Source organism: Camelus bactrianus, chromosome 16 (assembly GCF_048773025.1).
Source record: "Camelus bactrianus isolate YW-2024 breed Bactrian camel chromosome 16, ASM4877302v1, whole genome shotgun sequence".
Classification (NCBI taxonomy): Eukaryota; Metazoa; Chordata; class Mammalia; order Artiodactyla; family Camelidae; genus Camelus; species Camelus bactrianus.
Genome location: NC_133554.1, coordinates 6702268 through 7135779, shown reverse-complemented (window position 1 = coordinate 7135779; position 433512 = coordinate 6702268). Strand labels below are relative to the sequence as shown.

Below are 433512 nucleotides of genomic sequence, written 5' to 3'. Positions count from 1 at the left end.
TAAAAGTCACTATATGAACGTGAAAACTGAAGTGTTATAGAGTGCTAAAATGTAGAGGAGCCAGGACCAGAAAGATAGAGCTGAGCAGACTAAGGCTCCCTTAAGGAGCTGGAAGCAGGTATGAGATGGAGCCAGGAATGCTTGGAGGGAAAGAAGCCCAGGAGTAGTCAGATGCCAAGAATCAACAAATGGCCTCTGTCAGAAGTGAGCCAGAGAGTACAGTCTGGAATCTTACCTACCAAACAGATAATAACTGTTATGTCTGGGGCAGGGTTGGAATTAGGGTGAGGCAAGTGAGGCATCTAAAATTTATTAAATGTAGCATCCTAATTGTTGTACTTGCCTTATCCTAGTCTTGGCCCTGTACTGGGGAGAATGGAATGGGAATAGGAAGAATGAGGATAAAAATTTTCACTTTTTCCTCTGAACGTTCCTGTGTTGCCTGACTCTTTTAAAAAGACCATTAGGCTGACTATAGGAAACAGTATTGAGATTCCTTTAAAAACTAAAAGTAGGCTTATCATATGATCCAGCAATCCTACTCCTGGGCATATATCTGGAGAAAACTTCAATTCAAAAAGATACATGCACTCCAATGTTCATAGCATCGTTACTTACAATAACCAAGGAGCAAACTAAATGTCCATAAACAGATGACTGGATAAAGACGATGTGGTATATATAGTATATATACACTATATATATACAAGGGAATACTACTTAGCCATGAAAAAGAATGCAATAATGCCATTTACAGCAACATGGATGGACCTACAGATTATCACACTAAATAAAGTAAGTTTGAGAGAGAATGACAAATATCATGTATCACTTATATGTGGAATCTAAAAAAATTACACAAATGAACTTATTTACAAGACAGACAGAAACTCATAGACATAGAAAACAAACTTACAGTTACCAAAGGAGAAAGTGGAGGAGGGATAAATTGGTAGTTTGGGATTAGCAGATACACACTACTATATATAAAATAGATAAGAAACAAGGTCCTACTGTATAGCAGAGGGAAATATATTCAATAACTTGTAATAACCTATAATGAAAAAGAATATATATACACATACATACATATAACTGAATCATTATGCTGTATACCAGAAACTAATACAACACTGTAAATCAACTATAATTCAGTTTAAAAAAAATAAATAAAGACCATTGGGCTGGGTACTGTGTTTGCCCTGGTACACTACTCCAGCATACTTGCCCTCAGGCTTCTGGTTAGGTTTAGCTAACGGGAGACAGACATTTGGTACGGGACACAGGATAGGAGGAAAGAGAATCCTGTGTTTATTCCATTTCTCCCTCAACACTGTGCTTGTGGCAGTGGCTTCCTTTGTCCTGTTGAATGCCCTTCCCTCATGACTCCACTTCTCTCCCAGCTAATAACACCATTCCTCCCTTTGTCCCTTTGAGCCTGGAGGTGGTAACCACTTTCTGCTCTTGCCAGGCTCTGGGCGGCTCACAGTATTTTGCTGGTTCCCTTAATCCAGCCCATGTCTCTTTAAGTAGACTACTAAATTCTTATTGATTACACCTTTTTGAGTGTACCATCTGTTTTCTGAAAGGATCCTGACTAATACAATCATACAGGTATGTATTATGAGGGTTTTAAAAATGTGCAAAAAACAAGTACATAGGTAGAAAGTGATAAGTGTTTGCATTACGAAACTAAGGAATGAATCACTGCAATATGCCTCAGCTTCCAAATCTGTCAAATAAGGATTTTGTGAAGATCGACCGAGATTATGTGAAGTGCTTTAATGGGTGCCTAATAAATGCTTCCAATCATTATTATTGTTACTGTAACTAGCCAGAATATGGGAGTTAAAAATATATGCCTCCCACTCTTCTAAGAATTAAACAAATCAGCTCATTCAGAAAAGACAAAAGTGAAAGAAAGCAAGCCAAGGGAGCAGGGGGAGGAAACTTGAGTCCTGGTTCCGTTTCCTGCATTCAAAGTATGTCTCCGTCACAGTTTGCACAGGGACAAGAGAAGAGGGGACATGGAACCGAGTGTATCTTCACAAACGTTAACTCAAGAGAGATTCGTGGGACAAACCCTCTGCGGGGAGAAGCTTCTCTAGGAATTGAAGCAAGAGCGCGGCTGCAGCCTGGGCCGGCCGGGAGGGGCGCTCTTAGGCTCCGCCTCTGCTCGCGGCGCGCGCGGATGACGTTGCTCTGCGCGCCCGGTTCGGGGAGCTCAGGGACTGCAGGAGCAGCTACCACGTGCGTATGGCCACCGCGCGCCCGCCCTGCCGCCCCCGCATGCAGCAACCGGTAGCCACCCACCCCACGCCTGACCCAGGCCCCTGCAGGATCCCCACCAGGCTACTGCGCCTAGCGGGGGCCTGCGTGCCCGCCTTAGTGCATGCGCCCTTTCCCGTTTCTTGGACGCCCGGCAGGGAGACTCCACGTAAACTCAGGCCCTCTCTAACAATTCAACCAACAAAGAAAAATCCTTTGACCGCCTACTTTTTTTTTTTTCCTTTGGCCGCCGATTTTATGTCAGGCACCATGCTAGTCGTTGGGGAGACAGCCCTGATGTAAACAGTCTTGTCTCTGTGCTATTAGAGCTTCTATTTTACTGTGAATGATAGACGAAAATCAGCTGGTTTAATACAATGATTTATGGATATGATAATTCCTATGAAGGAATTATGGTATGGAGCACGACTGAGGCGTCTAACTTTAAAAAGGGTGATAAACACGGAGCAGGAATCACTGAGATAGTGAGGAATCAAGATCTGGCAGGAGCACTGATTGCTGAAACTAGCCTTGGCCTGGTGAATGATGGGAATCGAGAGTTAATTCAATCAGTCAACAGTTTTTAGATTTTTGTTTTTTAAGCCCCAGGTATTGTTCTAAGCCTTGGTAATCCAGTGGAGGTACATTCATTAGTACATTCATGCCCCCATGGAGATTTTGTTCTAGTGGGAAAGGAAGAGCTAAAAATAAATTAAAATGTCAGATAGCAATAAGTACTATATAGAAAGTTAAAATAAGGCCATCTTACCATGGCTCCTTCAGAGCAGTTGATCAAGGAAGTCCTTTTCAAGAAGGTGAGTTTCACCTGAAGTCCAAATAACAAGAAAGAGCTAGTCATGCAAAGATCAGGGTGAGAAAAATGCCTTTTAGACCTGAGCTTGGCAAGTTAGAATAATAGAAAAGAAGCCAGTGTGGTTGATGCATCATGGGTGAGAAGGAGAGTAGTGTGAGACAGTGTTGGAGATGTAGGCAATGGCCAGACCACATAAGCCAGGACATGAGTTAGAATGTTAGACCATGTGTGAGGAGAAGCCATGATCTCATTTATGCTAACTTGTGGCAGGTGGATTGTGGTTGGGGCAGGAGTGGAATCGGGTGCATTAATCCAGGTGAGTACTGGTGTAGCAGAGTTGAAAGCATGTGGACAGGTTTGGGATACATTTGGAAATAGATTAACTGGTGGATCGGGTATAGAGGGGGCTCAAGGAAAGAAGAATTAAGGTTGACTACTGTGTTTTTGACTTGAGCAACAGATTGGATGATGGTGGTGGTGTTAACTGAGATAGGGAAGATGGGAACAGGAGTTCTGGAGAAATGATAAATCACAATTTCTCTTTTTGTCAGAACAGGCTATCCTCTGTGTTTATGAGACATCTATGTGGCGATGTCACCTAAGCATTTGAATGTACTAGTTTGGAGTCTTGGAGAGTCAGAGTTAAATAAAGTTATGGAATCTGTTGGCAGATATTAAATCATATGAAATTGCCATTTTGGTCAAAAATGGTTGAATGCTGGTAATTTCATTGGTTCAGTCTAATAGATGATATTTAAAGCTACTGGATGAGGTTGCTTAAGAAGAGCATGTAGAGGGATGAAGAACCAAGGGCAGAGCCTTGGGCACTCAACATTTAGAGGTCAGGCAGAAGAGTAGGAGCCAGCACAGGTGACTGAGAAGGAGCAACCAGAACAGAAGGTAGAGGAATATCAGGAGAGTGGTCATGAAGCCAGGAAAGGAGGGTTTCAAGAAGTAGGGATTGAATAAGTCAAATGCTGCCTAGAGGTTGAATAAGGTAAAGAAGTTATTGAGCTCTAGATTCACAACTTTGTAATCTTTGGTGACCTTGACAGAATAATCAGATTAAGCCTTGAGTAAATTAGATTTGAGATGCCTATGAGTTGTCCAAGTAAAGAAGTAAGGCAATGACCTTCCTTTTCTCCCATTTCCTTGGGAAGAGGCCATGTATGCCTGGGAGTCCCATGTGTATCATCAAAGCTGAATGAGTGGTATGGATCAGAAGCCCTCAGCTCTGCTAGGAGGGAGATGTCCCTGAGCACTGGGGCAGCTGGGGGGGCCTACCAGAGTTGGTGAGATCTGTATTCACCTTGGGAAGGCTTCAGGTAGGATGGGGATAGGTATAGGCATTCTAGGATAGGGGCAAAGGAATGGAGAGGGGACCAGGCAGGGTTTAGTGAGTAAAGCCAGGGTCCTGATGAGAAGGAGTGGGATCACAAGTTGAAAAGTAGCTGGGGAGAGATGTGGAGGGCCTTCGAGTGTCAGGCTAAAGCCTTTGGATTTACCTTGAGCAGGGACATAATATTTCAAAACTGAAGTAGAGGAACTATCATTTGACTTCATCAACCAGCCCAATCCAGCTCATCCTTCAGGTTTGTGCTTAAATGCCATTTTCCCCAGGAAGTCTTTCCCAGTTCCAGAGTGCTAGGTTGGTACCCACAGTCCCTTGACCTTGGTCACAATGGACTGGAAATGTCTGGGTACTTGGCTGTCTTCCTCAATAAAATGTAAGCTCTACGAGGGCAGAAATGATTTTCATCTTGTTCACAGCTTTGTTCCTAAGATCTTGCCTGGGACCCAGCAAAGTGTGGTGTACAAGGAACACATGTCAAGGATATACATGTATACCCCAATCCCACGTTACTAAAGCCCACATTTTGCAGGATTGGCTAAAACCCCCAAGGTTACATTTTTCAGGTTACCTTGTATCCCTGAATGCCCCCACTCCTTTCCCCCACCCCATCCCTAATGCCTCCAAAGCCTCAGCTGGCCTTGAAACTTGAAGTCGGTTCAACAGATAGGCTCTAGCTAATGTTATTTTTTAGGAACACAACTCATCTCTCCAGCAACAGTCACCTGCAGAGATGTCCTCAGTCCTGCACTTCTATGTCCGTCCCTCTGGCCATGAGGGAGCAGCCTGTGGGTACACTCAGAGGAAGCTGCAAGAGAAACTGCCAGAGCTGCAGGATATCAAGACCGAGCTGTGCTACAATGTGAACTGGACAGGTTGGGCCAGGTATTGGATTCTTGGGAGTGGTACCGAGTACCAGGGGCAGTTTCTGTAGGTGTCCTTGCTCTGTCTCCCTGCAGTTAATTCTTCCCCAAGTGCTGAGGAACTGAAGAAGCTGACGTGGCTGTTTGGCTGCCCCTTGTTACTGGACGATGTCGCTCAGGAGTCCTGGCTCCTTCCCGGCTCCAGTGACCTGCTGTTGGAGGTCGGGCCCAGGCAAGTGTCTCAGCCTTGGGCAACTTGTTCCGTGGTCCAGAGCACATCAGCTCTTCCAAACATACTGCCCACCCCTTCCACTTTCATTCCTCTTCCTCCTTTTGTGATCCTTGGGAAATTTGTTTGCCCTTTACTCCATCCCACTCCCTGCCTCGAAGTTCTGCACATACCTTCCCCATGTGGGAAGATGTCTTTGAAGAGTGAGCCAGCTCCCAGGCATATTCTGGAAATATAACAGGTTGCATTCTGAGTTGAAATTGAAGCAGTCTGATGCTCCAAGGACAGTTATGATTTGCTTTAAACCACCTTTGGAAGCAGGTTTCTTGGTGCCCAGGTCTGAGGCTGGAGGCCAATGGTGGGGTGAGTGGATAGAGGTGGGAGACTGGCTGGACAGCAGCAGGCAGGATCCACCTTCTCAGCTGGGGCTCTCAGGCCCTAACCATCTGGCCCACTCCTCAGGCTGAACTTCTCCACCCCGACCTCCACCAACATCGTGTCAGTGTGCCAGGCTGTGGGGCTGGGGGCTGTGGACCGCGTAGAGAGGACCCGGCGCTACCTGCTCTCGGTGAGGCGGTAGGCAACCAGAGGGGGATCAGGAGGAGGAGGTGGGCCAGAGATAAGAGATTGGGTCCTAAACTCTGGAGAAATGATGTGAGAAGCAGGGGGAGGAGTTCTGGTTTCAGGCCTGCCCTGTTTGCATGTTGTTCACTGTCTGAGGTCACCTGGTCGAGGAGTGAATAGGACAAACACAGCCTGCACTCTAGTCTGTGCATGCTGACAGGGACTCCTGCCTGGAAGGGGTATCTTTTTCTAATCTGAGCAGAAGTGCCATGTAGGCTGGCAGTGGGCTGGCCCTGTATGGCTTGGAGGACCAAAGGTAGACCATTTTGTCCATGCATCACCTCTGCACCCCTTGCCCTCTGTGTCTCCACCCCTAGTTTGCCCACCCGCCTTCAGCTGAGATGGAGGCCATCGCGTTGGCCACCCTGCATGACCGGATGACAGAGCAGCACTTCCCCCAACCCATCCAGAGCTTCTCCCTTGGCTGCATCCAAGTCCCCCTAGGTGGCCCAATCGACATACTGGCCGAGGGCCAATCTGCCCTGGAGAAAGCCAACCAGGAGCTGGGTGAGCAGGGGTCCCTGGAGGAAGGCCCAGGCTAGGCTGGTAAGGGTGCGGAGTCCAACAGTCAGCTCTTCCGGGGTTTGTCTCCTAGGTCTGGCCCTGGACTCTTGGGACCTGGATTTCTACACCAAGCGCTTCCAGGAGCTGCAGCGGAACCCCAGCACTGTGGAGGTCTTCGACTTGGCTCAGTCCAATAGGTGGGGAGGAATGGGGACGTTCTGATGTCTGAGGCCACGGAGGTTGGAAGGGAAGACAGCAGGGACTCTCCATGGCTCTCTCTTGGCCTCGGGGCCTCCCTGAGTCTGTTTGAGTGCTTGGGCTCCCCGTCTATCCAGTAGTCTGCATTCACATCTTGGTTTTTATCTTCACTTTGGATCTGGAGAATCACAGTGACAGACTGTTGGAAGATTATGACTTTCTGGAATCTATTTTGACCTGTGAGCTAAGCACCAGTTGGCTGTAGTTATGTTTATACTGGTGAGAAGACATGCCAAGGCCTGAGAAATGACCCGTGTTTCCGCCCTGCCTTCCCCTCCCCGTGACACCCTCTGTAGTGAGCACAGCCGACACTGGTTCTTCAAGGGCCGACTCCACGTGGATGGGCAGGAGCTGGCACACTCTCTGTTTGAGTCCATCATGAGCACCCAGGCATCCTCCAACCCCAACAACATCCTCAAGTTCTGTGACAACAGCAGGTGGGCTGTGCCCTAGGCTGGGGTGACCTCAGAGCCAGGGCACAGGAGGCTCCAGGCTCCGGTGGGGTAAGCACAGATCCCAGGAAGGAAACGGGGTCCGGAACGGATGTGTCCACAGTGCAATCCAGGGGAAGGAAGTCCAATTCCTACGGCCTGAGGACCCCACACGGCCAAGCTGCTTTCGGCAACATCAGGGGCTGAGACATGTTGTCTTCACAGCAGAGACTCACAACTTCCCCACGGGTGAGCTGAGTCCCCAGGAGGGACAGGCAGGATAGGGCAAAGGTCCCAGGCCCACTGTGGACATCAGGTCGGCTGCATGTCCTTATTTTCAGTGCTGTGGTCAGAGGTGGAATTTGCCTCTTTGGTGCCATACGTCTCCCTGCTCTCTTCACAGGAGTAGCCCCCTTCAGCGGTGCAACCACTGGCACAGGGGGCCGGATCCGAGATGTGCAGTGCACAGGCCACGGGGCCCACGTCGTGGCTGGCACTGCTGGCTATTGCTTCGGAAACCTGCACATCCCAGGTCCCATCTCTTTCCTCTCTACCCATCTCCCCTCCAGATTCCTTGTCCTGGCAGGGGCCGAACACTTTTCTCTCTTAGGTCAAAGGGAGGGCTCTAGAGTAGCTGGCCTTTAGCCAACTATGTCAGGAGGACAGTAGGCCAGGGGCAGACCCAGGCTGCCAGGTTGACTTTGCAGAACCACAGTTTTCTTTATAAACTAGTACCTACTCAGCAAGAAAACGTGATGCTGGGTTGAACTTGTGACGATCAGCTGCCCCCAGAATCCACTTTCTTAGAAAGCATGAAGAGTTCTGATCACAAGAGTCAGTGGGAAGGCTGATGTGGGAGGTGGGGAGCAAGACCAATGCTTTATTGCATTTTTTAAATTTGCATCTTATTACATCTTCCTAAAATGGGACTCCCTAAAGTGGGACATTCCACCCACCCAGGTAGGCCTTAGTGGCTTAGTCTCTTTCTGAAGGACCCTGGCTTCTCTGGCTTTCATCTTTACAGTGTAACCAAATTTCTCATTCCTGCCCAGGTTACAGCATGCCCTGGGAGGATTCACGCCTCCAGTATCCTGAGAACTTTGCCCGACCCCTGGAGATTGCCATCGAGGCCAGTAATGGGGCTTCCGACTACGGCAACAAGTTTGGAGAACCAGTGCTGGCTGGTGAGGCTGGGGGACATGGGGGATAATAAACACAGATAATAGTCCCAGAGGTGGGGTGAGGTGTGTGACCCAGTGAGCGCTGAGGAGACTGGGTGACTAGACCCTGTCCCCTCTCCCTGTGACATCCATGCTCCAGGCTTTGCCCGCTCCTTGGGCCTCCAGCTCCCAGACGGCCAGCGGCGTGAGTGGATCAAGCCCATCATGTTCAGTGGAGGCATTGGGACCATGGAAGCTGAGCACGTGAGCAAGGAGCCCCCAAAGCCAGGTAAGAGCCTGCCACCTCTCTCCAGATCCAGCCGGCTTCCTCCCTAGCACTTGGCAGCCACAGGAGGGGAATTTAGAGGACACTTCAGTGGTTTGCTTTTTTATCTCCCAGCTCATATCTCTTCTCCTCAGTATAGATTTTCAAGGCAGGGCAGGGCTTTATGCCAGTGGGGCAGGCTTAGTCTGTGTTGCCTCTTATCTCTTCCCTGTTTGACTTCTGCATGGCAGGGACCCACTCTGCTAAGTCAAGGCAGCCAGTGTTTATCTAGGACCTGAGTTCATACGCAAGCTCAGTTCAGTGGGTCAAACATTTACCGAGCATCCATTGGGTGCTGGGCACCATGCTAGGAGCTGTGGCAGAATCAAGATAAAGGCCAGGTGCCATTTATTGAATGGGTGACCCAGCTGCATGGTTCAGAATTTAAAAGGTGAAAAAAGGTTATACAGTGAAAACTCTTCTCTTACTTCCAGCCACCCAATTTCCCTCCGGAGAGATAACCTGTGTTAATCAGGTGCTTTTGTACCCTATGTATTTCCTGCATATGTAAACAGACCCATGTGTATATTTGCCTCCTTTTTTTTCAAACAAATAGCATATGTGCATATTTTTATAACCATTTTTTAAAGATGTAATTCATATACCATAAAGTTCACCTTTTTAAAGTGTATGAGTCAGTGGTTTTTAGTGTATTCACTGAAATTGTACATCAATCACCACAAATTCAAGAACATTTTCATCACCCCGAAGAGAAACCCTGTACCTGTGAGCAGTCCCCATCCCCCCTCTCTCAGCCTCTGGCAACCAATAGTCTACTTTCTGTCTCGATGGGTTTGCCTGTTATAAGTGGAATCACATAATATGTGGCCTTTCACTTAACATGTCTTCAAGGCTCATTCATCTTATAGTGTATATCAGCACCTTGTTCCTTTTTATGGCTGAATAATATTCCACAATGTAGATGTATCACATTTTGTTTATTCATTCATCAGTTAATAGACATTTGGGTTGTTTCTGCTTTTCAGCTATTATGAATAATGCTACTATAAACATTTGTGTACAAGTTTTTCTGCATGCTTATGTTCTTAATTCTCTTGGGTATTTCACTAGGAGTGAATTTGCTGGGTCACATGGAAACTGTACTCAACTTTTTAAAAAACTTCCAGACTGTTTTCCAAACCAGCTGTGCCATTTTATATCCCCCTCAGCAGCATATGAGAGTCCCAATTTCTCCAGATTCTTGACAGTACTTGTTATTATCTGTCTCCTTGATTATAGCCATCAGAGTGGATATGAAGTAGGATCTCATGGTGGTTTGGATTTGCATTTCTTTAATGACTCACAATGTTGAGCATCTTTTCATATGTTTGTTGGCTATTTGTATATCTTCCCTGGAGAAATGTCTCTTTGGTTCCTTTGTCCATTTTTAAATTGGATTATTTGTCTTTATTTATGGCATTGTAAGAGTTCTTTGTATATTCTGGATACTAGCCCCTTATCGGGTAGATACATGATTTGCAAATATTTTCTCTCTGAGTTGTCCTTTTACTTTCTTCATGGTGCCCTCTGAAGCATAAGCATTGTTAATTTTGGTAAAGTAGTTTATCTATTTTTCCTTTGATTGCTTCTGGTTTCAGTGTCATGACTAAGAAACTATTGCCTAAGCCAAGGTCACAAAGATTTACTCGTATGCTTTCTTGTAGTACTGTTATAGCTTTTAGCTCTTACATTTAGGTCTCTGATGCATTTTTGAATTAATTTTTGTATATGGTTTGGGACAGGGGTCCAACTTCCTTCTTTTACATGTGGATATCCAGTTGTCCTAACAACCCTTTTTGAAAAAACTATTCTTACCCCATTGAATTGTCTTGGGATTCTTGTCAAAAATCAGTTGGCCACAAATGTATGGACTCATTTACGGACTCACAGTTCTATTCCAGTGATTATATGTATCTGTCTATCCTTATGCTGGTACCACACTGTCTTGATTACTGTAGCTTTGTAGTAAGTTTAAAAGCAGAAATATGAGTCCTTCAGTTTTGTTCTTTTTCAAGATTGTTTTTGCTGTTCTAGTTCCCTCGAATTTCTATACAAATTTTAGGACCAGCTGGTCAATTTCTGTGAAAAAGGTAGCTGATTATGTTGACTCTGCAGATCACTTTGGGGGAGAGTATTGCCACTGGAACAATGTTAAGTCTTCCAATCTATAAACGAGATCTCTTTCAGTTTGTTTAAGTCTACTAAGATATTTCATAAGTTTTTATGCATAAGTCTTGCATTTCTGTTGTTAAATTTATTCCTAAGTATTTTATTCTTTTTGATGCTGACATAAGTGGGTATGCATACTTCTGTACCTTGCCTTTTGCAACTTAGCAATGTGCTTGGAGATCATTGCTTACCAATGAGATCACATTACTTCACTATATTCATATGTAATTCTCTTTTTTGGTGGCTTAGTTTTTCAGTGTATGGCTTATACCATAATTTGTTTAACCAGTTCTCGGTTAGCATTTAGATTATTTCCCATCTTTGGTAATGCAAATTTAATCCCACACTGTTTAGTTTTGTGCATAGTGATTTTGTACCTGTGCGAATAAATCTGGAGGGTAAATTCCTCAAAGTGTATTTACCTAGTTAAAAATATGTGCATTTGTAATTTTGGTTGCTCTCCCCTGATAACAGCTTCCCTTGTACTGACATTTCTTATGGTCACTTCGCCACGTTCTGATTCTGCCCTCCTTCCTCATAGGCATGGATGTTGTGAAGATTGGGGGTCCTGTCTATAGAATTGGAGTTGGGGGCGGAGCTGCTTCATCTGTGCAGGTAAGTGGGAATAGCTCAGATTCAGACTCCATGATATCCCCAGGCCCCATGCCTGGGTGGGGTGTGAGTTCCCAGCCCCCCTGAGTGGAGCTATGCCATCTGTTCCTCCAGGTGCAGGGAGACAATGCCAGTGACCTGGACTTTGGGGCTGTGCAGCGGGGAGACCCAGAGATGGAACAGAAGATGAACCGCGTGATCCGGGCTTGTGTAGAGGCTCCTGGCGGGAACCCTATCTGCAGCCTCCATGACCAGGGTGCCGGTGGCAACGGTGAGAGGAGGAGACAAGGGACCAGGCCTGCCTGGTCTCCTGCCAGGTTTGGTTTAGGGAGAGGCATCGAAGATCTGTAACCAGCGCCCATCTCTGGGTCTCACTCCCCACCAGTTACACCTTCGGGACAGGCTCAGGGTTGGTGGGTAGCAGCCTGCTGCTATGGGATAGCTGTGGGGAGGGTGCGGCAGCGATTTGCACAGGGTCTCACAGAATTAGGGGTTTCTTTGGAGGCTGGGGACGGCCCTTCCTTTGCCCGGTGCTGACCAAGACCAGATCAGCACCTCCCCTGGAAACCCTCTCACCAGGCAATGTCCTAAAGGAGCTGAGTGACCCAGCTGGAGCCATCATTTACACCAGTCGCTTCCAGGTAGGTCTCATCCCCTGAAGTCTGGCTGTCTCCCTGTCCCTGCTAGTCCCAGCCAGCCCCACCCATCTGCCCCCTACTCCCAGCAAGATCATGAGACTTGGGGGCGGCCCCTAACCCTTCCCTTTCATCCTCCCACATGGATGTGCAGCTTGCGGATCCGACCTTGAGTGCCCTGGAAATCTGGGGGGCCGAGTACCAGGAGTCGAATGCGCTTCTGCTGAGGCCCCCCGACCGGGACTTCCTGAGTCGTGTCAGCGCCCGGGAACGCTGCCCAGTTTGCTTTGTGGGCACCATCACCGGAGACAGGAGAGTGAGTTTGAGTTTGGCCTGGGGAGTGGGTAGCAGGCACTGTGGGTGGGCTTGAGCCGCCTAGGTACTGGAGGGAGCTGTCGCAGGACAGAGATGAGAGGAGGGCGAGAGCTGTGGCACACACGCCGTGGGGAACAGTGTGTAGGAGGTGGTAAGGGAGGGGCACTCAACAGATAAGCCAAACGAGGTGGAAAGAGTATTTCTGCCCTGCTTTCTAGAAGTATTTATTCCCTGCTAACTGTCATAGTCTTATTCTCTCTGGGTGGTGTCCCTGTGGTCTACAGATAGTGCTGGTGGATGATCGGGAATTTCCTGGGAAAAGAAGTGATGAGGGGGATGCACCCCCAACACCTCCCTCAAACCCTGTGGACCTGGACCTGGACTGGGTGCTGGGCAAGATGCCCCAGAAGGTATGTGGGGGCAGGCAGGGAGGCTGTGTTTCTCCCTTCTCTGGCCCAGCCCTTCAGACCACCCTCTACCCTCCGTGTGCTTTGTCACCTGAGCGCCTGGCGCTCCCCTGCGTGCTCACACCCCTGTTGCTGTCCGTGTTGCAGGAGTTCTTCCTCCAGAGGAGTCTTCCTGTGCTGCAGCCTCTGGCCTTGCCCGCAGGGCTGAGCGTGCGCCAGGCTCTGACGTGGGTTCTCAGGCTGCCTGCTGTGGCCAGCAAGCGCTACCTTACCAACAAGGTCCTCCCTGCGCCCCAGCTCCACCCCCTCAGCCCTCTGCACCTCTCCCTCACCAGGGCCGGGGCAGCTACCCTGATGGCCTGGTCCCCTGCTGTCCACGCTCTGAGTCTTGTCTGCTCAGGGCAAGCCAGGCCTCCTCCCGCCCCCTTGTCCCTGTCCCTTGGCCTCTTGCCAACCCCTCTTGCAGGTGGACCGCTCCGTGGGTGGCCTGGTGGCACAGCAGCAGTGTGTCGGACCCCTGCAGACCCCTCTGGCAGACGTGGCGGTTGTGGCGCTGAGCCACCAGGCGCTCGTAGGGGCTGCCACAGCCCTGGGAGAGCAGCCAGTCAAGAGCCTGCTGGACCCCAAGGCTGCTGCCCGGCTGGCCGTGGCTGAAGCTCTCACCAACCTGGTGTTTGCTCTGGTCACTGACCTCCGGGTGAGTCCCCTGCAGCTCCTGCCCTGGAGCCCCAGGCCTTTGGGATGCAACCACATCCGCCATTTGCTTACCCCTCTGCCCCCAGACTCTGCACATCGCGCTCCCTCTCTAATGCCAAGTCTCTGCTGCTTTCTAGGATGTGAAATGCAGCGGGAACTGGATGTGGGCAGCTAAGCTCCCGGGGGAGGGTGCGGCTCTGGCTGACGCCTGTGAGGCTATGGTGGCAGTGATGGCGGCCCTGGGTGTGGCGGTGGATGGTGGCAAGGACTCCCTCAGCATGGCTGCCCGGGTTGGCTCTGAGACCGTGCGGGCTCCTGGTGAGGTCTGGGGACCAACGGGAGAGGACCAGGCCTATGGGCCTGGGCTAGTGCCTCACTCCCTTTCTCCTTGCTTCGCAGGGTCACTGGTTATCTCAGCCTATGCTGTCTGTCCAGACATCACAGCCACTGTGACCCCAGACCTCAAGCATCCTAAAGAGAGAGGTATGGGTTCTTCCTCCTCCTCACTGCATTGTGTATTCAGAGCCTTGTCCTTAGTTTGGGGTCTGCTTTGTGAGTGCTGGGCCCCCTCATCTCAGCACTGGGGCTGTGGTGCTTTCTGGGGCTTGTGGTCTGGGTGCCTTGCCACATCCTGGAAACTTCAGTGCTCCTGAGCACAGTGAGGAGCGGGTCTCTGGGGCCGTCCATCTCCCCTCACCCCTTCCCTGTCTCCCCAGGCCATCTGCTCTATGTGCCTCTGAGTCCTGGGCAGCACCGGCTGGGGGGCACAGCTCTGGCCCAGTGCTTCTCTCAGCTTGGTGAGCAGCCTCCCGACCTGGACCTTCCCGAGAACTTGGTGCACGCCTTCAGCATCACCCAGGGGCTGCTGAAAGGTGAGTGAGGCGCTGGGGGAGACAGTCCCTGTGGCTGACACATGGCAGCATTCACCAGCTGAGCATGTGAGAGGGGCAAGAGGAATCCGGCGCCCTTTTCTCTGGTTCTCTGAGTGCCCGCATCCTCGCACACAACCTCTGCCCACTGTCCAGAAGTGGGGCGGGGCAACCAGGTTTGGGTCCCGAGGTTGCTGAGCAATTTTCTCCTTCCTCCAGACCACCTCCTCTGCTCAGGCCACGACGTCAGTGACGGGGGTCTCATCACCTGCCTGCTAGAGATGGCCTTTGCTGGGAATTGTGGGATAGAGGTGGACATACCTGCCCCTGGGGTCGATGGTGAGGAACCTGGGGTCTAGATCCAGGCCCCACCCTGTGGACTCCAGGTCCTTTTAAAGAATGGCATGTCCCCAGCCCCTTTTCCCTGGAGTCCCTTGCTGTCTTCTCTGACCACTGAGCCAGGTGACACCCGTTTCTGACTGCACCCCTCTGAGACCTCCCGCAGACCCTGATGCTGCATCCTCGTCCTTGCTCTCCCAGGCCACACCCCATCCCCGCATCCCTGATCCCTGCCTTTGCTCCTCTAGCACCAACCCCTCCCCTCGACTGCACCTGAGTCCCTGGCAGTACCCTAGTCACTTAATGCCCCCATTACTCTCTCAGCACTGCCTGTGCTGTTTGCTGAGGAGCCAGGCCTGGTGCTGGAGGTGCAGAAGCCAGATGTGGCCCAAGTGCTGACTCGTTACTGGGATGCCGGCCTCCACTGCCTGGAGCTGGGCCACACGGGTGATGCCGGGCCCCATGCCACGGTGAGGAAGTAAAGAGGAACGGCCGGCCCACAGAGGAGAGGCCATGGTTCACCTCTACCAGCGTCGGAGGAGGCCCAGGGTGCACATCCTTGATCTCAGCCCCTGAAAGATTTGCACTTCCCTCTAGGTCCGGGTGTCAGTGAACGGCGCTGTGGTTCTGGAGGAGCCTGTCGGGCAGCTCCGAGCCCTCTGGGAGGAGACCAGTTTCCAGCTGGACCGGCTGCAGGCAGAGCCACACTGTGTGGCAGAGGAAGAACAGGGGCTGAGGGAGCGGACAGGGCCCACCTACTGCCTGCCCCCTACCTTCCCCAAAGCTTCTGTGCCTCACGAGCCTGGTAAGGGAGTGTGTGCAGGGGCTTGGCTTCCTGCGCACTTTGGGCCTGGGTTTGGAGCCCAAGGCTTGGATGCCAGGCCTGCCTTGGAAAAGGTGTCTAGGGGGCTTGGGTGGGGAAGTAGTCTCCTAGCACAATGACATTCTTCCTCCCCCCAGGTGGCCCCACCCCCCGAGTCGCCATTTTTCGAGAAGAGGGCAGTAATGGAGACCGGGAGATGGCCGATGCCTTCCACTTGGCTGGGTTTGAGGTGAGCAGGGTGCCTGGCAGAGCTGGGGCTGGGCCTCTGAACATTTGCCATCTGACACTTCCCTCCCCTGTCCTGCCAGGTGTGGGATGTGACCATGCAGGACCTCTCCTCTGGAGCAATCAGGCTGGACACATTCCGCGGGGTGGCCTTTGTGGGCGGCTTCAGCTATGCGGACGTCCTTGGCTCTGCTAAAGGTGAGTGTGCCGGCTTCTGACCCCTCATTCCTGAAGAGGTACTTTAGCTCCCTTCGTCCTTGCCTGAGAACAGGCTTCTCACCTCCATGAGGTTGGCCAGTGGGGCATGAGTGCATTCATTCTGGGCCAGATGCCAGCAGAAGGCCTGCAGGTAGCTAAAGTGAGGTAGGTGGGCTGGGTGGCGCCGTGCCAACCTGGAGGGCACATGCCCTGTTGGAAACAGCAGCTGCTACTCCGCTTCAGTAGATTGTCCTGTTGGAAAGCTGGATCAGCATGGCCAGATCTTTCTGTTTTTCAAGAGAAGCCAAAAATCCCAATTTTTTATGTAAAATCTTACTTTTAAAAATTAGGTAACTAAATTAAAAATTTTGAAAATGCTCTGCTGGCTAAGCAGAAAGCTTGTTATGGGCCATCTCTGGCCCAGGAGTTGGCTACGTCTGTTTCAAGCAAGTAAACCTGTTTCTCCCCTGGCATTTGCCCTCAGCTTGGGCGGGGGGAGGGTCCTGGGATTGTGTAACAGGGAAATACAGCTGTCGCCCTTCATTCCAGGTCTCACCGCAGCTTCCTTGTTCCTCCTAGGGTGGGCAGCTGCTGTGACGTTTAACCCACAGGCCGGGGCTGAGCTGAGGCACTTCCGGCAGCGGCCAGACACCTTCAGCCTGGGCGTGTGTAACGGCTGTCAGCTGCTGGCTCTGCTGGGCTGGGTGGGAGGCAGTCCCAGTGAGGAGGCAGCAGAGACGGGCCATGATTCCTGGCCAGCCCGGCCCGGCCTCCTGCTGCGCCACAACGTGTCTGGGCGTTATGAGTCTCGCTGGTCCAGCGTGCGTGTGGGCCCCGGGCCCGCCCTGATGCTGCGAGGGATGGAGGGTGCTGTGCTGCCTGTGTGGAGCTCTCATGGGGAAGGTCAGGCTCTGGGAAGGCAAGGCCAGGGGAGGGCCTGAGGACAAGGGCAAGTGGTCGGCATGAAGGCACTTTGATCTCATGTCCCTCCTTCCACCCCAGGTTACATGGCGTTTTCTTCTCCAGAACTCCAAGCCCAGATGGAGGCCAGGGGCTTGGCCCCGCTGCACTGGGCAGACGATGACGGGAACCCCACAGAGCAGTACCCCCTGAATCCCAACGGGTCCCCAAGGGGTGTGGCTGGTGTCTGCTCCCCTGATGGCCGCCACCTGGCTCTCATGCCTCACCCTGAGCGGTCTGTGAGGCCTTGGCAGTGGGCATGGCGACCCCCTCCATTTGACACTCTGACTACCTCCCCCTGGCTCCAGCTCTTCATCAATGCCCGAAACTGGACCCAGGAAGGAAGCTGCTGAGCAGGCCAGGGATGCTCCCCTGGGTCCCATGGTTGGTACTCGGGGTATCTGCTGCCCTCTTCCCCATTATCCTTAGAAGTACCCTGTGTTACTTCCAAATGTGTTAGATAAGGACCAAATGCCAAAAAAACCTCAGCCAGTTGTATTAATCTGCCTTGCTTCTGCCTTATGCTGTTGGATCTGTTTTCAGTTCTGCTCTAACATGTTTTGTCCTTTGTGGGCCTGGGGAAGCAGCAGGTGGTTCAGAGAAGACCCCCTTTCGGTGGGCAGTTGGGATGCATGGGGTGGGGGGGTTCCATTGTCCCCCTTCACTGCACCGCATCACTCATGTCACTTATCTGGGCTCGGAGGGATGTCTTAGGCCCTCCTTCCTCATCGCTGGGGTTTAGGGGGTGAGGGTGTACAAAAGCATGCAAGTCAGGACCTAAGTGTTCTCATCTGAAAAACAGCAGAAACTTTCTGGATTCTTCTTTTTAAAGGCAGTGCTGTGCTAAGTGTAAGCAGTTGTTGGCAGCTTTTCTGACAGTGTCTCCAGCTATGTCCCAGGGCTGCCCCCGAGCTGGCCTCTGAACTCAGGTTCCTGAGTTTTACTCCTGATTAGCAGCCCCCCCCCACCGCCAAAGCAGTGGTCAGCACCCTCACCCCTAGCACTGGGCCTTTAGTGTTCGTTCATTCATTCATTCATTCATTCCATCAGTGTTTGATGATTAGCTGCAGTGCCAAGCAGTGTCACTGTCGCCAGGGAGGTTATGGTCTAATAGAATTTAAAATAACATTTTAAATAAGATCTGTGTATGACACCTACCGTGAACTGGGCATGTGCTAGGCATTTTATATGTATGGAAATTATTTCTTATAAGAGTTCAGCAAGGTACTTGATACCCTCCTCCCCACTCTTTTTTTTTTTTTTTTTTTTTTTCTTTTTTAAACAAAAGGAGAATTAAGGTTAACTAGATTGCCCAGGGTCACACAACTTGTGAAGGGACCAGCTGGGAGGCCTTGCTCAGTACTGCAACATCTGCTTCCTGTCATCCTGCAGTCACAGTCGTGGAGACAGCATCGTCAGGACTTCTTGCTGACAGCTGTCCTTGCTTCCTTTGCTCACAGGAGTGTGTAGAGGCCACTTCCTCCTGACAGTTGTGTGGTACAGCTCAAGTCAGTCCGCCCCCTAAATAGCTCAACATCTTGATTAAAGAAATTCCCTGAGAAGGGAGACTGGAATCTCAGATCCCTGAGGACGTCGGGCCTGGCGGGGAAGGGGGAGGCCCCACACCGTGCTCCTGGTAGAACAGCCAAAGGAGAGACTGGTCGTGAAGAAACAGTGTTAAATTTCAGCTATGGAGAAAATAACTGGATTGTTTTCTTATTGCTTTGCAAACTCACTTACCCTGAACAGTGTGGGGCTAGTAGGTCATTTCTGGTATTTGAATTTTCCTTCATGGTGCTGGGAAGCAACGTATATATATAATCAGATAATCTCAAATTGACAATTTTGAGGACTGATCCCAGGGCTGGGATGTCAAGTTTACAAGCACTTGATGCAAAGGTAGCAGGATGGTATGTGAAGTAACCTGCTGATTGGCTGTGGTAGATGAATTCATGCACTTTGGAGAAGGAGCAGTTTCTGGTTTTGATCACTCTGGCCAAGCAAGACCCACCCTCGGACACTGCCATGACGAAGTCAGCTCAGCTTCTCATCCTTGTTTTTATCTAGTAGCCACACATCACCCTGTCCTTGCTGGTCCCTGACCCAGCTCCTATCTCCCCATCCATCCCAAAAGCCCCTCCTGGTGGTGGCTTTTATTCTCAAAGCTCATCTTATCTTCCTCAGGCCAGGGAGTTGGGGTTTGGGTCCCCTCCATACCACTCCCAGATTATTCTCCACCCACTTTGAAGAAAATATTGCCCATTTTAGGTTCATGCCATCCTGTATCACCTTCATCCTGTACTTTGTGTTCTGCTGACTTCCCCATCACTTGGGATACCAGTCGTTCCCAATATCTGATTCCCCTTTCTAGAAACGGGACCTCTCAGTACTTTAGCAGGGGTCGTGGCTAATCAAAATAAAGATGACATCTCCCAGTGTCCCTAATAGCTCTGACTAAATTCTGACCAATAAAAGAGAAAATGATGTACACAACTTCTAAGTGTCCTTAAAGGAAGGGATGTATGCTTCTCTTCATCTAGTCTTGCTTCCTGCTACCTGCATTGAAGACGTGATGGCTAGAACTGCAGCATTATTTTGGACCATGAGTTGGCTTTGGGGCACTAGCACCATGCAGAGTAGAGTAATAAGATAGGAGACTGGATTTCTTGACACTGAGGAGTATGGACAAGCCCTGAACAGGCTATCACTGGGTATCTTAAACTTCTGTCTTGTTTAATCCCTATTTTGGTGTTTTCTGTTCCTTGTAGTCAAATCTTATCCTGTTCAACCCTTCCTAACTCCCCCTCATTATTCAAGGGCATTGCTCCCTGGTTTATATTCTTGCTTTCCACCTCAGCCCCTTCCATTATCCTGATCCATGTTAATAACCATATAACAAAATGATCTTTTCTTCAATGACTTCCTCCATTCACCTCAGCCCTGGAATGTTGTCATCACCCCAGATCTTCTTCACTTCACACTCATTTGTTCGAGCACCCTACCTCTGACCTTAGCCTCGCTTCCTTCCACTTTGCATCTTCATCTTCAGTATTCATCTCAAAGTCATCAGGACCTCCAGCTCAATAGCAACTTACCCCCAATCCATTTCTTCTCTCTTCTTCCCTCTTATCCAGCCTCCAGTAATAGCCTTTCCAGTGCCCTTCAACTTGACCCAGTATCTTTTCATCATTCCCATTTGACTAAATCCTAACCCATCAGCTTTCTCTGAGAAAGCCAGACAACAGGGCAGATTGTCTCATTATCATCAATTCATCATTACCCACCTATGAGGGAAACGGGGAATGGGAATGAGAAACAGATCAAATGTAATGAGAGGGCACTCAAGTGGAGCCGTGATAGTAATGCACCATGAACTAAAGGGGTAAGATGACCTCAGCTCACTACACCCAAGGTCTAAAGCAAAACCATTTACAATAACATCCAAATCTAAGTCCTGCCCTCTCTCTGGGTCTCATCAGTCAACAGCTCTTGGATCAAATTCTTTGTAGGACACTGAAGGCTCTCAGAGCAGCATCACATGCCTCTCTTTCCAGCCCAAGTCACTGTTGTAGTTTTTTTCATCACTGCAGTCTTGCTCTGAACTATGTGTTTCTTTGATCAGAGAGCTGTCTCCTCAGTAGAGTGTAAACTCAATGAGAGCAGTTTTGCCTTCCACTGTAGCCTACCTCCTAGTGTGGTGCCTGTCACCTACCAGATGCTCCATAAATATATATTTAACAAATGAATGAATCTGAATGTTAAAATTAGTAAAGGTTGATACACCTTTTTTTTTTCTTAATAGAATAGTGAACTTAGTGAACTGGGCTCTCGGGTGGCTTGGCTTTGCAGTTCCTCTCAAGCGTTTCCCCTTTTTACTTCATTTCTCCAGTATGCAAAATACTCAGTTTCAAGCCCTTGTCATCATTTCAAGTGAATGACACTATGTATGTGTTGGGGTGGGGGTGGGAGGACAGGAAGAACCAGTAAGTCTTGCCTCTGTCTTCACTTAACACTTGCCTGGCAGCCAAAAGGGACCTTCAATTTCATAGAAAAAGACACAGCACTGAACTGAGCATGTGTTCATCCCCTGTCAGCGCAAAGTGTGCTGGAAGGAAGGCTCCAGCAGGACCAGGCACAGAGAGGAGGAAGTGTGTGCAGGGATCTGGATGGGACACCCCCACCCCTACAAGAAGGCCACTTTCTCCAGAGAGGCTCCCAGCCTCTCCAATAATAGGCCAACCCACACCTGAGCGTCCCTCCAAACAGTGCCTGGGACACCTCCCCAAACTCAGATGTGGACAAGGGGGATAGAAAGGAAAAAAGGTGGTCATCAGACAATGAGCCTATGGGAGGAGAATGTCTCCCACAGCAGCTGAGTCTTCAGAGGCCCAGGGTCCCACAAGCTCTATTTATTTCCCCAGCACCTGCTGCATTCAAGACCCGGGAGCAGAAATCAAAGGAATCCTCAGCCTGTCATTATATGCTTGGGGGCACCAAACAGCCAGAGAATGGAGCCTCGTGCACTGCTGTGGAGGGACCTCTGGCTTCAGGAAAGACCCTCTTGTGTGAGCAACCTGCTAGGCGTGCCGGGGATTCTCGGCTGTTTTGCCCCCAGGAGGGGTGGCTTTGTGCAGCTTCATCTCCCTAGTCTGGCTGGAGGAGTGGCCCATGGCTACAGATTGGAACAAAGAGTATGAAACAGAGCCCCACTCAACCTGTCACTGAGGTAAGAAAATTGTCAAGGGTCTCCTCCCAGGGCAGGCACACATGAGAAGGGAGACAAATCCTGAAATAAACAACTTCGAAGAAGTATGCTTTAGCGGAAGCTCGGGGTACAGGTGGGAGCTCACCGCAGGGGATGTGGCCCAGACTCGGGATCAGGGAAGGAGTCTCAGGATTAGCTGAGTCCTGTGGGAAGAGTAGAAGCTTGTTACAGGAGAGGGCAGGGAGGGCACTCTAGGAAAGTAGACGATATTTGCAAAGCCTCGGAGGTGAGCAACAAGGTGAGTGAAAGAACTAAACAAAGGTGAGTCTGTCTGGAACATTAACTACATTAGGAAACAGGACAAGCACAGTTAAAGGCTTAACAGAGCGTGTCAAAGAGCCTGAACTTCATCCTTAGAGCAATGAGAAACCACTGAAGGGGTTTACATGGGGGGAAGACATGATCACTCCACTGCAGAGGACAAAGACAGGAGAGGATGTGGGGAGTCCAGTAAAAGGGTTTTCAATTCTCCTGGCAGAAATAATGCTGGCCAGGACTAGGGTGATGGCAGAAAGAAATGGAAGGATTCAAGAATCACCAGGAACTGGATGTGAGGGGAGAAGGAGAGAGAGGAACCAGTAATGAAGCCCAGACTTCTTGCTTGGACCGCTGGGCAGGTGATTATTTCATTAACTGTGGTAGCAACACAGGAGATGGCGTGTATATGGGAGGAAGATGAGGTGCTTTGCTTAGGGCTTGTTGAGTTTGAAGTGTCAGTGGGACAGGAAAATGGAGGCATCCAGCTGGTCGTCAGAAGAGATCTGGGATGGAAATGGAGATTTGGGAGGCACTAGTCTGTGTGGGGAAGATTATCTAGGAGGGATGAGTGGAGCCTGGTAACCAGCGTTGAAGAGGTTGGCAGAAAAAGAGGAGACTGAGGAAGAATGGCATCACTAACCTTACAGCTTAACCAGCTGAATGACTTCCCACTGCCCAAGTCATTGGAGTATCCTGGGATGCCCCTGGGAGGGTATCCAGGGCAACAGAAGGGACTAGGCAGTCAGCCTGTTCTCCTCCCCACTGAGTCCTAGCATGCTGACCCCATCTTCACAGTGAGGCAAACTCTTCTCTCCCTTAGATCTTTTCCCAGTGTAGTACAGACAGCCGTCCCCACTCCCACACACCTCACCTGGAGAAGGTTACGAGGACATGGCTAAGCTAAACAAAGCAGATGAAAAGAGGTAAGTTATGTGGTACCTGGGAGGCTAGGACCCTGTAGATTCCCAGTGGCACCTTGTAGGAGGTTCCAAAGGAAGGAGCAGGGGGTATCCCCACTGGGTTAAAGACACAGGGATCCTGGCCCAAGGAAACCCCTTCTCACCCTTGAGGATGTGATGGGCCTCCTCCTGCCACTTCTAGAATATATGCTGAGAAACAGATGTGAGATGCAGGAGGGCAGGTGTCTTTTAAGGAGTCAAAACTAAGAGTTGCCAGAACCTAGTCAGAAGAATGTATAACTCTGAGTGTGGCGGGGATGTGTGTACTTCACTAGCTCCAGACACTGGGTCCTTATGAAGAAACGGTACCGAACACTGACATATGGTGCAGCCATCCCTGCTTCGCTGGCTCATGATAATCCCGTAGTGAAAAGGAATGAATGGCAGAATTCTACCGTTGGGGAGAGGGGGACAGAAGGTAAAGTGCCCGTATTGTGACTTGAGGGCAAGAACAGATGCCCTCTCTCCTCTGTGCCCTATCCACAGCCAAACCCTTCATCAGAAGCCCTATGTCTGTCATTGGTGTCTCCATTCTTCTTGGCCAGGCCTCCATCTTCATTCTTCCCCTGCACTTTGGGGATCATCCATATTATTGCTTCCCTTGCTTTTTGCTTATCTGGCTTCATCGCTTCCTCTCCTACCTCTACCAGCTTAGTGCAGACCCTCATCTAGCTTAGTGGAATGACCTGTTATTCCATTTCACCTCCAACTGGTCTAACACCAACTGGATGTTCTACAATAGAATTCTGTTTTTTTTATTATTATTCTTTTTCATATTCTTTTTTTTTAATTGAAATGTAGTCAATTTACAGTGTTGTGCAGTTCTGGTTCTTAATTTTGATAATTGTATTTAAATAGTTTAATTTGCCTTGAATTCCTATATATTTTATTTTATGAATTTAAAACCATCATTCTGAGTAGGGGTCCGTGAGCTTCACTTAGCTGCCAAGGGGGTGCATGGGAGCAAAAAAGGTTAAAAACTCCTGCTTGATAGAAATATATATTGCCCAAAGGGAGGCTTGACTTTGGTGTTGAGTCAGATATCTCTCTGGTTCAAGTCCATCACTTCCACCTCTTGGTGCCCTCAAAAGTAGGTAGGGTGGGGGCTCTGGGACAGCAGTCTCCCCAAAGCAAAAAAAAAAACTGCATCAACTGCATGCAGGTAATTGGAAAAGGGAATGTCTGCGAGGTACAGAATCAATCAGTTGCAGGCCTACTTCAATCAGTTCTTGGACATACCTTCACACCATCTTGAAAAAAGTGGCTGCAGGCCATCATGGCCTACTGAGATCTGTCCCATGATATGCATAATTCTATTCACAGCTAGCTGGCCAAGGATCTCACCTGTGTCTGGCTAGTGGCCTGGGAAGTGGCCAGGCTGGAGAGCTGGCCAAATAGGGACTTTCAGATAGGTTGGCAGCTAATGGACCCAATTAGAATCTGTCTCTCGGGGAGTTTGAATTTGAACACACAGTGGGAGCCAGCTGCTGGGAAGGCCAGAAGAAGTGACAAGACACAGGGAAAGAGGTGAAGGGTGAGACAGAGAAAGTGGAGTCAAGAAGAGGAACCTGCCAAGTTAGGGATTCCTTCCACCCTGATCTCCCTGAGGAGGTCCGGCCTTGCACCTCCATGCATGGAGGTCTGCTGCCTACCATCTGGAAGAGCCCACCTAACTCATGCCCCAAGAACTCCAAAGCTGGAGGGCCAGGCGTCCCCTGCTGCACAAGGCTCATAGCAGAGCATGACTCCTGGCATGACAAAGACCCAAAATGAGGAAGTTGAGGGGATTCTCCTCAGTCTCCCTAATCTAGTCTGACCTCCTGGCCCATAAATAGGCCCCTATCCCTTGTGCCTGGAGCCAGCGCCCTGTTAACTTCTAAGTCCTTGAAGGTTCCTTTCCAAGGGTTCCCTCTCTGCTTGACTGCTCACAAAGTAGTCAGAGCCAGTACTGCCCCTGGCGGGGAGGAGGGGGCAGATGGTAAACCAGCAGAAATGGGGAGGGAGGGGAGGCAGCATGGGGTTGACCCTTGCGAGCTGGCTCCCTACATTCCCCAAGTCTAGACTCCTCCTTTCCCTCTGGGGTCTGTGACACATCCCTCTCTAATTCCTCATGGATCAAACTTAGTCCACTCTCTTTGCCCAGAAACAAATTCAGGTTCAACTACATCCTTACTTCCTTTAATCCTAACAATCTTTTAGAGAGGAGGAAATGAGTCTCAGAGAGAAATCTGATACTGGCCATCAGAAGTGAGGAGTCCAGGCTCTTTAGTATGCTTTATAAAAACCCTGCATATGGCCAACCCCTCCTCCTTCACAGATCCCTGCCATTCATTCCCCATGGCACCCTTGCCAAACTAATATACTTGCATTCCCCAAAACATGTCCTCTCATTTCCAAGTCTTTGCTCCCAGTGTTCCCCTGGCTAGAATACCCCTAGGATGCCCTGGTGAATTCTGAGTCATCCTTTAAGACTCAAAGGATCATCCACTGTTCTTTGTAAACTCCTCGTGAGGCAGAGCCTGTGTCCTAATAGCCTTTGTAGCTCTAGCCCTTCACTTAAGGCCTGGTAAGGTAAAGGACCAAAGAATATGCATCCCTTGGCCACAGTGTCACAAAATCATTAGGATCCAGAGGTTTGGCCGGCACTTGCAGCCCCAAGGGTGGGACGGCCTCAAGATGAGAATCCTCTTGAAGTTTTTGGCTGGGAAGTAGATGACATCTAGAACCCCTGAGGGTATGCATGGCCTGGGTTCCAAAATTCATCCTGTTGGGTCTATTCAATCACTCAACTATACATAATGGGTCTATTTTGCTCTAAACACTCTGCCAGGTGCTGGGGATCAAAGATGAAAGGAGAAATTAGCTGGGAGGATACACTTGAGCCGAAGCTTTAAGAACACTCTAAAAATCTATAAAACTGCTTTCTTCCAGGTGTGTGTGTGTGTGTGTGTGTGTGTGTGTGTGTGTGTGTGTGTGTGTGTGTGTGTGTGTGTGTGTGTGTGTGTGTGTGTGTGTGTGTGTGTGTGTGTGTGTGTGTGTGTGTGTGTGTGTGTGTGTGTGTGTGTGTGTGTGTGTGTGTGTGTGTGTGTGTGTGTGTGTGTGTGTGTGAGAGACGGGGGAGAACACCCTCTTCCCCGCCCCCTCCATCCCCTCGCATGGTTCCCAAGGTGAAGATTTGACTGGGATTAGATACATAATCCCTGGGTTGGGTTTTGCTTTCAGGAAGGCGGGAGTCCTAAATCCTAACCCGGCCCCACACCTGGCCCCATTGTTCCCCTAATTCTCCGCATCCGGGAATTAGTGGTCTGGCTGGCAGCTTATTCCCGGTCAGGAGGCCCTGAAGAGTGATTTGGGAGACTCTGAAACTATCCACTCCCCTCCCCTCAGGAGATTCCACTTGTACTTCAGACCCTTGGACGATCAACTGCCCCTAAGGAGGGTCTCAGGCGACATTGTTAGAAAGTGCTATCCCTTTAAAAGGAGGAGACAGACGGGTGCGAGCTAGTGACCACAAGGGCGTCACAAATACTAAACCGAGGTCTTAGCTCCTAGCTGACCCCCGCGATCCCGCCCCGCGCCCTTCTAACAGCTTGGCTTCCGGGAGCAGCCCCACTGGGGCACCGCCCCCCAAGGCGAGGGCGCCGATTGGCCAGCGCGATCGAGGGGGCGGGGCCAGGCCTTAAAGGGTCGAGGGCCAGGGAAGACTGGCGGTGGCTGCTGCGAAACGCAGGGAGGGGATGCCACGTGGGCCTATGTGGGTTTCTTTTAAATCTCTAGTGCCCAGACCCTAGTCTTAGGCCCATGGAGCCCACGCAGGACTACCCACTGTTTGGGGGCGCCTTCTCAGCCACTCTCCCTCCCGGGGCCATTGACGTAAGGTGAGACGGCCCGGGCGCCAAAGGAGGCTGACGTGGTGGGTTGCGGGCAAGAAGCGGGGTCAACCAGGGTCTACCTCGCCTCTCTCCAGCGACCTTCGACCAGTCCCGGACAATCAAGAAGTTTTCTGCCATCGCGTGACAGACCAGAGCCTGATCGTGGAACTTCTGGAGCTGCAGGCCCACGTGCAGGGTGAAGAGGCTGCTCGGTGAGGACGTCGAGACGGCGGCTGGCCAATGGGAGAGCCAGAGCCGAAGAAGTGGGCGGGGCCGGTGGCTGGACGGTTAACCAGGGCAATGAAAACTCCAAGGGCAACACCTATCACCATAAGTGAGCGAAGCTTAGGACTTAAAAGATGCTTGTCGGGGGCGGTAAGAGATGTCCCTCCATGACCCTGCTTCCCTCACTCCAGGTACCACTTTGAGGATGTTGCTGGGGTGCAGGAGGCTAGAGCTGTACAAGTGGAGGCTGTGCAGCCCCTCCCTTTGGAGAACCTGGCCCTGAGGGGCTGCTGTCAAGAAGCCTGGATCCTCTCTGGCAAGCAGCAGGTAGCGAAAGAAAACCAGCAGGTGAGGGCCAAGGGAGTTTGAGAAGTCCTGGAGGGGCGAAAAGGGGTGGCCCCAGGGAATCAGGTAAGCATCCCGACTCTGATTCCTTTAGGTAGCAAAGTATGTGACATTGCACCAGGCCTTGCTGCGGCTGACCCAATACCAGACTGATCTCTTGCTCACCTTCAATCAGCCCCCGTAAGAAGCACAGAAAGGGTGCATGGCTCGTGACTGGGTCCCCATGAGAACTGGCTGGGAGGGGCAAAGCAGGGAGATCCGTTGGTGGGTCCTCCAAGGACGTGGGAGTAGGCCAGGGCTTTGGGGTCACAGACATCCAGGTCCTCTGGGGAACAGGAGATGGGAACTTACAAACCCAAGGCTTGGATGACGTTATCTCTCTGTCTGTTCCTCACCTTCAAGCCCTGAGAATAGGTCATCTCTTGGCCCTGAAAATTTGTCACTTCTGCCCTGGAGCCTGGGTGACTTTGAACAGCTGGTGACCAGTCTGACCCTTCACGATCCCAACATCTTTAGTCCCCAATAAAGAAACTGAAATGCTGCACGATCGTGATGCTGCTGAAGACCTGGAGCCCCTATTCTGCAAGGGGAGCAAGGGGTTGGATATAGTCCCCTAATTCCTTCCCAGTGCATAAACATAAGACACTTCCTCTCTGCAGAAATAAACTTGCTTTATATCCAATATAATATCTGTGCCTTTGAATCTAACAGAACACCTTGGTCCCCCCAATTCCCTTTGGTCTTGGACGGTGGAGTTTAAATTTGTGCATGGGATCAGAAGGGACTTGAGGCCGGCAGTGGAGAAAGGGAGGAAATACACTCTGGAGTGACTGATTCAGCCCTGAGAGAGGGGTGTGAAATGTACAGGGGTACAGGTAGGGAGGGTTTAAAGCGACACCCAAGGAACAGAGGGAAACTATCCCTTGTAGTGATTCAACCCTGAGAAAACAGATGGGGTATAGGGTTGGCTGTTCCCCCTCAGATGGACCATGGCAGGTCATCTGGTCAGAAGTCACCACACCGTGGTAATGGAGTGTCCAAGGAGTGCTGATTTGGTGGAGTGTGGAGGAGTGGCTGTTGTTATTTGGTGTAAGTGTAGTAGAGCGTGCGCAGCTGGTCCCAGAAGAAGAGAGAGAGGATGGTGTGGGGGCCAAGGCGGAAGTAGGAGGCACCTATGCCCTTGTACATGCCAAAAATGCCTTCTGTCCGAGCCGTCTGCAGCAGAGCGTCCAGCAACCCCCGGTACATGAGGCCCTGAGAGGTTGGAGAGGGAGGGAGAATACAGAGAAGGGGTATGTCAGAGCCCACCAGGGACCTCACCTTAGCAGGCTGCATTTAGGCCTTCCTATCTGCAGCCACAATCTGCTCTTCCCCATGCCCCGGTTTGCCCTGCCTGCCCGCACCCACCCTTACCTTGCCCTGAGCATCTGTGGGCTGATTGTAGAGCCTTGTGCTGACCACGTCAAAGGGTGTCATGGCCAGGACCACCGCAATGCCACTCACCATGGCAGCCGCCAGAGCCACCTTCCAGGTCTGGGGAGGAAATATCTAAAGTGGGGAGGGAGAAAGAGCTTTGTCAGTCAGCCAATCATTCAACCCCTAGGAAAGGACAGGCCCTGTGCTGGGGATACAGTAGCAAGCTGGTAACTCAGGGAGCTTCCACTCCACCAGTGATAACACTGCGGAGCCCTTATGACTCAGGTATACCTGGGAGGAAGTGGCAAGAGAACTGTGGCAAGGGTGTAAAGATACAGTGACCCCCAAGCCCTTGTGCCACTCCCTCATATTGAATGTCGGCACTGTCCCTTTAGAGCCCACTTCAGCTTGCCCTCCCCCTGCCCACATTCCCAGGGTGGTCCCATCCCTTCCCCGGGCAGTACCTCCCACTGGGTCATGAGGTCCTTGGTGGATGAGAAGGTGCACAGCTGGGTGGAGGAACCGACGATAACTCGGGGCAGGCCGCCCAGGGCCCCACGCCACAACCCCAGCAGACCATGTTTCTGGCCAATCTTGGTTAGCGCCTGAAACATGCCCTGGTTGTGGGGGAGGGAGAACATGGGGGCAGGGTTCAGTCACCCAGGCATCAGGGGCTGCCACCTCCTAACAATGCCAAGGATGGGTCCATAACAGGCACCCAGACTCTAGACAACCAGTTCCATGTGGGCTTAGAGTGAGAATGTGGCCCCTCAGTTGTCTACCACCCCCATCCCCTCCCTTGCCACCGCAGAATAGGGCAGGGTGTATGGATGTGAGGACCTGACATTTGCAGGTCAGGAGAGTGGGGCAGGAGAAACAAGGGCAGAAGACTATAGGAACCGGGGAACGTGGGGGAAAGAGGGTGTGGGTGGACTCCAGGGCAGAGTAGGGCTGTACTGATGGGCTGGGCAGAGCCGTGGAGGGGTTGGATCTGTTGGGTGCAGGGAGAAGCCTGGACAGGGGAATGGGAGAGGATGGGCAGGGACTCCAGCTGGGTTGGAAAACCCTCACCTGATGCTTATACTGGTGCCCTACAGCAATTTCTGAGGCTGCCTGTGCCTGTAGGTGTGTCTTCACCTGGGGACAAAAGAGTGTTATAGCCTATGGCCCAGTGGCCAGCTTCCCACCTCAGAGACCCAGATGCCTGACCCCTTCATACTTCCTCTAGGGTGTTCAGAAATGAATATCCTTTTAATCTGATAATTATTGTTGTTCCCACTTAACAAATTGGTCATAAGGCTGTGTCCCTTGGCTCCATCCCTTGGCTCCAGTCCCGGGGGGGATGGGTCTCTTAGCACTGATAGACACCCCACCCCTTCTACATCCTCCTTTCCCTGGGGGTAGGGGTGAGGGGTGGAGAGGTTGGAGAATGGCAACATTTCCTAAGACTGTTCATGGTAGGCAAGACTTGGTATCCAGCATTTTATGCCAGCTCCTATCCCTAGACTGGCAGACAATCTCCAGCCACTACCACGACCAGGCTGCCCATCAGACTCTGAGGCAGGTTGTGAGGGATCATCTGTAAAACTTGCTCCCTGGCACCCAAGCCCTGTGGGGGCGTATGTCCAGCTAACTTTGGGGAGGTCACTATCCCTGAATCTCATACCCTAGGAGTGAGACCAGACTGCCTCTCTTTCTACAGAACTCACTGCCTTCCAGTGTCTTTCCAGAAGGAGCTCTAAGCAGGGCCTAGTCCTAGCAATAAGAGCTGTGTGATCTTGAGCTGATCACTTCCCCTCTCTGGGCCTCAGGCCCTTCACCTATACCAGATAATTAAAAAGGGCAGACTGTGCGATTATAATTCTGTGATGCCCAGGACTTCCGCTGATCCCTACACTTGCTGATGTATGTTACTCAAATTATTCTTCCCTTACACAAATCCACTTCCAACTTAGTATCAGATTGTGAAGGCTCAGGCACCCACCCAACACCGAGTATCTGCCCTGAAGGCCCCAGGCAAGACCCTTCTTCTCACCATGTAGATGGGGCTCCCCAAGTAGGCTCCCATGACCCCAGCTAGAGCCCCAGCTGCTGCACTGCGGGCAGGGCTGTGGGTGCCTTCAGCTGTGTGCAGGTAGCCCCCAGCTTCAGCCAGCCCGTAGGTGCCCAGCCGGATGCCGTTCATCAGGAACTGGTATAAGAGGGCAGGGGCCAGGCCCTTCTGCAGGGCAGCCAGGCCGTCCACCTTGCTGATGGTGATGAAGGCATGGAAGACGTTTCGGTAGTGCCGTTGGTAGGTGCCAGGGGCCTGCAGTTCTCCCTGCAGCTGCATCCTAGTCTTCACCACCTCCAGGGGATTGGTGAACAAACAGGCTCCGCAGGCTGCCAGGCCACTCATCAAGAAGTCCATGGTGGGTAGCAGTAGCAGGAACTGGCCCAGGAGTAAGAAAGTTAAAATGAGCTTTAGAAAGAGGGTCAGAAAATCAAGGGAAAATCTCAGTTCCAGCAGTCCAGGCTACAGGAGGTAGAGATTTAGACGTCTGTAGTCAAGAATGTCAGGGTCAAATGTCAAGAGGTCAGGGGTTAGCGGGAATTTGAGAGTCAGGAGCTGGCAAAGAAAGAAGAAATAATGAGTTTAGGAGAGTCTGGTGAGGAGGTTATGACGAGGACTTGTTAATCAAGGGATTTGAGGTCAAGGAGGGGCAAAAGCCAAGAGGACGGCAGGTGGGGTGCTTAGGATGACCGGCTACGGGGCCGGGAGAAGGGATAGGGAAACGGAGTTGGGAGACAGGGGCCAGGGAGGAAGGAAAAAGAAAATCAGCAGGTTAAGGAAAAGAATCCGGGAGAAGATCCGTTGGCGTCCCCGGGACAGCAAGGAGATCTGGATCGGGGGAGGAAGTCGAGACTCCTGCAGAGAGTGAGCGTTCCCAGGCAGCTGCCAGAGCCGGCAGCAGCTTCACCCCTAGCAGCCAGCGGAGGCCGGGCCCCCACACTCCAGTCACCGGAGCGCCGCGCCCAATGGGGAGCCTTGGAGGGTCAGAGCCGAGAGCCTCAGCCAATCAGCGCTGAGCCGGCTCCGCGGCCAATGGGAGGCGCTCTCCGCGACCCGGCCCCCGGAATAGGCTGAGTGGCGGTTGGAATTAACTCTCCCTAGGCTGGCGCCGGGGTCTGGGCTGCGGATTCGGAGCTCTGGGAGGGGTCCCCGGGAAGCGGAGGTTTTATCACTGGCCGCGAGGAGAGGGTGGACCCTGTGTTACTAGACGGGCCCAGAGGTGGAGTGAGCACGCAACAGCCCCATATTGGCATGCTTGGGACTGCTCCTCTTGCGGGCAGAGGGCTCCCCTCCTTCGCCATCTATCCCGGGACATTGCCAGGTGGGTTGCCAAACTGTAGATCCACACCCTCTCGGTTCAGGCACCAGAAGAGCCCGGAAGCTGCAGCTTCGCCAGTGGGGTAGGTGGGGCACACCTGCTGGACTGGACAGATCTCCTTATGCTGAGTAAAATATTTGTAGGTTCTAAGCGCCAGGGTGTGACTGGCTGCGGGCACAGAGGAATGGGTCCTGAAGGATGGCGAGGGAACGTAGTCACATCCCTATGCTCTTTTGGACCTCACAGCAACCCAGAGAATGCCGGACAGCCCAAAGCGGGATTTTAATCCCTGGTCTTAGGTTACACAGGGCCAGCAAATGGTGGGAGAGATCCTGAGATTCTGGACTCCTGTCTTGTTCATGAGCCTGGTAATCGTTAATCAAAGAAGAACTTCTAAGAAAAGGGACTAGGGAAGCTAGCTGGGAAGGGGTTGAGGGGGAAGGCTTGAAGAAAGATGACAAGAGAATAGGGAATATCATATGCGGCAGGAGTAGGTGGTAGCGCGTACACCTGTGTGTGAAGCAGCCACCAGACTTAGAATACCTTTTGAATTCCAGTTTGGGTCTTTCTGCTTACCAGCTGGATGGCCTTGAGCAAGTTACTTAACATCTCAGAGTCTCCTTTGTAAAAATGGGGATGATAATTATCTATTGCACATACCTGAGTGAAAGTGTTGGACTTTCTCTAGGTGCTCAGTTATCAGTTTCCTGAAAAGTTAAGAGCTGTCAGAACCCTGTGCCCTTGTGTATGCTGTTCCCACTGTGCCCTTATTTGGGTGACCTCCAAATCATTCTTCAAATAGAGCTTCATCTCTCCTGATCCTTGAAGCTTTTTAGCCACTTCATCCTGCTTTGCTCCTCAAGCATTTACCCTTGTTTCACATTTGTTTAGCAGCTGTTTACTCTCTGACTCCATCTTATTTGATTAGCAATTGTTTACTCTCTGACTACTTGGTGAGTTCTTGGATACCCCCAGGGCTGGATTTGAATCCTCTCTGTCTCACCAGTGTACTGGTTAATCTTTGAGTCTTAGGGTGAGGCAGGAGGGTTGGAGGGCAAACTAGAGCAGATAATGGGGCTTCTCATGAGAGGCTCTGAAAAGGTCCCCTGAAAATTTCTGAGGAAAGTTCCCCAAATGCTTCCATCTGGTTGCTGGGATTGTCACCCAAAAAACTGGATTCGCCACTTGGTGTGTGAAGGAAAAGCCCAGATGGGCTAATGAGCTAAGTCACAAATCTAAGTGTGATAAGTGTCAGTTTACTGATATAAGTTCTGCCGGGCTAACTCGTAAATCTGAAGTTTAGTGTCAGTTTACTGGGCTAACAAGCTAACTCGTAAATCCAAGCTCAACAAGTGTCAGTAACGTGATCTGTTCTGAATTGATAAGCTTCAGTGTACTGATTCCTTGCTTTTTGTTGTTTGAACCTTATTGGCTAATAACCCCATACTTGTAATTAACCCTATAAAACCTCATGCGCACGTCTTGGAGGTGCTCAGAGCTTCGGAGCAGAAGCCCCTCTGAGCCCGCCGTCGTAATAAATCTGAGTACTCCAACCCTCCGAGTGGTGCTTGTTTCTTGGCTGGCCTGTCATTTCCGTAACAGGTGAACATTGAGCCAAAATATACAACCAAGCCAAAGAGCAGGAGAAGGAAGGAATTATTACTTGTAGCAAGTAAGAAGGACACCAGAGATCTTTCCCAAAGCAGTGTCTCCCCAAACAGCAAAACTGGGGAAGTTTTCAGCTAAGGGTACATGCATATTCGTGAAAGGGTTTGGGTGATATGTGCTTATTTCTGAAGGGGCTGGAGCAAAAGAAAATTCAGCATAGAATTAGGGCAAAGGTTGCTAGAGTACAAGTTTTGGTTGAGAAATCTGGAGGGTCAGAAAAAGATTAACATCTTCATTCCTTATGTTCAGAAAGGTCTGTGGTCTTAGCACAGAGTTACCATCCTCCACCTGCATGGGGGCCTTAGTTCCTGCAGAACAACTGAAAGATACATATCAGATTGTTATGTATATCCCCTGAGGAGGACCTAAGACTGTTTTACACTGAACTATTGTTTCTTGAATGCTTTTCCTTTGTTCCTGCATTCTTTTGTTCCCCTAAAATTCTTAATTACTGAGACCTGTTCTAGGGTAAGCATTGTGACTGTGCTTAGATCACAAAATTGCTTCGGCCTGAAATGGCTTCTCTTACGCCAAGAAAGCCATGCCTGGGATTCTCTGTGGGGACCCCCTTACTCTATCTGCTTACAGGGTGAGAGTTCATCATTGTTTTGATCTTTGAGTTTATACCAGCAGCAGCAGCACTCGGGAACTTAATAGAAATGCAAATTCTCTAGTCCCACCTCAGACCTCCTGCACCTGAAGGTGGGGCTTGACAAGAGGTTTAATAAGCCTTCTAGGTTATTCTGATATGTGCTTAAGTTTTAGAACTGTGCTTATGTCTCTTAATATCCAGATGCTCTAGAGATAGACAACTTTTAAAGTGTTATTTTAAAAAAATAAACTCAATTTTTAGACCAGTTTCTGTTTACAGAAAAAATTGTAAAGATACTGAGAGTTCCCATATACCCCACATCCAATTTCTCTTATTAATATTTTACATTGATATGATATGTTATAATAAATGAACAAATATTAATTCATTATTGTTAACTAAAGTCCATATTTTATTCAAATGTCCTTCATTTTTGCTTGAAGTTCTTTTTCTCTTCCAGGATTCCATCCAGGATACCCCATTACATTTAGTTGTCTTATCTCCTTGGGCTCCTCCTCGCTGTGACAGTTTTTTAAACTTTTGTTATAGAAGAAAAAAGTTCACATGCCCGACGCACAGTGAAGCCAAACAAACAAGAAATGTGAGAGTTTGGAACAAAGAAAAGTTTACTGCAGGGCCAAGCAAGGAGAATGGGTGGCTCCTGCTGAAAAAACCCGACCTCCTCGGTAGTTTTCAAAATGGGAGAAGCTTTTAACAGACAAAATTTGCCATGAGGGCTTCAGGGCATGTGACTTTTTTTGATTGGTTTGTGATGAGGTAATAGGGCCATGTTCCAGGAATCTGCTCAGCCTGAAGTTGCCATCCTCCACCTGGGTGGGAGCCTTAGTTCCTGCAGCAGAACTCAAAAATATTGTTCGGTATATCCCTTGAGCAGGAACCAGGATCCTGCTTTAATAGTCTCACTGTCATATTTTGATTGTTCCTCCTTTGCTTCTACATTCCCTTGCTTCCCTGGTTAGCAGCTTTTTGAATCTGCTCTTTGAAACTCAGGAAGGTCTAGGCGGCTGAAACCTTTGGGGTTGGGGGGAGGGACAATGACATGGGAAGGCTTTTGTGCCCAGGAGGGCCCCACATGGTCCTGCTCAATTTCACTTTCCTTGTTTTTGGTGACCTTGACAGTTTTGAGGAGTACTGGGCAGGTCTTCTGTAGAATGTCCCTCTACTGGGTTTTTTTTCTCATGATTGGACTGAGGTGGTGGGGTTTTGAGAGGAAGACTATACAGGTAACTGTCATTCATCACATCATATCAAGGATGCTACTAGATACATACTGTCAAAGTGATATCACTGTTGATGTTGACCTTGATCACCAGGCTGAGATAGTATTTGTCAGGTTTCTCTGTTGTAAATTCATTATTTTTTCCTCCTTTCCATACTGTACTCTTTGGAAGGAAATCACTATGCACATCCCACATTTAAGGAGGGGAGAGTTAGGCTCCACCTCCTTGAGAGAGAGGTATCTACATAAATTATTTGGAATTCTGCATGGGAGATCTGTCTCCCTCATTTATTAATTCAAGTATTTATTTCTGTCAGTATGGACTCATGGATATTTATTTTGTAGTTTGGGTTATAATCCAAAATACTTTATTTTCTTGATCAAATTTTTCTGGTTTTGGCCTTTGGGAGCTCTTTTCCTGATTTCTGTGTTTCTTTGCCATATCCTCATCAAAATTCTTTTAAAAGAAAATTTTAAAGCATTTATTTACGTTTTGGCAGTATACCTTATCAACTAGAATACAGTGCTTATGTGTAATTTCTTTTGCCTTTGGTCTTAAAGACTCCACTCATCTCCAAAGTTACTTAGGTCAGCACCCCCCACCCTTTTTGTAAAGTTGTTTCATACATTTGTAATACAGTTAGATTTGGTCACATTCTGCATTCCTTCCTGGGATCCTCTGACCTCCAAAATTATTTTTTTTATCATGCATACATTAAGCAAGTTATGCTTCATAATTCGTTCTTTGTAAGTTCTACGGGTTTTGACAAATGTATTATATGAACTAGTCTCACTACCCTAAAAAAGTCCCCTGTGTATCACCTATTCAACCCTCCCTAGAAATGACTGATCTTTCTACACTATATTTTTGCCTTTTCCAGAATATCAGATTGTTGGGACCATAAGAAATGTAGCCTTTTCAGACTGGCTGCTTTGACTTAATATGCACTTAAAGTTCATCCATCTTTTTATGGCTTGATAGCTCATTTCTTTTTATCACTGAATAATATTCCATTTTATGGATGTACCACAATTTGTTTATCCACTTATGTACTGAAGGACATCTTGTTTGCTTCCAGTTTGGGGTGATGATGAATAAAGCTGCTATAAATATTTGTGTGCAAATTTTTATGTAGAAATTAGTTTTCAAATTGGCTTAATTAATACCTCGGAGTGTAAATGCTGAGTTGAGTGATAAGACCATGTTTAGCTTTGTAAGAAATTACCAAACTCTCTTCCAAAGTGGCTGCACCATTTTTGCCTTCCCACCAGCAAGTTAAAGCTCCACATTCTCATCAGCATTTGGTAGTGTCAGTGTATTTTTTGGATTTTAGCCATTCTAATAGGTGTGATAGTGGTATTGCCTGTTGTTTTAATTTGCAATTTCTTAACGGCAAATAATATTGAGCATCTCTTCGTATGCTTTTTGCCATCTGTATATCTTCTTTTTTTCAGCTTTATTGAGGTATTAACATATATCATATGTAAGTTTAAGATGTACGACTTGATGATTTGATACATGTATATATTGTGAAATGATTACCACAATAAGGTTAGCACTGCCATTCTCTCACATAATTACCGTGTGTGTGTGCGCGCGCGCGCGCGCGCCTGGTGATAACTTTTAAGAACTACTCTCTTAACAACTTTCAAGTACGTAATACAGTATTGTTATGAAAATGGGGCTTGAGAGGATGGCCATGTTCTAGGTCATGGGCGAGTCCCTGGGACTTGCCTCTTCAAGTGAGGGTCCTTGGCTTCGCAGAGGAAAGAATTCAAGAGTGAAACATAGTAAAGTGAAAGCAAGTTTATTCAGGGAGATACATACTCCACAGACAGAGTGCAGGGTTTCTCAAAAGGCAAGAGACTGAGAGGCAAGAGGCTTAGGAGATATACATTTCATAGGAAGAATATGGTTCGTGTCAATCAGAAGGGAGAGTCGCCTAGAGGTGCAGGGGCGGTTAGTTTTTATGGGTTCAGTAATTTCATATGCTAACAAGTGGGAAGATTATTCCAGCTATTTTGGGGGAGGGGCAGGGATTCCCAGGAACTGGGCCACCGCCTACTTCTTGGCCTTTTATTTCCAGCCTTGGAACTGTCATGGCACCTGTGGGTATACCATTTAGTATGTTAATACATTATGATGAGTGAATAATAAGGCTCAGTGTCTACTGGAAGTCGTATATTCCACTATATTGGGCCTCAAGATCTTCTGGGAGTTGAATCTTCTGCCATTTTGGCTCTAACCAGGTGATGTCTTATCCTCAATTGCTGTGTCTTTCTTTTAATGGTTGTGCCCTGCCCCCTTCCCTCCTGTTTCAGTGTTGTTAATTACCCTTGACATTGTGTACGCTAGATCCCCAGAACTTACTCATCTCATAGCTGGAAATGTATACCCTTATATACATTCTTTAGTGAGGTATTTGTTCAGATCTTTTCCCCATTTTTAAATTGGGTTTAAATTTTTTTCTTATTGTTGAGTTTGAGTTATTTGTGTGTTTTGGATAGCAGTCCTTTATCAGAAATGTGTTTTGCAAGTATTTACTCCCAGTCTGTGAGTTGTCCTTTCATTCTCTTAACAGTGTCTTATACAGAGCAGAAGCTTCATTCCCCCCTTGGTTGAATACATTATTTATATTCATATTCAGAATTTTTTTAATGAAAAACAAATTTTTATTTTGTTAAGCCACTGAAATGTAGCTATTACAACAAATAGGATTACCTTAATTGATGCAGAAGTTTTAATTATAATAAAATATATTATTTTCTTTCCTGGATTGTGTTTTTGGTGGTGTATCTAAAAACATATTGCCAAACGCTAGGTTGCCTAAATTATCTCCTGGGTTTTATTTTAGGAATTTCATAGTTTTATATTTTATATATTTTACAATTAGGTCTATGATCTTTTTTGAGTGTGAAAAACGTAAGGCCCGTGTCTAGGTTGATTTTTTACATATGGACATCCAGTTATTCCAGCAACTTTTGTTGAAAAGACTATCCTTTCTCCATTGAACTGCCTTTGCTCCTTTGTCAAAAATCAGTTTTCCCAGGGGATATAGTCAATCTTTTATAACAAGTACAAATGGAGTATAATCTATAAAAATTTAAGTCACTATGTTGTACACTTGAAACTAATATAATATTGTAAATTAACTATACCTCAATTAAAAACTTTTTTTAATTGACAAAGAGTTGACTATATTTGGTTTGGTCTATTTCTGTTGATCTGTGTGTCTGCCCCGCCCCACAACACCATGCTGTGTTGATTACCATAGGCTGTGATCATTTTCTTCCTGGGTATGAATGGAATGTCCTGAGACAAGTTTGAGGGGAATGGACAGGGAACACAAAGATGGCCCCAAGTCTGAGAGAAGGGGTGAAACCGTGGAGAAAGGAGGGTGGCCTGAAGGGTACCCGCTGTGCCTGCCTCTTCTGCATGTTTGCCTGGGGTGGCCTAGACACTGTTGGGTTCATATTGGATGCCAGGCCCCACACCTGAAGTGCTCAGACTCCACCTGGTGGCAGTTGGACAGAATCCTCTATCTTCACTGAGATCCAAACCTGAATGGATTCCCAGAGCAGGCCAGGGTTTCCTCACTGCCCCTTCTTGATTTATCCCACACCACAGGCAGGCTATCTACCCCAAATGTCTTTCTACACAGAAAAGAGGGCCAGGTGTTCTGTACTCTGTGAAAGATTCTGTTGGAGTTCAAAGTTCCGGCCCTACCAGAGGCCAGTGGGACTCAACACTCCTTTCATTATGAGCTCCTCTCCCTTTGCAAGAGTTTTTTGGTTGTTAAGTGACAGAAACCCAATTCAACTGATTTACAAAAAGGGAATTTATTGACACACATAACTGAAAAGTGCAAACACAGATATGATTTCAGGCCAGAAGGATCAAGGACTTAAATATGTCCCTCCCCGCCTCTCCCCTATGTTCGTTTAATTCTCAGGCTACCTTACCGACAGCCACCAGCAGCTCCAGGCCTAAATTCCACAGCTCAGCATCCCCACTGCTAAGACAGTGTTTTGATTATTGCTGCATAATGAATCAACCCTAAAACTTAGTGACTTAAAACAAGTCATTTCATTGCTCATGAGTTTGTGGATCAAGAATTTGCGTAGGGCTCAGTGGGGATGCTCTTGTGGTATCAGATGGGTGCTTGACTGGGGCTGAAAGATCCAAGATGGCCTTGCCCACATGTCTTAAGACCTTGGTCCTAGCTGATGGCTGGGCATCCTGGTTCTCCAAGTGGCTTCTCTCGCCATGTGACCTCTTACCCTTCAGTAGTCAAACCCATTCATCTGTACATGGAGGCTATATTCTAAGACAACAAAGTGGAAGCTGCCAGTCCTCTTAAGCCCCAGGACCCAAACAGGCAGTGTCTCTTCCTCCACATTGTCTTGATCAAATCAAGTCACCGGACCAGCCAAAACTGAACTGGAGGGGAAATAAATTGTTGTTCTTGACGGGAGTTAGAGGCAGTCACATTGCAAAAGGGCATTTGGAATGGGAGGGATCATAGCAGTCATCTTTGAAAGCAATCTAGCAGAGAGTAGAGTCTTTTCCAATAATTTGTGCAGAAGTTCTGTGTGAATTACACTTTGGCCCTGCTTGTGTCATAGGCTCACCCCTGAACCAATCTCAGTAGGTAGGGAAGAGAGAGTGTGCTTACTGGCTGCTCCTGGGCCATACCTTCCCCCAGAATGGGCCATGTTGACCCAGAATGATGGAACGGTGGGTCCCCAAAAGAAAGCTAGGTGCTGGTATCAGAAGAGGGGGAAGGGGTGGGAAACTGGTTAAAACTCTTGCTGTCCACTCCCCCACCTGCTCAGAAACCTCAGTGCTGTTCTGCCCTGTCTGGTTGCCCATGATATGGCCTCCACTTGTTCCTCCAGCCTCACTCCTCTCTTTCTATTTCAGCTAAACTTCCCTTTCAGAGTCCTCCAGACCGGCCTACTTTCCTCCTCACTGTGCCTGTGTTTCCCTGGTCTCCCCAAATGGTCACCCATGCCTTGCCTCTTGGCCTGGCTAAACTCTACCTGATTTTCAAGAAACAGTCTAAGTACCTCTCCTCCATGAACCCTTTCCTAACAACCAGGCGACTGACATAAGGAAGACTGAAGAAGGATTGATGTTGCCTGATGTGGTGGTAAATGGATGAGAGAGGAAGACCTCAGGACTCCTCCATCCTTCCTGAAAAGAAATGATCTGTAGGGAAGGAGAGCCAGGGGAGTAGTGGGCTTTACAGAGGATTCCATTCAGTTTGGTTCAATTCATCAAATATTAAATACCTATTATCATATGCCTGACCCTGTTCCAGAATTTTAGGATACATCAGTGAACAAAAAAGATAAAGATCCTGCCTCCAGGAAGCTTACTTTCTAATGTGAAAAGATAATTAACTATAAACACAATATGTCAATTTAATAGTAAGCTACACACTACATTATTAGGCATGATTGCTATGGGAAAAAAGGCAGGTTGGGAACATGGTGTCAGGTTGTGGATTGTGATTTTACAGTGGCAGGTAGCCACTGAGAAGGATTGTGGGGCCCATTGAGAAGGTGGTATCTGAGGAATGACTTAAGAGAAGTGAGGGAATCAATCACGAGGATGTCTTGGGAAGGAGGTTTCCAGGCAGAAGGTACAGCCAGTGCAAAGGCCCTGGGGCAGGAATGTGCCTGAGAGGAGAGGTGGGGGAGACTTCCAACCTGGAAGCACAGTGTTGGTCACTGAAAGGACGTCGTCTTTTACTCTGAGGAAAAATGGGTTAAAACGTATTTCTATCCCAGTTTTCTGGCCTGTCTTCTTAGTGTCTTGTTTGGTGTGTGTGTGTATGAAGACCTGGCAAAAACAGGCACCTGGGCATGGGCAAAGGCCCCCAGAGTTCAAAGTTCATAACTGCCCTTGGTCTTTCTCCCACTACCCGAATTCCCAGGCAGGGGTGTGGCTCATTCTGCCACCTCAGTTGTTTTTACGACACACCCCGAGCCCTGAGAACTCAGCTCCTCAACCATAAAGCAAATTAGAGGTGAGAGGAACACCCGCCCACCCACGTAGGGGTTACTGACTCCCGGCCAGCCAACATCAAACCTCCCAGTGGAACAGAGAGAGTCAGGCGCTGGGACGCTGAGAGACATGGATTGAGAATGGAGAGCAGGCAAGGGGGCCCAGCATACCCACCTGGAGGAAACAGATCTCAGATCTCCCTCCTGACCTCCCTATCTCCACACACCCCTCACCACACACACACACACACACACACACACACACACACACCCCTCACCACACACACACACACACACACACGTACGTCTGACACAATGGCCGGGTGGGGCTGAGGAATTGGCTTCCTCTGCGGAGATTTCAATCTGGGCCCTCAGTTCCCGCCCAGAAACACAGAACAGACACTCAGAGAGACCGGGCCCCACAATCCTTGCTCCAAAGGGCAGGCAGGACAGGCTGAAAATAGAAACTGCTTCCAAAAAGATAAAGGTAAATTCAGGGGGAGCTACTGCAGAGTTAGGGATTGGGAACATGGGTTGGGGGGATCCCTTGGTGGGAAATCGTAGGCTGGCTCACACCCAGGAGATAGATTGGATGCTAAAAGGACAGGCTGTCATGTGAGGTGTGGGAGGGACACATACCATCCCTCAGTGACCAGAGGTGTCTAGAGCCCATGCCCTTCTGCTAGACGTCCCCCTGCCATTGCCACCCCATCCTCACCCCCACCCCTCCACCCCTAGCCCCTGTGAGCCCCCCCATGCAGCAATGCAGACCCAGAACAGAGTGTGCGCATATGGAACAGCCCACTCTCCATGCCTGAGTTTTAGCCTTTCCCCAGACGCTGTTAACCTCCCAAATCTGGCATTCAGGGTCCCTCGCATCTTCCAGAGCCCCAGTGTGCGCATGTGGAGTGTGGTGTGGCTTGGAGGGGGGGTGTCCGGTTGGGAGGAGGATCCGATTCCTGTTTCCTGCCCCTACTCACTCAGCCCGGGAGGTGATTGAGAGTGGAGAGGACTCAAGGGTGAGTGCTTGGGCAGAGGACCTGGGTCCCTGCAAGAGGCCCTAGTAGGGGGCTGGGGGAAGGAAGTAAGTGCAGGTATCTGAGGTGGGCAGGGATCTCCGAGGGGGGTAAGGCTGGGGAGGAGCTGGCCAGCTGGCGAGGCTTACTGCCTGGGTCACCTAAGGAGCTTCCTGCCAAAACACAGAGGCCATTGAGCCGCAAGACTCCCAGCCTACAGCCCTGAGCCCCCAGCCTACATCATTTCTCAAAAACCAGTCTGGGGCCTGGAGGGGTCTGATTCTCCTGCTGACTGCTCAGGGGAGTGTGGGGCTGCCCAGTCTCCCAGCCTCGACCCTGCAGCCTTCTCAGGATTACAGCCACCTTCCCCATGAGAGGAAGTGAGCCCAGGCCGCAGCGTCTTGGCCCCACTGGTCCTCACCTTCAGTCTGGTCTCCCAACTACCCCCCAAGGCATCCCGGTGGGACCCAGGCTTCTCATGGGGCATCTCTCTGTGACCAGATGGGGGGCAGGGGGGAGGCAGGGATGAGGATGGGGCAGGAGAGACCATGCCCGGGGCCTCCTGGTCTCTTGGGGTCAGAGGCTCCAGGAATCTTCATGGCAGGAAAAGGAGACTAAAAATAATCCGGAAAGGGAGAGTCCGGAGAGAGGAACTGGGAAATGGGGGCGGAGGGCCCGCTGGCGCAGGGAAATAGTGATGCATCCCGCACAGCCCAGGCATGGGCAGGCATGCAGGCAGACACACACCACATACACGCCCCACACAGACCCACAGACAGCACAGAACACACACACCCTCGCAACCCCATCTCACAGTGCACACCACGCACTGCGTTCTCCACTCTCCTACTATGGGCCCACATGTAACGACGGATACAGCATACAACACCCTGTGCATATAGCACTAGAAATAGCGCACACACAATGTCCACACATACTTAAACCACACATGCAAACCTCTGCAACACACACTACAGACACAAAACACAATTCATCAGGGAGACACGTGGCAGCCATACTAGCATGCCCCATTTCCCTTACTGATGGGGTCTCTTGTACACATCCCCAACCTAGGTCTCTACCCAGGCGCCCCCACCCCAGCCTCACTGTCTCCTCTGGCCTGACTGTGGCAGCAGAAGCCAAAAGACAGAGGCTGGGAGGGCCAAGAAAGGCTGACCAGGAGGGTCCAGAGTCCTCAGGGAATGGAATGAGGAGGGGTAAGAGATAAAGAGAGAAGACAGTGGAGAAGAGAGAGAAAGAGAGGACGTGCACCAGCTTTCCATCCTGACTGTGACATCATGGTTCATTTGCTGACAATTCTGCTTCAAGGCCTCGATCTACCCATGGTGGGGTGGGCACTAAGGGTCTCTCTCTCTCTTTCTCCCTCCCTCTTCTTCAGGGGATGACTCCAGCAGAGCACCCCACTCCTTTGAAGAGCTCAGAAGATGTCAGCCCAGTCTCTTCCCACAGCAACACCCCCTACCCAGAAGCCCCCTCGGATCATCCGCCCCCGCCCCCCTTCTCGCCCCCGGACTGCCCAGTCCCCTGGGCCCCACCACAACGGCTCCTCTCCGCAAGAACCTCCCCTCACTGCCAATGATGCCCCCAACCTAATGTGTACCCCCATCTTCTGGGAGCCCCCAGCCTCGTCCCTCAAGCCCCCAGCCTTTCTGCCCCCATCAGCTTCTAAAGCCAGCCTCGACTCCCAGACTTCCCCAGACTCTCCTTCCGGCACCCCCAGTCCCGGGTCCCGGCGCTCCATCTCCCCGGAACCTACTCCCCGGTCTCCAGTACCCCCACCCAAACCCTCTGGGTCACCCAACACACCTCTGCCCCTGCACCCTACGGCCGGGGTCCTGGCCCAGGCTGGCTCTGCCTCGGCCCCAGGCACTGTGCGGAGACTGGCTGGCAGGTTTGAATGGGGCACTGAAGGCAGGATCCAGGCTGTGGACACCGTGGAGTCGGGTCCCCCAGGGGGAGTGGATGTGAATGGGGAGACAGAGCCTCCTCAGGGCATCCTCGCTGGGAGTGGGTCCCAGGAGAACGGCCCTCCAGGTAAGCCCCTCATGGACCCGCTCAATCCAGCTCCTCTTCTTTGTTTTTAGTCCTTCAAGACTGGGTAGTTTCAGGGACTATTTTTTCAAAAATGGATTCTGTGTTTGGAAAAATCTGGTTTTCATATTTCTGGGGGTTTGAAGAGTCAGGGTGGAGGAGATAGAGGCCTAGCGCTGGACTTCCATGTTCCTGCTGCTGGGCAGGTGAAGGGGAGGGCGGAGGCCTGGGCAGGTCCTGAGTGTGCCCCTGCCCTCCACAGATGCTGCCCTGGTCTGCCCTCCCTGCTGCCCCTGTGTCTGCCATGTCACCCGGCCTGGCCTGGAGCTCCGATGGGTGCCTGTAGGGGGCTACGAGGAGGGCTCCAGGGCCCCCTGCCGGGCCTCCCCGCTGCGGACCTCTCTCTCCCGCCCCAGCCCTCCAAGCCTCAGTCAGCCCCCAGTCGTCCTCACGTCCTACCGCTCCACCGCCGAGCGCAAACTCCTGCCACCCCTCAAACCCCCCAAACCAACTCGGGTCAGACAGGACGCCACCACCTCTGGGGACCCCCCACAGCCAGAGCTCGATCTGCCCTCCGAAGATGGAATCCAAGCAGGTACAGGGCCTGGAGGAGTGGACCTCTGTGCTGGGAAGAGAAGGGGTGGAGGCGGAGTAGTCTAAAAACCAACTAACTACAACCCCCAGCAGGCCCTGGGCTGCTTCCGGCTGGGGCCCGGGGTGGGGGGGCTGACCGGAGTTGTAGTTTTTATAGTAACAGTCTCTGCTGGGCCCAGAGTCAGGAGTCCTGGCCTGGGGATCCTGGAGGTTTGTCTCTTCACTCTGAGTTCCCTCTCTAGGGGATGGTCCTGACGGAGCCCCTCAGCAAGATCCTCCAGCAACCACGGAGGGCAGGTACCGAACACCCCCACCCTTACTCCTACCTGAGAGCAGACTAACCTTGGCGTCCACCTAAATCCTACCCTCACAAGTGTGCAGAGAAGGGCTAGGGCTATAGGGACCAGCAGCCCTGGTTTCTAATCCCAGCTTTGTCCCTTTTTACACTTCACTATACCTCTCCAGGTCTCAGCTTCCTCACCTGTGAAATACCAAAAATACCATACGGTTGTTGAGGTATGATGATAGTTGAAGAGCCAGGCCCAGAGTCCCCCCACCTGATCTTCTATTGAAATTATTGTCTGCAAATACATTTGGCAACCAGGAACATCTCTCCTGTGTTATTTGGGCCTGTTAGTCAGATTCACCACCCTTATCAGAGTTAATCTGTCTGAGGCGACTCATTTATTCGATAAACACTTACTGGAGTTTGTATCTGCTCTCTAGAACCCCTGTACCAGAATTATTCTCCTGGGTTTTTACTCTGGGTGAATGGGTGTGCAGTGGTGCTGATCCCCAGGACAGAGTGGGGATGTGTAAGAGCTGAGTTGGACCAGAGGGGAGGGTGTTAGAGCACATTCTTAGCATGCATGAGGCCCTGGGTTCAATCCCAAGTGTCTCCTCTAAGAATAAATAAACAAACCTAATTACCACCCACTCCCCCCCTAAAAAACTTAAAAGAAAAAAAAAGAGTTGGGCTGGACTCTGTTGAGTTGCACCAAGGCACAAGTAGGACATTCCAGACAATGGTCGTTACATGAGAGCCCTGGAGACAGGGGCTTGGAAGTCTCTGGTACACGGTACTCGACATCACAGGAACAGAGGGCCCCACTTAACAGAGCTTCACATACAACAGGCACATGAAAAATCTGGGGTTTGGTCAGGGTCCCTGCATACAACCCCTACCACTATCATGTGGATAGCACCCCCGAACCTCATCCCTTTCTCTTTCCACAGGGATGAGGAGGGGCTGGAGGAGCTGAAAGAGCAGAACTGGGAGCTGCCCCTGCAGGACGGTGAGGGGCTCTGAGACCACTGAGCAGTGGGAAGGGGTCTGGGGCGCTGGACTTCCCTGACGTGCTACGTCTGCTCTCCAGAACCCCTGTATCAGACTTACCGAGCAGCCGTGCTGTCAGAGGAGCTGTGGGGGGTCGGTGAAGATGGGAGTCCGTCTCCACCCAATCCTGGAGAAGCTCCCACCTTTGCCCGGCCACCGGGACCTCGCAACACGCTGTGGCAGGAGCTCCCAGCTGTGCGAGCCAGCGGCCTCCTGGAGACCCTCAGCCCCCAGGAGAGGCGCATGCAGGAGGTGGGTGCACCTGGGGCTGAGCAGGGCGGGCGGCGGGGAGGGGCGTGGGTCCTGGGTCTTGGCCTGGCTGGGAGCTGGGCGTTCCACTCCTGCCCTGCTCTTCGCCTCAGAGCCTGTTCGAGGTGGTGACATCCGAGGCCTCGTACCTGCGCTCCCTACGGCTGCTGACTGACACCTTTGTGCTGAGCCAGGCTCTCCGGGACACGCTCACCCCTCGGGATCACCACACTCTCTTCTCCAACGTGCAGCGAGTCCAGGGAGTCAGTGAGCGGTCAGTGGGGTCCTGACCTCTTCACAAATCAGGCCTTGGGAGAAAGCACTCCAGAGCTTTCTCTCTGTCCCCAGGCCTTCCTCCCAGGGTCCAGTTAGGGCCCAGATCTTCCCTCAAGAACCCAGGACACCTGGCTCTCTGCACCCTCTCCATTGCTTGTTCCCCACTCCTTCAGGTTTCTGGGGAAGTTACTGTCCCGTGTGCGCTCCTCCCCGCACATCAGCGACCTGTGCGACGTGGTGCATGCCCACGCCGTGGGGCCGTTCTCGGTGTACGTGGATTACGTCCGGAACCAGCAGTATCAGGAGGAGACTTACAGCCGCCTGATGTGAGTGTCAGAGGCACGGCCACATCCATTCCCCTTACGGGAGGAAGTTGGAGAGCAGGGTTGGGGGCCAGGCCAGGGCGGGTTGAGGGGTTAGGGCCTTGAGGCAGACGCCAGCCTGAACCTGCCTCTGCAGGGACACGAACATGCGCTTCTCCGCGGAGCTGCGGCGGCTGCAGAGCCTCCCAAAGTGCCAGCGGCTCCCGCTGCCGTCTTTCCTGCTGCTGCCATTTCAGCGCATCACGCGGCTCCGCATGCTGCTGCAGGTATCATCCTGGCTTGGGCCCTTCTCAGTCCCACCAAGCCCGTTGGAGAATTCTCCCCAAGGGCCTCCTGCCCCGCCATCACTATCTCCCACCCCACCAGGAACACAGGAGTACCTTAGTCAGGACTCCTAATCTGGGCGTCTCTATCTGGGACCCACCAAGCCCGACCTAAAAGTCTCAAGGAGCAGTCTGGGTGCAGGAAAAGAGCCTCTGGCTAGAGACCTGAATTCTAGCCTTAGCTCTGCCACTAACTGGCTGAGTGACCTTGGGCAGGTCCCCTTCTCTCTCCGGGCCTCAGGGGGAATGTGGTGACTGGTCTTTGAGGTTTTCTCAGCTGTATCTTTCATTGTATGCCTTCCCAGTGGGGGTGATATCACCCCCCTCCAAGGAGGTAGAAACTCATTCTTTGGTGGGAGAGATGAAAAAATCTTAAGGATTCCAATGGTTGTGGTACTCCAAAGGGCCGTGCTACCTAGATAGATATACAGTATATCTGCGGTATTAAAATTCTATGGGTGGGGAGGGGGGAGCCGCAGGTGACAATTAGAGGAAAAATGTCTAAAAAGGCTCCTTAGTCGGGGATACTGAAAAAAGGGGTGAGAAATACTCTTCTATTGCAGAATAGATATTTCTCCCTAAACCAAGTCACCCAATGTGGGGATCTCAGTGTAAAGGCCTCTAGCTAGATTATCAGTGTCTTTATGTCTTATTCAACTTTACATCTCCCCAGTGTAGACAACAACATAATAATGATACTAATCATAATAGCTAACAGCCCTTGGATGTCTGTTCTAGACGCGGTTCTTTTTTTAATGGAGGAACTGAGGATTGAACCCAGGACCTTGGGCAGGCTAAGCATGGGCTCTGCCACAGAGCTACACCCATCCCTCCCAGATACGGTTCTAAGTGCTATACACCTCGTTTAACCTTACCAATGATTGTGAGAGTAGGAACTGTTATTGACTCCACTGTATAGATGAGGAAACTGAGGCTCAGAGAGGTTAAATAACTTGCCACAAATGACACAGATAATAACTGATGGAGACAAACTTTAAATCCAGGCACTCTTAACCCTGTGGTACATTGTTTGTACTAATAGTTGTGGTTAATAATTATTAAAATAATAGCAACCCTCTTTTCAGCATTTTCAGCATGCTAAGTACTTTGCATATAGCTCCTTGCTGAATCCTCACAACAATGCTTTTGGTATAATAGGTGGGAGTTATTCCCACTTTACAGATGGGGAAACTGAGACTCAGAGAGGTACAGTGACTTGCTCAGGGCTATGCACACAGTGTGTGGTGAGGCTGGTCCCCCAGCCCTGTGAACCCCAAAATGCCAAGCCCGGCAGGGTCCTCTGAGCTGCAGCCCTTCTGAATCCCAGAGCCGCAGAGTAGAGGTCCAGTGACCATTTCTTTTGTGCCCAGAATATCCTGCGCCAGACAGAGGAGGGGTCCAGCCGCCAGGAGAACGCCCAGAAGGCCCTGGGTGCTATCAGCAAGGTGGGCAGGGGGATGCGGGGGCTGAGAGAGGTGATGAGGTGGTAGGAGAGATGGAAGGGGTGGAAGGGAGAAAGGGTGGGTGACTTGGCTCTCCTTTCCCAGATCATTGAGCGTTGCAGCGCCGAGGTGGGGCGCATGAAGCAGACGGAGGAGCTGATCCGTCTCGCACAGCGGCTGCGCTTCCACAAAGTCAAGGTTGGTCCCTACCCAGACTCCTCGCTTCCCTTTCCCCGTGGTGCTGTGGAGAAGTCAGACCCTCCTCCCTGTTCCCCCACAGGCCCTGCCCCTGGTCTCCTGGTCCAGGCGCCTGGAGTTGCAGGGGGAGCTGACAGAATTAGGATGCAGAAGGGGAGGTGTGCTCTTTGCCTCGCGCCCCCGCTTCACCCCCCTCTGCCTGCTGCTCTTCAGTGATCTGCTGCTCATCACTCAGCCCAAGAGGTGGGTCCGAGGGCTGGAGGGAACCCGGGCAGGGGGCGGGGGGAGGAGGAGTCCAGCTGGACCTCTGTTCTCCCTTTGAACTTCCTCTTCCCTGGGCAGTGGGCAGCGGCTACAGGTCCTGGACTATGCCCATCGCTCCCTGGTCCAGGCCCAGCAGGTCCCCGACCCATCTGGACCTCCTACCTTCCGCCTCTCCCTTCTCAGCAACCACCAGGGCCGCCCCACCCACCGGCTACTCCAAGCTTCATCCCTGTAAGTTATGTCTCCTTCAGAAAACACCCTTGGGAGCCTCACCTGACCTGTCAGTGTCCCCCACCCTCATCCCCAGTCTCTCTCCTCTGAAGTCCCTGCCAACCCCCAGGAAGATCTCCTGGGCCAGCTGTGACCCGTTCCTTATATTCCTACCAGATCAGACATGCAGCGCTGGCTGGGAGCCTTCCCTACCCCAGGCCCCCTTCCCTGCTCCCCCGACACCATCTTTGAGGATTGTGGTGAGTGTCCCCTGGAGGGGAGGCGGGAAGGAGAAGTGAGCCTTTGGGGGAATCTGGGCGAGAAGCTAAAATGAGTCTTGACTCCACTGTAATGTCACCCACCCCCAGACTGTTCCCAGGAACTCTGTTCAGAGCCTTCCACACCCACTAAGACTGAGGGACGGAGTCCGGAGCCCAGGGCTCCCCTCAAGCACCTACACAAGAGCCCTGAAGGTGAGAAATTCTTTTATTTATTCATTCAATAAGTATTTATGAAGCACCTATGAGGTGCCACTCACAGTTCTTGGTCCCATGAGCTAAACACGCAGGTGTTCCTGCCATGCTGGACCACATATTCCAGTGGAGGAGAAACAATAAAGAAGAAACATGATAAATAAGTAAATTTTACAGTGTGTCTGAAGGTGATAAGTGCTGGTGAAAAACAAAAGTGGAGCAGAGTCAAGGCAGTCAGGAGTCCCGGGGTTGGGTAGGGTTACAAGTTTAAATAGAGAGGTCAAGGTGGACCTCATTGAGGAGGTGTCTGGGGGAAGAATGTCCTAGAGGGAGGCAGAGGTCAGGGCAAAGGCGCTATGGCCAGTGTGTTTGAGGAACAGTAAGGAGGCCAGGGTGGCTGGAGGGAGTGAGGACAGTGGGGAGAAGCAGATGAGGTCATAGGGATAACGGGGACCAGATCGCGTGGGTCCTCGTAGCTTCCTGTTAGGACTCTGGCCCTCACTCTGCGTGAGATGGGGAGTCAATGCAGGGCTTGACAGAGGAGGGACCCCGACCCTCTTTGCTGCTGCAGTCTCCTCCACCTCTAATGGCCCTTTTACCAGTGCTCCAGGCTTTTCCACTAATTCCCACTCCCGCCATGACCCTCAGGCATTTGACCTCCTCCTGGGCTTCCTCTCCCCCCTGACCTACCCCCTGCCCCAGCCCCACTTGGGCACTCGTTGTCTCTTTTTCCCCAGGCTGGCTGAAGGGGCTTCCCGGGGCCTTCCCTGCCCAGCTGGTGTGTGAAGTCACAGGGGAACACGAAAGGAGGAAGCACCTTCGCCAGCACCAGAGGCTCCTGGAGGCTGTTGGGCCCTCTTCAGGCCCCCTTGGTGCCCCCCCACCCTAATGCAGGCTGGGGGAGCGGCTCAAGTTGGACAGCTGACAGTGTGGCACAGAGAAGACAAAGCCCATCCATCCACTGGAATCGCTGTCAGTGGAAACGCTACCTCTAGTGGCAACCAATAGGGACGGAACTTCAAGACTGCGCAGCCAATGAAAACGGCCGTTGGAGCCCACGCATCAGGGAGGATGAAGATGGCTTGAGTGCGTTGCCAATGGAGACAGAGGCTTAATGCAGAGCAGCCAATGGGTGCTGAGCTGGCTGAGCCCCTGGCCAACGAGTACCCCTTCTAAGCTCACAGCAGGACGAGGAAGCTAGGTCAATGCAGTTAAAAGAGGGCTGCATTGGAGATAAAGACCTAGGATAAAATAGCCTACAGCGATGAGCAGGGACCCATCCAGCCAAAGAAGATGGTGATCTGGGCCCAAGAGACCAGTAGGAACTCTGCTTGGTGCTATAGCAATGACTCTCTTGCCCTTTGAGTCTGGGAAGTATTAGACCCCATTCCTGGGGTGCCTCCTGTGTCCTCTTAAGCCAGTTCCTCTCTTTTAGAAGAATCCAGAGTGTGTGTCTCAGAGAATCTGTGTGTGTGCATATGTCTGTATACATATCAGGCAAGGTGATTCTGCTGAACGTGATGTGTGTGGTCTTGCCCCCCTCTCGGAGGACTGAGTGCTCCATTTCTCCCTGCACCCCCCTCCCCCATTCTTCCTATTAGTCCCCTCAGGAAAGACAGTAGGTCTAGGGGGAGGGAAATAGCTTAGTGGTAGAGTGCACGAGGTTCTGGGTTCAATCCCTAGTACCTCCATTAAAAAAAAAAAAAGTCACTAGGTCTGAGCTCCAGAGGGGAAGATGCTGGGTGTGGCTTGGCAGCCAGAGGCCGGAGTTGGGGATTAGAGGCCTGGGTCTGTGTCTCTTGGAGGCCAGGGTTCCATGACAGTTGGAGGGTGATGTTATGGAACAGCCGAGTAAACTGGCAGAGGAGCCTGAGGGACTGAAGATGGCCAGTAGCTGGGGTCTGAGGCCCCCTGAAGCCTGCAGGCCCTTCTCCTTGCCCAAAGCTTGGCCTTCACAATCTCTACCTGCAGATCCTCCAACCTGAACTATAGCCGGCCGTCCAGCCTCAGCCTTGGGCTTCAGACTGGCTCTGGGTCCCAGGTTTGGCTGAAGAAACAGGAGCTGTGGATCACAGGCCAGCCAGTGAGCCTCCAGGGCTTCCTTGCCTTCATCCTGGCCCTCTCACAGAAACACTGGGCCAAGCAGTGAGGAGAGAACAGAGAGCCAGTGTTGCTGCCAACCCTACCCAGAGCATCTGCTTCCAGATGAGAAACTGCCCCCGCACAATGCCAGAGGAGGTGACGGATGGAGACAGAGCAGAACAGAGAGTTGCTGTCAGGTTGGGACTGGGGCCTGGCACAAAGCCGTCTCCGAGCTAGGTCATCACACCTTCCCTTCAACTCATGCACGGAAACTTGTGCAGGACAAAACTAGCACACTGGCCACAGGAGGTGCCATGACTTGGAGACTCAGAGGGAGAAAGGCACTGGTATTTGGCATGTCTATGATTTTGGAGATTCACTTAGCACAGTGCCTGGCATATGAGAAATCCTCAGTAAATGTCGGTGAAACTGTATTGAGACTCTCTGGGGGAACGTGTGCTTAAAGGAGCGGGTTTCCAAATGTGGCTTTATTAGTGGGGGCAGGGCTGGTTGCAAAGGGATTCTTTGAGAGCAGGGGTCAGCTCTGCTGGGAACAGGGGCTTGGAGACCAGGTGTGCAGCCTGAGTGTCAGTCCACTTATAGCTTCTGAGGGCTCTGTGGCAGTGGCGGTGGCGGTGGTGGGAGGGTTACAGATACTGGAGCAAAGAGTTGCTGCAGGTTGGGGAAGAGGAAGGACGGGTAGAGCCAGATACGGCTGGGGCTCCGGCAAGGGATGAAGATGCAGCAAGAAGGACAAAAAGGGTCGTCAGTCAACAATAAAGGTCCTTTGCTGACCAGCCAAGCATCTCCGTGTTTAATTCATTTTAATCTTACACCTATTTTATTGAGTGCCTTCTATGTGCCAGGGACTCCTCTAGGATCTGGTGATACAGAGATGAAGAAGACAAGGACCTTGTCCTCAAGGAGCCTACATTCTAGGCGAGTGGAGGTTGGGGGGAAGTTACTAAGTAAACAAATTAATAAAGTGAGATGAGATTAGGTAGCTGTGAGTGCTACAAAGAAAATACAGCAATGGCTATGATACAGCGTCGTGTGTGTGTCTTTGGGGAAGACCCTGGAGGAGGTGACATTTGAGCTGAGACCCAAATGACAAGAAGGTTACTGCCCTGGGAAGATCTGGGCAGAGAGCACTCTAGGGGTGGCAACAAGGGAATAGAAGTCCAGGAAGAGAAGGCAGTGGTCATGGGGAGGGAGCTGGTGTCAGCGCTCCTTCAAGTTTCCTAGTGGGGGGAGTCCCTCAGTACAAACTCCCCCTCTTCCACTGAGATACTTAGAGAGACAAATAGACTGAGATATCTGGAGGCAGACACAAAACTGCACATGTGCCCCAGATATGTTTTCCCCCAGCTCCTTACTCCCTTTCCTAGTCCTGCCACTTAAGGAAGCCTCCAGTCTCCGAGTCAGAGATTCTAATATTGAGATAATGGGGAGGTGGAGACCAGTTAAGAGTTGTTTGGGGGACATAAAGGCACATAAATGCAACCACATGTTCTAAAAGAGGGGGGTGGGGAGAGATTGGGGAAGCTGAGACCTTGTTGAGAGTCTCTCTAAGTCAGTATGTGCTCTCCCCGCTCAGCCCTGCTCCTCCATATTTGTGGCCTCCATATCTGGGGAGTCGATGATAACACAGACAGCATAGGGCACTGACCTCTCTTTGCGTTGGCCCTTCTATGGCTCTGGGTCTACCAGCTCGGCCATTATTGCAGGTGAGCTGAGCAATTACGACCTCAAGCAACAGGTGGGTGAGAGGAGCCCGCTTCTCCCCACAGCCTGCTTGTTAGCATAGCCAGGCTCTCAGTCCATCCCTGAAAACTTCTTTCTCTCCTCCTCCTCCCTCTTCCTCTCCCTCAATGCTCCCATCTCTGTGCTTAAAGGATTTTGGGGTGACAAGTGGCCTGGGGCCAACAAAGAAAAGTGGGAAAAGGCAGGAATCTCCAGTGTCCCAATGTAAACTTTTGCTCATTATGCCTTTATTACAATAAAATTAGCCTTGCAGAGTAGAAGTCCGCATCATGCCCCGACGCCATGACACTTCCAATCCAGACTAAGTAAGGACAAAAATCCCCCCTCCCCTCGGGAAAGTGGGGCTGGGATGGAAATCAGGGAAGACGACCCCAAACCCTTCCCTCCCCAATGAATATTCCGCTCATTCATTTTTTCAACCTATGCAACCAACCTGTCAAAGAAACAGCGCAGCTGCTCACCTGAGCCTGCCCGCGCTTCCCTTCAGAAGGTACTATCTATCCCTTCATACATCCTCACTTTACTTTCTTAACCTCCATGTCTTATCTCTGAATTCTTTCTGGGAAAAGACAAGAACCTAATCACCGGTGTCGACTAAAATAAATGCACAGCCTAAACGTTGAGAGTTATGTTTTTTTTGGCAGGAGGACTCGAGCCGGGATGACAGCCTCTCAGATCGCTCTGAGGAACTGCTCCGAAGAGGCAGGGGAGGAGCTAGGATATACAGGAGATTTACAACAAAGACCAGGTAGTTGGAACAGTAAAAGATTTCTTGTTATCTAAAGAAAACCAGGCACTTCAAGTTAAAGAATTTAGTGCTTTTCTGTGTATGGGAGGAAGCAAACATTTGGGCTCATTGAATTCATTCCTTTGACAAGCACCTAGCTATCTAGGGCCAGTATCCTGTCCTTTCTTATTCTGAGTCCCCTCAGAGGGCACCATTGTGAGTGGCTGCAGAGGCTGGGCTGCAGGCCCGTCCTCACTGGGGGGTGGCAGCAGCCGCTGAAGACTTGGTTTCAGCATTCTTTGCTTACTGATATGGTTGCAGTATTTTCGTTCACACCGGGAACACTGGATCCTCACTAGCTATTGGCTGCCTCCCTCGATTCCTCGCCATTTGGGCCTCCCTCATACAGTGTAACCGAGCAGGAGCCTGTGGGGCCTTCCAGGGCCAAACCCCTCCCGCATATCCTCTGCTGTAGCTCCTCTCTGAAGTACCCAGATAATAGTATTCATGAATATTTCCCGAGTTTTTCAGATGCTAAAAACCACCACCAAAGGGAAGAAATTAACTACTTGATGATTGAGAGCCCCTGACCTCCAGACCTCCTGGCACCAAGGGGTTGAAAGTGTTGACTGCCCTGTTCCCTCAACATCAACCAATCAGAGAATTGTGCACGAGCTGATCACATACTCTGTGACGCCGCCCACACCCACTTGTCTTTAAATATGCTCTGCTGAAAAGCTTTGAGGAGTTTGTTTTCCTGGGCACGAGCCATCCCATCCTCCTTGCTCAGCCCTGCAATAAATCTTTCTCTGCTCCAGACTCCGACATTTCAGTTCGTTTGGCCTCATAGTGTGGCAGGCAAACGGGGTCACATGAACTTGCCTTCGGTAACAAAAGCAATTTGTTTATCAGAGGGCAAGCTGAGAAGGCAACAGAGGGGTTTGCTCTCACAAAGGAAGTTAGTCTTTTATAACCTAAGCATAGAATAGATACCCCATCACTTTAACCATTCATCTGAACCAAATCTCTAAATCCAACCCTAGTCAAAAGGCAAGAAGATTACAAAAAAGGCATGAGCAGCAGTTGGGAATTACTGGGGGCCACTTTGGAGGTTTGCTTACCACATCCATTCAATGCAAATTAAGTATGTCCTCAACTGAACCTCCTTCGCTGGATCCCCATAGTGCCCAAGGCCGTGCCGCCCCAGTGCTATGGGATGAGATGCCGAAAGGGCTGGGGCTGGACTGGAAAGAGTAATGGACTGTGGTTCAGACTTTTGCAAATTTTATAGAAACATATGCCCATTTGAGCACATTTTGGGGGCCCTTCAAGGGGAGCCTGACAGGGGCCAACACAAGTAAGGGTCTGGGAAGCTTAAGTTTTAGTAGCCTCGTGGAAAATCAGTCTCTGCTCCTGCTCCCAAATCTGAGGTCTCTGCTTTTCCAGGCCAGATCCTGACCCCTCCGTTGCCAGCAGTCCCTCCTCCACATTTCTTCTTGCCTTCGCTCCCAAATCCACTTTATTTTCCTCCTTCTCCATTCCAGCCTCCTTTCAATTTAGGCACTTAGCAGAGGTTCAGGAAATGCGCGTTGGGTTTAATCGACATTTTCCCAGCACCTGTCAGCACTTCTCTCTGGTTCTCACCTCTTCTCAGTCTACTTTGTTTCTTCTCACCCCAAATAGAAAAAAAAAAAAAAAAAAATCAAGGGGCTAGGATATAGCTCAAGTGGTAGAGCACATGCTTAGCATAGATGACTCTGGGTTTAATCCCCAGTACCGCCTCTAAAAATAAATAAATCAACCTAAATACCTCCCCCACCAAAAAAAAAAAAAAAAAATCAGAATATCAGTTTCTTCCCCAAGAGAAAATGCTTCTGAGCTCTCTGGACTGGTGCTCAGTGCAGTTGTGCGGCCCCAGCCCCGGCAATAAACTGAAAGACACAGCGAGGCTGCCTCTGCACTAGCGTTAAGAGTCTGCTAAACTCAAGGCTGTCTCCTCTTCTGGATCTGGCTGTATTTTTTGGATTTTTTTTTTTTTTTTTACAACAAAATGATAATTTCAGGACCATGTGAAGAGAGTTATAGATTTCACAGGCCCTTTTCTCTTATCGAATACACCCCCTCCGGCCCTCTCCCAGAGAGTGGGATTCTTCAATTGTCTACCTAGTGTTAAGACAATTAGCCTCCTAAACTGGTGCTTCTCCTCCAGAGGCCAGAGGGCTTGACTGTACCTTGCAGCAAAGTTTCTGTAAGCATGATCTGACTCTCATTCCAAGATGGGAGGAGTAGGGGAGAAGGGGGAGTGAGAGATTACTTTTCCTAAGGCAGAAATTGTGGGCGAGGGGTAGCATCCCATCTCAGCCTTTCTACCTTATAACCTAAGGGAAATCTTAAATCTGTGTAGATCCCATAAAGAGTTTAGTACCTATTAAATTACCCTGAATGTCCCTGGAGTCCCAACTGAAGTACACAGCAATTTGTTAGAAGGATATGGGTGTTAGCTCACAGAATCATGACCAGGTTGGGGGATGGTCAGGACCAAGGGAGCTTGGGGGTGGTGGGGCAGGAAACCGGAATCAGAATACACAGCCATGGACTACTAGCCCCAAGAGCTGCATCAGGACACAGCCACTGTGAGAGATAACTGCCGACACTCCTCTCATCCTTGCGCTACCCTCCAAGGTTCAGAGTTCTAGGAGAAAACATCCAGTAGGCCATGATCAGGTCATGGGCCAGATGCTGGCTGTAGCAGGCATTGGGGAGAGACCCCATCAGATCCTACAGGAAGAGATGGACGCCCTTGCACAGAGACCACCAACAGTGGGAGAGAAAATCCCCCAGGAATTGTCCTTGAATCTTCTCTTGGCCTCTCTCACTTAAGGCTGTGTGACCTTGGGCAGGTTACTTAACTTCTCTGTGCTTTAGTTAGCTTATATGTAAAATAGGGATAATAATACCCACATTACAGAGATATTATGAGATAAAATTAGTTATTATTTATAAAGCACGTAGAACAATGCCTGGCACACAAAAAGAACTCCGTGGTTGTTAACTGAGTGCCACTGGAAAGGCGAGCAAGTGCTAATCTGAAAACAAAGCATAGAAACTCCCTCTCACTGGTACAAAACCTTATGAGATAGTTGGCCAGCACTGGTGCTAGCCCATAAAGTGCCTTTGTGCCTTTAACCTTGTGGTTAAAAGACAGTCCCTCTGAACAGATGTAGAGGTAGTTGGCTTGGAGGGGAGCAGCACCTTTATGAGATATAGAACAAAGTGGGGTCTCCTTGGCAGGGCATGGCTTGCCAAGCAGAGTGCAGACCGGAGTTCTGTTCTCACTCACCTCCTCTGCTGCCTGCTCTTGTGCAGTGCCCATCCTGCACAACCTTATATGGAGACCCTGTTGTCAGGTCCTCCACCCTTCTCTTCGGCTCTTTCTCTTCCTCCCACCTTCCAGTTAACCTCTTCTAGGCTTCTACTTGGGCAACATCAAGGCTGATAACAGCTATGTTTATTTTTGTAGCTATAGTCATATCTTCCGTGCTTTGTCCATCTGTTGATTCTAAAAGTTGAAAATCAATTAACAGTGTTTACCTTATATATTGTGACTATATAAATGTCTTTCATTGCAGAGCTAGTAATCACTAAGATTACATTTCCTTTCTTGAGGAAATGTTGGACTATTTTAAATTACCTTTTGAAAAACAATATTTGATACATTCACAGGGTTATATGAAATGTATGTTATAAATGATTCTAATATAATGAACACCCATGTACCTATCACCCAACTCAGGAACCACGAACCTACTGCCAATAAGCTGTATGTATCAGTGTAACCCTCCCTGTCCCATTTCCCTGTCTCCCCTGAGAAATAGCCACTATACTATATTTTATGTTTATCATTCCACTGCTGTTTATTTGTTTGTTTATTTATTTCCACTGCTTTAAAAAACACACCATGCAATCATAATGGCATGCATGTTTAAACAACGTTTTGCTAGATTGTGCTTGTTTACGAGCTCTAGAAAAATGGTGTCATGTTTTATGGTCTAGTCTGCTGGAAGTTACATTTTTCAGGAAACATTATATCCCCAAGATTTTTCCATGTTGTTTTGTGTTGCTGTTAGAACTGCTTGTTATGATTAAAAACTTCTAGGAACTTCAGGAAAAACTAGAACAGATTCAAGGAAGAAAACACAGTCCTGTTGGTCACCAGTTTGGCATGAGTGATGCTCCCAGTAGGCTCAGCCCTCCCTCCCCATCCCCAACACTGCTCCCACGTGGTGTAGAAAACGCATCAGAGTTCTCCCATCCTCTGGCGGAGGAAGCTAGGGAATTTGTCCACCCACTCCCTCTCTGTCATTAATTCATGGGTCAGCCTTCATGGCTAATTGTTCTAGGGATGGTCTTTGTCCCTAACAGGGCCAGAGAATGTTTGGGATTGGGACTGAGAGGTCTCCACTCTGGCAGCTAAAGGTGTAAGACAGAAAGCCTGGGGTGTAAGAGCCACGATTCTCACCACGTGGACCAGAGAAGAGGAGAAGGTTGGTTTGCAGAGAAAGAGCAAGGTGCTCAGGGAGAAGCAGACCAGAGTCTGAGTGCTACAGTCTGAACGTTTTTGTCCCCCAAATTCACATGTTGGAAAACTAACTCCCGAGGTGATGGTTTTAGGAGGTGGGCCTTTGGGAGGCTCCGCCCTCATGAATAGGATTCATGTCCTTATAAAAGAGACCCCACAGGGCTCCCTAGCTTTATGTGAGGACACAGCAAGAAGTTTGTGACCGGAATCAGACTGTCACCTCACCATGCTGGCCATGACAGCATCTTGTTCTTGGATTACCAGCCTCCAAAGCTATGAGAAATAAGTTTCTGCTCTTTATAAGCTCCTCAGTCCGTGGTATTTTGTGATAGCAGCCAGAACAGAGTAAGACACAGAGGAAGACTCCTCACAGGATTTGAATTCCTGATTCTAACCATTCTGAGTGACCTCATGTGACCTCATGATCCGTTATTAATACCCCTTAAATTAATTTTGCTTCCATTCCATCATTTGCAGCACTCATATGCAAGCGTGCCTGCCAAACACCTCTGTGTTTTTGCTCCTTCTGTTTGCTAGTGAATGGTGCCAAACCATTACAACAATAACTTAACAATAATAACTCCACTTTCTGGGAATTTACCATGAACCAGAGTGCTTTTTGTTCATGATCTCATTCAATTCCCAAACCAAGCTGGAAACAAATATTACTGTCCTGGGTTACAGATGAGTAATCTGAGGCCATGTGATTCCTTCAGGTTCACAAGGTTGTTTATTCATCCCTCTGCCTGTTGGACCCAAAAGCCTGTGTTCTTAATCACATGTATCACTGTATTTGCAAAGCAAACCAACTCTGGTGGGATTCAAACTCACATCCCAAATTGGAAAGACTCTCTTCTCATGAGAATTTCAGGGGCTAAGTGAGGTCTGGAAGCCCTTGTGATCAGGCTGCCGCAGGTGACTCAGATTTATTTTCCTATAGCTTAAAAGAGAGGTGAGAAAAATCTTCTCAGACTGTGTGAAGCCCCTAAATTGCCTCCTCATCCTCTGCCCTCCCCCTTCTGGTGCTGAGAGAAAAAGAAGAGAAAAGGTAAAAACTGGGGATGGAATGGGAACTGGGGACCTGATGTGAGCAGAGGTTGGGGAGGTAAGGGAGAAGATGGATGACGTGTGTAGAAGGCATATCGAAATGTTTCCCTGGGGACAAGCTCCCCTCCTGCTCCATCAGGAGCACTTGGCATGGGGTTAGGGCAGAGGACATGGGAAGAGAGGAGACCCTCAGCGACCACGGCTCTCAGGCAAAGGGAGGCATCAGACCCACAATTCTGAGTTGGGGCCCGAGGAGCAGGGTTTCCAGAAAGAGCTGGAGCTGAAGCTGTAGGCCCCCTCCCCCATTTGACACCCCCCCCCCTCCAGGAATATTCCATGGCAGTTAGTGGCCCTGTCCTGCTGAATGGGTTGTTTTTTCCCAGATCCCAGACCCTGTGGCGGCCACTGATGATAATATTTAAAAGATGAGGGACAACTGACTCTGGCAAGGGAATGGAGAGATGGGGTGGAGGATAGCAGGGAAGTCAGGGAGTGCTCAAGATGGGGACAGGGGACATTAGGGATGAGTTTCCTGGGTCAGGAGGAGACAGCGATGAGCATCAGAAGACTAGAAACGGCTGGGAGGGCTGGGAAGCAGGATGGGGTGGAGGTGAGCCTGGAACAAGATGAAGGGGTGCAGAACTGCGTCTCCGCCCCGGCCAGTAACAGGCAATTGCCTGTGGACCAACATGTGCAGCGTCGCCGGGTCTCTCCGCTGCCCCTGCAATGGAGGATTACACACAGCTCCCGCTGGATAGCGCAGATGTTGGCCTCGGAGCTCAGCCTGATTGCCTTCATCTTGCTGCTGGTCATGGTCTTCTCCAAGAATTGGCTGTACCTCTCGAAGTGTCGGTTCTATCAGCGCTGGCCCACGAATGTTACCACCAGAATCTACACGACGGCTCACATCATGTCCATGGGGCTCCTGCAGATCTGCAAATCCAAGAGCTGTTCCAACTCAGAAGAATGGGAAAGGTGAGCCCCTTACACCCCCATCCTACGCCAGGGCGGCAGCCTGCCTTGGCCTGGCCATCAGCACCCCGGTATTCTTGGGCCTTCTCTCTGGTCATCCCCACTTTTTTGGCCTGTAAGATGGTTCCACTGGCCCCAAGACCCCCAGGGATCATTTTTCCTCCCCGATTAGCCTGACCCAATGGAAAGTGTCACTGCTTTTGATAAGGCTGGGGGAGCCAAGTCTGTGCTTGCGGAAATGTTGTGAGGGGCATGGCCTCTGGGCGCATGTGAATCACTCATGGGAGGTGGGGATGTCCATTCTCCAGACTTGCACACCCAGAGCTTGAGGAGGCCCCAGAATGCTCTCCCTCAGGCCCACATTCCTACCACTGGTCTTCTCTCTGGCCTCAGGCTTTGCTTTTCTGGGCCAGCTCTGGGTTTCCACATCTGGTTACCCTGTTCCTTCCTTCCCAGGTTTCTTGCGGCTACTTCATTCCCTAGTCTTGTTAGTTTCCTGTCGTGTTGTCCCCTCACCTCCCTGGTTTGGGCCTCCTTTCTCAGCGCTGTTGAACCTCACCCCCACCCCAATTCCACTTCTTCACCTTGCTAACATTAAAAAAAAAGTTACACAGCTGTTATTTACTTCTATTATGAAAGCAACATGTCCTTATTCCAATAAATTTAGGGCAACATTTATGGCATACTTACCCTATTTGCTTAATTTAATCCTCAATCAATCCTAACAGCTAGAGATAATCATCCTTATTTTACCGATAAGAAAACAGACTCAGGTTACCTAGCTATTAGGTTGAACATGAAATGACCAATTTTTGACGTTTTTTTCACCGACAAAAAGGGCAAATTCATATGGATCAACCTAACAGTGGCAGGTTTACAATGGTAATTCAGGTGTGTCTGGCTCCAAAACTCATGTAAGTATCTCCATGAGTTTTCGCTCCTCAGGGCTAGTCAAAGACAGTCTCCACTGGCTGTTGATTCAGCACTCGGTTGTTTCCAGGCTTCTTTTTGTCCTATTGAACATGTTTTGAATGATTTTTACATAGTTATATTCCTCATAAATAATTTTATATATTTTAAATTACTTTTATTATTTATTTTATATTATTTTAAAATTTATCTTTAGGAGATATAATAAACATTTCCATATTATGACCGTCCTATTCAACTTAATAGATTTAGCATTTTTTATTTGACTATTTTGTCTATTTTTGTTTTTAATTTTTATTTAAAGAAAATTTTTTTTTAGTTTTCTTTTGTGGGGGAGGTAATTAGGTTTATTTGTTTATTGTTAGTGGAGGTACTGGGGATTGAATCCAGGACCGCCTGCATGCTAAGCATCTGCTCTAACACTTTGAGCTATACTCTTCCCACTTATTTGTCTATTTTTGGCAAATTTATTTCCAGCTTCCTATTTGAGAAAAAAAAAAAGAAGCAAAAAAGTTGGTTAATCATGAAGTTTTTTCTGGGTTTAGTATTCTTTGGAAAAGATTTCCCAAAGTGGATTTACTGGACCAAAGAATATAAATATTTTAAGGCTTTGAATAAAAATTTTCATGTTGCTTTCAAAAAGGATGATAGCATTTTATGCTTCCACTAACACTATATAGGGGAGGGTATAGCTTAGGCAGTAGAGTACCTACTTAGCATGCAGGAAGTCCTGGGTTCAATCCCCAGTACCTCCTCTGAGAATAAATAAACCTAATTACCTCTCCCCTCCCCCCTGCCAAAATAAAATAAGTAAATAATATAATAAATAAACAATATATGAAAAGGCTGTTGCATTGAAGCTCTGCCAGCAATGACTGTTAACTTTAAACATATGAGTAGGCAATTTCTTTCTGATTTAAAAAAAGTTGCATAGTCATTGTTAGAAATGCAGAAAGTTTAAGAAAGGAAATAAAAATGACCTAAAATTTCTCCACACAGATGTAATCACAGTTGGCATTATACTGGATATACGTCTAGTCTTTTGTGTATCTATATAAAATAAATATATTCGTTTATTTTTATTTTTACAAATACATCCTTTTATTTTTTTCAAAATTGCCATCATTTTATATGCTGTGTGTTGCAAAGTCCACTTTTCAGTGGTAAGCATTTATTTGTACCAAAAAATCATTATTCTATAACTCACCTCTGTTTAAAATTTATTTGATTAGGTCGTGTATGTACAGAGTGAAAATTCAAAAAATACAATAGATTACATAGTGAAGTAAGCCTCGCACCTGTGGCTCCCAGGTTTCCTCCTTAGTTTCTTCCTAGAGACATTCTGTTTAGAGACAACCAACTATCAGATCATCATTTTTTAATTCATTTTTTTATATCATCATTTTTAACGATCATATACTAACCTGCTCTATGGGTACACTATAATTTATTTAAGAAATATCTTATTAGACATATAAATAATTCTGCAAAGAAGATCTTTGTACATAAATTTTTGTGCATTATCTTGGATTATTTCCTCAACATAAATTCCAGGAGGAAACATTGCTGGGTCAAAGGGCTTTAACAATTTAGATTTTAGAAAGGGGGATATTTTGTGCCACGTGACGCAGCAGAAATGCTGCCCACCAGCAGTGTGTCAAAGCCCCTCTTTTCTCTGACTCCTTTCCTACACAAGATATCAGCAATTTTGTTTTGATCTTTGCTAATTTGATACATCAAAAGATCACATTTAATTTACAATTCTTTTTTTCCTTTTTCAGTTTTATTAGGTAGAATTATTACAGTTTGACTGCACATACACATTATATTGCATGTAAATACATATAAACAGTATACTGCATTTTTTGTTTTAGTTTACATATATGTACTGATCATTGTTTCTAAGAACAGATCAGAGCTTTAGCTTTTTAAACTTACATAGTTATCAAAGGAATAAAGCCAACTACTAAATAAGAATCAACAGAACGCGGTAATCCAATCATAAAGGACAGTCAAATGTGCTTACACATATTCAAGAAATCAGTCATCTAAGTTAAAAATAGTAAGTAGTTCATTTTGTCATTATTACTATTATTTTTTAGATTCTTCATGGAAATTATATCACATAGCTTTTTTCTTTCTCTTTATGGCCCACTTCACTTAGAATGATGATCTTCAGGTCCACCATACTGCTGCAAATGGCATTATTTTATTCTTTTTTTATGCACATTTAATTTACAATTCTTGGTGTTGGGTTTCAGGTGTTTGTTGGACATTCAAATACCTTTGAGAATTGCACTTCAAGTCCTCGGTCCATGTTTTCTGTTGAGGTATTTGTTTTCATGTGATTGGAATTATTAAGCAATTTCCACATCAAGAATCTCTGCCTATGTAATAAGCGGAAGTGGTATTTTATTGTTATCGCACATGTGCATTTCTCTGGTTATGAGGGGGCCTGAACATTTTCTCGTGTTTGCCCATTTGATTGTATTGTGTCTTTCATGAATCCTTGGTTCATCCTGTTTTCTCATTTTCCCTAGACAGTTTTAAGCTGTGGACAAACCACCCAGCCTTTGGGGTGGCCAGGATAACCTTCTGCCTGGCCTTGGGGCTGGGCCTCGTCCTCACCGTTTGGTTGCACCTGCCGTACATACCTGGTTTTCAGCGATTGCCCTTCTTTGGCTGGATTGGGACAGTCGTGAACTTCTGTGAAGGTGCCCCCTAGCTCTGAAAAAGGTCCTTAGTTCCTCCTAACCCACATCTCCCTGGCACTTTTCCCTCTTCCTTGCTTTGGGAGCGGGGTACGGGTTTTGTGGGTGACGGGCGAGCAGAACTGGTAGCTGTTGACTGAGGAGTGAGTTGTCATTTCCTGGTCACTGGAGAGGTAGAGGTGGAGGGGTTGATACCCAGGAACCTCCGGGGCTGGGTACTGTGTGTGTGCTGATGGGAGCTGTGGTTTGTGGCTGTAGTTCAGCAGATGAGGACGAGTCCCTTTGGGATTCTGGGGTAAGAATAAGACCTTTTTGCTTCCTGTCTCCTAGTTTTCTTGATTTTCTTCACCCTCATACTGTTCCCTATTAACGTCTGGCTCTTCGAGTTGAAGAAGAATTTATCAATCCCCATTGGCTGGAGTTATTTCATTGGCTGGCTGGTGTTTTTCCTATACGTCACCTGTGGTGAGTGGGCTGGAGTGCCCTGGGAAGCAGGGAAACTGGGTGGGTCAGGGCAGAGGAAGCGTGGAGGGAGGGGGCTGTCAATCCCCAAGGGATAGGTTCTTAGGGACTTTTCTTCCCTTCGGCCTCACCCTTGTTGCCACTTTCCTCCCACTCTCCAACTTTCCTCTCCCCCATCCCCTTGTCCTTTCCTAGCGGCCCTCTGCTACTTCAACCATAAAAGGTTCTGGAGTCTGATTCTGAGCCATCCCTCTGGCACCGTGTCCTCCAGCAGCAACTGCAGGCCCATACGAGACTCTCTGAATGGGCAGACTGTCTCAAACACCACTGTCAACCAGGCGGAAGTCCTGGATCCTGAGTGAAGAAGGCATCTCGGTGACGTTTTCTGAACTCCTGGCACCAAGTTCTGTCCATTCATCTGAATCTCTCTCCTCATCCTGCCCCCTAACCCTTGAGTAGGTTGGCCCTCACCACTGCAGGGAATTAGAGAGGGAGGATTTTAGGCCTGTTTTGCACACCCTTTCCTTGTTGCTGCCTTGCATACAGCTTAGATGATGTGAAATAAATTGTCTGTCTTTTGTTTATCATGTCCGGCAGTTGTTGAGACAAGACAGTAACTTGAAGGAGAGGAAGGGAGAAAGAACAAGCTGGTTTCCCAGTTCTTCCTGCCTGGGAGCCTTTTGGCACTACTTTGGTCCTCAAACCTGCCCAACTTCTCCCCACAGCACACTTGTACACAGGTGAACACCTCTGGCGAGCTAAGCCTCTTTAAACTTTGTTACCCGTTTCCAACATTTGTTATTAGTAGGTAGGGGGAGTATTCAGGAGGGAGGTATCACTTATGAACTTGGGTTCAAGAGCAAAATGACCCCAAAGTAAGAAGCAGGTTAAACAAAGAGGGCACAAAAGGGGGTGTGGCTGTACTGGGCGCCCTGAGCAGCAACCCGACCCTCAGTGTCCAGCTCAGGTGACTGAGAACTCACGAAGCCCTGACCAACAGTTGTGGAATTTCTAACCTACCTCCAAGCAAGTATTCTGAACAAAGAACCTAATCCGTGGGCTTGAAAATTAGGCAGAACAGACATTCCACAATGGTAACTAGCAAGGGTTTATTGGAGAAGTTATTGAATCAGTCATCCTGGGGAAGGAGCACAGAACACAGGGATGTCATGACCTCTGCCTTGGAGATAGACATCATCTAATTAGAGAAAGAGATTTTGTAATTTTGTAGGAGTCATCAACTCAAATGCCTACAGAGGCTAGGCAGGTAACATAAATAAAGGGGCTACTCTTCAAGTCTATATATGATTTTCCTCTTATGATAAAGACCTAGTATATTATCTATGGCTGGATAACAAATTACCACAAACTTAGCAGCTTAAAATAAGAAATATTTATTAGCTTGCATGGTTTCTGGGATCAGGAATCTGGGAGCAGCTTAGCTGAGTGGTTCTTGTTCTGCCTCTCTCGGGAGGTTAGTCAAGATGTCAGCTGGTCATCTGGAGGCTTGACTGGGGCTGGAGGATCTACCTCCAATATGGTTCACTCACAGGGCTGTTGGCTGGAAGCCTCAGTTCCTTGCCACAGGGGCCTCTTCATGGGCTACTTGATTGTTCAGGGCTAGCTGTTCCCAGAGAGAGTCATCTAAGAGAGCAATGAGGAGGAAGTTCCAGTGCCTTTTATGACCTAGTCTTGGGAGAAACACACTGAACCTTCCATCATATTTCTATTTGTTGGGAGCAAGTCACTCAGTCCACCCCACACTCAAGGGGAGGGGAATTAATTTTCACCTACTGAGGGGAAGAGTATCAAGAATTTGTGGATACGTTTTAAAACCACCACAGTCTGCCTTCTGGTACCAAATTATTTACATTCCTCCCACATACAAAATATGCTCACTATCCCAAGGGCCCTCCAAAGTTTCATCCCATTTCAGCATCAATCAGCTGAGGGTTGAGAATTCTGCTGTGCTAGAGGTGGGGGAGTTAAGTTCCCCCTGCGGGGTCTTTAAGGATTATTCCAAAGTGGCTGTGGCAACAACACTCAGAGGCAGAAGAAATTAAAGGTCCTAGAAGAAGGAGGCATGGCAGGCCATGCAGGGGCCACATGGGAGGAGCACCCAGGGAGTAGGCTCCGCCAAGCACATGGAGAGCTGAGAGAGAGTGAGGACCCGTGGGCACATCTTTAGTGGGGTCAGGGTGAAGAACTCAAGCAAAAGGCATGAGGGGGTTTCACTGGTGCATTTGAAGCCAAGGAGGGGAACCTGCGGCAGGAACCAGCCTTATCACACTGGTGCGCCTGGTCATCTGGCGGGGTGCTCACAGCCTGTCTGTGGGGAGGCTGAGGCATCAGGAAAATGGGGAGTTTCAAAATTTTGCAATACATTTGCCCTCTGTTATGGGATGAACTGTGTTCCCCCTCCCAAATTCATAGGTTAAAGCCCTAATCCCCAGTACCTCAGACTGTGACTGTATTTGGAGATCTGGTCTTTAAAGAGGGGATTAAATTAAAATGAGGCCATTAGGATGGGCCTAATCGAATCTGACTGGTTTCCTTATAAAAAGAGATTAGGAATAAATGTGTGTGCACAGAAGAAAAGACCATGTGAGGACACAGTGAGAAGGCGACTGACCATCTACAAACTGAGCAGAAAGATCTCAGAAGAAACCAAATCTCTGTACACCTTAATCTTGGACTTCCAGTCTCCAGAGCTGTGAGAAAATAAATTTCTGTTGTTTAAACTGCCCAGTCTGTGGTCCTTCGTTACAGCAGCCCTAGCCAACAAACACACCGTCTAAATTAAGTCCAGGTACAGGTGAGGATCTTTGGATGTAATTCCTTAAGTCCAGCTCCTCAAGTACAGTTCCTTCCCATCTGAATTCCCGTGAACCCAAGAGACAAGTGATCATTTCCTGCGCACCCAGAGTACAGTGGTGGGACAGTCAGAGGATAACCATTATAGCCATCACTGTTTAAAAAGGAGGGACATGAGAGGCACACAGGAGTCCCTGGTTTATAGCAATTCTGAAATCCAGCTGGGAAGAAGTTGAAATCTGCTTATTAGGACTCAGTCCTATTTCTGCCCAGGAGTGAGTCTCCATGGCTCTTTTTATTTTTTTAAAGATACAATCCACATACCATAAAACTCACCATTTAGAAGTACATAATTTAGTGGGTTTAGTACATTCACAATGTTGTGCAACCATCACTACCATTCAATTCCAGAACGTTTTCACCAATCTAATCACTCCCCTCCCCAGCCCCTGGCCTTCTCTGACATTGTGCTGTGAGGAAGCAAGCGTTTCCTTGCTGCTGCTAGCAGGGAGTGACAGTCCAGTTCCCCACTCAGCCTCCTTGGGTGCCCTTGGCAGGGGCAAGGGTACTTTGCTACTGCCGGCCAGAGGTAGGATTTCAGGTTTCCCACTAGGCCTCCCTGGCTGGGAGGGGGAGATGTGTTTCAGTACTGCTCCCCATGTGGCGTCTACTTGGGGTGCAGTGATGGCCCTTGGATGACAGTGAAAATTCTAGCTTCCCACTCAGCCTCCTCTGACACACCCCAGGAGGGGAGAAGAGGCACCTTATTACCAGTGCGTGGGGTGAAAGTCCAGGATCCCCATGCAGTCCTCACCGACACTGGGTGTATGTGTGTGTGGGAGGTTCGTTACTGCCAGGTAGGGGTGTGAGTCCCAGTTGCCCACTAGGTCTGCTCTGATACCACCCTGGCAGGAGGTAGGGACAGGCAGGGGTGGTAGGAGAGGTGCCTTGTTACAGCCTGTCCAGGGTGGAAGTCCAGGCTCCCCTACTCAGCCAGGTTTTGCTACTGAGGATCTCAGCACGCCTATTTCCCCTGCAAGAAGTCCTCGAATGCAGAGGCAGGATGGAGAATGTACATTGGTGAACTGCAGACAATCCTTCAAAGCTCGGCTTATGTGAGGACATCAGTTTGTGGGGAGGCCTCACTGAGCACCCTTGTACAGACTTAGACATCTTTGCTTTGTGCCCTATCTCAGCACTGAGCACTCTACTATGATTGTTTACTTGATGGTAAATCAGCACCATGGCAGGCACATGGTGTTTATTGATGTCGAAGAATGAAAGTGATAGGCTAGAGAAATGGGTGGGCGAGGCGAGATGGAAGAGGACAAGCTAAGACTGAAGACGCATTTCAAGGAGGCTCTCTTCCTGATACAGAGAGTACCTGCATCTGGAGAGGGGGAAGGGTGGCAGATTCCAGGGGTCTGGACTGGCTCCCTCCGCCCTACCCGAAGGCAGAGGCAGTGTGTTAGGGCTGGAAAACAGCTGGGTTCTTACTGGTGATCTGGGTTATGTGTTGAGGAAAGATTCTACTGGTCCCTGCATTTAAGGCAGCCATTTCCAGGATTCTTGTCAGTGTATCAGGAGAAAAGGCATCGGGAGAGGTGATACCCTTCAAAGAACAGCACACTTGGGGCTGAGGTGACATAGGGGGAGGAGAGAGGCAAACATCTGGTCACGGAATGACCCGTCTGTGCAAAACCCAAAGAGGAAAGAGATAAGAGCTCATCTGCTCATGCCACAGGAAGGGTCTAAAAGTGAAAAGAAATCCTAGGCCAAAGTTCCAGGTGCGCAGAAGTTATTGTGAGCAAGGAGCTAGCCAACACAAAGGATGTAACAGTTCAAATTAAACAGAACAGTAAGATTCTAAACGGAGACCCGGGGAAGCCAAAGGCAAAATATCAGGACCAAATTTAAATGGAAAAAGATAAAATATAATTAGATCCAAACCTATATATATGATCAATTATAAATAAGAAAAGTAGACATAAGATAAACAAGCTTCTAAAAGGCAAAGCCTCATATTAAAACGGAAAGCCAATTTGCTCAGGAAGCTCCTATTTCCTGCCCACTTTGTTTGCTTGGAAAACATAGTACAGCAGACCATCTGGGGTAATTAATTCTGGGGTAAAAATGTCACAACGTGGGTAAACAAAGGTTGGCGCCAAGATAACAACAATAAAGTGGAACCAGGAACCCAGAACAGAAACTAAGTTTCAGTAATTCAAAGAATAGAATTCTGGTCAAAATTCAGAAGATTACAGAGACAAACCTATTCTGTCATTGGTTAACTTTTGAAGGACAGAAGTTTCTTGCTCTTTTACATTTAAAAGTATCTCAGGTTTCAAAATAATTTCTGTAAAATTTCCACAAAAGGAAAGATACGTAAATTACATATTTAAAAACACCCCCACTAAACCTTTCCCCTTAAAATTCTACACCCCAAAGGCACCAAATCAGAAAAGGTTAAAGTAACTGTGCAGATGTAACTGGCCCACACAGTGTTTGAACTTCCCCTTGGCAATCCATGCTTTAATGATCTGTTGCATAAATATCCAGAAAACATGCAAAATAATTTGGAACCAAGAGTTGAAGTCTGAGCTTCTCAGATACTCCTCCCTCTCCATCTCACTGCTAACTAATGACATTCCAATGTTTAGCCTCAAAAAACCACTGGGAATAGAATCTCAGAAATATCAGAAGAAAGTGTTTTTTCTTCCCCTAGAGCTGCAAAAAAGCAGATTCCAATCCACAATGTAAAGCTAATTCTGATAAAGTTGTAAGTGGAAGACATTCACTAAAGCATCCATCTCTGGGTCTCCCATCTTCTCTCAAAGTAGCTACAAACCATATATCTGATAAGGAGTTAATATCCCAAATATTTAAGGGCGAGAGGGTATAGCTCAAGTGGCAGTGAATGCCTAGCATGCCTGAGGTACTGGGTTCAATCCCCAGTACCTCCACTGAAAAATCAAATTAATAAATAAACCTAATTACCCCCTCCCCCTCATAAAAAAAAAAATCACTGCTTTAGGGAACAAGCACGATCTGTCAATATGAAGGCAACGGAAAGTGAGTTTGGAACAAAATGACCCACGGTGGGGAGGGTAGAGCGCATGCTTAGCAAGCATGAGGTCCTGGGTTCAGTCCCTGGTACCTCCTCTAAAAAGAAAATAAAACCTAATTACCTCCTCCCATCTAGGAAAAAAAAATTAAAAACAAAAACAAAATATTTAAGGAACTTCTTCAGCTCAATAGCAAAAAACCCAAAAGACCAATTAAAAAACAGGCAAAGGACTTGAAGAGACATTTTTCCAAAGAAGACACACAAAAAGGCAGCAAGTACATGAAAAGATGGTCAACATCACTGGTTATCAGGGAAATGTAAGTCAAAAACAAAATGAGATCTCACCTCACACTTGTTAGTAATGATATTACAAAAAAAACCCAATCCAAAGTGTTGGCAAGGATGTGGAAAAACAGAACTCTGGGTCACTGTCAATTAGAATGTAAAATGATGCAACTATTAAAATATCATGAAGGTTCCTCAAAAAATTAGAAATAGAAATTAAAAAAACATATTCCAGCAATCCCAATTCTGCATTATTTTCCCCCAAAAGAACTGAAATCAGGATCTATATTTGCACATCCATGTTCACTGACTGCAGCATCATTCACAATAGCCAAGCTGTGGAAACAACCTAAATTCCAGATGAACAGCTATATGATCTGGCACTGTTGTTTGTTTGTTTTTATTGAGGTATAATTGATCAGCACCATTAATTGAATAATCTAACCCTTCTCACTGATGTGAAATGCCACTTTTACCATGAATTCCTAGATACATGATTCTGTTTCTGGCCTTTATTCACATTCTGATTTCACTTGCCTTTCTTTAGCGATGCGGCACAGAAATCCATATGCAGAAACTCTGGGTGGCCCAGATGGTGGCCAAGTGGAGAATCAGGCATGGATGGTGGGGGCGGGCTGGGGTGGAGTGTCACCACTTAGCTCCGGCCATTTGCTGCCATGCAGAAATGTGGACCAGGTAGGGCCAGATCTTCCAAGTTTTCAAGAGGTGCTAGACATCCAAATTTTTATATGAAATCTTCCGTTTTGAAAGTGATGGCAATTAATACTTTAAATTTAAAAAACACTAACGCGGACAAAATACATTTGCAAACTGAAAGCAAACGTGGCGCACTAGTTGGTGACTTCTGCTGCAGGTGCTGAAATGCGGTAATGCAGAGTAAGGCTGGACTGGGTCTAGGTGTCCACCTTCAACTCTCTCCACTGCCAACATTAAAAAGCAAAAGAGGAAGACTCAAGCAGCAGCTCCGGAAACCCAAGTTATTTGTAGCCATCCCCTGGGAAAGACAGCAGCATAGTGCCTCATTTCACCTCTCACCCACACGAGCTGATGATGTGGTTCCCGGTTTGCCCACAAACCAGGAGGTACTAGGTCACTGGTGGAAGGGATGGTAACATCAGTCAAGTTGGGCCTCCCAGGCCCTGTGAGGCTGAGGGACAAAGGAAGAATGGAGAGTGAGGTGCTGGCCAAGGACAGAGCAAGATTCTGGGCCCCAAAACAAGCTGGGAAGTGACACCATCGCCTTTCTAATAATGATGCAGGCTCCATGGATAACCAACTTAACACTGTTCAATCAGCAAAGTAATGGCAATGGACAGAGATCTCCAGCTCTCGGCGGAGGACAAGATCTGCCGGCACCAAGGACAACTCACATCGTAGAATTTCATCTGCATTATCTCACCGCCTTTCACAACCCTGTGAGGCAGGTGGCATCAGGACTGCTCTTGCCCCTTTCAGAAGAGGAAACCAGCACCAGGGGCGATCAGAACGGTTTTTAGCTCGCTCTGGGATATGCAGGAAGAATGAACAGGAGAATAAAGGACGGCAGGCCCTTTCTCTTCCCCTGCATCCATCTCTGTAGAATCACTTATTCACTCAACCAATTCTTAACTGAACACCTCTGATGGGCTAGGCACTCTTCCAGGCCTCGGGAACCTAGCAGTGCACAGATCCTGGGCATTATCCTTCCACTTACTCTGAACCACGACCCAGACTGGCCCTGCTCTGTTCTTCTCTGGTTGGGGCAGTGATATCAGGCCAACTTTTGCATTTTGCTCCAGAGTTCTTAGTTATTTATTCCTCTGCTCTGGTCACTTCCTGGAATGCACTGACGCGTTCCGGGAATACAACATGCTTTTCTGTACTTGAGGCGTGGAAAAGTGGCAGACTCAGATTCAAATCCCAGCCGTGCCATAATTCTGACCCACTTTTAAAATATGTTTCAGGCAGGTCACGCAATAATCCCTGTGTGGGCCACTCTAGGAGCGGGGGTGGCACAGTAGGTTTCTCTTGAAACAGGAAACAGAGCTCAGCTGGTGGGGCAGCCAGTCTCTGAGGCATGTTACATCAACCTTTTTTCTTCTCACTATTTATCCTGCATCTACATCTTTTTCTCAGATGCCCCATCTTTTGGGTTCTGTGTCTGAGCAGGACGAGGCAGGGGAAGGAATATGTAGTAGACGTGCGTAGGGGAGCCCCGTCAGCTCTACAGGCTTAAGAGCCCATCAGTTCATGTTCTGCAGGCAAACGCACTCTTCTAACTGATTGTAGCTGGTAGAGCTGCATCCCCCAAAGGTATGTCCAAGTCCAAACCCCAAGCACCCGTCAACGTGACCTGACTTGGAAAAAGGGCCTTTGCAGATGTAATCAAGGTAAGGATCTCGAGATGAGACCATCTTCAGTTAAAATGGGCCCCCAATCCAATGACACAGATTTGGTGTCCAATGGTGTCCTGTAAGAGATAGAAAAGGAGCACACACACACAGAGGAGAGAAGGCATGCGAAGACTCACGTGAAGACGAGGCAGAGTCTGGATTTATGCTACTATAAGCCAAGAAATGCCAAGGCTTGTCGGCAGTCACCAGAGGAAGAAGGTCATGGCATGGACTCTTCCTCAGAGCCTTCAGAAGAAACGAAGCCTGCCGACAACTTGATTTCGGACCTCTGGCCTCCAGAAAATCGAGAGAATAAATGTCTGTTGTTTTAAGGCTCCACGTTTATGGCAACTTGTTACAGCAGCCCTACATCAGAGACCTGATCCACTTTTCCCCTCTGAGCCAGGACTACCGCAGACAGCCTTCCTGAGAGTGCGGCCTTCGTTCCTTCCCCTGGGACCTTGGCAACAGTTCTCAGATGGCTAGTGGTACCCTGAGGCACTGTGATTGTCCAGCCAGCAGGTGTCTGTTCACCAGCAGAATAGACCTGGGGCCCCCTGTGAGGTGCTGGGCTCTGCAACTTCGGGAGGAGTGGGGTTGACGTCCTCATCCATATCAGATCTGTCTGCTCCAACCTCAGCCCTTTCTTCCTGCCTGATCCAAAGGCTGCTTTCTAGCTGTTCTTCAGCAATTTCTAGTTCTTCTTCTGTTTGTAAAATAGCCACAGTTTCCCGGGGTAGGTGAGAGGAATAGAGTCCAAATTTGGCTTTGCAACCAAACATTGCTTCATACGGACTCTGCTGCAGAGAAACATCAAAGGCCTGATTCCTCACCATCTGCATGAATCGCAGGCCTTCAGCCCAGTGACATGAGTGGTGACTCTGCATCCAGGCACTTAGCATGCTCTTGACATCATGGCTTGCTCGCTCCAGGGAGCCCTGGCCTTGGCGAGGGTGGTACTTACCAGAGACGATCTTTAGGTCTGGCCATACCTCATTGAGCTCGTTAACAACCTGGTTTGTCAGCTCCACGCCACTGTCAGATTCTAACACACTGGGTGTACCAAGAATTGTGAAAATATCCAATAGGACACTCACCACCTCGTGGGCCTGTTTGGCTTTTAATGGCCGTAAAATAATAAACTTGGTCAAGTGGTCCTGATAATATAAAATAAACCTGAACTCGCCATCAGCATTTGACTGCATGTCAAGTATTTCCACTTGGCATCTGGAGTCAGTGTCCTTCAGTGGCATGGGCTTAGGTGGAGGGCCTCTCTTGGGTACTGGGTTCTTCTGGTGGCACTGTTTACACAGAGTCAGATACAAGACAATGACCTCTTTGGTGACATTCCCGTATTTCCCCTGCAGCTCCTTGAGCATGCGCGTCCGCCCGCCATGCCCGATGTTGAGATGTGTATCGTGAAGAATGTCAAACAGCTCCTCCTTATGTACATAATACCGTACTCGATCTCGTTCTCCGTGAGTTGCCTCTATTAGTTTCTCTGTGCCTTGTACAGAGATCACGTCGTATTTTGCCGCTCGGCGATAATCACGTGATGACTTCTTCCCCTTCTCCTTAGCTTCTTTGACTTCCTTTATTGTTTGAAAGTACTTTTCTTTGGAAAATACCTTGCTATTGTAACTTTTGCTTTCTACTAACTTAGTTACACTGGTGAGAAACTTTTCTCTCATGCTTCTTATCTCCAGTTCCATTTCACTTGTATTTGAAACACCAGGGGGATCGTTTCCAGCTCTCTGTGGCACCATGGAGAACTGCAAGAAGGATGCTAAGAAAGAGAACAAAGTTAAAGTTAAATTCACTGATATTCCACCTGGAAGACTTTCCCTTCAAAGTTCCTCATTAATGCTTTCATCTGGTTTTTGAAGACATGGAAGAAAGGTACCAGAGTAACAGCAGAAAGCAATATGAGAATGATACCAAAAAGCCCACTAGGACCATTCAAAACCAGAGTATGTCAACAGAATTTTAAATCAGCAAGATATACAAATAAGTAGTCATTTTAGACTTTAGGCAAACAGAATACATAATGAATCTGTTAGCACACATAGTACAACCTAATTAACTGACCTTTGTTAATTGAATAGGAGAGGATAAATGGAAACCCCTAAAGCAATAGGTTAATATCCTCCATTCCTTTTATTTTTAGAAAATTATTTTTTAATAAAGCTATTGAAAAAAATTTATTTCCCCCTCCTTAATGGGGGCACTGGGATTGAGCCCAGGACTTCATACATGGCAAGCACACGCTCTGTACCACTGATCTATTACCCCTGACCATGTTCCTTTTAAAATAATATAAATGAGAATGTTGCTAGAGGGTACCACATAATAATAGTAAACTCTGAATTTGAAGTTAGCACCAGGGAGGACTTTTTAGCTTTCCCATAATCAACTTAATTTCTTGAGGCTGAAGAGTCTATCCTCATTTTAGGAGATACAAGGAGAAAAGAGGGGGGGGGGTATTTTTAAATGATGGCTTTTCCTCTGTTGATTCTACACAGGATTAATAAGATTGACTCCTTACCCTGAGGCACCACGTTCTTATAACTGTCCAGCATTGCGCCCCTGCTGCAGTCCTTCTGAGAGGCTTCCTAACAGTTCCAATCTTTGATCACATCCTCAAATGTTGCTGCCTCCTGAAACAACACCGGCTGCTGTCAAAGGCCTGTTCTGTCTTGGGACCTGGGCTCAGGAGCAGCTGCAGCAGAACTGGGGAAGAGGCAGTGGAGGTACCGGGAACAAAGGTGTGTCCACATACGTGACTGAATGGGAGTCATGTGAATACTACACAGAAGAAATGAGAAAAGAGGTAAAAGAAAGGTCTCATATCCAACAAGAGGAGTCCAGCTTTGTGGGTGAGGAAGACGGGTTTTGTCCTCCTGGGAGGTCTGCAGGTCTGGTCTGTTGTGACATGGCCTGAGTTGGAGCCCACAAATTTCCAGAACAAAGCAGAGAGTCCAACTGAACTTCAGCACTCCAAGGCTAGGAGACACTTTGAGGTACAGGCTTGATGGTTCTGAATAGAGGTAGCAGTGTCTGTTTCCAGAAATGGAAAAATTACACCTATGGACACAGCGATATTTCAGGAGATCATCATGCCAAAAAGAGATACCCCAAATGGAGTCTACATTCTACCGACTGGAGAATTCCTCAGGAAGAGAACTTGATACTCAGGTGTCTAAACCGAGGTTCCTTAGTTAGAACAAGTCCAGGATACAGGACGGTGACGGGGCCAGGGGAAGAGTTCTCATGATGATCACAGGCATTCCAACAATTTTAGGAAAAAAAGATCCCCGAGATGCCAGCCATCAGATGAAGAGCTGAGGGGCAGGTGGAATCCTGAGGAGAGAAAGATGGAAACATTTAAAAGCTCTGAGCAAGAGTCTCGGTTAAGCCAAGCCTGCTTCCATGTCCTGAAGGTCCTCCACTAAAAAGGCTTCGATTTCCCTTGCTCAGTATCACTGGTTAATGATGCAACGTTCCTGATCTAAGACACTACTGACTGTAAAATCATCAGCTTAATGACAATTTTCTTTTGAGAGGAAAAACAGAGGCCCTGTGTTAAATGAAAACATCCAGATTTTTAAAACGTGAAAAATAGGCACTTCAGAATTGAATAGAATGTTTGTAAAATGCTCTTTAAGCCTGAGCTTAAGATCCTCAGTGTAAACTGACACTTTAAAGGCTCTGAGAAGTCCTACAGTTGAAAAAAAAAAGTTTGTTTCATCCATTACTCCCATATCATCATTGACATTAGACTGTTTCCCAAGGAATTGTCTGTTATCATTTGACAGTCCTAGAAATTGTCAGCAAAGACTTGAAAAAACCACAAGATATTCAATGAGATCCAGGAAGGGCACCTTCCAGACTGCTCCCTGAAACCAGCACCTCTCAGAAATTGAGTGGCTGCACTGGCTGCAATTTGAGGCCCTTCGAGGGACTGCATGGGAAGAAAAAGCTTCATCTTCATCCGATAAAAGAATGACAAAGACAGACTGGAAACAGTTTATAACCAAAAGATGAAAATCTCAGTCTTTAAGATAAGAAATGGTCCTTACACTATACCAGGAAATTCTAAAACATAATTCAAGAACAAATTTGGATAACACACATATTTTGATTAGTCCATCCAGTGTGCCTTTGTTTTTTTTTGTTTTTTTTTTAAAATAGAATGATTTACTTATAATTACAGGTTGGGAGATTTCATATAAACATCTAGATTTCTGGCTTTCTTGAAAAATGGGAAGATCCGGTCACACTGGGAGCTTTGCTGCTTGGCAACAATTAGCTAGAGTGGAGAGACAGCAGCTGCCTTTAGCAAAGCCTACATTCTCTTTTTCACACAGTCTCTAAGCCAGGCACTAACTTACCTTAGCTGCCCACCCCTGCAATTATCTGAGTTTTCAACACCTGTTCTAAAGCAGGATGAAAGAAATGCGGCCCCCAAGAAAACCGTCAGCTTCCTGGTGTGATCTGTGCTTGTTTAGAGAAAACTGGAAAGATCTGCCTTCCTCACCCAGCTGTCGGTCTTTGCTTTGGCTGTCCTTGCCTTGGAATGTCCTTCCATGATCTTCCAGATCACACCCAGCTGAAAACAGCATCCTTCCTGTGCATTCAGCAACTCCAGCTGATTGCCATCTCTCCCTCCTCTGAACAGCCCGCACCACTCACTGGAGCGCTTTGCTTTGTATTTTCAGTCAACTGGATCAGGTGTACACAACCTAGAAGGTAGGGGCTGAGGCTTCTACTTCGCTGTATCCCCTCAGAGGGCTATGAGTACAGAGCTGAGACAAAGATGTTGAAAGAACATATGTCAAACACTTGGCTCACAGGTACAGCAGACAGGCAGAGAGGCAGTGCAGGGGTACGGTTAAGAGTCTAGACTTGGGGAATTCAATTTCTGACTCCATCATTTACTGTGTTACGGGAAAAGTTACTGAGGCTTCCGCAATTATAAAATGGGGAGAATACTAGTCTCCATCACAATGAGTTATTAGGACCACTCGGTGACAATGCAGATAAAGCACTTAGTACAGTGTCCCCGCCACTTCCACAGTACAAACTCCCGCTTATTCCTGAAGACCTGGTTCAGGCATCACCTCTCTCGCGCGGCCTTCCTCCCGGCTCCCGCCGCCTCGGCACCACGGCGCCCAGCTGCACACCGGTTCGGCCCGCCAGTCGGGTCCCCGCCCACTCCTCCGAGAGCGGCCAGCACGGGGCTGAATAGATGAGCCAGGCCGGCGGGAGGAAAGGGCCGGCGACCACCGAAGCCGGGTCGTTTTGCAGGAGAGGCCCGGAAGGGGAAAGGGCTGCGCCTGAGCCGCAAGTTCGGAGCCCACTCCATCCATAACCCGGTCCCACGCCCTCAATCCCGCGGCCCCGGAGCCCGGCCGCGCCGGAAGCGGCTCTGCGCCGACCGGAAGCCCCTCCTCCCGAGCAGCCGCCGGCGCCGCCAGGCGGGAAGACGCCTCACGCCAGTTCTAGGCTCGAGATAGGGTCTCAGCGGCCCCGCCCAGCTTGCAGGCCGCAGCGTGGTGGACGGAAGCTGCGGTGAGGTCACCAAGGTGGCACCTGGGGCCGGAAGGTGACCTCGGCTAAGCCAGCCGCTAACTCAGGTCTATCCCCTGCGTTGTAGCAGAGGCTCCAAGGTAAGTGCTCGCCTCCAGCCTGTAAAGTAAAACCGCACTCGTCGTTCTGTGCGCTTACGGGGCTAAAGTGAGGCGGGGCGCGCACGAGCGTTGCCAGCAATTACTGGGTGCACCTTATCACCCAATCCTCAGAGAGAACCTGCGTTTTAGATAAACACTTGCTTCAGATTGTAACTTAAAGATCTGTTTTGGTTCTAATGGCATTCACCCATCTCCACAGCAGAAAACAAGACTAAAGGGGGCCCTCGGGTATTCCACTGTAGCTTAAAATAATGCTGCCTGCTGTAAGAAAATCACTACTTTATTAGTCCTGATTTCAGGATTTTTTTTAGAAAGTAAGCATCTCTATTATTAAGTAACTGATGCTCCAAGTTAGTTAAAAAAAAAACAAACAACTCTTTAAAATAGTACTTTTCATTAGAGGAATCAAGGCATAAGACAGGTGTTGTTTGCCTAGACAGCTACCATCACCTGAACTTCCCTGAAAACTGACGCTGAAAACTACGCGGTGCCCCCAAATCACCACACATAAACGAAGTGTCTTCATTTTAACAGTTTTTAATGAAAGCTGTATACAAGATTACTTTATTCCTGCATCTTTTCAATTGTTTCTTCCTTGTATTTGCCCTTTTCCTTTCCTACTTGGCGAGACTTCGCTTTACGTTCGAGGATCTTTTTGCGGTCTTTGTCCAGTTTTAGTCTGGTGATAACCACCTGCACAAAAGAAAAAACTCTTTTAAGCTTTAAATAACTACCAATACAGAACACATGGGAAGGCCCAACATTCAATCCCATTTCCCAAACCTGTGGTAGTGGATGCCTGAACACTCAGTGCCAGAAATGATTCTTTACCCTCGAACAAACTTGGCTTAAATTAATGTTCACTAATGCTCCACCAACAAAGAGAAGGCAATGTGGCATCAGTGGTTCTCACATCCTCTTCTGTGCTTTATTATAAAATCAGCTTCTTTTTCTACTGCAAAATGTATCAACTGTTCTACTCCTCTCACTCCAGTTTTATAAGCTAACCAAATCATACACATTTGTTTCTATAGCAATGTTAGTACCGTAAACTGGAAATATGTAGTCTCCACACATGCTTCAACCTGCAAAAGCTTTAATGAAGTCACAGAACAGACCTTATGCAAACAGATCTAGTCACTGAAGATGCCCAGATTATGATAAATTTTAGTCTTATGAAGGCAGGAGAGGGAAGGAGGAAGACAACACTGAACGAGGTCTGGAAATACGGCATGGTGACCAAAAGACAACCTCTGCCGCCTTGGAGCTTGTATCTAGTGTGAGATGGAATGCTGGAGAACAGGGGCTAATCCCATCGTGATCCGCAAGGCCCTATGGATAGGGTTGCATCTAAAGAGACCTATGAGGAGTGAAGTGTTCCAAAGAGAACAGCAAGTACAAAGGTCCAGAGGCAGGAGAACATCTATGTTTCTCAAACTTGAGTGTACCTGAAGGGCTTGTTAAAATAGATCCCCAAGTCCCATCCCCAAATCCTGCTTTGGTAGACCTGGGAACAGAATTTACAATTCTATCAAGTTGCCAGGAGACACTGCCAACCAGCAGGCACACTGAGTAGCATGGCTGTAGGAACAGCAATGGGGCCAGCAGACTAGAACAAGGAGAGTAGAATAAGATGACCTCAGGGAGCTGGTGACAGGAGATCAGGCAGTCTTGTAGGCCACTCTGATGGTAACAAGCAGACAGGATTCTGGATAACATGTGACAGTTAGTCAACAGGGCTTAACTGACTGATGTGGGGAGCGTAATGATCAATAATGGTATTTTGGCCTGAGCAGTTAGGACAGAGCTGACACATGCTGTGATGGCAGCAAACTTCAAAGTTTCAAGGATAAAACCAGGAGTCTTAAACATGTCAGTTTTGAGATATTGATCAGATATCCAAGTTGAAATGGAAGATAGTCAACTGGATATCGAGGTCTGTCTGGATTAAGAGTTGACGACTAAGCCACAAAGAGGGAGATCAACTGTATCAAATGCTGCATAAAGTTCAGAAAACACTTCCAATCAGTCACTGGACTGGTGACCTTGACAACAGCTAATCTCATGGTGGGGGCAAAAATATAACTTAAGTAAATAAAGAACAGGAAAATCGTTGCTCTTAGGAGATACATACTGAAGTAATTAAGAGGTGAAGTGTCATGATGCTTGAAATCATGCAAGAAGGAAAGAAAATGTTAATTATGAATTCTAGGTGAAAGATATGCAGCAGCTGTTTCACTGAACTAGTCTTTCGACTTTTCTGTAGTTTGAAGATTAGATTTATGGTGCCAACTCAAGATCCTAAAAAAACCCTCAGTATTTGAACAGGCACCAAGTGCATTCATTACCTTTATAGTAAACATTTTTTGAGTGTACATCTATTTTTATTGAGATATAGTCAGTTTACAATGTGTCAACCTCTGGTGTACAGCATAATGCTTGTCATACATGAACAGACATATATTCATTTTCATGTTCTTTTCCACCACAAGTTACTACAAGGTATTGAATATAGTTCCCTGTGCTATCCAATATAAATTTGTTAAACGTAACTTTTTTAACAGAGAAATGAGACACTGCTTCACGTTAAAGTCCAGGACATGAGAATTAGACCATATCTTTTATCCTGGTTTAGATACCATGACCAGTGGGATGTAGCCTGAGCTCCAGGTTTTTCCCACCTGCAAATGGCTGAAAGCCTACTTTGCAGGGTTGTAAAGCTGCCTTACTACTTACTCAGTTCCATTTAATACACAGGGTATCAGCTCCATATCATCTAAAAATTACCATATTTCCTAGATCTTAGGATCTACCCATTGTTAGATCCATCAGCTGACTAATAACCTTTAAGGCAAAGGCATCTTACATATACATAATGACAAAGACATCTTAACTTCATAAAAAACAAGTGCTGTTAAAATACTTAATTAAAATATAGTATTGGCTTTAAGACTGGATTCCAGCACACCTAAATCTGTTTCTTTGGGATTGGTCTATAGACAAGCAATCACATTTGCCAACAACTGCTGTCATTTCCTTCTCCCCTCTCAAGCATTCTCAGAAACACCCACCTTGCTGGGGTGAATGCCCACGTGGACAGTCGTGCCATTCGCCTTCTCCCGCTGCACTCGTTCAATGTAGATGACGTATTTCTTCCTGTAAACCTGGACTACTTTGCCAATCTGTTGCCCTTTGTAGTGCCCTCGTACAACCTAAACACAAATTCAAAAACAACAGATGTATGTGGATAAAAGAACATTAAACTTGTAAATCAGGAGAACTATGAGTCAGGTGAGCACCATTCATTCTATCAGATATATAGGTTCTTGCAATTTTGAGAGACTGAATCATCGATAGAAATATGCCAATAGTTCTATCTCTGGCTTTAATTAACCTGCAGATAAACTATGCTCCATATAAAACTACCGTGATGGACAGTGCAACCCTACCGCCCATGATCCACCAGCAATGAGGGGCTTGTAAAATGGTTAAAAATAAGCAACAAGCCCACCTTGGTTTTCTGTACAAAATTGACAAGGGAACTGTCACTGCATCTCAAAGGGAACAGGCCACAGGCTACAAATACTTAATTCACAACCTATTAAAGTGTTCAAATCAGTGCCAAAGAGTGGGCAGCAGCAAAAACTTAAGGGAGCATCCCACCTCTTTCCAAAAGGTTAACATCATTCTCTACCCAGGAGTCCCAGTGAGCCTCAGCTTGCCAAAGTGCTTCTAGACAGATGTTTCTTTCCAGCTGCAGACTCTCTCACATAGCGTTAAAGCTCATGAAATGTCAGTAACATGTAAGTTGCTTTAGAGACTACTTGAATCTTTTAATCACTAGCTGCAAGTTACAGCTAAGAAACATTTACAAAAATTTTCACTTTAATAGATTCAGCAAATAATCTGGTGGTCCTCTCAAACAACCATGTGAAACTGTGCTTCAGTTACAACTTCTATATCTGGATTATGACTCAGACGCAGAATTGTTTATTGGTCCTCAAATGCCTCTTCAACTACCAAACATACCCAGAAAAAAGATAACCCCAAGCTAATGTCCAGATTCCGAACCATCTTGTTTGACTGCATCTGATGCTTGGGACAGTTGATTTTCACCAAAGAGTAAAGGTGAAGAGCACGGCATCCTTTTTGTTTTTCAGTCCCTGACTCAACTCCTTTTGCAACCGTGTTCTGGGAGCCAGTGTCTCAGATGTATCACTTTCTGAATACAATCCCTCCTGTATGTCAAACAGGCGGGATATTAGCCAAGACGCCCGAACTGGGCACATACCTGAACTTCATCATCCTTTCGGATGGGCATGGATCGAACATTGTACTTCTGTCTCAGCTCTTTGGAAAGAGGAGAAGACATAATCTTCCTGCGAATGTGGGAAGGTGCATTGAAATGCCTTTTACGGTTCTTGCTTCGGTCAGAAGTCACGAAGGGATTGAACTTCATTTTGGCTAAAGAAAAAGTTAAAAGAGGTGTAAACCCTCAAACGACCAAAGTCTCACTCAGTTTACAAACAAGTAACTGCCAACAATTTCATCTTGAAAGTTCAGAATGCTCACGGAAACTAACATGTTCTTTAACTCTACCAAAAACTGCTGGAACTAAAATTGCCTTAGTGGGATGTTTTCTTTACTTGCTTATGGAATAAAAGGACTCTTCATTAGCAACACATTTGTTTTAATTAAATTTTTGGTTTACACTGTGAAACTCCGTAAATACTGGGTAGGAAAACTTAAGACAGGACTCACATCTCTGCTGAATTAGAGCAAAGCAGACTGACAATTCAATTCAAATACAGAATCACGTTTTAGAAAGAGCGACGTTCATCCACAAAGTTGAGCGTGAATATATTTAGTCCCCTCCAAAATGAATGAAACCAGGCCCCCCATCCTGAACCAGGAAATTGCACAGAAATATGGTCCAAAAAAAAAAGCCTTACAAAGGGCGAGCGCGGTCTGAAACTCCATAAAGTTATATCTTTAGAACACTACACTGTCCAGACTAGATTCCACCGCCCCGTCCCCTTCAGCTCCCGTTTCCGAGTCCTCAAACCCTTTTTCCTCCTCCCTTCCCCAGCCCGGCGGCACTTGAGCTGGGAGAAAAATAGCTCAAGACCATCTTGGCCCCCCTCCCTGGGTGCTACTTTGCCGGCAGAACAGTATCGGAGCCCCCAGGGTAGAGAGCCATCGTGCCCGTGAACAGATGGCTCCGGATTGCACGCGCCGTCCCAGCAAATTCTCACCCGCTGGCGTTTCAGCGATGGCCGCGAAAGGGAAGAGATCCACACGCTGCTTCCGGTTCTGTAAGTTTATGAGAAGATCTCGCGAGACCGTAGTCTCTTGGAATGAGAGGGGCGCGGAGTTTGAACGCGGAGAGGAAACTAGGAAAGAAGTTAATGACTAGTGTCATCTTTTGGCTCGGAGGGGAACTGCAAGGGGCTGCAAAACCCTTCTCCAGGTCCCGGTGCCTCCCTTCGGAGCTCTGGGTTCTGCAGCTGCGTCCTTTGGGAACGATGGTTCAGAGGAGAGTGACGGGGGATGGTCAGGGTCTGGGTAGCCCCCGCGGGTGTTGAGGGAACGAGCGGCCCCATGGACCCTTGTCCCTTCACTTCCCAGCACCAAGCGGCGGGGACCCCTTTGGCCGGGAAAGGGCATGTCCTACATTTGGCCGCCAGGTGGCGCTGGGGCCCCCGGCCGGCCGGTTACCTAGGTCACCTGGATATCTCAGCCTGGGCCAAGGGCGTGGGCGTCTCGAACGAACCTGTCCGGTAACCAGCTCCAGCCCGGCTCGTGCTGACTACTCCGCGGGGCCCGCCCGAGATTCGGCTCCAGCCGTCTAGAGGCTTTCCGAAGACTGGGGTCACGGGTCCGCCCCCGACCCTGCGGAAGTAGGTCTGAACCGCGTTTCTCATGAGCTCCCAGGTGATGCCAATGGTGTTGGTTCGAGACCACACTTTGAAGGATCGCGGCGTGAGGAAGTCTTTCCACGCAGAGAGCTGTGCCCTTTTCCGAGTTTTGCTGCGTGCCCTCCTTCAGTTCAGGATCCGGTGGAAGCGGGGCGTTAGTGCGCTCCCCTGCAGAGGACTGCAGCGCGGGGTGAACTCCCGCCGCATGCCCGGCCGCGCACCCGGTAGGAGGTCGGTTTCTGTTGAATGAATAATGTAGGTGTCATACTGAGGGAAGACACGCATCTCCTGATACTTAAGATGTAGTGAGCTTGCTGAATGCTAGGGACGCTCTTCTAATCCCTTTGCATTTTTAGCTCCTTTAATCCACCAAGTAGTCTGGTGATCCTGGTATTGTCCCATTTTACAGATGGGGACACCGAGGCACAGAGAAGTGAGAGGAACTTGTGCAAGGTTATACAGAACCCGTCGGTTATAGACGAACCTGTGCAGGTTGGCTTCCCAGCCCCTTCTGGTAACTGGGGGTATGGTCCCAATCTGTAGGAACCCATGGGGTCAAGTCAAAGAGTGAGAAACCAGATCCTTGAGGGCCCAGGGTGGAATCAGTCAAAAACATGTGTTTTCGTGATTGAAAATAGTAGTGTTCTTAAACATGCTGTGAAGAAATAGCCCCAGATTTCATTCATAATTCAAAAATTCAGTTCTTTTCAACAAATGTTTATGGAACATCTTTCGTGGACGTTAGAGTTGCAAAATGAAATTAGTCAAAGTTTCTTCCTGCGGGAAGCTCATCGTCTAAGAGCAGAGAGAAACAATGGAATCAACAACCACAGGACCCCAGAGAAGGACTCACTGAGCCCACCTGCTCTTGGTGCTCCTGGGCTTTGGGAACGCAAGAGAGCTCTGGGGTCAGGGAGCACCTGGGGTGAGGTCATCCTTGACTGAGTTTTGAGGAATGTTAAAATTAGCGCCATGAGGCAGTGGGAATAGCTTGAGGGAAGGCACGGAGGTATGAAGCCCCATGACGCACTGTCTCCAGGAGCCAGGTCCTGTGGCTGGCATGAGAGGCATTCAGGGATGAGCCCACGGGGCTCTGGGCTGAGCTGAGTTTGCTTTGGACACTGTGAGCCATAGGGAGCCATGGGAGGCTCCTGCGTTCTTCCCTTGCCTTCCTTTCTGGTCTTCACAGTTTCACCCCCTCCTCTTTCTTCTTGTCTTTACTAGTTTTTTTAATCATCTTTTCTTCAGGTCTCCCCATCATCTTCCTCTCTTCCCTCTTTGTTTCTTCAGCCTCCCCATCACTCCCTGCTGTCCCCCCAGCCCTCTCAGGCATCCTCACCTCCCTCCTTCCATCCAACACTGAGTCATTGAAATTAAACCTTCAGCCCACCATTTGGAAGCATAACCACTTTATACAGGGTGAAGATGGAAATGGTACACGCAGATGCAAATTGCTGGTAGCCTAGTTCTGGAGTCTGTTTATCTTCACAAATGTCTGTTGGGCATCTTGGCTCCACCCCTGTGGTCCTCAAGCCATTGCACCTGGCTGCCTTCTCTCTCGCTCTCTTCCTCCCATTCCTCTTAACATGAGTCCTTTCAAATTGGCTCCTTAGGGTCATTTTGAAGGTGGTCTCTGAGAAACCCTAAGACATACCAAAGCAGGAATTATCCAGATCACATGCCTACCTTCATGAACGAAACTTTTTTCTGAACACCCAACCATCATGTTTATTTGTTTATTCATTCATTCACTCACTCATGCATTTTTCAAATATTTGTCCAGCTTTTACTCTTTGCTAAATTCTGTGCCAGGCACTTGGTATGATCTTACCAAGATCGGTGAGATTTAGCCTCTCCTCAAGGAGCACACTGTTTAGGAGGAGGGCATGGACTTGTCAACAAACCCAAGTAATAAAGTGGCTTGGGAGGATGATGGAGATGCAGTGGGAGTGGCCAATTCTAACTCAAGTGGGGTGGGGACGCCTTTAAGGTAACCCTCGAACTGTTTCTGGCGAGCTGGGTGGGGGTTTTCCGGGTAGACAAGGAAGGAAGCACGTTCCAGGTGGAGGGAGATGCCCGAGCCAGGCCCAGAGGCCTGCACCAGCGCCGCTTGTCGGAAGTGCCTGTAGTGTGTGCTGAGACGCTGTTGTGGTGGTCGCTTGTCCTGGGCCAGAGGAGGGTGCAGGAAAGTGACAAGTTGTGAGGGTGGAGCAAGGTTGTTTATTCTGTGCCAAGAGAGGACATTTGGATCGAGAAGGAGCTCAAAGCGAGAGGTGGAGGTGGGAGAAGCGTGGCCTGTGAGTCATCAGGCTTCACTGAGGGTGGAGGTCACGGACCCCAGCAGTGGTGGGGAGAGGTCTCTAAAGTGCACCCAGGCTCCTGGTAACCCTCGTTCAGGGCCCACCTGCCACATGTGGACCCTTCTGCACACTTGATAGGCCCAGTGTGTATGAACGTCAAAGGTTATTGTGATGGGAGGTAGCAAAGTGAGTGTGTGTGTGTGAGTGTGTGTGTGTGTATGGAGGGGGGATGCCTCTGGACAAGGGGGGAAGAAAAGAGCAACTGTTTATGCTTAACCTCGGGTGTCCGTCTGTTTGTCTATCTGTTTATCCATGGTGTTATCTTTCCATAGTACCCGGACCCCAGGCTGGTTGCTTAAAGCGAAAAGATTTTATCTGAGAAAGGAAAGGAAATATGGAGAAGAAGGAATCAGAACAAGCACATCAAATGATGAGGCCCAAAGAATTTCCCAGGGTCTTAGAAACATTGAGAATATCAAACTTTTTACCTTCCTTCCTGAAATGACTGTAAAGCCTAATATGTCACACCTCTAACCAGACAGACCAGCCCCACTGAGCCGGGAGCTGACACTCTGGAACTGCCGGACAGGTGACCTGGTGGCTCTTGAATGTTCTTGGGACCAGCTCCTCACCAGGCAACAGGTGTGTACACGGAAGATATCTTTAGCTTCTAATATAATTTTTCAGTTTAATTTTTGAATAATACATACGTTTGCTTGGTTCAGAAATCCCTTTCCCACTCCATCGCTTTCTCATCCCCCTTCCACAGTTCATCACTGTTACTAGTTTTTTTTTTTTTTTAATATCTTTCCAATTGCTTTATGGACAAATAAGCAAACTGGAATGCAAAGTCTCATTCCCCTACTTTTACACACAAACTGTATCTGATACCCAGTGTTCCACACTTTGCCTTCTCCCATTGGCTGTTGGATCCTGGAGACTTTCCTTGTTCTTTTTACAGCCGCATAATGTCCCTGCACCTTTAGTGACTGTTTTTTTCATCAGCTCTGTGCTTCCCACCCACATTTGCAATGTCTCTGGAATCTTTGAGAAAATATATACCTTTATTTAAAAAATAGCTCTTGACATTCATTGAAAATAAAAGAAGTGCCATTGACAAGTCACCGCTGAACAACATGAAAACACTACAGGTATTTTGGAATCCACTTTTGGCAAACACAGTGGAATCTGCAAAGACTAAAATCAGGTCCCTAGAAATTCATAGAAGTGTTTAAAGCAGCCTGGTTGTGGTTAAAATGGACTCACTAGAGTCTTTGTAAATTTAACATTTTAATTCCTATAATAAATATTTCCCCCATGAATCTGCCTGGGTCCCCCCAGTAGCACCTGTGCTCTTCTCCAGTTGTGAAAAGAGCGCAGAGAAGCCCGAAAGTGCTTTCAATCAGCCCTCTTGTGTCCAGAAGTCCCCTGTAGCGTGGCTCCCATCCCCTGGGGGTCCCCACATGACCACCACTGCAGGCTTTTAGGAACAAGGTGAGAGGCGGGGCGCCATTTCTCTCCCGACAGTCAGCAAACTTTGCCGAGAGAGGTGTGGGCTGAAGAGGGCTTAGCTGTTGGCACACCTGGGCTGCCAACAACCACCTGTTTGAGAGAAGAGCTTGAGGTTTTTGCTGTTCTTAATCCGAAAATTAAGATGATGGCTCATTGACTTATGGGCCTTAATAAACAGAAAACAGCTGTCCCCGAATGGCTTGCTCCCCGGACCCAACCTGAGATTTTTCCAAGGTCCTCATGAAGGATGAGGGTCCAGGGTGGGGTCCCCAGGTGAAGAGGCCCTGGCTGGCTGCCCACAGCACCTGGGCTCTGGCGGTCACCGAGTCAGCCGCGTCCCTGTCAAGCACGGCTGTTCCCTTCCCCACCCTTCCTTGCCCAGCCCAGCCTGGGAATCCACCTCGGAACTGGCCCAGCTGGTGTGGCCTCTCATGAATGAGTGGTTGGTCATGAGGAGGAGGACCTGGGCTGGGAGGGAAGCAGGAGCCCCCAGGGCTGTGTTTGCGCACATAGTTCTCAGCTGACTCAAGCCCCGGCCACCAGGCTTCCCCTGGACTCCCTACCTTGCAGGCCATCCTTGAGAACCCCAGCACTCAAACTTTGGACCATTTTTGGGCCTGGGAGGCCTGGGGAGACCTCTGGCTCCGTTTGTGGTCATTCTTCTAGCCTCGGCTTCTGCCAGCAAACCCCAATTCCTGACATGGCCTCAGCTCCCCTTTTCTGTTACTTCCCCCAGGAATCCTGGGCCGCAGCCTCTGAGATCAGCACCTCCCTCGGGGAAGACCTTCCAGGCGGGTGATTTGGGGGTGGGAAGGTGGCAGCTGTGAGGGTCATAGGTGGACCCTGAGATTCGGGGGAACACAAGTGCCTTCAGCCCTGGTGCCACCCCCTCTGTTTGTCCCTGGGCGCAAGCTGGAGGACGCTGTGTGGGCATTCTGACCTGAGGAGTCCTGCCAGTGGGCCCCCATCTGGCAGGATGTGTCATCAGGACTTCCTTGTCCCCGCACGGAGCCCTACCTGGCCTCAGGTGGGTCACCTGGCAGATAAGGGCCACACCTCCGGGCCGGGGAGCCCACTGAGGGGTAGCACCCATCTTCCTACTTTGCTCAGTTCTAGCCTAGGGGAAAGAGGAGGTACCTGCCAAGGCTGGCCGTCACATTTTCCTCCCTGGCCTGGAACCTGGCATTTCCATTTCAGCCTGCAGCTCAGCTGCTCAGCTCAGCTCTGGCCTTGGCAATCCTGCCCCTTGTCGTGTCTGAGCCCCTCTGGGAGTGGGGAGCCCAAGGTGGGGAGATGCCCCGGGCCGCCCCTGGACCAGGGCTGCGCCAGACCCCTCCAGCCTGGCTGTGCCAGAGCAGCTCTCAGGCCAAGCCTGGCTCGGTGGCCCCCGCAGGTGCCACTGCTCACGCCTGCTTCCTCACCAGCAGCACCCAGGGCAGGATGGCGGCTACCACAGCCACCACGGTGATGAGGGTGATGAGCAGGAGGGCCCGGGAGCGGCAGCAGAACGACCGGGTGGAGCTGGGCGCCGGGGAGGCCTCCGAGAGCTCAGCTAGGCTGCGCCGTGGCAGGATGCTCTCCTGCTCCCCCAGGGGCATCCCGTGGCGGCTGATGATAAAGATCTGCGGCTCCCGGGGCAGGCTGGGCGGCAGGTCCAAGGGCAGCTGGCCACCCTGACTTGGGGACGGCCTCCAGACAGGCTGGGAGACGGCCAGGGGGTTGGTGTGGCCCAGGGCATCCGGTGGTGGCACTGGGGGCAGGCCCACGGGCACGGCCAGGGTCTGGGAGCTCTTGTCCAGCATGGAGGGCCAGCGGGAGCTCTTCTTGCTGAGGAAGGTGACATAGCGGCAGACGGGGCAGACGATGGTCCTCTGGACCTGCCCGTCCACTCGGGTGGACAGCAGGTACTTGACGAGGCAGTCATGGCAGAACACGTGGCCGCAGCTCAGCGTCCGGCTGGCGCCCTCCAGATCGCGAAACTTCTCATAGCACACGGGGCACTCGCTGCCCGAGCTGTCCTTGCTCTCCACCTCGGACATGGCCGCTCCGGGAGGGCAGGGCCCTAGCTGTGGGCGGGAAGGGCCACTGCGTGAGCATCGGTGCCTTTTCCTCCTGTGCCCCCCTCCCAGCCTCCCTGCTGCGCCTCTGCTTCTGCCGCCTCCTCCCTGTCTCCTCTCCTGTCCTCTTCCTTTTCCTCCTACCCTTTCATTTTGCTGCTCCTCCTCAGTGACCTCCCTGCATTAAACCAAGACCTTTAGGAGGGATGAGGGGCCGCTTCCAGAAGGGGATTGGGAGACAAGGAGCGATCCCAGCCACGCTGGACTGTGAAGGAGGTTTCTGGTGTGAGGAAGGTGTCGCCTCTCTGACACCTCACCTCAGCCATGACATATATGCACAGCGAAGTCACCACCTTGCCTCTTCCTGGTTCGATGCCAGAGTGGAGGCAGGAGCACCCATCTCCCCCAGCCTCAGTCCAGGCTCCAATGTGCAGAGAGGCTGTTGTCCAGCAAGTCCTCTGCCACCCCTCAGTCTCCCCGCTCAGGGGCTGACTGACCCACTGGATTGTACTCGGCCACTGGACCGAATTCCTCTGTGCGGCGTGTGCCTCGTACAGCAGTGACTGTTTTGAAAATAAAACTCAGAACTTACACATCCAAATGCCCACTAGCCTGCCACGCAGTCACGTTGGGGAGCTGCGGGCTCATTCCTCTGCCCGCCACAGCTCAGTCATCCTTCAGATTCTTCTCAGAGGCCTGCCCGAGGCAGCGAGAGAACCTTCGGGTCAACCTCTGTGAAGGCAGAGTTTCATCCTTCGAGAACGTGTCTGGTATTTTGGAAATGACCAAGAGCCACTGGTGCCCAGCCTGGCGAGAAAGTAAATGAGGAGTCAAGTGGCCTGAGACTGTTTCAAATCAAAGATAGAGAGTCACCATAATGTGACAGGTGGGTTTCAGACTTTATCTGAGACCTGAGAGGCCCCAAGGATGCTCTCAGCAATGGCAGCATTGTTGGATTAAGCACAGTTTCCCAAGGTGATGATTTGAGGGGAAACACCTGTTTGGGTATTTGATGCGGTCCGCATGTCTGCAGTATCACAGCTGTGTAGTCTACACTCATCTAAACAGGGTCTTTAGAAAGAACTGTGGTCACCTGTTCATACATTCTTCCACCAGGGACGTAGACAAAAGACTTCTGGACACGCTGGCAACTGTTACATTATGGGCAGCCCCCAAGCCTGAGAGAGGACACAGTGGGACCAAGGTGAATTAATAGGAAAGACAAACTATCATTTGTTCAATCAGAAATCTTTTGGAATCTCTCGCCTCTCTTGGCTTGGTTCCAAGTCCACTTTGCCAAGTTGCAAATGTCCCCAAAGTAAGAAAGAGCAGAAATGTGTGGAGGTGGGGAGAGGGAGCTGGGGACCCTGGCGGCAGCACAGAAACCTTTGCAGGGGTTTCCAAACCTTGGTCTCTGAGCTGCTCGGTGTGCTCCCCAGGTTGGGGCTGGGGGTTTGGGTGCTCAGTCTTTGCAGCTGGGTTCAGATCCTTGATCTCGTTACTGTCTGCAAATTGCTTAACCTACCCAAGCCTTAGTTTCCCATCTCTAAGATGGGATTGATGATAATAGTACTACTTCCCTTTCAGGGTTGTTCAGAGTATTAAGTGAGCTAACGTGAGTGGAGTCTGGCCCACAGTAAGTGCTCAGTAAACAGCAGGTGTCATTGTTAAGGCAGGCTGAGTCCTTTCCCCTCCTTGTGCCTGCCTTCCGTCTGCTCCCTGAATGTTCCTTATTACGTAGATAACTAAAAAATAATAATAATAATAAATTAAAAAATCATACCCTGGAAGAGGGCAGCTCTCCTCAAATTAGAATAACTGAACAAGATGACAATGGATTAGGTAAGTGATGGGCAATAGACAATTAAGCTGGTGATTCCAGTGTTTCTCAGTCATTTTTGTTTCGTAACACACTTGCAAATGTCTAAACTGGGGATGTTCTCAAGTGCATCCATTTATCTATCCATCCCTCCATCCAGCCAGCCAATTGTTCAGAAAATACTGAACACCTGCTGCATGCAGGTTACTGGGCTGGGCACTGGAGATCAGCAGTGAGCAAGAAAGCCCTTCAGGAAGCTTTAGAGCCTAGTGAACATTTATAAATTTTCTTGAAAAAGATTTTAAAAAGGAGGAATGGTGCGGAGAAAGGACTTTTGAGGTCATTTAGTAAAATCTGGTTTTATAGGTGAGCAGACCCAGGTCCCAAGAGGGGGACGTGACTTGTCCGAGGTGACAGAGAGGGAGATGGCAGAGAGAGAGATTGATTGATTTCATAGGTGGTATAGAGAACATTATTAGCATCAGAGGGTAGATTGGGTGAGTAGATATTAGCCAAGTCAGGAGGCACTATTCTCCTTAGGATGAGCAGGGGAGCAGGGAGGACTGAGTTTAAGGAAAAATTAAAAGGATGCATCCCAGGTCCCCACCGACAGCCTCTCTGCACAATCCCTTCCCCTTCCTGTGTTTTGAGAGAGGCAGGCCATTTACGTCTGGACGATGCCACCCGCCCATCCCCACCTTCTCACCTCCCTTTCTCAGTCTCCCTGACGCCTCCCTCCTGGTGTCCCTCCCTTCCTCTTAATTCCATTTCATTCTCCATCCTTGAGTTCCTCGTACGGGCCTGACTGTCTTGGATGCTGGGGCAGAGGAGAGGGCAGCAGAAGAAATGGGAACATGCTCTGGTTTGGGTGCAGATGAGCGGAGTAACAGTGCAGGACATTATATGCATCCCCATTGGTGCTTGAGGAAATTGTGGGGGGGGGAGGGCTGGAAAGTCTTCCTGGGAGAGGTGGGACCAGTGTCGAGCTAATAATAAATAATTACAACAGCAGCTCTTTCCTGACCACTAATTATGTGCTTGGCATTTTGCATCCCTTCCTCATTTCATGGTGACAACAACCCTGGGAGGTAGACATTATCTCTGTTTTACAAATGAGGGAGCCGAGGCTTAAGTAACTTGTTCAAAGTCAGGCTGCTAGTACAGGGCAGACCAGGGACGCGAGGCCGGGCCAGCCTGGCTCCGCAGCCCGTGCTGGGCACCACTGCCTCTAGCGAGGGTTTGCATGAGCCTCCAGACCTTGGTCCAGGAGTAGGTGAAGAATGTGGCAGCACGGGAGGTCCCAGCCCTCACACCTCTACACAAGTGCCAATTTCACAAACATCCAGGGATGAAGACACCTAACGAGAGCTCCAGAATGCAGCTGTAGATGTTAGACACGCACAGCTTTCTGTGTGTCTGTCATACCTCGCAGCAGCAGCCCATTGTGAGGACTGGTGGGGTGTCACCAGCTCGGGTGACCCCTGCCTCCCCACCCTGGGACAGTGAGCCTGTGAGGCAGAGCAAGACTTCTAGGCACCTGGGTCTCCCTCCTGGGTTCCCCAAGACAAGACCTTATAGTTTTAGCTGTGACCAGTTCCCCACCCCTAGACAACACACACACACACACACACACACACACACACACACACACACACCCCTAGACAACACACACACACACACACACACACACACACACACACTCAGCATCACTCCAGTGCCACCGCAGAACCCTGCCAAGCTCTGATTGCATCCCACCCCTTCCTCCCCTCCAGCCCAGCCCCCAGACTCACTCTGGCCGGGACCAAGGCGAGCAGCATCCACCTTCTACCCAGGGCTTCCGCAGAGCAGATCTGAGCCACCCAGAGGTGTCAGGCAGGCGGCACGTCCTCCTGCTGCTGTCACTGGGACAGCTGCCGCCGCCAGGGCATTTCCTAATGACTGAGCAGGTCGGGAGGACAGCGCCAGGAAGTGAATGTCGCCCAACCCGTTTGAGGCCGGGAGGCTCTTGGCGTTGCCCAGGGGTTTGGCCCCTGCTGGAGTCAGGTGACCTTGATGAGGATGCTAGGAAAGGGGCTCCCTGGCTTGAGGAGGAGCCTGGGGGTGAGTGCTCCAGACAAACACAGAGTCTCACGATGATGGTGTGACCCAGGAGCTCTTTGATGGAGGCTCCTTAGAGATGGCTCTCCCCATCCCAACAACAAGAAAGTCACACTCACAGTCCTTCAGCCTCCTGGACCCGTTTCAGCGACCTTCCCCCCACCCCGCTGCTCCCCTGCCCAGCACAGGGTGAAGGGGGAGATCAGCCTCAGTAAGGCTTTGCCACCCAAAGTCATATACAAATATTTGGGTGATGTGCTTCTGAGCATTTGTCATTCATCCCTCACTCAGAGGCGCTCAGCTCCAGAAGACCAAACACCAGTGCGTAAAGAAGGAGGCGGAGTAAACGCAATGAGGGAGAAACACACCTGCACGGAAGTCCCTGCTACTGTGTTAAACAGAAGTAAGTTCCAGAACAGCGTGTACGGTTCTGTCTATGGAAAGGATGATCATGCGTGAACACTTTTATTGAGGAGGAATCTGGAAGAAGCCACATCCAACTTGACAGTAATCTCCAGAGGAACTTTCTGACTTATCCGTTCCTGTGACATTTGAATGTGTGTTCCTTTCATGATCAGAAAAAAATAATCAAGAATAAGGCAGAAGCAAAGTGGAGGGGGGACTGCTGGGCCTCTCAGGGCTGGAGGCCAGTCCTCAAGAAATTGGTTTTCTTCTGACACAGGAGGTTCCTGGATCCAAGACTTAGCCAAGCATGAGTGTGACCCCCGCAGGGCACCCTAGGATGGCTCCTCCCTCACCCGACCAACCCTGGCCTGGCTCCATGGCCACCTAGAGGCTGGTGGGGGATGTGGGTCAGGGCAGTGCCCCGGCCACCACCCCCCGACACAGTACCACCTGTCATAACGTCCCTCCTGTTCTTTCCCTGAATGTGTGCAGACTGCCCAGGTACATCTGGATTTCAGAAAAACTGCAGTTTTTTAGTCTGTGTGCTCAGTGCAATATTTGGGAACTACTAATGGGTAAAGGGGAACCAACTGTTGGGTGACAGATGGAAAATAAACTTTTGGTGGTGAGCACGCTGTAGTGTATACAGAAGTAGAAATATGATGTACACGGGAAACTTGCACCAGAGAAACCAATGTTGCCTCAACCAACTTAAAAAATTTTAATACTTGGGATCTACTTACACTAATAAATTATCTAGAACTCAGATTTCATTGGGCATCCTATATTTCATTTTGCAACTCTAGTCCCAGAGGGCTGCCCCAATGTTTCCCCTTTCATCAGCACCTCCAGGGGTCCCTTCAGGAGTGTGGGCTCCTGATTCTGCCAGAGCTTCCTGGGGGTTCCTGAAAATTACTCTCAAATACTCAGCATCAATGCCCTGTGTGTCCCCTGGGGAGGGGACTGAGCCAGGCCAGGCTGTCCTTAGATTCAGTCTAACGTGATGTGATTTGGGGTCAATACATGAAGTTCCCAAATCTTTTCTGCTGGTCCTGCCATGAAGTTTGACTTTGAAGATTACCTTGAATATATAAATATTATCATAGTCTGCTATGGTTTTGTGTTCCAAAATAAGAATTCCACTTTAAAAATTAGATATACACATGCATATGTATATACACATCATTTATATGTAAATATATATATAATATATATATATGCATACTGAGAGAGTAAGTGTATCAGCTGGAGAAACCTTAGCTTAATTTTATTTACCAGGTTGTCTCCAGCCACCTAGCGATGTGCTAACAGAGCAGGACATAGGCCTGTTAAGTTTGGACAGGCAGAGAGGAATTCGTAGTCAGGAAAGCTTGAGAGCATGGTGTATTAGCCAGAAGGACCCAGCCTATAGGATTTGACAGTAGGGAGCTCGGGGACACTGAGATTAGTGCATGAACTTGTGAATCCAGGGCTGTGTGTGTGTTTATATAAAGAGAAAGTACCTGTACCTTTGGATAAATTACTTAATCCCTTTGAGCCTCAGTTGCTTCATCTGAAAAATGGAGATAATATGACCTACTCTGGTTTTGGGTAGATTAAATGAATGGATGCAGATGATGTGCCTGGAGCCATGCTCTTCTGCATTAAGGGCTCCATCAACATCTGTCACTGTCTCCATCATCATCATCATGGCAGCAAGAGGAGGCCTAAGATGGGTAAGAGGACTTGAACACCTTCTGCTTCCAGGGGCCTGGCCAGCCTGGTCCTGGCTTGGTGAATAAAGGATCTGTTGCACATCCCTCCATCCCATTAGCTAGTGTCTTGCCTTTCTCAGCAGAGAAATGCAAGGATGAATGGTGGAAGACTAGTTTTCAGCTCAGAGAGGATGGGACCAGTGGCCTCTGCTCTGCTCAGGCCACATTGGAAAGCTGTGTCCAGTTCTGGGGCCACATTGTGGGTGGTGTCGCTGAGACACTGAAGTGTGTTTTGGGGAAGAGGCCGGCCAGGATGGAGATGTGTCCGGAGATCATTTTGGCCCCAAAAGTTAAGACCTTCCTTGGAGAGACCTCTCTGAAGGTAGGAAGCTTCCAGGCAAAGGAAGAATCTCAGGTAAGGCTGGCTGCCTGACTGCCGATTGACTGCAGGTAGGTTTCTGCATGGAATGGCTATCTGGACCAGGACAGGAGTTCCCAAATAGCAGAACCACCCAGAGAACTGGTTAGACATACAGATTTCTAGGCCCTGTCTCAGGACTTAGCAGGTCTTGAGAGGGGCCTAGGAAACTTCATTCTATATATATATATATATTTTTTTTTAAGTTTTTTAAAATTTTACTTTATTAAGGGAGGTACTGAGAATTGAACGCTAAGCATGCACTCTACCACTGAGCTATACCCCCCATTCTGTATATGTTTTAATTGGATGGATGAATGAATGGATTAATATGTAATGATGTAAGAACAGTGCATGCTGGGGGTCGGGGTGGGCATTGCTCAGTCATAGAGTGCGTGCTTAGCATGCATGAGGTCCTGGGTTCAAGCCCCAGTGCCTCCATTACAAATAAATAAACCTAATTACCCCCCCCCCCCCAAATAAAATGGGAAAAATTAAAACAAACAAAAAAAGAATAGTGTATGCTAATGGTGGAATCTAACTATGGGATATGTGGGTTCTGAGCCTCTTGTTTTTTTCTGTCACTGCCGTCGTGGTCAGACACCTGACAGTGATATTCTACAGCTGAACGCACTGCTGCGGGCAGGCCTGGATCGCTGACTGGGCCCTGGTCAGGGACACCAAGGGCGGTTCGCCACTTAGGGTGTGCACTGACTGCCCATATTTGGCCAGTGGAGGCTTGCTCAGTGCTGGCTGTGGATGAGGATGGTCATGCAAGGGAGGCAGGGCAGGGAATAGGGGCTGGGGTCCAGGGGTGGGGGGAAGCTGGCTGCACCCTTGTGTACACTCATGGTGGTTGCACTTAAATGATGCCTTTGGGGCTGGAGGTATCTGTGCACATGATCCTTGACCCTCCTCCCACCCTGTCTCCTCCACTCATTAGCATCTTGATTGGCCTGGGAATATGGGCAGATGGGAAGGTCTAACCAGGGAGGGCCGAAGGGCCCCAAAGTGCGAAGAAGGGGGATCCTCTGGTCCCCAGGGAGGCTCATTCAAAGGTTAAGCCTTCAAGGTGCCCTGCTCCCCTCCCTGCCACCAGCTTCTGGGGCCTCTGGGGTGAGGCCACATTCCCCACAGTAAGACCAGGGGAGGACTCTGAGTTGGCTGCAACCCTGACCATCCCCTCTCCCATCTGCAGTTGCCCTGCTTGGTGCCAGCCAGCTCAGAGTCTGCTTTGGGGTTTCAGTTCATTCATACCCCTGTGAATTTCCTGGGCTTGCCTCCTGCCGCCCCAAGGCTGCCCACGCTTCTGAAATCTCTCTCCGTCTTACCTGTTTCATTTGTCCCACCCCCTTGGGCTCTGCCCCCATTATTATGTAGCCTGGAGCCTTTGAACAGAAAACAAAGACGCAGGCTCGGTAGGCAGACAAGGGCTGCTTTCATTCCCCGCCTCGGCCCAGCCTGCACCCGGGGACTCAGAGCCACAGAGCACCTTCATAGATGCCCCTCCTCATCTTCCCCCCTCTCTCTGAAGACTTCCCTGGCTCCCCACTGCCCTCAGTACAGAGTCCGCCCTCCTCAGTCGGCTCATGGGGCCCTCGCTGCCTTTCCCAGACTCTCTCTGTTTGTCCCCTTACCCTTGGTCACAGTGTGGCTACAGTGGTGGCTTTCAGTTCAGATCCCTTGATGGCCTTGGGTTTCAGGGGCTCTGATATTTTTATAATTTTTTTTTCCTGGCTGAAATGCCTTTCTACCTCATCACTTCTCCCCTGGCACCTCTATCTTTTCAGATCTTAAAGGAGGGGGTCCTAACTCATCTCTGTCGACTCCAGCACAGGGCCTGGTATCAGCAGAGCTCAATAACCTGATGTTCGTTAAAGGAATAAATCTACTGTCTTAAGCTGAGCTCACACGTGTAGGGTCAGGGTGTGTGCGTGTGTGCATGTGTGTGTGTGTTTGCACAAGAGAAGTTTGGGCAAGGCAATCATTCTCAATTCTATTCTAAACTCTTTTGGAATCCACACCAAAATTCCCTCCTCAAAGTCATAATGGACTGAGAACCTCTGGTCTGGCTGGAGACTGGAGGGTGAGCCCGCCCCTGGGTGAGAGCCTTACTTAGCTGCGGCGCACCAATGCTGTCCGAAAGAGCATGGCCTTGGGCAGGTCCTCCTGCAGGTGTCTGGGTGGGGTACAGATGGGCTGGGGAAGAGGGAAGGCCTTGTGAAGGAATCTGGGGCTTTTAAAGGAAGAATCCTCCAAGGAGAACTTCTAGCAGTTTGTCTTGGTATTTTTTGCCACATCAAAGTACCACATGTACAATTGATTTTTCTTAAAAAAAAAAAAGAAACAACAACAACAACAAAAAACGGAGGCAGATTTTAAACACAAATATTTACTTTTGTCTCATTCTGAGCATTCACAGTGTGAGATCACAGGTCTGATGTTCTAATTATATTTTTAATAAGCAGCAAAATTAACACATACTGTAAAAAAAAAAAAAGGTTCTCTTGTGTGCCACCTGAAGTTGTGGAGCACACGGACCTTGGCTTATGCTGTTTTGAGACGAACATGGGATGACGACCTGCAGAGTGACAGAGGCTTGGGATCTCAGAGCTGACAGAAGCCACTTCAGGACTTTTCAAGGCTAAACCCGAGGCTGAATTTAAATGCTTGAGAGCCCACTGGCCTGGAAGCCGCTGAGTGGAATCAACCAAAGGAATCCTAAGAAGGAGAAAAATAGCTTGGACTTGAGGATAAAACGGGCAAGGATGGACGGTGACCCGAGGGTGCGGGCTGTGGCAGGAGGCAGAGGGTAGCAGCAGGGGTTGGGCACTGGGTGAGCAGGACGGCTGAGTAATGTCCCAACCCCGCGCCAGCCCGCAGCTCACCTGGTCTGGGTGCCCTCCCACTGCCACTCTCTCACCATCATAAAACACATGGGCCCTGAAAATCGCTAACTTCAGGGGCAGAGATGCTCTGGGACAGGTAGGGGAAGGGAAACCAAAGAGGGGGGAGGCACAGAGATTTGTTTGCAGGGCAGTATGTGGAAGGGAAATCTCCCCGCTTCCTGGGGTGGTGGCAGTTGCCAGAGAGAGTGCTTGATGAAAGGCACATCAGCCTTTGCTGGAGGAATCTGAGTCTTCACTCGTCATCCTAGAACTGAAGGCCTCCCTGACAACTGAGACTCCTAGTGCTCAAGCCAGGTAAAGCCAGGGTCAGGGACAAAGTCAGGAGCGAAAAAACGTATTTTTTCTTTTTATAAAAATAGCATTACTGTTGGAAGAAACGTGGAAATTTCATAAAAGCATAAAAGTGAAAAAGAAACACGTAAGCTCTATACCACCCCTGCAGATAATTATTATAAATATTTTGGTGTTTATTCTTCCAGGCCCTATACATATTTTATATGTATAATATATACTTAAGTGAAAATAATTATACATTATATAATGTATAATTGTAATGTGTAGTTATTTCAAAATAAGTGAGATCACACTGAATACTTTTCAGACTTGGTTTTTTTTCAGTTGTTATCTTGTGATCCCCATTAAATATTCTTTTACACCATCATTTTTAATGGATGTAGTCATTCAGTTAATCTATTGATTGACATTTAAGTTGTTTCTAATTTTCCCTTATTATAAAAAATTTCTGCAATATGTTTTTTATTGCAAGTTGACCCTAAAAACAAACAGCTGGTTATTTTGCCAGCAAAAAAAAAAAAAAAATTTTTTTTTTTTTTTTTATCCAGAATAGCAGAGGAATTGCAGGTTGGGGCAAGCAAGCTGTAGCTAAAGCTAAAGCCATAGGTAAGTCTAGCAGAGGAGAGGAATGTTACTTTATAGAGAACAAGATGGCAGTTGCAAGGGGTTGTTTTGAGGAAAGTCCATTGGAGGAAAAAGAGAGTTCTGGATGGTGGGGTGCTTCCCATTGGCTGGGCTTGTCTGGCAAGGAGAATTCTTCCTGTTGGGGTCAATAGTTGATACGGAGTCATAATGTGTGAGGGCTCCCCCTTCTGGCCACCCAACTTCATTTTAAATTAGGTTTCCTTTATTCTGTTTCATTCTTTAAACTAATTGTTAGAAATGGAATTGACAAGTCAAAGTCTAACATAGTTTTAAAGACATGGTAAAAAAAAAAAAATGGTCGACTTTCCTTGCATAAAGGCTGTACCAATTTAGGCTCCCTCCAGCAGCGTATGAAATTGCCTCTTGTCACTCTCACTCACCTTGCCTGAGTATTATTATAACTTTATCTTTACCCACCTACCCCCCTAAAAATAACCCTCAAAGTCTTCTACTTCTGCCTGTCATCACTGTCTGTCAATATCCTAGCTCTAGACACCATCAGCAACTTGCATGGAACGCTGAAACGGCTTTTAAATTTCCCTTCCTGTTCTGCTTTTCTCTCACCCTTCCCCCATGGTACGTTTTCCACAGAACAGCAGGAATTATCTTTTTAAAGGATGTATATTAGTTGATTTTTGCTTCTGGTCATGACAGAGTGGCTTGTATCAGATTAGGATTCTTTTAGAGAACAATGTAAAAATTAGATACCCCCCACCACACACACACGCAGCTGTTTTAAGACTTCAGAGTGTAGCCAAAATGGGCAGAACTTAAGTAACCAGGATTCTGTACAGAAAGAAAACACTTTGAAGTAAGAGGGATTCTTTCCACTGCTTTCCTTAAGGAAACTCTTTATGTCTTGGTTGTAACACTAAGGGCCTGGTTCCCCACTTGCTCTGATGTTAGTGAAGAGAGGAATGCTCTATTGAATTCTTACGCTTTTAACCCAGTAGGCGCTGACAAACGCCTAATGAATTGAGGTCAAGAGGCCAAGCAAACATGGAGTGCTGCAATAATGTTATCCGAACCGGTGACAGGAATAACGAATGGTGAATGTTAAGGCTAAAGGAGAAGAAGAAATAAACCGGGCTGAGGAGAACTTCAAAAATTCCCAAGAGTGCCGCTGCAGACACGTGAGCTGCCGCTCTGGGAAGGGGATGCCTGAAGCCGAAACGTGTGATGCGTAGTTAATGATGACCAGCAGGTGGCGCTCTAAGCCGTCCGATCGCTACCCAGGCTTCCAGACTTGAGATTTTTGCTTGAGCACCTATGAAGTGGAAACAGACACCGGGAGCCTCGGAACTATAACTTTCTGGCTCTGTGCTTCCGCGAAGTCCCCAACATCCGGAGTCTTGTGGTGCTCTTTGCCTGTGGGTGCCTGTATTGCATCATCCATTCAATTCAATTCAGACCGGTGGCTCAGACTTCCACTAAGCAAACCAATCACCTGGTTCTCTTGTGAAAATGCAAATTATAACTCAGTCAGAATGGGGTGGGGGCCTGAGGTTCTGCATTTCTAACAAGCTCCCTGGTGATGATTCACGCTCAGTAGTTCCAAAACTTAGAATATGCTGACTACAATGTCCCTTCTCCGTGCAACGTGGTAGGTGGGAGGGTTTACAGCTTCCTGGAGTAAAACCCCACTGACACGTCTATCATACAAACTGAAGTCGAGCCAGTCGCCTGACCTCGTTGGGACTCAGTTTCCTCATCTGTAAAATGGAAATAGGAACAGCCTTTCCTTTAGAGAGTTATCTGAGAATTAAATCAGGATACTGTATGTAAAACCCTTAGCACAGTGCCTGGTGTAAGTAAAGCCTCAACAAGGCTTGGGGATACAGTAAGAGGAGAATGGAGGCAGGCAGGCAGCCCTCGTGGGGTCATAAATTGGAAGGAGCAAAGGTGAGAGGTAATCCTTAAGAAGGTGCCATCTCAGTTACCAAGGTATCTGTCATCTGAAACAGGGGAGCCAGGGAGCTGAGGACAAGAGGCAGGAGGAGGACAGGTCTCCTGATCAGGTGGCAGACCTAAGGCTGATTTTGAGGGAGATTTAAGTAAGCTGCAGGCTAAGCAGACTTCCTTCTAGAGATGGGGTGCAGAGCAAGGCCCGGGCTGGAAGAGCCAGACTTCTGTCAGCTCAAGCACCCCTCCATTTCACATCTTTAGGGGTTGTGAGAGGAGCTAAGAGGAGCCGAGGATCTCCCTGGCCTTGCCCTCCTGCAAAGCTTTGCCAGTCTGCAAACCTCAGCGCCATGGCCATGGCGTCCGCAGCCCAGATGCCCTAAGTGATCTACCTAAATGTTTACCTAAATACTTTAAATAGGGTGATATTTCTTCAGCATCTCAAAGGTCCACGAACATTTATGGACTAACTTCCAGTGCTCTGCTGGATGCTCCTGGCGATACAGAGACAAATCCATGTAGCTCCGGATGGACTTGGGGAGATAAGCGTCCCCAGGGAGAGCAATGATCAGTGAAGGGGCTCAGGAGTCATTCTTATCAATGTTGCTGCTCCTACATGGTGAGACTTAATGACACATGAGACCTGCAGCCACTGTGGAGGCGAGAGGTATTCGGGGTGACTCTTCAGACCAGGGTGGTCTGATCTGACCAAGACTTAAGGAGTGGGTCAGATTTGGAGAGGCAGAAAGGAGGGGCCGCTAAAGGGACTGATTGGATGTAAATGAAGCCTGTTACACATGTTATCTCAATTAAGCCCAAACTAGACAGTGAGGCCAGTACTGGTGTTAGCTCCTTACCATAGCTGGGAAAATGAGAGGCAGACATGCCAAGGAACTCACTGAAGGTCTCACAGCTGAAAGTGGTCGGTGGAGGCTACCTGACTTTAAGTTCATTCTCTGAAGTGCCACGTACGTGCTCTGCCAGGTTCTGTGCGTCTCCTGCCCCGGGTGTGTGAAAGCTCTTCTTCTCACCTTGTCCCCCCACCACTGGCCCAGAGGCATCGATGCAGACAGTAGAAGTAGGGACGCTTGAAGGCCTGGCTAAAGAGCCGGGCTTGAATTTCTTTTTCCCCTTCCCCAGCCCTGAAGTCTTGCTCAACCGCAGCTGAGCGATGAGGCTGACAGGGTTGCCTCACTTCTAGAAGGCCAGCCCCAGCCTTCCTGGCTCGAACCCACTTCCTGTCCTTGCGTCTCTTTTGTCAGAAGGTGATTCTCACACTTCCTGTTGACTTCTGCTCGGTTTCAGCTGCTTCGGCTCTGGCCCCCGAGTGCTGCTGTTGATCTGATCCGCAAGGCCTGGGACACAGGACCAGGTACATTGGGACAGTGGGGGAGCAGGGGGTCAGCTTGGACAAGGGCTGGGCCAGGTTAGGGCCGGCTGGCAACACACCAGAATAGGGGGCTCCTGGTGGTCTGATGACCCTCTCCGTCCGTGTGGTGGGGGACTGTCAAACTCTGAGGTTAGTTTGTGAACTTGGCTTTGGTGGCTTCCTGAAACCACGTCATCTGTCCCCATCCCCCTAAAATCCCTTCACCTTGGTTTGTTTTTGTATTTCTTGAGCTGCCCAGGTAGCACTTTTCTGGGTTGCAGAGAGAGAGCCTTGGGTTCAGACAGATTTATCTGGGGCTGACGGAGACACAGCTGGTGTGGTGCTTGAAACCGCGCTGAGCTCACTGACCAAGCTGGGTCTTGTGATGAAGTCCTGGCTCCTTGGCTTTCTGGGCGAGTCATTTCACTCTGAACCTGTTTTCTGGTATACAGACTGGCAAAGTGTCTATTTTGTGGGAAGTTTGTGATGCTTATGCAGGGCAATGATTGTGGAAGTGTTTTATAAACTGTAAGATGGTATTCTCAGGGTTTGAGGTTACTTTTATTTCATTTTCTAAGTGAAACTGGACATATTTTTTTCCCCTGATGATGCTTGGTGAAAATCCCAAGAATATAGAGAAAGTGAAAATTTTTATATAATCCCAGCCCCAAAGATTACTATTGACACTTGGTGTATAGATTTCTAGACATAAAAAAAATTACATTTGTTTTACTGTGGTAAAATGTACATAAAATAAAAATTACCACTTTTAAGCTTAAAGTTCAGTGGCATTAAGTACTTTCACACTGTTCTGCAACCATCACCACCATCCCTCTCCAGAATTTTTCTTCTCAAATGGAAACTTTGTACCGTTAAACAGTAACTCCACAATCTCCCCACCCCAGCCCCTGGCAACCACCCCTCTACTCTCTGACAATGTGAATTTGGCCACTCTAGGTACCTCGTGTAAGTGGAATCATGCAGTATTTGTCCTTATTTCACGTAGCCTAATGTCCTCAGAGTTCATCCAGGTTGTAGCACATGTCAATTTCTTTCCTTTTTCAGGCTGAATAACATTGCATTGTCTGTATCCGCCACATTTTGTTTATCCATCATCTGTCAAGGGAGACATTGCTTCCACCTTTTGGTTATTGTGAATAGTGGTTTTATGAATGTGAATGTACAAATATCTGTTTGGGTCCTTGCTTTTAATTCTTTTGAGTATATGCTCACAAGTGGATTTGCTGGGTCATATGGTAATTCTATTTTTAATTTCTTGAGGAACCTTCATACCGTTTTCCACAGTGGCTGCATCATTTTGCATCCCTAGCAGCAGTGCATGAGGGTTCCAATTTCTCACCTACACTTTGTTATTTTCTTAATCGATGCGCAGTCATAGCTCATTGTACTTTTGATTTGCATTTCCCTAATGATTAGTGAAGTAGAGCATCTTTTCACGTGCTTATTGGCCATCTGTATACTTCTTTGGAGAAATATCTATTCATATCCTTTGCCCATTTTTAAATAGAATTGTTTGGTATTTTTGTTGTTGTTGAGTTGTAGGAGTTCTTGAATATTCTGGAAATTAACTAGACCTCTAGGCCTTTGAAACAATATGTATCGTATGTCAAATTCTACTTACTGTCCTGTATCCTTTTTTCATGTAATAATACCACTTGAGTATCATCTCATGTTAACCTATAAATATCTACCCTGTCCTTCTTAATGGCAGTGTAGTATCCCAGTGTGTGGATACACCAAAACTTATTAAACCAGTCTCCTACCAGTGGGTGTTTAGGTTATTTCCAATTTATTGGCATAATAATAAATAATGATGCAATAAACATCATTGAAATACATCTTTGCATACTAGTCCTTTCCTTAAGATACATTCTTACAAGTTGATTGCTGGGTGAAAGGTTACACATATATTCACAGTTTTAATTCTTTTGTCCAGATTCTTCTAATAAATGTCATACCATTAAAAAAAATTTTCATATCCACTTTTATGAAAGCAACACAAAGCTTACAATGAAAAATAGCAATTCTCTATCCCATCTCCCCACTTCCAAGTGCTCCCTTCCAGACAGAAATATTTTCAATTATTTTCATTGTTTCTATTTCCAAATAAAGTGCCTGTATGGATTTTTTCTATTTTAGTTATTATCTATTGACTTCTTATTATGAAAGGTAAGAGTATAGCACTGGTATATCACCAGAGCCACGTTTTTGCTCCCCCATCTTCCTGATGTGGTTGATCACACATTAGGTTAAATCAATGTTATGTAAGTATGTTATGCTAGGACTGTGTGAGCGTTGTTCTCTGAGCTATGCAGTTCATTATTTCCCTCCTTTTTAAATTAAAAAAGTTTTCATTTTAATTATTTTCTAATTGAAGTACAGTCAATTACAATGTGTCAGTTTCTGCTGGACAGCACATGTCCCAGTCATTCATATTCATACATAGATTCACTTTCATATATTTTTATAAAAGGTTGTTACAAGATAGTGAACATAGTTCCCTGTGTTATACAGAGGAAATTTGTTTTTAAAATCTATTTTTATATATAGTGGCTAACATTTGTAAATCTCAAACTCCCAAATTTATCCCTTTGCACCCTCTTTCCCCAATAACTATAAGAGTGTTTACTATGTCTGTGAGTCTGCTCTGTTTTGTAAATGAGTTCATAGTGTCCTTTTTTTTTTCTTAGATTCCACATGTAAGTAATATCATACGGTATTTTTGTTTCTCTTTCTGACTTACCTCACTTAGAATGATGATCTCTAGGTCCATCCATGTTGCTGCAAATGGCATTATTTTATTCTTTTTTATGGCTGAGTAGTATTCCACTGTATAAATATACCACAACTTCTTTACCCAGCCATCTGTCGATGGACATTTAGGTTGCTTCCATGGCTTGGCTATTGTATATAGTGCTACTATGAACACTGGTGTGTGTGGGTGTTTTTTGATTCAAGGTACTGTATGCTCAGGAGACCTCTCAATCTTGGCATGCATGTTATTCAATTCTGGGAAAATTTCTGGAATTGCTATTCCCTTAAAAATAATTTCCTCCTCTTTATTTTCTCTCTTTTCTTTCTGGTACTCTTCTCATTTGGATGTTGGACATTGGGGTTTATCTTCTCATTTTCTTGCTTTTAATCTCCCATTTGGGAAATCTGTGTTTTGTTCTTTTTGAGATTGTTTCTCAATTTTATGGTCATACTACAGCTATTTCTACGTCAACCTTCAGTGAGGGAAAAAAAAAAGGTATTTGTTCTCACTCCTTTTATAGCTCCATGTTCTTGTTTCATGGATATAATACATTTTTTCTCTGAAGATATTTATTAAGGTTTTTTGTTTTTCCAGCTTACCTTCTGCTTCCTGCATTGTATTTACTACTCCTGAATTTCTTTTATGTTATTTTGTTCTATCTTTCACATTGGAGACTTTTGCAAAAGTATAGTGGTTCCTAGTTGAATGTTCATTTTTATGACCAAGGATTAGAAGCTGGAAGGCCGTGTGTGTGTGTGTGTGTGTGTGTGTGTGTGTGTGTGTGTGTATGTGTATGTTTGGGGGATTTGGGGGCTTGTTGGCTGTTGGGCCCCTCTAAACAATCAAGTGGCCAGACCAGGCCATGTGATTCTGTTGAGAAAAACTCTGATCTGCCTAGAGGGTACAAGCCAGGCTGCCAGCATTCTTGGAGGTCAGTTGGGGAAGGAAGCTGGGGTCTCCTCATTTGATATGCAGACTTGGAAGAGTCCCCCTCCCTCTGTCCCACTTCCCTGTGTAGGGTAGTGACAGCCTCACCCTCTTATATGCCCAGTGTCCCAAGGTTTGGAGCTTTTCTAGGTTCATTTCTCCCGAGAATAAGACAACTCCTGCTGGGCTGGGAGAGAGGTCAATTGCCTGGGCTGTGAAGTCTGTCTCTAAGTGCTTTGTAAACACGCTGTGCTTTCGACAGCCCTTCCTGTTTTTGGCCCCGCCCCACCCTGCCTTCTGACACAGCTGGCACTCCACCTTCTGTGGTTCAGAGGCAGACACTACCTGCTTCTGGTTGGCATTTAATTTCCAGCCTTCTCTGATCTAGTCTGTCAGCTGCACTTACCCATCTGCTTTCCATCTTCTAAGATTCTGTTGACCTCTCTTGTCCGCTGTTGTCTCCTCTTCCGCACTCTGTCCTTGTGGGTTTCTCCCTTTCCTAATTTCTGTCCTGTCTTTTTCGTGGTGTTTCAGGAGGCAGTGGAGATACTTGTGTTCAATCCATCATGGTAACTATGACGGTTACAGCATTTTCACTCGGACCAGCCTTGTCTGAGGGTGTCGGCTTCCTCACACTATTACCAGTGCTGGGCATTATCATTTGTTTTAAACTCTGCTAGTCCAATAGGCAAAAAAAAAAGCAATATTGTCATTTTAATTTACATTTTAAAAGTTGTTAATGAAATAAGAAAACCACAAGAAAAAAAAGTTATTAATGAAATGATTGAGGATCTTTTCATGTGTTTATTGGTCATTTGTATTTCTCCTGAGAACCACTTATTTATGTCCATTGCTCACCTTTCTACCAGCATGTGATAATTGTTAAATTGCTCACATACAGCCAGCTCAGTAAAGAGGCTTATGATTGGTCCCTTATGCTTCTGTATATGTAATCTCAAAGACTTCATTCAGAGAATGCAGTTCTTAATGATTATGTCAAAATGAATTTTTTTCTCCTTCAGATTATAAAAGTAATCTGTGTTCACTGTAGAAAATTTGGAAAATACAGATAAACACAAAAAAGAAAATATAAACCACCCAGAGAGAGCCACCAGTTATAAATACATCCTTCCAGTCGTCTCCCTTGCCCCCGGTTGGTATGCCCTTATAAAAATGAAAGCAGGGTCATTTGATTTTGTATTCATGTTTTTGACTTACTAACCATCATTTGTTCTCATTTTATTACACATTGTTCTATGACATTATCATTCCTGGCTCCATGGTATTCCATTGTGTGGATATACGATCATTTATTTAGTCAATCCCCTTTGATGGACACCTAGGTTCTTATTGGGTTAAAATTTGCATGAACAATTTCCTCTTTTGATCATGCCTCGGCTAACCTTGTTTTCCACTGCGTATCTGCTTAGCAGTCTCTTTTGGAGGGGAGGTGGGAAGGATGAAGGTAAACATTAATCCTTTTCTGGTTAAATAATTACTAATTCCAAATTAATGAATATAGACTCAGGGAGATTTTCTAGCACTTCCTTTTTTTCCTGTTAAGTCAGAGGCAGAGATGGGGAAGGATCACTCCGGGATCTTCATTAGATTCCTCCGCGGCTTTCAATCAGAGAGAAAATGATGGGCAAAAGCACCGGGGAGGAGAGATATATGCAACGATGAGAAAAAAAAGCAGCTGATCAGGCAGGCAGGCATCTGAAAAAGCCATCCAAAAAAGAAGAGCTTAAAAGATAGAAAACCTGAAAGAACCAACTGGTCTGAGAATTGAAGACCTGAATGCGGTCTCCGAGTCTGCCACTAATTGCGTGTCCTTGGGCAGGATGCTCAGCCTCTCTGGTCTCTTCATTGTCATTCCTTGTCTTGGGTGGATTTCTAAGTTCTCTTGTGTCTTCTGAGGTTCTGTGAACACAGACTTTGTCACGTGAGCTGTGTGATCCTGGACAAGTTGCTTAACCTCTCTGAGACATGGTGTTCTCAGCTGTAAATTGGGAACATTAATAGCTACTTCATAGGGTTGTTGTAAATGGATGTGTGTAAGGCACTAGTCACAGAGCCTGTCCCAGATGAAGTAGCCAATAAATGAAAGCTATTTTTATGGCAAGCTCATTGTTATGGAAGAGGAGGGCAATTCTATCATCCCACACGCTGTGTGTGGAAACTCTGTCTTCTCAAAAGCAGTGTCCAAGTTCAGTCTGCAGCTGGGACACATGCCAAGGGGCACAGTGCAAAGTCACCACTGGCCACAGACCTCCCTTTGCAGTGCGTTCTTCCCCAGGACCTGGCTGCTGTCCACATGTGGGTCAAATAAACGCCAACTGCTTAACACGGATAAGTAGGATGTGTGACTGTTGGCAGACAGAAGCAATAGGAAACCCTACTTTCGGAACATAAAATATCTGTGAGTGTCGCAGAAGGGGAACTGAGCCCTAAATGATATGAATCACCCACGCAGGGACGCTGTCAAGGAAAAGCTGACGTCCTTTCAAGCTGCGATTGATGAACACAGAGTCGGGGAAGACGTCGGGGGTGGGGCTGCCGTCTTGCTCTTTGCTGCTGTGCATTCTTGGACAAATTACCCTATTCTGTACAATCAGAAGGCTGGATTCTATTCTGGTTCCCCCGAAGGACAGTCTGTGTGCTACTGGTGGTGCGCCAAGTGATGTTATGCGGTACAGGGATGAAACATTTGACATCTTAATGGTCACGAATTTAATTTATGAATTAGGGAAAATATGATACAATCAATTCTATGATTTTGTAGATATGATTGTTTAGGATGAGGCAAATGTAGGATTTAAGTTCATTTTTTGGAAAGTGAGCTAATTCAAAGAAAAATTCAAAGATGATTATGCAGAAATGGCAAATGTTGTGAAGGTAGTAAAACTGGAACATCAGGTGTGGAGGCAAAATTAAAGCGCCCCAAAGATGTCCAGGTCTTAATCCCCAGAACCTGTGTGTTACCTTTTATGGCAAAAGGGACTTTGCGGATGTGATTAAATTAAGGGTTTTGGGTTGGGGAGATTATTCTGTCAAGAAAAACTCTCCGATCTCCTGCCTAGAGGGTACAGACTGTTAGCATTCTGGGAGGCCCTCAGGGGAAGGAAGCTGGGGTTTCTTCATTTGCTATTCAGCCTTTGAAGTACCCTCCCCTTCCCACTTCCCTGTAGAGTGGAGTGATTGAGCCTTGCCCTCTAGTATGCCCCGTGTCCCAGTGGGGGTGCTTCCTTCTGCAAGCTCTGCGGTTCCCTGGGGCATAGCAAAGGAACACTGGCGGGAGCAAGATCATCCTTGTCACCTGCCCCCACTTATCTGGGACAGGGCTGACCCTGTCACATTGGGAAACTGGCCAAGGAGAAGCAGGGTCTGAGCACCCCCAGGAGGGTGCTTGGCACCTGGATGACAGGGTGGGTCCTGACTCACAGAAGCTGTCAACAGTATCATCTGGTCCAACCTGTACATTTTGCAGATGAAGAAACTGAGGCTCAGCAAAGGGAAGTCATGCAAAATCACCTGTGATGGGGCTGACTTGGCAGAGAACAGATACCTGAATTCCTAAGGTGGTGGGAGGGAACAGCAGCCAGCAGGGGCGTGGCCGGGTTCTCACACCAGGGTGGGGAGCCCGGAGAAGGGGTGGGGCCTGCACCTTCAGCTTGGGGTGGAGGTTGGGTCTTGCCCCCCTTTGATTGCCTTCGCTGGGTGTCTGGGCCTCTTGCTTTCACATTGTTTCCTCTAATATCTTTTTGTCAGGGTTTTAATGACCATCCTGAGAACAGGCGACTTTAGAAATTTGTTGAAACAGCAACATGCTGGAAGAAAGGGCTCCCTGCGTGTCCTGCCCCCAGCACGTCCATTCACATCTTCTCTTCGGCCTGGCCTGCACCCCTCCAAAGGAGTGCTTGTTTTCTTTTCATAGAAGGGAACTTTCTCCGGTGACTAACAGCAAACGTGGGATGTCTTATTTCTGCATTTCAGTATTTACGAATCAAAATTGGTCTCTGTGGAATGCATGCTCCTGGGCTCCTGAGCCCAGTCTCCTGATTGTAAGCAGAAAATACTTTTCACGTAAAGGCCACAGGACCCCCTTGCTGTAACTGTCAAAGTGGACGTCAAGGCCTGTGTTGTATTGCGGGAATAGATGAAAACTAGTGTGAAATTTCCTCAGAGATTGCATGGACTGTCATTTTACCATGTTAGGTTATAATTATAAATGGTCAGCATGTTGTTTCCCTTATTTAGACAATGGTCACCAGACAAGTGCCTCCTCCCCCGAGAAGCAATCCTTACATTCCAGATTAGCTATAGTTGACATCGCATCAAAGTCCCAAATACCATTGTCAGCTAGTGGGTGTGTAGAAGATACGATGTCGAAAAGATGGTAGGGTGGAAAACTGACGTCAGTGAAACCAGCACACACATGTTTACAGGAGAGAATAACACCAGACTGGGGTAACGAGGGAGTCACAGCAGGAGGACTTCGTTCTTATGAGCTATGCTACCAACTTGGGAACCTTCCTACTGAAGCTTTTGTGTCTGCTGGAATGACTTGGCTGAAAGGCTGGATTTCAAAATGGTCCTAAAGCCACAGACTTAGGAAAACTGGAAAGAATTTTGAGGACATGGTCGTGCTTTGTTAAGTTTGGATGCATTCTTTAAAAAAAAAATTTTTTTTTTATTGAAGTGTAGTTCATTTACAACGTTAGTTTCAGGTGTACAGCAAAGTGATTCAGTTATACATATACATATATATTTTCAGTTTTTTCCATTATAGCTTATTATAAGAAATTGAATATAGTTTCCTGTGCTATATAGTTATTTTTTTAAAACTTAAAAAAAATTATACAGTTAACCATTTTCGGTTAAAAAATACAGAAAAGAAACAAAAAAGGAACAGATGAGAGAGAGAATTACCTATGATATCACCTCCCAGACATGACCACTGTTAATATTTTGGTGTCTATCTTTCCAGACTTTCTCTAGAATATACACACACACACACATACATACACATATATATACAGATACATGTGTATTATTTCTATTTTACAAAAGTGGGATCATATTATACATATTATTTAAAAAGAATTTTTTTGGAGGGGGCAGGTAATTAATCTCCATTCTTTCCCTTCTTCTCTGTAAGCCTGATGTGTTCACTGCTCTATCCCTGGGGCCTAGAACAGTGCCCGGCACACAATTACATTTGTCAAACGGTTGAATTCACCATCTTTCATTCCTGATAACCTTGACTCATTGGCTTAGTGGTAGTGGGATTGGCTGAAATTGCCTGATGGCAATCAGCTCAGGTTGGTAAGAAACACTCCATTTCTTTGAAGCCCTGTCATTTCACAAGAATGGCTTGGGAGTAGGCAAAACTGGTGCCACCTGTCTGTGCAAAGGTATATGAGAAGATACTGCTTTTGTCTGGGGATAGTCACAGTGTTTACGTAGGTGTGATGTCAACAGCCCTGGGGGTTACCAGGTGTTAACCAAATTAGCAATTAACAGTGTTGTGCTATCCTTTTCTGTGGAGGCAGCTGCCATTCTTGGGTGGGGTGTGGGTAGTGACCAAGAAGGGGCTGGGGTGGGGGCCATGGCTGACAGTGAAGATCGAAGCTTGGGGGAGTGGAGGCTCTGAAGCCAGGAAGACCAGGAGGCTGCAGATAGTTCCAGAACGGGAGGAAGTTCACAGTTCAGGTAGGCGACTGGGGAAGAAGTGGGGCAGCGACAAGAGATTCCTGGGGGCACGGCAGGGTATCAGGTTCCATCAGAAGGGGAAGGAGACTCTTGCAACCTCACTTCACTGGCCCCCAACCCAGCCCCAGATAAGGATGAGGGCCCTTTCCTTCCAGGTACCAGTAACCAGGGCAGGACTCTGACAGGTAGGACTGTTGCAAACTCAACCTCAATCGTCCTCATGTTTCTCACCTGCGAGGGCCACTTTTCAGCGAGCTACAGCCAGAAGTCTTCAGAGGGTACAGTACCCTGTGAGGGCCAGAAGCAGGTTGCATTTTCAGACAGACACTATGGACAGGGGAGGAAGCAAGGAGGTCTGGAGCCTGAAACCCCTCACAGCAAATTTATCACCCAATTCCTGCCTTTTTGGTGACTTCCAGCTGACTGGAGTTTGAAATTTAGGGGACAACTTCTGATGGAAGAGCTGAGGTTTGAGAGCCTGAGTTGCTTTGGGTACTTGGTAAGCACTGTTTGCTCAGGAAGCTACTGAGGATGCAATAAACACAGCAGTAAAGACAACAGATGGAACTTTCTTTTCCAAAGGGGTCAAAGGTTAGGAAACCACCAAACGTGGGCATTGAAATCAAACATGAACTGATTATCACTCCTTATCTTGGAAGGGGAAATCGACCACCTAGTGAACTCATTCCTCCAACCATGGCAGGCACTATGATGGGTATGACTGGGAAGATAAACATCTTTATTTAAGGCATCCAGTTTTTATGCTCTTAATTGCATCTGCATTTGATATAGTTATTTTAAGGGCCTTGACAATTATGGAGAAGATTATGAACATTATCCCCCCAGGGAGCAGCCCCTGCCACACCTTATCCTCTTACCTTGGCTGTTTCTTTTTCTTTAGAGGAGGTTCTGGGGATTGAACCCAGGACCTTGTGCATGCTAGGCATGTGCTCTACCACTTGAGCTACACCCTCCCCACCATGGCTACGTTTCTTTATAGCATTTGTCATGACCTGACAGAAATAAATTTGCCTCTTTGCTTACTGTCTTTCCCGATTAGAGTATGAGCTCTGGGGGTGAGGGGTGGGGGGGTGCGTTTTATAGTTATATAGTCGAAGCCCCAAGGCCTAGAACAAAGCCTAGAAAAGAGCAAGCACTCAACCCACAGCTGATGAATGAATGACTTTCCTCTGTCAAACCACTTCTCACCTCCAGGTCCAAGTGTATAATTTGTTTTTTTATTAAAAAAATCCTATTGGGGGTGGGGGTATAGCTCAGTTGGTAGGGCACATGCTGAGCATGCATGGGGTACTTGGTTCGATTCCCAGTACCTCCATTTGAAAAAGAAAAAAAAATAGAGAAACCAAAAAGAAAAAAAAAAGAATTAGAAAAAACTCCTATTATTATTATTATTTTAAAACAATTTTATTATTTTTCTCAACATTTATTTTATTCTTATTGTTTGGAGGGGGGGAGGTAATTAGGTTTATTTAATTATTATTGTTTTCTGTAATGGAGGTCCTGGAGCTTGAACCCAGGACTTCATGCATGCTAAGCATGCACTCTACCACTTGAGCTATACCCTCCCCCCTAAAACTCCTATTATTATTAATTTATTTATTTATCACAAAAGCAAATGATGTTGCTTTGGGGATTGTAGGTGCCATAGACTGAGTTTATACATATTTAGGCCAAAGAAAAGTCATAATTACCCATGCCCCAAATCTCAGTTCCTTTGTAATCTGGCATCACCTAAGTTTGGCCTTTCATGCTAGTGAAACTCTTCTCTTTATACGGTAATTCTTCTCAGAATGTGAGGCATTTTCCAGAAAGTGCTGTCAGTCTTGCATTTGGAATTACAGCCACCAAACCATGGATTCATTCTCTTTCTTTCACTGAAGCATATTAAATGAGTTTGCTAAGTGCCTGTTGCTGGGGGATATTAGGACAATTAACACTGTTCCTGCGCTCAGTGAACTTTGGTTCCTTGGGGGTGGTCAGACACCTCTGTGACTAAAAGGCCATGTTCAGTAAGTCTCCTGTGAACTATGCAGGGCTCTACTTGAGCTGAGAGGCAGGAGCACTTACTTTGGAGCTTTAGATATCAGGGAAGGCTTCCTGGAGGAGGTAACAATGAGCAAGATTTTTACAAGGCAAAGAGGAAGGCAGACTGGCCAGCCTAGAGAGCAGCTGTAGTGCACAGGGCAATGGGAGTCAAGAAAAGGCCCAGAGAGGAAGGGAACTGTCCATCTAGGGGGAGACAGTGGAGGGTCTAATTAGACCCCAGCTAGGTAAACTGCAGGAAATAGACTGGAGAAGTGGGTTGGAGTTGCTTTGGGAGGGCCTTGAATGCCAGACTTTGTAGTTTGCACTTTATCACAAAAGCAGTAGGTTGCCAAAACAAGTTTTGGAGCCAGTGATGCTCTGTACACAGTGGGATCTTAGAAAGAGTGCTCTGATGGCTGTATAGACTGTGGGGCTGGAACAAGAAATTTAAGGGAGAGAAGTTTGGGAAGAGAGACTCTGGACTAGGGAGATTCAGGGGCAGAATACTGGGAAATGTATTTATTTGAGAGTTTATGAAGCGAAAGTCTTTTGGGTTTGGTGACCATGTGAGTGAAATGAAAGCTGGGGCAGGGGACAGTTAAGGGTGAGTTGATGAGGCCTTCTTGCCTTAGTGACTAGGAGAGTGATGACACCATTGACAGGAACGTAAAAATGTTCTTGGAAATTTCAGCTGGGGCAAATGGAGGATCTGTTTGGGGTTCACACACAAAGAGGTGGAGATGGTGGTAGCACACCTGGTGGACGTACCCAGCAGGCCATTAGTAATGAACCGGACACCAGGAGTCCCTTGCCCAGCCTGATCTGTGCCCCTAAAGCTTTGCAGAAAATGCTGGCCAAAGAAATATGGAGACATTAGACTGAAAAAATCCTTCGATCGTGTGGTGTCTGCTCCCCTGATTCAATACAGTCATGCCCCATCTCAAAGTTTTCACTGCAGGCCTGCGTGCAATGCATCACCTTTTGTGAGTGTGTGATGTGGCTGGAGTCCAGCATTTTCATGAGCTGGAGTGTGCATTAGTGTCCAGGTGTGCCCTAAGGCGGCTGGTCAACCCCTCTCCACCCAGCAGTGAAACTCAGCCTCTCTTTCCTGGAGAGTTTGTGGCAGAGAAGATATGATACTCTTAGGGACTGTCATTGACCACCATGGCTCTATCCAAGAAAGACCTTGTACTGGGACCCATACCTCAGCAAACCCCCTCCTACTGGTCTATGAGGGCAGAGGGTGGGGCAACCCTCACTCACCTTTCTGCCTTCACAAAGCTAGATTATAACTTCTGTTGCCTTGAAAGGCTGCCTTCAGCTTTCATCTCCACTTTATTTTCCCTGGGTGGGAATATTGGAAGCAGGGAGTGGGGCAAAGGTTCCTGTTACTTGGGAGAGAACTCAGCACAGAGGAAGATCAGTCCAGGGCTTTGATATGCCTGAGAGCCCTGCCAGACAAAGCCCATTGATTAATATAGGACCGGCACCAGTCCTGACAAACACTGGCTCTGGATCCAGGCTGGGTGGGAGGGGTGGTGGCCTGGAACACGACACCAACGTTTTCTGCTGGGCCTGGCCTGCCATTAGGTGACTCAGTGTGTTTCCCAGGACTTTAGCCAAGAAGCAGGGACAAAGTTGCAGCTTTTATTTTTATCTCTTAGGGTGGGACTGTTTTGTCTTGGCACTAGGTCCACAGGAAGGCCTCCCTGCTTAATCACCTCTCTTCCTGTGATCTCATCGACCAGAGCACAGCTTCAGCCAGGAAAACAGAGGCCCAGAGCCTGAAAGAGCTTCCACGATGTCCCAGGTCACTGGGCTTGGACTTGCTTGCGTTTAAACCCTAGCTCTCCTGGGCCTCAGTTTTCCAATATATATAAAGTGAAGGTAATAATTCCAGTCTCACCAGCTACTTGTGAGGATCGAGGGAGGAAATGTGTACATAAAGGTCTTAGCACGATGCTCTAGCTCAATAAATGGTCCCCCCCGAGTGGCCCTACAGCAGTGGTTAACAGTGTGGTTTCTGGAGTGAGACAGTCCAGACTAGGTGGGTTTGAACCTTGAGGCCTCTTTTTTCCACTTGGGTGACCTTGGGCAACTTTATCTTGCTGAGTCTTGGTTTCCTCATTGCTAAAGTGGGAATAATAACAGTACCTATCTCATGGGGTTATTGTGAGAATTAAATTATGCAAAACAAACATTTAGCACAATTGCCAGTACATACAAATGGTGCAACAAAGGCAAACTACTCATTATTCTCAAGATCTTTTCAATCTGATATCCTTCAAAGTCTAGCTCAAGGTGCCATCCTTTCCACAACCCTATTAATCACTTCTCTGACTTTCATTGATTTTGACATCTCTTAGAATCCATTTTGCATTGTTCCTGTTTATGTCCATGCCCTCAAAAATATAACTGGACCTCCCAGGCTCACCTTGAGGCCTGTCTTACACATCATTACTGTATCCCCAAACCTCCCAAACCCAATCCCAAGAGCACTGACATCAGAGAACTACACTGTACATTACACAGCAAAAGTTCCTAAAATTGTTTTAAAAACAGCTTTATTTCTTCAAGTTTCCACTTCCTAGGCAGTTGTCCATTCTCATTTCTCCCCTTTTTAGCCGCCGCCCCCTGCCCCCTCTAAGCCCTCTTCCTTCTCCAAGTCTCCTGGTGGGGAATATGTATGTATGCAATGGATTCCGTTAGTTGGGAGCCCCAGGGGGGTGAAAACACATACACGTTTAGATATATAAAGATGTTTAGATATATAAATAAATAGACATTTAGATATATAAAATATAGAAAGGGATATATTTATAATCCCTTGGTGCCCTCAATGAATCCATTCATTAATTCATCAAATATCTGAGTGCTCACTTTTCCTGGGACCAGCTATCTGCTGGAATAAGAAAGGAATGAGGCTCTGGCTCTCATGGAACTTACATTTTACTGGAAGAAGACAGGGAGTATAAAATTTCAGCTAGTGGAGGTGCTGTAAAGACAACACGGCTTTATGAGAGTGATGAGGGGGCTAAAATACGCCCGGTAGTCTATTGGGTGGTCGGAGTGGACTCGGAGGTGAAAACTGAGCCGAGGTTCTTCTTATAAACGGGTACACTGAAACAGACAATTTCAGGACTTAGTGGCTGAAAACTGGCAGGCAGGTCCTCACTCACGATGACGCCACTTTCCTGAACGCTGAGCCTCTTTGAGGAACCGCAAAGGTCGCAAACAGCAAGTTGCGGGGGCCCAAGCGCCTGCGCAGAAAGCCGCAGCCTGCTTGACGTCAGCGCGCCAGGCCCTGCCCGGCCCCGCCCCCTGTGACGCCACCCTCGCCGCAGCCACGCCCCGGCCACCCGCACGCTCGCGCGCATGCTCCGAACCCCGCCCACGTGCGTCAGAGAATGGCCTCGGACTCCCTGGCAGCCCCTGACGTGTCGGGGAGGAGCCGCGCGCGGAGGTGCGCGGAGTGGAGCTCAGGGCTGCGGACTGGAGCGGAGCTGAGCGGCTGGGCGGGCCTGGCCAGGCCAGCGGAGCGGAGACGTCGGTCGAGCGGCGGCGAACATGCGCTTTTGACACATTGGAGGTGAGCCTGCGGTGCCGGGCCGCTCCCGAAGGCTCCGGGACGGGCGGGCGGCGCCGAGGCCTGTCCCCAGGGAGCTGGCCGGGCCTTGGGGCTGTGTCCGAGGCCCCGCCGGGCCGGACAGGGCCCGGGTGCTGGGGCGGCCAGTCCGGGGGCAACTGTTCCAACCGCTCTAACTGCCCCCTGCCTTCCTGGTCCGAGGTGGGGCCCACCAGAGGCGCTTGGAAGGGTGCGAGCCCTGCGGCCTCTGGAGGATGTCCCTGCGTCCGGGGGTGGGGTGAGGGATGGCGGGGACGGAGGCCGGGACGTGGCACCGTGGGCCCGGGCGCTAGTGGCGCAAGGAGTGCTCCGCGTTGGAGGTGGCAGCGGCGTGCCCAGCCCTCTCCCTCCACCGCCTCCTCCCCCATTCCTTCTGCTGGGAGGGTGGTTCGGAGCCAGGTTGAATTTTGAACTCTCATCGCTTCTCTCCTGCGGGGGTCGAGAGCGGAAGCAGCCCACCTTGGGCTCAGATGGCATTCCCGTGATTGCCCGCCCGTAACTGCTGATCACCCTTCTTGGAGTTCAGAAAAGTGCTACCAAACGTTCGGGTTGCTTGCGCTCACCTTTTTTTTTTTTTTTTTTAAACTGGTAAGCAACGAAGTAACCATTTAAGTTTTGCCAGGAAAGTGAGGGTTCTTTCACTACTGATAATTACATTCCATTTCTGTGGCGCCTTTACGCGTTTCAGGGCACTCTTGCTATCTCCTTTGAATCTCATCACCTGGTGGCTGTGCCTGATTTCTGTTATCGCCATTTGACGAATGGCGAGATTGAGACCAGGTGGGGTTGGGGTAATAGGTAATTTATACTGTGGGTTGTTATCAACTGGTGAGTGGCTTCACTTGGTTCTGAATTTACGTCTCCCGGCTTGGAGTTCTGGTTTCTTTTTGGGGGATTTTTACCCTCTTCTCAGCTAGAAAGCAAAGTAGAAAAATTTGACTTGTCAAAATACCAGAAGCTAGTAGCAGATTTATTCACATACTTTTGAGCAGACCACCTAGGACAAGAACTGGTACTCAGTTTTAAGAGAAATCCTACTCTTAAGACTTGTTCACGGTTGCTGCCTAATTGTTTTGTCTGATAAATTGTGTTGCTCTTAATCCATTTGTGAAATAGGATAATGGCTTTGCTAAATTATGAAGTTGGTGGGGTAAAATGCAGCATTAAGTCATGTGTTGAGAATAGAGGAGAACTAAGATACCTCATCTGAATCTTGTTTTTTTCTTTGGAGGGGAGTGGTAAGTAGGTTTATTTTTCTTAGAGGAGGTACTGGGGATTGAACCCAGGACCTCATGCACGCTAAGCATGCGCTCTGCCATTTGAGCTATACCCTCCCCCCCATCTTCTGATTCTTTATTAAAATTATAATTTAAAAACAGAGATTATAAGGAACAACAACAACAATAACAAAACCCTTTGGCTAGCCCTGGTTGCAGGTTGACCTGGTCCAGATAGAAGTTGCTAAATCTTATGAAGCTGTTTTTTTTTTAAGTTCTGTTTTTTGCTTTTAAAAATTAAATAAATTGAAATTGGAAGAGGAGCACTTACAATAAGTAAAAATGTAGATCTGGCTTATTTTTATTCTCATTTTAAGTCTCGCTTAGATAAATTTGGTTACTAAAGCTTAAAATTACTTCTGACATAAGTTTCTGAATACTCATAAGGTAGAAAAAGAAGTTTGGTAGTCAGGACCAAAAGGGAGACTGTATGATCAACTTTGAAAAGTTAAAAATTCTGTAAACATCACTTTTGGGAGAAGTAGAAGAATTTTGATAGAAAGGCACCTCTTATCTATGGGGAGTTCCAGAAAAACTCTTCCAGTCTCAGCAGTCCATTGTACAACTACTAACAAGAGGACAATGTCATATAAAATGGATTTTCTTATCATTACACAAAGAATAGTTCCTTTATAACCCTAGCAGTTTGGACAGGCTGTTTTATATTGAGTTGATTTGTCAGTTGCTGGATTTCTGAAGGTCACACACGGTATGATAATGTCCCATGTAAAAGTTGTCATACTTTTCAGATTCTAACTCTGTCCATAGGAGACATGGTATTGAGAGATTTGGGTAGTAGGGAAAGTACATAATTATCTACCTTCATTTCAGCTGCAGAAGCTTGTAGATGTGTCATTAAAGCTTTATTTTTCTTTTTTTTTAAACGATAGTTTTCTGTATTGGCCAACTTTCTATAGCCTACTATCTCCAGTTACATAGTTTCAAATAACACAGTGAACACATCCTGTTTTAACTTGAAGCAAGATGAACAGATTGTCTTTATAGCCCCTGAGAAGGTCTTTTGAATATCTGCAGTGGTAGCAAATTTTAATTTGTAAAAAATCTGAGTTTTGGAATGGATAACTCGAATGAAATTAGAGTAATAAAGCTGGATAGTACCAATTAGGAAGCAGTAAAAATTAAGTGTGATCACAAAAAAAGAAATTTTGTTTAGTTTTTTATCTGGATCTTCAAGGCTATTCCAAAAGAGGTTTTAGAAATGTTTTCAGTAATGGTAATATCTCTGAAATATGCACATAGCTTCTGGAAGTGATTAATTTTAAGGAATCATTTGTTATAAATTCTGAAGCACGTTTATTTTGTGGTTATGTTTCAAAGGTCTGCAACCACACCACCAGGTATTTTTTTTTTTTAATAATTTAATGAAATTTATTCTGTGTTTACTATGTTCCAGACTCTGTGCTAGTACTTTCAAACATTAACTCAATCTTTATAACAACTCTTTTAAAATTAGTGTCTCCACTTTATAGGTGAGAAAATGGGTCACTGGGTGGTTAAGTAACTTGCCCAAGGTCAGTTAGTGAGTAGAGGACTCTGATTCAAACCTGGGCAGTTTGGATCCAGGGTCTGGACTCATAACTGTTACGCTGTGCTATTCCTGTCACTTGGTCCCCTGTTAAATGTTTTTAATTGGTTTGTTCTGGAATAGAAGATGATAGTCATTTTAGTAAAAGTTTTCTGGCATAAATTACAATACTGTTTGAGGGACCAAAAAAGTGAGTCATATAAGTAGCCTATTAATTAGAAAAATTGTTGTCAATATTCAGTTTACATAAGATTCAGCCAAAAAACAGAAGCATGTTTATAATGAAACCATATTAAAGTAGTTTTGCTAGAATTATTTGACACTGAACTAAGTAGCTGGATAAGGAGGATACAAGAAATAGAACTAGATTCTCAAGGAGTTTCACCTGAAAGGCTGTTTAAAACCTGAGTCGCCAGGGGACGCTGATGGAAAAATTGGTAGTTGTATTAAGAATATGGCCCATTCAAGAACCAAAAGTCAGGGACAAATGGATACCTTATAGTACACCGAGAGGTGCAAACACTGAGGTTCCGCAGGGAACACTACTTAGTTAAGCCTCTTGAAAGTACTAACTGCCATAGGCCCTCTGATACTGTATAAATGGGTCAATAACAGCAACAAAAAACAGCCTCACACAGAAAACTTTCAAACTGGGCACGTGAATGATAACATTTGTAGATAAAAACAGCACTAACCCTATTTGTAGAAGGATTGGCGTCACATTCAAATACATTCAAGCGTTACATGCCAAGGAAGGCATCTAGTAGTCATGAACCTCCATGAGGACACTGGCCCATGGACCACACAGTCATCGGATGTACATAGTAAGGGGGAGGGTACAGCTCAGTGGTAGAGCGCATGCCCAGCACGCCTGACGTTCTGGGTTCAATCCCCAGTACCTCCACTTAAATAAATAAACATAATTGCCCACCTCGCCAAAAAAACAAACAAGAATTTAAAAAAAATGTGCATAGTAACAGAAGGAGTACTGAAAACTTAAAAGTATCCTGCCCATGAGTAGAGTCTTGAAATATCGAAGTAGCACAGTCACTCAACTCCAAAAGGCATGCATGTAATCTAGAGAAGGTCCAAAGCATGACAGCAAAAATATTTAAGGGACCAAGATGGCTGCCAGGTGAATATAAGCTGAAAAGATACTCACTGAGAAAACCAGGTATTATCATTTTATCATCAAAGTTTACAGAATTGGAAAGGGCCTAAAAAAGAATAAAAACTTGTTCACCAAATACTAGAACCTTAAAAGGGAGCAATGCACTAAATGTATGGTAAATTTAAGACCAAAAATAGGTAACTCACTGTTGGCTACAAAATTATGAAGCTTACCTCAATTGCATAATATAAAATCAGTAAATTAAAAATTTTAGACTTGAAATCTTTAATTTAAAAAATACCATATAAAGATCGGGACTTTCTTGGACTCATTTTGATTCCTCTGGAGTTTCCACTTGCTTTTTTTTTTTCTTATTGACCACAAGTGATTTGCTTTCACTATGACCTCAGAGTTATCCAGCTTCCTGGTGTGTGTTGTATGGGATTCCTCATATTTCTGGAGCCGTCCATCTGGCTGGGTTACTTTCTGGGCCTGATGGACTAGCCTTCGTCTTGGGATGTCTCTTCTTTGCAATCCGGGGTGGGAACCACTATTTCCTCCATCCTGTGCAGTCCAGCTCTTGTTTTTTCTCTTTTATAGCTGTCTCAGGGAGTGTGGAGGAGGTAACTCTCCTGGGTTCTTGTAGGAGAAAAAGTTCTCTCATTTCCTGAATTATCTGTTTTCTCTAGGTTGAGAAGATCCTAGGATTTTCTTACTCGGGCTACTGGCTTTTCTCATTTGTCTAGTGGTTCTTGGTTGTGCATTTATATTTAAGACTTAAGAGCTGGACAGTGATTAGGTAGCTAGTGTGCAGTGGTGTTTCTAAGGCTCTCCCTGGTAAGTCCCATCAGCTCCCTGTTCTTTGATCTGGAGCCTACTCTGAGCTTTATAAGCGACTGTGAATGTGGCTCGGCATGCATCAGACTGACAATTTTGTCTAGCCGAGGATGATAGGTTTTATATTCCTGGTTTAATACATGGTGGTGTGTTGTGAGGTAGAAATAAACTACCCACAACATCTTTTTGCTTACTCCGTTCTTGAAGTAGGAATTTCGATGTTAATAAAGGAAAGCAATACTTTGAGAGCAAAGAGAGAAGAATAAAAGAAAGATCATAATTCAAATTCAAATATTTGTTGGATTTCTACCGTGTTCCATGTTTTTGGTGATGCAAAAGGGATTTATATGTAAGACATAGGTCCTGCCCTCCGGAACTAACTGGAGGCCTCACCCTTTCCTGTCTCTTCAAATGTTTCTTGTTTAAAATTGAGGAAGGAGCAGCAGAACTTTGCTTCACGTGTTCCTCAGATCTTCATGACGTTTTGCAAAACCGTACTTTATTGACTGTGTGTCAGAAACTGAGTATTTGACTTGCACATTGATCCGTGGTTGCCAGTGTTCAAGTGGCAAATGTGTCTACCCAGATTTGAGGGCCAGTTAGTGCCCGTGAAATTCTTTAGGGCTGGTTACATAGATTTCAAATGTAGTCAACAATTTTTCTTTTGGGATTTTGGGGAAAGACCTTAGAGCATTCAAGGGACACATGATTTTTGCCTTACCCTTAGATGCTTCTCTTATGTGTCCTGTAATTATATCTTCAACTGGTGTGTCAAGGAGACTTAGGCAGTTAGTCTGAGGAGTTTTTGATGTCACATGGTGATGTCTTTAAGTGCCTTGGGTATTCTTTAGAAATACAGATACCTCTTGCTGCTGGATTAGCCTCACCTTCGTTTACAGCTTACTACGAATTAAATTACAGGTATCACTAAGATTATCCCTACATCTGGGGAAACTGAGTGGGAATTGGGAACTTTGTTGAAGGGATAGGATTATAAAATTAATCAGTATTATTTACTCATCAGCATACATACTTGAAGAAACAAGTCATCTGATACTGTCCAAACCCTTATTAGATGAAAATACTGAGACTTTAACAGATTAAGCAGATTGCTTACAGAATTTAACAGCAGAATTGGAACTCTGGACTCCAGTTTCACCAGGACTCCTAACTCTGGGGTTTACACATGAAGAGCTGTCATGCTTTAAGAGATTAGCGTAACAGACAATAGTGTACCAGTGTAGGGCGAATCAGAGTAGAGGAGGGGGCGTTTGGTGCACGAAATATTTATCCAGTACTTAATGTCTGCACATTGTAGGTGTTCAGTAAACGTTTGCAAGCACTACGTATGTTCTCTGAGTAGAGTGCTACGCTTGGTGCCATGAAGGGATGCAAAATATGTCTAGGACCCGTCTCTTCAAAGAACTCTGAAGCTGATTGGTAATTTAAGATAATTGGGAGATTGACCAACATGCCAAAGGTAATAATAGATGGTGTGGTCAGGGAGGACTTGACTGAAACAAAAAAATCACAGTAGGCCACAAAGATATTAAAGTCATTGTGTGTAGTTCCATTTTTAATTTTATTCAACTAGCAACCATTCTTGTTTCTCTTTGGTAAACCTGCCCTCAAAATGGATTTCTGTATTTGTTCTTGTCGTGACTTTTTGCTAAACATTCATAAGTAGTGGGTTGTGCTAGATGAACTCCCAAGTTCTCTACAACTCCAAGTTTTTATTAATTTACTTTTAAATCTGGTCTTGGATTCTTGCTGCCCAGTATGGATTAGGTTGAATCAATTTTGGTTTGACTTAGTAAATATTATTGAGTATCTGCTGTTGTGCAGAAATTGTGCTGGGGTTGAAAGAAGTAAGAAGAATACACAGCCTAATAGGGGCCATAGGGGTGTAAGCAAATCCATTAGGATGCGGTGAGTGTGTTCATGAAAGCACGTGTTGGGTGGAGGGAGCCGGGGGGGGGGGGGGTGTGTGTGTGTGTGGGAGATTTGGCGCTGTCTGGATGAGGACAGGAAAGGCTTTCTGGAAAACATGACAGCTAGGTTTCAGAGGATAAATAGGTGCTTTCCAAATGCACAGGGAAGGGCCAGCCTTTCCAGGTAGGGAAAATATGCAGACCTGAAACGGAATGGCGAGGTCGGGCAGCGCTGAAGAGCGCAGCTGGAACCGGACGGGAGATGCAGGGTGAGGGGGTGGGGGTGCGGCGGCGGGGCCGGGTGAGACCGAGCCGCTGTAGGCGGGAGTCTAGCGCCTGTGGTGTTCCGCCGGGCGGGTGGTGGGGTGGGGGTGGTTTAAGGCAGTCAGCCCACATGCAGGGCTAACTAAGTAGAAATTTTTCACCGTCTCTGAACACCTTGGGAGAAAGAACCGAGATGAAGGAACATTGAAGTTGGAGGAATAGTGGCTTTATGGAGGAAGCGTGGGACTTACGAGAGAATTAGCAGGAAATTCTTAGAAATGTAATAATAGTAAATTATTGGGAATGTGCCTGATCTCCTAGTAGGGTCACCTGGCGTAAAATGTTTCAAGCATGTGTTTTGAAGGATTGTACAACAGAGCAGCAGTCACAGCAGCTCTGACAGCAAGCTTCTTTCTATCCCCGGATTCCCAGAAGATCACTTAGCCTTAAGCCAGCTGCTGTGTGCAGGGTGATTATGTGGGGCCATTCCCCAGAACTTAGTGCTGTGACCAAAAGTGCTTCATGTGGCTTCAGTGTCTTTGTTCTGTTCATTTCCTGTCATGACCTTGTCCACCCCCGAGAGCGGGGTGGTGAAGGGATTTATGTGCCTGAGCTATAAGAAAGAGTTAAACCCTCTTAGAATCTTTCATGTTTGACTCCCTCCAGAACGCTGCAGATTTAGTATTGTCCCAGATTTTATACTTTTATTAAGATTCCTATGTTCTCAATTTATTTTTGTCTTTAATATTTCACAGGCTTTCTTGATCATGGATGGTGAAGATATACCAGATTTTTCAAGTTTAAAGGAGGAAACTGCTTATTGGAAGGAACTTTCCTTAAAGTATAAACAAAGGTAACACTGAAAAGCATCTTAAAAATAGGAGAGGGCTTTGGAACACATCCTCTCTAGCCTGTGCATTTTTTTTTTTTAAACAAAGCTAAATTTAGAGTTCGATTTAGGATTGGGATTCTTGAAATAGTCATAAACATTGCTGGTATTTAAGTAGTGTAAAAATGTCATAAATCCTTGTATTACTTGAATTATTAAAGTAGTAAGAAAACTTAGTGTCATTTGTGATTTCTTCTGGTAGCTTACCTCCTTTTATGCTTATTACTATGCTTGGCCATCTTTGGCCTGCTCTGTGTGCTCTGATTCTGCCTTGTCATTTTGGTCTTTTGGAGATTCTGATAAGCTGTCTAGGGCTCCTTAGATCAGACTCTGTTCAAGCAAGTGTTATCGGTGTCTGGAGCCAGCAAAGCTTTGAGGGGGGAGCCAAGAGCTTCAGGGGTAATACAGAGCATTTTGTAAAATCTCAGTTACTTCAGTTAGTTGGGAAAACTTTTAGGTAACCTTTTAAGCACCAAAACTTGTCTTAAATTTCTTTTTAAAAGGGAATCTTTCTAAGATACATATACATTTTCCTACTTTGGTTAACAGTTTACTGTGCCTTGGGAAAACTTTTAGGTAACCTTTTAAGCACCAAAACTTGTCTTAAATTTCTTTTTAAAAGGGAATCTTTCTAAGATACATATACATTTTCCTACTTTGGTTAACAGTTTACTGTGCCTTACCAAACCTTTTACTGCCATTGCATTGTTACTGCTGAAGCCAGTGGACGTGGAAGGTGTGTGTCTGTGGCAGGGCTTCTTAGTCTTTTTTTGTGCTGTAGATGCCTTCATAGACTGGGGAAGCCTATGGACTCCATCTCAGAATAATGTTTTTAAATGCGTAAAATTAAATAATAGAATTACAAAGGAAATCAGTTATATTGAAAAAACACCTAAATGCTAAACTAATTTGTGGATAGTAATATGTACATCTTCATTAATACATTAAGTAAGAAAGATACAAGGTTATATAAAATGTGCATCCTTTTGAGGCTTATAACTTATTTTCATTGAACCCTGCATGTAGGGTAAGATGTACAGCAGATTGTCTTTATTGTTTAGTGTATTTTATGGTAGTATAATGTTGAGGCAAAAATGATTGAATTGATACATAATCATCTTCAAGATGGTCCTTACGGTTCCTAGTGTAACCATCTTCCCCATTTTGTTTCTCATTAGCTTCCAGGAAGCTCGGGATGAGCTAGTTGAATTCCAGGAAGGAAGCAGAGAATTAGAAGCAGAGTTGGAGGCGCAATTAGTACAGGCTGAACAAAGAAATAGAGACTTGCAAGCTGATAACCAAAGACTGAAGTATGAAGTGGAAGCGTTGAAGGTAATTGTGGCCTTAGAAGCTGGTATCCAATATGCTGGGTTTTATTAAAATGAGAAATACATTTTTTTCAGGTGGAGCTTAAGAACAGTAGGCAATATATAAGTATAAAATGGCCTAAAGTGAATTTTTGACACACCATTTTCTTTCATAGAACCAGGGGAAAGGTGATTTAGAGTTCAGGAGTTCACTTCGAAACTGTAGCTGTCGGTTTTTTAGCTATAACCTTCCTAGCTATAATATTATGTTGTAGTTCCTGTAATTTTTCAGAAGCTGCCTGATGATTTGTTTTGACAGATTGCCTCATTCAGTGGTACTTTAAAATTATATTGGTATGAAATGCATATTTATTTCATTATGGTTCATAGTCCCTTTAGTTTGAGAGTTTAGTTTGGATTTAAAAAGTCCTTTCTAACAAGAAATTTTCACAAATAAAAAGATTAACCCCTTTTGCTGCTCTTCATCATATGCCTAAACCAAATGTTTGCAGTTTTTCTGTGTCTGGGCAGGAGGATGGGTTAGGGGATGGTTGGGGTGGGCAGGTAAGGTGTAGGGAATTTGAACTCTGTCAGTCAACTTCTTTCCTTACTCTCGGCTGCATTCAGCCTGAGAACTCAGGATCCCCCACCAAGGTTGAAGCTTTTGAGGCAATGGTTTTACTATTTTACCTCTTTTCAGAGAGATCATTATTAGATTTCTTTGAGAGGAAAATGATTGACTAATTTTATATGAGTTAAGGCACTTGGAATGAATGTCATTGTTTTTAAATATTATGAAAATGAGGGAGGGGTACAATCAACTCAGACTGTGGGTGAATTTTTGGATCCCCCCACCCTGTCCCTTACTTGGGGTACATCCGTTGTTAAAGAAAGCTATGTTAATGACGCATACTTTCCTTCCTATACCCACGCCTTCAGGAGAAACTAGAACATCAATATGCACAGAGCTACAAGCAGGTCTCAGTATTAGAAGATGATTTAAGTCAGACTCGGGCCATTAAGGAGCAGTTGCACAAGTATGTGAGAGAGCTGGAGCAGGCCAACGATGACCTGGAGCGAGCAAAAAGGTACATGAGTGATGGGCATTTTGTTGGAATAACCAAAGTTGGCAATCAGTGATTAGAATCTGTCTTTAGGCTCAACCTGTCACCTGGATCTTAGTCCCAGAACACATCCTTCTGGTATCTCATGTCACCTGTAACTCATTGCATTGAAACTTACCAGAAACCCTTATCTCCCCAGAAAATGCCCTTCCAAGCTTTTCTTTCCATTATGCCTTTTTCCTTCGTCTTTCAGGTACCTTTTTTTTTTTTTTTTTAAATATCTGTCTTATTCATTCCTCCATCTTTCCCTCTGTGTTCTCAATACTACCACACTTTCTGTAGGTTCTCACATCTTACAGCTGAATTCTGCAGTTACGTCCTACCTGATCTGCTTTTAAATTTTCACTTGTTTTTATTGTCTTCTGTTTTAATACTGATCAATGAATTTTCTCAAAATAATGCTTTCATTATGATTTTGCTGAGCAGCCTATAGTGGCTTATCATTACTTGGCCAAGGTTTCATATGTCTATAATTAGTTGTTTCTTAACCATTCTAGACTTAGTTCTTATTACTTAACAATTATTTTTTGATATTTCTTTCCTTAATATTTGAGTGACTCATAAATGCTTGGCATGATGTTAGAGTTGAGGATACAGAGATAAGCTAGCCATTGCCCTTGGGCTTGACAGATATGGGTGTTCCACGTGATAAACACTGGTAAAAAGAATGTACAAGCTGCTGCAGGGCATAGAGAAGGGGGCAGCTGAAGTACCTTGTAGTAACTGGGGAAGCTGAGTCTGCGAGGAGAAATAGGTATTATCCAGGTGAAGAGAGAGATGCAGAGGCAGAGAGGCAGGAAGGTGCACAAGGTGTTAATATTTCACTTGATTGAAATGTGTAGAGACAGTATGGCTGAACAAGATGAGACTGGAAGGCGTTTGGGGCTGGATTGTGGAGAACCTTGTTCTTGTGTTTGAAAGTCATTCTACAGGCAAAGGGGCACTCTTTAAGAATTTTCTAAAATTAGGAGTATTACCAGATTGTGATTTGAAAAGGTAATACTGAGGAATTGAAAGTAGGGAGGGGGAGATGTGAAGACCATTTAGGAGTAATCCAGGTGATGGGTGAAGAATTAAGCCAGGAGCAGATTGGAAGAGAGCAAATGGAACTGAGAGATGTTTTGACAGTTGATAGGACTTGATAAAATTGGACATGGCATTACTAGTTCTAACTTGAGGTTAGGGAATTTTATTTCTGTAGCAAATAGCACGTAGTGGGTAGACAGCACAATAGTAGGTACCTGTCTATGTTTCTTGAATAAATGAGTGAGATGAGAAATGCGGGAAGAAGAGGGTTGGTAGGGAGAAAGTAAAGGGAGTGGGACCCGGGACTTCGTGTTTTAAACAGATTCTTAGTTAATTCTTACATACTCTAAAACTATTGAAAAGTTTTCTTCATGAAAATGTGTAAACTGGATCGAATCGTGTTTAAAATCCAGTGTGGAGGTATAAATTGTATAATAAGTGGCCTTCCTTTAAGAAACTTCGAGTTTAGATTGGAATGTAAGAGAAAATAATATATTAAATGGCCCCAAATGATAGTAGAGACACTAAGTACCCCAGAAGTCAGAAGAGGTTGAGATCATTCTTTTTCAGCTGGGCCAGGCTTTCTAGGTCAGGAAATGGCATGAGATGAACTGACAGTTTTTTGTATTAGTTGTTTGCACATTATTTAGTTTGTGGACTCTAATTTTTTTTTTTTCCTTTTTAGGGCAACAATAGTTTCACTGGAAGACTTTGAACAAAGGCTAAATCAGGCCATTGAACGAAATGCATTTTTAGAAAGTGAACTTGATGAAAAGGAATCTTTGTTGGTCTCTGTACAGAGGTTAAAGGATGAAGCAAGAGGTAAAATTTATGACTTAAAGAATATTTATCTCTTGCCTTACTGTCCCTAAGCCAGAGTGCTAAGCTATCTTAAGGTTCAACTTTTTAAAGCTATATACATTTATATACTTCTGTCAGACACCATGCTCAGGACTTTTAATCTCTTAACTCAATACCTACATTATCAACTCTAGAAGGTAGATATTATCCCCATTTTGTAGGTCAGAAAACTGAGGCACAGAGTTTGAGTTTTGTTCCCCCTTATCTTCAGTTTTGCTTTCCGTGGTTTCAGTTACCTGCGGGCAGCTGCAGTCTGAAAATAATGAGTGGAAAATTCCAGAAATAAACAGTTCATAAGTTTTAAATTGTGTGCCATTCTGCGTAGCAGGAGAAATCTTGTGCTGTCACATTTGGTGGATGTGAATCATCCACTGGGGATCTTGGAACATCCCCCTTGGATGAGGGAGGACCGCTGTCCTTTAGATACCTCGTATAAGTGAAGTCATACAGTATTTGTCTTTTTGTGACTGACTTATTTCATATCATAATGAACATGGGTGTGCTAATATCTCGATGTCCTGCATTGAGTTCTTTTGGATATATATCCAGAAGTGGGATAACTTTGTATCCTTTTTTAATATAAGTAAGTTTCTGTAGGTCAGTTGAGTATCTGGAAAAGAACATTGTTTTTTGGATTAAAAATTCAGTATTTGAAAGCAAGAAAACAATTTGCAACTGTTCTGAATATTTCCTTTCTAAAATAAAATATTCCATAGCAATAATTAATAAAAAATGCCAACTCATTTAAGATTACAAAATGACCTTCGTTGATTTTGTAATAATCCTCAAATACATCATTTCAAAATAAATACAAATGAGTTGGTTAAGAATATTTATTTTGTGTCATAAAGGTTCACTGTGAATTCTACTTGGACTCTGCCCTAATTCTTTTTGCATATAGGCATAAATAACTGTTCTCTTAGGCTTATAGCATTTGTAGATTCCAAGTGATCATTTAGACAGTAGGATTGTCATTTTTATTCCCCTAGAAATAAAAATTGTTAATTAGGAAATTTATTTTTGAGAAATAGTAGTTTAGGAAGAGTGTCTATGGCATTTCAATTCAATGATTTTTTTTTTTTTGTTGAGGGGGAGGGTAATTAGATTTATTTATTTTTAATGGAGGTACTGGGGGTTGAACCCAGGACCTCATGCATGCTGAACATGTGCTCTACCACTGAGCTACACTCACCCCCTTTTATGGCATTTCAGATATGACTTTGCTTGATGTAGTTGGTTCCTGTAGCGAATTTTATTACCTTTGCAATATCTTACAGATTTAAGACAAGAATTGGCTGTTCGGGAAAGACAGCAGGAAGTGACCAGAAAGTCAGCTCCCAGTTCTCCCACTCTAGACTGTGAAAAGATGGATTCTGCTGTCCAGGCATCACTTTCTTTGCCAGCTACTCCTGTTGGCAAAGGAACGGAGAATAGTTTTCCTTCACCAAAAGGTTTGTGATGTCTCTTCTTTTTGAACCTTTGGTAGATGATCAACTTTAGAGTGTTTGCTGATGAAGCAGGCATTGCTAGGATTTAAGCAATAATTTCAGTTTAAAAGTTGGTTAAGTGGCACTGTGTGAAGCAGAAGGAATTGTTTCCTAGGCCACTCATACACAGGAAACAATGAGACGATGGCTACGTTAAAGACAAGAGCAGCTTAATAAGTTGAAATTGTAAAAAGTTAAAGGTTTTTAAGGAAAGTTTATCTTTTGACTGTAGCAGTAATACATGTTGATGTAGAAAAATTTAAAAGCAGGAAAGAAAATCCATCTGCAGTCTTACTGCTTTTTAAAGTCAATTAACACTGAATTTTTTTTTGTCGAGTTTGCTTTTTTGTGTTTGTGCCACCTTCTTGTTATACACAAGTTTTGGGATTGTATTTAAATGCAGTTTTACTTCTTGCTTTTGTCACTTAACTATCAGGGGACAGAAGTCTATACACAGAATGTACAGAGACTCATCAAGTTATCATTCAGACTCGTCTAAGATTGGCTTGGATGGACGTGTACATTCTATGACACACTCAGTAGCTGCCATTTCAAAGGTGAAATTCAGAATAACCGATGAATAGTACATGAAGAATATTCCTTTTGCCATCAGTCAAGGTGTTTTTTTAAAAATCCAGATAAGCAGAAAAACCATTTAGTAGCCACTAGATGGAATTTTAAGACTGGAACCCTGAAGTTCTCAATTGAGATTTATTTAGTTTTTGCTGCTTATAGATCATATTTCATCTACTTTCACTTCCTCTATACTTTTTTTTCTCCCCGAATGGAAGCTATCTTTCTTCCCATCCTTTTTTCAAATATAGGATTTTCTCTTTCAGAAAGTGATACAGGAAGGGTTCTCTCTGGACAGTTAGGATGGTAAGCCCTCTGTGTCTGTGTGCCCAATGCAGTAGCTGCTCAGATGTGACTATGTAAATTTAAATTCTTAGTAATTTAAATGAATTAAAATTAAAAATTGAATTTCTAACTGCATTGGCCAAATTTCAAGTGCTCAGTCGTCCTTGGATAGGTAATTCACTCCATCTTCATCTTGCTATGAGGTGATATTAGAGAAAGTATAATTACAAGGTGGTGCTGGTTGTACTGGTATGTGCTGGGTTTGCTGCTGAGGCACAGGGTGGGCAGTGTGCAGATCACAGCGGTCACCAGGAGCGCTCACTGCGTTTTTCAGAATGGCTGCTTGTGTATTTGAGAACCTCAAACTTACTAACATTTGAGAATTTACAATGTTTTACTTTTATGTTTCTAATTAGAATTATGCAGGTAAGTTCTGAAAATTCTTCAGTTGAGCACTGGTCAGAACAGTGAGGAGCCTCTCGGGGTGTCAGTAGGACATAGCGCTCGCTGTGGCATAGAATTAGGATATGTCAGTCCCAAGGCAGCAGTATTTGTCCAGATAGACACATCTTTAGATTGGAACTGATAGCGTGAACTTTCACTGACTTAAAGCTGCCATTTCATGACAAGGAGGTGGGCACAGATGCAGTGAGAAGCCAGAGGGTAGAGAAATCATTGGCAGGATTGAAGAGCTGATCTCTCTGAAGTAGTTCCTCTCTAACTGCATTTCCTTGATATAATGCCTGTTTCCAAAAAGCATTTAAGACAACTTACCATGAAAGTACAGATTTAATAATACTTAAAGTACAAAATTCAGGGGAATAGTGAAAAATTAGATCTAGAGACTTCTGACAAGAAAAGTATAGCAGTTTCCTTACATCACATTGCATACCTGTATTACTCAGGATGCTGGGAGTGTAGTTCTGCCTTCAGTGAGATCATATTCTAGAGCACAAGGGTAATGGCAGCAGCAGTAGCAAGAAAAGCATTTTGCATGCTGATTAGCACTGTAGAAAACAGATGAAAATAATAGCCAGCATTTATTGAGTACTTACTGTGTGCTAGGCATTTAAAAAGTGTATTAACTAATTTAAACTTCACAGTGGCTTTATCAGATAAGTGCTGTTATTACTCACCCCCCTTTTACACAGGTGCTAAATGGCAGAGGTGGATTTATATCTAGCAGTTTAGCTCCAGAGCTCTTAACCACTGTGCTTTAATACCTCAAAAATAATGTAAGTGCAAAACTGAAAACCTTCTTTGCTGTAAGAAGATGTGAAAAATATCATGCTAAATACCATGATTCTGAACAGGAAGACATGGTTGCAATACCCATCTTCCCCAAATCAGTCAGTAGTTTAAATTTCTAAGAAAATTCTTAACAGGATTTTTAATGTTGGAAAGTTGATTGTAAAGTCACTCTGGAAGAGTAAATGTGCAAGAATAGTCAAGAAAAGTTTGAAATAGAGGGGAGGGTATAGCTCAAGTGGTAGAGTGCATGCAAAGCATGCATGAGGTCTTGGGTTCAATGCCTAGTACCTCCTCCAAATCGAAATAAGTGAATAAACCTAATTACCTCCCCCTGATTTAAAAAAAAAAAAAGAAAAGTTTGAAATAAGTTAGTAACAAAGAGGCTTTGCCCTTTAGAATACCGAATATATTCTAACAGTGTAATAACTAAAACAGCATAATTCTGGTGGAATAGACAACTTATTGGAACTTGAAATACGTAGGGAATTCAGAGTATGGTTTTAGTGCCAGGTCAGATGAGATATGTTCTTCTCTAAATGGTTTTGGGACAATTGGATATCCATTTGCAGGGGAAAAAATTAGATATCTGATGAGTTAAGTGATCTATGTCTAAAAAAGTCTTTTAGAAAAATATTAGAAAATGTGGGGGACATTTTTATAATATTGAGGTGAGGAAGCCCAAGGCTTCCCCTCAAAACACAAAGTTTAAAAGATAAATGTCACACTGAAAAATAAAACATATAAGAGAAAGGGTGACTGTCTATAATGTATAGTGCTCTTGTAAATTGATGAAAGAAAAGACAACCCAGAAGAAAAAAAGTGCAGAGATGAACAGATGACTTCCAGAAAAAGAGATTCAAATGACTAATTATTAAGGAAACAAAAATTAAAACAAAGTGGCTATCAAATTGGCAAGGAAAAAAAAATGTGTAATACACTGAGGGCACCACCACACAGACCGTTGATACTGGCACAGCCTAGGAGCATTTTGGCAGGACACTAAGGTGAAAATGTGGGCATACCCTCTGACCCAGCAGTTCCATTTTTAGGAACCTCTTCTCCAGAAATACTTGTCTAGATGTTTTAAGGATATATGTCCTTGAACGTGTAATGATGAAAAATTGGATATAATTTAAATATCCATCAATTGGAAGATGGTTAAATGTATTTTTGGTTATCTCCACTTTATATTTAACCGCAGTTTGGAATACTAGATTGGTTTTTCATTGAGTGTGTACTGCTTTGCGTTATCAAACAAAACCCAAGTATAAAGGGAACTGCAAGAGTGACCACTCACTTGCCTTTTATCTTTCTCTAGCGATACCAAACGGTTTTGGGACCAGTCCACTGACTCCTTCAGCTAGGATATCAGCACTGAACATCGTGGGGGATCTCTTACGGAAAGTAGGGGTAAGCGTTGAGTGATTTACCACTAGATGTTTCGGCTGCCCAGGCACTGAATTATTTAATTTGAAGTGAGGGAAGAAGTGGTACCGGCTGTGGAAGTAAACTGAGAAGCAAGAGCGTCCAGTGACCAGCCGGGACTGGACCAGGGCTGGGGCTTGCGGTGCCTCTGCGGAGGGCCCTGCGCGCTGAGCTCCCAGGTTCCCACTGGGCTGCCTTCGTGTGCCCCCGGCTGTTTCTAGAGCACTGTGGCCCCTCCATCTGTTTCTGAAATACTTCCTCTAGGCCCGCTGTGTGTCTTACACAGCTCTCTGATCCTGTTCTTTGCTCTGCCTGCTGCGCCCCTGGTCATCCCCTGGGCGTTTTCTCTGGAGGACTTGGCGTTGGCTCGTGATGTAACTTTCTGCTCTTAGTCATGCCCGTCTTACTGCCGCTTGGCCACCTCAGCTTCACTGCCGTTTCCTTGGCTCTAACCTTGTTTACCGGAACGGTTTGGCTTTTGAAAAATTAAACTCAATTTCTGCTTATTCAGTTTTTTCACTCTGTATAATATCTACTCCTTTGACCTTATCAAGATTAGTACTCTGTTTTGATTTTTTTTGTCATCTCTTGCTTTCACTTTGTTCCTACTCATCCGTGGTCCACAGCTCGCTTACCCTGTCGCTGTTGACTCACGATCTCTTTGGCTACGGAGGAGACTTGCAGCCTGGATCAGTCAAACAGTTGGCCTTCTCCTTTCCTGCATCTGTATCACCGGAAACAAATAACCTTATGATTTTTAAGCCCCTATAAAGTTAGTCTTTCTAGGGGTAGTCAGTTCCATTTCCTATTTCTTTCAGTGACGTTTACCTCTCTTTCCAATAATCTATCCCTGAAACTTCCCACTATCCACTGCCCCTTCACTTGTTTTTTTGTGCGTGACTCTTTCTGAAAAGGGCTGCAATTGCGTTACACTTTATATAATAAAGAAGAAATGAGAGGCCAAGTTACAAGGCCCTATGTTTACCTTCTCTGGCTCATAAAATTATTTCCTGACCGTCAGATTAAATTTGCATTTTAATGTTGCTATAAAAAGTGATGTGGGAGAGGGTTACTAAGTGGTAGAGTGCATATCTATCATGCACAAGGTCCTGGGTTCAATCCCCATTACCTTTATCAAAAGAAATACCTAATTACCTCCCCCAAAACAAAAAACCAAACAAACAAAACCAAAAAAGGTAATGTGCACAAGTTGTTCATACAGTGCATAGAGTAATTTTCCCTCACTCCAACAATCTTTTTTTAACCTCTATGTTATAAGAATTGTTGTAATAGTTTGACCTGCTTGTTGTAACCTGTAACTTGAAATGCTGTGGTTGTTTTTCCATATCTTACCAACTTTAAGCAAAAAGATGAGAATTTAACTCATATCCTCCCAATTTTTAATTTTTTGTTCTTTTGTTGATTACTTTTATAACTTTAAATAATATGCTTAAATCTCTGTTTCTGAGTTTGTTATACTGTATCTCAGTTCCCTGTTGTGTGTGTGTGTGTCTCTGTTCTTTCTTGAACTCTGTTGGTTGGTTCTGAAAATTGAAAATCAACAGCAACTACAAAATTCTGCCCATGTGCATATTATTTACTGCATAATCACAGGAGGAGCTGGGCTCCAGGCCATTTTATTTGTGCCTCTGAACAGGTGTTTCAAGTGTTTTATTCTTTACTTGCTCAGAAGCATACCAGGTTTTGTTCATATTTGTATCATAGCTGACTTACACACCTTTTTCTTTTTCTTAGTTTTTCTAGTTACCTTTTTTCCCTTATGGACAGGAGAAACATCCACCTTCTTTCCTGTATCTCCTGTCTTCCAGCTTCTTATTTACACTCTTTGCTGAATCTCTGGCCGTGCGTCTAGGGCTGCTGTACCGCTGTCACCTTTGAATTTCTCTTTGTTATACTCCTGGGTTAGTTCTGCCTGTCTCTGGACTCCATGTTGTCGTCTTTCTTTGTTCCCTGTTTTGCTTTAGTTTGCTTCAGAAATGGTGCATGGAAGTTGAACTTAGAATCCTTGCAGTGTTTATCCATTCAGCTGACAGTTTGTTTTTTTGTGTGTCATTAGAATTTTGTTTGTCTGTTACCCACCAGTCCCTGCATACTTGAACGAATATCTCATTTCCTACTTCTTTGCAGTACTCTGTCCACTGACTTCACCTGGAGGCTGGCATCCCCACTCTTGCATCCTTTTCCACTGAGAAATCAAGGCCATCTATTTAAACTTTGTTCTCCTCTCTTAAAACCGTCTTTTATTTTTCTCTGTTTATAGCTGTTTTTACTTTTTAATCTCAGCGGTGAAAGTATCCCATTCCTTCCCATGGCTAATTGTCCCTCTGGGCTTTGGGTCTCATTCCTTCCAGCCTTCTCATCTTTGTCTCCTGTACCTTCAGCCTTTTACTGTGTATTTTAATATATATACAAGGTTTATGTAAACATTATGTGTTATATATGTATATACTTGGTAATATTTATGTATTGGATATTACACAGTTTTAAAATCTTAAAGCAAAAATAAAAGCAGCTGTTCCTTCCTTTTATGTCATGTCTCTAGCTGTCTTTCTATTTCTCTCTTCCCTTCGCAGCCAGGCTTTTGACAGCACGGCTCCATTGATCGTTAGCATTTCTGATGGCATGCGCACTCCCAGATACCCTAGTCTGGGCTCTGTTCCCTGCTCACTCCACCAGAATTGCTCATTGCTGATCTCAGTGCTGTCAAATCCAGCGGGTGCTGTTCTGTCCTAATTTTACTTGAAACATCCAACACGGACCTGTTTTTTGTCTGTTTGAGATGCTGTCTTCCCTCTGCTTTTCTGATTCTGTGTCACGTCTGCTGCTCGCCTTCCTGTCCATTCCTCTTTGTCACCTTGTTGGGTCTTCGTCTGCCCACCCTCCCGGTGTTGACTTTACTTAGAGTTCTGTCCTTGATTTTCTGGTCATCATCTTCACAACCGTGGTGTCGCCTCCTCCTCGGTGTGAATATCGTCCAAATCTTGATTTCTAGACTGTGCTTCTTGAGTGCCAGGCCCGGTACTTGCACTTGGTTGTCTCACTGATGCGTCAGACACAGCCTGTCCTGTTACATGATGGATTCTCAGCAAATATCTGAATGAATGAATGAGTGTCTTGAATATAGGAAGTTAATGGCTCTCAGTTTTTACTGAGTATGTGTCTCTGTAGTAAGATGCTGACGAAAGGCTTATTAAGAGCTTATCCTACGAGGTCACTACCTCTCTTCCTTCTTTCTGTTGTTGTTTTACTGGTGCTGCTAAGAAAGGAGAAGAGAAGTTTCCGTCTCTTTTTGTTGCTGTTTCTTAACAGCTCTTATTGAAATTGTGGGGGGAGGATTCTCAGCGTGGAATATATTATCTGTGGATTTGTCTATGTATTCCCCAATCCCTTAGCGTCATGGATAATAGGAGTGGACTATTTTTTGTCTTTTTTTCTGGGCCATGGATTATATCCCCTCCGTTTTTTTTCTGGGAGACGGTTTGACTTGGTAAAATGTGTGGGAAGGGTGGGGGGTGTTGGTGATACTTGTGTTTGTTGGAACTCAGTGGGAAACTTCTGTTCTCTTCATGCCAATGGTCTGTAGAGCCTGGCACAGGCCAGGTGTTGTGACAGGTGCTGAGCAGGCACTCTGGAGGTACATGCTAAAGGGCTGGTGTCGTTATCAGGCGAATTATTTAATTATAGACAAAGGGTATTGGATTTTTACAGTGTGCTGTCAGAAATGCAGTAGCATTTCACTTCATGTGAGGTGTTGTAAGTGCGCTTACCCACCCTGATACAGTGAAACAACCAACCTGAAGCCCTGAAGAAAAAATTGGCTGCTTTAAAAAAAATCCTCAACTATTTTACAGGTGCTTTTGCATTCTTTATAATGCTCACTCCCCAGACACACACACACCCTCCAACTAGCCAACAGACAAACAGCCCCCAACTCAGAAAGAAGCAGTGGATGGGGCTGAGAGACTCGGGATCCGCTTCTGGCTACTGTGCCCCCTTTTCCTTAGTTGTACAGTGAGGGTCCTGTCTGTATCTGTCAGTAATACTGAGAGAAATAAGTGTTCTGAGCTCATTAGAAAGGGAGCCAGCATATATATTGCCTCTTTCTATTAGATAGGTGATTGATACGGCTTAAATTGCCACCATTATCAGCCAAGAGAATAAGGTTTGAGTCTTGAAATAGAAATGGTTTGAAATGCAAATTTTTATGTGCAGCTACTGTTTTGACAACCAAATCATTCCTTCTTCCTTTCATAGGCTTTAGAATCCAAATTAGCAGCTTGCAGGAATTTTGCAAAGGACCAAGCATCACGAAAATCCTATATTTCAGGGAACGTTAACTGTGGGGTGATGAATAGCAACAGCACGAAGTTCTCTCGATCAGGGCACACATCTTTCTTCGACAAAGGGTAAGTCTTGAAAGTTCTGAGTTTAGTTTTTTTTGGGCAGTAAAGTTGCACATTATTAAGTGAGCTTATTGAGCTTTGAAAATATCAACTCAGTGTGATAAACCCACCTGAGGCGTTATCATTCAGCTCTCTGGGGATGGGAAATCTGTTGTTGTCTGCTAGTCCCCGTGGAGTCTGTTACTCCGGGCGCCCTGACTCTGAAGCATCTGTCCTGGGAAGCAGAGTCTTGAAAGGCAGCTGTGCTAGGCCCCGGGGGTTAAAGATGACTGTGGTACAGTCCTTGGGCTCACGGTGCTTGCAGGCTAGTAGACTTTCTTGGTGAATGTTTGCTAAGGGTAGAAGAGAACACGATGATCACGTGTATGTAGGCTCTTCCCCAGACCTCTGCCTGGAGATTGTAGAAAAATATAGGACCACTGGGTCAAATACAGTTTAGAAGACACAAGTTTTGTATGATATGAAGGTTTTTTTTGGCAATTGAGAATTTAAAAAAATTGTCATAAGATTACAGCCGTGGTACATCCTTTATTAATGCAAAAAATATTTCAGTTGGTACAGAGTATATAAAGTAAGAAGTGAATGTTTTCTGTTTTCACACTATTTTTGCAACCTTACAGTTGTTCCTAGTTAGGACAAGTCATATTTTATGCATCTACCATATACTTTAATAAACTTATGGGATGCTTTAAATACTGTGCTGCAACACACCCATTGTGACTGTATTGCTAGTATCTTTCTGTGTCAGTTCATATTGTTCCACCTCAATTGAAAAAAAAAGCTTCCTAGTTACACTCTTGTACGAGTGTGCCTTAATGTAGGTAACAGTTAGGACCTGTGCGCTGGGATGCTGACCACGTGACTTCAGGTAGCTGTTAGTGGAGCAGCAGCCGTGACACCGTGATCCCTTGCCGCTGTCTCTGCTTTGAGTCTGCGAAAGGAATATAGAGATGTTCACAATTTCTTGAAGGAGCTTGTCTCTTCTGCTTTCCTCAATGACTGGTGCATTTGTGGGGGACTTGGTACATTTATGTGCCTGATTTGGTACACAGTCCACTCTGAAAAGGTTTCTGTTGTTCATCCTTATGCAAGTGGAGTGGTTTCTCTGTCTCCCTTAAAATTCTACCTCAAAGTATACATACTTCATTAAGGAGCACATTCTAAACTGATACATAAATCAAGACTTCATGCACATTTCATTTTTGAAAGCATGTTGTAGAATATCAATATATAAACCAGAATTTTATTCTAACCGTTGGGGCTCCTCAGTGGCTGTGAGAATGAAAGGAGTATTCCGCAGGCTTAGGAGCTTCGGGCAACCTTGAGGGGGTTGTTTTTATACCACGATGGTAAGTGGAGTAAGTAGATAGGTATTTTTACAGAGAGATACCATTTCCCCAACCAATACACGGACAGTTTAAGGCTAGTCTTCATGAGGGTTGGAAGTAGTATCTAATTATTTTTGCTTGCAACTTTTAATTCCCTCCAACAGAGTAGTTATTAGTCTATTATTGGGCACCTTATGACGTGAGAACAGGCAAACCGTGAATGGATTGGTGGGGCAGATGCCTTTGCAAAAAAAAAGTCCTTAAAACAGTCATGGTGGAGGGATAACATTAGTTCAGGCTTGCTGTCCTGTCTTCCTCAGAGACTGGCTTCCAGTCAACCCTGATGCAGAGCACCAGGGCTGTGATCGCCCAGAGATGAGCCCAGTCAGTCTTAGGCAGATGCGGAGGATTTGCTGTAACTGCCGGGGCCCCTGTCCTCTGGGGAGCATCCAGGCTTCATGTCCTGAACTGAGTCTGGAAATACGCTTCTTGATAGAAGCAGTTACAGCTGATATTTAGTTTTGGTTTAAGTAGTGCACATTTTTAATTGTACTGTTTCTGTTAAGAGCTAAATATGTTTTTTTGTGGGCTGCCCTTTTCTCAAGTATTTAATTTGTATGTAAATGGATTATATACGCGCACTCGCGTATTAACCTGTTACTGCTTGAGTTACGTTTGTCTCGTTGCCGTGTGCCTGAGGGTGGCTCCTGTGGGTTTTGCCGTTGCTCCTACTTCCTTGCTGCTTTGCTTTGATTCTGGCTTCCTTCTGGCCCGCCTGGCCTCTTCCCTCTGGCCTTTCTTCCTGCTGACCTAGTGGCTAGATGAAAACCATGATGGGATGTACCTGCTGCAGAGGGAGGGAGGGAAATGTCCCAGCTCCCAGCTCCATTATTAAACCTTGCAGGTTAAAAGAAGAAATGCCAGTTCTTCCAGAAGCGTCAAAGTGTATCTTATAGTCTCAGTATGAGAAAAAGCTTTCCATTTAGAAAAACCCTCTGGCTCTAGAGCCTGCCTGCCCTGAACCCGCCGCCGAGGAGTCTGTGGCGGTTTCGGTGCTTTTCCCAGTGCCTCTAGAAACCTGCAGGAGCGTGGTGGGGAGAGGTCATCAGAGTTGTCAGCGCGTGTGTGCGTGTGTGTGTGCACACTGACCCCTGCCTCCCTCAGAATAGCCACAGAGACATAAATCCTAATTGTTGTATGTTGCTCTGTGGGATTTGAAAGTATTTTATAAGTTCTGGTTATGTGAGGGCTTCTTGGAATCAGGGTTTTATCTCGTGGTGATCACTTCACCGGTTGCTGAAGTGTGGGATGCTGGGCCTGCTTCCCAGCTGTTGCTCCGTTTCCTCCAGCCCCTGCTCAGCCTTCATGTCTCTCCTCCCCAGAGATAACAGCTCACACGTAGTGCAGCCACTTGAGTTCTCAAAACGTTCTCTTCCCCCCATAACTTTTATTTAGTTTCCTGTGTCATTTGCCCTAATTTTGTAAGCCAGTCTGCTTGCTTTTGGGCTGTGTGTAGGGGAGTGTAAACTAATTTTAGGGCATGGTGTGAAAATAGTATTTGCATTATCACTGTTTAATGTTTTTTCCTTTTTTTTTTTTATTAGGCAAGAAAAAGTCATATTTCCCACGTTGTTCATGGGTAACTGAACTTGTTTGCTGTGCTCTTTTATTCTTAATCATGGTGCGTGGTGGAAGACACATTAACACTGACAAACTGGTTTTTACTAACTGCATGGGGCTGACTCTGCTTTAATCAGCTTGCAGCCCGTGAGTGAGCTGTCCAGTTCCTGTTGGGTTGGACTGTAAACCATTATTGGTTCAGCTGGTGCAAAACAAAAGCGATCTAGTAGTAATGGGCCTGGTGGTTGTGAGGAGCAGGCTCAGTGGTCTTCCCGACACTGGGAGGGCACTGTTGGGGTGACGCCACAGTCCGGGGGGCGGGGTCAGGGGTCACTGCCAGCCCTGGGACCACACCTGACTGCCTCCATGGGCCTGGCGTTCTTCAGTTTCCCAGTGTCCCCTCTCTTGAAGCGGCGCTAATGATAATGGATTCTTGCTGTGGGGCTCTCTTCCCACCCTCAGGCTTGTCTCCCCACAGCACACTGGGGTGGTTGTGGGGGGCAGGGGCATAAGGTCCACCTTACTTCCGGGGAGCGCACGTTTCAGTGTGCAGAGCCCGGGCTGAGGACGAGCTGCGCCGAGCTTCCGTTCATCCATCTGACCAGGGGGACTGGGGTCCGGAGTGTGCCTGCTCTCCTGAGTTAGCTCTAGCCCACTCCTCCTTTTCTTTACTGCCCTCCCGGGTGTCCCTGTCCTTGCTGCTTTGTCAGATTCAGTCCGTCCCCAAGCTTTATCTCTGTTGCCTGACCGGCTCCTAAACGTGCGTTGGTTCTTCCCCTCTCTCACTTTGCTTTTTGCCATTTACAGCTGACTTAGTTCCTTGTCTGAGCTGGAGTCTCTGTCTTTCAGACTCCTTAACTAAATTTTGGTGGTAAGATCATGAAATTTCATGGCTTCTGGAACCTTTTTTACCTAGGTGGTTCCCAGGTCTGTATCTCCACCCTGGCCCGTTCTTTCTCCTCTCGGTCCTGTGTTGTCCACTGGGGCGTTTCCGTTTGGCTCTTTTGCTGCTCCCTGAAACCAGATGAGCTGAGTATGGAGGTGTTTCTTCCCTTGGAAACCTTCCCTCCTTGCTCAGCTTTGCAGGCCTGGGAGGGGCCTCCCCACACTGACAGCTGACCTGTGGGGTCAGCTTCCTCCTTCCTCCTGGTCCTTTACTTCCTACTTCTTGGCTCAGAGAGAGGTGCTAGGTGACACCCGCTGGATTGTTTTCTCTCTCCTCCACCCAGCTTTCACATCAAGAATTCCATTTCCATCCACACAGAGAACTTACTTACCTGGTTTCTTCTTTCCCTTTGTGTTCTGGATTGCACTGCTTATTTTCCCCATTAGAGCTGACTTGCGTTGCGAGCACCAGAGTGGTTGCTCACTGGAGCCTGTCAGGTGTCCTTGGGCAGGAGGAGACGGGGAGGATAATGGCCTGGGCATCTGGGGGCAGTTGTGGGCCCGGCTTCCCCATTGACAGGCTCATGGGGTGAGCTCAGGTGAATGGCGGGACCTTCTCTTGCTTTTGTTTCCTTAGTGTCGTAACGATGAGGAGGAACTTGGCACTCCTTAAACGTCCATCTAAGCTTGAAAATTCGGGAATCTCAGCCCTAAGCCTTGCCTATGGAGCCATCCTCACGTTTGCTCCTTTTGCACGCCCCTTGGAACATGTGCCAAGTTCTTGGCACTCAGCAGTGCTCCCTTTCTGCTGAGTTTCGGGGACGGTCTGTAGTTACAACTTGTGCTGCCTGCTGCCCTGCTCTGTGAGGCTGGTAATCTGGTGTTCACGTTTCCAGCTGAAGCTCTTTGTGAGGCCTGCCTAGTTCTCCCTGAGGTTCTAGGAGGAGCAGGATCGGGGCTCTGGGACCAGCCAGCCAGATGACAGATGGACTGATTATGCGGGGGCTCCAGTGGCATATAGGGTGTGGCCCCTGCCCGCAGAAGAGGCACAGGCCCATAGCACTGGCAGGACGGGGAGGATGATTTAAAGCTTTCAAATGTGATGAGGCTCAATGTCAGACCTCCAAAGAGAAAAGGGAAAGTCCTGCTTGTGCATCACTGCGGTGGGAGAATGTCCAACAGGGAGACGCTGCATTTGTCAGAGCCCTGCCTGTCGCTCTTGGCCTTTGTGGGTAGCTTGATTTCCAACCCCAAACCCATTCTCTGAGCTTAGCTTCTTCAGATGTTAACTCTGTTTCATCACAGTAGTCACCGGCCACTTGTCAGGTCTCTTTGTGTGCCTGTTTCTCTGTGAGGTTACCCTCTCCTCGTCAGTGTGGGAAGCCGTCAGCTTGATGGGGAATGTGTCTGCTTTTTTTTTTTTTTTTTTTTTTTTAAGAGAACCTCTCTCCACGAGTCTATATTCAGCTTCCTGGGCCCCTCTGATGAGTAGGCTGGTGGGGACACTGGTGGGTGTGTGTAGGGCCGTTGGCTGCATCTCCCAGATTTTAGTGGGACACATTTTCCTAGGGACGTTTTCAGTATGGTAGGGCTGCAGTGGCTCCTGAGAGAGGCTCCAGGCCTTGCGCTCACCCCCTCACTGCTTCCTGTGGCTGTGCTGCCTGGTGGCTGGGGCGGGGTGCTGCTCTCCGCCGGGGTGCTGCTCTCCGCCCGGGTGCTGGGGGCCTGGCTGCAGGCTCTTGTGCTGGATGGGACTGGTGTCTCACAAGTCTGCGAGAAGCCTCCCCATCTGGCTTTGCTTGCTGAACAATTTAAAAAGGTTATTTTTCTCCCCCTTATTAAGATACTCATGTACATTGTAGGAAATTTGGAATAAAATTAAGAAATATAAATTAGTAGATAAAATTTACCCACAACTCAAAGGGAAGAAAAGTAACTATTGTTAAATTTTCTTTCTATAATGTATGTGATTGTGTGTGTGTGTGTCCGTCTGCCTGTCTGTGTTCCCGCACATTCTAGATTTAGCTACGTAGATAGTAATGTCTAGTTATAGGTAAGAGTCTCGAATATATGCTCCTTACCTTTTTTCTTCATGTCATTAAACCTACTTCGGTTACTTGCTGCTTTTTCTACCTAGCATTGATCACAGTCTGAATATTTTCCATGCTACCAAAGAACTCCGTGGAATGTGTTTGAATGGTCACATAATATTTCACTGTTTGGTCATGCCCGTATTTATTTGGCTCGCTCCCTGTTGGCAGACACTCAGACGAGCGCTGTTGGCCTCCACGCCGGTGTGATGAAGTTGCCGAGAAGGGAGCGCACGGTCTCCTCTCCCACACGCACGCAGTCCTCAGGCCTCTAGCCGGCTGCTGCTTTGGCGGTCAGGGTTCTGCTCTGGGCTGGGAAATAGTGTTAGAGAGCAGAAGAATTTCTCTGTGTGTCAAGTGATTTTAAATGACAGTCTCTCTTTCTCTTCCCCTACCCTCCCCTTCTCTGCTCTGGTCACCCCACAGGGCAGTAAACGGCTTTGACCCGGCTCCTCCTCCTCCTGGTCTGGGCTCCTCGCGCCCGTCGTCGGCCCCGGGTATGCTGCCTCTCAGTGTGTGAGTGCCCGGCCTCCAGGCGGGGGCTCCCGCCCTCCTCCAGCTGCCCAGGACACACCCACGCCTCACCCCTCGGTGCCTGGGCCCGGCTCGTGCCCCTCCGCCCGCCTCCCCGCGGCCAGCAGAGGGCAGGCTGCATGCAGTGGCGGCTGCTGGGCCCCGCCCAGCCCCAGGACTCTGCGCGATATCAATACTGGCTATTTTCTCTTCTCGCCGTAGTGCCGTTGGTTTCACATGATTGCACTTTTGTGGGTCACGAGGTGATACGTACGTGTATTACTTGGTCACTGGATGCAGAAGTACCCATTCATCACGCCTCATAGCCCCGCCCCGCTGTGCGGATAGGAGTAGTTGTGTTTAGGACATTGCAGATCTTCTAGCAGCTCTCCCCCAAATCAGGTCGACATGTGCCCTCCCCCTGAGCCCCCACCCAGGCATCTCCAGTGCTCATGATCATGTGTCCCCCTCCTCTACCACTCACAGTTTGGGTCTGTTACTGGCAGAGTCAAGAAGGTCACTGAATTAGGGAACATTTTCTGCACCTTCTGATTTTACTTTAGCGGTTATCATTCCATAGACTTGCCTCCCAGAGCAGCAAGATGCCTGTCTGAGCCCCAGAGAGCAGGAGCTTCCGGGACCGGGGCACACGGGGCCATGTCCCTGCTATCTCCACTTCCTCATGTGCCTCAGACTCGGGGTTGGGGTGGTGGCTGCTGCCTCGCCGGCTCTCTGGTCCTTCAGTTCAATGACATCTTCAGAGCATCTCGTTTTGTCTTCTGAGGGCCTGTCCCGTTGCGTCAGGAAGGGTTGAGCGGCCTGGTTCCAGGGGCGGCCCTTGTGGCTCCTGGGGGCGGGCAGACTGGAAGTGGTTGGCCCTGTGCATCCTTCGATTACTCATGCTGCGTTTACTGTTTACATTTGTTTTATTGTACATAGGTTTGTAAACATTATCGCCTGAGGTATTTGTATATAACTTGGGCTTTGTAGCTTTTATTTATTCAGAACTCACGTGGCATGTTAATGACTTACGATGGTGCCCTCCTCTGGGCAGCTGTATAGGGTCATCATGTGGTTAAAAAAATACTTCCCCTCAAAAAAATCTTTTAATGTGGAAACAATAAATTTCACAGAAAAAAAAAAAAGGATTGAGGTTGCTTTATTGGGTCTCTGCCATCCTGTGAGAGAAGAGCTGGAGTTGCAAAGCCAGGTTCGGATGTCACTTCTGCTCTGACGTGGGACATGTGGATGGATGGACGGCAGCTGTGGAGCAGGGCAGAGGAGAGTCAGGTGGCCTTAGGCGATACCCAGGGTACCAGCGGGCATTCTCATGCTGATCGTTTGTATTTATTTATTTTTTTGTACAATAGTACATAACTTATAGGTGCACAATATAGTGACTCACAGTTTTTAAAGGTTATTTTCCATTAACAGTTACCACAAAATACTGGCTGTATTCCCTGTGTTGTATGGTACATTCTTGTAGCTTATTTGTTTCTCTTGGTGCTGATTTCTGCTGTGATTTCCAGGAGCAGCCCGAGAATGGCCCCAGCCCAATGCAGAAATCTAAGAGGAGGGACCTGGACTCGAGGGAGGCAGCTTGCCAAGTCACAGGGTGACTGTGGTGGGTCTGGGAGCTGGTCCTCCAGCGGGGCTGCTTTTCATGACACGTGCTGGGGCTCAGGGATTAGGGGTTCCTCGGTCCTGGGCTTCTCTCCTTATCCCTCAGGTTGATGCTAGGAAGGTGCTGGATGTTGCGTAGCAAGACCCAGGGTGATTGGGCTGGGGGAACAAGTAAACTAGGGGTCTCTATGAATGTGTCAGATTCTGAACATTGCTTATAACAAAGCATAAACGAAGTAGTTTATAGTTTTAAAACTATATGTAAATGAAAAGTGACTCCAGTTCCTAAGTGAGTAAGAAACATGAAGTAGGATACATTGAAAAGGTTTTCTTGTCAGTTAATACGTGTGCAGGAACATCTTTGTTAGTTGTTCCTGGAGACTTTGCCATAAGCTGACTCGTGAGAGTCTCTTGCAGTGGTGTGTGTGCCCCAGTTGTGCTGGCTGAGCAGCTGAAAACTCCAGGTGTCGTACTGATGGGCAGCGTCCCCCAGCTGCTTTCCCAGCCAGCGGTGAAGGACTGGATTAGATCAGGGCTTTCAGCTTTCAGCAGACCTCTTTGTTTATGCAGGAACCCCAAATCAAAAACGTAGCAAACCGAGCTCCTCTAGTTACAGCGAGGATGAGTTCTGGAGCTTGAATCCCTGTCCTTGGCTTCCCAGTGGGAGAGGGGTCCCTGCATCCAGGGCCCCACGTGTTATTCACTGGCTGTCCCGACTGCTCTGGGTCCAGGAGAGCCGGGCCAGGTCCATGAAAGTGCAGCAGTCTGCTGCTGGATTTACTCTGGGGAGGAGACGCCCATGTATTTTTGTTTTTTTTTATAGCTGCAGCAGACCCTGTGAGGAAGCTGGTTGACTCCTTCCGGCCTCTCTGAGCTTTCTGTGTGGATTACAGAGCTTCCCCTGCTTACTATGGGATTACGTCCTGATAAACTCATTCATTGTAAATTGCAAATACCTTAAATTGAAAATGAGTTTGTTACACCTAACCTGTTGAACATCACAGCTTAGCCTTGTCTACCTTAAACGTGCTGGAAATGCTTCCATTTGTCTACAGTTGGGCAAAATCATCTCACACCAAAGCGTGTTTGATAAAAAAAAGTGTTGATTGTCTCATGTAGTGGATTGAATACTGGACTGAAAGTGGAGAGCGGAATGGTCATCTGGGTGCAGAACGGCTGTCAGTAGTCGCGTGGCTGACCCGGAGCTGCCCTGCCCAGCACTGAGGGGGACTGTACTACCGCCTATTGCTAGCCTGGGAAAAGATTAAAACTTAAAATTCAAAGTATCGTTTCTATTGAATGTGTATCACTTTTGCACCACGGTAAAGTCAAAAAAACCGTAAGTCAAACCATTGTTAAGTCGGTGACCGTCTGTATCTGGTTTAAGACGCTGCTTTGTCCTTGTGCAGATAGACCGTTTGCTACCTGGCTTGACAGGTAATGTGTACAGTTTGCCTGTCCAGCTAAAGATCCTCCCTTAGCCACCTGCCTCTGAGTGGGTTCCTGTCCACAGGCTGCCCGACTGCCAGGTTTGCCCGGCTCTCACTGAAACCTTCAGGCATGAGCCATCCCCAAGCTGGGTCCACATAGTGGTCTCCCCTGCGTGGAGGGGGCTGATCTTCCATGTGGCGAAGGACAGCTTGTCTCCAGGTGTTTTCATCTCACCACCCTTCCCATCCCTTGCTCCTGCAAGGTCCTGCGTAAGTAAGAAGGAGCCAGTGCTCCACTTGCTGTCAGCCGAGTGGCCAGAAGCTGTGCCCCCTGCCCCCAGGAAGAGCCAGAAGCCACAGCGGGGATGTTGAACCACAAGTGAGGCATGAGAGGACTAGGTGAGGTGACCTTGACCTGAGAGTGGGGTGGGCTGGTTTTGCCGCGGTTAGCCGAGGGGAATGTGGGCCTGGAGTCGAGGTGCCTGGCGGGAGCTCACACGGCTGGTTCATGGAAAAGCCAGGTTAGGAAAGGAGCTCAGTGTTATTTTCTGCTGTCCTCACCACCTTCCCAAACTCCAGGCCTCGCCGGCCTTGCCTCTGTCTCGTGCCTCAGGAGGTGAGCTGATTTTGAACGATGGGAAGTGGTGAGGGTGCGGGCGGCACAGCCTTTGCAGCAGGAGGACTGTGGCTTGTCCAGCGCTGTGCCTGGTCAGTGTATTGACTCTGCTTCTCTCCGAAGCTGTCCTGGAGACGCCGTTAGCATCTCCTGAGAGCCCAGGTGGAAGTTGGCACCTCTGGGGAAGGGAATGTGACTTGGGGTGGAGCAGTGGCTTTAGGGAGCAGCCAGATGCCTCCTGCTTGGCTGCAACTGAGAAGAGCCGGCCGAGCCTCTGGTGGGAACAAGGCCTGAAGGAAGGATGGGTCCAGGCTGTCAATTGTTTGCACGGTTTGCCTAGAAAGTGCTAAGATAAGCCTTTTCTACATTCTGACTTTTACTTCACAGGTTGTTTTTCTCTTTATTTGCCCCAAAGGTTGAAACAAATTGAGAACATTAGCTGCCTTAAAAATACAGCTGTATTATTTGAGTCTTTCCTAAAAGTGGGACTAGGGACAGAAGGCATCTTTGTAAATCATCTTCCTATGACTTAGAGCATCTTACTTAAAAACTGGTCCCATGACTGTTAAAAATATGATACATGGGAATTACAGTAGCCCTTTTTAAACTTTAATGAAAAACAATCATCTCCAGTAAATATTAGCGTGACATACGTCCTTTATAAGATAGCGCACGTGAAGAGGCAAGTTTGAAAATAGAGCTAAGCTTACAGAGCTGGTGCGGGGGGACCGGGCGGGGCTTGTACCCCGTGAGGCTATGATGTGGAGTCTTGTTTTATCGTGCTGTCCGTCTCTACCCGCAGGAGTTGTTAGCATTCCCTGCCAGCTCCAAAGTCTTCACCAAGGGAAGCTGAGCAGAAGTTTCACTTGTTTACCTGTGGGGTGTTTTCTAACCAGGTATCAAGTTTGGTGCCCCAGTTTAAAAATAGAGATCCTGCCTGGGTCATGATTTGCCGGGAGAGGCCCGGGATGAGGGGCTGGGCTGGCAGGACTGGGCCAGAGGTTTTCTGGGACACATGTGGATAAACGGTTATCCCTGTGTGAGGCTCACAGCCCTGTTCCCTGTCAGTAGATGGAGCTGTGAAAAACTGGTTTTTGGTTTAAAAAGAAAAAGTGATTGTTTTAACTGCCCCCCCCAACACCCACCAGCAAATCCTACCGTCACCTAGAATTTAGGGGACTAGGTACAGTTACACATACTGGTGTCACTGAAGTATCCTCTGTCAGTCTTGAATCAGTCTAAGTGTGATAAGCAATGTAGTAACAGTGTGATAAAGAATGCTTCACTTTGGGGATGCTGCCCCACGGTGGTGGAACTCACAGCCTCGGCAGCACTGATGTAAGGTCTGCTGGTGGCGGGATGGGACAGTAGCACGAAGCGGGGCTCCCTGCCCTGCTAGGTGACCCAGCCGAGTCATCCTTGGGGGAATTAAGAAATGCAGACTCCCCCCGATTCCATCCCAGCACTGGCCTAGTGAGGCGAGTACTGTACTTCCTAGAATCTTAAACACCAGCAATTATTAAACACACCTTTAATGGTGTAAACCATTAAAAACGTGCCAATTAGAACTATGAGAACGCTTATTTAAGACTTTATGAGTTCTTCTAGGCTTCTTTATACAATTTCATATCACACTTAATTCATATACAAAAAGGAGTGTGAGAGAGTCCTGAAACTTCACGTTGTGATTTTGACATTCTGAACCGTGCTTTGACCCAGAGCGGTCCTTGTCCGTGTTTCCCCACGTTGCCCCCTGCGCCGCGCTGAGCACGGGCGATGCGGCACGTCTGAAACGCATGTTCCGTGGTTGGCTCCGGAATTCCTTCTAAGCTGCTGGTACCCATTCTACAGGCTCTGACGCTGGGCTCTGCTGCCCTTACCAGTGGTCAGGCAGTGAGGACCACATCACAGCTGCCACCTCCCGACGGTGATTGTGAGGCACACGCGTTTACACTTGAGAACAGGGGCATCTTAGCCTCTGTGCGGTGTGGTCCTTTGAAGGAGGCAGTGCTCTGCTTGGGTGTCAGTCAGACCTGGTGTTTAATAGTCTGATTATGTCACGTTACATCTTGAATAAGGCTTCATGACATCCAGTTAGTGGGGATGGAGTCCATTATTGGGTTACTTTGAAAAAATAAACAGACCTCACTGCTGTGATGAGTCACAACCGAATTTGTGGTCTCGGTAAGGGTTGAAGGGTGGTCACACTTTCTGCATATGGTGCACAGGCCCTGCAGGGACAGGTAGCATCGTCCTTGGAGACTGGCATCATCGCGTCGGCATACTCTTACCCGTAGTTTGATGAGATTTCTGACAAGAATTGTATGAGACACTTCACATAATTTGCTAGATTCCCAAACGACAGGTGGCTACACGAGGAAGTGGACTGCCTGGCCGGTCCTGACAGCTGGCCCGGGACACAGCGTCCTAGCAAACGCTCAGGGCTTGGGAAAGCTCTTGGTGCAGGTGCTGTCCCTTCCGGAGTGACTGGGCAGCCCTTATGGATGGGGACTCCCCTCTGGTCTCAGCCACAGGCTTCGCTCAGACCTGCCTGAACGAGGCGGAGGGGAGCCATCCTCTCCACTTCCTAGACTCCAACCTATGGCCTGTTGTGACTGGATTTTTTTTTTTTCTAAGGGAGTAGGGCAGGAAGTGGTGTGGTTCCTTGAGTCTGACAACTGTCAGCTCTTTTCTTCCCCAGTCTTGATACAGACCTGGTTGTTATAGCAACATCGGCAACATTCCTGAAGGAGGAAGGAGCCGTGGGGCAGTTGTACCCAGAGCCATGGGGAAGGCTGGTTTTAAGAATTTGGTCTTCCAGCTCATTTTACCTTAGTTGGGGCTTCCAGGGATGGGGAAGGTGGTGACAGAAAGGAAATGTGTCAGAATACCCAGGACAGTCAAGCTGGGAATAGGTGTTATCCCTGCCAAAGGAATTTTAAAGAATTCTTTAGAATGTCTGTCTGCACTGAAAAGAGCAGCAGCCCTGTGGCAGGGGCGGGCAGAGCATTTGGTGTGTGTGACGGCTCCGAGTTAAAACCCCAGCAGAGTTCATCTAAACTTCATCTCCAAAGAAGGATAAGGCTTTCCCATATCTTGCCTGAACCCCTCCCCACGATGGCCCCCACTCCTGCGGGGTGAGAGCTGGCCAGCTGCTTTGAGTCTGACACATGTGCTCAGACCCCAGCTCCCACCTGCTGTCCTGCTTTAAATGCCCAGCTGAGGCTTTACAGACCACTTAGACCACGAGGTGGTGGCTTGTTTAGTGAAGAACGGTCCCTTCTAGTTAGCATCTTTGTGGAATCAGGAATTGGACTGTTTCTCCTGATAGGCGGAGTAGTTGGGAAACTGACATTAACACCGGTTAAACCTTTATTATGTAAACCATTAAAAATGTGCCAATTAGAACTATGAAGATTCTAGGAAGTACAGTACTTGCCTCACTAGGCCAGTGCTGGGATGGAATCTGGGGGAACCTGCAGTTCTTAATTCCCCCAAGGATGACTCTGCTCGGTCACCCGGCAGGGCAGGGAGCCCTCGCTTCCTTCCCCAGCAGGGCAGGATTCTTTTTGAGAAAAACAAGCCTCTGGCTTCCACAAACCTCTGGATCAAGATACTGAATGCAAGGGTGAGAACACACAAGACCCGGTAAGTGCAACTCACCCTTTTCCTCCCGTGGTCATGACACAGAGGGAAGGGAGCACCTGTGCCCATTTCTCACCTCCCACAACTGCCACGCAGCCTGGGAATATACTTCAGCCCACCTGAACAGCCGCACCTGGCGTATCCTGGAACACCCCCAGCCTTCTGTGTGTGTGTGTGTGTGTGTGTACCTCTCGGATTTCCCTCCAGCCTATCCTTACCAGCCCGCAGCTGCCCTTGGAGCTCACCACTGAGTCCTCCCGAAGCATTTTCAGTGTGCATCCTGCCTGTAAATGTAACCTGCAACTTCTTGGACCTCTTAAAATACTCTAACCCAGGGATGAGCTTCATTTGTTGGTGACCGAAACCCTCACGGCTTTGTCCTGCACCCTGGATGGCTCCTTCTCCATTAACAGTTGGGTCTCCAGCCCCAGCGGCCCTTTCCTGCCGGATGCAGCTGCGCGTTGAGGCCCCTGTAGCTGAGACTGTCCAAAGCAGCAGCCCGTCACCTGACAGTTTCTGGGCATGCAGTGCCCTCAGAAAAAGCAGGCCTGGCTGGCAGCATTTTATGTCTATGTAGCATCCAACCTCCGATGAGCTCACAGGTAGGAAATCAAGAACAGAAGGTGAGAAAACAGATTTCACGTTCACATGATTATTCTTGTTTATTGAGGTCTGTTTATTCTCAACGGGTGCTTTTTCCTCCAAGTAAACAGAGCAGGCGTAAATATCTATAATGAATAAATTTATTGTCTTACAAAAATCATTGTCTAGAAATATGGGAATACAAGAAAAGATATTTGCAGTCAGGTGTCTGGTGGTCAACAGCCAGTACAATTCATAAAGGGGGAAAATCAAAGATTCCAAACCCACATGACAAATTCTTCCTAACAGATGTTAAAGCTTTTAACCCAAAAGGTTTGTGTTTTCAAGCACGTTGCAGAGGATCAAGGATTTATAATTAACACTGATTCATTGTCACTGAATGTTTGTAATACCACTTGGACTAGAGAGGTACATGATATGAAGCACAGTTAAAACTTAATACATTAAATTGTTACAGAGGCAAATAATATATTTAACATTGTCTTAGTACTGTAGTGTCTAAGGCACTTTCTGTAATGTCAGTTTGATTAACTACCAACCCAAAACAGAATGCTAAATGTTCACTGTAACACTGTCCCAAGGGGAGAGAAAGGAGAAATGAAGGAGTCACACCCACTGGCATCTCAACATTCAGGCAGGTGGCACCTGTTCTCGAGGTTCTGTCAACCTCGCCGACAAACGTGGAACAAGTCTCGGACACAAAACCAATATTCCCATTTTGGGCTCAAAGCAGCGGCTGAATTTGCAAGGTCAGCATGAGAGCCTGGCGGGGAGGGAGATTACCCCTGACTTCGGCGGCGGGGGGTGGTGGTGGTGGGGGAGGGCGCCCGCAGTAGCTGCTCACTCTGGAAGCAGCCTCAGGAGGCCATCCAGAAGTCAAGGTGACAGCTACGCCCCGCCGCCCCAGCGGCATCGCGGCCACTGTCCTTTCTATGCACAGACCGGCCCTGGCCAAGGACAGTTTACGTGAAGAGGTTCGGGAACACCGCGACTTGAGGGAGATGGATGCAGCTTCCCCTGATCCACCCCCCACGCCAGTCTCTCCAAGCCCCTTTCACAGTTTGCTCACCAAAATAGTGTTGATCGTTATCTGAAGGAGATGAGAGCTGCAAGTGCAGTTTAGGTTCCACAATGTTCTAAGAGACTCGATGTGGCTGACGTGGCGGCAGGGGCCACGTGCACACAGAACTAAGGTAGCTGTCCGGACGACAGAGCATGCAGAGCGACTGGGCAGCAACCGCGGGGCTGCCCACAACCCAGCGACTGGCAGCGGGTCTGGAGTTCATCTGAAAAAGGTTCTTTTCTTAATTTGTATTAGAAAATGGTCTCTTGATGGATATGTGGAAAATAGATGCAATGATGAGACGGTCTGTTTACTATGTGTGTGTTCAGTGTACGTATATATATATAAAAAGGGGAGCAATTGTACCTAAGCCTGAAGCAGGATACAGTATGTGTGGGCGGCAAGGCCTTAAGACACAGTTGCTCTCAGGAAGGAATCCGCCGTCCGCCAGGTCCCCGGATCCGCAGGAGGCCCCGAGGCAGTGGCGCCGGGTGAGTTCCTGCGTGTCCCGCTGTAGCGCCTCCCCCGGCCTCCGTGGACCTACTCTGACTGGGGCGGCTGCGTCTCGTTGACATCACTGGTCTTACTTTCTGTGTCGTCGTCTGACAGCTCCAGGGACGCGCCCTCAATGTGCAGCTGGCGCCGGCCGGATCGGCTGGAGAAGCTGATGGGGCCACCTCGCCTGGAGAGAGCAAAGCAGGCAGGTGTGGGCTCGTCCCCAAGAACACGGGGCCGGCTGTTCAACCACTTGATGACTCAAAACTTCCACGCCTTCCTCAGGACACATAGCTGGGGTGCAGACGATCAGGAACAGGTCTGTGCTTCCCCCCAACCCTGCTACCTGCCTGCGGAGCGTTACCCTGGCTGAGGCAGCGACGCCGCGCAGGAGGCTCCTGGAGAGCTGGGGGGTGGCTGGACTCGGCTTGCTGCCGCCGGTGACACAGGGAGGAAAGCTCTGACCTGCTAACCCCGGGCTGGCCTGTCTCTAAAGGGTGGAGGTTAAATTCTCTACATAGGCTTTGTGGGACACTTAAGGTCCCCACTGCACATTCTTGTTTTCTTCCAACCTTTATGAATGTCAGCACCATTCTTAGCTCACTGGCTGTACAAAAGCAGGGCCCGGGCAGGTTTAGCCTTGGCTCCCTGTGTTCCGCCCACTCCCCGGTGCACGTCAAACCCAGTGTGGGGAGATGGGAGGAGGGTTGGAGGCTGGGACCCCTCCTCAGAAGGGACAGGGACATGGCACACCTCTGGCCAGGTGCTCAGGCCTGGCACCGTGTACTCCTACAGCCACCAGTGAAAGCCAGTGCCCCCCACTTCTGCTCAAGGACTGCTAATGGTCAGAGATCCCGAGTGGGTGAACGAGCAAGAACCAGGAGCGGTACGTGGACCTAAGGAAACCACAGACGTGGCTGTCGGCAAGCTCTGGGCCTCCGTGCTCACTCACCTCAGCCGGTTCTTCAGGGTGCTGACCTCGCGGCTCAGGCCCTCGTTGGCCTCGGTGGCGTCATCCAGTTCCCGCTGGAGTTTGCGCCGAGACGCATTGGCACGTGTGGCTTCTTCTTCTGCCTCCTCTAGCTGCCGTTTGAGCTGCTTCATCCTGGCGTTGGCCTTCTCCATCTGGGGGAGTTACACGAACCAAGTCATTCCAAACTGGGGAATCCAAATTTGGCATCGCAGCGTCCTGAGTGTGATCTCAGATCCCTGCCCAGCTCAGCCGCGTGAGCACATGCAGGTACACACGAGTGTGCACTGACACACTCCCCAGATGGGGGCCTGGATGGAAGGAGGCCTTCTCATCAGCCTGCCATTCTCAGCAAAGCCAGTGTCTACACAGCAAATTATGCTAAAGGAAATATTTAAAAAAAACTTGAAAACCCTATCTCCAGCCTTGATTTTTCTGTGGAAAAATGACAGCGTAGAATCTTCGCACGAGCGACCTATGGGATTGTGAAAGGGGACTGCTATTCTCACAAAACGCACGTGGACGGCCTCCAACCCCAGGAGATGGTACATTCATTGAACACCTCCTTTCAAATGGGTATGTCAACATTATATTTTGATTCAAGTACAAAGCCACTCTGGAAGACCTGACGTGAGGACTCAGCCTGCCCCCTGGATCACTCACTCCTGAGCCATACGGAGAGTGGCCAGTGCCCTTCAGGCCCAGCTCATGCCCACCCAGAACTGCCCTCGGGTTGCTAGGCCCTGAGTGTGGGGGTCGTAAGGAAGGCTGGGTGTCTGACTGGAGCAGGGGAGAAAAAGGGGGGTGTCTGGGCCAAAGGCAGTGGATCCTCAGCTCCACCCCCGGCGGCAGGTCTCAGGAAAGCCAGCAGGAAAGCACAGCCCTCCAGGCTGGAGCCAATGCAGAGCTGACCACAGTCCGAAGTCCTAGCAGAACAGGCCCTTGATACTGAGAAAACAGGTGCCTGGACACAGATGAGGAAGGCCACTTGGGTCCTACATGCATTTCTCTTCCCAGCCAGTATTCAGCGACTGCCCACTGTACCCAGGGACTAGTCAAGCATTCAAGAGATGACAGTGCGTGAAACAGGCAGAAATTTGCGCTCATGAAGCGTCCATACTGGTGGAAGAAACTCAGATGCTAACTAAGACTCAGTTCAGACCTCACACAGCCCTGGGACCTGCTCTCGCCCACCCCTCCTCTGTGTCTCGGGGGCACTTGGGAGGGCTTGAGGGGCGGCGGGCTGTGTCCTAATCACCCCTGTATCCCTAGCACCCGGGAGCGCCTGGCAGGAACAAGGAAGATTTGTTGATTTGTTGAAACATTCAAATAGCTCTTCCTAATTCACCTGGTCACATGGCAACAGTTGGCCGGTGCTGCCTGTCTCCTGGCGACGGCATCTAAGGCGGAAGCCGCGCTCAGCCTGCCCGCCCCGTCCCTCACCTGCTCTTTGTACTGGTCCGCGTGTCGACGCTCGTCTTCAACCTGCATGAAGATTTCCTTCAGCTTCTTCTCAGTGCGACGCACTAGTTTGTTGGCGGCTGCTCTTTCCCTACGGAAGTCACCAGGATGTTAGTTAGTTCTCACGGTTCTTGAAGTGACAGTCTGAATGGGGAACGCATTGTTAAGTCTTTTTTTCTCTGGGAAATGATACGTGTTTGAGTGCTTTCCAGGACTTCTGTATCCAGAATGTCATCATGGCCAGCGTGGCCCAGAAACTTCTCCCTTCTGGTCAAGCTACAGATTGCCTTTAATGTATTCTAACGCTGACAGGTAGAGAAAATGTACTATTTTCCCACACAGGTATTAATCACTTTAGTGATTTTTCAAAGATCAAATGCCACTTGTACTGAGTGTAGACTTTTTGAAGGCAAATCCTTAGTTGGTTACTCTAATCACCTAACTTTTTAGCCTGGAAAACAAAACAGAATTTATTAAGAGATCATTTCAATGTAAAATTTACTGACAACCTACTAAGATGCTAGACAGAGCAGCTAACACCGGAACCACCCCGCAGCCCCCACATTTTAGTTAGGAGCCACACAAATCACCATGTTTCTAGACTAGCCTCCACTCTCCCACATGGAGAGGTAACTTGTCTGGAGAGCTCCATTGAAAACAGAAAAGTTCTCTTGCTCCTTCACAAATGTTATGCAAAAGTGGACAGGGATGGAGTCAGCGGAAAGGGCAAGCCATGTTAATTACAACTAACAGCAAACAAACCCTGAGTTGTTTTGAGCGCAGTGGGAAGTCCGGGATGCTGGGCTGGGAGGATGTCACTGCCGGGCCCCGAGCTCCCCAACAAGAGGGTGAAGCTGGAGGTCAGCTCTAGCTCTGGTAGTCTGTGACGCGACTCTAACAGCTTAGTAATGTCTGCTGAAAATTGCATTGTGCAAGTCCTCATAAATTTCAGAATGTTTACTACAACAGAATGGAAATTGTTAAGCAATCCCTTCCTATGGGAGCAGAAGAGCTTTTATTTTTGTCACATTGCATTTTTCTCTGCCAACAAATTGCAGCATTTCACGTGATGCCACCAACTTGGGTAACAGACTTTGGGTAGATGTAAACTGTGGCACCAGAAAATCATGAGGCACAGCTGACTAGCCCTCAGCTGAGTCCAGGAAGAGCGGACAGGCGAGTCCAGCCTTCCCTGAGGGCTCACACCAACTAGTCTCTGATTACGTGTGTCCTTGTCATCTCTGACTCACAGGTTGAGCCCCAGACCTGGTCTGGTAGCAGAGATGCAGTAAAAACCTCTCTTTGGTTTATGGCAGCAAAAAGCTCTTACTTGGCTTCCTGCTCAAGCTGCTCCTCCAGCTGGCCAATCTTGGCTTCCAGGGCCGAGATGGTAGCCTTGAACTTGGACTTGACAGCGCCCTCCAGCTCCTGCAGCTTGGCCTTCAGCTCCTTGTTCTGCCGCTCCAGCTGCTGGCGTGCGTTGTCGCTCTTCTGGGCGGCACTGCGCTCGGCCGCCAGCTCTGTGTTCAGCGTGTCCACCTGGGGAGCGGAGTCGGGTTACTGGTGCTGGGGGGGTGGGGGTGGGTGCACAGCCCCCCACCCCCTGCTCCGGGGCCGCCGGCGCGCGCCCACCTGCAGCGTGGTCTTGCGGAAGCGGTCATTGAGCAGCTCCATGTTGCTCTGCTCCTCCTCCAGCTCCTCCTCCAGCTGCGCGATTCGGGCCTCCAGACGCCGCTTTTCATCCAGCAGTGCGGACCTGCCGGGGCCGGGAGGAGACAGCTCAAAACTGGGCTGCATGACATGGGGCAACTTGCGGAGGGCACCTCTGCCCAGCCTGCTGCTAGGAACCGAGCAGCATTCTTGATTTTTCTCTTTCCCCTACACCCACCCGCCAACCCACCGTGTCCTGCCTCATCTCCACAGATGGCAGCCAGTGTCAGTGATAAAAGTGCAAAAAGATCCTGGTATCCCTGGCTTGAACTACTGGTTTTCCAATGCCTTGAGATAAAATGCCAACTCCTCCTCATGGCATGCTAGAAAATGACCATGATGAATCCTCAGTACAGTAATTACATGGAGAAAGCAACCTCTTAATAGGGGAAAAAATGGCTTTTAATGAAAAATGCATTCAGAGGAAGGTAAGTCTAAGGAATCTCCTCGTCAAATCTAGTGAATTTGAAAGTGAGGACTTGTGCTGCAAGGCTGTCCACCCCATGGAAACCGGTGCGTTCTGAGTGTATTTCTTTCATGCCTGCTGCGGGCGTGACTGGCCCTGGGAGGTGTGACCTGCCTGGGTGGTGCAGGCCACCTGGAGCTCTGCAGCTCATGCTCATCTTCCCAGACTTTGAACAAATGAGCAGACCAAACGCCGACTCCTAGATGGCAGACGACCACCACGGCCGGCTCAGTGTAGTGGGCGTGCCTCGCGGGGGTGGGCCACGGGCACCCGAGACGCCCGCTCCTTCCCACCCGCTGCCGGAGACTCACTTGCCAGAGGCGCTGTTGGCGATCTCATCTGCCAGCTCGTCCCTCTCCTGCTCGGCGTGGCGGCGGGCTCGCTCAGACGAGGCAAGTTCCTAAACAAGCTCAGACTGTGATTTAAGCTCTGGCTGTTAACAGTTTCCTCAAACATGAAATCTGGCAGCACCTCTAGGCCACTGCCACCTTGCTCCAGGCATTTTAAATGTGCCACAAATTGCAATTAGATTTAAGAAATTACTAATCGACTTCTCTGTCTTTGCCAGGCAGAGCAGTATCAAAGTGTGACCAGTTTGCTTGCTGAACTGAAGCAATGAGAAATTGAGGCTACAGAGGTACTAAAATATACTTATTTGATCTTAGAAAAATTTTATGGGCAAATATTTGTTGAACAAATAGATGAATAAGTAAACAAACCTCCTGCAATTGAAGGATTTCTGCTTCTAGACTCTTCAGTTTCTTTTCACTCTCTTTGGACTGAGCAAAAATCTCATCCCGGGATGCACGAGCTTCTTCTAATTCACGCTGGTAGTCCTTCATCTGAGCCTGAGATTCAATAGGAAAAAGGTTTTGGGGTAGAGTTCATTCTTAGTTTTTAAACATACGATATTTTTTCCGGATTATAAAATATGCATTTATTGTAAATATATAGCTAATGGAAGTGACAAATATCATAAGATAACATTCAGACCAATATCTCTCATGAATATAGATGCAAAAATCCTCAACGAAACAGTAACCAATTGAATCCATCAAAACTGAGTTGTAATACACTGTGTATATTTATATACTATTATATCCCACCATACAAGTGGGATTTATCTGAGGAGCCCAAGATTGGTTTGATATCCCAAAATGAATTAATATAACCATATGATCATCTCAAATGTAGAAGAAACATTTGACAAAATCTAACACCCTTTCAATATAAAAACCCTCAGTAAGCTGAAGCAGATTCCTCAACTCTGATAAAGGGCATCAATGAACAGCAGACAGCTAATATCATACTGAACAGTCAAAGACTTCCCCCCCAGGATCAGCAGTGAGATGGGGACATCTGACCTTGCCACTTGCGTTTAACATTGTAACAGAGAGTCTACTCAAAGCATCTAGGCCAAGACCAAGAAAAAGGACATCCAGATTGGAGAAGAAGAAATAAAACCAGGTCCAATTGCAGATGATATGGCCTTGTATACAGAAAACCTTAAGGAATCCACTAAAAACCATTAGAACTAATAAACAAGTTCAGTGAAGTTGCAGCTGAGATCAATATACAGTCAGCCCTCTGTATCTGTGGGTTCCCCATCTGTTGTTTTCAACCAACAGTGGATCAAAAATATTCAGGGAAAAAAAAATTCCCAGAAATTTCCAAAAATAAAACTTGAATTTGCCACACGGGCAACTATTTATATATCATTTACATTGTATTAGTATTATAAGTAATCTAGAGATGACGTAAAGTATACAGGAGGATGTACGTAGGTTATATGCAGATACTATACCATTTTATATAAGGGAAGTTTAGCATCCAAGGATTTTGGTATCCACGGGTGGTGGTGGTGGGGTGGTCCTGGATTCAATCACCCATGGACACCAAGGGATGACTGTACAAAAGTCCATTATATTTCTGTATACTAACTATAAACATTCCAAATATCAACAAAGCAGTTACACTAGCATCGAAGAGGATAAAATTTAGCTCAAGAAGTATAAGATGTGTACACCAAGAACTATAAAACAAAACATCATAAAAAATTAAAGAATAGCTAAATAAATATAATGATAGCCATGTTCATGGACTGGAAAAATGAATACTGTTAAGATGGCAGTAATCTCCAAATTGATCAACCAACTCAACACAATAAAAATCCAAGCTGGCCTTTTTTGGGTGGGGGGGGGTGGGGGCAGAAATTGACAAGTTGATCCTAAGTGGAATTGTAAGGAACCCAGAATAGCTAAACAGTCATGAAAAAGAACAAAGTTGGAGAAGTCACACTTCCCAACTGCAGAACTTACAGAGCTCCAGTAATCACGACTGTGTGGTACTGGCACAAGGACAGACATATAGGTCAATGGAAGAGAACTGAGAGTCTAAAAATAAAATCATGGTCAGCTGATTTTTGACAAGCATGCCAGGACAATTCAATGGGGGTAAGAATAGTCTTTTTAACAAATGATGCTGGGATAACTGGATATCCACATCCAAAAAGAACAAAATTGGGTTTATGTATCAAACCACATGACAAAAATTAACTCAAGATGGATTTAGAAAGAGAGCTAAAAGTATAAAACTCTTAAGTGAAAACAAAGGAATAAATCTTCAGGACCTTGGATTAGGCAGTAGTTTCATAGATAACAAAAACACAAGAAACAAAAGAAAAAATGAACTAGACTCCAACAAACAATACCATTGAGTGAGTGAACAGATAATCTAGAGAATGAAAGAAAATTATTTGGAAACTGTATAACTCCTGTGAAACATCCAGAGTATACACAGAAACGTTACAACTCAGTCATTAAAGACAACTCAAGAAGACTGGCAGAGGACTGAAAAACATTTTTTCCCATGTGTGGTAACGGCCACTGGGCACATGAAAAGATGGCCACCATCGTTCGTCCTTAGGGAAATGCAAGTCACAGTCACAGTGAGATACCACTTCACCCCCACTGGGACGGCTGTAATTAAAAGATGGACAACAGCAAGCACTGGTGAGGATGTAGAGAAACTGGAACCCTCACACGTAGCTGGCAGAAATGCAAAATGGTGCAGTCACTGAGGAAAGATTGGGCAGTTCCTCAAAGTTAAACAGAAATACCATATAACCCAGGGATTCCACTTCTATATACCCAAGAAAACTGAAAACACATATCCACACAAATATACATGAATGTTCATAGCAGCAATATTCCTAGTAGCCAAAGGGTCGAAATAACCCAAATGTCAACTGATGAAATGGATTAATAAAAATACAGTATATCCAAACAATACAATATTATTTGGTGATAAAAAAGGAACGAAGTACTTATGCTACAACGTGGATGAACCTGGAAAACATATGTTAAGTGAAGGGAGCCAGGAACAAAAAGCTGCCCACTGTAGGATTCCACGTGTATGACATGTCCAACACATGGAAAGCTACGGAGACAGAACGATTACTGGCTGGTCAGCGCTGGATGTGGCAGAGATGGTGTGGAGGGACAGCTCAAGTGTGCAGAGTTTTAGAGGGAAACAAAATGTCCAAATCAGATGGTGGGTGATGCTTGCACAACCCTACGAATATACTAAAAAACAACAAATACTAAATGGGTAAATCGTATGACATGTGAATTATGTCTCAATAAAGTTGTTAAATAAAGTCCTAGTAATGTGACTTATATTCTCTATAATTAGTGGGTTAAAATAAAAACCTTTGTATTTAGCTTTTTAAAAAAATATAAGGAAGCAAATAAGTTACTCATAAACCAATTATCCAGAGATGACTTTTCCTTCCAAACTTTCTAAGTACGTGCATCTACATGTCTGTATACACAAGTCCACACACGTGTGTGTCCTACTGACTAAACTGCCGTGCACTCACTGGAGCCCTGCTGTCCCGGCACACAGACCCCATCATGTGAGTGGCTGGCAGTCTGCTGACATTTAGGTTGTTTCCTTTTCTGCCACCATCAATAACGCTTCACTGTGATCTTTGTATACAAATATGTCTTCTCATCTTTATATTTTGTTAGAATAAATTCACAAGAGGCGGAATCACCAAAGTCAAAGGAATGGAAATATTCTTTAGAAGTTTTGTCCTAACCTCCCTCCAGAGAAGTTGTGCCTATTTATGTGAGAGGGCCCATCACATCCTATCAACACTGTGAGTTGTTACAGAAATCACTTCTTGTTACTGTGATAGTGACAACTGAGTAGCAAAAGTCATGACCGAGGCAGAGGAAAGGGGTCACTAAAGCTCTAGCACTAGCGGAGGGAAGGAAGTCCACGCCACCTTCCTCTCGGTGCCTCAGTGGCTGTGAGTTTAGTTAAGCGCCAGAGACTGTTCAGAGCCCCAAGGGCATGTCCCCTGGAGGACGCGCCCCCTGTTGACTCCAGCTCAGCTCAGGCCAAGACTAGATCAGTGGGGCCAAGCACGTCTTGCGGACCCTGGTGGTACACATGTGCCATCTTTATGGCTGGTGGCCCCTACCCACAACCAAGGGTGACAGCTGCACTGTGCTCCATGCAGTGGTGACGCGGGGCCTGCTGGCCGGACGGCAGGCTGGCTGCTGCCCACAGCTCCTCTCCCGGCCTCATGGGCCACGTCGTGCTGGACCTCCGCGGGCCAGGTGACACCGGCTGTCGAAGGCTGCCGGCTGGCCGTGCTCACCTGGAGTTTGCGGAGCTGCTTGATCACTTCATCCCTAGCTTTGTTTGCGGCCTCGATTTGAGCTTCCAGGTCCTTCAGGTCTATTTCCATTTTCTTCTTTGAAGCAACAGCAAGCGCCCGCTGCTTCCGCTCGTCCTCCAGCTCTGCCTCGAGCTCCCGCACCTAGTGGACAGTATCGGTTGTGTCTGGTTAGACCCCAGGGTCCTCACACAGAGCACAGGCAGCCTGTCGTCACATGAGGGCTTGGGTCACTCACTGGAGAGGCGCTCTCTGCTACTGAGCAGTGAGTAACAGATAACCACCGCAGCTGAATTTGTAGAGAGATCTTTCAACAGCCCCACCTGGTACAAACCATCTCCACTGACTACTGCGAGGGTACAGAAAACGGCAGGGCCCTGCTCTCAAGCTCATGGTCTAGGTGATGCAACAGAACTGGAAGACATGAGATAGCTCTTGGGGAAGTTCCTCCAGGGACACTCCAGCACCTGAGCAGGGGCCCACGTGGCAAGGAGCAGAGGTCTCGGGCCAGCACCACGCAGGTCCTCCAGCCTTCAGATGACCCACCCCGATAAGTCAGTTCAGAATTGCTGACTCACAGAAACTGACTTAACAAGTGTTGTCTTAAGCTACAAAGTTTGAGGCAGTTTGTTATCTAGCAGTAAGTGACTAATAGAATAGTGGAATAAGAATAACAAAGTAAAATTACATACATCCCAGATCCAAGACTTAATACCATGAACTCCAAGGGACTGTTAAAATATCCACAATTAGTTTTTAAAGTAAGCTTTTAAATTAGAAGTTTGACATATGCTCAGGAAAGAATACAAATTGTAAGTGCCCAAGCAACTTTTTTAAATAAAGAAAGCAAATACCTGGAGTTTTTTCCTTTTAAAGAGTGTTTAATGAAGGCATGTGATCTGAACTTCAGAATACCCTGAAGACCCACAGAACTTGAACCTGACTGCCTATCCTTGGAGATGCCACTGAGGGCTTTCCCACTGATACCCTGGCTAGTTAGCAGCAATGACGTTAACAGAGAAATACGAACAGAACCAGTTACATCACATTTTAAAGAATAAAGTTATCAAATGACCAAATGAATTAAATCTACTCCAGCTAGTATGTTCTAACATGAACAAACAGGATATTAACCCCAAACCAGGCTCGAGACAAACAAGTTCCTGTTCCTGGGGTCACACCGCCTCCGACCTACCTGCTTGACCAGCAGCCGCTTCTTCTCCTCGTTCTGCTCGTCTCTGGTTTGCAGGTCCCTCTCAAACTGAGCCTTCATGGCCTGCATGTTGACCTCCAGGCGAAGCTTGGCATCTTCAGTAGCCTGAAGTTCATCTTCCAGCTCTTCCAGCTGGGTCCTCATTTCCTCCACCTGCTGCTCTAGGGCCCGTTTGGATTTTTCAAGTTCATGAACCTAGACCAGAGGAAGCATAGGAAGGAGCTGACCCTCGGCAGAGGAACAAGTAAGGACAGCAGTTCCTGTTTCCCTGCCCCCGGGCCCCCGTGGCACGTGGGCCAGCTCGCCAACACCATGCGCACCCTCCGCCCCTCCAGTGGCCCTGGTCCCCATTTCAGAGTGTGCATCTGAACCCAGTCCTGTACCTGCATTCACGCGTGCCCTGCGGTCAACCACCTGTTCTCACATGACCTTAAAACAGAGCTCTTAAAAGCCGATGAACAGTAAAAAGAGCGTGGTGTTGGGGAACCTGCCTGTTGACTGGCCACCAACCTGCTGTCTTTGACAGGTACCACAGTACATCCCTTCTTGCTGCGGGAAAGATCATCTTGTGGAAAGTCTAAAATATCATGGTGTGTTAGGCCCATGAGGCAGGGTACAAGAGGAGGCTCTGGGCAAAGATCCCGCCACGAGCACTGACCTAGCTCCCTGTGCCAAGTGCTGTGTGGGCTGCCTCCCCTCACGTCCCCTCTGACCCTGGAGACAACCCTCGGGCCGGCCTGCGCAGGCGCTAATGTGTCCTTTCGGGGCTCACAGCCAGGTCAGTTCTCACAGGGCAGGAGAAGACTCATGAGTGAGGAGGACCTGAGCCTGGTGCTCCACGGGCACAAAGGAAGCGTTTGCAGAATGAATGCGTGACTGTTGACTGTTCTAGAGAAAACTAATATGGAACAAGAACATGGAATCAACTGTGGAATTCTGTATGTTTTACTATGTAATCCTGGCCATGTCTATTCTTGGTGGCCTCTTCTGGTCCGTGGGGCTGCTCCCCAGGGCAACAGGTGGTGGGAGACCCAGCAGGAAGGTAAGATTTGACCTTTCAAAGCACATCTGCAAGCTTCATAATGCTAAAGCATCAGGAAACAGGCAAGTTTCATGTCCACTTGACAGAAGAGGACACTGAGGACACTGAGGGGTTAAAGCAGCTCTGGTCAGAATGGGAGCTGGTGGAGAGTCAAGCCCCGAACCTGTTTTGACCCCCAGGCCTGGGCTCGCGGCCCAGCCCTGTCCTCAACACCTACACTAAGGGAGAGGCGTGGGGTGCAGAGATCACCGCAGCTCCGTGGGAAGGTGCGTGCAGCGGCAGGATTAGGGGTCCCCACCCAGCTCCTCCAGGTTCCCCACTCTGGGCAGGAGGTGGACCTCACGGCCCTCAATCTGGGGGGACCACAGATGACCACTGTGGCTCAGGGACGGAGAACTTTGTTTAAAGAGCCTCTGCCCGGGGGGGCTGGGAGAGCCAGGGAAGTTGCTAGAACTTCCCCAGCTGGCTCCGGCGCAGGGAACCGAGAGTGGATGGACAGCTCCTCCCACTGTGTCGCCTGCCCCCTCGGAGGGACGGGCCTCTGGGGACACTCACATTCTTGCCCACGTCATCCTTGGAGCTCATCAGGTCCTCCATGTCCGCCCGCAGCTGCTTGCTCTGCCTCTCAGACTCCTCCCTGGCCTCCAGGGCCTCCTCGAGCGCGCGGGCCAGGGACAGGGCTTTGGTTTCCTTCTCTCTGGCCTCTGCCTCGGCCCGGTCTCGCTCTTCTGCGTAGCGGGCAGAGATGTTTTTCTCTTCCGCTAAAAGCTGCACGGATGGCGTTGGGGAAACAGAAAAACCGATTGAGAAGCAACATTAACTCTTCTCACTTGCTACGTGCCTTACTGCTAAGAATATCCCCACGACGTTCGGGGTTTGCAGACACTAACTACAATACATAAAACAGAGGTACGACAAGTTTTTACTCTGCAGCACGGGGAACTGTAGCTAGTATCTTGCAGGAACCTTTCATGAAAAAGACTATGAAAACGAATACATGTATGTGCACGTATGACTGAACCATGATGCTGTATGCCAGGAACTGACAACACTGTACACAGACTATGCTTCAATTCAAAAAAAGAAAAAAAAAAGACAAAGTTAACAACAACAACAAAAACAGCCCCACGAGATTGTGGGTGCTCTCCTATTTCCTTCTATTTGCTTTTTTCCTCTTCCCAGTTCTGCTATAAGCATACACTACTTCTAAATAAGAAAAGATGATTTTAATCCAAAGGACAGAAGGGAGGGCTCTGCCAGGGAAGCCTGTGTGGCGCTGGCCCGGCGCCCGGGAGTCGGGAGCGTCGGGCACCCACCTGATCGAACTTCTTCTGCTTCTTCTCCAGGTTGGAGACGATCTGGCGCTGGTGGTCCAGGTCCACCAGCAGGTCGTCGAGCTCCTGCTGCAGGCGTGTCTTGGTCTTCTCCAGCTTGTCGTAGGCCAGAGCCTTCTCCTCCAGGCGCTGGCTCAGCGCCTCCACGTCTTTCAGGAGCTTCTTCTTGGCTTCTTCCAAACTTTCAATGGTCCCCGAGTCATCATCTACTTTCTTCTTGGTGTCAGTCAACTAAGTTTCATGTAGAGAAAAGAGCAGTATTAAAGAACTCAACTGGATTTCATGCTTGAGGAATAAAGATCAAACTTGTTTCCAATATTTTGTGAGACTAGTAGAAATCAGTACTATGAGATTTTGAGCAAATGAATCTTCAACTACAAATTTCTTAGCCAATCGTCCAGAAAATGGTAAGTGGAAGGAAACCCTGCAGAACTGACACAGCCCTGGGGTCTTTATTTTAAATGCTCCCAACGTTATAACCAGCATAGGATCAGCATTTGGTTGGGTCAAAAGACAAAAACAAAAAACACACGTAATGGGCTTCATTTAGTGTAAGACCCAATTAACTGTCCCAAATGGAGCTGGAACCGCCTGGCAGAGTAGGGACATTCGCTGCTACACACACATCGAGGCCACACAGCGTCCCAAGAGGACGCACGCACCTGGGCCTGCAGGGCCAACACCTGCTTCTCCAGGTTCTTCCTGGCCTCCTCCTCTTCCTCCTGCTGCTCCTGAAGGCTGTTCTTCTCCTCCTCCAGCTGCCGGATCCGACTGCTCAGGTTCAGTTTTTGGCGTGTCTCCTCCTGAAGAAGCTCCTGTTTATTTTTATAACAGGTCAGTGCTTAGGTTACAATATCACCAAAACCAAAATGCTTCTGTTGAAAAAAATTTATGCCATGCAAAACAGAGCCCTGGTGTATGAGAGATACCCAGTGACAAGTGACTCTAAAACACTGTCATTTTCAGCAGCACCCTTAATACAACGTCGCTTTAAACTCATTCACAAGCAGTGGCAGCGGTACCCCCAGGGGACGGGCCAGGGCCCCGTCAGCCTCCCAGTCCTGCACCCCCTGCATCTTATCGCTTCTGGAGTCCCTTCCTGTTTCTCTTAGGTCAGCGTACTGACACTTCAACCATAACAAAACCATCTTATTTAAAATAGCCAGCAATACGTGTGTGGGAAACAGGACCACCACCTGGTGAACCGCACCCGGGCGGCGCCCGCCAGACACAGGAGCTGGGGGCCCTGGGATGTGAGCTCAGAGGAGAGTTCCTGAGTATCAGGGCTGCTTACAGTGCAAGATGGCTGAAGATAAAAGCACAGCAGAAAACCAGAAAGTGGTGATTAAAAAGGCAATTCTGGGCCTACATGTTTCGCCAGCTTACAGATCACAGAAACAGTAGAGCTACGATTACAGGCCCTCACGCCCCGCAGGATACCTGTGTGTCCTGGAGCTGGGACTCAAGACTAGCTGCATCCTTAGCAAACTTAATACCCTTCTTCTCTGCTTCTTCTAGAAGAGTCGAGACGTTATCCAATTCATTCTGCAAGAAAGAGTAAAAGGTTAGATTCAATTCAACGATAGGCAGATGGAAAAGAGCAGTGGTTCTGTACCCTAAATGCACACGAACAGAGCATATAGGTGGGAGGAGGGGGTGAAGCTGAAACTGCCAACCTCAGCTAAGGGGACTCACCACTGGGACGCTGCTGCCCCCGTCAGCGCCAAGGACGCAGGCCCTACACCAGCTGTCACGGACAGCCTAACGTTGTCTACCCACCGCAAGGGCGGCGAGGGTCCTGATGGCAGAGCCCGCGTGGAGGGGCCTTCTCCTAACTCTGGTTTGCTATCTCTTTATTGTGAAGAGACAAGAATTACACCAAATCTCTTCTAAGAGTGACTGCTGCCCTATGTGAGGAGGCTCTGAAGTCAGCAGGTGTTTATTTTAATCCTTTTTCACACTAAGATGCATTAACCATATGCTTAGGGGTGGGGTGGGGGCAAGTAAAATTCATATCCTTTGAGAACTTGAAAACTTTATTAGCAATTCATAGAAGCTTAAATGCTAATGTTCACCATCCAGGATTCTTTTAAGCTTAAAACTATGGTATTACATACTTATTGTGAATATTTAGCTATCTCTTATGGTCGGATTTTATGAGTCATGTGATAAAAACATTTTCTTTTTCATCTTTAGCGAGAGCTCTAGAATATCCCCTCTGAAGAGCCCGTGGTGTGAGCCCTTCTGTGTTTCTGGGGGGGATGGTGGGTCTTAGATGCCCTTCGTTCTAGCTTGTCCTTTAGTCCCGTGAGCACAGGGAAGGCACACGTGTATCTACATGTGTGATTCAAGTTAATGACATTTTTTCCCCCTCCTTTTAGCAGCATCCTTCAGAGAGCCCCAGGCCTGCAGACTTGGCAGCAGTGGGGGAGGGCTCTGGACTCAGCAGGGCCTGGCTGCCCTCAGCGCTAGCTCTGCAAACTGCCAGGCGCAGCCCAGACCTGAAGTCTGAGCCTCACACCCTCACCCACCGGACTCGCCTGGGGGCGCTGTGAGCAGAGGTGGGCAGGCAAGCACGAGGGGCCTGATGCCTGCCTGGGCAGCACAAGTTCCCTGGGCACCAGTCCCCTCCACCCTGCTGGTGCTGTGGGCTACATACGTCCGGTCAGGGTCTCCCAGGCCTACCTGTAACTTGTTCGCTTTCTCGGCCAGTTCAACCCTGAGTCTGTCTCCCTCTGAGACCTTGGCGTGGAGCTCCTGCACCTGTGCGTCCAGCTTCTTCCTCTTGTGCTCGGACTCGGCCTTGACCTGCTGCAGCACCTTGACCTCGCACGCCAGCTCCTTGTTGTCTGTCTCCAGGCCCTGCTTGTTCTTCTCCAGGTTGGCTTTGAACTAAGAGAAGAGGAAGAGACGGTTTGCTTGTGGGTTTCTCACACACCACAGAAGACGCTGCTCCAGATTCTGGGGAGCGGAGCCAACAGAGGGTCTGCAGCCAGAGACTGCTGTTCTGGGTGTGAGGACGGCTCCGGACGGCACACACCTGTACCCACTGCGCAGGGCGGCAGGGACAGATGGGGCCTGCACTGTGTGCCTCGTCCTTGTCAGCACAGCCTGGGGGCGACACACTCAGCATTCATTCTTGTCATCCTTCACATAAAACAAGCTTTGTCGGTGTGAACATTTTTTTAACAAGGAGCTAAAGCTTAAAACAAGTAAAAGGGTAAAGAAGGCAATGCCCATGGAGCACTGGGCGCAGGGACCGACACGCGGTTGGGTGAACGTCAGTAAGTGTTAACACTGTCGCTGCATGAGTCAAAGGGGGCGTGTGGACAGGCAGAGAAAGACGGGGACGTCAGAGTGAGAAGCACGACGGAGGGATGACTGTGGGAAGTGACGAGACCAGTCTGCCAGGAGGATGGTTTGAGTCAAGGGTGAGTGAAGCGAAGTTTTATCAAGACAGGAAGACTGCGTGTGAGATACCCAAGAGGGAGCGGTGAACGTGTGGCAACCACATGTGTGGTGCCCGGTGACAGGCCAGAGGCCAGCACGGGAGGAGGTGGGGGAGTGTCAGGAACACTAGGAGGTGCTCTCCGCAGGGCCTGGGGACTCCCGGGCAGCAGATGTGCGGGAGGACTTCCAACTGTTCAAGGTTTTGAGCTGAGTCATCGGGAGAAAGAAGACACCAGCGAAAGGAGACCTGGAGAGGAACATGTGACTCGGGACCACAGCTGATCTATCGCGTTCTCAAAAAATAAAACCAAATCAGGGGCACAAGACTCCTGCAGGCAAGCAGTGTGCTTCTGGAGCAGCCACCGAGGGGCTCTCAGTTCCCTACCCGCCGCCGGCGGGGTGCACGGGCTGACGGCTGGCGTCCCTACCCTCTTGGCCTGTTCCAGCTGCTCCGAGAGCTCCTCCAGGGCCGTCGCATGTCTCTGCCTCATGTCCTGGATCTGAGCCTCGTGGTTCTTAGTTTCTTCCTCAAGAGCCTTCTTCAGCTCTGCCACTTCTTGTTCACGTTTGGTACTAGAGAAACATTTTTAGAGAAAGATGCTCAGAACTAGTTGAATGATTAAATTAAACACACATTTTAAAAGTCTGCTTCTGTCTGAAATATTACGTGGATTCCTGCGATGGTTATCTGACGCGCTGTTTTCTGACAGGCTGGCGCGTTGTTCCCGTGATGTCGGGAAACCTTCCAGGACCAGCATAGCTCTCATTCCACGTGGGACTTACAGTCAGAACCGAGTAATGTCCCTGTGGGTCTCTGCATGTGCGGGGCGGTCTGGCTGAATTGCAGGCCAGGCGCGGCTTAACTCCAGATGCCAAAGCGCCCACCAGAGCACCAGGAGACATTTCAGTAAAACTGGAAAAGGGCAAATCCTGAAGAGACTGGTAAACCAGGAAGGACCCCCCCGCACCCCGACAAGAGAGGGCTGAGCACCATCTTTACTTTGAGCGCAGAGCTAAAGACCGAAGGCAGCGAGGTCAACACCACTCCTGCTGAGAGCCGTCGCAGCTGTAACTTCACATAAGCCTGAAGCACGGCTCTGGCAAACTTGCTCTAAGACACATAACCAGCTGGAACAGGGACTTGTAGGCTGATTGCCGTGTGGGCGCATTTTCCTCTCTTTACAGCGGAGGTGAGATCTAGGGGCTGAGACCAGCAGTGCCGAGAGAGAAGGGGGCCTGGTGGCTGCCAGCTCAGCCCCCAGCTCACTGGAGGTGGAAGGCAGACATGGGTCTGGCCTTGTCCTCTGTAACCTTCTCCGCAGAGGAGGGGATGACAGTGGAGGTGGAGGAGGACGCTGGGATCCAAGTGGCAGCCCAGCGAGACAGAAACCCCACCGAGGGGACGTCAGTTCACCCCAGCGCTGGCGCTTGCCTCTGTCCGACGGCAGCACCGCTTCCCCGCCTTCAGCACGCTGTCTCTTGGGTGAATAGCCTTGTTCCTAATCCCTACTTGAAACCAACAGTCGGAGAAGCCCATAGCCCTTCCTCCTCTGGGGTGAACCACCCCACTTCCTTTAGTCTTTCAGCGGAAGTCCTAAAGAGACTCCAAAGCCAACGAGCCCGATGAAGAGAACCTGGTTTGCCAAGAACGGTTACTTTTACGCTAATCCCGTGACACAGAGGCCCAGGAGGAAGCGGCGGGGGCCTGAGTCCTTTGTGGAGCGCAGGGCACGGGGGCCAAGGGCTCTGAGCTGCAGTCGGACCCCTTCACCCGCAGAAGCAGTGAGTGCTGTGTTTGAGCACATCCGTGATTTAATAAATATTAAAATCATTTGTACTTTTTTCTTTAAAACAGGAGATGAAGGGAAGAAATGATCAGAACACTTTTTTTCTATTCAGGTTAAAAGACCAGTTGAGAATGGATATTTCAACAAAGTCGAGTTTAGTGGTTTCCAGATTTTTAAAAAGCAAGTATTTTAAAGAGGAGCCAGGACTTAAAACTGCTAAAAACAGTTACTCTGTGGAAGTGGGTAGGGAGGTCAGGTGGGCGCTCTGGGGACACAGCCTCCGGTCGCTGTGAGGTCCCGCATGTTCCCAGGCAAAGTCCTTGGCACATAACTAGGTTCAACCCCAGCACCAAGTGATCCTGACACCACCATCTGACCTCAGCCTGGCCGCTCGGAGGAGGGCGGCCTTCTCTCCAGGCCCAGCACCCGAGGAGCACACGGCCGTCCACCGGGGAGGGCTCCATCGGCTTCCACACAACACACCTCCCTCCTGGGGGCCCCAGGCTGCTTCCTACCTCTTGGACCAGACATGTCTTTGTAGAGGACCCAACTGTCCTTGCCTTATTCCAGGGCTTGCCTTTGCCCCCTTCTCAGTCACGGGCCACCCTCTCCATCCCGCACACCGTAGAAGGCAGGTGTGTGAGTGTGTGTGTGGGGGGGGTTCCTGGGGCGGCTCTCAGCTGTTACTCTCCTATGACTTCCTGGGAATCTTTGGCTGTGCTTCCCTGTGTGTCTCTCTTCTTCTACACGTGGCCCCAGGCTCACCTGTTCACAGCGCAGGCCTCTGCCTGACGCACACCTCTGTCTGGGTCCCCGCGCTCCCCTTCCCTGTCATCTTTGTGAATATGTGCCTCTCTGCTCTTCTGTTTGTCTCACTGTTCGGATCATTTGCTGCCACCAGCAGATGCCCGACCACCCGCGTCTCTCCTCCTGTTTCTGTTTGTCCATCTGTCCCTCCGGTCCCTCCTCTCTTTACCTGGTCCATGTGTAAACCTTCCAGCCCCCCGTGCACACCTGCCCCTCAGCCATCCACCACCGACTGTGCCTTTTCTCATCACACCTCCCTCCGTGCAGCCGCCTGTTGGTCTTCCACCTGCCCTGTGCTTTCTACCTACAGGCTGGTTTGTTTTTAACCGCTGATATTTTGTTCCATCCCACCTGCCATAGCTTCCTGGAGGAAGACTGGACACCCAAAGTGACAGCATGAAAACCACACCATCTCCCCAGGACAAGCACCCCCCAACACTCACCGCAGTTCCTGCTGCGCCGCCGTGGTGTCCAGCGTGTCCTCCAGCTCTGTCTTCAGAGCTTCCAGCTCCTCGCTCAGGTCCCTCTTCTGCTTTTCTGCCTTGTTCCGTGACGCCTTCTCGGATTCGAAGTCTTCCTGGAGCTCGGCGATCTGAGCTTGCAGCTCCCGCACGACTTTGAGTGCGTTGTTCTTATGCAGCGTCTCGTCGTCGCCCCTGTGAAGACATCCAAGCGCCTGCAGCGTTCAGCGGGGCGCCCGGGGGCCGTTTCCACAGGAGACCCCGTGCTCACCCTTCCGCCCGCGGCCTGTGCACCGGCCGCTCCGCAGGCGAACGGCTGGAAGGCCACAAGCAGCTGCAGAGCCAGAATCAGGATGGGGCCCTGGTCCTTCCCCAAGGGCTAAAGTTCTCCATTAAATGGTAGGACCATTTTAACAATTACAATATTAAAAAATCCCCTCTCGAACAAGATGTTCTTCTATATAAAACACTGCTCGAGGGGGCAGTCCTGCCCGTCCAGTTGGTTCCAGCCCAGAGCCAATCAGTAAATTCAAAGAAGTTCTTGGAAGGAAGCAGAAGCAGACCCGCCACCTTCCCACCTTCCACTGCACGCTTGTCTCTCCGCTTCACGTGGTTCAGTGTCAGGAGCTGCCGTGACGCAGCTAGTTGGGCAGTTTGTGGGAGGGAGGGGAGGCTGACCCATGGCAAGGGGAGAACTTTTGTCCTAGATTCCAGCCCCCACCTCACCCTGCAAGCGAGACTGACAGTGACAGACACAGAGAAGGGTTTTTGTTGTGAGACTTTCTCGATTGTAATAAATTATAAACTGAGTCCTGTGGCCATGCAACCAAATGGTTATTGTTTATCAAGAAATGCAATGCTAGTTTTAAATGTATTTACTATGTATGACTTCTTCTCTAAAACTGAATGGCTTAGAGCTGAACAGCAAATCATCCTAGCAGTGGGGGGAGTATCATTTCTGAAAAGTGATTTCCTTCCTCCAAAACATACTGAAGCTAATGTGTAATATACAGAAATCAGAATATTCGATATGGTAAAATAATCTGTTCTAGTGTGAATTTCCAAGGATTTCATGATACGACTTGTGATTTCTAAGGGTAAATACCAAGAAGGATGGATGAGATTTCCTGGCTGCCCTGACACAGATGCTCCTGGGCTTCCCAGGCCCCTGTGTCACACCCAGCGCTGAGGAGGCCCCATGCTGTCCTCCACCCCGCCGGCCCCTGCCTGTGCGGACCTGGCCAGGGCGCCTTGCAGCTCCTCCTCCTTCTTGGCCACCTGGATCTTGAGCTCATCGATCTGTGCCTGCAGCTCGGCGATCTGGTCCTGCAGGTCCGTGGTCTCGCCGTCCAGCTTCCTCTTGGCCTTTTCCAGTTCCTGGCGGGTCTTCTCCTCCTTCTTCAAGCGCTCTTTAAGGCAAGAACAAGAAGCTCCTCAGTACGCTGAACGACACACCACGTGGGCAAATTCAAAATATACTGATTAAAGTTGAAAATAAGCCACTGTATTCTAACGCATGTCACTGCCTTTAGTAACACTGTGCCAATTGCTCCATCATCTGAACCCCGACAAGATCAAACTGAAGGCGAGATAAGTTAATGGGAGGGTGGAATTTTCAGGAAGAAGCCGGGAGGATCCTAAAGATGTCCTTCCATGGGGAGCAGGCCCCGAGATCAGAGCTGGAACCCTCGCATGTCATGTCGTTTGGAGAGGGCTTGGCAGAGGCTGGTCGGCGTGTGACTGCTGTCACCCCGGCCCCTTCCACCGCGAATCCCTGGTTGGAAACCAGACTGCAGTTCCCGAGCCCGGAGGGCCAGAGGGCGGAGTGGGCATCTCTCCCTCTAAATTCTGAAGTGATCCCTCAGATGCTGGCCTTTCTCCCTCTCCTCCCAGGCCCGCCTCCGCCTGCTCTCTGTGCCCCGTGCGGGGGAACCGTCTACGAGCAGGAACCTCACGCGGGAAGACTCCCCTCCTGGCCCTTCTCCTGTCTATACTACACAATAGGACAGCACTTCCTAAACGTCCTTCTGAAAACCACCCATTTCCTCCCCATTACATAGAGGAGCTCAAGAGCCACGTTCAGAGCCACGCTCTTCCCTCCTCCAGTGTCCACACCTGCCTCCAGCTTCGGGTCGAAGAAAGGCTTTCTGTGCTCTTCCCAACCTCCAGCCTCTTCTTTTGTAGAAGGCAATGATTCGTTTTGCAAAAATCCTACCATTTCCTGACATGACTTGAGCCATTGGAGTGAGGCGCTGGTACCCTGCACAGATTCTCCTGTCCCTTTGTGAGGGACACGCAGGCACCTTAGTGCAGTGTTCAGATTAAACACACACAACTTCAACGGCCCGTACAGCCCAAACTTAATTTAGCCCACCGAAGGGCGATGTATTTTACCACAAGACCCAACTTTAGAATAAGTGAAAGTTTAAAAGATGATTTAGTGCCATTCCATCATGAACACTAGGTGACTAGGGAAACAACGGGACCATGTAAGAGACCTATTTTCTCAGCTGAACCCAAACTGACGAGCAGGCACCCTGTACATCTCCTATTACTGCACGTTCTGATTCAAGCAAAGTCTAAAGACTCACGTCCTAGTCCTCAACTTCTCTAACCCCAAACACTCACCTTCTAAATCCGAGATCATCACTTCTTGCTTGTTCCTGATTTTGGCCAAGTTTTTTGCCTTTTCTTCCTCTTCAGCCAGCTGAGAGGAACACTCAGCGATGCGGTCCTCCAGGAGTTTCTTTTCCTGAACAGAAGAAAGGGCTTCAGAGAAGGCATTCCGAGCAGCAGCGGGTTCGCCATCACTCAGAAAACAAGCGAGGCTGGCTCGGTCTCCCCAGCAGATTGTGTGTTCCAAACAGGCAGGCACGGGAGGCTCACTGGTGGCGGGGACGACCCCAGAGCCTGGCTGGGCCACCTGGCCTGCAGTCCCGCAGCTCGTGCCAAGTGAAGGGATGTGCAGCCGGGAACCAGTCAGCAGTGAGTGACCGACGTGCACCTGACGTGCGGGTCAGACCGTCTAAGGAGTTATGAGGAGATTCGGCTGGTTTTAAAAGTTAAATAGGTTCTGTCTTTAGAAGTCTATGTGGACTATTGGTCTCTAGAGACTCAAAAGAACCCGAACTCTCCTTGAGAATTTCCTGTTTGAAGCAGAGTATTTTCAACCCAAGTATTTTCCACATTCTGAAATCAGCTTTTCAGTGGAAAGACTCTCTTACTTTGATAAATTTGGAGTTCTGGTCCTCGAGAAGCAGGATCTCCTCTTCCATCTTCTTGATTTTCGCCTCGGCCGTCACCTTTTCCAGCTGCAGTTTCTGGCGAGCCCCCTCCTCCTCGTCCAGCTGCTCCTCCAGGTCCTTGTGAAGAGAGCACGCAGTCAGCCCTCACCCTCTACAAAATCTACCTGCGCTGACAATCAGGCAACGCGTGTTCAAATGAAATACCAATTTTTGATTTTCAGTATGGCAAGGATATTTTTAAAAATACAAAATGCAGTTATGTGAAACAGACACATGTCCCCACCGTAGGCTGAGTGCACAGCGGCCAGTCCCTCTGGAAGCCAAAAGGCAAAATGCAGCAGCTCTGAAAGAGCATTCCGTTTAAACCAGCAATGTCAGGAAAAGGCACAGATGTGACATAGTTATAAAAGAATGTAGAGTAAAGCCTTTCACACTGAGGAACTATGAACATACTACAAAGGAGTCCTGGTAATTAAAAGTTGGTGTAAAATGGAATAACGTAGTAATTAAAATCCGTATTATAGAATAATCACAGAACTGCATCAAACACATACTTAATTTATTTGAATTCTACTAAGTATATTTGGCCAAAAGAGGAGAGCGAGGACAGAGACACCACAGTGGAGACAGCACAGGGCGGTGGGGAGGGCCGTCCCAGCTCGGCGCGCGGCTCCGCGAGCCCGTCACCGACGGGGCGGGATTCCAGCGCTTGCTCATAGTTTAACTATTTGGTGCTTCTCTTTATTTCACGCCCTACAGCACTGTGTCTCATCAACATATGCATTAGACGACACAGTTGTACGTACAAACCACTGTAGGGTCAGCTTAAGAAGCTTCCAAGGGTAACTGGCTATATAATTTATCATGGTTGACTCTGAAATGAAACCTTTGGAAATACTAACTTTTTACTGTGGGAAACTTCAAACACACATACATACAAAGAGAAGCACGAGGCACTGGCAGACACACCAACCCAAGCTTGACGAGCATCGACTCACAGCCGATGTCACTTCCTCTAGACGCCCCCCTTCTCCCCTTGGGTTATTTTGAAGCAAATCCCCCTGGACATCACATTTCATCTGTAAAACCTTCAGGCTCTCTCTTTAAAAGATGAGGCCCATTTAAAAATACACTTGTTTGTCTGAATCCAAATAAGGTTCTTACATACAAGCAGAAAAATTAAAATAACAAGGACAATGGGGGTGACAGGTGGGAGGAGACTGTTCAGTGCTACTTTGTACTTTCTAGGTATTCTATGAAAATCATTCAATGTTGTCATCAGGAAATTAATATTAAAAACAAAATAAAAACCAAAGACAGCTCTAGTAGCTTTCGTTGAAAACAGTATAGATCAGAAATCCCCGAAAGCCTCACAGGTTAAAAAAAAGAAAAAAAAAGAAAAGGACAAGGGACCAGTAACAAGGGTGGGTTTGCCCAAGGGCCATGGGGTTAGTACAGAGCCTGACACATCACAAGAGAAAAAAGAATCAACATGTAGTAAGAACTTTACCATACATATTTTTATAATGTGTTTGAATGAATTTGCATGTCACAAAAGGAGCTAATAAATTAAGATGATAGTGCAAAAAACTAGGAGTTTAAGATTCCAAACAGGGAACTATATTCAGTATCTTGTAATAACCTATAATGAAAAAGAATATGAAAACGAATACATTTATGCATGTGTATGACTGAACTATCATGCTGTCTACCCAAAATTGGTAACACTGTAAACTGACTATACTTTAATAATAAAAAAATAAATTAAGCTAAAGAAAAAAGTTTCCAGTAACGGGTATGAAGATAAAAAGCACTGAAAATCAAAACAAGCCAAAAAAAAAAAAAAACAAAAAAAAAACCAAAAAAAACCCAACAAACCTCACAAAACAAAACAAAGCCTGTTCTTATGAAAATGTTTGTTTTCTAAAGAGTACGGTAATGCAAGCATTTCATGTGAAGGTAAAATGTGGAGTATTAAAAAAAAGCGTAGTGAGACAGATGACGACTCTGGGTGTCCTTACCCCGTATGAGTAGAACATCATCATCACTGAAGTGAGCACATGCGGTGTCCGTGCTGAGCACTTCTTACGAACCAAACCACCTCGAGATGCCCCACGAATGGAGTGAGCAGTGGAATTAGTGATGACAAAGAACAAATTCGGTCCCCACAGGATGCTACAGACCCTGGGATGTTTCCACTCTGAATCACTTGGCATCTTAGAAGATGCCACATCAAAACATAAAAAAAGACTCCAATTCAAAATAATGAATCTACTTTTGAAGGAAATCTATTACACGTGTGCTTCGAATGATGGTCCTCTTTTAAGGGGGGGACTGTTTACTTAGGCTCCTTTTGCACCTCAGTGGACACAAGAATCCAAACCCACAGCTTTACTCAACAGATCCACTTGGAAAACCCCAATATAACACTAAATGGAGACTCCAGTAGATACCTGAATATGTGCTTGCATTTTCTTCTTTTCATTTTGGAGGATTTGGTTTCTTTCTTCTTCTTCTTCAACCCGAGACTCCAAGTCGTGGAGAATCTCTTCTAACTCCTGCTTTTTGGCAGCAAGTCTTGCCCTCATCTCTTCTGCTTCAGCAAACAGCTCGGTCTCTGCCTGCAGCTGCTCCGCCAGGATGTTCTTCTCTTCCAGCAGCTGCAACCACAGTAGGGGACCCGTGCTGCAGCGTGCCCACGCTCACACACGCGGGACCGTCACCAGGAACCCAGAGTTAAAAACAGGTAGCGTCACCGGCACAACTTTCAAATGTGTCCTCAGCTCCAGCAGAATCAGCTGGATGGAAACACTTTTGGTCGTTTCTGCCGTCTCAAGTTATTCTGAGTAATACATGGTAAATTCATGCTATTTTAAGAACTCCTGTTCTTACTATTAAGGTATTTCACAAAAGGACCAAAGAACATTTGAAATATTACTCAAATCTGTAAAGTTCATCGGATCTAAAGCTCATGGGGACACTGGTATCCAGTGGTACTCTTGGCCGTTGTGGTTAATCTTTTGGCCTTGAACATTTCCATCCTGTCACTGTCACCTACAGACATTCCCTGGGTCTCCACTTTGCCCACGAAGCAGAGCCTCCTGGGGGAGGGACACGGACTCGAGACCACCGCCGCTGGAGAAGGGGCAGGTGGGGGGCCTTGCGCCATCTCATCCTTTTACTTTTCTCTATTTCCCGGTGAGCAGTCACAGGAAGGGGGCAATGCCGAGAATCTCACTGAAAACAGGCGTGAAACACACCTGACAGCAAATGTGACCATCTGCGTGTCCCTCAAGCGCAAGAGGACAGGCTGACTCAGTTTACCCAAACCCCAGGGCCTGGCGTGATGAGTCTGCTACCTCTCTTCTCAAGTGGCCGCACTGGGACAGGGGGCAAACCCATGAGAAACAAGATGAAGTTCACTAGTAACTGACTGGCCAGGCTCCCATCCCGGGCGCCGGCAGGAGCTCAGGGCCGTACCTGCTGGTGCTTCCGCTCCATCTCCTCCAGCTCTCCTTCCACCTTCGTCTGCTTCTCCTTCACCTTCAGGAGCTCTTCATCTTTGGCCTGCAGTTCCTCCTCCTGACGAGTGACCTGTAGGAGTGGCTTCACCTACGACGACAGCGAACAGTGAGCGTCGCATCCCACCCCCGCAGCGCCTCCCGGTCCCCTGCGCTGTCCGTCCTTCCGTCCGCGTCCGTCTGGGGCAAGCCGGGAGCCCACCTTGGTGAAGACGCGCCACCACTGCCAGTGCCGCAGCTTCAGGTAGGCAGCGCAGTTCCGCTGCAGCACCTTCAGGGCGCTCAGCTGCTGCTGCTTCTTGGCAAAGGCCCTGAAGGAGAGCAGGGAAAACTCACTATTAAAGGAAACCGTGTTTGGAGAGCCATTGTCGTTGCAGACTCCCCAGACAGGCGGGATGATGCCTCCAAGTGGGCTGCCCCCACCCAGTCCCCACCAGATTGCGGGGCCGCTCAGCCGACCTCCAGCATCTGTCACGGGACCCGCACTTTGTTCACAGATGCTGCCCCAGACGTCCCCACCTCAGATCCCGCTGCCACCCTCTCAGTCTCCACCACCACCCTGGGCCCAGGTACCGCCATTTCCACGGCATCACTCAACTTCCCACCTGGGCCACCTGACTGCTCTGCACGAGGCAGCCAGGTGACCGCAGTGTCCGGACTGCCCCTCAGTGCTGCTCACCTGAACTTCTAACACCTGCCAGGGGCCTGTCTCTCGAGCCTCTCTTCCCACCTGACTCGCCCTCCCTCCGTGCTCCAGACATATGGATGGCGTCACTTTCCAGAACCACTGCTGTGGTCCCCTGGCTGCAGAGCTCTCTCTGCTGTTTGGGGCGCCAGCACCTTCTCATCCTTGAGGTTCCGGCTCAGAGAAGCCCTCCCTGAGGAACCACGTGGAAGTGGGACCCCAGCCCCTGTCATCTGCCTTGGTCCCCTGCTGTGTCCTGATGGGGAACATGTGTCTGCTTACTTGGCCATCAGTCCCATCAGAATCCACAGGACAGGGGCCTCACGCCTCACGCACACTCGTGTTTCTAGCACAAAACATTCTCGGTGCCAGCACACACTCTGAGCACTTAATTCACCATTTCCCACTTACTTTCTGGCTAGGTAGCCTCGGCAAACAGCCTGGAAGAAGATAATGATATCGGTAATTTTTAAATCTCTTTCTTCCTCTAAGTGGGCCAGAACTCCAGCTCTGAAAAAGATCTTGCTCTGTCCGATTCTGTACAAGTTTGGGTCCAGTTCTAAAGCCCGGATCTAAGAGAGAAAGAGTCTATTCATTATTTTTGCTACAGAAATGATTGTATTGACAACTCTCAAACCAGAAAAACCAAGAAAAGCTTACCATTCGTTCACAAGCCTGTTTGCCGTCCATAAAACCTTTAGGGATGGCGTTTGGAGTTAGGATCTCATACCTGTAAAAGAAGTGGCCAACAAGCCTTTTGTAAAAATTCGTGGAAGCATGTACCTACTAGGAGTTCTGCTTTCTCTAAGAGGCAATAATGTGATAGGCAACTGTCAAATTAAGAGTAGAAAAATAACCATCTGATAATCTGAGGTTTTCTGCGGATCTAGTTTCTATTTCTTAAAAGCAGCAGCAAAATGAAAATGTGGTTAATTCTCCCAGGTCAGAGACCAGGTTTAAGAAGTTGTGGCAGAGAAGAATCAAACCTTTTGTTTTCCTTTACTTCCCACAAAATATCCACATCCTTAAGACGCAAGGAGAATCTGGCCTTGTGAAGTCACTGTCAACCCGCAGGCCTCACTGGACAAGAGTGAAGCTGCTACAGCAACGCTCAGAGGCCCCTGTTTGGAACATTAGTCTCAGGGTGACGCCAGACACCACGGGGCGGGGTGTCCACGTGGCCACCGAGCTGCACACATGGCCCCTGCGCACTCTGCTGTGTGCAGAGTAAGGTAAGTTTTAGCACAAAGACAGTGGCTGTATTAAAAGACGAATCCTGGCTACACCGGCCAGCTCTGTATACTGAATGCCAGTTATGTTCTCTTTTCTCCTGTTAATACAAAGGGCGAGTTCACCACACAATGAGGCCACAGCATGGGTGTCCCCCCAAAAGCTAGAAGGACTGGAACAGCTATTAGGCTGGGTCCCACCTGTAGCTTGTTTTACGGGACAACAGATGCTGTCCTACTTGGAAACCTGACTTCCAAGGGGAAAGAGGCAAACCAGACCAACTGTCACAGGAAATTACACAGCAGACTTTTAAAATGACCACCGTGTTTTCACCCACTTCTGTACGCACTGATCTTCTCCTTCTCGTTTCTTTCTCAATTCTTCTTTTTCAATCTATCCTATTCCCTGCTCTATTTTAGAAGGACTGTGTACACACAGGGGAAAACACATGTGTACACACAGGTACAGAGATACAGTCACTGACAAAAGATGGAAAGAAACCCCCCAAAGTGCTTTCAGAAGTCACATCTGAATAATTTCTATTTACTTTTTATGTATTTTAAAATTTTCCCTATAAGGAACATGTATTATTCATTTATTTTAAAAAATCAGTTTAAAAAATAATTATGTTTAAATCCCAGTTAGAACTGTCTGAATGAGTAAGTTCTCAGTGTTCAGTGTTTTCTCACATCTGCCTCAGGGCCTGGGACCGTCTGATCACCTACCGCGGCCGGCAGCGCTCGGCCTCTGTAAGGCAGGCGCTCAACAGTCCTGACCGACAGCAGGGGTCAGAGTGACGCTCCCTTTCCTGTGTGAAAAGAAAAACTATCCAGGGAACAGGAAAAAACCTCCCCTCATTATCTCACTGCGTGATTCATCTTCAGACAAGCTTTGATACATTCAGAAAAAAGATACAAAGGGAGCAATACCTCTGTCGGAATTCCTGGAAAACAATCCGGTTGGGGAATCCCTGGCGACAGATTCTGATGCCCTCCAGGACGCCGTTACAGCGGAGCTGATCCAGCACCAGGTGGGGGTCCAGCTTCCCAGCCTGACTGGGCAAACAACAGTTTTAGAGCCTCACCTCTGACGCCTTGCCGGGGGCGGCCTCGTACCAGTACCCACTTTGCTGAACACGCACCCGCTTCTCGTGGTTGGGGATGATGCAGCGCACGAAGTTAGGGTTGGTGTTCCGCAGGGTGGCCATCAGCTTGGTGAGAGACTCTTTATAGAGCTGCCCAACGGTCCGAAACATGCCCTTCTTGGTCTTGTACGCGGAGCCGAAAGCTGTCTCGGTCATCCCCGTGACTTGATCCAGCCCCACGATCCGGTCCACTGGTGGGAAGAAGAAAGGAAAGGGAAATGAGCCGGACCTCAGCCGGCAGCCGGGCAGGGAAGACAGTGACAGTGCAGCAGCACAAGCTTGTGGGACAGATGGCGGGAGATGCCGCACCGCTCAGGCAGCCAGCGCACCGGACACCGCGCAAGCCGTGGAGCTAACAGCCGCACACTGTGGGGCAGGGGGACCGCAGTGCGGACCCCGCACACCACGCACCAGCAGACGCCTCCTGCTGCGCTAGTGCCAGGAGCTCACTGTCTGACAACGCCTGCCTGTTACATACACAGTTGTTGGTAAATGAAAGGTCACGGCTGGCATTATTGATACACAAACTGACCCTGTGACAAGTCTCAAAATCAGAAATGGCTTCTAAGGATACAATGAAAATACACGACCTGACAAAGCAAATCCACGTAAAGATTATGCGCAGTGATCAGGACCAGAGTCATCTCGTATTAGCCAATGAATTTCCAATGAGAAGAGCTTTCTGAGTTTCAGGAACAAATGCAGGAAGATCAGATTACGTCAGCTCAGGATTTTAGGGATCAGTCGACTTCAGCTCTCTCCTCGAAGCGCCAGCACCCCTTATGACAGGGGAGGACACAAAATCGGAAGGCTGCCTAGGCTGAGCTCAATGATGGTTCGACTTCTCAGACGCTACGCTGTCATTAGAGGAGCTGAGACTTCCCACTGTCCACACAGACCCGGCCGGCGCACCCGCCGCTGGCAAAACATTTGGGGCATAATATGCTCTCATTTTTCAAAAAAAATGATAAATGAAGGAAACACATAACTGAAATATTAAAAAAAAAATCAAAATATCAACTGAACTACCCCTATGAACGCCCCTTCCACACTAGCAGCCCCCCCCCCACCGTTTCTCTTGTTGTTCCCCAGGGCGGGAAGACGTGGGGACCAGGCACTGTGTGAAGTGCTTTGTCAGCAGAACCTCACTCTTCATTCCAATTCTCAGTTTGCAGCGAAGTTTCTGTGGAAGAGGAACCAGGAGGTGAGGAGGCTGTCTGTTCAGTTACGCGGGTGGGGGCTGGGAGGAGGGTGGACAACAGGGGCGGAGGCCCAGGCTCCTGCCTGCACACCCCCTGCACTTTCTCCTCTGAAGCCGCCAGACTCAGGGGTTCAGGGCAAAGCTATGCTCTGGGTCTACCTAGCATCACCTAGAGACCACCATTCTTTCCTGTGCCTTCAATCTGTCCTCTCCACCTGCTCCAGCAGGAAAAAAAGCACCAAGCCCACCCCTGCACATGCCATGACAATGAACTCTTTCTAGAGCAGTTCTCACACTTGCCATGCCTGGTCCTTCCCACTGACTTTTCCTCCTGCAGCCAACTGGCTTCCAGGCCGCCCTCCTCCCCTTGCCCAATAGACTCAGGAGATATTCAGGTCTGGTGCAGACTGAACTTGACCCTGGGCCATATGCCTGTTGACTGTCACAGCAGCATTCTCAAACTTTCCACTCCTGGCTTCTCCGTGGACCACGAACCCCACCTTCCCCTGGACCTCCATCTACCTCTCGAACTGCTGCCCCACCTTGGTGACGTCTCTGCTGCTTCCCTGTACATCATGATGCTATGCTCACTAGGGGTCCAAACTCATTCACCTGAGATCCTTTCTAGAATGAAGCAGCACACAAGGGCAGGCAAACATCCCTTGACCTTTGCCTTTCTCGAGCCCCAGTCTCATCCTGACTGATCTCATCTGTGATTCCTTCCTATACCTGACCCAGCACCAGTCACCAAGCACCCACCTTCTCCTTCCCACCCAGACGTCACAGCGCTGCCTCGGCCTGCCTTCCACACAGTCTCGCTAAGTGCCTATCACATGGCTTTTACTCAGTATCACCTCCCTCGAACCTAGCATGCTGTCTGGCCTATAACATGCTTGATACACATACATTAGCAAATAAATGATGTAAAACGTTAGATACATTCACAATTACAAACAGTGAGAAATGCATCGAAAGAAAAGAACAAGATGCTATGAGAAAGATGGGCGGTTCGAGATCTCTCTGGGGAAATTACATTTAGTGCCTGAAGGGTAAGAATGAGCCAGTGGGAACAGTGCGTGTGAAGGACCAGGGGCAGGAATAAGTGGAGAAGCTGGTGCCAGGGAGGCACGGTGGGTAAGGAGGGGACAGACCCGCATACTGGCTGCTTTAGAGAATGGACTGGGGGGAGCGGGGGGATGAGGGGTGACCGATGTTGTAGCCCAGGCTCTGAGAGAGATGATGGAGGCCTGAACTTGTGAGATCACAGGAGATGGACAGAGAAGGGAGAGTCCCGATGTGTTGGTGGGAGGATCAGCTTGCTCTTATGATTAACCCGACATGGAAAATCAGGCCGAGGGACATGTCAGGAATAACTCCTAGGATTCCAGCTTGAGCAGGGGAGTGGCTTGTGGTGCCCCTGGGAGGATGGGAAGGGGAGTGGGTTCTGTGGGTAGGAAGACAGATCCAAGCTCTGTCTAAGTCTGGGTGCCCGTGAGACACTGTGGTGGAGGTGAGCTGCCAAGTGGATGGCTGAACATTCCAGTCCGCTGCTGGGAAGAGAGGTCTGGGGGAGAAAAGGAATATTTGGGAGTTGTCAACCTGCAGACAGTACTAAAGTCACGGGACTGGATGAGCCGCCTGAAGGGTGAATGAAAAGAGGTGAGGGTGTGGGGTCGGCCGGGGAGCTGGGGAGGAAGAGCTGATGAGGAGGACGAGGGGGGCCAGGAGCCAGGGGCTGAGATCAATGTCTAAACAGGGGACATCTACCCCATCCCTCCTCCCGTATTTCCCGTGCACAGGTGGCCGCTGGTTACTCAAGCCAGAAACTGGGAATTGGCTCAAGCCAAACTTCCAGAAGCCTCCACCCGGCCCCCTCTCCGCCGCCCTAGCCTGGGCTCTAACTTCTCACCAGGATCCTAACCGGTCCCTTTCTCCGGCCTTCCCACCCCACTGCTCCCTCCACCCCCGTGGCCACGCGGCTCTGCCCAGTCACACCTGTGGTCTCAGTGTCAGGCATTTCTAAAACAAAGCGAGATATTTGCTCCTTGACTTCAAATCCTTCCTTCTCTCCTACAGCACGTAGGACACGGTCCACAGAGCAGCCCAGGGAAGAACTCCACTCAGAGTCAGAAACACCTGCCGCCGAAGAGCTGTGTGATCTTGGGTCAAGTTACCCAACTTCTCCAAGCCTCGGTTTGTTCCTCTGTGAAATGGAGCCACTGTGACTGACCTCACAGAACCGAGGTGCCTGGAAAGCAGGCAAGAGCTCAGTGAAGGGACCTCCCATGCTCCCTTCCTGCATGGGCCTTGGCTCCAACTCTACAAACCAGCTACATTTTCCCAAACACACCACGCCCTCAAGTCTCCATCCTTTGGTCTCCACCAGTCCCCACCCCCTTGTAGCCATCCTGGCAAACTCATCATGGCTCTTAAATCTCCGCTCCTTTACCTGCCACCTCTTTCTAGGCTCCAGTGTCCACTCTGCCTCCAGTCTGAACAGGCCACTCCCTCCTCTAGGCTTCACATTACGCCAGCCAGGCCCTGGGACACCTCTGCTCTGTTCCGCGTACCTGCCCACTGGGCTGGGCTTCTGGGGGACATCGCTCCAGCATCTCGCACACTGGGTCCCAGGAGCTGACCCCTGGTGTGCCTGGATATGACCCCTCTGATCACTGGCTCAGACCATTTCTTCTGCCTTCCCCACCGCCCAGTGCTGGGCCCAGTTTGGCCCCTGGCACACAGTAATTCTTTTAACAAATATCCACTGAATGAACACAAAATTAACCACAAGGACAAGTCACAGCCACAACAAAAGAGAAGGACTGCCACGCTGGCTTGGCGGGGATTCAGCCACCTTGGCCTGCAGCTCTCTCCCAGCAAGGGCGGCTCCCCCACAGAGCGTGACAGCCGCCTGGCAATGCAGCCCCGGGCAGGGACCGCCGGTCTCTTTTCAAAATAGTAAAAAATATAATCTGATTTGTACCTGATTTTCAAACTTAACTTTAGTAAGGGGTAATCCAAAGCTAAATATTCAGATTTTTAAATAATTAACAATTTAAAGTGTCAGTTTCTTTTTTTTTAATTCAAAAGCTTAAACTCATGGTTAGCTTCTACCAATGAGCAAAATTATCTTGCGGGTAAAAGAGAAACACTTTGGGAACTTCATGAAATGATTTGGGCCACACTAATAATATATGATTTCACTCAAAAATCAAGACTTAGAAAATCCTGTTTTGAAAGAATATTTTTGTGTTCAAAATGGTTACGCAGGAATCAGAGAAAGGTAGAAAATACAGACAAGATTTCAGCAGCTCCTGGAAATGAACAGCACTGCTGCTTCTAAGACCGATAAATACTGCTGCTAAAACCTCCGAGTCTCACAGCCCAGGGTTTCAGGGTAAAGACTGGGTTTGTCTCTCCTCCTGCTACATACTCTTCCATCTGAGGTGCCAGGAAAGGCTGTTCGGCTGCTCATGGGCACTGCAATTCATTATTTGGTTGCCCAGCAGCCTGAAGAGCTCAGAGTATTTTGTACTAACAATTCAGCAAGCTACAAACCTGACGTGGACAGTCAGGAGTTAGAGGAGCTGAACAGACCTGCCATCTCATATTCATAGTTTATTAGAAAAAAAATGCAACTGTAATCACCTGTCCCCTAAAACTGCCATTGACAGTATCACTTGAGGAGTGATGCTGTCCAGCACCAGGGTGCTCAACTGGCCCTTCTTCAGGCAGACAGTCTCAGGAGACAAGAGGAATACATGAGATTTTCGTGTTCTTTACATCTGTGCATCGGCCAAAGTCCTAGCACTATTCAATTTAACTTGAAATATTTAAGCCAGCTCTTCAGAAACTCACTCTAGTTAATGTAGCTGGAAACCAAAAAAGAGGGGAGAACCCTATCTTAAGAGGCAATGATTAGGGACCACATCACTGCCTCCTATCCTACAGAAGCCCCCAGGCCCTGGCGGGGTGCCAGGTTCTCAATGCTCACTTAAACACATTAAGACGCTTCTACTCTAAGGTATACTAAAACACTACTAACAGTTAAGAGCGATTCAGAAACAAGTATTTAATGGCTATGAATTCCCAGAGGCAGTGTTAACAGGGAATAGATCTCCCTAATACCCCTATTACATAGTAATCGATTAACAATTGTTCCATAACTGGGTTGTAAAACCAATCTGTTAATTGTTCTAGAGTATTCGGAAAGTTTTAGGAAAACTCCAAGAAGTCCCAAGGTTGGCAGGGACCATGCAATTTAAGGAGAAAGCAGTCTTTCTGCTCCCAAGCACCAGTGTTAAGCTGACCTCGAATTTGCCCCCTTTACCTCCCTCTCCTGTACCTGACCCCCCACAAGAGTCACCACCGTCTGGGCAGACGGAAGCCCACTGTGCCCCACAGCGGCTCCCCACTTCTGCTCCTCCCTCCTCCGCCTGCAGGTCCCGTGAAAGTAACTCACGCCCAGTGTGACCGCCTGTCAGCTTGGCCTTGGGGCACCATGAATAAAAGAGGACCTGCCTTAAATAATGGCCAAGGAAATAAACATCTGTTGATTTCCCTGCTTTTCATAATCACAACAGCAGCAGCAACAAGGGCGCAACAGCAGTGACGGCAGCAGTAGAGCCAGTCGCCCCGGCAAGTTTGAGGCCAGGCAGCACGTCCTTGGGCGCTTCCTGCACCGGGTCAGGCTCCAGCTGCCTTGTCTGCTACTCGTAGTAACTGAGAACTCAGTGTCACCGTCCCCACCTGACCTGGGAACTCGAGGTGCCATACTTGGAAGCTGCTTCTCCGTGAGCTCCCAACTCTTGTTAAGACTCCAGACAGAGTTATGAACAAGGACCTACTGTAGAGCACGGAGAACTGTATTCAGTTTCTCGTAATCAGCTACAATGGAAAAGAACCTGAAAATACATGTGTGTGTATATGTACGTATATGTGTAACTGAATCGCTTTACCGTACGCTTGAAACTAACACTGTAAATCAACTTCGCTTCAATAAAAAATAAAATTAAAAAAAATATGGAGGAGAATATGCTAAAACAACATAAAAAACCTTCATCCACTGAAAATGATGACAATCTAACTACACACAGAAACCATGTCAGACCTGAACCAGAGCCAAAAGAGCACGAGAAAGAGATTATGACCAATGGACGTGATCTGTATGAGGCTAAGTGGTTACCCTCAGTTATCGTTATGCTACCCAGTTCTAATGACTTACTGAAGGGAAAAAAAACTGGTTCGAAGGCTTTAAGGTTAGAACATCACCGCTCCTGCTACGACAAGGGGCAGGTGAGGGCCCAGCGGCCGTTAGAAGACTAAGAGACCCCAGAGCTCGCGGCAAGCGAGGCGGCGCCCCACAGCCCCGACAGCCCTTCCTTGCTGGTTCGCAGCCCCAGTTAGTCGCTGCTACCGTGTGTCGGTGCTGCTTCCACGAGAGGCTGAAAGGGGTGCACGGCTTTCTCTATCAGTAATTTAAACTCACTCCTGCACTTCTCACACTGTCTCTGCTGCTCGGCCTTCCCGCCCTGCCAGCTGCCATCCAGCTCTCGTGGGGGTTCTGGAACCTACTACCCAGGGAAGAAGACGGCAAGTGTAAACTAGCGTTCGTGCAAGTTATACCCCCCTGTCCCTCCAACACAGTGCAGATGGGGACCAAAGCCACAGCCAGCCAGCCGCCCCATCGCCACTGACCCTTTCAGTCTAAAAACCTCGCCTATGACTTTGAGGTTAGGAAACCTCTTTGCTTGTTCACTGCGCTTACATCCTCCGTTATTAGTTTATCCCAGAATTCTAGACTTCCGAAATCTGTGTGAAAGAAAATAGTCCTTTGGTTTGTGGCAGAAACGTGTATGCCCTCTTTACCCTGCCTCTGGGAACTCTGTCCCTCCCTCTTCTGCACGTGTCCTTTGATGGTTTTGGAAACCTGTTTACCCTCGTCCCCCTTTATCCTCAAAAGCCTGCATGTTCTCCCGAATACTGTCTACCTAACATCACGGCTGTCCCGAGCAGCACAGCACAGGGCCCGCAGCAGCTGTGCGCCGTCTCGCCTAGAGATGCCCGCTGCCTGGGCGCGTCAGAGGCAGTCAGAGCCCTGAAGAAGCTCATCCATTCGGCATCTTCTGAGAAGTGGAAAATACTAAAGCCCCCATTTTCATTTAAAACCCACTACCCCTCTCTGGGGTCTGAATCCATAAGCATGTTGAGGAGAAGAGCATTTCTGCTGCAGAAATACTATCCACAACTCTAAAGGCCATACTGAGCCCTGGTGGAGGGAGGGCCCTCCTGGGAGAAGCCAAGATGGAGACCTGGGGACTTGGTTCAGCCGAGTAACTCGACCAGAGGCCACGGCACCGAGAGAGACAGACAGGCACGTTTCCAGTGCTGAGGTGAGAACACGGGAGGGACGAGCGGGCTCCTGCTGCATCCCGCAGGTCCGGACAAGCACCTGGTCCACAGACTCCAAAGATCACGGTCCCCCAGGAAAGGCCATCTGTGCCGTGGCGGCAGGGCTGGGGAGGCCGCGCATCTGAAAACCGGGTGCAGGACAAGCACCCACCTCCGCAGTGATTTCCTGTGTGCCCACTTTGTGCCGGGAGCGGAGGGAGCAGCAGTGAGCAACAAGAGCTCCCAGACTGGAAGTCTCATAAAAGATGAGAAATCCAAGAGTTACAGGAATTGAATTAAAGAGGGCACTCTACTTTGGGAGGACGTGCAGAAGATCAAGCACTAACCTAACAAAGCTCAAGTCCCAGGCAGACTGTGAGCTTCAAACCTCCTAGCACTTTCTCTCCCCAACTTTCCCATCTTTGCCCCCCAAGGCCAAAGATGACTGACTGTGAAGATTTCTCCTGTGGAATATTCATTCCAGCTTACGGAATAATCTTTGGCATAATCTGTCCCTCCCCGGCCCTGGCTGACAATCTCTTTCTTTCACACGATGTGAGTTAAAATTGCTATCAGGAATCTTGGATTAAAATGGGCATGTTCTCTTACCGTATTTAAAAAAAATTTTTAGATGAATTTGGATGTCAGCATTATGTTCCAAACATCATTAAGGAAATTTTATAAGATGAATTTGACTTGGTCTTTGAATTTTACTACCTGACAATTTCACTCAGCACCGGGAGGCTGAGTGGCCCTCATTTACATTAGGCTTCTGGAGGGCCTCTTCGCTGTGGTCAGGCTGCGTTCTATCTATCTAATTTATTTTTAAATGAAGGTACAGCTGGTTTACACGTTAGGCTATATTTTAAATAAGGCTAAGGAGTCAAACCATAAGGCCCAAATGTTTGAAGCTCAATTTCAGGTTCAAAATACAGACTCTAACACTCTGCTCTTAGTCTCAACTTGCACATATCAAGCTTTGCATCTAGTTTCACTGTTTTCATTTCAAAAGAAAAAGCCAAGGAGCCAGATATGCACATAAATTCCAAATAAAAGGTATAATGATGAGACCAACATGTGAGATTTATGTAATTATTTGTCCACGAAATGTTAATGACTTGAAAAAAGAAAAAAACTACTTTTTGGAATTCCTTAGGTTGAAAATTTAAAGGTAACTCAGAGACAAGCAGATCAGTTCCTAACAATTTCCTTGGAGGACTGTGTATCAAACGGCACTGCTGGAAAAGGTAGTGATGGACCCTTCACTGTGCAGTGCTGAACGAGCCACGCATAAGAGGAAGCGATGTGTAGGCAGTAGCGACTGAATTGTTTATGCAAACAGTTGCCTTGAAGAATAATAAAAACTGAGCATGAAATGAAGGTTCATGCAGGTCTATGAGCAAAACAAAAACAGAAACCCAGACACCAGCCCCGCCGCCCAGTCTGCCCTGCCCTCCCCGGCCACCCTGCCAGCCCCCCGCAAGTTCTTCCTCTGGGCTTAACACCCTTGTGTGTGGAAGATCTACAGGCTTTATACATTCACCTGGTGGCTCATGAAGACCAGAAACACTGTCATAGAAAGAAGCTCTCTGAATATTCTGAATCTCTAAAGCAGAGAAACAGCAAAAACAGGAGGACAGAAGAGCAAATATACAAACACTTCAGTTAGTGTGAAAGACATTCGACATCACAAGTAAACTTTGCAATCGGGCTATAAAGGTAGCTAGTCCAAGGCAGATCCCATGCAAATGTTACTGTTTAGAGAATTTGCACATTTGGACAAAGTTCTTCATGAAATAAATTTAAGCTGAATCGTTCCCAACTCCAGGTGTGAGCATTACATCACAGCAAAGTTAAACAGTTACCCCCATGTAAATGCAGGATGGAACTTAAGAGTCATAATAAGGGACTCTTTGCATTGCCTTTTGTAAAATTATCTTGCAATCAGCAAATCAGGTCAAGGCTGCAGCAGGTTAGAGCAGCAGGCTAGAGCACTCTGATAAATGTAAATAATATTAGTGGCTTTTACTGACAAAAATTCACACTGCTGTGTAATTCTACTTCCAATCCGATTTTAAAAATATAATTTACTTCAAATACAAATTACAAACAGGTTAACTACCATTAAGGAAAATAAAATTCAAGTTCTATTGTTGCAATATGTTAAAGTAACTTCAAATCACAAGTAAGATGATACTTATCAATCATAGTGTTACTCATGAAAATATCCTAGAGGCACATTTAGGTTCTTTCCTCTATATTAGCCCCAAGAAGTGGCAAGAAATAGTGTGCAGCTAGTACAGAGATACCAAACATCTTTTAGCAAGAAGTAGGGCACTATGAATCTCTAGGGCAGGGCTGCCACCAATAAATCTTGTTTCTCCTGGTTTGGCCTTGAGAAACTCTAACACCAAGTTTATTTAAACACAAATGTTTTATAGTCAAGGTATTGCACCTTCACGGGCAAACTATATTCATACATCATGTATCCAGACATCCAGTCAACCTGTCATTTTCTGCTTCTGCATTTATATGGCTGTCAAAAGAGAAAAATAATGACGTGTCTTTCCCCAGGGGTTTTCCAGAGCTACTTTCTTTTCCTAGAGAAAAAGCTCCCCTTCTCCCAAGACATCTCCACGTCCAGAGTCAGCATGATAAACTCTCCACCCTAGGACTCTCTTCAAACTTCTGTGCCTGCCACTGACTTCACACATGGGACACACGGTCCTTGAAACTGGGCAAGTGTAGCCCTGCGGCCCTGCAGGCCTCTCCCCTGAAGGTGAGTCACCTGAGATCCTGTCACTCAGGTTCAGCTAAGTAACTGTCCCCTAAACTGATGGAGGCTACCAGCAGCATCGTCAGGAGAGCAAACACGCAGGGTTACCCTAGAATGGACGCTGGTGGCACGGCCGAATCACATTTGGGGTAAGATTTCTCTTAGCCTGTTTTGACAAAAGTGGGCAAATGTGTTCCCAAAGCCACCCATCTTTAGAAAGGCCAGGGCCACAGCCAGGCGGTGCCAATGGTGCAGCCTGTGGGGTCCAAGCCTGGACCAAGGCGGGGTGAACGGGGGCCCAGGGCAGGGCGGAAGGAACTTCCTGGGCCGCACGTGTCTCCTCTCAGAGTTTCTGCAACAAGCAAGTGACTTCTCTGTATCAACATGATGAAAAGCGCCAGAAGGCAGGTGAGGACTCTCCGGACACGGCACCTGCGCCTGCAATCCGGAACGTGCGTCCTCCCTGCAGCCCCCACTCCCCCCTCTCCCACCAAACCTCCTGCTCCTGAAACTTCTGACCCGCTGCCGCCACAGGCCCTCCTGCACCGGGATGGTGAGGCGTGGAGTTAAAGGAGAAGATAGGGAGGAGGGAGCTGAGGTGGAGGCTTGCTCGGTCCTATCCCTGCATCTGTGAGGGTCCCGAGTTTTCAACCAGATCAAAGCTCTGGGGGGACCGCGGTCCCCAACCCCCTTCACTGAGGACAACCGTGCCGGTCGGTGTGTGCCCAGGTGTGCCGCATTCCATGAAGGGGGCAGGTACTCAACAGCTGTTCCCCACCATATTGTTCTTGGTTGAGAAATTAAAAAATAAGAGTCAAGGGTGGTTCACAAGGTCAGAACCGGTCAGAACCAGTCAGAACCAGGGCAGCAGCCCAGGACCTATTCTCATTCCCCAAATACCTGCTTCTCTCCTCGTTCAGAATGAAGAGAGAAAGTCTGAGACGCGAACAGTAAACTGCCAGTGTCCTCTGCTCCTTTTCTCCTCGGGTTTCCTTCCAAACCCACTGCTCTTGACCTCAGCCGTCTCACTCTAAGCTCCCTGCTCTGGGGTCCTTCACCCCAATCCATCCAACAAACCACTTGCCTTCCTCAAGTTCACACTGTGCTCTGACCTTGGCCCCCAAACCTACTGATGCCACTGAGTCACGAAAGTCCAATCCACTGAGACTGGCAGTCAGGGCCCTCCGTGGTCACACACCTTGTCACCAGCCTCCCTTCCTGCTCACGCTCCCTTCCGGCCGCAGCCCTGCCCTAGAGCCCCAGTGGGTCACTTGTCCTGAGCTGTGAGTTTTTCCACTTCTGCACTGTGGTCATTCATTCTCTTCTCCCACGCCAGCGTCACATCCCCAAATGCCACTCACCCCTAGATGAGTTAGCTCATGGGATGAACACTGGGGTCCTGTTCTCTCCTCCGTCCTCATGCAGCCCCCTAGACTGACCAAGTCATCGCAAGTGACAGTGAGCAAGCGGCAGCCAGGTGAAGACTTTCATCCAAAGGCACAATGATTAAAAGCTTCTGTGTTACTTGCTGGAAACCTAACCTTTCCCTCTGATCCCTCCTTCTGCACAGTCTCATGCACACAGTCTCCTCCCAGGACACACGTATGCACACGTGCACTGCGCCCACCCCCACGTTGGAGCCAGGGTATGTGATCTTGACCAGACTGTCTCTGACATGGTCATCACCCCCAACTCACTTTCTCTGTGGTCATTCTTCTATCTCCTTTTGCCCAGATGCCCTGAGCCCTCTTATCTGCGCTCTGTGTTTCCTTCCCTCCACCTCTGAGTAGGAGACAGCTCCTTAATAAGAAGGGCTTGAGATGCCACAGAAGGAGAAGTGAGCCAGGTTACTGACCAGGCCTGACCTGGGGCCAAGCAAAGCGATGGGCACAACCAGGATGAACTCTTCAGTGCGAGCTAAGCTCTAGAAGATGCTGGTCCCACTGAGCGTAAACACACACACATGTTCTGTCCTTCTGGCACCAGCAAAACCTCTCGTCTGATAAAAATCTCCAAAATCTTCACCTGAGGTTCATGCAAACAAAGAACTATGAAGACTGATGGAAACGAAAACAACCAGCTGGGGTGTGTGTGTGTTTGTGTGTGTGTGTCTGGGAGAGGATGCAGCTCAACTGACCTGTACGCAACACAAAAAAACACACAAGTCTTCTCTGGTTCTGAATCCCAGTGCCCAGATTACAACTGAATTGGGACCAGGGTGGCCTGAGGCCAATGTGTTCATGGTTCTGGGACTAGCATGTTCCCACACTACCCACAGCATCTGACCAGGAAGGCAGATGTCTTGTTACCCGAGTATTCTTAAAGTGGGTAAATTCCGATACGATGGCAGCCCTGCTCTAGGGAAAATAAGGAGTTTTAAAGTAAAAAATATACACACATCCACACGTGAAAGAACCATTATATAAGCCTCAACTGGAAAAGACTCCGGCCACGCTTGACCACAAACGCATTCTCACCATCCTTCCAGAGCTCCGCCACAAATCTGTCCGAGGACTGGTGCAGGAGGGTGGCCACGTTGTCGTTCAGAGGGTCCATGTTCTTCATCAGCCACTCGTCTGCCTTGTAGTCCACCTGGACCGGACCACGGCCGAACGTGGCGAGACAGAAAAAACAAAACCGAGAAACATTTTCAGCCTTAACCAAAAACGTTCATATAACAATCCGAAAAGCGGGTTGTCTCGACAGCAACTACAGGTGTTTATCAGCATGTTACATGTTACATCATCATGTACATGTTACAACCTTCATCCAATGCAGCAGAATTTCACACACAGTACTTTTAACGGAGTTACTTAACTCTTACCTTTCCTGCGTAATGTATAATGCAAAAATCGGCTTTGTCTTTCAGCTGACGAGGTTTCTGAAACTTGGAGTGGGACCCTTGCTCTTGAACTAGTTTTTCAACAAAGGTTTTATCGGTGGCTTTAGGGAACCAGCACTCTTCATCCAAAAGGGCCAGCACGCCAGGAGGGTTAGCCTGGTAACAGAGGCAGTAAGAATCGACAAGTTTCGCACATCGCTGTACATACAAGGGTGTTTTCCACTGGGTTTGGTAGTTTAACTTCCAAAACAATTAGAGCTTCATGAAGATCTATGGAAACCAAACTGCTGGGATGGAAGGTAATGCCAAACCAGAACTATAATGCCAACACAGAGACCCCAAACGGCTAAATAAGCAGTGGTAAGAAAACGGCTGCGTAACTTATCTCATGAAAAACGAATTCCAAGTAGACAGCCACCAAAAGCAGCAAGTAAAAGACACCAGAAAGGAAATGAGAGATACAGAGACAAAACTGAATATTTATACTCAGTGACGGGCTGGATAAATTATAAAAACCTCAACTAGCCGGAATACCGCAGATATTTTATATCCTAGTCAATTTAAGTTTTTGTTTAAGTGATGATTAAATAAAATGAAGCACTTCACACTTGGTAAAGCACTTAAAGCTATTATTAAGTAGAACATATAGAAGGTGATAAAATAACTTATCGATTATACATTTGTTTTGAGGGCCTGTTCTATTTCACTCAGCTGGTTCACCAAAAAAAGACAGAGATGTAAAGACCTGGAGACAAGAAGCAGATCAGTGCCCAGGGGCTGGAAGAGGGGAACGGGAGTGACAGCCCGCGGGCAGGAAGTTTCTTTCTGGGACGATGAAGATGTTGTGGAATCACACAGTGGTCATGGCTTGAAAACTCTGGGAATATGCCAAAACTCACCGATTTATGTACTTTAAAAGGATGAATTTTTAGGGGGTGTGAATTATATCTCAAATGAAGAACATGCCCAGAGCTTGCCATTCTCTGGGCTTGAAATTCCATGGAATGACTCCATTTTTGGAGGAAAGTGAGGTCTGCAGGAAAGTTAAATGAAGTATTTGAAGGGTGATGGCCTACCTGATGGTGCTTCTGGGCCATTTATTGCCACACTGCAAACACGGCAAGTGTGCGACACAAGACTGAACGTGCCGATTCCAGGGCACGACTACGAAATCAGCTTTCTGAATAAATCTCTAGGATCAGTGCTCCTCATCTCACAAGGACTTTGTATTTACTGGGGAAGAGCTGGCTCCACACAAATACTGCTTTAAAAGTAACTGGAGGTTCTAGTTAAACAGAAATGAAACCGTGTAATCACGTGGTCAGAGGAAGGCGGTAGTAACAGACAGGAGCAGGCAGAAGAGGTGGAGAGACCCTCCCACAGGCAGCCCAGCACCCAGACCCCGACTCTGCGGCTCCTCTACCTAAAGGACCTGCGGGGCTCAGGGCTGCTCAACGGGCACCACGGTCAGAGGCCACTAGGACGAGGGAATCCTAGAGAAGCAGGGTCCAGGATGGCACTGAGCTCAGTTCACCCCACTCACCCGACAGCTCCGAGAAGTGAAGTTCTGTGTGAACAGTGAGGTAAGTGAAACATTCGTCTTCCTGCCATAATTTTTACATTTCAAATCCCCTTCAGTGACAGTATTTCTAAATTCTGAAATAGGAGCCCAAATAGTTTCATCTTTTCTAAAAGACTCAGTGACGGCATGACTCAGAAGGTTCATAATTTCGTCTCCTTTCATTTTTGCTCCTTCATCCTTCAGTGTCAAGATCTCTGTTCTGGCTTTCCCTTTTAATTGGGGATTTCGAAGAAGCTGCTCCCCTACTAATTTCTGTCCATAAAACAGAACCCTGGGACACTCTGTCACTCCCTTCACAACACCCTCATCAGGAAACCTTCGGTGACACTGCCAGCCAGCTGTGGCCTCTGCCTTCACTGAATACAGAGCATCATTTAGACCTGATACCATGTTTTGAGTCCCAGGGCCATGCTGTGTACTCCCCTCATACACCACCCCCAGGACCCCCAATCTTTGCATTTCCAAGCTGTAATTAAGGATTTAATAAATTCTTGCTGCTTTGATTTCATCCTAATTCAATAATATTTATACTTAATATTGGCAAAACAACTGAAAATGCCAAACCTTTCTGCATCACCTACTTTTGCTGTGAGCTGATCATTAAGGTTGAAATGTTTACTTTCCCCTATCATTCTTTTAGAGTAAAATCATCCTGTGAGAGTGAAGAAAAAAATGATATATATTTTGTCCCAGAGCATAAAGCAAAAGAAATGTAATTAAGTATCATTAAGAAGAAGGTAGGGGGGAGGGTATAGCTTAGTGGAGAGTGGGTGCCTAGCATGCATGAGGTCCTGGGTTCAATCCTCAGTGCCTCCATTAAATAAACAAACAAACCCCATTACCTCCCCCTAACACCCCCCCAAAAAATCTGAAAAAAAAAAAAAAAAAAAAAAAAAAGAAGAATGTATATTCTTAAGACTCACTTAAGAGTTGCAAAACCATCAGATTCAAAAACCCTCTAAAGATATTTTTAAAACGTAGGGCTGATAATTTTCCATTTGGAAGAGTTTTGGTACAATTATTGCAGACGAAGAGATTTACTTAACAACTCTTACAGTTTCTCTTCCACCTTAAATTATAAGTGCATATCCGTAGTCAACACATTCGTAAAACACAGGACTGTCAGTATCATACAGATACACATACACGAGCATCTCAAACGAGGAGCCAGACAGTCATCACTGGTACTCACAGCAAGCACCCCATGCCCTTATTTGCATCAATTCCCAAACAACTTTTCTGGGCAACAAAGCTGCAAGGGTGTGTATTCGTGTGTCTGTGTCTTGTGTGAGAGGGCACTGTTAGGTGCCACTCCCGCACGTTCAGTTTTACTTCTGAGTATTGCTCGAGGTGCACAGAAGCGCATTCGTCCCAACTACCGGTGACTGGAGAGCTCTGCTCTGAACAAGGTAAGACGCGCTCTTAACGCAAACGAAAATTATGCGAACCCCCTCGAACCCAAGTGTCTAATGTGCTACAACTACGTCTCTGATGGGGTGAGCGTCCTCTGGGCTTTTCCTCTTCCCGACTGGCCCCCAGCCCTCCGACCACAGGTAACGTCCGGCTCTGGAGACATTAGCCTCTAAACCGTTCACACGCGGACAGCACGGTGGCGAGCAGGGACTGAGCAGCAAGAAAAGAACTGCTTCAAAGCCTCGGCGTGCCTCATGGGGCAAACCTGCCGGCTGTTAGAACACACCCCACCCTCTTAACTAGCAGCAGAACTTCACGTAAAGTTACGTATCGATCCTGAATGGAGCTTTAGTTTTCCTACGTTTTTGGCAGTCAGCAAAATAAAATAAGCAAAGCTACTCTCTTGTTGAGCAAAAGCAACTGCCAGGGAGCTGAATCACCAGTACCTGGTCGAGGTCACCCGGAGCAGTTCCATTAGTCAATGAGTCATACAAAGTTCTATGTATTTCAACACAGCACCAAACCAACAGTCATCTCTGGTGCCTGCTAGGGTTGCTATAAAGATATATATCTGTCCCCCAAGCCTCTGAAACTGCAAATTAAAAAAAAAAATCTGCCAAAATCAAAGCATCTTTGCACTTACAAGGATGAGCTTTAGTTACTACCCCCTAAATGAATTTGCACGGCCTGACTTATTCTCGGTGCCCCCGTACTGCCCCCGACGTGAGCCCCACACCCTCAACACAGGCTGAGGGCTGAAGGGGATGCAGCTGCCGCCGCCACTGTGGCACCCGAGGGCACGGTCACCCACACGAGGACGGGAACAAGGCCACGAGAAAAGACAGCTCAGGAAGGGTCTGACCAGTGTGCTACTTTTCAAATGGGTATTTTGTCAGAGAGATCACTATCCTAGGAAATTCAGATTGGAAAATTATCTCAACACTGATGAGACAGGGTAATTTCCGTCTCGGTGTGCAGTGACCACAAGCGGAGAGGCAAATGATGGGGAAGGGTCTTACAGGTCTCTCGATGAGGTCGATGCAGGGCTGCAGGTCCAGCCCGAAGTCGATGAAGTTCCACTCGATGCCCTCACGCTGGTACTCCTCCTGCTCCAGGATGAACATGGTGTGGTTGAACAGCTGCTGCAGCTTCTCGTTGGTGTAGTTGATGCACAGCTGCTCGAAGGAGTTCAGCTGCAGATGGCGGAAGAGTGATGTTCCCAGCGCGCAGGGGGAGGAAGAGCAAGCAGCACAGTGAGTCACCTCGTCCTCAGAAAGCTCGTGAGAAGTTACTACTTGGGCATCAGCTACACTAGTGATTACAGTGACAGTGACAACTGAGGGGTCTGTCTCACTCACACACACCCCCCATCACAGCACTGAGAAGCTAAAATGAGACCATGTGACACACTCGGTATGCTGAATATCAACAAATAAGACAGCTTTTATTAGTGAATGGTTAATGAAGAGAAATGAATAAATAAATGAGGAAGAAAGTGAGAAAAAGAAAATCGGAGACACTGGAAGGCCAGAGGCCAAGCGAGGCCAGCCCGGCTCTGTAAGCTGAGGGCCCAGAGAGCAGGTGTGATGCTGGGTCCCCTGCAGACTGCCTGACTGTGCTCAGCCCTGCTCAGTGAGTTAATGCCCACTAAACAATCCTGCATTTTTACCGTTTACTAACATTTTTCTGCTGCCTGTGTGTTCATATGTCAAAAACATGCTTCTTGAATTTCCACAGCTTTACAACATTTTATATCTTGTCATAGCCTCTATTTCTTTTACAGAATCTTATTATCTGTACTTTATTTTTTATTATTTTTCAAGTTAGTTTTAAATTAGTCCTTCTCTGACCCTTAAAAATTATTAATAGGTTTTAAACCATCAAGACAAATTTGGGGAAGATTTGTATCTTTATGACAGAGAATTTTCTCATCCAAGAACAAGGTATGTTTTTACATTTCTTCAAGTCTCGTTTTCCACAGTACCATTGTAAAGCTGTCTTTAACATTTCTTCTTGCCCATTTCTTCTCAAATTTATTCTTAGGTATCGCACCTGTTTTTGTTGCGGTTGGAAATGGGGATCTTTTCTTTCATTATTTACATACAGAAAGGCAACAGACATGCAATTTGCACCCAGCCACCTTCATAATTTATCAAGTTATTTACAAATAAATACATATTTAATTTTTAAAAAATTTAAGCTGAAGTATAATTGATTTACAATGTTGTGTTAGTTTCAGGTGTACATCAAAGTGATTCAGAGATATATATAGACAGACAGACAGACAGATAGATACTTATTCCTTTTCAGGTTCTTTTCCATTATAGGTTATTACAAGATAATGAATATAGTTTCCTGTGCTGCACAGTAGGTCCTTGGTGTTTATCTATTTCATATATAGTAGTCTGTACCTCTTAATCACAAACTCCTAATTTATCCCTCCCCACCTCCCCTTTGGTAATCATAAGATTGTTTCCTATGTGAGTCTGTTTCTGTTTTGTAAGTAAGTTCATTTGTATTATTTTTTAAGATTCCACATATAAGTGATATATGATATTTGTCTACGTCTGACTTACTTCACTTAGTCTGATAATCTCTAGGTCCATCCATGTTGCTGCAAATGGCATTATCTCTTTTTTATGGCTGATTAACATGCCACCATATAAATATACCGCATCTTCTTTATCCATTCATCTGTCGATGGACACTTAGGTTGATTCCACGCCTTGGCTATTGTAAATAGTGCTGCTATGAACACTGGGGTGCATGTATCTTTTCAGATTAGAGTTTTCACTGTTTCCAGATATACGCCAAGGAGTGGGATTGCTGGATCGTATGATAAGCCTATTTTTAGTTTTTTAAAGAACCTCCATACTGTTTTCCATAGTGGCTGCATCAAAATACATTCCCACCAACAGTGTAGGAGGATTCCTCTTTCTCCACACCCTCTCTAGCATTTATCACACAAATCAATACATATTAAAGCAACCTCTTAACAGGCCTATCGGCAGTTTGGATAAAACTTATACCAGCAACAGTTTGGATTTTATGAGGACAGACTTATAATTTAAAGGGGTTCATTTTAAAACAAGATAGCTCAATATCCAACTGGCCAAAGGAGTACAATGATCCCAAGAACTATTTCGTCCAGTATTTGTGCCTTACTATATAATCAGTCTATCAAAGGAGAGGTAAAGATGTAAACTTTTAGGAGACCAAAATTCTATCAACGTTTTAGCAAAACCACAGCACGTGTGTGACTACAAACCTTTGATGGACTGACAGTGAGTGGAGAAATCTAGTCAGATTAATAATGAAATAAACTGAAATCCATCATCGTATCTTCAGAACAGGGATCATCATCTTTCCTCACTTCTCCATCTCACACAGCTGCTCCTGACTCCCGCCCAAAGCCACCATCATCCGGCCCCTGGGCTATGACAACCCCGTCCTCCAGGGTCTCCGTGCTCCGCCTGTGTCCCACCTCACACTCATGTCCCCAGTTATGTCTAGTCATACTGGCTTTCCAGAAGTTCCTAACATTTGACAAATTCCCTCCCATGCAGGACCACCAACCCCCCATCATTCGAGGTTCTGAGAATGCAGTGGATTTTGCCATTTACTGTGTGACTCTCTACTAGAAAGGCAGAGACTGCACCTGCTTACCGACCACTCCACTCCAGGTGCCTGGCACTGCACCTGGTACACAGTGAGCCTTCCGAAATGTTTATTAACGAAAAATAAACAGAATCAAAGAGAGCAGGAAGGAGAGGGACTTACCTCAAAAATCTCAAACCCAGCGATATCCAGGATTCCAATGAAAGACGCTCCTTGACGTTTGGTCCTGTCCAGAGCTTTATTGATCCGGTGAACAAGCCAGCGGAAGAGCCGCTCATAGGTAGCTTTTGCCAATGCTTCTACTGCAAAATCTGCCTATAATTAGACAACATCAACCTTTAATTCTGGGGACAATCTCAATAAAGCATTAGGAGCTGTTAGATGGAGTTCAATGATCTACATTGCCCCCCAAACCCAAAATAGCTGTTTACTGCTTAATCATGTCTCAATCTTGTACATCAACAGAGGGGATTAGTACAATTAAATGCAGACAGGCGATAGCCAGTGTAGGAAATGGGTGACGACACCCAGTGAAAACTCCCCTCCCCATGCCCGGGGGCTCTGTGCGGCAGGTTGGCCCGGAGTCCACCACGAAACAGGTGACTCGGACTCCCGTGTCCTTGGTGCTGTGCCCCCCCCCCCCCACAGGGACAGGGGACCAGTGCACCCTACTGCTGGGCGGGGTCCTGAGGTACACAGCTGTGCCCTCCTGATGACCCAGCTACCCGGGGAGAACCCAAGGTGATGCTTCAAATTTCCTTTTCTAAAAAAGTCACCTTTAAAAATTTTCTGAGGAAAAAATACTCAATTAGTATTAAGAAACATCGTGTAATAGAGCTTTTACTGACTTAGCTGGTTGCACGCCAGTCATAAGGTCTAGCGACCACGCTTATCATTCAGACAAGTGCGTGAAAACAGCTGGGTTAACCTTACTTGTTCCTTGGTCTGGGCTTTCTGCACGTAGTCGCGGCCGACCTTGATTCGGGGGGTGAGGATAGCCCGAGTAAACTCCATCACATTCATGCCGAGAAGATGGCAGAGCTTCTGTGCAACTGGAGAGCAAGAAGTCTCCTAAATGACAGGCTTCTCCTTACGCCCAGTCACCACACAGCCAGCAAACACATGACACACCTTCGCAATCATCAAGTTGTATTAAGAAACTAAAGAAAAGTCTTGCAGTTACACAAGTTTTAGGTCTGATGAAAACCACCTGCATCCTTTCAAGTTAATACTCATCCTTAGACTGTAAAGAGCTGATTAGCCGGCCATTACTTATTCAGGGTCATTTAATGCAAGCTACTGAGTCTTAGAACTCATGGATAAGGCACAGAGTGAGAAGAATGGTGTTTAAAATCGCTTAAATCATCACGTTACCAAGATAACATGTCATGCCCATGGAGTGATCTTCATCGTATTTTAGTAGGCAAGAAATCTAAAGGTTTGTAAAAGTAACCCCAAGAGCTGCTAATTTTGTTATGACTGATTCTCATCAGCTTTAGGCCACCGACCTCACCAGAAGTCCACTGTCTGCTGTCACCAAGGTCCAACAAGTGCACCAATTATTGATTTTTGACTCAATATTAAAGTAACAATGAAATTCTTTAAGGGTAAGAGCAGTTTGAATTCTATTAGAAGCATAACCAAGCTCTTTCTCAAAGATGCACTGCACCCTACGGCCCTGACCCAGGTGGTACCCCAGCAGGACCGACCACGGGAGGGCAGGCAGGTTGTGCCTCAGGGATCACTTCCTTTGGTTTGTGACTCTTCTCACCAGCTTTTACCAATAGCTCTACCTCAACCCACACGTCCTGCCTCCTTTTAGTTAATGCACGTATGCACGCGGGCATGTGTATCTGATGCGAAGTTGAGAAACACAAAGAAGTACAGAAAGCAAGTTACCCACACTCTTTTGTTTTGTATCATGATAGACATTTTAGCAGCTAAAAAACACACTTTAGACACAACATTGTAAAATGACTATAAATCAATAAAAAATGTTAAAAAAAAACCACACTTCATAGTGTAGTTGTATCTTGGTTGACTTCACTCTGTTGGACATTTTAAGGAGGTTCCCATTTTCTTGCCACTAAAATGTTGAGGGATACGTCTTTTTCCATGATGCATGTTCTTCTGTCTGCCTCTTACTCCCTTTCCTGAGAATCTCTATCTACTTCAGAGGACCAGGCTTAGCCAAGAAGTTCGAGCAGGAAAATGAAACCATTAATCAAAATCTAAGAAACAGAAAACTTACTGGCGATCTGGGCTGTGGCGTGTACAACTTTGGACTTACGATGTTATTATACAGATATGTGACTAAATATTTAAAGAGATATATCGGAACTTATTTATCTTATGAAGGGCTGGTTCCTTGGGTGGCTAAACGCTTACTGCAGAGCTGAAAAGTGTTGCTCAAAAGAGAATAATAAAATCAGAAACTACTGAGGCTGACTTCCTACAGGGTGTGTGTGTAGACAGGGCAGAGAGAACAGAGGAACGGGAATGGAGCAGAAGAGATGGGGCTGGGTGGGAACATAATCAATGCGGAGTACCCATTTTTCTACAGTTGTTCTAGAATCATGTGTATGTTTCATATACTCAGAAAATAAAATAAAAAGGGATGGAAGTGGAGGGGGACCCAAAATGCAACACAAAGAGATAATTGACGCTACCTGCAGTAACAGACGAGTAACACAGCCACATAAAGGCAGGGGGAGGGAAGAGTGAAATAGTATTTTGACTATAAATTCTAAAGATAAAGAACCACACACAAATACCGCACACTAATTCACAGGTTTGATTTCCAGAGAGGTATGGGTTAGCAATCCTGAAGCTATTTTCTGCGTATTTCAGGACAGAACAAATAAATAAATATACTGTAGATAATGAGAGCCAGGTTTCCTGCTGTTGGAGAAGGAGTTTCAAATAAAGAGAAGGAGATGGATAGTTAGGATGAACCCTACAGTGCTGGATGAAAACTGGAGGTATCCGTATGAACCCATGGTTTTTAATATATGTACCTAGAAACAGAAATAGGAGTGTGTGTGTCTGTACACGTTTCCCTGCTCCATTTGTGAGACCCCAGGGCCCCCGGGCACAGCCAGCACCCAGATATTGGTTTCTAAATACTATTCTTCAATATGAAAAACCTCAGAAAAATGGCCAATTCCTGGGCAGGGGCGGGGAAAATGCAAAATGAATCTGGACCATCTTTTGTGGTGCCATGTAGTAAGAAACCGTTAGACAACAACAGAGTCATGTAAAAATAACCCAGGAGCTAACCTGAAGGGGCGGCCAAATCGGCAACAAGAATAAGTAATGATATAATGGATTATAAACCCATAAAATAAGTGTGTCTAAACTGACAAATAACTGAATGAAGGAAAGTGAAAGCTCTTCCTTACAGTAGAATTTCAGGTAAAAATTACAAAAGGATGATGTAAGTAGAAAAATCACCACTTCACAAACACCACAAGCGACACCTGTTTCAGGCAAGAAACCATTAACGGACTCTAAAACTAGTACATGAAAGGAAATTCCCTTAAGGTGACTCTCCTTCCCCCAAATACTTGTTACAAAAAAGGGGAAAATGGTAATCTGATCGTGAAGACACCTGGCAGACCTGCCTTTCCAAGTGATCAATCTTAATGTCACCAATTATTAGACGGATTGACACCCTAGCCCTTCTGACATGATGAACCCAGAAGGACACAACATCACTTCCGCAATATTCTTAAACCAAAAGCGCATAACCTGAATTCAGGAGGAAACATCAGATGAACCCAAACTGAGGGACATTTTCTAAAGTAACTGGCAAGTATTCTTCAAAAGTGTCAAGCCATGCAAGATGAAGACTTGAGGAACTGTCCCAGATGAAAAGAAACTAAGGAGCCACCAAAATTAAATGCAATGTGTGATCGTGGGCCAGAAAAGGGACACAAGTGGGAGAGACAACAGTATCTCTGTAGAACAGATACACAGTCATGCGAATGTCTCGATTCTGGTCACGTGCTGTGGTTATGCAAGATGTTAATAGCTGAGGGACGAGACTGAAGGATACGTGGGAATTTTTTGTACTAGTTCTTGCAATTTTTTCTAAGTCTGAAAAAAAATTTTAATACCAATTTTTGAATACATGTTGCTCAGAAGACACTGGGAGTTCCTCTTTAGAGACTGCCTCCTAATAACCTTTAAAACCAACAGGAAAACAAGTTTACTCATAATTGCATCACATTATCTGCTTCTAAGCCTTATTACCCTCTTATTTGCTGTTTATGTTCTTCTTAAAAAAAGTCAAATTCAATCTAAAAGGTGGTATTTTGCCAATATACCTCTGAAGGCAGCTTCGAGGGGGAGTGGGTAAATGTTTCAGCATCACTGGAAATGGAACCGTTCATCCTGACTGTACCCCGTGGTCATCTAACACGTTCTTGTAGCCTCTGTTCTCCTGCAGATAGGTGATTAGATCTAACAGACTTTTTTTTGGGGGGGGGGGTTTACTTTTGTTTTTGAAGCAGCAATAATGACCCTAATTTCCCAATTCTCGATTGGTCTGTTTAAGATTACGTTTTCAGATTTTATCTAGTTTCAAACTGCTTTCTATCCAAAGCCCAGTAACTAAAATGTGCTCCTCTTTTTGATTCATTATTATGTTTGGGATAGATTTCTGTGACTAGATGCACTTTTCAGAATTTGCGGTGCTGCCGGTGCTAGGAATGAACAGCTCTTTGCTGTATTTACCTTATTCATCTCTGTGGGCGGGGATGGAAGAGGAAGGATGGGCTGTAGAGGGATAATCTAACTTCCAGTACCACAGGCTGTAAGTGTTTTTTAAAAAATGCCATTTTGGTACCAACATGTAAAAATGCCATGGAAAATTAATATATAATAAAATATTAGTAGTCTGATGTGACTTTTTAGAAACCTTTTGTGACTAACCAGTCACAAAAGACAAATACAGAATGATTCCACTCACAGGAAGTACCCAGTAGGAGTCAAATTCACACAAAGTAGAATGGTGGTTGCCAGGGGCTGGGGAGGAAGACACGGAGTTGTTCATCTTAAGAGTTCAAGTTTGCAAGATAAATTCTGGAGACTAGATTGCATGATAATGTGAATATACATTACTGACCTGTACACTTAAAAATGGTTAAAATGATCCATTGTGATGCATATTTTATCACAATTAAACATTTTAAAAATACTGGTAACTTGAAAATCTCTGGTAAGAGAAAGTAGTATTACCACCAATACTAAAGAAGTCCAAATGTATACACCCACTTCATATCCTTATTTTTTGATCCTGAGTCAAGTATCAGACTGAAATCTTTACAAATAAAGTATCTTGAACTTGCTTTGAAATAATCCAGAAAAGGCCAAGTGGGCAGAGGCACAATGAAACAGGATCATCTGACACAGGTGACGAGATCGTGGGAGCTCCTAACACTATTAAGTTTTACTGTAATTAAAAAGTACAAACTTTTACACACAGTAAAAGAGCAAATGTTAATTAACTACTACTACCTAATACCGGTAATAATCTGAGAAAAATTATTTACAGACATTTTGTAATATTTTAAAAGCCTCGCACACAATTGGGAAGAGATTTATTTTACTTCCATCACTGGTGATGTCATGAACAGCAATGAAGCAATGACACCAGAACCATTTTAATTGTTTTTCTGTTTTTTTAAACAGTTGTTTTGTAAATGCATCAGGAAGGAAGGAAGGAAAGAAGGAAGAAAAGAAAGACGGAAAAGAATAGAGAAAAAACAAAAAAACAAAAAAAAGAAAAAAGAGAAAAGGAAACGCTTGCCATGATGAGACATTTCCAGATTTTCAGGGAAATTTTCATATGCCATATTCTACAAAATCATGTGAAAAAGTAACAAATCACAGGCGTTAAAAAAGAAGGAAAACCAAGCCAACCATTATAAGCTAAGAGTTGTTTTAAAGTAACAATTAGAAAAGACATCTCGTTATACTTCGAAAAGTGGACACACGTTTGGCTGCCTTGCCTTCACACGGGTGACCCATCCTCTGGGGGGGCAAGGTTTCAAAGCAGACTTAACACTAACGCGTGTCTTGCTCTAAACCTTCAGCTGCTTCAAGTCTTATTTAACCTTGTGAAAGCTATACGGAGGAAGTGGGCCCCCATGTCAATTAAAATACTGACTGAACGAGACAGTTCATGGTCCCAGAAATCCAACACTCTGAGACGAGGTGCAAAGGTTTTGTGGGGATGAGGTGACGATGAGGTGTCAGGGGAGGGACAGGTCCCTTAAAAGGGTTACACGGAGTTAAATCGATGTTTGTTACAGAGAAGAAGGCCTATTTCCAGGGAAGAGAGTGTGATTTATGTTAGCCTTCACCGGCCGCAGTAGATGGGGATGCTCAAGCGAAGCAAGAAAAGGTACTCAGGTAATCAAGCACCCGAGTCAACACAGAGACCCCCGTTTTCCTTTCCTCTCCAGACCTTCAGAAGCCAACCTCACAAGGCTTACAAACACATTTCATGGTTCACAAACTTTTGTTCTCAACCGGTGTGAATTTAAATCCATTTTTGGGGCGGGGGAGGGTATAGCTCAGTGGTAGAGCGTGTGCTTAGCATGCATGAGGTCCTGGGTTCAATCCCTAGTGCCTCCATTAAAATAAATAAACCTAGTTACCTCCCCACCCACCCCTCAAAAAAATCCATTTTCAACATTTAAAAGCTTGAAGATTTCATATTGACATCTACCTTTCCACTTTTCTTTGAAAGATCAATTACAGTTGGCAACCCTGGGCCCATACTCCAGCTGAGGTGAACGCTGGCTAGGAGCCAGCAGCTGCGCCCTTTGGAGGAGCTGCGTGGTCCCCGCGGCCACCTCTCACCCTACACCCCATCCCCTTCCCTCCTTCATGGAGTCAGACTGACCCTTGCCCGGGGGAACGGGGGGTCTCATGGGGAATACTTCAGGGGTGCTTTCAAGCTTACGCTGTAATGTTTTCGGAGAACACAGCAACGAACCACCGAAACAGAAATAAAACCGTCTGTGTCATTTTACCTGTATTTTCCGGCATGGAAGCTTGGTCAGTGTTCCGCTCCTTTTTGAAAGAAATATTTCCAAACTGCAGCACTGAAGATACTACTTTAAGCATTGCTTTATGTTGATATAAAAAGAAAAAAAATTAATTAAAATACTGCATCAAAATGTAGCAGATAGATAGTCTAATTTATTTTGTGCTAAAAATGAGCTCTGTAAGACTTTTCAGTAGGACACGGCTCAGGATTTCATAAAAATTACGGGCAGTTCTCATTAGTTTCTCAGTCATTTTCTAGTTTAGACTATTAACCCCCCAATTTGTAAGTCTTACGGAAGCTGAGTATCAGAATCTTAGAGGAATCACGTACACAGAATCTCTTCATGAGAGAAGCCCATTATATGCATTGCCTCCATCGTCTCCTGAAAGTTGTCTTTGTCTTGCTGTCCCGGAATTGGAATATAGCCATTGGAGAGGAATCTGTAGTTATTAAATCCTTCAAGGAGCAAATCAGCTAAAGGAAAGTACAATGGAACACAACTTACTAAACAGTCACCAACAGACTAAAACACACCCCACATTCGGACTGGACTGATGTTACAGAAGAACATCTAATCCATCACCACCACATACTTTTACTTTATATAGTCATGTTAAGTGCAAACATAGTCAGTTTTCCATTATCTATACAACGAAGGAAAAAGATGATGTAAACGACAAAAATCTCTACAAGGGCTTTTTGGGACAGTGGTTTGTCCAGCATCATATTTGAAATCAGATAGCTGCTCAATGATGTAAATCTTCCAGATAACTAAACTTCACTGTTTTCAGATTTAAATATGTTAGTCATCTTTTGAGGGAAAGCTGTCAAACCTAAATTCTACGTTCCTGTCTTAGCGAGGAGTTTGCAGCAAACATTATTATCAATATGAAAGACTGCGTGGACTTAGATGAAGACCATGGATGTCGAAGGTGGAGAATGTGGTCCAGGCAAGTCCCGAGCCCAGACACCGCACTGAAACCTTTTCTCCAAATGAGTTTGTTTAGTGGTAGATTTGCCTTTGAGAGTGATGTCTGACATGTTAATAGTCTGACAGGATGTTGTTATGGATCCCACCACTGACTCCTGTACTTCAGGGGCCATGATTTAGAACTTAACTTATTCCTTCAAGAAATGTGTTGTTAAGAGCAGAAGGACGTTTTCAGGAGCGACCAAAATAGTTAGAAATTTATCCTCATGGCAGATGTTACCACGTGCTCCCAGCTCTCTGCGTAACCGGCTCTCTTGCAGAGAATGTCTCCTGACCACCCCTCTTCCCTTAATTCTTACCTACATCACAGTTAGCTTCTACTGGGACTTGCCTGCTTTCTTTCTTTCTTTTTTTTTAAATCTCCTTCTTTAACAGTTTTATCTGGTGGTTTTTTTTTTTTTTTTTTTTTGATTCACTACTGCTGCAGAATGACTGCCAGTCTGAAAGCCTGAGAATTTTCTTCTGTTCACCATTACCTACTGTAAAATCTTGAATTTTTAGTCTCTCATTGGCAACTACTCTATTTGCTGCTTATTTTTTCCTTGCAACTCTTTCTCTAATCTCTGGGTTTAATGATTCCACAGATGATCTGCGGTTAGCAAAAGCTTAGACCCCAGACGAGAAAAGTATCACTGGGTTTCATACGTCTCTTGGGGCATCTAGATAATAGACATACTAATTCTATAGAAGCAGCATTGACTTGGAGACTCAGAAGAAACCAGAAAGTCAGGTATCTTCTCTCCCTTCTGACCCAGCAAAATCCCAGAACAGAACTCTACTTTTTACCCTGCCCAATCCCAAACTTCCAGGCTTTGTGGTTCACAAAATAAATAAAAATTCCCTCGGGCTCTTTCTAGTACTACTGGAAGCATGACATGTACATTCAGCTGTCAAGCTAGGCATAAACATATTTACTCAATTTTATTCATTAAATTTATTTTTCTTACTTTCGTATTTATAAACTTTGAAATAAAACATGTTAAAAACACATCATTTGTCTTCTAATTTAAAATTATTTTAAGAGAAAAGAAACAAAAGTACAAAAGGTACCACCACCCACATGCCTGCCACTTAAAGTACGTATCCCATGGCGTGAAGTTCCATTTCAGTTTCATAATTTAACCAGCTAAAACTTTGGTGTGTGTGTATAAAACTAAAACTGTTTCCCAAAGCTGTTCTCTTTTTCAAAACAAAATTCTAATATTAAAAAAGATACTCGACTGATATAAAATAGTGAAAAACTCTGTAACTTACACTTTAGATGTTCTCCTGCTCCAGATAACAACTGGTAAAAGATATGAAAAGTACGCTCATCTTTTGCTTGACGAACAGCACGAGATTTTTCTAGAAGGTCTGAGCAAACATGGTTAAGGGTGACATGAAAAAGGTGGTCCTCACAGTGTCTGTACACATTTAATTCATAAAATGTTTCCTTTCCCTGAAATATATCAACTATCCTGCAATGAACCATTCTAAATGACTGAACTTCGTAAGTGGAAAAAAAATACATACAATTTGTTTCTCACTCATCTTCTAACACCTCTGAACTGGGAGGGAACTTGAAGACCAGAGTGCTTCCCTCACCCACTGCACTGCTGACCCGACTTGGGTCATGGTCAAAAAACAGCTCTACACAAGGAGCTGTAAGAAGCTAGGAAAAAAATCCCCAAAACATCCTCCACACGCAATGACAAGTACATTCACGTGAATGATTCCACCTACAGCAGACCAGTATGAAGGAACCCCAGATCCATTTGCCTGTCATTTTCAAGTCTTTCTTGCTCTGAGTATATTTAGAGACACAAAATCCAGGTCTGAATTAACAGGAAAATTTCCATCTCTCCCTCACCTAAGGGAGAAATACAATTTATTCTTGTCACTGGAGAGTATTTAACAAGGATCACAGAATTGCCACCTGTATCTTTCCTAACTGGCACAGTTATCATTTAGAATCATTTCTATTTTATCATCTCTTTAATCAAATTAATTCTATATATACCTATCATTCCTTCAGGCCATTCTATGCACGTAACATTTATCAGGACTAGTCTATGTATCTGACATTTTTTTCCCCTCTAGTTTTATCCTGCTCAACCACAAACTGAAATGATTTCAACTCTGTACATTAATAAGGCTTGTTTCAGTGGGTATATGCTCACCCTGCAAATATCAGAAGCAGATGGTAAAAAAAAGTGGGGTAACACAACAGTAACTGAAGAGTTCAATGTAACAGTATTCACCTAAACGACCTTACACCACGTAACACTGCCTGGGTCCATGTGCAGTATCCTCACCTCAGTGGGACTTCCCATTTCTCTAGCCACGGGAACAGATTATGACGTGGTGTCAAAAACAAACAACGACAAACCACTACTTTGGAACTAATGTCCAGTAGCTGAAGGTGTCTGCACAAGTCACCATCTCTCTGGGTTAAGCTTTAGCATCTGGATAACGGGAGAGGTATCACAGAGGGTTGCCACGAGGCCGAAGGAAGGTCAAATAATTCTTCCCCTCTTTGGTGTGGGGGTGGGGTGGGGAGGTAATTAGGTTCATTCGTTCGTTCGTTCATTCATTCATTCATTCATTCATTCATTCATTCATTCAGTGGAGGTACCAGGGATTGAACCCAGGACCTGGTGCTATACCCTCCCACCCACATTCTTTATTTTGAATAATGCGATTATGGAAAAGGATACATGTTTCAATGTTGGCCCCAACAATATAGCCAGTTACATCAAAGTTGATCCGAATAAACTTGCCCTGAAAATAAATTACAAAGCAAAAACTGAAAATAAATTAAGGACATAGGAGATGTGAACACTGTAAGAAAAGTAAGCCAATGCTCCCTGTTACGTCTTCATGAATGGATTGCAAGATGGAGCTTATGCACTGCCTTCCCCCCCCAAAAAAAGAAAAGAAAAAGCCTCAATAAATTTTTTAAAAAGATACAGTGCTAGGATAGGTTACCTTCCTGGACATTATAAAAGTGAAACCCTAGCCATTTAGAACTTTTTAAAAGCTCTTCTAAACAATCTGAAAGATTTTAATAGCTTTAAAGGAACACTGTATCTAGCCCTATAATGCCAGATTTGAAAAAAACTGAATAATGTAGATGATTTCCTAAGAAAACAGAAATCCACTCAAGAAAAAGAGAAAACTTGAACAGACCATAATCACAGAAAATAATGAAGTATAATTACTCCTTTAAAAATGATGGACTGGTCTTAAGAAATGGCTTTGCAAATTTCTAAGGAATATTCAACTGCTTTACCATACAACTGTTTCTGGGAAACAGAAAATAGTGGTTATTTCATAATTCATTTTATAAAGTTGTCATAACACCAAATACGCAAACTGGTAAACATATTATAAAAAAGGGAAAGCAAAATAAAAGCAAGTATCTTACTTATAAACACGGATATAAAAGGCCAAATTAAATATTTTGCAAAACAAAGGAACGCTAAAAATGATGAAGAATGGTTTATTCCAGGACTGCTAAGGACTGATACTGGTAAACATACTACCATTATTCATCACATGAAGAGGCAAAGGACTGGAGAGCTTTTATGGATGTGGACAAGAAGATTCTAAAATTTAAGGGAAATGGAAAGGACCTAGAAAAGTTACAACAATTTTGAGAAAGAGGACAAGATTTCACACCACTCAATTTCAAGAAGCTACAAGATGACTCAGGTGGTGTGGTATTGGTGTAAGGACAGAGACACGGACCAATGGAGCAGAACAGAGCCCAAAAACAGACCACGCACGCAGTCAGTTCATCTGTGACAGAGGTGCCGAGGTAATTTAACAGAGAAAGGACCAATCTTTTCAAGAAATGGTGCTTGAAAAATTAGGCAAAATGAAACAAACCTCAAACCACATACAAAAATTAACTCAAAACAGATCATTGTCCTAAATGCATGGGCTAAAACTATAAAAGAAAACTTTCTACAAGAACTTTCTAAAGAAAACAGAAGAAAACTTTTACGACCTTAAGTTAGACAAAGATTTCTTAGATAGAATGCAAAAAGCATAAACCATAAAAAAAAAATTGGTTAAGTTGGATTTCATCAAAATTTAAAACTTTTCTGGACTCAAAGCCAGTAACTTTTTAGAAGTGGGGGGGGGGGAATGGCAAAACTTCTGTTCTTCAATAGACACTGCAAAGAAAATGAAGAGAGAAAACCAACCTGGCGGAGCGTATCTGCAAAACCTGGATCTGATACAGGACTTGCTCCCAGAATATAGGAAGAGCTCTTACAAGTCAGCAACAGGACAAACAACCAATTAAAAAACAAAACACACAAAACTAGACACAGGATTGAAACAGATACTTCGTCAAAGAAGATATGCAAATGGTCGACAGGTATATGGAAAGCTGCCCAGTGTCACAGGGAAATGCAGACTAAAACTAGCACAGTGCGGTACCAGTACACACCCATCCTTTTTAAAGAAAGAACAACAAGGACACAGAACAACAGAGACTCATACAACCCTGGTGAGGATGCAAAATGGTACAGCCACTTTGGAAAATCGTTTGCCAGTTTCTTACAAAGTAAACAAATTACCATACGACCCAGCAAGTCCATGACTAGGTGTTTACCCAACGGAAACGAAAGCACTGTCCACACAAAGCCTTACACATGAATGTCCACAGCCACTTTATTCCTAACAGCCCCGAAAAGGAAACAATCCAAATGTCCGTCAAGTGTGAGCAGATAAAGAAACGGTGGTACAGTCACACAACGGAACACTGCCGAGCAATAGAAGTGGACAAACCAGCGCTACATCCAACACCGTGGTTGGATCTAAAAAGCGTCACATTGCGTGAAAGAAGCTAGACAGGAAATACACTCACTTCGTGATTCCATTTACTTGACGTGATTCCACTGACTTGAATTCTAAAGAAAACAAAACTATAGAGACAAAACAGACGAGTGGCTATCAGAGCAAGGGGCAGAAGGAGGGGCCTGACCACATAAAGGCAAGAGGAACCTGGAGTGATGGGGACAGCCTATCTCCAGCCTACCTCCGGATCACGGTGCTGGTTACACTACCATACACGTTTGTCTAAATCCATCCAACCGTACGCTTGAAAAGGGTGAATTCTACTGTGTGCAAAATGTAACTCAAGAAACCAACTATCTTAGGACTCCTTAGAAAAACGTTTTTAAAAATACAGTTAAACATCTATTCTTTAGATTTACAATAAACTTGTTAAATTAAATAGGATACACCCTTGTTAAACTGAAAACCCTTGGTTTACATTCTTCCACTATGTCTCCATTCAACTCACCCATTCTTTTACCCACACCTTTAACACTCTTCTCACCTTTCCAATGTTATTTTTTCAGTGCATAAATATTTACTTTAAATAGAAAAAAAAGAGTAGTCAGTACTGGCATACAGTCACAGAATTTTTGAATTATGTTTTGTTGTATATAAATTATATCTCAATAAATAAGTAAGTCAGTTTTGCCCTTGTTTTGTGGAAGACCCTTAAGAAAGAATAAAGATCAAAGATGATCAGTCCTTACAAACAGAACCATTCAAAAAACTCAGAAACTAAAATCAGGCCGGGATGTTACAATGAGGGTTAAAATTCTTTGCACGCTTTAAACAGCTGTATTATCCACACAGTATTTCACTGAGTTAATAAAAAGGTTGCTATTTTAAGAGAGAGTAGTCAAGACAGTGTTATTACTTCAAAGCTGCAAAGAACACCTTGCCAACATAATTGCTCAGGTTTTTCAAGTTTCAACACTGCAGGAAGGTTCCTCACAATCATATGGCATCACCTAATTCTTACTGAACATTTCCCTTAAATTCGTTCTATAGTAACGTAAGCTTTCAGCTTTCAATAATTTGTCTAATTTCTTTTTGGGGGTCTAATTTCTTTATTATGCATTTATCAACATGCTGTTTAAGCTTTCAACTTCTCATACTCTTTCCACTTTCCTTTTCTTTACCATTCTGAATTTGAAGTTCAAAATCCATTAAACAAAAGAAATTCTTTTTGGGCAATAAGACAAAGTTACCACACTGGTAATGTTGAACCCTAATAACTTTAAAATTGAACATTATCCATTTTATATTTGGTGAATTTATTCTTCCCTTACTTCATGCGAAAAATATAAACTAGGAAAGGAAGTTAGATTCAAAGGAGAAATGGAAGAAAACTAAAGTTTTGGTCTTTTGAGCAGGTGACCTAAAAAAAAAATGACCCCACACAGCTTGGACGTGTGGTCACTTACTTGGATGAACAAGCAAAGTCACCAACATACGACATCTCGCTTTCTCATTGGTCCCCTGGCCAGAGAGCCCTTTCCCCTTCCTAACGGCACCCATGGCTGCTCTGACTGTTACAGCTAGTGCCCGAGAAGTATCTTCTGGCTGCAGGAAAAGAGCCTGGCAAACACTGATGCAAGAAGGGGATGGGAGGAGGAAAACCACACGCAGGGAGGAGGCGGAGTGGACTGGGGCGTCCCTCCCTCCCACCTGCCCGATCCCAACAAGCCAGTAATCTGAAAACCACCTGTTCAGTAACTAATACATCTTGGTTATAAGCCAAAGCTCTAGAATTGATTCTATTTTGAAAATACTTACCAAAAAAAAAAAACTTATAAAGTTGAAAACTATCAACTCTCTATGCTAAGTGATAGTCATGTTCAGCTATTTCACGAGGTCTGCCCAAGTACTTGCACAACAACCTGAAAAAGGGAAATTCCAGAACCAGAAAGATACTTTCCTGAATATCCCCTAAACAGCCTAGGATTTAAATATTCCCCTTAATGCTGGATATCCCGGCAAATTAGGTAAGAAGCCGGCCATGGGACATGAAATCACTTCAGTGTTAGACAGTCTTGGGGGTTAGGGAGGGAAAGGAGAAAATAAAATCTATAGACTGAAAAGTTTCTCCCTCTTTCAGAATTAACATTTTTATTAATAAATTTAGACTAAAGTGGAAAACAAGTGAAGAGTTTTACTTTTAAGTGGGTTGGGTCCTCTAACCTTATAAACATGATGTGCAGAAACTTGTAAAGATTCCCATGTAGGTCAGGTTACGGTACTCAGAATACGCAGCCAGGATCTCACCAATGAAGACAAACACAAAGGGAAAACCAAAAATATAACAAGAACATTATGTATTAACTACGGAGTGTGCATTCTGCTACGATGCACGTGTGTCCCAATACAAGACCTACGAAGCACATCACTGCAAGAGTTCTGAGCAGCAAAGGCAGCTGGAATCTCCCCTTTCACGTGAAACAGAAATTGTTAAGAATTTCACTTATGAGGTGCAAAGGACAACTTGGGTATTTTGATACTATCAACAAAATAAGAAAATTATCTTAAAGATTTTCACTCCTTCTAAATGGACATTGACTTTCTGGAACTTTTCCTGTGGGTGGTTACGATGTATCCATAGTAATTAAACCTTGACTGTTAGCAACTTATTATCGGGGCAATGCAAGTTTGTTTCATGTTCTGAAAATACGCCCTTCCTAATTTGGAATTCAAAGTTATTACAAGATCTGTAATTTTCTTGAAATCACACTGGCATAGGTAGTGACTGTGCTGTGTATGTGTGTTAGTTTGCTCCACAGAAAATCTCCACTCTGGAGGCAGCTATTTGCCCTAAATGGGAAAACCCATTCTAAGAGTAATTAGCTAGAATTTAATCCCAAGGCCAGATGGCTATTTTAAATGCTTCAGCTATCTTAGTCTCCAAAGTACACCAGAAGCTTTGTTAATTATAAAATGAGTTTTTCTTGTGAACTAAGTGGCCTTGTTACTTAGTATAATGGATGTTAGAAACTTCTGGGGTAAAATGAGTGGTATTAAGAGACGTGGACAGACTGGAAACACACAGACGCCGCCAGCCTGGTGTGGGCAAGCCCCAGGGGCTGCAGCGTCAGTAAGGCAGCCGCTGATTTGGAAGATGCGTGTTGCCTGGTGCAGACCAGAGACTATGACACCATCGCATCTGCCTCAGGAAATCCTTAGGGAAGGTTAGGTGAGATACTAAAGACAGAGCAGCCACTGCATTTAATTTATCCACAAAACTGCTCTAAGCGTGAGAGTGCAGAATTCTGACTCGCTTTCACTGCAACCTTGTAGCCAAGTGGTAGGCAGGCTACCTGGGGCCTTTATCCAGCTCCAACGATTACAGGCTAATTACCTACCAAAAAGTTACAGAAAATCGGGAATTGCCAAACTGGCTTATTTCAGTTTGAAGAAAAAAAAAAGATTTGCACAAATATGGAAAGTGATTCCTATTAAAACCTTCTGAGGGAAGATGTGTCTGCTGATACAATCATTTTAAAATTGAAGTCCCTGTTCTTAAAGTTTCATTACAAGAGATTCATTTTACACAAATCTCCTCCATCTGGGATGCATCTGACTTCTCCATAAACAGAGAGCTGTACTAACTGTGAACGCTTATTTTCATAAGGGTATTGCTCTCCTAAAGAATCCCCTGTAACACAAACCATACGTTAGCATCTTTGAAAGCAAAGATATTCTTCAGGAAATTACTCATCTATATCAGATCAAAGAAATGGAAACAAATGGATTCTAAAGTTTATGGAGTTTATGGTTTCAAATATTTTCACTGCAAGCATGTGGCTTGTAAATGACCACATGAAACTCCACTGTACACACATCTTCTTAAAAAAATTTTTTTGTTATATCTTTTTTTGAGAGGGGGGATTAGGTTTATTTATTTATTTTTTTAATGAAGGTACTGGGGCTTGAACTCAGGACCTCATGCATGCTAAGCATGTGCTCTACCACTAAGCTATGCCCTCCCCCTCACAGAACTTATCTTTTAACATCACCTCACTCTCTCAGTATGATGAATAACCAATCCCAACCCAGCCCATGGCCTGGCCTGGCCTGGCCGTGGAGCCGGCACTTCCCACGTACCTTCTGGCCCTGCTTCTAAAACTGGGGCGCGCATATTCTCAGCGGGCCCGGCACATGCAACCCGCCCCCTGAGCTCAGCTGTACATGATGGTATGTCATGAAAAACACATTAAAGTTAAAACCCAAACGAAGGTGAGCTCCCTGAGGCTGCAGAATTTTGTCCACTAATACATTCCCAGGGTCTGGAAGAGTGCCTGGCACTTAGCAGGCAACCGCATTTTAACTAAACGGATCCCATAAACACATACACCTACTATCGACTTAAACGTGCGAGGCACAGTGCCAGCAACCAAGGGTCCAGAGAGCCCAGCAGGCGAGGTCCCTGCTGTCAGAGATCATACATCCTAGCAGGAGAGCGATCACAGACAAGCAGACATAAGCCTTAGAAGAGAAATCTTAAAGAAAGAGTTCCATTTGGAATACGTTAAACTGTGAAATCTATCAGGCAGCCCAATGGAGATAACAAACGGCACAGTGTCCGGCAAAGAACAGGTGCTCGACAGCAAACTGAATGGCAGAACCCAAACTCTAAATTATACAACATTTAATTTAAAAACGAGTCTGCACTGGCTACTCTTTAACCTCCTGAGAACCAGTGTTGGCAACACCCACAGAAACCTGCTAAGGGGATGTTTTAACTGAATGTGAGTCAGTCAACGCAACTAATTATTTTCTTAGGGAACCAGTAAAATCAATTAATTGACTAATTGACACAGATCACAGGTTAGTAGCAATTTCTCCTCTAAACAAAAATGAGATAAGTGGGCACAAAACTGTTTCTCTTGAATTTAGAGTGTGGTTGGGGGGTGATCAGAACAGACTGGCAACTAGATTTATGTGGTAAAAAGAAAGCTTTTCCACTAAGAAACCCTTGTAAACCTTCACGGAGGTTCACATACCAACGCTGGTAGCTCACCATGTCTACCAGCCCACGATCCAGCCGCTAAACACTGGCTTCAGCAGGAGGAACTTAGGGCTGCATCATGGGTAACTGCCCACGGGATGACAAAAACTCTAGACGCATCTCAGTCTCCCGGGATCCCAAAGTCACAGCCATGCTTCCCACTGACACAGGCACATGTCATCCTATTTTGTACACAAAAGGCTAAAGTAACTATTAAATGAACTTGGATTAAGGGAATCTTCAGATTTGATCTTCCTAGACAGGGACAACGTTCCAAGCAAACAGGGCCCTGTTTCTTACATCACTTGGAAAGCCTCTTGTACTTAAACTACCTCTGATAGAGTTATGGGCGGAATGGTGTCCTACCCGCAAATTCACGTGTTGAATTCCTAACTGTAGTAGCTCAGAGCATGACAGGATTTGAAAAAAGGGTCCTCATCGACACAAGTTAAAATGAGGTCACCAGGGTGGGCCGAGTCCAGTACGACTGGTGTCTTCTAAGAAGAGCAGAGCAGCCTCAGGCACACACGGAGGGAAGACCGTTGCCAGCCCAGAAGACGGCCGTCCACAAGCCAGAGAGAGAGGTCTCGGAAGACACAACCTGGCCGGCACCTTGCCCTCAGATTTCTGGCCTCCAGTTGGGAGAGATACATCTCTTGGCTAAGTTACCCCATCTGTGGTGTCATGGCAGCCCAACAAAGGCACACAGAGGGTTATCTGCCACCTTTGTATTTACCGGGTCCTCTGTGATCTGACAGCTTCTCCTGATCACAGAAACCACGTCATCAGAAGATCAATGTGCAGACCATGACTGCACATTCCCAGAGTAAAAATGTCAGAGACCCAGATTTCCAAAAACTGTCTGTCAAGGAATTGTTAGAATTGAAGTTTCTTTTATTCTGGCCTTCTCGACTTTGACCAATACTTCTAATATCAGAGGGAGGAGGAAAAACATAGAATTAATTCAAATGATTTAAGTAGAAGTAACAGAAATTGATCCCCCCCGGGCCCAAATCTGACTGTGGACAGGGTGACAATCTTGATGACTCTAATCCAGGGCAAAAGATTTTATTGAATCTGAGCTTAGAGATGATTTGCTATTGAAGTGTTGATGCTGAGCAGCTTGAATTGGGGGAGCAGTGTCGTGTGGTAACACTGATCTGTCACTTAGGGTAAAATCTCAGACAAGCTGTGAGAGCTGGTCAGACTGAGGGAGAAAGTGAAGCTGTCAATGAATTAAGAGAGTCAACCAGCTGAGAAGATTTTTTAAAAGACGTAAGAACAGCAACGAATTGCTCTGAGATCCACACCCCACAGACACTGCAAAGAACGAGAAGAACCATTTCCCACATCAAACCGCAATCTCATGTGCTGAGTGTTTACCACGCCCAGTGCTGTGCTAAGTACTCAACCGGCGTCCTGTTTAATCTCCACGCCAACCCTGTAATCACATGCCATCCGCAATCAGAAATGAAGAAACAAGTCCAGAGAGGTTATTTAATTATACAGCCACGTAACAATACATGATTATATACTTACATATAATAAAAACACAATTTAAATCACTTTCCTAGTTGTTTTTTTCTTTTCTTTTTGCTTTTAAAAATGTGGCTACTAGAAACTTTTAAATTCCATGTGACTTGCATTGTATTTCTACTGGACAGCACTGCTCCACACCACTTCTATTAGGAAGGAAGGTACTTTATTTGTTTAATCACAGTAGACATTTAACTAGAAATCGGAGAAAATAAAAGTTTCTGGTGCTTTTCAACTTACAAAACGAGATGAATTATCATTTTTCACAGTCTTTGCATTTCCAAATGATTCCAGGATTGGATTTGCTTGCAAAAGCTGCCGTTCAAGTTCCCCCTGAAAGACATTACACACACACACACACACACACACACACAAGCAGAAGTACATTAATCTAGTATCTCTACTCCAGTCCTCAGGGAAAACAAAACAAGACAAAACAAAAAACTGCTTCTTTCCCTCAGCCTTTTCACTTTATCTGCCATCCAGCAAACTTTGTGGTTGGCTTCTAACTCTTGGTCTTGAGGAGCTCTGCTGAAGGAAAAATCTTAGCATCTCTCAAATGATCACTAGGCAAAGAAATGTCACATTGAACAGGTGATAAATTTAAGGACAGCACATAAATTAAGTAGAGAGTTTTTTAAATACAGCAAACTAGTTTTCATGAAATGAAATTTAGCATGATATTTCCATTAAGAACATATTAATACTTGCTAAACAGTTCACTTATTTTTGCCTGAGCATGGAGAGATGGTAGAAATAATTTTTAAAAACCCTATACATATTAAAAGACATTGTTACACGGTCTGAGAAAAAAAAAGAACATATTAATAGTTACACTTCTGTTTATTTCTACTTGGCCTTGTTCCAAAGATTCAAAGCAGCAAATTCTAATAATTTCCATTGTACTGGTACAAGATTTGTCATTTTTCCAAGGGTTTCACATAGTATCTTAGTGACCTAGAGCAAGGTCCTTATCTCCAATTTCAGAGGTGACAGAGATGGTGAAGCTACTGACTTCCTGCTCAAATTTTAAAAGCTAAGTATACTGTGATATAGTGTATGCTTTATTCATGTCCTTATGTATAAGCAAATTAAGCTACAAGACAAATTTTACAAACAAAAAGTGGCAGTATGTTGACATGTGCTTTAATCAAGCAGCACAAGGGAAGCTGCAAGGGGTGGGGTGACTGCGTCTGGCCACGAAAAGCACCACAGGTCAGGCTGCGTCCCTGGGATGGAACTTTAGGACATAAATAAATCTGCTTTTTCCAAACACAAATCTTACCCCTCTATTTTAAAATACCCACAGTATTCTAGATCTAAAGAGAGGAATAAAAGCCGCTAGCTAACATGATTCTCCAAGCAAAAAAGGAGTATAAGGAATTTTTTATAAGATTTTTAAACTAATGGCCAGCTGCTGTGTGATGCATGTGTCACACCATCATCAAACCCCAAATCAGGAACAAATCTACGCCATGTACACGGTCTCGACACGTAACCCTGGTGTGGCTGGGTGTCAGGAGGTGTGGTTCCCTCCGGTGAGAGGGTAGGGAGTATGTCTAAAGCCTGCGACAGTGGGGAGACGAGCTGGAGCATTTGTCCGGACTGTCCAAGTCCCCCAGGTCCTCACTACACTCTACAGCTGTGTTCAGCCGAAATGCGTCCAGTCCTCTTACGAACCCCAAGCCGTGTGAGTGCCGTGACACGGCACCAGTTCCCCTTCTCAGCTTTAGAGAACACGCCCCCTGCACAGCGAACCTTCCTGTTCTCTGACTTCAAAACATCCGATTATTTCTCACGTCAACGGCTCTGAATGCTATATGCTATCGAAATTTCTTAAACATGGTATCCTGAGCCCATGGTCACGGCTGAGAGCCACCCTGAGAACGGCAGCCGCCGTGCTGTGATGGAGGAGTGCCCTTCCCGTGGGTGCCGGCGGTCACTCAGTCTGTGACTAGCATCCTGCAAGGCCCTGGGTGTGCTGGCTCTGCAACAGTTGTCTGGGCTCTAGGATCCTTAAACCTCACTCAGTCCGCGTGGTCAGAGTGTAGGAGCTGTCAGAGAAACGCTGACTTGATGAGTGGGGCACTGCCTTTACATGACACATCCACTGTTAGATCAGGAATGAGAATACAGACTCCTTAAAATGACACATTATCTTACAAAGTCACAATAAAAATACTTTAAATAATAATCTATCATTAAAATGTTTTCCTAACCTGGAGGTAAAACAAGTATTATTAATTATTTCCTAGATGTGGCTGTAAGGGTTCTTTGGGTCAAGACTCTTGTTTATTTTCTTTCCTCCGTTGTGTGTGTCTATGTATGTGATTGTGTGTACGTGTGACTGTGTGTGTGTGCACATGCATGTGACCCACTGATTCCGATTTCATTCTTCTGTTGGCTCTAAGGAACTGGCTGTATCCCCTGCACTAGGTCAGTCAGTATCATGTCAAAACGATGCTCCACGAATATTTGCTGAACGGATGTACAATCAGAGGTCCTAAGACATTCTAGCAGTATGGGGGAGGAGATGGTGGTGAGCCAAGGGTGGCAATGAGATTTGGGTTAAGGGTCCTCACAGACCCTGTGGTAGATTCAGCCTTGGTCCAGGCTCCTGGGGCCACTACATGGACAGTGTTGTGGTAGTAATTCCCTTCTAATGGATTCTTTACATCACTGAGACCAAGTAAAGATCCCTGAAACTCATAAATGAGTCTCAAAAAGCTGGACACACAGCTAATATTATAAAAAATACAAAAATGATCTTTAAGAAATTACCACTAAGTTTGATCATTTCTACGTCAAATAATTCCACATTTAGATAAACAGTGCTAAGATCTCTCAACCAAATTATGAAGCCATTTATAAAGCATCGAGGGGCAGTGACTAAGTGTTAACTTTTCCACTGGAATTGGATGGGCAATGTCCCTGTTTCTACTCTAAATGGTAACAAGAAATGTCATTTGGGAATGTGGGGGGAAAAAACAGCATTAGCTATTAAATTATTTTTAAAGTTCTAAATGTTTAGAATTATATGAGGCTTTAAAGGTTTACCAACTGTGATGGAAACGGTACCCTTGAGTTTATTGCATAATGTATTTTATACATTTGCTGTATTGTAGATGGAAGATGAGTTTGAAATTGCTGTCTGTCATCTTTCTGTGTTAGTTCAAGGCAGGTTAGACCAGCAGATACGAAGTCACCTGGAAGCTGCCATCGGGATGTGGATGACTCCAAAGTCAGCAGGGAGGTGGGCTAGCTTGAAGGAGTCATTCTTAGGGGATGGTCAAGTTTTAGACATTAGTCGTCCCCAAATCTGCTCTGAAACTGCACAGTGTCCTGGTTGCTGTGGTGGACCCTGGGGTCTGTAACAGCATCCCGTGATGAGGGAGGGGCTGGGCACTGAAACTGTACTCACTTGGCTGCGGCATTAAGCCAAACAAGGCTTTCTTTTGTTATAAAAAGTAACGCTTATAGGTGTATGTTTATTTAACATTTACTTCTTAAATACTATGACCTTAATTTTGAAAACTTTTCTTAAATTTGTTCATATTTCCATAATGAAGTTAGAAGGTAACATAAAAGATTGATCATCTCACCCTGCTAGGATGGCTTTAATAAAAAGACAACGACAGGTGTTAGCCATGATATGGAGAAGCTGGCGCCCTCATATACTGCCGGCGGGAATGTAAAGAGGTGCAGCTTCTTTGGGAAACCCTCTGGCAGTTCCTCAAATGCTAGAAAGTTCCCATGACTCTGCAATTCCACTCCTAGGTGTGCACCAAGAGAACTGAAAACATGTCTACATGAAAACTTGTATGCTGCCGTATTATTCATAATGGCCCCAAAGCAGAAACAATCCAAACACCCATCAACTGATGAATGTATAGGCAAAATATGACACATTTAACGGGTTATTACTTGGCCATAAAAAGGAACGGAGCACTTACACATGCTACAACATGGGTGAACCTTGAAAACACTATGTTAAGGGAAAGGACAATCACAGAGAACCACATATCATATGATTCCTTTCGTATTTTACATGAATAGGCAAATTCAGATAGGAAGTAGATTCGTGATTTCCAGGGGCTGGGAGGACATGGAAGGTGATTCCGAACAGGTACAGGGTTTCTATCTGGAGTGATGAAACGCTCTAAAATTGACTGCAGTAATAATTGCAAATATATTAAAAACACCACTGAACTGTTGTACACTTTAAATGGGTGAATTTTATGGGACACAAATTTAAACCTCAATAAAGTGGTTTAAAAAAAATGAGCAAAGAGACAAAGACAAACAAATGTCAGGAGCCTACAAATGCCTTTCCCTTTGTTTTTATTATTTATCCTACTGTCTAGTGATAAAATGCTAGCAGTTTATCCAAATGGTTCCTGGGAATCCTAGTCAGTTTGCCTTCATATAAAGTTCACTGCAAATTCAGACACCAGTGATATCAAACCAAAAGAAACACTGATCTTACAAAGTATAACCGTTACTTTACAGCAATCATCCTCAAAATGGGCTCTAAGTCATGCCTAGGGGCACCTGGGGGTGGGGGGGGAGAAATAAGTTCCTGATATGACCCTCCCCAGGGCGTGACCATCCCCTACACTCAGAAGTGTTTCATATTCCTCAGGGGTGCTGGGGAAGAAAGATTAATTGAGAACAAGCATTCTTCTCATGTTTCTAAAAACACGGCACAGCCACTACCTGACTAGGCAAGTATTAAAATAAGCCAGGAAAAGCAACACTGAGGGGTCTGTGCACAGAGAACATGCAGCCAGACATGCAAACCGGGAACGCCAGTGCAGCGCGGCCAGGGAGCCGTCCCTTCTCGGAGGGGACTTGCTTACAGGGGTTGACCTGACCGCAAGTAAAACCTAGGGGTAGGCATGCTATTCACACAACAGGGATCCACTCTGTAGTTTAAGATGACATCGAAATAGAATGTTAACAGTAATGATTTATGTAATCTGCAGAGGATTTAGAAAACCTAAATCTGTACATTAATTATTTAACACAATTTCGCTAGTGATCTAAGTACATATTTGAAGGTACATATTTAGCATGTACTCTATGAAGGACCAAAAAAAGCTGGTTTCTGACCTAAAGAGTCATCCTTTAACTGGCAAAGGAGCCTTCAAATAATCTATGGGAGAGTGATTATTTCATCAGTCCTCCCAATTTGTACCGCTGGTCTGGTCTGCAGCTAAAAGAACAAAAGAGAGCCACAGGTCCAATACAGCTCTGGTGTCTGAGAATTTCTGAAGAATTTAAGAAAGCTATGTGAAAACCTCAGCACCTGTGACTATTCCTTTAGATGCGTATGATCGTTTCTTTATATTAACCGATCATTTTCACAACACTATCATTTCTGGCTTTATATGGTTACGCCTGTGGAGGACAGACAAGTCTGAACCGTTCCACTGCCCGGGAAAGGATCAAGTCCAAGCACGGACGTCCCATTCTACCTGAGGCGTCTGGCTTGGCTCTGCCCTACTCCTTCCCAGGTGGCAGGAAACGCCCCGGCTCGTGGTTTGGCCATCGCTTTGCTCTGAGGAGCTAAGACACGGGCGTCCGATAATGAGGAAGAACATTCCTAACCAGGTGCCTTGGACAAAGTTCTAAATTTGTCTAGTAAACACAGTGAGACTTTCGGGTTAAAACACACACAGGGCCATTCAACGTTAACAAGTTAGAAGTATTTAAAGCTGCAACGTTTAAAGTGGCAGCCCCAAACTCAACATTTAACGTATGGCACAAGTTAGGCTTCTACGTGTTTAAGAACGGTTACTGGGATTTCACCTGGCCACTGACACGTGAAACTAACTTCACGGACTTCATAAACATATGATTCAATGTCATGATGAAAAGGATGAAAAAAATACCACAATTCCTCTAGCAAACGAACACAAAGCAAAATGGCATGCTGCTTCCCAGCGAAGAATAAGCCTCTAAGCGACACATTTTCAAAATTAAATATTTTGTTTGCAAGAGCTTCCCCCCGAGAATAATGGTATTTGTCTCTCGCAGAGACTCAGTCTAAAGACAGAAATCAGCGCAAACACTCAAGACTAAGAAGCATAAAGAAAAGCACTTGCCTGGTGTTTCACTGGTTTAGGTGATTCCTGCTGCTCATTACAAACAGATAAACGCAAACGTTAGCAAGTCTGGCTTCTCTCCCTAGCGGTAAAAGCCACATCCAAAGCACCAAGTCACCATGCGGTTTAGAACCGTGAGGGCTGGTCTGCTCGGCGTTCTCCCAGGGAGAGTTAACTACTGCTTCTGCAGGCCTACAAACTCCAGCTAACTGATGTCTATGTTCTAGCCCCCTTCCTATCACCAACGCTCCCCCGATTTCTATCCTCCCCTCAAGTTGCCACAGGCAGTAGCAAAGGGCTGCTCTTTAAGTTGGAAAGAATTGCTGAAAATACTTGAGGATCTTCTTTTGGTGGAAAATAGTCTTCACAAACACTGCTCATCGGTTTTGAACAATTCCTATCAAAGCTTTACAAGAAATTTGGCTTCAGAGCCACAACCATAATTCCAGTGTGCTCTGCTGGAATCACTGGTTACTAGCAATTTCCTGATGTCCTGGCTCCCTCCTCGCTGGCGGGGTGAGGTGGGAGGGTGGAGACAAGGGAGCTGCCAATGACAGCGGCACACTGAGTACACTTGCTTCCTGGTTCTTGCTTCTGAAATTACAGAAGAATAAATCTAAGGGGTAAAAAAAACAACAGTAGAACAAAAACTTACAGGAATATTATGGTCCTTTCGTCCTTTATGTGAAGAGGCGACATGAGCAAGGTACTGAATGACTTTCTTAGTATTTTCTGTCTTCCCGGCACCCGACTCACCCCTGGAAGAGACATTAACACAACTGCTTTAAAGAAAACACTCCAAAACTATAATCTACAAAGTTAAACTCAGCTGGAACAAGAACTACTAGAAAGTAAAATGAAAATAGAAAAAAACATCACCAGTAGTTGGGAAATTATTATTTTTAAAGTATTATTTTTTAAATCAACCCATATTTTGGGGGGTAGACACCAGTAAGGGGGCAGAGGAAAATGTTCACAACACACTTTACTGTCTTGGAGTTGGAGAGCTCTGCCAGAGAAGTGAGGTCCATTAGCATGTTAGTGAAGAAATTCCTCAGCAGTAGAAATACACCCAGCACTGGAAACAGAATGTCCAAAACAATTAAGGTAATTTAATTTAATCTGAAGCACCAGAAAGAACTCTGGGATGTCCGCCGGTTACCGACGGCATCTTCAAGGGCATCGAACGCCTTCTCAGCGGCTCCCTCAGCCCAGGCTAACGACGGCGCTCTCCCTGGGACCCACGTTCCACCCCGTACACACCTTGTAAACGTCTTCACACTGATCACAAGCCTCACCTACTGGGCTCCCCGAGGCAAGAATAAGGCTGCCCATGTTTGCTGATGTGTGTTTGCAATTGTGTTTACTTGTGCTGGTTTCTTTTTAATCCACATAACCTGGTGCGGTGATGACACACAGCCAGGACATAACTCGTAGAGAAAATGAATGAACATTATGAATTTCGTTATGAACTGGGACAAATGCTAGCACTTTCTACATCACTATTTGCAAACGAGGCTGCTTGGAAATATTCCAAGGTTGCTTTTTACTTCTCCTCAGGAGTAAGCCTGAAACCAGGTAAGCCTCCAGCAATACCTGAATGATGGCCTCTGTGCTCAAATATTTACGGTTCCCCAAGACGTGAGCAAAGCAAACCTACCTGGACAAGGAATAAAATCTCAATTTTAGATTAAAAAATTTAGTATCTAATTAGATTAATTTTCTAGGGGGGGGAAGAAAACCCACCCCAGGAACTCAAAAATGTTATTCTATACACAGCCAACTGGTATGGTAATCTGCTGGGCCCGTTCTATTTAAGGCTTGAAAATCTGATTTTTCCAACAAACTCTGACCCTTTCTTGAAATTGTACTTTGAACTGTACTATTTGAACTGTCCTCAATTTGAATTTTCCAGTAGGTTTCCTGGTTGCATTACCTTCCTAACTCCATGCACCCAGACCCCACCAAGGGGTTGGATCCAGGACTCCTACTGGCCAACCACCTGCACGGCTGAGGGAGGAAAGTCTCTTCTCTGGAAACAACGGGGGAACTGGATCCGATCCTTTCCAGCTTCAGACTGATGATTCTAGATACAAAGCACTGACTGGTTTCTGAGAATATTTTACATACATAGCTTACTAACCACCACCTATTGTCGTACTAAAAACCCTCCCCTTCTTTGGCCGTCCAAGTTAATGTCAGGTGCTCAAGTCTACCAACTTTCTGTTGAGGTTTCTGCCTGCTATTCGGGCTTAAAAGGCCTCCCCTGGACCAAGGTGATACCCATCTATAGTCTCATTTTTATAGCATCTGTGTTATTCAGTCCATCTGTATTTTCTTCCAGAATTTTGATGGTTTCACTTTTTCCAACTTAATCTTTAATTAACCTGGAAAACATTTATGGCTTGAGATAAAGATTTAATCTGATTTTCTCCTCCAATGACTCAGCCCACATCCCAATATCAGAGGTTGACAAAGACATTCATTATCCAGTGATTTGAAATGTTATCTTCACTTACACTTGGGATTTATCCCAAAGCCAGTACCATACTGCAGTAGTTGTGAGGTAGGACTAACCAGAACACCCATCACTGTTCTTTAAAAATAAAATAAAAAATAAAAAAGCAAGTAGCCTCTGAGGTTTTTTTTTTTTTTTAGATAAACTTCAGATGATTTGCTTCTGCTATATCCTTTCCCCACCTCCTGCTCCCCTATATGAAAAAAAAGACAGAATTTTGATTTAAATAATATACATGCTAATTTAGGCTCCTGACTCAGTTAAATTTTGTATTTTTCCAAGTTCAAAACAAGCAAGGACCATGCTGCCTTGTTTATCTTTTACGTTAAGAGTGCCTAGCATAGCAGGTGCTTGAAAAATTCTGTTGAATAAATGAATGTCGGTCCTACATATGCGTTGTCGAGTTTATTTCTAGGCTCTATATGATATTTTTTTATTCCTGTCATTAATGTCCTTTCAACACCATTATATCTTCTACCTGGCTACCACTGGTACATAGAGAAGGTGATGTTTTATTTATTCATCTATTCAACCAATACTTGCAGATCATCTTCTGTGTGTTGGGCATTCTTTTAAGTGCTAGAGAACAGCTGTGGACAGAGTCCATGTCCTTGTGGAGCTCAAGATTAGAAGAGACTTAAAGTCAACAAGAAAAACAAGCAAGATGATTACAGGATGCGGGAAACAAGGCGGCGGCAGAAGGGAAAGGCAGAGAAGAGCAGGACACAACTCCCTGCAGGTGGGGAGGAGCCTCCCGAGGGAGAGCAGCAAGTAGGGGTCAGGGCAGGGCATCTGGCGTGAAGGCCTCCAAGCAGAAAAGAGCTGGGTATGTTCCAGGAGCCGGTGGCCGGTGCGCAGCACTGGATACAATGACCAGCAAGGCAGACAGCGGCAGGAGCTACTGCGGGAGTGGGAAGGGGTGCATGCGATGGACCCTGGAGTCACGGGAAAGACTCTGGATTTTATTCAAGTGTCTTTTCTTAAGAGCTATGATGGTGGTTTTCTCTGTTTGGTTCTTCATTCAAAATACCTAGTATTTCAAGCTAATCATGATGTTGGCTATTGGATTCAAACAGAGAATTTTTCATTATGCTAAAAAACGAGGCCCTCATGCAGACTGATGACAACTTGTCCTGAAAACAGTTACGACTTTCTCATCAGGTCAGTCTGCCTCCGTGGGCTCAGCTAACCGCTCAGCTGGACATGCTTCATTGTGTCCCAAGAGCATTTTTTCCCTGTCAGTCACACTTAGGCAGCCGTACCGGGCTGTACTCTAACAACTGCTAGTGAACCCTGCTACATTTTACATACTGCAAGTCTAAGGTAGCTTTGCCAATAGAAAACATTGCTTCCAGGACACAAACGAACTTACTTATAAAGCAGGAACAGACTCACAAACACAGAGAACAAACTTATGGTTACCAGGAGGTAAGGGGTGGGGAGGGATAAATCAGGAGTTCCAAATTTGCACCTCTTGGGGAGTGATGGAAATGTTAGCTATCTTGATTGTGATGGTGGTTTCCTAAGTGTAGACATCTATCAAAATTCACCAAATTGTACATCTGAAATACGTATATTTACTGTATAGGAATTACACCACAATAAAGGTGTCAAAACAAAAAAGTTCCTTTTCCTTAGGTTAATAAAAAAATAAAGAAAAGAAAATATTGCTCCTAAGACTTTTTCCAGTACCTTCTGGTTGAGGTCCCATGAGGGGAGATGCTGAGACTTACACACTCCACCTCAAAATGCGGATAATAGCTTCTAACATGTAAGGCTGTTGTGAAGAAAAAAAGCTCATCTAAAGCATATAATTAGGATGCAATAAATATTACCCATTATTGTCCACTCAACCAGTCATCCACCACACGGAGGCAATTTGAATTACTAAACGCTAACTTCCTTTATGAATCTGTAGTGTTAGTAAAGTGGTTAAGAAGCAGGCCACGGTGTCCTGGTGACCCACCCAGATTCAGAAGCTGTCCACCACTCCCAGCTATGGGGCTTTGGGCAAGCTACTCAGCTGGGCCTCAGTTCCTACTCCTTTAAAATGAGATACGGCTACTTCACAGGACTGAGATAACGCACGCCAAGAGCCGAGCCCGGCATCTGGCCGGAAGTTTCTCAATAAATGGCTTAGCGGTAACAACCAGTTAGCGGGTCAACAGTGACGAGGAAGAAACTGACAGAAGTTGGGGAAAAAAAAAGTGATAACACCTGATTTGAACATGAAAGAGGTAGCAGGATCAAAGGAATATAATTCTTAGAAAAAATTTTTTAAAAGGGGAAATGGCACATCTGTCCCAGATGGAAAAAGGGCGAAATAAAGCAGCTTGAACAAAAGGGGCAGGAAACCACAAAGAAAGCGCAGCAGACTTCTCTCGAAGGAAATTAGGAGAATCCTCAAAGGAACAGCAGGCCAAGCCCTCAAAGAGTGACGAGGATAAAGGGAATCTGACCTCATTTCCACCAACGAGACGAGATCTAGCGACGCAGCAGTTCTGTCCTGTGAGGGGCTGCGGGTCTCTCTGCTGGTCTCTGGGCACAAGTTCAAGGTTAACAGGAGGACAGAACAAGCAGCCTGCTGGGGGCGGGGGTGCCCTGTGTGCGCTGCAGCACATTCAGACATAAAAGACCAGAAGCTTCTAACCTGAAGGTATCTGTGTTTTCTAGAGAGGTCTATGGCTTCTCAAAGGGACACACAATCCAAAACAATGTTAAAAACAGCAGCGGTGAGTAGCCAAGCAGATCATTAACCCATGATGAATTCTGGGATCTTTCTCTGAACCCCTTCCGGACTGTGGGTATTTCCCCAATGAGAAACCCCCGTTCCCTGATTTTAACTAGTTTTGTTTTTATTCTCTCTGGACGTCTGTAACATCAAATTCAGCCGAGCTTCAAAAACACCCTTTGCCTGAAGTTCTTGCTGTAGATAACCTCAATATGGAAACCACATATATATGTTACTTCAACATTTATATAAAACATTAGTTGACAATTTCCTCCAGTTTCGAAACTCTGTTCTATCGGAAAGCAGCCTACTGGGAAGAGCAGGGGTTTTGTGATCAAGACAGACTTGGGTTCAGGTCTTATTAAACACGCATACGAGCTAGTGTCAGCCTTGGATCACGTGGTATGTAAACAGAGATGACAGGGATACCCCCGCAGAGATTAGTGGAGGTAACATTTGCAAAGATGTTGATTCCTTTTTCTGGAAGATTTGCTTGGAACATTTTAAACTTCCATTTACAAGCTGATTTGTACACTCTTTCCCACAACACAGCTCTCACTGAGACAAAGCTACAATCATCTAAAAATCCCCACAGGTTTTAAGACTTGAGGAAATCTAAAACGAAGAGTCATTGGAAAAGCAAACTTGAGGTCTAGAGAAGCTGACCGGCTCACCGAGGGCCACAGCAGAGCTGGGACAAGAAAGAATTCCAACTCCCATCTGACAACACAATGTTTTTTTTTTGTCGCCTTGTTTATATTTTTTAAGACTTTGTTTTTTTAAGAGCAGTTTTAGCTTTACAGCACAACTGAGAGGAAGGTAGAGATTTCCCATATCCCTCCTGCACGCACACACGCACAGCCGCCTCTGTTATCCGCCTCTGTTATAACCAGAATGGTACATTTTTACCTGTGATCAGCCCTAAGGTCATCCTTTGCATTAGGATTCACTCTGGGTGTTTTTTTCTTTCCTGTTTTGCATGTGGATGTCCAGCTGATCCAGCACCATTTGTTAAAGAGACAATCTTTGCTCCATCGTGCAGCCTTCGATCCCCTGTCAAGATCAGCTGACTGCACCTATGGGGTCTATTTCAGGGTTGCCTTACCTACTTAATTCTATTGATATGGCTGTCTTTTAAGGTATTTACTTACAGCAAGAATCAACAAGCGTCTGAAATCCAGGTTACCTTATCATCACCGTGATGTAACACTTGTATATGATAAAATTTCTTAACCAAAAAAATCTGTTGTTACACGCTGATAGAAGGCTGATGTGAAGCAACCACTGTTCCCCAATTGTTATTTTATAGTCAAACACACTCAAAAGGAGATAAACTAGTTAACCAGCAGTTAAAAGTCATAAAATGTAAACTGTTTTTTTTTAAAGGGGGGCTTAGAGAACAGAGTAATTTTCTCACCAAGGGTGACTGTGAATTTTAATTAAAATGAGAAGGAAAGTCAACATGAGGATTACACTCTTAACAGGATTTCACTTCCAATTACATGGAGTGCCCTCTCACGATCAAGGAAGTCCTTGCCAGGACAGCAGAATACTAATAAGCAGGGGGTTTGGATTCTCAAGTGGGAGCTCACACTGCCTGCCCGAGTCTTCAGAAATAAAGGCTGGCGGGGAGTTGTACGCAGATGAGGCTAGAGGGTAAATTAAATGTTCATCTTTCGGGGGGAAAGTAAATTAGAGAGTAAATGACTAGAAGCGTAAAGCTTAAAGAGAAGCCATCAAATCACGAGTATTGATTTTTTAAAAAACTGTTGCTGCCAATTGTACTTTCTCTTCGTGAAACCTCTGTAAACAGAGGTACTCAATATAAAATAACTGGTACGTAAAGACTGTACTATATATAAAATAGATATACCACAAGTTTCTTCTGTGTAACACAGGGAACTATAATATCTTGTAGTAAACCATAATGAAAAAGAATATGAAAATGAACATATGTATGACTGAAACATGATGCTGTACACTGGAAACTGACACAACATTGTAAACTGCCTATATGTCAATAAAAAGATGATCTCCAATTAAAAAAAAATGACTACCTATTCTATGAAATAAAGCTCATTTTTGTGGCAAGACAAGAACAATTTAAACAAATTCTTCTCTGCCCTTTGACCTCCTCACCCCTCGCCACTGTGCATCGTATACCTGCATCATGCATGGACCAAACCTCCCCATCGGCAGGAACACCAGCTCCACCATAAAGGGCAACAATCTCCTAGCATCAACAAGACAACTCTTTAAAAGGTAACATTCCTTCTTGATCTTTTAAGGAGTCACATGACACATCAGGATGACACTTAGACCTGGATTACGTAAACTGTCAATAATACGCCACTCTGTCTCAAAAATACAGCCCCCTGTCTCAAAAAAACTGATGTAACTGCCTTGATTTCCACATGGGCAGAACAGTTCTCAGAGCTGTCTGCGATGCTCGTCCTGGGTGATGATCCCCAAATTTGGCTCGAACAAAATTTTCCATTTCTTTCTTAGATCAACTGAATTTTTGTTGACAATTATCATATGGAAAACTTAATTAGCTCCGCCGTGCACTAAATTTAAGAAGACCTCGGTTATACACTCATAGAGTTCTTTATTTGGTGGCTCTCAAAGGCACCAGGGAACATATTGTATTTTCTTAAGTCTGGGATACATTGTTTCACATTTGGTATTTCTTAAGCCACAATGTAGCTCTAATAGATAGAAGCACAAAAAGCTGTTATTAAATATCATAACTGGTAGCATCGAAGAATTAAGAAAATACAGTGATGCTAAAAGAAGTGAGAATAGGAATTTTGCTGGATACAGGAGAGAGGTCTCTAGGGTGATGATAATGTTCTCTATCTTAAGAGGGGTTTAGCTGACAAACAACCCAGAACATACATAAGATTTGTACATTTCATTATATGTAAATTTTATCTCAAAAGATAAAGATGTAAATACTGGACTTTGGTTAATGTCACGGATGCTGATGTATTCAGAGGGAAGTGTACTGATATCTACAAAGGCATCAGATTAACAGCCCATCAAAGTGGTTTTCAGTTGAAACTGGGAACACTTAAACAATCTGCAGCCACAGGAAGAAGTATCACTTAAACTTAAGGAGAGGTTCCAGAAAACATAGCTAACACTCACCACCTCCCCTCCCCATCCCAGGGATTCCTGACTGAGAAGAAGTCTGACCCTCAGCACCAACAAGTGCAAATTCAGCTGTCTATCAGCATCATAAAGCCCAATAGGCTTTCCCCTAGGAGCCCTAGTCCTCCTACACCCCTCATTTTGTTAAATTTAGTATGTAAGCCTTTTATTTCTGGTTTTCAGCAAGTTACTCATCACTGAATACTCCCACATGCATGTATAAATATGCCTTGTCTCTTCTCCTGTTCATCTGTCTAATGTCAGTTTGCAGGCCCCCTATCACGGGGCCCCAGATGGAAAAGTTTTCCTCCGAATACAAACAATAAAATGGCTCTATGGATGGAGAGGGATGAACAGATGCATATGTAATCAGCAAGTAGAGTGAAATATTAACGCTAGAATCGAGGCGGTAGATATATGGGTCTTGATGCCCAAATTCCTTCAACTTTGCTTTACGCTTGAAAATATTCATAACGCAATGTTCAGAAAACTTAATTTAAAAAAAAAAAAAAAGGAAAGAAAAGAAAAGAAAACAAACATGGTACTTGATGACTGCTCCTCTGTGCCCAGGAAGATATAGCCAGCTGCTAGGAGACTTGTAAATCTAAGCTTATTCATTGATGCAAACATCTGTCGAAAACAACAATAACCGTCTAATTACAAGTGCTAGTGCCCATAATGGGCACTTCTGGTGACAAACATAAATCAGTGCTCACTAACCCTTGGTTCTGCCAAACATCAGTTATTCCCTCCCCAAGTGTTTCCTGCTACCAGACATTTCAAAAAGTCCTCAACAAAAATGGTCATCCAAGCTCCAGAACCACCCAGTCAAAGAGGAGAGGTATGTGACCTGCAGCCAGCCCCCTGCTTACTGTATGCAGGGTCACCATCACTGTGACCCTGCAGGCAGGCCACACAAATTCTGTTCCTCCCTCGCTCGTAAGCAGAAGGAGCTCACTTACTGTGCTCATTTCATGGCGCTGCAGTGACTAGATTCTTGTGGTGACTTGACTCTATTAACTGATGCCGGATAATAAAGAATTTGGTTGGTCTTTGTTCTTGGTTCCTGGGAGGGAGCCTCTAAGTACATGGAATGTCCTTGCTAGTCATGGTGGGCTCCTAGGTAGCTCCAGGATGGGGACTGGCCAAGCTGAAGGACCAAAAATGGTGATCAGGGGTTTGGGCCTTGGAATCATGTGATGTGAGCCTCACTTCCTGGGAGGGGAGTGGGGAGACACTGAGTCCAATCATGTAGACAATGATTCAATCAATCATGCCTGCGTGATGAAACCCAGTAAAAACTGGATTGTAAAGCTCGGATGAGCTCCCGGGTTGGTGACATACACTGATGTGCGTGGAGGGGAGGGGTCTGGAGGTACGGAAGCTGTGTCTTTAGGAACCCCCCAGACCTCACCCTATGTGTCTCTTCTTTTGGTTGGCTCTGATTTGTCATTTTAGCAAAGTATCGAATCTGAGTGGGCCATGGCGACCCCCAAACGTGTAGCTGTTTGGTCAGAAGTACAGGAGGCCTGGGAACCCTGAGCTTGTGGCCGGTGTCTGCATGCAGGCCCACGTGGAGGAGTGGGGCCTGGGAAGTCAGGGTCAGAACTGCTTCAAAATAGGTGTTTTAAAAAGACATTTGTAGGGGGTGAGGGGATAGGTCAAGTGGTAGAGAGCATGCTTAGCATGCATGAGGTCCTGGGTTCAACTCCCAGTACCTTCATTAAAAAAAAAAAATTAAAAGACATTTGTAGATCAGGTTCTAAATAACTGACTTTTTTGAAGACAGCCAATGGAATTGGAAAAAAAAAGGGGGGGGGAAGTGAACAGACTAGCCTAGAATTAAAATGAAGAGACGTAAGGAATGCAAGGAGTGAGAGCTTGACAGGATCGTGGGTTTTTTTTAAAGTTAATAAAACATGTTGAGGACTATTATGGACATTTGAATATGGATTCTACAGGAGATGACATTACTGAGTCACTGTCAAGCTTCTCAAGTGTGATAATGGCCTGGTTATGTGGGAACGCCCTTGCTCTTAGGGGACACCGGCTGTGTGTCTAGGGGTAAAGGGTCAGGATGTCTGCAAACAACCTGCAAATGGTCAAAAAAAAAAGTGCTGTGTGTACAGAGAATGGACACATTTAAGTGAAGGGTACAAGAGCATTTAAAGTATCACTCCTTATACATATGTTTATGCATGACTGGGACATTGTGCTGTATACCAGAAATTGACACACTGTGACTGTACTTCAATTAAAAGAAAAAAAGTACCATTTTTTTCAACTCTTCAGTAAAATCCAGCTTTTGAATTTTTTAAAATAAAAACTTGGGGAAATGCATCAGCAAAAGTTAAAAAAAAGGAAAAAATGAAGTAAAGAAAATGTGATAAAAATTTAAACATCACTGAAGCTGGGTGATGGGGGTCATATTGGGGGTCACCTACTATCCTACTTTTGTGTAGGTTTGAAGTTTCAAAATAAAATGTCTTTATAAAATGGTATTAGAAAGGTTTTACCCTTTGAAAACACATGCAGTGTTCATTTGTATCTATAACTTCCTAATCTGTACTTAAGCCTGTTTCCTTGGTTCCTACTTAATTAAGAGATTCATTCTTTTGTTTGAATTTTTATCCAGTTCCTAAGTAAGTTCAGAACAGTGTGCCAGGCTCTCAGGGGACAATTAAAAAGCAATCAAGGTAAAGTCACAGTTGCTACCTTACTGTCTAGTTATTAAAAAAAGATACATATGACCCAAATAAGTAATGTACTACAATATATAAAGGGAAAGGGCCCAATGAAAGGACACTGGTGTGGGCTGGAACTTGCTGTATCTCTGCAAATCAAATTGGGCATATTTCCTCCCTGGAGGGAGGAAGAAGCTGAAGGCTGGAAAGTGGGCCAGGATCCACCAAAATGGGCCAGACTTCAGGTGCTGGGTGGGGCTTGGACAAGATGGGAAGAAACGTGAACTAAGGTGACAACTAGAAACGGGTAAAAGAGAGGGAAGAGTCGAAGCAGACTGAGATTTTAAGCCTTGGGCCCTGAAACACATTGTGTTGATGATGGAAAGAAGGATATTGGGAGATGCATCCTGTTTGTACAGGATAAAGGTTAATGTTCAGGCGTGTTGAGTGTAAACTGGCACATATTCCCTACTGCACACCTTATGCTCCAGCAACATCAAGTTACCTGTACACCGCCTGGTACCACGTCTCACCTGCTGCCCTCTGCACCTGGAACGCTCACCAGACCACCCTTGGCCACCTGGCACACTGATTCTTTAAGAAGCCACAGGGGACCGTGACAAGGATGAGGGTCTAGAACTAATCTGGTTGCGTGGCTGCCCACCTGAGCTAGGAATCCACTAGAGGCCAGTAAGTTTGAGCCAAGGCTGCTGCCTCCCGAGGGCCCGAGTCCCCTCCTCTCTCCACCAGGGCCCAGAGACGACTCCACAGGGATCCTTCAGACTCACATTTGCCCCCGGATCCACTGCCTACAATGCAGTTCCTCTGGTCGCTTTTCATTCCTACCCTCTGCTCTCATGTTGCATTTTCTTTCTCCTGACTCCAAACCCCACTATCTTCTGCCCCCTGCCCCCTCTCTTCCTCCATACTCTCTAGGACCCCCATTCCATGGTGTGCAAAGTCACCATGTTCTCAGCCTCCTAACTGAACACTTCCCCCATCTCCTCGGGGCAGCTTTCTCAGGTGAAGACACATCTCACCTCTCCCACACTGCACACCTGCACACGCATGCGCACAAAGAGTCAGGAAGAAAGCCAGAGGTATCCTTCTCACTCTCCTTAATGCTGATTCCAGACCCTCTTATTACAAAAGCCCCACCCCCTCATCCCCGCCCCTCTGAGGTCACATACAGCAGGAGCAGTGGTTCTGACACTTGGATATATTTTGCCTAGTAAGACCATTAAAAACAAACAAAAACCTCCACTCCTGTTTAAAAAAAGAAAGCACTTTCTATTCCAAAAAAACTGGGAAGGGTATTATCTTGGAATAAAGGACATTCGTCTAAGTGAAATAATTTAGCTTTATGAAGGGCTTACCGGAGGCCACGGCCCTCACTTCACCCCTGCTGTGCGTCGCCCAGCCCCTCCTGTCCTCATGTGAATGATACACCCCAAACCCCGGGCCCCTTGACTCCCTGAGGCCCTCAACTCAACCCTCAACCTCCTCCTACCTCTCTTCTCCAGCAGCCCGCTCCTGTGGCCACACCAAGGTGTGACCAACTCATCATGTGGCCACGCTGCCTACTCCTGCTTCGACGTTCCAGTATCCCCACGGTGACCGGTTCTATTATAACACGATCCCTAGTGCTCTGACCCACCTCCTTCCTATCAACCACCCACCCATATCCCATACTCCAAGTGACAGTTTCTCTTGCCAATGTAGTCAGTTCTCTCACTCCAGTGTCCCCCATCTGCATCCACTTAAAAGAACTGCAACTGTTCGATCTTTTGGTGGATTGGATCTGGTTTCATTCCAACACTCTCATGGGGGACTCACTGTCCCCAGCAGTGGCCCCAGTGTTTCACACCTTGCTCTACCCCCTACTTTGGTCGTGCTTCCCACACTGACCCTGGCCTTGGCCAGGTGTCTGGCTTAGGAATGGGATATAGCAGAAACTTGGCCAACCCTTACATGTGGGAGCTCTCGCTCCCAATGCTCTTGGAACCCTGCCGCCATGTCAAAACCAGGGCTAAGCCACCGGAGAATTAAAGGACCTACCAAGGCACCCAGCCAACAGTCAGCCAGCCCCCAGCCACCCCAGCAGCTGACCACAGAGGCAGGAGCAAGCCTCAGGTGAGACGGCTCAGCCTGGCCCAGATCAGCAGAAACGACCAGCTGAGCCAAATCCAACTGCAGGGAAACCCGTTTTAAGTCATTAAGTGTCAGGGCGGTTTGTTGTTTAGGAGAACCTAATTTACACAACTCAGAGGCTAAACAACGCTGGCATACAATGTACACAACAAAGCAGACTAGTGTCAGCTATTTCTCCTTCTCCCCTCCTCCTTCTTACTAAGCACAAAGTGTCTACTTCATAGACGGGAAAGTTCTCGAGTCCCAGGCTGCCCCCTCCCCACCCTGTCACCCTAGAGGAGCCGGATCTCCCCTGCTCCTGTCCAGACATCCAGCCCTGTACCCTCCTGGCCCCTCGGCTCTCACTGCCCTGCCTCTGTCTCCCTCTCATCAGCATTTAATCTCTCCCACGTTAAAAACACCACCAGTAACAACAAAAACTTCTCTGTTGATTTCTTACTACTATTCAGTTACTACTCTTTTCACATTCTCGAGTTATTTGAAAGTAGGAGGCCTACACTTGGTTTTTTGGAACTTTATAAAATTTTTCCACCCCCACCCTGCCCTGCAACAGTCATGCCTCCACTGCTGGCCGGCTCCGCCCTCCCTCCCCGGCCCCGCACACGCAGTCCCCGGGGTGCACGCAGTCCTCCACTGCCTACCTCCCTGCGCTATGGCGAAACCCCAGGCACGGGTCTCTGTAAATCACCCTTAATCTCAACAGCATGATGTGCTGACCATGCCCTGTTTCTTGAAATGTCCCTCCCCCGCGTCTGTGTCACCACTCCATCCGGCCTCCTCTTGGCCGGCGGCTTGAGCGCTCTGCGGCACCTGGTCCTCTTCCTCCCACTCCTGTGATCGCGGCTTCCACCACCACCCAGGCCACCAGCCAGCTCCGCCTCCGGGCACAGCTCTCCACACTCCACATCCACGTGGCCAGCGGCCTGGGGACAGCTCCACTCAGATGAGCCACAGGCACCTCCAAGTCAGTGTCCTCAACCAAACTCCCTACCTTCCACTCCGAACCCGTTCCTCCACCTTCCTGCATCAGAAGACAACTTGAAATCAGCCGACTCCTCCTCCTCCTCTCTGAGCTCCTTTTCTTAAGCACGTAAATCACCGCTCACCGCGTCCTGGGGAGTCTGTCTCCTCAACTGAACACCATTTAGATTCACCCACTGCTCTAGGCTCATGACCACCTGACCACACCTGCACTGAGGTCACCATCCTCTCTCACGTAGATAACTGAATAGCCGCCTAACTCGTCTTCCAGTTTTAACTCTCCCTCCTGACCCCCCTTCCCTCTGCAGCCCACGTGATCTTTCATAAAGCGCAAATCTGACCCCTTCCTGTCCTGCTCTTCCTTTTATTCAAGCCCGACTCTCTTCGCACACGGTACTCAAGGCACATGATAATCAATGCTCACTGGGTAACACTGGGTGATGTGGGCAAATTCCTGAAATATCCAAGTAGGTGAACTCTTGGACAAAGAAACCAGAGATAAAGTTTCACAGGTTGACAATATGAAGTGTGTGAAAAGCTCAGTTTGACAACCAAACAGGAACACCAGATTTAAGTAAGTCATACATCTTAAGTCTTAAAACAAAAACTGCAAGCTTTACATCAAACTCTTAAATTACTGCTCCATTTCCCCCTCCCCCATACCAAAAAAAAATTGCTCTACTTTCCAACAGAATCAAATAAAAGTCTGAACATTCAACATTTACTTACGTGCAAAGAATTGACTGGTCCTCACGATCTACAAAACAAAACAAAACAAACAAAAAAAAGAAAGTGACCATTTGCCTGGTTTTTTAAAGTATTTGATATAATAATAAAGTTGCAGTAATATCCTATAGAGTATTAGTAACTCTGCTCCTCTCAGAGCAAGTTAACACTTCCCCAACCCTATTATATATTATGTAGTCCTAAATCTGGTCAAGTTCACTCACACACATGCCGGACTCTCCAGGGTAGGTAACAATCCAGGTTCAGTCGAGTTTACATGCCTCATCAACCTGGATTCTCAAACCCTGATGCTCATCAGATTCAACTGGGAAGTTTTATAAAAATGAACTTTCCAGAGCTCCACCTTCGCTAAATCATCTCAGCAGGTAGAGACTGAAAACCCCTGTTTAAATAGGTTCCCCAGGTGATTCTGATGCGGGGCCGGGAATGGAATGCACTGCCTTTCAAGTAAACCCACAACCAGCAAGGAATCATTATTAATTTGACCTTAACAGAGAAAAAAAAAGTATCAAATGCTGAGTGGAGAAGATTGAAGGAGGATAAAATCTGTATGACGTTGAACCACTGTTGCAAGTCAGAATGTCAAATACACCCAAAATAATGAAAGGCTGTACAATGAAAAAAATCTAACATGATTTTAAAGTGATTAATGATTTAAGTATTCATATTTTGCCGAACTGTTCACGTGAAAAGGTGAAATGCAAACCCACGTGTAGCCCAAGGACAAAACCACCAATGCGGCTGGATGATTTCCAATCACTTACAAGCATCATCATCTCTATCTTACGGATGAGAAATGTTCTTCGAGGAACTCAGTCCTCCAGTCACACGGCTAGAGGGGCAAGGATGCCAGGTGAGAAGCCAGGCCGGTCCACCTCTAGCACCCGTGTTCTCCATACTCCCAGCCAACAATGTCATTTCCTCTAATGGAACTGAGGTCACGGGGCCCAGCCAGGTAGCATTTTTGTCGTTCCCTGTGCTGTGCTTTGCTTTTCCTCTGGTGGATGCCACCAGGTGCCCAGTGAAGATCTCACAGTAGTTCAGGCACAGATGATGTCCATCAGAGAGAGATAAAAAGTTCACTCACTGTGTCAGACCCTTTCCACAGACTATTACTAAAACATCCATTTGTATACTCTATGTATAAACTGAGTTATACAAAGAGCGTTTCACTGCCCAGCCCCTCGGGTCTAATGTAATTCCTAATAGCTCCTAACCACGGTTTTATTCTTTCTTCCGGCTGCCGCAGGCAACATGCCCAGCGCGGAGCTGACGCTGACCCCTTTGCTCACTTTCCCAGGAGCACGCCACATCCTTTCTTTGCCACGTTCTCCCTGGAGCCACAACCACTTGGATCATCTCCACCTGTCCTTTAATGCTCAGCTCAGTGGTACCTCCTCTGGGAAGGTACCCAGACCTTCCTCCTCAGGCTCCTCACTGTTTCCTTCTTTAAATCACCTTTTGGAGTTAGACAAACGATGCTACCAACTGCCCGCCCTGCTTGAATGTGCTGCCTGAGATTGCAGACTGTCCGGCTTCTATATTCCCGGAACGGACAGTTAGCCTTAGGCCTACTCTACTGAGAGACCTCCAGCAGGCGGTGCCGGGCCGGGCGCTGGCCAGACAGTGGGAACTGGAATCTTCTGCCCCAGGTCCAGCCCTGCCACAAACCGACCATGCATCACAAATGAGGCATTGATTCCTTGCTGGTCACTGATTCCTCACCTATAAAAACCAGGATTTTACCAAGTTCTTGCTTATTCATTGTAAGTATGAACCCTCACACCCCTAAATTCTCCTGGTCTGAGCAACGTCTATAGAACTCCACCAAATCAAGATCTTAGGGCTTTTCTGAACTAGTTTATACATTAAAGGAATCAAAATATACACAAAAATTAACCAAAATTAAATTGCCTCCTAATTTATTCAGACCAGCTTTCTTCCTGAACCTGGACATGCTGTTACCATTGTCTGGAATTTGAGACCTTCACAACCACAATCTACTCTTCAAATCTGCTCCAGACGTCTCTCCCCCACGCTTCTCACCCCACTCCACCCCGACAAAAAATCAAAATAAAACAAAAAACTCTCTTCTAGCCACAGTCACCTGTTCTTGTCATGTCTGTCTGGTTTTCTACAGCTCTGGGCCTCAGTTTCACTATCAGCACAAATAAGGGGTGGGCTCAACAACCTCAAAAATTCTCTCCGAGTCTGCAATTGCACTGTTCCTCCCTTCTGCTTCATGGAATCCTCTTACTCCCTTCAAGGACCACCTTAAGTGCCACAATAGTTTACAATGATCTGTATACTCTAAAAACCTGTAAATGTAACCAGACACAGCTGTAAAGTGACATTTAAGGGAAACAATTTTACTTTCAAAAATGCAGCTAGCCTCCTAAAGAATAGAGACTCGTCTGATGGCTCAGTTATTTCCCAAAGCACCTCTCAAAAAAACACATATGGAACTACTCAATAAATCCAAGTCAAATTATATTTTCAATAGTGGAAAAAGGTTTCAAAAATCATTGACCTCAACTCCTACCTTAAAAAACTAGAAAAGAGCACATTAAACCCAAAGTAAGTAGAAAAAAGGAAACAACAAGGAAAGAAATCAATGAAATGGGAAACAGAAAAGAGGAAAAAAAAATTAGTGACCAGATGCCGACTCTTTGAGAAGACTGATGAAATTGATAAATCTCTAGATAAAATGATTAGAAAAAAGACACAAATTACCAACATCTGGAGGAAGAAAGGGAAAACCACTATAGATCCCAGAAATACCAAAAGGGTAACAGGGAAACACCAGGAAATACTTCATGCCAAGAAGTTTGACAACTAAAATAATGGGACAATGTGTATAAATTTTTTTGGTTTTCGTTTTTTGGGGGGAGGTAATTAGGGTTACTTTTGTATTTTTAATTAATTTTTTTTTTCTTCAATGTGGAGCTACCGAGGATTGAACCCAGGACTTTGTGCACGCTAAGCACGCACTCTACCACTGAGCTATACCCTCCCCGGGACAATGTGTTTAAAAGATATACATAAACTACTAAAGTTCATTCAAGGAGAAACAATAACCTGAATAGACCTCTATCTATTAAAGAAATTGAACTTGTAGTTAAAAATATCTCACAAAGAAAACACAGCTTCACTGGTGAATTCTACAAAATATTAAAAAACAAATAAACAAACAAAGAAACAAACAAAAGACAATATAGATCAAAGGAACAGAGAATCCTGACAAATGCAATTCACTGGAGAAAAAAACTGTCTTCTCAGCAAGTGGTGCCAAGACCAACTGGATGTCCACACGTAAAAATAATGAACTACAATCCATATCTTGCACCATGTAAGAAAATTAACTCAAAATGGATCACAGAGTGGGTGGGAAAAAATTGCAAATCACTTATCCATTAAGACTTGTAACTAAATTTTAGAACAAATTCCCAAAACTGAATAAGAAAACAAACCACCCAATTTTTTTTTAAATGGTCAAGAGATCTGGACACGTTCCCAAAGATATACAGGTGGCATGAGCACATCAAAGATGCTTAATACCATCAGTCACTAGGGAAATGCCACAATGCAATGCCACTACCCAGTTATTAGAGAGAGTACGATTTAATACAAAAATCGACAATACCAAGTGCCGACAGGATGCAGAACCAGAACTTGCATCCTTTGCTAGTGAAGGTGAAAACGGCACAGCCACTCTGGAAAAGAGTTTGGTAATTTCTTATAAAGTTAAGCACCCAGCAGTCCTACTCTTGGGTATTAACCCAAATGAAATGAAAACTTACCAAAAACCTGTATACAAATGCTTCTAGGGCCCTGAGGGCCAAGAACTGGAAACTACCTAAGAAAGGCCCTTCAAACAGTTCAGTGAATAAATAAACAGTGGACACGCACCCAGTGGAAGACTACCCAGAACTAAAAAGCAGTGAGTGAGCTGCTGACGAAGGATGCTCAAATGCATTCCGCTAGTGACAGAAGCCGCACTGAAAAGGCTAACGTGTGTATGATTACATGAAGTTCTGGAAAAGGCAAAACTATAGTCACAAAGAAAAAAAAAATCAGTGGTTGCCACAGATTAGAGGGAAGGAATGATTACAAGGAGCATGTAGAAATTTGGGCGGAAGACAGAACTGTATCTTGAGTATAGTTACACAACTACATGCCCTCGATAAAAGTCAAAGAACCATACACTAAAATAGCTGAATTCTATTGTATGCAAATGAGATATTAATAAAACTACATATATTTAGTTTTCCCATCCAGTAACATGCCATGCCTCTACATTTCTTTAAGACTTCAAAAAAGTTTTGCAGGGGGTAGGGTACAGCTCAGTGGTAGGGCACATGCTTAGCATGCACAAGGTCCTGGGTTCAGAACCTCAGTACATCCATTAAAAAGTTTTGCAATTTCTCATTCATGTTACATATATTTGTGTCTATTGCTAACGTTTATTTATTTTTGGTTAAAGCATAACTACATCTGTAAATTTATCACCCTGTGACATCACTGTTCCATCCCTCACTAACCCTTCCTCTCTGATGTCCGTACCCTTAGTTTTTCTAGCACTTATTACTATGATATTGGTTTTATTTTTGTTGTATCCTCTAACACAGTCACTAGAAGGGTTTTCCTACATTTTACACCTTCTCAGGGGAAGGAGTGTTACTGTCTCCTACTGTCTGTATTTGCACATTATAAAATTCAATATATAGATTCAAGGCAACTATAATTCATTATTAGACATTCCTTTTCCTGACATAAAATAATGCCCTCTGTTCCTGGTTTTGCTCTGAAGTCTACGTTAGACTTGAGGTGACTTTAATTGGTGCTTTCTTTCCGCACATATTTGGTTGAGGGAATGCCGATCACCGTGCTGCTACAGTTCTTCTGCTTTGAGACATTGCTCTTGTAAGTGGCGTACGATTATATTAGGTTCTGTTATTTATGGGGGGGCGGGTAAAGAGATTTATATTTACTGCTGTATTTGATGTTACACATTTTCTGACTTTCTGAAGCCTTCCTTGATGTATAACAAAAGAACAGAGGAATACGGGGTTTAGGACATTGACAGTAGATAGTAGAAATGACAGACTATGAAATCTAAACCACACAAGGAAGAAAGTGAAGTCGGTACTGATAATACACAGGGGAAAAGCAGAACCACCAATGGACCGGAGATGTAAATGGCGTCAAAGAACACGGTCAGGAGGCTTACTGCCAGAACTGCCAACAAGGAAGGATTCTGCAACAGAGTTTCTGAAAACTATTTGAAGAAAAGGTAATTTCAGAGGGAAGCAAAGTCTAGGGTGTCGGAGCGTGAGAAGAGAAGATGAAGGATCTGAGAGATAAAGGGGCTGGTTTATCATGAAAAACTAGGAGATACCCCAGGATTACAGCAGGGCCTGAGGCAGAGAGGAAATGTGGCCGGGGCCAGACCCATCACGGAAGGAGGAGGGGAACCCAGAAGAGAGCTGCCACAAGCCATGAGGGCAGGCAGAGCAGGTGCAGTGTTCTCAAGGGGTAAAGAGTAATGATGGTCCAGCTGATGCCCTGGGAGAAAGGACAGGGCCCCATCGCCCAGCACACAGGATCTGAGTGATGGGGCCATCCTCAATGAGTGGGCTGAAACCCCATCCTCAGGGGAAAGCCAAGTTTCAGTTACAGACCAGAGGAAAATAAAACAGTCAGTGAAGACACTGAATGTGTAGGGAAGTCTGCACATCAGAGTGGGAGTTACCGAAGGCAAAATGAAAAGAGAGCATTACGGAAATGAAGACATGACTGGGAAACCGAGGAAATGAGGAGCTGTGGATGTCACTCTAAGAGTCCAGGAAGACGGCAGAATCTCAGGTCATAAATACTCATGTGGCCCAAGCAGGTGGCCCCTGTAACAATTGTTACAGCAAAATTTGCCTTTATATCTGCCTAGGTCAACAGAAGGTTGCGAGCAGTGTTGGCCGCTACTGAGTGGAAGCTGGCTTGGGTGGGAGGCCACGGTGAGCCATGGGGAGCAGAGGAGGAGGAGTACGTGGTGGGGGAGCCTGGGGCAGCAGCAGCCTTAGGCCCTCTCGCGTGATTTCGTCCACTGGGGCGGAGGTCTCCATGCTCCTGGACTCAGTTTCTAACACATAGGGCTGCAAATGAGCAGTCTGAGCCCAACGACTCCCTCTCCACTGAGAGCATCTAATTTTGCCCTGTCCACACCATGCTCTGTAAGACTAGGCATGTGTCTCGGTTCAGTCTTCCTGCCTAATTCTTTTAACTTTCACATGGAAGTTTATTACTGTGGATGAGAACATGTCACACTGCCTGGGGTTTGAAACCTAGCTCTTACTATCTACATTTTCTTGGTCAGGGGAGGAGGGTATAGCTCAAGTGGTAGACTGCTTGCTTAGCATGCAGGAGGTCCTGGGTTCAACCCCACTACCCCCTCCAAGAATAAATAAATAAGCCTACTTACTACACCCCGTCAAAACAAACAAACAAACCAAGACCACCAACTACATTTTCTTGGTCAAGTTATGTAACTTTCTGTGCCTCAGTGAAACAGGGACAGCAGTTCTAGTCACCTTTTAGGACTGTCATTGTGGATTAAATAACACACAGATAGCACTTAGCCCAGAGCCTGGCTCATAATACTGTTTTTGGTATTAATCATTATGCCATTTGCTGGTAAGCCCCATCTTCCTCATTCTGTATTCATATATAACCCAGTAATGGGGCAGTAACTATTCCATTAGGCTCAATCCAGCATTCATCCTGCCAAGAGTTTCAGAAAATTCTATTTCTTTCATCAAATGTATTTATTTTTCCTCCCAGTTTCATGTCATCTATAAATTTTATGGACATGCATCATACAGCTTTAGGTATGCTGACTGGGATGTTGGAAAGGGCACCAACCCCTCGGTGCACACCTGACACCTAGCCAACCTCGATCACTAACCAGCACCTCAAGCCCAACTTTTCAGCAGACAGCCACGAGGACGTCGCAGAAGGCTATATGCAATGCCATGCACAAGTCCTCATTCTCTGTTAACACTGTCTCCTGTATTTCCCTTCCTACTTAGCCTAAAGTAATGTGATGAACATTTTCAGGCTGTTTTCAGACTGTTAACAACAGAGTCTAGAATCTTTCCTGGTAGGTATGTTAAGCTCATGAGTGTGGAACCTCTTCCCCTTTTTAAAAATTAGAATTCTATATGTGAGCTCATCCCAGCCTTCTGGAAACTCCCCTTCTACATAATACTTTAAAGGCCAAGGGGTCAATAATCTCAATTGTGAGAATGTATTTATTTAGACCAAGAAATATGGATTCAATTACAGAAGGAGTGTACTTTCGCCAATTTCTTCTCCCATATAAGGCAAAGTTTGCTCATTCATACAAGTGCTTTTCTGCATATAAAGATCATCCTTCTTTACAGAGACAGACTCAGACACCAACAGAAAAGCTGATGATTCTTCTTTCTCCACTGTCTAACAGCAATTTATCATAGCCATGGCCATTTCTTAACATTCTTTGGCTCTGAACCTAAGGAAAGGTTATTAAATTTAATCTTTTTTTTTAAAGCCTAAGCTCATTTTGGACTCTGAACCTCTCCTTATGAAACCATGCCACTGTTCTAGTCTTTAAGCTCTTTCTGTTCTGCTTCAGAGGACCTGATATATAATAAGCATCCAAGTGATACCTGAGCAGGAAATGGCTCTTGTACTTGTGAACTCCCTCCCCCTGCCTTAGACCCGGCACCCAGGCAGCCTTTCATGACCTGTGATTTGATGGGTGGATGCAGCATTCTCTGTTTTCCAAAGATCACGGGACTGTTTCAGAAGAACCTCACAGATTTTATTATACCTTATAGAATTTATTTTTTAAAAAATAAAAGGAGAGAGAGGGAGAGTAATTACAGATTTTACATAGTGCTAGGAAGTCCTATGTTTAAACGCAGTCTTGTTGAGCAATAATGTTAAATGCATTCAAAACTGCTACCTTCTAGTTTTCGAAAAAAAGTCCATCCCTCCACAAACCACTGTGTATGAAGCCCTAATTCAAATGAATGACTCTTCAAATTTTTATTTCATTCTAAATCCAAAAGAAAACAGTCAACCAACTTGACACATGCTGATTAACTTTTGTTGTGTCCTTTTTCATGAATGTAAATAAAAAATATTTTTTAAGCTTTCTTTTCCCCAATGACGCATCCACTTTTCCTATTATTCTTCCCGTTGGTTTTTAAAACTAATGCATTTGAGCTTTGATTATACTGGCTTCTGGTGGAGATTAAATGTATATAAAAACTAGATGCTTTCTAACATAAAAATTAACATAAAGTATGTGTGAAGCAACAGGCATAATTACCAGCTGCCTACAGAAAATGGCTATATCCTGCGATAAAAACAACCAAGTAAATAATAAAAAATAAAAAAATAAAATGGCCATATTGCCCACTCTAATCTTAAGAATTCATAATTTTTCTACAATAATCATCTTCTATTTTTCTTTTAATCTTTTTTTCCTTTTTTTAATGGAGGTACTGAGGGTTGAACCCAAGACCTCATGTGTGCTAAGTATGTGTTCTACCACAGAGTTATACCCATCACATCCTTTTTAATCTTTAAAAAATAAAAAACTTAAAGCCCTCTATAGAAGATTGATATTAAAAAAAACAAATTATATTTAAGAATTTCTGAGTATTTAGTATTCTGACATTTCCAGTTACCTTGAAGCATGCATCTGTAAGCAGATTCAGAGATAGCATAGATGTGAGGAGGCATCTCGTGACGTTTCTTCCCTCTGTACATTTCAATAATGTTCTCAGAGTAAATTGGAAGATTCTTGTAAGGATTTATGACTACACAGAAGAGTCCAGAATAAGTCTAGAATAGATAAAAATAAAATATAGTGTTAAAATCAGAAACAGAAACAACTGTGTATATCAGGCAGAATACAATCAGGAGACAAACCACACAGTAATCCTGCACAATTAATCTATCCCTAAAATTAAATCGAGCCCATAACGGGCAATTCCAAACCACAAGTTGTTCTCCCACAGATAGCTTATTAAGTAGTATTTTCCCAGAGTCAATTTCCTCATCTGTCAAATGCAAATAATAATATATACTTCATGGCTTCACAGAGCCATTGTTTAAACAATACGTCATTTGCCTTTTCATACTCATTCTCTCACGAGTGTCTAAGGTGTGAAAAGTTCATTAAAGTTTCAGATTCCACGTTGCAGCTAATCTTTAAGGAAATACGATTTGTCAAGTTTGGGCACAGTATCAAAGAGGAATATCCATAATTATCTTAAAAGATTATTATTAAAGAGATATTTTTCTCTTCTGATTTTTTTGGGGGGAAAATACTGTTTTTTTCCATAAAAATAATTTATGACAACTTGTTATATGTTTATTTTTAAATGAATTGATAAATATTTGAAAATTTTATGTTAATTTCTAAGCACAGTCAATAACTCATGTAAACAAAAGCTCTTTGGGGCCCTCAATAATTCCTAAGAGCCGCCAGTCTAGAAGACACAAACTTTACTGATAGATAGGGTGAATCATTACTCAGAATTAATACTGTGAGCACTTTTGCCTTTTGGGGTTTTTGAATTCACACAGAATGATTTCTGAGAACTGACTCTGGGAGTTATGGGAAAAACAAGAGCGGTCAGGATTGCTGCCAGATGCTCGGGCCTCACTGGGGCTGAGGACACTAGGAGCGGACCTCTTCCTTCGGGTGATTCGGGGAGACCACATCTAAAGGCAAGAGGACCCCAGAAAAGGGGTCGAGTGGTAATGTTGGGCTCCACGCCTACTCCCCAGGGAGTCCGGAGGGGACTCCAACCTCCGCGGGGGCCAGAAAGGCTGAAACCTTCGGCAGCGGCCACCAGAAGGCGCTCTCGAGCCCACTCTATTCTGAACGCTGAAACGGGGAGAGAGGATGCCCAAAAGTTTCAGTGATCAGAGCCACCTCTAGAGCTGTTCTCCTTTATCTCTGCTCCCCTCCCACTGGAGGCCGAATGGATTTCCGATCTAGATTAGCACTCGGGAAGAGGACAAAGGCAGGGGAGGGCTCCGCCCAGAGCTTACCGATTTGGGCTGTTTGCCTGACTTCTGCACTGACCAGATGGACACCGCCCCTGTTTGCCTGGGGCCGCTGTAATGACGTGCCCCACCTTGCTGACCCGGGGTCTACAGCCGGGGGACCGTCCAGCATCACATCCCTGAGAACTGGGGCTGGCTCTCAGGCCTCCCACCCTCACAGCCTGGCTCCTTCTACCAACCGAACCTCCTGTCTAACTAGCTCTGCTCTCTCTGACGCCCACGGGACAAAAAGGCAACGAGGGACACAAAAACAGAGATTTGACTAAGGGTGAGAAAACCAAAGAGAGGCAGTCTCAACATTTATATCTTTTATTGCATTTAATTTATACATAGTAAATTCGACAAATCCTAGCTCCACATCCCAATGAATTGTTACATAAACAGCCTCCACTTTTTTATTCAGAAATGAGATAACTGTCTATCACAAAGCTACAAATTCTGCCCTTCACTTTCTTTTGTAAGAGGCAAATAATTACAGGCTGGCCAAAACAACAACTCCAAGAAAATTAAAATACGCAAATCCAGATCAACATCCCATGGCATGTAAGGCATGGTAACACATCATAACAATGACATCTGTAATCAGAAATCATCCCAACATGTGTGTCTACCATGTGCTGGGTACTTTTCTGAGGAGTAGGATTACAAAGATGAATAAGTCTCACAAATATGAGTAAGTCATCAAAAAACAAGGTTGAATAATCATCAGTGTCCTCTGCTTGCCAAAGAGAAGCAGTAATACGAGTTTCAGTGGGAATGCTAAATGGAAGTGCCGAAGGAGCTAAACTTCTGCCTCGAAAATCAGCTCAAATGTTGGGCTCCTGCACAACTGATAACTGAACCAGGACTGTATCACTTTTGTCTTCCCCACGGTATATGGCAGGAGGGCATTATGTCATTAAAATAATTTCTCTGGAGGCCGTAAGTTCATATTAAACTTCATTATTAAGTATCTGAATACCCACACAAGGTATTAATTAAGCACCTTCAAGAAACATACGCTCTAGGTATGAAACAAGACAATGTACTGTGCCTGTACACCAGAAATTGACACAACATTGTAAACTGACTATACTTCATTAAAAAAAAAAAAGACACAATAAGGCACTACAAAGAGAATGGTACAAAAAAAAAAAAAGAGAGAGATGAACAGGTATCACAAACAGCAGAGACACTTGGGAGTGGCACACGTAAGAAACCCCGGGCACTCAAAGTCACGGCCATCTTGTCAGAAACTGTAAAACCAGGTGCAAAGTCCAGACCTAGATGACCTTTGATGTTCTTTTTAAAGATGATCGGGTCGAAAGGAGGCATAAAGGAATTGCCATTAACATGGGATGACTGTAAAACTTGGTGGCAGGGTATATCCACGACACAGTGGAGAGCGGTCGAGCTGACAACAGTTTGGACCATGGAAAGTGAGAGAAGAGCCCAGAGAGGCAAACGAAACCATTTAGATGTTGTCCTCTCCGGGCGGCTGAGCATCAGGGGAGAAGAGTGATGGACGGAAAGAGGTCTTTCTGAAAAAGTATAAATCTGGCAGCCACGTGGAAAATGGATTGAAAGGGCAAGAGGTGAGAAGCAGGAGGCTCAGATGTCTCCACCGGTCCTAGCACAGTGACTGGCCGGGATGCAAGAAGAGAAAGACACAGACGGAGGTGGGATGAGTCACGGACAAAGCAGGATGGAGACTCAGCAGTACTTGGAACCCAGAACAGAGAAAAATCACTCAAGACACAAGTTACAGATGATGCCAAGGTTGTCAAGCTTTAGAGCCTGGAAAGGCCACTGTCAAACAGGAGAATCATTTGATTTGCGGGGAAAGATAATGAATCCCCTTTTAACATCCTGAGACTGTGCTTAAAAGGAGATGCATTACAACAGGGGAGCCCAGGAGAATACCTCAGGAACAGCTGGAAATACCGGAATCCTAAAGCCAAGAGAACATTTTAATGAACTGCAAAGGCTGGAGGAATAAGTCTGCAAAGGTTTTTAGACACCAAGTAACGTTATTATATACCTTACCTGAGAGAGACAGACAAAAAGACTTGCACAAAAACTTGCAATTTTTTAGAAACCCTGTGCTGCGCTGTGCCTCCAGGCTCCCATCTGTGCTGATCACTGCCTGGAACCCCCGCCTCCTGCCCAGTGCTGGGAAATTTTACTCATCCTTTAGTGTCAGGCCTCCAGTTAAGAAAGCAGAGATATGCACACGTTATCATTTCATGGCTTTGAAGGATTAGAGAAGCAGGAAGTGGAGGCAGGTGTAGATGTCAATGCAACGGAGCAGCTACGACAGTCTCCTATTAGGAACAGGGTACTGAGCGGGGAACATTGCACAATCCTGCAGAGCTCTCAGAAGCAAGCAGACCTCCACCCGAAAGGAAAGGAGAGAAGAAAGACTAATTCACCCACACCATTTGCAAAACCTAGATTAAATTCATTATGTGAATTTTTTTTTAAAATGACAACCTTATATAATAAGGAAAAAATCATCACCCAGAATATTCAGGGAAATGACCTGTGGACATTCTCTACAAAATGCTAAAAAAAAAAAAAAAAAAAAAAGCTAAAAGAAAACTTTAGGCAATAGATTTGACTGCAACAGAATGTAATATAACACAGACTCTTAGAGAAAAGTAAAGCAAAAATAAAATAATAAAAAGTACAAAGATAAAATCAATTTAAAATACTTAGGAAAAATGAATACTGACAGCAGAGAAACGATAACAAAAATTTTAATTGTTATTGCTTCTTTGGGAAAAAAAGGTCAAAATTCTGTAAAAAGAACAATAATCAAAAATAAACTTGAAGACGGGATGGTATAGCTTAGTGGTAGAGCACGTGCTTAGCATGCATGAGGTCCTGTGTTCAATCCCCAGCACCTCCATTAAAAAATAAATAAATGAAAATAAACAAACCTAGTTACCCCCCAAAAAAACAAAAAAAAAATTAATTTTAAATAAATAAAATCAATTTGAAGAAAATTGCGCGCGCGCGCGTGTGTGTGTGTGAGGCAGGTAATATGCAATGAGTTAACAGAATTCATCAAGCTAATAAACACCGAAGGTGTGATGACATTAGACTATCAGCATCTTGTTCCCTCATCAAATGATGCTTCAGGATAGCACCCATCACCGGCACTAAAACTCTAGGTGAATGGCAAACACTCCTGTGTAAAAGGCACAAATCAGGCCGATAAAACCCAAAATGACTCACTGAAGCATCTCAACATCACCAAGTGAGAGACAACCCGGCCTCCTGGGCCTCCTGAATCCAAATCGGATCAAGCCTCTGGACTACCAGTTTACAGGAAGCACCCAGGAATGCAAAATCCAGAATATGGGAAATTCTACAGCACAATAGACTTTTGTTTCTTTTTAAAAAAAAAGGTGAGTCATATAGAAGAGAAATAACAACCAATTATAATATATTGACCTTGTTTGGATCCCGACTTGAATAGGCCAACTATAATAAACAATTATGAGACATTAGGAAAATCTGATCAGTGACTGACTATTTGATGGTACAGTTACTGTTATTTTCTTTTTAGGCAGATAATAGTTACAAGTCCCCAAAACTGTTGCTAAGAAAGCAAGTAAATAAGCAGAGCTTCCAGCAGCATGTAAGGCCACCCAGGAGGACAGCAAGCACCCCAGGCTTTCAGCTGGGACCCTGAATGCTACACCTAAGAGTTTAGAGTATACCAGAAACAGACCAGCCCAAAGCCCAGCTGGGAAAGATGTAAAGGCCTGACTGACCTACGCATGCTCGTCTCAACCTAACTGCCTGGTCAGAGCAAAATTCTAGAATGAGCTTGATGTCATCCAGGGCCTCAAACTGCCTTTACAATTTCTTATATACAATAATTGGCACATAAATTGCGACTAAAATCCAAATTATGTGGGTCCCCTGTGAGTCTACTTTTATTGCCTTGTATTATTATCTTGGATAATAATATGTGCAACTAATTAAAATACATGATTGAGATTAGTTAAATTGATAAACCTCTGGTGAGACATTTTAAAAAGCGTAGAACAGATGATCAGTTTCAGGAATGAGAGAGAACATCACTACAAATCCTACATGAAACAAGAGGGTATTATGAACAACCTTGTGTCAATAAATTTCAAATTTTACATGGAACAGACAAAATCCTAGGAAAAACTCAGTTATCAAAACTGATACCAAAAATCTTAAATCTGAAAAGTTCTATATCTATGGAAGAAAACTTTCCCACAAAGAAAACTGTACCATTGTTTTAAAAAGAAGTAACATTAATCCTATCCAAACTTTTCCTGAAAAAAACACAAAGATGAAACATTCCCTGATTCATTTTATAAAGCCAGCATAATCTTGATAGCAAAATATGACAAGGACATTGTAAGAAAGGAAAATTTTAAGTCAATCTCACTCATGAATATAGATGCAAAAATTCTAAACAAAATATTAGCAAACACAATCTAGGAATCCAGTAATATATAAAAAGAATACTTGGTCCTTACGAGATGAGTTTAACACTAAAAAATATAGTATATAATTTACTATGATAACAGAATAACCAGAAAAATCGCACTATCATCTCATCAGATACTGGAAAAACATTTGATAAATTAATATCCAAACAGGACTTTTAAAAATGCATCCATGCAGGATAAAAACTAGGAATATAAGGAAACTTCCTTTAATCTGCTGAAAGAATACTCAAAACAAAACAAATCATTCTAAATAGTGAAATGTTGAAAGCTTTCCCTCTGACATCAGGAATGATACGAAGATGCCTCCAATCACCACTACTGTTCAGCAAATATTTACTGGAGGTCCTAGGCAATGCTGTAAAGCAGTATATATGAATCGGAAAGGAAAAAATAAAACTGTCAGTATTTGCAAACAACAGAAGCATGTTCAATACAATATTCAAAAGAATCTTCAGCTAACCTATTACAATCAGTAAGTAAACTTAAGTAAAGTCGGTGAATATAAAGTCAATATACAGACATTAATTGTAAAAAACCATGGTAACCATATTTCTACATAATGGTAACAACTTAAAAGCAACATTTAAAACACCACTTAAACAGTATTAAAAAATCTAATACCTAAAAATAAATCCAACAAAAGAAGCACACAGACTTTCAAACAACAACAACAACAAAAAACCCAAAAAACAAACCTAAAACATTTGGAGAAAAATTAAGAACTAAATAAATAGGTATACTCATGAACTAGAAGATCAAATATTGTAAAGATCTCATTTCTCCCCCAAACTGATCTATAGAATCAACAAAATCCCAATCAAAATTCCAACAAGGTTGTGTGTGTTATGTATGTATGTCTGTCTGTGTATGAAAAACTGACAAGCGGGTTCTAAAATTACACTGAAATGCAAAAGACCTAACAGCCAAAACAATCCTAAAGAACAAAAATGAGACACCTTATCATACTGGACACGACATAGTATAAAGCTGTAATAATCAAGACAATGTAATATTAGCCCAAGGACAGGCGCACAGACCCGTGAAACAGAATAGGGAGTCAAGGGCACATTTATGAGCACCTGGCACCTGATTTATGACAAAGCGGCACTTCAGAGCAGTGGAGAGGGCTATGTTTCAGTACATGGCACTGGGTCAACTGAATAGCTCTTGCAGGGGGGTAATTAATCTTACCCATACCTTCTACCATACACAGAATTCAACTCCAAATGGAAGTGAGGCTGACCCTAAGAAACAGATCATCAAATTCCCTTCACTGGCTTCAAACCGAGTTAGGCAATGGGAGAAGTCAGCAGGAGACAGGGTGAGGGGGAAGATGAAGGCAGGATGTTTATTCCCCAGGCCGCTTGCTCCCTGCCAGTTGTCAGCTTCCCTCTACAGAAGGTCACAATTCCCACCAGGAAGCCCTCTCCACACAGCCATCCTCTCCCACTGGAGACGGAACAGCACTTTGCTCCTTTAAAGATCAAGATGGATCCAGGGCTCCTGGCCATCACCAGTGCCAGCATACGGCAGGATTTCTGCATTTGTTATGCTCACATATTTGTAAATCATCCCCTTATTAAATTAGCAGAATACCTAGTTTGAAGGCCTTCTATTTCCTGCTGGAATCTGACTAACTTAGGCATCATCTAGAAAAGCTGAAGATAGGAGTTAAAGATAGGCATGTCCTATACAACCCAGAAATTCCATTCTTAGTTACACACCTCCCAGAAAAAGGCCATGCTTTTGTGCACATGCGCATGTTTAAAGCTGTTTGCTGAAACAATGTTTGTAACAGCCCCAAACTGGAAAAAAAAAATGTCCAGAAACAGCTGAGCGGGTCAAATAAATTGGGTCAAAAAAATCTTACGATGGAACATTACGTTCCAACAAAAATGAATGAAATACTCAAACTTTTACAGTTCAGGGCCCTTTATCACTCTTAGAAATTGTTAATGAGACCAAAGATCTTTTGTTTTATATATTTATATATAAATATATGTACATACATATATATATGAATAAACTGAGTTTTAAAACTTGTATTTATTTAAAATACATGTTAATATAAATAACATCTCTTATGAAAAATAACCTCTCATTTTCCAAGATAAAAGTGAGAAAAGTGGTACTATTTTATATTTTTGCAAATCTTTCATTGTCTGGCTTAATAGAAAACAGCTCAATTTTCATATCTATTTCTGCATTCAATCTATTGGACGTGGTTTTTACTGAAGTATATAAAGAAAATTATCCTTATACCAACTTATACCAATAGTTCTTCTGACTATTATTTAGCTGGAAAAGGGAGTAGTTAAGTCTTTCCAGGTAATTGTAGGTCTTCTCCTTTGATACTACACCAAAACTCGACAAGTGAGAATTTCCTAGAGATCAGATGCAAAGTAGCATCTGACACCCACCAATGAACTTTCCATACTGTTACATATATCAAATCCACTGGCTAATCTAGCGTGCTGAACGCAACTTCTACACAGGTGTGATTTGGTATCATCATGTACACATCATCTGGAAAACTCTGGTTCAATGAATTATGTAAGTCTTCCAAATGATGACATTTCACACTATAGGACATTAAAAAAAATCATTAATATTGCCATCTATCTCATCAGAAAGGTTTTAAGTACTGACAAGCTGTCAACTTCACAGCGGTAGACAAAAATTTCCAAAATTCTAATTTTCAAGTGAAAACTCACATTTTATCATTGTCAACAAATGTATTCAACTGTTTTCTTTGAAGTAACAGGCTCACTTCGTTTATTTTCAAGAACATGCCTGCCAAATACCCCAATGCGAATTAACCACAGCTTATGGATGAGCCAATATTAAACAAAAATGGTATTCTGTACAAAAAGTAGCCAATTTAGTTTGCAACTCAAATAACTACACACATGCTTTTCTTCAAGCAATCATCAGAGCTCAGTATGCAGCAGAAGTGCTTTATGCATGCTTTTCAGTTCATCACACAGAATATTAAAAGATGGGTTTCTCAAGAGCTGAGATTTAATAAAGCCAATCATTTCTGCTGTTTTATCAAGGACATTCTTGAGTGAAACTGGATTAGAACGACCACCAGTAACAGTTTGGGGTCACCACCTTTATTCACGACAAGGTGTAGGCAGTTTTCCTCACCACTGCCTTTGCACCATCCATCCGTACCAATGTCAAGAGTGAAAGGGCAAGTCAAGTCTTCAATAATCATGAAAATAGTTTTAACCTCAAGGATCTCATGAAAGGGTCTTAAAGAAACCCAAGTAGTCCGCAGAGCACTATTTGAGAAATACTGAATTACATCGACACAAAGTAATACAGGTGAACCTTAAAAATGTGATGCTGATCAAAATACAGACACAAAAGGTTATATATTATGAGATTCATTCATATAAAAATTCATCAACAGGCAAAACTAAACTATATTTTTAAGGAATGCATACTTTTTTTTTTTTACCTTTTGACTTTTTATTGACTTATAATCATTTTACAATGTTGTGTCAAATTTCAGTGAGGAATGCATACTTAATTGATAAAACACACTGGGAGATTTTGAGACACTTTTCAATAGACAGACTAAGAAGACAAAAATTAACAGTTCAAACACAATTAAAAAGTGTAGTCTAATGAACGCCACACCCAACAGTAAGAGAATACGTACTCTTTACAAACTTACAAGAACACTCATAAAAACTGACAATGTGCTACACAAAGCAAGCCTCAGCAAAAACAAGGAAAGATAATTCTATGGACTATATCCTTTAACTAAAATGCAATTAATTTAAAAATCAATAATAGAAAGATAACTTGAAAACCAATACTTAAGAATTTTAAAAGTATATTTTTAAGTGGTTCATAGGAAAGAAGAAATAATGGAAATTAGAAAATGTTTAGAACCGAATAATAAAAATACTACATGTCAAAATGTGTGAAGTGAACTAAATAGCAGAGAAGACATTTACAGTTTGTAAATGGTTTTATTAGGAAAGATAAAAATTAATAACCTGAGAAGCCAGATGCCGGGGAAATTAAACCCAAGGAAAATAAAAGGAAATAATACAACTAAACCGGTCAGTAACCTAACTTAATTAAATGAACATACATTATATCTTATCTATAGCAATATGTCCCAAAAGGTCCTACCTAAGTTATTGCAGTGTCTATATCATGGCACCTCAAGTGACCAATTTCAACTGCATGTAAATCCCAAAGCCCAATACACCTTCCACTCAAATGCTTAGCAACCGTGGCCATCCACAGCCCCATTCTCCTAATAGGTTTCTTTAGAGTCAAGTGCTCCAACTTAAATCTTCCACAGGAACCCTTTCTAGGGTATGACCCTCCCAAACCATCACCTCTGTTGTCATCTTAGTATTTCAAGAAAAACTCAGATTCTCCTTCTGTAAAGACCATGGAGCCACGCTTTGAAAAGAAACTCAGAAACTGGGGAGGAAGGTACAGCTCAGCGGTAAAGTGCGTGCTTAGTTAGCATGCAGGTCCTGGGCTCAATCTCCAGTACCTCCATTTAAAAAATAATAATGATATACAAATCTAATTACCTACACCACCACCACCACCCCCCGCACAAAACAAAACAAAACAAAAAAAATTAACAACTCAAAAATTCACTCATGTTGTCCCTGAAGTAAGCTGGAAAAAAAAAAAATCAAACAAACTCAATAAAAGATACTTGCAAAGTCTTAGAATTATCATGAGGAATGGCTACAAATAAACTATCTCCTTTCTCCTTCCCTTTTACCCACAGTCTCCTTCCCCTTCCCATTTCCCTCCTCTCTCCTCCCTGCAGAGGTCACAAGGTCAGGGTGGGGGACGGAGGGAAAGACGGGCTCCCTTTCCACACCAGGGGTCCACAACTTTTCGGTTGTGTCTCCACACTTCTGGCCCTTCACAGTTCACTGCAGCCCATGTCATCCATAATCCACCCACCTCTCCAATCTCAGGTGTCAAAATTATGATCTGACCACAATCTCTTAATTTCCCATCTTCTCACTTCCTCTCTCTAGACAAAAACGTGGCCGTCTCACACATTCCGTTACTCCATCTCAGCTGGATTCCCTGCACTGCTCTTCAAGAGTCCCTCTCCTTATCCTTGGCTTCCTCTCTTTCCAAACTTGACCCATTTCTCCTCAAGCCATCTTCCCAGCCCTAGTGCCTCTTACTCTCTTACTCTGCATCCTAACTCACAGAGAGAAAAAAAAGAGAGAGAGAAACCATCAGGCTTGACTGAAACTACTCTGGCAAAGGTCATGAATGCACTATTCATTCTGATTTTCCCATGGCAAGCTCGCTCCTATCAGTGAGATTCCAGCTCAGATGCTACCTTCTCCAAGACCCCTTCACGGACGCATCCTCCCACTTACTCCATCCCATAGTCCTGTTTCATCTCCTTATGGGATCACGAAGCCAGGCGCCTGTCCTGGCCTGTTCCCCACACCCTCGCCGGCACCTAGAACAAAGGAGGTGCCCAGTAAATTTCACTAAACACACTGATTCCTATGGGAAGACGGCTTCTGATTTGCTGAAGTCTGGAATTATGAATGAGCAATAGTAGCACACCCTTTGCATAAAACTCAACTTCTCTTTTCCAAATTCAGCCCATTACAATGTCAACTTTTCTTTTTCTCTTCATTCGAAATCTATGTTCCATCTACCCTGCCTTCTTTAAATCATTGCCCCCTGTGTCTACCATTGTTTCAGACCTCTTGGCATTCTCAACTTTTCCATTGTCTGGTTTGCATTTCTCAACTCAATCTCTTCCCTTCTTATTTTCAGTAACTTCTGTATGGTCAGCGACATTGTCAGTGGCTGCAACATATGTGTCAACTGCTAACCACAGGACAACCCCAGCCTCAATCTCATCCTAAAGTGTTTCCCCTTAAAAACCTCAGCATTCTCCTTTCCCACCTCCCTGTACCCAGTGACCTGGTTCTCGCTCTTCATGGAACCTCTAAGGCTTGCAGCCCCACCACTTTACACACACAGATTTCCTACCAATCTGCTATCCAACCATTAGTGCAACTCTTAGTGCCATACTAAACTCCCTGCTCTTTCTGCCACGTGCTCTCCCCCAGCTTATGACGCTCCAGAGAACCGCTACAAAAGTCTTCAAATGCCATTTTAGCATATTTAATTGCAGACTGGATTATTTAAAATTATGTGTTAAGACTTAAAGCAAAGCAAGACTTGGACAAGCAAGAGACAATCTATCTTTAGTAGAAACAGTAATGTTAAACAGAGGGCATGAGTATTCCACATTCTCATTTGATTATGAGCCTGTACAGTTTCCGCTAACGGCCAGGGACCAGTTCCCGTGACTGCTGAGAGGGCATACTTACATAGATAAGTCCTGAATAGTAACGGTCCTTCAGATTGTGTAACACGGAAGCTTCATTCAAGCACGTCAATTCTGCCATATCCTCCACCTTGGAAAACTTAGGTGGGTTCATCTTCTGAATATCATCTTTGTTGACCATGGCTTTCTTTCCATTCTCCGCCAACTCCACCATGACTTCATCTCCCCGCTCTTCTTTGATACTGGCTGCCTCAAAACCATGGCGTTCCGATGGGATCCACACTAGCTTTTTAGCCGTCCAATCGGCCTGAGTGGCAGGGTTGTAGATGACAGCCCTGTCCACAAAGAGATACCTCTCTGGATCTTCCAGTCCAGTTCTCTGCGCCATTGGAAACAGGAGGATCCAAGAGCAACTGCCTCTAAGAGAAAAGGAGGAGGACAAAGTCAGACGTTTAAAAACAAACGGATTCACAAATATTCCTCTTCTAAGAAACTGAAAACAAAACCTTTGGTAAACATGAACGCTGAGTTAAGGAGCTGGGGTATTTCTCTTCATGGCCATCCTAACCGAGTTTCCAAGGTAAATTTCAGGGGTGACCACAAATTATGACTCTGGTTGTCTGAAGACCACTCAAGATGTGCCCTCAGTGACTGAGCTGAAAAACAAGCAGAAGGAAAAAGCGCAGCTCCAGTTTGACTCTTCTCCTCTCTCCATCTCCTATTTCACCCTCACCACAAATTAAACAGGGAGTTAAGGAGGGAAAGGAAAATGAAGAGAAAGCAAACAAAGATTCACAATAAAAGGCCCCCAGGGTGGTGCTGGAGTTAGTGTAAACCAGGATGCAGCCACAAGGGAGCACGGGGGCCGCCAGGAGAGCCAACCATCAGGTCTACACCGGGCCTCCCCTTCCACCCGCACACAACAGACTCCAAGTCCTTCCTTACAAGTCAGTCCCCCCGCAGCTTCTCTGTGGCCCCCGTGGTCCCCACGTGATCAAATGAGGCCACAGAAGACAAGCGTCACTTGGCTTCACATGACAGCCTTTCAAGTATGTGATGGAGGCTATTCAGGTCCCCACTCCCATTCCTGCAGCTGCTCCCACGCCCTCGTCTCCTCCTCTGCATCCGTCATTCATCGAGACTCACTCCGCCACCCTGGTCTCTCGTCTCTGAACAGACGCCATGTGTTTATGTCCCCTTTAGAGCGTGGGGCCCTGAAGCAAGCATAACATTCCAGTTAACAGTCTGAACAGCGCAGGAGGAAAAGGAACCATTCACAGCCTTAGGCCACACTGGGGAAAGCACTGTTTCCGTGACTTTTACAATTAATGTATCCCAAGACCTAAGTGGTTTGTTTAGTGCTCAGTTACTGTTGGCTCCTAAGGGGCTGTCAGCTGGGGGTCCATACATGGTACTCTTAAGCTTTCTTTCCTCTTAAACTTGGGTAATTGACTCACTCACCTTTCTGATGTGACTCATCAGTCCTGCCTGACAACATCCTTTTGGCATCCAATACCATCATTAAACACTTTTGTTATTACTCCCAAGTCCAGGTTATCTCAAATCTCATCCAAATCAGTGTGAGAAGCCAAATGAGTAACTACCCTGGCTCTATCAGATCCTCCCAACTTTTCCCTCTCCCCAAAATGATGGGGATTCTCAGTTAGGCAAGAGGATAGAAGGCCGCAGGGAAAATCACAGTCGTCCAGAGTCGTGAAAAGGTTCTCCACCGTGAGTCAAATTTCAAGCTCCATGAAATCACTGAAATGGTATAAAAATGTTGTACAATTTTTTTGTATATCTGGGCTTTTCTAAGGAGAATGCTCTTTCTTCAGAGTTTTAAAGGGGCCTAATTATCTTTGTCCTAAAAGATGAATCGTTCATAGTAGGTGTAGAGACTAGCCCTTTCAGCCCCAGTAAGAGTTTACTAGAATGAAATAGCTAAGATTCTTCAGAAACTAGCTGTTACAATGTAAAGGATTACAAACACTCCTGCCCTAGAGCATGGTTCTCAAACTCGGGCAACATCTAAAAGGCCTATTAAAATACAGATTGCTGGGTTCTAGTCCCAGAGTTTCTTATTCAGTAGGTCTGGAGTGGAGAGACTGATAATTTGCCTTTCTAACAAATTCCCCAATGCTGCTGATCCTGCCGGTCCTGAGACCACACTTTGAGAACCACTGCTCCACAGTTCTCTGGTTGCCATGGTGATCCACAGCTACTACCACGTATGTTGGGGTAGGAAAAAAGGTTGAAGGCTAATATTCCAGACTAATTCATCACCTGATTTAAAGAATACGCTAACATTCTAAGGAGTATAAACCTGGATAAAACAAAAATCAAAACCGAATAAAGCAAAAAAAAAATCGCAAAACGTAAAAATAAGACTTCTACCAACAGAATCACTAGCATCCTTTCTAACTAAACTTGCAGTTGCCTTCTTAGGCATCCATGTGGGAGAAGGCAATAAAGAAAATATTCGTGCACACATGTTCATGTTGAAGAATGGTTTCAAAGGCCATCACCCCTATGGACTGCACTAATAAGACTATTAACAGCTTTTGTCTTCCCAACCTGTGCACCACCTGCTGCTAGGAAAAAGGGAGGAGGGCTCTGAAGTGGGAATCACCCTGGATGAATCTGGATACAGAAAACAGGACCCACACTCCGCCTTAGGAAGGACAGTCCATTAAGAGAGAAAATATCCAACTAGAACAAAATATGATAACAAGTTACTCTGATTATTCTTATTAGGTATAAACTGTATATCCTACACAACACTTCGGAAACTGTCTAGCTGCCAATAGGCACGCACACATTTCTTTAATTTTACATTGGGCGTGTAATTGTATGCTTAGATTGAGCAAGTGACTATAAATTAGAATAACTTAACAGGTCATTTCTAGGGCAGGTTTTTTTTTAAAGTAGATTATGGATTTTTAAATTCTTTGATCAAATCAACACCTTTTAAATTTATCAGTATGTACTTTTTTAAGGTGGGGAACACTTGCAATTTAATATAAGAAAAATATCAATAGATCACAAAACTGTAATTACAATATGCCCCCTATTTTGCTGGGGAAAATCACATATACACTTTTTTTTTTTCTTAAAGGAACAAATATTCATTGGGTCTTCACTGGGTAGTGGGATTACAAACTACTTTTCCAGAATTTTCTACAACTAGCTAAACACGATGAGGACAGCTTCCTGTCCTTGCCGTCTGGGAAGCCTACTGCGTGGTCTGCAGGAGGGGATCTATACACCTATTTATTGATCAATATTATATGAGTGGCCCCCACCCTCATAGTAAGCTTCAGCTTCTCCTCCATAACCCCAAACCTACCATTCCTTCAAATCCTGACCTGAATGCCACCCTTTCAGAAGTTCTTTTCAGGTCAACCTGGCAATTTAATCCTCCTTCTCCTAACATGTGTACTGACTTTCTGGCAGTCTCCTCACCCTCTGTCACCATTGTTAACAGAGGACCTGGCAGGTAGGAGGTGCTCAAAGCCCTGTTTGGTCCACAGAGCCCATGAGGCCCGGGAAGATGCTTCCTTCATTTTACCTCTTCACTTGTGGTTGCCAAATATGCTGTATTTTTTCTAATTCCATTCCAACCTTGATAATGCTGATATTTAAGAGGGAAACCGCTCCCAAATGCTTTGCCTTATGGAAAGGATCATACTAGAATTTTAAAAACAGCCAACACTGTTGTTACAGATCACTAATTATGGCCCAGCACTACTCTAAGCAGTTGATGTATCAACTCTTAATCCTCACAACAGCCCTAAGAGGTAGGTAATATTACTGTCTCCACTAGTATCTCCATTTTACAGATGAGGAACCTGAGGTACAGAGAAAGCCAATGACCAGCCCAGAGTTCAGGCCACAGAGCTAATCTAACAAGGAGCAGAGCTGGGAGTAAACCCAGACAGAGTTCAGCTCCAGGGCACCTGCTGGAAGGATGGAGGTTGAGAGGGAGGAAATTTTGAAGGGCACGTGGTACAGGACATCCTGCCTCTCAATCATCAATGATGCCTTCAAGACTATAGGCTCAGCCAATGAACACATCAGCACAATCTGGCAGAGGCTTTATATTTTATAGGAAAAAAACGTATATTAGTAAGAAAAGGAATAAATAGGAACCTCTTTGCAACAGACATAAAGATAATCTGAAGGTTCTTGGTGTCATTCGAAGTAACTGCCTACTCACAGTTAAATCATTTATCTGTATATGAATTAGCCCTCTACAGAGACAAAGCCCTATTCCCTTCATTGGTTTTAGACACACACACCCCTGGGGCTCCATCTCCGAGGCCATTACTGAAATACCACCCAGCAAACTTCTCAACTGTCTCCCAGCACCTACTACACAGGAAAACAGTTTTATGAATACCTTGCATATAAAAACCCAAACAAAAATAATGGATAAATTATCCATAATAAAGCATCCCTCTAAGACAGAGAAACTAAAACAGAATTGTTCCAAATTGTGTAATCCTGCCACTGAGGTCACTTACATTACAGAGACCTGCAAGTCTGTTAATTTATCAAAATTCTGTTTAACTGAATGAGCAGAAATACAAACCAAATGCAAAAGGGCACTCACTATTCATGGCCCAAGCCATCTCTCAGTATCTTTATACTGTGTTAAATATTTCTGAAATGTAGAGCCAACACCAGGAATTTTTATTCTTCATATATGACAAGAAAGTGTATGAACCGCTGAAGCTACAATCTTTCACTGTACCACGAGTGCCCGTCAAAATTTCCTCCATCTCACCTTCCATCCAGCCTGTCTTCATTGAAATGATTTCCCCAAGGAGCCCAAATAAAAAGCCAAGCTCTGGGGTCACATCCCTTCGCTGCAGAAGCTGGTGCTATATCGCACAATTACACCATATGCTTTCTCCAGATAAGGACGGGGAAGAACTGAATTTAAGATGCAGAAGTAAGGAGATGCATAAAATGGCCACTTTTCCAGAAGCCGTGACAGACAGGGCACACTCAAACATCAAAAGCATGGGACTTAAAGGGCAATTAATAAGAGCAGATTGATGAAGGCAATAAAACAATAAATAGATTAAAGTTTTCCAGAGTGAGATACTACCAAGAATTATTAAGCCTGACTCAAAGAATCCTCAGTTTCAATGTTAAAAAAACAAAATCTCAGCAAAGCTGAAGTATTATATTTAGTATTATACTATTCAGCGAAAACAGCAGTCTTTGTTTCATTTGCCGTCTGGATCTAGCCCGCCTGCTTTCCCCTACCCCACCCCACCCCACCCCCTTCCATCAACCGCAGTGATCTTGAAGGGAGCTGCAGAGGCCCTAAGAAACAGAGATAACGGTCACAGGCAGAGGCCACGTTCCCCAAAACTCACCAGCTGAGCTCGGACCCGCCGAGTCGCCAATCTCCTTCCCAAGGCCCTAGTTCCCAGGCAGGCCAGGCTGGGGGCCTCCCCGGTCCCTGGGCCGCATCTGCCCACCGCAGGCCCACAAAGCCCCTGCGAACGCCGGGACTCCGCGCCTGCAACTTCCCTTCGACCCCATTCCAGGCCGATTTTATGGGATCAGGGTGTGACCCCAACTGCAGAAGGCGAGGAAGAGACTCGGCGGCGAGCCATTCCCAGATCACTTACACAATAAAGGGATCCCGAGGCAGGGCTGACCCTCCCCCCGGCCGCCCTGCTGCAGCGCGCCCCCGCCGCATTTCCCGCCTCGCCCCCCCAAACCGCCCGGGCCTTGCCCGGCGTCAACCCCCGGCCCCCGCCGTCCACAGAGCGCGTGGTAAGACGCCCCCGCTCCCGCCCTACTTCCCCAGGACCAGCGGAGCCCGACCCTCCCCCGGGCTGGCGGCCGGCTGCTCAGACCCTCATCCGCCGCGCGCCTCCCGAGCCGTGAGCAGCCTAGCCCTCCGGTCCCTCCACCCCACAGGTCCCCGCGCGCCGCACGCCTTCCGAGCCCGCGGCGAAGCCCTGACGGCACTCGGGGTGCTGGACCCGGCCTAATCTACCCTGCAACCCACCCAGGGGCCCTTCCCGTCCAGCGACCCCCACCCCCAACTGGGATGGCGCTTTCCAGCCCGCCCCAGGACTCCCTCCCCTCCCAGGAGGCAGGCACAGACTCGGGGGACCCCCCGGGACCCCTACCAGGGCACGAGGGCCCCCAACCCCGCGCCCCAAGGATCCCGCACGCCGAGTACCAGGTCCGCACATGCCCACCCCCAGATTTTCATCCCTAGCCCCCGAGGGCTCGTCCTCTCGCACACCCAGGCCCGAATCCCTGCAGAGGTCTCACCCTCAAGACCTCATTTCCCGGCTCTCTAGGGGTCTCTCCACCCACTGGGGTGCCGTTACCCACCCCACAAGGTCCTTCCTCGCACGAATCTACGGCCGCCGCAGCACAAACCCTCCGCCCAGAGCCCCTTCTGTCCTCTCTAGCTCCCGCTTCAGCTTCGTTCCTGCCCTCCAGAGTCGCCCTGGGCCCCAGCCCGGGATCCTTCCCTCCCCCACAAAACCGTCCCCCGGTCCCTGGCCGCCGCACTCGGACCCCGGCACCGCACCTCTCACCTTCAGCCGAAGATGGTGGCGCCGGCGCACGTCCCCAGCCGCGACCACAGATTCGGCGCCTCAGTCCCAAACCCACCGCTGCCTCCGCCGGGCTCCTTTAGCACTGCTACTCCGGACTGCCCCACCCACTCCCACCCTCATTGGGCCAGCTCCACGCCCGTCACCACCGCCCCCAGACCCACTGGTCGGTTTGCGCGCCCATCTCCAAGGGAAGACGTTAGCAACCCGAACGAAGCTACCTTCCCGAGGTCCGCTCCCTCCACCCACCTGAAATGATGCTCATTGGCTCCCGCTCCCAGCCCAGGCCGCCGAAGCCCCCATCTCATAGGCTGCGCCGCACGCCCGTCAGAGATTCCAGGAGGTGCGGCCGGGGCAATCGCGGGCGATTGGCTGGCTCGGGCGGAGATGGACAGCTGAGGCTGGCTGGGCGCCCGGCGGTCCCGCGGGGCAGCGGGTGCGGATCCCGCGGCGGCCTCGGCTGTGCTGGCGGTGGGGCAGGTGTGCCGCGGCAGGAGCCCTGAGCTCCGCCTGGACGCGCCTGGCCCTGGCGTGGGGCCGCGGCTCCAGCCCAGTAGGGCGAGCGCCTCGCCGCCTCCTCTGCCCGTCGCAGCCGGCGTGTCCCGCAGCGGGACCGGCTTCCACCGCGGAGTCGCTGGCCCGGGGCGCTGCCTGTAGGGGCGGGGCTGGAGCGCGGTCCAGAGGCCTGACGTCACCCCCGGGGCTGCGGGGGTTGGGGGCCCCGGCTCTGCGGCTCACCTGCAGTGGGGGAGGGGAGGCAGGCTGGAGTGCAGCTCTGCCCATGCGCACCCGCTCTGCAGGGGCCCGGCTGCGGTCCGCTCTCAGGCCGCTGTCGCGACCCCGGGCCCGGCCTGACCCTGCTCAGGCCGGCGGAGCGCCGGGCGCCGGACAGCTTCCTCCGCTGCTGCGGTTTTGGGTTTGCGAGTGGAGGGGCCTCCCTACGCAGCCTCCAGGCCGGGCTGAGATTCCAGAAGATTGAGAAGCGAACCCACCTTGAAGAGGAGACTTGGGAAAAAGACTTCACCTTGTTAATTCGTTCGTTCATTTATTCGTTCATTCATTCAAAAGAGGTCCCTACGTGAGAGGGGCTGTGAGGAAGTTCTGCAGGTCTGTCTTATCCCCTAGGGCCTATAAGCTTTTTAAAGGCCTTAGAAAATGTTTGAGACTTGCGGAGTGGGGTGGGGGAGGCTCCAAAATGAGGAAAGGAAACCAGAAAAATCAAAGTTAATAAATATTTTATGAAATGTCTGCAATATCTAGTCAACTGCAACACGACCCTTAAATAATTATATATAATTAAGTTTAAGTCACAAGAATGATTTACTCTTAACAAAAACCGAACATTATCAAAATCTTTTCAAAAAAATTTTACATCAAGATGTAGTTATTTTGTGTTGGATATGGGTGTATTTTAATACATAGGATTAATTGGCCTACCCTAGGAAAACTTCCAGTCTGGTAAAAAGTGAATAAAGCAAAAAAAAAAAAAAAAAAAAAAACAAGGCAGGAAATGATAAGGAGGGGTTGGTGGAATTCAGAGAAGATTCCAAGGCCGCTCAGTGCACAGTCCTTCCTGGGGAAGTCGAATCAGGTCCTGTATAGTCCTTTGTCCTAGTGCATCTGATCCCCCACCCCCACCTGGGGCTGGAGTGAGCTGCCCCTTGGCCAGGTGTCTTGTGACTTGGCTCCATGAAGAAGTCTGTCCTTCTAAATGCAGCCTGCACATGGAGTACAAGTTAACTTACATAGTATGTGAATGGTATTCCTCTTCTGAATTAAAAAGAAACACACAAATTCTTTTTAGAGAAGACCAAACGCTCCATCTCTAATGCCTGAGCCTCAGCTTTGCTAGCTACCAAAGTCATTTCCAAATTCAGTGTTCCACACATAGAACATTCACACACAAACACCCCATCAGTCACCAAGTCCGTGGTTTCCCATCATTTTAAAACAAACTCAGTGGACCATCAGAAGAGGAGGGCAGGAAGCTCACCAGAATTCAACATCACAAGATGTCAGTCTTGATGAGAAATCAGCAACATCCCTCCACCCAAACTCTCTTCCCAACTTCCCTTTGTCTGTTAATGAAACTAGCCTTGAAATCTCTTTGATTCCTTCCTCTCCCTTGCTCCCACAGTGTCCCCCTCCACCTCTACCAGCCAGCCAGCCAGTCTCATCTGACTCAGGTCTCACCCTGTGGTGCTCCATCCCAGAACCTGTTGCCATTTTTATCAGGACAACACAGGATTTAAGGCCACATAGACCTGGCTTTGAATCCATCTCTGCCATTTCTAGAGCTTTAATCTTTGACAAATTCCTTAACCTCATCTCTAGAAAGAGGATACAAATATATAGGATTCGTTCAACAAATATGTAACAGGATGATTTACCAGAAAAAAAAGAAGTAGCATTATGGACATATAGAAAAGTCTCTCTTTTTGTAGTCTACAAGTTCATTACAAAAGAATGGGAAATCTTTGTCCTCTCTCCATAGTGATTTTTTCTGGCTGTCTAGGCTGCTTTTACCCCTAAAAGAAAAAGGTCACAGACCATTGTTATTTGCAGAGTCTAGGTCACAAGTCCAAATTCATTCCCTCAGGGCAGTTCCAGCCCATGAACCTGTTTCGTTCTAAGCTGTTTTGTGTTCCATCTGTACAGGGCTGATATGAAGCATTTTTTAAAAAAATTTGAGTGAATTCCAACATTTAAAAATCAAGAGCTGTCCAATGTCATTAGCCATTAGGGAAATAGAAATCAAAACCATAATGATACCACTTCGCACCCACTAGAATGACTATAATCAAAAAGGCAGACAATAACAAATACTGGCGAGGATGCAGAGAAACAGAAACCCTCAGTCACGTCTGGCAGGAATGTCAAATGGTGTCTCCACTCTGGAGAGTAGTTTGCTAGTTTCTCCAAAGTTAAACATGAATTTACCATGTAAGTCACAACTCTATCCTTAGGTATCTACCAAAAAACAAAAACAAAAATAAGACATATGGACACCAAAGTTGCACACAAATATTCATAGCAGCATTATTCATAATGGCAAAAAAAAAAAAAAAAAAAGGAATGTCCAGCAACTGGTGAATGGGTAGACAAAGTGTGGTACATCCATTCAATGAAATACTATTCAGCCATTAAAAGAAACAGACTATAGATTCGTGCAACAACATGGATGAACCTTGAAAACATGTTCAGTGAAAGAAGTCAGACACAGAGACCACATATTGTATGAGTCCATTATATGAAATAGCCACAAAAGGCAAAGCTGTAGAGACAGAAAGTAGAATAGTAGTTGCCTGGGGTGAGGACAGGGGTGGGGAGAAGAGGGACAGCACAGGGATTAAGAGTTAATACATATGAGGGATCTTATTGTGGTGATGAAAATGTTCTAATATTAATTTATAGTGATGGTTACACAACTGGGTATATTTACTAAAAATTCATTGAATTTTATACTGTGAATCATGATTTGAAAAGTATACCTTAATAAGTAATGTTTTTAAAATAAAGAAAAAAGAGTTACCTCAGGAAAATCCAGATTTCTGGCTTCCCTTGAAAAATCTGGAAGACCTGGAAATTCAGCACCAATTGGCTGATGCCTGAGCTGCTCATTTTTAGATAAAGCATGTGTCCGCCCATGTGCCTCTCTCCCCACTACTCCCTCTTGTCTCTTAAAACCAATCTACTTTATTCATTGACATCCTTTGCCTGGTCTTTTTAGGCATCTATTTGAGTTTTCAGTCCCTGTCATGCCTGTTGAGGGATTTCATGTCACATCATTCCAGAGAGATAAGAGGAGGGGTGATATTTTTGAGTTGAAAAGCTGTTTCCCTGACTGGTGAAGGAGTAGAAGGTTTGGGGTGTCTGTGAGAAGTACAGACAGGGGCCCCCTTTCAACACGATGCCTGGAAGTGGTAGGAACTTGGGGCACAGGCTGCTGTGCTGACCATCTCTCAGCCCACCCTGGGCAGTCATTCCTGATCGACGAGAAGGATCGGCACTCAACTGTGGCATCTTGAAACAGAAGGAGGAATTAAAAACAAACAAACAAACAAACAAAAACTCCAATGAACTGAGAAAGAAGGAAACTTCTAGAATTTTCCTGGGCCCCTTAAGCTCTGGAGTTGTTTTTGGGTGGGGGACCCACAAGAGGTTCCTGAAAATGACTAATTTAAGACTTCTCACCAACCACATAGGATAAGGCTAACTCTGATTTAATGACTTAGAAAAATGAAAGCATGATAGTCCTTGCATCCTAATGTCTCAGAGCAAGTCATACCTGTGATAAATGCTTATTGAGTGTCTTCTGTGTCTAGGGACTGTTCCAGGTGCTGCAGAAATGCCTCTGTCAAAATAGGCAGGGTCCTACCCTGAAGGGGCATACCATCTAGCCGGAAATATAAACAGACAGATAATTATAATAGAGCAAGGGTTCTTAATCTGGACTCCATGAAACCTAAAGAGTTTTAGGGGTTTTATAAAACCTCTGAAGTTGTATGTAAAATGTATTGAGTTCTTTTTTTTTTTTAAACCCTAGGGAGATGATCTACAGTTTTTAGTAGAGTCTCATAGAGGCGTCTGATCCAAAAAGGTTGAGAGAATGCAATCTAGCATGAAAAGTACTCCATTATGGAAAGCAGAGCAAGATCCAGGGACACGTAAGAGGAACATTTAACCCAGAATGGTGGCAGGGGTGAGGGTCGGGGAAGTTCCAGAAAGTCTTCTTAGAGGAAGTAATTTTGAAAACAGAATCTGAAGAATAAGACATTAACCAGACAACCAGGGGAGAAAAATACTTTCAGGGGAAATGGCACAGAGAAGAGACAGTACAAGGCTTTCCAAGCTCAGAAAGAAGTGCAGAGTAGAACAAAGCCAGAGCAAAGTGAACAAGCGTGGAGGCGTGTGTAACACAGGACCGAGGAGGCAGGCAGGGGCCAGATTGTAAACATATATTTTATCCGGAGGACAGTGGAGGACTATGGGAGAGTTTTAATTTGAAGAGTAAAATGACCAGGTTTGTGTTTTAGAAAGATGCCTCTGCTCAGAATGTAGAAAATGGGTTCAAATAGGGTGGGGGGAGGGAGGGAAACCAGTTAAGAGGCTACTGCAGCAAATCCAGCCGAGAAATGATGGTGAGTTTATAACTTATTAACCCAATATAAAAAGACTATTACATTTCAACATGTAGTTGATTAAGAAATCACTAATAGAATATTTCACATTCTTTTTCTTGTGCTAAGTGCTCAGAATCCGATGAGTATTTCGGACCTACAGCATATTTCATTTCAGATGAGCCACATTTTAAGTGCTCAAGAGCTGCATAAGGCTGGTGGCTACCATAGTGGACCCCACGGGGCTAGGCTATTCACTCCTTGCAGGAAAAGTCAATGTTTTCAGCTGTGTCACCAGGAACTAGCTCAGTGCTTGAGACATAGCAGATGCTTATTGAATAGAAAGGTGGATGGATGGATGGATGGATGGATGGATGCAGCAGTTGGGGACTGTGGGCTGCTCAGGCAAGGATGCAAGGTCAGAGAAAAGTGATACTAGGAAACGGTGGGAAGTAGTAGCATTTGACTAAAGTATGGAATACATGCTGCAGGAAAGACAGTGGGAAGTGATCCTGGAGGTCCCTGGAACCCGACATCAAACCCTATACACATCTGGGGATTCCCAAGCTTCCAGTGTAATTTCCGTCAGTAAATATTTAAGAAACAAATGAAAAGAGAAGTGACAGGAAGAGGCAACAGAAAGGAGGAAAGGAAGCAAAAAGAAAAGGAAATGTTAGCAAAGTGGTAACAGTTGCTGGTGTCAATGTTGGCAATTAACAACCAATAGGAGAGTTTCTTAGAGGGTCCAGGCTGTCTTGATGGAAAGAGGAACCTGTCACTGGAGGCAAACAGCTGAAGAAATCTGAAGGCTGGTCAATGGTTATAAATGAAGATGGGCAGGGGTGAGGAGGATATAGCTCAGGTGGTAGAATGCAGGCTTAGCACGCATGAGGTCCTAGGTTCAAAACCCAGTACCTCCATTTAAAAAAGTAATTAAAGTAAATTAGCCTAATTATTACCTCCCCTCAGGAAAAAAGTGAAAGCAGAGTCCTTGGTCTCATAGGATCTGCTGGTTCCTAGGGGATCAGACCTGGTGAGAAGGGGGAGAGTTTTGGTGCAGAGGGTCCCAGTTGGAAATCAAGTCTGATTCTTTTTTTGTTTTGTATTCAATTTTTTTTCTTAATGGGGTTTGTCCTGAGGTACTTCCCACAATCTAGATTTTGCTGATCACATTCCTCTGATGTGGCTTAACGTGTCCTTCAGTCCTCTCTATTTTCTGTAAATTTTGTAGTTGGGTCCAGAGACTTGATGATCCCAATTTCTTCAAAAAATAAGTTGCAAGGAAAAAAGAAATAACAACAAAAAAGATGAGGCTATGCTATCGAATTGAAAGAGATTTAAAAGCCATATCAACCAACTGCAACGTGTAACCCTTTTTTGGATCCTAATTCCAGCAATCAAATTCTAAGTAATATGTGTGTATATATTATATGTAATTATGAAACAAATAGAAATTTGAGAATGTTGACTGCATATTGGATTATTATGAGTTATTGTTAATTTTTTATGTGTGGTTATGGTATCAGGGTTATAAAAAGTCCTTTTATTTTTGAGATGTACATGGAAATACAAGAATATGGTTTCTGGGATTTACTTTAAAATGGTATGAAAGAGGGGCAGTGGAGGTGGTACATGAAAGGAGTTTGGCCATGAGTTGTTGAAGTTGAGTGATGGATTCAGGGGAGATCATTCTCACTTGTTTTAATCAGTCAGGCTACTATAAAGGAATTCTAGAGGGGTGGGTATTGCTGAATGGTAGTGCATGTGCTTAGCATGTACGAGGTCCTGGGTTCACTCCCCAGTACCATCCATGAATAAATAAATACATAAAAACATACATAAATAAATAGAATTCCATATAATTGATGGTATAAACAACAGAAATTCATTTCTCATAGTTCTGGAGGCTGGGAAGTCCAAGGTCAAGGTGTTGGCACATTCAGTGTCTGGTGAGGGCCCAATTCCTGGTTTATAGATGACTGTCTTCTGACTGTATCCTCGCTTGGCAGAAGAGGAAAGGGAGCTCTCCAGGGTCTCTTTTACAAGGGCACTAATCCCATTCATAGTGCTCCACCCTCATGACCTACTCACCTCCCAAAGGCCTTGTCTCCTAATACCATCACAGTAGGGGTTAGGATGTCAACATGTGAATGTGGGGGGGACAGAAACATTTATTCCATTGCATGACTAATCTCTCTGCTTTTGCATATATTTCAAATTCTCCATAGTAGAAAATTTAAAAATTATTTTTGTTGACATGATTTCTACTGGTAGGGCTAGATTGTAAAGGAAAGGAAATGAGGTCCTAGAGAAAATAAGAAATTTCTCAGCTTGATTTTCACAATCCGGCATACTCTGATCTCAGCCTGCCTTTTCAAGTGCATGTCTCCTGCCCCTTCAACACAGATGTTTCTCCCCATAATCACCTTTACTTGGCCTTCTCCATCTGCTTTGTTTCTTTCTGGTTGTCCTCTCCCCTTTGCTTATGTTATTTCCCACTGGAAGGCCCTTTCTCCACGAATCCACCTGGCCAAGTCCTCTCCACCCATTAAGGCCAAGCTCCAAGTTCACCTCCTCCCTGAAGCTTCTCTGAACATTCTGGCCAAAATTTCTTTGAATTCCTACTGTACTTAAAATTATTCTATTTTCTGCCTGTTCACATACTTTCCCCTCTAAATTAAAACAAAAGCTTCTTCAGGGCAGAGACCATCCTGAACTGAAGGCAGGACACAGAGCAGACCCCTAACACATATTTAATACATGGCAAATATCTGTTCAGCTTATGATCCCAAATCCATCTCTACTGCCTTTGCAGTCTATTCTCATCCTTGCCCTGACGACTCAGCAAACTGGATTAATCCCAGTTCTTTGAACGTATCCATTACCCAGATTTGATCACAATATTTTCTCTGCCAGGGCCTTCCCCACGTCTCCACCTATCGAAATCGTAACCATTCTTGGAGGCTTATCTCATGTACCTCTTCCCCCTAAAGGCTTCACCTCTACCTCCATCCCACCTCCAGCCTAGTCAAATGTGATTCTTTTCTTCTTTTATTTCTAAAACAGTGGGTTTAAATTCTAAAACAATTTTGGCAGGAAAAAAAAATCACTGACCACTTTTAGAATCTCATGGAAGCTTTGGATCCTCTCCCCCCTCCCCATTGGCACATGTGCACACACAGTGTCATAGTGAGGAGGCTCATGGACCCAGGTTCCATTCCTGCCCAGGTCCCTTCCTGATAACACTGATCATAATCTTTCTGGGGCACAGGTTATTTGTAAGTAAATGCTTTCTTCTAGACTCTGAATATCTTAAAGAGAAAGCCACACCTTGCTTAACTTTGCACCCCCATGGCACCTTGTAGGATGTTGTATACACTGTAGGTTCTTGAAAAGTAATGGTTGCACAGTCAAGTTCAACTGATTGGATGATGTTGTAGATTCATGTTGAATAATTATGTAATTAATCAACCTCATGCTTTCTAAAAGCTGTTCCTGGCTCAGCTCATTTTAGCTTTTCTAATTTGCTTATTTACTTTTTTAATTTAATTTTTTTTTTTAATGGAGGTACTGGGGATTCAACCCAGGTGCATGCTAGGCATGCGTTCTACCACTAAGCTAATCCCATCCCTGTGTTTCTTTACTTCTTTTTAACTAGGGACTTCACTGTGGCCTGACCAGGGAACACGGTCAAAAGATGGTTTTCAGATTTGTGAGGCTGCTGAAAATCTTAGGATATTTGCAAGGCATTTGTGGCAGAGGCTGGAACACTAACTGGATTTTTTTTTTTTTTACTTGACTGGACATCTTTCAGTCCTGCACTCTTTTGGACCCAATAGGGCAGCAATTATTAGACTTGCCAGGGCAAATTACATCCTACAGGCACTCTGGGATGCTAGCTGGGCTCTCTCAACAATATTCTACATGAGGATGGATCTGTTGTCTTGGCAGAACATGTGGTCTCTTCCATCATTGGTCTCAGGGGCCACTGAAAGGCACCATTTGCCCAGAAACCCTTTCCAGTGGGCTTGCCATGGCACTGTCTGCCTATCTGCCTAAATTTCCCACCATTCAAGTGACTCTCCTGCAACAGCCCAGAGTGACGGAGTATCACCATAAGATACACATGTCACCTGAGAGTAAAAGGAATCGATTCTCTCCAGGATTGTACTTGTATATGATCATGAATGTTCTAGTCAAGTTTGCTAATTTTCTTCCTGGAAGAAGTCTGGCCACAGGTGGCTGGGAAGCCATCGAAGGGACCGCTGGCTGCAGGGAGCCCTGCTAAAGCTCTTCAGTGTGAGAAACACCATGGGGGAGCTCAAGTAAAGGCCCTTGTTCTCCCTGATTTTAGAGTCAAGTTTCATCATTCGTTGTGCAGTGTTTCTGATGCATTAGGAAAGGGCGGTTCCTGCTCTGCCCTTAGAGGCTCTCATAAAAGGAGATTTCCCAACTTCCTTCTATTGAAAACACTGATAGGGGAGATATAACACTATTTTCCATATCAGGTATGTGAAAGTTGGCTGGTGGGAAACACAGGGGCCCTGCCCAGCAGCCCCGCTTTCTCAAAGGAGCTCCAGACCCTTCACCTGCTCTTTAGGTGGACATATAGGAACCACAGAATCTAGATGTCTACAGATGGAAGAGGCTGTAGAAGCCACCGAGTCATCATTTCATGGATGGTGTACCAAATCAGACACTTGCCCAACAGCACAGAGCAAATCAGTGCAGAGCTAGGACTCAGCCCTAAGTCACCTGCCCACTCTCCACCTGGGGTTTTCTGTGTGTCGTCATGGACAGCCACAGCAATTTTGTGGTGCACCTACTATGTGCAGAGCTCCCACTGTGTGCAGAGAAAAATAATAAACAGCATCTCAGGAAAAGGTGCAGAATTTAGAGGGTGCTGGCGTGTTAAGTAGGGAGTTGGGGAGAAGTGGGAAAGAACTCATGGAAATAGGGGGAGGGTAGAGCTCAGCAGCAGAGTGAGTGCTTAGCATGCATGAAGTCCTGGGTTCAATCCCCAGTACCTCTTTAAGAAAAAAATCATGGAAATAGGGCTTGTGCTCATCTTGGGCGGAAGTGTGGAGAGGATGGCACAGAGCATCAAGATGATGGGGAGACAGGTCTAGAAGCCTGGGGGAGATTTAAGTAAAGGGATGCTCATTCTTCCCCCAAATCGTGTATTCGCAAATCACAGAGACCTCCAGTTACTTTCTCTTCTCCACAAGGCCTGACAATCTGTGAAAATACCTAAAACTTTTTCCAGGTCCCCAGCTGGAGGGCCAGAGGCTCCTGGCTCAAGCTAAAGCAGGTAACATCTAGATAAGATCTAGGGCAACGGTTAAACAGAGACGCTTGGGAGACACAGCAAGGACAAATCCCAGCTCAGGAATGACCTGACCTTGGACGAATCACTTAACCTCTCTGAGTCTCCATTTCCTTCCTATTTGCTGGGGGTCATGACGTTCAGGAGCCACTGTCCATAAAGTGGTAAACATAGTGCCTGGCATGCAGGTAACCCCTCAGTAAATGGAAGCTGTTATTCCGGTACCTTGCTCCTCTGTCTCCCTAGTCCTGGCTCCTGAGTCAACAGGAAGTTGACCTAGAGACAAATGAGCTCCCCAGAACATACCTGGAGTCGAGCCCCATTAAAAGCTTATCTTGCTTCATAGCCACATCTTTCATTTCGGGGAAAATCTGGAAGAGCTAAATTGGGAACGGAAAATTTGCATCTGACAAAAGGTATGTGCAAACACATGTTTGCAAATGAGGTCAAGGTTTCAAAATACTCCTTCTATGACAGATGAGTCAAGCCCTACACAGTGGTCTTACTATTTACCATGCATGACGGCACATTCTCTCCGCGTCAGATAGGGTCGTTTGCCAGGAGTTATATTGGAAGGAGTTACTCATTGGAAAATGTGGCCACATTGCCCAGACTGAGATCTGAACTTGGACTTCCAGGGATTTCACCCAAAATAAGCTGAATTCCTCGGTTATAATTGTCAAAGAAACACAGCCAAGGAATCTGTGTGCAGACCAGCGCTGATTCCTGCTGGGAAAGTGTGGGTCCAGGCAGGGGATTCTCGTGGCTTTGAGTAGAACCCAGGGCCCCGGGCTGATCTGACCCGCGCGGTATTTGTCATTTCTGCCAAGGACTGGCCGGTTGGTCATCACTCCTCCTTTGATTCAATTATCCTCTCACTCCCTCAGCACCTATTTTATGATCGCCTAATAATAATAGCAGCTAACAACTGTTCAGTGCTTATTGTGGTGCCGGACGCTGTGCTAAGTGCCTTGAATGTGGTACCTCGAGTCTTCCCTCCAACAGTCCATAGGATAGGTGTTACCATACAGCAGTAGCTCAACTGCAGCCAAGATGCGGGGGGAACGTAAGTGATTTATTTTGTTATAACTGATCAAGTCTTCTTCCTGAGTCCCCAGCTTCCTCCACTCACATTTGAGGGTGTTGGGGAGAGGAACTAAGTGGCCAATCCATTTGAAATCTCTGTCTGATCTGATAATTTAAATAATCCTTTTGGGTAAGGCTCAGTCTCTCAGACCACCTGCCTCCCCAACTCTCTCTCTCAATCTCTCTCTCTCATTGTGTTGGGGTATGTGGAGGAGGGTGTGTGGTTCACTCCACCTTGCAGTTGAGGTTTGTTTTTTTTTTAATCTTTTTTTTGTTTGTTTTTTTGGGGGGGGATAATTGGATTTATTTCTTTAATAGAGGTACTGGGGATTGAACCCAGGACATCATGCATGCTAAGCATGTGCCCTACTGCTGAGCTCTACCCACCCCCGATGGTAAGCTTTGAAGTTGCTGGTGTCATGTCCTCTGGCCTCTGGGGAATGTCCCACATTGTCTCATTTAATACCTCAGCACATGCCATTCTCTTCCTCCTATAACCTCTCTGAGACCACATTCCTCAACCTGGCTTTCAAGTCTCTCCCCCCGAGGAGTTGGAGTCCCACCTTCCAACTTTCTCTCATGTTTCCAGTGTGTTCCTCAAGACCCCGCTTAGATCCGTCTACACTTTAATAAGGCTGTTTGTACTCCACAGCCTGATCATTTCCTATCTCTGAACTTCTGGGGCCATTATGTCTGGCGATTAATTCTGTACTCCTTTGAGATCCCTCTTTCCTTAATGTTTCACAAAATTGCTTATACCCCTGTTGTTGTTTAAGTGTTTAAGCTCCTTTGGGGGCATGGATGATGCCTTATATTTTGTTGAACCTCTATCCTCCACCAAATCTAATCCAGGGTCCACTGCAGAGAAGGATTGTGCGTGTTCACAGACAAAAGATTCACATCCCTAGTGTATTAGGAGCCTCGAAAACTTGGGAAGAAAATAACCAGTAACACCACAGAAAAATGGGCTAGAGATACAAACAGAATTCTTGGAAAAAGAAATGAAAATAGTCCTAAATCACATGAAAAAAAAAATGCTCAAACTCACTTGTAACAAGAACAATGAAAATTAAAACTACACAGATACGATTTCCAACCTACCAGATTGGCCCAAATGCAAAAGTTTTATAACTCACTCTTGGCCAGGTGGGCAGAGGGACACGTGACACTAGTGCGGAGCTGTATTTCATTATGTAAGAGTCTACTGCACTTGTGCTGGGAGGAAGGGTTTGACAAGGTAGTTCACTTGCCATTGCTCTAACCTGAGCACTTTCCTTGCTCAAATCTTCTCTATATTTCAGAGCTGTGTCTAGTGTGGACATGGAGGCACATCTACAGTGTCGGCAGCAACATAACCCACACGCGTTCATGGCATTTGGACATAGTCACTATTGTTTCAAGGCCAGAGGGCAATTCATTTTAATAGCTCTAATAGTACTCCATCGTATGAATGTACTACATTCTATTTATTAATAAATGCATTTGAATTTTCAAAACAAAACAAAACAAAACAAAACACAAGAACTGTTTCCCTGAGGCCTGAATGGTGTTAGTGACGAGAGAAGGTGTTTAGGGCCCTACATCCCACTGTAGCAGTGCTAAGTGCTGGCAGACCAGTGTCCGAGGCACCCACAGCTTCTTTATTATGTGTATTGTTTGTGTTTGTGATATGTGGAGCCCTCTACAGCGTGGATTCTGGAGCAGAGATCCAGGGTGGGAATCCCTCTTGCCAAGTTCTAAGGGAAGTTCTGCTTTGGAGTCAGATCCAATGAAAAGAACAAGGTGGAGAAAGTATGTACAGGACCTAAGAATGGGTATATCTTTTTTTTTTTTTTAAGAAGAGAGAGGGAATAGGATGAAGAGCCAAGGATAAAAGCTGGACTTCTCTAAATATACCTTGCTTTGTAGATATGACTTTGGAAACGTGACTATTTTATATAACTATAATGAAGAGATTTTTTTAAAAGAGTCTTCACTAATCTAAAGTAAATGAAAAAAAAAAACCTCTATCCAATCTGAGGCATAACCACACAAAGAAAAACTATTCCAAGTGACTTTAAAGCATAGAAACTTGAATATACATTCTTAGTGGGATAATCCTAAGGACAAAAAAGAACTGTGAAAAAGGAGGGAAGAAAGGAAGGAAGGGAGGGAGGGAGGTAGAGGGGGAGAAAGAAAGAGAGAAAGAGAGAGAAGAAGGAAAAAAGGAAAGAAATCTTGAACCATCTTCAGTAATCATACTGCTCGTGGTAGGGTTGGCATTAACTCTGCTATGTGTACACAGTGGGTTAAAGCAGATGAGTAATTCTGTTATATTGTCAAGAACCAGGATTTTCAGTGTGGGAGACAGTGTAGGAGAAAGCAGGTACATATGTGAGATAGGTGAGGTTAAGTAAACACTCTGTAGTACAGAACTTGAACTGGAAGTTTTAGTAAGAATTGATAAAAACATTTTGTCATTTAAAAAAAGTATTTCCTAGCTCTGCCCATGGAATAGCCTGAGAAACAATGGTCACCCCTAGAGCAATGAGCACCCAGTGCTACAAATTGTGGTCTACAGATACTACTCCCCCCTAGCAAGACCAAGGCTCCTTGGGAAAATGGCTGAGTCCAAGCCTGAGGCAGGAAATATACAAGATGAGCTTGGAACGTCTTATCATAACAGAAAGCAAGGAAACAAAATATCAAAAACTACTAAGTTGTGACAAAAGGACACAGGACTGAGCTTGAAGAGGCTCCCTCTGGCCAAAGATGGGAGGCACAACTTCGGTGTCATAATGATAAGAATGGCAATGAATTGAAACATGTTAAATACGTTTAAATACATGAGTTCATAGTGATTAAAGCAAAAAAAAAAAAAGTGAATTCAGTGGCTACCTTCAAAGAGGACAAGGAGAAAAATCTCATGATTTTTGACAACAGGTAAATAGAGTTAAAAAAAAATCAAGCATTTATCTTGCCTTTCCTACAGAAACTATACCTCAGGATAGCCAAAGAATCGATGAGGGAAAAGTGTTGTCTTTATGAAAGTATTACAGTTAACAAATGACAAAGGAATGATAGAATTAGAATGTCATTGCTTTACAACCCACTGGGAATACTGGATCTAGACAAGAATCATTAATGGATGCTAAAGTCACAACAAGAAGACCAATGTGACATGGGTCTCCTGATGGAAGCACATAATCCAATCTCTGAGCTATTCTTGTCCAAAAATTAAAAAAAAAAAAAATCAAACCTAAATCTGATGGAGCCTATAAGTCTCACTATTAATTTACCAGAAATACAGAAGACAGAGAAACATGGTAAACATCACTGTGGGAAAGCAATCTGAAAAATTCTGGTTGTGGAATTTTAAAGGACAAACATTCTGATTTCCTCAACAATACATTGCAAAAGAATTAAAAAGAAGGGAGAAAGATATGGAAGAGAGAGCTGTGGATTAAGATCAAGAAACAAAACACTTATCAGCAAACATAATATATGGACCTTATTTGGAATTTGATTCAAACAAACTGTTACATATATATGTAACAATTGGGGAAATTTGAATACTCATTATATATTTGATAATATTAAGGAATTGTTAATCTTTTTGTTGTGATAATAATATTGTGGTTACTTTTTTGAAAAAAGAATCCCTATCTAGAGATAAATAATGATACGTTTAAGACAAAATAATATAATGGTGGGAGTTATTCAAAATAATCTGGGAGGCGGAGTGGGTAGTGTTATCACTGAAACAAGATTGTCTATGAGTTAAGAATTGTTGGAAGCTGGGTGAAAGGTCATGGTGGGGGATGGTCATCAAACTATTCTCTCTTTTGCTTATGTTTGAATTTTCCATAATAAAAAGTTAAGAATAAATAAGATTTAAGAGGTGTTTTTCAGTACAAAAATAGTGCATGCTTTTTGAGACCCATCAGAATAATATAGGAGCCTAGAAGGTGAAAGGTAAAATCGCCTTAACCTCTGACCCTTGACCTCAGCAGTAATCACTACAAACGGTTCAGTAGATTCCGTGGTAATACTGTGTGTTACTCTGAGAAGGGAATGGACTCCTTCATCCTGTTGTGCTCAGGCTTAGCCACGGGACTTGTCTGAGCAAAGAACAGAGACCCAATAAGAACCAGAACGATGTCCCGGAAAGTTGGATCCCAGAGTGAAGATAACAGAACCAGCCCACGATACCCTGGGACATGTGACAAGTAAACCTTTATCGTGCGTGGCGGACACCGGGATTTTTGCAGTCATTGATCACTGGGACAAACCTCTCCCATCCTGACTGATACCATATCCTTCCTACTTAAGTACGGTGGACAGGAACAAACAGAAATTTGATCAGAAGCTGTACGTAAATCCTCTTCTTCAAGCCAAAATATTATACTAAATGTAACCTACTGGTTCTCCCATTTTTCTCTTCCTTCCCATCTGCCTTTAAGATCTTATAAGAAAAGGAACTAAAAGTTAGTACTTAATGATTTATATTACGTAACTTTTAAACTACGTGTAAAGTGTAAATTGGACAGCAAATGTCTATCTTTTTTTCTTTTAATTATTTTATTTTGGCAGCGGGGGGAGGTATTTAGGCTTGTTTATTTTTAGAGGAGGTACCAGGGATTGAACCCAGGACCTTGTGCATGGTGAGCACGTGCTCTACCACTTGAGCTACTCCCTCCCCACAGCAAACTTCTGTCTTCATAAAATAAAATTTGTTTCTTATGAATCTTGCAGGTAAGATGTAGGGTTTTTAAAGAATGAGTGGTTTGGCTGCTTTCAGGTACACCAATTCCTCTACTGAATTCATCTCTATTTGAAGTCCTTTGGAGTCTTCAGTGAAAAGTAATTTTCTAATTGCCAAATACATTAAGAACTCCATTAAAGTGAATAGAAATCACACACAAAAAAATCTTTTTGACCTTTTGCTGTGCATCTATAAAACAAATTTTTCCACAAATATTATACATATTACTCTTCAGTTTGCTTTTTTTTTTTTTAAGTCAATAATATGTCGTGGGCATTTCAGTCTACTTTGAAAGAAAACCCATCTGAGTTTTCAAAGGCCCAAAAAGAGTTTCCTAAAGTCAGAAACTTCTGTTTCTTTAAAACCCAAGTCAATGGAGAGATTCTCCAGAGAAAACACACGCGGAGTGTGTCAAAGTGTGAATTCCAACATTAGAGCCCTCCTTGTTACTGGAGTATGATCGGCAGTGGAGTTGCCTGATTCCACATGCTTTTCCTGACCAAGAAAGGCAGGAAATCTAGGAGGCTTTAAAGTGCCTGTCTTTCTCTTTGTAATCTTGCAGGCACTGCCTGTGGTTGGAAGCGAAATCCTGGATTTCCTCCACAGCTTGGAGTCAGAGGGCTGTTACTGCAGTTAAGAATGCAGCTGTAGTGCTGGGGGAATCGAGCCCTTGGTTTCCGGTTATACTATCAAATTCAAGTTCAAACTGGCCTCCTGGGCTCCTTATAGCTGATAATGGTACCTCTGTGTTGCCAGGTACACACACCAGAAACCATCTCTTTCTCCAAACCACTAGCTCATGAACTCCACTGGGGCAGAGATTTTTATCTGTTTTGTCCACAGCTGTGTCCTCAGTCCTGTGATGTCACCCCCTACGATTTAGCTTTGACCTGTCATCCTCTCATTCCCAAAGTATCCGACGGTACTCTGACTACCCCGATGCACACACACAACATGAAATACTGTCTCATCTACAGGCTCTTCTATTTCATTAACAGCAGTAATATTAATACTTTTTATCGTATGAGAAGCATTTGCATCAAAACAAGAGGTTTCAACAGTAGAATTCACTACCACCACCTTAGACTGACTACAGGGATGCCCTCTAGCATATCACACATTTGAAGAGCCCACTTATATTAATCTAAAATAAGAAAGGAAGGAATTGAACCCTCTCCAACTGGTTTCAAGCCAACCCATAGCCACTATGCCTTTCTCAATAAAGAGGCAGCAGTAAAGATTTACATAACTTCGTCAAAGTTAAATCATAGGTGAAAACCCTACATATCTCTATGGCACATCCCTTTCAGCTAGGCTTCCAAACGCAACATCACTTACCATAGAAGAACAACTACATTTTCATGACCACGTACTAATCACCATATTCCTAATTAGCCCCTTAGTCCTATATATTATTTCACTTATACTAACTACTAAATTAACACACACAAGCACCACAGATGCACGAAAAGTGGAGACAATTCGAACAATCTTACCAGCTATTATCCTCATTCTAATTGTCCTGCCATCACTGCAAATCCTTTACATAATACATGAAATTAATAACCCCTCCTTGACTGTAAAAACAATAGGTCATCAATGATATTAAAGCTATGAATATACATATTATGAAGATCTGAACTTCGATTCTTATGTAATTCCAACATCAGACTTAAAACCAGGAGAGTTGCGATTATCAGAAGTGGATAACAGGGCAGTACTACCAACAGAAATAACAATTCCAATGCTGGCCTCATCTGAAGATGTGCTACATTCATGAGCAGTCCCTTCATTTTGATTAAAAACAGATACAGTCTCTGGACGCTTGAATCGAACAACCCTGATATCAACATGACCAGGTTTATGCTACGGACAACGCGCAGAAATTTGCGGGTCAAACCGCAGCTTCATGCCAATTATCCTTGAAACAGCGCCATTAAAACGCTTTGAAAAATGATCTGCATCTATATTGTAAATTCATTAAGAAGCTAAATAGCATTTACCTTTTAGGTTAAAGAGTGAGAGTTTAAGTCTCCCCTTAATGATCTGCGTCAGCTAGACGCATCAACATGATCTATTACTATTCTAGCAACACTTTTAACCCTGTTCATTATTTTCCAATTAAAAGTTTCAAAACACATTTATACATCAAACCCCAAATTAAAAATAAACAAAACACACAAGCAGATCACCCCTTGAGAGATAAGATGAATGAAAATCCATTTGCCTCTTTCATTACCCCAACAATAATAGGAATCCCTACTGTAATTGTAATCATTGTATTTCCAAGCATGCTATTTCCTGCTCCTACTAGGCTGATCAATAATCGCCTTGTCTCTATCCAACAATGACTAATTCAAAGCAAATAATAGCTGTTCACAACCACAAAGGACAAACGTGAACACTAGTACTTATGTGCCTTATTATAGCTACTGGTACAACAAACCTACTAGGACTTCTGCCACGCTCATTTAAACCTACTACACAACTATCAACAACTCTAGGTATAGCGATGCCCTTATGAGCGGGGACCGTGCTGACAGGCTTCCGCAACAAAACAAGAGCATCACCAGCTCACTTCCTGCCCCAAGGAACCCCAGTGCCACTTAGTCCTGTATTAGTAATTATTGAAACCATTAGTTTATCCATTCAGCCCATAGCATTAGCTATACGGCCAACAGCCAATATTACAGCAGGTCACCTATTAATTCACCTAATCGGGGGAGCAAGCCTCGCATTAATAAGTACAGCCCTTATTACATTCATTACCCTAGTTTTATTAACAATTCTTAAGTTTGCTGTCACCTCCATTCAAGCCTAAGTATTTACACTGTTAGTGAGCCTACACCTACATGACAATGCATAATGAGGCACCAAACCCATGCACGCCACATAGTAAATCCTAGCCCTGGATCTCCTAACAGGAGCCTTACCTGCCCTTTTAATAACATCCGGTTTAACGATATGATTTCATTTTAATTCAATACTCTTATTATCACTAGGCCTGTTACCAATATATCAGTGGTGATGAGATAGTGCCCAAGAAAGTCTATTCAAGGCCATCACACACCAATTGTCCAAAAAAGGACTTTGATACGGGATAATTCTTTTTACTGTCAGAAGTCCTCTTTTTCACCAGGTTCTTCCCACTGTTATTACGCATGGTGGACTGAAGACAGCTACCACGTTTTAACAGTGCTCCCATTGAGATGTAGGGTGTATGACCTCAATTCTTGAATCTGGGTGGACTCTGTGATGACTTGAACCAATAGAATACGGTGGAAGTGATGCATGGTGGGAAGTCTCCAGGGCCACAATTTAAGAGGCCATCAATTTCCATTTCCTGTTTCTTGGAACTCCCACTCTGATAGCCCTGGGCTGCTGGACAGGCCCTGAGAACACATGCAGAGGGAGAAGGCCCCAGCCGAGACCAGCCTCCCAGCCATTTCTGCCCAGGAACCAGACATAAGAGTGACACTCTCTTGGACCCTCCAGAGCACCTCAGCCTACCTGCTGAATACCATTGAGTGACTCGAGCTCGGTGCTGTGTGGGACAGAAGAATCATTCAGCTGAGCCCTGGGCTGATCCACATGACTGCAGCCGAGTCCAAATTCCCAATCTACATGATTGTAAAATATGACAAAACTGTTGTCATTTTAAGCCATTAGGTTTTGGGTTGATTTGTTAATGCAGCAATTAATAACGAGAGCATTACTTGTCTTGGGACCTGAGAACTTCTTACCTGGAAAACTGATTCCTGCGCTCAGTCTTCTGCCATTCCAACCATGCTCTACACTGCTCAGTCTGTCTTCATGAAGAAACTGTGAGGCTCCTGTTTTAAAATTTAAAAAAAGTTATTGTCAACAGAATACAGCCCAATCTCTTTAGCCTGACTCCACTGGCCTTCTAAGATCTGTCTCTGAACTCAACTTTCTAAGTTATCCTGTTCCTCCTATTTCTTATGTTCTAGCCAAATTCAACTTTTGGTCTACCCCCTTGACACCCCATGATTTTTATTTTGTTCACGCAGTTCCTCCTCCTGGAATGCCTTTCATCTCATCTGTGTATGTCCACATCCTGCTTGCCTTCCATTGCCATCCAAGAATATCCATCTCCCGAGTGGAAATAATCTCTCTCCTGCATTTCTATGGCATTTTGTCTGGGCCTCTCATACCACGTACCCTTTTCTGCCTTTTTAACATTATAATTTTTAACCATGTCTTTAACTTCCTCATAGACCCGGGCATCCTGGAAGGCAGAGTTCACATCTTATTTACTTATTACTGAAACTAGCAAAGCCCCCGGCTCTTGGTAGATCCTTCTTAAAGAGCTATTGGTCAGATAGGAGGATAAATGGGTGGATGGGGCAGATACATTTGCTAGAACCAAGATGCCAGGCTTCAGGTTCTCTCTCCATTTCTCTGCTCAATTTTCTTCCGTCTTGGTTTCTTTCAGAGGCAGGCTCTGCCAGGTGGAGGCACAGATGGTCCCTAGCCAGCTCACTCTCACACCCTACCGGTTTAGCACCCGTGCCCAAAAGAATGCTTCTCTTTCCCAACAGTTCCAGAAAAAGTCTAGAGATAAGGACTCACTAGACACCTAGGAGGTCTTTCCCTGAGCCAATCACTGTGGCCAAAGGGATGGACTGTCCTGATTGTCTAGTTTTTGGAGACCCCAGGAGTGTGAACTGGAGGTGGTGGAGGAGAGAATTATCTTAAAGGAAAATGATGGGGCTGTTACCAAAGGAATGTAGAATGGAAGTTGGGGAGGGAAAACAACAGATTCCACCCCGCCCATCCTGGAAGGAGACACCAAGCTCTACTTTAAACGAGTGCTTTTCCTCGCGCTTGGCATTGAGCACCAAATTTACTGGACCCTTAAAGAGAACTGTGCCAACCAGGTAACAGGGTACCTAGGGCCCATGAAAGCTCCACTCCACTGGCTCTGCCCCCTCCCCCATCTCTACTCTTTATCCAGACAATCTTTCATTTGTCTCTGATTTGCCCAAACTCACCCATCATGTCTTACCATCATCTTTCCTGGCTCACTGTTCCTTTTAGCACCCATGAGCATGAAACACAAGAGCTGTTTACTGCCACTTCCCTGCCCAACCCCACAAGTACCGCCACCACATACATCGTTGGTCTGCTATTGGCCATCTGGAGAGAGTCAATCCGAACAGAGAAGAAATAGGGCCTTGATGATATTGCCTGAGCTCCTGAAGCCAGCTATACCTGAAGCCGGCTATATCTGTTGTGGGTTGAACTGTGTCCTCTAAAAAGAAACGTTGACGATCTAACCCCTGGTACTTGTAAGTGTGACTTTATTTGGACATAGCATCTTTGCAGCTATGAGCCACTTAAGATGAGGTTGTACAAGTGTCCTTATAAAAAGATGGGAGTCCTTATAGGAAGAAGAGAAGAGACACGGAAATAGACACATAGCGAGTAGGCCATGTGATGATGGAGGCAGAGACTGGAGTGATGCGTCTACAAACAAAAGAATGCCGGCAACACCGGAAAGGGAGAAGGGCGTGGACCAGGACCTCCCCTAGAGCCTCCAGACGGGGAGAGAGCCTCTGGAGGGCACTAACCTTGCTGCCACCTGGACTGCAGACCTCTAACTTTTAGAACTGTAAGAAAATAAATTTCTGTTGTTTAATGTCACCCAGTTTGTGGTCATTTGTTAGGGCAGCTGAGAAGGAAACCCACACTATTCCTGTGTTTCTCCTTTCCCCTCAAACATCTATCAGACTCATCATACTTCTGACACCAGGTGTGAGAGCATTCTCCCACACTGAGCAATTCCCTGACACCAGCTGCGTGTCCTATAACTCAACGCAATTCTAACACTGTCTACCTGGAGATAGCATCAGATTCTACAGGTTAAGGGCTCAGTCCTATAAGACTACTCCCCTGTCCTTCTGGGGTTTTAGGGAGGCTTCATTAGAGAAACACGATTGATTAAATCATCAGTCACTGGTGATTGAACTCAATCTCTAGCCCCTCTCCCCTCTCTGGAGGTTGGGGGTGGGGCTGAAATGTCCAATGATTTTTTAATCACACAGCTGGTTCCCCTGGCAACCAGTTCCCATTCTTAGGTGACTTAGGGGCTTTCCACGAGTCACTTCATTAAAGTAACAAGACACCTTTCATGGTTCTCATCAGTTAGGAAATGCCAAGGGTTTTAGAAACTCTGTGCCAGAAACTGGGATGGAGATCAAATCTGTATTTCTTATTATGAATCAGAATATCACAGCCGCCCTTGAAACTAATGCACCTTCATTTTTTCCCCATTTTGTGAGCCAGTGAATTCCCTGGTTGCTTAAGGAAAATTGTTTCTATCACTTACAGCAAAAGTCCTGAAGAACACAACATGTTATCATGTTATTCTAGGTGCCAAGGATGCAAAAGCAAATTAGATCCTGTTCTTACCTTTTTTTAAAAATAGGTGTTTTAGGTTATTTTTGCAGCATTCAATCCCCACTCCCCATGTTTAATATAAAGTATACAATAGAGGGGCTTTTGTTGCTGTTTTGTTCTCTAAATCAAGAGTTGATTAGTTAATTCATTCAGCAAATATTATGTGCTCACAAACTATGGAAAGCACAGTTTAGTGGTGAATCAGTCAAACTCTTCCCAGCATTGCTTTTCTTTTTTCTCCCACCCCACACCCCCACTTCTGGCAATCATTAATCTGTTCTCTGTAAGTATGAGTTTGTATTTTTTTGTTTGTTTTTAGATTCCACACATGAGAAAGGTCATATGGTTATTTGTCTTTCTCTGTCTTATTTCACTTATACCCTCAAGGTTCATCCATGTTGTCTCAAATAGCAAGATTTCATTCTTTTTTATGGCTGAATAATATTCCATTGCGTGTGTGTGTACACACACATACATATCACAACTTCTTTATCCAATCATCTGTGGATTGACATTTAGGTTGTTTCCATATTTTGGCTATTATAAATAGTGTTGCTATGCACACTGGGGTGCATGTATCTTTTCAAGTTAGAATTTTCTCTGGATGTATGCCCAGAAGTGGGATTGCTGGATCATATGGTAACTCTATTTTTACTTTTTTAAGGAACTTACAGACTGTTTTCAACAGTGGCTGCACCAATTTATATTCCCAGCAACAGTGTAGGAGAGTTTCCTTTTCTCCACACCCTCTCTGGAATTTTTATTTGTAGACTTTTGAATGATGGCCGTTCTGACTGGTGTGAGGTGATACCTCATGGTAGTTTCGACTTGCATTTCTCAGGTAGTTAGTGATGCTGAGCACCTTTTCATGTGCCTGTAGGCCATCTGTATGTCTTCTGTGGAGAAATGTCTACTTAGGTCTTCTGCCCATTTTTTGATTGGGTTGTTTGTTTTTATTTTGATATTAAGCTGTATGAGCTGTATATTTTGGAGATGAATCTCTTGTCAGTCGCATCATTTGCAAATATTTTCTCCCATTCCATAGGCTGTCTTTTCATTGTGTTTACAGTCATTACTAACACTTGATTGGAAATCAGGGAGCATGATGTCTCCAGAGTTGTTCTACCTTCTCAAGATTGCTTTGGCTATTTGGTTTGTGTGTGTGTGTGTGTGTGTGTGGTTCTATACAAATTTTAGGATCATTTGTTCTTTTTCTTTGAAAAATGCCATTGGAATGTTGATAGGGATTGCACTGAATTGTGTTGAGGTACTTTCCCTCTATACCCACCTTGTTGAGAGTTTTTATCATAGATGGATGTTGAATTTTGTCAAATGCCTTTTCTGAATGTGCTTACCTTTGAGTCATCCATCCTGTGGCACTAAAGCCAGCACCATCCAACCTCACCGGGGCCAAAACCAGTGAGAAGGACAAGAAGAAACCCAAAGCCAAAATGGGAAGGCAGTTTCTTACCCTTGATTAACGAAAGGAATTAAACTCAAGCACAGTTCAGACTCTGATCAAAAATGCAAATTGCTTCCCATCCCATACAAGATAAAGATCAAACTCCTTAGCCCAGCAGTCAAAGCCCCAGCCTGCATTTTCATCACCGCCTACTGTATTTGGCTCCTTCTTGTCTACCTTTTTGCCCCAGCCACATCAGATTACTGTTTGTTCCCCAAGGACATCATATGCTTTCAGAAGCTGTTGCATTCACTCACAGTAGCTCTGTCTGCACATAGTCCTTCCCTCCATCTCAAAGTCCATCTATATTGGTTTTCCAGGACTGTCATAAGCAATTACTACAAACTGGGTGGCTTACACAGACAGAAATGTATTCTCTCACGCTTCTGGAGGCTGTACGTCTGAAACCAAGGTGTCAGCAGGGCCGTGCTTCCTCCTAAGGCTCTAGGGGAGGGTCCTTCCCTGATTCTTCCTAGCTTCTGGTTGCTGCTGATAATCATCAGCATTCCTTGGCTGGTAGATCCGTCCTTCCAACCTCTCCTTTTGTTGTCACATGGCCTCCTCCCCATCTATGTCTGTGTCCAATTTTCAGAGGACACCAGGCACAGGGTGGAGGGGGCCCAACCATGTTTAATATGACCCCACATCTTAACTTGATCACAACTGCAAAGACCCGATTTCCAAATGAGGTCACTTTCACAAGTATGGGGGTTAGAACTTGAATAAATCTTTTCGAGGGACGTCACCCTTCAAAGCCCAGTCCAAATACCTCTTCTTCCAGGAAGCCCTCATCACCTGCCTACATAGCATGAATGCCTAGGACTCCAGAGCTCAATGAAGCCTTATCACATTTGGCTCTGCAGTGCACACCCTTGTAACTTACACTCGTGAACAAGGAGACTAGGATTCATATCTTGTCATGTGGTCCAAAGACCTTGGTCAGTGTCCATTTTACGAGTCAGAAAATAACCCATAAATGTTCGTAATTTTGAACCGATAAGGAGAAAAGAGATGAGATAAGGGAGAGACTAGCTGTAGGGCACATACTGGAATGGCTTTTAATTCATTAAAAGAAAGAGAATAAAACAAACGTGGTCCTAATAAGAGCCGTGAATTCAGATCTCCTTATGTCTCTTCTGCAGCCGCTCTGCCTCCGCTCCCCACTTGCAATAGTCAGAGTTTTGGTCTCTCGTATCCTCTAGAGCAGAGGGCTTTGAAAGGCCCTGAAGGGCTGAGAAGAGTCTTTGAGATTCAAGAATGGCTCCTGTCCAGTGGCTGCTGCGGCCTCGAGGCTCAAGGACAGTGAGAAATCTTCCTCCCTATGATTTGGTGACAGCCTCCAGCCACAGATTGACTGCCCAGTTGAAAATCCAGAATCAAACACACACCAGGAAGACCTTCTGTGTCAGACCTGCCCGATGGGCGAGTCTGGGTCCCCAGGGTGAATTCACGGAGAACTGGTGGCCAGTGACTGGGTGCAGATAATGCTGATCCCAGCATGAGGAAGAAACTGCGCTGCTGGCCCGGAGCCCGGCCTCGCTCCCTCCGTGGTCGCAGCACTTGACAGAGATGGAGCTACTGCAGTCTGCTTGGAGACAAGAATAACATTGCAACGTCCCAGGCGTCCCGAAATAGCTGAGCAATGATCGCCCAGTCCCCTGACGTCTGTCTTTCGGGAGAGACTTTCAGAAACAGCCCAGTGAAACACAGCTTCACTTACTCCTCTCCATTAGAATGTTTCAGTTAGACACCAAATCAGGCTTTGGGGTTCTGGTTCCAGCAACCTCTTAGTTAGGGTTCTTCTCCGGTGCTTTGGACGTTCTTGCTGAATTGGGCAGTTGATTTAGAAATTGCTCCTAACTTAGGGTCTGACAGCAACTGGCCTTTTAGCAAAACTACCAAAAAATTCAGGAGGAAAAGGCAGTATTAAGAACAGTCCTTATAGAGCACTTACATGGCTTTATCAAGCACAATTTTAAGCACTTTACATAGGTAGGTAGGTACTGCAAGAGACTATTATTGTCCCCAATATTCTCTGCCCTTCTTTATGGGAGAATTATATCCCCCCAACCACGCTGAAGCTCAGCCAAGGAAATGTAAACAGAAGTGCCAGGTGCCACTTTCAAGAAAAAGCCTTAAGAGCCAGGGCACGGATCTGCCATCACCAAACTCTTTTCCTGAAGCCCTAACACCAGCGATGTTTAACGTAAGAGCAGCTCCTTCAGTCTGGTCCCAGGCGGGAGAGCCAAAGCCTAGCTATTATGGACGTGGGATATGAGCAAGAAACACACCTTCGCTGATGGAGGCCACCAAGTCTTTGGAGCTGTTTGTCATTACAGCACCACTTGGACTAAGCTGACTATTGACTTCATCCCCATTTCACAAATGAGGGAACCAAGGCACGCAGAGATTGAGCAATCTGCTTGAGGTCATTCGACCAGAATTCAAATCCAGACCGGCTGGACTCAGAGCCTTAACCACCTCACTATCTTGCCTCTAAACATGCCTTTGTTGTTTCTTTCAAAACTCCTTTAGCCGGCAAGATTCCTGGGCATGTGTTTTTTTCCTTTCCCATGGAGGGAATTAAGAGTAAGTGGCAGATCATTTGGTCCTCAGTAGGTAAGAGAGACCAGTTAGACAGATGCTGTCCAATAAAACAGACGCTGGTAGATGCTGGTTTATTGAGTGAGCTAGACTTATTGGTATGCAAAGCAAGAAACAACTTTGTTCCACATTGAAGTCTTCCAGGAATTAACAAACAACTATGTCATTAGAGACTGAAAAACTGAGATCAAATCTTTTATGAAAAGTCCAGTCTCTCTCAACTGTTTGAAAGCTTCTCTCCTGCCCCAGGTTTGGACATTTGCAACAGGGAAGGGGGTCCTGGCTGGTTTTCTCCTGATTTCCTTCCTCCACACCTACCCCACTGGCCTTACTGCCTCAGGCTGTGGCAGAATTAGAGTTGGGGGTGGGATGGGGAGGATAAGCGGCAGGAAAAATCTTACCTGGCTTGAGTGCCCTCTGGGTGTGGCAGGGGGTCAGATGCTTATGAATTCCCAGGAGAGTCTCCTGCTGGAGACATTCCAAGGCACCGCTTTCTGGCCTGGGGAAAGCACTACCTGGCTAATCACTTGGGACCAGCTTCTGCATCCAGCCTCTTTCTGCTGGGGACAGAAGACCCACTAACATGGAATACAACTTTACTGAGATAGAGTTGGTCTACAATAAACTATACATAATGTGTACTACTTGTTAAGTTTGACTTTTGGAGAGGTCCATTGAACCAGAATCAAGATAATGAACATTCCATCACTGCCAAAAGTTTCCTCATGGTCCTGAGTGAGTCCTCCCTCCTGTCCCTTTCCCAGCCCCGGGCAACACTGATCTGCTTTCTGGCACTAGAGATAAATGAGCATTTTCTAGAATTTTATATAAATAGCATCAGACAGCATGTAGTCTTTTTTGTTGGGCTCCCTTCATGCAGCATCGTTCTTTTGGGGTTCATCATGGAGCCTCTTTGCAAGAGAACTGAAGCCTGGCCACCTTCCACAGTCCACTCATCCGTGTCCTGTAAGTGCAGCCTGTTCCCAGGCAGCTGCGGGCCTTTATTTCCCAGGTGTGGCAGGCTCCAGGGCGAGGCCACCCCAGGGCACGCAGGCCAGGCTCTCTCAGCACTTGAAGGTCTGCTTCTCTTGGCTTGAGAAAGAGAAAGGCACCGCCTCCTCCATCCTGATGACTTTGGGAAAACCTTCCCTTTCCAGTCTCCTTGGGGACACCTCAGCTCCTGCTGCACTCTCTCCAGTGCTGATGCTCTGAACTGGTTTTTGGGGAATCACTCCAGTGGGTTCTGCAGAGATGGTCTGGAGCCTTTCTTTAGAGTAGGTGGCACCTGATGCCCTATATTCTCAGAGTGGGGGCTTCAGATGAAACAGAGCCAACAGGAAAAGTTGCATGCTAATACCCTGTGTAATAATTGGGAGGTTAAAGGGCACCCCTACATAGAAATGTCTCCATACGGGTTCTGCAACCAACTCCAACATGGGTGTGTTTGTGGGGAGGGGGTCCCCATAAGAATAAGCAACTCTCTGACACCAGATGGGTGTCCTACAATTCAACTCAATTATGACACTATCTACCTAGAGACAGCATCAAATTCCACAGGTTAGAAGCTCAGTCTCACAAGACCCCCCCCCCCAACTCCCCTACAACCTCAGACAAAACTTCAGGGTATCACCTCTATGTTCCCCATCGACCAGCTATAGATTGGCAGTTCTAATGACTCCCTCCTTGGGTTCAATTAATTTGCTAGAGTGGCTCGCAGAACTGAGAGAAACATTTTACTTACTAGATTACCAGTTTATTATCGAAGGATATGCGGACAAGGAATGTCTCCTGCCATATCAGTAAATAAAGGATGTTGCAGCCATCAAGCCATCAGCCATTGCAGCTGCCAAGGATCGCGTACCCGGAGGGGATTCAGGATGGAGGAAAGCAGGACGCTGGCCCTAGATGGTTAAGGCGCACATCAAAGGGATGATTTCAGTGAGCCCAGACTCTTGCATCTTCATAGATGTACAGAAAAGCCACTAAATTCATAAACTTGATGTCTGTTTTTCTTTCATTAACAGTAATCTTTTGATGTACCTGTTTTGTTTGTTTGTTTGTTTGTTTGTTTTGCAAAAACTCCTACACATCCTGGCTCCTCCCTTACCTCTTCAGAGCAGTTCCTCAGAGCTATCTGAGAAGCTGCCTCCTGGGCTTAAGTCCTCAGAGAGTCCACTGAACAAAACATAATTTTTAACATTTAGGTGGTGCCTCCTCTGCACCCCGTACCCCCGGCCCCGGCAACAGATAGAACTCAGGAACAGCCAGATGGAAGAGGTGCACAGGGCAAGGTGTGTGGGAAGGGGCTGAGAGCCTCCGCGCCCTCTCCAGGCAGCGCTCGCCCAGAACCTCCACGCGTTCACCAATCGGAAAGCTCTCCAAAGCCCCTCCTTTTGGGTTTTTAATGGAGGTTTCATTAGAGAGGCTCCATTGATTAAATCATTGGCCACTGGTGATGGATTCACCGTCCCCTCCCTTCCCTGGAGGTGGGGAGAGGGGTGAGACTGAAAGTTCCAACCCTCTAATCGCGTGGTTGGTTCTCCCCGGCAACCAGCCCCGTCAGTAGGTGTTTTCCCAGAGTCTCCGCATTAACATAACAAAAGACACCTGATCGTTCTCTTCACAGGAAATTTCAAGGTTTTAGGAACTCTGCTAGAAATGAGGTCAAAGACCAAATACATATTTCTCATTATGAATCACAGTATCACAGACTCCAACCCTGATACCTCAAGCTGAGTCTGTAACCCAAGTACCCCAGATGTCATCAGCTTATGAGATCATGATGCACTTTAATTTCCCAGTCCCAGTAACCAGGGACCCAGCCACCTTGACCACACACTTTTTCTAGGACCTCCCCTGAAATTTTTCTAGAACTCCAGGAGAAATGCTCCCAAGAGCTACAACTCTGTCCTGACTCCACTTCCACCCCACTCAGCCCTGAGATTCTGGTTCACTTCCTTCCTCTCTTCTCCCCAGGGACCCCTCCTCTGTCTAGAGCCTGACTCCTCTGGCCATGGCGAGCCCTCCTGGCCAGCGTGGCTTCACCCCAGCAAGGCACAGACCTCTTCCTCCAGGGCCTCCAGCAGGCGTGAGCCAGACTTATTTAACATTTAATACAGAAAACTTGGAGGTAATGGAAAAGGTCGTATGGAGGGTCTCCATAGAGGTTCCCTTCTTCGGGTCACCAGATTGAGCAAACGAAAACATAAGCTGCCCAGTGAAATTTCAATTTCGGATAAACAACAAATACTTTTTTAGTACAAGTATGTCTCATGCAATATTAGGAACCATGTAGTATTTGAGACATACTTATGCTAAAATATTACTTGTTTATCTGAAATGCAAATATAACTGGGCCTCCAGCATTTTATCTGGCAACCCTGCCCCCTTCTGGTGTCTTTCAGTAGACCTTGACAGGTGCAGAATTCGACTTACCTCCCACAATGGGAGTATGCTGGAGAAACCCTCCCTTCCCAGGTCCACATTTTTCATTCCTGAAGGCTTAAAGCACCAGAAGCAGTTTGCCCTAGGAGAGTTCCTTCCAAATTCCTATTTCAGGTCCCAGGATGACTGATCATAGGAGTATTCATTCCTTTCAGGGGAAAACCCACCCACACCCCAAAGAATGTAGTCTTGTCCTTTGCCCCCAAGGGGATCAGAACAATACTCTGGAATCAGCAACTTTCCTAAGACCGAGTTGTTCTAGAATGACTAGAATGATGTAGTGTTGGGGAATAGCAGTGGGAGACGCCCGGATGCCTCAGGCCATGCCTGCCTAGCTGTCTCCAGGGGACCTCAGGGGAAGATAAGGCTCCAGGCATCTTTCCTGGAACTTCTGATAACTAACTGTTCCCTGTCTTGGATGCAATCACATCACTCATTGTCCCAGAAGAAACAATAATTTTAGAAGCATCGCTGATGCAGCTCTGCCCACAGGAAAACACTCATTTACGTTATTGTTCAGAGAAGTGACCCTCTTCCTCCAGAACTTGGTAACACATCTTCACCTTTACAGAATCAATGGCTCATTAAAGCATTTCCCCTAGATCAATGCAGCCAAGTTGTCCTCAGGCTAAAATCCCAGCCTCTGGCTAAACAGGAGGACTGCTTATGTATTTTAAATGTTGGTTCTTCCCACATAGAACCACCAAACTTTCATCAAATCTAGGAGTTCAGTCTTAGCCAAGACTGCTCCCCTAGCCCTGAACACACCACTAGTGATTCCTCCAAAGGACAGATTTTAAATCTTTGAATGCCTTGCTAGGTTTTTTTGTTCAAAACACAGTGATGCTTCCATTACGCAGCTCTGCTGGCACCAAATTCTTCTAAAACAAATGAGTTTTCTCAGATACCTGAAGCTTATCTTTACAAAAATCAATACTTTTTTGACTTGAGCCATTTTGATTGGAATCTGTCAAAAATGTCACAGCCCAGTTCTCTATCTGCTTTTTTTTAGTTTTCTGTCTCCTTTGTCCTCTGGCTACCAGATGGTTTAACATGGCTGCGAAAGTGTTTGTCCGTGGCATCTCCCTCCCCGTTCTTTACTCGCTGTTGAGAAGGATGTGCTAACAAAGAGTAAACAGAATTTCTGAGTCTAAAGGATTTTCTTACAAATAAAGCTCTTGTCTTTAGTGTTGGATTTTGTGAAGGTTATTCCAGGGCCTCAGAGGGTTTTGCCTTGCTTTGTGCCTTAATTTTAGATTTTTCATCATTCTGAAAGGCTAAGATTTCTTCCCTTCCGGATCAGGGTGATTTTATTATCGTGAAATCTGCAAGTTCCTTTAGAACGAGCTATAAAAGTTAGAGCTGTTGCTAAGGGAACCAGGCAAAGCTTGCTTAATGTATAAACGTGGCTATTATATTTAAAATTCAAGTAGCGGCCAGAGATTTCTAATGGGAAAGGGAAGACTGCTTTTGAAGAAGAAAGTGGAAAATCACTCCTCTCTAGGGTCACTCCAGAGGTCCATCACTTGTAGCCTAGAGACAAACTGATGTGATTCCTCTTGGTTGTGTGTTTTTAATGGTAGAAGAAAAGGAAAGTCACTCTTTCAAGCGGAAAGTGAAGAGGAAATACAAGCAGCCCTCTTTCCTACCAGCAGTTTGCTGACTGAGGACAGAGAGACAGAAAGAGCAGGGAAGTCCACAGCTGATAGCAGCTCTGGAGACTTAGAGGGCGACTCTGAGATGGAGACCCTGAAGCATGAAGGTGAGGAAAGAGCTGAATATCCTTTTCCCCCTTAAAAGGAAGTAGATTTTTAAAAAAATTAAAATGTTGAGGTTAAAGGGCAACAACATTACATTGTCCCTAGCTGCATGCTCATGGCTCCTTTCCGGACTTCTCCCCCGCCGCCCTGCCCTTCCCCTCTCCATCCTGCTGCCTATCACGTGGGAGCAGGACTGAGTTAAGTCAGAGAATCTGAGACTTCAAGAGACCATCCAGTTCATTGTACCTAATTAACTGTTGCAGAAACTAATGCCCACAGAGGGCCTCATCAGAGAGGAATGCGAGTTCTAACTCCGAACCCAGGATGTTTTCCCGCTGCAGCAGCCAACGGAGGAATACCCCTGCGAAATTTAGGAATTTTCTCATTTAATAGCGCTCTCCCAGAGCTATGAAGAGCAATGTTTCCCACGTGTGTTCCACAGAACACTAGCCCAGGAGATACTCCAGCAACTCCACGTGTGGGTATCTATCCAAAAGAACTGAAAGCAGGGACTCAGGTATCTGCACACCCTTGTTCACAGCAGCATTATTAACGACAGCCAAAAGGCGGAATCAGCCCCAATGTTCATCGATGGATGAATGGATAAACAAAATGTAGTTGATATATACAATGGGATATTGTTCAACTTATAAAGGAAGAGATGCTGACCCGTGCTACAACATGGGTGAACCTTGAGGAAAATACACCAAGTGAAACAAACCAGTCACAAGAGGATGCATACTGTATGCTTCCACTTATATGAGGTACCTGGACTAGTCAAATTCATAGAGACAGGAAGTAGCAGTGGTGGTTGCCAGGGGCTGGGGGGAGAGAGACTGATTGTTTAACAGAGTTTCCATTTGAGAGCCGATGAAAAGTTTCTCGAGATGGATAGTGGTGATGGTTGCACAATGATGCGAACTGACTTAACGCTACTGAGAGGTAAATGTTGTGGTATGTATATTTCACCACACACATGCGCACAAAAGAGATGCTCCACTAATTAGTGGTACCACCAAACAAACCAGTCTGAGGTCTGAATACTGCCCCCTCCAGCCCCCCTCACACACAGGCTCAGCCCTGGCAAGTTACAGTGCACATTCAATAAAAGACTCAGAGGAGTCCTATATCAAAGACTGTCTAATTTGATTTAATCGAGCGTTTCCTCAACTGAATACAGACCCTTTTTATTTTCGTGGAGCTCTATTAATAGCCCACATCCATGGTGCACACTTGGGGAAATGCTGATAAACAGCTTCATGCTGCTCAAAGCACTTGTCTCAATACCTCACTGGATGCTGCCAGCAGCCTACAAGACAGTCCCTAACAGTGAAACCTCAGTAATTTTTACTGACTGCTGGACAGTCAGTGAGCTTATTAATTGTCCCCATTCTACTGATGAAGAAACTGGGGCTCTGAAAAGTCAAGCCCTGGCTCAAGGCCTCACAAAGCTACTTTGTCAAGACCAGCGGCAGAGTGGAGCCAGACACCACCCTGATCGCCTCCAGTTCCCTAAACCCTGATCTGGAATGTGTCCCCCGACCTCTGTGCTGATCTCCTGCTGCCAGACTGTGAGCAAGTTCACTGAAGACCCTCAGAGCCCCAGGGCTGCTGAACAGCAGGTGGGGACACCAAAGGGGACAGGAGGGCTCAGGGACTGCAGGCTCGAGTTCCTGACATCACAGGGTCCTTAACGCCAATGCTCCCAGTCTCTGCCTCCTCTCTTCTTTTTTCCAATATAGAGTTAGAGGCATTTGGAGCTGTCCCATCCCCTACAGAAATTTCTGATTTTTCCCGATGTAAGACTCATCTGAGGTATGATCAGAACACAGATTCAAGTGAAATAAGTCAGGGAAAGATAAATGCTGTATGATCTCTTACATGTGCAATAAAAAAAAAAAAGAAAGAAAGAAAAAGAAACCCCTCCCAAACCAAAACCAAAACAAACTTACAGAAAGAGAGATCAGATCTGAGGTTGCCAGAGGCAGGGAGAGGGGGCGTGGGGGAACTGGGGGAAGGTAGTCAAAAGGTACCAACTTCCAGTTACAAGATAAAGAAGTCCTGAGAGTGTCACATACAGCATGATGACTACAGTAAAAAGAAATACTGTGTTAGTATGTTTGAAAATTGCTAAGAGAGTAGATCTTGAAAGTTTTCATCACAAGGAAAACAATTTTTTGTAATTATATAAGGTGATGGGTATTAACTAAGGTGATCATCTTACAATATACATGTATGTCAAATCATTACGCTGTACACCTTGAGCTTATACAGTGCTGTATGTCAATTACATCTCCATCAAACTGAAAAAAATAAATTGTGCTTGAGTATCCTCACCTATTATAAAAATAAGTAAATAAAAATCAAATCAAATCAAATACAGGTTCTCAGGCTCCTTCCCCCAGAGATTATAACTCAACTCAGCAGATCTGGGGCAGAACTTAGGAATGTTTGAATATCCCTGACCTTCACACTAAAAGGGACCTTAACAGAACAAACTCTGGTTTAATTCCCTGTTCCACAGACATTGCCGCTGAGACTCAACAGAGCTGAAATGGCTGTCCAAGTTCACATAGCTACTTTTTCTAATCCTTTTAACACAGACACAGAAGCAAAATACTCCTTCTTCCAGGAAAGATGCAGGTCGTTTAGTTTTTAAATAAAAATGGATCATCCCAGTAAACCTCACCGTCCATCCCTCCCTGCCCAGGGGAGACCACTCTTCTCCTGTTCCTTTGGGCAGGTCCAGCCACCTGGAAAATGTCCCAGCCACCATCTCCCAGCTACAGACCCAACTCTGACTATAGCCTTGACCCAAGTTGCTTTCTGAACAGTGATGGAGACCAAATGGTGTTTGGCTGTGCTCCCCCACCCCATGTCTTTCAGAGCATACAACTATCTCAGGCTCTAACTATGGTGCAAGAGGGAGCCGGCAGCCTCTGGGCTCTCCCACCCCAGGAGCCCACCCCACCCCTCTCACCCCCACCCTCCTGCCCCCACCCCACCCCCATCCCCCGCGGCTGCCGAACCTGCCGCCCCAGCCCGTCGCTGGAGATGGATGAGCCGCGACGCGGCTGGGCACACACACAGCATTCCGGCGTTACTGGCAGGGCCTTGTCAGAGCAGATGGAAAAGTCTGAGGACACTCCATTCCCCAAATTCCTTTTCTGAGAGCTCTACCCCGTCCCAGCCTCCACAAGTTAGAGTCTTTTCAAACGAGTTAAAACCCAGCTCCTCCCCAGCCACCCATACACCAATTTTCTGTATTTCAGGTCACAGGAGCAGGGTAGCTAAGAGATGGATAGATCCCTGGGGATATTGTGGCTTCAGGGGGTTGTCTGCCTGGCTTCACTAGTGAGGTCCTTCCCTGGTCCCCATCAGGAGGGTCCAGGGTCATGACCTTTCAGTTTGCCAGGATCTTACCGGCCAGAGCCTTGCCCCAAGAGGTAGTCCTGGACTCCTGGGCGTCCCAAGAGGTGGTCCTCGCATGTGATCCTGTAGTCCTTGCCAGCTACAGGAGCATGGCTTGGAGTCACAGACCTGGCTTCAAACCCTGGCTTTCTGGCTGTGGGATGGTAACACTGAACCCCGTCTGAGCTTTTCCCCATCTGTAGCACGGGGATGATACATCTATTTACCAGGCGAGTTGCCGGGTGGCAAGTGCTTGGTGCAGCTGATTACTCAGTGAACGGCAGCGATGATCCTTTCCTGAGCTCTGCGGACACTGGCTCTCCTCTCCATGGCTCCCCTTTGCCCCAAGGGATGCCACCAAATATACCCGTAGGGGACCTGGACTAGGGCCATCATAGAGCAAATAATGGCCATCCAGAAATTACCGTTTCAATTAAATAAAAAGTACTCCACACACAAACCAAAGTAACAATAACGCTGGCTATGGTAGGGGGCAGGGTCTTAATTGGTGGATTTTCATGTGAAATGAACATGGGGAATATGAGAATTACTGAACTCTGACCCAAGAATGTGCAAGTTGACCTATATTGCTAAATTGCTTTCCAGAAAGGATGCAACCATCCCTACCCCCTCCTCAACAATGCCTACAGCAACATTTTTTTTAAGGCATTATCAGTTTGATGAATTATCTCATAGTTGTTCGGATTGGTGAATCTGTAATCATAGGTAAGGTTGAATTTTTTTTTCATATTTATTGGACATCTGTATTTCATCTTTTGTGATTTTCCTATTCATGTCCTGTGTTGTTTTTTCTAAGGCTTCATTTTTTATTGAATTATGATATTAATTTACCATTGATTTATCAACTTATAATCGTTATACCAAAAATATAAATTTCTGACTTTGTCTTTTATTTTACTGTGTATCATGTATTGAGAAGTATAATATTTTTAGGTAGTCAAAGCCATCTTTTATTATTTCTGCTTTTAACATGACACTAAAGAAGACATTCTTTACCCCAAGATTATATAAATATTTGCTTATATTTTATTCTAGTACTTTATTATTTTCAATCCAATATTTATACATTTAGTCCCTCCAGAACAGTGCTGTTCAATATGGTAGCCATCAGACACAAATAGCTATTTACATTTCAACCAATTAAAATAAAAAACTCAGTTTCTCAGTGCACTAGCCCCATCTCAAGTGCTCAATAACCCCACGTGGCCAGTGGCTACCATATTGAGCAGCACAGATTTCGAATATTTCCATCATCAAAGAAAATTCTATTGGACATCACTGGTTTAGAATCTATGATGGGAAAGGGCAGGGAATTCAACTTTTTTTCTAAAGAGTTCAGGTAGTTGTGCTAAGACCATCTTTTGGATAATCCATCGTTTTAATCCTGATTTGAGGTGCCATGTTTATAATATTCATAAGTCTAGTAATATATACTTGGACCCATTTCTGTACTTCTATGGTATTCTTTTATCTTTCTAATCCCCACCAGAACCACACAATTCCAACCATTGTGATCTTATATTTTAATGTTTAGTAGACTAATTTTTTTCCTCATTATTCTTCTTTAAAAAAAAATCATTGCAATTCTCACACTTATTTTTTCCAAACAAAATTTAAAATCACTTTGTAGTTTGAAAAGTAGAATTTATATCTGTATAATAACTCAATTCACGAAGGCCTTTATCTGGCCCCTGTTTTAACTTCCTCTACTTGCCGTCTCATTCCACATTCCCACTAGACTCAGTGGCTTGCCTTTCCACGGTGTCCCTGGGCACATGTCCTCCTCCTGGAACTCACTCCACTGGTCCACTAGGGACTCTGGCTCATCCTCTCAGCTCAGAGCTCCCTGATGCCCCTGGGACAGATGTAGGTGTTTCTCCTCCCCCTGTACTTTGTGCACTCCTACATTGGAACAATTAACTTATGATTTTGCATTTGTTTACAAGTCTGTCTTCTCACCCTGAAAAATAGTTTGAGGACAAGGACTATGATCTTTCAACTTTGAATTCCCATAACCTACTATAGTACTTTGGCTCAAGGTTGTCACTCAGCAAAATGTCTTGAGTCAAAGAGCCTAACTTGGGCAATGCTGGAAAAGTTGGCCGCGGCATGTCGTGAAAGGCCTGAACACAGACACGGGCGGGCTTTGGGCTGGCCAGGGCTGAGGCAGGGCCTTACTGAGTTCATTTAATCTGGCAGTGATATGATAACTGCATCGAAGCAGGGAAGCAACAGGATGTCGGAGACTAGTTAAGAAGTCATTAGAAAGTTCAAGGCAGACAGAGCAAGGGTGGTGACTGGGGCTTGGAAAGGAGGGGACATGGTTGCAGGATGACGCAGAGTTAGAACTGTCAGGAGATGGAGGGCAGACAGAGCCGAAACTGTCATCAGGAACCTAAAGGGATCTTTCTGCAGTTTAGTCTCATCCAGTTTTCAATACCTGTAAGGTTTTGGTGTCATTCACAAATATTACAATGAGATTTTACTATAAAATCTCAATGAATTATTATAATGTCACCAGTGATTGTTCTAGAACTGGCTGAGTTGCCTCAGGCTAGTCCCTTAACCTCTCTGTAACTGTTTCCTTGCCTGGAAAATTGGTGTTGTCACAGTACCTCCCTTAGAAGGTGGTGATGAGGATTGCATGAGTTAACACGTGGGATGTGCTTAGAGCAATACCTGGCTCGTACTAAGTGCTTAATAACTGTCGGCTATTTTAAAAATTATTTTTCATACACTTCCACGCAGAGAAACACCCATTTATCCCTGCATTTAAGGTTACTCCTTACTTGTGACAAGAGTGACCAGTCATCCGACGACTCGTGGAGCTTTACGTGGGGCAGCTCATCAAAGGCTTTTCCAAAGCTAAAGTCTATTACATGGACATATATATACACATACATACATACATACGTGCTCTGGAAAGAAACTATCCTTTCCCATCAAGTAAGGTTTATTTAAGACTATGTTCATTGATGTAACTGGTAAAATTGGTCTCTGTTTCCTCTAAGAAGCAATGGACATGCAGCTAGGCCAAGAGTTCTTGGGGTGTGTAGGGTGTGACTGGGGCGGAAGGGCTACGCAGACGGAGCATGAGGGGAGGCCACCTCCAAGTGAGACCCAATCATGTCCCGGGAGCAGGGCAGGATGCTGTCTTTCCACATGGCTCCCAACATCCACGGAGAGAATGTGAGTTGAAAGAGAGGAACTAGAATAAGAAGCCATCTTGTTCTTCCTGCCCACAGAGGAGGGCGCAGGAGGAGCTGTGGCGCCCCGTTAGCCAGAAACTGCTCTTGCCAGCAGATTTGAAAATCTTGAGGGTTCAGGTCAAAGGCGTCTCATCCTGGACACGGCTTAGTGGACTCCTTGGAGTCTGTGGATCCAGTGTAGGTATCGGCTGTGCTGGCTTCATTTCACCCATTTTGCCCATAAAGAAAGTGCCAGTGTGTTTATCACGGCTCTTTTCATCTTGAGAGAAGCAAGTAAACTATCCCAGGATGTCTGTTACGGATTTTACCATCTTGCTCATCATGAAAGTGAACGTAGCACCATGTTTATTACTGATTCTTTCCTCTTTCCCAGAACAAGGGTGAGGGTTGACACTGCCTTTATACAAAGCTGCTATTGGTCCTCCTTGTGAATGGAGGTTAAAATGGCAATGCCTAAAGCCCAGTCTGTCGAGCTATTCTGGAACTCTCTCTCTCCATCCATTCTGCCCTTGCCTTCAGCTCGCCTGTCTCAGTCCTCCAAGACAGGATTCTGACGCTCTAAGGTCTTTGGTGAGCATCGCCACGTTTGTGAGGGGTCACACTAACAGTTAATGCCTTTGTGCTGGAACAAGGTCTCCACTGTGTCTCTCTGGATGAAAACAAAATCCCTGAGACAGAGCGCTGACTTCCAGAAAAGGCTCCCGTGCTAAGTCAGCCAACAGACTCCAGAGCTAATCGGAACCAGATGTGAGTTCTTTCACTGAAATATATAGCAGGTCACAGATTTATTTTTTGAGAGCACCTATAATAACAATTAAAATCATAAAATGTGTTTTCCCTAGATATTTTTTCCTAGTCAACCCAGCAATATAGTCTGATAAATTGAGGCTAACCCTACGCCAAAGTCAACATATTTGCTTTGTTAGAAATCTGCAGAATGTGTCTGTCTGCGGAGGTGTGCTCTGGTCAGGCTGAGGACAGCTGCCAACACACAAACAGTTTCCTAAAATACCCTGTGCATGCAGGAACGATAAGCAGACTCCATGGATTTGTGGCGGAGAGGTGGAGAGAGAAAAGCCTGGGGAAGAGGCAGAGAGTGAGCGGTATTCAGCATAATTCATGTAATGTGGCAGATACTTCCTGCGTTCAAAAACGGAGTCTACAAAGAGTTCAAGCGACTGCTGACAACTTTCCTCATCCCAGCGTCACTGCCAAAGTCCAAATGCTGGGCTCAAGTCCACCTCTGGGAAGAACGACTAGCAAATTCCCGGGCTGTTCTTTCATCTAAAGTCTCCGACCAAGACAGATTACTTTCTTGGCGACGTTGTCAGGCCTTCCTAGGAGCCAGTCCTCTGCCCATGAATCACCCCCTCAGCCAAGTGCTGCCAACTCTCCCCACTTGGGTCCCAACTCCATGGAAAGGGACCTGGCTTCCAACCCGAAACACTAGCCAGCCGGGGCCTCATGCCCTGTGATCACCCTCCGGCCCTGGGGCTTGTTCCTTCACTTGGTACCCATTTCCATTCCAACACATGCCCTGTTTCCCAACACAAGACTCCCAAGGCCCCCTGGTCATAGACTTTTTTCTGTGTTTTGTTGGTTTTTTACTTCCACTATTGTCTTTGACATTCAGTTTCCATTATCCCTGCTTTTGGTAATGGCCACCCATTTCCATGAGTCCCACTGGGGTTGATAACACCCCCTCTATGGCCATCATACACACCCCTAGGCACCTTGGGTGGTGTATACCCTAAGCTTGGCCAAAGGATCAGTGGAAGTTTTAGACTTCAGGTCCTTTCTTTTTAAAAACTAGTTCGTTTTTAAATAGTTAACCCATTCACACGGTTCCAAAAAAAAGTAAAGTTTAAGAAGGAAATTAGTAATAAAATAGGAAACTATGAGTCTATAAATTAAAAAATGAATAAACTGAAAATAGGAGACGGCACAGAGCACTTACATAGCCTCAAAGTACAAAATCCTTACTAATTTCAAAAAGGAAAAGAATAACTTCACAGTGGAGAATCCTGGCAGACACCACCTTAATAAAGTGGTCAAAGTGAACGCCGGTCAGTAACGGGACAAATCGGAACCGTGTGCCAACCCGAAAGAAGGCTCTGAGAAGATTATACATCTCTTCTGTGATATTCCTGCCCAAGATTCGTAACCCGAATGTAATCGAGGAAGCATCAGACAAACCCAAATTGAAAGGCATTCTGTAAGATTACTGGCCTGTAATCTATAAGATCATGAAGCTGAGGAAACACTAAGAAACTATTCTAGAATGAAGGAGATGAAAGAGGCATGATGACAACTAGAGGGAACACATGGTTATGAAGTGGATACTTTTGTTTTTATAAAGCACATGACTGGCAGGCTTGGATGGTGGAAATGTATCAGTGTTAATTTCCCGATTTTGTTGATTGAGTTGTGGTTATGTCACGGGAGGTCCTTGTTGCAGGAAATCTACAGTGAAGTACTCAGGGCTGATGGGCGTCCTATCAGCAACTTACTCTCAAATGGTTTAGGGGAAAAAAGTGGGTTTCTTTTTTAAAATCATACTTGCAGCTTTTGTGTAAATTTGAGATTGTTTCAAAATTTTACAATTGTTGGGGGGGAGGGATAAATTAGGAGTTTGGGATTAGCAGATACAAACCACTATATACAAAATAGATAAACAACAAGGTCCTACTGTATAGCACAGGGAACTATACTCAATAGTCTGTAATAACCTATAATGACAAAGAATATGAAAAAGAATATATGAATGTATAACTGAATACTGTGCTGTATACCAGAAACTAACACAACATTGGAAATCAACTATACTTTAGTTAAAAAATTTTTTTTAATTGTTTTAAATTACCTAGTAAAAATTTTGCCTCTAATGCCTGAACCCCCTCTGGCTACCCCTCCCCTATAATACATGACCATATATTCTGATGTATTCTTTAGAGATTTTCTCTTTCTTTCTGTCTTTCCTTCTTTCTCTCTCTTGCTCTCTCTCTCCGCCTCCCTCCCTCTCTCTCTCTGTCTTTCTAAATGGAGGTACTGTGGATTGAACCCAGGAACTTGTGCATGCGTTCCACCACTGAGCTATATTCCCCACTACCCCAGATTTTCTTTCTAATGTATAAATGAGAATGAATAATCCAGGGACCACAACTTAAGAGGCACTCTGTACTACAAGCGTCTCTGAATCACAGTTTGCTAAAGGATCTTGAAACTTTGCCAGGGCTCCAGACTCAGCCCTGGGTACCTTGTCCCTCGTCCCCATAGCTCTTTGGGGCTCCCAGTGTGGGGGTGTGGAGCCCCGACCTCACGGCTGATCTTCCCAGGTCAGCAACATAGCAACATGCCCCATTATTCCTCTTTCTCTCTTCTTTCATCAAAAGTCAAACGGCTGTGCAGAAATAAAATGGATTCTTGCTCAATTAGCTCATCCACCCAAAGCACCCACCCACAGGAAACATATAATACGTAAGAACCTCGTTTGGGGACATTTCGATTTTTTTTTTGGGGGGGGAGTGATATTTCAAAATGTTCAGTGCATCCAAAGCTTCATTAACACCAGTTCACTTCAAACAGATACAATCACCAGTGAATACATTTCCATTCTAAGTGGAGAGAGAGAGCTAAGGAGGGAAATGGGGACTGTGAGAAAGAGAAAAAGGCTGAGTCTAAATTCCCAGCACAGTCCAGCACCGGGGGGTCAGGGGGAGCGGGGCTGTTGTGTCTCCTGGCAACACCGGTCTCCGGTTAAGTTTTATGCTCAGACCTGGAGCCGAAAGAGGAAATTTCTCCTTTTAAGATGGAGTCACAGAGGCCTTTCCCCACAGTCTCTTTTTCAGTAGAGCTTTTTTCTTACCACATCCACTGTCATTCCTAATCTTCCCCTTCCCTCAATTCAAGAGCAAAGTGATTGTTCCCCCGGAAGGAATTCTTAGGCACAAATTCTCTCCCGCTGGAGGCCCATCCAAAGGCCAGACTCTAACACTCCATGTTTTACAGGTTCTTCTCAGACACAGCCTGTCACTGTCTCAGTTCCTCTCTGTGGCTCAGGCCTTCCCAGGGTCCCTGACTCTCCTGCCAGTTCACACGGCTGCCAGCCCCTGGCTGGGAATGAACCTGGCCTTTCAGGGACCTCACTCCTAAGGGAAGCAGGGCCCTTTTTGTTCCATTATTCATTCAACAATGTGTTTGAGATGCCCACCGAGTGGCCGGCACTGGCCAAACGCTGGGGACGCCGGGGACAAGCTGGTGCCCGCACCCCTCTCGCAGAGCCTGTTGAAGGGCCTGGGAGACGAATATTTAACTTACACATCTGAATATTTAATTACAATAGTAGCAAGTGCTAGGAAGTAGACATCCAGGGAGCCATGACAAAATATATCATATTTTAGAGGTTTAGAGTATTATCATATTATAGATGTTTCTGACTTAGTTTGAAGAAGAGACATCCGAGCTGAGGAAGAGGATGAGTGGGCCTTAACTTGGAGAAGAGGTGGTAGGAGGAGGAGGTAAACATGGAATCACTGAGAGGTTTTCAACAAAGAAGGTAATCTCAGCCAGTTTATGTTTTTAACAGATCTTTCTTAATAAGAAGATAAAGAAACCATTTTAAAAAATGAGTGGAAGATTTAATTAGACACTTCCCCGAAGATATTTGGATGGCAAAAAAAAGCACAGGAAAGGTTGCACAACATTATCAGACAGTTGGAAAATACAAATTAAAACAATAACGATATATTCCACTACAGTGGTTATAATCAAAAAGGCTGACAACAGTAACTGTTGACAAGGATGTGAAGAAGTTGGAACCCTCGGTCATTGCTGGTGGGACATTAAATGACACAGCCACACATGAAAAGATGCTCATTATCAATAATTATCAGAGAAATGCAAATCAAAACTACAATGAGGTATCAGCTCATACCAGTGAGAATGGACATTAGTAAAAAATCTACAAATAAAAATGCTGGGAAGGATGTGGAGAAAAGGGAACCTTCTTACACTGTTGGTGGGAATGTAAATTGGTGCAGCCACTATGAAAAACAGTATGGAGGTTCCTTTAAAAACTAAAAATAGAGTTACCATATGATCCAGCAATCCCACTCCTGAGCATATATCCAGAAAAGAAGAAAATTCTAATTTGAAAAGATAAATGCACCCCAATGTTCACAGCAGCACTATTTACAATAGCTACGACATGGAAGCAACCTAAATGTCCATCAACAGATGATTGGATAAAGAAGATGTGGTGTATATATACAACAAAATACTACTCAGCCATAAAAAGAATGAAATAATGCCATTTGCAGCAATATGGATGGACCTTGAGATGATCATACTAAGTGAAGTAAGTCAGACAAAGACTAATATCATATGATATCACTTATATGTGGAATCTAAAATATGATACAAATGAACTTATTTACAAGATAGAAACTGACTCACAGACACAGAAAACAAACTTCTGGTTACCAAAGGGGACAGGGTAGGGCAGGAGGGATAAATTAGGAGTTTGGGATTACAAATTAGTAGTTTGTATTAGGATACAAACTACTATATATAAGATAGATAAATATCAAAGTCCTACTGTGTAGCACAGGGAACTATATTCAACACCTTGAAATAAACTAACGGAAAAGGAAAAAAAATGATGGACGCAGTCATATTAGAAAACAGTTTGGCAGATCCTTAAAATTTTTAACATCAACTTACCATATGACTCAGCAATTCCATTCTTAGGTATGTCCCCAAGAGAAATTAAAACATATGTCCATACAATGACTCGTACCAAATGTTCATAGCAACTATTTTTCATAATAGCCCCAAACTGGAAACAACCCAAATGTCCATCAACCGATGAATGGATAAACAAAATGTGCTATCAATACAATGAAACACTATTCAGTAATAGTATGAATATAATACCAGTGTGACTTACTGATACACTCTAAAACATGGATGAATCTCAAAAACATTGTGATAACTAAAAGAACCCAGACCACAAAAGACTACATATTGTATGATTATATTTATATGAAATTTATGGAAAAGACAACTATAGAGAGAGACAGAAAGCAGATCAGTGGTTGCCTGGGGTTAGGGGTGGGAGCAAGGACTGGCTGCAAACAGGCACAAAGGAAATCCTTGGTGTGATGGAAATATTCTAAAACTGGATTCTCATGATGGTTGTACCACTGTATACATTTACTAAAACTTGTCTAACTGTACCTTTAAAATGGCTGAACTTTATGATATGTAAATTATGCCTTAATAAAGCTAGTTAAAAAGAAAAAAAGTCATTCGGGGGTGGGGGACAAGGTTTAAGATAGAAATTTAGAAATCTTGGAGTGCCTTCTCTTGTGCTTTGTTCTTGGATCCTCATCTCCAGAAATCAAATCTCCCTTTAAAAATAACCACAAAATCACCTCTCCATAGAACATTCTTACACACAACAGACCCAAAGACTGGCATGAGGAAACCACTAGAATTAACACAGGCATTCAGGTTGTGTTGACCTCACAGTTTGTCTAAGAACAATGGATGGGTACTTGCTTTATAATTGTGCAATAAAGGGTTAATTCTTGTGTACTTTGCCAAAACAGCTATTAAAAAAAAACAGTTGGCTTCAAAGATAAGTTGAAAACCCCATCTTTAGTGAAGTGACAGAAAATTGTTTCCAACCTTTAAATTACAGCCCCCAATCTCATCGCCCCAAAGTTTCAAAATTCATAGGGTCTCATCTCTACTCCTTACACCACGTAGCAGAGGGCAAGCATTGGTAAGTACTTATGAAGGATCGTGTGACTGAATTTTAAAATGTCTCCATTTCCATCTCCCCTCTACTCTGTCTCTTCTTCCTTTCAATTCACCTTTCCAATGTCTTTTCTATTTTTAGTATCATGCTTTTTTTTTCTCCTGGGTTCTATTATTGTTGCACTGCCCTTAACAATTGTGGGGCCACAGCCAAGAGTACAGATGGAGGCCTGGCCTGTTACATTTCTAAATATTTAGAAACTGGAAACCAAAATGTCAAACTGTTAAATAAAAAATGTTCTTGTCTCCTATCTTGACATCTACCTTCATAACAACCTGGAAGGACAGGTTTGAATCTAGAATACTCCTGTTCCTTAGAATATCATGCTAGAAAACGGAAGCTTAGAGAGAGCCCGCCCCTCCGCCACCCCAGGCTGCACCCCACCCTCCTCTTTTTCCCACCCCCAGCTCCATCCCACACCATGAGGAACCTCAGATGCAACAGCTTTGGACTCCAGCCCAGCACCCAAGCTCCACTGCACTACACAGCCTCACCTTGGCCATCATCCCTGAGGCCTTGGGGTGTGTCCTGCTCTGATGGTAAGATCTACCCTTCAGGGCTGGAACCAGGGAATGGGCGTGGGGCCATTTGGACAGGCAATTTTGGTGTCCTGGTCCTGAAAGTGTGGTGTAATAGGGAGGAGGAACACAGGACAAGTCTTCCAACTCTTTGGGAGAAGCGGGGCTGGAGGGGGGCCAAGGCAGGGGCCCCTGCCGCCCAGGTCCAAGGGCAGTACTGATTGTCTTGATAGTTGTATTCTAGATTTCCTGATATCCATCCATCCTTGTGATTCTGGAATAAACCCTGCTTAGTCATGGGTTTTTTTATATACTGCTGAATTCCATCTGCTAGTGCTCTACATAGGAATTTTCCATCCATATTCATAAGTGACACTGAGCTCCAGTCCTCTTTATTTGCACTAACATGGTCAGGTTTTAATCCCAGGGTTATGCTAGTTCTGTAAATTGAATTGGGACGCTTTCCATCCTCTATGTTCTCTCACAGTTATTTTGTTCCTTCTAATATGTGAGGCATTTATAAAAACATCCTCATTGTAAAAAATTCAAACCATAGAGAAAAAGCAAAAACTCCCTCTGTCTCTCCCTTCAGATCCTAATCCCCTGCCTAGAAATGACCATATTACCTTCTAGACCTTTCCTTTCCATACATATATGTACATCCAAACATCAGTACTTCTCTTTTTTTGCAGAAATGGGACTAACTTCCACAAACTGAATTGCAATGTTTCATGTTTTGTGATTTTTTTTGGTCCTGTTTTTTACTTAATTTAGTGTCTTGGAGAACTTACCATGTTAGTACGTATAGACCTATCTCATCCTATTTAAATGCTATACAATAGTCCATGGTGTATACATATATACATTTATTTAAAACTGGTGGGGAGGGTATAGCTCAGTGGTAGAGAGCATGTTTAGCATGCACCAGGTCCTGGGTTCAATCCCCAGTACCTCCATTAAAAATAACTAACTAAATAAATAAACCTAATTACCCGCCCCAACAAAGAAAAATAAACAAAAATACATAGTTCCGTTAAACTTTAAAAAAGCTATTTCCCATTTGAGGGACATCTAAGTGGGTTCCAAATTTTCGTCATTGTGCTTCATTAATTATTTTTTCATAGCATTTATTCCTGCCTGACTTTATATTATTTAGTCATTTGCTTATTAAATTGTTCATTTGTTTATTGTTCTGTCTGCCACCCCTAGAACTTCAACTTCTTTAAAGAAAAACCCTTCCTGCCCTGTGCATGCTGTGCCTAAAACTGTGTCTGGTACACAGTAGGACCTCAATAAATATTCACTAAATAAATGGATGAACGAAAAACAATCTTTGTAAACGGCTCTTCGGGGGTACAAGCTATCGGTCCTTCAGATTAGGCACCTGGAAGTGGAGCACTCAGTCGAAGGGTCCAGGCATTTCAAGTTTCAATAGATACAGTCAAATTGACCTCGAATATGACCAACTGATACTCCCATAAGTAATATACCAGGGAATTCACTTTTTTAGTCTATTGCCAACATTTGCCACTAACAAACTTAAACTTTTAACCAATTTATGAGTGAAAAAAATGTATCTTATTGCTGTTCTAATTTGTTCTTCTTTGGTTTACTACTGCCATTGATCTTGTTTTTGTTTGTTGGCCACGTGGAAATCCTTATTTGTGAATACTTGTTTGTATTTTTTTGTCCCTCTTCCTACTTAGTCACTTGTATTTTTCTTATTGATTTGTGGGAGATCTTTATTTATTCTGGAAAAAAAAATTGTTAACTATGTGACCATTATTTCTCCTGACCTGTTGCTTTTGAATTAAGTTTGTTTATCTTTCTAGTCTACATTAGTCTAAAAATGCTATATTTGAATGAATCAAACTTACATCTTTTCCTTTATGTTTTTTCTCCCCAATTTGAATCTTGTTTAATATCTATTGAGTCACTCCTGTGGATAATGAGAAATTTAACATACTCAAGCACAGTCCCCTTTCAAATTGATATCCTTGACTTGTTAGGCATTTATTTAAGAGCAGAAAGAAGCTGTTTTCTTTTAATTATAGTGGAACATGGCTTTCTTTATATGCCAAATAAGGGATTTATCCTATGTGCCAAATGTTCACATAGAACATTTTAACTTACTAGCATTATCTTTCATTTCAGTCTTTCTCTTGTTCACAAGTAGACCCAGAAAGGATGAAAATGATCTGCAGTATCAAGTGAAAGCTGGCTTCCAGGCAGGGGGCCCAGAATACAGAGAAAGACGGGTACCCACAGAGTCCATGGAGGTCAAGGTCCCATTCTGGGCAGAGGGACTGATTCTCACCACTTCCTTCATTCCCATCACGATCTCCCAATTTGCTTGAGGGGACAGGGAGTTAAAACAAGGGCTAGGTCTTGGACTTGAAGTCTGTTGCATTTTTATAGTCAGAGTTGATTCCCTGGTCTAAACTTTTAAACCAGTACTTTGAACCTCTTCTTTCTTTCTCAACACCATCCCAATCTAAGTGCTTGGATCCAATAAGTATTTGTCAACAACAACTCCTCTTCCTCCCTTCTCCCTTCCCTCCCCCTCCCCTCTCCTCCAGGAGAATCAGGAGCCCTTTTGAGAAAAGCCCAACTATCGGGGTCAGTAGTCCTCAGCTCAGTGATGCACAGCAGAATCACTTGGGCAGCTTAAAAAAAAAAAAAAAGACTCCTGGGCTCTACCCTAGATTTGGCTGAATCAGAATCACCAGGGGCCGGGTCAGGAATTCTGAAGCGTTTAAGATCTCCCCAGGTGATACTGATGTGCCACCCCGGTTGAGAATACCCACGCCTTGAATTTCAACATATGACTTTATCCGTGAAGAACACTTAGGCCACCCGAGGAGAATTCTGTGAGCCAATGTGACTAATTCTAAAGGACAAATGACCCAGTTTCTTTGACAAATAAATGACATGAAAAACAGCAGGAGAGTGGAACATGTTATAAATGAAAAGACTTGAGACATGTCAACCAAATGCAACGTGCAGGCCTTGTTTGGATCCCGATTTGAACCAACTAAAAATAGGCATTTTTAGATAGTTAGAGAAAACCAAACAGATTATTTTTATGTTAAGAAATTCATTTTGTTGGATGTAACATTGTTATGATGATTGCGTCAAAAAAGCCCTTATCTGTTAGAGATAAATACTGCTGTATTTGGGGTGACATAATAAATCTGAAATTTGCTTTTAAATATTCCAGGGGAGAAAAAACAACCCTGTGAGAGGAAACCGCAAGGAATGGCGGAGTACTGCCCACTGTTGAAAATGGGTGACAGGTGTCGGGGTGGGGAAGGGGTTCCTTGTACTATTTACTCTACTTTGGCATATGTTTGAAAATCCCAATAAGGAAAACACTTAATTTTTTTTAAATTATTTTTGGGGTGGGGGGGGGACAGGCAATTAGGCTTATTTATTTTAATGGACGTACTGGGGATTGAACCCAGGACTACACACTCTGCCACTGAGATATACCCTCCAGCCTAGGAAGACACTTTAAAAGAACAGCATCCGCAAGGATTTGAAGACCCGAGCTTCTCCACAATCTGGTTTTCCCGACCCAGCCTCACCTGGGCCTCGTCAGCACCGCCCTTGGGTGGTTTATTCTCTCTGGATGCGCCTCATTGGATCAAGAGGCTCTGTACACGCTTTCCCGGCGGTCCCGTGACCTGTTTCTTCCGCCTCGCAGGGATGTAGGTGCGGAGGGAGGCTGTGCTGCTGGGGGCATCTCACTTAATGCAGTGAGCAAGAAGCCGGGTCACCACAGCTGCAGGGGGCGGCTTCCCACCCCAGCCGTCACGTCTCACCTGCACCGCCCCTTAAGTGGGTGGCGGGAAGAGCGGGGAGAGCGCTGGAGGGAGCGGAGTGTGGCGTCCAACCAAGCAGGTGAAACCAAAAGGCACGGGTTTCCCTCACCGAAACCATCAGAGAAGGAGAACCAGAACCACCAGAGTCTGGCCTTTGTGGAAAGGGAAGCACCTGGAAACCCGTTTCTGTTTTTTCTTATAAAGCTATCATTTTTCAAACTCGGTTTTCTTTTCTTAAATTGAAGTATAGTTAGTTTCCAATGTTGTGTTAATTTCAGGTGGACAGCATGCTGTTTCAGTCATACATATACATACACAGATTCCTTTTCATATTCTTTTTCATTATTGGTTACTGCAAGATATTGAATATAGTTCCCTGTGCTATACAGTAGAAACTTTCTGTTCAAACTCAGTTTTCTTGATTTTATTTTATATTTTTTTCTTGATTTTTAACTTAAGAGTTCATGTGTGTGTGTTTAATAAAAACAAGGAGAGAAAGGGGATGCTAATTGAATAGCCATCCATGCTCCCACTGCAGACTTTTTGGGCAGCTTCCCCTCAATTCAGGCAAAGTACCTCCAAGGCAATGGACCACCCCTTGAACTCTCAGGTCTCAAGTCCAAGTCCCAATAAGTTGACAAAGATCACACAAGGACAAAACCATGTCCCTAACCTCTCTCACTTGGCCACTGGCTCTTTCCGGACTTGCCAATTCCAGTCACAACAGCTCAGTTTCCTGATTCAGGCTGCTTCTACCTTCACTCCCCCATGACACTAACCTCATTTTCCACCTTCTCCTAGAGCAGGGGGAAGGTGGAGGTGGGATGGAGGAGAACGGAACCTACACACTACCGACTTCCTGGCTTGGAGATAGACCCACTGTTCATGCAGCCACCCTCCTCCTGTTTTGTATTTTCTTTCCTTTCTGCTGAGTAGAGGGTGGCTGCTGTTCTCTCTCTCAGCTGACTGATGTCACATCATCTTTGGGCCAACCACTATTTTGTGTTCTTATTCAATGAAGAGGCCAGCTTTGAAACCCACTCCTTGGCAGCCCACGATGGAGGGCTGGGGAAACACCATGCTGCTTGAGCCAGAACCGGGGAGCGTGCCCAGGGCATTTCTCTGCATGACCTGAAGCATCCTCTCAGAGTCTGTCTTGTCAGATTTAGCTTTGACATCCTGGAAAAGACAGCCAGCAACAAGTCCCTTTATGTTTGGCCTGCAAGCTCTGGAATTGTATTCCAGCTCTCCTATGCAGTCAGTGGCTAGGGGGCCCTGGCCAGGAATTTACCCTAAGATTCAATTCTTTCATCTATAAAGTGGACAGAGTAGCAGACCCAAATAAAATAGCATGTCTTCAGCACCCAGCATGGTGTGGGTACATGGTAATTGTTTGGTATCATTACTACTATGTAGACAATCTCATTGGTCTTTACAGAAGTTCTCTACCTCCTGATTTTGTGGTTGAAGAAAATGGGGTTTTAAGAAATTAGGAGCATTGAGTAGGGGGCTCTGGTAATTCAGGACAGAGCCAGATGGGAGTCAGGTTCTAAGTCCCAGACCAGGAGTCATTCTTACCAGCCAATTGGACCCCTGAGCCCCCTAGTCAGGGGCTCTGCTCAGGGGACCTGAGGCTGCTCCAGGTTGGGGGATTGGGAGCTGGTGGGCTCGGGCCAGATACCCCCAGAAGAGCCAGCCTGTTTGCAGCTGCACATGCATCAGATCACTAGGGAAGCTGGGGGGAATAGGTGTATCTCACATCACATGCCCCAAACCTACCTCAGACTGCTAGATCAGAATGTACTGGGCTAGGACACCAGTAGCTTGTAAAAGCCCCCTCATGTATAGCAGGGTTGAGCTCCTGCTGCGTGCTAAAGGCACAGGGAGTGCACTGCCGGCAGAATCAGTGCCTGCTGTTTGGAGCAAATTAGAAGACAGGGATCACCAAAGCCACATTTCACCCAGACTGTACTCTCTAAGAATGGCTTCTGCACCCTATGCGAGAGGCTGGCCTGGCCGCCTGCCTTCCTCTCCCTTGACATCAGAGGGTCAGCTGCTCCTGAGAACATCGTCAAGCTTGCACCCACCACTCCAGAACTGGTCTAACCTCGCTCCATCTGTCTTTGCTTTAGGATTGAGCCACCACCCTGGCAGGTAACAGTGCCACCTCCGACCTGTGATTCTGAAGCTCTGAAGCTCTGGGCTGGAGGTGTAAACCTCCGAAATCTTGAGCGTCTCAGGCCGGCGGTATATAGTGCTGTCCTGACAGTGGCTTCTGGGAATCACCAATATTTCTTTGGGTCCCATAGAGTCTCAGGGCATGGCTTCCCATGCTGCCATTTTTGCTACCTTGGGTGCCTGGGAAGGCTGGGGCAGCATCTCTTGCTTGGTCAGGACAGCCGGGGAGAGCGAGCCTCCAACATTTGGCAGGGACAGGTCTTTCCCGGGAGCTGGGGGATCTTGTCTGCTGCGCCTGCACACTTCTCTGAATCCTGCCCAGCGTCAGGGGCTCACCTGCACCTAGCCAGCTTCACCTGGGCTGGAGGGATACAGGGAAGAAGGGAATTCCGGCAAAGGAAGAAATGAGGAGAATCAGCAGAGGAGGCCTGCTGGGGCTGGAGGAAATGGGAAAGACTTGTGGTGGTGGGGGGCAGTTAAGGGAAGAAGTGGAGAAGGGGCGGGAGGAAGGGAGGGGAGGGTCAGAGGATAAAGGAAGGGAAAGGCCAGCAGACCTCCTCCCCCACATTCCTCAGGAAATTTTTTTCGTTCCCTTGGTTATAGAAGAATAGCAATTAGCAAATTCAGTAAAAAGGGCCAGAAATGGAGATTGTTTGAGCATTTGGGGGCCAACATGCATTAGCAGAGGAATGTGAGCAGAACTATATATAGCCCCTCTCTTGGCCCACCCACCTGTCCGGCGGGTGAGCGATGGTCTATTTGTTCTGGGCTGGTATGTAGCTCACTTCACTCTGGGAGCCCACCATCTGGGCCCGAGCCTCGCTGCCAGTAGCTCTCGGTGACCATATATGGCAAAATGATATATGTGATAAAAAGAAGCCAAATTCTCCAGTTGCGTCAGCCCCCGGAGCATGCAGCCTGCCGGGCTCGAAACCCCTTCCAGCCCGGCTCCCTGCCTCCCGCCCCCACCCTTGCTCCGGAAACCAAAGGGGCTCAGTGATTGGCTGGAGGAGCAGTGAGGGGGCGGGGCCTCCCTCTCTCAGAAGTCTTCCGCCCCCCCCCTCCCCGGGGGGCTCAGACTGACTTCAACGTGTGTTCCGTGTGGGGAGGGTGATTACTGAGGGTGTTTGGCCCTGGCCTTAAACCAGAGATCAGAAGTTGAGTGATAACTCTCACATTCTTTAGAGAAAGCAGCCTCGTGTGGTACCGGTGTGTATGTGTCGGTAGGAGGGTGGAGGGGCACAACCCCAATCCCAAAGATAAAAGGAACCCACGTTCCCCAACATCCCCCTACAATTCCTTTGAACCTTACTTAACCCACCAAAAGATTGTGTAGCTGGGTGGGGGGAAGCGAGATATACATATATATGTGTATGTCTATGGTAATGTAATTTTATTTTTCATTCACCTCCCTGCAGCGAGTTCCCACTGGGGGCCTGGCACCGTCAGGGATGCTGAGGGAAGGTGACCAGCACAGGCAAGGTCCTAGCCTTCAAGCAAGGGAAGAGGCAGTGGCCATTGCTGTAGGGGCAGCCAGCACAGACCCAGGGGCTCAGGAGGCTCCTGGAAGGAGATGACACTTGAGCAGAGCCTTGAGGGACAAGCAGTAGTTTGCCTAGTGGTGGATGGGAATTGGGAGCAGAAACCCTAGGCTGAGGGGAGAGAGAGGGCGAGGGAGAGCAGGGTGAGTTCCGTGGCGGTGGTAGGCTCTGAGGCTGGGAGGTGGGCAGAGGCTGGAGCAGCGAAGGTCTTTTCCAGGAGGTGCTAAAGGGTCTGGACCTCTGCCTGCCTCCCCTACACCTCTCACATCTGAGCCCGAGACCCCCCGCATATGTACACACCTATATGCCGGGTCTGGCTCACACGCCGATATCCGGTGGTGAACACGCTCACACACACACACGTGCAGAGACCTACGCTCATGCCCACCCATTGCCATTTCACATAAGCAAGAACATTTAGCAAAAGGGAAGAAAAGAAGAGCAATGAAGCACCAGTGGGAACCTGGGGGAGAAGACAGGCTGGTGAAGGCCTTCTGCCGGGAGCGGCCGTGGGAGTGGGAAGTGTGTGGGCAGGAGAGCAGGAGCTGTTGTTGGAAGGGGAGGGAGGTCCTGGCTCCTACCTTCGGGAAGGCCCAGGAAGGGATGGAGACAGCCGGTCGGCAGAGGGGGTGGGGGGGCCCAAGCACTGGCCAGTAGCCAGCCTCTCCCCACTGACAGTTCAGCTTGAGCTGTGTGTCTGTGTGTTTTCAGGGGGTCAACTCCCCCTTTCTGACACCCCCCCCAACACTCCTCCTTGGTGGGGACTGTGCCTCCTCCTTTAGCTGCACTTCTCTGAGTTGACCACAGAGGCTGGGGCACCAGCCGCAGGAGGCCCCTGAGAAAGTGCTCCGATGTCTGGCTTTCTCCCCTCCAGGGTGGATGCATTGACCAGATGTGTCCCTTGACACCCTGGGAGGCATGAGAGCCTGTCCTGACGGGGTGAGTGGCATCCCTGAACGTGCCTTCAGAGACCTGTGTCCACTGAGCATTCAGAGGGGAGATGCGGTTTTAGGGTACAGTTCGGTTGTTGCTTCTACCAGGAAGCCCTCCCTGGTTCTCCAGGGCTTGGCCAGGGACCTTCCTGTGTGCTCACTCGGACATCACCATGCAGTGGGATATGCCTGGTGTGGGGAGCAAGGTGCCAAGTGCAAATGTGTCTTATGACCTAGCCTGGAAGTCACACATCATCATTTCCATTACATTCTGTTCCTCTCACAGAGTGACCTTGATAAGATATAGGAGACGCCTCAGGGGCATAAATACCAGGAGGTGAGGACCTTTAAGGGCTTTCTTAGAGCCTGGTTACCATACTCACTAAGTTTGGGATGGTGTGTTTTCCAGCCACAGATAACTAACAACAGTGGATGCCCTTGAAAGGGTACTTGGGCCCAGGGAGCCAGGCAAATAAGGTTGGGTGGGACTAATCTCTGGGTCTCTACATTAGACAGGATTCTTTTCATTACAAGAGAAAAAAAAATTCACTTCAAACTGAAGTATAGAAAGAAAGGTATTGGCTCACGTGACAGAAAAGCCCGAGAAACAGTGCTGGTTTCAGGAGTAGCCCAAACTAAGATTTCATGAGAAAGTACACGATTAATTGTCCAATGAGAGGCATGGATTAGTCAGAGGTGTTTGGAGGAGGAAGAGGTGGTGAGAATGATGGGCTGTGGAGGGTCACTGTACTGTTCTCTCCATTTTTGTACATGCTGTCAAATTTCTACAACAAAAAAAGTGAAGAACCAGAATGGGCATGTCTCCTAGGAAGGTGCCACCTTGTTGGTCTGTCTTTTTCTTCCCACACATATAGTCGATCACAACCACATCCCAACACACTCGAAGCACAGAGGGATTCTCTGCATCAAGTGGCACCAGAGACGCATCCGGATACACACTCCTCCCTTTCCCAAAGTTCCCAAGATCTTCCAGAGGACAAGCCCTCTCCAACAGCCCCCTTCCTATTCCAGGAAGTCCGTTTGCCTCTGATCCCCATATCGATGGCGTCTTTCTGCTGCTATTCAGTAAATCTGTCCAAACTGAAGACACCTGCCTTGCCAAAGAGGCTGTTGCCACTCAGCGTCTTTGGCTGCAGGGACAGATTCTGAGGACAAGGATGGCATGTGTCCTGCGGACAGCTCTAGCCACAGTGCTCGGGATCCGGCTTGGCACATAGCAGGTACTCCATAAATATTTGTGGAGTAAATGAAATCTTTTCAAGAAAAAGGACCAGCAAGACTCGACTCTGCCACAGGTCTTCTCCCTCCCGGGTCTCAGCCTCACTATGCGTCGCTCTACAGTTACTTCCTCTCCCTCTGGCCTCCTCTGCTGCCTGGTCTCCACTCACCCCAGCTCAGCCACAGCCCCCCAGTCCCACCTCAGGGCATCCTTCTCTGCCGACTTTCAAGTCCCGCCTTCCAGGACCCTTCTACTCTCCCTTCTCTTATGTATTTAACCACTGCCTCCAAACTAGTCCGTCCCCATCAACATTCAAACATCCGCTAGTCTCTCCCGCTGAAATAACAAACAAACCTTCTCTTAACACATGTCCTCTTCCAGTTCCTTCCCTTCACAACCAGCTTCTTAAGAGGCTGTCCATATTCTGTTTCCCTTCATCTCACACTCAGTTCTTACTCATTTCCTTCTGGCTTCCACCACCATCACTCCACAGACATAATGTTGTCCTGGTACCAGTGACATCCTGGTTGTCCACATCCTCCTCTTCCTTGACCCCTCAATCCCATTAGACACCGTCGGCCGGTCCCTTCATGAACTCGCCTGGTTTTCCCCTCTCTCTCCGGTTGCTCCATTGAGATGCCTCCTTCACAGGCTCATCCCCTCTCTCAGGCTGGTAGCATTTCTTAAAACCAAGCCCCAAGGTCCCCTTGTCCACTCTGCAGTCTCTCACTGGGCAGGTCACTCATATTACTTATTTAGGCTCTTTTGTTACTACACACATATATATATATATATATATATATATATATATATATATATATATATATATATATAACTCCTCAGATAATCGCTATCCATTCTCCTCTCCTTCCAAGAATGTGTTAGGACACCCCCATCCCTGTGGGACACAGTCATGAACATGCACCTATGTGACACATGTCACTTCAGGGCAGAAGCTTTAAGAATCAGTAGGCAATTCGCTATGTCTCCTTTCTCTGCCTTAATCATAGTGGAAGCCTCTGTTAAGATGGAAGTTTCATCAGCCTTGTCCCTGAGTGTCTGTGACAAGTGAGGTCTTCCTGATGACCTGTCTGGGATATGCAGCATACTAAGGAATACATCTGCTTAATAACGGTACTGAGATCTGGATTCAAGCCACTTATGACGTCTTTGTTGTTTTGGTATCAGGGTGTTGCTGGCCTCATAAAATGAATTGGGATGTATTCCCTCCTGCTGTTTTCTGAAAATTTGTGTAAGTTTGGTGTTATTTTTTCCTTAAATGTTTGATAGAATTCACCAGTGAAGCTCTCTGGGCTTGAAGTTTCCTTGGTGGGAAGGGTTTGGATCATGAATTCAAATTCTTTAGCAGATAAAACTCTTTGGACTTCCAATTTCATTTGTGTCAATTTCGGTAAGCTATAATGTGTCAAGCAATTTGTCCATTTCATCTGTGTTGTCAAATTGATTGGCATAAAGTTGTTCATAATAATTTCTAATTATTCTTTTAATTGGTTTACTATTATTCTTTTCCAGTGTCTGTAGGCTCTGTGGTCATAGCTTCTCTTTTATCCCTTATATTCATAATTTATTTTCCTTCTGTTTCTCTCTCCTTGATCCATCCTGCTAGGAATTTACCAATTTTGCTTATATTTTCAATGAACCAACTTTCGGCTTTGTTAATTTTCTGTTTGTTTCCTTCCTTCTCCTAACTTTGGGTTTACTTTGCTCTTCTTGGTCTAGCTTTTTGAAGTGGCAGCTTAGATCACTGATTTTATCTTTTTTCTTTGCTAATAAGCTAAACGTTTTCCTTTAAGCACTCTTTAGCTGTATACAAGCTTTGAGAGATTATATTTTCATTGATCATTCAGCTCAAAACACCTAATTTCTAATTTTCCTTGTGTTAAACACAAGATGACAGGCCCCCAAATGGAGTTGCTGACGCCCCATATCCCCAAACTGAGACTAATTATAGTCTAGGCTCTCCTAGAAAAGAAATCTTAAACCAGCCAGGCAGGAACCACCGGGTCAGCATTAGTTAGGTAACCTGCCAGGTAGACCACCGCTCCCCACCCCCATCCTCTAAAGGAAAGTAACTTTGCAACCAACCCGCTGTTTGGCCGAGTGTAACTTCCCTGATCCTGCTCCTTTCTCCCTATGAAAGCCTTTTATTGTACAGCTCCTTGGAGCTCCTTTCTGTTAGATTGGATGCTCCTGGTTCATGAATCATTCAATAGAGCCAATAAAAGCTTTCCAATTTACTCAATTGAATTACACTGTTTTTTTTTAAACCCAAAGCAGATGTCAAAATGATATGAAAGGGAGCGATGGAGCAGTTGTACATGGTGGGGAGAGATGTCAGGTCTGACACCTGTGAAAGGAGGGAGGGAAGGGAGAGCTTCAGACCGTAGGACACTCAAATCTCAGCCGGCCTGTGAGAGTGGTCCTGGGTGGGCAGAGGTGGCCAGCTGTGCTGTCATTGGTGAGGAGCTGCCTGGGGAGGAAGTGAACACTGAGGCTGATCTGGAAGCGTGGCACTGAGGGCTGTCAGTCAACTACATTCTTTGGAAAAGGGCATCTTGAAGGGACACGTGGGTCATGGCCTCCTCGGCCACACAGAGCCTCCCTAAGCTAGGCCACGCGCGGCTGTACATACTGTCACAGAACCACGCCCCTTCCGTTCAGAGAACTCACTTTGGTGGTAACTGCACCGCTCGTGACATGTGTAAGGTCTGTCCTTCCTGGAGAACAGGGACATTGAACTTGTTGGCCACGCCGTCTGCCGTGCACAGCATGTGCTTACAGGAAGGAGAGCATGAGCGAGTGACTAGTACTAATTCAGTCTCTCAGAACCCTGGCCGCCTGGGGGCTGCTGTGCCCCCGTGAAATCAGCTGTGCTGGCCAGGGGAGTTGTGTGGTACTAATCCGCGGGCAACGATGGATTCTTCTGGAACAGGCATCTCCGGATCGCCACGAGTCTTTGTGAACCTTTCTTATAAAAGGGGTGGCACTTCTTCACCTGACTTGCTCCAGGGGTGGGGACAGCTGCGAGGCGCAGCAGAGACGTCTCTGAGTCCACATCCGCCACGAATGAGTTGTCCCCAGGAAACAGCTACGTGCCCCTATACCTGAGGCTTCCCTCTACTCATAACATGCCCCCTTACTGTCCCCTTTCCTTCCCCAGAAAGCTCTCCTTTGCTCTATTTTCCTTGAGGTGTTTCAGCTGGGACAAGGCAGGTTCTCGGGGCCAATAACATGGGATGAAAATATAGCCTCATGTTAGGAACACAGTCTAGGCTCAGATCCCAGTCGTCCAGGCTGCAGGGCTCTGGGCAAATCACTTAACCTCTCTGAGCCTCAACTCTCATCTGTAAAACAAACAGCAAAAGGGCAAAACCAAAGGCTGTTCTGAAGCATAAGCAGAACGCCTGGAGTTGGGGCTCTGACAAATCTTGTCGTAAAGAAACCCAGCTTTCCCCAAACTTACTGGCAAAGCCCAAGCACACGCGGGATCCCAGTGTTCCATGGAAAGCAATTTGGGAAACACTGCTCCAAAGAATTTAGCTTTTATCTTGAGGATGCTGTAGACCTTCAGAACTATCACAGATGAGATCCAGATGGCCTTGGCCTCCCGCAGAACCATTCCAAGTGGAGTTATGGGGGGTTACATCTCTGGACGTCAGTGAGGGATGCTGGAACCCTCTAGTGCTTTCCAGACTGTTGCTCTGCAGGGATATTGTGGTGACATCATGTGACACTCCTCTCTTTCATGCTAAAAGGACCTTTTCTCGGGTTTTTACTGATCACGGACAGAGATGCATGGAATGTTTTAAAGCAGGGTGCACCCTAAGGTTAGAGGCCCATTCCTTCCACTCCTCATTTTACAGGTAGAACAGGCTCAGCTAGGAAGTCAAGTGACTTGCCCAAGGACACACAGAAGTGAGGGGCAGTGACCAGAACTCAGAACCAGCTGCTGGGCTCTGAGGGAGATGACGTGTCTGTGGTCAGAACTGGGTGTGTGAAGGACCATTCGGTGGGGATAGGGAAGGCCCTCAGCTTAGGGCTCCTTCTCCAACTGTGGCTTTGTGGAAGGAGGTAAAGGGAAGGATGAGGGTCAGGGGTTAATAGGCCTGAGTCCAGGTGGCAAGCAGCTGGGCCCAGGCACAAACGAAGGCCTGGTTTCTGGTGATTCTAGGGATGGGAAGGCAGGGATGGAACTTGCAGCAGATGGAAGGGAGACCAGAGGAATTTGGAATGGGCCCAAGGGGCCCAGCTCCCAGAAAATGAGGGGGAAACATGTTCTGCTCCGAGAGAACATTATTTACAAGAGAAGAGCAGAGACAGGGTCCTTTCTGGGGAGACTGGTGGGCTCTGGCTTATGTTTCTTGGCTGTGACCCATCATACCAATTCATGTTTCTAAGACAACAGGAGAACCAAATAGGAACAACATTAATGGTGATAAGAGGTGACTGTTGCAGGCTGGGCCAAGCCAGACAAGTTGAGCTCAAAGATCAGAAGTTTTGAGGCCAGTTCTAAATTTAGCGTCCAATTTTTGAGGAAGCCAAAATGAGCTCTCCCCGCATGAAGTGTGTCAGAAGAAGAGGTCCAAATCCCAGGGAGAAACGAGTACAGAGGGGGTGGGGAGCCCCCTTTCAGCCAGAGATGCTAAGAATGAGATCAACCAGGCTCTTTGAAAAAAAAAACCTCAGTGTCTTTTCAAACTAAGAGCTTTGAAAGAACCACATATCACATCCCCTCTTCTCTCTCCCTTGCTGCTTTTTAAAAAATTTATTACTTAGAAAGACCCTCAAAGCAACTCAGAGTGTGTGGAGATGACACAGTTCAAGCCTCTGTTTCTCCATCCAACCCCAGCCCCCATCTCCCCGTAGTGGACCAGGTCTCACTCCCCGGGATGTGGGCTCCCGGCAGCAGCGGGAGGAGTGCAGGTACCCAACCACGGCGGGCTCTTCCTATTGGCTCAAGACATCTCCTCATTGGGCAATTCATGAGACTGACATCTGCAAGTTGCTGACATCAATGCACTCCACAAAGAAGTCACCGGAGCCCCAGCTTTTCTGGTCCCCACCACGAACACTCCCATTGTGCCGGAATGGACTAGGGGTCCAAAGACCTGGGTTCCCTGGCCCTACCCTCCTCTTATCCTTTGGCCCCCAGACCTCTTACCTTCTGCCTCTGCCATTTGCTTTGCTGGAGATCCTGGAGCGTCAACCTCTCAGAGCAAGAGTTTCCTCGTCTGAAAAATGCCAAGTTGCCAGGTTGTGTCAAAAGCACCCCTGTGGGGTCTCCTGCCTTCAGACCTATCCCTCCACCCCGACATGTGCCCTCCAGGTCAGGACTCCATCACTCCTGCGGGAGGCTCCCTGCTCCCTGGGCTGCCCCCACTTACCCCGCACCCATAGGGCTGGCTTAATCTCCCTGAAGCAATCCTGATCAAGTCACCGTCCAGCTCCAGACCTTCCCACAGCTGCCCACTGCCTACAGAATCAAGGTCCAAACAGTTCAGCCTGGTGTTCAAGGTCAGCCACGGTCTGGCCCCAGCCTACCTTTTTTTTTTGCTTCATTCTTGTTTACCTACTTCTTCCGGCAAAGGGAGCCATGACTCTCCAGCTTTTCCTGTCTCTGGGCTTTCATTTACATGCATCATTTTATCTGAAATGGCCTCTACATTTCTGCACGTCTGGCCTTTACCCCGCTGGCCGCCCACAGCCTACTTATTAGTTGTAGGACTGTGAGCAAGTTATTTATACCCCGTGTCTGCACAAGATTGTTTCCAAAGACAGCCACAGCGATTGCTTCCGCCCTGCACGCCCTTTGCAATGTGACTTTGCCACTCATCCCATGTCAGTTTCCCTTCCACTTGAACCTGGGCTGGCTCTGTGACACTTGTGAGCCAACTGAACGTGCTAGATGCGATGTGATGTGTTTGCACCCTGGGAAGTGGGCTGCTACGTAAAGAAGTCCCAGACGTCCTGTTAAGAGGAGTCACGTGAAGGACAACTGGAGGGCCCCAGTCATGGGACAAGGCCATCTGGATCCTCCAGCCGCAGCCGCAAGCCTGGCTAACTGTGGAGCAGAGAGGAGCGAGCTGTCCCTGCTGAGCCCTGCCTGAGTTCCTGACTCACCAGCTTGTGACCAAAGAAAATGATGGCTCTTTTAAGCCACTACATTTGGGGGTAGATTTCCGTGAACCCACAGACAAATGCAACAGCCTCCTCACCTACAGAGTGGGGCTATTAATGGTTTCCTGCCTCACAGAAGGGCTGGGAGGATTAAACAAGTCAGTCTGTGTAAAGCACTTAGAACAGAGCTGGCACGTTGAAAGTACCCAATAAAGTTAGCTCCCACAACCGGAAATGACCTTGTTTAATTTTTTTACTCATCCCTGAAACCCCTCTCCCAGCTGTGCCCAGCATACAGTAGGCACCCAGTAAACACAGATGAACATCACATGTCCCATAAGCCTTTCCTGATGGCTGTCCACCAGAGGGACATTCTCCCTCCCCTGAGCCCCAGTGCACTTTATCAATGTCCCTCCTTCAGCCCTGAGCTCTGGCTGGTAGCCCTCTTTGTAGACTGTGAGCTCCTTGAAGACAATGGCCTTGCCCATAATACACGGGCGATACGTGTTTGTTGAATAAATGAATGAGTGAGGCATGGAGACAATGCCATCTGCCTTATCAGCCTAATCAGGCTTATTGTAATTTAAAAGAAGATGAATAAAGGACTCAGGCACCTCTGTGCTTCCTCTGGAGAAGCACGTCTAGCTGTACTTCTGCTGCCTCTGTGTCTTCTGGTCCCTTCTGTGAACTTTAACCTTTACGGCAGGAGAGAATCCAACACAGGGCCCTGGAGGAAGTCACCCTGTTCCCTGTCCTGAGAGCCAGTGACCTCGCAGGTATGGAAGTACAGGGTGTGACAAAACAGACCTGGGAAAGAACTGACGAGCCCTCGCTTGTGCCTGAAGTTCCACCTTGAGATGGAAAATAGCTGATTCCTAAGCCGTGATTCAATCAGACACCAGTTCAATGTCTGTAAGATTTGCATGGTCCAAAGAGACAACAGAATATGAAAGAGTGTAGGATTCCATTTGGTTCAAAGCTCTTTAGCTTTAGATAGAAATGGCTTGACTAGTCTTAAAAGCCAAAGATACAGAATTAAATTAGGTGGTAGAGTTTCCTGGTCGGGAATGTGACATCACTTAAATCTAGGAGTCCAACATACACATTCCAGTGTCCACAGCAGCACTGTTTACAACAGCCAAGACATGGAAACAGCCTAAATGTCCATCAACAGATGACTGCATAAAGAAGATGTGGTATAGATATACAATGGAATATTACTCAGCCATAAAAAGAACGAAATAATGCCATTTGCAGCAACATGGATGGACCTAGAGATTATCATATTAAGTGAAGTTAAACAGAGAAAGACAAATATCATGATGTCACTTATATGTGGAATCTAAAAAAAAAAATACAAATTTTACTTACAAACCAGAAATAGATTCACAGACAGAAAATAAACTGTGGTTACCAGCAGGAAGGAGGGGAGGGATTAGGAGTTTGGAATTAACATATTACTATATATAAAATAAATAAACAACAAGGACCTACTGTATAGCACAGGGAACTATACACAATTTCTTGTAATGAGCTGTAATGGAAAAGAAACTGAAAAAATGTATCTGTATAACTGAATCGCTTTGCTGTACACCTGAAACTAATATTTTAAATTGACTACACTTCAATAAAAAATAAGAATAAAAAAAATAATGCGTTAAAAAAAAATCTAGGCATCCTAGGCCATGTGGCACCTCCTCTGAAGCATGGGGTCATTGACACAACAATGGCAGGGAAGAGAAAAATGTTCTGTAATCTCAGAAGAGTTAAGAAGGCAGCCCCCCAAACAGTGTGATATGAATATTGTAGCTTCCTTGGTGAGTGAGCAAATTTAAAGATTTAAATAGAAATAGAAAGTTTACAGGAATCCAAATCATGGTATTAATGTTTTTATGTAAAAGAATCTGTACACATTTGGTATTTACGTATTTATAGCTCAATAGGATTCATCCTATTTAGAGTAAAAATCTTGAAATTCCAACTGAAAATCGGTAGGAATGTAATGGATTCAAATTTATAATTTTAAACTGAAAACTCCTTAAACTCACATATATTGTATTGGAACATTTAAGAGACCTCAAAGTTCACCATATTTATAGGTTTAATTTATTGGAAGAATAATTTATATTTAAATACTTGGAAAGGTTCTGTTTGTTAAGTCAGGCCATTTAGGTACATAAAAGAAACTGAATACAATAAAATGTTTAAATGCAATTTAAAATGTTGAAGGGAGTCTAACTTTGTAACTGGAATCAAATATTCAAAATCCTTTTAAAAGCAATCATGAAAATATGTTGAGCACAAATAGAATATTATTTGTAAGTTGAAGCCTAGGGAAGAACCAGGGTTTTGAATTGCAATTTCAATAAGTTAAATATTAATTTTAAAAGTCAGTGAAACCTCTGAACCATCTTTGTCTAGAAAATGAGATTTATGGTAATACATGCCTTGCAGGATTGCTGAGGATTAAATGGGACACCAGGTTTAGTGTATTTGGCACCAGGACCGGTACACGGTAAGCCTTCGATAGGACATGTCAGCAAATATTAGTATTATTAGCTCTTTCTTAAAAGAGAGTATTAAAATGTTCTGAGATAAGAGGGATGTTCTAAGATACAGGATGTGACCCAGGACACAGGTAATCCCGGTGGCAGGGGTAAGAAATCCACCACACAGTCACCCTGGCTAGCAAGGCTCACTCTCATTTCGTCTGGGTCTCCCCCAGATGTGGCCGGCTTCTCCAGCAGGTGTGCAGGTCATTATCATTACCCCACCCAATGTCCCCTTTGCCAGTGCCCATGGGTGGCATTTCTCTCATTCATCCATCCCACAAACATCCACTGATGGATGGACCAGCTCCACTGATGTTGGTACCAGGCGTCGTTCTAGGCAGTGGGGATACTGCCGTGACCACGGGTGGAAACCCCTGCCCTCCTGGGGCTCACATTCCAATAAGGGAGATAGATGTTACACAAAGTCAACAAGTGAATAAAGCGATATGTTAGAAGACGACATGCTGACGGAGAAAACCCACAGGGCAAGGGAGTGGGAGTGCCGGGGCGGGGGTGCAGTTTTAGGATGGGTATTCATGGTAGACACCACTGAGAAGGGACATCTGAGCCATCTGAGCCAAGACTCTAAGGAGGTGAGAACGAATTCTGCACCCAGGGAATAGTCAGTGCAAAAGGTGGGAGAAGGCCTTGAAGATCCAAAGAACGTGGAGGAGGCTGGTGGGGCTGGACAGGGGTAAGCAAGGGGGAGGGGAGGAGATGAGGTCAGAGAGGTATGGGTGGGGTGGGGGGCCTGATGATGGGGGTCCTCAGGGCCTTCAGAAGGACTTTGGCTTTTACTCTGAATGAAGTGGAGAGCCACTGGGATATTCTGGGGACAACTGGAGAAATGTATGAACTGTATATTGGAAACAATTTAATCAATATTCAAATTCAGGGGTGTGATAACTCCTAATAAGGTGAAATAAAGTTCTTGGAGAGAGGAGGGTACAGCTCAGTGGTAGAGCCCATGCCTAGCGTGCACAAGGTCCTGGGTTCCATCCCCAGTGCCTCCACCATAAACAAACAAACAAAGTAAACCTAATTACCCCCCCACCAAAAAAAAAAAAACTTAAGTGTCATTCTTCTTCAAAGAACCTTGCTAAAGTATTTAGAGCTAAAGGGTCATGACATTTGCACCTTACTGTCAAACAATTAGGCAAAAAAGAAAAAAAAAACTATTTGTAATAATAATAATTATCTATTACTGAGTAATAAATTAGGTCAAATTTAGAGGCATGAAACAATAAGATCACACACATTTTATGAGGGATTCTGAGATTACCACTGTTCATTTTTCAGTTCTTTAGTGTCTTCTAAAGTATATTAATTCAGTCTGTAATGTTAATTGAGCTCTGATCATGCTCAAGGTACTACGTTCAGAATTGTAGAGATCCAAAGATTACATTGGTCCTTCCATGAAAGGATATATATGGATATCATTCACTTTATTCATTCAACAAACATTTAATGAGCACCTACTATGTGCCATGCACTACTCTGGGCAAAAAAGACATATCTCTAAGTAAGACAGAAACTATGCTGGCTCTCCTGGAGCTTAAATTATAATGGCGCTAGTTAAACAATGAATAGATAAGAAAATTAAGTAGTAATTTAAAATTAAGTAGTAATTAAGTAGTGTTATAAAAAATACAAAGGGCTTATATACTAGAGAGTCATTGAGTGGCTACTTTAGATTGGGTTGTCAGCCAAGAAAGGGCTGAGAAAATGGGCTGAAAAAAAGAAACTCAACTGAAGAAGCCCAATGATATCCTTTTCTCACGTAATTCCTAAGGATCAAAACTCTGGGAGCAGCTTATCTGGGTGATCCTGGCTCTGGGTCCACCATGAAGTGTGGTCACGGTGTCGGCATCTGGCGGCTCATTTGAGGCTGGAGGATCCACGTGTAAGACCCGCTCCCGTGGCTGCTGGTGGGAGGCCTCAGCTCTTCCCCAGGTGGGCTTCTCCACAGGGCCGCTTGAGGGTCCTCACGGCATGGCGGTTGGCTTCCCCCAGATTGAATGACCCATAGAGAGAGGAAGGAGGAAGCCGCAGTGCTTTTCCTGACCTAGTCTTAGAGGGCACCACCCTCACTTCCGCCATATTCTGTTCTTCAGAAGTGAGTCACGAAGTCCAGCCCACATTCAAAGGGAGGGGAACCAGCTCCAGCTCTCTGAAGAGCAGAGTATCAAAGAACCCTCTTTGTAAATGTCACACATGATTTGTTGTAATAATTATTATTATCCATATGGGTAACTCTGCTGAGACGTCCCACAGAGGAGAGGTAGAACACAGATCTTCCAATAACAACTGGTCCGCAGCTCTCTCTCTGATCAGAGGGCCGAGAGGGCATATGCAGGGAAGATTCTGGGGGGAAGGAAGAAGACTGGGCAAAAACAGCATGAGAACAACCTTAACCTCCTCCATCGTAACGGTTGCTGTTTTCAGGAAGGAAAAGGCTACCAGGAGTTACCTCCAAGGTTTCTGTGATTCCTTCCCTAAGGACGGGCTGGGCAGATGGTCAGGAGGTCATCCATCATCTTCAGCACCCGTCTCTGGTGCCTGGCACGTTGCACTCGGGTTCTGCAGGCACTCAGTAAATACTTGATGATACTGATGTTGAAAACTCTCACACATTTGTTCTCTGTTTATACGGCTGAATCTCCCTATCTGTGTATTCATGCCTGATGCTTGTTGTTTAGTTAAGGATCACAATTTTGATGAGAGACCAGCATCGTGGTCCCAGTGATGGTCTGTGGATTCATTCAACCACTAGAATCATAATGACAGTAAAGACTTAATACTCACTATGCCCCAGGTTCTGTTCTCAATGACATTCACATATTAATTGATTTAATCTTAAAGCAACCCCATGAGCTCCCACAATCTCCATGTCACAAGTGAAGATACAGAGGCACAGAAAGATTAAGAAACGTGCCCAAAGTGACAGAGTTCAGTCTTATTCCGAGAGTCTGCATTTAAAACCACTATGCTGGATTGTGTCTTAATTGCATAATTCCTCTTTCATGTTTTAAGATACCTAAATACAAGCAGGAGGTGGTACTTAAATCATGTATCAATAATTCATCGTAAGATCTGGGGAACTAGAAAGTCCAGGCAACACAGAATGCTAAGCAGGCAATGAACCTAGGAAATATGGGGGCCAAAGTTTTCAAACTGGATTCTGAAGCATCCCTGGCTTCCTGGGGTGTCCCAGGTTCTGCTTGTTGGGAGCAAGTGAGCTCTGTGGACCCTCATTACCCCAATTCAACCACAGCACCCCACTTGGATCTGTGGATCAGACTGTTTCTCTGCATATATCCAGGATTGCACGGACCACCGCAGCAGCTCCAGACTGTCAGTGAAATTTGTGGAAGATCTTGAAATAGACAAAAATATTACTGTTTCCTTTCCGTGGTGCCATGTCTAGAGGACCCTTCCGGGGTTACCTGATTCTAGAGGGGTTTGACCCTTCTGTTCTTTCCCTTTCTTCTTTACCATTTTGATACTCTGTAGAGACAGAAGTTAACTTATGGAGGTGATGCAAATGATTTCTGTTCATAGAAATTCAAATGAATTCTGTACAAGGAAGATGCAATTGACTTCTGCCCTGCGGTAGAGGTCATTTTTGCATCTATTAGCAAACCAGCGTCAGCATTCCAGATTGTCTCTCTAGGGGTCTGTTCTTTGGATTCTCCTCTGAACTGGGTTGGACGTCATACTAGTTCTCGCAATTGATGAGTTCGGTAAAATCTTTAAAACGGGTCCATTTTATTTGTATATAGAAGTCGTAATTCTACTTAAAAAAATTATCCTTTAGCAAGATGGTCTCTCTGCACACACTCTGGCCTCCTGCCTTTCTTGCACCCCATTTAATCCATTCTCCACACACGAGCCAAAGCCAAGGGCAAATCTCAGCATGCTCCTCCTCGGCTCAATACTGACCGGCTGTGCAGCCTGCTGACAGCTGAGTGGGTCTGGCTTCTGCTAAGACAACTGCGTGGCACCATCCTGAGACGGGCACCTTGCCTTGCACCGGATAGTGGGCAGCCTCCCAGGAAGGTGCTCCACCCAAGGGCCCCCCGATCAAGCCCGGATTTCACCAGCGGCACCCACAGACTCGCCTTCCGAGCTCAGGACAGAGACGGCTTGTGAGTTTTGTTTTGTTTTTCAGATTTACAGACCGACTCCCTTTCTCTTCCCCCAAACCTCATTCCCCAGCTCCTAGATTCTGTGCCAAACTGGCATTTCTGAGCCTGTCGCTATAAAACAGAAACCAAATAAACTTCTACTCAGAGCTCAACCTTTGGTCTCTTACTATTATTTTTTCTTAAATAAAATCCTCGAGCGCTCTTGAATCCCCTTAGGGTAAAACACAAGGCCCTTGGGAAGGCCTACCCAGAAGGCCCTGCAGGCTCCAGCTCCCTCCTGTCCTCAGTCTCTCTGCTCCAGTGACGCTGGCCTCCTGACTCACCCCTCCCAGACCCCGAGGCCCCCCACTTTGTGTTAGTACAGCCCTACTCCCCTTCCCCCGCCTCCTGCCCACCCTCGTCTGCCTAAATAAAACACCCATTCACCCTCCCAGTCTCTCCCTAAACATTACATAGCTTCTGCAGAACGACTTGGTTGGCTCCTCACCTCCATCTTCTTACACGAACCCAGCACCCAGCACTTCCCAACAGCCCGGCAGTGATAATTATTTAACTATTTATAAATACTGGTCTAAAGTCTCTCCTTCCCCCAAAACCATAAGCTCCAAGAAGCAGGAACCAGATCAATTGTTTCGTAATCTGTCCCCTCTGATTCTCTCAGGACCAGGCTCCCAGGAGGCACTCAGTAACACCATTATTTGTTGATTGACAGAGGGTTCTGAAGCCCAGGTGTGAGGGTCACGAAAGGCTGTCGGGATTGGCGGGGCACACGTGGTGGCTGTAAGTGAATTACGGGTGGGCTGGGATGGCTGCCTGGCCTCTAATCCATGGCTCAGCCCCCTTGCCTTGAGTCTGGGCACCCCGTAATCAGGTACTGTATTCATCAGTCTTGAACTGGCCTAGGCCATTGCTTCATCAAGTCCTGGTTTCCCTTCTGACAGTTCTCTGCCAGCTGGCCTTCTTTTGGCTTATTTGCCATTAATCGCTGAAATGAAAGTGTCCCCAGAGTATCTCAAAATGCAGTCATTTCAGACAGTTCAGCAGTCCTTCAAAAGGTTAAACAGTTACCATGGGGACCAGCAATTCCACTCTTAGATGGATCTATATATATATATACATACATACACATACGTACATACATACATACACATACTCAAAGGAAATGAAAACCTATGTCCACAGAAAAACTGGTACAAGAATATTCAAAGCAGCATTATTCATAATAGCCAAAAAGTAAAAACAACCCAAATGTCCATCAACTGATGACTGGATTTATAAAATGTGGTAAATCCATACAATGGAATAGTATTCAGCCATCAAAAAGCAACGATGTGCTGATATACACTATGACATGGATGAACCCTGAAAACATGCTAAGTGAAAGAAGCCAAACACAAAAGACAACATAGTCTATGATTCCATTTATATGAAATGTCCAGAGTAGGCAAAGCCAAAGGACCAGAAAGTAGATTAGCGGTTGGGTCGAGCTGAGGCTTTGGGAGGGAAAAGGAATGACTGCTACTGGGTATGAGTTTTTGTGATCACAGGGGTGATGAAAATGTTCTCAGGCTGACTGTGTTGATGATCGCACAACTCTGTCAATATACGAAAGGCCACTGAATTGCACACTTTAAATGAGTGAATTGTATGGTATATGAATTATATCCCAATAAGGCTGTTAATTAAAACAAAATGGCAGTATGTGCTAACCTTGTTGGGTTAAGATTCTTGGGAGAATCTACTAAAAGATACCCACTTTCTCCTGCCCCCGCCTCCACTCCCTTCATTCATGAAAAACCCATACATGCATGAATATAAAAGTTTCATAAAACATCAGGAGATTCCCAGATAGACTAAAGCCCATTTATCGCCTCCCTAGACAGTTATAAGCCCCAGGAGAACCCTGTCTTGATGAAACCATCGCTAGAAAATGTTAGGTCAGGAGCAAATCTGAAGTTTCTTTCCATCCACGCCTTGTCTTGGCCTTGGACCACTCTTGTCACAGTCCTGCCTAGCCTTCTCGCCCTCTTCCTCTTCAAGCTGACATCTTTTTTTTTTTTTTCTTTTGAGGTACATAACTGATGGACAACATTGTATTAGTTTCAGGGGTACAAAATAATGATCTGATATTTTCACATACTGCAAAATGATCATAATAAATGTAGTTAACACCCACAACCACACAGAGTCACAAGATTTTTTACTCTTGTGATGAGAACTGTTAAGATCTACGGTCTTAGCAACTTTCAAATGTGCACATACAAATGACGGTTGCCAGGCTGCACGTTACATCTCTGTTGACACCCTTTCTTGATCAGTGTGGTGTAGTTTAAGATGGCCTGCACGGCCCTCATGCCAGCGTATTTCTCCCCTGTGACACGGCAAAAGGAAGATGGGCTTGATCTCATCCCCTGAGCCCTTTAAAAGCAGAGTGCTCTCTGGATGGTATTGGAAGAGAAAGTCAGAGGGATTCAAACAGTGACAAGGACTCTGTTGCTGGTTTTGAAGATGGAGGACATTGCATATGATAAACAAGGCAAATGGCCTCCAGGAGCAGAGAGAGTGGCCCTGGGCTGACAGCCAGCAAGGAAATGGGGACCTCAGACCCACCGCTGCAAGGAATTCTGCCAAGTGCCTGAACAAGCTGGGAAGTAGATTCTTCCCTAAACTCCCCAGATAGCCCGGCCCGACCATCGTGTTGAGTTCAGCCCTGAGCAGAGAACCCAGGTGAGTCCACAGGGATTTCTGCCCTACGACTGAGAGACGTTAAGTGGGTTTGGTTCAAGTCTCTGAGTTTGCAGTACTCTGTAAGGACGAGCGGAGCCCTGGCACAATCCGTTTCACAGCACTATGCGGCTGGCTTTCCTTCGGATGGATGTTTCCAGACCCAGCTCATTTCCTCATAAAATTCCTAAAATGGTTATCTGCCCCTCCAGAAGGTGGAATCATCATGCTCTGATGCCTCTGAGCCTGGCTCTTACCATCCTCAACTCCGCCATCTGCTGGGGGAGCCTTCTCAATTTCAAAAAGGTAAAAGTTTCAAAGAGTTAAAGCTCGGAGGAACATTGGGCCATTGCAGGTGAGAAAAGTGGAGGTGGGTGCTCACCTCCCAGGGGAAGGAGCTGCCCGAGGCAGGGACCTCGTGGGACGCCGCTCACCCCCCGCACCCTGCTGTGCACCCACGACACTGCTGATAGGTACTGCTGGACTGAAAGTCCTCGACCAGAGGGGCTGGCTCGGATGCCGGAGGGATGAACCCTGAGATGAGATGAGAAGGTTCTGGGGCCCCACAAGCTTGATGAAAGTCTTGGATGGAAGATATGGGACCCCAGGCTGGAGTCTGAGAAAGGGGCCACAAGGGAGCAGGGTTCCGATGCTAATTCCACAGAAGCATGGACTCTAGCTACTCCAGACAGACAGACAGACATCACTCTGAAAGTTTTCAACCCTCTGTTCTAATCCCGTTCCTCACCAGCAGCTTTTGGACATGGAGTGCTGTTGTTCGGGGGCTGTGTGTGGCGTGGCATATGTGACGGACGTGGGTCCGTCCTACCTGGCTGCTGGCAGGAAGGGGTCTTTCACACCTCGACGCCCTATCCCCCTCCCCCCCCAATTTTCTATCGGGAAGAGCTAACAGCATCAACAGTGAGTCCCTGAAGGTCTCCCCTCCTGCCTTCCTTTACCCATCAAACACCCAGAGCCCTACTTCCTGCCTTTACTGATGAGAACCATTCATTTCTGGAACCAATCAGTTATTTCTGCCTGAATGAGCTGGTGTCTCTTCTTGCTTGGAAAACTTCAGTCGACTTAAGTCCATCTCTTTTCCCCCACTGGAACACTATCTCATGTATCTGAGAGCCCAGATCTCTCTCGATTGGGCAGTCTTGGGCTTCTTTATGTCCTGGGCCCGAGGTGAAAATGCTGAAAAGCTGGGGGGAGGAGTGAGGGTCTGTCCGTGGCAGCTGTCTGTCTGTCCCCGCTCTGAGGGGAAGCCCTCTCACTCAGGCTCATGAGAATCGCTAAATCGTCTGGATTTGCTCTGCCCGTCTCTGCGGGTTTGGGAATGAGTCTGTGGGTCTGTGGCTTCGCGTGTCATCAAGAAATCTGCCTAGACCCACAGAATTGCTTCTGCCCCAGGGCTGGGCCCCTTTGGAAACCTGACAAATGCAAGGAGTAACAGAGTGAGTTAAACACACATGTGTAAACATGCGTGGGCTAGGATAAGCTTGTGTGTGATCACAGGAATTCTAAGTGTGACTTGTCACAATCCCTCATTTCAGTCAAGCAGGAAACTTGACACTCCAAGGGAGAGGAGCCAGAAAAGAGGAGGAGGAGGAGGAGGAGGAGGAGGAGGAGGAGGAGGAGGAGGAGGAGGAGGAGGAGGAGGAGGAGGAGGAGGAGGAGGAGAGAGGAAGGGAAGGAGGGAGAAGGCCTCTGACTCTCTGGCAAGAGCGTGGGGGCGGGGCTGAGGGTCCTCCACTCCCCCCTGACCCCCTACCCGCCCCGCCCCCGCAGCCTCCCAGGAAGTGTGTTCAGTCCTTACAGGCTGAACGTCTCAAATACCACCTCACAGATACAGCAGAACACGGTGGGGGATGTGTGTGTGGGGGGTTGGGGTAACCGTCTGCAGTACACCCTTTCCTGCCTCCCTGGACAGAGCTCCGGGGGCGCAAAGGTGAGGGGAAGCTATTTCAGAGGCACATCCTTCACTCACAACCCTATTTCTGGAGGGCCCTGACACCTCCTTCTGGTGGGAGGCTTCTCCCATCCCCTTCTGGGCACCAATCACCCCCAGAACTTGCCTGCCCTGGGTGTTCGAGATGACCTCTTCCCTTCTGAGTCCCCTAAACCAAGTCCCCCTAACACTGAACTCCTCTGCTGAGTTTATGATTACCATCTCTACCCAAAACTTGATCTCCTTTCTTGTCTGGCTTCAGTACCCCTCAGGATTGAGGAGGATCAATTGAAACCCAGCAGGACCCTGTGGGGCCTTCCCGGGTACAAAAGGCCCTCCGTGTACCCTGCTTCTTGTTTGTAGAAAAAAGGCTTTAGTCTCCTCGGCCTTCCCGAGTTCCAAAGAGCAGAATCCAGCAGTTAACGATTAGGACAAAGTCACAGGACCCCAAGCTCCTCCTGAAAGGACACAGATCACAATGTGATGCACATCTCTGAGCTGTTCTGCTAAGACCCCCACCAGGTGGAGGATGGAGACCACACGCTGACCACAGCACATCGACCCCAGACTGAATGGAACCAGAAGGTTGATGATTGAGATTCCCAAAATATCGCTCCGTTACCTCACCACCAACCAATCTGAAGAATGTCCACGAGCTGATCAGGCATCCTACGACCCTCTCCCCTCCCTCTGTCTTTATAAACCTTTCCCTGAAAGCCACTGGGGAGTTCTAAGCATGAGCTGCCTGCTTAGCGCCCTGCAAATAAACCCTTATTTTGCTGCAAACACCTGCGTTCGGTTTGGCTTTCCACGCAGCCAGCCCGGGAGCCCTTGCTCGGTCACAGTCCAATTCCCTTCCAGAGGGAAGTCCTTTTGGCCAGGGCCAGCCAGCTCCATCCCCTCCTTTCCCTCACCTGAAGCAGATAATGGTCGTGTGGAGGCCTGGGGACGTAGCAGGTCAGCGAGGCTGCACTTCCTTGCCCCAAACTCCTTTCCCTGGGTGTTTCCAAGGAGGGGGTGGTCACAGACGCTCCCGCGGGGGGCTGGGAGGCTCACATGTGCTGCCCTACTCTGCCTGCTCCCCCCATCCTCCAGAGGCCGTGGCCCGTGGCGGCCCCTCCCTCCCCGGACCCTCCCGCAGCATCTCCGGCTCCTGGGCAGGTGTGGCTGCTCGAGGATCCGGGTCCCACTTCTGCAGATGCCCACCCCGCCAGGCTCAGGGCCAAGAGAGCTGCCGGGGGTCCCTGTCCAACCTTGTGAGCCCAGCTTGTGGGTGTGGATTCCGACTCGGTCTCCATCTCCCCCACTTTATGTCCATATTTCTTTCCCACCTACCTCCTACCCCTCCTTGGGCTTCAAGCTCCAGCATCAGACTAGAAGACAGCAGGTGTGCAGAGACCGCTGGACCGGTGCCCACGCTGCCTCAGGTCCCATCCCTGGGACAAAGCCGCTTCTCTACCCACGGCTCTGCCTCCCTTCTGCTGCGGCCGCTCCTCCGACTGCACGCCGACTACTCAGGTGGTGTTACTGACAGCTCCCACCGCACGTGTAGGAGCCCAGGTCCTCGAAAGTGGTTGGTTCACTCGAAAGGTTCTTGAACCTGAGCCCACATTGGAATCACCTGGAGGCCTTGTTAAAACCCAGAGGGCTAGGTCCACCCACAGAGTTCCCGATGCTCAGGGCTAGGGTGGGGCCTGAGAATTTGCCTTTCTAATAAGTTCCCAGGGGATGTGGCTGCTGCTGCTGCAAGATGGCGAGGACAACGGGGAGGGGTGCCCCTGCCCACAGCGCTGCAGGCTCCCTTGTGGGTAACCGACTCCCCGCAGGCCCTCCGGGGTCACAGGGCCAAGTTGGACCCAGGGGCCTAGTCCAGGCCGGCTCCTCAGCCCACGCTGGAGGGCAAAGCAGCGGAGCCTCTGCCTCCTGGGGGCAGCCTGGTGAAGGGAGCAAAGGCCGGGGGCAGGCAGACCCAATGTGACCCCTGACCTGGTCATCTGGAGCCAGTGTCCTCGGGCAAGTGTCCCGTTTGGTCATCCAGTGGTAATGGTGCCACACAGTTGTCACGGGGTTGATGTACATGAAATACATGCTCGAGAAAGCCTGCTCCCTCTGCCCGGACTCTGAGCTGCCTTTTGCCGTGGGTGATTCAAAACGGGTGGCTGAGTCTCTCACCATTAGGGCAAGACTTTACATTTGACTCCACTCAGCTGAGTTTTGCTGGTTTTCAGCCAGCTTTGCAGCCTGCCACAGTGCTGTCGTCTGGCGGCCCGCCCCCTGCCCTGCCCTGGCCTTGCTGATAACCACGTCGCCTGTTTCAGGGCTCACAGCGGGGCGGGAGAGCAGGGCTTCGTCCCAAGGTCAGGGAAGAAGGAGCTCCTAAGCCGCCACCTTTGGCACTCTGACCTGGGAAGCTGCCGCCCTAGCTTCTGGTGAGTCTTTGCACCCCAGCTGGATACATCAACTTAAAAAAATAACGGAGGTGCTAGAGGGAAGAAGGGTCCTGTGTACTCACCCACCGGCGTGTTGCCACGTGGATACTTCCTGTGTGAACTGCAAAGCCTGGGAGACACCAGACCTGGGCGGCCTACGTGACCAGCTCCAGGAGGGGGCGCTCTGGGGGCATCTCCCCTCAGTAGACCCTCTTCCCCGTGAATAAACCACCAAAGAGAGAGAGAACTGAGGAACAAACTTCTTACAGAATTTAATGTTTTCAGGGCTGGGCTGGGCAGAGGAAATAAACAGGGGTTTCACCAGCAGAAAAGCCCAGGGGTCCCAGAGAGCTGGACGGGGCTGACTGGACGGCAAGTCACCAGGAACTTACTCTGTCTCAGTCTCTGTCTCAGAACATTCCAGAACCATGGCTGCTCCTTAAACCCGAACTTGCTGTTGCTCCTTCTTCTTCACTTCTGCCCAGATGTCTGACAGGTCCTGGATAAACTGCTGGATCTAGCAAGGCCAAGGGACTGGAGTTAACCCCAGCCGGCAAAAGGCCACCCATTCAAAAACGGACCATGTCTGGGCGTAACCTGCCTGTAAGGAGTCACCATTCTCCTGTGACCGACTTCTTGAGGCCACTTTCCATCACTTGACATTTATTTTAGACGACAGGGAGAATCAGGCTTAGCAGACTAGAAGTGATAAACAGAAGTGGATCTGGGAACCCTAGAGGCAGACACAGTGAAAGGGTGAAGTACAGGCTGACAGTCTAACAACAGGGAGGCAGAGGGAGCTTTGAGCAGACTGAGCTAAGAGCGTTTAGCAGGAAGGGGTCAGCTGGTTTCCGGGCAGATAGATTTCGGCACTTTAACAACCTTCAAGGCGGTCATTTACTTGAAACCCAGAATCGGTGCTCATTATGATAATCTTGAGTTATCAAGAGAAGTTTAAATTCTATTCACTAACTTCTGTTGTAAAGAACACACCACCCATACGACACAGTGGAAAGAACACAGCCTCCTAAATCAGAAGACGTGGGGTCCCCCCAACCTAAATGTCCATCAACAGATGAATGGTTAAAGAAGATGTGGTATATATACACAATGAGAAGTTACTCAGCCATTAAAAAAAGAATGAAATAGTGCCATTTGCAGCAACATGGATGGACCTAGAGACTATCATACCAGGTGAAGTAAGTCAGACAGAGAAAGACAAATGACATATGATATCACTTACATGTGGAATCTAAAAAAAATAGTATAAACGAACCTACAAAACAGAGAAACAGACTCACATAGAAAATGAACTTACGATTACCAAAGGAGAAGGTGGGGGAGGAATAAATTGGGAGTATGGGATTAACAGACGCACAACAACCACATATAAAATAAACAAGGATTTACTGTACAGCACAGGGAACAATATTCAATATCTTGTAATAAACCATAATGGAAAAGAATTGGAAAAAAGAATAGATATGCATATATAGGTATCACTGAAGCACTCTGCCATACACCTGAAGCGAACACACTATTATAAATCAACTATACTTCAATTAAAAAAAGGTAGACTTGGGGTCCTGATGCAGCTCTGGGGAAATCACTTCCTCCTTCTGGGACTCAGTTTCTTTCTCTTTAAAAAGGGAAGATGGAGAAAAGGTTGGCCTCGATGGCCTCTAAGATCTCAGTCCTAAAATGTTTCCTTTTTGGTAGTGTTCCCCAAGGTGGGGCTACCCAGACTGTCCAAAACTCTCAACGACCCCGTTAGTTGCTAATACTGTTACTATTACCAATATAATTCCTATTTCGCAAAAAAAGAAACAAAGAATCACTGAATTAAAGTAACTTTCCCAAGGTTACAGAGAAGACAGTCCAGTATTTCCCAAAGTATGTTTTTATAATAAGTACCCTCAAAAGGGCTCTATGGTCAAGTAAGTGTTAGAAACTTAATGTCTTGGAGAGTCTCAGGGCAGAGCCAAAGCAAAGGCAGTGTGAAGTCCTGTATTTTAAAACCATCCAACTTCATTTAACTTAGATTTTTCTAAATTTTTTAGTCCACAGAGTCCTTTTATTCCCCCAGAGGAAACTTACTAGTATCTTGGAATTCTAGGATTTGCCAAATACGGTTTGGAAAATGCTGCTCCAAGCAGTTTGGGCTTTATTCAGAGATAATGCTGGGACTTCCACACGCAGTATATTGAATTCAAATGGTCTTGGCCTATTGCAGAGTCCCTTTTCCTAGGTGGTACCTTGCTCCCAGTTCTAGATTAATGGCCCCCTTCTGAAGCCCATGCTGAGAGTCTCCGGGTGGAGCGCAGCAATACGCCTCAGCCCACAGGTGATTCTGATTCTGTTAAAATTTGAGAACCACGACTCTGGGGGTGGTCCCTCCACTCAATCAATGAATAACCAACCTGGCTCAGTGGACCCAGCTGGCCAGGGACTCGGGCCTCCTCTTACCATGTCCAGCTGTTTGTGCGTGTCGTCCAGGGACACGAAGGTCGCCTCCTTCAGCTGCTTGCTCACGATCTGGAAGAGGTTCAGAGTTGCCATCTTAATGGTGCCAAGCAGGAGGGTCTTCTTGGCGGCTGTGTTCTGGATGTGTGCCCAACGAGATTCCTGGGGAGGGCATGAGGGCGGGGCGTGAGCACTGTGAGCGTGAGTGTGTGCGTGTGCGTGTGCCCTTCTCTCCCTCTGCGCCCGGAAGCCCCCGCCCCGCCCCGGGCGCTCACCCAGATGATGACGTCGCTGCGCGCGCGGTCGAAGCGCATCTGCAGGCGCGCCAGCTCGTTGTTGTGCTGCAGGATCTCGTCGTCCTTCTCCTCCTTGTAGCGCGCCAGCCGCGCCTTGGCGCGCTCGATCTTCTCCTGGCCCTCCTGCGCCGACTGCATGAGGTCGTGGTGCATGCTCACCAGCGTCTTGTAGCGCGCTATCACCTCGTGGATCTCTTCGAACTGCGGCGGGGGACTGGGGTCACTGCACCGCTGCCCCGGGGGCCCGACCCCACTCCAAGCCCCCAACTCCCAGCCTCGCTGCCTCTGCTTGGCAGGGAGGCCCTGGGCCAAGGACACAGGGCAGAGGCTGCGAGGCGTCCTTGGCGTCCTGCTGCGCTCTTCCTGGGTTGGAATGGGCCGTGGGCCACGTGCTGGGGGCACGTGCAACTGAACCTGGTGTTCTCAGTCTTGATTGCTTGTTCGAATCACTTGTGAGCTTTACAAAGGACACCTGCGAGGCTCCACTCTCAGAGACCCAGATTTAAAAACCCTTCTGAAATTCCCCGAGCTGATCTAGGCTGAGAATTGATGGCAGCAGTGGGGGGTGAGAGGGTGCATTTTGAGATGCCTCCCATGCAATAAAGATCCTATTCAGCAGGAATGGCCCACGAACCACTTATAAGCCAGAAACTGCTAAATGCTAGGAGCAGAGCAGGAGATAAGGAAGCCAGACCCTGCTTTTGTGAGGCCTACGACTGGGCGTGGCGTGGAGAGAGGTCAGAGGAGTAGTCAGTTACAACACAGCGTGATAAGCCCTATCGGTGACTGGGGGATGGACTGCAGGAGACTGCTGGGGCGTATCTCCAGCACGATGCTCTCTGGTATTCGTTCACCAATTGCGGTGGCCTCCCTCCAACCAGGGGCTGGAGAGGTTACAAGTGGGGCAGGTGGCTGGCCAGGCTCAGCTGCCTGCCTTCTCCGGTATGGTCCAGTGCCACGTCACTCTGGCCCTAACTTGCCGGCCCCACTCAGCAGAACAGAAGCCCTGCACCAACCCTTCTTTAGAAGGTGGTATGAGCACGACTTCCAAGATGCCAACTCACGTCCCCGGGGGTTTTATCAAAGTGTGCCTTCCAGCCACCCAGGGGACACTCCCTGAGCACTTTCTGCATCTCATGACTTTTCCAGCAATAGATTGGTGTTCCGGCAACTGCCCCGCTAGCCTTTCCTCAGATATATCCTCTGAAGGCAAGGGCCACTTAACACAGCATTAGAGATGGAAACAGGCAGAGAAGATGTCCTGGGAGAAGGGATGGCTAAAATGAGACCAGAGGTAAGAAGATGGCCAGGCAAGGGCAGGCGGGGGAAGGTGCAGAAGTCGTACAGGTAGAGGGAACAGCCTGGGTGAAGATGACAGGGTGTGCAGGGCAAGTACAGGATGAGGAAGAGAGTGTCGCATGAATGGCCTGAGTTCAAGCTGGGGAGGGAGACATCTCCCTGGAGAAGGAAAAAAAGTGCCCAGTAAACCCTGAGGAGTGTGGAAGTCATCCGGTAAAGGAGCAAGCAGAGAGATCACTTACTGTCTGCACTTCTGAGAGATGCAACGGTCCACCACACTTAAAACCAACGGGCTACATCAGAGCAACCAGGACCACCTCTCTAAAACTCAGTGCTGATGTCAACAGGACTCAGGTGCCGACCTGGAGAGGCTCCCGCTGTCCAAAGTTGGGACCCTTTGAACGTCAGTAAGAATAAGTGCAAAGGACTGAAACACAGCAAATGTGTTAAAAAAAAAAAAAAGAGTTCACAGTGATACCAACAACATGGCAGGGCACTTCTGGAGGATGCTGGAGGACCAGTCATTATTCCGAAAACTGTAATAAAGAATCAAACATTTAACAAGCTTTTTCTTTAAGATCCATATGGTCATCAAATAGTTGATGAAGGGAAGATTCCCTTTATGAAGTCCTTTTCTGGATGGTGGTATTCTAGCTAATTCGTGAAGAAAGGGTCTCAGAACATTTCCAGCACCCTAGAAAGATCTTCAGCCCTGTTTTAGTCACTACCTGCCCCCGCCACTACTGAGGAAACCAGAACTGTGACTTCTGTCCCCAAAGATTCACGTCCCCTGTTTTTAAACGTGTCAGTGGAATCACACAGTATGTCCTCTTTTATGTCTGGTTTCCTCTGACCAGCAGAACAGTAACATCTGTGACACCTGAGAAACGTACCAGCCAAATGCAGCGTGGGGACTTTGTCTGGACCCTGGTTGGAGCAAACCATCCGTACAAAAAGCATTTGTGCAATACCTGGGGGAATTTTAACGTCGACTGGATGCAAGCATGACAATGGTACTGTGCTGATGTGAAAAAGAGCTCTTTCGGAGTTATACACCGAAATACTTATGGGTGAAAAAAAAATACCCTTTGCTTTAAAATGGCAGAGATGGAGAGCTGACGATGAGTTGATAATTGTTGGAATTAGGTGGTGAGTAATGGGCATTCAATAGACTATTCTTTTTACTTTTGTGTATGTTTGAAATTTCCCCTAATACAAAGTTATTATTTTTTTAAATCATTTGATTGGGAGAAAGAAGCCATAAAAGGACATGGACATACTATTCATAGTTTGTGGACAATGTAATCTATTGTCACCAGTAATAAAAATAAGCATGAGAGTGAGAAATTAAAAATCTGGATACTGGTTACCTCTGAGGAGAGGAGGAGGATGGAGTTTGGAAGGGGGACCCACTGGGGTTTCCATGACCAGCTGTGTTTTATTTAAGAAAAGAGTCAAGTACAAATAGGGGGAAATATTAAGATTTGACGAAGCTGCGGTGAGTACTTGGGTGCTGCTATATATTGCTGTGTACTCTTCAGTACGCTTAAAATATTTTGAAAGAAATAGAGGAAGGAGGAAAGAGAGAAAGAAAGAGAAAGAGGTCACGCTGGCTGGAGGATGCCGGGCAGGCTGGTGGCCAGGAGTCAGGCCAAGCTGAACTCCAGGGGAGGTATCTCTGGTCTGGGTGAGGAAGGGGCAGGGGCTGGATTCCAGAAATACTTAGGAGGCAGAACAGACCAGATCTGCTGATTGATGGCTGTGGCGAGTGAGGGAGGAGGAGGAGGAATCAGGGATGAGGCCCGAGTTCTGGCGGGGCTGTGGGTGGGGGCCCTGCCATTCACCAGTACGGGACCCACCAGCAGCAGGGCCGGCCGGAGGCGGGCAGGAAGCCATTGTGGACTCAATAAATTAGATGGAGGGGACTGCAGCTTAGGTGAGAGATCCAGGCCACCGAGAGCCGGGCCAGTCTCCTCAGTTCTAAGACACACCGTTGTCCAGCTCTAAATCTGAGTCATATCTCACCATTTATCTGCTGCTTTACTAGAGTAGTCCTCCCTCCCTCCTCCCACCCCCAGCCCAGTTACTAACGGGACAATTCACCGGACCGCAGGTAGAACCTTGGAACGGAATCTGGGACTTGTGCATAAATAAATCAGGTTAGTGGTTCTATATGGAAATTGCCAGGACTTTTTAAAAAGCTGTGCATCCTTTGTGTCCCAGTGGCCCCTACAGGACATGGATTCCCACCCAGAGGGCACAACTTATACTTCCCTCCACCCTGGTGAGGGGCCCTGCTGCTGTTCCCCGGGGTGCAGGGACCCAGGGTGGGGAGCTACTGACGTGGCGCCATCCAGGGGAGGCCCGGGGAATCGCTCAGGGAAAAAGCAGAGGGTCTGGGACAAAGACCTCAGGGAGCTTTAAGGAAGGAGGGAGAAAGAGGAGCCTGAGGAGGAAGGGCCAGAGGCAGCAAGGAAGGAGGGGAAGGGGGGAGGAGTCCCAGAGGAAAAGGTACAGGTATGTTTCAAGGGAGGCATCCACGGTGTCAAATACTGCAGGAAGCGTGGGCAGAGGGCCAAGAGGTTCCCTCAACTCTGGTGACAAGGCAACTTGAGGAAGAGCAGTTGTCAGTGGCCTTGTGGGACCCACAGATGAGTGGTTAGAAGCAAAGGCTCTGCCACTTCTAAGCTGTGCAACCTTAAGCTGGTAACCTGACCTCTCTGAACCTCCACTTCCTCCTTGTAACAGGGTGAAATACTGGCTTTCCTCCCGGGTGAGCAAGCGGGCTGAGCGAGGCTTGGAGCACAGCACCCCGCCCAGGGCCCAGCACAGGCCAAGCGCCCCTGCTCTGCGTGGGGCTGGTGTTTCTCCAGTTTCTCTCCCTCTGTCTCCCCATTTACTCTCAAGTAAACCAAAAAACACCAGGGGGGAGGGGAAGCAGGGAGAGTGTGGGTCACATCCAATGCAGGCAAAGCTGATCGTTTTGCCAAAACAGAGCCTCATTCTTCCAACACGCACGTGTAGACAGAAGCCATGTAGACAGGGACACAGATGTCACTCACAGACACAAAGATCCACCACCAGGCCCCCGACCCTCTCCCAGCTGCCCTCCTTGGCTGGAGGGGTCTCCCTAGAGCAGGTGACCATCCCTGCAAGGGTCCCTAGCCTCCTCCCCTCTCCTGCCATAGCCTGGGCCCCCGGGGAAGAGGGGCTGGCGCTGAGGAAGGCACCCCCGCCATTCTCCCCGCACCTCCGAGTTCTCCACCACCTTCTCCAGGTACTTGTTGAAGATGGCGTATTCTTGCAGCTTGGCGCTCATCCGCTGGTGCTCCAGCCGCAGGGCCGCTATCTCCTGCTTGGCCTTGGCCAGCTCATGCACGCACTGCCTCTTGAGTTCTCGCTCCTTGTTGGCCTTCTTCAGGGCCCGAATCCGTTTCTGGTCGTTCTCCTGGGGCCGGGGAGGTGGTGCCGGTCAGGCACGGGCCCTGCCCTCCCTGGGGCCCAGGCCGGTGGGGCCCCCACAAGGCCTCGGTCCACCCCGAGGATGGTCAGGGCTGGCCAGGCCGCCCATGTCGGGGAGGAGGTGTAAGGAAGAGCATCTCCAGGGTTATCTGAAGCTGGTTGGGGGGGTTGCAGCGGACTGAGGTGGGCCAAGAACGCTGCGAGGGCAGAGGTTTAATCCAGCGCTGAAGGTGGCCTGGTGACAACAAACAGGAAGTGATTCTGATTCTGTGAGACCTGCGCTCTGGCCTTCCGAGAGTGGCCTGGGGAAGGGCTGGGGAGGCCCCACACTGCACTGGGCTCAGTGTCTGGAGAGAATGCCACCCGGGGAAGGCTGAGAAAGTCCGGAAGTGGGAGCAGGAACCCTTCTGACCAAGTTTCTGTCCCTATTCTTAGTGGCGGCCGGGTGTCATGGGGCAAAGTCCTGGACCCAGGCTTGGGAGGCCCGAATTTTCTCCCAGTTTGGTATTTGGTGCCTCAACTTCTCCCACTGTAGAAACGAGAGGCAGGAGCCACTCTCTTCCTCTCAAAAGCTGGAGCAATTGTGAGCTAGGAGGCGGGCCTACTCCAGAGGGGCCAGGCCATTCTGGAGAGTATGCCCCTGGAGCGCAGCCTGGCCTCAGGCTGGGACAGGAGGAGGTGGTGCAGGCAATTCGATGTCCGGACAGAAAGACACGAGGCTTAGCTGGGCCGACCCCCTTCTCCTTCCGTCTGCAAAGCCCTCCTCCCAAGATTAGGGACGAACCTCTCACGCTGCATTTGTGTGACTCCTTTCCCCCTCCAGGGGCTCCTGTGAGTCACACGGACGGGAACGTGTGGTGGTGGCATCTGGGGAACGTGGAGGAAGGCGCTCTGCCCCGTGGGTGCAGGAGAGGACAGAAGGGCCCTAAACCAGTAGCTTTCAAGTCCGACTGTGCATTACAATCCCCCGGGGATACTTTTAACAATGCAGTTGACTGGGCCCAACCTCAGGCCTGCTGAAAGCAAGGAGAGACGGGCTCCAGGGGTCCGTCCTTGTAAACCAACCCTCCAGGATTGTGAGGATTTGGAGAACCCCTCACCCTTCAGTCTCCTGCTACCCCAAGCACTCCACGAGCTTTCCTCTGGCCAGTAAGGACTGGATTTCTAGAGAATAAGGCCTGGTCCATCAGCCTCCTTTCCCAGCTGGTTTAGGCACAGAGAGGGACCAAAGATGCTTGAGAGCAGGGCTTCCCTGAAGGAAGAGTCCAGCAATTACCCCCAGGACTGGGCCAGCCCTCAGGGCTCAGCAAGTGTTGGCTGGAGCAGGTCTGGAGAAATCTGGATTTTAAAATGGTTACATCAGTCCTTAGGGATCTTCTCAGAATGGACTCTAGTGCCTGGTTCGTATATAGTTTGTTTTGTTTTGTTTTTTAATTTTTCTAATGGAGGTACTGGGGATTGAACCTAGGACCTCGTGCCTGCTAAGCACACATTCTACCACTGAGCTCTCCCCTGGTGCCTAGTTCTTACATGCCCTCTGCCTGGGCCTTCAGTGCCAGGGTGGAGGGGCAGAGTGAGCTCGGGGGACTAAAACCTGGTCTGACTCATCTTTGTATCCCCCAGTGCCTGGCCCTGACTGTGGCACATTCATTCATTCATCATCCATCATTCATTCACTCACCAGATAAACTGTACGTACCAGCTATGGACAAGAAAATAGGAAACAGCAATCTAGACGGGGCAGAGTCTGGCAGGGCAGCAGGAAATTATAAACAGGGCAGTGGGAGGGGCACATAACGGGGGAAGCTCCAGGCATTGCTGAGCACCAGGAGACTTCTAAGCCAGGGTGAGGCATCACAAAGTCTAGGGGAAGGAGGGAGGGGGAGGAGCCACTTGGCCAAGGGCAGCGTGTGGCTGCAGCAGGGCCCACCCCTTCATACCTGGATGAACTGCTCGAACTTCTGGATGTGGGCTTTCAGCTGGGCTTCCTTGATGCCCAGTTCCTCCCAGCGCAGGTTCAGCGTTTCCATTCTGCGCTGAAATGACTTGGGGTGGGGGGAGCAGAGAGGTCAAAAGGAGCCCTGCATGGGGACCAAGGGAGGCCCCAGCATCCCCTGCCGCAGAGCCTCTGTCCCCAGGTGCCTGCTTTCCACCCCACGTCCACATCTGGTTCAGAACAGAGCATCCCGGGACGCTGGTACCCCGAAACGTGGATCCTTTCTGTGCTCTGCAGAGGAAACAAAGGACCACTACCCAGGACTCCTGGCTCTAGCCAACACCACCCACAAAACAGAAGGCTGTCTTCAGGCTGTCCCTGGGCCCTGTGGCCCTTCTTGCCCTCCACCTGAGTCACTCACCTCCTTCTTCTGCTCCATAGCATGGTGCAGGATCTTGGCCTCCTTCTTCTTCTCCAGCAGCCGGATGGATGGGGAGTCTGACTGGTCCTCGATGCTGGGGAACTTCCTGCCCAAGACACAGGCAAGAGGGACCGTGGACTCTAAGCACATGGGCAGCCTGGGACCGGGAGGAACCCATGGAGATAGACACCCATGGGGAGGGAAGGGGTCCTCTCCTCCCCCATCTGAGTGGAAGGAATGGTGTGCTGAGAGGGAGAGGGGGCCTTGCTGGCGACTGGGAAGCATCTAGGGCCAGGCGGTGTGATGGGGTGGGTCAGTACTGGGTGATGTGGGGCGCTGGGCTATAGGAGTCGGGGGGCAGGCTGAAAGGTGGGGCGCGGGGTGGGCACTCCAGCACTCACTGCAGCAGCTGCAGCAGCCGCTCCCCATACTGCAGCCGGAAGTACTCGGCCAGATCCTCCTCCTCCATGATGCCCAGGCTCATGGCAGCAGTGACCTGACGGCCCGCAGCCGGATCTTCACAGTGAAACGGGGGGTGGTGGAGCCACAGGTGGCTCAGGTGGCTGGGCTCTTGCTTGTCTCCTCCTCCTCCTCCTTCTCAGGGTCCCACAGAAGGTAGGTGTCTGACAGACTTGGGGAAGACAGTTGGAGGCTGACGATCCGTGGCTCAGGATACTGTGTGGGGAGGGTGCTGGGAGACCTGGTTACCTAGCAACAGGTTTCCTGGTTCTGTAAACCGCAAGTGGAACCTAGACTTTGCCCTCTGACCCTTGTCCCCAGTGACCTCATTCTTGCTGGGGTCTGGCTCTCTCTGCTCCTGCAGTTCCCGGGCAGGAGCTCTTGGAAGAAGTGAGGCTCCATTAGATGCTGGTTCCCAGGGCTGGGAGGCAGGGTCTGGGTGTCCCTGGCTGAGAAAGGGGTTTTGGCAGAGGCATCCTTGTGAAGGAGCCCTGCCCTTGGGGCCTGCCTCCTGGACCCAGCTGTGTGTGTGAGGGTGAGGCAGGGGGCTGGGGCTGGGACAGGTGGGTAAGAAGTCAGGGACGGAAGGACAGAGGTGCTTATATGATGTGGGGTGGGGATGGACAGAGACACATGGGACCTGTGGGAAGATGGGAGAAGGCCTGAAGTTAGGGACCAAGTGGCGGGTGAAGGATGTGTAGGGGTGTGTGTTGGGAGGGGCTGGGGGTGGTGGGGCGGATAGGCAAGAAGCCTGGGGACTAAAGAGGCCATCCCTGGGAGACAGAGGACGCCCAGGAGGAGGCTTCTCAGAGGGTAAGAGACTCAGAGCCATGTTTTGAGGTTGGCGGAATATTAAAACATGAAATGTCAAAACGTGGTAACATAACTGTCGGATGTTTTACGTGTTTATTTTATGATGCCTGCCTGCCTTCATCCCGTCAGAGCATCGGGCCTGAGCTCATTTGGCCTGAGGTCCAGCGTCTAAATCTGAGACCCTGTGTGTGAGGCCGACGCCCTGAGGTCCCCGCCCGGAAGTGACGGCCGTGACCTCGAGCCGGCCGCTGCCCGGCACAGACTCCCGGACTGTTTGGTCCTCTCAGCTTCCCCTGTCCCCGCCGGCCGCGAGGCGTCGGTTCCCTGCGGGCCTGGGATGCGGAGCCAGGGTGCGGCTGGGGTCCGGAGCCTTGCAAGCCCACCCCGCGGCATTGCCGGTCCTCTGGCGCCCCCTGCTGGCCGCCCGAGTCTGCCCTCAATCCTGGCCCCGGAGCAGGAGGAGACGTGGTGGAGGGCGCGGCCCACCCTTCCCTCTCCCATTTTCACCCCTCAGCCTCCGCTCCTGAGCTCGCCGCTTCCAGCCAGCCCGGCCGCCCAGCAGAGGCAGCAGGACACCCCCCACCCCGCCCAGAACGCACCCAGCCCCCACCCCCTCACTATCCCACCCCACCCCAAGCCCCACCAACCAGAGATGGTTCTTCACCCAGAGCACCTCCAAGAAACAGACCCAACACGGTGACAACAAGAGCTCCAGTAACGATTATAAGCTCCTCAAAGGAGTATGTTTCTCTCCTTGTTAATCCCTAGAGCCTGGCAGTCTGTTTGGGGTTCCCCCAACCTCCACCCCGGCCCTCCGCCTCCCCGGGGTGTGTAATGCCATTTCCAGAGGTGAGGAGGCGGCTCGCTGTTTCCCGAATCACCTGTTTGCCCTGGTATATCGACGCGTCCTTGGCTGCATCTATGAATCAGGTGGTCCAGGGCCAGGTTGGTGAATCGAGGCGGCTGCTAAGACATCACCGTGTTCCTGCCCCTGGAGCTCCTTCTGTTGCTTCCTCTGTACCTCTCACGAAAGTCGTGATCCATCCCGATCACAAACCACCATCCCTCCCTGGGGTCCCACTGCCTTTCCCTGAGATGTGGGTCACGATGCAGGACTGTCTGGGATTTACAGAAGTCTGTGCTCTCCCAGATTCCCATCCTCCTCTCTCCCTGGGTGAGCCCAGCTTTCTTACCACTCCCCACCCCTAACCCCCTTTTCCATCTTGATATTTGCCTCTGAGGCTTCTAGAAAAATCTCCTAATGGATTTCGGTTGATGGAAACCAATGTCCGTATATAAGCCACAGTTTCTGTATCCACTCATTGGTTGATGGACATGTAGGTTGTTTCCGTGTCTCGGTTATTGTGTTAATGCTGTAATTAGTACAGGAGCACAGATATCTTTGCGGTACTAATTTCACTTCCTTTGGGTGTATACCCAGAAGAGGGATTGCTGGATGATATGGCAGTTCTATTTTCAATTTTTTGAGGAAGCTCCATTCTGTTTTCCATAATGGCAGTACCAATTTACATTACCACCAGCAGTGTGGGGTTCCCTTTTCTCCACATCCTTGTCACTCATTTTTTCCCTTTTCTTTTCTTTTTTTGAATGACAGCCATCCTAACAGATGTGAAGTGGTTTCTCGTTGTGGTTTTGATTTGCATTTCCCTGATGGTTAGTGATGCTGAACATCTTTTCATATAGTCATTGGCAATTTGTATGACTTCTTTGGAAAAATGTTCAAGACCTTTGCCCATTTTTAAATTTGTTTGTTTGCTGTTGAATTGTATGAGTCCCTTATATTTTTTGGATATTCACCTATTACCAGATATACGGTTTGCAAATATTTCCTCCCAGTCTATAGGTTCATTTTGTGAATGGTTTCCTTTGCTGTGCAGAAGCCTTTTAGTTTGATGTAGTCCCACTTGTTTATTTTTGCTTTTGTTGCCCTGAGCTTGGGTGTCAAATCCAAAAATTATTGGTAAGAGCAGTAGCAAGGAGCTTTTCCTCGGTTTTCTTCTAGGAGTTTTACAGTTTCAGGTCTTATTGTTGAAGTCTTTAACCTGTTTTGAGTTGATTTTTGTGTATGGAGTAAAATAAGGCGCCAGCCACATGCTGCTGCATGTGGACATCCAGTTTTCTCAGCACCGCCTATTGAAGAGACTGATACAGCAGTGAAAAAGCAAGGTCTCCACTTTTATGGTGGCTGAGGGAGAAAACAGGGAATAAACAAACTCTGGTTACTTTCTCTGGGGATGTTGTCTGCAGGACATCGCCCCCGCTACCATCACAAATGCCCATGAGTGGAGAGTTGGGACAAAGGAGCCAGACAGTGCCCACAGACCCAGGCGCCTCCAGTAAAGCCTCCCCAACTGGGCTGTTTATCCTCCAGGCACTGTGGGCACAAGCTGTGAGCTTTTCAAGAGCCTACAACAATGTCTGAAGCCTGGAAATGATTATTGGTTCTAGAATACAGAGAGGAAACCACAAAATAAAGAATAAATGTTTAATTAAATGCATACAAACATAATAGTCCAACTTCATGAATTGTTAATTTTAGCATTCACTCAGCATTTCACACATTTGAAAGTAATCTGTGGATCTGATTTTCCCATTTCTTGAGACTTTCCAATTATGCACAGATTTGGGGGGGAAAAATCAAAGCAAATTGCAAGTTAAATGAGTTGTTCATAGACAAAAATTTCAAAAGTATATTTACCAAAACTCTCTAACTTTTTCCCCCTCAAATTATATTTAGTGCAAATTATATTTAGTGTTGATGGAAGTGCATTTTAATCTGTTTTCTACAGCGGGGTTTAGGGCTTAGCGGCTTTCCCTGGAGCTTCGCGTTGTCTCCAGATGGCCCCAGTGTGTTGTCACCAGTAGGACTCACTGAACCCAGCCATCTTTTCATAGAATGGCGCTGTTAGTCCATTTTGGCAATCTGCTGAGGCTGAGGACGACCGGCCCCTTCAGAGGCAGTTTCAAGGGCCTCTTGCAGGGAAAGGATGAGGCAGAATCCTGGTTGTATTCATCTCAATGACTAGTCAGGGTCAGCTCTGATCTTGGAGCCTGTCCCCAAACCTCAGCCTGCTCTGTGGCTTGTCCCTGAATGGTAAGTGGCTCCCTGCTGTGTTTTGATGCCTGATTTCCCAATGCTGGTGTTTCTGGGAACTCCCACTGGTCCAAACCAACAGCTCTGCGGGGCAGCAGCTGAAAGCAGCCCTGTCCTTCTGACCTTGATGTATTCAGAGCGTGGCTCTCTCCATCAGGACGCTGGCTGATGCTCAGTCCATCTACGGGAGCTCCTGCCAGTCACCATGCCATCACCTAGGAGAGACCTCATGAGCAGGAAGAAGCGTCTCACGCTCTCATCCAAGTTATTCCATCTATTTTTATTATCCTCCTCCCCTGGGACTCCTTCAGCACTGACGCTTTTTTTTTTTAAACCTCAAACAAGTATTTCAATATTTGTCATACTTCCATTTTCAAACATGAAACCCTATCTCTTTAAAGATGAAATATTGCCCTTGAATCCATATATATATATCTGCAGTAAAAGTACAAAGAACTGCTGAGAATGATACACAGCAAATTTGGATAATGGCTCTTACCTCCTGGTGACAGTGGAGAGAGGGTTACTATGTACTGGTAATGAGTAATATTTTAGATCAGACACTGAGGACACAAGTGTTCATTATATTCTTCTGTGCACTATTGGCAAGTCGGAAATATTTAATAATAAATTAGAAGGAAAATATTGTATCTGCTCCCATGGTAGGTTAATCGTATTTGTCATTCTCAATACCTGCTAATCCTCTTCCAAACCTCATTCTAATCAGTGGTTTTCCCTTTCTCTTGTGAACCTCTGCCAACATCCCCCCTTCTCCTCGTTCCCTGAAACCTGACTGACATTCCACCCTCTAACTTGACATTCATTTTGGTTAATAACTCTCTCTTGTTGGGTGTTCCCCCATTTATGTCTCTTTATCTCCTTGGAAACCATGTAACCTTAAAATATCTCAGTGTTTCTTACCTGCCGCCTCTTCATGCACTGCATGGAATCACAGAATTTTAGAGCTAGAACAACCTGAGATCACCCATTCCAAACTTTTCATTATAGAGAAGGAAAGAATGGAGACCTGGAGATTAAACTTCATCTTTAGCGGGGAGGGTAGAGCTCAGTGGTAGAGCGTGCGCTTAGCATGCGTGAGGTCCTGGGTTCAATCCCCAGCACCTCCTTGGAAATAATTAATTAAACAAACCTAATTACCTCCCCCCACCCCAAAACAAACAAAAAGTAAAAAATTAAAAAAAAAAAAAAAACAACTTCATCTTCAGCAAGAGCAAAACCAGGACACCAAATGAGGCTGACTTCAGGTTTCCCACAAGACTGCAAACCAGGAGAGGCTCTTCGCTGCAGAGGGGAAAGAGAGGTTGATGGATACCTGAACCGAACACAAACACTAAGAAGAAAACCAGAAAGTTGTTGAATCTCTCTCTCTCTCCTTCTGTCTCTTTAATGGTTGTCTGGAGCAGAAGACGGCCAGATACAAAAAAACAGGGCTCAGACTAGGCCATTTCTCTCCTTCACATTGCTCTGGGAAGATCATTGCACAGCCTATTTCTACTGTTTGGCAAGAAAACAGCATTAGCCTGGTGCCAATGTAATGCCAGCTCAGAGCAGAGAGGTGGGAAGGAGGCAGCTTTGGAGCAGATACGAGGCACCCAAGCCAGACACACCTGAGTGCGCCCTCTTCCAGGGACAGGGAGTTGTAAGACAGAGGCAGTCCCTGAAAAAGACCAGCGTCTGGGGAGGAGGTTCTGGAAGATTTACTGAGAAAGAGGACTGAGTGGTTGAGAGAGGAAAAGGGGGGTGGTTGCTTTCAGGCAGCAACACCAGACACTCTCTGACTGTCCAAGTACACCTTGCCAGCCAAGGTAACTGGTGGTCCCAGGAACATACAAGCGCGTAGGGAAAAGTAATGAGATGCTGGAGGACAGTTGTTAAAAAATAAAGGGAACAGACTAAAGAACCTGTACCAAGGGAAACAAAACCAGTGAATAAAAGGAATAAGGATTTAAAATAAACACGACAAATATCCTCAGAGAGATGAGAGAAGATACTGGAAACCTGAAGCTGGAAGCAGGCATAAATGATGAACAAATTCAGTGCACATACTGGATGTGAAAACTGAGTGAAATATTTAATGTGTATGTTGAATGGCAGATGGATACAGACAAAGAACTGTTAGTGGGTGGAAGACCATTTTTAGCAGCTCTTCCAGAAGGCATCAGAAAGAGATAAAGAAAGAATAAAAGTTAAGATACAGAGTATTGAAATAAAAAATAGAAAAGCTAAGTAATAACAGCAGTTTCATAAGAAGAAAAAAATGGAGAGAGATGAAATACTTGAAGGAAAAATGACCAAGGAATTTCAGAAGAGACCTCAACTTAAAAAAACCTCATATCTAAGGAAAAAAAACCCAGTAACACCTAGACATAGTACAACAAAACTAATTATTTTCATCAACTTTGGGAAGTTTCTAGTCATTATTTTAGAAAATATTCCTTATTTTCTTCTTTTTTCTCTCTTCTTCTGGGACTGTTATGTGTATGTTGGTATGCTTAATGATATCCTGCAGGTCTCTGAGGCTCTGTTCATTTTTATTAATTCTTTCCCTTAGACTGGATCTCTGCTGACCTACCTTCAAGTTGCTGATTCTTTCTTCCGACAGCCCAGCACCTATAGTGGATTTTTCATTTCAGTAATTATAGTTTTCAACTCCGGGATTTCTATTTGATCCTTTTTGGTAACTTCTGCTTTTGTTGTGGACATTCTCTACATGGTGAGCCATTGTTGTCATACTTTCCTTTAATTCTTTAGACGCGGTAACTTGCAGTTCATTAAACGTATTTGTAATGGCTTAGTTAAAGTCTTTGTCTACTAAATTGAATACCTGTGCCCCCCTCGGGGGTATTTTCTGCTGGCTCTTTTATTTTACTGTGACATGGCATACTTTTCTGTTTCTTTGCCTATCTCGTAAATTTTTGTCAAAAATTAGGCATGTAAAACAATATATTGGAACAACTTGAAATCCGATTCTTTCTTCCCTGATTTGTTGTTATCACTGGGTTTGTTGTTGTTCTTGTTCTTGTTGCTGCTTATTTGTTGGTGACTTTCCTGAATTAATTCTATAGATTTTATATTCCCTGAAATGTGTAGCCCTTGAGCTCTCTGCTAGCCCTTTTTATTTTTTTAAGTTCTTATTTTAAAGTCTGGTCTCCTAGGGTTCACTCCTAGTTCAGTGTCACTTGGTGGTAAGCCAATGATTGGTCTAAAGATTCCTCTTGCCTATGTGTCTTCTGCCCATGGACAAGGGGCTCTGTGTCTGAAGACAGACATTCAAACTTCAGGCAGTTTACAAAACAGACTTAGCTTTCACTTCCTGAGCACAGAGGAAGGGTCTGAAGGTCAGTCAGAGGTGAGTGCCTGGGGCCATCCTTCCAAGGTCTGCACATGGGCACAGCCTTCTAGACCCCCAGGAACACGGCTGAGCTTTGCAAAGTTCCCTGTGGTTTTCTAGTTCTCCAGGGCTTACTTTAAAACTTTCGTTGTTGTTGGCCAGGCTTTTGTTTGCTCCAACCAAAATCACAACCTTGGGCAGCTGAGATTATGGGCAGATTGCTGTTGTTCGTAGTAATTCTCTAGGGAGAGTCCACCCTCACCCCACCCCCCACCCCCGCCCACTGGGCTGTGAGTCAAACCAAACAGCCACAACACTTCGGGAATGGAGATTTTTCAGGTAGCTTTTAATTTGGATGAAATATTGACTGTGCTCTAGGAATGTGCTTTTAACAGAGCTCCAAGAGAAGTCGGTCTTCTCCATCAGCTTTGAGATCTCTGACTTTTCATGACTCCTGGGCCACCAGCCTGGGCAGGGAGAGAGGATGGGAACAGCCCCAAGTTAGAATGCCACAGATGCCACTGTCTTGCAGAAGTTCAGTAGTTTCCCTTGAGTAGCTAATTTTCAGTTCATTTAGTGGCTTTGGTACATTTCTAGAGTGTAGAGTGGTTGATGGTAGCTGTTTTGCCAGTATTTTTGTTGTTTTTATGGGAGAGTGGTTCACCGAGATCCTCACTTCACCATTCCAAAAGGTGATCTCCCTTGAAAGCATTTTTAAAAGAGAAGTACCTCAAGAAGATGGAAAATGAATCCAGAATGAAATAATGAGATATGCAAAGTAAAAGAGGAGAACATACCTTAGAAAAGGTTAGCAATGCTTCTCCCCTGGTGGGAATATATACACACACACACACACATATATATACACACATTGTACATATAGGTGTGTATATATATATATATGAAGCAGATAATTCAGAAATAAAGCTGTGTACTAGAAGCATGGCTGGGGAAGGGGCATGGGGAACTGATGATGGAGGAGGAAAGCTGGAGGGTGATGAAATTATGCTAGGGTACTTGTCCTGTTTAAGGAAACATACAGATTTGTTAAGCTTAAGAAGTTGACCGGGCAAAGAATAAACAGAAGTAAGGGTCATAATAAGTTAGGGTTGACCACGAGAAGAGTATAAATGGAATGTGTTATTTTCTACAGAATAATTTGATTTTGCCAATGGAAAGTAGAACTTGTCAATTGAAGGAAGGAAGTTTTGAACCATTCCAAAGACAGAAAAGAGTCAAGTGTAGTAAATAGAAAACATAAAATGAGATAGCAGAAAGAAGTCCTAACATAACATTAACATATATAAATGAAGATGAGTTAATCTCAGAAATAAAAATATAGAGACTCTCTGGCTCTAAAAACAAGATGCAATAATATATTTTTAGTAAGAGATTATTTAAGAAAAATTAGAAAATAAAAGGTTAAAAAAATTCTGGCACATTAAAATAAGAAAGAACTCCACGGTAGCAGTTTCAGCATCAGCAGAAAAAATGAATTTAGGATGAAAAATAACAAGGGACAAATAGAGATGTTATACACTAATGAGGAATAATGAATCAAGAAACGTCATAAACACATACACACCCACCAATGCATCCCCCCAATATATAAAGCAACGAACAGCTAAAATGAGGGGAGGGGATTAAGAGGTACAAACTATTATGTATAAAATAAGCTACAGGGACACATTGTATAACACAGGAATATAGCCAATATTTTATACTAACTATAAATGGAGCATAGCTTTTAAAAATTGTGAATCATGATATTGTATACCTGTAACATATAATACTGTACATCAACTATACGTCAACAAAAAATAAATAAAACTTAAAAAAATAGGGGAAATGGATACACCAACAATTGCATTTGGAGACTGCAGCACAAATCTTCCAGAATATGATTCATCTAGCAGATCACAAAAAAGCAGGATGGAATATTTGACTAACACAACTAACAGTCTTGAACTAAATTACATGTACTTACATAACTCTTTATTCTGAACAAAGAAAATCTCCACGAATTACAAATTACGACATTGCTCACATCTTCCAACCATAATGAAATAAAGTTAGAATTTAATGAAGGGAGAACTCTTAAAAATCCCACATTGCCAGGAAAAAATTAAAATGACCCTTGGGCTCAAGGGGGAATGATAACGGAAATTATGAAATATTTACAACACCAAAGTTTGTGCTGAATTACGACGTCAAAATTTGTGCTAAAACAGTGCATGAGAAAAATTAAGATCTTGACTACATGCATTGGGAAACAAGAAATACTGAGAACAAAAGACCTAAGTGTGTAACTCAAGTTGGAAAAAAATACAGCAACACAGTGAACCCACAGAAATAAAAGGAAGGAAATCACAAACATAACGGCAGAAATGAAAAGAGAGAAAAATAGTGGATAAAATTAAGAAAACCAAGAACAAATCCTTTAGAAACACTAAATGCAAACCTCAGGAAAGAGTCAGAGAACTAGAGATGATGGGGCCACGCAGCTGGAGATTGTGCCCAGCATCCCCAAACCAACAGGGTTTGCTTTGACAGCAGCAGTCGATGCCAATTAGAAAACGTATGAGGAAGTAAAATTACCTTTCACAGCAGCGTCAGACACTATCAAGTATTTAGGATCTTATATTATGAAAACTACATAAGATCTTTATGAAGTAAAATTTAAAACTTTATTAGAGGACATAAAGGAGACTTGAACAAATGGAGAGACATGCCGTTTTCATGAATAAGGTGAATTAATGCTGGAAAGACACCAGATTCCTCCAAAGAAATGTACAAACTCAATGTAATTCCAATAAAGATTCCAGAGTTTTTTTTGGAGGGACGGTGACAAACGTACTCCAAATTTTATGAGGGAAGTAAAGCTTGAAAAAGAAGAGCAAACAGGAAGGATACACTTTACCCAATATTGAGGCATATTACAAAGCCAAGTGCTCAAAACAGTGTGACATTGTGCAGGGGCAAACAGATTAAAGCAAACAGAGAACTCGACAGCAGATCTAGGTATACAGAGGTCATACCATAAATCAGTGGAGGAAAGGATGGAGTAGTTAATATATGGTATTTTAACAACTGGCTAGATGGAGAAATAGAAAGGTGGGTTCCCACCTTAAGCAGATGTGAGGGAAACCCCAAATGGGTTAAAGACCGAAATGTCAGGGATTACAACTGTGGCTCCAATACTGAAAATGTAAGACACAGCTTTGTCACCTGGGAGTCAGGGCTAGTAAGAGATTCTTAAATAAGGTCCCCAAAACAGTCAGGGGAGAAAGTTTAAGTTTGCATTAAAATCAAGGATTCCTGTTTAAAAAGGACATCAGAGACAAAAGTAACAGAGGGGTGACAGACTGAACAGAGGTACTTCCTGCGTGAAAAATCAACCAAGGATTAATATCTAGAATGTATAAGGCACCCCTACAGAATAAGAAGAAAAAAGACAGGAAACCAGACAGAACCCTGGACAAAGGATGCTGTGGAAATAGGAACTGTAGACTTCAAACGCTTTGACTTAACCTTGGTTAAAATGATAGTTGGAACCAAAGGTCAGATCACAACCTGAAAACCTTCTGAGGAAAATGCTTTGGAAAACGCAGGGCATTATCCTTGCTTGCAACCCTGGAGATAAGTGTGCCGAAACCCTTTCATTTCCCAAACAGTTCCAGTTCCTCGCAGGGTAAGGCAGGTCTGCACTCCCGGCCCTAAAATTGTTTGGGTGTGGCTAAGTCTTTTGGGAGCTGCAGAGGGAAGGAGGCAGCTCCCACTGCCCCACCCCCAGTGGAAGCTCAAGCTTTCTTAGCGTTAAAGGAGCAGAGTTAGGAATCCCACTCCCCATGCCAGAACGCTCAGCTCCGAGCCAAACTCAGGCATAGACAGATCCTTCCTCCATTAGACCTGCCTTTTTTATTTAAAAAAAAAGTTCATTGTGGTCAAATACACATAACATGAAATTGACTGTCTTAAACATTTTTCAGTGTACAGGTCAGTAGTGTTACATACATGCATGTTGTCATGCATCCAAGCTCCAGAATTCTTTCATTTTGGAAAACGAAAACTCTGTACCCATTAAACAGCCGCCTCCACTTTCCCTCTCCCCGCACCCCGAGCAAAAACCATTTTACTTCCCATCTATGTGAATTTGATCACTTCAGGTACCTCATATTGTTACTGCTTGCCCCGCAGTGCAGGAAGTCAAACGCTGAGACGCCGAGGTTTGCAGCAGAGAAAGGGTTTACCCACGAGTCAGCGAACGGCGGAGACCGAAGGTGAGAGCCTCCTGGTATTTATGGGATAAAGAGGCAGGGTGGTCTGAGGCATGAGAAGCCAGGGGCAGGGTGATTGGTGATAAGAAAAACGTGAGGCAATCGTCATCCTGTGGAGGCGCAGGCGCAGGCGCAGGCGCAACTAAGCTACACGCTGCTTCACGCGACGTTCAGAAAAAGGCAGTATTTTTGGTTCACTCTAGGAGTGCACAAGGGTTCCCATTTCTCCACATCTTTGTCAACACGTCTTATTTTCGGGGGTCTTTGTTTCTGTGGTTTTCTTTCCTTTTCCTTTTTGTTAGCAGGCATCCTGATGGGCATGAAGTGATATCTCCCCATGCCCCTGGTTTGCTTTCCCTAACGATCAGTGATGTGGAGCACCTCTTCGTGTGTTTGTGGGCCATTTGTGTATCTTCTCAGGAGAAATGTCTGTTCAAGTCCTTGGCCTATTTTAAAAATTGGGTTGTTGTTTTTTTGTTGTTAAGTTGTAGTTCTTTGTATATTCTGGATATTAACCCCTTGTTGGATGTATGATATGGCAATATTCTCTCCCATTCCATAGACTGCCTTTTCGCTCTGTTGGCTGTGCCCTTTGATGCTAGACACACCTTTGCAGTCTGTCCTCCACTTGTAAAGCCCATCACTTGTTTCCACTGGTGGAGGTCACGATGGTGGTCCATGATGGTGGACCCCCGTTTGGATGCAGTAATGGTACCTGGTGACTCTTCTCTCCTCTCCCAGGCCACTCTGACTTTGATTCCTTTTGCTGCAGTAAAACAAAGATTTCCGAGCTACCAATTAAAAAGAAGGCATCAAATGCCTGGTAAGATCAGACTAATTTGTAAATGCTTGTGACACCCTCTTTTTTGGTGGAGGGAGGTAATTAGGTTTACTTACTCTAATGGAGGTACTGGGGATTGAGCCCAGGACCTCGTGCCTGCTAGGCACACAGTCTACCACTGAGCTACACTCTCCCGCTCCGTGACACCCTCTCTGCAGCCACTGATATAAATTGGTGAGACCCGGCAGACAGAGTGGGAGGAAGAGAGGAGCAGGAGCTGAGGACCTGTGAAGCTGATGTTACTTACCCGCTAGGCTCTGACCCCACGTGGCCCCATCAGCCCAAGGACCTTTGGGACGTGCAGCCACTTTCCCTGATTTTTTCACAGTAACACCGCCTCCCACCCACCCTGACCAAGACGAAGCAGCACTAGGGTAGCCTGTCTCCGCAGGAGGAAATACCTGGGCTGCTCTGGGCTGGCAGGGCTGCTGGTACCTGTGCCTCCCACGCCAAGTCCAGGGCAAACGCTGCACCTGGCCCTTTTCCCAGGCCCCTCTCCGGAAAGTGTCCTACTTCTCACTTAAAGCCACCTTTGCAGTGGCACCAGATCCGCTAAAGGGTCCTCGGGGAGCCAACCTCACCGTGACCTGGAGCTTTGGGAAGGGCACAGAACCGGGTTTGCCCAGGGAGGCAAGGACGGAGGTTTCCTCGTGTGTTTGGTGCCCCCTGGTGGGAGGCTTCTGAACTGCGGGCCGAATCTCTTCCTGTCTGGTTCTCGCTCAGCAGTCCCAGTGTCTGGCCCTCAGCTTATCCCTCGCAGTCCCTACAAGATGGCTTCTCAGGCCTGAGGGGATGCGCTAACCCCGTGCACAGGGCAGAGGGGATGCAGAAGTCCAAGGCTGCTGCCTGTGATGGTAGACATGTGCAAAGCTGGAATTTGGATGCCACTGGGAAGGAGTTCCCTGCGCCCAAGGTGCCTGTTGACTATGGGGCTTTCGAGAGTCTTTAACTGCTAATATGTAAGATTCTAAATAATCAATATTTCCATCGCTTCCCAAACTGGTCAGCCGCAGAATCCTTTTTTAATGCCCCCACCCCAATCCACCCCACTAGGATTAAGTGTTCTGCAAAACTCACCTGGGATAGGATGGGTTAAGTAAGCCTGAGCACACAGGTGAATGTTCATCCAATATTTACTTTCCTCTCACCTGGAACCAAGATGTGTGAGAAGTCGTCAGTACCTCTGACAGCCATGAGGCTGCGCACTAAGGATTTCACTTGCTTTTCACTTTATGAAGCTGAACTGACCTCGTGGCTCGTTAGTAGACTAAAAAGTCCCACCTCAGGCTTTATGGCCGGTCCTGCCTGCAGTGTGCGGGCCGAGTTCATCATCTCCAGGAGGTTTTCTCCTGCACATCCCAGCACTCAGCCCTCATGCCTGCCCCACACTTCCTGAAAGACTGTTTGAACTTCTCACTTGACGTTCAGCTTGTCCTGTCTTGTTCTGTGTGTGTAAATGTTTTCTGCTGGGCCTGCTCACTGGCCTTTGTCCCTGGTTCCTGGAAGGCAGCCTCTGAATCCTTGGCATTGCCTGAGTTAGAAACGTGTCTTTGTTATTCTTGGTGGGCCTCTCAGACCCCACTTGTGTTTATGATGATGAGGTCACTCAGGAAGGGCGGGGCCTGGTGTCCGTTAGTAAAGTGACCAGTGCTGGACCCTAGAATGTCTATGCTGATAAGATGACTCGGGGAGGGGCCTGGCCCCGCCAGAAAGACCAATCACGTTGTTGAATAGAAGTCTGGGGCTTTGAGCCACATGACATCAGCCTGGCTTCTGGGAAGGGGACAGGGGCTGAAGAGTGAGTCACAGGCCAGCGAGTCAATGAACCATGAAGATGTGATGCAGCCCCAGGAAAAACCAGATGCCAAGTCTTAGCGGGTCTCCCTGGTGGTCACCACTCCGCGTCTGGTCACATCAGTGGGCTGAGAGGTGCTGGGTTCTGACTCCACGGGGAGGGGACGTGGACACCGACCCCCCAGACCTCACCCTATGTGTCTCTTCTTGTGGCTGGTTCTGCTTTTTGTGTCTTTTGGCTGGAATAAAACTGTCATTGTCAGGGCAGTGCTTGCCTAGGTTCTGTGTCATTCTAGTGAGTTACTGAACCCGAGGGGGTGAGTGGGAACCCCAACTTTGCAGCCAGTTGGTCAGAAGGGAGGGTGGCCCTGGGGACCCCTGAACTTGTGGCTGGTGTCTGAACTGAGGGCAGTCGTGTGCTCTTGGCCCATGGAGTAACTCCAGGCAGTTGGTGTCGGAAGTCATGGCAGTTCTGCTGCGTGAAAGCAGACATAAAAGTGTACATGCTATAGTCTTTAAAAACACTAATATTTAGTGACAGAAAGCAGATCAGTGAGTGCCTAGGACCAGGGTAGTGGCAGGAGGAGGGCAGGATTACCAAGGAGGAGGAAGAAATTTTGTGGGTGATGCATATATTCACTACCTTGATTGTGATGTTTGATTCACAGGTGTGTGTGTATATGTATATATAAAAAATGAAAAATATTGAACATATATATAGTGAATGACTATATTCACTAGCCTGGAAGGGGAACCAAGGGGACTGGTACTTGGCCAGCCACCTCACCATCACTGGGAGATTGCATTAAAATACAGATTTCTGGGCCCCTACCTGAGAGATTCTTATGGAGCCCAGGAACCTCTTTCTGGATGTGCTCCTCAGGCGACTTGGACTGCCAGCCAGGCTCGGAAGCGACTGGAGTAGCAGGGAGCGCAGAAATGTAGGTTAAGGAGATCAGAGTCCCGGAGATGTTCCTGCCCATGACCCAACATGTGGCTTTTCCGAGACTCTGTTTTCTCGTTTGTAAAATACAGTCAATGACTTTAATTTATTCACAGGGTTGCTATGGGAGGTCAGTTGGCACCGGGGCAGTGAGGACTACCTGTAGCATCTCACCCTAAGGAGGCTGCCACACCCTCATCAAGGCAGATGCAGAAACTCTCCGTGTGCGCTTGCTAGGTGCAGCCTGCGAAATGAAAGCCCAAAGGACATGAAAGGGCCCTTGCTCTGACCTAAGTATGGAAGACGACTCTAAGGGTCCTATTCCTGGTGAAACACACATTTGAGAGGAAGAATGAAAACCTACTAACTTCTGCCCATGCCCCTGACACATATTACACTTCCCATCATTTTCTCTTATTGGAGACTTAGGTACCTGGGTGTGAGGGGGGCAGGGCGCCTGTATAGCAGTGCAGAGAGAGAGAGCGAGAGAGAGAGAAGGGTTTCAGTTCTCCCCACCATCCTTACCTGCCCACAGCATGGCTTTTAGAGGACTGGGCTCATGCCTTAGGATCCATGGGAATGTACATGACTCATCAAAGCCGGCTGCCCCGTCTACCAGCTGAGTCCTGCAGGTCCCACTGCCTTCCCGGCTCAGTCAGTTTCATGTAAGCACTTCAGCCGTGGCTGAAATCAACAGCACACGCAAAGCCCTTGCCGACCTCACATGCCAAAACAGAGAGACTATAAGGGGAACTTTTTTCTTTTTTAGCAAATGTATTCTTGCTCCATTATTTATAAAGGATTGAACAGCAAAGAGTGACATCTCCTTTACTACAAAGGTAAAGAAGATCATGCAATGAGAAGATCCCGTGGGGCTGCGGCACAGACGTGCTTCTCTCCCACAAGGCTCCTGGCAGCCCTGGTGGGAATCGTAGGTTTTGCCCTCCGCGGACTGAGTCTGGTCCCTCCTTTTGGCTCTTTCCCAGATCAGTGCATCCTGACCGTCTCTCAGCCCCTCCAGTCTGAGTGTTCATCCTTCATGGCCTTCACAAGCCAGTCCCGCTCGCTCCCCTGCTCAGAGTCACTCGTGTCACTCGCCTCCATGGCCAGCAGCTTGGTGTAGTTGACCTTCCGCTCCTGGGGCAGTCTGGGCTGGATGGACAGGAACAAGGCCAGCCAGAGCAACAGGACCACACAGCAGGCCTGGTAGAGCACAGGCAGGCTGAAGCGCATCACCACGAAGCCCCCCACGAAGCTGCCCAGGCTGGCCCCGACCCCGTAAAACTGGCCTCGGAACATGGAGCTCAGAGGTCTCTCCGTTCCAGGAGTGGCCAGGTCCTCCGTGGAGGCCCCGACTGCCCACCACAGAGCCCCGTGGCTGACGGCGCTCAGGATCTGTGCAGGCAGGACGGACCACCAGCTCCAGAGGAAAGAGTAATAGAGCAGCTGCCCTGCGAGGCAGCCCAACCCCAGTCCCACCGTGCCCACCCTGGACAGCTTCCTAAGCAATGGACTTCTGAACGGATGAAGCAGAATTTCCCCCAGCAAGCCCAGGGCCACCGAGAAACCCATGACCAGCTCACTGCTCCCGTGGTCTTTCATGTGCCAGAACAGGAAGTCCTGCACCGTGCTGGTGGCGGCTCCTATCAAGAAGACGGTGAGGCCAAGGATGGTGAGGTGGGGGTCGCCGCCTACAAGAGACAGGGCTTTGACCATTTTGTAGCTGGGCTCCCGCCGCCTGCAGATGGGGACGGGAAACGCAATGCTCACCAGCAAAGCCAGGGTGCTGACCAGTGAGTAGCCATAGAAATACACCACACCCCGGGGCCCACTTGTCGTCAGGAAGCAGTCCAGCTGCCCCACTAAGGCTGCGATGCCACACACGCCTGCCGACATGCCCAGCAGCCTCCAGATCCACAGGCTTCTGTAGCGGTCAGTGGCGTCCACAAAATCCAGGTATTCATAAAGGCTGTCGTCTGCCACCTGCTCCAGAGGGGCTGCCAGCAGCTCCCAGAACACCATGAAGCCCAGGGAGAGGATGAAAGTCCACCGCAACCCTTCCAAGGAGAGGTCAAGGGCCCAGGAGTTCCTCTTGGCTGCGGACCGGCTGGCTGGACTTGCCACTGCTGTACCCCCAGCAAGCAAAGGGAGGGAAGTACCGATCACCCTGAGAGCACCTTCCCAGGGAGTGTCTTTCATCCCGGAAGTGACAGGATGGAGGACTCGGGATGTGGTCCTGGCTTCTTCAGTGGAGCCCGCAAAGAAGTCCAGCCGATGACTGAAAGGTTCTTGGCTGCCTTCCCCAGGTCCTTCTCTGAAGCCATCGGTTCCAGAGACCCCAGGACTCCCCTCGGCTAGGAGGCTGCGGGCCCCCGCTGGGTGGTTCGAGGCTGGCGACGGGGCCGCGGTGACGTTCACAGTTAGGGTGACCCCCGGTGGTAGGGCCGTGGCGGTCGCGCTGTGACTTCCATTACAGGAGCGGTCTCTGTCCAGGGGCGGCACCAGGACCATCAACAGGCTGGCTCCCACCGAGCAGAGCAGCGAGCTGATCAGAAGCACCCTCCGCTTCTGGTAGCTCTTGGCCAGGAAGGCACAGACGGGAGCCCAGACGGCTGCGATCAGGTGCTTGGTTCCCATTAGGATGCCCACCCAGGGCGCGGCCAACCCCAGCTGCCTCAGGTAGAGGGTCAGGAACGGGGCCACGCAGGCGTCCCGGGCCCCACACACCAGGTGGAAGAGCTTGGCCACCCCCAGCGCCCTGCTGATGTCCCACTGGGGGTTGGCGCTCATGGCGGCCCGGCTCCGTCAGACCCGGGCGGGCAGAGGGCGCGGCGGGGCGCGGGGCGGGCGCGGCGTCATGTCCCGGGGACGCAGGCTCCGGGCGGGGAGCGAGCCGCACCGCGCCTCCAGCCTCCGGCGGCGCCGCGGTCACCAGGTCAACGGCCGCTCCCGCCCCCACGTCCGGCCACCGGCCCGGAAGTGGCCCCGCCCGGAGGACGCCGCACCTAGGGGGCGGGGCCGGCGCACCTGCGGGCCGCACCTGCCACGTCCCGCGGCCCCCGCGCCCGGGGCAGGACCCGCCCTCGGCCGCCGCACCTGCCGGAGGAGCGCAGGCTGCGTTCCGAGCCACCCTCCAGGGCCCTGGGTCGCACACGAATCTGAGTTAGATCCCTGAACTGCTTCAGGCAAGTAACAGGAATGGTGGGAGAGTGAGAATGGAATTCATGGTATGAACCGCTCCCCACCACCACTCACAGGCCCCCTGATCTAGGACCACACTGTTGATTGTCTCCATCAGAATCAAAGGGCCTAGAACTGTTTGATGGATGTGAGACAGGATGGAAGGGGGCAGGACACAGCCATTCAAGGAATGAAGGCAATTTAACACCAAAATGGTTGAAGATTCAGCTCCCAGTTGGCCTTGAGGATTAAGTTAGCAGGAAGTTTGACTTCTAGTAGACCTTGAGCTTCATTACATGCTCATTGTAACAGCATGATAACGTGCCTGCAGGTGCCATGACAGTCCCAAGGGTAATGGCAAAAGGCCAAAGAATGGGTGGCGGCCCAATTCCCGGGAATCCTAGCCCCTTCCCCAGGGCAGTGGGAATGGTCCCACCGTAGGTGTGTGAAGCTGCTGAGCCCATAAAAACTGGCAACACCACACCTAGCGGCCCTTTCACAGTCCCTTCTCTTTGGAGATGGCCCACACTCTGTCTGTGGAGTGCGTATCTATTTTTAATTTAACCTGCCAACACCCAGTTCCCACACCTCTTTCCTTGCCTTTCTCTTGCCTTACACTCTATGCAGTATCTCTCTAATAAATCTACCTTTACTCAACTGTGGCTCGCACTTGAAATCTTTCCTGCATGAAGCCAAGGACCCACATTTGGCAGGGCACATGCCAGGGGCTCAACCGAGACCTGGGACACGGCCCTCCTCATGACCCACATCCGTCTTCCTGCATCAGATGCAAGTAGGCGACACAATTTTATTCAGGGGAGATGATCCCCAGAGAGGGCCTGACAGCTGCGGGTGGTCCTGGGTGGCACCGTCCACATCTGGGCTTCAGCCCCTGTGGTCCCTGCTACCGCTCAGCTGCATCTCTTCCCTCTTACTGTGAGACCCCTTGGGCTTGTTTGTTTTCAAGGACCTGGGGAAACCTGACCTGCTTCCCATGTCCATGGGAGCTCAGGACTCTCTTCAAGGCTGGCTCTTGGGCTCATCAGCCTAACCCCCCTCACCCTGCCTGGCAGCCCCATCACCCCCCCCCCCCACCCAGGCATTGAGAATGTGCTCTGAAACCAGCCCCCACTCCTGGGGCAATGAGGGCACAAGCGAAGTGCCTCCCTCTCTACTCTTGGGTCCCAAACTTGGAAGAGACTCTTCCATCCCACGGCCACCATCCCCTGGGACTGCCCAGGTGATAGGGACGGCCTTACATCTGGATCTAAGTTTCTGAACTCAAAAGCCAAGAATTTTGGTGTCTTTAATCTTTGAAACTAGCCGGCATGCCTACCTCCATTTTGAGACAGCGCAGGTCAGGAGCCCCTCAGTTAATGTGAAGGAGGACAGGGCTGTGCAGGTGGACAGAACACACCAGTGAACACTTCACAAAGCACTTACCTGGCCGAAGTCATTAGGTTTGACTAAGTACTGCCCCCGATCTCTATTAAAACACAAGCATTGCGGGGTATCCGGTGAGAGCAGAAACACTTTAGTGTTTATTTATTTATTTATATATTTATTGAATCTGACATCTTCCTCTTCATTTGGAGAGATGCCTGCCTGGGAGTGGGCGAGGTGAGCAGTGGCCTGAGACAGGGATGGGAACAGACTGGGAGGTGGGAGGCGTAGCAGCCTCTGCCTGCTTCCTGTTTTCCCCAGGCCGCGGGGCCCGGGGCCAGGACAGCAGCGCTCACCTCGGTTTTAAGGGCCAAGCGGGGAACTTGGGTGGGAGAAGACAGTGAAGAGGCGGGAACTGGAAATCCACGGAGCACACACGGGTCCCAGGGCGTTGCGTGTGCAGTTTGGCTGGGGCCTCCTGGGGCCTTCGTGCGGGCCCTGCTCCATCACACCCCCACAGCCAGCTCCCTGTGTTCTGGGCACTTGCTGGCTCCTAGAAGTGGCTGGAAGCCTCCCACGGGAGCTGGGCCTTGCTCTGGATGTTGGTGTGGGTGTTTGGGGGCGAGTTGGGTAGTGTATCCTTCCTCATGGATCCACTGCTCTTGGACTCAGCGATTCTGTGGCCCCTTTGGGCTCACTGGATGATGCCAGAGAATGTGTTGATGGGCATTAGAAGGGGCTTGGCCTTGGCTTTGGTCCTTTCCATCTCCTGCCGATGTGAAATAAGCACCTTGGATTTCTGGGCCCCGGAACATGGCTCTAAGCAGGGAGCAACCTCGAATCTGTGGAAGGAGAGAGGCCAGCTCAGGAGACCCATCTCGGGGGTCAAATCTGTCTGGGCATTTTAAAGGTCGCCCCTTAATTGCAGGGTATAGATGAGGGGGACCCACAGAGGGATGAGAAAGAGTCAAGACAAGAAAGAGCACCCTGAGCGGGGGGGAACACAGGGAGAGGAGGACGTGCCCGGATGGGTCACTCTGTGCGCCTGCCTGACCCTATACACCTCCCTAGGGGAGCCCAGTAACTGGGACATGGCTGTCACAGAAGGTCAGCCTGTGTTGGCACAGAGGGCGGGCAGTGCCAGCACAGGGGGTTGGATCAGGAGGGCTACAGGCCAAGTGTCCGTAGAGGGATCTTGGGAAACTTTAATCTCAGCTGCTGCCCAGGGTCAGCCATTCATTTGCTCTTCCTCCTGGATGTAAGTCAACACCTAAGTCCACGCCCATCAGGGACACTTGCCTGGCCACGGGATCTGCCCCGACAAGGCTTCCAGGCTAGAGGCAGGAGGTGGGAGGGGTTGGCTGCCGTGGAGCTTTGCCCGGTGGGCATGGAGCCCAGCCTTACCTGACCACATCCCTGAAAGTGCGCCGACCGTCCTTGTCCAGCGACAGTGTCAGCAGCCTCTGGTCCTGGCTCTGGATCTGGATGCTGGCCGTCCGGAAGCTGTTTGTCACTGTCTGCAACAGAGACAGTTTGTGTGAGCATCACCTTGGTGACAGATGGCCTGGCCAACATCTCCTGCCTGGGAATCTGGTGTGTTTCAGTCCAGCACACAGTGTCCCCGACTCTCCGGGAAGTGACTCTGAGCAGTGACAAACCTGCAGAAAGTGCTTCTAGGCTGCCCCTGCCCTTGGCTCTCCCATCATTCCTGCAGTTCCTTTTCCAATTTGTTCATTTCTAACACAACCTGGAATGCTGTAGCTGGTGCCCGCCAGGTTCAAGTGACCCGAGCACCTCCTGTATGACAGGCGTGTTAACGTGTGTGGAATTTGGGGATCTTTCAGAAGTTTTCTAAGTTCTGACCCCAGTTCTCAGTGTTGGATTGCATCCAAAATTATTTCCCTGGGGCAGAGACAGAGGGTCTGGAAAGTGGCCACCTACCCCCATGACTCAAACCAGGCCTCTATCTGTTTGTACCACGGAAGCATCTCGGGGCAAAAGGAATCTATCCCCTGCACCAGGAGCCCGGGGGGCAAAGCGTTCCTGCCTTCCACATGCAGAGCCCTGCACGGAAAGCAGCCCCGAGGCAGCCCTCCAACCCCCAACTTGAAGGGGCTGCTCCTGGGAGACCCCTCCCCCGGACAGAGAATTTGGAGCCGCCTGGGTTCCAGGTGGGGCTTTGAGGGCCTTTCTGGCCACTGGCCCATTACCTGGACAGCAGCTTTGGGTGATTCACCAGCACAGAGCTCGCAAGTTCCTAGAGCCTTAGACCCCATTTCATTCAAGCATTCTCGACCCTGGACTCACCCTTCCGAAACATAAGATTAGAGACTCTGCTTTTGTCTTTTTTTTCTTTTTTGGGGGGGGTAGGTAATTAGGTTTTATTTATTTATGTATATTTTAGTGGAGGTACTGGGGATTGAACCCAGGACCTTGCACCTCCTAAGCACACACTCTACCACTGAGCTATAGCCTCCCCTCCAAAATTAGAGATTCCGATTTAAGTGGTCTGGAGGCCAGCACAGGCCCCGTGCAGTTTTCACACGCTCCCTACTGCAAGCAGTGCTCGTCCACCTTCCCATTCCATTAGCAGAGGCACAAGCAGAGGCTGAACCCAGGGGTCAGGCATGTCTGGACATTTCTGCTCAACTTTTGTAGGGGGTTGGGTAGGCCAGCCCGAAGTCTCTGGGTAGAAGGTACAAGAATCTTCCCAGTGTTGGGGGGCGGATGTCAAAGCACAGACTTTGCACCCAGACCACCCACATTCTCATCCTGGCTCTGCCACTTACTCGCTGTGTGACCTTGGACGTAATTCCTAATCTCTCTGTGCTTTTGTTTCTCACCTATTTAGAAAAAGATACAGCAATAATAGCAACGACCTTGCAGGTAGCGAGATGGTCCTGGGGTAAAAGGGAACTCACTGCGGTGATAAGCTTCGATTTTTAAAAAACCCACAACCAGGTTGTTTAAAGAGGTCATTAAAAATAGAAACCGTTGTAGGGAACTGATTTTGAAAGAGGAAACACAGAAGGGTAAATAGGTCCACCCTGGAGCTTAAAGCTCGAATACGGAGCTCTCCCACAGTACACAGGCTGCCTCAGAAGAGTGGGCTCCTGCAGGGGTGGCGGCTGGACTAGAGGACCAGGAAACCCCTGGCGAGCCCCTGCTGGGGACCGTTCGCCACCCCGAGTGCGGGCGGAACGGGGAGGGCTGAGACAGGGCCTGCGCCCAGGGGCCGTGCAGTCCACTGACCTGCGGGAGCCAAGTCATCGACAGTGTGGCAAGTGCTCCCCTGGCTGTGTCCCCAGGGCTCTGCGGGAGCCCAGAGGTGGGGCCTCTGGCTCTCTGGGGAGTGGGGAGCAGGGTGGAGGATGTGGAGGGAAGGGCCTCCTGGGGAAGATGACATCATCTTGAAAGAGGAACAGGGGTTATGAAAGGAAGATGGGGAAGAGAAAGGAAGGAACGAGGCTTCAGGCCAAGCAAAGCGCATGAGCAAAGGCACCGAGGAAGGACTACCAGGACCCTATGGGGCCTTCCCGGGACAGACCCCCTCCCCCAGATAGCCCCTCTCTGCAGTACCCAGACATCAGTATCTGACGCACATTTCCTGAGCCGTTTTACAGATGCTAAAATCACCAGCCGATGGAAGAAATTAACTACCTGATGATCGTGAGCAGGCAGCCCCCCACACCTGCTGGCGCCTAAGGGTGGGTAATGTTAACCCCTGAACGTTTAACCTCACCATCAACCAGAGGATTGTGCACGAGTGATCACCAACCTGGCGACTCCCCTCCCTCACATGCCCTTCAAAGATGCTCTCCTGAAGCCCTTCAGGGAGTTCGGGTGTTTTGAGCACTAGCCACCCTGGACTCCTTGCTGGGCGCCCTACAGGAAACATGGCACTTTCCTTCACCAGAGCCCAGTGTCAGTAGATCGGCTCTGCTGTGCGCGGGTGAGAGGACCCAAAACTGGTTTGGGGGCACAAATCCCACGGTGCAAAGGGCGTGCAGGGCTGGCCGGGGTCGCAGTCGGAGAGGAGGAGGAGGAGCCAGGCTACATAACACGCACACGGTAAAGTGCTTCTGCCCTTCTGCCCTGCAGAGCGGGAGACGGGCGAGCGGCGTCAAGCACAGAGTGGCGTGCTGAGCTCTGTTTCAGAAAGCTCGCTCGGGCAGAGATGTGGAGGGCGGATTTGGGGAGCACTGGAGTGACATCAGGGAGACCAGCTGGGAGGCGACCGCATTGTCCAGGAAAAGGGGATGGATGAAGGTAGGGCCCAAGGGTGGCCAATTTGTCCTGGTTTGCCTGGGACTCTCCTGGTTTTGGCACTGAGGGTCCCAAGTCCCAGGAAACCCCTCAGTCCCAGGCAAATTGGGAAGGCTGGTCAACCTAGCTGGACCCCCCCCCCCCCCCAGAGGGAGGATGGAGAGGAAGGGAGAGGTGTGAGAAGTGTCTGAGAGGGAAAAGCAGCAGACACAGGGAAGTGAGGCCGAGGAGGCATCCGAGGTGACTCCCAGGTTTCTGGGAAAGGTGACTGGTTAATGACGGACCATTGAATGAGAGATGGGACACGGGGGAGGAGGGGATGAAATAAAAACAGCCACTAACACATACATAGCTGTGACTTGGCTGAACATCTTCTGTACCTGTCACCACCATTTAATCCTCACAACCGGATGAGGCAGGTACCCTTATCACCCCCGCTTTCCAGATCATGAGAGTGAGGCACAGAGAGGGGCTGAGTGATGCAGGGATGGGGAGGAGGTGGGGGGTTATGAGTTTGCAGTGGCCCTGATCGGCATGGATGTAGGATATCGCAGAAGCACTCAGCCACCTGAGCATCTGATTGAGTCAGCGGCTTGATCTAAAGTGAGCGTCTCTGCCTGGTAAGTGATGGGAGGAGTTGTGGCTGCCCGAGAACACAGTTCAGGTGTAATCCTGGGTCCAAAGCCCAGCTGAGTAGGGCAGTGAAGTCCAGAGAGGCCACGAGAGAGGGAGAAAGTGGGCGGGTCGTGTGTCCATAACCATAAGGGACTCTATATCTCTGAGGACCAGTAAGGGCTAAGGCAGAGGGCAAAGGGCAGTGACAAGGCCATGAGGTTGGAAGAGCTGGTTTGATTTGGTCAAAGGCTGGCCCACTGCTGTGCTGGAGTCTGGCTGTTGTGCGCAGCGGGTGCTGAATGCGGGCGCGTCTTGCAGTCCTTGGGTATGTCTTAGGTCCTCAGAGGGCCACCAGGTGGAGGGCAGGGCCTTCACTCTCACACGGCCTTACCTGTGCCAGTCGGTGCTCAGTATTTTAAACAGACTGATCAGAAAGCAGGGGCTTCCCAACAGGAAAACCCACTTCAATAGCAAAGGCTCAGAAAGGCTCAGAGTTCATTACCCCTTCTCTCAACACCGTCTCTCCGGGACCCCCTCCCTCCCCAGTTTGAATATCCCCAGTTCCCCTCCTGCCCAGCACTTACAGAGAAGGACCTTCCTGCCAAGTTGGAGGTCTTGACAACCTCCGTCACACTAACATTCAGGCACCTGTGGTCCGTAACGGGAGCAGCAGCTGGGGGGCAGTAGGTGGGCCCTGAAACTGGAAGAATGAGATGCTGTGAGGGGGCCTCCAGGGGAGGAGGGGAGCTGGAGATTCTATGTCTTAAGAAGACCTCCATGATCCCATCTTGACCGCCACCCCCTTCCCACACCCTGCTCGGCCCCCACGTCCTGACCCCCACCTTAGTCCTGGCCAAGTTTCAGTTCCCTCCTGGTCATCCACCTCCCTCCTCCAGGGACTCCACAGCTCTCCTCTATCCTGAGGCATCGTGGCCATCACCAACCCAAATCATTTTCTTCACCTCCTCTGCACCTCTTTTTAATGGGAACAAGTTCTGCAACTACTGGGCATGCTCAGACAGCAGGATGGCAGAAGAGCCCAGGATGTGGTATAAGGCAGAGGCTCCAGTGGGTGTTACAGGGCACTTGTCCCAACAGGTTGAGAGCACTTCCTTGACTTTCCTAATATCGCATTATGTGTCAGGAGTCAATATTGTGTGGCTGCTGCAGGGCCTTCCCCCTCCCTGCTGACTAAGGAGGGCTCTGAGATAGCCAAGAACAATTCTGGTAAGATTTGGTGATGGAAAATTTGGAGGAGTTAGAGTAGGGATTGGTGGGGTGGGAGTTTTGTAAAGGGCATAGAAGAAATAAAATTTAAACAGTAAGAGTTAACATTGTAGTTTACTATATCCCATAAATTAGTATCTTATCTCCATTTTAGAAATGAAAAAAACAGGTGGAGAAGTCACAAGTAACTTGCCCGAGGTCACCCAGATAGTAGTGTGGCACAGCTGGGCTTGGAAGCCTGCCTATCTGGTTTTAGGATCTGTGCCCTGTGACCACCTCTCTTTTAAGAGCTATTGCCAAAGTCACACATTTCCTTCATGGTGTCAGAGACCTACAAGTAAGGAAAATTGCACTGTGACAGTGTTTCAATGTCCTCCACAAATTCAACTTGCCTGGAAACCATTTTATCAGAAGGTAATCAAATCAATAATTATTTCTTGAGTTTCTCCTTTTTGCTGGAAGCCAAGAAAATTGAGGAGCAAAGATGCTCACGGAAGAACACAAATGCTTTACGCACAGAGAGGTGTCCTAATTGGATTTTCGTAAAGCCATAGATTTCTAGGGTCAGAGTAATTACTCATAGTTGCCTGGGAGAGGGGGGATCAGAGACGGCTCCCTCCTAGGCACTCCGGCTCGGTCATGTTGTTTCTTCTGCAATATTCTAGATTCCTTCATTCTTTTAAACAAAATCTGGGCGTCAAGGAGCACTTCATTTAGTCAGCAAATGTTTTATTGAGTATCTACTATGTGCCAAGACACCAGCTAGACATGGAGGGTGGAAACTTCCTTGTTTGCTCTGAAGTGACTTTTTACAAGCACCTGTGGGTGACATCCCTGAAGTCTGGTCTGCTGAGACTGGGCAGCTGAAGGGGCGGCGGTGCGGTGCGGTGCGGTGACGAGGGACACCAGCTCTCGCACGGGACTTCCTGGGTTTGAATCCCGGCTCTGACTCTTCCTCGGGGATGTGACTTTGGGTAAGTTACTTTCTTTGCTTCCATTTCCTCTCCGGTACAAAGTGGCTAATGCTAACACTGTCTGCCTCACTGATAAGCTGATACACTTAGAAGAGTTAATATGTTGGACATAGAACAGTGCCTGGCTTCTGATAAACGTGGGCAATGGTTAGTAATTCTCATTGCCGACCTCTCTGTTATTCCAGAAGATTGGGGAGCTAACAAGAGAGCTCATATTTATAATTTACTAGATGCACATAAATCAGTATCTTATCTCTGAGACAATGATCTTAATTGAATATACGTGTAATTAGGTAACTGGCCAGAATCAGATACTTTGGACTAGTGGTGCCCTTTGTGAACTGGAGAGTACCTGCCCCATGGAATGACATTCAAAATTATGAATTTCCAAAAACCACCCCCCAAAAGACCCAACTACCCCCAACTAGCTCTGCAGGCTGGATGCAGATGCTCGAGGCCAAGTCCAACCCCTCGTCTGCGTGGCCCCTGCACTTTCCAGCTTGGGCTCATCCAGCTGCAGACGCACCACCCACTCCCAGCAGGAGTGGGAGCTCAGCCAGGGTCTCTGATCCCAGGGATGGTGATGGTGGCGGGGAGGTACTCCCAGCCCCCCTCACCCATTTCCTGTCGCTCCGCCCTCACTCCTCTCCCGGCCCCAACTTCCTCCTTCTTGTCCTTCCTTCCCTCTGCTCTGCTCTCCCAGCTCCTCACCATCATTGTCACTGGCTGCAAGTGTCTTCAGGACCAGCCCAGTGGCCCGGAGGGAGACGGTGACCTCTCGGACTCGGTGGCTGAGCAGGGCCTGAGGAGGGGGGGATGTGGGGACAGATGGGGGTCCTCAGGACAAGGTGCACATCTCCATGTCAACTCTCTTGCTCACCGCCCCACCCCCGGCCCTGAGTCGCCATGGTGCCACTAGCGTCCAATGAGCCAGAGGATGGGGCTCAGAGCACTCCGCCCTGGGAGCAGGTCAGCTTCCAGACCAAGGCCTGTGCTCTGATGCATCTGGTCAGCTGGTGAGGAGGGTATTTTTGAGCCAGGGGATAGCGCCCTGTTCCTTCAATCAGATTACCTCCTTGTCACTGTGTAAGGCCAATTGTAACCCGCCCATCCCTGCAAAACTCTCCCAAGGCTGGGGAAAGGGCAGAAGGTTCCCCTGGCTCTGTATGTCCTGCCCCCACAACATCCCTGACATCTGCCTCCCTGCAGCTGTAAGTCCAGACCAGCTCCTGGCCATGCCACGCCCACTGACCTTCTGGTAGCAGATGGAGAGCTCAGCCCCTGGACCCTCGGCCACGCCTCTCCTCCGGGGTGAAAAACCATCTGAGGGAAGTGAGAAGAGGCTGAAGGTGGGAGGCCCCCATCCCGTCCCCCTGGCTCCTCACCTCACCGAGGCTGCGGGAGAGTCACAGCATCTGTCCCTGGAGGGGAAGGCAGCACGTGGGGGTGGGGGTAGGGCCAGGCTACCCTTCAGTCTGGGTGAGCTTGGAGGGAGCCCAGGCACCCCAATATTCAGTAGAGGTGGGACAGGGGATCGTTAGGTGAGAGGTAGGAGAACTTTTTGCAAGAGGGACTTGGGGAAGCTGAGTCAGGGTGAGCTTTGGAAAACGGGGGACAGGTGCTCACCTCTGGGGATCTTGGAGTCTTGGATCTTCACTTTGAGCTCTGTGAGGAAGATGTCCTCTGCAGGGTCTTGGCTCAGGTCACTGAAGAAGATCTGGAGGGAGGCGGGGAGGGAGGAGGTTGGAGGAGGCTGACTCTGCCAGCCGCAGTTCCCCTGGGAACCCCAGGATGTGCACAGCTGGGAGCGTCTGGAGAAGCAGGGTCCCCCACCTGCCATGCCCAGGCTGGATTTTGAGCTGCGTCCAACGATTACGTGGATCTGACTCCGTCCACATCTACAGCAATGTAATATATTTCTAAAGAGTGGAAGAAACTTACTGAAACCCAAACTGCCTGTAGCCACTACTGTCTAATGGGGAGGGTAAAAGAATCTCTTGTAGACACTGGTAGTGGAGGGCAAAAGGGTGAGGGCCAGAGAGGAGAACCTGACGGTCCTTGACAAGCACAAGGAGGGAAGGGCTGGTGAGAGTCGGAGGGAATCTGGGAGCAGCAGTGGCTCCTGAGGGAAGAGGGGCAGAGAAGGAGGGGCGAGGTGCGGGCGGGGCCAGAGGGAGGATGTGGGAACCACAGAGGGGTGGCCATGGGATTTCTGAGCACCAGGATGGAGAGAGGCCTTGGTGTTCTGTTGATGGTAAACAATTTCCCAGATGCCAACATCAGTAGGCAAGGCCCCTCTGTGCCCATGATGGGTCAAGACACAGTCTTGTCCAAACTCAGGGGAAAATGGGACACTGTGCAGGCCACACCCCCTACCCTCCCATCCCTGCAAATACGAGCGACCCCTGTTTCTTGCAATCAAAGAATTACCCCTGGGGTGCCCCATCAGAACTACTGCTGCTTCCTGACAGCATCCAATCCAGAGCAAAGTCCTGCTTTCTGGAACCATCCCCCAAATCACCTACCAGGGACCCAAATCCTACAGTAAGTTCCTTCTACCAGCCTCTTCCCAAGAAGCCTCAAGACCTCACGGTGTGCATGGCCCTCCCGAGAGCAAGTCCATGAACCCTGCTCCGCGCAGCTACGCTGTCTCCTGGGGGCCTTGGGTTGAAGGGCAGTGACAGGTGCCTGACCCTCCATGTTAAGTTATTTGTGTTGCTGAGATGTTCATGCTCTTTACCAGCCTGAGAGGGCTTTATTCTCTCCTCAGTGGCTTGTTTTGTGTTGTTTGGGTTTGCATTTTGGAAATTAAAGAAAGTGCCAAAATCCCTCATTTAGGTGAAAACCAGGAAAGCGACAAAGAAGACCAGGAAGCAGAGGGAAGAATAAGAATTCAGGAAGGCAGGAAGCCGGAGGCAGTGTCGGCCAAGAGACCAGTCCCCAGGCAATCACAGAAATCTCAGGGGGTCTCCCCTACATCATGGAGTGGGAGCCAAGCACATATTCATTAGATTTTTTACTAGATTTGGACCCCAAGTGAATTCCAGGATAACACAGCCGCGTCCACGTCTGTGCCGCAGAGGTGCTGTGGGGATGCACGTGGGTCGGGTCTCTGAGTGAACGGGAGGCGGGAGGAAGCCTCAAGAGTCCTTTTCGTTGAGACAGACTGTGCCGGCCCCTCTGACGGGCACCGGACACACACGATCTCATTCAACCCCCATAGCCACCCTAGTATCACTAGCTTCGCTTTGGGGGCCTGGAAGCGGAGGCTCGGAGACGTTGAGTAACTTGCCTGTCTTGCTTGGAGAGGATACACAAGCAGCAAAGCTGGGGCTTTGACCCAGGCCCCCACACCGCCCTGGGGTCCTCCGTGTGCCCTCGTCTTCCCCCAGCTTTCCATAGAGCTTTCGGTTCACTTGAATTCTCACAAAAACCTTGTGGTGAAGGTGACTGTCTCCATTTTAAAGATGGGGAAAATGAATGTCAGACAGGTAAGGGGGCCGGTGACCACACGGCTAGCACGCGGAGGGACCAGGACGCAAAGCCGTGAGCTTCTTACCACCTTACGCTGCCTCTAACCCTACACCCACCGCACCCAGTCAGCCCCACGTTGACCCATTCTTCGATTCACACACACACACACACACACACACACACACTTTGTCAACAGCACGAGATTCAAAGATGAACACAGTACAGTCACTTATCTCAAGGGACTCAGAGTCTTGTTGGGAGGGACACGCATCTGCAGGTAGATGACAAAGTGGCAGCGAGGTGCCAGAGCAATGCCCAGGGCATCACCAGGACACAGAGGAGAAGCACCCAATCTGGTTGTGGGGTGAGGGGAACAGAGGTGAGGGCAGTTTTGCTGTAGGATGTGAGGGTTGGCAAGGGGGAGGGGGAGGATGTGTGGGGGGAGAGAATCTTTCCACACGAAGATCTGCTTCTGCGTGAACTTAAGGTTTTAGAAGTCAGTAACGATCAGACTCACCCAGAGAGTAAGAAGATAAAGTTAACAACCAAGAGCATCTGGGTCAGTTAATGACCTGCACCCTGGTCTCCTGTTTACGCAGAACCTGGGTATTTAGGGTGTGGGGTCCTGGGGTCCAGAAGGCTGCCATGGTATCCTTGGAGCCCTGGGTACGAAGCTTACCTTGACTGTGTAGATCTGGAAATAGATGGGTTGGGTGCCCATGCGAATGTAGTAGGTGATGACATCCAGGATGAAGGGGTCTATAGTCCGGGATGTGTTCAGGGAGAGAGGCTGTGAGGGAGAGAGACTGTCTTCAGCCGCCTCCCTCCATGCCACTGTGGGAGCAGCCACTTCCTTAACAGAGAAGCCCCAATGCCCCCACATGCCCTGTGTGAGGCACTAATCCAGCTGGTCCTTCAGCACCGTCCACGCCTTTCCTACCACCCGATTTCTACTCCTGATCAAAAGACTTCCATCCAGGTGTGGAGAAAGGGGTACCCTCATACACTGTTGGGGAGAACGTAACTTGGTGCAGCCACTATGGAAAACAGTATGGAGATTCCTTAAAAAACTAAAAATAGAGTTACCATATGATCAAGTAATCCCACTCCTGGGCATACACTGGGAGAAAAGATACATGCACCCCATCATTCACAGCAGCACTATTTACAATAGCCAAGACATGGGCACAACCTAAATGTCCATGGACAGATGACTGGATAAAGAAGTTGTGGTATATTTATACAATGGAATACTACTCAGCCATAAAGAATGAAATAATGCCATTTGCAGCAATGTGGATGGACCTGGAGACTGTCATATGTCATAAGTGAAGTAAGGCAGAAAAAGAAAGAAAAATACCATATGGTATCACTTATATGTGGAATCTAAAAAAATGACACAAATGAACTTATTTATAAAACAGAGACTCACAGACATAGAAAACAAACTTATGGTTACCAGAGGGGAAAGAAGGGAGAGGCATAAATTAGGAGTGTGGAATTAGCAGATACAAACTACTATATATAAAATAGATGAACAACAAGGTACTACTGTATAGTACAGGGAAATATATTCAATAGCTTGTAAGAACCTCTAATGAAAAAGAATATACATATATAACAAAATCATTATTCTCTACATCAGAAACTAATACATTTAAAATCAGCTAAACTTTAACAACAACAACAACAACAACAACAACAATAATAATAAAAGACACCTATCCAAATCTCCATCTCAGGGGCTCTGATTCATTTCAATTGCACACAGACATACCAGGCACCTCTGTGTATAAGGCACGGTGCTGGGTGCCTGTGGTAGACAAGATACTTAGAGTATAAGTAGTGATGAGAGAGTCTGGATTGGGTTCTTGGTTTGGATGAGCTACTCACTAGCCAGGTAAGCTTGGGCATGAGAGCTTGAACCAGAAGATCTGGTATCTCTTTGAGTTCTTGTGGCATCTGAATATGTTAATACTAACTTACATTTCAATGTCATTGGGATATGACATAGAAATGCCATCTCCCATAAGCCTTCTCCAACCCTGTATGATGATGAAACAATGATTGGGTTTTTTAGGTAAAGACAACTTCTATACAGAGTCTGATAATATCAGAGTAGGAAAGACGCTCAGGGTATTTCACCCATATTCGATCATATTATCTCTCTCCTCATTTTCACATCTGGTCTATTAAAATATTGTTCCCTTCAAAAAGGTCACGCTGAGCAACTACGAACTTATTCTAACAGTGCTGTCCTTGTTCACACAATTTCCAGTTTCTTCATGTGGAAACAGCTTTTGGAATGAGCATAACAGCCACACAAGTTCTTAATTTTAAGGGAAAGAGAGCAGGGAAAAAAATTAAAAGTTCCTACAAGTATCTTGATAGGGAAAAAAGCTACCAACAGAGAAGCATAAGTGAGACCTGCACCAGCTGTTCTTCCTGTAATATCCTCCAGGTTTGGAGGAAAAGGTATTTTAATACCCAGCTAAACAGTCTCTCGTGTAAAGGCAGAGACATTTTCAGATAAGCAGTCATTCAGAAAACATGGCTCCCTCCTGCATCTTTATTAGAATGCCAGATATAAGAGGACGCCCTAACCAATCAGGCAACGAAGCACAATGTGGCCAGTTAAAAAATAAACATAGATTATATTGTAGAGCACAGGAAACTATATTCAATATCTTGTAGCAACTTATGGTGAAAAAGAATATGAAAACAAATACATGTATGTTCCTGTATGACTGAAGCACTGTGCTGCACACCAGAAATGGACACAACCTTGTAAACTGGCTATACTTCAATGAAAACATACTAACAAAGTAAACATATAAAAATCAATAGCTTCCTTTTACACTAGCAGCACTACTACCCTAGTATAATGGGAGAAGGATAACAGCCACAACTACAAAAAAAAACCATCAGACACAAGAAAATTAATTTATCAAGAAATGGGTAAAAGCTATGTGAGGAAGACTCTACAGCTATCCTGAGGGAGACACAAGGAGACTTTAATAAATGAAGCGTCACACCGTGCTCCCAGAGAGGGCACCTAATATGCTAAAGATGTTAATTCTCCAAATTTCAATCGAATTTAATTTAAAATGTAATTTAATTTAAAATTTCATTTAAATTTAATCTAAAAATAAAATTTGACAATGGGATTTTAAAATGTATCTGGAAAGATAAACAAGCGTAGTCTGAAAAGTTTTGAAAAAAGAAGCATAATGGGGTAGATATAATGTGCCAGATATGAAAATATAAAAGTGCTAATTTATACAGAAATGAATAGATCAACGAGAAAGAATAGGTTTCCAGAAGTAAACACAAGCATATGTAAGAACTTAGTAAGTGATAAAAGATTTCAAATTGACAGGGCAAGATGGTTTTTGCAATAGCTTTAGGACAACTGGCTAAACACTTGGAAAAAATAAAATTACATACTGGAATTATAATTGCAGATAGGTTATTTAAATGTAAACATTGGGACAATAATAGTGCTAAGAGTAAATTATCAGTGAATTATTTATTTAATCTTAGCATGGAGAAGGCCCTTCAAAGCATGGCTCTAAAGGCAGACACCATAAAGGATAAAAGTGCTGTGTATGACCAAGTAAAAATATTAAAATTCTGTAAGTCAAAAAACCACTACTGACAAAATTGACAGGCAAATAAAACAGCGGGGAAAAAATGTCTGCAGCACACAGGACAGCAGAAAGGGTAAAACTCTCTTCAGATAGGAAGGTCTTTCAAATCAGTAAAAGATGAACTTCCCCTGCTCACCACGGACGGGGTTGGGGGACAGGGTTTGTGGTTAAGAAAACGAGCTCTGGAATCCAGCTGCCTGATCCCAGGTGGGGCTCTACCACTCATTCTGTTTCTTTGGGCACGTTACCTCACCTCTTTGTGCTTCAGTTGCTTGCTCTGTAAAATGGGGACGTGGTCACAATGACACCAGCCAACAGACAAGAGTACCTGCTTGGTAGGGCTGCCAAGTGGAAGTGCTCAGGAAGCACTAACTGTTACAGTGGAAAAGAAACTAGCACAGGAAACTCACAGAAGAAGGGATTCAATTGGCCTACGCCCGGAAGAAAGAATGTTTACTTCTCCTTAGTGGTTCCACAAAATAGGTAGGTGCCCAGTAGGTGCTACAAATGAATTCCAGCCACCACTAGCTGGTCAGTGCTCCTCTATTGTACCCCTTCTGCTTCATCCCTTGTGGGGCCCCCCTGGCTGACTCTTGAGGTCAAGGGTCAAGAAAACACCCGCCCACCACCACCTCCCTCCTGCCCGCCTACCCTTGCTGCCTTACCATCTCTGCCAGCTTGTGGATGGCAGGGCACAGGGTGTTGATAGTGTTCTCATACCACGGGTCTGCGCGGCCCAGGAACGTGGCCAGCTCTCCAAGCTCCAAATGCCTGGATGCTGCAGGCTTCTGGGGACAAAGGCATGGGGCAGACCTGTCAAGACCTCTCGAGCACTCTCTTCCTGCTCGGAGGGTCCTCAGGTACCAGTCCTAGGCAAACTAGCTTTGGAAATGTGGCCAAATCACTCAGCCTCCTGGGGTCTGGATTTCTGCACCCCATGAAGACTTGTTTTACACCTCCAATGAAGCCAGAACACCCACCACTGAGGACTCTCGCCAGGGACACTGAAAACTGATCCTCAGCCTTAAAAGGGAAGAGACTAGTATTGCTTTGAGTTTCACGCTTCCCAGTCAGAAGCAGAATGGGCAACAGAAATGAAAAACTGCCAGTGTGGGTTCATCCCCCAGTGGGAGGGTGGTGTGTGTGTGTGTGTGTCCCCTATTGAGGAACATTAATTCCATTAGAAAAGCAAAACAAAACCAGCCAAGGGCAGGCAGTGAGAGAACATCTCTCTGGCCACATTCAGCCCCCACGGCCCACATCTGTGGCTTCTGGAACAGAAGTCCTCCAGGTCTCTCCCAGCTCCGCATCCCAAGGAAGGGTGATCCCAGTTCCCGGAGCCAGGGGATGCGAGGCTGCAGTGGGTCCCTGCCCAGCCCCTAACCCAGACCCGCTCCCGACACCCCCCCCCACTTCCCCTCCCTCCCTCCCTCCCTCCCCGATCCAGCCACCTCAGGCGCCAGCACGGGGATGTAGTAGAGCTGCAGGCTGAGTCTGGGGGTGAGGCAAAACTTCTGGGTCTCTCGTTTCCTGGCAAGGGGCAGCAGAGTACAGGGGTGAGGGCAGGAGTTTGGGCTTCAAACAGACTCGGTTCCACATCCTGGCTCTGCTATATATTATCTTTTGACTCTGGCCAATTGAACTAATCTCTCTGAGCCTCGGTTTTCTCATCTATAGAACGGGCGCCGTAAAGCAGGGAGCGCCGTTCTCAGCACTCAGCAGAGTTCGGTGGTGGCCGGACGTGGGGGGCGGGAAGAGTACAGCGCATCAGCCTCCCGCGTCTCACCCTGGCCTCTGCCTCCTGACCCTCCCGTGCCACTCAGCGATCCTGCACCAGCCCAGGCCAGGCCCACCTGTGTCCGACCAGCTCCAGCCTCCAGCCGCCCCGCTCGGAGCCCTACCTGATGGCATAGTAGGCCCGGGCCAGGCGCCCCAGCATCCTGTCGTCCCCGAGCACCAGCACCCGGGCCGTGTGCAGCCGGGAGACACCAGGCAGCAGCTCCCCATCCCCACTGGGCCTGCCGGTCCTCCGGTGCAGCCCCGGGGGCCCGTCCCAGCTGCTGGGCATCAGGATGTCCGGAGGCCACACCCGCTTCTTGATGCCCCCTTTGCGCTGCAGCCCGGCTCGCTCCATCTCAGGGCTTCCGGTTGAGGGCAGCTCGTCGGCCCCGGAAGGAAGGTCCCGCTCGATGCCACTGTCGGTGGACAGTACGGACGTCCGGGCCGACTCCCGGTCTGGCGGGACGCCCTGCAGATCCAAAGCTTCCAAGTCTGCACTGAGGCGCAGCTGGGATCGCGGGCGCAGAAAAAGCACCAGTTCCTTCCCTGGGATGAGGAGACCAAGAGGATCATCAGGGCAGAGAGGGGATGCCAGGTCGGCAGGGCCTCTGGTGAGGCCGGTGGTTCTGTGTTTCTCACATACTATTTAGCTGAACAGAAGCCCCACAAGATGCTCCTCAAAGGAACAGAGGTTCTGTGGCCAACAAAGCCTGAGAACCACACATTCCTGCCAGAAGTGAACATCTTAAAGGCTCTGAGAAGTCCTGCAGCAAAGAAATCAGCTTAATGCAGTATCTCCTAACTCTAGAGCCCTCCTCTCCATATTGGCTCAGTAGCATCCTCCCCGTCTCCCACCTGCTGCTTCCCCTGAGACACAGATAACAGACCATCAGCTCCCGCAAAGTCCTCCAGGCATTTCCAATCAACCTGCATTTTATTTCCCGTGAGGAAGCTGAGGCCCCGAGGGAGAACTGAGTCTGTCTAGGGTGACCCAGCACGTGAAGGATGTGCGAGACTTGAACCCACTTCACTAGTCCAGCCCTTCCCACTACACCCTGCACCTCTGTCCTCCCCCCTCCCTTGAGAAGAGCCAGGGGGACTGTGGGACAGAACACCCATGTGGAGGGGAAGTGCAGCTGAGTGGGTCTCTCTCGAAAGCCCCCTCCAGCTCTGGGAACCCTAACTTTGTGCCTGTCTCCTTCTTGGGGACATGCATTGTCTGTTGGCATCATCATGGCATGTGGCACTTTCTAGACATATGTGGCCAGTGGCTAATGCACTGACCTCTTCTGGTGTAGAGAAATTGCATTCTCTTTCCAGATGCTGCAGAACAACTCAGGGAACATGGAGCACACACTCACAGATAAACACAGACACACATAGAGACATACAAACTACAGATATACACACAGACACACAGAGACAACAGACAGACAGAGACAGAAACACACACAACAGATACACACACATACACACATAGAGACATACGCAGACATAGACACTCACAAGACACACACAACAGATACACACATAGTTACACAGACACACACGATGCACAGAGACACACATACTCACACACACACACACACAAACACCCCCCAATTATTTCCAGCCTGTTCGCCACCGAGTGGTCAAAGGCATGGCACTTACAGAGCTGGTCCTCATCCGTCCACAGGTGGAAGGTGATATGTGGGCTGGGCAGAGGGATGCTTGGCAGCTGGTCCTGGAGGGGGTCACCTGAAGGAAGGAGCAGGCTGTGGAGACCACGGAGGAGAGGATTGTGGGATTCTTCTCTGCTCCTGCATGGGGCCTAGAGGGGGTGGCAGAGACCCTCTCCTCCCATGTCTGGCCTTGTTGAGTTCCTCTTCCCCTCGGCCACCATCAGCTCATCCGGGGCCTAACGCTGGTGGTCCCCTCTGCCCAGAATGCCCAGCGGCTCCCTGGTTCCTGCCAACTGCCTAGCTCGGCCTTTAGGATCCTGCACAAACCAGCTCACAGCGTCTTTCCCAAACTTTTCTCCCGTTGTTGTTCCCTCCCCACTGTTTGGAGAAGTCCTGTCCACATGCAGACCCAGGGGAAAGGCCTTTGTATTTCTCAGGGCCTCCTCCAGGACTTTGCACACAGTAGATGCTCAGTTAACATTAGCTCCCGTGGGTGATGCTGAAGAGTCACGGCCAACTACTAAGGGCAGCAGCAAGCCTGCGGTCCAGGGGGGGAGACCAGGGCCAGCCGATCCCCTTTCTCCTTCCAGAGCCTTCCTGACACTCCAGCCCTGGTAGTCATTCCCTCCCAGGAACTGTTGGCTGCACTCTGGGCACACCTACTATGTAGCCTTAGGATTTAACGTCCACAAAACATGGCTCCCTCCTGAACGAGGCTGCAGGTTTCCTTAGGGGAGAGCAACCCATGGTCACAGAACACTTACCACTGTTCTTCTCACCTTGCCCACAGCGCCATCATCTCACTGGATCCCACCAGCAACCCTCGCTATCCTCACTTTACAGAGGAGGTGTCAGGGGCACAGAGAGGTTAAGTCACTGGCCGGAGGTCACACAGTAAGTGGAAGAGCCAGAATTTGAGCCTAGGCAGCCCAGCTTCAGAGTCCATGGATTTACCCACAACATGGTGCTCATAACCACTGTCCCATCCTCCCCTCCAGCAGCAGGTGGCTGGTCACTGAGACACACCGGGTAGGGGTGGGTATAGCTCAGTGGTAGAGTGCATGCTTAGCCAGCACAGAGTCCTGGGTTCCATCCCCAATACCTCCATTAAAACAAACAAACAAAAAACAAACAAAAGATGCACAGGGCAAGCCTGGGTAGGAGGCAGTTCCTGGATCTGGCTGGGATAGTGGAGGCAGCCCCGACTGGGTCTCGTCCTGCTCATGCAGAGTTACCACTGAGTTAGCAAGTGGTACCCAAGGAGAGCAAAGCCAGATTTGCCCCCGCGTTTGGCCCGGTTTTAGGAGGGGGAGGCTTCAAGAATAGACATTTGCACGTGGTAATCAGAGGCAGTACAGACTATTAAAGCAAAACAAAAGAACAAGAGGCTGAGAAGATGGTGGAAGCCTTCTGGCAGCAGCCATCCCGCTCAGCTCACCCTGTCATCTGCAGCCTCCACCCTCCCTGGGCTGCCGAGGTCAAGCCCAGGGCTAGCACCCTGACCTCTGCCCAGGGTTTCCAGTCCTCAGGCCAGTGCTGTGCACCAGTGCGTGCACCATGTGTTCTGGGACATGCAGGGTGACAAACTCCATGCGTGCTTTGGGTGACGGTGAAATAGGACACAAGTCTGAACTGTCCTCCAATAGCCGGAAAATACATGTTCTGGACACTTCTCTGGGCCCTAGGGTTTCCCCAGTACACGGGGCATGGTCTTATGAAAAAGCAAGTAGGAAGGAAGCATGTGGAACAAAACTGTGTGAGACCTGGTGTAAGTGACGTTGACTCAGCTGCTGTGTTAGATGTTCTTTAGAGGATCCGCGGACCAGCAGATCCTTTGGTTACTACAGCGTAGTGGTTAAGAACCAGACAGCCTGGGTTTGAATCTCGGCTCTGCCACTTACTAGCTGGGTGATCTTGGGCAAGATTCATAGCCTCTTTCTAACTCAGTTTTCTCATCTGTAAAATGAGGATAATGCTTTCTATCTCATAAGTAGTTTATTGTGAGGGTTAATTGATTTAATATATGTAATGTATTTACATTCATGTAAAATGCTTAGAGCAGTAATTGGGGTACAGTAGGTGCCCTGTGTCAGCTGTTATCATGACCAAATTACCCACCTTCTTATTAGCTCAGGACCTTCAAGGTCCTGGGCATCCTCAGTCCCCAGGCTCCTAGGAGCGGCCAAGTGTCTCACCCCACTTCAGCCACACACACGCAGCGCCCCCTGCGGATCCCGGGACCGCAGCCCACTGGGCCTACCGCTTACCGCCGCAGCGCCCCCTGGCGGCCGCCGCAGGGCCCAGCAGCGAGCAGTAGATCTCCTCCAGCCTCTCCAGGTGTCCTTCCCGGCTCGGGCTGGGCTCGGAAGCCATCTGCTCCACCGCTGCCACCACGGCGTGGAAATAGCGCTCCAGGACGAGGCGGGGGCTGGCCTACCGCGGAGGAGAGGCAGAGCCTGAGTCCCGGCCCAGCACCCACCGACTCCTGCTCTGACGCCAAGTCCGCAGGGGCGCAGACAGGCCAGTGGCACCTCCCCTGTGGCCCGGTTCCCCGCAAAGGCTTTTGCACCCCACATCCAGGGCCCTGCTTCTGCCCTGCTTCAGTTGTTGCCCTATGCTGTCCCCTCGGCCCCTCACACCCTTCTGTGGGGGGACAGCTGGTGCCCAGCAACGTCGGGATCCCAGGGGGGCAGGGGCAGCTGGCGCCTACCCTCCTTGGAACAGCACCACGCATCTGGATCAGTGTTCTGCCATAACTAGGATGTAAACAACAGGAAGGCAGGGGGTTTTGTCTGTCTTGTTTACAGCTGCATCCCCAACAAGTATAACATCTCCTGGCACATAGTAGGTGCTCATTGAATGTGCTGAATATTTCCTGTCTGTCTTTCCTATATTGCCTGAACCTACCAGCTATACTCATTATTTTTCTTTCAACCAGTGCAATTTTTGGCTCAGAATTACTTCAAGAGGAAATTGGAGGGGGGTGTAATTAGGTTTATTTATTTATTTACTTTTTTTCTTAGTGGAGGTACTGGGGATTGAACCCAGGACCTCCTGTATGCTAAGCAGGGACTCTACCACTGAGCTGTGCCCTCCCCCAAAATGAAATGTGATATAGCTGCTGTAAGTAAAAAGGCTAGTGTCACTTATAAATAGAAGATAACTAACATGAATCTAATGATCACTAAGCTCTATTATTAAATTCCAGCCATGTGCTATGGCTGCCAAAGCTGCAGAGCTGGAAGCTTGCTTTCCCCCATTAAAAAGGGAGATTAGCAAGTATTAAAGACGTTAAGGGGTTAAGGGTACAGCACCAAGCTGGGCTTTTCTCCTTAATGGAAACAGGTTTTGAGTTTCTCGCTCTGCCATTCCACACTCTCCAGCACCGTGGGCTCGCTCCTGTCTCCAGTGGAACAGCTCTGAGACCCTGAAAACCACCCTGGATCACGTTCTCCGGCTGTGTTCCCTCACCCCCCTCCCACTACCACTCACTAATCCCAGCTTACAACCGAGGATGCCGGGCCCAAACAAGTGACACTGGCAAGCACAACAGGGCTTACTGGGGGCAACCACAATGGTGTGATGGCACTTTTAGAGAACAGGAGTACAGAAGACAATCAACAGGGTTTAAGGAGGGATCCAGCTGTACATGAAAGACACCCGTCCAAGGAAGGACCCAAGACATAGGGCTCAGGTTGTGGAGAATTCCAAGTAGAAAAAGAGAGCATTTTGATGGGCAAAGCGGAGTCTGAGACGCGGGCTGGAGAAAGGACTGACACCCACCTCCTGGGGCGGGACCAGCAGGGGATCCGGACCCCTTGAGGGCACCCCGCCGCCAGCGCCAGCCCCTCCTGCAGCAGCAGCACCAGAGCCATCCTCCAGTCTGCCTTCCCGCAGACTGTCCTCCGGCTGTGCGGGACGCGCTGCCCCAGGGGGCACGGGCATCCTCCCCAGCCCAAGAGATCCAGCACCTGGGGCCACCCCGACCAGAGACCCTCCAACCTGCTGCCGACTTGGCTGTGGACAGGGGCTGAGGCTGAGTCAGAGAGAAAAGCTGGGAAATAAGTGTGCAAGGCTTGGGAACCAGCCAAATGCCCGCAACAGAAACAGGGGGCTCGTTAAAGAAATAACAGCACGTTCACAAGACAGAACACTCTGCACCATTAGAAGCACATACCTCCCAAGGAAAATAGTTCCATGTGGCATAATTCCAATGGCAAGGGAAGTAAATACTATATCGATGCACATATACGGCAGTATATAAACTGTATACAGAGTCTGGCATCTCAATTTTTAATAAGGAGTTGTGTATGTGGTGGGGGGAGGCTAGAAGGCAATTGAACACAGGCTTGAAGTCAGAGAGACCTGGGTTCAAATCTGCCTGGCACAGCCACTTTGTATCTGTGTCACCATAAGTTATCAGCATCTCTGTGCCTTTGTTTTGATCATAATATCCCTTTCACAATGCTCTGGTGAGAATTTGTTAACATGATACATTAATGGAAACAGAGCAACGTGTCAGTTGCTGATATATCTGGGTAGAGGGATGTGGGTGATTTTTATTTCCTTTCACGGCTCATCTGCACTTTTTCCTAGATTTTCCTTAGTGAATGTGTACTGATTTTTGGCTGAGGGAGAAGCGGCAATACGCAAAGGGAAGAAGCGTGGGCGGGCAGGGCAGTTGCCTTACCTGCAGCTTCCTTTGCAGGGTGCCGGCATGGCAGGCCTCCCCCAGCGCCGCCTGCAGGGCGTGGGAGACCACGTGGCGCATGCAGGCCTCGGGCGTCTGCTGCTCCTGGGCCGCCTGGATCTCCAGCAGCAGGGCACTGCACACGGAGGGAGACACCAGCTCAGGATCCACGAAGAGGAACACTCTGAGGGCAGAGGTGGGGGGGCTGATGAGGATGACCACTGGGAGAAGGGCCACTGGAGGGGCACCCTCAGAGCCGTGCAGCCCCCCCAAGTTATTTAATTCCTCCAAAAACAGGAGCCTCAAATTCAAACGTTTATAGGGAGTGGAGGGGATTGCGACAAATAAGAACACGCATGGCCCCTCTCTGTCCCTCTAGTCTCATGTCTAGGTGAGTTCCAACTGAAAAGCTGCTCCCTCCCTCCGTGCTGTGGCCCGCTGACCACACAGCCCTCTAGGAGGGACACCAAATCCGTCCTGCTGAAACTGGAGCTCTGAACCCTGAGTCCCAGAAAACCAACCTCGCTCACCCCCTTCCCTTTACTCAACCGTGTCATCCCAACCACTCCAATGCTAAGTTCTCCGGACCCCATCACCCCACTGCACCCTCCATGAACACAGAGCCTCAGGCTGCACCTTTCAGTACCAGGTCATCAGAGACACCACCAGGGGAGGAGGCTATGCACCCCTGACTCCATCAGCCCCTCTCCCCAGCAAGGGGAGTGGACTTGTTCTCAATCTTACACACACAGATGAGAGACCCCTGGTCTCCTGGTGTGATTGTGGCCTGAACTATAGACAATCGGGAGCCACCTCTGGCTGCCTGTCTGCTTGATGTGGCATCAGGGCCAAGGGAAGGAGGGAGGTGGAACCACAGAACTCCAGGGTGCCCCAGGATAGCTCTGAATCCAGCCGGGAAGAAAGGCCTAACTGATCTCCAGGGAAGGACACGCCCCATCCACCTTGAGGACGTCCCCTGCTACCGGACAAATGCCAAGAATGGGAAGCTTTGCTGGGGTTCCTCTCCATCCAGCCTCCTCGCTGGACCACCTGACAGCATCCACCTGACACTCACCTCTCCTGGTAGGGGTACAGCTCACTCGTCAGGTTCTGCTCGGCAATGACCAGCCTTTGGTACAGCGTCCCTGCAGAGCAGACCACTTCAGCCAGCCGGCCCCTGAGCCTCTGACCCCCGTTCCCCACTTTCCCAGAAGGTGCTGGGACTTCTGAGCCCCCTGAAACCCTGGAGCCGAAGGCCAGACCTTGGGTGGAGCTGGAGCTGCAGCCTGGGAGATGGAGCCCCCAGCCGTCCTTACCTGGGACGGCCGCCTCCGTTTTCAGCCTGATGGCGCAGTCCAGCGCGACTGTGCAGTAGGGAGCAGGCAGGGTCAGCGACCTCATACAAAAGGCGTAGGTTCTCCGGTGAAGCTCCTCCGTGATGCCCGTGGCCTGGGTGAGAGGGAGGAGCAGGGGGATCCCAAGCCCTAGGTCACGAAGGGCTCTGGGCAGGACGGGGTGTGACAGGGTGGGAGAGGAGCCAGACCTGGGCTCAAACTCCCCTCCCAAATCTACACCTTAAGCCTCTTCTCCCAGCAACTCTAAGACATCTCCTCAACATCTCATTCACGCTTATCAGGATGGAAAGTTGTCCCCATCCCATTCCACCAGCAAATCAACTCCCCTCCCAACCCTTCTGCTCTGTCCGGGCTGCACATCCCCCCACTACCTCTCCAGTTTCATCTCTTCGTGTACTAGGGAGAGGGCACAGCTATGCAGAGAAACCAGTTAGGGGCAGGCAGTCCTGGAGTTCCTCTAGGCTTGCCAGGCGGAGACTGGGTGTCCACTGAGGGGAGAGGAAGTGTCCCACCCAGTCACTCGTGAGTTGCCACGACCTCCTGGGCCCTCGGCCCCCGCTCACCTTAGTGAACACGTACATTAGCGTGTGCAGCAGGGGCATGATGACATGCCGGGCGTCCTCCCTCTCTGCCTGGAAAACAGAGCACAGGACATTTACGGGGCTGCGAGCTGGGGGGCTCGCCACGTCCTAGCAGGAGATGGGGTGGAAGGCAGTGTCCCACTAGGCCAAGGGGAGTGGACAAGGGCCACCATCTGCCCTGGCAGGAGAGCGATGGGGTGGGGAGGGGGCACAGGTGCGGGAGCCCAGGTGGGAGGGTGTGGGGGGAGGGGTGCAGGGAACTCCAAGGGGGAAAGGCAGATTGACTCAATGCAGCAAAGCGACAAGCAAGTCCCCAGCTCGGAGGCTCCCTTGAGTTCAGCGTTTCCCAAACAGGTGCACACAGAGCACTGGGTGGTGCAGAGGATAATTATAGGGATCATTTTGAAATTTTTTAATAGGTACGCATTCATGTTTAGAAGGTGCTTTCCGGCTCTGTCAAGTGATGTGGGTTTTCCATTTATGGTCATGTTGTAGAGGTTCTTTCTGAAAGATGTGAACTCGGGTCAAACAATGGGAACCCATGTAAAGATAGCATTGCTTATAGAAAAGTACAAGAGAGAGAAATGTAGGAATCAAGCAGGTGAGCCACAAATGGCCGAAGTATGGGGGATGCAGGGCTGATGGGTCTGAGTCCCCAGCGGGACTGGCCTCTCTTCCTCTGGTCCCCGCCTGCCTCCCCGAAGCCCAGGAACCCACCTTCTCCAGTTCTCTGAGCAGAATTCGGACCAGCACCGGACGCTTACCAGGATCCCGCTCGACCTTCTTGTGCAGGGACCATCTCCACATGCCTGGGCCAGGAGACAGGGGAGTCCAGCATAGCCGGGAAGGGCAGGGGCGGGGGGTAGTCTGAGAGAAGAGCCCCAAGTCTGACCCCCCTGGCCGGGCACTGGGCTCCATGCCCACGGGTGGGCTTCTCACATGTGGGGGACCTGTGATCTGCAGCCCTTGTGGGCGGTGCATTCCCAGAGCAGAAAAGAGGGAGGTGGGATGCTCGTGGGGACAGGTGTGTGCACGTGGCTTATGGAGAAGTGATGTTTAGAGCTCAGCGCCACAAGACCCCTTCCCAGGAGCCAGGTGGGCCTGGGGTGCCAGGGGAATTTTATTTGCAAGGGGAGTTGTAGAAGATGGTTAAGAAAGAGGGTGGCAGAGCCCCGGGGCTCCGCCACAGCCACCGGGAGGGTGTGCCAGGGGGCAGAGAAGGCTTCTGGCTCCTGCGGGCTTCCAGGGATTTCCAGCAGGATGGGGTCTTGGCTGGAAGCCCCTCATTCTGTGAGCTCCGGGCTGGGGCACTTTCCTGAGAGCATGGCAGAGTTGGCTGGGGTGGGGTGGGGAAAGCAGAGAGAGTGGACAGATGGTGCCTGCTGGCTCTTACCTTGGTTGCTCTGCAGGGCGGGGGTCTGGGCGTTGAGCTCCCGGAGCACAGCCTGCACACTCCGCTGGAGGTCCAGCTCCACATCTGGGCAGCAGAGTGGGGAGGCTCTGAGGCCCGGAGCTCTGTAGCGCAACATCCCCTGGCTTTACCCTCACCCCGACCTCCACTCTCCCTGAGAATGTCTTTAGCCTTTTCTACGAACCTCAAGAGGTACCCAGAAGTAACCAACTGAGAGCTGGCAGCCTGCACCCCGCCAGGGTGAGACTACAGCCTATCAATCAGCATTTCTGTGTTCTTTGTAAAACCCTCATTTCCCAGAGTGCAGTACGTCCACTGCCAGTGATAAGCAAGGCAATTTTACATGATACACTAATAATCCTAAAATTTGATTGATTATGCATTTACTTAAATGTATATTAGCAAAAATATATAACTAGTTCCTCAACCTATGCATGAAGTTAACATTTTAAATCGATTTAAACAAACACATCAGATAAATACCAGGAGGTAACATGGACTCTCTCCCTGACCAAACCTTACTCAGGATCCTCCAAGCCCTCTTCTCTCGCAGGCCTCAGCATAGCCCCCCTGTCCTGTCTTTAGCAACAATCCTGTCAGTCGATAGAGAACCCCCAACCCTGATATCTGATCAAGTTCTCTGCTTCCAACTTTTGATGTTTAAGGCCTCGACCTGCCTCCAGCAAGAATCCTGTTAGGTCAGTTTAGCAAGAATCCTCCCCCGTCCCCCCAGGTCCCCTCTTAGTAATTTTCCATCCACTGACCCCTTCCCTCTGTTGGCTGTAAATCCTCAGCTGTCTTTGCCTGATTCAGATTCGAGCCCAATCTCTCCTCTATTGCAATAATCTTTTTTTTTTTCCCTTTTAATTGAAGTATAGTTGATTTACAATGTTGTGTTACTTTCTGGCGTACAGCACTGCGATTCAGATATATATATATGCCTTCTCATGTTCTTTTTTGTTATAGGCTATTACAAGACATTGGATATAGTTCCCTGTGCTATACAGTATACACTTGTTGTTTATCTATTTTATACATAGTAGTTATTAGTATCTGCAAATCCCAAACTCCCAATTTATCCCTTGTCACCCCCTTTCCACTTAGTAATCCTGTTTCTTTTCTGTGTCTGTGAGTCTGCTTCTGTTTTGTAAATAAGTTCATTTGTATCATTTTTAAAGATTCTACATATAAGTGATATCATATGGTATTTTTCTTTCTCTTTCTGGCTTACTTCACTAAGTATGACAATCTCCATGTCCATCCATGTTGCTGTAAATGGCATTATTTCATTCTTTCTTATGGCTGAGTAGTATTCCATTGTATAAATACACCACACTTCTTTATCCAGACATCTGTCCATTGCAACTTGCATAAAGTCTTCCTTAGGGTTTTAACAAGCATCAAAATAACTGTTTTCTTTCACAGCAGTGCGTTGACATGGCAGAACCATGGAGGTGGTACACGAATGAGTAACTGACATCTGGAAAGTGTGGTAGTGGTGAAAATGCACCTCACGGACCTCCTGCTACATGGAGTTTAATGGACCAAGGAGCTTTGTGCTGCTTCGCTGTGAAGTCCGTCACCTTGTGCCAAGGCTGCACTTCCCAGCCGATGTGGACAGCAGCAGGGATTCTAAAGCAGGGTCACCCCCCGGGACCTTTGCAAGTGGTTGACTCTGGCTTGGAGATTCCCCAGCTACCCATCAGTCTAACACATTTCCACCCCACCTTTCCTCCCTTTCTCCTCCTTTCAGATTCAGATTTACATCACAGGCTGGCAGCTCGCTCTCCCAGCCCTCACTGGCTCCCTCTCCGCTTTCTGGACCACAGGTGTTTCCCCCGATGAAGCTTGCATGTTTAATCTTGTCTTGGTATTTGCTTCTCAGAGGATCCAGACCAACACAGGAAGTATGGGAGACACTCCCTGTACCATAAATTCCCCTTTATAAATAGCTCCAACCAAGAGCCTGTCTTTACGGACAAGTGTGCTGTCCCTGGTAGTCAGACGGTGCAAACCACATGCCCCAGAGGTTCCCCTTTTGCCTTAGCTGTCAGGAAGCTCACGGCCAAATTGGGACCCAGCCTCCAAAGTCAGCTCATCTTAAGAGACAGAGACCTCTCTTCTTTGCCCCTTTTGGGGTGCCCCTGCTTTTTGTTCCGTATACCTTAACGTATACCTTAATGGCTTTGGAGTCCTTTGAAGTCGGTAGGAGAGATGACAAATTTAAAAAAACAGCAGGTCGCAGTCCAGGAGACAGAACTTGTTTACGCCAAGGCACTCTGTGCTCTGGTGCCCAGGGACTGGCCCTTCCACGGCTCTGGTGCGGGCTCTTGCCAGTCTGCTGGGGCCACCCAGCCTCTCTGGACCCCTCACTCTCCCTCACCCTGGACCACATCAAGGTCTGATCCTGAGTCTCCTCCAGGCTGAGAGCAGGCGTCGAGTGGGCAGGTGTTACAGCCCATGGTTGCCCACCGGCCACTCTGCTGCACAGAGCAGCATCTCCCCATACTAGCAAGGAAATCATTGAGCTTGGCAAGAAGCCGTCCTTCCATCTACCCAGCTCCACCTTGCACAAAAATAAAAGAGCTCATGCTTTCTTCTTTCCTTCTTTCTTCCTTCTCCCCTCCCTTCTTCTCCCCACCTTCCCACCACGGACTACACAAAAGACTTAAAACTGTGATTACTGTGATGTCCTCCCTGCCCCTTCATCAGAAGGGCAGCCAGTCTCTTATCTTCCAAGCCCTCATTTCCCTTGTTTTGCAAAGGGAGTTAAGTTTTTCATGTTTCAGAGAAAAATAGAGAAGTTAAAAAAAAAACTCTGCCAGTAGCCCCGGAAGACAACCCCGAATAAACTTTGTTTTCGAAAGTCTGGGCAGCTGGAACAAGCTCTCAGGCTTCGGTCCACATCTGGCTTGCAGACCTGTTTTGTTTGGGCTTGTAGAGGGTCTTGGAAAGAAAAAATGAACTAGCTGCCAACATTTACAAAGCAGGAGATTTTGCATAAAAGTTTGGATTTCTGGCATCTCTTAAAAGTCTATCGATGCTGGACATGTCTTGTGTCACATGCATGTTACATGTGACAATGACAGGGGGTGGGGAGCAGCTTTAGAGTGACCACACTCTTTGTTTCCCTCATTTACGTCCTCCCCGGCCCCTCGAGGTTGAGACCCCTGGCTGTCTGATGGAGACAGTCAAGCTGGATTGTCTCAAAGGGATGAGGATAAAGGCTGCTGCTTTTAGTGAAAGAGGAGGGTGGCAATTCAAGGGTGGAAGGTTGGATTTCCCAAGACGTGAGGGCACAAGTGTTATGGGGACTTTGGGAATGAGGAAGACCAGGGCTGGCTGGGATACAGCTTCCCAGTGGTGGCAAAGATTTCAGATGAGGACAGCTAAGCACTAAACTCTGTTTGCTTGGGTGCCACTGCTGTGGTCTCCTGGGCCACCTTCGCCAGAGCACAAGAACATCCCCAAAGGAGCCCCCGACTCCCTACGGACCATGCAAGCCTGGCCAAGCTGTCCTGGGGGCTGCAGCCACAGTGGACTGAAGACCACAGACTTTCCCCATCATCCAGACTTTGTAACCCCTGGGTTTCTCACAGGATCCCCAGGAGTGAGGAGGCACCCTAAGTGAATGACATGGGAATTTGTACTGTTCTTGGACAAGGAGAGCTTGAAGCTGGATTGGATTTGATTAAGCAAAAGAAAGAATATTGCTTGCACCTCAAGTATCCCAGGGTTGTTTACAGATGCCCTGCATGTCTGACATCATTCTTGACTCAGAACAGCCAATAAACAAGTGACATTCATTTTCCTCCCCTCCAACCAGGAATGTGGGGTTTAACTATCAGGTGTCCGGATTACTATTACTACCTAACATTTCATGGTGCCACGAGAGGGAAGAAGCTTCAGTCCCTGGAAGACTGTTTCTAACCCTGGCTGGCTGGTGACATGAGTCAGGAACAGGCATTTGCTGTGTTGACACTGACATGGCGTCATCTGTTACAGCAGCTACTCTCGTCTGACTCAGGGACACACAGAGTGTTCGCTGGTGTGTTACCTCACTGGATTCTGAGCAGAGCCCTGTGAGTTTGCCAGAACAAATACTGATCTCCCTGCTTTGTGGGTTCCCGATCGAAAGCCCTCACCCTTGCCCCGTGTCGCTGCTCCAACCACAGAAGGTCAGACTCAAAGGAACCTTGGAGGCTGGCTCTCTTCCCATTCCACAGATGGGGAAAGGAGGCTCAGAGGGGAGAGAGGATTTACTCAAGGCTGCAAAGCTGTTGTTGGTCAAAAGCTCTTCCTCTAAAGCTTACATGTGACCATTCACCTCCTTACTGGGGAAGGAGAAGAGGGCACCCCCAGGGGAGACTATGAGCACGTGTCTATCTGTGTGCCTGATGCTTGAACGCAGAAATAAACACCCCTGGTAAAGTGGCTGGAAAAAAGGTTCCCAGTTCTCCAACCAGGGTAGGCGTTATTATAGCTAAAGAGACAACAGGGAGGAAGGGAGGGAGAAGAAAGGCTATGTTCAGGGTCTTCTCCTCAATTTCAGGCCATTCAAAGCTGTCCTAAGACTTGGCAATGCCAGCTGTCCACTGCCCTGTGAGCCCAGACAGTCAAATCTCTCCCCAGACCCCTCTTAGAATGCTTGCCTTTCCTCTGGTTCCCAGCCGCGTCTGCACATTAGAATCACTTGGAGAGCTTTAAAAAGTACCAGTGCACAGCCCACCCCAAACCAAATAAATCAGATATCTGAGGGTGGGGCCTAACAGGGTTTTTACAGCTCCCCAGGAGACCCTAATGTACAGCTAGAGGATTACCGTCTTCAGTGACAAGTTTGGAGATCTGAATAACTGACCTGTTGGTCAGGAAAGGAGTGAGGTGATGCTCAAAGTTCACAGAAGACAATCACCCCTGTATTAAGGATGAAGGTCACAATGTCAGGATGGCCCCCACCCCAGCAATGCTCCTGGCTATCACAGTTGCGGGAGCAGATTTTAAAGAATATAATTGGAGAATATTTATCATTATTGCTACTATTTTTGTTGTTGTTTGTGAGCCTGTTTTGCAAAAGATATAACCTTTGTTCAGAAACGTAACCCTTGTAGACACCAGTGCTATAACTCTCTTTGGGTCCAGTCATGACAAGAATAAAATCTCCTAAGATTTTTCTCAAGCAGACCAGTCTTTGTCATCTTGAAGTTGTCCCATACCCACCTGTGATGGTTAATTTTATGTGTCAACTTGACTGGGCAACAGTGCCCCCAGATATTTGGTCAGACATTATTCTGGGTGTGTCTGTGATGGTGTTTCAGATGCATTTAACATCGAAATTGATGGATTGAGTCAAGCAGATTGCCCTTCCTAATGTTGGTGGGCCTCATCTAATCAATTGGGACCTGAATAGAACAAAAGGCTGACCCTCCCCCAAGTGAGAGGGAATTTCTCCTGCTTGACTGCCTTCCAGCTGGAACACTGGTTTTCCCTGCCTTTGGACTTGAACTGAAACATCAGCTCTTCCCAAGTCTCGAGCCCTCTGGCTGCTGGAATGGAACTCCACCATTGGCGGTCTGGGGTCTCCAGCTTGCTGACTGGAGATCTCGGTACTTGTCGGCTTCCATAATCACCTGAGCCAATTCTTTATCACAAATGTCACTCTGTACATGCGTATGCACCCTACTTGTTCTGATCCTCTGGGGAACCATGACTAACATGCCCAGAGAGGACCAGGCACCTGTATGGTGAAAGCTGCTGGAATAATCAAACTTAACATTTCCTCAGTCTTCTCCAGCTGAGGAATGGAGAGTGGGATGGGTAGACATGTCCACCCAGATGAGAAGGTTCCAGGGAACCTCAGGTCACTTGGGACACACAAAATTACTACCAAAGAGATTGAATTAATAATTCTTGAGGGATGTTTCCCTCAAACGAGGATGTTGTGGTGAACTGTTCCTTTCCACTCTCTGGATATGAGCCATCAGAACTGGCACCCCTTCCCTGGAATGGAAATGGAAACACACCAACGAACTCCTTCTGATCCGCTCCCTTTTAAAAATCACAATAAAATCACCAACCTGGGGTCCCACGACCTCATGCCTTAACACAGTTAAGAAGAACATGGTTTGCTTTTGTGTGTTCGAGTCCCGACTTGGAACATCCGAGGCAGCTTAGTCCTGTATAGGTGAATGTCATTAGGACCTGTTGTGTTTACTTGTTTCCATTTTGGATGACCTCTTCCTGACCTTGACCCCTGAGCTGAGGGCTATTTTCCAGGAGCCCGTGGGACCCCACACACCGACCATATGGACCTCACTGTTGCCCTTCCAGTGAGGAGCGAGGACTTGTCTGAGAATTCCTTGGTGCGCAGACTGCCCTGTCTCAGCATCTCAGCTGCTCGTTGACATCATGGGCTCAGCGCCCAGATGCGCCACCGGCTGGAGCAACGTGGCACATGCTCCTTGGAGAGGCACAGGACCACGCTAGCCAAGAGATCCTCTCTCCCTCGGGATCAAACTTGTGCAGATGGTGGCCAGGAGGGGAGAATTCCTGGGGTGCTCTCGGAGGTCACTGTCCCCCTCTTCCTGTCCTGGTGGCAGATCCGCCTGTTCCCTGCCCCTTCTGGTGCCTGGTGCTTCAGCTGTTCCTACAATGCTTGGCTACTTTTTATTTTTGAAAATGAAATGAGCCATAGGGTTTCTATTGCTTGTATCTAAAGAACCTCCATTGGTACACCTCTCTTCCTAAAACACAGGACAGCGTGTCTCTACTGCTATACTTGAATTGAGTGCAAAGTAAGTTGATTTTGAAATATTTAGGAGATTTTCACAGTGCTGTCCCTCCTTCCAGCCCAAACCCCAGCTGGTTAAGGACACCAGGAATATTGGAACACCAAAATTCAGTGGGCTCGCCTGGCTCGGGGCGTCTTCTGAGTGGGCGAGGCTCTCTGAGGGTGAGCAGGGTGTGGAAAGGATGCATGTCCTAGGACTAATTACAGCCTTGTAGCTGGGTCTGCCTTGGGGCGTCCCCTACCCTTCCCCAGGACAGGGATCTTTGGCATTAGAGGCTATGCCTGCTAGCCTGACGGGTGGCCTCTGACTTGCTGGGTGAACACTGGTTAACCCACATCTTGGGGGAAAGGTTATCGCCCCCTGTGGTCCCAGGCTGGTGTAGGGGGAAGAATCTGGGATTTGGGTTCCAATCCTGGCTCTGCCACTTATTAGCTGTGTAGCTTTGAGCAAATGACCTAACCTCTCTGAGCCTGTTTCCCTTCCAATAAAATGAAGACAGTCATATGGATACCCCTATTTCACAGAATCCTTCTGTTATTTGCATGATATTTCATTGTAGTGAAATCATTCAAGGCAGGGAGGCCAGAGCTAGACTGCTGGGTTCAAATTCTGATTTGACCATATAATATCTATGGGACCTTGGGGACAGTCCCTGTCTCACTTTCCCCTTCTGCAAAATGAGAGTGATCGTAGTAGCTACCTATGGGGTCTTTATGAAGACGAAGTGAGTTAATATTTGTCAAGTGCTTTTCCCACTACTTGAGATATCCTAAGTGCCAGGGAGGTTTTTTTTTGTTAAATAAATGCAAGCGCTTGGTAAGAAATCTTGGCTACTATGATCATTATTCCCAGTGTCCAGCTCAGTGACCTGCGAGCATCTGGGGCTCACAAGTGTGTGGATGTCCCCCTCTCAAGGTGTTTTTGCATTCAGGCAGCTGAGTTGGCATGTCACAGGCTGGCTGCGTGGAGGCAGTCCTGCCAGCCCTGGGGCCATTTTCACCCCCAAGAGCGGTCCTCCCCACTCTGTGGCCAGGGGCTTCAGACCCCTCCCCCCACGACCATACTGACCTGGGTTGTCCATGGGAGCCTGGGGAGGGGTGTGAGGAGGATGTGGTTGTCTCAGGCAGCAGAATGGAAAGTAAAGTGGTTGTTTTTCTGCAAAGAGGTGGTTCTGCAAAAATAAGAGGCAGTTAGTGTAAGTGGTGGGAAAGTGTAGAAAGGGCATTTGTGGAATGGAGAGGCTCCCGGGGGACCGAGGCTTCTGACACACTGGAGGGAAGTCTAGATTTATTCAAGAAGGACGTGTAGGGTGCTTGCCATGTGCCAGACACTCTTCTAAACACTTAAACGACTGACTCTTTAATATTAATATTAACCTTGTGAAGTAGGTACTGTTTTCTCCCCATTCTGCAGATGTGGACATTGAAGCACAGAGAGGTTAAGTAACTATTTAAGGTCACATAGTACGGAAAGAAATGAGCACTTGAACTCAGACCATCTGGTTCTGGAGCTCATGCCCTCAGTCGTGACCCCACAGGAGGGACTCCCAAAGTCTGCTTCCCAGAGGGACACATCCCACAACGGGGAAGCAGAGGGACGTTGAATGAATCCAAGAGCTTGTTGGTTGAAGAAACACAGACACAGACACAGACACACACACACACACACACACACACACGGGAAAGCTAATTGAGAGAGAGAACAAAGAGACAATATTAGGAATGATAAACATATGACATTTGTCTGTATGAAGTTTGAACCATCTATATCATACACAGTGTTCTAGGAACATACAAATGACTCAGAAGGCTCTAGAAAAGTTCAAAAAACTGCTTCTATCAGTAACCAGCGAGGAAACAGAAAGCTGTCTAAAAAGTGTTATTTTGGCTCTTAAAAAAGTGGTGTTGGCTCAGAGGACTTCTTTGATAAGTTCTCTCAAACCTGCAGAATAAAGAAAATTTGTATGTCACTTAAACTGTCCCAAAGCATAGAGAAAGAAGAAAAGATTCTCTAAAAGAGCCAGTTTATCCCTGACACAAAAATCTAATGAGGATAGTTTCAAAAAAATAGACGAAGCACTTCACAGCCTCTGGGATAGCTATTTTAAAAGGAAAAACAACAGAAAATAACGAGTGCTGGCAAGGGTGGGAGGAAATGAGGACCCGAGCACATTGTTGGCTGGAACGTAAACTGGAAGAGCTGCAGTGGGAAAAAAAAAGGAATGGTGAGTCCTCAGAAAGTCAAACACAGAATTACCATATGGCTTACCAGCAATTCCACTTCTAGGTAAATACTTGAAAGAACTGAAAACAGGGACTCTAAGAGATACTTGCACACCAGTGCCCTCAGCAGCATTATTCAAAATAGCCAAAAGATGGAGACACTCCAAGAGTCCACAACAGTGGATAAACCAAAAGTGGTCTATACATATAATGGAAAATAATGCAGCCTTAAAGAGGAATGAAATTCTGATACATGCTCCAATGTAGATGAACCTTGAAAACATCATGCTAAGTGAAAAAAGTCAAACACAAAAGGGCAACTATTAAATGATTCCATTTACATGAGGCATGTAAAACAGGTAAATTGACAAAGACAGAAAATATAATAGAGGTTACTAGGGGCTGGAGGGAGGGAGGAATGGGGAGTTTCTGTTTAATGGGTACAGACTTTCTGTTTGGGATGATGAAAAAATTCTGGAAATGGACAGTAGTGATAACTACACAACATTGTGAATGTACTTAGTGCCACTGAATTGTACACTTTAAAGTGCTTAAAATTGTTAACTTCTGTGGTAGGTATATTTTACCACAATAAAAAAATAGATCAACGTCATCTATAAATAAAGATATGTAATTTTAAATATATGTATATATATGCATGCAAATAAGTAAATATATGTATATAAACATATGTATGTATATGCATGACTGGGATATTGTGCTATACACCAGAAATTGACACATTATAACTGATTATACTTCAATTTAAAAAATACATTTATAAAATAATAAATATCAAGTAATTGAATTCAATGTATTAAAATTATAATGCACTCTGAATAATTTCAGCCCATTGATAATCATAGAAATGAATATTAAAATATATTTAATATTTTATACCATTGACAAAGATTAGAAAAGATAATAACATCAATTGTGGGTGAGGATATGAGAAAATTTGCTGTGTCATATTTAGCTGGCAAGAATGGAAACTGGTATGGCTTTTCTAGAGGGCAGTCAGGCAATGGGTATCAAAATTCAAAATGTGCATACCTTTTGCCCAACCAATTCCACTTTTAGGAATTTATCCTAAGGGAATAATTGGACAAGTGAATAAGGAATGTGTACAACAGTGTTAATTAAAACATTGCTTATAATGGAGAAAAAACCAGAAGACACCTAAAGGTCCAACTACAGAGTATCAATTAAGTGAATTAAAGTAAGCTATTCAGTGGAATACTATGCAGTCATAAAAATGATGATGTATATTTATATTTACTGAATTGAAAAGAGCTTCAGATGTATTTATTTTAAACAGTAGGTAACAAGGGGGAAGATGTAGCTTAAGTGGTAGAGTGCATGCTTAGCATGCATGAGGTCCTGGGTTCAATCCCAGGTACCTCCTCTAAAAATAAATAAACCTAATTACCTCCCCTCCCCCACCAAAATAAAATAATAAAATAATAGAATAATAAATAAAATAAAAGAGAGATATTTATTTTAAAAAACAGTAGGTAGCAGAACAGTTAACATATCTCTAACAGATTAATTTTTTAAAGTATATTTCTAAATTTGCATACATGCATTTAAAAAAGTCAGGAATAACAAAACATCAAAATGTGACCTTGAGGCTCTGGTTCTGGTAAAGATGGAGTAAGTACACACCACTGTAACTCTCCCACTGAATGCAAGTAAAAACTCTGGGTAGTATGCATGGAACAGTTATCTGAGGATTCTGAAAAGTAAATGGTAGCAGGCAGAATGGGGAATAAAACCAGTATTTGACGTAAGAACAACCCGGCAGTGAGTCTTCTGCTTTCTCCCCTTCTGTATACCCTAGCCTGGACACAAGGGCAGCCTGAAACTCAGAAGTGTACGCTGAGGGAAGACAGGAAGGGTTAGAAGAAAAGTCTTCTCTTTCTGGTCTGAGGAGCAGAAAAGGGTCCCTTAAGGGTTGGAGAGATGGGGGAATTCCCTTTTTCTTTTCTGTTTTCTCCTACTAGAGCCTCCGGGTAATCCTGGGACAGCAGTAGCAACAACAGTAGTGGCAGTGGTGGCCATGCAGGTGCCCAAAATTCCGAGGAAGGGAATCCTTCTCTCAGACTAGAGAAACTGTGAACCCAAGGGCATGGGAAGAATCCCTATTTTTGCCTCCTTTATCAGAGGACCAAAACTCAGAAATAACAAAGAAAAAATAAAGAGCAAAATTATAGACCTAAATTAAAACATATCAATAATTCATTAAATATAAATGATCTAAATACACCAATTAAAAGACAGAGATTGTTAGCATAGATTAAAAAACAAAATCTAAAACAACTATATGCTGTTTACAATAAATTCAGTTCAAATATAATGCCATATATGGTAAAAACAAAAGAACAGAAAAAATATAGTATGCAAACACTAACCAAATGGAAGCTGAAGTGGTTATATTAATATTAGACAAAATAGATTTTAGAGCAAGGAAAATTACCAGGAATGCAGAGAGACATTATGTAATGATAAAAGGATCAATTCATGAAGAAGATATGACAATTCTAAACATGTAGCACCTAACAACAGGGCTTCAAAATACATGAAGGAAAAACTAATAAAACTAAAGGATAAGTAGATAAATCCACAACTGTAGTTAGAGATTTTAACAGTCCTCTCTTAGTAACTGATAGAACAAGCAGATGGAAAATCAACAAGGCTATAGAAAAACTGAATATCATCAACTGAATTTAACTGGCATTTACAGAACACTACACGTAACAATAGAATATAAATTCTTCTCAAGTGTACGTAAAACATTCACCAAGATAGACCATACCCTGGGTCATAAAACAAACCTTAACAAATTTAAATTATAGAAGTTGTACAAAGTAGGTTTTTTCATCATCATGAAATTAAACTTGAAATCAGTAACATAAAGATAACTAGAAAATCCCCAAATACATATATCTTAAACAACACATTTCTAAATAATCCATGGGCCCAGAAAATAAAAGAGGAAGGAACATCTTCCAACTCAGCACTAACCTGATACCAAAACCAGACAAAGACAGTATAAGAACAGAAACCAATATCCCTTGTGAACATATTGAAAAAATTCTCAACAAAACATAAGCAGACTGAACAGAATAGAGAGCCTAGAAATAAACTCACACAACTATGGTCAATCAGTCTTCGACAAAGGAGGCAAGAATGTACAATGGATAAAAAAGACAGACTCTTCAGCAAGTGGTGTTAGGAAAGCTGGACAGCCGCACGTTAATCAATGAAGTTAGAACACTCCCTCACATCATATCCAAAAAGAAACTCAAAGCAGCTTAGAGACTTAACTATAAGACATGACACCATAAAACTCCTAGAAGAGAACATAGGCCAAACATTCTCTGACATAAATCACGGCAATATTTTCTTAGATCAGTTTCCCAAGGCAACAGAAATAAAAGCAAAAATAAACAAATGGGGCCTAATCAAACTGATAAGCTTTTGCACAACAAAGGAAACCATAAACAAAACAGAAAGCCTGCAGACTGGGAGAAAATATTTGCAATTGATGTGACCAACAAGGACTTAATTTCCAAACAGTTCATACAACTCAATATCAAAAAGAAAACATCTGACATAAATCTCAGCAACGTTCTCCTAGGACAGTCCACCCAGGCAATAGAAATAAAAGCAAAAATACACAAATGGGACCTAGTTAAACTCATAAGCTTTCTCACAGCAAAGGAAACCATAAGCAAAACAAAAAGACAACCTAGGGAATGGGAGAAAATATTTGCAAAAGATGAGGCTGACAAGGGCTTAATTTCCAGAATATATATAAACAGCTCATACAACTTAATAAGAAAAAAACAAACCCCCCAACCCCAAAATGGGCAGAAGACCTCAATAGACATTTCTCCAAAGATATACAGAAGGCCAACAGGCACATGAAAGGATGTTCAACATTGCTAATTATTAGAGAAATGCAAATAAAAATTACATTGATACCAGTCAGAATGGCCGTCAACAAAAAGTTTACAAATAACAAATGCTGGAGAGGGTGTGGACAAAAGGGAACCCTCCTACATTGTTGGTGGGAATGTAAATTGGTGCAGCCACTTTGGAGAACAGTATAGCGGTTCCTTAAAAAACTAAAAATAGAGTTATCATATGATCCAGCAATCCCATTCCTGGGAATATATCTGGAAAAGATGAAACTAATTAAAAAAGATACATGCATCCCAATATTCATAGTGGCACTATTTATAATAGTTAAGACTTGGAAGCAACCTAAGTGTCCATAGAGAGATAAATGGATAAAGAAGTTGTAATGTATATATACAATGGAATACTACTCAGCCATAAAAAGGAATGAAGTAATGCCATTTCCAGAAACATGGATGGGCCTAGAGATTATCATACTTACTGAAGTAAGTCAGAAAGAGAAAGACAAATAATATATTGTACCATTTATATGTGGAAGCTAAAAATAATACAAATGAACTTATTTACAAAACAGAAACAGACTCACAGACATAGGAAACAAATTTATGATTACTGAAGGGGTAGTGGAGGGTGGGATAAATTAGGAGTTTGGGATTATTAGATACACACTGCTATATATAAAATAGGTAAACAAGAAGGACTTACTGTAGAGCACAGGGAGTTATATTCAATATCTTGTAATAACTTATAGTGGAGAAGAATCTGAAAATATATGTATATATAATCAAATCACTTTGCTGTACACCTGAAACTAACACAATATTGTAAGTCAACTATACTTCAATAATAAAAGGAATATTAGCAGACCAAGTCCAGCAATATATAAAAAGAATAATGTATAACAACCTAATGGGGTTTAACATCCCAGAGATGAAAGACTGGTTCAATATTTGAAAGTCAATCAATGTAATCTACCATATTAATGACTAAAAAAGAAAAACTGTATGATCCCATCAATTGATGCAGTAAAAGCATTTGATGAATTTTAATATTCATTCATGATAAAAATGTCCAGCAAATTAGGAATATAAGAGACCTTCATTAATCTGATAAAGGGCATCTATAAAAAACTCCATGGCTAATATACGTAATAGTGAAAGACTAAATGTTTCCTCTCAAAGATTATGAAAAGGCAAGAACATTCACTCTCACCACTCCCATTCAACAATTTAACATAGTATTGGAAGCCAGTGTAATAGGGGGAAAAACATAAAGTAAAAGAGATACACAGATTGGAAAGAAAGAAATAAAACTATCTGCAAATAATAGAACCCTGTTTGCAGGTGACAAGTCTACACTAAAAAAAATCCCAAAAAATTTACCAAAAAATCTGCTAGAACTAGTAAGTGAACTTGGCAGGATCACAGAAAATAGTGCCAATATACAACATCAGTCATATTTATATAGGCTGAAAATGAACAACCGGAAACCAAAATTAAAAACACAATGCATTTAAAATAGCTCCAAAAGGAAACAAAAACACTTAGGTAGAAATCTACCAAAACATGTGTAGGATCTGTATGATGAAAACTACAAAATGCTGAAAAAAGAAATCAAAGACTGAAATAAATGGAAACACACAGTATGTTCATGATTTGGAGGACCCAATGTAGTTAAGGTGTCAATTCCCCCTAAATTGATTAATGGATTTAATGTAATTTCTTTTTTTTAATCAATAGAAAAAATTTTAATTAGGTTTATTCAGATATAATTTGCACATCAGAAAATCCATTCACTTAAAGTGTATAATTCAATAGTTTTTAGAAGGATTTAATGTAATTTCAACGAAAACACCAGCAGTATTTTTTTGTAGATACAGACAAGTAGATTTCTAAAATGTATAAGGAAGTGGAATAAATAGCCCAACAATTTTGGAAAAAAAAAAAACATTTGAGGGGTCACATTCCTATTTTAAGAATTATTATCAAGTTATATTAGTAAAAGATTAGACATGGGGGGAGGGAGGGTATAGCTCAGTGGTAGAGCGATAAAAACCTAGTTACCTCCCCCTGCAACCCCTGCAAAAAAAAGATTAGACGCAGACCAATGGAGCAAAATAGAGTGTCTAGAAATAGACCCATACAGACACAGCTAATTAATTTTTGACTAAGCTGTAAAGCCAAGTCAATGGAGAAAGGCTAGTCTTTTCAACAAATGATGCTGGAACAACTAATTATCAATATACAAAAAAAAAAAACTTGACTTAAACTCACATCTTAAACCAAAATGAACTAAAAATGTATCACAGGATGTAAAATGTAAAACAATAACCTTTTAGATGAAAACATAGGAAAATGTCTGTGACCTTGCATTATGGAAAGTGTTCTTAGATATAACACCAAAAGTATGATCTATAAAAGAAAAAATTGATAAACTGACTTCACCAAAATTAAAACCTTTTGCTTTGTGAAAGATACCTTTAAGAAAATGAAAAGACAAACTAGAGCCTTAGGGAAAATACTCAAATCACACATCTGACAAAGAACTTGTATCCTGGATACATAAAGAACTCTCAAAACTCAGCAGTAAGAAAATAATACCTTCAAATGGACAAGATATTTAAACAAATAGTTCATCAAAAAAGATGTGGATGGCAAATAAGCACAACAAAAATGCATATTAGCCTTAGGGGAATGAAAACGTATATTTACACAAAAACCTGTCCACCGATACGTATAGCATCTCTACTCATAACTGCCCCAAACTGGAAACATTGTCTTTTGGAGGGGGGAGGGGTAATTAGGGTTTTTTTTTAAGCTTTTTCTTTTCTTCTTTTTTTTTCAAACTGGAGGTACTGGGGCTTGAACCCAGGACCTCTTGCATGCTAAGCACACACTCTACCACTGAGTTCTACCCTCTCTACCCAGAACTGGCAACAATCCAATGCTTTCAACAGGTGAATGGAAAAGCAAACTGTAATATATTCATATGGCAGAATACTCGGCAATAAAAAGAGATGAACTATTGATTCACTCAGTGACATGCGTGAGCCTCAAAGACACGATGCTGAGCGAAAGAAGCCAGACTCAGAAGATTACACGCTGTACGCTTCCAGTTTTACAACATTCTAGAAGAGGAAAATAGGGTCAGAAAAATAGGTCAGTGTTTGTAAAGGCTTGCGATGGGGAGGGGGTTGACTACAGAGGGGCAAGAGGGAACTTCTTGGGGTGATGGCACTGCTCTGTATCCTGATTGTGGTAAAATCTATACATGCGTTAAAACTCATAGAACTGTATAGCAAAAAACTCACTTTTACTGTATACAAAATTTTAAAATAAAAAATAAAAGCATTTAAAAAAAGAGAGAAACCTACATCATCATTTGTAACCAGCATTACATGCTTGTGTGCTTAAATTTTTTTTGTATTTTTTTTTTTTTACCAAATTCTATAATTTACTAATAAGAAAAGGAATGCTTGTTCAATGGGGCTCTCAGAGCTTTGTAAAACCAGATCATTTACACACAAGACGCAACTGCCTCTTGGAAAACACCTGAGGAACTGATGTGGAAAAGTGACATTTCGATGTATACCCTTTTTACCATTTTAATTTTTTTAAACTTGTGTGTGTTTTATATGTTCGAGAAGCAAATAAGCCTCTATATCTAATTACCAATTTATGGGAAATACAGAACATGCTGCCGCATCCACCAGGAGGCCAAATCCAGGCTCTGAGAAACTCTGCAGGACACTGTTTTCTTTAACAAATCGCAGGGAAGATGGGGCGATGGTGGGGAAGGGAGATGGGAAACTATATGACCGGAGGTGGTGGCGGCTATTGACTAACCGGACTTAACAGACATTATCAACCAAGTGGACGTGTGAAAATCTTGTTTCAATCTCAATTCAAACCATTACCAAAAACTACGGCATTCGAGACAACTGGGAATTTCAACACAGAAATTAGGGCGGAGGGAGGTAACAGTATTGCAGTTCTGTTCGGGAAAAAAAAAAGCTGTTATCTTTTTTTAAATTAAACTTTCCACACTGAGATAATCAAAGATTCATACGCAGTTGTAAGAAATAATACGGAGGGAGCCCACGTGTGCCTTACCCAGCTCCCCACCGTGGTAACATCTTGCCAAACTGCAGGGCAAATACCACAACCAGGATATTGACATCGGTAACTTTTTAATCAGATTTCCCCAGTTTGACTTGTACATATTTGTGTATTGTGAGTCCTTTATCTTTTAATGATACACACTAAACTACAAAAAAATAAAAAGTGGTATCACTTACCCATAGGCATTGGGGTTACAGGTCATTTCCATTTTCATACATTTCTACATCTGATTTCTCAGTATCAAGTATGTTTGACTTTATTTTTATTATGGGACAGATGGCTCACCCAAGAGAGAGCCGACATATATGTAAGCTGCAAAGCATAATAAAATAGACCCCTGTGACCTCACCACTCAAAGACACAGCCATTGCATTGCACTGTGTGTGTACCTTATATTTGAGGGTGGGGATGATAAAACAGTAATGATAAAACTGTTAAAATAATTGCTCCTCTCTCCCTTCCTGGGTCCCCGGGACTGCTGTGCTGTGAGGCTGACCGTGCTGAGCCGCTGGGGGAACTGACTGGGGTCTGAAGAATCAGGTTAAATCCCAGGCCCCGCCCCTCCGCCTGTGCGGCCCGTCGCGGGCCTCTCCGAGCTGCAGGCTCCTCCCGTTTGTGAGATGGACATGCAAGAAGCACCACGCAGAAAGAGTAGACACTGAAATCAGAATGAACTATGAAAATCCAAACATGAGAATTTGACAGTGAGAGGAAGACCCTGGGGCCTTCAGCAGTGGGGACAGGGCCGATCCAGGTCCTGACCCCAAATCCAATGGTGGAGGGAGGCCCAGAGGAGCTTCCGAAGTGGGACCCAGGAAATCATGTTCCCAAGCCCTCTCCATTACCTAGGCCAACCCCACAGCCCCACTGGGCCCAAGCCACCATCATCTCTTGTTCAGATTACGGCGGTGCCCCCAGTGGGTCTCCCAGCTTCCCCTCTTTCCCCGTACAATCCAGCCCCCAATTAAAGCCCTCCAATGACTTCTCTTAGACCTTACAATAAACTCCACACCCCTCATCTGGCCTAAACCTTGCCTGGTCTGGCCCCAGCGTCATCTCATCCTGCTCTCCCTCTGGCTTGCCAGGTTTCACCACACAGCTCTTTGTGTTTCTCCAGTTTGCCAAGCTCAGCCCTGCCTCAGGGCCTTTGCATGCCTCTGCCTGGAACACTTTTCTCCCAAGCTTTCCTCACAGCTAGCTCCTTCTCAACATTCGGTCTCATCTTAAACGTTACCTCCTCAGAGAGGCCTTTCCAGCCCAGTCTTTCTACAATGGCCCTCCCTGTCATGCTCTACCACACTCTTTTATTTTATTCACAGCATTCATCACAGAAATTTTTATTCACAGATATTTTCCCGTGTAATGATTCATTTTCTGGGCTCCTCATTAGAATGTGGGCTCCACAAACACTGGGTTCCAGAGTGTCTTATTCACTGCAGCATGCCCAGGGTTTGGGGCAGTATTGGCACCCAGTAGACGGTGCATAAATATTTTGGGGAAATATTTGAAGTCATATGTCCAATGAATGATGAATCGGGGCTACAGCTCAGATCTCAACCGGGGGTGTGCGGTCACAGCCACCTACCTTGCTCTCCACACCCCTTTGTCCCCTGCTCCAGACTTCACAGAGCACCCTTTGCCCTAGGAAAATAAAATGAACACACAAGCCAGCTTCTGTCCAGGTGGAATCAGCTAATAATAAACATCGAGCAGCCTCAAGGGAAAAGAAATCACAAAGATACAGATTAAAAGAGGAATGTATGGGTCAGGACTTACTGTGTAAAGCTGGGGGTGGTCTGGGCTGATTTTTAATTGAGAGTAAAATTCTAAGGAGCTAAACAATCACTGTCAGAAAGCCTCCTTATTTATTCTTCTATTCATTCATTCGCTCACTCATTCACTCATCAAACATTTTTTTCAGTGCTCATATATATATATATATATATATCCGTACAGGTACTAGGGATGCTCTGTGCCACCCTATTGTCCCTCTGCAGGGACCTCTGTAATCTAGTTCCTGTCCTCTGGGGCTGCTGACCACACCAGTGCAGGGGACAGCCCTCAGGGGTCAGGCTTGCACCAAACAGGAAGCAGAAGCAAGCAGAACCCAGGTCACTCGCAAAGCACACCAGTATCTCATTTGCTCAGGATGACATGAATTTCTCAGGAAATAAAGCTTGCCCGTTTAAGCACCCAAACGTGCCTCTGAGGGTTTCTCGATGAATCTCATGGAAGCCGACCACACATACCCTGCCGTAACACGGTGAAGACTCCACGGGTGGTGGGTAGGTGAAGGGAGCCTCCATCCTACCCTGAATGACACCTGTGTTCTCAGGTACAACCCCTGTTTCAGCAGTGGGGGTGGCACCTTGCACACAGTGGGTGGATGGAGCTGCCGTCCAGCCCACCGCCTCACTGGCCTCTTGGTAATTTGCCCAGCCAGCGAGGGCAAGGTTTGCTAATTCATCCGAAGAGGCGCTTCCTGGAGTTTGTTCAGAGGCGATGCTTCTTTCTAAGTTGATCAAAGTCTCCTCTGCGTTGGTGGCTGCCCTGATGCTGTCTCTGATTTTGCACCCACCTGTCAATCTGCAGAAGGCCGGGAAGCCACGGCATTGCTTGTATGTAAAATATGGAGGCAAAGCCTGAGAAACTGAGCTAAGAAAAGAGCATGAACTCCCACTCACGGATGTGGAACATCTATTTGGGTTGCTCCGAGGCCCTCTGTCTCTCTTCCAGCTCCTGGCAGTGCTTTGAGTGACTGATTACTGAGTAAATCCAACAGTACCTACGGAACACCGGCCACATGGCAGAAATCGTGCCAGGCCTGAGTGTTTAGAGATAAATAAAGGAGACACAGTCCTTGCCCTCAGGAGCTGGGGGTCTACCGGCCTGTGACTTTTTACTGACTGCAGTGTGGCCTGACTCGCCACATTCTCGGCCCACAATTGGCACACTGGCCCTGATGCCCACAACAAGCTTGACAACACACTGATTTCTCAGATTCGTGAAGTGCATGGTAATTAGCAGTTAGCCATTAATAAATAATTAAATGGCCTTCACCGATCAGGCACACTTTCATTGTTTTTACAAAAACTTGCGTGTCCTCCAAGCCTCCCACAGCCTAAACAATAAGATCTTTGCCTGAGTTGCTTTTTAGGAACTCGAAGTCAGCTGTATCCAGTTTGGGCCCGAGCCCTTTAAGACTGGCTGAGACCACGGACTCTCCCTCCGGGGGTGCGCGAGTGTCCACCTGGTGCCCATTTGACATCAGAGGCCCAAAACCTCCACCCTCAGGACATGCCAATGGTGCCGTTTTCCAAACACGTGTCGCGTGAAGAAGCCTGTAGCTTAGTTGCACCTGTGCAGAATGAGGATTACCTCACCTTTTTCTTTCCACTCACCTTTCCCCACGGTCCTCATGCCCCATCTTTATCTCATAAATACCCCGAGGCCCTCGCCTTCAGGGACACAGAGCTGAGATTTTGTCCTCCTGTCTCCTCCCTTAGCTGCCCTGTGAATAAATCCTTTCTTTGCTGCAAGCCTTGGCTTGCTGGGCGTCGGGCAAACGAACCTGGTTCAGTAACATTCACACGGGGCGCCCAGAGACATACTCCGCCTGGTATGCTGCTAGACTCCACCGCGCACATTAAACACTGTGCCCAGGGCAAACGTCTGGAAGGTGCACAGGCCACACAGTGAGAAGCAAGGTTCCTACTTTCCCAGAAGAAGCCACGGTTATAGAAAGTTGGAATCCACAGCCCACATTTAAAAGTCAGATTTCACATGAAAATCAAGATTCTCAGCTTTTACTTAAAACGAGTAGCTAGAATATCTGGAAATGCCAGATCCACAGTTCCCCACGGAAACAGTCAGTGGGCCTTGGACTGCAGCTGCCCCCCGGAAGGGCCATGCACCCCACTTCTGCTGGGTCCACCACTGTCAGCTAGTCTGTGGCATCCTTCACGCTCCCTGCTGGGCTCTTGGAGGCAGACAAGCTGGCAACCCACGAGAGATACAGATCTTCCTCATCTTACAATGGCGTCCCACCCCGACAAACCCATCATACGTTGAAAATATCCTAAGTCAGAAACGCACTGACGACACCTGCCCTATGGAACATCACAGCTTAGCCTCGCCCACCTTGAACGTGCTCAGAACACTTCCATGAGCCTACAGGTGGGCAAAATCATCTCACACAAAGCCTATTTGATGTAAAGTGTTGACGATCTCACATAATGGATTGAATACTGTCCTGAAAGTGAGAAACAGAACAGTTGGGTGCAGAACAGCTGTAAGTGTATTAGTCGTTGACCCTCATGACTGCGTGGCTGAACGAGTGCTGCTCTGCCCAGCGCTGAGAGAGGACAGTACACTGTATCTTGAGCCCGGGAAAAGATCCAAATTCAAAATTTGAAATACGTTTCTACTGAATGCACATTGCTTTTCCACTATTGTAAAGTCAGAAAATTTTAAGTCGAACTATCGTAAGTCAGGGACTGTCCACTGTGGCTCAAGTCTCAGTTCTCAGAGAGGAGAGTTAATTACAGGCCCTGGGGTTGCCCCGTGGGGCCATGTGAGTCATTGGACAAACATTTAAGGTCCACCTCTCTGCTTCTGCACAGCACCTGACGCTCTGTGTTGTGACTGTCAGGTGCTCGTGTGAAGACAATATGGGGTCCCTGTCCCCAAGCCACTCTCAAATGAGGGAGCAGAAATAAGTCTGTTTGGCATGGTTGCTACAGCAAATGGCACAGGAAACAGAGATGTGGATGCTCAGAATACTGGTAGAGACAGCAGTACCATGGGAAGGAGGACCCAGACACAGTGGGAAGGACATTGTGTTCTGCCACACAGCGCCACACGTCACATGGCGGGCACCTCTGCCACCTGTGCGGGGGATCTGTCTCAGTTCCATCGTGGATGACTGACGGTGGCTTCTGTGCCACTGATTAAGCAAATGGCACATCAGAGCTCAGCTCACAAGCCCCTGCCCTCTCCCAGTTCCCCTGGTCACAGCAAGAATATGACATCACAGAACAGAAACACACCAGCTTCTGCCACCAGTCGGGAAGATTCCCAGCCGCGGGTACAGGCAACACAGAAATCGGCCAAGGGGCAAATCCCCACAACCTGGGAGGAGCTCCCCGGTCACCGCACTGACGCCCCCTCCCCTGACTCCCTGGGCCGTTCACGCCTTGTCTGATTTGTTCAATAGTTACCGAGCCTTATCTGCCCTACAGACTCGAGGTAAGAGAACCAGGTCTTCAGCTGAAGACCAAATAAAGGGATGGAATCATTCATTCACACAATGAATATTTACTGAGCCCCTTCTGGTGTTAGACACTGTTCCAGGTCCTGGGGCTGTGGCAATAACTTAAGGTAGGTTCCCCTCTCATGAGTATGTAGTGAGGGTGGAGGGAAAACCAAAGACGCCATAATTAAGTTGGGCATTAGATGCTGACCAGTGCTGCGGGACTAAGGCTCAGAAGGGTAATGGGAGGTTCCAGAACTGGGGGTGGGGTGTGGTTTTAAAAGGTCTCCCTAAGGAGGTGATATCCAAGTAGAAGCCATCAGGAGGAAGGGAGCAAGGAAGGCGTTATCTGCAGGAAACACGTTCCAAACGAAGGGAACAGCCAGCCAAGCGCTGAGGAGGATGGAGCCCGGCATTTTCCCAGGACGGTGCGGCAGGGGGCGGTGGGCGAGGGGGCAGGGGGAAGGTGCTGGCAGACAATCCTCCATGGGTTTGTGCCTGCCGCGGGGTGGATTTACTTGCCAACCACAATAATAGAGGCAATGTCTCCCTTCAGAAGTGGCAGGTTGCTGGCAGCCCACCGTGAAGACTGGGGGTTTCCTGTGCACAGGGGTCCTCAGCTGTGACACACAGCATCCTCTTGGGGCCACCTCCGCGCTGCTCCCAGGGGACCTGGGGGCAGGACGCTCCTGCTGCTCGTTGTGTGAGTAATAAAGACTTTGGTCTCTGACTCTACAGAGTCCAGTGTTTTCTGCCAGTGTCCCTAAAACTGGGGCCGACTAACTGGTTAGTTATGAATAGGGCAGAATCTCAGACCCTTCACAGCTCTTGACAGACAGACAGGACCAGAGACAAAGAATGAATGGATGAACGAATGAACTGGGACTCAGGACATTCCTTCATTAACACAGAGCGTTAGCACCAAACAGTCCTCGGGGCGGGTGCAAACACCCGGCTGGTCGCTGCCTTGGGGTAAGACAGGCCTGAGGACGGGCGCAGAACCGCAGAGGTGGCTCTCCGGCCCGCGGCAGGAAGCAGCAGACGGGACCCCGCTCACAGACACTGCTGCCCGTGCTGTCTGAGCGCAGGGAAGGCTTCCCGGCTGGAGGAATGGCTGCAGAAAGCTGGGTTTAGAGGGCCTGGGGAGGCCTGGCTCTGGGTCAGTGTTTCTCCATGAAGATCCCAGCTTTGGATGAACCCCTGCCCTCCCCCCCCAGCCCCCTGCCCCCACTGCTGGCTCCTAGGCCGGACTGTTCAGGCAGAAGAAGCCACCACTCAGACCCCCCACGGCCACCCCTTGGACTAAAGCCTGGGAAGAAAGACGTGCAGTTTCTCAGGCCTGCACCTCCACCCCCCGCCCCCGTCCTCTGCCCGCTGCCCTGGCGCAGAGAGAAGGGCCCCTGCCACGGCGACCCACACCCTTCTCCTCCCACCAGTGCTGCCTCTGCCCACAGTGTCGGGGACACATGCCATTTCCAGGACTCTGATTTTTTCTCTCCGTGGAGACAGACTTGCCAGACCACACAGCCAGCGCTTCAGCTGAGAGCACGTGATTAGTGGGCTCACAGGGAGGGGACGAGGGGGTGGAAACACAGAGCTCAGGGTCCCCAGGGGTCCCCCTCAACCCTTGTCCCCTGAGGCCTACTGGGGTTTCCAGATTCCCAAGGGCCTGGGGAGGTGAGGGCCCTGCTCCCAGCTGTCCCCTGAGGACCAGGCAGGCCCGCTTCCTCTGCTGTGTCTGCTGCTGGCCGGGCAGGAAACACCTGGATGGGAGACAGCCAGTCTAGGGGGGAGGAGAGCATTGTTCCCCGGGGTAGGGGGCCTGGGAAGACTCTGACAGGGCCTAGATACAGACCAGGAAGCCCAGGGACCAGGTGGCCACCAGGTCACCAGGAGGTGACAGAGGAGACTGGCAGGCCCGGTGGGAGGCCATGGGGCAGAGTGGAGGGGCAGGTAGCATTTGGTGCTGGACCGCCTGGGTTCCAAGGCTCTCTGTTGCTATGGCAGCATGTCACTTAAATCCTTTGTGCCTCAGTTTCCCTATCTTTCAAGAAGACCTAATAACAGCACCTACCTCGGAGGATGACAGTGAGGACTCAGTGAGATGATATTCAAAAGACAGAACTAAAGAAACGCGACAAGCTCACGCTGGTGAGCCCTCCGTAAACCCCACGCGTTAGCTGCAAACTGAATCTCCAGCTGCTCTTTCCCGACGTCCACACCCACTTTCCTCGTCTGGATTTGCAGACTTGGTCCCCCTCGCTGGGATGCCTGTTGCCCCCTCTCCGCACACAAGCCCTCCCTCTCTCTCAAGGCCCAGGCGCCACTTTCCGCAGAGCCCGCCCTGATCCAGCACCTGGGGTGCTCTCCCCGCTCGCACACACGCCTCGCCATGCCTGCGGCCCCGGCACCTGTTACTTTCTGTGTTAGTCACGTGTAGCCGTGTCTCAGCCCCTCACTGGCCAGGCAGCTTCTTGAGGATGGAGACACAGCTTTGGTCGGACTCTGGCGCCGCCTGCACACGGAGAAGATGCTCGATTCATGTGTGTGGAGAGAGTCGGCAAGACTGTCACCAAATTTCCCCTGGAGGGGGATGGACAGATGATGTCCCAGGAGGGGCACAGACGGGGACCCAGAAGATTCACTCTGAGCCCAACGCCTTGCATACCCGCTCTGCAATCTTTGGCGAGTTACTTCATCTCTCTAAGCCTCAGTCTCCTGATATGTAAAATGGGCATTAAAACACACATGCCGCCTTCCTCCGATTGCCTGTGAAGATCCCGTGGGATAATGAATATATTCTGTAGCAACAGGTATGAATAATTCGTCCTGTTATTATTGGCATTTACAGGATCCCGAGAAGAAAGGAGAGGTCTTTGCACAGGGTCCTGTGTCCTTTCTTCTTGTGAAAATGGGTTGAATAATCTAAACTTGCAGAGTGGTCCTAGTAGCCACCACATCTGGGCGACCCTTCTCAGAAAGGATGGGTGTGTGTTCATAAGAACCAGGGGTGTCTCAGCCCCTCGCGGGCTCGCCTTCCAGCATCCTTCCTCCCAGAAGCTGCCTCTCCCAGCTCCCTCCCTGCAGACCCCACCCCAGCAGGTACCTACCTTGGCTCAGCTGCAGCTCAGCTCCCCACGTCCTTCTAGCAATCGGCTCCCTGCACTCCTGCCCAGGGAGGCGCCAGCCCCAGATAATCCGGTGTCTTGGAGGAGCCCTGACGGGTGTATGCAGCCTGCAGCTCTGCAGAGAAAAGCCCAGTGTTGCACAGGCCTGGCTCTGTCCCCTCCCCTTCCTTCCCCTTCCCCATGACCCTCAAAGCTCCTCCCAGAACACATCCTGCTGTGAGGTTGATTTCTAGAGAAGCATCTGTGGTCAGCCACGCTCACTGGAGGTTCTTTATTCTGATCGGGTGGGAGGTGGCACCTCCACTGCGACCCCCTCTGGTGTTGATGCTGCAGGAAGCCCTGACCTCCTTCCCAACCACCCTTGACCCCGACACTGACATTGGGATGGCCCACAGGCTCCCCCAACGCAACATGTACAAACCCAGCTCCTCATACCCTCAAACCCACTTCTCTGCTCCTCATTTCAGAATCAGAAACCCGGGTGTCACCCTTTACACCTCCCTCTCCCTCACCTGTTACACCTAAATGGCAACAAGTCCTGTTACTGTTTCATGGATCGTCCCTCTTTTTTTCTATCCCCAGGGCTGTCAGGAGCCACCGCTGTCTTTCTTCTAAATTACTGCAACTGTCCAACGTCTCCCTGCCTCGGCCGCACAGCCAAAGGTCTCTTTCTGATAGTGAAACACAATCTGATCACATTACACTCTTCTTACAACCTTCAATAGCTCCCTATTACCTTCAAGACAAGGGCCAATCTCCTTAGCATGACTTGCAAGGCCCTTCTCCATCTGGTTCTTCCTTAATCCCCAAACTCAGGCTTTATCCCCTCACTTGGATGCCTCCCAGAAGTCTTGAAGACTGCACTTCCTTAATGATCCAGGCTGTCGCTCAGCTCCAGGCCTTCACATGTGTGGTGGGATCGCTTCCCAACCTTCCTCCCTGCTCACCCTAGTCAGTCCCAAAGAGGGAAAAACAGGTCAAGGAGGCCAGAGGAAAAGTGGAGCGCCGTGAAAGCGGTGGGGGGGGGGTGTTGGGGGCAGCATCAAGGACATGACGGTCAACGGTGTCCAAGACGGCAGAGAGAACACAGACGGAGAACGCAAAAAAGCATCTGCTGACCTTGAGGACTAGGGGAGGCTGGTGCCGGGGAGCGGATCACCTCCAAGGTGCCACAGTTGCTAGTTTGTCACATTCTTCCTTTTTCTCACATTTTGAAGCCAAGCAATACTTGGGGGAACCACTAACACATTTCTAGACCTTTGAAGAACTCACAGACTCCATGCCGTCATCTGACTTGGCCTAATGGGTAAACGACCCTGGAGAGAGGGGGATTGCTGACAGCACAAAAGCCTGGATTCAGCTGCACCTGAAGCCCTGATGCTAGATCTACTCTTAACTGTTGAACCATGTGATCCAGTAAACGCGCCCTCTTCCCTTTTTGATTAAGACTGTTTGCATTGGGTTTCCGACACTTGGGCTTCTCCTTTGCAACGAAAGGAGAAGTCAGTGACCTTTCTCTGAAAGGGCTGAGTGGGTCTGCTGCATCCTTCACTTTGAAGAAGAGGCCATTTGAAGAAAGAAAAAAGTCCAGAAATTTAAATCATTTGCTCTGTGGTTCAGCTTTTCTCCCATATCTGCTTCTTTTCTGTCCCACTCCTGTGACTGGACTCGCATTTTCTCCTGC

General features: G+C 46.8%; 13 protein-coding genes, 1 long non-coding RNA gene and 1 other non-coding gene across 40 annotated transcripts; 6 read left to right on the top strand and 9 right to left on the bottom strand.

Annotated features, from left to right (window-relative positions):
* The first annotated feature begins 2096 nt into the window (after window positions 1–2096).
* Window positions 2097–26168, top strand: PFAS (phosphoribosylformylglycinamidine synthase). Of its 7 annotated transcripts, XR_012499369.1 has the most exons (32): window positions 2226–2301; window positions 5128–5308; window positions 5393–5528; window positions 5988–6093; window positions 6467–6656; window positions 6745–6850; window positions 7208–7348; window positions 7467–7591; window positions 7746–7874; window positions 8395–8526; window positions 8663–8791; window positions 11538–11611; window positions 11723–11879; window positions 12188–12249; window positions 12398–12559; window positions 12843–12968; window positions 13113–13244; window positions 13432–13662; window positions 13799–13979; window positions 14061–14144; window positions 14378–14533; window positions 14750–14869; window positions 15194–15339; window positions 15467–15674; window positions 15830–15921; window positions 16001–16115; window positions 16695–17018; window positions 17118–17459; window positions 21497–21801; window positions 22319–22457; window positions 22919–23021; window positions 23333–26168. XR_012499369.1 is itself a non-coding variant. In XM_074342233.1 (29 exons), the coding sequence occupies exons 1-28, from the start codon at window positions 2257–2259 to the stop codon at window positions 17426–17428; spliced, it is 4101 nt and encodes a 1366-aa protein (XP_074198334.1). In that variant the 5' UTR covers window positions 2226–2256; the 3' UTR covers window positions 17429–17459; window positions 18536–21472. The 7 variants fall into 7 exon arrangements, 3 of the variants coding, with proteins under 3 accessions (XP_074198334.1, XP_074198333.1, XP_010964259.3); XR_012499371.1 differs by having other exon boundaries at window positions 2097–2250; window positions 22319–23021; XR_012499370.1 differs by lacking the exon at window positions 22319–22457.
* Window positions 26169–26307: 139 nt separating this feature from the next.
* Window positions 26308–28186, top strand: RANGRF (RAN guanine nucleotide release factor). 2 transcript variants are annotated; one of them, XM_010965956.3, is made up of 5 exons: window positions 26308–26935; window positions 27025–27141; window positions 27346–27502; window positions 27594–27679; window positions 27902–28186. In XM_010965956.3, the coding sequence occupies exons 1-5, from the start codon at window positions 26859–26861 to the stop codon at window positions 28023–28025; spliced, it is 561 nt and encodes a 186-aa protein (XP_010964258.1). In that variant the 5' UTR covers window positions 26308–26858; the 3' UTR covers window positions 28026–28186. The 2 variants fall into 2 exon arrangements, with proteins under 2 accessions (XP_010964258.1, XP_045380812.1); XM_045524856.2 differs by lacking the exon at window positions 27594–27679.
* SLC25A35 (solute carrier family 25 member 35) lies at window positions 28152–31923 on the bottom strand. Its single transcript, XM_010965955.3, has 5 exons — window positions 30951–31923; window positions 29987–30052; window positions 29380–29532; window positions 28913–29047; window positions 28152–28753 (listed from the first exon to the last, which is right to left on the bottom strand). Exons 1-5 carry the CDS (start codon window positions 31323–31325, stop codon window positions 28580–28582), a joined length of 903 nt encoding a protein of 300 aa, XP_010964257.1. The 5' UTR covers window positions 31326–31923; the 3' UTR covers window positions 28152–28579.
* A 10223-nt stretch (window positions 31924–42146) lies between these two features.
* On the top strand, window positions 42147–53451 carry ARHGEF15 (Rho guanine nucleotide exchange factor 15). Of its 3 annotated transcripts, none has more exons than XM_074342231.1 (16): window positions 42147–42285; window positions 44214–44869; window positions 45129–45461; window positions 45703–45757; window positions 46697–46755; window positions 46837–47048; window positions 47159–47319; window positions 47495–47647; window positions 47781–47910; window positions 49338–49412; window positions 49515–49607; window positions 49690–49850; window positions 49999–50102; window positions 50259–50341; window positions 50450–50554; window positions 51292–51430. In XM_074342231.1, the coding sequence occupies exons 2-16, from the start codon at window positions 44260–44262 to the stop codon at window positions 51298–51300; spliced, it is 2343 nt and encodes a 780-aa protein (XP_074198332.1). In that variant the 5' UTR covers window positions 42147–42285; window positions 44214–44259; the 3' UTR covers window positions 51301–51430. The 3 variants fall into 3 exon arrangements, with proteins under 3 accessions (XP_074198332.1, XP_074198331.1, XP_045380813.2); XM_074342230.1 differs by having other exon boundaries at window positions 42148–42285; window positions 49950–50102; window positions 51292–53451; XM_045524857.2 differs by lacking the exon at window positions 42147–42285 and adding an exon at window positions 42685–42817 and having other exon boundaries at window positions 49950–50102; window positions 51292–53451.
* Window positions 53452–60764: 7313 nt separating this feature from the next.
* ODF4 (outer dense fiber of sperm tails 4) lies at window positions 60765–66331 on the top strand. Its single transcript, XM_074341886.1, is given in 6 exon segments — window positions 60765–61728; window positions 65200–65369; window positions 65697–65831; window positions 66024–66214; window positions 66216–66264; window positions 66267–66331. Coding segments are annotated over 6 exon segments (1062 nt in total). The 5' UTR covers window positions 60765–61276.
* An 875-nt stretch (window positions 66332–67206) lies between these two features.
* Window positions 67207–79793, bottom strand: KRBA2 (KRAB-A domain containing 2). 3 transcript variants are annotated; one of them, XM_010965959.3, is made up of 4 exons: window positions 79508–79793; window positions 78925–79192; window positions 76933–77747; window positions 67207–76173 (listed from the first exon to the last, which is right to left on the bottom strand). In XM_010965959.3, exons 3-4 carry the CDS (start codon window positions 76964–76966, stop codon window positions 74918–74920), a joined length of 1290 nt encoding a protein of 429 aa, XP_010964261.2. In that variant the 5' UTR covers window positions 76967–77747; window positions 78925–79192; window positions 79508–79793; the 3' UTR covers window positions 67207–74917. The 3 variants fall into 3 exon arrangements, with proteins under 3 accessions (XP_010964261.2, XP_010964262.2, XP_045380791.2); XM_010965960.3 differs by lacking the exon at window positions 78925–79192; XM_045524835.2 differs by lacking the exons at window positions 78925–79192; window positions 79508–79793 and adding an exon at window positions 78779–78904.
* Window positions 79794–80598: 805 nt separating this feature from the next.
* On the bottom strand, window positions 80599–85470 carry RPL26 (ribosomal protein L26). Its single transcript, XM_010965961.3, has 4 exons — window positions 85333–85470; window positions 84369–84541; window positions 83149–83289; window positions 80599–80770 (listed from the first exon to the last, which is right to left on the bottom strand). The coding sequence occupies exons 2-4, from the start codon at window positions 84534–84536 to the stop codon at window positions 80642–80644; spliced, it is 438 nt and encodes a 145-aa protein (XP_010964263.2). The 5' UTR covers window positions 84537–84541; window positions 85333–85470; the 3' UTR covers window positions 80599–80641.
* Window positions 85471–85540: 70 nt separating this feature from the next.
* Window positions 85541–96951, top strand: LOC141573560 (uncharacterized). Of its 2 annotated transcripts, none has more exons than XR_012499367.1 (3): window positions 85541–86226; window positions 88628–88937; window positions 96072–96951. It is a non-coding gene; the product is annotated as an uncharacterized LOC141573560 (long non-coding RNA). The 2 variants fall into 2 exon arrangements; XR_012499366.1 differs by having other exon boundaries at window positions 85546–86226; window positions 88834–88937.
* RNF222 (ring finger protein 222) lies at window positions 89334–96062 on the bottom strand. 2 transcript variants are annotated; one of them, XM_045524807.2, is made up of 3 exons: window positions 95474–96059; window positions 92457–92671; window positions 89334–91873 (listed from the first exon to the last, which is right to left on the bottom strand). In XM_045524807.2, the coding sequence occupies exon 3, from the start codon at window positions 91844–91846 to the stop codon at window positions 91211–91213; it is 636 nt and encodes a 211-aa protein (XP_045380763.1). In that variant the 5' UTR covers window positions 91847–91873; window positions 92457–92671; window positions 95474–96059; the 3' UTR covers window positions 89334–91210. The 2 variants fall into 2 exon arrangements, with proteins under 2 accessions (XP_045380763.1, XP_045380762.1); XM_045524806.2 differs by lacking the exon at window positions 92457–92671 and having other exon boundaries at window positions 95474–96062.
* An 8317-nt stretch (window positions 96952–105268) lies between the features above and the next one.
* NDEL1 (nudE neurodevelopment protein 1 like 1) lies at window positions 105269–149704 on the top strand. 4 transcript variants are annotated; one of them, XM_074342227.1, is made up of 10 exons: window positions 120335–120466; window positions 128224–128321; window positions 129536–129689; window positions 130604–130752; window positions 132500–132636; window positions 133953–134126; window positions 137590–137681; window positions 141972–142123; window positions 145053–145087; window positions 148470–149704. In XM_074342227.1, the coding sequence occupies exons 2-10, from the start codon at window positions 128236–128238 to the stop codon at window positions 148475–148477; spliced, it is 987 nt and encodes a 328-aa protein (XP_074198328.1). In that variant the 5' UTR covers window positions 120335–120466; window positions 128224–128235; the 3' UTR covers window positions 148478–149704. The 4 variants fall into 4 exon arrangements, with proteins under 4 accessions (XP_074198327.1, XP_074198330.1, XP_074198328.1 ...); XM_074342228.1 differs by having other exon boundaries at window positions 145053–145129; XM_074342226.1 differs by lacking the exons at window positions 120335–120466; window positions 145053–145087 and adding an exon at window positions 105269–105419.
* Window positions 149705–156595: 6891 nt separating this feature from the next.
* MYH10 (myosin heavy chain 10) lies at window positions 156596–336221 on the bottom strand. 7 transcript variants are annotated; one of them, XM_074342224.1, is made up of 43 exons: window positions 336141–336221; window positions 335918–335987; window positions 295089–295178; window positions 268520–268895; window positions 256287–256443; window positions 247540–247567; window positions 233248–233350; window positions 226726–226818; window positions 217814–217877; window positions 216372–216470; window positions 214457–214600; window positions 214110–214205; window positions 208000–208118; window positions 207229–207381; window positions 204468–204641; window positions 200436–200609; window positions 200089–200203; window positions 187242–187435; window positions 187030–187151; window positions 185531–185600; window positions 185282–185442; window positions 184388–184496; window positions 184145–184276; window positions 183118–183324; window positions 180644–180781; window positions 180048–180171; window positions 178657–178828; window positions 177402–177614; window positions 174793–174937; window positions 173600–173806; window positions 172355–172459; window positions 171577–171729; window positions 170897–171145; window positions 170136–170348; window positions 168521–168733; window positions 167308–167469; window positions 163358–163486; window positions 162950–163038; window positions 162095–162218; window positions 161793–162001; window positions 160445–160553; window positions 158984–159156; window positions 156596–158218 (listed from the first exon to the last, which is right to left on the bottom strand). In XM_074342224.1, exons 4-43 carry the CDS (start codon window positions 268862–268864, stop codon window positions 158077–158079), a joined length of 5928 nt encoding a protein of 1975 aa, XP_074198325.1. In that variant the 5' UTR covers window positions 268865–268895; window positions 295089–295178; window positions 335918–335987; window positions 336141–336221; the 3' UTR covers window positions 156596–158076. The 7 variants fall into 7 exon arrangements, with proteins under 7 accessions (XP_074198325.1, XP_074198324.1, XP_045380742.1 ...); XM_074342223.1 differs by lacking the exons at window positions 295089–295178; window positions 335918–335987; window positions 336141–336221 and adding an exon at window positions 294856–294873; XM_045524786.2 differs by lacking the exons at window positions 295089–295178; window positions 335918–335987; window positions 336141–336221 and adding an exon at window positions 275319–275698.
* Window positions 336222–350871: 14650 nt separating this feature from the next.
* Window positions 350872–362355, bottom strand: CCDC42 (coiled-coil domain containing 42). Its single transcript, XM_010965967.2, has 7 exons — window positions 360956–362355; window positions 360555–360660; window positions 360138–360242; window positions 357986–358183; window positions 353416–353637; window positions 353144–353302; window positions 350872–351194 (listed from the first exon to the last, which is right to left on the bottom strand). The coding sequence occupies exons 1-7, from the start codon at window positions 361036–361038 to the stop codon at window positions 351117–351119; spliced, it is 951 nt and encodes a 316-aa protein (XP_010964269.1). The 5' UTR covers window positions 361039–362355; the 3' UTR covers window positions 350872–351116.
* A 6251-nt stretch (window positions 362356–368606) lies between these two features.
* Window positions 368607–379127, bottom strand: MFSD6L (major facilitator superfamily domain containing 6 like). 2 transcript variants are annotated; one of them, XM_074342222.1, is made up of 3 exons: window positions 376674–379127; window positions 374489–374559; window positions 368607–373336 (listed from the first exon to the last, which is right to left on the bottom strand). In XM_074342222.1, the coding sequence occupies exon 1, from the start codon at window positions 378936–378938 to the stop codon at window positions 377157–377159; it is 1782 nt and encodes a 593-aa protein (XP_074198323.1). In that variant the 5' UTR covers window positions 378939–379127; the 3' UTR covers window positions 368607–373336; window positions 374489–374559; window positions 376674–377156. The 2 variants fall into 2 exon arrangements, with proteins under 2 accessions (XP_074198323.1, XP_010964271.2); XM_010965969.3 differs by lacking the exon at window positions 374489–374559 and having other exon boundaries at window positions 369101–373336.
* A 1714-nt stretch (window positions 379128–380841) lies between these two features.
* PIK3R6 (phosphoinositide-3-kinase regulatory subunit 6) lies at window positions 380842–431942 on the bottom strand. Of its 3 annotated transcripts, XM_045524829.2 has the most exons (20): window positions 431811–431942; window positions 414251–414353; window positions 406377–406460; window positions 405701–405792; window positions 404966–405034; window positions 404364–404496; window positions 404123–404192; window positions 403048–403231; window positions 400625–400790; window positions 398347–398433; window positions 396819–397242; window positions 396369–396447; window positions 395583–395705; window positions 391947–392057; window positions 389420–389510; window positions 389046–389116; window positions 388505–388595; window positions 386177–386292; window positions 382116–382228; window positions 380842–381553 (listed from the first exon to the last, which is right to left on the bottom strand). In XM_045524829.2, exons 2-20 carry the CDS (start codon window positions 414261–414263, stop codon window positions 381406–381408), a joined length of 2265 nt encoding a protein of 754 aa, XP_045380785.2. In that variant the 5' UTR covers window positions 414264–414353; window positions 431811–431942; the 3' UTR covers window positions 380842–381405. The 3 variants fall into 3 exon arrangements, with proteins under 3 accessions (XP_045380785.2, XP_074198321.1, XP_074198322.1); XM_074342220.1 differs by lacking the exons at window positions 405701–405792; window positions 406377–406460; window positions 414251–414353; window positions 431811–431942 and having other exon boundaries at window positions 398347–398450; window positions 400618–400790; window positions 404774–404982; XM_074342221.1 differs by lacking the exons at window positions 404966–405034; window positions 405701–405792; window positions 406377–406460; window positions 414251–414353; window positions 431811–431942 and having other exon boundaries at window positions 398347–398450; window positions 400618–400790; window positions 404364–404767.
* TRNAP-AGG (transfer RNA proline (anticodon AGG)) lies at window positions 383116–383188 on the bottom strand. Its single transcript has one exon. It is a non-coding gene; the product is annotated as a tRNA-Pro (tRNA).
* Window positions 431943–433512: the final 1570 nt, after the last annotated feature.

Excerpts from the sequence above, each read along its gene's own strand:
- PFAS (XM_074342233.1), top strand. The coding sequence starts at position 2,257 with ATGGCCACCGCGCGCCCGCCCTGCCGCCCCCGCATGCAGCAACCG. Across the intron at positions 5,529-5,987 it reads CTGTTGGAGGTCGGGCCCAG|GCTGAACTTCTCCACCCCGA; the intron begins GCAAGTGTCTCA and ends CCCACTCCTCAG. Across the intron at positions 12,969-13,112 it reads TGGGCAAGATGCCCCAGAAG|GAGTTCTTCCTCCAGAGGAG; the intron begins GTATGTGGGGGC and ends TCCGTGTTGCAG.
- RANGRF (XM_010965956.3), top strand. The coding sequence starts at position 26,859 with ATGGAGCCCACGCAGGACTACCCACTGTTTGGGGGCGCCTTCTCAGCC. Across the intron at positions 26,936-27,024 it reads CCCGGGGCCATTGACGTAAG|CGACCTTCGACCAGTCCCGG; the intron begins GTGAGACGGCCC and ends GCCTCTCTCCAG. Across the intron at positions 27,142-27,345 it reads CAGGGTGAAGAGGCTGCTCG|GTACCACTTTGAGGATGTTG; the intron begins GTGAGGACGTCG and ends CCCTCACTCCAG.
- SLC25A35 (XM_010965955.3), bottom strand. The coding sequence starts at position 31,325 with ATGGACTTCTTGATGAGTGGCCTGGCAGCCTGCGGAGCCTGTTTGTTC. Across the intron at positions 29,533-29,986 it reads GGCACCAGTATAAGCATCAG|GGCATGTTTCAGGCGCTAAC; the intron begins GTGAGGGTTTTC and ends CCCCACAACCAG. Across the intron at positions 29,048-29,379 it reads ACCTCATGACCCAGTGGGAG|ATATTTCCTCCCCAGACCTG; the intron begins GTACTGCCCGGG and ends TCCCCACTTTAG.
- ARHGEF15 (XM_074342230.1), top strand. The coding sequence starts at position 44,260 with ATGTCAGCCCAGTCTCTTCCCACAGCAACACCCCCTACCCAGAAGCCC. Across the intron at positions 45,758-46,696 it reads CCAGCAACCACGGAGGGCAG|GGATGAGGAGGGGCTGGAGG; the intron begins GTACCGAACACC and ends CTCTTTCCACAG. Across the intron at positions 49,608-49,689 it reads TGCGCTTCCACAAAGTCAAG|GCCCTGCCCCTGGTCTCCTG; the intron begins GTTGGTCCCTAC and ends GTTCCCCCACAG.
- KRBA2 (XM_010965959.3), bottom strand. The coding sequence starts at position 76,966 with ATGCTGGACAGTTATAAGAACGTGGTGCCTCAGG. Across the intron at positions 76,174-76,932 it reads TAAGAACGTGGTGCCTCAGG|CATCCTTCTTGCAGTTCTCC; the intron begins GTAAGGAGTCAA and ends TCTCTTTCTTAG.
- RPL26 (XM_010965961.3), bottom strand. The coding sequence starts at position 84,536 with ATGAAGTTCAATCCCTTCGTGACTTCTGACCGAAGCAAGAACCGTAAA. Across the intron at positions 83,290-84,368 it reads GAAAGGATGATGAAGTTCAG|GTTGTACGAGGGCACTACAA; the intron begins GTATGTGCCCAG and ends ATTTGTGTTTAG. Across the intron at positions 80,771-83,148 it reads TGGGCATTCACCCCAGCAAG|GTGGTTATCACCAGACTAAA; the intron begins GTGGGTGTTTCT and ends TCTTTTGTGCAG.
- RNF222 (XM_045524806.2), bottom strand. The coding sequence starts at position 95,500 with ATGCTGCTCGCCTTGGTCCCGGCCAGA. Across the intron at positions 91,874-95,473 it reads TCGCCTTGGTCCCGGCCAGA|CTAGGGCCCTGCCCTCCCGG; the intron begins GTGAGTCTGGGG and ends TCCCGCCCACAG.
- NDEL1 (XM_074342226.1), top strand. The coding sequence starts at position 128,236 with ATGGATGGTGAAGATATACCAGATTTTTCAAGTTTAAAGGAGGAAACT. Across the intron at positions 128,322-129,535 it reads TCCTTAAAGTATAAACAAAG|CTTCCAGGAAGCTCGGGATG; the intron begins GTAACACTGAAA and ends GTTTCTCATTAG. Across the intron at positions 132,637-133,952 it reads GTTAAAGGATGAAGCAAGAG|ATTTAAGACAAGAATTGGCT; the intron begins GTAAAATTTATG and ends AATATCTTACAG.
- MYH10 (XM_045524786.2), bottom strand. The coding sequence starts at position 275,377 with ATGAGATGGGGGCTTCGGCGGCCTGGGCTGGGAGCGGGAGCCAATGAG. Across the intron at positions 185,601-187,029 it reads TTCCAGGAATTCCGACAGAG|GTATGAGATCCTAACTCCAA; the intron begins GTATTGCTCCCT and ends CTTCTTTTACAG. Across the intron at positions 158,219-158,983 it reads ACCCTGAAGAACCGGCTGAG|GCGAGGTGGCCCCATCAGCT; the intron begins GTGAGTGAGCAC and ends TGCTCTCTCCAG.
- CCDC42 (XM_010965967.2), bottom strand. The coding sequence starts at position 361,038 with ATGAGCCTGGGCATCATGGAGGAGGAGGATCTGGCCGAGTACTTCCGG. Across the intron at positions 360,243-360,554 it reads CTATGGAGCAGAAGAAGGAG|TCATTTCAGCGCAGAATGGA; the intron begins GTGAGTGACTCA and ends CCCCACCCCAAG. Across the intron at positions 351,195-353,143 it reads CGCACAAACAGCTGGACATG|ATCCAGCAGTTTATCCAGGA; the intron begins GTAAGAGGAGGC and ends TGGCCTTGCTAG.
- MFSD6L (XM_074342222.1), bottom strand. The coding sequence starts at position 378,938 with ATGAGCGCCAACCCCCAGTGGGACATCAGCAGGGCGCTGGGGGTGGCC.
- PIK3R6 (XM_045524829.2), bottom strand. Across the intron at positions 403,232-404,122 it reads CTGTACCCCTACCAGGAGAG|AGTGTTCCTCTTCGTGGATC; the intron begins GTGAGTGTCAGG and ends CTCTGCCCTCAG. Across the intron at positions 400,791-403,047 it reads CCCTGCAAAGGAAGCTGCAG|GCCAGCCCCCGCCTCGTCCT; the intron begins GTAAGGCAACTG and ends CCTCCGCGGTAG.